Source organism: Marmota monax, unplaced genomic scaffold (assembly GCF_021218885.2).
Source record: "Marmota monax isolate L192 unplaced genomic scaffold, Marmota_monax_Labrador192_F-V1.1 WCK01_AAM20220418_F8-fsc00002, whole genome shotgun sequence".
NCBI classification, from domain to species: Eukaryota; Metazoa; Chordata; class Mammalia; order Rodentia; family Sciuridae; genus Marmota; species Marmota monax.
Window position 1 is genome coordinate 8,969,890 of NW_026693571.1, and position 566,724 is coordinate 9,536,613.

The following is a 566,724-nucleotide window of genomic DNA, read 5'->3' on the forward strand; positions in this document are numbered from 1 at the left end:
TTTTGCCATGTAAAAGTTTTTTGCCATTCACAAGTTTTGGAGATTAAGACATGGCCATCTGGGGTGGGGGTGGTCCATTATTCTCCCCACCACATACCTGTTCTTCAACCAGCTGTTTGCCTTTTACTACTATTGAGAGCAGTTGTAAGCAAGTTGGAGTCAGCTGGACTATGGCAGTTTTGGAGCTATTTTTACCTTTTTTGAATCCTTCTGCACATAGAAACCAAAATAACCATGCTCTGATGGATCTACAGAACCACACAGGTTCAAACTCCCAGAGCTTTGTTAATCCATGCATTCTTTGTGCATGATGCAAAGAATCTACTGGGTTTGACATCTTAGTGCTAATGGCTGGTGCATTTCTGAGGTATTGTACCCACCAAAGACATAAAGCAAATCTAATCCTTTGGATAAAGGTCCCAAATCCACAAAATTCCAACTCTATCTCTCTACCCAGATCTGATAGTTCTGAGAGCTTGCAAGAGTTGCTAATATGCCTTCTCATGGCCGTTTCCACAAAGCATGCCATAAGAACATTGCACCATCCAATGAAAATGTAAAATCCACTGTCAGCATTTGGGTGGAAAATGACTTTTCTACTGAAATTTTAAGAGAGTGGTGCCTTGTCCAAAATAAAAGCTCTTTATTCTCTTTGTGTCCATACTTTATAGCAATTGGTGAGGAGAATGAGGGAAAGAGTGGGCAATGAGGCTGGTAAGATGGGAGGCACCAGGTGTGGAGGTGAGGGGGGCTTAAATGAAAATACAAAACACAATGAGAAGTAGTACAGGAATTTAGGTAGACAGGGAGAGTAAGGCAAAGAAGTCAAGCATTATTAGTTCTTTATTTTTTCTCCCTTGGGGACATTGAATGGATGGGAGATCCATACTTGGATGGGAAACAGGAAAAAGAGCATATTTTGGAGGTAATATGTAGGTTAAGTGATAATTGCTAGTGGGACAGCCAGATGGGAATGGCAAACAGTTTGCTGTATGGGATTGAGGCAAAGAGGTCTGGGCTTTCTATATGGACTTATGACTTATCAGTAAGAAGGTAATTGGGGGAGAGTATATGGGATTAAGAGGACAAGATGGCATAAGACAGAGACCCAAGAAGTACCAACATTCAGGGGACAGGCAGAAAAAAAAAAGAAAAAGAAAGCCTGCAAAGAAGACTAAAGAATGATTAGAGAAGTAATGGAAAAATCAGAAAGAATAGACATATTAAAAATTTATACCAGGCTGGGGGTGTAGCTCAGTGGTAGAACACATGCTTAGCATACATGAGGCCCTGGGTTTAATCCCCAGTACAAGACTGTGTGCTCACACACACAGATTTGTGCCCATTCCTTGGTCCTACTATTGGACATATGTCTAAATACAATAACATGTAACTTGAAAATTGTTTGTTTATATATAAAACAGGGACAGTAATTCTTCATTTGGCTCACAGGGTTATGAGGATCAAATGAAAAAAGGTATTTGAAAATATTTTGTAAAGTGTCACACTAGTGGCTCTGAAACTTTTGCGTGCATGGTTTGTTAAATCACAGATTGCTATGCTTCTGATTTTAGTAATAGTTTCTTCAGAAGATATGTGGTGGGATTGCCAGAATCTGAATGGTGCATAAATTCTCAGGTGATGATGGTGTTATTGACCCAGAACCATCCTTTGTGAACCACTACGTAATACAAATGTAAGGAATTATCGTTTCAACTTTATAACAAAAATCACAGGCTTCCCCCATGTTGTCTGCTTCATCCTATAATGATGTTGAAAGTTTCTTACCCCATTTCATACCTAGCAATATCTGTGTATGTGAGAAAGTTCAGCTTAGTGCAGTATTTTGTTGATTGCTTACAATCGTGAGGTCAAGGAACACAGGAAATATGTGATAAGAAGGAGCTCTTCGGGATAATTATTCCCCCTCCTATCCCTATTAGATGCAAAATGCTACTTGTTACAACTTTCAAAAATCCCATTAGAGACCCTGTAATTTGATCCAGAGGGAACAGCGTGAGGAGAAAGTAGGGGAAGAGGAAAAATTGACCTCATTCTTCAGTCCTTTCCTAATTCCTGAGACATGTGTGTGCCTCAACACTCTCCTTTTCAATCCCACGAAACAGGGAATCAGGAAAATGCATTAGCACCCTAGTACAGAGTAGGAACACAGAGCTGGGGGGAGACAAGCCATCAAGACAGAAGGAAACTGGGGGAGGGGAGAGAAAACTTCTCCTTGTCGGAGAATCTGCTGCGCGGCTGGAGGAAGGAAGGGAAATGGGGAAAGGTACCTAAGACATCAACCAGACATTTTGCTTCTGGACATGTGAGAAAGTGAAGGAGGATGGAAAATGAGGCACTAGGGCGAAGTGGGAAGAGCTCCTGCGGCTGCTTTTGAGTGAGGATCACAATTGGAGCGCCCAGCTTCATCCTTCCCTTCTGGAGGCCATTCCTCCATTTTTAACCGGGATAAAGAGCCGGCGCTGGGCTGGGAGGGTGTAAGCCAGAATGGCCTCCAGCAGCCCGGCGGCGAACCGGGCTTGGGCCCCTGGCCCAGACCAGAGAGGTGGCCTTGGGGGACGCTGAAGTTACTCCGCGGAGGGGGAGGGGTTGCCAAGCTCCTCTCCAATCAGGGTGGCTGCTCCAGCTATTTGCATACATTATGCTAATAATGGACCTCCCGCTCCGCTCCCACCCAAGCTCCCCGCCCCCTCCTGGGTCTCGCCGTCCGCCCCGCGGGCTGGGCGAAGGTGAATATATTATGCTAATGAGGCGGACTCCTGTTTTGGCTTTGTGGGAGGGGGGGCTCAATGCCCCGGGAGCTGCGGACCGGACGCCCGGCTCCGGGAGGGGGTCGGGGGAGGGACGTCGCGATCGGGGCGCGCGCGCACTCACACACACACACACTCGCACACGAGCATCCCGAAGGGTATTTAAGCTCGCACACGCGAGGCTGCGGAGATACTTAGGGCAGCCGCGACTTGCGTTTGCTCCTTGGGTTATTTCGTTTTCTTCTCTACTCTCCTCCTTGGCCGCTCCTCTAGAGCTGCGCTCTCCGGTGTCGCTCAGCCTTTTTTGCCTTGAACTGAATCCAGGTGGGAAACTGGTCGTCGGGCGGAAAGACACCGAATAGGTAGAAATAAGGCAAAGTATCAGACGCAACAGGTCCAGAGCTCGGTGGGGCGGGAGAGCGGCGGCCCCTCGCCGCGCCCGCTGCCCCCCGGGACCCTACACTGCAGCTCTCGGGGACCTGGGGAGAGGTGTCTGCTTTTTGAGGGTTAGGAGAGCCATCCGGGTGGGTTTCATTTCGGTTTTTTTTTTACCCCATCGCCACCCGGTCCCTGGACTGAGGGTGCTTTTCACTCAACTGGTAGGAGAGAAGGAAGCGGAGGATGGTCCACGCCTGCTGGTCTCAAAACTGAGCAAAGCGCAGGTCCATCTCCGCGCCCGGGCTCCGACTCCACCAACTAGTTGTGCAGCCACAGAGACTGAACTTTAAAGGAATCGTCCTTTTCCTCTCCTTTTAAGATTATTGGAGGAGATAGTGGGTGGAAGGCGAAGCCGAGGCAGCCGCCACAATGCTGGTGAAGAAGCATGCAGGGAAAGGAGGGGGTCGAGAGTCTGGATCCGAAGACCCGAGCCCCTGCGGGCAGCGGTGTGCCCGTACCATGCCCCAGTGCACGGCCCTGGCGACACTCCTATCAGTGGTGGCCGTGGTTTCTTGTCTGTACCTTGGGGTGAAAACCAACGACCTCCAGGCTAGGATCGCCGCTCTCGAATCTGTTAAAGGGGATCCTTCTGTTCGTCTGCTGCCTGATACCTTGGATCAGCTGAAGGCCATGGTGCAAGAGAAAGTGGAGCGCCTTCTGGCTCAGGTGTGAGAGGCTGGGGTATTTTGCACGTGCATAACATTTTGCACAGGTGTGAGTCTGTGTGTAGGACCAGACTTTACCCTTACAGTATGCATACTTGGTTTGATTATGTGCGTCTGCATAACGCTTACGGTAGCATATATTTGCATGTATGCACCTCTCTTGATATCTCCAGTTCTTTATATATTACCTTCTCTCCTTCCTTCTTAATGTTTGTATGCCGAACAGGTGTGTAGGTCTAAAAGGGGAAAGGGTGGCCAGAATGACTGGAAGGCATTTTTTTCTCTTTAGTTTTCTGGAGTCTGATGTAATTCTTTCCCCAGTTGTATGAAGACTATTTCTTGCAGAGATAACATCTGTTTTATCCTTCACCTATTATAAGGTTAGGGCCATAGTTGATATTAATGCATAAAGTGAAATAACCATATAAGTTAAAATAAATGATTTTACTCATTGGCTCTTTTTAGAATAAAAGTTTATTTATCTATTTTTAAATATTTATTTTTTATTTGTAGTTGGATGCAATATCTTTATTTTATTTATTTTTATGTGGTGCTGAGGATTGAATTCAGGGCCTCACACATGCTAGGCGAGCACTCTACCCCTAAGCCACAATCACAGCCCTATTTATTTATTTATTTTTAAAGTAGGTTTATCTTTAGAAAAGGGTGCAGTGCCCAAATATTCATGAATGCAGAACCATTGGAGTTGAGAATTGAAAGGAAGCATCATTATGTTTAAGGATAGCTTTAGAGTTGGGGTGTTCGGAAGTTGCTCTTTCAACAAAGAAGATGTTTAGTCTTAGTTGGAACACAACATAATAAAGCATTTTACCTTCATGTGTAAGGTATTGGCTGTTGTGTGCGTCTGCATAACACTTACTGTAGCATATATTTGTATGTATGCACCTATGTAAGCCAGGTAAGCCACAGCTGGCCTAGAACTGCAACATGTTAGTGCCAGGTTTTTACATTGTTTATTCTTGGGCTGAGGGAGAGGGTGGTGGTGGTTGGAGAATGGAGAAAGATGTATCTGTGTCTAGCAATCTTGATATCATGTCAATGATCACTTTCCTTCTTTAGGTCTTGGGTACTGTTACCTTTTGACTAAGGTCCAAGTACATATGTAAATGTTAGTTATGTAGCCTATCAAATGCTGGCAAATCAGACATATGGTCAGAGTCCCGAACGACTCCATTTTTCTACAGTGCTACTGATGATCGTTAATACCTCTTCTTTTCCTACAGAAATCCTATGAACATATGGCTAAAATAAGAATTGCAAGAGAAGCACCTTCAGAGTGCAACTGCCCAGCAGGTAAAGTGGAACTTATTTAACAAGGTTTTCTCCAGAGCAGAACATTTGCAAACAAAAGTCCTGTGTCTGTCAAGTCTACCTGTAATAATAGTGAAGAAAGAATGCAGACTCAACTTGCTTTAATAAAATCAACATGTCCTTAGTCGAAAGGATGGCAAATAAAGCCCCTAATATTATTTTAAGCTGCATACCTAGGTCTGTTATGGGAAAGCAAAGGAGATAGAAACAATCACCATGGAAAATACAGGCAAGATGATATACAAAGGCATAGTGCTTAGATTCACACATTGAAAGTATTCAGTTTTATCATGTTAACGTCTGTGGTGAAAAGGACTATAAAATTGTTAGATTCTGTGTTCTTTCATGGCAAATGCTGCATTAGTGAAGGTTTCTGTTTGTTCCCGTTGGCATATGATTACATTCATAAACCTCCTCCACTTCTTGCTCACCTTTTACCTATTTTATCAGAAAGGCTCTCTCTCTCTCTCCTAACCTATAGCTAAAGATGAAGACAAAAAAGAAATTAATTATTTACCTTGAGCTTCCCACTGTAAATATTGCATTCTCAGTGAATCACCAGAAAAGTCTTTTGTATTTTTGCCATTTTTTTTTGGGTGCAGTTTCAGAGAACTATATCTATGACAGCATATTAGAAGGATGAAGAAGAGAGACATCAATGAGTAAAACCCCTCAGTAATCATTAAATCTTTATTCACAGATCTCTGAGACTTGGTAGTTATCTGTAGGCTTAACAATTTAAAAGCCCTTGGAATATGGCTATTGAAAAACTTTTAGTAGATTCCAGGATATAAACTATAAAAAGTCCTAAGAGTCTCAGTGTTTTTCAGATAAGCATTATTCATGCATCAATGAACATTTTGGTTTCTTTTATCATCCTGCATGGAAAGTGACTTTAATGTTCAAAAACATTATATATATATATATATATATATATATATATATATATATATATATATATATATGTTATGTGTTACATAATGACAGATTGGCTAATTACAGACCACATAAATGATGATGGTCCCATAAGATTACATTACCTAATGACAGCCAAGCCATCTTAGTTTGTATAAGGGCACCATATGATGTTAGCTCACTGATAAAAATCATCTAACAATGTTATCCTCAGAACATATCCCCATTGTAAGTGATGCATGTCTATGGAAAGACTAGTTCCTGAATTTACTCACATTCTAAGATTATTTTCCCTCGGTGGTAACTTGTTTTGACACAGCTAAATCAGCCACCATGTTTAGAAATTTTAAATGGCAACTCCAGGTAGTATAGCATAAAAATAGAATTTTCTATTCTATTATGTTGTTGACCATAATTGAGCTATGTATTTTTTTTTAAATTAAGGCTTTTGATAGGGAAGATGAATACTCTAGGTAACAGCAAAACAAAGGGTTAACATTTGACATTACAGGTTTTACTCTTAGTTGTTTTCAAGTTGGCAAAGACCTCTGAAGTCAGATATTCAAGAAAGGTACTTTCCTAGTGCAGGAATTAACACACAACAGCCTCATCAGTGTGTAGAGATTATTTCACTTCCCAGGAAAGTTGGTATGATAAAGGATTTCACTGATCACACCACTTAGAGCTTAGCAGTTTTTTAAATATATAGTACTTTTGCTTGCTATGTGAAAAAGTAGGTAGCATTAAATTGGTAGGTTTTTAAAGTGAACTTGGTTAAAAAGTAGAAAAGTGACTTTCATAGCACTAGAGTTCTATTTTTCTAAGAAGATATTACTGCTTGATGATATTTAATGCAGACTAGCTATTGAAGTCTAACTTGCAATCTGGAAGAAAGTGACTATGTTTGGAGTTTGCCATCTTAGAAGATGCATTTGGACCATTTTTTTTAATCTTAACATGGTAATTGAATAATAAATGGTAATTTCCTTGGGTTTTTTTTTTTTTTTTTTTTAAACAGCTGCTTTACTTCATTGCCACCACTAGAGCTCCACATTACATCAGTTTTTACCTGGCTAACTGCAAAGGTGTGCATTCCAATATGCAGAATCAAAGGGGTTTCTTGCTGACAAACCCCTGTTACAGACATAGTCTTTTGCTTGTGAAATAATCAGACATCATAAAAATAAGGGCATTATGTTTAAAAATAGTATCCTGGCAAAAACTAGCTATTTTGAATTCTGATCAGTGAGGTATTGTCTTAGGGAACGAACAGCCTGGCCAAGAGGATTAGAAAGGAGATACAGCACTTCCCACCTGATTTTGGCTCTAACAGTGGTTCAGAGTGACTAAGATTGTCACCCAGACATCTGTTTGCAGGGCAGAGCGAGACAAGTCTGTGACCTCAGCTCAGTTCCTGTGGACAGATGCCCACCCCTTGAAGTTGACACTCTTGTTGACAGTCTCAGACATAGAGCCAAGGAATGATAGCAAAGGAGTAATGCTGGTTGTTTTTGTTCACTCTAATTGCTTTTGATAGAACTCGGTCCCAGTGAGGTTTGTTCCAGGTAGACTAGAAGGAAATCACAACTTTCTCTCTCTCTCTCTCTCTCTCTCTCTCTCTCTCTCTCAATACAGAAGAAGGAACTTCTGTGGGACTCCGGTGAGAAAGAGTATTTATTGAATGGCTTCTTATCAATAGGAGACACGAATTTAATTTTCATAACAATTAAATACTAATAATCTTCTTTTATAGATGAGGAAGTTGGGAATCAGAGAAAGTGATTAACACACTAAAGTCTAGGGCAGGATTCATGCCCACACCTTACTCAAAAGTCCAAGGTCAAATAAGGAATAGAGATTCATATAGGTTGTGGAACTGAATAACTATGGTTTGGAATTCTGGATCTGCTATTGCTCAAAGTAATCAACTTTTCTATGTTCCAATTTCTTATGGGGCAAAAAAAAAAAAAGGAATAATTGTACCTTCACAGGAAATAATTTATGTAAAAAGTTTGCAATATTAGTAGCGTTGCATTACATAATAATTTCTATTTTTTTATATGCTATTTAACTCTAATGTGGGCCATAGGGGTACATGATATAAGTGGGCAAATGGAAGCCCAGAGATGTCATGTAACTTGCTTGGCTCCCAATGGCTGATTAATGGCAAGTTTTAAACTTAAACACTTAATTTTAAATTAATAAATTTTAATTGCTAATGCTTAAACATCTATAAGATATTTATGTAGATAATTATATTAGTTAATTTCTTTTGTTATATCAATAAAGGTTGATTATTTTTGGATATTTACCAAAATTAGAGGGAAACTTCTGACTTTTTATGTGAAGTGTGACTGAAGTAGATAGACAGGACCTGGGTTTAAAAGAGCATGGTGGCAGTAAAGAGTGTCTTTATGGTTTTAATACCAGATGTTTACAAAAGGAAGTAGCTTAGGTACCGGACTCCTTTTCAGACTTATTTTTTTTAACAGCATTACTGAAATATAGTTGACCATATTTACCTATTTTAAGATCTGTAATAAATTTATAGTTGAGCAGTCATCACCACAATCCAATTTTAGATCATCTTTGTTCCCCTGAAAAAATTCACATTTACTTTTTTCATGAGCTCAGGAAAAGTTCTATTTTTTAAAAAAAATTTTGCTTTTAAAAATATCTAAGATGACAAATTTTAAAAACCCTTACATATAGAAGCTCTTGTTTAGCAGAATATTTGATTTAGCAGTAGCTAACTGAGCCATGGAAGATAGCTTACATCTGTGGTTTGGCCTCTGTAAAATCTGACCCTCATATGACATAATAAGCTGGCTCTTTATTATGGCTGTAGAATTCTGTCCTGGGCTCTGTTTCTTGGAGTCTTATATAAAGAATGCTTAAACCAGGCGTATTTATGGAAGGGCTTTCATGTTCTGATAAAGAACAGTGGGAGCCAGACAGTCAACCAAAAGCTGCTTAGATCACTAAGGTTTGTGTATGTTACTAGTCAGTAGTGTAGCCTGCCCATAGTTTTAGGTAAAAGAACCTCTTGGTGTAATGGATGGAGAATGTGAATGGGGAATAAAGCATCTGAAATAATCCTGATTTTGTCATTAACATGTTACACAATCTTGGGCAAATTGTTTCCAGGTATGACTTATAAACTATTTTCATATCTCCAAAGTTAAGACCGCTGGACAGTAATGATTTTGAAGGGCCTTTGTCAGTTCTGCAGATAAGATGAAGAGCCTGCTGTGTGCTGGATAATGGGAGTATGCAGATGAGCAAGATAGACTGGTACCTGCCCTCACAGGGCTTCCATTTTGATGGGGATGACAAATTTGTTTTAAAATGACATGAGTTTATGGGTGTGATCGTTTATAAATTCATAGTAGGAGAAAATCTAGCTTCTGGTGAAAAATAAAAGCTTTATCAGTGGATAAATAGCTGATTTGTATTGCTTCACTTGGCTTTTGTCTTTCCAATAATTGGTAGGTAGATAATGCTGGTATTTGTGTACCTAAACTGATATCCCAACTGAAACAAAAAAGTGACTCTTAATATATTAAGGGTTGTCAAAGATAATATGATGATGATGTGTTTTTCTACCTTTCTCTTGTAAATAGTGAAATTCAGGTTGAGAAAGAGGAGAAACTTCCTTTCTGGGGTACTGAACATGGTACTTCTGGCAACTGTGCATTCAGGAATGATCATGATCATTAATTGTAGTACAGTTAGTCAATTGCTTAAAGACTTTAGCTAGAGATATAAGAAGATATACTAGATATTTCCTGAGGTCTGTACCAACCTCCATGTCTATGAAAATGATTATATACAGAGAAAGACAAAATGTAGGTAAGTAGAAGTGGCTTTCAAAAATGTGAGCAATGAAGCTCCTTGTGATTGACTTAATTTGGTGTGGAAATAAATATTAACCTTGAGACTGTGTACCCTTTCCCATGGTTTAAGAAGAGCCCCTCCCATCCCCGTTTTTTTGAGCTGGAGATTGAAAACAGAGGTGCCACATTCCCAGTCCATTTTATTTATTTATTTATTTATTTATTTTTGAGACAGGGTCTTAAAAAAATGCTTAGGGCCTTGCTAAATTGCTGAGGCTTGTTTTGAATTTGCAATCCTCCTGCCTCAGCCTCTAAGTCATTGGGATTATAGGTGTGCACCACTGTGCTTGGCCAAGAAGAGATTTTATGAATTACCTTGCTGACACACATTTTCCTTATCGTAAGAGACTTGTATGGATTTTTATTTATGCTATACATTTTTTTTTCCTGACAAGTTGCACAATGAGTGGAAAGACTTCATCAAGTGAGGGAATAATAATATGTAGATTTTCAGTTATGTAAGGTTAAGGTTAATTAGACCCCTTGCAGAAGGAAAGCAAATTAAAATGCTCTAAATGTTATTTAAATGAGAATGGCAGACATTCCCCTCTTCTTTAAGACCAAATAATATAATGTGACATGCAAGTGCCTTCAAGCATTCATGTAAATTGTTTTAGTTTTAATGAGTACAGCAGTTTGGGGGTAACACTTTTAGTTAGTCCAGTAGTGACAGCTGGCAAAATGTCCTTTTATCTGAGGACCCAAGGACAAATTTGGATTTTTGAAGTGGTGTTCTTGTTTCTTTTGCCTCTCTTGTCAGTAAGTTGTTTAGCTAATTCTTCAAATACACTTTTATTCTTAGTGATTCTGTTTCTCTATGAGCTGGGAATTATTTAAGAGAAGGGTATAAATTCTGCATGGAGTTTAATTTCTTGTAGCTCCTTCAGAGAATGTGCAGGAGCAAGTCCCCTCCTGGGGCCATAATAACCTACTGTGCTTCTGATTGCTTTGTAATTGTGCAAAAATCAACTCCATGGCATTAACCAAAACTGTATGTGAATGGCAGACTTTGGTCTGGGAATGGAGAAGGAACATCCTCTCATCGGCAGGATTAGGTGGATGGAGAGCTGGTGGGGACTCACTCCAGATTCAGAACTGCTTTGCAACCCAGGGGAGCATTTCCTGCTGCAGGGAAACCTCACTAGACACTTACCCAAATAACATCAATCTGTTATCTTGAATGGAAACCATCCAAAACCTATCATGAAAAAGTGTTTTAGTTGCATCCTACCACTTTATAAACATTACTTGGTGGTTTGATGGAAGCTGAGAATGTGAAAACAATGGATGAGTCAGTCTAGGCTCCGGTTGAAGCCCTGTAAGTGACAGTTAAACATAGAAGCATACCCCCACTCCTCTGTGTTGCCATGGGTGAAGTTCCATGCAGTGGTTGAATGTGATATGATATTTAACACTTCCCCTCAATTTGTGTTAAAAATGACACCTAATTCTTACACATGGATACTTACTCCTTTCATTTGGGATTTGTTCAGCAATCTTGCAATTAAAAGAAACATTTTAAAAAAAGGAAATGCAGAAGTGTGACATGCAGAAATAAGTGGAAATCACTTACAAATTAAAATCAAGCACTTTTCACTGGCATCATATATTCCTTCAAATGATTATTCTGTGTCCTTTACATTGATGGGATTCCATGAGGAAATGCCACTAGGTGGCAGACACCTCCCCTCTGTGACCATGGATGGAGAGCTGAACAGAAGTACTTCTCTACTCTGACAGCTCCTTCCCAATTAAATCCCTAGCAGGTTTTTTTTTTTTTTTTTGTAATAGAAAAGATTAATGGAGTAAGCAATTTCTACCACCTGTATTTGAAGAATAGAATACTCTATCAACTATTTAAAAGAATCTAGTAAACTTTATTTTTTTTGCAGTGCTGGGGATTGAACCCAGAGCCTTGCACATGTTAGAAACGTTGTCTACCACTAAACCACTGAGCTACCTCCCCAGCCTTGACCTTGTGATCCTCCTGCTTCAGCCTTCAGAGTAGTTGGGATCACAGGCATGTACCAATGTACCCAGCTTCATATTTGTACTAACCCAAGAGTTTACTTACTTAGTAGATACATTCATAGCTATGAACTTCAGGCTAGTGTTCAGTAGCTTTAATAAATAATTCAAATGTCATTAAACTTACTAATTGGAGATCTTGTGTTTTTTGTAACTTTTCAGAATCCAGAATCATTTGGAATTACCATCATGTTTATAACATCATTGCACTTGAAGTTCCCATTTAAACTTCATTTGCCACATATAATAGTTGAAATGCATTCTTTATTTTTCCATTTTATGTTCCTTAGCATTATTACTAAATTTGTCTTTTTGTACAGGAATTGGTTCTGGGTCCTCACACATGGTAGACATGCACTCTACCACTGAGCTATACCCTCAGCCCTTTTTATTTTTCAATTTGAGACAAGGTCTTGCTGAATTGCCCAAGTTGGCCTTGAAATTGTGATCCTCCTGCCTCAGACTCTGGAATAGCATGAACCACTGCACCCAGATTTTTTTTAAGCATATTTAGTAGACATAGACCATATTCACCTGCATTGCCCAAACTGTGTGTTTATTTGGACATTAATAATTTAGATTTTAGTAGTCTTTGGGAAAACTAGATTCTTCTAGTCTTCTGGATTATTCACACGAAGTTTTTATTCTTGTATTTGAGATGTGGTCAGCACATTTTAAACTACAATTTTCATATTTAGGCTAAGTGGTTGCGTAAGTTGTATGGGTTGTAGCCAGCTTTAGTTTGTGCATTCTGGTAATACAGAGTGTCAGAATATGTCTAACCAGAAGTAGTTGCTTGGGGTAGAGGTGAAGTCTATTTTTTCCTTAAAAAAACAAAAAACAAACAAACAAAAAAACACCCAAAAAACTCATAATGTGGGAGGAGTAAAAGAGGGGAGGAAATAGCTGCTCATATCTTTGTACTATCATACTTGAAAGCCCAGTGTTTTAGAATTTTTATTATAGTGGAATTATGGACCATAGTTAGGGAGCTGAAGGAATTCTCCATTATAGTTCTATTTTTGTTCCTAAAGATGATAAGTTAAATATGCTAGGAAAATTGCCATATCTTACCCAATGTTCCTGTATCTGAGGTCAGCCCTGGTAGAAGTCAAAGGTAAGTTGTTTATATTACTCTCCTAGAAATTCTGAAACCCCAATTGTGGTTTCTTGGGTTCCAGAATCCAAAGTTTATTTATTTTTTTAGATATATCTGATATCATCCTAAGATAGAAGTGATTTCCACAAACTACACGCAAAAACCAACCTCTTTATTTTAAAGTCATAGCAGAAATGCTGGCAAGTTCTGGGGCTTCAAAGTGAACTTTGTAAAACTAAAAATAATTTTCTTGCTAAAAGAAAATCAGGGCACAAGTTAGATCAGATGAATTTCAAATAGAAACAAATTCTATAACTGCCTTTCTAAGGATGGTAATCAGTGTGGTTTGCAGTTAAGTGGATCAAGGATCAAGTGACCCTTGTGGACAGATACTGACACACACTAATTGGAAAGTGTTCTTAGGGTCTAGCTGCATGGCACTTTTTTGAGGGATGGGTTGAGTAGGTGGAATCTACTGGCCCCATTTATGAACTCCGTGGCAGGGGCTTAGATTTGTATCTGTGCATATCTAGCACTTATTACAGGGTTCTTTATAGAAATTCATTATGATTAAAGATCTGAAAACTTGGCTTAGTTGGGGACTTCATCATGACCCATCTCTTTACATACACTAATATTCTCATCTCTACACTTGTTTTCTTTTTTTTTTTTTTTTTGGTATCAAGGATTGAACCCAAGGGTACTTAACCACTGAGCCACATCCCCAGCTCTTTTTATTTTTTATTTTGAGAGAGGGTCTTGCTAAGTTGCTGAGGCTGGCTTTGAACCTGAGAAACTCCTGCTTCAGCCTCCTGAGCTGTTGGGATTATGCGTGTGCACTGTGTTCAGCTCATTTCTACACTTTTAAATGTATTCTCTGAGAACTTTGTATGTCATAGTAATTTTTCTTTTTCTTTTTTGGTACTGGGGACTGAACCCTGGGGTGCTTTACCACTGAGCTACATCCCCAGCCTCTTTTTTTTTTTTTTTTAAATCTTGAGACAGGGTCTCACTAAGTTGGTTAGGGCCTGTGATCCTCCTGCCTTAGCCTCTTGAGTCACTGGGATTATAGGCGTGTACCACCACCAGGCACACCAAGCCATGACATTTTAAAGTTGACTCATGTCTTGGAGATCATCAAGAGTTTTACAACTTTTTGTGAGGAGGATATATCTTTTTAAAGAATGAAATCTAGTGAGAAACCCTAGTATATGAAATTGGACTTACTATTACCATGATTGACATTAGAGGTTAGAGGGGACAGATACCAAAACCCCTACATGCTTTTTCTTTCTGCTACCCTCCCCTTCTCCCCCATGGTGCCCATTGGGGCATCTTCAAAGAATCTTACAATTCATAGGGCACATAGAAAATACCGAAAGTCTCCATTGTCACTCAAGCTGTTTTTTCTGGAGATACATTGACTTGTCAGTGTTGGATTTTTCTTCAGAATTCAGCATTAAAAGCATTACTAGAAATGTTATAAATTAAATTATTTATTAGTGGAATTCAGAAATGATTTTAATGTAGTTGTGTCACTTTGATGGGTTGTAATATTCCAGCAAAGAAGGACATGTTATGATTGTGGAAAGCTGGGTGATGTACTTTGTAACTGAGTATGGTGCCGTTCATTAGAAAATCAGCATCTCACTTCATCTTTTTTAGTCACTTATTTTTTTAAGCCTTCATGAATTGCTTTTTTTTAATGCCATTTTTTTGTTCAAATTTCTTCCTTCATGTTTTTATGCTTCAATTCTAGGTATTCATATAGAGCTTTATCATTAAATTATAGCATCCATTGCTTCTTTAAATGTTTATTTAAAGCAGTTGACTTTTGATTAATTAATACTTAGTGTGTAAGGTATTACATGAAAAAATTCTTCCAAAGTTACAGTGTTCCTATGGATCCAAGGGAGGATTGGTCCAGGAACCCCATGGACCCCAAAACCCATAGGTGCTCAAGTCCTTTACATAAAATGGTGTAGTATCTGCATATAGCCTATATATGTCCTCCTATATGCTTTAAGTCATCTCTAAATTACTTGTAAGCACGACCATAATTAGATAGCTGTTATTCTATATTGCTTAAGTGACAAGAAAGCAAGTCTGTACACGTTCAATAGAGATACAGCATTTTTCCTCGAATATTTTTAATGTATAGTAGGTTTAGTCTGCAGATGCAGGACCTGCAGATGTGGAAGGCTATTTGTAGAAATTCTATATTGTTAATAAAGATGCTTCTAAGGTCTTTGAGACTTGGTTTGATTTTTTTTGTTGTTGTTGTGTGTAAAATGATGACATATGTTGAAATTTCAGTTGATAGAACAACAAGAAGATATGAATTGTGTGCCTGTGTTTAAATAATAGGAAGATTTTCTAGAAATTTTAGCCAGTAGTGAATGAGATATAAATTTCATAGAGACAGTTTAAACCTGGCTACAACTGGGCTACCAAAGGAAAATTGAAGGACTGTACCTCCCAGGGAAATGAATGTCCTCTGTCATCAGCAGTGTTCTTTTCTGTATGAGTAGCTAGCTGTGGACAGTTGTTTGGACGAGTGAAGCACTTTCCTTGATTGTCTTGTAGGACACATAATAAAATGACCCACAACTATACAAGTTACTGATCTTTGGTGAACAATTTTCCCTTTAATATGTAGTCTCAAATTGGAGGAAAAAATTATTTTTCTTTTTGAACTAGCTACTTGACCTTCTGAGAGAAGTCAGTGATCAGTAAAGCAATAAATATGAGCAAGTTGACCAATTAAGAGGCTGGAAAGATCACATGTGCCAAGTAAAGCTACAGTGAGCTGCAAAAAAGAGGTTTAATCAAATAAACTTAACCTCTAAATTTGCCTTCCAATCCCCCTGCAGATATACCGACAGTTTTCCAAGAGTTTAAGCAATAAGCCTGACAGTGTGACTCAGTCCTACCATACATACTGTGCATCTGGAAGTTTTTAATAAAAGAAAAACTCTTAGCATTGAGAAATTACATCCTTAAAGGAACTAGGGTTTTTATGTTCTTATATATAGTTTCCTTCTGTGCAAAGTTATTTAGTGCTCTAAATTTCAGCTACTTCAGAGGATCCTTTCCTGAATATTGGCTCGTTTCTGCAATCAGGTTCTGAATGAGGAACACTATGCGTTGGTAGTAAAACTTATGTTGTCATTTTTGGAATGTTAAAAAACTAGTTAATTTATTTTTATAGCCCAATGTATCCTTTGATTGAGAGGTCTGAGGTATATTTTGTGTTTTTGATATGTGAGCCCGGGACGCATTATAACTCAAAATGTGTTTTATTCTTGTAAGCCTTCATCTTTTTGAGCAGAAAACTCTTGATTCCATCATCAATCCTCAAGAAGAAATCTCCTACAGAGGAGTTTTATAATCAGTCACATATAACCCCTGTGTGTATCATATATCATTTTCTCGCCATTTTCAATTTATTACAAGTCTCTACTTTTGTTTAATTGTTATCATATGCTGCTAGCATTTTCAACCTTCACACTGCTTCACATTTATAGGATATGATATTAATAATGTTTATTGAATTCCTGAAAACCAAGAGTAAATAGCGAATACATCTACAGGTAGAATTAAGATGCCATGTGAGGATCCCGAAGAATAGGCATTGCTCTAATGTGATCTGTTTCTTGCAGAGTGGATGTGTAGCCATGTAACTATGAAACTACAAAAATAGATCTATACTTCTAAATAAGAACTCCCATCCAGTCAGGACACTCTTGTCTGTTCTCCCTCCTTCTCTATTGTGAATAGAACTCACTTTTGCCTTCATTCTGTTGATGACGCTATGCCTGGCTTGCTATTGGCAAGCTATTTTGCTTTGTAATCTCTCCCCAAGAATCATATAAGCAGGAAAGATGTGGTGTAGACAATACATGGTTTTCTCTCAAAGGATAAGTTTCCCCCTGAGGCTGGTGAAGGAGAGTTTGGAGTACCTTTGGCTTATGGGGAAGCCATTCTTGTGCAGGCCACATTTGCCTGGTTCATGGGAGTGTGTGGTTGTCTTTGGGGTTTTGTGCTGCTATTTGGATCATCCTGCCATTGCCTTCAGGGTTAGGGTTTGACTTTTCCATGGAAACTTCCATCTAATTCCCTTCCTATTTATTCATATGTTGCTGCTTCTGACAACTTCCTTTTTAGTTCCTACTTTTGAAGAGGGGTTTTTTTTTTTTTTTAACCTATCCTTGGCCAGTTGACCCCTGCCTTGTTTGCTCCCTCTATATGTACTGCGATCATGTTCCCTCACCACCATCCCTAATAGCTTGGTCATGTTCTCCTCTGCTCTTTCCTGCCTTGGTTGTTGAACCTTTTTGCTGAGCTTACTCAGCTTTTGGCAGAAAAACAGCTGAAGCTAGGTAATGCCCTGCCCGTACATCCTAGGAAGGAAGGAAGTCAGAAAGGGCACCGAGGGTGGGCTCACAGTGATTGGTGGTTCCTTTAGGGAAATATCTACCTTCATTCTGAAGCAGCCTCTGTTCTGGTCGTCTCATTACTATAAAGGAGAAAGTTAAATCTAAATATTAAACAATTTTGAATATTAGTACTTAAAAATTATATTGTGTGGGTGGTAACTGATCTTACCTGGAGTTAGGTATTCCCTAACTCCAGCCAACTCTTGACAAAGGGAAAAACATCCATATAGGAGTCTCTTAAAAATCTTTTTTTATTCAATTAACTAATAAAAGATTTATTATGGGTAGTGACAGAGCAGAGTCGCCTCCCTTGCCAGGAACAGGCCCAGCGTCCTGCAGGCGGGGTAGTCACGACACCCCAATTGGAGTAGGGGCAGAGCAGAGCCTCCACCCGTGCCCGAAAGGTGGGCAGATCTGCGACCGACCAGCGGGACAGGCCCAGTGGCCTGCTGGTACGACAGACACGTCACCCCATTTGGAGTAGGGGCAGAGTAGAGCTGCCGCCCGCGCCTGCAGGGTAGGCAAACCTGCAACCGACCGGCGGATCAGGCCCGGTGGCCTGCCGGCGTGGTACACTCGTCACCCCAATTGGAGTAGGGGCAGAACAGAGCCGCCACCAGCTCCCAGAACAGGCCCAGTGACCTGCTGGCGTGGTAGCCACGACACCCCAATTGGAATAAGGAGAGAGCAGAGCCGCCGCCCGCACCTGCAGGAAAGATACGCAAGCAGTATGAAAAGACAAGGAAAGAAAGGACCACAAGCAATGCAGGTCAACGCAACTTTAGAAGAGGTAACAGCTGCAGCAGATGGAATGTCAGATAAAGAATTCAGGATATACATGCTTCAGATGATCTGGAGTATCAAGGAAGACATTAAACAGCAAAATCAGACAATGAAAGATCACTTCGACAACGAATTACGCAAACAAATCCAGGAAGCAAAGGATCAACTATACAGGGAGATAGAGGTTATAAAAAACAAGCAATCAGAAATCCTAGAAATGCAGGAAGCAATAAACCAACTTAAAAACTCAATGGAGAATACTACCAGCAGAGTAGAACACTTAGAAGATAGAACATCAGACAATGAAGACAAAGTATTTCAACTGGAAAAGAACATAGACAGCTCAGCAAGACTGTTAAGAAACCATGAGCAGAACATCCAAGAAATATGGGATAACATTAAGAGACCAAACTTAAGAGTCATTGGGATACAGGAAGGTACAGAGCTCCAAACCAAAGGAATGAGCAGTCTATTCAATGAAATAATACAAGAAAACTTCCCAGACTTGAAGAATGAGACAGAAGCCCAAATCCTAGAAGCCTACAGGACGCCGAATGTGCAAAATCATAAGAGATCCACACCTAGACACATTATAATGAAGATGCCCAACATACAGAATAAGGAGAGAATTTTAAAAGCTACAAGAGAAAGGAAGCAGATTACATTTAGGGGTAAGCCAATCAGGATAACAGCTGATCTTTCAACACAGTCTCTGAAAGCTAGAAGATCCTGGAATAACATATTTCAAACACTGAAAGAAAATGGGTTCCAACCAAGAATTGTGTATCCAGCGAAATTAAGCTTCAGGATGGAGAATGAAATTAAAACCTTCCACGATAAACAAAAGTTTAAAGAATTCGCAGCTAGAAAACCATCTCTTCAAAACATCCTCGCCAAAGCATTACAGGAAGAGGAAATGGAAAATAACAATGAAAACCAACAGTGGGAGGTAGGACACTAAAGGGGGGGGGAATAATCAAAGAGGAAAACAAACAATGTTTAGTAACAGAAATAAACAAATATGGCTGGAAGAACAACCCATATCTCAATAATAACCCTAAATGTTAATGGCTTAAACTCACCAATTAAGAGACACAGGCTAGTAGAATGGATCACAAAACAAGACCCAACAATATGCTGCCTACAGGAGACGCATTTGATAGGAAAAGACATACATAGGCTGAAGGTGAAAGGTTGGGAAAAATCATATCACTCATATGGACTTCGGAAACAAGCAGGCGTGTCCATACTCAAATAAAATAGATTTCAAGCCAAAGTTAATCAAAAGGGATAAAGAGGGACACTACATACTGCTTAAGGGAACCATACACCAACAAGACATAACAATCATAAATATTTATGCCCCAAACAATGGTGCAGCTATGTTCGTCAAACAAACTCTTCTCAAGTTCAAGAGTCTAATAGACCACCACACCATAATCATGGGAGACTTCAACACACCTCTCTCGCCACTGGACAGATCTTCCAAACAAAAGTTGAATAAGGAAACTATAGAACTCAATAACACTATTAATAACCTAGACCTAATTGACATATTGCTGGGAGCCATTAGCCAAGTAGGTATGACAATTTCCTTGCCAGCGTACCCCATGTTGCTGACATGTTGCAGTGACATTGAATGTAGGTGACCTTGCTCAAGGACCAAGGCAGATTAGGGTGTTCCCGGTTTTAAGATAATCGTGTTTAGGGTGTTCCCAGTTTAGGTTCCAGGTTTAAGGTTTAAGATTATTCCTGCTGGGAATAGGGCGTATCCTGCTGCCTGAGTTCCCCTTGAGTTCTCACGGGATTCAGACAGTGTATTTTGGAGATAGAAGCCCAGTGGAAGTGGATTTGGGCAGAGAACGTGGATTTGGGCAGAGAACGTGGATTTCCCCAGAACGTGATTGTAGACGGCTGGTGTGAGTTCGGGAATAAAGAGTTGCTGTTTGAATCTAAAAAAAAAAAAAAAAGATTTATTATGACTAAATATGGGCCACACCTTATGACTTAGAGAACTAAATAGGCTGCTAAGTTTTTGTGAAGCACTCATGGTGTCAGATAAGCAGACCAAACACTCCAAAAGAATTAAAAACTACAAAAATATAGTCCATAGCCAACTATAGCTAATGTTAATGGATTTGAAACAACAATGATAATTGGTATTTAAACTCATAGTTTGCTTTTGCAACTTCTATAGTAGCAACATATTACCAGAGAAATTGGTATTTGTATTAATTTTTTTTCCCTAAGAAAAAAGAAGTTCTCTACTAAGTATTATGATACATTGTAGAAATGCTGGTCACATACCAATTCAATGTTTTTTTCTGAAGATAAATGATCTCTGTTGGTTGGTAGGTCAAGTGTTACATTTTTAACCCCTCCCCAGGCTACCTTCAGTGGCAATTATTTTTAAGGAGACTTGCTGGCTCTCGTAAATGTTGGTTCAGATTCTTTGGCCATGTTTTTTAGTGAAGGCAGACCTCAGGATCTTGGCTCAGACTCCCTTAGGTTGTAAAGAAAAGAGAGCTACTCAGGTGCCTGTGAGAAATGTTGGTACAGGGAGTCTCAGTCTGGCCATTATGGGTATTTCAGGTTGATTGATTCTTTGTTGTGGGGGATTGCCCTGCATTGTAGGATATTTTAGCAAATCCTGTCCTCTCTCCACCAGATGCCAGTTGTATCCTTTAGCTTCTACAACTAAAGATGTCTCCAGATACTGCCAAATGTCTCTGGGAGCAAAACAAAACAAAACAAAACAAAACAAAAATCTCAAGTTGAGAACCCATCATTTGTGTCTACCCAATGAATAAGGAATGCATGATATCAACTTTGCAGCTAGTCTTCCAGGGAGAATAGGAAGCTAAAGGGGGTCAAAACAGTCAGATCTGGGGTCACCTCTTCACAAGAGGCTTCCATGGTAGATCCTTCTGGACTTGAGAATTCTCTACTTCTGTCACTGCTGTCACAGTTGCTGTCCTCTGCTCTCCGCCTTATGGCTGCTTCTGCTCCTTTAAGGACAAGGTTCAGCTCATGGTCAATCTTTCTTTGTGTCTGATTAAAGTGTTGTTGTTACCATTATTAGATACGTGGGATACAATATCCTATCTCTCTTCCAGTCTATAGTTAGGAGTTTGTTGTGTAACTTCTCAACACAAATAGATTGACACATTCTTTCTGAAGGTTGCAGAGTCTCCTGTATTGTAAACATATCACATGTGGTTCATTGAGAAGGCAGATCACTTTTTGAAAGTTCAGATACTGTTCTCCACGTTGGATTTTCCTGTTTGCCAAGGAGTTTACCTTGATTCCTACTTCTATTCCACACACCCTTGTGGAATGGAGAGCTTAATGAACACTTCTTAACTAAGTATATTACTGATGTTGTGTGCTGGTAAAAAGTGCTTAATGACAATTCTAAAAAGGAAAAGCCCTGATATGAATGTAGTATTTGTAAATTTTTAGTGTGTAAATAACCCACCATTGTCCATTTCAAGTTAACACAGTGACATCGGGAATGATGTTTCAGTGTTAGCTTTGTTTTTAATATAATTTATTTTATTGTAAGTTTATATAAATTTTGATAATGACAGTGTCTAAGAATGGGCTTGCAAATCTGGAAAACTGAACAATTGGCTCTTCTGAGTTAGTGTTCAGCTTCTACCACACACTTTTGCTGATATTTCCTGTCTCCAAATAGCATGTATCGTGTTGTGCTTGGAAATGTCTGTAAAGATAATGCTGCCTCTCTTTTTAAATTTTTTTATTTAATTTCGAGTTGGGGTCTCACTATGTTGCCCAGGCTGGCCTCAAACTCCTGAGCTCAAGTAATCCTCTTGCTTCAGCTTCCCAAAAGCCTGGGACTACAGTTGTACACACCTTGGGGCTTCTGTTGGTTATTTTAGAATCTGTGTTGGGAGGGTTCAAAGGTTATCTAGACTAATGTTGCATCTGATACTTGAATTCCCTTGGTGAATTCCCTAGCTAAATGTTCATTCAGTTTCTGATGATCTCTTGAAATGTATCTTTCAGTCTTTGGACACATTTGTTAGAAAACTTTATCTTTTTTGTTAGATAGAAATTTATGTCCTCATGTAGTGCCCACCATTGACCTCTACATTACTTCCAACCTGGATCATTAAAAACAAGTTGAATACCTCTTACTATGACAACTCTAAAAGTGTTTGAAATCACCTATGTTATTTCTCATCAATTAATGTTTTTATTTTTAGAATGAATTCCCTTAATTCTCTTGGAGGTTCCAGTTAGTCTGTATCTTTCTTATGGGGTTGCATACCTGATCTGAAAGCAGCTTCACAAGGGGCCTGACAGGCTTGTAGGAGAGGGTGAGAGAAGAAAACTTTTCTCATTATAGATGCTATAATATGCTATCTATTGCAAACTGAAATTACACAAGCCTGGTGTGGTGGCACACACCTATAATCCCAGCAGCTTGGGAGACTGACACAGGAGGATCACCAAGTTCAAAGCCAGCCTTAGCGACTTAGCAAGGCCCTAAGCAACTTAGTGAGACTCTGTCTCAAAATAAAAAATAAAATGGGCTGGGAATGTGGCTCAGTGTTTAAGTGTCCCTGTATTCAATCCCTGGTACAAAAAAAAATTCAATAATGTTCTCATTGATTTGCAAATCTATTGACTGACCCTGAGTATAGCATTGATGAAAACCCCCAATTATTTTAATATATGCTGCTAAGTCCTGTCTTCATTCTACCTTCTTTTCAGGGAGAGGCAAATTCAAGACTTTAGATATTTTTCCACTAAGTTTCCATCTCCTTTAATAACATCCAACTCCAGTCTTGTCAGAATTTATTATAATCATGAGAGCTTCAATAAATTCCCAGCTCCTTTGGCTTCACATGACTTGAAAATTGGATGAATACCGACCAAGAGGGGCTTCTTCTGATTCTGTGATAAAATACCTGGGCATGAGAGAGTTCAGGACAGAACCTAGTGGTTTACTGTAGTTTTCCCTTTTTATTGCTATTAATCTGTTTATGAGCACTGTTGGAATTGCTTTTTACCAGTGGTTCATCCATGTGTCTTTCTTTTGTGTATTGTGGTGCTGCTATCTGTGTTCTTCAAAACATTTCCTTTTCATGATTAACAAATGTTATGAGGAAGAAGGCCTTCAAGATTAAATAAATTAGAGACACACTGAATTAAACAAATATAAGCAGATATATTTACTGGAGGATTTGTTATTGTGAATCTCCAGAATAGAGATTATGGTATATCGTGTTTTCTAATCCTTCTTCATCACAGAACAATCTATTTCCTTTTAGATAAAACATTATGGCTAAAACTCAGTAGTTCTGTGGGTTGACAAATTTTTTTCTACCAGGATAATATAAAGGAAGGTTATTTGGAAGTTTGCTGTACTTTTGTTGAGATTGTCCAAGGAAAATAAAGAAAACATCTCCCAACTTACAGAAGGAGAGCTTGATGAGCTGGTAGAAGGAAGGGGAAGAAGTACAACACTTGGTGCAAGTGGGGATACTCCAGCTAGGACTGAAATCTCAAGCCAGCAGACAGACTCACAGCCAGGCAGGTAGCATAGAAGTGCTGATTGTGTGAGGTTTGTTAGAGGAGGTTGTCTTGCTGTCATATTGGAGTGCAAGATCCACTTAAAAGCAGCCAAGTAACTTGTTAAAATCCTGTGCCCAAAAAGACAAGTCTGGTTGTTCTTTCATGTGGTTTGAAGGCTGAACTTGAGCCTCGGTTCCAATACCTAACTTGGCTTTAGCCCTTACCCAACTCAACTGCATAGAGATATTTTTCCATTTTTTGGGACAAATAGAGTAATTCATATTTTATATAAATTTCTTCTGTTTCAACACCATTGTCCTCCCTAGTTAGTGCCATTTTGTTTTCTTTGTGACATTATTTCAGGTATGTAGCCTGTTCTTATGTTGAATATTATAATATTTTTCTTTTTTTAAACATAAGATCTTCATCTTTTGTTTCTTAAATGCTGCACTATGAATAGAGCAACAGAAATAGAAATTTTTTAATGTAATTTTATTTTTTATGTGGTGCTGAGGATCAAACCCCGTGCATCACACACGTTAGGCAAGCACTGTATCAGTGAGCCACAACCCCAGCCCAGAAATAGAATTTAAATAGCTAGAATGATTAGGTATAATAATTGTTTGAGTTATAGAAAAGCCTTTTATATGGAGTCTGAATCTAGTACCCTAATCATATGTAACTAAAATGACTTTTCTTAAACTTCAAAGATACATCTAGAATATAACAATTTAAAAAGTTTATTTTTTTATAAAGATAGTATAAAGGTAGAAAAAACATTTGTGTTAAAGGTAGTATATACACATTTAAAATTGTAGTATAAAAATTCATGAGAATTATAAATATATGAATTTACTACAATTTAATCTTTTCCTTTAATACATTAAAATTATTGTCAATGGTTTTATAAATAACTTTGCAGTAAATAATCTGATATATTAATCCATGTGCATTGCCAAAATTACCTATAAGTGCAATTGCTAATTCAAATGTTATGAACATTTATATAGTCCATAAGGCATACAGCCAAATTGCACTTAGTACAGTGAATGAAAGTAGTGATCTCATCATATCTCTATTGCCATCTTAGTGAACTCTTGAAGGGGGTGATATCATCATGGCAGAAAAGATTAGCAAATGATCCTTTCAGAATATTCTTAACAGTGCTTGATTCTGTAAAAAGCATATGAAAACAGATCAAACTTTCTCCCAAAAGCCATTCCTTTTTTTCTCCCTTTTTCTTAAATCCAGTAATGTTTTGGTAGGTATATTTTTCATGTTGTTTTTTGAATATTTTTCCCCCTGCAACAACCTCTGCTTCTTTTCCTCTGGTTCAATTTTTGTGCTGTAGCAGTAAAAATATTGTAGTCTTCTAAGTTCAAAAGTATATTTTAATTACAATAATCATTCTTAAAGTTTTGACCTGAAAGCTTTGGTTTCTGTTGTTCTTGCTCTTTGGGGAGCTGGATTTAAAACCCAGCCAGAAATCCATCAACATTCGCCTGTATTTTTTGGAGTAGCTGAAGAATTGCTCCGTATGAACTTTAGTGTTCATATTAGAAAAAAAACGATTTCATTGAGAGATGAATTAGCTTTAAAAACAAACTTGGAGCAAAAATATAATTTAATGGTGTGAACCATCAGTTTCTCTGTTAGGTTGATTTTCTGCTGCTTGCTGAGTGGCATGTCGACATACCTGGAAGACTGAGCTACAGGTATGACTGTATTAAAGACAGCACACTTGATTGTAACTTGAACCCTTTTTTTGAGGGAGGGGGTGTTTTTAAGGAAGAAACTTTAGTAGAGCTACTAACAAAAGTGCTAGTTTATAAGTTTTCTTGGAAATAACCAAAGTAGTAACCATTAAATAAACATTTAAGAAGTTAAAGTGGCTTTTCTTTCCCTTGAATGCTTCTGAGCTTCCTTCATGTAAAATGTGCCTTTGAATAGATTATGTGTATATGACAATCATTAGGTCACAAGCAACTCATTCTATGTGCCTTTTAGAAGGGGTCATCTGGTTACCTAAACTTTCTAAAAGCAGTTTGAAACATAACTAGTCCACTCTAATAAAGACATCCCAATCTGATGATCCCAGGGATACTGAATGACAGGGCAGGGTCTGGAATGTTCCAGCTTCTCAATTTGTCCAGTTTGTTTATGCATTACGTTATTTTATTTCTTCCTCTACTTCTTGTATTTCCTGCAAACTAGGAAAGATCAGATTAAACATTGTTAGTAAGAACGTTTTGTAGTAATACTCTCACATCCTTTATTGCTTTAATGGCTGAATGGAATTCCATCACACGAATGTGTAAATTAAAAAATACTCTTAATCAATGGACATTTGGGCTGTTTCTTGTTTTAAAACCCCTTTTGGACATATAGCAATGCCCATTGATGACTAAGAATTTTAGTTTTCATTTTCATTTCTCAGTCCTGTCAAATTGCTTATTTTAGGTTTTATTGTTGTTCCTGTAGCAGACCTAGATAGACCTACACTCTGGAGGTGCAGCGAAGCTTAAGGAAGGCTCTAGGCACCCTGCTTTCCTCATAAGGCATGATAAGCTCTAGTCTAGATCCTAGACCCCACCCTGTCCTTCAGCATCTGGGATCATTAGATTGGGATTTCTTTATTACAGCATACTCTTCATGTTTGTATCCTTAATTATAAGATTTTTTTTTTTTAGATCTGGATTGGTCTGTAGGAACCAAATGCAAGATAAGAAAGTAAATCTCCAGAATGCTGAAGGAGGAAGAGGAGATGTAGGGACATACTAAAGCAAAGAGAAAACATTGACATGGTGGTTGTGGGCGTGGTTCATCACACAAAAAATGACATACTCAATAAAAGCTTTCTAGCACAAGCATGTGTGCACAAGTATATATTAATATTTTATGTTAGGTTATTTACTTTTCTAAACTTTTCAAGAACTCCCATTTTGCCTCGATCATGAGAGAGTTGTATTGAAAAAAATTTAACATTCCTTTCTTACTCTCTGAACACAAAATCTGTTTTATTCCTTAGTCCTTGACTATGAAAATCTTACAGTAAGCATATAATTAAGGCAGAAATTGAAATTGAATTGTGAACCAGTTAACAAATTGGGGAGGATTTTACTTTCTACTCTGGTCTAATGTTTATATCCTCCCCAGTGTGATGGTATTAAGAGGTGGGGTCTTTGAGAAGAGACTTTGTCCTCATGAATAAGATTTAATGCTTTTAGGAAAGAGGCCTGAGGAGCCTGGTGGTACATGCCTGAAATCTCAGTGGCTGGGGAGGTTGAGGCAGAAGGATTGAAAGTTCAAAGCCTGCCTCAGCAACAGTGAGGCGATAAGCAACTCGGTGAGACCCTGTCTCTAAATAAAATACAAAATAGGGCTGGGATGTGGCTCAGTGGTTGGGTGCCCTTGAGTCTTCACCTCTTCCACCACGTGAGGACATAACCAGAAGGTGCCATCTATGAGGAAGAGGGTCCTCAGACTCCGATCTGCCTGTACCTCACCTGATTGTGAATTTCCTAGCTTCTAGAACTATGAAAAATAAGTTTTAATTTTATGAACTACCCAGTGTATGGTATTTTTCTTATAGCTGTTAAATGTACTAAGATGTTTTCTTAAAAGTTTTGCTTTTTCTCTCGAGAAAAAAGTCTTTTAGGAAAGTGAACATCATGTCCAAGTCCTCAAATTCTTCATAAACAGAAATGAAACTAGAAGGTGTTCCATGCTAACAGTATTTTTCTTTTAACTACATCATAATGGAAAGCAATTTCTCCCAATTAGCCAGACCTTAAGTACTCACTGTAGTATATATAACTTTTCAAAAGAAATATATTTCTCATATATTTAATAGTATATTTGGTTCTTTAGAATATTGTAGGATCTGGTAAATGGCTCTTCAGCTCTATAAATATAACTTTCATAGGAAAAATGTATAAAACATTTCCCAAAGAATTACAGGATTCAGTTCAGTAAAAATTAATAGCTTAAGGCATCCAATTTTTTCTTTGATGAGACTGCCAAAAATTTCTTATTTCAGTATACCATTTCAACATATAGGAAATACAAATACTAGACAGGATATAATCACTGTACATTTATAAAGCTACATAGGTGTGTGCTGCCTGACTAGTAGATCATATTGGGTTTGGAATTGTATAGATCAAGTTCCATTACTGAGCTGGAGAGCTATGGCCTGAACTGAGGTGTTGATTCAGCCCAGGCGTATTAAAATAATAGCCCAAACCGCAGTTCTAAAACTGAGAAATGATATTCAAATGTACACCACAGTGTCACAATGATAATAAAATGTATTAATGGGGCCAGAAAACTCAATGATGGGACTGTGGAGTCTCAAATGGATCCATAGAAATGCTAATAATATGAGTTCTCTGAATGGTTCCCAGGGACTTACTACTGAATGGAAATATTCCAAGAATTCTAGGTTAATGTTTTCAACAAAGAATCTGTTATTTTAGTGGATGAAACACAAGTTCTCCTGGAACATTGCTCTGATATTTACAGGTAGAATGAATCCAAATTAGTCGATAGATACTTTCATAAGAGAAAAAATTTTAAAGTTCTGTTTAAAAACTGAAGATCTCAGTTAATTATATAGTCTCTCTCTCTCTCTCTCTCTCTCTCTCTCTCGCCCCACCAATGCCTCCTGTTTTTCAAAATCAGGCTAATTACTTGAAGCAGTTGCTTTTAATCTTGGACTTTTAGGGAAAACTCTATATCAGTATGAAACTGTGGATGATAAAGAGCTTCATACGTGGGTTCCTGTATTTTTGGTTACATACGTTGTTCATTGAGAAAACAGAGGTCCTAATCCCATTGAAGTTTTCGGTTATCCCTTTCAGAAGCATGAACGGAAGGATTCCAAAAGGGGAGGTGCAAGGGAAATAATTAATACTGTATTAATAACAGTATTGTTGCTGAAACCCAGTAGGTATGAATTCAATGGTATGATGCAAAGTTTGAATCATGCATGTGGTATTTGGTTGAGTTTTAAAGGAAATATCAGCAAACCAGAGCACGTTTAGGAGACGGTATTGAGGATGAAAGGCATCTAAAACTTATCCTGTAGGAATAATTACAGAATAAAATGAGAATGTTTGTCATGCAAAAGACAAAGGCTAGAGGTGGTGCTAGTGCTATGAAGGAAAGCATGGTGGTTGTCTTCCAGTGTTGGGCCATTTCTACTTCCGGACAGAACTTGGGTTCCAGACTGGAAATTATTAGGGAACAAATCTCTACTGAAAGTAAGATCCTTGCCCATCAGAGTGCTTAGGAGTAGCTTCCTTTTAATGTGGTGGGCTCACCAACCCTGGGAGAGTTCAATCATAGTATAGATTAATTCCTGCCTAGACCACATTTAACTGATTTCTACCCTGAAACTATCCTTTCACTAGCAGCCACTAAACCCCTGAAAGTTGTCCTGACCTCCTTGACCCATTGGGAGCCTCTGCCGGCTTCCTAAAGGTGATGTTCTGTCTTGCTGCACAAGTTCAATAAAACTCAGCTTGTTAGACATCTCTGCCAAACTATGTAGGCCATAAATAGTTATTAAGTACCTACTATGTGTCAAGCCCTATGTTAGATGCCCCAAAAGTCAGACATATCTTTGTCCTTGAGCACTTGTAATCTGGTAATAATGATGAAAGGTGATCATAAAACTTTATGAGAGCAGTATATATGGAGGAGAATGGTAAGCAGGGAAAACTTTGTAGAAGACCATTGTTTGAATGGTGGGAAGACATTTGCCCAGGGGTTGAGGAGTGGGTGTGATGGAAGGAGATTGACAGGAAGGGAGACTTCACATGATTTCCTGTTGAAGACCTTGAGGAAGGCTCTTGACATTTTGGCAGGTTGTGTTTTGACAGGCTCTAGGCCATTGTAATTCTAAATTCCTACCATGTGATTGCTTTCTAGATAAACTTGACATACAGCAGCCTAAACTTGCACTCTATTTTAAATTTTGCCCGGAGCCAAGTAGAAATGGTTATTTCTTCTTTTATTTCTTGTAGAATGAAGAAGACAGAAAGGTTACCACTCTGGGAAAATGCCTGTTGACATTAAAGAACTCTTGTTTCCAAGTGCAGGCACATCCCCTCCCCAGTCCTCTTTGCTTGACCCTCGGGCAATTCTGCACATTCTGGAGTTGACCACATTTACTGTTCGCTCTTCTGTGTGGCAAGATGTTACAAAGAGGGTCACTCACATCTCTGTCTGGCTTTGTGCATGGACACAGTAATCTTTTTGTTAGGACATGGTTGGTCACCTCAGTCTAAACCCCATGAAACTTCTGGGGAAAAGTGGCTTGGGATGAACTTTTTGTGACAGACAGCTGTCAGTTCAAAGCCTGTTTAGTGTCAGGGTTGAAGGAAATAGTAATGATCCATGAGAAGAGCTCACAGGGGGTCCTTTTCAGGGCAGAAGGACAGATGGCTTTCCACTTGAGATCCAGTTCTTGTTTCCCACCATGCTGCGTGGGCGCCTTCTTCATAAAGGGGAGTGCACAGTTTTTATAGACTGAAGGGGACATTGACTCATTGCTACTGGTCTTCTCCCTTTTGTAGTGTGACAAAAAAGGGTTTTGGTAAAACATTGACTTCATAAAGGGAACTATTGAGGATGTGAGTACCTTCTGTATAGAAACCAATTTTATATTCTAAACACAGTGAAAGGGAAGTTCAACAACTATTGGTGGTAATATGTAATCAGTGGTTTTTACTGTGCTAACACATACTGAAAATTTCATGGAGTTGTTAATCTCTGTGTTATAAGAAAACACGTGGTATGAGGTTCCTAGACAATTTGTGAGTATTATAATCATATTTTGTACCAAACTACTTAAATATCCACTATGCCAATTTAACTTGTTGAACTTAGTAGTTATTTTCTTGTTTTATATGTATGTGTAAAATACATTTTTTTCTCATTAATGTCTTCAAAAGGGTTATATACTTAGTATACCTTTATTTTTTTAATTTTTAATTTAAAAAATTTAATTTTAGCTGATACATGAAAACATAAAAATTGCCCATATCAGTGGGGTACCATGTAATGTTTTGACACATGTATATGCTGTATAGTGTTTGAAGCAGGTCAAACATATTTATAGCTTCAAACATTTATGTGTCTTTATGGTGAAAACTTTCCAAATCCTGTTGTCTAGATTTTTGAAATACGCAGTGCATCATTGTTACCGACAGTCTCCCTACTGTGCCAGTGCACACCTGAGCTTCTCGGACCCAACTGCAACTTGGTACCCATTGGTCAGCCTTTCCCCTCCATTCCCTCTACTCCCCCAGCCTCTGGTAACCACCATTTACTCTCAAGTTCTATGAGATCAACTTAGTTTAATTTAAAGAGAGAGTTCTGTATGTTTTTCTGAATTCTTAAATTGTGTTTAAAAAATTAATTGGCAGGATAATTTTTAGTATTTTCAATGATTACCTCTTTTTCCTAGGATACTTTGTCATCTTTTTCATATGTTTAATAATATTAACATAAAATATTAGATGAAAGGGTATTTATTATGTATTCATTACATGGAAGACAGTGGTCTGCTTTTTATAATTATTAACTAATTTGTAAAAATGATTTTTCCTTCTGTAAACCAGTCTATGACTAAAAAAAAGTTGCTTTTAATTTATTAGAATCACATTAAACCATAGATTTTTCTTTTAACCCATTTTTGTTATATCCAGTGCAAATGGCTTAAAAACTTGAGATGAACGTAATTTGTACATAGCAAACTAGAGAATTCCAAAAGTAGATTTTGAATTTTTGTTTGATTTTGAAATTTTGTTTTTTTAAAAGGTAAATAGAATATTTTATTGAAAAGAAAATTAAGATGCTTTGTAAAATTGGGGATGGCACAACGTATATACAATGAAACATAATACATACTTTTAAAGTGGGTGGTATTGACTATGTGCTATGAGTTTCTAAGGAAAGAGAATTGAGGTCTATGTATCATAATTCTGCTTTGTGTGATATAAAGGAGAAATTCCCTTTAAAAGAACTCTTTCTTTTTTTTTCTCCCCCTCTCTCTTTTTTTACAGTTTGTAATTGATCTCACATTAATTATCGTGTTTGATTCCTGTAACAACCTACACAACACATCTGGCAGGCAGTACTATTGTAATTTGCATATAAAAAAGAGACCCTTTGCCCAGGTAGAGGTGTATTGGTCTCTTCTTTTTCTAATTATAAGCTTTCTGTCATTTGACAGAGTGATTATTATCTTTAAAATAAGATTACTGATCAACTGAGAAAGATGGCCTTTAGTACTTTTGATAATGTTGGAAACCATTGGGTCAGTTGTAATTGCTTGCAACTAATTATGCCTATTCAGAAGTAATAATCATATGAGAACTTATTATTTTGACAAGTTGGCATTTTGTTATCTTCTGGCCAGCAAGCAATGTAAAGCGTACATGCAGTTTCTGTCCATTAATGATTATTTAACAGTTTGGAGCCACTTTGGTCCTTTTGTATAAGACTCTGCCTAGAACTAAACTAATTTGAGCTAAATTTAAAGTTTCAGTTGTTAGCATCTAGTTTAATAAAAGATTGGGGGTAAATTTCTTTTTTATACCTTTATTTACTTATTTAAAATTTTATTTTTTGTGGTTGTAGATGGACAGAATGCCTTTATTTTATTTGTTTATTTTATGTGATGCTGAGGATTGGACTCAGTGCCTCACACTTGCTAGGCAAGTGCTCTGTCACTGAGCTAAAACTACAGCATTTGGGGGTATATTTCTTACACAGTTTTTTGGTTAAATTTGTTACCTTTTAGTGGAAGACTTACTTGTAATTCAGACAATTATAATCTTTGTTTTTTAATCAATTGAGAATCTGGCCAGTGTGAGATATTTTAATGAGCCATAGCTGCAGGGACTTCAAAGAAAACAATAGCCCTGTGGCTTGGAGCATGTTATCTCTATCTCTTTTACCATGAATTTGATTCAGACATCTACTTTCCCCTTTCTAGTTCTCATTCCCCCAATTCTTTACAGGATTACACTGAGATACATCTAAAATGCAAATCTTATGTTATGCTTCCATACCTCCTCCTCACTGCTTTTGGGAAGGAGCCCAAATTGACCCCAACCTACCCTTTCAACCTACCTGTACTTGACCCAGTGCTTATAGTATTCAACTATGGGAGGCCTTGATTCCCTTGCTTTGTGTGATTTCCTGCTTTGTGTCTTTGTTTCCTCTGCCTGGAACATTCTCCATCCTTGTTCTCTGCCTGGTCTACCCATCCTTTGTACCTGCTGATGAAGAAGGAGGTCATGTCAACTCAGATGATAAGCCTCCCCCAAATCTTCTAGGCATAGCTAGATGCCTAGTAGGACTTGATGTATTGTTTTCCATAGTAATATCACTTGCATCTCAATTGCCTATTTCTCTGCTTGTCTAGCTGCCATACCTTACCCCATACTTAACATCCATTTGATAGCAAATTCTGCTTTCAAGGAGCTTTGCAAAGAGTTGAGAAACAAATACAGTGTCAATGAACACATGCTACAGAGGAGATTATTTGTCTAATCCTAACTAATTACTCTAATAATTTTCTGTGTTCCAGATCCATTAAATAATGGAATTGGACTTAAATGACTTCCAGAGTATATTCTTGCTTTAAAATTTGGCCATGTAAAACAATTTGGTGTATTTTAATACTGGCACATCGTAAGTGGTAGTTTATTTGCACACTTGCACACATTTCCTTTTTATTGCACACATTTTATTAATCTGGAAAGGGATTCTTAACAAAAAAAATAATACATGGTCTGGGAATGTAGCTCAAGCGGTAATGTGCTCACCTGGCATGCGTGGGGCGCTGGGTTTGATCCTCAGCACCACATAAAAATAAAATAAAAAAAGATGTTGTGTCCACCGAAAACTGAAAAATAAATATTAAAAAATTCTCTCTCTCTGTCTTCTCTCTCTCTCTAAAAAAAATTACAAAAATAACCTGCATGCCAAGTTGAATAAGACTTTCCTGAAAATAATGTTTACTGTGCAAACACTGTTCAAATTTTGAGAGGATTTGGATTTTTTTCCCTGAAAATTCTTTGAAAAGGTTTAGCATGAGCACCGTAAAAGTTACATATACTTTCTCCTAAGGTTTTTAACCTCCATCTTAAAACTTGAAGTAAAAAGGAAATCATCAGTGTGAAAAATAACTATGGTGTACAGGGTTGAAGTTTTTTATATAAAGAACTCCCTGGAAAGATCCTGGTCAAATTACTCTTCTGCATAGTTCATGGCATATGACTGACAATAATATTTAATATAATGAATTACAGAGGCTTAGAAAATTTAGGCCTCCAAAGAACAAATCCAAGATGGTAGATAGGATTTTCACATTACTGTGAAGACAAGGTAGAAGTTGACATAGTTGGTCTCTTGGGGGTGCTTCATCACAAAGTGAAAGAGCTATATTCACCTAATTTATTTTAGCAAGGGAAAGACTATTCTCTAACAGATGCTTATTTAAGGTCAAAGAGAAAAGAAGGCCAAAAGAAATAATATCACTTTCAGCTAGGTGAAGTAGAATTTAGTACACTATTAAGTTGGGCATTTTCTCTTCCAACTTCCTTTAATGGCTAGCATTATTTTATTGACCTTCATTAAATTTACATTTTAGCTTTGATTTCATGTTACTAGGAATTTTGCATTTCAGTGCTTTTAAGGAACAATATTAAAAATGAAAAATAGCACTGTGTGTGTAATCAATGCAAAAAGAATGTCACTGATTTCCCACGGAAGCAGCATGGGTGTAGCCAGTAAAATGAGCTCAGGCTTTGGAACCCTGTAGAGCTGGCTCCAGTTCTGGCTCAGCTGTTCCAGTTTGGCAAGTTGCATCCTTTCAGCCTCAGTTTCCCCATTTATACAATAGATAATAATACCTGTTAAAAGTTAGAAATAATGCACGGTGAGGATCTAGCACAGTGACCTGGCACATAGGAAGGTAGTCAATAAATAAAATATAATAATTATGCTGGTTTAGTATTAGATAATTATGGTCTTTAGATTCTAAATTTTATTGACAGAATTATATACCATAGGTCTTTTTTTTTTGATAGTGCTGGGGATTGAATTGAGGACCTTGTGCATGCTAGGAAGGCACTCTACCAACTGAGCTATACCCCTAGCCCCCTAGACCATAGGTTTTGCAGGGCTAAACACAGGGTCCAACACATAAGAGTCTCAATAATATCTGAGTAAGTGGTATGATTTTGTACAAAGAGTGCTTGGTCCCGTATACCATTAGTGTCACATGGTATAAATATGAGTTTGGGATAATTGAGGAAAACTCCAGAGTAGGGAAAAAGACATATATACTGAAATTCCTGAGTTATCATGAAACTATTGGACTGCATTGTCCAGGGGAAGGCTTCAGAAGAGGGGCTTGCCTGTCAAGGCTTTGCAGGTCAGTTGTGATGAGAAGGGGTGACAACAGTGAGGTGTAATCATGAGAAAATTGTCCCCTTAGAAAGGTGGAGCCTTTGAATCTGGGCAGCTTGTCTTGTTGAGCCATCTCACACTGGCCTGTGGGGTCTGCTTTTTGCTGAGGTTAGGACATCTGGTTTGGTTTCTTCTGAGCAGTGGAAGTCATCTTCTTTCATATCTCGCCTTAATGGCTGATGCATGTAGTAGTTTATCATAATTGGCCCATACTCTTTCTCTGTTTCCTTAATGACAGTCTTAAAGATGTGCATGTTTTGGCTTCACGTATTCCATTTTAGAGTATTTGTTTTTCTTAAGTAGGTTACATAGGCTAACTGTAAAATATTGAAAAGGTAAAATAAATCCTTTTCATACCCCGCTCTAGCCTAACTGCTTTTCTAGCAGAAGGAATCACAGTGACTGATATCTTGTGTATCTTTCTAGAGGTGGTCTATGCATGCCAGTGGCTATGTTTCATCTGCTTTATAAACTTGGAAAATCATCAGCATCTCCCAATCTCACAACAGCAGTAATTTACAATGTGAAATATATACAAGAAGCATGATTAAGTGGGGATAAATACTTTCTCTAACAGAGAAAACAAAGAAAGAAGGAAAATACTCAAATTACTGAAGACATCCTTTAGTCACCAAATCTCTTAATGCTTATGTAATTTCCTGCAGTGAAAATATTCCTGCATTGTATGATATTCTCTTTGTAAAGTATTGCAGATATTCACACTTTGAAAATTCACATTTGAATATTTTTTAAAATCAGTGCAATGATTTAATTGCAATCTAGATTTTATGGTAAATTAAGTTCAACATTTTGAATTAGATTTTCCCCAAATAATTTCTTTCACAATGCACAGTTTTTCAATTCTAATGAAATGATTTAAAATGTATAGCATAACTTAGGAAACCCATTATGGGCCAGAACCAAACCTCAGATGAAAAGTCAGAGTTGATGAAACTTTTTTTTTTCTTCCCATAGTGAGGGTGAAACCCAGAGTCTTGTGCATGTGAGGCAAGGGTTCCACCACTGAGCCATTATCTGTAGCCCTTTTAATTTTTTTTATTTTGAAACAGGGTCTTGCCTAATTGCTTAGATTGACTTTGCACTAGTTATTCTCTTGCCTCAGCCTCCCAAATTGCTGGGATCATAGGCGTGTGCCACCACGCTGGGCTTGATTGAAAAAAAATTGTATCCTGATTTTAATACTATGTTATCCATAAGGGAGACATTCAAAGCTGTACTGACCAAAGGAAAAAGCAGAGAATAAAGAGTTAAAATGTTTTATTTATTACCCTGAATAGTTACTATGGAATTTTGTTTAGTTTGATCAGGACATTGAACATTTTCTTTTAATTGTTTTTTTTTTTAATTTTAATTTTTGTATTCTTTTTAAGATTCCTGGATCTTTACAAATACAGAACATAGGAAAGAACATTTAATGTTTTGAATTGAAAAATGTTTTTTGTTTACCATGATTTTAAAAGATTTTATTCAAATAGATAGGGATTTAACTTGACTTACTTGACTTTCTTTTTAAAAATTTTTATTGAGAGGATCTTGCTATGATGCCCAGGTGGCTTTGAACTCTTGGACTCAAGTGATCCTCCTGCCTCAGCCTCACAAGTAGCTGGGTTATTGCCATAGCACAGGTGGTTGCCATAGCACCCAGCTCTATTGAACATCCTTATTTTGCCAGTTGTAGAAATAAGAATTTGTGCTTGTGTTTATCACTAGTAGTGCCAGACCAGTGGGAGTTTCTGATAGTATATTTGGAAGAGGACTGAACTGGCCATTTTTAATTACCAGCCCCCCCCCCCCAAAAAAAAAAAAAACACCAAAAACCAAAAAACAACTAAAAACCAAAAGCCTGTGGACATTGTCCCAGCTGCTTTTATAAGCTCAGCCCTGGTGTTCACTAACATCTCCATCATGTGATTTAGGATGATCTCAGATTCAGATGATGCAGTTTAATCTAATGAAGGCCTGAGGCAGAATCAGCATGGAGTGCAGTAGTGCAGGCTGTCAGGGGGTGCCCAAACAGCTGATGGCACAAGAACTATGGGTTGAGTTTATAACTGTAATTACTACTTGGTTTTCGCTTGAAGAAAACATGTAATTCAACTATATGGAGAAAATTGGTGTCTGCATTTTTTTTGGTTATTTTTTTCTATGAGAATAATCTTTGTCCTCTTTTCCTACAATGAATGCTTTTTTTAGAGGGTAGCAATGGCTATGAGATTATAAACTGAGGACATCATGCAGACTAGTCAGGAGGCAGCCCTTTATTTGTGAAAGCCAGTCTAGATTACTAGTTCATCCTCCTCTGGCCTCCCTATCTTGATAAGCTTAGTGCCAACAACATAAATAATCCAGAAAGTATATTTTGAAGGCCATGGGGCCCTTTTAAGGTGCTGGAAGTTACACTGTCTTATGGCATCAGCTTGATATTGGCATTCTTTCTTCAAATCACTCTTGGCACGTGAGGATTTCCAAAGGACATTCTTGTTCCCCTCATCATTTTCAGAGGATAACTGTAGCTTGTGCACTTCCTTAGCTGCTCATCTGTCGCCTTCCAGGCAAATTACAAAAGTAATGGCTGACATTCATTGTTCTGACTGCCACACACTTTTTCATGGGTTGTCTTAGTTAATTTTTACAGCATTCTGGTGTCCTTGTTTTATAGATAGGACAGATGAACCTCAAAGAGCTTAAATAACTTCTAGAAATCACTTAATTCTTAAGCAGAGGAAGTCAGTCTGTGTTTTTCAAGTTCAAGCTTTGAGCTCTTCACCATTACACATATTATTCCTGAAGAGAAGACTGCATAAGTTGAAATAAGGAATGTTAAGAAACATAAGAATATGTTTGGAGGCAATATTAGTCGCGGGAAGGATGGGTAGGGAGAGGCAAGTAGCTAAGAGAAGAGATTTAGATGAATATGAGATTGATACAGAAAAAGGCCTATTTAAATTGGTAGGACTTGGTGGTAGTTTCTGTTATCTTAAAAATGGCTGGCCACCGTGGCACACACCTGTAATCCCAGCGACTCCAGAGTCTCAGGCGGGAGGATCACAACCTCAACAATTTAGTGATGCCCTAAGCAATTTAGCAAGACTCTGTCTCAAAATAGGGCTGAGATGTCACTCAGTGGTTAAATGCCCCTGGGTTCAAGCCCAAGTACAAAAAAAAAAAAAAAAACAAGCATAAGTTTGTCACATTCTTGATTTTATGTGGAATTTCTGGGTGTTTATCCTCTTGTTCTTGTCTATTTTAAGTAGCCATTTAGCAGGTAGATAATAAGAAAAAGCAAATCAACTCTTCTGAAAGTAAAACTCAGGAAGGTCTGGTGGTGTGTAGCATAGGTCAACCACAGTGGCTGTTCTGGAGAAGAATCTTGACTTTGGTATTCTCTCTCAAGTTGTTCTATCATTAATTTTTTGCACAGTTCAAATGACATAAAAAACAAACACTCCCTGTTGCTCTTTAATATATACTGTTATTACAGAAAAAAAAAACGAAGAATAGGCATTTATTGCCTCAGTTATAAGTTCATTTTAAAGAAAAAGTATAAGGAAAATGTGACTGTTGGTCAAAAAGAAATATTAAAGGTGAAGCATTGGTGTGTGTTTGAAAGAAGTGGTGCTGTTTATATTGTCCATTGCCCTTCAGTTCAGAGTATTTATTGCATATGTGATCGCTAATCCAAAGCTTTAGCCCCTGCTGAATACTCTGCAGGGTTTCAGTTCTCTAACATTTTAAACAGATAGGATACTAAATTAGAGAGATGAACAGGTATAGTTTATAGTTTGCCTGAAAACTTGAGGATTTTCTAATTAAATACTGAATGAACAGTGAGCTTTGTTCAGATTATAAATCAGGATTTTTTTCCTTCTGGGTGACATAGTTAAAATTGAAAATGCCAAGTATGTCTGAATAAGAGCATGATCCATGGACTAGGACCTGAATTGACTTTCAATTTTGTTACAAGAAGACGTTATGAGTAGATTACCTAGAAATTATGGTGTATATCTGTTAACCTTTCTTTTAGTAAGATTCGATTTCTGAGTTAGAATCATTTACTTTCTTCCCCAAAGGTGGTACTGGTTTCTAGAAAATGTAATAAAATTCATTCATTATCTAACAAAACCACATGGTCAAGAATAATAGAGGCCCAGACTCATCAGGGTAAGATGTTTGTGAACCCGGTAGTGCCCGTGCCACCATGTGTGGCTGCATTTCATTCCAAATTTCCTTATTGGAATTTGATCAACAGCCTGGATGTCTGGTTGGATATCTTGAACTCACAGTGGCTTGGCCTGAATTTTTCATTCCCTTTCCCTGCCTCTCTGAAAATGGTGGTCATTCTCCCAACCAGACACTCGAGAGTGTTCTAGACTACCCTGCAACTCCCATAATTCTTCATTCACTGAGTCCTGTCTATTACCTTCCTAAGTTTCTCAATCTTGTGCACTTTTTTCCCATCCTTCCTGCTGCCAGTTTAGTCCTGTTAGCTAAAATCTTTGCTTGGGTGATGGTAACAGGTTCCCAGAATGCGTCCGTCAAAAATAAAATTTTGTTCAGTCCTGCTTATCATCCAAACATGTGAGCATGGCTGACATGACCTGAGTTGAGGACTCCGTCAACCTTCCCAGCCTCACTGCTTGCTCTTTCCCTTTCTGGTCGCCCAGGTCACAGTGCAAGACTTCCTCTTTTCTCTCTTTCAGCCTCTGGGTGAAAGATGTCATCAGAGACCCTTCTCCCTTCTTAGTTTTCAATTAACCAATTTAAACTTCCTTTGTAAAGGTCTCCTGCTTATGTGTTTCCATAGAAATCTGGATTCCATAGAATTAAGCACCTATTAAAAATCTATACTTGTATTTGGTTGTTTCTTACTGGATGGTTTGTCTCTTCTATTAGGCTTGATGCTACAGGGACTCTCTTGTATGCCAAGCATTTCGAATGGTGTATGGTTCATAGAGTATATTTAGCAAACACTTATTTAGTAAATGAATGAACAAGATATGTGTGCTGTTGTTTTGGGGATAGATCATATTATCTCTGTCATTCACAGAGTACATTTCAAGGTACAATGAGAGAAGGAAATTTAGAAAAAGTAAACAGTGGAGAGTGGAAGACTCAGTGCCCATGACAGAAATTGCATTAGGAGCACAGTATAATATTCCAGAGGAAGGGAAGAATTTTATTTTAAACCATTTTCAGATTATCATTTTGCCCATTATTTTATTACAGTTTCCAGTGGAACAGTCTGTAGTCTTTCATAGCAATAGATTGTAGGAACCACCCACTTTAAAATTAGTTCCAATATCTAACCTAAATTTTTCTTTACTATAAACTCATTTCTGATCTTTCTTAGATGAAATCAAGTCCCCTGTATACTTAGTTACTACCTTTTTTTTCCCCCTCCAATACTCAAGTTTTTCTCTTTTTCAGCCTCATTTTCTAATCTCTGAATTGTTTTTATTGCTAGTATTTTTGAGCATGCCACCCTTTAAATCATAAACTTGCATAGTCAAAACTTGATTAGTACTGAATACAGTGAAGGGATTTCTACTCTTCAAGAGCTTATGATTGTAGAGTGCATCCCCAGCAAGTGTTACACCCCTTTTGTTAAAGAAACTCCAAAGAAAGGAATATACATGTAGCAAATGGATGACGTTCTTCTTTCTTATTTTTTTTTTAAATTAAAAGCTTCTGTTTATGAACTGAGAGGAATGGCTCTTTCAGGCCTACAGTGGTTATCTATTATGATGCTAGCCCCATGTTTTTAATACATAAACTTGGCTATGGATGAGATTTGAGAATTTAAAACTTGTATTATATCGTACATTTAACACTATAGTAGGTAAAATATATGGGAGGATGAATATGCTCTGAACATGCCCCACTATTTTCTTTCTTTTTTTTCTTTTTTTTTTTTGTGGCACTAGTGTTAAACCCGGGGCCTTGTGAAAGTAATCTACCAGTGAGCTACACCCCCAGCTCTACCAGTTGTTCTTATGTTGATCCAAAGTGCCCTGTTTTAGTGACACAAAAGGGAAATGACATAGGCCAAATTACTAAGCATCAAAATATTAGGTAATTATGTCTTATCACCTGTGCAAGTCAGTAATGACTTGCTGTGGGAATCCTGACAGATTCTTAGGGATGCTGCAGTGGGCAACCTTTGCCTGTTAAAGGAGAACAAAATTTCTATGTATTTAAAAGCTGATTACAGTTCAAGAAGTGTTTATTTCATGCTTATGAGATGTGTATAGCAAGGAATGCTATTTTTGACTTTAGGTTGTTAATCAAATCTCAAGGAAGTATACTTTGAAATATAATAATTTGAAGTAAGTCTCTTAAATAATTTTGATTTTTATTATCTCCCAGTTTTTATAGGAAATTTCTAGCTATTGATCTATTTATTTGTTTGTTTTGGTACTGGGAGTTGAACCTGGGGAGTTGTACCACTGACTCTGTCCCCAGTCCTTTTTACTTGTTAATTTGAGATAGGTTCGCAGTCCAGTAGTTGGGATTATAGGCATGTGCCACTGCTTACAGCTCTGTGGCCTTTTTATTTTTAAAATGATAATAATCATTTATATCATCCTATATAATTTACAAATGACTTTTTATACAGAAATAAATAGGGATAATGCTTTTATCTTGATATTTCCTCTAAATCTGAATTTTGAAAATATTTTTCTCAATGTGGGTTCTTTTTCACTGTCTTGTAAGAGTAATGGAAACTTGTTGGTGGAAAATGTAGACTATAAGAGCTATAGCAAAGATAGTCCTAATAATCCCAGTCACCAGCCATGTTTTGGCATGTGTCCTTTTTTAATGTTATTTTTTACATAGTTGAGATCATATGCTATGAATAACATTTATACTTTTTCATCAATGTCATCTAATAAACATTATTCATATAACTAAAAGTCTTTATAGAAATCTCAATATCTACATGGTAAAGGTATACCATGAATTATATACTTCTTCCCATTTTGAATACTTCTTTGTCTTTTATTATCAAACTTTTTAAAAAACAGTGTAGTTTTGAGGCAAGGCTTTTTTTGGGGATAAAATATGTTAAAAACAGTATTGGTTATTTATATAAGTAAAGTGTTTACTTCTTAAGTCCTTAAAACTTTATTCCTTCCCCATTGTACAACCATTTAAAAAAATTAATCAATTGTTTTCCCTGTTCATTTGCTGTGTAGTTCTTTTAAAGTTAAAGAATCAACTTATTATGAATATACTTCTTCTCTTGCCTCCTGTTATCCAATATTCATTGAATATTCATTGACTATTGGATAAAAAGGTATTTCAGAGACCTTACAGAACAATATCCAGCACTTTAAAGAAAATATCTTCAAAACAGTGATGTTGAAAATGGAGGAGACAGTTTTGTGCAAGAAACAGGGATAAACTTCAGGACAATTTTCTCATCTTTTCTACTTTGTACCTGGTACATCTTTGCCTAAGGTCATAATGGGAATTCTAGCTCTCAAAGCAAAAATTTGAGGAAAAAACTTACTGCCTTTAGTCATCTCCCAAATCTTTGTTTTCAGCATTCTTCCTAGAGTGTGTGCAATGTGTTTATGATAGGGCAGCCTCTGGCTGTCTTTCTTGTGTCTTTTCCCTTCTGTTTTGAAACTAACATTGCTCACAGAGGATTAAATAGAGAAAGAGAGTCCAGAGGTAGTTATAAAAAATGAAAATGGTAATTATCTGCCTGTACACATATCAAGTATTATTTATGTGAATGCAGATACTTAGAAGTATAAACATGAGTTTATGTAAAATATTTGAATTGATGCTTTTGGTAATCCTGAGTAAAGTTCTTGGGGAAATCCAAAAATATTGGTGAAACTGCTGTTGTAAGTTTATATGGCATTCCTACTACATCAGGACCAGGGTAATGCCTCTGTGATTGACATCAGTCAGCCTAACCTTTGGGGTTTATATATTCAATCAAAATAAAGACGTAGGAATGGAAATGCCGTTAGTTACAGTGATAGAATTATAGTTCTTATCTACAAACATTTTCTTTTGATCACTCTGGCAATGAAATCCCATTTCTCCAGTAATTAAGGATCAATAGTATATTTGGAAGAAACAGATGACAAGTTGCAGCAATAGACATTTTAAATGAAAATTGATTTTCTTAAAAGTTGAAAAGCTATTTCTTAAAGAAAAAGGGGATTTATTATATAAAAAATCTTAATTATTTTTTTTTCTCTCTCTTTTTTGGTGGTACTAGGGACCCAGTACCTTCTGCATGCTAAGCAAGAAATCCACCACTGATCTGTACCCCCAGATTTTTCTCATTTGAAAAGTAGTTTGATTTCTTTTTTTCTATTGAGCCTTCTTGCACATGGGTAATCAGTGACTTCAGAGGTCATGTGGCTCTTGATAGGACCTACCCTGTGCACAGCAGTGTATAAAGGCAGGGAGTAAATCACAATTCCTGTCCTCAAGGGAGTTAGCCAGAGAGATAAGACATAAGTAGCTGATTTATAAATTTTAAGTGATATGAAAATAGAGTGGGTTAAAATTTACTAACAATAAATTAGTAAGTGCCACATAAAAATAAAGGTAAAATGTGAATGGAATTCAAAATTTGGTAGGCAATTTAGCTAGAAGGTTCAGAGAAGATGCCTTGGAAAGGGTGGCTTTAACACATGAGCTTTGAGGTGCCATTTCAGATTCAAACCACAAAAATGAGGTGATAGTATAGTGGTTAAAAGCGTAACTTGAAAGTCACATTACCTTGATGCCAACACTGCCATTATTATAATTGTTAACAGCATTTCTGTTGAGGGATTGTATAATATTTTGCTGACAAGGTAATAATAGTAATTGAATTATTTTTCAATAATTCATTAATAATGATAATCAACATTTATTGAGTGTCTATTTAATCACATAGGCCTTGTTTTTTAAGTGTTTTACACATGCTGTTTTATTTTCAGAATACTATTGTTTCCATTTTACAAACTAAACTGAGGTATAGAAAGAATAACTTGCAGAAGGTCACGGTCATAGAGCTCTTAAGTTTGACTAGGGCATAATGGGGAGCAGCTCAAATGTAAAAATGCATGTGGATAGTGGAAGAGACTGTATGGATGGGTTTTGTATGGTTGGTGCAAAACCATGTTGAATTCTGCACAGAAGACTAATGTGGCCAAAACTATTTTAGAGAAAGTTACAAAGTGTGATGTATGAATGGACCAGGGCACCAAGTGGAAGTGGTGAGACCAGGCTACTGCAGTTGCTCAATGGTGAAATGATGATTCTGATGAGGCCGAGGGCAGGAGAAATAGAAGGAGAGGGCTGTAAAGGAAATTCAGCTGAGCTCTGTTACTACTTACTTGATGAGGGAGAAGGAGGCATCACAAATGATTTATAGTGCTTACTTGGGTTAATGGTGATCTCATTAACAGGTGGTCAGTCTGTTCTCATAATTAACCAAGTTCCTCATGGTTAACATTTTCAACTATCCTTCCTTTGAAATTCTCTTTCCTTCTTTATGTTGGAGATCATTGTTACAAGTTGGTTCTCCTTTTCCCTGATTCCTCCTTTGGAGTTCTTTTCTGAAGTACATCTCAACCTGGGATCTAGCATCTCAATCTGGGATCCATTCCTTTTTGGTTTACATACCCACCTCATTGTAGAGTGGATATGCTGTTCAATTCCTTTCACCTCCTGGAGGAAGACCTTGCTGGGCTTGAATCCCAACTATAGAATTTTTGGTTGTGGAGTAACAATGTCTTTGATGTTAGTTTGTTAATTTATAAATTAGAATAATACCTACCTAAATGAACCCTAAATGAGTCTAGGAAAAAGGCTCAAGACCCAACAGGCCCTTGACAAATTTTATGTGTTTTTCTTTTTTCCTTTCCTTCTATCCAAATATTTCTCTTTAGTTCAAGTCATTTCCCTGATGTAGACTCTTCCTGCATTAACAGAAGTAGTCTTCTGATTTTCTTTGCTTACCAGATGTTAAACTGCACATTATCATCTTTCATAGATAAAGAGCACAATGATTGTCTTTCTGTTTTAAACATGGAATGAGTTAATACTCTAAAAAATATAAGACGTGAACTACAAAGAGATGTAATAATAAACTGGTTTGATGTGAAATTGCACTTCAGATGGGGGGGTGAAAATTTATCTTCAAATTGGATTCTTAAGTGCAGCATGAAGACAAGCTGTGGGAATATGATATATGAAATATAAAATTTTCCAAATCCCTTACATATCTAGAAATTTTATTTGTACAGATGTTAAGAATGATATAATGATTGATATTTTATGTAGCAATTAGAGTTGGAATTTCATTTGCTTGAGCAGATGCTATTGTGTAAAGAATTTATCTCAGCAGATGCTGGCTTATACAGAATGGTATGAACCACTTTTTTTTTTTTTTGTAGATGAGATAGATAAACTTGATAAGGAGAGCTGGTCAATGTGGTAGATAGGTGAACCTAGGTAAACTTCTAAGGAGAACTAGTTAATATGGTCAAGTTAGGTGAGTTCTTGTTAGGAATTGTGGGAATTATCTACACAAAACTGTCCCCAAATTTGATTTACTTTTTTGAACTTTAGTATCTCAAAGGTAAATTTTTTTCAAATTTATTTGTTTTAAAATTGACATAAGATCATATGTATTTATCATGTACAACATGATGTTTTGAAGGATGTATACATTGTGGACTAATTAAATCCAGCTTATTAATGTAGCATTACTTCACATAATTTTCATTTTTGTGGTAAGAACACTTAATTTTCGCTCTCTAATCTCAGAAATAAGAAGAGGTTTTTTTTGTATGAACCTGTACAACCACCTTGTTTTATAGAAGAAGAAACTGAGGCCTGAAGATTCAAAGGTACTAAAGACTCAGTAATGATAGTGGCAAATCAGAGATCAAACTTAGGCTTTTTTAGTTCCTAGGACTTTCACCATGTTTTCCACAAAAGTTATGTGAGTGTTAACATTATGTCAACCAAACACTGGTCTAGAAATGAGGCTTCTGTGAAATTGGATTTGGAACTTCTTTAATCATTATCCCTGATTGTTTTTTTCTGTTCCATGTTTCTTTTAAGATAAATTAAAAACTTTTAAGATCATGAACATTCAAGCATTCAGGTGAAAGAGGTGTTTCAGGAGTGTGTAAGATGTTGGTGCTATGGGTAACTCCTTTCTGCTGGGGTATGTGAACCCTAGTTTGAGATGTCTCAGAGGTCACTTAAGGACCAAGGCAGTTGGAATCATATGTACCTTGTCCAAGGTGAATTTTATCGAATTTAAATGCCTCCACATTTGCTCAATGGAAAAAAACATACCACTTAATTATAGATCAAGTTTTATTTTGCAAATGATTGGCAATATAGCCTCAGAATGCTACTTTATACATGTATTTAGGGTAATGATGTCCATCTTATTCCACCATCATTTTTACCTCTATGCCCCCTCCCTTCCCTCCCACCCCTCTGCCCTATCTAGTTTGTCTATTCCTCCCATGCTCCCCCTCCCAACCCCACTATGAGTCAGCCTCCTTATATCAGAGAAAACATTTGGCATTTGTTTTTTTGGGATTGACTAACTTGACTCAGCATTATATTCTCCAACTGCATCCATTTACCTGCAAATGCCATGATTTCATTCTCTTTTATTGCCGAGTAATATTCCATTGTGTATATATGCCACATTTTCTTTATCCATTCATCTACTGAAGGGCATCTAGGTTGGTTCCACAGTTTAGCTATTGTGAATTGTGCTGCTATAAACATTGATGTGGCTGTGTCCCTGTAGTATGCTGTTTCTAAGTTCTTTGGGTATAGACCAAGGAGAGGGATAGCTGGGTCAAATGGTGGTTACATTTCCAGCTTTCCGAGGAATCTCCATACTGCTTTCCATATTGGCTGTACCAATTTGCAGTCCCACCAGTAGTGTATGAGTGTGCCTTTTCCTCTACATCCTCGCAAGCACTTATTGTTTGTATTCTTTTTTTTTTTTTAGATGTTGGTGAACCCTTTATTTATTCATTTATTTATATGTGGTGCCAAGAATCGAACCCAGTGCCTCACACATGCTAGGCAAGCCCTATGCCCCTGAGCCACAACCCCAGCCCGTTTGTTCTGACTGGAGTGAGATGAAATCTTAGAGTAGTTTTGATTTTCATTTCTCTGATTGCTAGAGACGATGAACATTTTTCATATATTTGTTGATTGATTGTCCTCTTCTGAGAAGTGTCTGTCAGGACCTTCGCCCATTTATTGAATGGACTATTTGTTTTTTTGGTGTTTAACTTTTTGAGTTCTTTATATACCCTTGAGATTAGTGCTCTATCTGATGTGAGTGGTAAAAATTTGCTCCCAAGATGTAGGCTCTCTATTCACCTCACTGATTGTTTCTTTTGCCAAGAAGAAGCTTTTTAGTTTGAATCCATCCTATTTATTGATCTTGATTTTAATTCTTGTGTTATACGAACCTTATTAAGGAAGTTGGGGCCTATTCCGACATGATGGAGATTTGGTCCTACTTTTTCTTCTAATAGGTGCAGTGTCTCTTGTTTAATTCCTAGGTCCTTGATTCAGAAGCCTACTTGAAAACAATTTGGTGAACTCTTGTTTTCCCATCTAGGTTAAATCAATACCTAAACACATTCAGAAACACACAAAAAGAGGCTTACAATGGTCATATTCGTGTGTTGTCTCTCTCTCTCTCTCTCTCTCTCTCTCTCGGTAAATGGGGATTGAACCCAGGGGTGCTTAACTACTGAGCCACATCCCCAGCCCTTTTTTTATGTCTTATATTTTAATTATCGATAGAGTCTTGCTGAGTTGCTTAGGGCCTCACTAAATTGCTGAGGCTAGCTTTGAATTCGCCATTCTCCTGTCTTGGTCTCAACTTGACTGGACTGTGGGGTACTAAAATATTTGATTCAACATGATTCTGGGCATGTCTATGAGAGTTTTCTAGAGAAGATTAACATTTAAATCTCAGTGACTGGGATTATACGTGTGTGCCACCCTGCCTGGTTATGTGTTGTTTCTCTCTGTGGCTCCTTTTGAAAGTTTCCAGGTTCACATGGGAGGAGGTGACATTAGCAGAGATGAACAGATGATGTGACAACTAAGTATATTCCATTCTAAATTCGAGTTGTGACTTCTGACTTCAGGATTTTGTTGTTGTTGTTGTTGTTGTTTTTGACTAGGAATTGAACCCAGAGGTACTTTGCCACTGAGCCATATCCCCAGACCTTTTTATTTTTTATTTTAAGGCAGGGTCTCACTCAGTTGGTTAAGGCCTCTCTAAATTTCTGAGGCTGGCCTCAAACTTGTGATTCTCCTGTCTCCACCTCCCAACTGGCTGAGATTATATATGTGGGTCCATGCCCAGCAAGAGCAGTATAGATTTGAAACTTTAATGTTTTGTAAACTCAAAGCAAATTTTATTAGAGCATGTTTATGGTGGGATACATTTGTTTGAGAAAGCATGAGTATTTTGAAGTTTCTAGGTGTTTTTAAAGACAGGAATTTGTTGTTCCTATTTTATTTTTTTCATCAGCTTCCATTTGTTTTCCTGGTTTAGGGGAAAACCCTAAAATGGTAAATAGTTTTTAAAAGCAACCTAGGTATAGTAATAATAATTGTTTCAGTGAATGAAAGAGCAGTTATCTCCCATTTGGGAGGCTCTCTCATATTTGTGGAGAGGAGAGAAGGGGATGCACATTTAGATTCTCCAGGTAGTCTCTCCAACCACAAATATTCGTCCTCTTTCCCAGTTTGAGTTACTCTGCTTAGGAGAGAGCCATGGCTTTGGAGCAACAGTTAAAATAAATTTGGAAAGCCTCTAAATTAGGAGGCCTATGTGCTTTGCACCAAATTTTCAACTTCAGTGGGGTCTGGGTTTATTGTAGCCAGGTGGCTTTTTTTTTATGATTTAAGGTTTTATTTTTAAATTAATTTGCAATATAAGATGAAGTTAACCTTGAAAGATCTGAGTTTAAATATTACAAAAATTACTATTGATGAGCAAAATGATTTTCATTATGGCTAAGCTCTGAATTTTTGCTGAGGTCATATTCTTATGGCACCCAGTGACAAGAGCTTTCCCATCAAGTAAAAATTTCACTCGAGAAGAGGCATTTTCCCACCCAAGCAGGCTCTTATTTTTATTTTTTATTTATTTTTTATTATTTCAACTGCCAGATTTCACGAGACAACACCTTTTTGCCTGACTGCTTCCATTCATCCATGCTGAGTGGGATTTTGTTAGCCTTGCATTTGCATGAGTGGTTTTTGAACTAAGATAATTTTGTAAAAAACTTAGCACAGTGCTTGGTGTGTTGTAGAAGCCCAACACATGCTATTTTTTTTCCTTTTCTTTTCTCAAGAGACATAGAAGTCTTTTTAAAGATTAATATATATTTTAGTTTGAAAACCCTGTCAAAAAAACTAGAAAAATCTCTGTGCTGGGCAAGTGTGTTTCATTTTCAAGCTTATTGATCAAAATATGATAACAGGCCAGCGTTTCAAAGGAAACTCATTGAATTCAGGTTAATTTATCCAAAATTTATTTACTATCTACTATCTGAAGGGCACTTGTATAGACATTGTGGGGGATAGAATGTCTATTATTCTTTTGTTCAAGTTTATAACCCAGGGTTGGTTAAAATGAGGGGCATATATTTAATATATCCTACATAGAGAAATTTATAAGTTTATATTTACATACACATATATGTAAACATACATGCATGTATCCATAGCACCCTGTTATTTCTATTATGCAAAGGGAGCCTTTCTAGCTTTGTGACTTTAAATAAGCCACAATTTCTTCAGCAAACAAAATGAATAATGACAATAGTAATAATGATATTTTGCCTTCCACATAGGATTGTTTTGAGGATCAAGTTAAGTATGGATATTGAAAGCACATTTAAATTATATGTCCCCTGACAAATATTAATTATGATAATGATAAAGAAATGTTAACACATGTTTTTCCTACCTCTGGTGACATAAAATTAGCTGTACCACACCTTGCTGGAGGGATCCATCAGGGGTTTGGGTTTCTTTCCTCTTTAAAAACAAATTATATATTTTAAAAATCCTATAAAAAGGAACATTTTCTTTTAAAAAATTTGTTATTATTCATTATTGTTCAAAGGATGGATTTTAGAGTGTGTGTGAGGAAAAACAATTTGAGAAATGAGATGTTAAAGAATTTTTAAACAATGATGTAATGGTTAATTTTGGGTGTCAACTTAATTAGGAGGTGGGGTACTTAAATATTTGGTTCAACATGATTCTGGGTGTGTCTGTGAGAGTGTTCTGGAGGAGATTAACATTTAAATCAGTAGACTGTAAAGAAGTTGTCCTCCTTAATATGTGTGTGCCTCCTCATCCATCCCATTGGAGGGCTTACCTTTGTTCAAACAGGCAGAGAAAGAGGGAATATATTCTTTCTGCCTGTCTTCAGGCTGGGACATAGATCTTTCCCTGCTTTCAAACTTGGAGTCAGTCTCAGACTGTATCTAATACCATTAGTTCTCCTGATTCTAGGATATCAGGACTCTGAATGGGATTATGCTACCTACTTTCCTGAGTGTCCAACTTGCTAACTGTAAATTTTGAGAATTCTCAGCCTCCATAATCATATGAGCCAATTCTTTATTTTAAACATGCGGGTATACAAATTTGTTGGTTCTGTTTCTCTGGAGAGCCCTGACAAGTACAGATTTGGTACCAAGAGTGGTTTTAGAGCAACAGAGTGTTAAGGATGGTTTTCTGAATTGCTTCTGAGTTTCTGGAATTTATTCTGTAATCAGATTCTATTTAAAGACGTGACTGACTCTATTTCCAACAATACTGAGAAGGTACAAATAAATTACAAGAAGTGGCCCAAATGCCTATGTCACCAACCCCTACCATACTGTCTTCTTCCTCCTATCCTGCACCTATGGCCTGATGGTGAGTTTCTTATGATCACTTGAGAGAGGAAGAGAAGATGTGGGCCTGCTTTATTGATGGTTCTGCAGGATACTTAGGCACCATGTGAAATTGGATGGCTATAGCACTTTAGCCCTTTCCAGGACACCCCAGAAGAACATAGGTGTAGGGAAATTTTCCAGCGGACAGAACGTTGAGCAATGCACCCAGCTGTGAACTTCTTAGAGGGAGAAATGGCCAGATGTGGATTCATAGATTCATGAGCTGTGGTCAGTGATTTGGTTGGATGGTTAGGAATGTTCCTTGGAAGGAACCTGATTGGAAAATAGTGACGAGGGAATTTGGGGAAGAGGTATGTGGACAGACCTCTCAAAATGGGCAAAACACATGAAGATATGTGTTCCCTATGTGACTGTTCACCAAAGGGTGACCTCGGGAGAAGACGATTTTAAAAATCAAGTGATAGGAAGGTCCTGTCTGTGGATACCAGTCATCCTCTTTCTCCAGCCAAACTTGTTCTTGCCCAGTGGACTCATTAGCAAAATAGCCACAGAGGAAAGGGTAAAAGTTATGCAGGGCAACATGGACTTTTATTCACCAAGGCTGACCTAGCAGTAGCCATTGCTGACTGACCAATCAGCCAGTAGCAGAGACCAGTAGTGAGAACCTAATATATCACCATTCCCCAGGGTGATGTGCCACCTGCCTGATGGCAAACTGATTTCATTAGACCACTTCCATCATGAAAGGAGAATTTTGTTGTTACTGAAATTAAAGTTTAGCCTTTAATATGGATATGGCTGTTCCTGCTTTCAGTGCTTTTGCTAAACTACCATCCATGGACTTATAGAATGCTTTATCTGCCATTGTGGAATTGAAAAAGCATTTCTTCTGGTGGAGGGACTCACTTCACAGAAGAACTGGGGGTTTCAAAGGCCCATGTTCATGGAATTCACTGTTCTGACCATGACCCCTAACATCCTGAAGCTGCTGGCTTAATTTGAGGGTAGAATAGCTTTTTTTGAAGACTTGATTACATTGCCAGGTAGGTGGAAATAACTTTGAAAGCTGGGTAAGGTTTTCTAGAAGATTGTGGTGCTCTCAATCAGTATTTCCCGTTTGGTGCTGTTTATCTCATAGCTAGAATTTATGGGTCTAAGAATCAAGGGGTGCAAATGGTAGTGACAACACTCACTATTACTGCTAGTGACCTCTAACAAAATTTTTTCTTCCTGTTCCCATGACCTTATGCTCTGCTGGTCTTGAGGTCTTAGTTCCAAATGGAGGAATGCTTCAACCAGGAGACACAACAACAATGATTCCATTGAAATGAAAGTTAATACAGCTCCCTGATCACTTTCAATTTCTCATGTCTCTAAATCCCAGGCAAAGAAGGGAGTTACTGTGCCTGGCTAGGATGATTGATCATGGCTACCAAAGGGAAATTGGTTTGCTACCACACAAGAGAGGGAAGAATATGCCTGGAATATAGGAGATCCCTTAGCGTGTCTCTTACTATTGCCATGCCCTGTGATTAAGATCAGTGGAAAACTACAACAACCCAATGCAGGCAAAACTACGAATGGCCCAGACTCTTGAGGAATGAAGATTTGGGTCACCATACCAGGTAAAAAAAACCACAACTGGTTGGTGTGTTTGCTGAGACAAACGGAATACAGACTGGTCAGTGGAAGAATGTAACTATAAATACTGGATAGGAACATAAGACCAAATACAGAAATAAGAATTATAATTGCCACTAGTATTTCCTCTTTATTTCATTATGAATATGTGTGTTTATATAAACATATTAAATGTTTTTTTCTCCTAAAGTCACAGTATTAAGTATTTAATTTATAAGTATTAAATTTTATGACATCAGGAAGAAGATACAAATACTACTCAAGGAGTTTATCTCCTCTTCTGGAGAAAATGGTTGATGTGTTTTCAGTTGTACACAGGATAGGTCTCTCATTAGGTGCATAAGAGCTTGTTATTGTCTTTTTTAGATATGAGTATGGCTTAGGAGATGCATATAGGTTGAAAAGGGTGGATCTGTGACCACTTAATGTCAATTTGACTTGTCTTGGTCTCAGAATGCTCAGATATTTGGTTAAACATTATTCTAGGTGTGTCCAAATTGGTAAAGCATTTCCCTTTTCAACGTGAGCCTCTCCCAATCCATTGAAAGGCCTGAGTTGAATAAAAAGGCAGAGAATTCATTCCCTCTGCTAGTCTTCAAGTTGATGCTGAGGGTGTTTTTTCTTCTTTCAGACTCAGACTTGAACTTATGTGATTGGTTCTTCTGGTCCTCAGGCCTTAGGACTTGCACTGTAACTATACCATGAGCTCTTTTGGTTCTCCAGCTGGCTTACTGCAGATCTTGGGATCTGGAACTTTTTAGCTTCCATAATTATATGAAACAGTTCCTCACAAGTGATCTTCCCTGTCTCTTCTGTGTCTGTGTATCTGTCTGTATATCCTGTTGGTTCTGTTTCTCTGGAAATTCCTAATATATATGATTAGAAGTTTTACCTCTCCTGAAATGTTGTCTTTAATATTTTTGAAATCATGTTAACTTTATGCAATTCATATTGATGACTATTGTTATCTTATTTTACAGCAAAATGATCAGTAGTCATTATCTGTTTTTGTAGAAAAGGGAACAGACCTGGGAAATTTAAATTTCTTGTCTAAGGACACAGTGCTCCTTCAGATAAGCAGGGGCTTAGAATCCAGTTCTGTACACTCCTAACCAGTTTCTCTTTTCATTATACTTCACCCCTTTACTATTAGTTGCCCATCCCCTCCAGAAAAAATAAAGGTTTCGATTCCCCTCTCTCATTTATTTAGCGTAGTCACTAAGTGCTTCAGTGTTATCTCAAAAATATGAAGTTTTCTTTTGCTAAATTCAAGCATTTGAAGTGAGTGGGGGTAAGCTAGCAAACTATATGAATTATTTAGAAGTAAGCATATTTAAAAAGGTATTTCAAGTAAATGCAGTAACCCAATTTCCTTGCTAACAAGGAAATTGTTGATAGAGGCAAGTAGAAATCTCATTGGACTTGTTTTCATGAATACATGAGATATAAGTGTAATTAATGTTAAAAAATTCTTAAGAACAGTTCATCTAGAATGTTAAGTAGGTCATGAACATTTACTTCTGTGACTTTTTATTTCATTTTTGAAGACTCTTTAACAGATGCAAAAGTGATGTTAAATCCTGTCTTGATCCAGGTGTCCTAGATTCATTTATTGATGTTGGAATTATGATGATTTACTATAATGCACTCATATATAATTTTCTTAAATTTTTGTTTCCATTTTTAGATTTTTAATTTGATTTGAGCTGTAGAGAATAAGATAATGCTTTCAGCCCCAAGCATCTAATCTGTGTTGGGCCAAGGTGGAGGAGGGATAGTTCATTAATTCACTCATTATGCAAGGAACTGCTTTGTGCTCTGGGGAACATGAAGATAATGGGGATGTTAGGATGACATGAATCTTGGCTTTAAGTTACTTATAGTCTATTAGGAGATGACACACATAAAGAATTACAACGTAGGATAATCACCACGTTCCACAAAAGAGGTCTAAATAGATTGCTATGAGAATTGAAGGAGGAGAGTTGTTACTTTTCCCTGGGAAGACTTCAGAAAACCTTCCCAGAGGAGCTGGCATAAGAGCTGGGCTCTTTAAGGCCCATCTGGATTTGAACAAAAGGAATATTCTGTAACAGTTTCTTCCATGTATATGAATTAGTCAAGGTGGTTAAAATATCTTAGTCTTTTCTATAATATCTGTCCTCTAGTAGGTGTTGAATAAGTGTATGATGAATAAGTGCATATAACACTTAAAATTGTATGCCACTGGCCAACTGTCTTTCTTATATGAATGATGTCAGAAAAGTTATTGGAATATTTTTGCTCAGGAGCCAAGTTGAGCAGTGCTTCTGTACTTACCAAGGGCTTTAACTGCTTAGTTTCTCTGTATTTATCTTCTCATAAACATTAACCATCATGCTTTGTCCCTGAAAAATGGTGCAGCTGCCGGGTGGCTTTTTCACCCACCCCTCATTAATCAGCTGTTCATGAGAGAGTAGGATTGATGTCTGCCCAACAGATGATCCTTTGCAGGGAATGGGAGGGGGTAGGCTGGCAGCTGGGAGGTGACTCGTGCTGTAGCATGGCTTTATTGCATTGCATGGGTGGAGATTGGTGGATGCTTAATTTCAAGCCAGTTATGAAAATAAGGAGGTGCTGATCATTAGTGTGAAATACTATGTCCATGGAAGCAAGCAGGGTGTGTTGGACCCAGTATGTCACCATTGTAGATCTCGTGTCTTCATTGCTGCTAATTGAATCAGTTTCTGGGGCAGAGACCTTGTTCCACACAACTGCCCAGATAATCACCAGAGATTTCAACCTTCCTGTAGGATCAAGATACATTCTGCATGTTTGTCAGCAAAATAAACCTTTGCCTTTGTTGAATAAACCGATGGAAATAGTGAGAGTCTGACAAAATGGTACATTTACCTTCTCTCTACTACTTCTAAGTTTGAACAAGCCAGTGAAGAATAAAAGGTTTCAAATTACTCTGGGTAAGGACTGGAGAATGAAGGTAGTTATCATCCTACCAATGCACTCATATTGGTTTGTGGAACAAATGTGGCATTTTTTAGGTCTTTTTCACTCTCTTCAGCATTGACTCTGTGTACTAGACTTCCTTCTGCATAGATTCTTTCTCTTAACTTCCCTTGACAGTCAACTTCCTTGATCTCTTCTTATTCTTATCTCTCCCTCTGGCCCCCCTTTATGTGCTGGCTAAAAGAAACCCACAATTTTTTATTTTTTTTTTTCTCTTATGTCTTTGTATGTTTCTTGGTGTCCTCTATTCTGATGAATCCCCAAGTTTTACTTTCAGTTCTGAGCTTTTGAGTTGGCGTCTGGTATTTTAACTGGCTGGTGGTTATCCCACATAAAATGCCTCATTTCACCTTATACTCAGTATGTCCGAGACTAACTTCATCTTCTAAGTCTGCTCTTCCTGTTACCTGTAAATTGATTTTTACTTTTGCATTAACATCATCAAGGTCTTCCTTTTCTATAATTTATTACATTCATTAGTTTTAAAGCCTCTGCAATTATTCAGGCTCAAATAACCACTTGTAGGCTAGTATGTCTAATAGTCTTTCAGTTGGTCTTTATTGCTGTTTGTTTTACTGATTAAAAACAAATTGACTTCCTTCTTTTTCCCTTTCCCTACCTGACAGTCCAGGCCTTCATCAGGCTCTTTCCATGTTTCCAGGCTCATCTTTCTTTATCTCATTTTCCCTGTACCATGTATCCCAGCTAATCTGTAATACATCAATGTCAAGTCTTCTCATTTAGGTCTTTAATTACATTCACTTTTATTTCCATCTTACTCTCCACTACCTGGGGCTAGGGAACAAACCCGTGTTCTTGAGCATGCTAGCAAGTATGTGCCACACCACTGAGCCTCAGCCCTTTTTATTTTCTTTTGAGCCAGAGTCTTATTAAGTTGCCCAGGCTGGCCTTGAACTTGTGATCCTCCTGCCTCAGCTTCCTGGACAGCTGGGATTACAGGTGTGTGCCTGGCTTTATTTCCATCTTTCAGAGCCTCGTTCAGATGCTGGTCTTCCTGTTTAGAAATAACTTCTTCATCACCTGAACCATTGGAGCACCTTTGGTCTGCCTTGCAGTCAATGCTCCTGTATGTGCACTTTCCATGTGACCTTCCTGAAAGCAGACTCATGTTTGGTCTCATCTTTCCATCCTTCAGACTCCACAGTAGACACCTGCTGCAATAGTTTTGTAAAATGAATAAGTAAATCAATGAAATTTAATGGAGGAATTTCTAATGGGAGAAAGAGGATGACATAATAGTATCAATTCTGTAGAATAATTAAATTGGAATAAAATTTAATCCTAAAATATAAAATTGTTGTTATTTGGATATTTATTCAGAAATATTTTCATTCATCTATTAAAAAATAGATATACTGATTATCATAAATTTGGCAGGGAAGTTCACACTGTGGGATTTCAAATTGCTTCGTGGAAAACAAGAATGCCTTGAGATGTGATAGAGGACTCATTAATCACCCATTAATATGCCATTTATTCCCTCTACATTGTTTGAACATTCAATGATCTGAATTTTCTTGATATTAATAAAAATGATTTAGTCTCCAGAGCTTATTTTTACTTTAATTATTCACTTACTGCTAGAATTAGTTGTTCTCCAGCTCTGCCATGATTCTTACTGTATAGACATAGGAGCTGCATTTAATATTTCTGCTTACTGTATTTAGTTATTGGTATTTGTGTGTAATATCTGGAGGACAGTTGGAATATTGATAATAAAAATCACTGTTTTTTAAAATGTTACTTCTGGGCAGCCTTTGGGAATTTGAAATATCTGTTGCAATAGTGTCTGTTTTCATGCCTAACAGACAATTTCTTGCTACTTTGGACGCCCTTATTGCTGTTAGTCTTTCTATTTTGTGTACCGTTCTTTTTCAAATATTTTTTGTTGTTTAGTGAGAAGCAACTGGAAGATCATCAATTGAAAACAGTTAACTGTCAGCCCCAGACTTTGCAGACCTCTCCTCCTGAGGGCAAAGCCCCCTTCCCTTCCATCAGTAGGCCTAACCCTGCCCCTGACCCCCACCCCCTGGGACAAGTCCTGATCATATGGTATCAATATGTACCTGTCTCTAGTCGTTGCACCATTCTTGCTGCTACCTTTAGGCTGCAGTTATATTAGCTGAAATTCTGTCCTATTTCTGTGCCATGGTTCTTAGCATAAGGCATCTGTCTTCATTTTTCAGATTTAATCATTACTTTGTACTGTAGTTTTGGTAAATTATTATCTATTGTGTGTTTAGCTGATACCCTGTGCTTGTATCCACTGGTGTTGTCTCGTTCCTCAGTCCCTGAAACCAGGGTTAACAGAGTTTGGTCATAGTAGGTGTCCACAGAATACTGTGGAGTGATTGGATGACTAGTTCAGTCCTAGAATTCCAGTCAAAACTGGGGCTTGGGCTGGGGATGTGGCTCAAGTGGTAGCGCGCTCGCCTGGCATGTGTGTGGCCCGGGTTTGATCCTCAGCACCACATACAAACAAAGATGTTGTGTCCACCGATAACTAAAAAATAAATATTAAAATTCTCTCTCTCTCTTTTAAAAAAAAAACAAAAAACTGGGGCTTGCTGATTGTGTTCTCTGCTCCTCTGGGAGCAGAGTATTTCTTTTCTTCTCTCATCACTATACTCTACACATATGGTTGGATACCTCTGTTATTTCAGGTTGGGCCTCAATTATTGCTGGCTTCTCTGGGTTGGCCTGTCAATGGATGCTTTGACCTTCAAAATAAGCTTTCTTTCCACGCCTTCATACCAGTTAATTATCTCCTGAGTATCAGCTCTAACCCAGGGCCACATCCTGGAGACTTTGCAGGTTCCTGTTTGGATGTAATAAATTGGACCATGTTGCTTTTTTTGATAGCTGTGTCCATAATTCCTAGTTTGCCTAGGATGGTTCTGGGTTTTACCTACTGTTCTAGTATAATTATTAATAGAGTCCCTTCACTCTTACAAGGACCTTAGTTTGGATAAGAAATGATATGATATTATCACCTAACCTCTTCCTAAGATGTGATTATAACTGAACTCTCAAATCTTGTCTTAGCCATACTGATTATAGTGCTATATTGAGCAACTTGAAAGTTTTCTAAAATCAGATAACATGGATGCCTACTATTAAATGATTTTGAGTGTATGGTTACTTTAATACAGACAACATGAATATAAATACAAAGATATTAAATGGTCAAATCAAGATACAATTTTTTTTTTCACAAGGTGAACACATTTGTCATGTATTATATTACCAGAGGCCTAGGAATTCCTTTAAAAGATTTGATTCACGTCCTTCATCAAATATTCTGTGAGACAACACATTGCCTAGACCCTTAATTTTGAGTATAATTATAAGTGTTTAGTTACATAAGCTGTTTTAGGGATTGCATTGCAAATGCTACCGTTATTGAATCACTCAAGTGAAGAAGGGGTATTTTTTAAAAAAGCCATCAGAGGCCTTTCATGTGCAGCACAGCAGAAAATGACCAGGTCTGGGTAGTTATTCTCAGGACGGCTGTCTGTGAATTAAGGCTCAAGCGACTGGAATTGCAGATGTTTTTGACTCCTTTTTATTCACTTTGCAAGCTCCTTTGAAATTGTTGCAAATTACTGCAATAGAAGAGTGGGGTTCTGTGAGTATATTTAAATGAACGCAGCACAATCATAGGAATCCCTGCCAGGTGACAGAACTTCCCTGACGTATTCTTTGAGCTGAATAGATATTATTGTCCTGCTTTCTTAAGATTTCAATGGACAACAAAGTATTGAAAAGGAAAACAGATAATCCTGCTGGAGATTCTGTTCTTTTCTGTTGTGCATGCCCTGTTTACCTTGACTTTGGGGGTTAAGTGTCTATTTGGGGGCTGTTTTTCATAATAAGGAAAACAAGTCTGTGTCTGTTTCCTTTCTTATCTCTCTGCTTATTCCAGGACATGTGAAGAGGAAAGTATTTGTGTATGATTGAATGATCAACAAGGTGGGTTGGTGTCTGGAGTCTAGGTCTGTTGTATATAAAGTCTAAGAATCTTTTATATAGAAAAAGAACTTCTATCTACCAGACTTTTTAGTCTTTGGCATATAACTTCACTGCCTCTGGTAATTTCTTCCATAAGTAATTGTCTATGAAAGTAGACATAAGAGAATGTGACTCCAAAATCATAGATTTTTATAGGTATACATGGGATGTGAGAGGATTTATCCCTTCTATCTTCCATCAACACCACAAATCCCTGTGTCGGGCAGATATAATCTGTGTCACATTTAAAGACTTTAGAGTGAATATTCCATTCCAATATTCAGTAACTCCACACTCAAAGAAATCTTTCTTAGATCTAACCTAAGTTCTTCATCTTGGAATTTAAGACTATTTCCTTTGGTTCTGTACTCTTGTAGATAGAGAACAGCTGGTCACTGGAATAACTGATCAAATACTTTAAGAATGTTATTAAATCATCCGTCAGTCTTCTCTTCACCAGGCGGAATAATCCCAGTTCCTTTAATCTTTTCCAATAGATATTACTTTCCAACCCTTTAATCATCTTTGTGGCTCTTCTCCATTTTAGTAGAGTTAAATTTGAACCCTACAAATTGGGTACAGGTTTCAAAAAACTGTTCCTTTTTAAATAAAGAGTACCTATCTGGTCCTGTAGAGCTCTGGTCACAGTTATAGCTGCACCAGAAGCCCCTCTCCTCCCAGAAGCAGAGCTAGTTTGTCGACTTTTTCCTTCCAAGTTCCCAGAACAGTTCCTTTCATGGGTATTGATGGCAGGAAGACTCATGGAGTCAAAAAGAGCTGAAGCTCAATTTGAAGGAGATACTCCTTTTGCTCCTATTTTTTCTCCTCTCCTACCTTGAAAAATTTTAGCCTGTAAATATGAAAGTTAAAATAATATTTTAAGTAGGATAATTGATATCAAGAAGATGAAGTTTTTTTTTACCATACGATTTATTTTTATTTTTTTTAGTCATACATGACAGCAGAATGTATTTTGACATATAATACATACATGGAATGTACATACATCAATCATATTGTCTATTCTATTCTGCTGCCCTTCCTATCCTCCCTACTCCTCCCCTCCTCTCCCAATCCTTTCTCTCTATCCAATCTAATGTGACACACTTTTTTTTCTCATTACAACATCATATTTGTATTCTGTATAACAATGAGGTTCTCCTTCCAAGAAGATGAAGTTTTTAAAGATATTGAAAACTGCTTAAGGTTTTTTTTAACTTTATGAAAGAAATAGAGGAAGATGTATATCAAAGGGTACAAAATAGCAGTTTTGTTGGAAGAATAAGTCTAGAGATTTAATGCACAACATGATGACTAAAGTTAATAATATTGTATTGTAGATTGTAGATTTTAGGTGTTCCTACCAGACATGTACACACAAAGAGAACTAGTTGAGATGATGGATATTAATTGGCATGACTGTTGTAATCATTTATGTATATAAACACCAAAACATCATATTTTATACTGTAAATATATTTGATAAAATTTAACATAAGTGAAATGTAAGTACATTTGCTAAGTTGAAGATGAATAGCTACTATGCATAAAGAACTTCTTGAACTCTAGAAATAACAGTTAAAAAACATGAAAGAAAAAGCTAGTCACCTCAGTTTATTTTCATAAAAGTGTTGGTATCTAAATGTAAATAATGTCAATATGAAGGCACCTTTTACATAGAATGAGAGTTTTGTGTAAGAAAGGGAGAGTCATTCAAAATAGTATGTGATTTTGATCTACTAGGATTGTACTATAAGCCTTGACCGGTTCAAGCTCCATCTTCTGAACACTTATGTTGGCTCGTCTCCCAGACTATAAAGCTACCATGCTTAACTTGACCTTCAACCTCATTCCCTCACCTCCTGAGAAACTTTGACAGATTGTGTGCTGGAGTGTATGTTTATTGCAAGGAGTGAAGTGGAGTGCATATGGGTTAAGGATGTTCATTATTCCAAGGTTAGGCTTGGCCTTAAAAAAAATGAGGCTAAATAATTTAAAGCAGAATAGGCTGTTAAAAGAGTGGTTGGCAGAATTGACTTCTTGTTAAACAAATGATGTAAAGTGGGGGAAACATGGCTGTGAAACACAGAGGCTATTGGAGTGTTTGTAGGAAAAACTGGATGACAAAGTTACAAGTGTGAGCAAAGCAAGCAACATTCCACTTTATAAAGGCTCACGACACTGAAGTCACATTTAGAGAATGTGGTACATAAGAAAGGTGAAACCCACGAGCCATTAATGTACAGCACAGGAGTCTTGATCGTAGTTTCCTATCGCAAGCTTGATGCAACTCAAGGACACAAGGTGGAAAAAGTCAAGATGTGAGATGGTGCCTTTCTGTCAACTTTTTTTTTCTTTTTTATAAGTGTAACTGCAATAGAAGGTATTATACTTTGCAATAAAAAAGACTTATGAACACATCAGGAATCTGTACAAATGAATTAAAGTCATGCAGGTAGTTGTCTGGGGTTAGATTGGGGTTACTAGGTTCCACTAACTCTGCTTCAACAACAAATTCAAAATGTTTCCTGTGCTGTAAATTAGAAACTACTTGTTTTTAATTAAGACCATCTGTAAGCTCCAAAGAACTTGGGAGCGCAAGGAGTGCCAAGGTGAAAACTGGTGGTATCTGAGTCATTTATTCCTAAAGTCAGCTGGCTTTTTCTTTTGCTAGGCAAATATTTCATGGGTTTGAGCTAGCGCATGACTAGTTTCTCTAAAGGTCCCCCACAAAGTGGCCAATAGGTGATTTAATGATGACGTAGGCAGAAACCAAGCCAGGCTACCTCCCTTGTGCATATATGACTTTATAGAATGTTTAGCAATAGATCTTGATTATTAAAACAAGGTGTTTGTTGTTATTTTAACGAGTGGACAAAGAAGGTGAAAGTGAAGAGACATGGCATTCTAGAAAATACAAACCATATACATGACATTTTGGAAAGAAAGAGGGCATTGAAGGGCAAAGGCAAGGCAAAAATTCTAAAAAAGGAGTCCCTTCAACATAGAGCCAAACTGATTTAACTCCAAGGGATATGGTAGGTTTCTAGAATGTGGAGACTGATGGCTCAAGGTGACAATTGTATTGCTCAATCTTTTAAGTTTATAGGTAAAAATAAAAATCAAAACCCCAAACAAAGCAAAAATTTTTGAGTTCCTGAAAGTTCTTCTATTTGGTTTTTTGATCTCTGCATTCTACTGATGGATTGGTGAGATGACTACTATGTAATGAACAGTAATTCAATAAATAAATGTGGGAGGCATTGTATAGTATTCTGGAAGAATTAATCTCCCTTCAAATTAACCAGTAATAACAAATGGATGTTAGAAAAAGACAGTGAGTACTCTGAAGGAATGAGTTGTTTGTGCTCTATTGTTTCAGAAAGGATTTATACTTTAATATGGTATAAAAAGATGTGTAACAGTGTGGAGCCCTTCAAATTATAAGAGGGCATATCTCAGGTTAAGTGATTTTTATCACGCCTCACACACATATGTGTGAGACCCTGCTCCAAAACAAGTGGAGGGACACATGGAATCTTTTGGAGGAGATAGATGTGTTTATTACCTTGAGAATTGTGATGAAATCATCTCAGCATGAATCCGTCCTAACTTATCATATTGTACATACACATCAAATATTTGGATATTTTTTCCTTTTTGTATATCATTTATATCAATAAAGATGAAAAGAAGAAGAAAAACAATGTGTAAGTAATCATAGTAATAGTTGTTGAACTTGATGGATTTCCAAACTATCGGGCAGACTACTTAATGGATTATTTCACTTAATTCTTACAGTGATCTCACAAGGTGCTATTGGTATCCTCTCTATTTTACACCCTAGGAAACTGAAGTACAGAGGGGTTAAATCACTAGCCTAAGTATCAGTATAGGGTTTGAATTTGGAGTCTGTTGGTAACTATGCCATCACAGTGCCTTTGACTATAAAGAACAAAATGCTCACATACTGCCTACACAGGTATAAATGGACTTAGATGTGGGATGCAAAGAATGGAGAAAGTCACTTTGGCCAAGGTGGAGGGCAGGGTTACAGGACCAGCTATTAGAGATGGTAGCGGGGAATTGGCCCTTAGAGAATGGTGGATTATTATTCATTTTGGGGGGTGGGGAGTACTGGGGTTTAAGCCCAGAGGCACTTTATCACTGAGCTATATCCCCAGCCCTTTTTATTTTTTTATTTTAAGAAAGGGTCTCACTAAATTGCTGAGGGCCTCACTAAGTTGCTGAGTCTGGCTTGGAACTTGTGATCTTCCTGCCTCAGCTTCCCATATATTATTCTTTTAACAATGACGGGATGAATTGGAGAATAATTGATTCAAATATTGCCATCAAAACCACTCCTTTACCAATGTACAGTCTGTGCATTAGTATGAATGGAGATTTGCCAGGCTTATTTTAAATAACCCTTAGGACAATTCTCTTTTTTATTCATATAATCTTTATTTCTCTTTTTACTTCCCTGGTTCAAGTTTTATATCCTTGTAAATTTTGTATTTGAAAAGTTCCATCTGGGTGAAACCTAATTTTCCCCAAATATGTTGAACTCTCAAAGAGAATTTTTCAAAATACCTCATGGATGAGATATTTTATTCATCTCCACTCATGGGTGAATTACTCTTGCCATATATTTGGGCAGTCATGTCTCAGAACTTATTTTGTAATGTGTAGATCACATTAGAGATGTTTTTATATTTCCTTTCTTATGAGGAGAGCAAAGGATTGCTAGTGGGCTGCTAAGGTAATATCTAGTGTTTTTTAGGAAATAGGATTTATTGTAAATGTTACATTTCTTGAACCTAAACCATCATGCTCATTTAGCTCTAGCATGTTCAAGAGGCCAAATGATAGTGTACCAGCTAAGTAAAAAAAATTGTACCAGATTTTAGTTTTACATATCTATAAAAGTGAAGATTTTCCTTCATTTTTATAATAATATTCCTAGAAAATTTTCCATCAACACTTAAAAACAATTTTCAGAGGACCAAAGATAGCCCACCCTAGTCTGGCTATTTTTCATATCAGTTCCTGTTGAGAACTAAATATAATAAAAATTAATCATATCCAACAGCCATACTTTTTAACATAGTTTATAAATGATATTTAGAAAATATAAATAATTAGGAGGATTAAATCAAATGATGTCCTCAAAACCAGAAAGATTATGTCAAAGCATTGTAGGACAATAAAGAACATTTCTAGAAATTAGTAATTTGGAGGGGACTCAGTACTTTATTAGATTGGCTTTTTCAATATAAATAGTATTTTACAAAGAACCATTTTTTTGTGCCAGACTAATAGACAGAACATGATTTATTCATTTCTTGAAGTATTGCATGAGGGAAGTGGTCATTTGTGGTTGTACCAGCAGGTTTTATGAGAGTTTTTAAGAATGAGCTGGAGAAGTTACAGGTGTTTGGGGTATAGCTTTGGGTTTCATCCAATTTAAGACTAATATTCTCTACTATATTGTATTGCCTGGAAAACAAGAAAATTCAGAATAGCCCTTGTGGAGAAATCAATCTTAGTTTCTTTTAAGTATGTTTTGCTATGCTCAGCAGGTGTAGTCTTAAAAAAATTGTATATAACATTAAGTTTTTTTTTTTTTTTTTTTTTTTTGTGGTACTGGAGATTTGAATTTAGGACCTCACTCAAGCTAGGCAAAATTTGCCGCCACTGAGCTACATTCCCAGCCCTTTTTAAATTTTATTTTGGGAAAGGGTCTCATTAAGAGACCTTGGACTTGTTATCCTTGGCTGGCCTTGGACTTGTTATCTTCATGCCTCAGCTTACCCAGTAGCTGACATTACAGGTATGCACCACGACACCTGCCTTAACAGTAAGTTTTACAAATTAGATGTTTTAAGTACATGCTGGAACTTCTGATTTAAGTGATAGTACAAAAGCAAAGAAATCTTTTTTTAAATGAGTCATTTTCTCAAAGTTGTAGTTTTTTTTTTTTAAATACATGTTTTGTATCTTGGGGGTTTTTGAACTGTTACTATTTTACAATAGGCTATATCTTTGAAAAATTATAGGATATGCCCATTCTCTGAGAATAAAATAAAGAATTTTTATATGGGGGTGGAAGATATGTGATTAGGCTAGGAAAAAGTAGATTGCAGCTAGTTTGTTGTATAGGGTTTGGGAAGTTAGAGTTTCAACTCTTTCTACCAGTGGGTAGTTATCAAAGATTCTCAGTCTGGGGAGTAACATAATTAAATTTGCTATCAGTGAAATGCACAATAACAGATATAAGAATCTGATTTACCTCACTTTATTTAATACCTACAACAAACTTGTGTTATAGATATTAATCCCTACTTTTCAGCTAAGAAAATGGATGGGGTCTCACAGAGGTTAAACAAGTTTGTTTACATTAATAATTGAAGTTAAAAGAGGCATTCATTTAATCTATAGCTTGTTAAAAATAGGATATATATTCAAATAATTTTATGAAGAAAACATATGAAATCACTACAGAGTGTAAGCATCCCATGTTAACTACAGTATTTTCAGCCTTGTGACTAATCACTATGGAATATAGAGACGTGTGGAACAGTTTGTACCTAGAGAAAGTTATACCTAGAGCTAACTGCTAATGTATGCCAGTTGTGGAAAATAACTTTCCTCTACATAAATAGGAATATTTTCCATAGAGAAAATTTTACCTGAATACAGCTGCAAAATCTGTGGCATACAAGTATGCATTTAGACTTTTTAATTTTAAGTGTAAATCATACATTTATTTCCAAAAGCAGTCTCAACTAAAAAATTGGGCATAGAGATTAAAAATAAAAATTTATTGCCCTACTTAGAAAAGCATTACTAGTATCTTTCATAAAAAATGTACAAACTTTGTTAAAAATTTATCAAGCCTTCAAATGATTTGGTTACAGATATTTATTTTATGTACATTTAGAGTTATATGTTAACTGATACAAGGAATATGATTTGAGGGAATGACTCAGCAGATGATTCCAACAGACACCCCTGTAAGCTTTTATAATCTGAAGCAAATAGCAAAATGAGATAACCACCAGGGGGGAAATAGCTTTCTAATGAAGGCCTAAAGATACCTGTGCAAAATATAAGAGGCCCAAATTTAAGAATCTTAAATCACAATTCAGAGAATATATAAAATCCAAATATACTTTCACATTTTCCAGACTCTTTTTTTTTTTTTTTTTGAGGACAAAAAAATCCTAATATGAGATCTTGATCCATGGAGGCCTTAAGTTGTATTTTTGAGGGTGGGTGTTAAAAATAATACCAAACATGACAATTCATATCAAAAAACATAAACAAAAACAAAACCCAAATCCATAAAAACCCCACAGCTGAGTTAGATAGTAAAGCCAATCTTATTTTAGGAGGAAAGAGGATGAAGGCAACAAACCAACATCTGCATGCATCTGGTACATGATGGTAACAGCTGGGCAAGAAATCAACTGTTCTTTCTCATATGCTATTACAGAGTTGCTCACTGTGGCTAGTCTGAGCTGGTCAGAACCCACACATATGTGCTTCTAATATACACTAACCACTTAGTAAGCAAGTATGGAGCTCCATGCAAAGACAAGACATTCCCCAAGAGATCAGCCAGTTGATTCAATAGATTGGTTTTCACTTCTAACTTGCTGTTTTGTGACTTTACTGGGTGAATTCTGTACTCTTTGTCATAGGTTGCCACTGAAATCTCTGCTTATTTATTTTAGTGGTCAGCTAATGATTGGATATTTTTCCTTAAATGTTTTGAATCAATAAGTCTCCTACTCTGAGGGGCTGTGTGTATGTAAGTGTATGTCCTCACTGTTTTAACAGTTTGCAAATGTGTCTTAGCCTTCACTGTTCCTTACCTCAAGGTTAGCCAAAAGTGAGAGATCAGACCTTCTCAGATCTTTCCTGGGTAGATACATGAACATGCAGGTGGCCATATAGATCCCCAGGAAAATATATATATATATATATATATAATATATTTTGGAGCTATGGATGTTTTTTTTTAACCTGATTTTTTTTCTTAATTTATTTATTTGTTTTCTTATTAGCCCCAACTGGTTATGGTAGCCTCAGGCAACTCTGAGGTTAAACCTTTGCTGCTGATTGTTTTCAACAAACATCCTGAGGGTAGGACTTTGTTCAGTGGTGATCTCTGAGTCAGGGAAAAAAGAAAAAAAAAAAAAAGAAGAAGAAGAAGAAAAAGATGCAAATCCTGAGAAGGGAGCTTTTGCAGGGAGCTGCCAGACAGGTAAAATAGTGACAAGTTTTTATGGGTGGAGCTTTGTCTCTAAACCTGGCTGACCCATCTCATGGCTGCTGGGTTTCTGAGTTTCACAGTCTCCATGGTTTTAAGGCAGTTCAAGTCTGTAGTGGAGCTGGAAGAGGAGGAGGGGAGTAGGACAAGTTAAAACTCCACAAAGCCTACTGCTCTTTTAGGAATTTAGCTGTTTTCTTGAGTAAAACACTCCTCAGATTGCTGGAAGGCCTTCTTTAATTAATTTACACAATTCTGGAAAAACGTATTTTTGACAATTTTTGTTAGTGTTCTTGTTGGCTTTATGGAGCAGCGATTTTATAGAAGTCTTTATTCTTCATTCTGGAAGTGCTTATCTGGTGGCTTTATTTAGATGCAAGTCTTTTGTTTTTATTTTCTGAAATGACTTCCAGGAGCATATCAAACATGTTTCCTGGTTCTCTTCAAGAAGGTGAGAGGAGTCGGGTCTGGCAGCACATGCTTATAATCCTAGCTGCTTGAGAGGCTGAGGGAGAAGGATCACAGGTTGAAAGCCAGCTTCAGCAAATTAGTGAGGCCCTAAGCAACATAGTGAGACCTTGTTTCTAAACAGAAATACAAACAAGGGTTGGGGATATGACTCAGCAGTTAAGTACCCCTGGTTCAATCACCAGTACCTAAATAAATAAATAAGTAAATTGAGAGAAAGACAGGGGTGACCTTCTTTTCTCAGAAACCCTGACATTAACCTACTCTTCCATGAAACTATTATTAATTATTTGCAAAGGGGAATAAAGTACCATAGTTGGCTTAATTTAAACATTTGGTGGTAGAATGCATGTTGGAGAGTCAACCACAGTGCCATCAGAGTTACTTCTGGAGATTAGATAAGGGGGAAGGCACAATCTCAGAGAAAAAACAGTTTGGAAAAAGAAGACTGGACACAATGATTGAAAGTTTTTACCCAGGCCTGATCTTTAGCTTTTGACCTCATTTTTATTTATGCAAAGATATGTTTTCATGTGGGAAAAATATTTACCCTAATCATACTATGTTATAATTTAATTTGTCCATACCAGCTTCTACCCATTATTTTTTCAGCAATGCTGTAAGATTTGAATACGATGCTTCAAGGACTATTGAGGACAAGTTTGTAAGGAGTAAATAAGAAATCGGCATACATTTAAAGCTGAGAAGTATTCAGTTGCTCTTCTGTCACTGAGGTTGATGATCTTCTTAAGAGTATGTTATTGTGTTCAGAAGCAGTGGGTATGATCTGCAAAGCATGACAGTTTTCAGCAACTAGAAAAGAGTGACAAAGTTGTGCCTATTGAGTGGTATTAAGTGTGGTACATTATGTACTTTGGCCCCTGGAAGCTTATAATTACCAGCTGCAGAACATAGCAGCATGAGTAATGGGGCTTTATGTACTATATGGTAATGTCAGACAGCTCATTCATTAGTCATTCTTCACAATCTCCCTGAGAAGTGGATCAGTATTATTATAATCATTACCTGTCTCCTACATGATGCATAAATTGAATTTTAAGATTATAAATTACATTACTAAATGTCACACACATAGCTTATATCATAACTAGGTTTTTGAATCAGTTCTTCCAGGACTTATTTAAGGCTTATTCAATGATCTTCCTCAAACAAATGCAATTAAATATGATTTCTTCCACTAGTTGGGAAGAAGAAAATATCTACATACTGTCTTTGAAATCTCTGTTTCCGGATGTTCATAAGGTGAGGTAATTTTGTACTAGTTGAACCAGAATACATAATGACAGGGTACTATGGAGAGAAACACAAGTGTAATTAACATGGAAGAACAAGAGAAAGAGAACATGGATTTAGCAGCCTCAAAATAAGATGATACGGATCAGTAACACATTTATTAAATAGTTAATCATAAGAGTGATTATGTTTTCATTGGGCAACACATTCCTTTTGTCCTGCGAAGAGAATTGGAATTTTATACAGATGATTAGCATTAAAAACCTATATCTCCCTTGCATTAGTAAAAGTGACCCCAGGTCCTTGAAATCAAAATATGCAGGTGAGAGCTGTATTTAAAAGGAAGGAAGGAACAAGGAAAAATTTGTAAGTTATCTAAAAAGTAGTTATTGTTAGCATTTGGTCCAACTCCAATATTTTGGACTTCCTCTTTTCCACTGCAGATAGCAATTAGCACTTTTTAATGTGGCTTTGAAATTTTAGAACAGAATCCTTGTGAAGTGCATCAAACATTCTTGAACTGTTTTCAGAACATTCTTTTCATGGAGCCATGGAACCAGCTGCTCTTCTGCCTTAGTCAGTCAGTGTTTTGTCATTGATGCTTTTAGGAATGTGTGTATAATAAAAGAGAATCTGAGACATTGATCCAGTTGCAGCTATTTTAAGGAGGCAATTATAGCAAAATGAGACACTGATTTATAATGTATTGTTCCTTTTGGTCTAGGCCAAATTATGTGATTTGTCACAGGGGTTACTTAAGTATATCTCAGAGGACAAAAACATTCTATGGTGTAACTGCAGAACAATTGAATGGGCTGTGTTTGTGTGTGTGTATGTGTGTGTGTGTGTGTGTGTGTGTGTCCTAAAGAGAATGCAGTCTTATGTTAGGATGTTATTATGGATATCTTTCTTGGTAGTTATACAAGTGCACTGAAATGATACACAACTAATTGTATTAATCACTACAAAAAGTCCTTCTGTTGAAGACAAAGTATTATTGACTTTCTAGATTAAAAGAGTGAATCAAAATTTCAGCCGAAATTTATAGAGTGTAGCTTAGTATTGGGATTTTCTGATTCAATATCTACAGTCATCTTATAATTTATATTGACTGAAATATTAATATTTAACTCTCTCACTTATTTTTTTTCAGCCTGCCAAAAAAAGTCAATTTACATGATGAATTATGAGTACCTAAGACCCAGAGGAAAAAATTGTCAGCCTAGACTGTGTGATATGTTCTCTTGTTCACAGTGTGGCTTTATTGACAAAGTATTGATGTTTACACTTATGATTTGAAGGCACATTTTTTTCTTCTTACCCAGTCAGCAAATTGATTGTATATAGAACTAAGTAACTTCTGAAATCAACAGAAATCACATTTGGATTTTTGGTGACATCTGGGCTACTCTAAGAAACTGAGATGATGACTTCAGAATTTTTTTCATTACCCAATGCCAAAGAGCTATCATGGGTTGAGTGATTATATATAACTGAATGCTATGTCAGATACTGTTTATACTTAGACCTGTTGAGTTTTCATAACATAGTCATCTGTTGTAAGATCTTCATTTCCTTACTTTGCACGTGAAGAAACAAGCTCAGCAAGTTTCTAGCTTGCCTAAGATCACACATTTAATAACTGGGAGATCTGAGGTTTAAACCAGATCCACCTGAATTGCAAGGCCACATTTTTCCTTTTTGCATGTTGCCTCTCAGGAATAAAGAAACATCTCTCTCAAAAAACTAATAAGCCTATTTGGAAAACCTCGTATAGTTTGGATGCTTGAGACAGAATTTGTAGAAGTTTGAAAACATAGAGGAAGTGGAGCTATAATGCTCATCTCCACAGACGTCCTATGTTGCATCCCTGACCCCACATCTTGTGCTCTGTATACAAAGAACAACTGTTTTCCTGTAGTTGTCTTTCCTGGATTTTTCTATAAATTTTTTGCCATATTTGATATATAATATCACATACCACAAACAAGCATTTGTGCAGCTTGAGTTTAGATTTAGTGAGCTGGTAGTCACTGAAATCTTGTATGTAAAATGAGGAAATTGAACTAATAAGAGTTCAGTCTTTGACTTCTACATTCTAAAATGTGGAGATTGTTTTTGTTATATAACACGAGGCTTGACCATCAGTATTCAGTGGGCTTGGAATAGTAGAATGTAATCAGTATATAATATCAATAGTTATGTGTCACAGTTATATTGAGTAACTCTCTTTGGCCATGAATAATTTTACTGATTAATTTTGAGTTTGTATTTTAGACAATATCTATTTCTATGTTGCCTACTCTATGTCTTCTCTTTGCTACTGATTTAGAGAGTCTGAATGCACTTTATCCATCTTTTCATTTTTTAAACATGGTTTTTATAAGAGGACCTTTGGATTGGCATTCTGGATTGGTATTAGCACAGATGCCTCCTCTTTTGACAATTTAGATAGCCCTCCTTTGACTATTACCATTGGTAAATTTTATAGCATCATTTGGGCACTTAAATTCTTTCAATGCTACATACACATGCCCTAATTAAGATCACATTAGAAATTTTTGACAGAATATAACTGGTTATATCATGAGGCAGGAGAGAGATAAATCACTGAAAATGATACAAATTACACTCTTTGTGGTACGGTAATATATTGGAGGATTACATCACTGAAAAAGGACTTCAGAAAAACGCTTCTCAGTGTGTATCAAATCTAAGATGGGGACTTCACTATCTGTTATGGCCTTATTGAGCACAATAGTGGAAGTTCAGTCTTAATTATTTACTAATTCTGTGTTTGCAGTTCCCTTACTTGTGACAATGTATTCATCACCCCAGAATCAACTTATCCCATTTCATAGCCATCCTCAGACATGTGCAGAGTGGCAACAAAATAGCACAACACTCTGCCTTCTGGGTTCAGTTCTTATCCTATAAATAAGTGTCCTTTCCAAAGTTCACTTAGTGCCAAGTGCTTTGAATTTTTGTTTTTATGTGAAGGTTTTGCTCTTTAAAATGGCCCTCAGGCACAGTGCTGAAGTACCGTCCAGTGTTCCTAAGCAAAGAAGATTGCGATGTGCCTTAGAATTCCATGTAAGGTAAGCTTTGTTCAGGCTTCAGTTAAATGTAGTGCTGCTGGCAGTGAGTTCAGTGTTAACAAATCAACCATATATATATTACATAAGTTGTCTTTAAATAGAAACATACATAAAGCAAGGTTGTGTATTGAATGATCGACCAAAACGTAACCAGAGGCTTATGGGAGTCTTCCCCGGTGTTTCTCCTTGGAGCAGTAGTTCAGAATTTGCAGATTTGATATTTGTGGCAACTTTATCAACTATAACTCCTGCAAATAACAACAGTAAACTGTAGTTAGAGCCACAACACAATGTCTCTGAAATAATCAGGAAGACCTTTCAAATTGAACTATTTAGGAATTCAGTTTTCTTTAGGGAAAGGGAGGAACCCCACAGCTTAAAAGTATTTTATGTTTTAACCAAATGCCTCTTCTGGGATTTTCCTTGAGGTATTGAAATGTCTCATACATTTTTTATTCATTCTCACTTCCAAATTTTACTCCTTTTATAGACCTATGCTATAAGTTATGTATAATTGTACAAAAATGAAGAGTCAATTATGCAGTTGGGCTTTTAAGAAGAGTTTTTGTTCAAAGGATTATGCAAGTAATCCCAAGATAAAGTATTCATAAACTAACAAAGAGATGAAAAACATTTCTGACCTTTTACTTGGCCACCAAACGGTCAGAAATTCCACAGTAATGCCAAGAACTTTAGTGGACTCTGTTCTTATGGGATGGTGGTCCTTGCATATTTGGTTGCCAGTTAAGGACAGGATCAAGCTTTCACATTATAGGAAAAGCCTTGGTGTAATTCACTTTTGCCTGCTGTAATGGCCTAAGAGAGAAGGGAAGCCCTGAGATTTTCCCTTGGTTTGAGAGGAGATACCTCCATTAATATTGAACCAGAGTAGCTTACTAATGTTATTGAGGGATTGAATAATTTTTTTTTTTCATAAATCCTTGCTAATTTTCCCTGGGCAAGTGTTCTGATTTAGATATGAGCTGTCTCCTAAAAGCTCATGTGTGAGACAATGCAAGAAAGTTTAGAGGTGAAAGATTGGGTATGGTGTGCCTGGCTGGAGGAAGTGGGTTGTTGTTGGGGGTGTGCCTTTGGGGTGTATATTTTGTCCTTGGTGAACACCTCTTAGCCTGTTTCTGCTTCCTGGTTGTCAAGTCTTGAGCTGCTGTCCTTCACCACACCTTTCCACTTTGGTGGTCTGCCTCACCACAGGCCTAGAGCAATGGAGTTGACCGTCTATGGACTGAACCTCTGAAACTGTGAGCCCCAAATAAACTTTTCCTTCTGTATGTTGTTCCTGTCAGGCCTTTGGTCACAGTGGTGAAAAAGGTGACTAAAACAGTAAGTTAACATTAAAGAATTTATTTTACTGAGAATAGTTCTTTTTGGATTATTTTTGGATTCTTTTTAAAGCAGTTGTCCGATACCTACTGAAGTGATCATTAATTGGAGAGTCTTCATGGGAAATGATGGCCTCGTCCCTCAAAACTGGTTCCAAGGCTACCTGTGTCTCGATAAGCTGGGGGATTATGAATATTGTAGCCTCCCCAGGGATTACCTCAGAATGATAGAATCTGACTTTCTGGTATAGCTCAGATATCTGTATTTTAAGATGACACCCAGGTACAATGCAATTGGAGAATCAGTCTTCTACTGAATTGGTGCCCGAACTTGAAAGCACATTTATACTTGTACCTTGTATTTATACATTTTCCTTCAGAGCAGTCACTTATGTGACCACCATGTATGGTTTCTCCCCATGGCCATATTTTAGTGGGAAATTCCAAGGACCTTCTTCAAAATGTTCTTTTAAAAGTATTTTAGAACCGGATTGATTACCTTTTCCTTTTTTTTCTCTTTTATAAACACAAATTATATTATTATGTTTATCATTGAAATCACAAGTCTTGTTTCTGAAAATTCTGTGGCTATTTATAAAAGTCATATGTACTCATAAAGGATTAAAAAAGCTTTGAGGATATTAAAATAAAATTGAGAATTCCCCAACAGTAGTTCAGAGTATATCTGAAACAATGAAATAGTATAATATAGCATCATAAGGTGTTTACTTGGAAGAGGATGATATAAATTCTGACATGTATATTTCAAAATCAATAGATGGAGGTGCACTTCTTAGCCATTGATTCATATATCTTTATGGATATGAATATCTTTGACTCAGCACTTGTTATACACTGGTTTGTATACTATGACTGGTTGTAAAAGATAATATTGAGCAATAAACATGGAGTATCTCATCTTTAAACATCTTTACTGAGGCCACATTTGATAAAAGGGATTTTGTAGATGATAGTTGATTAATAAGACCTAACTGATAAATACAGTAGAGAGGACACACTTTACTGGTTCCAAGGAATTCTGAGTCTACTGAAAAGCTTGCAGTGTTATAGGAAGGGACTCACAATTTTTACACAAATGAAGATGAAATATCACTTCTCTAACTCTTAGGATCAAGGATGGGCTGGGAGAGGCATGCTTCAGTCCTCTTAGAATTCTTTTCTGACTTGTTTTTGGGTGCCAATAGTGAACTCTCACCAACTAATTCTCCAAACTTTGGGGATTTGGAGTTCTAAAGTCAATATTTAGGACATAGAACCATTACTAGTGAAGATTTGTTGGTAAAACTGGAATGTAATAATTATTTTACTATTTTTATGTAAAACCATACCTAAAATTTCTAAGAGAAAATTAATAAGATTGAGTCTTGCCTGGTTCCAATATATATGTTAAAATAGTAATATTTGTTTTTTCGTAAGGTCACGATGGTAGCCTTATTAATAGGCTGACATGGATTAGGAAGAAGTAGGTGTCTGCAACAACAGAATTTAAGTTTTTATTTCTCTAGATGCCAGAAAATTGAAAATTAAATTGCAGCATGCAGAGACCTAGGCTGACAATAAAGGAACATTTCCTGATAGCTTAAAGATTTACGGTGTCCTTCAGAAAACATGCTGAACTCTCTATCCTTCCTTCAGGAATTAATTATTGGTCTATTTGAGTTGGTTTACATGTGTTATAACCAAAGACAAGAGGATGAACTTTCATGATCCCATTTAGGCCTTTGAATGTAACACCTTTGTATGTTTATTACCACTCACAGTTATTGTTAGAGAATCAATTTGATTGGGATGATTATTTAAAATTGATGAAATGAAATCATATTTCTTTCCAGGTGTATACAATACAGAGTAACTGAAAAAAATGAGGTGGATTTGTAGAGAATCTGTTTAGTCAGGGAGTTAGTTAAAACAATGCGGTTTTTTCATTTGGCAATATAGATTTACTTCATCTTGAGCCCAGGACTGACAGCCTCCTTTGGGAATGTGTCTGGTTTATAGCTGTGAAGACAACATGACCTTTTTAAACTCTCTTGGGTCACTGAGGAAATAGTTGACTAGGTGTGTGAAGTAAGGATTCTAAATCCTATATTTAGCATTAAAGTGAAAGGATATGGAATTTATAAGTTAAATATACTGAAATGTTTATATAGTATTATTAAACTGATCATTAAAATGAAAAAGATTAATATTTAATTGAGAACACATATTCTTATAAATACTAGTGCCCCCAAAGATATTACAGTGTGGAGTTTTTAGTTTATCAAGGATTTCTGAAAACCAGTTTTTAAAATACGTAACGGTTCAAAGTCTTAGAGTTAAGGTTAAAGAATCAAAAGTTATTGGAAGCACTATGCTTGAATTATAAAACATGACAATAAGTATAATTATCAAAGCTTGCTTGATTTTCTTTGAAAATTTTATTAGTTTCTCTTGAAGCACTTACCACCTATTATGCTGAGATATGTGTTCACCTTAGTCCTTTATTTTATTTTATTTTATTTTTTTTAGGGGTTATAATAGCAGTAACATTGGCTTAAGACTGTGTCCTTATCAGAATTTTATTTTATTTTATTTGGCATTGCGGAGGCCCTAAAATTTGCAACACTCAAGGAGGATCATGTAACAGTATAATTAGCTATAAATAGTTAATGAGAATGAAGTGTTTTCATTACAGGTATGAACATGACTCCATGCATTTTGTAGGTACATCAGTGAGGGGAAGGCCAAGACCTAGGTTTTTAGTAATTTTAGCAAGTCACATAGAAGTTGTGAATTAGGTTCTTTAACAGTTAACACATTGTAATACCCTCACAGTCTGATACTCAAAAACAGTATTGATTAAACTCATAAGACATTAAAAGATTTATTTTGTATCTATGCTCTCCAACTACTTTCTAACTCCACTTGTTTTAACAGGTATGTTTGGAGTATTCAAAATGAAGCACTTCCATAATATATATTAAAAGTCAGCAAAATGCTACTGCATGCTCTTGAAGACGGTAACTGTAAATATATCCATTACTATATCAAGCAAATTTAGTGACTTGACATGATTCCTAAAGGTATAGATGTTAAAAGCTGAGTTGGTGCTTTAAGAACTCATTGGAGAAATTGATACGCTTTTTCATTCTGCTCTGATTTATGGTGATTAGGTGTTGTAGTTTGGATATGACATGTTCCTTGAGCAACTCATGTGGCAATGCAAAAATGTTCAAAGGCAAAGCCATTAGATTATGAGAGCTGTAACCTAATTGGTAGAGTAAGTACATTTGATGGATTAATAATTTGAATGTACTACTGGAGGGTAACTGTAGGCAGGTGGGGTGTGCCCTTGGAGGATTATATTTTGTCCCTGGCTCCTCCTGTGCCCTGTCACCATGATGTTCTGCTTCAACATGGACCCACAGCAATGGATTCAACCAACTATGGATTGAATCTTTGAAACCTTGAGCCCAAAATAAACTTTTACTCCTCTAAGTTTCTCTTGTCAGTTTTTGTGGTCACAGCAACAAATATCTGACTAACACATTAAGCAAATTTGAAAGCTTTTGAAACTGCCTCCTTTTTATTCAGTGAAAATTTATAAATATAAAGGACAATATAGGGTTTAAAACTTTTGCTATAGAATGTTATCACTTATTCACACTAAATTATTTAGTACTTACTATGGAAAAGACATGCAGGATTTGGAAACCCTTGTTCCTGGGAATTTTTGGCTCAAAGACCTGTCCTTTCATTCGGTTTACATATTATTCAATCTTGGTTCCATATTTCAGCCCTAAGATTTTTCTGGAAAAATATTCATACATACCAGTAAGATATTTGTCTACTTATATTCTTTTCAGAGGAATTACAAATGTAGGAACCTCATAAACAATGTGACACTGAAAACAGTGAAAAAACAATATTAGAGGGAATAAATCATATCATGTTTGGTTACTAAAGAGAAAGAAAATTGTTTCCACGTGCCTTAAAGGAATTTGAATTTAGTGTCCTGAATTTAGATTTCAGTAAAGTACTTTTGAACCTCTTTCTCTTATTAGGATCTTAGTGACGTTATCCCTGTGAGATTCAATCTAATAGTGAAACACATTTCTATGTTCTTATGAAAAACTTGTACTTAGTGTAGTAGTGCTGTGTATATGATAGTAAAGTTATTATTGTATTGATGCATGATAGAATAATCCAGTCTTCAAATCTTCATTTAAGATGCCATTAAAATTCTCTGCATTCCATGGGAGGAACCACAGGGTGTCTGGTATAAAATCGTTTGGATGTCTTTGTGTCTAGTTTGAATTGCTTTTGTTCATAAAATTCTGTTATGTAGAGCTATTTCTGAATATCTCATCAGCCGAGATAAACCACAAGTACCTCAAGTGAACTGGATGTCTGCTTAATCTCAAGAAATCTTCAGGTTCAGAAATATGGGTTCACTGAAGAGCAAAATCAGTTAATCTTTAAAATACAATGTAATGATCCAATGAAAGAACCACAGTTCAGATGGCTGACATCATACTAAATGTCTTCCAGAAAACAGATTTTCTCAGTGTGCTTTTTGATTTTTTTTTAAACTGATTTTTTTTTCTCCTTATAGGATATACAAAGACTCAGTTGATTGGGAGCGCAAAACAAATGGTAGCTATGGTATGGGCTTATTGCCTTTATTAGATTAGAAGTAAGGCTGTGATATATGGTACCTTCTAGCCTGCTTTCTAATTAGAAAACAAGCAATATATAAAGATTTTTTGATCACATTATTAAATACAGATACAAACAATTTATTTTTCAGATGTATAGAAACAATAAGGGCACAATTATTTTTAACAAAGCTTTTTTTTGTTTGTTTAATAGGCTACCAAAAACGTTGTTTCATTGGAAGGTAAATTGGCACTTGGTAATTGCATATTGTCACAAAGAAGGCCATCTCGAGAAAAAGCTCAAGCTTAGATCTAGGGCAGTATTAGCTTTTTCCTTCCCCCATTAGTAAACAAAGCAAAGTCCTAGGAAAAGGCTTATCCTAAGGATGTAGATACAGTTTTTTTCCAAGCCTATGGAGAGTATCAAAAATGAAAGAAGATAAGAGGGTATGGAATAACAGAGGCAAAAAGGGCACTGAAAATTCATATGCTGCAGTATTTATATATTTTTTGAGAGGCAGCACATAGTATTGGTGTGGGAGGTAGCGTAGGGGGAGGGAGAACAGGAGGAAGAGAGAGGCATTTTAGAAAGAAAGAGATGAAGGTTAAAAACTGGTAATTAAAAGACTTCAATGATTTGTTCAGTCTTCTTTGTAACTCTAGAAAACCCTCATTCTCTGTATGACCATTGATTTGTAATTGACTCAAAATGCAGTCTCGCAATCCCAAGGAGTGAGAAACAGTAAGAGTTAGTGGAAAGTCCACCAGGCTGGAAATAAAAGGGCCCAGAAATGTGTAAGAGTCTTCTGTGACCCCAGTTTTATCACCAGTAAAACAACAGATTTATAGACGCTCAGCATAGTTCCCTCCAGTTCTATTTTATTGTGATTCGGCAATTCTGTAAATAAATCTTTCTAGTCTGTCTTACTTGCTTATATTCTTGTAGAATTCCCAACTGAGGATCGGAGACAATTTTCCAAGGAAAAGTTTATGTTGCCTCTTTAATGTGAATTTAAATTGATATGCTCTTGAGTAATTCCTAGAAATTTAGGAGTGCTCTTCAGAATCTATCTTAAAAGGAGGTTGGCATTGTTGAGTCCTGTTGGGATGTACATTTCAAGAGCAGAAAACAGGAGACTTATGGAGATATTCTAACAGACCACAACATTGACAGTGAAGATTAAAAAGCATGAAGAATTATCACTTTAATACTAAGCCCAAATCTAATTTAGATTGAACTGTAGAGCTCAGTATAATCTCACTGGATTAAAAAATATCATTGAAAATGGGGACTGCCTATTTGGCCATTTTTAGTGGGTGAATATAGGGCTTACATTTTCAGGGATATGTGCTTAAAGGAGTGAATTTTATTTTTTAAAATGAAGAGGATGAAAATTTGTGATGTATATATATAAGGTTCAAATCAATAAAAGTTCAAGAACAGTTTATTGGGTAAGAGTACATACCTAAGACTTTCCTGAAGTTAGGATACTTACATGGTTTGTGACTTGGGAGATGAGTGAATATAGACTGCATAATTTGAACAAGGTCATGGCAGAATGACAAATTATATCAATACCTGAAAGGGTTGGTGGCAAAATTTAAACAGGCTGGATTATCCTGAGTTTGGACAGAGTTTAAAATCTACATGGGGCTTCCCTTGTTAAAGCTGTCTTGGAGAGTTAAATTTAGTTCTAAAGAGCCAAAAAAAAAGACTGCAGAATTTTAGTACTTACAAATGTTTTTCGTAAAATAGTGGATGATATCTCATAGCATTGTGAAGTCTCCCAAATTACATCTTGTCAAATATAACAAACTATATTACAGAATTTATTCTAAAGGTCAGTGTCCATCCTCTATATTACTGGCAACTGAGAAATGCTTTTACTGTCTGACATGTAGTCGATCTATGGACTACTGTTAGTTATCTATATGAGTACACCAATATTGGAAAAAGCACACATTTCCCATAAGAAGATGTGAGTGTGGAATAAGTGCCTAAGATGAAAGGGTATAATATAGGCTCCAGAACCAAATTGCCTGGGTCTAAACCTGGTTCCACCAATCACTAGCTAGGGAATGTAGATGGATTGCCTGTGACTTCTGTCTAGCTACATTTCTGGCTTGTCACAGCACACCAAGCTGATGAACATCTTTTCATGTACGTGTAACTAGTTTGGAGTTCATATTTGAATATTCAAATATTTTGCTGCTTTTTAGTTGGATTATTTCTTTTTATTGTTGGGTGTTTTGAGTTCTTTATATATTATGGATGCAAGTTCCTTTTCAGATATGATTTGTAAATATTGCTTCCCAGTGGGTTGTCTTATTTTTTGGTCATGATCTTTGAAGCACAGAAGTTTTTAATTTTGATTATGCTCCATTTATGTGTTTTGTATTTTGTTGCCTATGCTTTTGGTGTCATCTCTAAAAATTTGCCTAATCCAATGTCATGAAGATTTGCTCCTGTTTTTTTTTTTTTTTAATTTCTTTTTAGTTTTATAGTTTTCATCACACTAAGTGAAATAAGCCAAGTCCAAAAAGTAAAAGGTCATTTTTTTTCCCTCTTGTATGTGGAAGTTAAAGAGGAAAAATCCAAGGAATTAAAAACAAATAAACAAAAAGAATGTCACAAAAATAAAAGGGAGACCAATAGGGTAGAGGAAGAGGGTCTTGAGGGAGGGAAACATACCAAATTGTGTTATGTCCATGTATTAATATACCACAGTGACTCCTGATCACATGTATAATTATAAAGCACTAACTAATAATAATAAAAGAAGGAAGCTTAATAGAGAAAGAGAATGAGGGAGGAAGGAGAAGAGGGAGCGAGAGGCACTGGGGAATGAGATTGATCAAATTATTTTATGTCTGTGTTTGGACATGGCATAATGAAATCCATCCCACTATCATGTTTAATTATAATACACCAATGAAAAAGAATTTTATACTTTTAGCTCTTATATTTAGGTCTATGAGCCATCTTGGATTAATTTTTATGTATGATTCAGGTAGGAATTCAACTTCATTTCTTTTTCTGTTGATATTTAGTTGTCCCAGAATCATTTGTTGAAAAGACAGTCATATCCTCATTGAATTGGTTTTGGTGTCTTTGTCAAACTCAGTTGAACATAAATGCAAATTCAATGTCCTTTTTAAAAAATGAGTTTATATAATTTGTTCCCATTAGATGGACAGCTGATTTTTCTCAGATATTGATAATAATAAATTCTTTTCATTTATGTTTCAGCTGAAACTAATTTTCTCTCTATCCATCAAGTAAACTTTGTCCTCCTTTTAGTACATTACTAAATTAATCTTCTAGTTAGATGTTACTATTTCAGGAAAAATATTAATCTGAATTGAAATTGTTGTGGCTAGATAAATAATCTACAGATTCACTTGTTTCTAGTTCTTTAATTCATTTGTAGTAAATGAACTTGAAATTTTCACAAATATCATTTATTTGAATTAGTGCAGTTTTTGTTCATTTGAATCTTTGAATTCTTTTTTCTTATAACCATTCCATCTCGTGTACTTTTTTTCATTAGTATCTCAATTACATGGATTATATCTTAACTTCATTCTAAAAATTCCATGCTCTTTTATTTATTTTGGTACTGAGGATTGAACCCAGCCTTTAATTTTAAAAGTTTTTAAAATTTTTATTTTGAGACAGGGTCTCACTAAATTGCTCAGAGCCTCACCAATTTGCTGAGGCTGGCTTTGAACTTGTGATCCTTCTGTCTTAATCTTCCACATTGCTGGCATTATGGCACTGAGCCCAGCATAAAAATTCCATGCTTTTTAAAAAATATCTATTTTTTAGTTTTAGGTGGATGCAATATCTTTATTTTGTTTTTATGTGGTGCTGAGAATCGAACCCAGTGCCTCACTCATGCTAGGTGAGCATGCTACCACTTGAGCCACATCCCCAGCCCTCCATTCTTTTTAAATTGAAAAACTAACATAGAAGGATAAAATACTTGCTCATGTAGGATTAAAAAAATTAAGATGTTGAATTTTTATCACAAACAAAACAGGAAGCATAAACAATCTCCCCAACAAATAGCAACAACAATAAAATCCCTAGAATATACTAATTTAAGATTGGGAGGATCTTCATAGCTTTCAGAGGGAAACTTCCTTCAAAAAGCTGTTATTTATGCTATGCTCTGAATATTTATGTCACCCCCAAAACTAATCATTAATTTGATATAATCTTTTTAGAAGGGTTGCATCCTTGTGAATGAGATTAGAGCCTTTATAAAATAAGCCTAAGGATTCTACCTGTGAATACACAGTAAGAAGGCACCATCTGTGAATGAGGAAATGGGCCCTAACCAGACACTGAATCTTCTGACATCTTGAACTTGGACTCCCCAGCCCCCAGAACTGAAGGAAATAAATTTCGGTTGTTTGTAAACTACTCAGTTTGGTGTTTTGTTATAGTAATCTGAATGGATTAACAATTTACAAAAGAGAAGTAAAACTTACATAAAGAAATTCTTCCATTGCCTTTTGTGTAGTCCAATATGGTAGAATTAAAGATTTATTATTATTTCTTGGAATTTCATTTTTATGAGACTTTGTCTTATAGTCCTGCCCTTGCTATAAAACAAGCGACATCCATTTAATTGTCTTAGTTGCCAAAACTGGGATATCACATTAGCAGTCTCCCACCTCCTGTTCTTGGGTTCTTTAGGCATACCAAGATCATAGCCTCCAGCTTAGTCTCTAATATTTTCATGTCATGACGTGCTTTGCTGTTGGCAGAATTTCTATCAGGCATTTAGAATTCTGTGAACCTGGAAAAAATGAAAATGAAATGCCCAGTTAAGTTAACCTTAGCCTATTAGGGGCATCAATGAGAAATTTGTTAACAGTATCTTAGAACTATTAGATTACATTGTAGTTAGCTGATGAAAGTTGATTTCTCTGAACACTTTTTATTAAAAAAATTATTGGTTTTTTTAGTTATTCATGACAATAGGATTCCTTTTGACATAATTTTAAAAAAAGCATGGAATATGATGTGTTCTAACAGTCCCTAATACTTCCCCTTTTCCTCTCCCTGTTACCTTCCCTCTACTCTACTGATCTTTCTGCTTTTAGTTTTTTTTTTTTTTTTTAAATTAGTGTCTTGTGGATGTACAGGATGGTGAGATTCACTATGGTATAGTCATATATATGTACATAGGAAAGTTAGGTCCACTTCCAGTGGTCTCAAAAATGATAATGATAACTCAAGGATCTCATCAGCTAAGAGGGCTGAGAAACCTGGTTCTCTAGTTTGTCTTTTCATCAGCTTATATTATTGTCTCCACCATCTGCATAATGGGTCTGGCAATAGCTAGGGGACTGGCTTAACATGTGTCTGATTTATGTTTGTCCCTTACTACCTACAGTAGCAATGTACCTGAAAGTTGCTAATTAAATTTTTGTAAATAGAACTATTTAAAATTTATCAGTAGAGTTTCCACTCAGATTGCCATTATAAAACGAGTCATCTTTTATATAGTTAATTATCTCCTGATTTATCTGTTTAAGAGCATATTTTAACTTTTCTATTTTGTAGTTGAAAGTGGCCATTCTACAGGACTCTACTGTCATGTATATCTAAAAAGAACCAATAAGAACTTGAATTTATTAGTTGGTAAAGACTTTAATGATTTTATGAAGATAATTTTAATTAAATATAACACCCCCCCAATTAATGATTTCTTCTTTGAAAAATTTATGATAGGAAAGAAGTGAAAATAAAATAACCTATACTGGATATTTGTAGTCTGAAAAGTTATATTTTTTCACGTTAGGTAAGATATTAGCCCATTGACAAGAAGTTAAACTTTGATATCAACTTTTAAATTTCTTTTTGTTTATTTATCTGCCTGGGGCTGGGGATTGAACCCAGAGCCTTATGCATCTAGGGAAGTACTCTACCACTGAGCCCCAACCCCAGCCTGGCCTTTTTGTTTCTTCAATTGTTAGGAACACACAAAGAAGAATTTGTTAGACAAACTTTTGAAGTACAAATTGGGCAAAAAGGGGTTAAATTACTAAACCAAGAAAAATACCTAGTTTTAAAAAAGAATATCCTGTTTCCCTAAGAATTTTCTTTTTAAAACTTGTGGTACAATTTTATTTATTGGTTGTTTTACAGCCAGGTTTGGTTCACTCCAAGGGCAAGTATTCTAGGTAGGCAAATCTTGTTTTTAGAATCTTCTACTTCCTTTCTGAGATCCTTCCCTTACCTACTGGTCCCTTAATATACCAAGTTGTATTAGTTTCCTAGGGCCCTTGTAACAAACTATTCAGAACTGTGGTTTTAAAAAATAAAAGTGTATTCTCTCTCTCAGTTGTTGAGTTAGAAATCACCATGTTTCTGATACCTCCAGGGGGGAGGAGCCTTCTTTCTCTCTCTCTCTAGTTTGTGGTGGTCCTACACATTATCTGGTTTGTGGCAACATCACCCCAATCTATGCACCTGTCTTCACATGGCCAAATTCCTTCTGTGCCTGTATCTCTTCTATTCTTGTAAAAACAACACTCCTATTGTTAGGGCCTATTCTAATCCAGTATGACCTCATCTAATTTGAGATCATATTTACAGGTGTCAAGGGTTAGGACTTGGACATCTTTTTTTGTGAGTACCCATAATAATAACCTGTGTATTATCTTTAATTTCCTAATCTCTTCTACTAGGACAGACTACTGAGTTTCATCTTTTCTGTTACCTTTGAATCTTAGGTTGATCCATCCACCCATTTACTAAATAAATTGTACACTCACTATGTGCTGTGGTTGTCCTAGGCAGGATCACAGGATGGATTAAAATAAAATCACTGACCTCATTCACTTATTTTATCAGGAGTTGACAGAAAATCAAGTAAATATGTGGAAAATCCTTGGTAATAAGTGTTGCAAAGATACATAAAACACAGGAAATAGAGTCCAGAGATAGGAGGCAGGTATAGCTGGCCTGTGTGTGGGAGCTGCCTTTCAGATAGGGTAGTCAGTCTAGGTAGCTACCCTGCTGAATAAATCTGTCCAAACAGTGGCTATCAGGAGCTATCATTTAACATTTTGACAAGGTTCTTCTACAAATAGTTCCTTAAATCAGCAGAGTGGTATTAATATATATTTGATTTTAGAAGGTAAAAAAAGATGGTTTCAAAGAGGGTCTCTTGCTGGATTCATTCACAACTCTGTACTGAGTAGAATCTGTGTGCTATGTGGGTCATGGAGTGCTATGGCAAGAGAAAGGTGGCTTCTGCCCTCATGGAACTTTGTGTTATTGGTCTGCCTCTTAAAGTCTTGATAGCATATGGAAAACATGGATAACAAAGAACCAGCAGCTGATTGGGATTTGGGGAGTCAGTCTAGATCTGACTTTACTTAGATCTTTCCTCTTGATCTGTAGCCAAAAGAATTGAATATAATCTCATTAGTTATTCTAAAGATATTTTCCACATATTTATATCTCACCAACTAAGAGGTTACATATCACAGTCATAAGGAGGGAAGAAAATTTTCAGCTTCAGTGTTGATGGTTGACCCCAAATAAACTCTGATGTTTTCCTCAGATTTAATATATTCCAGGGTTACTTTTACAGAAGTGTTATGGTAGAAAGTGTTGTTGTGAACTCTGTAGCCCAGATGTAAACCATGAAAGCTGGTGTAGACTGGATTTGATATTTGATGATTTGTTTATTGACTTTTAGAATATAGAATAAAAAAGAAACCATGTACTTTGATTTAACAAAACAAATTTTTATTTTGCGGTGGACAAAGTCAAAGTTTGCTGAGTAGCTCCCCTACAAAAATGACCTAAGCTGTTACCCTGACTTCCTGTAGACTGTGTATATCTGCCAGCTATTGTTTTACTAGGATGAATGAATCTCTGCCAAAGGATTTAAAAGCTCTTTTAGAACTATAAAATTCCTTAGTGTACAGAAATAAAATTTGCTGAGCTAAATGTTCATCAAAAGGCAATGCATCAAACTAAGGGGGAAAAAACAATCTCCAGACACACCACAGGCAGACTGTACATTTAGATTTTCTTATATATCACATTAAAACAAAAACTATGGAATGCATCTGTTGCTAGTATGAATACCAGCGTAAACCAGCAGGGGACCTAACAAGATCTTTCACCTGTACTATGCCAGCCACAGTGCGATTGAAAGGCAGCCATGGCATTCAATACACGTTCAATAATTCTCCCATCTGGCTTCTCTGACTCAGACTAACATCACCAATTCTGATGGTTTTAAGCTTCCCCAAAGCAGAGAATGGATGATTCCTTGCTTCCCTTATATTGTGTGTTTTATCTCATGTTGATCCTATTTTTTCCCCTACCTGGATCTCTTCCAACATGAAATTTGTTTTACAGATTAAAAAAAAAAAAAAAAAGCTGAACTGAGACTGTCAAAGTTCTATTGTTAGGAAATGAAATATATACATTTTAATAATTGTACAATACTGTTTATTAAGTTTTCTAACAAAGTAAATTATCTAGGACTTAGTATATGTTTTACACACAGACAATGCAGATTGATTTCATTTCTACTTCCAGTATCCTATATATCACATATATGAAATATTAGCTTTAAAGTCAGGGAATAATACCATCTTTACTCTATAATTTTTTATTTTTGGTTTTATTCTGGAATCTCACTTTAATATTATTATATGAAACAGCTTAATTGGTATATGTGATTTTCAGTGTATTTTGATGTTTTCTTTTTTTGTCTGTTTGGGGTTAGAATAGTTAAAATGGACCATTTATAAGACCAAGGACACAGATTTAGTTCCTGGGAGTCTCAAGTGTTATTCTTTTTTATAATCTCATATCATACTGTTCCATTAAGCACTGATCATTGATCCCACCAACATGTACCATTGATTTGAGGGAGAATCCAGGCAAAAGGTTGAGGGTAGGTTGACACAAAGCCATTGTAGCTCTGGGACACTACATTCTGATGTGACAGTAGATCACATTTCCATGTGGTAGTCACTGCTCTTCTTATCTATGTGAGAGAGTAATTTATAGCAGATTTCTGTTGTATAACTTGCTATAAGATCTGATGGTACATTGTAATGTTAGATGGAGTTCATTTTCTTTAATTTATTGGAGAACAAAGGCAATATTGAAGTTTTACAATTTGGACAGCAAAGGGGAAGTCATTGTATGGGTTATCTATTATGGTGCAATAAGTTATCCCCAAACTTAGTGATTTCAAATAGCAAATCATTTAATTTGCTCACAGATCTGCATTCTGGGCTGGGTTTGTCTTTGTTTCATTTGGAATTAACTAGGATAGTTCAACTGGGATTGCAGGATCCATTTCTAAGATGACCCTGTCCATGGCTGGCATGCTGGTGCTGCACATCGGCTGGGAGTTTGAATGAAGTGTTGACCAAGGTTCTTAGTTTCTCTCCATGTGGATCTCTCTGATGGACTGGTTGAGTTTTTTCAACAGTGGCAGCTGGTTTCCAAAAACAAGTATTCTAAAAGGCAGGGAGTAAAATCTGTCTGTGTCTTCAGTTCTAGCTCTATAATCTGGTTCAACATCTCTTGTACTACGTTGTTTTCATTAATTAGCCACAGAGTCCACTCAAATTTGAGGGGAGGAACATAGACTTCACCCCTTAATGGGAGCAGTGTCAAATAATTTTCAGCTGTCTCTAAACTACCATAAGCATTTCTTATGGTGAATAAAGAGTAATATTATCTCAGTAAAAAATGTCAATACTTGGGTACTTCTATAATCTTAGGTTAGATTCTGTTGGTCGCACCCCAACAAAATAGAATCAAATCAATTGATATCATGATTTGCTAATTAGCACTCTAGAAGTCCACTCTAGCTTTTCTGCAATTTTTTTTTCTCTAAGTGCATATTGACACATGAATACCCTGTAGAAAACTTGAATTCCTCCTTGTACTAAACTTATCACCACTTCTGGGCAGAAACAGGCCATCGTTTGTCAGTGGTTACACATCTGTATTTTTACTTGTAAAAAGCAAATATTTGTTTTGTTTATATGGTGAGGAACATTAAGTAGAGACTTAGATCACAATTCTTATGCTGTCATTCCTGCAGCAGAAGACAGATAATGCCTGGCCATAATTCCCCTTAGTGAAATTTTTTGAGCATGTACCACACATATATCAGAGCACTAACTTTTTATTGACTTTATATAAAAATTAGAAATTAAAGTAAAAACAATTAAGAACTTAACAGTATTTATACTTACCTGTCTGGGTCTGTTCATCTCATTTTAGGGAACTCTGGAATATTATAATCCCCCTTACTTTGTCTCCCCATTTTCCTCTCTATGCATTTGTGGTGGATAGTCTGCATTGATTCCTTCTCTTCTGATAAGGGCATGTCAAGAGGTGGAGTCTCATTTCCCTCCCTTTCACCTGGGCTGATCTTGATTTCTTTGCCAATAGCATCTGGCAGAAATGATGTTTTGGTACTGTGAAGTTAGTCTATAAAGGCCTGAACCTCTGCCCTTGTAGAAGATTTGCTGTTGGGGTGCTTCATTTTGGATTTAGACTACAGGTTGTGAGCATGCCAACCTGTGCAGAGAGTCTGTGTATAGGTAATGCAGGTACCAGTCCCATGTGACACTCACCTGATAACCAGCATCAGCTGCCAACCAGGTGCGTGAGCCGTCTTGGATGTCCAGCCCAGGGAAGCCTTTAAATGACTAAAGCCTACCCTTTGTAACCATACCAGAGGACCACACAATTGAGCCCATAGAACCACAAAAGATAATCAGTTATTCTTACAAGTGGTTTGTTAAGCAATAGATGGCTGCATAGTCATTCTTCCTTATTCTGCATAATAGATGTCCCATGCCCTTCTATGACTAGAGAATTCTCATTAAAAATAATAAAATTGCTTATTAATTTATAGATTAGGAGACCGAGGCGCAGAGTTAATTAACAATCGGGAAACAAAGGACCTAGAATCCAAGATAGATTCAGTGGATGTGAAAGACTATTTTCTTCTTACTAGTACAGCAATCTTGAGGCTCAGCCATTATGAAATAATATTAGATATTGTTCAGCATGGTTGCCTGGAATGCAGAATAGACTGTAGCAGATGGAAGCTTCAGTTGGACCCTTTCAGGACTCAGAAAGAGGTAAAACAGCCAGATTAGAAATATATTAGGCTGGGCTAAAGGACTCTCCATAATGGGGATAACTCCATATTCCCCCACACTCCAATCACTCTGCAAAAGAAGAATTTCTTAACATCTTTTTTTTTTAAAAAAATGCCTAATGTTTTTTCTTAATATATTCCAGAAATATATTACTTAGCCTATTTCTTAGCACACCAGAATGGAATGCCTGCTTATGATGGTGCCCATTAGGTAAGAATTCTTGCTTATGTATCTGTTCTCCAGTCTCTGCAACTTTCACCACCTACCCTAAACCCTATCCTAAGATGAACAGCAAGCAGACAGGATAAGGGGTGATTCTAAAGGAAAAAGTATTAATTCTCCTTTTCCCAGATGGTAGGTTTTCTTAGAACTAGTTGAAATAGGTGGAATATGGAGAGATGCTGGCACTAATAATAGTCCCCTTAATTATTAATAGGGAACTGACTTTGAGACTTTATTTTGCAACTTAAAGATAATATAGGTATTTTTATTATTGAGTTTTCATCCAGGACAAGGGAAGAACTTGATCCACTGTGTATATGTTAAAGAGACGGTGGTAGAAAAAATAAGGTATATTGAGATTTTACCTGTTGAATTATGCTTGCTCAAACTTCCAATCATCTAAGTAAGGTATCTTGCAGCTAGACTGTATTTTGCAGTGTTTCATCGCATAGACAGAAACCTAAAAGATGAAGGTTTTTTTTTTTTGGTTTTTTGGTTTGGTTTTTTTGGTGTTGGTGTTGGGGCTAGGCAAGTGCTCTCCCATTGAGCTCCACCCCTTGCCCCAAAGCTGCCATTTTAAACTCATTTTAAATTTATTTTGGAATAGAAGAGAATTTTAAAATTTTTAAGCAAATAAGTTTCCTTCCTTGAAAGAACAGAGACAGAAGTTTTATACCATTTTATTGAAATTGTAAAGGTTTTGGAATAACATTATAGTTATTCAATATAAAATGGAGTATTCTATTTCTACTCTAATTGGCTTGCAATTTATTTTGAAAATTATACTCTTAGGAAGGAACATTTTAGCTTTTAAAATGGCTTTTCTTGAGGTTTCCCTCTATGTTGTAACCTCCCCTTTTCTTTCACAAAATTGTTTTGCCACAGAGCTTTAATAAAATTAAAATTAATATCAACAAAGGCTATATATTACATGTTAATATTTGTTTTTGAGAGCAAGTGTCTCTGTTAAAAGTGTAGCATTTGTCAGGGGAACATATACTTTTTCACATGAGATACAGAAACCTTATAAAAATGCTCATAGTTTGTATTATAAGGATAATTATTGATTTATTTAACAAAGGTGTTTGAGAAAAGTAAATTTCTCAATGTTTATTGATAGCATTTTTGGTTCTATTTTACAGATCTTGTAAATGAAGTATTTTTCTGAAAGACATTAAAATTTATGGTCATGTACCTGGAAAGAAACAGCTTATTGGTTAGTCTTTTCTGTTTTACTTTAAAATTTTTTATTTTAAAAAATTATTTTTAGTCATACATGAACACAATATCTTTATTTTGTTTATTTATTCTTATGTGATGCTGAGGATCAAACCCAGTGCCTCACTTGTGTGAGGCAAGCACTCTGCCATTGAGCCACAATCCCAGCCTTGTTTTACTTTAAATTTTAATGTTGCTTTATTTTGATAGAGGAAGACACTGTTATTGATTTGGGTATTTTTTTTTTATCTCTGAACAAGTTTACTGGATTGACCAGTCAGATACAAACATTAGGAACTCTCATTATCTTCTGGCATAACCTCCTATCAGCTGTTTGGAATAATAAATACAGTTTTCACCATTCATTATTATTATGTGATTAGCTTCACCTGCTTTTGGAAACAAAAATAGATACTAGCTTATTCTGAATATGTATGGAGCAATATATACACATTGTTTTGGGGCCATCCTTTGTCATATGGAGCTCTCACTTAGGCCGTTAAACTTTGCTTGCCAATATTTATTCAAAGTCATCTTGCCTTAACAGATATCCAGTGGTTGAAGACCTCAAAAAGAACTGTCTCCATTTAACATTCTATATCATACACATGGAAGAAGCCTTTAGGGAGTAATAATAAATCATTTTATTCAGTTAACTAGTGTTTTCTATATACCACCCTACTTTTTTTTAGCGCAGTGCTAATAGCAGGAAGTAAATAAGTATAAGAAATAGATTATGTTTCTGTGTGTAAATGAGAATAGAGAAAATAGAGTGGGAAATGATCCTTCTAGGGCACCTTGTATTCCATGTGAGATGATTCTGTCATGCGCTGCTGCTTTCTGTAGCACAGTATTAAGGAAATCCAATTTGGTATGATGAAGGAAAGTTACAGAGACGCATGGATATGTGTGCCTCCTTCTCTCCAAAATGGAAACAAAAATAGTTATCACTTTTTTCCATAAAATGATTCTTGGTAGTGTCTTCAATAAAGTTAATAACCAACCCTCCCTCCCTTTCTGCTTCCCTGCCTCCCTCCCTCATTTCCTTCCTTCCTTTCTTCTACAAAACAGTATATCGGAATTTTTTTGGAAGTCCTCATATCATTTTGACTTTTAAGACAAATTCCTATTTTTAAATTACCTGGGGTCTACATGTGTGGAATTTTCTTATGGCTAATAATTTCTTTCTTGGAAAAAAAAATTCCCTGCGAGGGTCTCCAGGTTCTGCTGGGGAGAGTACAGTGGAGGCTGCATCTGTGAGCTGTGGGCTAGTGTCTGCTAAAAGGAACCCCCCAGTGTGTGTGTGTGTGTTGAGGGAGTGAATGTCAACAGAAGGAAATAGTGTGATAAGTGACTTCATTATTTTGGTGTCCTAGGTTGGCCACCTTCAGAGGCATACACTTTAGTTGGTAGATGGGACCTATTCCTTCAACCATGCAGTTTGCCCAGAGTGTGATGGTAGATAAAATGCAAGACACATTTCAGAATTGTTAAATATGATTTTTATATTTTTATTGGTTCAGATTAGTTATTCATAGCATGGATTTTCATTATGACATAATTATAAATGAGGAATTTAATTTGCTCCGATTCAGTCCCCAGGATTTCCCTGCTCCATCTCCTTTCCTCTCTGATCTTTCATTTACTTATATTTTTAGAAATTAGTGTCTTGTGGATGCACAAAAAGGTGAGATTTATTGTAATATATTTATATAGGTACATAGGAAATTTAGATTCATTCCACTGTTTTCCCCTTATCCTGTCCCTCCTCCCTTCCCCTCTCCCTCACTCCCCTTCTTCTACTCCCCTGATCTTTAATCTTCACTTTCTTTTATTTCTGACTTTTCTCAACAGCCTGAATATTCTTTACCAAGCCATAACAAGTATGGTTAGTCACTAACTCGTTGACAGAATTACACAGATTTTGAATTATTGGTCAATGTTTAGTATTTATTCGTTTCTGTTTTCTTCAATGTTATCTAAAGCTATTTAGATAACAATAGAAAATTAGCATTTTAAGAAATTTCAATGGAAAGCGACCTTCAACACCTGAGCTATATCATAACTGTGTTGTCAGCGATGGAAGCCTCAGGGACAAGCCATCAGGATTGTGAGTAGAACTGTACTGAGGACCTGGAGTGATCCTCTTGCAATTCACTCAAGCTCTGATATTACCTTACATCACTGAAGCCATGCTCCAGGAAAACTGCCAAGATGTTAAAGCCCCCCACCCCCCTGCAGCCCCCACAGTTAATTGATGATCTGACATGGAATGCCTTGACTCAGCCATATCACATATACACAGTGAGATACAGGGGCAGCTGGCACACTCACTGTTGATTTCTTTGTTTGGTAACTTTCTAAAGCAGCACGGGGTATGCAGAAACCCTCAGCATTCTACATAAAAGCAAAGAAATCTGTTAACCCTAGTAGGAAGGAGAACAGGATGTTAACCAGGTCACTAACATGTTGGGTATCTGGTTAAGGATGGTAATTTGTAGGCAGGATTGGTAAAATTTTGTCAACAATCATCCATTCTTATTTCCAAACTCTCAGCAAAATTAGGCACCTAATGCAGATTTCTGTACACAACTAAGAAATGTCAACTCAAAGAACCTCATTTGGTGGAGTTCGAGGCCCAGTTCAGCTGATTGGATGGGTCCTCTGGGGTCGCTGATGTATTACAGCAGACAGTGGACATGAGGGAGTTGTCAGACTGCCACCGGGGCTTTCCTTTTCCCACTTATCCCTTCCCTGGTTCTTGCCAAATCTGCTTTGCATTTGAAGGTGATTGAAATGGGTCTCACTGTTAACCTGTCAACTGAAACCCCTGTGATTTAGAGAGCTTTTTGTTCATTTCAGTTGGTGCAAGAAATTGAAGTAAAAGAATCTGGATCCTTTTAGAGCATTGGAGATAGCCAAACAGAACAGCATCTGGATTTACCTCCAATTAATGGAAAAGTATTGTCAGGTGCATGAGTTTGAGGTTTTTTTTTTTTTTTTTTGGTTAGAAAGGTGGTCCTTTAGTGCCAAAAAGTTTTTTGTGGGTAATGACCTCTCTAGAGTTGCTCAGAAACCCCCCTGGAAAACATTAGAAGGAATTATACCATCTTGGATTTAGGTAGATTTATTCTTCCTAAGAGTACAAAATACTTTCATATATAGGTTATCTCATTTGTCTTCATAACATCAGTGTGAAAGTTTGTGGCACATGTAATTATCTTCTTTTTATGGAGAGAGTAAATGGTATGCCAGGGGAAGACACAGTGTTTTTTATGTTTTAGAGTGTTTGTCTTACCAAATAGATGAAAGTACTTTATGGATATCTGAACCTGCCTTTATTATATGAGAAAACTATTTTTTTAGGGTGAGTTACGTATAGTAGAACCATATTGTGCCAAAAGAAAACTAAGTTTCTTGCTATTAAATCCTGTATATTAAGTGTATTTCTGGTGAATTAAAAGGGCTATAAATGAAAAAGAATTGGTTCTGAAAAATGAGTTAAAATAATCTTGTTCTTATTCCCCGAAAACTGGAAATGTAGCTTGCCTAGCAGTATGAAATAGAACCAGATGTTATTTTCCAGGGCAGAAAGCAGCCTGACGTGAGCACTTTGGTCATGGGATCTGGGGGCTGAGCCAAACTTCAAGGATTGTTATTATATTACATCAGAGACACTGTGAAGAAAAATGATGTAGAATTATGGAAAGTGAATTGGGCTTTTTAGAAAAAAAGGTGTTTTGTAAATTAAGCATGCTGTCAAGAGCCCCTCAACTATATCTGGGGAGAGTGTTAGGTGAAACTTTATTAGGTAGGATACAGGTTTCTCTGAGGCAACAGAATCTAAATATACTGTGACAATCAAGATAGAGGTTTATATTTTCTCCTCTAAGTCTGGGCAAGGGATCAGGGTGGCCTGGCAGCTTGACAGTAGCAGGAACCCAGGTCCTTGTCTTCTATTTTTGATCCAAGGCTTTCATTTTATGGTCTGAAATGACTGTTCTTATTTCCCAATCACTGGGGACAGAGAGGGAGGTGATGGAAAACCTGCCCCTTACTTACAAGTGAACAAACCAGAAGTCCTGTGTTATCAATATCTGTCCACAATCCTTTGGCCAAAATGTAGTCCCACGGCCACATCTAGCTACAGGAGAGGCTGGGAGATGTTGTCTTTTGCTAGGTAGCTGTATGCCCAGTTAAAATGTGAAGAGTTGAAAGTGAAAGGAGGGAATGGATATTGAAAAATCAGATGTCTCTGACACAGAAACATATCGTGGCCAATATTTAATCTACTTTGATCCATAAACTGTATGATTGTTTTATAGCTAACTGCTGTCCAACCTGCTTTCCGAATAATATGGTTGATGAATGCATATGCTGTAGTAAATTTTCTATAATTCTGGTGAGAATCACAATGTAGTTGAATTATTGGGATAATGAATTGTGTGTTTCTTCTGTGGGCAAATACAATGCTCCTTAATGCTTTGTGTTGGAACAGTCATACTGTGGTAAAGAAATTCCTTAAAAAACTGTATACATGTCTATATTCAGATAGTAAAGTTTGGAGGGAGAATTAAGAATTGAATTGTCTACACTACATTACTAAATCAAATTTACCACTCATAGAACCAGAGATACTGTGAGTATCTCTGCAAAAGAGGGTGATGAAAAGATTCCCATTGAGCCAGAGTATTAGGAATATTTTATCAGGGGATACATATGTATTTTCCATTTTTTTTTCCTGGCAGTACCAGGGATTGAACCGAGGGCTTCACACATATTAGACAAGTGTTCTACCATTGAGATACACCCCCAGCACCTTCCTTTTTTTTTCCTTTTTATTTTGTAGTTATTGGAACACCTTTAAAAAATGTTTCTTCAATATACCTTAAAAATGTTTTTATTGATTATGTGATCAATGTACAACGTAAGCATGTGTGAAACTATTGTTGAATTCCATTCCTTTTTACAATTAATGTGTTAATAATTATAAGAATAAAAATAAGAATAAATGTCATATGGAGAAGATAAACTTTCAGAAAGCACACATCTACAAATGCTGTAGTAAAAAAAAATCAAGACTTTATTATTTCTCAGCATTATATACCAAATTAACTACATGATAAGAAAACAATTTCATTTTTAGGATGGAATTTGTAAAAATATCAAGATTCTTCCTACTTGAAATTGCTGAAAAGAAAAAAAAGAAGCCTCATTGTGTCTATAAGCAGCCTATGTTTCTGTAAAACAAAAGTTTCCTGTGGTTTCAGCATCTTTATGTTGCATAATTGGTCATATAACCTTAATGTAATATTTAAGTTATCTGAGAATATTGCTGAAGATACTTGTTTTCATAATTACTGTATTTCGCTTCTTCAATCCTAATGAAAGAGTGTGTTACTTAGGCCATTTTTCAGATTATCCCTAAGCGTGAAGTGAAAGAGCTTTTGGTTGTGGTTTTTTGCTGATTCCTTGGTACAGTCTTTCAGAATTATTATCTCAAGTTATAAAACAAAGCCAAAAGCCTATAAAAATATCAGATTTTAACTAGGAGTAATCCATTTACCTTAGGATTTGTTTTGGGATACTTTAGGTTAGAAAATTTCTTTCAAATTTAAAAATCATATGAACACAGGTATATAGTTTAAAAAATCACAGTGCTTATGATAGAAGGGTTTTTTTCCTGCCTCATGCTCTCTCTAGAATTTCTACAATCCTCTTTGATATCCATTCAATAGAAGCATTGCCTTGAAACTAGGTATATATTATTTCTGTTATTTACTTCTGTATTTCTATATAATACACTTGCAGGACTGCTTTCTCATATTTAAGAAAAAAGTATGCCAATTTTCTAGTGATATCTAGCTTTTTAAAATGAAGATTTCTCTCTCTCATATCTACCTCATATATCTATTTCTTTGTATAGGTGTAGATCTCTGAATATCTATATACTTAGATAACTCTAGATACAGGTGTATGCAGGTATGAATCTGTAGCAGATAGATTGATAGGTAATATATTTTGTCAATATTTTCACCCAGGCTGTGGCATGTCTTTTAATTGTCTTAACAGTATCTTTCAAAGGGTGAAGGTTTTTAGTTTTAATGAATTTAAAGTTTTCAGTTTTTTATTTCCCTAATAGTGCTTTTGGTTTTGTATCTGCAGAGTCATGGCCAAATCTGAGGTCACATGATTTTCTCCTATATTATGTTCTGGTAGCTTTGTATTTTACACGTAGGTCTGGGATATGTTTTGAGTTAGTTTTGTGAAAGGTCTAAGGTTTGTGTTTAGATTTACTATTTTGCATGTAGATTCCCAGTTGTACCAGCACTATTTGTTGCAAACACTAGTCTTTCTCCATTGACTTGCCCTGATTCCTACATCAGTGATCCATTACTATATTTGTGCCAGACTCTTTCTGACTTTCTATTCTTCCCCTGGTCCTTTTGTCTATTCTTTCCTGGCTTCACTATTAGAGTTTCACTGTGAGCTTAGAAGTTGGGTAGAGTCAGCCTCTGACTTTTTATTCAGTATTGCATTGGCTATTCTCAGTTTGTCAGTATCCACAAAACAGCTTAGTGGGATTTTTGACTGGATTTCATTTCATGCTACATCAAATTGGGAAGAACTGTCATCTTAATTTTGAGTCTTTCTACCCACGTGCAGGAAATATCTCTTCATTTTTGTAGCTCTTTGATTTTTCTCCATCAGAATGTTGTGGTTTTCCTCGTAAAGACTGTATATGTGTGTATGTGTGTGTGGGGGGAGGGTACTGGCTAATGTAAGTGATTTTTTTAAAAAAAAATTTCAAATTCCAGTTGCTTATTGCTGGCATATAAGAAAGCAATTAACTATGTATTTAATATGTCAAAATACATTCTATTGTCATGTATATCTAAGAAGAACAAAGGCAAAAAGAAAATAATGGAAGCAATTAACTTTGCTTATTACCTGTGTAATCTGCAACCTTGCTATAATTACTTGTTACTTTTAAGAGTTCTTTGTTGATATCTTTGAGATTTTCTATATTACCAATCATGTAGTTACTGGAGAAGACAGTTCTCTTTCTTTCTTCCCAGCTGTGTGCCCTCAGTATCCCTTCCTTATGGGTCAGTTAGGACACCCAGTGATGTGGAACAGGAGTGGTAGGGGTGACATCCCTGCCTTACCCCTGTTCTCAGAGAGCTTCTAGTTTCTCACCATGAAGCATCAAGTTAACTGTTTTTGTAGGTATTCTTTCTCTAGTTGAGAAAGTTTCTTGCTATTTTTAGTTTGCAGTGAGTTTTGGGGATGAATAGATGTTGGATTTTATTATGTGTTTTTTTCTCTATGATCACGAGTTAGCTTTTTCCCCTTAGCCTGTTGATATAATGGATCATATTAACTGAACTTTGAATATTGAACCAAGCATGCATATGTGGGATAAATTCCACTTCATTGTGGCATATAAATCTTTTAATATATTATCTGATTTTTGTTGTTGTTGTTGTTGTTGTTATTATTATTATTATTATTTTGGTACTAGCGATCTAACCCAGGGGTGCTTTATCACTGAGCCACATCCCCAGCCTTTTATATTTTGAGACTGGGTCTCACTGAGTTGTTGAGGCTGGCCTTGAACTTGTGATCCTCCTGTCTCAGCCTTCCAAGTCACTGGGATTACAAGCATGTGCCATGGTGCCTGGCCATTTTGCTATTAATTTTAACTCTTTTCTTTATTATAACTTACAGGACCATGAAATCATGCAAACAAAAAAAATGTCGGCTCTTTTTTTTTTTTCCCAGTAGTGGTAAGTTAGTACTGAACACAGATAGGATTTGGAAATGGATTGAATGTGGTTAGTAAGAATAGGAAACTGAGACTTGAGGTCTGTTGAGAATACTAACGAAGAAAGAAAAGAGAGGAGGGAAATAAATGTTTAAAAATATAAGTAGTTTTTTTGGTTCTAGTGAGATGGACAAGAGGCAATATCTATCAAGTAAAAGAATCATCAGTAAACAAATCAAGGAAAGAAGTTTTGGGAATCATATATGTTTGTGATGATTGAAGCTGTACAAGTAGATGAGATTGTTAGGGATCAATGGAAGAGAGAGGAAAGATCAGAAAAAACACCCAAGGAATACTTAGAAAAATAAGAACCCAAAAGGGTGACTCATGTGGGACATGTTAGGGATGAACAAAAATGATATGACATTAGAAATAAAAGGAGGAACTGTAAGGGGCAGGAATGGTTATCAGCACTGAATAAGAATGAAAAATTGAAAAGATATAACAAGATAGAGAACTGTGGATTTGACAATTAGAAGTTCATTGATAGATTTTTTTTTCCTTAAAATGGATGGAGTAGGAATCAGAATGCAAAAGGTAAAATGGGGTGGAAGCAGCAACTGTAGACTATGCTTTCCAAAATGTTGGCAGTGCATAGAGAGGAGTTAACTCAGAGTGTTAGTAGGATAGAAGGCAGGGTCCCACCCTCAGTCTCATCATGCCTGATGGTTGTGTGAAGGAGCCTTTGGAGAAAGACAATGATGGGGTCAATGGGAAAGTGAAAATAGAACGAGGTTGTCATTTAATAAGTTACTGCCTCAAAATAAGCCAGATAGTGTATGGTTGGTTACTGACTTATCAGAGTTTTAGAAAGTTTTGTACTTTAATATATAAAGGTGTCTATCAGTTCATTTAAGCTAGGCTACTCTGTGATAACCCAGTCCCCAGATCTCAGCACTTTAATATAGCTAAGGTGTGTTTCTTGCTGACACTACATGGGTATTACATAGTGGGTCAGCTGGGGGATTTCGCAGTTCCTTCTTGCTCTAGCATGGAGGCTAACAGCAGTCTTCTTCCTGATCATTTCAGTCACCCTGGCCAAGGAACAAAGTCATGGTAAATACACACTGGCTTTCAAAGCTTTCTAACCTCAAGTGACTTTCAGTTACTTTAATGCACATTTCTCTGGCCAAATCATGTCACCTGACCATGCTGCCTTCCCAGGGGTGGGGAAGTACAGTCCTAACACCTGCCAGGAATGGGAGCTGACCAGAGTATTTGTAAACACCTGGCATGGCTATCATAGTGCTCATCTTTGCATTGTTATATTGATTTATATCAAAATATTGTGTTCATTTCTTTAAAAAGTTAGGTATTATTCTTTTCTTCAGGAAAATAAAGACCATTTACATTATTTTAAAATTCTGAATAATCCCATTAAGAAATGTCAAGTGCTATAAGGAGGGAGATAGAAGGTAAAGCAAAGATCTGACTGTGGCTGCACAGATCACATTCTTAGTGTAACAGGTCAGGTCCCTCCAACTGTACACTCACCTTTTAAAACATTCCTTGAGTTGGGTGTGGTGGCACACACCTGTAATCCCAGCGACTCAGAAGGCCAAGGCAGGAGGATTGTAAATTCAGGAGTTAGAGGCTAGCCTCAGCAACTTTATCAAGATCCTAAGCAACTTAGTGAGAGCTTTTCTCAATAAAATATAGTAAGTGCTGGGGATGTGTCTCAGTGGTAAAGCACCTCTTGGTTCAATCCCCAGTGCCCAAAATAAATAAGTTTAAACGAACTAAATAAAGCATTCTTTGTTATCCCAACAGTGCAGATTTTCTTAGCACATATTTAGTCCCCAATGGCAGTTTATAAATTCTATACAGGGAAAGGTTTAGTGTCCAGAGCAAGAGTTGTACTTTATTATCCTAGTTCCAAGTACCAGACTAATCTCATGAATCTGACAGATTCCTCACAAATGTACATATTAAAAGTCTTTGGGGAAGCATCCCAGACATTTGTAGCATTATTAAGGATTTAAATTGTAAACCATTTTAAGTGTGGGCATGACAGGGTAGTAATTTTATGGGGTTTGAAGCATTTTCTCATCACAGCTGAAACAGATTTGTCTGCACCACTTTGCTGTCTCTGTTAGAAAGTGAGGCTCCAGTGTGGGCGTAGAATGCAATCAGAGTGTCATTACCGTGCGGTGACATCCATTTCCTTGCTGTCCTCTACAGGCATTGCTAGGCTCTCTGTAGGATTTGATTGTTCATTGAGTTTTAGCAGGTGATCAGTGACTCGAGGAGAGTAAAAAGAAGGCACTCACTACAGAACTAATAAAGTTCATCTGGAACATTTAGAAAGAGTTGAAGTCAGAAGCTTGCCAGAGAGTTAAAAATGGAGTGTGTTTTGAACACTGGTTTTCTCTTAAGTGCATAGTATTAAGAGCTGCATATGAGTTTGTGGATGTGTGAATAAGTAGAGTCTGATGTGGTTAATAAAGTACACTTTGCTGTGTAGGGAGCTAAGAGGAGATGAGTTATTCCTGGTCCATCTTGTGTTGGGTTAACAAGTCTGCCAAAGAAGTCAGTGTTGGCCAGACCCCACGCTCATCTTCAGAATAACTGGGGTACGATAAAGTGGAAAAGCTTTCAAAGTAAAAGCAAATCGTTGACATAAAAAGCATGAAGAAAAATTGCTTTTAAGACGTGTGCAATCCAAGAAAAATAACAAGTCTTGTTATCAGGGAACAGAGCTTGTTTAAAACAGGTTTATATTAATGAGAAAGTGTCTTGGGTGAGTGCAACATTCGCAACACGTTAAAGCTTGTTGTGTATTGTGAATAATCATAGTTTACACTAGTGTGGCATCCCACTGATATTTGTTAATTATTTAATTTCATGGACTATAAAATATTTTGACAGGGTAATTTACTCATCTGTTGAATCAGTCACATTCATCTGTCAGGTATTAAGTCTTAGTCCTTATAGTTGTTTTCAAAGACACTAGACTCATCTGTTGGCCTGGTCTGTTAAGTGAAATAAGGTTTTAGAAACAGCTTGTATAGCAATAGTTTTATGAAAAAATAAGCTTTTGAATTTTTTTCTCAACGAATGCTTCCAAATTTCAACATCAAAAAAATTATGCTGTGACTTTAAATATTTAATATTGAACATACAGTTTGATAAATATATCTTTATGGAATATATGTCTGATTAATAGGTTTGAAATGGACCATGAGTAATGAGAAACAGCAATAACTATTCATCAAAAAATCTTTAAATGTTAATATTACATGATAATTATGTTAGAGACTGGCCCCTAAAGTAACTCTGGCACCTTTCAGTATGTGCACATTGATAATCAAAATGTTTAGCAAATGATTGATTTTTGTGTTGCTTAGGAACACTGTAGTTCGCTACAGAGGTACTAGTTTTGATGTATAAGACATGAAAGATGAAATACATTTGTCTGTTCTTATGTCTTTTGCACGCCCAGGAGAATTCTTTGAAATAGCTTCACTTTGTCCATGAGTTACACTAACTTTTTATAGCTGATAGAAATCCATATTCCTGAGGCCAAATTAAAAATAAAAATCTTCAAAAAGATTTGAAGTGGCGAGTTCTGTCATTCATTGTATGGTATCCTGGGAGAGATGCAGGTGAGGATACAGCCTTTGTGTATGTTTGTACCTGTATTGGAGTCAGTGCATTTAATAGCTATAAGCTCTGTGTATATGTTAACACACATTTGTTTATACATGCAGGTACACATTTACATACAAGCATACAATATATATGGTATTTTTATATTCTTTTATATATTAAAAACTATGAAATGAATTTCTTTTTCCTTTTTCTTTTACTGTTTAGATAGCAAACTTTAAGTTACCCAGAGTATGTACATATCTTTGAAGGTTACTTTGGACTTAGGAAAGGAAGGCCATCTGATTGAATTTCCTTTCAACCTTCCAATGGTGAATTGCCAGAGGTCTCATCTTCCTGTGATGAAGGCACATTAATTCTATCTGGCTGATCCCAGCAATCTGTGTATGATGTGTGACGAGCATCTTGAATTCAGGAAGGAGCATGAGAGTCCAAGACCACTCTAGTAGGAAAGACAACATTTGCTCCTTGGTGGACCACTTCCTTCACTCCTGTTGCTATTTCAGAGGCAGGACAGAAGGGAACATAGGATTCTATAAATATGAAATTAAAAAGAATAGCTGGGAGCCAAGTATACCATACAACGTTCACTTCCTTTGTAGAACACAGGAAAATGAAAAACATATGGAGGGACCCGTTGAGTTGATTTTTGTTCTGTACTCTATTCTGGTTCTGGATTTGTTTTCAGAATCAAACATTCTGAGTGCTTTTTGGTGGATGCATGTGGGTTTGGAAACATCACAGCATGTGGGACCCAGTAAAACATGAATTTTATTTGTTTTCCTTGGCTTCTGTGTGTCATGATCTGTTCAATATGACAGTCTGGGAAACAGTAAATTTTAGCAAGGTCCTAGGGCTGAGTCATGAACTTCACTTTGGCAAAGTTTGGTAATGAGAAGTGACCTCATATTTAACTTGGTCCTTCCATTTGTGCAATTCATATTGCTTGGCTTTAGTTTCTTACGCTATTGTAAGAAGCTACATCACGTGTTCAGGCATGTTCTACACTTTTTAAAAAATCCATGTGAAACGTCTATCCTATCAAATGAGAGTGTTGGGATCTATTAAGATGAGTATATGTAGAGTATCAGTCAATTATTGTTGTAATAATGCAATATAACAAGTAACCGAAATATCAAAAGGATATAAAATTTTAAAAAAATTACTAAGCGTATGTGTCTGTGGGTGAGCTGGAGGTCTGCAGCTCTAGACTGGGCTCATTAGGGCAACTGGCTGGAGTACTCTGCTCCACAGAGTGTCTCTTCCTCCTCCTGGGACCAGTGGGCTTTGCTTGGCATGTTCTTCTTATGGTAATGGTAGCAGTGTAAGGAGGTCAGGCCAGACACCCATGTGCACATCAATGTGTGTCATGTTTACTGGTGTTCTGTTGACCAAAGCATGTTGCACAGATAAATACAAAGTCAAGGAACAGAGGAACATTCTTGTTCGCTGTATTGGGAGGAAATGTAAAGTCACATGGTGTAAAGTGCTCGGATACCAGGAGAGTTGGAAAATTAGAGCCCTCATCACAATCTACTATGAGGGCTATTATTTATTTTCATATTCTTTGTTTTGATGAGAGCAGAGCCTATAGATAGAATGATGGAATCAAAGGAAGCAGTTTACAAAGTAACTCCCCTCAGTGCCTTGCCTGATTGGGTGTATGAGGTCAGATCATATACCTTTCTCCTCTAACTCCCTCTACATGCTTCATGGGGTAAAGATGACATCTGCTTTATCCGTCATGCTATTCCCAGGCTCCAGAATAGTTCTCAGCATGGAAGCTTAGCAAATATTTTTTCAGTGAATTAATGAACTTTATCTAAAGCTAGGCTTCTCCCCAAATCAGCTGAGATAACAGATTGAATTGTGTACTTATATGGAGCACTTATGTTATACAATGACACCGTCATTAACACTGTGTGGATATGACTCAGTGAAAAGAATAATCACTGACCTCAAAGGAGGAAGTAAATCTGTCCAAATATCCACTTTACACACACACACACAAAAGTCTGTGTGTGTGTGTGTGTATAAAATATATATATCACAGTCCTCTTTTTATACTTCATTGAAATGTCCAGCAGGATAAGAAGACATGAGTTTACTGCTAGCAAAATCATTCCTTCTTGTCCAAGTAATTGAGATCTCATCATTCAGTGCCTTTTGGGACTCAACTGGGAGTGCTAATCTGGAGCAAGAGGGAACTCCCACCCACATCCTGTAACTTTGGAAGGTAAACAAGGGCACTGAGATGTTATAGGTCTCTGACTGAAGCTGATAGAGCAGGAGAACCAAGCACAAGCAGACATGGCGATTTCCTCTGTGTTTGGCTACTGTGGGCAGGTGGTATGATTCTTTTCCTCACCTCTGGTAAGGGTCACAGCCCATTCTTCTCTCACAAAGGTTAACAAGAGCAAAATGTAACAAGTTGATTTACGAGACATAGGAGGGTTCAAAGCTGAAACCCAAAGACCCAGGGAAAATGTCTGTGTTTGTGATTAGGGTCAGTGAAGAAGGGACGATCGTGAAGGGAAGCAACTGGACAAATAGGTGTGATCTGATGGCAGTAAATGAGCAGCTGTCTGATTCTTCTTTGCCTCTCTGGCAGCATTCTTCCCTCCCAATCATGGACCACAATCTCCTCCTGTGAAATGAGGGACTTCAAGAGAGAATGGACAAAGTGGCCTTTCTAAGTTCTGTGGCTGGCTGGCTTTGGGCAACAGGGTCCTAGTTTCTATGGGGCAGAGGAATTTTGGTTTTTATAATTTGTTTCATGGGGAGAAAATGGGGCCAAAGACAGGAGGGCAGGAAAAGATCCAAGAGAGTCCCTCTAAGGTCTTTCCATGCCATTGTTGGAAGCACTCAGCCTTCCAAAGCACCCTATGTTGGAGGTATTGTGCTCCGAACCCCAACACTCTTATAAAACCAGACTACTTCTGTGAGCACTCACCACTCTTTTCTCTCTCCTGTTCATTTTCCCACAAGATTTAGGGGCTCCTCCAAGTGTGTCTTCAAATTTCTGTTCGAATATTCCTCCTTTACTTACAGAGCAACTCTTCGTTCCTAAAACCTCAACGTCCACTTCTTCCAGGATGATTCCAAAATTCAGCCCATTGCTGAGCTATTTTGCTGAATTAACAATTACTTCATTTACATCTGTATGTGAAAGTCTGTAAGAACTCATTTTTTTTTTTTTTCAGGTTGGATTCTCAGTTTTCCTGAAAGCAGCTGCTTCTAGTTTCCTAAACTACTACTGTTTAATACTTCCAGGCTGCCCAAACACACCTTGATAGATTTTACTCCTCATTTTCCTCCTACCCATTGCACATTGCTCTAAGTTAACCCTTCCCTAAATCTCTCACATCTGTCTATTTCTACCCTTACTAGTTTATAGGAGCTGCCATAATAAAGTATCACAGATGTGGTGACTTAACAGAAACTTATTTTTCTCATGATACTTGAGAGTAAAAGTCTGAGCTCACTATGTCAGCAGGGTGGTTTCTTTTGAGGCCTCTCTCCTTATCTTGGGGATGACCATCTTCTCTATCTTCGCCTGATCTTCTTTCTACCTGTGCCCCTAAATTCCATTTTCTATAGAATGATAGTCAAATTGGATTAGGGCCCACCCTCATGATCCCATTTTAACTTAATTACTACCTTTTTAAAGACTCTGTCTTCAAATACTGTCACATTCTGAAGGTGGTTAGATTAGAACATCAGCATATGAATCTGGGGCCACAAAACTCACCCAATACCCCCACCTATTCCCACTGGTAACCTAACTTACTAATTTTTGCCTAGACTAGTGCTGCCTTCCCACCCCAACTTAGATTTTCTGCCTTTATTCTTCCACCAATTTACTCCACTGATCACAGATTGATCTCTTTTACAGCAAAGATCTTTTTCATCAATGACATCTTGATTGCTCTTGGCCATTTGCCAAGGGGAGTACTTCTGACTTTCCAGGTTTGACTGCCCCTGTTTCTTCAAATACTCTCTGTTCTGGCCAAACTGAATTACCTCTGTGTCCAAGCAGGTTCTGTATTTCCCTTGGCCATTTTTCTTTATCTCTAATCCTTCCCTGCCCTTCCAGACTAACCTCAAATGGCTAATTAATTTATGAAGATCTCTGTGACACTCCTAATCCTCTGACCACTACTGCTGTTGCAACCACTTTTATTTCTCTTAAAGAAGTTGCCACATCCTCCTTTGGTTGTAATAATTTAGATGACTCTTATCTCTGATTCCAGGGTACAAATTCCTTTGGCATGGAGATTGAATCTTGTTTGTCTTGTAGTGCTTTCATATAGTTGATAAGATAGAAACTAACATTTGTGGGGTACTTAGATGGCTCTCCTGTGATGTCATCCTTGGAGATTCAATCATTTGTGATATAATTTTCAAGTGCAGGCTATTGCTGCCCTCATAAGTGCTTCTCACAGTTCTTATTGCTATGAGGATTCAAGAGGGGATCAATCTGTAATCTCCATTATTTGGAGTTAAATATTGGATCTCTTAACCCAAAATATATGTGGATTGAGACTGAATATGTTCCTTATGGAAACCCGGGAGGTCCTCAAAGCTGAAGATGGTTGGCCTTAGCGAGAGGCTGAACTGAGTGAAAGAACGTGGCTGAATACCGGGAGCTACTAAGCCCTCAGTCTTTGTGAGCAGCTGCTGAGTTCTCTGTGTTTCGTGTGTCCTTTTCTTGTGGGTGACAAGTACCAAATCTCTCTGGCATGCAAGGGAATGAAAATGAGAGTTTGGGGTTCATGGCCTCAGCTGTTTGAATTTGTCACCCTAGTCAAACAGCACAGATTCTCTCCTCCCTTTTGCATTGTCCCTCTCGGTTTCCCACAAGAATGTTTTTTTTTTCCCAGCCTGATGGGCAAATGCATAATTTATTTTATCACTGAATTTACTGTGAAACTAATTGTTTTTCCCAGTGCGTGGAACCAATGTAAACAAAAGCAAGAAGCGTGGTCTGTGGCTTATTTAAAACACTGCTTTCTGCATGCTGTTCCAGCAAGCTGTCTACTTTGTGATAGTGATCTGGTGTGCATTAGCAACCTTGCAGGAAAATGCTAAAGCAATTTGCCATCGTCTCTTAAAAGTTAGCACTATAGACCAGAAGGGTGATAGGCTTTATGCCACAGATATGAAATAATTCAGCACTCATAAATTTGACTGTTTCTCAGACTCTTTTTGGATTATCATTGTTTTTTCATACTTGAAGCTGTAGATAAAAAGATGCCACTCTGCAGCTCTGTCAGCCTTGATAAGTGTATTTAAGTTTATTAGTTGACTTTAAGTCTCTTACTTGACTCTCTTACGGGTCAAGTAAGAGACAAGGAGATATGGATTGTGAAATGGTAATGGGGCTACAAGGTTTAGAATACCTAGCTGCTCTTATATAACCCATGAGTTCTTATTATATTCATTTATTCCATATATTCTTCAAGAAGAAATTGAATTAGCTGGTCAGGTAGTTTCAGGCTTAAAAAAAACTTCATTAGTGAAAAAATTTTCATCATATCCACTCATATCATTAAGTTTGCTCATACCCATGTAACTTCTCTAATACGCTGACCACCTGGCTGTCTACCTTATAACTATAATCTCTCACCTGCTCCTGTCAAAGTTGCGTTGTGGTCCAGAGAGGATCCAGTGATCCCTACAATGGGGGCGCATAGCAGTATGCATATGTATTTGCTGTGTATAGCTTTCTTCTTTCTTTCCTTTCTCTGTCTTCCCCCTCTTCCTCCTTTCTTTATTCTTTCCTTCCTTCCTTTCTCAATCTGAATTCTTAGCAAATATTTTCCTTATTCTTATGATTAAAATATTTGTCAATGTTTCTCAGCATTGGTTTCTTCCCACAAATTTTGCCTGAAATATGGTGAGTTTGTTTTGTTTTTTCCTAGTCTAGGAAGATTTTTCTTTGATTATGTCTTCTCTTATTGTTTCCATTCCAATGCTTGGGATTAAATACCACCATAATGGGCTGACTCTGCATTCTTTGGTGTATGGACATGTGATCTCTCTCATTTTTTTCACCTGTTTTTGTCTGCATTTTTAGACACCTCACCTTTTTCTTTCATAACATGATTGAAAATCGTAAATTTTGTTCTTTATTGCCTCTATGCTCATTTATTTATGTCCTTATTCTATTAGTTTCTTAAAATGTAAAATTGCAAACTAAAACTTTTAAAAAATACTACAAATTAAGGCAAAGTACAAATATTTGGTAGGGGAAAATACTGCTAATATTAAAAGTTAATTAAATAAAAAAAAATCACTCAACTAAAAAGATATCAACACCTTAAGAGGAAGAACTGGCAAAGACAAGCTATTCATAGAAAATGCTTGGTAGACAACACCAGGAGAGTGCTCAACTGAATTAGTAAAAATTTTAATCAAAATAATTCTTTTAAATATGAAATTTTAAGATTGAAAAATAGATACAATTCTGGAATAGATTTTGTGAAATAGATAATCACAAGTATTGCTGGTGAGAGCAAACTGACAAACTTTCTCGAAATCAGGTTATTAGTATGGGTCAAGAATCTTAAAAAGGAGAAAACTAATTGACCCTTTAAACTATTTGTAGGAATATATGTTAACACAATAATCAAGACATCATGAAAATGGTAAGCTCAAAAGGGGTCAATATACTTTACAATTGAAAAAATAATAAATATCCAGTAGGAAGAAAATCATATGTGATAGAGAATATATAAATATAATGAACTATTATGAATCTTTTAAAAATCTTGCTTTAAAATACAATTTAATTATTTGAGAAAAAATGTAATTTTTTTATGATTTTGTTAGTACGTTATAGTTATGCATCATAATAAGATTCATTTTGATATCATCACCAATGCATATATAATAGTTTACTCATTCTCAATCCCTGGTACTTCCCCGTTCTTTCCCTCCTCCTTTCCTTTGGTACACTTCCTCTTCTCTACTGGTCTTGCAGAAAACACTAATTTTAATGTAGTTGAAAAAAAGTAACTGATTATGTGTGTTCTTCATTAACTAAATTACTTCCTCCCTCACCCTCCCTCTCTCTTTTCCCCCCTCCTATTTTCCCCTGACACAAGCAACAGACTCTTCACATATTTAACTTTATTACTGTTTACTTCAGTCCACAAACTTTTCATCACATCCTCTTTTCTTTTTCTGGATTTCTGTCCTTTCATAAAAAGCATTCCATCTTGCATACTGTGGAGGATATTCTGTGATAAATAATGGTTAGATATTTCCTTATTCAGATTGTTGATCTCCTTACTTTGTCTTGTAGAACTTTCCCCTTAGGTCACACATTTGATTTTTCCTTATCCAGTTTTGAGAGTAGAGAGAAGACCTATGGATGATGTTTGTCAATGGCTTGCTTTTGGCCTCTTCTTGGAACCAGTTGGGGTGATTCCATGCCTAATATATAATTCTTCGGAGGTTTGATACGTTTGTCTTTTTTGCTGAGTTTTTCATATCTAATAGGCTTTCATCTAGTGTAGCTTGGCTGGGTTGAAATCGTGTCTTGTATTACTGCCTCACCCCTCATTTCTCTGAATAAATGGAATCATTCAAAACTGTGATATGGACTGCATTGTTTTCAGAGAGTTTGTGTATTCATTCCACACCACTATGCTTTCCCAGACTCCTGTTCCAAAAGTTGTTGCCCAGTTGCTTCTAGCTCAGTCTCTCTAGAAGAGGAGTTTGTGGGAAGGCAGGAGAGGGTAGCATCCTGACTGGGTTGAGAATTAGCCAGGAAGAGAGGCACCAGACCAATTGTATGGGTTGTAGCCTGTGTGTTTGTGAACCAAAAGGAGATGGTAAGGGAGGAACAGAGGCTTTGCTGTCCACTTTTGAGTTGATACCGCAATTATAACCTATTGATTATGTTCTTGATGAATTTCATTGACCTTGTAATTAGTGGGAAATCCTTCCTATTCTTGTGCTAGGTCTCCTGTTTGGCCCAGTTTTTATTATTGTGATTTTTTTCCTTTGGAGGGGTGTCTTCATGGATGCTTTAAAATGAGGTTGACCAGGATTTCTTCAAAGGCTGATTAATAATATATAACTTTAAATAGGAGAAGGAAAAAAATTTTTTAACCCTTAAGCCCCTTTTCTTCAGTTGATACATTTTGCTTGCTATATTGTGAAAAAGAAGATACTGTTGGGCTAGCAATACAGCTGATCTTAGCAAAATTCCATTTCTCCATTGCAGTCTGCTTTCCCACATTATATCATTACCATCAGATAAAGCATCGGTCATAAAAGGTTGAGCAAATGACTTCACAGAATTGTACAGTAGCTTCATTTTGAGGCTATGCCATGATGTATAAATAGGAAATAAGAATGCTAACTAATTTCTGCAGCTCTTACTGTGTGTCAGAGTTTTAAATATTTTAATTCTCCCATCAACCCCATGAAGTAACTATTCTTTTTGCAATGGGACAGATGAGGAAACAGAAGATAGCAGCATTAAGGAAACTGCCCTAAGTTTTATAGGTGACAGAGCTACAATTTAAAATCAAGTAGTATAAATCCATTTTTATGCTTTTAATCATGTTAGGTAAGAAAAAAGACAGATGACTGAACATTCATCCTGAAATCCAAGAATCATGTAATTTGAGTCTCATTAAGTGCAAATAAAGAAATCCAGAGAAGGCTTTGAGGAGAAGAAATGATGGAAAAGTTCATTTTACATATTCAGTTATGCATCACATAATGATGTTTTGGGCAATGACGGAATATATATATATATATATATATATATATATATATATATATATATATATATATATATATATATATATATATATAATGGTGGTCCCATAAGATTATAATGGAGCTGCAAGATTCTCATTGTCTAGTGACCCTGCAGCCTCATGACATGTGACATCAGAGTACAATGTGTTGTGTGCTGGTGATGATGCTGGTGTAAACAAACCTTTGTGCTGCTAGTCATAAAGTATAGCACATAACAATTATGTGCAGTACCTAATAGTTGATACTGATAATAAACAATTATTATGGGTTTATGTACTGATTATACTGTACTTATTATTTTAGAGTACTCCCATTTATATTTTAAAGAACATCGTGTAAACAGTGAGCTGTGTTACTCTGGCAGCAGCCTCTTGTCTCTTGATTGCATCAGGAGGCCACGTTTGGTGGTCAGTTGACCTGTACAATCTAGGTTTGTGTAGTGCATTCTGTGAAGGTAACACAATGATGGAATCTCTTAAAGAGGCATTTCTCAAAAAGTGTCTGTTGTGAAGTGACAAATGACTGTATATATGATTGTCCTTCCATATCTGTAGGTTTCACACCCACAGATCCATGCAGAATAGATGCATTTATACTGAACACATATAGATGTTTGTACTGAACATGTATAGAAGAAGTTTTTTTTTCCTGCCATTATTCCTCAAACAGTACAACAACTATTTACACAACATTTACATTGTATTAAGTTTTGTAATAATCTAGAGAGGGTTTTAAATGTGTGGGAAGATGTTCATAATTATGAACAAAAACTATGACATTTTATATTTGGGGCTTGTGTGTCTATAGGTTTTGTTATCTATCAGGGATCCTGGAATCAGTCCCCTACAGACGAAGGAATGACTGGTTTTAGAGAGGCAAGGAATATATTCACACAGAAAAATAGGACTCTGTATGTCAGTATTAACAAGTAGTACCCCGCTACAATATTTTATATAGTTTACTTTCTTTCAAGTATTTTGATAATGACTTAAAAATATTGCCTTCTTTTTTTCTGTTATAGGGGTAGAGAGAGAAGAGGGGTGGGGAGGGGAGGGGAGGGGGGATAGTAGAGGATAGGAAAGGTAGCAGAACATGACAGTCACTAGTATGGCAATATGTAAATCAATGGATGTGTAATTGATGTGATTCTGCAATCTGTATATGGGCTAAAAATGGGAGTTCATAACCCACTTGAAGCAAAGTGTGAAAGATGATATATCAAGAACTATGTAATGTTTTGAACAACCAACAATAAAAAAAAAGAAAAAAAAATAAAAAAAAAAAAAGTTTGTTTTAGGATCAATGCATATAAAAAAAAAAACACTAATAGTGGTCCAATATCATATCCTAAAGATTTTTCTCTGTAACAAAATTAAGTTGTATTAGCTCGATCCTTATTTTCTCAAACCACTTTCCATAGACCATCAATAATTGGAATTTGTGAGATAGATGAACACTTTGAGTCTAGTTTCTGGCCACACAAGGGAGCAAAGCATTGGCTAATGTTGAATTCATGACCTGGGATCTCTTCAGGAACATTCTCTAATCAGATGAGCTCCTGGGAGCAGATTATATACATCTGAGACACAAATATTATGTAACATTTTCTTCTTCCCATGTTTCTTTAGAGGGACTCAGAATTTCCCCAGGTGGGGAGGTCTACATTTTATTGTCTCTTAGGTGTAGTAATCATGCCTGTTTTTCATACTTCAGAATGAGCTACCCTTCTGGAGGGGACCACTTGAGAGGTTAGTCACAGAAGAGCTCCCTTGTATTTGGTGAGCTTTTTGTTTTGATTTTCAAGAATTTCTGAAACTACTAGAACATTCTTGAACAGCATACAGTCACATAAGAGATGAGGTCTGACATGCTTTCACAAAGTTAACTAGAAAACTAAAGATCCCCATTTTCCTGAAAATTTTTACTATTTTTATCATATCACTCAAATTTTTACATGATAAATCCAAAGGCAGTAAAAGAACAAAAGTTGAAAAAAGAGAAAAATGGGATAAATGTGCAAAAGTGATCAGGAAATGAAGAAAGACTAGAAAAATTTTTATATTCAGATAGGATATGAAGTCTTAAAAGTGATCTCTCAGTTTACTTGAGAGGACCAAATCATGAAGAATTAAAGTTCTCTGAGGTGCAACAGTCAGCCAGTGGACCACGGGAAGGAGCCTATTAGGTGTGCCTCCCTTTTGTCCCACCAGTCACTGGAAACTCTGGGAGATGATGAAAGGTCTTGGTAAGAGAACTGCGTCACTGCCTTTCTTCTCTCATACATTGGTAGCTTTGGGCAAATGGCAGAAGACCTTGCTTTAGTCTCCTTGGGGCTACCATAGTAAAATACCATAGACTGGATGGCTAAACAACATACATTTATTTTGTCATAGTTCTAGAGGCTGGAGGTTGACCTGCTCAAGGTGGGGCATGGTTAGTTTCTGTTGAGGCTTCTCATTCTGAATTGCAGATGGCTGACTTCTCACTGTGTGCTCATGTGACAAAAGGAAAGGACAACTTTTCTGGTTTGTCTTTTTCTAATGACACCAATCCCATGGGATCAGTGCCATCCTTATGATTTGAACCTCAATCATTTTTTTAGAAACCCAGCTCAAATCTAGCCACATTGGAGGGAAAGGGCTTCTGCATATGAATTGGGAGGGCATAAATATTCAGTCCATAACAGACTTATAGTACTTTCTATTATAAAGAGAGTGAAGAATGTTGTAAATTTTTTTCTTTTTGTCTAAAAATTAGATAAGAGGGGTTTGTATTGCAGAAGAAATTTAGACTTGGAATCAGACAGACATGGATTTGAACTAGTGCTACCTTGGTCGCTATGGAGAAATTATTGGATCTTGGGGCTGTGGATTTTCCCATTTGTAAAATGGGAATGATGATGCTTCAGAACTATTGTATAAAGCACCTGACAGTGTTGTTTAACTGGTTAAGTGCTTTGTATAGAAGTGATTATTATTATTTGCCCATAGATTCAGTTTTAATTTACCTAATTCAAGTAAAACTCTCTTAAGCAAATATTTCCTGGACATTGGCTATCTTATGATATGAACAATCTTGGGGGAAGTAAAGGAATAAGCAAAGTTTTGTGTTTTTTTAAAGCTTTGAAAATGACTTTATTTGACCTAACAAGATTATTGACTGCTCACAGCACCTTCTTTTCTACAAATCTCTGAATTTCAAAACAACAAATCAGTTTATGCCAGTGAAAATTTTCCACTGACTCATCTTGTTCTGGGGACCCCAGAGAGCAGAATCAGCATCAAGAGATGGGAGGTCCCAGGAGAAAGATTTAATCTCTGCTAAAGAAGGAATTTTGGAATTGTTTTAGCTGTTGAATAAGGAATGAGCTTCCTCACAAAGTGGTGAGTTTCTCATCTCCAAATGGGAACCACTTGGCAGGAATATGGTGGTAGGGTTTTAAGCAGTGGACAGGAAGTTGCTACAGTGACCTCAAAGATCTCTTCCCTCCTGAAATTCTGGTGATTCCAGAATGTCACTTTCAGGAAGTCTCTTGCTTTAGAAAAGGATGTACAAATGGAAATTACCTCAGTGTCTGGCTTATTAGGATTTAGAAAATAGAACTCTGAGTGGCTTGTTTAGGCAGCCCTGGAACTTGAAGTTCTTTTAGATTGTCCCGTAAGTCTTAAGGCTACTGACCATGACTTTGGAGCTAAATATAGCATAGAAAGTACCATTGTGTATCTGACAAGGAGCCAGCACAGCAGACTTGCCTCTTACCTTGGTGTCTAACACTTCATTAGGCTTTGGACATGATCCTTTTGTTTGATGCCAGCACAAGCATTTCATTACAGATTCAGGAAATGATGAAGAGATAAATGTTAAAAAGAATGTTTCCAAGGAAGATATTAATGGAGTGTTAATGCATCTCACTCTCTTCCCAGTGTAGAATCCTCTAGAGGGGTTTTGGATTTATGGGAGTGAGAGTTCTACCTTGCCAATAGACTCCTTAGCTTCATTTAACAACAAAGTAAATATGAATATTAATTAAAGTACCTGGTTTAACACTTCCTTGTAAGCAAAATTCCTTGAAAACTTCTCTCTGGAACAAAGCCATATGCTTGTTCAGTCATGGAAGCCTAGAGCCAAGAAGACAAATGTATGCTTTCCTAGCCCTGAAGCACAAGACAATAATAACATTGTGTTCTCCAAGCAAAAGCGTTTTAGACAGCAGCATTTTCTACATGAAGCAGGCTTCAAAGGAGAATTGTGAAAGGATCTTTGAAAGAGTTTCCAGAGCTCAACTGTATCTTAAAGACACTACGCTTTCAAGGTATTAGTAAGATGCGCTTCATGAATACTTTACATTTAAAAACCAGTTTATTGTTTACCAGTTCATCTTGCACAGTGGAAATCACAATGCTATTCCAAACGTTTTAGCTGTCACTAAAATTCACCCAGGGAAATGCACGTACTGGTAATGTGTGTTGTGCCCTCCTTGAAAAATTTACTTTTAGCTTTAGCATTTATTTATAATGATAAAGAATGCTTTACAGTACATAGAATTCCTTTTCTCTTTTTGCATTAAGAAGCTTCTAATGATTTCAAGATGCCCTAGAGAATCTGAAATGCTCGTTATAGCTGTGATCTATGAAAAGATTAATAATAAAAAAAAATCCCTGTGCTTCTTGGATCTATGATCACTTTTAAAATGACTTTTTGTATTTGGACCACTCAAAGTAGGGGAAGAAGAAAGAAAAACACAGAAACATCAGGTAAGCTTGTGAAATGAAATAATAGTCTTTGTATTTCTCTCACTAATTATATAACAAATGCTCATTCTTTGTTCTTGAGGCTTAAGGTGTGGTGGGTGGATTCTGTGGAATTGTTTCCTGTTCACCATTTGGTGTGGGTACAGACTCTTTATCATGAGCTTTTTCTCTTTCACTCATGCCTTTCATTTTCTTCTCTTTTTATTTCTTTCTAGATTTGTAACTGGAGAGGGTGGGAGCAAAGAATCAGAGTCCTTGATATTATATGATCAGGATGCAGAAGAACGATCTGGTTGGGTTCATTTATTTAAAAGCTTCCTTTAATATGTTTGTGGGTGTGAGTAGGTTGTGGGGGTCTCTTTCTCCCTGTAAGGCTGAGGTAGATAGTTCTATAAGGTTCATACCTAATAGTCTTAATGGTTACATGTTATGAAAGTAACTAGGCCATTCCTAGTTTTAAACATTCCTGGTGCCCAGGTAAAAAAGATTTGAAATAATGAGCAGTGAAATAGGAACAAAAAGGATTTTGATAAAGCTAGGTCACTTCTGAATTTTATGCTGTGACCTTAATTGTTCTCAGAAAAGCAACTTGAAACTGGAAGGCTCTCAGGACAACTTTTTTCCCCCCCTCTAACATAAAAAGTTCTCTGGCTGCAGATTTACACTTTATCCTAACACCTGCTGGTGTAGACACCACAACTTTAAATCTGCCTTTAATTCTAATGGTCCTGTGGTGTGACCTTAGTCACTTGCCCATAAAGTGGGGGAACTCTATAAATATCTGTCATTCTTTTTGTTTACTAGGAAAATTCTGTACATTTTATGTAGTATTGTCCAAATGAATTATTTTCAGCTATTTCCTGGGTGTTAGTGCTTCAGGACTCTGTTAGAAGAATAGAGTGAATACCAAGAACAAGTATTCACCAGAGAAAATGATCAGACTTCTTTATCATGTTTGTCAGATGCTTTATATTTGAAGTTATGTTGATTTTTTTTTAAATGAAGGATATCTTTTTTGTTTTTGTTTTGTTTTGTTTTTGGTCCTGACTATTGAACCCAGGACTTCACACATGATAAGCACTCACATTACCACTGAGTTTCACCTCCAGCCCCCAAGTAGTATCATATAGCTGAAAGGATCAATATAATCGTACTATAGTTTACCCTTTGGATTATTATTTAATGATGAACAAAACTTACCTTCTTGCACATACTTCCTGCGCCTTTCTTTACACAAATAGTTTAAAACAATAACAAACAGCCTTGAAAGTTATGTAGTATTGTTGGGAACATAAATTGGTACAGTATGGAAAACAGAATGGAGACTCTGAAGAGTTAAAACTGGAATGACCATATGATCTAGCAATCCCAGCACTGGGTGTGTATCCAGAGTAAGTGAAATCAGTGTGTGGATGAGATACCCGTAGTGCCGTGTCTATTGCGTTATGACTTCAGTGACCATAGTATGGAACCAACCTAAGGGTCAGTTGGACCATGAATGGATAAAGAAAATGTGGTGTGTGGACACAATGGGAGACTGCTTGGCCATAAAAAAGATGGAAGTCCTGCCATTTCCAACCACATGGATGAACTTGGGGGACATCATGTTAAGTAAAGTAAGCCAGGCATAGAAAGACAAATACCTGGTGATCTCGGTTATACGTGGAATCTTTAAAAAGTTGAACTCATAGAACCAGAGACTAGAATGGTGGTTGTCAAGACCTAGAGTGGGAAGGTGACTGGGGAGACGGCCCTAAAGGATACATAATTCCAGTTAATTAGGAAGCATAAGTTCAGGGGATTCATTGTACAAATTTTCAGTTATTGCATGCTTGAAAATTGCCAATAGAGTAGTTTTTAAGTGTTCTTATCACAAAAAAATGAGTATGTGAAGTAATGCATATATTAATTAACTCAATTTAGCCATTCTACAACGTTCGTTCCCACATTTCAAAATATCAGGTTGTATACCATAACTATAAAAATTTTGTCAGTTAACATTTTAAAAAATAGTACATTATATTTTGTTTGGACACTCAGCAATTGGTCTTTAATTTGAAAAAGTAGATAGTAATATTTTATTGTAAATGATAATGTAATATCTTAAGGCAGATAATGAATCTGTTAATTTACTTGTATTTCCTATGGTCAAATGATGTTTTACTAAAATATCAAATTTAATTTCAGGGTAAAGTCAAATAGTTGGTATTTGGAGTAGGAAAATCCATGGAGGGGAGTCTTTGGTCTGTAATCCCTAAAATCAAATGCAAAATGATGTGTGTGTGTGAATTTTCAGAAGAGAAGGTCTGTAGCTTTTTTCACATTCTAAAAGGGGTCCTGTCTGCTACATCATCCCTAAAAACATACAAAATTCAGGGGATTAATATAAAATAGAATGGGCTGGGAAAAACATGGTGGGCTGGTAAAAAAGCATAAAAAGTTTATTTACAAGAGCACTGTGATTTCATGACACAAAGCTTGGTGAGGAAGTGCTTCCTGGTGCGTGGAGCTCTCCTTTCTCAGCCCTGACCCTCCGGAAGGTGATCAATGGACACCTGCATTGCACAGACAATGTTAATGTTAGGAATTCTGACCCCAAATGAGTGGTTTTACTTTTTCTCCTGAAAAGAAAAAAGATTTCTCTAGAAACATCAAAGCGTAATTTCAGTCATATATTTTACAAACATTAAAAACATTAATAATTTTTTTTTCATTGAAAATGTAAGTAATCTGTAAAACTGCTTTAATTGGCTAGAATTTTAGCACTTTTATGACATTATTTCAACAAAATTTTCAAACTTCAAATATATGGATTCAAAACATTTTAAAACTTCTTAGTGGAACCTTTCTTAATAGGTATGTTTGTTTTTAAATCTTTGAATGCTCAAGGTGATTATCATCGCCATCACCATTTGTGCCAGGCTCTTTTCTAAGGGCTTTGCATGCATTAATTCATTTAATTATTACAACAATTCTGTGTAGTAGGTACTACGTTTAGCCCCAATTTACAGACTAGAGAACTGAAGCAAAAAGATGTTAAGTAACACAACCAAAGTACTGTCTATGTAATATTTCAATGAGTGAATAAATGAATGATTCGATATCCTTTTAGTTTTTCTTTGTATAGTACTTCATCAGATTTGGGAGATATAAAATTATGCATTTGACTCCTTTTCTGGGCTTAAAAGGCAAAAATTATTTTAGTAATCAACTTTGTGTTTTGAACCCACTTTGGACAGTGTTGCCACAGGTCTTATATTATGTTAATTTGTGCATATTTACTAATGAAGTCCACCTTCTTAAGCAGTTTATTTGCATTTTAATCTTCCTAAGTCTTCTGTTCTCCAAGTAAATTCTGAGAGCAAGATATTAAGAACTCACATCAAAATGAAAGCCTCACTCTAACAAGACATATTCCTTTCTTAATATAATTATGCCACTAGCAACTTTTATATAAACTGAGAGCTAACATTTTACCCAGACCCCATGGTGCTCACTCCACAGTGGCATCTATTTGACAAAAGCCCTAGAACACAATAATTAAAATATGCAAATCTCTTTATAATAGGCTGATTTTACAGTCTTTGCTCATGGAAAATCCCTATTGATTTCAGATGCAAAGCATTTTGTCATTAAGTTTTAATTGATAATTAAATAACAAAAAAACATACCCAGAACTTTCTGAGCCTCTACTTAAAGCAACATTTTGATAAACTCTTCTGGTGAGTTTCCAAACTCTATTGAAGACCAGCTCCATTAACAAAAGTACAGCTTCAAGAGGTTCATATTTGGCTTTCTGAAAGATTTGAAAAAAATAAAAATAAATAGCAATTTGTCACACAGGAAGTAATCGGTAAGCCAGGCATTCAAGTGCTTTTGTGACTAGTTATTTTGGAGAATTAGATTCATAAAAACAAATCATATATTTATGTGGATACTACCTTTCTCCACCTTAGCATTCCAGGTTTCTAACAGGGAGTTTGGTTTCTGAAATCCAAAGAAATCAAATGAGGAGCAAATGTTTAGGATCACGAATGCATATCAGAAGTCTCAGATGACCATGGTGAAACAGGATGGGATGGACATGCATAGTTGAGCTGAGCTGAGCTTTGAAATCAGCAGCTCTGGTGGGAGCTGCCCAAACAGTTGTTGTGTCAGGTGCAGTGGGGGGAGGGGGGAGGGTCCGGGCAGGTTGTGGGAAGCCTGTCTGTGACTCAGTAAAGGATGTGCTTCTCTTGCCAGTTTGGAGGAATCTCAGAGATGTTGATTGAATCAAGTGGAGCACAGGTGGTGACCCTCACCTTGAAGGTCCTCTTGTCAGTGGTAGCAGATGATTTGCTGTGCCTTCAGACCAGGAAGTGGGGATAAGGTGTCCTGAATTCTTGGGTCCAGTGGCAGATAAAACTTGGTAAAATGTTTTAGGGATATATATGTGTGTGTGTATGTGTGTGTGTGTGTGTGTGTATGTGTATGTGTGTCTGTATATATATATATATTTTTTTTCTTTTTAAAAATGCAAGACTGACAAGTGTGTATATTCCTTAATGTTACCTGTTTGAAAAATTAATATCCTATAGTCCTATTAAGGCCATCTGTCAATTTTCTATGCAATATTGCACTTGGTTTTAGTCTTAAAATTTGTGCCAGACGGTTGCCTGGTTATTATCAAATTCATTTGATAGTGGAGGACACTGAAGCTTAGATCAGTTTGTCCTCATAGCTGACAAATGCAAGATCAAACCTAAATCCAAATCATTTGGCTTCGTGTTTAGTTTGTTCATTGCTCTTTCTTTATAAGCTTCTCTTGAGATGGAATGTTCTGGTTATTAGTTTGTCCTCAATTCTTCAAGTTTTGAGCTAAAGGACAATGTTTTTAAAAACCACCTCGGGCCAGTACGTAATAACCTTTACCTAACCAAGCTGATAATTTTTTTTTTTTTGAGTTTTTATTCATTAGGCAAAAGTTACTTGGCAGTTTCCTCTCTTAAGGGATGTTATGGCTACTTGTATTTGTTATACCTTATTTGAATAATCGGCATAAGGATGCATCTATGAGGGGGCATAAATGGCCAGAATGGTAAAAGGAAACTCATTTAAATAGAAAACTGAATTATGGCAAGAAATTAAGTCAATTCCCTAGAAATATAAGAATCCCTGTGTACTTAAAACCTACTCTCATGGATAAAAATAGATATTTTACTTGTATTTAACTCACTTCCTCATTTAAAACTATTGCCTTTGAACGGGGCATGATGGTGCAGGCCTGTAATCCCAGCATCTGGGGAGGCTAAGGCAGGAAGTTCAAGTCCAGCCTGGGCGACTTAGTGAGACCTTGTCTCAAAAACTAGAAAGGGCTAAGGGTGTAGCTCAGTGGTGGAGCACTTGCCTAGCATATGCAAGGGTCTGGACTCAATACCCAGCACCTTTTTTTTAAAAAAAAAGAAAAGAAAAAAAATTGTATTTGAAGCCCTCCTCTGTTCTTTGTAAGGCATTAGTGTTAGGCAGCTCAGGCCAGTTTTACCTTCGTTGTCTTCCCCCGCATGATTAACATGTTTCTCTGCTCTTTTGCATTATTCACATGGTTCATTTTGATAACAGGCAGTTTGCAGTCACTGCTTTTTGCTATGGAGGCACCCACCGAGGCAGATTCAACTGGAGCCATAATTACACAATGAATCACATTACCTGGCAAATCATGCTCTCCACTTTTAAATTATTCAAAAATGTTTTTGTTGGGAGCTCTGGCACATCCTCATTAGCATGGAGCTGGTCAGCCAGGCTGAATCAATCATGTAGGGAGAATTCTTGTCCTGCCAGGCTTGTCACCTCCTGTTAACTCACAAGATAAACTTGGCCTGGAACTCATCTTGGCTGGGAAGAGAGCAGGCCGTATTGATAGCAGATGGTGCCCACTGTATTGGGTCTGAAGCTTCTGCCTCAAAATGGAGGAATAGAGTCTGGGGATCGGGGAGGATCCAAGGAGGAGACTGTCAAAACAAAAGTTGTGCAGTTCACTTTGGTCCCTGGAATAATGCGAGTTCTTCCATTTGAATGTTTTTGACTTTTTACCAGCGATTCCCATGTACACCGAGGGGTGGGGGGTTCTGTAGGCTGTTGTTCGGGTTCTGTTTACACTACATTTTTAACCCTCAACATTTTCCTCCTCAGCCTCACTCACTGTACAGATGACAGAAATGAGGCGGTGAGAGGAACATGTCCAAGTGACACAGCCAGGCAGTGACAGATGGAACTTTTGCTCAAGGCCAATACAGGTCCTGGTATGTTCCATCTCTGGTGTTCACAGAAGAGAATATTACTTTCCAATTTAGAAACTTGATTTTGTTTGCATATTTGTTCTTGGATCATATGCAGATGCCCCACCTGTATTGTTTCCTATGGTTTCTGCAACAAATTACCACAAACTTGGTGGCTTCAAAACAACAGAAATGGCTGGGTGGTAGAGCCTAGCAAGAGCTAGTCCCCAGGTTTGATCCCTGATACTGCCCCCCGCCCCAAAGCCCCAGAAATTCATTCTTTCAAAGTTCTGGAGGCCAACAGTCCAAAATCAAGGGGTTGTAGGGGTCACATTCCCTGACCTCTCTGACTGGCCTATCTTTTCCAGTCTTATAGCTCCAGAATTTTTTTTTTTTTTTTTTGTCTTCTGGCAGGATAACTCCAGTCTCTGCTCTGTCTTCACAGAGTCTTTTCTCCTGTATTTCTCCTCTCCTCTCTGTGGCTTTTCTTGTTATTAAAGAAACTTGCCCTTGGATTTAGGACCCACATAGCTAATCCAGGATGATCTCATCTTGACATCCTTCACTTAATTGCATCCGCAAAGACCCTTTCTCCAAAGGAGACTATATTCACAATATTGAGGGTTAGGACTTAGGTTTGGAAGTATTTGGGGAGACCATAATACAACCCAGCACACCACCCTTACGCTCTCTTAACTCACTCAATACCCTGCTTTTTCTAGGAATTTTAGCATTTTCACACCAACCTATATTTATTGACCCTTCATAGTTCATGGAAGGAGCAATTCTTATCAGCATTTTTCCCACTTCTAAGTCAAGTTCCTTCTCTAGATTCTGTGTGGTCAACCTTGAGGATTAGGACTGTATATTTTATCTTGGTAGCATTAATGGGTGGCTCTGGTAGATGTCTGATAAATGTTTATTGAATAGATGAATGCCTGTATCACAATTAGCAGAACTTTTTGAACACTTACAGTCTTTTCTACCCTTACCCAATGCATTGATGTTAAACATCTTCACCATAGAGTTGACTCTTACTGGAAAATATATTTGTGAAGTCATAAAGTAAAAGCTAAAAATAATTTCACATGAGTTAAAACATGCTGATACCATGGACCTCGTAGAGAGAACTTTATGGAAGAAAACATTAGATGCAAGTAGACATCTGTAGATCTTCATTAGCTAGGACTGGACCTGTATTTTCAGTTTTACTGTGATATTAGTAGTGATTACTTCATGGAATATTCATTGAGTGCCATTCTCTGGGTTCCAATGTTCAAGTTAAATTATATTAACTGCTTAAAAACTCAGGGTTGGATTGGTACAAACTGTTTGTTTTGTAATGCTAAGAACTCAATGTCATTTTTCATGAGCTTGACTGTGACTAGAAACCCTTAGCAGCTTCCATATATTCCTTTTGGGCAACAGAGCCAAATACTCAGTGGAACTGATGGTCTGTATGAATAAAGGCAAACCTGTGGTTTTGTGTTAGGCAGACAATAAACTTGCGGGTTTTAATTATTTCCTGTTTACACCATTGGTGAAGGAGGGATTAGGAATCCCCCAGAGTTACTGGGATGGACAAACACACTACACTGGATGCTGGGCAGAGGTTGTCAGCAGTTTGTTAGTCTCCCTGTTCTCATAGCTGGGGGAGGAGGACACCCCTGCCATGCAGGGATACAGGGTGGGTGTCCGATTTAGGAGCACAGTTAAAAACCCAAGACTGTGAGAGGCAGACTCTGTAATATCAAGGAGTTGGGGAAACCTGGAGTTCTTGTGAAAAGACGTGCTTGCCTTGCTTGAAAGATTCTGTGGATTGTCATGGAACGGAAACCTGCTACACAGGGATAAGCAGGAGCCATGTGTCTGGTCCCGTGATGAAAGGGATTGTTTGGGTAGAGGACTATGTGTTAGAGTATAATTGAGAGGTGGACTTGCAGTAAGGCTGTTTAACACTCTTCTGGGTTCACCAGATGTCAAGCATCACATAATATAGGGCTTCATTTAAACCTCATTCCATAGTTGTTACTTGTAATACAGAGACGTGTAATGTTTTTAGTTACACAATTGATTTTATTCTCAAGAAGAGCAGAAACTCCAATGCCAATTAACTTGTACTAGTCTATGGGCAGAATTTAGAAAGTGGTCTAATGGTCTTGTTTTCCATGAGCTAGCACTTCTTTTAGCATGTAGCTTTAAATACTAACATAAGGGCACATACCTGTAATCCCGGTACCTGGTAGGCTGAGGAAGGAGGATTGCCAAGTTCAAGGCTAGCCTGGGCAACTTAGTAAGTCCCTGTCTCAAGATAAAATATAAAAAGGGCTAGGATGTAGCTCTGGTAGAGTGTCCCTGGGTTCAATCCCCAATACTACCCCCCCATCCCCCCCCAGTAAAAAATATCCTAGAAGAGGAAGGACCAGGGACAAAGAAGAAATCCAGTAGGGCTACTGTGGCTAGCTCTAGATAGGTGTCAGATTCTGCACCAAGGGTTGTGCCAGACCTCCAGATGCCAGAGTTGCAACAGGTACCATTATGGTACCTTCCCTAGGAATCCAAGGGTCAGGGTGGGTGGTGTGGGGGTGAGGAAGGATGGATGGCCCCCCACAAAAAAAAAAAGTCCTTACTTAATTAAAAAAATATAGCAATACTGAATATGTAAGAATTATACCTGTCAGTGATTATATTTTAAAGTTTATGAATGGTTATGAATGATTTACTTTAAACTGAATATAATTTTGACACATTTTGTAACAAACTGAAATCTTATGTGGTTAGATTTTCTGTAATGGAATTTCTTTTATGTTGGATTTTTGCCAGTTCGTGCCATTTGGTGGCTCTCGGAGAAAGTCACTTTAATTTCTTTGTGAAAAAGAGCATAACTTTGCATGTCCTCATAAACTGTAAGAATTATGCACTTTAATGTGATTTATTAAAACATTCAAAATAATATTTCCTATAATATGTCAGATAGGAATCTAACTGAAGGACACAATTTATCAAAAGATGTCTTGTATCTCCCTGCATGGTATTTACCGTGTCCAATTTTAAGAAGAACCCTGGCAAATTCTAGTGGTATCTAGAGGATCCGACTTTTTTTTTTTTTTTGAACAATGAAAGCTACTAGATAGAATGTTTATCAATCCTAAGATGTTTCAAGTACTTAAGTATAACCTGTTATTTCAAGTAGTCACATAACATCTTGTGTTTGTAGATTGTAGACCAGTCAGTCACAATGATTGTTTACCCCACAGTGAATTTTCCATGATGTAGATTTGAATCCCCCCTCATTCCACTTAGAATCAGGAAGGGCTTGGCAGAGGAGGGGCGGCTGGTAGAAAGGCACATGAAACACTATATTGCTACTCTGGGGCTTAAGAGATCCTAGGATGCTGTGTATTCAACTAAAGTGTTTCAAACAAATTTCAGATTTTGCCTACAGAGAGGGAGTCTGGGCTTTAGTGTTCTAATAGGATGAAAGGGAGTCAAGTCATTAATTGGAGGATTGAAATTGTTTGTGGCAAAGTGGTACAATCAAGATGGATTATAATCAAGATGGATTATGGTCTTGCAGGCAGGACACTTAGACCCACAGGAGGCAAGGAGGATCAGATTGTGGTCAGGATGTGGATTTGTAGAATGGCTTAAATCAATTAAATTCATCTTCAAGTCCCAGCTTAGATACTACTGCCTCAGGCAGTCTCTCTCTACCGCCTACTTTCACCCCATGGAGTGGTGTTGTGGCCAAGTGCCTTATTCCTCCTCTATGACATCTTATCACATTGTGTTGTATTTGCTTGTTTAAATATGTTTCCTCTGTTAGGCTATGAACTGTGTGATAGTAAGACTATCACACTATTGTTTACTGTTCATAACACCATCCCTTAGCACAGTTCCTGGAACAGTAAGTATTATTTGAACAGAGTGGGAAAGTAATGGGAGGTTTAACCAGGAGGACATTATTCTCATGAGCTTCAGGAGCAAATTGTTCCTGTTGGTCTCAGCTTTCAGAACTGATGGTTCAGGACCCTGTAGGACATATTAGGCCTTAAGGTGCCTGCAGCTATTTTATCAGGTCCTAATCCCTTGAGGGGAAATGATTTATTAAGTCTTCCCCCTGTGACTTATTCCCCAGGATACCTGTGGCTCTGTGTCAACCTGGAGGTCCATATTCTTCAGAAAGACTAGTGTATCAGTCTATTGTTTGTTACTATAATGACATACCTAAGGATGGGTAACTTATTAAAGAAAAAAAGTTTATTTCTGGTTACAAAGGTTAAACAGCATGGTGCTGGCTGTGGTGAGCACCCTCCTGTCTGTATCACTTCATGGCAGATGACATTGTGGCAAGAGTGTATGTGAGAGGAAGAAACCATATGGTGAGAGAGGAAGCCAGAGAGTGGGGTTGCAGGAGAACTAATTTAACTCCTTCTGAGGGCACACCTCCACCCCTTGACCTGACAACCTCCCATAGGCTCTATCTCCTAAAAGTCCCGCTATCTCTTAAATCACAACATCTGGGGCCAAGCTCCCAGCCCATGAACCCTTGGGAGATATATGCAAACCATATCTAAACCATAGTAACTGATCTTTAACTAAAGACCTTGGGAGCTCCACAATTGTTGTTATCTTTTGGAGCATAGTCAGGGGAATAGAGCTCTCTTGATAGAGGTGTCCTGAAGTTTCATCATCTGTAGAAATAGTATTATCTTTGTTGTATACATTTATAAGATGTGTGGCTATCATTTATCTTACAGATGTATACTGAACACCAATTATATGTCAGATATCATATCAAATACTGGCTAGTCAAAGGTGATTAAACATAGCACTTACCTTGGAAAAATCTCAGGGAAAAACAAATGTGCCAGCAAATAACTATGATTTGAGCGTAGTTCAGTATTTCTGTCTTCTTTACACTTTGTGTCTCACAACATTTTTAAAATTTTTTCCCATTGTTTAAATTGGTGCAATATAGTTGTACATTATGGTCGTAACCATTCAGTTTATATTTTAATGTGAGAAAATGAAAGTAGTCTGTGTCTTTGTTGGCTATGATTATAATAAAAATATATCGTAAGCTTGGTGCTTTAAGCAACAATTATTTCTCAGAGTTCCGGGGTTTAGAAGCTCACAGTCAGGGTGCTAGCAGAACCAGATTCTTGGTGAATCTGGTTATAGACAGCTGTCTTATTGCTGTTCCTCACATGGTGGAAAGAGAGCTAGCTAACTCTCTGGCCTCTTCTTGTGAAGGTGCTAATCTCATTGTTGTGGACCTAATTATAATTTCTTCTTCTTCTTCTCCTTCTCCTTCTCCTCCTCCTCCTTCTCCTCCTCCTCCTCCTCCTCCTCCTCCTCCTTCTCTTCCTCCTCCTTCTCCTTCTTCTCCTTCTCCTTCTTCTCCTTCTCCTTCTTCTCCTTCTCCTTCTTCTCCTTCTCCTTCTCCTTCTCCTCCTTCTCCTTCTTCTCCTCCTCCTTCTCTTTCTCCTCCTTCTTCTCCTTCTTCTTCTTCCCGGGATTGAACCCAGGGGCACTTAACCACTGAGCCACATCCCCAGATCCTTTTTATATTTTATTTAGAGAAAGAGTCTCACAGAGTTGCTTTTGGACCTTGCTAGATACTGAGGCTGGCTTTGGACCTGTGATCCTTCTGCCTCAGTGCATATATGCACCTCCACACCTAGCTTGTGACCTAATTATTTCCTTAAGTCTTCACCTCAAAATACCATCTCATTGAGATTAGGATTTCAACATACGAATTTGGGGAACACAATTCAATCCATTGCATTGTCTGTTATACTTAACATTTATAAATCATCTAAGTGAGATGAGGTGAGAATTTGGATATGAGAGAGTGGACCAGCACTCTCTGTTGGCTTTGACTGTGGTAGAAGTCTTTGCATACAACTCCTTGTCTGCTACTCAACCATCCAGTTCTGCCCACCTGACCTTCCAGGGGAAGGAAGGGCTAGGAGAGCAATGGAGAGTTCACATTCACTCGTTCAGTCAGTAATGACTTTCTGGGCTGGACACTGAACAGAGCACTGAACAGGGAAAGATTACTGGGAAAGATGAACAATCATTTCCCTCTTGAAGCTCACATTCTATGGAAAGGACTAGTGTACATTTGTAGTGGAAATCCAGGACTTGGAGGGCAACATACAGTGTTCAAAGAAATGATCACCATGTGACATAGTCAGAAGAACGTGGGTCATGCAGCTCTGCAGGAGCAGTCACAAGGCACACTTGGACAGCAGGATTGTTGAAGAATATCATTTTTATTCATTTTTTAAAATTTTAATTTGTTATATATGACAGCAGAATGCATTACAATTCATATTACACATATACAGCACAATTTTTCATATCTCTGGTTGTACACAAAGTAGAGTCACACCATTTGTTCTTCATACATGTACTTAGGGTAATGATGTCCATCTCATTCCACCATCTTTCCTACCCCCATTCTCCCTCCTTTCCACTCCCTCTCCTTTTCCCCTTTGCCCTGTCTAGAGTTCATTTAATCCTCCCATCCCCACCACCACATTATGAATCAACATCCTTAAATCAGAGAAAATATTCTGCATTTGGTTTTCTGGGATTGGCTAACTTGACTTAGCATTATATTCTCCAGTTCCATCCATTTCCCTGCAAGTGCCATGATTTTATTCTCTTTTAATGCTGAGTAATATTCCATTGTGTATATATTCCTCAGTTTCTTTATCTATTCATCTACTGAAGGGCATTTATGTTGGTTCCACAGTTTAGCTATTGTGAATTGTGCTGTTATAAACATGGATGTGGCTGTGTCCCATCAATATAGTATGCTGTTTTTAAGTCCTTTGAGTATAAACCAAGGAGAGGGATAGCTGGGTCAAATGTTGGTTCCATTCTGTTTTCCAAGGAATCTCCATACTGCTTTCCATATTGGCTTCACCAATTTGCAGTTCCATCAGCAATGTATGAGTGTGCCTTTTCCCCCACATCCTTGCCAAACTTATTGTTGTTTGTATTCTTAATAGCTGCCATTCTGACTGTGAGATGAAGTCTTAGAGTATTTTTGATTTGCATTTCTATAATTGCTAGAGATGTTGAACATTTTTTGATATATTGATTGATTGTATATCCTCTTCTGTGAAGTGTCTGTTCAGCTCCTTGGCTCATTTATTGATTGGGCTATTTGTTTTTTTGGTGTTAAGATTTTTGAGTTCTTTATACATCCTAGAGATTAGTGCTTTATCTGATGTGCGTGTGGTAAAATTATTTTCCCAAATTGTAGACTCTCTATTCACTTCACTGATTGTTTCTTTTGCTGAGAAGAAGCTTTTTAGTTTGAACCCATCCCATTTATTGATTATTGATATTAATTCTTGTGCTATAGGAATCCTATTAAGGAAGTTGGGGCCTAATCTGACATGATGGAGATTTGGGCCTACTTTTTCTTCCAATAGATGCATTGTCTCTGGTTTAATTCCTAGGTCCTTGATTCACTCTGAGTTGAATTTTGTGCATGGTGAAAGATAGGGGCTTAATTTCATTCTATTGCACATGGATTTCCAGTTTTCCCAGCACCATTTGTTGAAGAGACTATCTTTTTTTCCAATGTATATTTTTGGTGCCTTTGTCTATTATAGATAACTGTAATTATGTGGGCTTGTCTCTGTGCCCTCTGTTCTGTACTATTGGTCTACCAGTCTATTTTGGTGCCAGTACCATGCTGTAGTATAGTTTAAGGTCTGGTATAGTGATGTCATCTGCTTCACTCTTTTTGCTAAGGATTGCTTTAGCTATTCTGGCTCTCTGTTTTTCCAGATGAATTTCATGACTGCTTTTTCTATTTCTATGAAGAATGTCATTGGGATTTTTATTAGAATTGCATTAAATCTGTATAGTGCTTTTAGTAGTATGGTCTTTTTTTAATATTTATTTTTTAGTTGTAGTTGGACACAAAACCTTTATTTTATTTATTTTTATATGGTGCTCAGGATCGAATCCAGGGCCTCGCACATGCTAGGTGAGTGCTCTACCACTGAGCCACAACCCCAGCCCGTAGTATGGTCATTTTGATAATATTAATTCTTCCTATCCAAGAACAAGGTAGATCTTTTTATCTTCTAAGGTCTTCTTTAAGTTCTTTCTTTAGTGTTCTTTAGTTTTCATTGTAGAGGTCTTTCACCTCTTTCATTAAGTTGATCCCAAGTATTTTAGTTTTTTTGAAGCTATTGTAAATGGAGTAGTTTTCCTTGTTTTATAGGTGTTGATTTTGTATCCTGCTACTTTGCTGAATTCATTTACTAGTTCTAGAAGTTTTCTGGTGAAATTTTTTTGAGTCTTCTAGGTATAGAATCATATCATCAGCAAATAGTACTAATTTGAGTTCTTCTTTTCCCAAATTTCTTTTGTCTGTCTAATTGCTCTGGCCAGTATTTCAAGAACTTTGTTAAGTAGAAGTAGTGAAAGAGGGCATCCCTGTCTTGTTCAGTTTTTAGAGGGAATGCTTTCAATTTTTTTCCACTTAGAATGATGTTGGCCTGGGGCTTAACATAGATAGCTTTTATGATGTTGAGATATGTTCTTGTTATCCCTAGTTTTTCTCAAATGCTTTGTCTGTGTCTGTTGAGATGATCATATGGTTCTTGTCTTTAATTCTATTGATGTGATGAATTACATTTATTGATTTCTGTATGTTTAACCAACCTTGCATTCCTAGGATGAACCCCACTCGATCATGGTGTACTATCTTTTTGATATGCTTTTGTATTCAGTTTGTCAGTATTTTATTGAGAATTTTTGGATCTATATTCATTTGAGATATTGGTCTGAAGTTTTCTTTTTTTGATGTGCCTTTGCCTGGTTTTGGAATCAGGTGATATTTCCTGAAATAAATTGAAGAGTGTTGGTATTAGTTGCTCTTTAAAGGTCTTGGTAGAACTCAGCTGTGTATTCATCCAGTCCTGCGCTTTTCTTAGTTGATGAGCTTCTGATGGCATCACTTGAAATTGATCTGTTTAAATTTTGTATACCATCCTGATTTAATTTGGGCAAATCACTCTAGAAATTTGTCGATGCCTTTGAATATTTTCTATTTTATTGGAGTACAAATTTTCAAAATAATTTCTAATTATCTTCTGTATTTCTATAGTGTCTGTTTTGATATTTTCTTTTTCATCACGTTAGTAGTTTGAGTTTTCTCTCTCCTTCTCTTCGTTGGTATGGCTAAAGGTCTATAAATTTTATTTATTTTTTCAAAGAACCAACTTTTTGTTCTGTCAATTTTTTCAGTTGTTTATTTTGTTTCAATTTCATTGATTTTAGCTCTGATTTTAATTATTTCTTGTCTTTTACTGCTTTTGGTGTTGATTTGTTCTTCTTTTTCTAGGGATTTGAGATGTCATAGTGTCCCAGAGATTTCCATATGTTGTATCCATGTTCTCATTCACCTCTAAGAATTTTTTAATTCCATCCTTGATTTTTTCTACTATCCATTCTTCATTCAATAGCATATTATTTAGTCTCCATTTGTTAAAGCAGCTTCTATTTTTTATTTTATCATTGATTTCTAATTTCATTCCATTGTGATCTGGTAGAATGCAGGATAGTAGCTCTACTTTTTTATATTTGCTAAGAGTTGCTTTGTGGCATAATATATGGTCTATTTTAGAGAAGGATCCATTTGCTGCTGAGAAGAATGTGTATTCGCTCAATGAAGAATGAAATAGTCTATATAGAGTCAGTTAAGTCTAAGTTATTAATTGTTTTATTGAGTTCTATTGTTTCTTTGTTCAGCTTTTATTTGGAAGATCTATCCAGTGATGAAAGAGGTGTGTTAAAGTCACCCAGAATTATTGTGTTGTGGTCTATTTGACTCTTGAACTTGAGAAGAGTTTGTTTGATGAATGTAGATGTTCCATTGTCTGGGCCATATATATTTATTATTGTTATGTCTTGTTGATGAATGGTTCTCTTAAGCAGTATGAAATATCCTTCTTTATCCCTTTTGATTAACTTTAGCTTGAAGTCTACTTTATTTGATATGAGGATGGAAACCCCTGCTTGCTTCCACAGTCCTTGTGAGTGGTATGAGTTTTCCCAACTCTTCACCGTCAGTCTTACAACCCAATCTGCCAGTCCATGTCTTTTGATTGGTGAGTTTATGCCATTAACATTCAGGGTTATTATTGAGACATGATTTGTATTCACAGCCATTTTTGTTTATTTTTGGTATTTAACTTGACTTGGTTTCTCCTTTGATTAGTTTTTTCTTTAGTGTAATACTTCCTTTTGCTTATTTTCATTATTGTTTTTCAATTTCTCTTCATGGAATATTTTGCTGAGGATGTTTTGTAGTGCAGGCTTTCTAGTTGTAAATTCTTTTAGGTTTTGTTTATCATGGAAAGTTTTCATTTCATCATCAAATATAAATCTTAATTTTGCTGGATATAAGAATCTTGATTGGCATCCATTTTCTTTCAGAGCTTGGTATATGCTGTTCCAGGATCTCCTGGCTTTGAGGATCTGGGTTGAAAAATCTGCTGAGATATGAATTGGTCTCCCCCTATATGTGATCTGCTTCCTCTGACTTGAGGCCTTTAAGATTCTATCCTTATTTTATATGCTAGGCATTTTCATTATAATATGCCTTGGTGTAGTTCTGTTGTAATTTTGGACATTTGGTGTCCTGTATGCCTCTTGTATTTAATTTTCCAATTTATTCTTCATGTTTGGGAAATTTTCTGATATTATCTCATTGAAGAGATTGTGCATTCCTTTGGTTTGAAACTCTGTGCCTTACTTTATCCCAATAACTCTTAGATTTGCTATTTTTATGCTAGCTCATAATTCTTGGGGTTCTGCTCATGGTTCCTTACCATTTTCTTTGTGTGATAAACTTTATTTTCCAGATTGTATACTTTTTCTTCATTATCTGATGTTCTGTCTTCTAAGAAGTGATCTAGTCTGTTGGTGATGCTTTCTATTGAGTTTTTTATTTGGTTTATTGTTTTCTTCATTTGAAGGATTTCTGATATTTTTTTTCAGAATCTCTATCTCTTTTTTGAAGTAATCTTTTGCTACCTGTATTTTCTCCCTTATCTCTTTGTTGGTGTGATTAGTGGATGCCTGTATTTGCTCCCTTTTCTGTTTACTAGTGTCATCAGTGGTTGCCTGTATTTGCTCTCTTATCTCTTTGTTGGAATGATCAATTTTTGCCTGCATTTGCTCATTTTCATTCTTTAATTCACAGATCATTTTAATTATGAACATTCTGAATTCCTTCTCTGACATTTCATCAACTGTGCTGTCCATGGGTTCTGTTATTGTAGTATCCTGGTTTGTTTGGGGCACTTTCCTCCTTTGTTTTTTCATGTTGTCTATGTGATTTTCTTACTCTCAGTGTAGATCTGAGGTATTACAGTTTCTATCCTATCATCTTGAAGTATCTGTGCAGATTATATGTATCTCACCTTGGTTTTGAGCTTTCAGACCCTGCCTGTGTTCCAGGATTGATGCTACCTTAGGTGGTGGTGGCAATAGCAGAAGGTAACTCAAGATAGTAGTGGAGGTGTTCCAACATGGATGCAATGTCTTTCAGAGATGGGGCTGAAAGGGTGGGACTTACACTGGCTTTGGTTTGCCTGCTCCAAGATGCAGCTGCTTCTAGGCCCTGTCTGTTGTCCAAAGGTAGAAGCTACTGCATGGGGAAGGCTATAGGGATGGCTTCAGTGTCTCAAGATGGAAGTGGGTAGACCTGGGCTCCCAGGTGTTGTTGGGGGTGGGGCAGACCCAAGCTTACCCTGGGCCCCGGCTCCTGCACAGGTTGATGAGGTGGATTTGGGCCTAGTCTGAGCTCCGTTGGATGGTAGAGGGTCTGGGCTGAGCCTGATCTCTGGTGGGTGATGACTAGTATTGGGATGAACTCAGGCCTACCCTGGGCCCAAGCTCCCATGCAGGTCAGTGAGGCAGGTCTAGCTAAAGAATATATTCCTTTTGTTGTTTCAAAGCTTTGTAGCATACCTGGGCTATTTCTGCATGAAATTGTTAACAAAAACACTTATGACTATTCTCTGTTAATTTCAGAGTCTTATCTAATTCAAGTAAAAAAAAAAAAAAAGGTTGATTTCTTCTTCCATTCCTTCCTCTCCACCTATCTGTCCCATGACCTCTCTATCCATCCATGTATGGAGGGATTTGTGTTGACATGATGTAGAAATGAGTTCAAATCTCTTCTGCTATTCAGAAGGTAGATTTTTGTTTTTAATAGAAAGATCATTTAGGCATGCACAAATTGCAAGGGCTCTCACTGGGTAATCAGTCTCCTAAAAAGACATGTGAATTGCTTAACCTGCATTGACTGTAGTAAATTCAGTTTTCTCCATGAACTAAGCAGAAGAGTCTGTGAAAATTGTTCATTATGGAATGCTTTTAGAAGGACCTGGTAATGGATTTCTTATTTCAAGAACTATGCTTTTTAGCATACAAATAAAACCTGATCTATAATTTTTATCCTCCTATTAGCAAATCTTCTCTTCTCACAAGTGAATACATTATCAGGACAATATGTTTAGAATATTGTATAATTCCTCCTAACTTGCATTTTTCCTATGGAAAATAAAATATTAATATAGCAAATCTTAGGAACTTACACCCTCAGGTCAGAGGAGTTCTATGATATATTTATTTTCCTTTAAGCTAATATTCACCATTGGAAACACCAACCTCCTTAATATTTATTTTATTGACCTGTACAATTAATAAGGAGGTAAATTCATTTATTATATAGAATACACCTTCACATGAATGAATATATGATATATGATATGGTTTCCAAATTGTGATAAAATTTTAAATATTGACTTTGTAACTGTTCTGGCTAATTAGACAGTACTAGTATAATGATATGTTGCAAAGAGATATAGTATATAATAAGAAAATTTAGAAAAAGTTATGATTTATTTTTTTTCCCTTTTGGAAGGAAAAACAAGTATTTGTATGACTTCAGGTGAGCTTTTAGATATAAACCCGTATAAATTAATCGAAAAAAGGCACACTTCATCATACTGTGGTGGAAATCAGTTGTTATTTAGAATCATATAGACTGTTCAGTGTAACTTAAATCTGTAAGGCTGTGATAGAATCTGAGCAATATTGTAAAAATAGTTCAACTCAATTGAATATTTATTTAGAAAATTCATTTATTTACCTGTCATTGCTCCTGTATATTAAATAGTAGGTAGGTGATTGATAGATATAGATACAGGTATATGTATAGAGAGTATGCAAGGCATGGTCTTAGTCCTCAAAGATATTTATATTGGCTATACAAGTGAAGAAAGGAGAACACACATAAGACATACCATATTAACACATGAGTCATAACATGTGACAAAAATAAATGTCATCATGGTGGTGAACAAATTACTATGACAATGTTGTTAACATTCCTGGCTAAGTTAGAGAAGGCTGAGTTAGGAAGGTTGCCAGGCAGAGAAAGGAGAGGAAGGGAATTTTATGCAATATCAATGGTACATACAGGGCAGGATTTACTCAGGAGCACACCTAGGCAGAAGTGAGGTGTTGCATGTAGGACACACTGACTGAATGAATGGAATAGTAGATGAGGCTGGAGAGATGGCTTGGGAATACGTTTATATAAAGAAATTTATCCTAAGATAAAGAATTAAAATGTATCCTAAAGAGAGGGGAGCAACATGTGGAGGTTTTAAGACAGGAGGGTAGGATCAGACTTTTTAGCAAGATAATTTTCAGAACGATGTGGAGGAGGGAGTGGTGGTGGAGAGTAGCCCAAGGACACATGCAGCAGTGCAGGTGGCAGATGCCAAGCCACCAGCTGTGGCATGGAGAATGGCAAATATGAGCATTCCAAGTGAACGCACACCAAGAGATTATAAAGACATTCTAAAGAAATTTTAAAATATTTGCTTCTCTGGAATGAATCTTAGGCTTTATAAGCTTTTGATACTTTCTGAGTCCAGGCTAAACTTTTGGCACAGCACTGAAATAGCATCTCCTTCAAGGAAACTTCAATATGATTTACAGCAGCTCCTGAGAGTCATATATGTTAGCAGGAATTAGAACTTCATAGGTATATTTTAATTTTAGGAAAAGATAGACTATAAATAACTATAAATCTGTGGATCTTTTGAGTGTCTGAAGTATGGTGTATGTGTATGTTTGTGGGTAAAATGCATGCAATAAAATTAGTTGGCATAATAATTAACTTTTATTAGTCAAATAAAGAAGGGAAACTGTAAAGACAAAAAACAAACAAACAAAAAACTATGCTGCATTTCCAAAGCAAACTAACAAACATTCCCACTCTCTTACTTTTGATCTCTCCCACGGATTTGGTAGTATTTCTTCAGTCCCTGATGGTGAGGGTGCTGTACTAAATTCACTTGAAATCTTTGGCATTCTAAAGTCAGAGAATAGCAAGGATGTAGAGGTATAGTGGGGGAAGAGTTCAAAGTGATATCACTGAAATTTCACATATCCTTAAAGGCATCCTAGCCAAGGGACTGCCAGAGTTCATTTAATTTCTCATCAAGACATGGGGGCTCCGGAAGAAGAAGCAATGAGCCATTTTTGGAAGAGTTGGAACCTCCAGCGTTTGTTCATCCTTCTTTCTTAGAATCCTCAGGAATGGCAACTCCAATGGTTATGTCACCCATGTTCTTTCCACCCAAACTTACTGTGTTAATGGGTTAAAGATATTTATGAATGGAAGCCATCGTGAGCAGTTTGACCAAATTGTTTGTCTAGTTCTATGAAATCATGAATCCACCTCCCTGTCTGAAATTACTCATCAGTTGCTGTGTCACTATGATTTTCCCCGCCTGTTATTTGGCTCTGTGGCACCAGTTACTTCTCCTCTTCTTAGCAATAATGGTCTTTTTCACTGGACTGTTAAGAGACTATATCCATCTTGTACCTGTGGCATATATCCAGAGCTTACCATGGTGTAAGCTAATCTACATGAAATGTAGCTCAGAAGCAAAGGTGGTAGGTGTTGGGAGGGAGAAAAGAAGAGAAACTGGTTTTAGAGAGTAGAGAACTAGGGTAAAAATCTTACCACTTCTGTAGTTACAGATTATCTTGACACTTCTTAAAAGGAGAAAACATAATGATACATTATAAGAACAGGATCTAACAGTTTTTGTCTTTCCCCAGTGTTATGAAACTTGCTCTTCATGCATTCAAGAAGCCATAAAGGAGAAGACTTTATTTCTTCATTTTGTGTGACGTACGTGGAATTAGTGACTGAAAATACAGAGGAGTTGGGGCATAACTCAGAAGGAACTTGGCTTAACTCTTGACATGTCCCTTGCCCCACTTTGCAGCCATATATTGCCTAGGATTTGCACACATGTTATCCCAAATGGGACTCTTGAGAGAGAAAGATGATTTTTATAAAATGTATCTCTGGTTCAATTTCAAGGATTATTTAAACCTACTTAAGACATTGCACAAGTTCCCATAGGGTTTTGGGTTTTTCCCCCCCTTAACAAACTGTTTTCTTTCTTTTTCATTTTTTTATTTGTTCTTTTTAGTTATACATGACAGTAGAATGCATTTTGACATATTATACATACACGGAGAATAACTTCTCATTCTTGTACATGATGTAGAGTTTTACTGGTCCCATATTCGTTTATGAACATAGGAAAGTTATGTCTCATTCATTCTACTGTCTTTCCTATTCCCATCCCTCCTCCCTTCCCTTTATTCTTTGGATTAGGCAAACTGTTTGCTAATAGGGCAGAGTTCTCATTTTCCTACTACTTTGTAAAATTCAAGAAGAGCATATTTGTTAAAATACTACTTTAAAAATATCTCAGTGAGTATATTTATCTCTCTCTATATATTTATATATCTATATATTTGATTAAAATTAATATCCCAATTTTAAAGGCATATTATTTACAGGATACTTTCCCACTCCCTATAAATAAAGTTAAATATATATATGTGTTTCAAATCTTTGAATTCTACCAACTATGGATTGAAATTATTCTTTTAAAAAATTGCATCCTTACTGAACATGAATAGACTTTCTTCTTGTTATTCTCTAAACAATATGGCATAATAACTATTTCCATAGCATTTACATTGTATTAAGCATTATAAATGATTAGAGATGATGTAAAGTATAGGGAGGATGTGTGTAGGTTATATGCATGCCATTTTATATTAGACACATAAACTTCTGTGGATTTCAGTTCCCAAGGTGGCTTGGATCTAATTTCCCATCAATATAAAGGGACAACTGTACTTCGTTTGCAGATTTCCCAATCACTTACTAGAATCAAAGAAAATTGTCCCGGAAATATCAAATTCAGTAGATATGTCTAGTTTCACTGCACAAAACAAAGAAAATTTACACTTCTTGAGAAAACTGTTAATCACATGTCATAATTTATATATTTGATTTAGATGCAATGAATTTAATATTTGGCATTACTTTCCAGAGAGAAAAGCAATGGCAAACTGCAGTGTTTAGAACTTTAATAAGATTTGTGTTCTCACAGTAACAGAAAATCTTTTCATTGTTAACAGTTTTCACTCTTTGACTGGACATACATGAGTACAGCATAAAGCCCCTTTTCACAAATATTTTGAAGTCTAGGTCCTAGGAAGAAATGGCACCTTCTCTAGCTCCAAATGCAGAGCCCAAGTAAACAGCAGGGTCCCCATACCACCAAACAAAGGCTTGTTTTTATTTCTAAGATGAGACTAACGGGGCCGTTAGACTTGTATGCACCAGACCTTTTGGAAAGCTGATTCTGTTGAATTTCCAGCTAAAATAAAAGCAGGAAAATGACACTTCTTTGGTTGAAGACATGAAGAAAAAGTGACAGAGTGATGGTTAGATTGGCAGAAAGGAGCTACATAGTCTCAGCTGTATTTAAAAGAAAGGTTTTTAACATTCTGAAAACATAATTAGAGATGGGAAGAGAAAGATTGGTCTAACTGACCTAACAGACATGCCAAGCAGAATATATTTGTTTTTTGCTAGGGAATCTGGAATATGCCACTGAATCATTTTAAGACTTCTGATAAGTTCTTACTAAAAATACAGACACTTTCATATTCATAGACAACGCACATTGATTTGGACTGGACTGATTTGAAATTTGTGCACTATGTGTATGACTCTTAAATAGAAATTTGGACAAATTTAACTTGGTGTGAAAGTTTTTTAAAAAAGCAAAAATGGAAATCTAAAAAAAGCCCTCTCTTAAATCAAGAGCTCCAACAATTAAAATTGTTTTTGTGCTGAAATTCCAGATGCTTTCAGATGCCTCAGCTCAATATTCATGCAGAACACCTGATGGTGTAAAAGCCCTCTTCTACTTAGAAACTATTAACACAGTAGTTATACTAGCTTTATTTTAAAAAGGCCCTAGCTTATGGAGATAGTGTAAGCATACATTTATAATTTCACACCAAGACTACTAATTCTAAGTTATTTTTTAAACAACTTATAGAGTGACCAAAATTCCTTTTGAAGATTATAGCAATTTGTATATTTACACTAATTTTACTTTTTCTCTGTGCTCTATTGGATTTCTCTTTTCAGGCTAATGGATGCATATTACTGGAGATGATCCTCATAGTTGATTATAGATCTTGGCTGTTGATAGAGTTGAGAAGGTGTTTGGTGATGGTCATTTTGACTCAGCCTAACGTATAGGGACTTTGTGTCCACATGTTGTACTTGAAAAGTTTAACTTTACTTTAAAAAATTGAAAGATTGCCCTCTTCTTATTATTAACTATTAAAGTTAAGTATAAACTTGAATTAATGGTTATATTTCAGTTCTTATTTTTGATCACTTGGAAATATATAGTGTGTGACATTGTCACATCCCCATTATCATAATGTCATTTTCCTTTTGGAAGAAACACTCAAACAGTGCCTCTCAGTTTAGATGCAGAGATTAAAACCACAGAATGAAGTGGAGCTGAATGGTTCAGGAATCATAGTTCTCTGAGGCATTCAACCAGCCTTATCATAAGCAAATTATGGAAAAGCAGCAAGATATTGGTTTATCAAACTGGAAATAATTGTGATTATTCAGATAAAAACTAGGCTGAAAGTTTTATATTGTGAATTAATGTCATAAACCAAATTGTTTTGTAAATGTTTATAATATTTAAGAACAAAAACCATCCTAATTCAACATGGAACCATAGAGAAAAATAAATCTGCACAATATTTTTGGTTTTATCTGTTCATTAAAACACGGTCGTAAGACACCTTTTGAGTGTTTAAACAATGAGATGAATAATCCTTATTAAGTAACTGCTATTCACCTACTTTGAATTATGAATCTGTAAACATATTGCACTGTTGTAAACAATAATTCCTCCAAATCCAGTCTCTTATAAAAAGTGTACTTCTTGCTTAAGTCACTCTGCACTGTGGGGATGAGGAGTGGGGTTGGAGGAATTATCTCTATTGATTGCATTCATTCAGGGATTCGGGATCCTTTCACTGTTTCTCTGTGATAACTGCTTTTCAGAGCCTTCTCTTTCCAACCAGAAGGTAGGAAAAAGAAAAATCATGTAGACTTGCACTGGAGAGTTCCTTCCACACACAAGATCTACAGTTCTGTCTGCATTCCATTGTGTGCCCAAGACAAAAGCAAGCAGATTTTAGTGAATTTCATAGCATTCTCTTTCACAAGCATTTCTTAAGAAAACATTTTGTAATTCAGAGTTTTCACTAATTGAAACTGAGCAATGCCATTCGTTAATCCACATAACTCAGGTTTTAGTACTTGGATTAAGTAATTACTGGCAGAAGTGTTGAAGCAATTTGCAATTCTGTGATCATCAACATAGACCAGTTTCACATGGGCTCTAAACTGAAGGGCCAGGAAATCCCCATGAATTATTTATTTTACTTTTGTAATTAGAAATGACTGGTTGGTGCATTGCAACAGATCAGAACCAGAAACCAGCAGGATTTGATGAGTAGAGACACAGGTGGCTTCTCGTAATGAACCCGATATGAGGAATTTGAAGCAGTTCAAGAGCTGACCGGACTTCCAGGTGTTCTTCTTCCCAGAGTTGGAACTTCAGATACCTGCCAAAGAAGTAAAGCCTCATTCATCAGAAAACACCTTTAGCCATTTATGCTATTGAGGCTTCCCAAGGCCACTATGCAGCATTTGCAGCAGGATTTCCAGCTGGGGAGAAATGGTTGCTCTTCTGCAATTAAGTCTCTTTCAATTTCCTCATTGCTTCTCTTCTGTAGGTTGCTAGCCCACCTTTCTTGTCCTCAGTTCCTTCATATTCCATCTTGCATATTCTGTAATCATTTAGAACAAAATGCTCTGAAGAATTGGTTGGTACCTGGCTGCAGCAAAGGCTGTGGTATCTAGTGGAGACCATTTTTGGCTGATGAACTGGCAGCATAAAGCCTGTGCTACTCACTTAATGACACATACACATCTCACATATTTTTCTTGGTGTTGATCACATAGAATGAAATTCAGCACACTAAATGCTTGTATCTACTCTCCTTTACTAGGCAGGATAGCTTTTGGCCTACTTGGGGGATGCCCAGAAACCAAAGCCTAAGTAGGGAGCTTAGATCCTAGTGATTTACTGGGGAGTCAAGGCCAGGAAAGTGGAAGGTAGGTGTACAGATACATGTATGTGCACAGCATGAGGCCCCAGCTCACAACCTAAGATTGCTCTGCTTTGCAGGACATCATCAGAAAAGATGCATGAATGAATGCATATCACAATATTCTCTCCAGGGCAGCAAGAGAGAATCGATTCACCCACTCCCTTCTGTTACAATTAGGTAAAATCCTCATTAGTTAAAATTCACTTCCCTGAAGAAGCAGCATTAACTCCTCTGAAATTTGAGGTTGTAACACTTGTATCTTCAAACAGCTGCCAGGATGCCACTTCCTCATGTGTCCAGTGTGGCTAGCCTGTCAGACAGTGCCTGGCAGGGCCCCACATCTGTAGTAGGTGCACCTGCTGTTACAGCATCCGGGCTCCAGAATGCAAGAGGTGCTGTTGTTGGGGCTGCTTGGGTCAGAAAACAGGCAGATGTGCAGCTCTGGGGGTGCATACACTGAGTTAGGTAAACCGATTCTTTCCATCTAGTTCTTATTAGTTGTACCTGTTGAGGTTTCTGTAGCTTTCACACTGGTCCAAATCACTCTAATGATCACTCAAATGACTCTAGACATTCCTTGTTACATTTCAAACTCTGAGGACATTGTGGTGAGGGAGACCAAGAGAAGTAAATGACAAATATGATGATTTATGGAGAAGTTAAGTGCTACGTAGGAAACAAAGCAGGGTGATGTATAGCAATTGCAGGTGTCCTGAGAACCCAGGGACTGTGGGACTTGCTTTTTCTGGTTCTTTTCCTTTCTCTCTGACAGGCTGATAATCTCAACGAATGAATTTCTGAATATTTTTCAGATATGATCTTTCGGCTCAAGAGACTTATTATTTACTGTTTTCTGAATTTGATTTGCTAATTCTCCTAGGTAGGGCCTGTGTACATAACATTCCTTGAACCCGAAATGTTCTCTACTTTTTCCTAGTCAGTCTTTCTCCTCTTCCTCCTTCAAAATCTGATCTAAAACTCATCTTCTACAGGAAGCCTCTCCTGATCTACTTTCCCCTTTGTATTTTTAATTGCTTGTATTTACGTCCAGTGTGCTGTCCTCCACTCTTTTAAACTGAACTCTGTGTTATAATTAAAATGTTCTCAGGTCCCTTCCATGGCCTTTTTTCAGCATGAGTCTCAGGCCTCCACATGTGGAGACTTGGGCATAAATGTTGGAATGAGTGGCAGGGACCACACAGGAAGCCTTGGGGCCCTGTAGAAACGTTCACTACGTATCCCTTGTTGTCTGAGGTTTGGAGTGAGCCACTTCATAACCTTATGCTACTTGTAACCCACGAGGTGTCTGGTTGTCACTGACTGGTTCTGTGATCTCAGTCCTTGTGGACAGCTTAATTTCTAATCTGTAAAATAAGAAAGTTTCATAATTGAACTCCAACATATTTTCTGGCTTCAGTATAATTTTAAAATGTTACTATGGTAAAAGAAATAATGTATATTTTTGTTTCCTTAATTGTTTAAGAAAATACAACATAACTTCCAGAATTTATTTGGAAAAAAAATACTTTATTATATAAAACCAAATTGGCTTTCAAAATGAGTTACAGGAAAGTTCCTTATCTCTTCACTGAATATTCAGACTCATCACTAAGGGTTCAGGAAGCTTATATTTAAACAATCAATTTAAGTAATCCTGTGATATAATATTACTTGATGTAGATATTCAAGGGTAAGAAATGAATTGATTTGCTAGGTATACAAGACAAATCAATAACAAACTAATTTGACTTTCTATCAAATAGAGTAACAATTTTGGATCAGATGATTCTTTGTTTTGGATGGTTGTTTAGCATTATCTTTGGCCTTTGTTAACTACATGCCAGTCCCACCCTTCAGTCCTGTGAATTGGAATCTCTAGGGACTTCCAAGTATCCCTTAGAGGCAAAATTGACTTTGATTGAGAACCACTGAGCTAGAACATGTCCAGCCTCTGCACAGCCTCCCACATACTTTCAGTCATCTCTAGATTGCTTATAATACCTAATACAGTATAAATGCTGTGCAAGTAATTTTTTGTATTGGCTAAGGGAATAATGACAAGTAAAAAATCGGACATTTTCACTACAGATCCATTTTTTTTTTTAACCTTTTGATCTGAGTTGGGTGAATCTGTGGAGGTGGAACCTGCAAACAGAGGACCAACTGTATGTATGTAGGTTGGTAAAGGGTTTGGGGGGGATGTTATTTGAAAGTTCTATATTCTTTCTTGAGTTTAGAAAAACAGTGAATCCAAATGAGAATCTTTAGTCTTTCCTCAGTTACAGGTCAGGCCAGCAGGTCACTGGCCCTCTCTGGGGTCAGTGGTTGGGTCATGTAGCTCTTCCTGCTGACCCTGGGCTCACTGACTATCTGTGAGATGAACAATAGGACACTCTTGTATACAGCTACCAGAGCAAGTGTGCTCAGTCGTGCAGATGGACAGAGCTTGTTCACAGTGGCTTCTCCATGACCAAGGTCAAAGTAGGGCAAACTTAGACGTAAAAATGAGCTAAGTTCCCTCTGCTTTTTTTTTTATCATCAGTTTAAAGACAATTTGACTTCCATATCCTAATATTGAATAACAGATTTGGGATACTATTTACTATTGGGAATTAATTATGGCCAATTTCCAAGACAGTTTTTGCTTTCTTCCAATAGTTTGCTTTGTTCATAACCATAACTTAACATTTTGGTTGACTTTATTTTGCTGATTCAACCATTACCAAAGGAACAAAAGAAGTGTTCTTTTCTCCTCTTCAACTTGTGCTCAATTTTCAGGGAGCTCTGATATGAGCAATGGAATTTATTTCTTCTAAGACCTTTATTTACTTGTGGATGTGTCAACTCTAAATGGAGAAAAGCAAAAGGACATATAGTTAGAAAAAGCAATGTAGATTTTGGCTTTAGAGTTTAAACTTTAGTCATGGTTTTATTACACTGTTCCTTTCCAAGTGCGGAGCCTTTTATGGTTTTTCTATTTACATGTTCTGAGAGAAATTGATTTTGTCATAGTTACAAATTTTTGTTATTTTACACTGTGACCTCTTTGGAAGTACATGAGTTTAAATATTTATTTTGTGCTGTTTGTACTTTGGTCATCAAAATTTTTCCCCCTACCTTACTACTTTATCTGTGTGTTCTGATGGCTCTGTTATTTTATGTATGGCTCTGTTTGTTTCTGATGCTTATAAGCCTCCTTTCACACTTTTGACCTGCCCAAGTAGCTCACGGATATTATTTTAAATTTTTTAATTTTTTATCCCCTACTTTTTGTGGACACAGTATATCGTGATGATTTCTGCTGTTCCCTAGGATTCCGTTTTGCTTACCAAGTGCTAGAAAAGTCTCCAACGTTACTAATACACCAAACCCATTATCTTCAGTAATATTTCAGCTACATAGTTAGAGCCTTGCCTTGTGAGTTTAGTCTCTAAGATTGTGGCCTTCTCTCAACAGTTTTCTTCATGACTAATGCTTCCTGATTAATGCTCTCTCTCTTTTTTTAAAACCATCCATTCTATATCATTAAGTCTACCCCATACCATCCCGTGACTTAACTGTCATCCACTGCAGTGATCTGGAGGGAAGCCCGAGGGGACTGGTACAGTGGTGGCCAAAGCCTTGCAAAGGCTGGTGGCCTGGGGATAATTTGAGAGAACAGTAGGGTGTAGGAGTCCCTGTCACATGATCGTGTTCTCATGCCTGTCTTGTAAGTGAAGACAAGTGAGAATTTACTATATAAATGATCTCCCTAGTTCCCTAAAAAACTGACACTAGCACCTGTAATCCCAGTGGCTTGGGAGGCTGAGACAGGAGGATGTGAATTCAAGGTCATCCTCAGGAAGGTCGAGATGCTAAGCAACTCAGTGAGACCCTGTCTCTAAATGAAATACAAAAATAGGGCTGGGGGTGTGGCTCAGTGGTTGAGTGCCCTTGAGTTCAATCCCCAGTACCCCCCCCCCCGCCAAAAAAAAAAAAAAACACCAAAAAACTGTCACTAGAATCACCCTTAAAAGCATTGGGTTAAATTGTAACACAATTAGCCACTTGAATAATATATTCATGAATTCATGACAGTAACTTTAGATTTGATTAAAGCCTCATGTTCTTGGGGAATATTTTTAAAGACATTTTTGCCTTTTCCCTTTTCATCTAGAATGCATCTTATATATATATTTTTTGTTTCTGATCATTATTTTCTTTATTTTGAAGCATTATGAAAAAAATTAGATTTTTTAACAAGTAAAAAAAAAGTTTTACTTAATATTTAGTAACATTAGAAGTCTGTTTTAATGGATTGCTCCATATACTGGAGAGTTGCTTCTGGTCATAATAAAATACATGCTACATAAATGCATAATAAAATACAGTAGGCTCAAGAGAGTAACCTTGGCAGGCAGTGTCTTTATTAATCAAGAAGGCAGTTGGGGTGTTAGAAGAAACTTCTCTGTTCACATTGGATGCTTATAGGGAAGGCAACTGCTAAGTAACTTGAGACAACTTGTTTTACATTTCTTTTCACCATTCCTTTTGAATTTCGAACTACATAATTATTCTTTTCAAAATAGTGTTTAAAGTATACTTCAGGGTATCATCTTTAAAATTCTCAAGCTTTTTCCCTGTAAAACCTTTCAAAAAATCACTGAAGCATCATGTACACATCTCTTGATTCACTGACTGCATTTAATTCCAGTCACTGTCCATATGTTGATGACGATAAGGTTAGGTCTATAACTTAGTCGTCTTATTATCTTGGAGTCTACATTTACTCCCAGAATATTATAGATACTTGATAGATATTTACTTAATGAGTTAATAAACATCTTGGTTTTTTTTTGTTTATTTCTACCTTGCCTTATGTCCATTGTGTTTTATGTTTTATTGACATATGTAATATGTTCAGAACAAAAGTATAGAAGAATACATCTTGTTTACATTGTTGTCTAAATCATTTAGTGAGAGGAGTTGAAGGCATTGTTGCAAAAATGTTTTTTCTGTCTCCTTGCCCACCATTGGCTTTAAAACATTGCTGTTCACAGGAAGGCACATAGATTGGTAAACATTATAGCAAAAATATTCTACTACCATTGCTTCCACATCTCCCCATGCTCTAAAGCATTTTGATAAGCTAAAGCTTAAAACTTTCTTTCTTATGGCTGCCGTGGTCCATGCCTATGATTCTAGCTACTTGGGAGGCTGAGGCAGGAGATTTGCTAGTTTGTGGCCCATCCGGGACAAGCAAGATCCTGTCTCAAAAAATAAAAAGGGCTGGGATGTAACTGACTGGTTGAGTGCCCTGGGTTCAATCCCTAATACTGCAGAAACAACAAACAGAAACATTTTTCTTGTTTATTTATTTTAATATAAATTGACACAGCTTTTTGTGGGTTGAACAATGGAAAGTATTTAAGGTAGAATAACAGCAATTAAAAGAATTATCGAAACCAACTTTATGGGAACACATAGGGGAAGTGGTTTAATTTGTTTTTTTCTTTGGTCCAACAGGTGGTTTGTCAACATCCATGTAATTTTATATAGAAGTATTCAGAGGCTTTAGCACTGTAGATGATGGCATGTCAGTTATGTCCATGCCTTTGATCCTGGGTGTGCTTTAGTGCCAGGAACGGCACGGCACGGCACACCATGCCACTCCATGCTGTGCTCTGTAACAGTGGCTATATGGCTGTGAGCTTAGTGGAATAGCTAGATTTCTTGTGTTAGTGGCTGCTCCTGGCCATGAACAGGCAGCTCTACTTATAAAAGATGTATTTTTTGATATGCTACATGATTGTCTTGTTCTCAGTATCCTATCAAACATTGAAAAGACAGGATTGGTGATTTCAAAATACAGTTGCAGCAACTTTGAAAATTTGCTTCTGCTGATTATAACCAGGAATATATATCAAAAGCAGCAAGAATATTAAAATGCTTCAGAGTTTATTACCATCTCTCTTTTAGGGGAATTTATTACCATCCCTCTTTATGTACACATTGTACATTATTGTCTTCAAGGTTCCCTTGAGGAGTTATTGAAATAGCACAAGTGAATATATTGAAGAAACCCCACAGGAAGTAGCAGAAGTTATTTTGTTGACTAAATTATGGAACAGCTTGACTCCCTGCACTGTACTCTGGAGGTCATCTGCCAACAATACTTTCCTAAGCTGAGTTAATTGAAAATTGTTATGATCTTACTGATATATGCCCTTTGGATTTTGGTTGTCTGAACTCATAATTTTCAGTGAAACTCGATATTGAAGATATGATCTTTTTTTTTAAATCCCAGTAATTTTTGTTGAGTCAAAATTAATTTTGGAAACTCATCTCAATTTCTTCATCCATTGAGAATATCCAAACTACACAGCCCCATCTCTCCTTTTGATCACTTTGCACCTCCTGGAAATGCCTTTTAAGTTCTTCAACTTTGGGAGCGATAGGCATGGCAATTGACTATTAGTTAACAATTTGAATGTAGGTGTATGACCTTGCACTAGGTCTTGGGTACTTGTGTGCTATGATGCTTTTGCTTTTGTGAAGCTTAGGTTGAAAATGAGAGCTAGGCAGTAGAGCACATAGTTGAATCTACCTGCAAATTCACATAAATCTAGAAAAGTGGCTCTTGATTTCTGTTGAGTCACAGACTCCCTTGAGACTCTAGTGAAAACAGTAGTTCCTGTATGCAGAAAAAAGTACATATGCAAAATGTTTGCCTGTAACCGTAGCAGATTAAAGAACTCACTGGAGTACAAGTTAGAACCCTTGATCTGTCATTCCCTGGCCATAAGAAAAGTATAGAATAAATTATTGTCTTGTTTCATGCTGTTTTCTTGTTTTTGTGTAACTTACCACTGAATTCCTGAGTTATCCTTTCTTTCCCCCATCCCCGTTACCTTCTTAAATCCCCAAGCAGAACCTAGGTTTTATATCTCAATAGATGATTTTGCTTTGAGTCGATGTAATAATGCCAATGTGTTGTAGATCTGAGGCAATTCCAGAAAGAATCATCAGCTCTGACAAACTTAAGATGGGAAGCCAGATTGAAAATCACTAACACGTGAATGCTTTTCTTAGCTTGCTGTTTGACCATTAAGAATTACACATTTTTAACAAACTAATTTTGCTAAAGTAGGACTTATAACTGGCTGGGGTACACCTCAGTTTTCACAAAACACACCAGCAGGCATTAAAAAAAAAATATCAAGCCAGCATTCACTATTTGAGTTGTCCTCATTTCAATCCAGGGAGGCCTACTTCAAATGCTGGGTCTAAAAGGTCCTTAGCTTTTATCTAGAACAGACAACATGCTTGAGAAAGTCCCTTTAGTTTTTTGTTTCAGTTGACATTGACACACTGGGTCAGACTTGTCCCAAAGCACCATGTCTAAACAGCTTCCTTTATGTGGTTCTAATTGGGATTGGTTCTCATGAGGGTCAAATTAGAGCTCCTGCAGTTGGAGCTACAGTACTGGCAGCTGACAGCACCAGTTCAGTGGTGCCTCTTGAGACATGTAAGACAGCCACTTAGAGTTTGTTCCTGCAGACTTTTGACAAATGGCCCCGCTCCGACTGTGCACCTAATAGACAGTTTTTGTTTTTCTTCTGGATTCATGCCAAAACTGTGGGTTTTTTTTCCCTTTAAGCACCTTACTTCTGCTTTGTCCTCTTTGCTTTTGCCTTTTGTGTGCCATCATTCATTTTGTGGAAAAGCACTTGCTAGTTCTCATTTGTACATCCTATCTAGCCTACTTACATAATGGCGCCTGGCGCAACCACAGCGATTTTATGTGAGTGAACCAAATTGAACTTGGAACACATGCGTTCTTCTGTTGATGAAGATAATGTGTGATAGATTAGTCTGTGATCACTTACATTGAACATTATAATAACAAAAATTAATTGGCCAGCAATAAAAGGATGTGATCTAAGACTCCGTCAAAGGGTTCATTCCTTGATTGATTATCTCCCATGTTCCAGGACCTTTAAAGACATAGGTTTAGTATTTTAACTTTAGCTTTATTTCTGTAGTGTGTTGGTGTATAGACTTCCTAGGATTCCATGCTGGATAGCTTTGAAACAGGAAGCTTTTAGAAAGATTTTAAATTGCCTCATACATCTGAGTTTAGTTACTGGAATTTAAGTACCTTACAGTGAGTGCCCTTTAAAATCCTGTTGTTTTAAAGCCTGAGAAGTAATTTATGACTGAGAAAATAGGAGTGATAAATTGGAGACCAAAGTATGTATTGCTTTTTTTCCCTCAACAGCCTGAGGGATAAGAGGGAAGGTCAGACAACTGCAGTCTGTTTCTCTTTCTTGGGTTTTGTAGTGTTCTTGTAGAAGAAGGAGAGGAATTGTTTCTGAACACAGGATGCAAGAGTGCCAAGTGACTCTTATCTTCAAGCACTGTGAAGTTTGATTAGCTTTCTGCTCCCTTGACCAGGGTTGCTTAAAAGGAGAATACTGTACAATGTTATACACATATTGAACACCACCACCATTCTCCCTGCCTGCCTTTGAAATACTTTGAGTAATATCAGAGTTTCCCTTGTGGTCAGAATGATCCAAGTATATGGAGGAAGAAAAAAAATGAGGCTAAGAGAGGGTATAATAGGATCATTTTTCCCCGTTGCTAGCTGAAGATACATTTACCAGGCCCTTTTTCCCTTGTCCACTAAAGAAAGAAGACAGAGTATCGAAATGTTGGAGAGGATTTCTCTTGATTGAAATCTCAAGAGTAGGGAAGTTAAATTAAAAGAAAAGACTTTCTGTATGCTTCAGTTGACACACCATGGGATTTCAGTTCCTCAGGGAAGATGCTTTTTCATTTTCTGCTGATGATTTCCATTTCTTCCTTGCATCTGTCTATTGACGATGATCTTGAATGTTTTCTTTCCTGCTCGTGTTTGGTGGTGTCTTTGTGTTCTTGCTGATGGGGAGCTGCCTCAGGTGTGGGGATGAATAGCTCTCCTGCCAAGGGAAGGAAGCTCTCCATTAAGTCTGAATCTGCCCTACACTTGTGACCTCTAGTCACATGACATAGTCCCTGACTCATTAAGACTCATCTTCCTCAGCAGTCCCCGCTTCCTTGAGCTTTGGAAACAAATAGTTTGCATTTGTGTATGTCCATGCATATGTGTATGTGATATGTGTGTGTGCACATATGAGAGAATTTTAAGAGAGTTCTCAAGTGGCAAAAGATCTCAAGCAATGTCTTTAGGTGCTACTTTATATAAACCATGTAAGACAGAAGGTTGTTTTTGCCTATGCTGTATTAAGGATTCCCTTGCATAGAAATTCTATTATCTCCCTGCGTAGACTTTAATTGCCATTCACACGTAAGATATATTTAAGCTAGATATGATTTATTTTAATCTTGACCAAAAAAAATCCTTGCAACATTTCTAGTTTGCAAATAGATTTTAATTTTTTTTTTGTGCAACTGCTTTAAATTTTCATTTATCAATTCTATTGTTGTCTGTTTGCTCAGGGACAGGGGTCCATGTGTTGATAGTGCAGAGTCAGGCAGCCAGCCCTCAACCTTGGTATGTGCTCCTCAGCAAGCTCCTCACTGGATTTAAAGGAGCACAGTAGCACTGACCCAATGGGGCTGGAGTAAACATCAGTTGAGCTGAAGTGCACATGGGGTCTGGTGTATAATAGGACACTTAATAGAAGGTCATTATAGCTCCATCTTAATATTCAAGAAAACATGCAGAATAATCCTAAGCACTTCACAGGGTAGATCTCTTTATTTCTCATAGAAACTATTTCCCCTGAAAGTGCTATAATTAAAGATAGGCTGATAAGTTTGTGTCATGTGAAACCATCAGAATTCAAGGGTAGTTTTTGAGTTCCACTTATTGTATTATGCTAAGGTAATATTTTCCCTGTTGGTGTCTATTACAGTAAATATTAAGACTTATTAAATCTCTTGGATTTATCATTGAGTTATTTTTTTAATTTATAATATGCACTTGAAATGAGAGTTCCCTCTTCCCCTTGTTGTGTGGGATAAAAGTCACATTTCGGGGGGGGGTGTTTTTGTAATTATTTTTTTTATTGGATCATTGTAGTTTCACCTAATAGTTGGGTTCATCCCAACAAAATCATACATGCATGGAATTTGATTTCAGTTCATGATCCCTCCTTTTCCCTCCTATCCTCCCACCTCTCTCTTCTTCTCCTTCCTCTTCTCTGTTAGACTTCCTTTTGCTCATCTATTTATTTATTTTGGATTGGTTCTTTTTACTTATGCATAAAGGTGAAATTCCCTGTGGTATATTTATATACACACATAACATGATTTTTTAAGATTTCATTTCACATTGCCTCCCTTTTCCCACCCCTCCACTCTGTCTCTCAATCTCCTTCTATACTACTGATCTTCTATTTGTTTGTTGTTTGGTAGTCCTGGGGATTGAATCCAGGGATGCTGTACCACTGAGCGACATCCCTAGCACTTTTAACTTTTAAATTTTGAGACATCGTCTTGCTAAGTTATAGAGGCTGGCTTCAAACTTGCAATCCTCCTGCCTCAGCCTCCTGAGTAGCTGAAATTACAGACACGTACAACTGCATCTGACCAAATGCTACTTTTTTAAAAATTAAAAATGAATGCTTTTTTTCTTAAAATTATCTGTTCTTATGGAGAATTTGAAAGCTTAAATTGTAGTTCTCCTAAACAAACTTCACTTAGGAATGTAATTAGAGAATATTGCAGTAGATCTAGTCATGCATGATATGAACTGGAGACCCCAACATTGTAAGATTTTTATTTCCAGTATTTCTTGGATTCCTAGGGATAGCTTGGAAGAATTTTGCAACCAGTTGATACTAACTATGGAATTTTGATGCTATTGCTGAACTTTAAATGCTGTTTTTCAAGAAAACCAAGAATGTTAAAAAATAAAGTTAGTAGCATTATATGTACCTTACATAGATCATCTCTTCCCAAGACATTTAAATAAAACACCAATAATGAAACTCTAAAGGCCATTGCTAACTTTATGGCTAATGCCTTTCCATCATTAAGGGAGAGCTGAGAGGATGCAGCTCAGTCTGGTGTGTCTTAGAATCTAAATGATCAGCAATCCTAGGAGGTTCTTTTAGGGAGACATCATTAATGAGAACATTTGTTAATTTGCAGGTAAATTACAGCAGGTTAGAGATGACCTCTATTAACACTCATTTCTTTTTATTGAGGGAAAACCCATAGAAGACAAAATTAACCATTTCAAAGTATACAATTCAGTGGTGATTTGTATGCTTGTGATATGCAAACATATACATATTAAAAACACATTTTCTACTAAGTGCTAAATAATTTTAATATCTATGGTATTCTTTAGAAACCACTCTTGCCAAGTTCCAGACCTTTAAAAAGGTATCAAAGTTCTCTTCTTAGTTAATTTTCAACTAACCAAAATAGAGATAAAATAATAGAAAAACAAAAAGCAGGAATTGATATCTAGTACTTGTTCCTCTTCTGTATTTCTTTTTCAAAGCTTCAGTCAAGGAATATAACCTTAGGTGTAAACACTCTCTCACAAGAAATGCAATGATAGGGCTGGAGTTGTGGCTTAGCGGTAGAACACTTACCTAGCGTATTCGAGGCCCTGGGTTCGATCCTCAGCACCACATATAAATAATTAAATAAAGTTAAAAAAAAAGAAATGCATTGATAATTTGGTGTGTAGATCATCTTGGGATTTAAAGCTGAGCCTTCAGGTGGCAGAATGCTCAAGAATGTCAATGCATTTAGCTTCCAGTATTGAAGTTTGTTATATGACAGCACATAAAGGTCCTGGTATCAAGTGTTTCTCAGAGAAAATTTTGTTTTTCCCACTTTAGATGCATTTGTCCTCTTTTACATAACTGCTGATTATATTAATGATCAACATTTTTGAAACATGTTTTTAGAATAATGTAGATAGCTGAAAGAAACTTTTCACCATATGTCCATATTTTTTCTTTTTTTTTCTCCCAGAATGAAACAGAATATTTTGCTATGTAACATTCATGGAGTTTATTCAAAGTATAAATTCTCATTTTCTTGACCATGTTGACGTTATGGCCACAGTTTGTTCTCATCTCAGAAGTACCCTTAGGAAGTATTACTTGATTAACTAGACAGGAGAGAACTGTCTAAAACCTTAGAAATGTAAGCAGCCTACTAGATTTCTCTTTTCAAGAATCACAATGGGGCTAGACAGCTTTAGAGTAATCACAGAAAAACAGATCAAAATGTGATTATTCATAGTATTCTATAGCCTATGTAGGGCTTTATTTTCTATATTTTATAATAATAGCAATTCCAGTACTACCAAAACAAAAAAACCCCAATTATATTTAAGTAGCTTAGATACAATACAAGTAACACACACACACACACACACACACACACACATGCTTATAAGGAATTATTTCTAATAGACTAACAATCAGAAATTTTCATTGTGTTTAGAAACCTGCAATGACTTCTTGATCATTTATGCATCTCCATTAGCATCCATCTAATCCTGTAGAACAGCCAGCTATTATATGCTTTATATCAATTTCCTCACATATACATATTATTTTTAAAAAAGCTGCAAATAAAATATAGGTAGCATTTGCCTAATGTTTCATGATGACTTCAATTTGACATCCATGTAGATGTCTGATTTGCTATCTTTTGTGGACTCATTTGTATATAGCAACTCTTGGCCTCAGTGACACAACACATATTATCCTTATGGCTACATTCAGAACTCTGTATGTTTTTATGCCATAATTTTTAGATTGTGATTTCCCATGTGTAGAAGTTATATTTCATTAATGTTATATAAAACCCCTCAGTGCACAATGGGTCAATTGATGAATGTTTAAAAGTAGTGTATATTTTAATATTTAGTTGCTGAGATTTATTATTAGATTATTCAATATATTTGACTTAAACGTGAGCAAATGATCTAGGAAGAACATATTTCTGAAATGGCTCTCGATCATCTTCTATTGTCAATTGTAGATTCACTGCCAATATGATTCAATTCCACAGAATTCATAGAATACTTACTGTATACAAGCACTTGGTGGGAAAGCATGGCTATAGAAATAAACAGCTCACAATTTAGGGGTGCGTGTGAAAGTTGTAATTTAGAATATCTCAGACAGGTACGAAATACAAATAAAATATGTTGTGATAATAAACTTGGGGGCAAACAATGAATTGGCTTATCTGGTGTGTTTCTGAAGACAGACCTCAAAAAGCAGGTGAAATGAAGATGTGTTGAAATATGCAAGATAGAGAAGGAGGATAAGGGAAGTGGGTGGGAAGAAGATTCCAGAAAGAATGAGCTGCATAAGCTCAAATATGGAGGCATGAAGGTTGGGGAAACAACTAAACTGCAAACATGGGTGGAGAAGTGGTTGCAGAGGAAACCGGCTCCAGGTTAAAGCCACAGAGAAGATCATGGAATACCATACTAAATTGGGGCAACCTGAAGCTACTTTACCAGGGAGTAACAAGACCAAAACTGAGAAATAGAATTTTTTTTTTTTTGCAACGTTTTGGAAGATGGATTGGAACTGAGGGAGACTGGTGGTAGGGAGATAGGTGATTAGCTCCTCCTAAGGGCAGGATAGTATGAATTCTACCAGAGAACAGACTTGTATATAGTGGTAGTTGAACAGGCATCCACAAGGGTTTTGCCGTTTCTAACTAGGACACTGGTGAGATGGTAGAAGGGTCATCTGTTTTGGACAAATTGATTTGTGGTTCTTTTGTGAAGGTAAGAATATGCTTTTTTTTTTCTTTGCATCTTAACCAATACTTGGAATTATTTGCAAAATATGTATAAAATTGATTTCTGTTTTGCTATTTTACAATACTCATTGAATTTATTTCTATCGGTCTAATTATTTTAATCCAGAGCATTGTGTGATCCAGGCTGTTTAAGAAGTAAATGATCATTGAGAATGTGTTAAGTTTCAGTCTGTGAGTAAATTTCTGTTGACCTCATTTATTTGAACTAAAACATTTCACTGAACAATAGCAGGGAAGTTCAAGGTCTTTATACTGACTGATTCTTCTCTCTACAATATTTATTTTCACTTTAGTTTATACTCCCTGGATTCTTTTAAAACTGCCTAGAAGTTAGGAAGCCCTGCCCTAATAACTAGTCTAAAAAAGGACTAGTCAGTCCTGAACTCAGCTCCGAGGTCCTGACTTTCTGACATTTTATATGGTTAAAAAAAAACCAAAAAGTCTTTTAATCTGGGTAATCTTTCAAATAATCCATTCATGTAAGCCACACATTTTCAGGTTCTAAGATTGAATTTTAAATATTCGAATAGAAATAACTCTACTGCATTTTCAATGGATTGTCAGTACACACCCCAAATAGGGTGCATTTTAGAAAACTTATTACAAATACTTTTGAAAACAAATATTTGAAAAGCAGCTTCTAATATTCCTGGCCTAGTCTTCAGAGGAGGGGGTGATTCGCTTAGGGTCTGGCAAGGCCCACAGTGAATAAAATAAAGCCTCTGCCTATAGCTCAGTGAGGAAGCCTGGAACCTCTGTCTTGTTTCTTTAGGTAGGAAAAGTAGAAACGGATTTCATTGATTTAATGTTAATCTGTAAATGTGCTTGCAATTTAGACATCTGCAACCAAATTCGGTTAATCATTTGGAATTTTAAATTGAATCACAAGTTGATATGCAAACTCAGGTTACAAATTAGGAAAATGTAGCTGAGAAACGCAAATGGTGCCAGGAGTCTGTAGTTGCTGATTGTTTTACCCCTTCTTTTGCCAACCCCTGTGTTAATAGAGAATTCTGTGTTCCTCTCTAGGTCCCCTCAGTTTTGGGTTTTACACAGTTTGGGTGGTAATTTTCCAAGTCTTTGTGTCAAGCACCTATGAAATGCTTATTTTCAATAAATTTATGTGTCTGTGTATGTGTGTGTGTGTGTGTGTGTGTGCGTGCGCGCGCGCATGCCCATGCATCTGTCTTCAGACCAAACACAGGTTTTCTCTGAAGATGTTTGAAAATTCCAGGAAACACAGGAACATAACACTCTTAAGCCTAGTAGTTACACAAGTATACATCTTGGAGGTCATTAATTGAAATAAAATAATGGGAAATGAGAAAAGGAAACTCCATATTCTGCAGGAGTGGAAACCCACTTCTCTGTCTTGAGGGGAAGTTGCTGCTGGAGACATGGAATGCATCACCGCTGCCTCTTGACAGGTTCACCTCCGAGAGACACAAATTAAATCCTTTCAGTTGCTGTTTTGAAGCTAAAAGTGTTTGACCGGTTCAGCCCCTGAATGGTGTTTAAAGAATAAAGAGAAAGGAGCAGGAAGTTCTAATTGGCAAATTACTTCTTGTTATTTAGTTTGGCTTCCAAGTTGGAAATTCCAATAATGAGGAGCTTTGTGGGGCTTGCCCTTAAGCAGAACCAGGGGGCTTTTTGTTCAATTACTATTTAATGTGAAGATATTCAAGAAACATATTGTAGCATTTAAGCCATCACTTTCTATTAAACAAATATTGCCATATAATGATTTTTAAATCTCTCTCCATGGATGCTTTTATGATTCTGAACCATCTAAGTGAAGTGTAAATTGCAAATAAGACATAAATGGATTGTTCTTGTTACATGGTATTTATAGGGGTGTTATTACTTAATGACAGCTTCTTAAAATGTTAGAAAATGAGTTTACTTAACAGCTTCATCATCATAGTTATTCTCATCCTGATTTGAAAAAAAAAATCTAACAGAATTTCTTTTTTAAAGTCTTTCTAAACTGAATTTACCACGGTAGAATATTTTCTTTTGATACTAATATTTCAGAACATTAATTAGGAATTTTTTTGATTGTTTACTTAATAAGTTACAGAATACATTTTTATATTAATTTTGACTTACTTACATTGGAAAAAATAGGCTTTACTTTGCAGAATTACCTTATAGATGAGTTAATATTGGAATATGGATCATTATTTCATATTTAGACAGATAAAATTCATTAAAATAGTATTTTCACATTCATTTTGAACAAATCACTGATTTTCCATATTTGACCTTGTCATAAATTGTAACAGGGATGAAATGAGGAATTAGAGTTTTGTCCAATGAAAGACAACTTTAAGAATAAATAATGATGGTATACAATTTTTCATTAAGTTTCATAGAATGTCTTTTAGATAAAAGCAAAAGTTTTAGTTGAAAACTTCTGTTTACTTTCATATCATAGATGGGGTCATTAGATTTTAGAGGGGAAAGAGACATTTCCTTTCTTGACTTTTGGTACTTCTCATAATCACTTGAGTTTGTTACTTGGCCAGAGGATTTCTTGACATCCATATTACTTGAAGCAATCATGCCATTGAAATGCCTGTGAATTAATTGCCAGTTTCCTTTTTTACAATTAAATGTCTCACACAGGAACAATTCATATAATGCTTTTAGAAATGCTAATAGCTCCTGAGGTACTAATCTTGCCATGTTTCTGAATACTTTACAAAACTGTGTCTCCCCAGGTGGGCTATGGGCTTATACCATGCTGCGAGGTACTGTGCAGAGGTGTTGAACTGGTAAATGGAATAGTTTTCTGATGAGATATGAGTCCGAAATGTTTTCCTCAAATGTTTGGCTTCAGTGGTCAAAAAAGGATGGAGTTGCTTTTTCCTCTAGTATTTTAATTTGTATTTGAAAGTGGTGATAGCAAGCGGAAGTATTTCAACATCATAGTCCCTTCTTTGTGATACACATAAGATCCCTTATTCAGTGGTTAATAGGTTCGGGTTCTTTTGACCTCATAAAAAAACTATCCCAAGCATTCTACTTATTTTATTATTGAGAGCCTACTAAATCTTGGGTAATGTACCCAGTTTAAAATAAATTTGGGAGATAGTAGAAAGCCATGTCATTAAAATATATATGTGACTTACACAGCAGCTGAAATTATTTCCAATAACATGAAAGGATATGATGTGTTCAGCTTTCCCTTTTATGAAAATAATTTTGGTGACAGTTTGTGGGTGGAGTGGCAAAGCACAAGGCTTCAGGTGGAGAAGGGAATTAGGTTGTCAATGGTATGGGTTAGAGATGATAGAGGCCTATGTTAATGCAGTGGCCCAGTCAACTTGAAGAGGGAAGAGTCCATATTTTTAAGAAGTTAATCAGGTTTTAAAGTCCTTTTATCTGACATTTTGAAATATACAATATATTATTTGTTATTAGTAGTTTCCTGACTGTGCCTTAGCTCCTCTCTGTGCCTTAGTACCTTTTGATCAATGTTCCCCATCTTCTCACACCCTTTTCTCTCCCCAATCTCTGGGTAACATCTGTTCTACTTCTATGGATTTCCATATGTGAGTGAATCATGTAGTACTTGTCTTTTGTTCCAGGCTTATTTGATGTAACATAATATTCTATAGTGCCATCCATATTGTCACAAATAACAGAAATTCATTTTTTTTTAGTGTGTAAATGGTATTCCATGTGTGTATAAGCCATTTTTTTTTTTTTTTTGTTATCCTCTCATCTGTTGCTGGACACGTAGGTTGTTTCTGTTTTGTGGCTAATGTGAATAGTGCTACAGTGAACGTAGAACTGCAGGTGTTTCTTCAGCATACTGATTGCATTTCCTTTGTCTATATACCCAATGTATTTTTCTGGTTCATATGGTAGTACTATTTTTTAATGTTTTGAGGAACCTGTATTCTTTCCATGATGGCTGTGCCAATTTACATTCCCACCAACAGTGTACAAGCATTCTCCTTTCTCCAAATCCCTGCCAGCACTTCTTATCTTTAGTCTTTTTGATGATAGCCATTCTTAGTAGGGTAAGGTGATATCTCATTGTGATTTTGATTTGTATTTATCTGATGATTAAGGATATTGAGTATTTTTGCATGTACCTGTAGGTGATTTGTATCACTTCTTTACAGAAATGTCTGTTTAGATCTATTCCCATTTTTAAAATAAGGTCTTTATTTTGCTATTAAGTTTTTGGAGTTGCTTCTTTATTCTGGATATCAACCCCTTGTAAGCTGTATAGTTTGCATATGTTTCTTTACTCTGTTGATTTTTGTTGTTGTTGTTTTGCAGAAGATTTTTAGTTTGATATAATCTCATTTGTCTATTTTTCTTTGTTTTCCCCCTGGGCTTTTGGAGTCTTCTCTAAAAAATTCTTGTCCATTCCAATACCCTTAAGCATTCCCCAATTTTTATTCTAGTAGTTTCATGATTTCAGGTCTTACATGTAAGTCTTTAATGAATTTTTATTTGATTTTTGTAATTGAGAGAGAGAGAGAGATATGGATCGATCTAGTTTCATTCTTTTGCAGGAAGATATTCAATTTTCTCAGTACCATTTATTAAAAGATGGTCATTTCTCCAATGTGTGTTTATTTTTAGTACATTTGTTTAAAATCAGTTGGCTATAGAGTCGTGGGTATACTTCCAGGCTCTCTGTTCTAGTCCATTAGTCTATGTTTCTGTGTTTATTCCAAAACCTTGCTATTTGTCTCACTAAAATTTATTAGTATGTTTTTAAAGATATTTTTTAGTTGTTGATGGACCTTTATTTTTTATTTATTCATATGTGGTGCTGAGAATCAAACCCACTGTCTCATATATGCTAGGCAAGCACGCTTCCACTGAGCTACAATCCCAACTCTTATAGTGTGTTTTTAAATTTGTAAATGTTATGTTTTCTGCTTGGTTCTTTTTGCTAAGATGGCCTTGGATTTTTGGTGCTTTGTGTGTATATGTGATTCTATATGAATTTTAGGGTTGTTCTTTGAAGAATTCCATTGTCAGGAATTGGATGGAATTTGAAGATTACTTTGGTGGTTGGACATTTTAACAATATTGATTCTTCCAACCCATGAACATAGGATATCTTTTCATTTTTTTTTTTTTTTGTGTGTGTCCCATTTAATTTCTTTGGAAGCTTTTATCATAAGAATAATAAATGAGGAGACAGACAGATATGTTTGACAAGATTTAAACATTACATAATGTATTTGTGTTAAAACCTTGTTACTCTATTAGTATGCACATTTTAAGAAGAAATGAGTGAGGTAGATTGTTGGCTGATTTATTTGCAAAGGTGGAAATTTTATACAGATATTGAGATTTTAGACCAGCTTTTTTTTTTTTTTTTTTTTTTTTTTTTTTAGCAGAAATGATTGTTTGCTTAAGTGTTTATTTCTATTGATGGTTCCAGATTTTTTCAAGTTTTCTGTGACGTCTCAGTGATTATCTAAAATTTCAAACAGGAGTATGTTTGATGCTTGTTCCTGTTTAAAACCCCTTCAAATTCTTATTACCTTAGGTTAATGCTCAGTTTAGTTCTTTAACATAGCATATTAGCTATCTATTGCATGTTAACAAATTAACCCAAAACCAGATATCTGGAAACAACACATATTTATTCTCTCACAGTTTGTGTGGGTTAGTTGTCCAAGAGTAGGTGGCTCTGACTTAGGGTCTCTCACAAAACTGCAGTTAAGGTGACAACCAGCACCATACCGGATGTGATTTAGAGACAATCTACTTCCAAACTTCCTATGTGGCTTCAAAGAATATGTGGGCCTCTCCAAAGGACTGACTCATGATATGATGTTTGACTTCCTCAGATAAATGACCCACAAAAGAATGAGGGTTCCCATGATAGAAGTTACAAATCTTGGATGTGACATCCTGTCACTCTTGCTGTGTACTCTTTGTTAGAAAGGAGGCAGTAATTTGGTCCACATCAAGAGCTGGTGATCACATATGTTGGGATCATTGAGCCTTCTCAGAGACAGCTGACCACACATACCACCCATCATCTGGAGCTAATTACCCACCTCTCCAGTGTCATGCCTTGCCATTCTTCCATCCATGCTAGATTCCCCTCAAATCAAACTTCTTTTAACTTTCTGAAATGCTCCAAAATTCTTTTTCGCTTCCAAACCTTGAGTAGGGCATTCTTTCTTTTCCTATTCATTTGTCTAGCTTAAATATGTGCTTTAGATTTCAGCTTGAGTATGACTTCTTCAGGAAGCATTCTCTGACCATTCCTTCTCATTTCTCCTAAATAGTTAAGAACCCTTATTCCTTCTTCAATTATAGCATGTACCAGACTTTTTAAATTATGTATTTTGTGTTTATGAAAAGCTGTATCCCTAACACCAGGACTTTTACATGACAAAATGGTAGGTACTAATTATTTGTTAAATGTGCAGGACACATAAGATCCAGTCAGTATGATCAACAAGTTTATGGTTTCATATATACAGATATCTTAGACTTCCTCTAAATCCATTTTATGGAGTCAAGCCTGGAGTCTGTTGCTTTGAGGAAAAAAGGCACAGATCTTTGTTTTTATATAGCTTCATTCCTTCTTCTTCTTTCATTTTTTATGACAGTTTATTGACCTGTGTTGTGGTTGCATTTGAATTTGGAGTTTAGAGAATAAAATGAGAATAAAAAAAAAAACTCCATTTTGGGTCACAAAACAAGACCCAACAATATGCTGCCTACAGGAGACGCATTTGATAGGAAAAGACATACATAGGCTGAAGGTGAAAGGTTGGGAAAAATCATATCACTCATATGGACTTCGGAAACAAGCAGGAGTATCCATACTCATATCAAATAAAATAGATTTCAAGCCAAAGTTAATCAAAAGGGATAAAGAGGGATACTACATACTGCTCAAGGGAACCATACACCAACAAGACATAACAATCATAAATATATATGCCCCAAACAATGGTGCAGCTATGTTCATCAAACAAACTCTTCTCAAGTTCAAGAGTCTAATAGACCACCATACAATAATCATGGGAGACTTCAACACACCTCTATCACCACTGGACAGATCTTCCAAACAAAAGTTGAATAAGGAAACTATAGAACTCAATAACACAATTAATAACCTAGACTTAATTGACATATATAGAGTATACCACCCAACATCAAGCAGTTACACTTTTTTCTCAGCAGCACATGGATCCTTCTCAAAAATAGATCATATATTATGTCACAGGGAAACTCTTAGACAATATAAAGGAGTAGAGATAATACCATGCATCCTATCTGATCATAATGGAATGGAACTGAAAATCAACGATAAAAGAAGGAAGGGAAAAGAATACATCACTTGGAGAATGAACAATAGGTTACTGAATGATCAATGGGTTATAGAAGACATCAAGGAAGAAATTAAAAAATTCTTAGAGATTAATGAAAACACAGACACAACATATCGGAATCTATGGGACACATTGAAAGCAGTTCTAAGAGGAAAATTCATTGCTTGGAGTTCATTCCTTAAAAAAAGAAAAAACCAAGAAATAAATGATCTCATACTTCATCTCAAAATCCTAGAAAAAGAAGAGCAAAACAACAGCAAAAGAAGTAGAAGGCAAGAAATAATTAAAATCAGAGCTGAAATTAATGAAATCGAAACAAAAGAAACAATTGAAAAAATTGACAAAACTAAAAGTTGGTTCTTTGAAAAAATAAACAAAATCGACAGACCCTTAGCCATGCTAGCGAAGAGAAGAAGAGAGAGAACTCAAATTACTAACATACGGGATGAAAGAGGCAATATCACAACAGACACTTCAGAAATACAGAAGATAATCAAAAATTATTTTGAATCCTTATACTCCAATAAATTAGAAGATAGTGAAGGCATAGATAAATTTCTTAAGTCATATGATCTGCCCAGATTGAGTCAGGAGGATATAGACAACCTAAACAGACCAATATCAATTGAGGAAATAGAAGAAACCATCAAAAGACTACCAACTAAGAAAAGCCCAGGACCAGATGGGTATACAGCAGAGTTTTACAAAACCTTTAAAGAGGAACTAATACCAATACTTTTCAAGCTACTTCGGGAAATAGAAAAAGAGGGAGAACTTCCAAATTCATTCTACGAGGCCAACATCACCCTGATACCTAAACCAGACAAAGACACTTCAAAGAAAGAAAACTACAGACCAATATCTCTAATGAACCTAGATGCAAAAATCCTCAATAAAATTCTGGCCACTCGGATACAAAAACTTATCAAAAAAATTGTGCACCATGATCAAGTAGGATTCATCCCTGGGATGCAAGGCTGGTTCAATATACGGAAATCAATAAATGTTATTCACCACATCAATAGACTTAAAAATAAGAATCATATGATCATCTCGATAGATGCGGAAAAAGCATTTGACAAAGTACAGCATCCCTTTATGTTCAAAACTCTAGAAAAACTAGGGATAACAGGAACATACCTCAATATTGTAAAAGCAATCTATGCTAAGCCTCAGGCTAGCATCATTCTGAATGGAGAAAAATTGAAGGCATTCCCTCTAAAATCTGGAACAAGACAGGGATGCCCTCTCTCTCCACTTCTGTTCAACATAGTTCTCGAAACACTGGCCAGAGCAATTAGACAGACGAAAGAAATTAAAGGCATCAAAATAGGAAAAGAAGAACTTAAATTATCACTATTTGCAGATGACATGATTCTATACCTAGCAGACCCAAAAGGGTCTACAAAGAAACTATTAGAGCTAATAAATGAATTCAGCAAAGTGGCAGGATATAAAATCAACACGCATAAATCAAAGGCATTCCTGTATATCAGCGACAAATCCTCTGAAATGGAAATGAGGACAACCACTCCATTCACAATATCTTCAAAAAAAATAAAATACTTGGGAATCAACCTAACAAAAGAGGTGAAAGACTTATACAATGAAAACTACAGAACCCTAAAGAGAGAAATAGAAGAAGATCTTAGAAGATGGAAAAATATACCCGGTTCATGGATAGGCAGAACTAACATCATCAAAATGGCGATATTACCAAAAGTTCTCTACAGGTTTAATGCAATGCCAATCAAAATCCCAACGGCATTTCTTGTAGAAATAGAGAAAGCAATCATGAAATTCATATGGAAAAACAAAAGACCCAGAATAGCAAAAACAATGCTAAGCAGGAAGGGTGAATCAGGCGGTATAGTGATACCAGACTTCAAACTATACTACAGAGCAATAGTAACAAAAACAGCATGGTACTGGTACCAAAACAGGCGGGTGGACCAATGGTACAGAATAGAGGACACAGAAACCAATCCACAAAACTACAACTACCTTATATTTGATAAAGGGGCTAAAAGCATGCAATGGAGGAAGGATAGCATCTTCAACAAATGGTGCTGGGAAAACTGGAAATCCATATGCAACAAAATGAAACTGAATCCCTTTCTCTCGCCATGCACAAAAGTTAATTCAAAATGGATCAAGGAGCTTGATATCAAATCAGAGACACGCCGTCTGATAGAAGAAAAAGTTGGCTACGATCTACATACTGTGGGGTCGGGCTCCAAATTCCTCAGTAGGACACCCATAGCACAAAAGTTAATAACTAGAATCAACAAATGGGACTTACTCAAACTAAAAAGTTTTTTCTCAGCAAAAGATACAATAAGAGAGGTAAATAGAGAGCCTACATCCTGGGAACAAATCTTTACTCCTCACACTTCAGATAGAGCCCTAATATCCAGAGTATACAAAGAACTCAAAAAATTAGACAATAAGAGAACAAACAACCCAATCAACAAATGGGCCAAGGACCTGAACAGACACTTCTCAGAGGAGGACATACAATCAATCAACAAGTACATGAAAAAATGCTCACCATCTCTAGCAGTCAGAGAAATGCAAATCAAAACCACCCTAAGATACCATCTCACTCCAGTTAGATTGGCAGCCATTATGAAGTCAAACAACAACAAGTGCTGGCGAGGATGTGGGGAAAAGGGTACACTTGTACATTGCTGGTGGGACTGCAAATTGGTGCGGCCAATTTGGAAAGCAGTATGGAGATTTCTTGGAAAGCTGGGAATGGAGCCACCATTTGACCCAGCTATTCCCCTTCTTGGTCTATTCCCTAAAGACCTAAAAAGAGCATGCTACAGGGACACTGCTACATCTATGTTCATAGCAGCACAATTCACAATAGCTAGACTGTGGAACCAACCTAGATGCCCTTCAATGGATGAATGGATAAAAAAAATGTGGCATTTATACACAATGGAGTATTACTCTGCATTAAAAAATGACAAAATCATAGAATTTACAGGGAAATGGATGGCATTAGAGCAGATTATGCTAAGTGAAGCTAGCCAATCCCTAAAAAACAAATGCCAAATGTCTTCTTTGATATAAGGAGAGTAACTAAGAACAGAGTAGGGTCGAAGAGCAGGAGAAGAAGATTAACATTAAACAGGGATGAGAGGTGGGAGGGAAAGGGAGAGAGAAGGGAAAATGCATGGAAATGGAAGGAGACCCTCAGAGTTATACAAAAGTACATACAAGAGGAAGTGAGGGGAAGGGGAAAAATAATATAAGGGGGACAAACGAATGTCAGTAGAGGGAGCAGAGAGAGAAGAGGGGAGGGGAGGGGAGGGGGGATAGTAGAGGATAGGAAAGGCAGCAGAATACAACAGACACTAGTATGGCAATATGTAAATCAGTGGATGTGTAACTGATGTGATTCTGCAATCTGTATATGGGGTAAAAATGGGAGCTCATAACCCACTTGAATCAAATTGTGAAATATGATATATCAAGAACTATGTAATGTTTTGAACAGCCAACAATAAAAAATTAAAAAAAAAAAAAAAGAAAAGAAATAAAAAAAAAAAAAAAAAAAACCTCCATTTAAATAGATTTCAGTTTTTTTGGTAGAAACCAGTCCCTATTTTGACTTAGACCATTCTCACTTGTTTTGAAAGTTGATAGCAAGTTAAATTAAGAAGGATGAAGGGAATTTGGTTTGAGCATGGTGTGTTTGCTTTCAATCTGGGTGGACTCTTAGGTGGTATTAGAATTTTTACATTAAAAATAGGGATATCATCTGTGTTTCCTGCTTCCACACTAGGGGCAAGTTTATGTGATTTTTTTTTTAAAATTTAAAAAATGATAAAGACACATTCTTTTTAGTAAGTAAACACAATAATGAAGGAGGGCAGTAAGAAGGAATTTACATTTTAACTTCTTCAAAGAATAGTACCTTTTCACTTTAGTCATCCTCAATTCCCCTCAATTCCTATTCATTCCTGCCTCCTACCTCCATGTGTTCATAGAATTCTGCAAAGTTCATCAATACCAGTTCTAGTTCTAGGTACTTATCTCATTGGATCTTTTTTTTGTTTTGTTTTGTTTTTTAAACAGTCACTCATTCTTTAAAAATGCCTCTCTCTTGAAATTCTCTCCGTTAGAGGATTTCATTATACCATTCTCTTGGTCCTTCTTTCCTCTCCTTCTTTCCTTCTTCCTTTTGGGCAATTTAGTCTGAGCTGTCTTCTTGAGTTGCTTTTTGCCCAAGTTCTCAGGAGTAATTCTATAGATTCTATTTTGATTCTCCATTTCTTCTTAGTCCACAAAAGATTCCTTTACCTGTAGTTTAATCTATCATCTATAATCTGATTATTTTGGATCTCTTGCTCAGATATTTTTTCATATTAGACTTACATTTCTAACCTCGTTGACCTTTCCATCCAGATATTCCCAATCATTTTCCACTCTAACTTGCCCATCTTAATCGATGATTCCATCATCAGATTCACTCAGTGTTCCTAGATTCCTTCTTTCCCATCACCTCCTCCTCCACTTGATTATCAAGTTACTAAGTCCAGCTGATTGTACCTTACAAAAATATATTGCTCTCCAACTTTTTCTTTTCCTCATACCTGAGGTCCATGACATAATGGTACACATCATAGCAGGTGACAATGTCAGATTCTCATCAGGGGTGGAGTGTGTTCCACAGGCAGAATCAGGCTCTCACATGTTTCTAATAGAGATTAAGAATTTCTGCCTTAAGCATTTTGTAAATTAGATGCTCTCTTTGCAGATGCTACTGTTTTAGTTAAGCCCTTATTACTGCTTTTCTTGACTGCTGGAGCACTGTTCTACCTTCTGTCCGATCTATCATCTGCATAGTTGCCAGAGTAATTATCTAATATAAAAACCTATCATCTCCTACTTAAGACTCTTTAAAGACTCCCTATTACCCATCACAAGAAACAAAATAGAACAAATTGTACAATCTGGCCTCTGTCTCCCTTTCCAGCTCTCTGCCTGTCATTTAATCCCCAGCCATGTGGAACTTGTCATTTCTGAGCACCCCCTTGTTTTTCTCAGCTTCATGCTTCCTTCTGTCTGAGGTGTTCTTTTCCTTGTTTTTCCTTTGGACAACTGTTGTTCATCATTTGAGACTCACTTCTTTCAAGAAATATTTCCTGACCCCTTCCCTCTCCCACAGTCCTCCCAGGAAATTTTCAATATGCTTACATAGAATTTTGTGAAAATCTCATTCGTTGTACTTGCTATATTTCATGTTTACTATCTGTACTTTTTCTAGTTTTAATTGAAAACATTTTGAGGTTGAAGTTCATGTCTTATTCATCTTTACCTCCAGGGTTTAGTAGAGTAGTTCTCTGTGTTCATAAATGTTGTTGAAAGAAAAGGTGGATTAATAAGTTATCTATTCCTTTGCTTATAAAATATTAAGTACATAATGTGTGCCAACCACAGTGTTAAAGTAATAATTTTTTAATAATAAATTCTGTGCCCATAGGTCTTCTATTCTATTGATAAGACATAGTAACATAATAACTTGATACTTACAAGAGTATTGTGATAAGGAGAGGCGACTTTCCTGATAAATGTTGAACAAATTGAGCCCTGTCTTAGTGAACAATTGAATCTCCAATTATTATTTTCTTAGTTTGCACTATGGATGCTTTTCCCTTCAGCATTTTCTCATGTTCAAGTATTTATTAAGTGGAGTTTGAAATAATACAATCTGTAGGGGCTGGGACTGTAGCTCAGTGGTAGAATGCATACTTAGCTGTTTAAGGTCTTGGGTTCGATCCTCAGCAACACATACAGACACAAATATTACCCCCAAAAAACCTATAAGTCATAATAATAAATACTGGACAATATTGAATAATAGTAAAAAGTAACATTATATAGGATCTGGTGTTCCTATTAAAATTTTACTTTTATTATTTGGTCATTGTAGCAAACCTACCTTTAATATCATACAGCTATCAAATATATTTTTCTTCAATGCTGACTCCAAATAGAAGAATTATGGAAATTATTTAACAAGATAAGATAGATCTAAATAAAACCATGTTGTATTTCACTGATTCTGAAGCCTAGTTGTACATCAGAACCACCCGAAGAGCCTTTGTAAAATGCACATCACTAAGCCCTCCTTACACCTGTAGGACTAGACTCTCCAGCTTTGGGGTCTGAGTTTTAAAATCCTCTCAGTTTGGATATGTCCAGTTCTCCCTGCTCCCATTTCATACATTCCCATGGCACAACATACTTCTCACCTTGGCTTAAAAATTCTTATACTGATCTGTGGATAGAAAAGCCAGGAAAAAAATTAGAAAAGAAAGGAATGATGTTTAAACATCTGTGCTATCAATTACTGTTCCTTTTCAGCCAGTGATCCTGGGCATACAAACCTTAGGAGTAACAATTTTATACAGAAATGAAATGTCAACAGTTTTGTACTCTAGAAATACTTCGTTTAAGAAGATGTATTGAAAGTTCCTGCTTTAATCTTAATTTCTGAAGATTCATTCAGAGCTGGTTTAGTTTGAGCATGAAAATATACCCATTGAAAGAAACTGGGTGTTCAGCATCCTGCCAGCTGTAGTTGGCTCTCAGTTCCTGTGATTTAGAAGTGGTACTTCCTGAGAGGCCTATTTTCCCTGTTGCTAGGGATAAATCTGTGTACTGAATGGACTACCTAGATTATAGCAACTGCCTTGAAAAAGTCCTTGTGATGATGAGTGAAGTCATAGCATCAGTGTTGGTTCTCTGGGGATAGCAGTCTGCTAACTGCCTTCCCTGTGTGCTTACACCTTGTAGGAATAGACAGAGTTCAAGTTTATTCATCCCTCTGATAATAGTTACCCATCTGTAAACATGGGTTACATTAGAAAATAGACGTGCTAGGTGGAATTATGTCCTAGAACACATCTGCTTGTTATTGTTATTTGTTATTTTAGCCTAGGGGAAAATTTAAGAAGGGGTTCTTTGCTTTTTAAAATTCTGTAAGGATTAAGCAAACACAATAAATAAATAGGCTATTTCAACCAAGTATTAAACATAGTTAAATGAATTTATCACTTAACTCCCAGTTCTAGAAAAAGAGGGGGTAAATATATTTTTGTTATGTTTTTCTACCCACAGAAGGGTAAATGTATGATTTTTTTAAAAAAGATAATACATTAGTAGAACTGCATTATTTGCTTATATGATTTTGGAGAGAAGTATTTCTATAGGAATTAGGACAAATCAAGGTGAGAGATACCGTTTTGTATTTATTGTTGGGCGTCTGCTGTACAGGGAAAACTTTTCAACTGTTAACAATTTTTTAAAGGTATGATAACTATTCCTTTTCTACTAACAAGGAATGATTAGAAGCTAAGGGTAAAAGAAAACATTTCAACTTTTCAGTATTTCTTTATAAGCTCATGAATTTTCCATGTGTCATTCTTTTTCTTTTGTTAGAAAGAAAAGAAAAATGAAAATATAAAGTTTGTGTATCATTAAGGAGATGTTGTAGCTAGAATGGAAAATTTTACACAATCATGTATTTTAAGTATTTATCTTAAAGGGTGATTATAGCTGATCATGTCTAGTGTCCTAAGTACTTTGCCCACATAATTGCATGGTGTGAGTTAACATTCCTTTTTAGGCCATTAATTAAAAACTTAAATTTAAGTCAGGATAAGATGATTTAAAAAAAAAGTGTATTGTGGGGATGGGGGTAGGAGCTTAATAACTATCTAAGTGCATAAAAATTAAGCATTCATTTAAATAAGTAACAGAGGTGATAAAAAATACCATCTCGAATAAAGTAAAATGCTGATTTTACAAGTTTTAAAGTCAATGGCAATGCCTGAAAAAACAGTGGTAAAAATAATCATTGAATTAGAGTCTTTGTGTATTTGTGATTTTGTTTTTTTGTGATTTTTTTTCATGAATGGAACCTATTCTGAACTCATAAAATCATTAGTATAAAATTTAAGTGAGGCAGAATGGGTTGAAGTAGTGTGTCAGCTTTATGTATCCACCCCTCTGCTTGTATTGACTGACTTAGCGGTTTCTGTGTCAGGGGCACACATCAGGATCAGACTGATTTCAACTGTTAGGGAGACAGAAGTGGTCTGTGATGACTGTAGGACCCAGGACTGTGCCCAAGAACAATGGCCAGTCTCATCAAATGCCTTAGAATAATTACAGATATATCATGGTCATTTTTACAAATGTAGAGATAATTTCATTTTTCAATTCCAGTATCATTAATAGAATATTATTTCTCTAAGAATTTTTTCTTTGTACATTTTTTATTGGTGCATTGTAGTTGTACCTATTGATGTGATTTGTTGTTACATATTTATACATGTACACGATGTAGCAATATAATTTGGCCAATATCAATCTCTAGTACTTCCTTACTTCCTCCCCTCTCCCAATCCTGGTCCCTTTCCTCTATCATCCTTTTCATTTTCAAGAGAACCCACCCCCATCTTTCTTTTCCTTTTTCCTTTTTAGCTTCCATATGTGAAAGAAAGCACAGGACCCTTGACATTCTGAGTTTGGCTTATTTTGCTTACATAACGATCTCTAGTTCTATCTACTTATTTTCCTGCAAATGACATAATTTCATTTTTCTTTATGGCTAAATAAAACTCCATTGAAAACTACATTTTATTTATCCATTTATCCATTGATGGACATGTAGGCTGGTTCCATAGTTTGGCTATTGTGAACTGTGTTGCTATAAACATGGGTATACATGTAGGAGGGCTTTAATTCCTTATGATAAATACCGAGAAGTAGCATAGCTGGATCATATGGTGGTTCCATGCCTAGTCTTTTGAGGAACCTTCTTACTGATTTTCACGTTGGTTGTACTAATTTGCAGTCTCACCAACGGTGTAAAAGTTTTCCCTTTTCTCCACATCTTTTCCTGCATTTATTATTATTTATATTCTTGATGACTGCCTTTCTGACTGGTATGAGATGAAATCTCAGTGCAGTTTTGATGAACATTTCACTAGTTACTAAGAATGTTGAACATTTTTTTTTGAAATATTTGTTGGCTCTTTGTATTTCTTCTTTTGAGAACTATCTGATTAGTTCATTTGACCATTTATTAATTGCATATTTGTTTTGTGGTGGTTTTTGAGTTCTTTATATATTCTAGATAGTAATCCTCTGTCAGAATAGTAGCTGAAAGATTTTCTCCCCTTCTGTAGGTTCTCTCCTCACATTTCCAGTTGTTTTCTTTGCTGTGCCGAAGCTTTTTAATTTGACACCACCCCATTTATTAACTCTTGGCATTATTTCCTAATCTTTAGGGATCCATTTGAGAAAGTCATTGCCTGTGCTGATATGCTAGAGTGTTGATTTTGTTTTCTTCTAGGAGTTACATAGTTTCTGGTGTAATTCCTAGGTATTTGATCCACTTCGATTTGGTTTTTGTGCAGGATGAGAGAAAAAGGTCTAGTTTCATTCTCCTACATATGGATAAACATTTGTTAAAGAGCTGTCTTTTCTCCAATGCATGTTTTTGGCACCACTGTCAAGGATCAGATGACTATAGATGTGTGGATTTATCTCTGCATCTTTTATTCTGTATCATTGGTCTATGGGTCTGCTTTTATGCCAGTACCATGCACCTTTTGTTACCCTAGCTTTGTCATATAATTTGAAGTCAGATTTTGTGATACCTCCTCTATTTTTTTTTTTTTTTTTGGCTTAGAAGTGCTTTGGCTATTTTTGGTCTTTAGCTCTTCCAAATGAATTTTGGGACTTTTTTCTAGTTCTGTGAGGAATGGATTGGTATTTTGATGGGGATTACACTGATTCTGTATATTGCTTTTGGTAGTGTGGCCATCTTCTCTTGCATCATCCCAAATTTTAGTGTATGTGCTGCTAACACAAGCACTTCTTTGTATAGTGAAATACCTATCCCTTAACCTTTGGTCCAAATATAAACATATTATTATATACATATTTTGTTGGGTGGAAGTTTAATATACTTTATGGTTTGTATTAATTTACTGAAACCTTACTTTTGTCAGAATTTAATTATATCAATTTAATTATTTATTTATCCCTTTAACAAGTATATTAATATAGACTAGCAACTTAATTCCTGGTTTAATATAGATCAGAGTATGCAGATGATAAAATTCAGGCTTCATGTAGAAGGACATATTTAATAAAATATGATTTTGTTATGTTGAAATGTTAAGATTTAGATTTAAAATACCCTATTTTTTTTCAGGCAGTGACTTTAGCATCACTACCATTGGATCATTATTTTTATAGCTGCTGTTTATTTATTTTTTTTGAGGTGGGACGGCTGCCTTGTTAAAGTTCTCTTAAACAGAGAAAAGTTGGTTAAATACCCCACAGCTCAGTTGTTTATGTTCTTTCCTATACTAGAAAGGTATCATGTAAACATCTTTGGGAAGAAATTCACATCCCTTCAATGGTGGGCTTAACTCAGAGAATATTCTATTTCTCTTGTGTAGCTTTAGTGGATCTGTAATAGTTAACTTTTAGCTTCTTTTATTAAATAAGCTAATTGTATATAACTGGCCATGTCACCTGACATGATTAGTGATGGACAGCTCAATTTTTCACTATCCCTTTCCTTGCAATTGTCTAATTTCTGAGGACTATCAAAGTGTATGAATAGCTCAAGTACACTTCTATATATTCATGGTTCACATGTTTTTCCTTGAATGTTATTTCTTGCTTCATTTTGTATCAAATATATTTGATATATATCTAATAATCATGCATCTATGATGCTCTTTTTTTTTCCTGTCCTTGATATACATTCATAACAACAAGTGTTCCTCAATCAGAATCATGACTTATTTCGCTGAGAAATTTCACTGGGATTTCTTCATAGTACCATAATCAAAGTCAGTGTAAGTTGTAACTTGCATGTTGTGATATGTAAGTAGTGTCTTCCTTTTTTAATTCCTGTAGCACTTTCTTTGTGGGCATCTTGAGCACATCCCACATTCTATTTCTGTTGCCAAACTTATTCTCTCCCTTCCTTTCTAATAAATTTAATTTTTTTAAAAAAGCAGTTTTAGGTTTATAGCAAAATTGAGTGGAAAGTACAGAGAATTACCATCACTCCCTCCCCGCATCCTCCCCACTATGAAGATCCCAAACCAGAGTGGTATATTCATTATAATTGATAAGCCTACACTGGCATATCGAAAGTAATAGTAACCATAGGTTACTTTAGGGTTCATCCTTGATGTTGTACATTGTATTGGTTTGGACCAGTATTTAATGACATGGATCTAAAATTGTAGGATCATATAGAATAGTTTTATTGGCCTTCAACATTCTCTATGCTGTGCCTATTATTCCTCCCTGTCCTATAGCCATCAGCAATTGTTAAACTTATGAATATAGTATAAAGATTTTCCTTTTCCAGATATCATGTAGCTGGAATCATACAATAGGTAGCTATTTTAGATTGGCTTTATTCATTCAGTAGTAGACAGTTAATTCTTCTCCATGGCTTTTCATGGTCTGATAACTTGGTTATTTTTGGCACTGAATAATATTTCATTGTCTGAACATATCACAGTTTATCCATTCACTTACCAAAGGATGTCTTGGTTATTTACAAGTTTTGGCAATTATGAATAAAGCTGTTATAAACATCTGTGTGAAGAGGTGTGTGTGTGTGTGTGTGTGTGTGTGTGTGTAGACATGTGTTTTTAGTTCCTTTGGGTAAATACCACGGACAACTTTTACTGAATTTTAAGGCAAGAGTATATGTTTAGTTTTGTAAAAACTAAACCATCTTTGAAAGTGGCTATACTGTTTTGCACTCCAGTAAGCAAAGAATGACATTACATTGCTTCACATTATCACCAGCATTTGGTATTGTAGGTATTTGGGATTTTGGCCATTGTCTTAGGTGTGTAGTGGTTGGTATCTCATTGTTGTTTTAATTTATAATTCCCCAATGTCATATGCCATTGAACCTCTTTTCATGTTTATTTTTCATCTCTTTATCTGTGGTAAGGTGTCTTTTGGGTCTTTTGTCCATATTTTGTTTGGGTTGTTCATTTTCTAATAGTTGAGTTTTAAGCGTTCTCTGTATATTTTGTATAATAGTGCTTTATCAGATGTGTTTTGCAAATATTTTCTTCAAGTGTGTGGCTTGCATACTCATTCTCTTTACATTGTCTTTCATGGAGCAAACTATTTTAATTTTAGTAAGGTTCAGATTATCAGTTATTTCTTCGATGAAGTTTGATTATGGCATTATATCTAGAAAGTCATCCCCAATCTCAAGGACATCTATGTTTACCATATGGAATGTTCCTATGCACAAACTTGGAATATCTCTTAATTTATTTAGTTCTTTGAAATCTTTCATCAGAGTTTTATAGTTTTCCTCCTATAAATCTCATACACATTTGTTAAGTGTATACCTAAGTATTTCATTTTTATATAAATGGTAATATGGTTTTAATTCCAATTTTCTCTTATTCATTATTGACAGATAGGAAAGCAATTGACTTCTGATTATTAACTTTGTATCCTGCAATCTTGCTATAATTGCTTATAAGTTCCAAACATTATTTTTGGTAATATGTATTTCTTGTTTTTGTTTATTCTTATGAATATTTTACATATACAATCATGTTATTTGCAAATAAAGGCAGTTTTATTTTTTCTTTCCAACCTGGATGACTTTTCTTTTTTCCCTTTCTTTCCCTTCCCTCCCCACATACCCCTGTTATTTGTGTGTGTGTGTGTGTGTTTGGTGTTACTACAGTAGCTAGGACATCCAGTATAACACTAAAAAGCAGTGGTGAAAGATACTTTATTTTGTACCTGTTCTTAGTTAGAAAACTCCATTTCTCACCTTTAATTATGGTGTTAGGATTTTTTTTTTTTCTTTTTGGAGGTCAGTATTTTTTATCAAGTTGAGGAAGTTCTCTTCTGTTATTAGTTTTCTGAGAGTTTTCCTCATGAATAGGTATTGGATTTTGTTGAATGCTTTTTCTGTATCTGTAGACATGATTGTGATTTTTCTTCTATAACCTTATGCAATGATAGATGACATTGATTTTTTAATGTAGAGTCAGATTTATACACCTGAGATAAATCCAACTTGGTGTGGTATACAATTTTTTTTGTACATTTTTGAATTTGATAAGTTTTGTAAAGACTTTTGCATCTATATTCATGGGAGATACTTGGAAGTCGTTTTCTTATAATGTCTTTTTCTCATTTTGATATTAAGGCAATGCTGGCCCTGTAGATAGAGTTAGTAAGTATTCTCCTGACTTTTATCTCTGGAAGAGATTGAAGTGTTTTTATGTAATTTATCAATCAAAAATATTGTACTGAAAAGTATTTGGATCATCTGGCTGAACCCCTTCAGGCCTGGTGCTTTCTGTTTGGGAATTATAAATTATTGATTTATTAATAGGCCTCTTCAAATCTTTTATGAGTTTTGGTGTATTGTCTTCCAAGGAATGGGTTATCATATTTGGGGGCATAGTGCTTTTCATATATTCTTTTATTATCTTTTCAATATCCATAGGGTCTGTAGTGTTTTTCCTTCTCTCATTTCTCATATTAGTTATTTGCGTTTTCTCTCTTTTTGTCTTTCCCGCTCTTTTTTCTTTGTTATCCTGGCTAAAGAGGTTTATTGATTTTATTGATTGAGAGAACTAGTTTTCAGTTTTGTTGATTTTCTTTATTGATTTCCTATTTTCACTTTCATACTGTCCTATTTTTTTTTTAGTTCTTCTGCTTATTTTGGATTTAATTTACTCTTGTTTCCTGAGGCAGAAACGTAGGTTATTGATTTTAGGTTTTTCTTCTTTTCTAGTATGTGTGCCCAATATTATAAATTTCCCTCCAACCACTATTTTCACTGAATTTCACATATTTTGGTGAATTGTATTTTCCATTTCATTTACTTTAAAATATTTTAAAAATTCTCTTGAGGTTTGTTCTTTGATTCCTATGTTCTTTAGACGTGTGTTGTTTGAGTTCCAAGTATTTGGGAATTATTTTTCAGATATCTTTCTATTCTTGATTTCTAGTTTCATTCCACTGTAGTCTGAGAGCAGACATTGTATGATTTCTATTCTTTTTAATTTGTTGAGGTTTGTTTTATAGTCCCAAGTGTGGAGTATATTGGTGAGTATTCCATATGAGCTTGAGAAGAATGTATAGCCTTGCTGTTGGTTGAAGTAGTAGTCTGCTTGTCTTGTATAGCAAATTGGTTGAGGTACTGTCAGTTCAACTTTTTCCTTATTGATATTCTGCATAGTGAATTTGTCCATTTCTGACAGATGGGTGTCAGTGTTTCCAACAATAATAATGAATGCATTTTTTCTTTGAAATTCGGTCAGCACTGGACTCATGATTTTGTTTTGTTTGGTACCGGGGATTAAACCCAGGGGTGCTTAACCACTGAGCCTCGTCCTCAGGCCTTTTAATTTTTTATTTTGAGACAGGGTTTTGTCAAGTTACTCAGGGCCTCACTAAGTTGAACTTGAAATCCTTCTACATCCTGAGCCACTGGGGTTATAGGTGAGCACCACTGTACCCAGCTTGGCTCATGTTTTTTAATGGGCTTTGGTAAGCACATACACATGAAGGATTGTTACGTCTTCTTGGAATGTTAACCCCTTTATCATTATGTAAGGACCCTCTTTATTCCTGATAAATTTCATCTCTGAAGCCTGCTCTTAAATTAATATAGGTACCTCCAGCTTTCTTTTGATTAATGTTTGCATGGTGTAAATTTTTTAATATCTTTACTTTTATTGTTTTTAAATTGATAAATAATAATTGTATTTATGAGTTACAGTGTAATGTTTTGATATATGTATACATTGTAGAAAAATTAAATCAAGCTAATTAACATATCCATTAACCCACCAACTTTGTCTCTTGTTTTGTGGTGGGATTGCTTAAAATTTATTCCTTAAACAGTTTGGAAATATACAATACAATTCTATAAACTGTGGTTACTGTGCAATAAAATAGATCCCTAAAACTTATTCTTCTAGTCTAACTAAAACTTTGTACTCTTTGATTAGTATCATCCCTTTCTTCATCAAATCTCTTTATTTTTAATCTGTTTTTATATATAAAATGAACTTCTTGTAGACAATTTCTTGCTTTTGAACTATTCAGATAATCTTTGTATTCTAATTGATATATTTAGATTATTGACATTTAAAGTGATTATTAATAGAGTTGGATTAATAGCCACTACATTTGTTACTTTTTATATTTGTCTTTATTCTTCATTCCTATTTTTGTCTTGTGCACTTTCTCTGCCTTTTGAATTTAGTTGAGCATTTTATGTTTCTACTATTTCTCTTTTTAGCATATTATAATATTTTTTTAAAAAACATTTTAAGGTGTTACTCAAGAATTTGTGACACATATTTACAAGTCATCTAAGTATACTTTCAAATAATACTACATTGCTCCATAAGTAGTACAACTAATTTGTAATATCAAAATATTTCTAAAACTTCCCTCTTAATCTCTTCTGTCATTGTATTCATTTCACTTATACTTGAGCATACATAAGGGTATGTATTTTTGAATCTGTTGTTGCTATTATTATTTTGAATTATTAATTTGTTAGACCAGTTAAGAATAATAAAAATGAAAGTTTTGATGTAATGGTCACTTGTGCATTCCATGATGTTTTCCCTTTCTTTATTTGGATTTGAGTTTTTGACATATACACTTTTCCTTCTCTCTGAAGAACTTTTTAAAATACTGTTTGTAAAGTGTGTGTTCTGGCAATAAATTCCCTCAATTTTTGTTTGAGATTTTTTTTTGTTTGTTTCTTTTTCACTTTTGAGGGATAATTTCACTTGGCATAGAATTCTAGTCTTTTCCTTCTCCATACCTTAAATATTTCACTCCACTCCTTTTTTGTTTGTAATTTCTTTGGAAACTTGGATTAATTCTTATTCCACAACACAGTTTAAAAACAAATTCCACTCTGATAATTTCAGCATTCCTACCATATCTAATTTTGGTTGTGATTTTTTTTTAAAGGTTCTTTAAAGTGTGTGGCTGGTTGTTGTTTATTTGCTTCCTTGCTTGTTTGTTCATTTCTCCTTGTATGCCTTGTGACTTTTTTGAAAGGTGCAATAATATACAAGATAGAACTGGGGTAAACAGGTCTTTACTAATGCAGTGGTAAGGTGTGGGGTGGGAAAGTAGTCCTTAGCTGTGTGACTAGGTTTCTGTCTTCTGGTAAATGCATGCCTGGGCTATGAATTTCACCAGTGCCTCTCAACCCCTCACGCCCTTTCTTCCCACATTAAGTGGAACCAGGTAGACAGAGGGACTGGAGTTAGGTAATTTCCTTTTCCTAAGTAGGTTTTTAAAAATCCCATAGGCTATACTCTGGTAAAGTAGATTCTCCTGAGGAGAGGCCTTGTTATTCGGTGGCATTTCAAAACAGTTCCTTTTCCCCTCCCTCATTCTGAAATATGATATTCACTGCTTTTAAAATTTAGCATTCACTCTGAGGGTCTGGGAGAGCTCCTAGAGATAAAATTTCCCAAAATGTGCCCCCTGACTGGGTTCCCCTGGAATTTTGAAAAAAAATATTTTTAGTTGTAGATGGACACAATATATATTTTTAATTTATTTATATGTGGTGCTGAGGATTGAGCCCAGTGCCTCACACGAGCTAGGCAAGTGATCTACCACTGAGCTACAACCCCAGCCTTCCCCTGGAATTTTTGATTCTCATAGTTGTCCACACTGAACCGCCAGCAATTCATTGATTACAGTTCAGTATCCTAGCACTGGTTGGTACTGCAATAAGTTGTGATTATCTGTATTTGTCTCTGTTTATCTAGTTTTGAGGGCAGTGGTCTATCCTATAACCTCATATCTCTGTCATTTTAATAAGATCAGCAGATTTATCTTCAGTTTATTTTTTTTTTTTTTACTTGTTATTAGGATGGAGTGGCAACTTCTGTGTTTCTTCCAGGCCTGATCAGAAACTAGAAGTTTCTCATATTTCCTGAGAGCTTGAATTATGTCTTACATAATTATCCCAGTGCCTCCTATGTATTGGTTCTCAATATGTTCTTTTAAAAAAGAACACCTATTTATGTATTTGTATTTTCATAATTTTTCTTTATCCCTTTTAACTGTTGAAATTTTCTATTTTTCTTCATCTCTTTTATAGGAGGATGCCTCCATTGTTACAGAGCTCAACTTTGAATCTACAACAGTTCACATATATAAGCAGTGTTTGTTCTAACTTCAATCAGGGTAGTTATTCCTTATCTGTTATATATAACCCCACGGTCACCTTCTCTAGAATCCATGGTAACTAGAGGGGGTTTTTAAGTGCACCAGAGACTTTTGTCTTGATAGAAGTTTCTCCATCTCTCTTGCTCCTTTCACAGAACTAAGTGCTTCTTGATCTACTTACATTGGTTCATTAGGAATTAGAATTCTGGAACTATTACTTCTTCATTGCTGCTCTCTTTCCCCCAGCTTCAGCAGAGGGGTTATATCAGAACAAATATAATTCTTTTTATTGTAAAATACTTCGTTGTCTCCCCACTTTTTTTTTCATATATCCGTACAACTTCATGGCTTCAATCAACTTTCTCTGTGGAATAGGGACAATTGATGGAAGTTAGAATATAGAGGAAGAAAGATGTAAAATTGATGTTATGACCATCCCCCGAGTTCAAATGAAAAGAACTGATAGTTTTAAGACCTGTCTTTTTCTTGCTGTCTTTGCTCCATGACTTAAAGTCTGTCCTTCACCTTTTGCTAGACTCTTAAAAAATCAGCTTTTTGACTCTCTACTTGCCTCTACTCCACCCCATTGAGTTTTGTCCCACTAAAATTCATCTTCCTTTTTACACAAGAAATTTCCTGAGATGCATGAATCCCACAGCAGTTTCAAATGCCTCAAATGTTCAATTTAGCATGGTGGGGAGTAGCATATGAAATGCTGAAACTTAAAAAGAAGGGTCTAGACACTTTGCTACTCTAATTCTGGATGTTTTCCATGTCTCCCTGCTAATGTATGGTTCCTCTCTCTTTCATGTTAGTCCATACCCAAATGCCTCAGCCCCCACCACACCCTCTGCAAATATTAAAGTGATTTTTTATTGACAGAGCAATAGAAATCTATACTATACAGATACATTTCCATATATAAACAGAACCTACAGATTTCTGTCTACAACCCTCCCACTGCCAAATGAGACTGAGGCCAATGTAACCTAAGAAATGAGTTCATGCCATGCTCTTTTCAAAGTGACAAGCTTATGGATCACCTCTCTCTCTTTCTTTTTTTGCAGAGGTGGGGGGTGGGGAGGGGCAGGGGGATACTAGGGATTGAACTCAGGGGCACTTGACCACTGAGCCACATACCCAGCCCTATTTTTTTGTATTTTTATTTAGAGACAAGGTCTTACTGAGTTGCTTAGCACCTCCTTTTGCAAAGGTTGGCTTTGAATTCTTGATCCTCCTTTCTCAGCCTCCCAAGCCACTGAGATTACAGGTATATTATGGTTTACATGTAGTGTCCTCCGAAAGCTCACATGTGAGACAATGAAAGAAGGTTTGGAGGAGAAATGATTGGCTTATAGCCTTAGCCTAATCAGTGAGTTAATCCCTTATGGGACTAACAGAAGTGGGAGGGTGTGGTTGGAGAAGGTAGGAATTGGAGTGTAGCATTGGTGTATATATTTGTATCTGGCAAGTAGAGACTCTCTGATCATCATGATGCCCGAGATGCTTCCCTCTGCCACACTATTCTGCCATGAGGTTCTGCCTCACCTCAAGCTCTGAGGAATGGAGCTGACCTTCTCTGGACTAAGACCTCTGAAACCATAAACCCTCAAATAAACCTATCCTCTTCTATAATTGTGCTAGTTAGATCCTTTAGTTACAGTGACAAAAGAGCTGACTAAAACAGGCTGTGTGCCATCTTGCCTGGCTGGATCACCTATCACTTTCTTGATGGTTGCTCCCTGGCTCTCTTGGCATAGTATTGAAATTATTCTTTTCTGTTTCAAATGTCATTTCAAATTCTGAGTTAAAGTTTCACCTAGTATAATGTCTGGAAATGGAAAAATGGGAAGGATATGTTTTGTTTTTATTCAAGAAAATGACTTAGAAGTGGCAGTATGGGAGTAGGGCTATACTTTTATTTACTTTTATTTTTTTTTGGGGGGGTATGGGGCTTGAACCCAAGGGTGCTTAACTACTAAGCCACATCCGCAGCCCTTTTTACTTTTTATTTTGAAACAGAGTCTTGCTGAGTTGCTTAGGGCCTCAGTAAGTTGCTGAGGCTGGCTTTGAACTGGAGATCCTCCTGCCTCAGCCTCCTGAGCTGCTGGGGTTATAGGTATGTGCCATGCTTGGGTCTTTTAGTTACTCCTTAAAATCCACTGGATGATTTCTAAAATACCTTTCAGATATATAATTTTATAATTCTAAGTCATACTACAAGAATTTTATACTTTGTTTTGACTCTTATTTATAAACGTGAATTTGATTTCTGACAAAACCATTTCATGCCTTTTGTCTCTGTTTTACAAGTATTTCATTGGATGTCCCCATTCATAAATTTTAAATAATAATCTGCTTCTTACTAGTCTAGCAATTTGTGGTCTAGCTGTCTAATTTGAAATTTGATTTTACCTGAATAAATATTTTAATGAAACTTTTTTATTATTCTAATAATTTTCTTATGCCATATATATCTACTTCTTCCTTTGGCAGACCAAAAAGTTGGGTGGTCCTGATGATGTAATCCCATTACAGTTTAAATTCAAGAGTAATTTTGGCACATAGATAGATTGCTCTTTTTAGTTGCTACCACTCCTGCACATGTCTTGCTTAAAGACAAGACTGTTCTCTAGTATGGGCAACCTCACACTCTAATTACCTGCCAAAAATGAAAGTCCTATATGTCATATTGATATTCTTGATGGATGCATTTGAGTCCTGTGCTCCAGCTTCATTGATATGTTTGGAATTTCCAGGACAGTTGCTTTCTTATGTCTTGTTGCTCTGACTCTGACTACATGGAACATTCCACCTCCCAACAATACTGTCCATCACCTTCTATAGCTGGGAAACTAATTTCTTAAAACTTAGCTCTTATGTCAAACCCTTTGGAAAACCTTTTTTCTGTTCTGTCCTCTCCCACAAGTTTGGTTGATTGACCATCCTGCAATTATATATACACATAATTATCTGGTTTTGCAAATATAAAATATTCTAAACCCATGTCCTAAATTGTGAGTTTGATGATCAAAAGAACTATGTCATTCGTCTCCAAATTGCCAACACATAGTAGACAATGTTTAATGAACTGATGGAAATATTTCTAGTGGATACTTATTTAAGTATTCATTCTGGGTTTTCTACTATACCTGCATGATTGTTATACCTGCTTATCATTATATTAAATTGCATATTTTATAGGAAAGACTTTCATTTTTTAACATATTTGGATCTTGTTCTAGGTCCATTATCATTATGATTGTTATTTTTATTTGAGGATAGTCTCTGGCAGTTAGTGCTCTTTTGTTATTTGTCAGAACTTAAGTTGGATACTTAGTGTATTTTTTCATTTAATGTTTCTGATGGTACATTAAGATTGGTTTTATTATCTTCATTATGTAATTGAGGAATTAGATACTCAGAGATGCTAAGAAATTTACTCAATCTTTTATCTGCTCAGTGGTAGAACAAGAATTTGGAGTATATGTCTATCTGTTATTTAGAGGTCATGCTTTTTTGTAGCTAATGCTACATATGTTGTCTTTCTTCATATGCGTATGGAAATGCTTATGAATAATGTGTTGTGTGTATGATGAGTTACCATAAGGACATTTTCTTTTATGGAAATAGCATCAAAGGAATGATTCATAGAATGGTTGGCTCAGTTACCAAGCCATCTTTATTGCCCAATTTATCATAAGCAACTATTAAATTTTAAATACACTCAATGTTAAAAGTGTCCATTGGAGAACAACAGAATTGGCATTTTCAGAACTATTTTGGTGTAGAAATGAAGTCTCCTTGGATATATTGAGAATTACCACAAATACGATAAGCACAGCAAAAACAAAATTACATTTGATATCACACAGAAAAATCCATACATGTTAAACTATCAAGACCTTTATGTTAAAAAAAATTTCTTATGTTATTAAAGGATCACTTTCAAATTCCCTACAAATGTGATATTGCAGTGCTGCACAATGTCCAGGATACACAATGTCTGGTTTGCACATTTGTGACAAATCTCTTCCCAGAGCTGCAAGACAATTTGTTTCTGTCATCAGGGGGTTAAAGAAGCAGTTTTCTTCCTGTGCTGTTGAGAGACTTTTTTCCCCCCTAAGAGATCAGGGAAATACATCAGAAGAAGAGATTATTCACATTTGTCCCAGTGATACTAAAACATTTTTTTTTCTCTCCATGTAGTAGTTTTTCCTAGTCTCCACTTACAAAGAAATTGGAGAACTGTATGTATGTTCTGCAACTACTGCAGTACTCTGATTTTCTCCATATCTATCAGATTTTAACTTGACTGTGTAGGGGTCTCCTGTTCAAAGCTCAGCTGAATTTGGTGGTCCTTCTTAAAGCCTTTGTGGACATTCGCCAATTTTGTAAAACTGTTAGAGTTCAACAGACCTTTACATTCTTGGCAAAGTTCCACCTCTGAGAGATCTGGGATAGGAACAGAAAGAATGCTGCAGAGAGAAATAGAAAAACTTTGTGGAAGTGTGATGGAGTGGTTTGTATTATATTCTTTTTCATTTTTCTCTGCTCTGTAATGATATGGATTTTTCAGATTATAGTGAATATAAAATTTACATTACTTGGGAGTACTCTCATTTTTGTTCCTCCTATTTTTTGAGGATGTTTCTTTCCTTAATAAAGATATATTTCCATATTGGTTTCACCTAAAAATTTTATATAAACATGATATAAATTCATGCAATAAAAATCCAATCTGATTTTTTATAGATAGAAAAAACATCCATTTTTATAGAAAAATAGATGTTTTTCCATGCTATTTTAGAAAATAATATATTCTGAAAGGCAAATAAGTATAATTTTCAATCAAACGACAAATTTGTGATGAGGAAAATTTTCACTTCATAACTCACCATATATATTATGGATAGACTTGTATTAGCTTGGAAAGGACAGATGTGCCTTGGTGTACTTTAAGAAAAATAAACTGTGGTCACCATCTTTAATCCCATCCACTTCCCAAGAGAAGGAATGAATCACTACAGAAAGGTGTTGGGAGGAGGGAAGGATGAGAAGGAGCCTCAGGGGCTCCATTGTAGTATCATGAAGGTCTTTTTAAAACAGGAGTTTATTACCCATGTTCATTGATAAGAAGATGAAAATATAGTAAGGTAATTTGATCTGTACTGCTAAAGAAATTAAATCATTCATTTACTATTTCCCTTTTTTCACTCAATAAATATTTAGTGCAAATTAAAACAATAAAGGCAAAAGGCATTAAAACCGGCAAAACCAAACCAAAACAAAAAACTGGAGGAAATATCTAAAAGTCCGGAGGAACTATGGTTTTAGATTAAATGTGAGATTCTTGCAATCTATTGAAAGATTAATTTCTTTAGTCTTAAGGGAATATCCACTGGAGAAAAGTACATCAGACAATCATGTTTCCCCTCAATCATTATGTATGAAGTTTCTACTATACCTCTGACATAATTTGATATTATGGGTATAATAAGTTACTTTAAAGAACTTAGCATAATGGGAGAGAAAAATAACCAATTACAATATGAACATTGTGTAATGGAAATGCATTCAAAGCCTCAGAGCTAATGATTCTGGGAAGGACAGGGAGGGCTTTCACAGAAGACTGTAAAGTTAGAGCTGAGACTTAAGGGTTGAGAGAGTTTTACCAGCCATTACCCAACTGACTTGGGTCACTCCTTGAGAGGAACTCCAGAAGAAGGTTTCTGAAGACAGGACAGAGGGGGCATATTACTGATTTGTTTTTCTCTGGGCCAGAAGACTGTGAACAAGCTGTAACATGATAGGTGAGGTCATGGGCTGAAGAATTTGTAAAGCAATGAACAGACCATAGAGATATCATGAACTGTAACAGAGAAGTCAGGAGACTACATTGGCACTTCAAATTCAGAGGGGGATAAGAACAACTGAAGAGTGACTGAGTCTAGGACCTGGATCACACACTTCCTGCAAAGTTGTCAGTTCCTCCTAGTTACAGAGAAGTGGAAGGGAAAACATTCCATATAGGAAGGGCAGTAAGCTGCCCAAACCCTGCTCCGTACATTGAGGAAACACAGTTTATACCTGGTGCCCAGAGAAAGATTTTGAAGGGCTTAATGTGCCACTTAGGTTTTGAACTGATTCTAAAGGCCATTAAGAATCTTTGAAAAGAGAAAGTTGTTGGCTTTGAATTTTATCATGATCACACTGGAAACCAGTTAGAGGTAAATTTCAGGACAATAGGATGCTATTGTAATAGTGCAGACAAGAGTAGATGAAGGCTAATACAAGGTAGATGTCAAAAGGGGGAAGGGAAATTCAAATTCTCTAGGATTTTTAGCTTTTGGAGGACTGTGAGGTATATGAAGTGACACAGAGGTAAAGTCAAGGGTAAATCTCTCATTTCTTGTTAAGACAGTTTTACCACTACTCTTGATTGAAATAAGAGGATGAAGAGGAGCATGACCAATTGGTGAAGTAAGTTTAGGGAAAGGAAGGGGAAAAAGTGAAGGAATAATTTACAACTTTCAGTTTTGTGAAAATTGCATTTGAGAGCCCTGGAGAATTTGCCCACATGAAATTGACAGCATTGACCTAGAGATCAGGAGCAATGTATGCATTAAAGTTACAGTTTAGGGGATCGTTAAGATTTAGCTTGAGACACACAAGAAGGTAAAGTCCTGCAAGAACCACAATTCATAGAGAAGATGGTAAAGCATATGAATAACAGGAAGCAGTAATGTCCAGGCACAGTTAGAAGAAATGGAGTCTGCAAAGAACAGAATGGGATTGTGGGAGCCAAGAGTAATGAAGTTTTATGGAGGCTGCAAAACATGAGCACAGCCGCGTCCTGGGTGTATTCTCCTGAGTACTCCTCTGGAGACAGATCATAAGTCACTGGCTTTGTATGCTTTTAGGAGTTCCTAGTTCTCTCCAGGCTTGTGATTCAAGAGTGTTAGGAAGCATAGCCACTGGTTATTACAAAAGGAAACAATAATATAGTACCATTTTAATTTGTTTTTGTTTTTACAAATCCCCTTAAAGATTAGAGGTAGGGAGAGGGGTTTACTTAGAAATATCCAAAGGGGATTGGTGCTAATATATTTCAATCAACAGAGACTAGATTACAAATAAATGTAGATTGACAAGAATGGAGAAGGGGAACAGTGGGGTTGGAATTTACTTGAATCACTGAGCCCTCCTTGTACTTTGCCTCTGTCCTTTGTAATGGGGGCAATGAGCATCCTCCGTAGCATGTGTTTATGAATGAACTGTAGATGATAGACTTTCCTTAATTTGTACTGTTATGGTTTGTATATGAGGTGTTCCCCCAAAGCTCCTGTGTTAATGCATGAAGGTTCAGAGGTGAAGTGATGGATTGTGGAGCTGTAACCCATTCAGGCCATCCTAGTTTGATGGACTAGTTTGTAACTGTAGGCGGATGGGGCATGCTGGGGGAGGTAGGTCACTGGGAGCATGCCCTGGAAAGGTTCATCTTCCATTCATCCCCTTCTTCTTTCTTTCTCCGTTTCCTGGCTTCCATGAATGGAGCAGTACTCCTCCTCCAAGTCCTTCAGCCCTGATCTTCTACCTTATCTTGGGCCCAGAGAAATGGACATGGCCCACTATGGACTGAAACTCTGAAAGCATAAGAAATATAAATTTTTCCTCTTGTAAGCTTTCTGGTCAGGCATTTTGGTCACAGCAACGAAAAGCTGACTATTATATGTGTCTTGAAATGATGTGGTATGATTGGAAGGATGAGAAATGCAGAAGATAGATTATATAATGTTGATCTGTGACACTTTTCAATAGCTGCTACCTTCTCCCCACCCCAAATTATAATCAATTTAAGAAAAAATTTAAACAAAAACTTCTTCCCAACAATTATTTGTCCTTTGAATATATAGTACATAATTCAATATCTGTGTGTGTTTTCATATTATGTCAGGGTGTCTATGTCAGAAATAATTACTTGGGCTTTTTAGTAGTACTAAATATATTTAAAATGCTTCTATAATTTGTGTGTACATGTATATGTTTTTTTTGTGGATTAGATTGTGTATTGAAACAAATATAATCCAAACACGGATTCACAGTATCTGTTTTCTCTGCCTACAGACAAAAGTTGGCTTATTTATTTATTTTGGTACCAGGAATTGAATCCAAGGACACTTAACCACTGAGTCCACATCCTCAGCCTTCTTATTTTTCATTTTAAGGCAAGGTCTTGCTAGGTTGCTTACAGACTCTATAAAATACTGAGGCTGTCTTCTAATCTGTGATCCTCCTGCCTCAGCCCCGTGAGCCGATGGAATTATAGGCATACACAATCATGCCTGGCAAAAGTTGGCATTTTTCAACCTAAAGTACTTATTTAAAAAAAATAAAGTGTTCTCTCATAAGGTATAAATGGCTATTTAGATTCTTACTTAAGTGCAGATATTATGAAAATTGGCCATGTGCATAAATAGGTTATTATGGAATATAGAACATTTATGGTGATACTTTTAAGGTTTTGCTTCAAAAACAAAGAACGAGAAGAGCTGATCATGGGGAATTTAAAGTTAAATTGAATTTAAGCAAAATTGCTGTTATACACCGGTCCCTTCCTTGCTCAGTGGTAAGCTCTGTCTATGTGGGCTGCTCATTTTGAGGAAGAACAGGAGCCTGGCTTTATGTTTCCATAAATTTTTATTTTAGGAGGTCACCACTGGTGGTCCTCTTTTACATGACATCCCTCTCTCATGTGACATCCCTCTGTTTCTGCTGTTTTTTGATGACTATGGAGACAGTAGTAACAGCATCTTGTCTGCTGGTCTCTTCTGCTCCCCACTCCCAGCATTTTGAGTCTCAATGTCTATGGTGGAAAACAATATGATCTTACTAAATGACAAATGATGAGTTTTCTTTTCTCAGGAGAAACAGATGACAATTTTATGTCACACTGCAGGGGAACTATAATATATATGAGTTGTTGAGGTATTAACTTCTGAATATCTATCATCTTTGAAGATGAAATAGGAAAAAAATATGTGTACAGAGATTGTGGAAAATAACTCCTGAAGATTTTCACTGGGGTGCATTTAGAAACCTAGAAAAAAGTGTTTTCTTTCATATTTCATGGAGGGAGGGAAAATGTTGTTAGTAACTGATTTAGTTTCTTTAATATAACTTTTTGTCTAAATTGTTTTATTGGGATTTACAGTGGATGCTGAATTTATCATTAAGATTATACTAAACTAAGATTATCATTAAAAGTTTGTTGGAGCATTTATTACATTTTAAATAGATATTGAGGATTACCAATGCATATAGTAACAAAACAAGTGGTTGATCTGAAATTTTGATCCATTTGAGTGAGAACCTTTCATTTCTATTCTTTTATCTCATATATAATTCCTGTCATGAATAAGGCATATTGACAAATGATCTTATTCATACTGTATATCTCTCCTCACATTGATTTTCTATAGCTTCTTGTAGCTGAACACCTCTTCTTTTAGGTGTTAATGTATGTATGTATCAATACCATGTGTAAGAACTGTGATGAACATAAAACTTAATGGTAAGTCTCTCTTGTAAAATATACAATTCCAAAGTTCTTAGATTTCCTTTTTTAAAGGATGTGTTCCTTTTGTTGCTGTAACAAATACCTGAGAAAAACAACTTTAAAAAGAAAAGATTTATTTTGGCTCATGGTTTTAGAGATTTTATTCATTGCTCAGCTTGTTCCGCTGCTTTGGGCCTGGGGTGAGAACATCATGGCAGAAGGGTGGGGAACCTCTCAGCTCAGGATAGCTGGGGAGGGTGGGGCAGGAAGAAGGTGGGGACAATCCAGATTGGAACCTTAATGGGGAGAAAACTTGAAAGTTAAAAAACATACCCTGATCCACTATTGAAGTAAATTCAAATGACAATTTATTGATCTTAAGTCAATGGGGCAAAGTTGACAAGTGAAGACTTTGGATAGAAATTTCACCATCCATCATTACAAAATTTTCAGATGCCTGTGGCTAGTATCTCTTTTTCACATTAACAATAATCTGTTATAGGAAATTATGGGATGGGAATTCGAGATGAAAGAAAGATAATTTGTATCAATCATTGGTATGTTACATTTTTGTTTATTACATGGAGATTAATAATATTCCTTCTTCTCTGTTATTGTACTGATCATAGGAGAGAGAGCCCTCACACTGAAAATAAGGCTGGCAAGCTCAAGGAGTTCATTCCTTAAACATAATGGAAGATAAGGGCTAGAGATGTAGCTCAGTGGCAGAGCCCTTGCCTACCATGCACAAGGCCCTGAGTTCAATCCCCAGTGCCCCACCATCCACATGCACACACAAAACTAATAGAGGATGATATGTGACACCATTAATAATATGACATTTTTGAGTAAAGTTGGCAATTAAGATTGTCATAGAGTAAATTAGTTTTGATAGAAAATTTTGTGCCTTCTAGATATTACTCATATTTAAGAAATGCAAATAAAATTGATAAGTTTCATAAAGGAAGCTTGATATATATTTGGAAGGAAAAGCTGCTCCTTGGCACATTAAAGTTTGCTAAAGAGGATTTGGGATTTTATTCATTATTATTTAATATCTTTACCTTATATTTCCTTGAGAGAACCATCTTGAAGTCAAGTACCAGACCTTATCACAGGGTCATTTTATACTCTTGAAAACATGGGAAATGGTATATTTCCACATGATGAAGACTCATTCACCATTTTGTAGCTCTCCATTTTCTTTCTGATACAAATTATAAAATTGTCACAAATAAAATTTCAATGAGATTCTTTCAATTTTGTTACCATTTAGTTTGCATATAATGAGAGAGCACACTTTTTAAAGAATTTTTTTATTTTAAGAATTATAAAAATAAATGCAAAAGCACTGAGAATAGCTTAGAGAAATTAATTTATCCTCAACCAGCCTCAGCGATGATCAACATATGGCCACTATTCCTACCCTGTTCCCCCTACTGCCAGAATCATTTTGAAGAAAATCCAAGATAAAATGTCATTGCATATGGAGATATTTCAATATTCATCTCTGAGTTTAGATTCCTTTCTTTGCCATACCACAATCCTATTATTGGACCTAATAACAATTTTTATTATCATGAATGCATCTTATAAATATTTAGCAGTTCTTTTGTTTGAACTGTATCCAAATATCTTAAAGTGAATTGATGTTTCTTAAGTTTTCTTTTATCTATATGTTGCCTATCTCCTCATTTCTTTTTTGCTGTTGATGAAACTTGTAATTTGTTCTGTAGTTTCCCACAATCTTACTATATTATTGCTTTCTGAAAGGTGGCTATTAATGTGTTCATCTGTTCCCTGTATTTCAAACTGAAAGAACTAGAGGCTTGTCCAAAATTAAGTTCATGTTTGGCCAAAATTATGTCACAGTAGAAATTCTGAGCATCCATTGGGATATGCATGTGTCTAATTCTTGCTTGCTTTTGTCTCATTATCTGACTTTGATATTGATAAGAGTCATTAATTTATTAGGAGTTGCAAACAGTAATTTTTCTAATTCTAATTTTTACTTGTTTTTATTCACTAAAAACTCATGGATTTAGTGGGTCACTACTTTGTTGTTGTTATCCTTTTCAGTCCTCAGATTGCCCCATGTTTTATTTGTTGACTGAGCCCTTTCACAGAACTCTGCTAATCTTGATAGCTTCTGTCAAGATGCTTTGGGTTCATCTTTTGCATTTCCTGAACCAGATTTGACTTAAGACAATTCTCCTGAAAGAACTCTCATTCCTTTCAGTGGGAATGATATTTCAACATCACATTTCTAGGTATTATTATATTTTTGAAATAAGAGCAATTATTTTGAAACATGTCTGCTAGTTTAAGAGAAAGTAGATACATGTTAAGTATGCAAACAAAATGTTGGTACTTGATTGTCACTCTTCCATAGCTTTAGGTGTGACCCCATAAAGTAAGTGGGAAATTAATTTTTATTTTAATGAAGGAATAAGTACTAAGACAGTAAGTGCATAATGTGAAGCGAGACTGAAAACACAAGTACATAGTAATGCTGCCAAAAGAACATAGATTGCAAAGATCCCACCAAATTTGTCTAGAGTTACCATTTTTAGCATGCAATACTTGATTTGTGAAACCATCATTTGGAAAATATAATTGGGTAAAAAAAAAGATGAGATTTTTATGAAAATGTTTGAAATTTTGATCATGGAATCTTATTTGTTTTGCATAGTGCTGTATGAATTTATTTTTTGTTAGTGGAACTAGATCTCCTTGTAACATTAGCAGGAGACAAGAATGAGTGTTCTGGAACATCAGTGTGTTCCTATGGTCCTTAAAGATCTCTGTGCTAAGGAATCTTCTGTTTCTTGAATGTTAACAAACTTAACAAACTAGTGAGATCATTTTAGTATTTATATGTGCTAAGGAATCTTCTGTTTCTTGAATGTTAACAAACTTAACAAACTAGTGAGATCATTTTAGTATTTATATGACTTGTAGATATCTACTTAAATACATAATGATGTGGTAGATTAGAATCCAAATTAATGGTAAATACATTAAATGTAAATAATCCTCATACCCCAATTAAAAAGCAGAAATTATCAGATTGGCTATAACCAACAATTATATGCTATCTTCTAGAGTTCACTATAAGTGTTTTTAAAAACTGAAGTAATTATATGAATATCTGACAAAGTAGATTTTATAACAAGGAAGATCGTCAAGGTAAAAGGGATATTTAATAATAAAGAGGTCAATACATCAAGTAATCCTCAATGTGTGTACAACTAAAAGTCTCTGTAAATATATGAAGCAAAAATAATTAGAATTGAAAAGAGAAAATAGAGAAATACCATTCAGGGATTTCAACACTTGAAAATTGATAGAACAAGTAGACAGAAAATCAATAAGGAAACAGAAGACCTGAAAAACATTGTCCTCTAACCTGATTTAATTAAAATTCGTAGAACTCCCACCCGCAGCAGAACATTATAAGAGAATAAGAAACATACTGCAATTGAACTGTATCCTTAGATATTAAATAAATTTAAGAGGATTGAAACCATGCAGAAAATATTCTTTAGCTGTAATGGAAATTAAATCAGAAACCAATAATATAAATACCTGAAAATCAGACAACACACTTCTAAATTATATAAAATTTAAGAAAAAAATCCAAAGTATAATTAAATACATGTTTACTAGTGCAAAATGTATAGTTTTATACTTCACATTTTACTTGTGAACATCCTGTGCCTATGTGGAAAGTCAAAGGTTTCCTATGTGCTTGACTTCCTATATGCTTGAAATTCATGAAATAAAATATTTGGAAGTGACTAATTTCTGTAGGGCAATCATGATAATCATGTCACTGCTCCTTGGAAAGAATTTAATTCCTAGGGAAATAAAATAGCACAAAAACATAAATGCAATGCATTCCATGTTACTCTAAACTTTTACTAAAACAATAGTCTGGAAATGTGTAATTAGTTATTTACTTATGGAGTGAGTTTCACTGAACACTTGCTTGTGAGTTTTCACAGGGGATAGGGAAGAATTTTGGGATTAGGGCGTCAGTTCAGGATGTGTTGAAAGGAGGCTGAAGACAGCTTGGGAAGGATCTTCACTTTCTAAAACAGAAGTCAGAAGCAGTCTGAAGGGCAGGCTTTCTCTGCTGTGTACAGAGCATTTCACAAATGAGATAATAAACATATGGAATAAATTAATGCAGAAAGCAGTTTGAGGAGAGCATAGATAAGTTCAAGAAACACCAAGTCCTGTTTCTGTAGAAAGGGAATTGATGACCATTATGGGAAAGCAGGAGGCCAGATTTGCTTCTACAGTAGTTATACTGAGATTTTTTTCCTTTTGTACAGTTTAAAAAAAAATATTCTGAAATGTCTGTTTTAAGGACTGTGCCCTTGAATCACCCTAATCTTTGCAAACAATTGTGTTTTGGTTTTCTCTTCCACCAGGTCAGATAGGCTTAGCTTTGAGGCATCAGGAACTTTTGACTGTAGTGTATTTAGCAAACTTTGCTGCTACTGACTGCAGTTTTAATTCACTATCCTCAGCCTTCCCTTAACTCTAGTGATTGAAGGCTCAACTTTACCTGTCCATTCCTACCCAGGGTCTACCTTTCCATTGCTGTCATGCTCAGTGACTTAGTTTCTGCATACACATTGAGTATTTGTGGATCTTCATGACTCCTTTGAATTCTGTTTTGAAGCATTCTCAAGTTGTCTGGTGAAATTCTGAGACAAAACAATAGCCTGTCATCACCCTGTAAAGGACAAGTTTTGAGTTGTCTCTTATTCTCTTATATTCCACTTAGATCTTCATAGAAGGCCCCTTTGAAGTAACTGCTTCAAAATTTCCCTGCAAGGCTGGCTCTAGATCTCTAAGACTAGATATAGCTAACAAATAAACTTTTATTAAATTGTCAGGGAAAAGAGCCTGACTAACTTCAGGCTCTCTCTCTCTCTGCCTGATCTTCTGTCCTTCAGTTCTGAAATCTGATTATGGGACTGTTAGAATAGGGATCCCATCACTGCCTCTGAGATTGTAGAGTATGGCATACCACATCCTCGGTATTACACCCCAACTCTGCCCCCTACAACACAAATCTTTCCAGAGTTATTTGTATGGAAATTCATGATTAGCAGGAATTGATTACAAGTTAACACTTCTTTTTTTTTTTCCTGGAGAAGGTAAGGTTGGTGTTAAAAAAAAAAAAAAGAGAGAGAGATTTTTATAAATATTTTCCTTTCTTTTTTTTTTTTATACTAAGGATTTAACCCAGGGTGCTTTTACCACTGAGCTATCTCCCCAGCTCTTTTTATTTTTTATTTTGAGACAAGGTCTCTCTAAGTTGCTTAGAGCTTCACTAACTTGGTAGGCTGATTTTGAACTTGGGATTCTCTTGCCTCAGCTATCCAAACTGCTGGGATTACAGGTATGTGTCACTGTGCTTGGCTCAAATGTTTTTATTCTTTAGGTGTTGCAGTGCCATAGGGGAAATATATATGTGTGTGAATAAATGTCTGTATACATATACAATATGTATATGTATTTTATGGTCTGAAATTTAGATAATATTGTGTTCGCTTTTTGTCACTATTACAAAATACCTGAGAAAATCAACTTAAAGGAGGAAACATTTATTTTGACTGACAATTTCAGAGGTTTCAATCTATGGTCACTTGCCCCATCACTTTGAGCCAAAAATTATAGTGGGGTGTGAGTGGTGAAGCAGACCTAGTTGTCTCATGGCACAGCCAGGCAGGAGAGAGAAAAGGAGAACAGGAAAGATAGAGAGAGAGAGAGACAGACAGACAGAGAGAGAGAGACAGACAGACAATGACTGACTAGTAACTAGACTTGCCTTTCCAGGGCCTCTCATAATGAAGGATTTCTTCCAAATAGGCCCCACCTTCTATAATTTCTGTCTCCACTGTCTCCCAATAGACCATTCTGATTATGAACCCATCAGTGGATTAATCCAGTAATCAAATCAGAGCCCTCATCATCCGACCACTTCCCCAAAGCCACACCTCTGAACATTGCTTCCTTGGGGACCAAGTTTTCAACACAGGAGCCTTTGAAGAACATTTTACGTCTAAACTACAACAAATACAAATAAAATTAACAAATAGAAAAAAATCTCCTTATTTCGATCATTCAAAGAGCAAAGAATTTATATTAATTTGGATCTGTATGTTTCCAGTCTTTTTGTCTTAAACAAAAGTGGGTTCCTATCACACGTAGTCCTAATTGGCCTTGCTATTTATTGATTGATTGATTGATTTGCAGTGCTAGGGATTGATCCCAGGGCCTCAAGTATACTAGGCAAACACTTTACCCTTGAATTATATCCCCAGACCTATAATTGGCATTTTTTTTTCATTTAGAAATATTTTGGAAACATTTTTATCATTCATTTGCATTCTTCTTTTACAATTTTAATACAAGTAATATTCTTTGAATATTACTTAGTAATCTTTCATTGCTGAAAATGTGTTTTTACAGTGATAATCCAGTAGACAATTCTTGAGTTATTGCCATGATTATTTACTTAGGTAAAATCACTAAAAGTAATATATTAAAGAATGTGGATAAGTTGCTAAGCTACTCTTCAGAACAATGCATAATTTCCCTCTCACAGCAATATGTTAAACTGTGCATTTGTTATCATGTTTTAAAATAGATTTTACTTTTTTTAGAGTAGTTTTAGGCTTACAGAAAAAAAATCTATGAAACATACAGAAATTTCCTGTGTATCCCCTTCTTTTATATGTTATGCTGTTATTTTTAATTTGCCAATTTGATGAGAAAAAATAGTATCTATGTTGTTTTAATTTGATGGAAGGCTAATTACCCAAATATTAGTAGATCAAGTAGTTTTTAAAAACATCTGTTTGTTTTGTGTGTGTGTGTTTTGCAAATTAACTGCCTACTCTTCCACTTGTTCTCATGAGAACTTTATATTATATATACACATTTACATATATACCTATCCATGTATAAATTTTTTTCTTGCAGTCATTGACCTTTGGATTTATTTGTGGGTAGTTTTAGGAATGTTGAAGACTTGCCTTTCATGTATGCAAATACATTACTTTTTCTTTACAAACTTTTAAATTGTGGGTAACTTATTTTTAAATAACTTCCCACTCTGTTTTATGTATAATTGTTAATTATTGATTCCACACATTCCATAATTTATTGAAAACTTATGATATGACATATAAGTATACCATTTATGATGTAGACAAAGATCACTGTCTTGGATGCTAAACAGAACTTTCGGTAGAAGTAGACTATTTTATTTTTGCCATACCTTGTCTTTTATATAAAAAGTAACTCTATATACGTCACTAAAATATGCTAGCCTCTTGTATAGAAATTTAAATGTTTCTATTGAAAGCGTGTTCAGTGCTGGGCTTTCCAAGTCAGTTTGACACAACCTGTATGTTAATGTAGATTTCTTATTCCTTAGTTGTTATAGTTAGATTTACCTTTTCCTAAGCAAAGCAACCATTTTTCTGACTGATTGTACAATTCTATGAATGATTCAGGTTGGTTGTTTTGCTTTTACTATTATTTTCCCATTGTACCCAAAACCTTTTAAAGGAAGGCATCTTATTAAAAATATCTAGGTCACTGGAAAGTAGTATGAAATAATTAGAGAGTCAACGCTCATTGTGTATTTGCTCTGTGTCCTCCACAGCCTGAATGCTTTTTAAGGATTTTCTCTGAGTAGCTTATGTTATCATACCCATTGTGTAGATAGAGAGATGGAGCTTTCACAGGTTGAATAACCTATCCAAGCTCACAAAACTTGTAGATAATGAAGGCAGAAATGAGCCATGGCACTATGATTTCAACATCCCTACTTTTTATTACTACCTAATCCTAATGTGACCTCTATATTCTTGCACTTGGTTTTCTAATTTCTCCAAAATTTTCAGTTAACAGTTACTGTATAAAAGTTCTGTGCCTAAAGTAAGTTGGGGAATAGGGGTCATTTTGTTGTTTATCTTCCTGATAAATTATGTTTCTTAATATCAGTTGAAATGATCTAACCTCGACAGTAGAGCTGGTTAAATTAGTGAAGGCAATGCATATGAATAAAGAAGATTGATGAGGGCTTTCATGATCGAAGATCAAAGTGTGATTTTTTTTTTCTGAGAATAAGAGGATTTATTCATTCAGAGAGTGAAATGATTCATATTATCAACAATATTTGAATTAAGTTAAAGTAAATTGCTACATAGGCAAATATTTACTAGAACTAAGACAGCTTGTTTTATCATTTTATCTAGGCCTTTAGTCTGCATGGATTCCAGGTGCTGGTATTTTTGGTATCATGAGCAGGAACCATCATTCTCCAGAGGTGTGGAGTGTTGGGTACCTATTTTCCCATGTTTCAAAACACCGCTGTATGACCACTGCATTCTGCATCAGGTTACACAAGGCCTTCCTGCGCTCCACAGGCATTGATCCACTAGACGGCTTGGATCCTAGGTATTGACTGAAGCAATTTGGCATTTCTGTGTCTGTCTAAATAAACGTAGCACGTTGTAAATTGCGAAAGTATATGATATTGATGATGGGTCACAAGGCTGTCTGAAGCAACAAAAAAGCCTTCAGGTATGTGCATCTGTAGCATGTAAAAATAGTTTGCCTTTACAAAATTGATATGCTATCTGTCCCCAGTGAATGTCTTGTTCCATCATTTCAATGATTGTTATTTGCATCTTAAAATGTGCAATTTGTTGTTGACTTAGAATAGCATAATTTCAATTAACATGACCCAGTTTTCAGTGTTAAACAAAATTACAGGATGTCATAGTGTTGGACTGAGCCTCTACAATAGGCCCCAGAAGACCAGATCAAACAAAGATGGACTCACTCATGCTAAATGCCACATAATCAAACTGGAACTTTAGTTAATCATGTAGATCCAAACAGTCTAGTTTTACCTGAAAACAGGAGACTGCAGTCTACCTGAGTGAGCAAAAAGGAAGTCACTATTGCTTTAACCTTCACAAAAAAGTAACCTGAAGTTACTGGATGTTAACTTATCAGCTTTTATTTATTTATTTATTTTTTATTCCTTTCTTCCCACTTTACAGAATTCACTGTTCTGCTATTGCCCAGTAGGCTCCCTCATTCTGTTTTATTTAGAATAAAGCCTGCCCTGATTTATGAATTGCAAAAAACCAATTAGATCTGTTACTAAATTTATTGTAATTTTGTTTTTTGACATCAGCAAGTGTCCCCATAACCAGGAAAGAGAAAAAGCTTTCTGTTAGGAACTCTGCAGCTGAGTGCCATTCTGTGACCAGCCTGGTTTTTGGTTGGTGTGTTTCTGCAAAATTAAAAATAGCAGAAGTTGAACTTACAAAAAATAGTTTCTGTGAAGCTGTTTGGCAAATGATATCTTAAGTCTATAGAACGTTTAATTGCCATCATCATCATCATCTTTATTATATTAATAAAACAATTCTTTTAGTATTGAACTGTAGAAGAAAAACTTTTATTCTCTGAGAATATGATAATAGGAAAAAACTTATTAACAGCCAGTGCATTATTTTGCTATGCAAGGGGAAAAATGTGCATTAATTGCAAATGATAATGGCACAGTTCATTTAGCTGTTATGTCACCAACATAGCTATAGTTCTATAATTATCTAACCTTTCATCCCAATTCCAAATACTTTCAGCCCACTTCAGTCTCCCTCCCCACTTTCAGTGACTTTTGCACAAATCTGAATCTTCAGATTTCTACTTGTTGGTAAATAAATAATTTCCCTTGTTTCTCTCAAGTGATTAATTCTGTGCATGTAGAACATGCTCGTCAGGGCTTACCAGGGTAACATGACAACTTCATTTTCTGGGTAAGAACCTCTAATGAGCGAGGCCATCACCTGATTAACTCCTGCTCAGCCTCGTTTAACAGATGCCCTGCTCTCCACCCTGCCATAATTCTCTTTACTATTGTCTTATCCAGAATCATCATTTTAAAGGCTTTTCAGAAGGGAAGCCAAGCTGAGCTGTGTAACCCTATGGTTATATCCTGGTTATATCTAATTTCATACCTAATTTAGGTAATTTTTTACCTAATTTTATATAGGATATAAGAGTTACATTTGTAACTCCAGCGACTAGGGAGTCTGAGGCAGGAGGATTCCTATTTGAAGGCCAGCCTCAGCAACTTAGCAAGGCCTTAAGCAACTTACGAAGACCCTGTCTCAAAATAAAAAAGGGCTGGTGATGTACATCATTGGTAAATGCTCTAGGGTTATCCCCAGTACTAAAAATAAAAAACAAAAATTAAAGAAGGGCAGCTGATTTTTCAGAGCTGGTTTCAGAGAAGGACTTGGGTTAGCTTGGAATGAGTTGCTGATTCTTGTCTCTGTGTCACTTCTGGGGATGAAAGCTTTGGGACCAGTTTGGGGCTGCATGTGCTGAACTTGAGTACCATGTACTTGAGAAGTCAGCAGAGAAGCTGTCGCCCCTGTCCATTCCCCACCATTTTGTTTTTACATCCTTATGCCACCCCCTCCAAGAAGGAATAGTAAGGTGAATTTCTTTGTTCCCCAAAGTGTGCCTGAATATTAAGTTTTGTTATTCCTGTATTAAGGAGGGAAAAAAAGCAACACCAAAACACCAGCATATTTGGGGAAGAGAATTGCTACATGAATTACAGTCCAGGCTGCTTGAAGGCCAATATGTGGGGGATTATAAGAATTAGAAGGAAGAAAGCTAGTTTATTCAAGGACCAGCAATACTAAGAAGATAGAGGAGCTATGGCCTCAAAACTCAAATGAATGGAGTTCATGGTGGCAAAGTGCTTTTACAGGAAGGGATTGGAGAATAGACAGGAAGGCTTTGTGCCCAGGGGAACAGTCTTCATTATCCAGGGCTGTCTCTCCTTTTTCTTCTTCGCTGGAAGATCACAATAGACCTTGACCTTCTGGGGCTAGTCCCTACAGTTCATTCATTTGTTCATTTATTTATTTATTTATTTATACATACATACATACATACATACATTCTTGGAATTGAACCCAGGACCATTCTGCCCCTGAGCTGCATCTCACACCCCCTTTTTTGAGAGAGGGTGTCCTAAATTGCCAGGCTAGCCTTAAACTTGCATCCTTCTGGCCTCGGCCTCCCTAGTTGCTTTGAGACAGAATGAAAGATGGAAGAGTAGCATACAAAGGTTCCCAGTTCTGTTCATCTACAGGAAGATTTAGCAGTCAACATCTTCACCATCTAGGTGGGACTTCTCTTCAGCAAAGGGATTAGGAAGGGTAAGAGGAGGGGGAAACTCCAGAGGAGCAGCCCTTCACTGAATTACGTAGATCACCTACTTTGCTGTAATGGAGCTGAGTTCTTAGAGAGTGTGCCTTTGGTATGCTGACAGAGGTACAATGGAACAGACTCTCAGTACATGCTAGAATTGTTTTTTAGCTGATATCACTCTAATGATGTTCACTTACTATCATTTGATTATGATTCAAGCAATATCTGAACTTTTAATTCATGTTTTGGAATATTTGAGTAGATCATTTTATTACCTATGCTTGATATTTCCAGTGGATTACAATAATATTCATGCTAAAAACAGTTTATTTGGAGTATTTAGCCACATTAATAATGAACGGTGGTACATTATGTGGGAGGAGAATAAAGTGAATGTATTCTCTTAAAAACCTGAAAAAATTACACAAGGAAGAAATATGAAACCATCATTCATATTCTTTATTAGTGTATATTTAAACTGATTTGTTCTAGAAGGCTCTGCTTTATCTTCCATAGCTTTTGAAAAATTACTTTCAAATATAGCCTTTATAACTTATCAGGCAACTTAAAGAAAGGTTTATTTTGATTTTCAGGGGAGGATTTGCAAATTAATCATAAATAATCCACATTTCTGAAATTCTGATATTTGTAGATATGTGACATAAAGTATTTTACCAAAATGTATCTTTTTAAAAAATGTTTTTAATTTTTGTTCTTAGTTATACATCATTGTAGAATGTATTTTGACATATATACATGGAGTATAAATCCCCATTTTTGTGATTGTACATGACATGGAGTTACACTGGTCATGTATTCATATATGAACATAGGAGTGTTATATCCAATTCATTCTAATGTCTTTCCCATTCTCACCCCCCAATCTCTCCCCACTTCTCCCTGTCCAATCCAGTGAACCTCCACACCCCCCTCCATTGTGAGTCACCATCTGCATATCAGAGAGAACATTTGGCCTTTTTTTTTTTTTTTTTAGGACTGGTGTATTTCATTTAGCATGATAGTCTCCATTTCCATCCATTTAGTGGAAAAAGCCATAATTTCATTCTTTTTTATGGCTAAGTAATATTCCATTGTGTATATGTAACACCAAAATGTATCTTAATGCTGATTTAGTGAAGTTGATAACTACAACTGTAAGAATCTCATGTCAGGAACAAATATGAATCAAGCTGAGTGCAAAGAGAAGAAGAAAGATTGCTATGTTAGTAAATATAATGCCACACGTTCTTTTGGAGTATTCATTTTTGAAACTGTTTTTAAAGGAAGGAAACTGAAAAAATAAAATCATGATACTATTGAACTTGAATGTTCAAGAGGATTATGGTGATGTATTTCATGGTTCTCTTCCGATAGAGATTGGTGTCTGCCAAACAAATGTAATGGAAATGAGAACAATTCAAGGGTTTGCCTTATTAAACCTCAGTTCTCCCAGCAGGATCTGAATGAAGACTTGTTTGACTAGTCAGCTCTAAATTCTGCCTCTTATCCATCATGTGCCTGTGGTTTGGATGGGTTTCCTTTTGTATTTTAACGCATCTGTCAATGGAGAAAGGAGGAGCCCACTGTCCCCCATTGGAAAGATTTTTTTTTCACATGTAGAAAGGTTGTACCAAACCACGGAGGACAAACTTAAGTCATCCTTCATTCACTCATTCATTTATTATTTCATTCATTCACACACACTTATTAATGTAGTATTGTGTTCCAGGCACTGTGCTGCCTCTGACTAGACATATAACATCAAAAAATAAGGAAATGACAGTTTCTTTGATTGTTAAGGATGTTTTCCAACAAAAAGTTTAAGGTTGAAAACATTTTCTCTGGGAGAAATACTGAGAAAAATCACTAAGAGTTGCTTTGAATTTAGACAAAGGAAAAAGCTTTTGATGATTATTTTGAAGTGACCAAAATATTGCTATCCACTACACTGAGCGTGCAGAACATGCTTTTAAAAATTTTGATTCCAATATGCATTGCCTCAGGAGTTATTTTACAGGATTGTGATTAGTTCTGGAAAATTTTCTTAGTCCTTAGATCACAGCATTTGCTTTTTAAACCTACCTTTGGCTGTGCGTATTTTTTAAGAGGAAGGATTAAGTTATTTGAGATGCCAAAACAATTTTTAGTTGTAATCCACAAATGATTAGGAACTCCAGTTTGACTAAATAAAGGGGACAGATGGAATGTGGTTTTTAGTTTTAGTTTTAGTATTCATCATTAAAGTCATGTCTGATGGTTCCCTTTTAATATTTATAACCCGAGCTTCATATGTGCTCAGAAGATCATCTAAGTTTAAGACTTATTGTTTTGTTCAGGACTGAGTAGGAAACCTGATCAATGTTTACTATAACCTTTCCCAGTGAGGATAGAAGAAAATGACGATGAGTTTATTTATAAGTGGTTGGCAGTTAAAAACACTTTTTTTCCTTCACAGTATAGCTCAGTCCTCCTAATCTCCTGTAAACATAGGTTATCGTCACTAGGTCAGAAATGAGATATCCTCATGTCAAGTTGTATGATGCTTTTCACTCTTCCTTGGAACTATCTACAAGGAGTCCAGGGAAGTAATGAAAATACTATACACATTGCAGGCCTTATAGTGGTACTAGAGGCATTGCTTATTTTTTTTTTTGTAATGACAGTATATGGAATACATTTTAGCAGCTTTGCTGAATCCATGATTCAATTCAAGCATCTTAAAATTTTAGTGAGCTTCTAAGAGAATAAGAAATTAAGGGAGTGGATCTGGAGACTTGCCCTAAGAGAGTCTATTCTTTGCTGTGTGTGGTGTTTGTGTGTGTGTGTGTGTGTGTGCATGCACATGTGTGCACATATGCATGTGTATGTTTTAACTTCTCTTCAGGCTATGTGCCTCTGTTTCATATCTCACTGTGGACCTGTGGTAGTGGCCCATCTCTTATGGCAATTTACTCTGGGTCACAAATAGCTTTCTTTATTGCATTAGAGGGCTATAAATTTTTCGTGATCCCAAGCTGAGTTTTCACCAGTCACCTCAAGGTGAAAAGCTCAGTATCACATTACTGTTTCCTTGGCCTGTCATCCATCGCTCCTGACCAGCATGTCATAAATGTTTTAAGAGTCTGCGCTTTTCAGCTTTTGCTTGGTTCTAATCTGAGGTATATAGCACTGGCTTATATCTCAGGGAATCCTGGAAAACTTGCTCCTGTGCTTGTGTGTTCATGCAGAGCAGCTAGACTCTTCAAAATAAGTGGTGATGTGACCTGGCCTATTTCAGATTAAAACAGATTCCCTCTGAGTCTTGGGTTAAGGACCACAGTATTGCACAGGGCTTTTTTCCACCTGAAGAGTTATTAGTCAGACATGTGAGCTGCTACTTGACCAGTTTGGCAGAAAAGTAAAGAATTGTTCTGGAACTGCTTTAGCTGATGTCTAAAAGAACTACTAGGAAGTGATATATGTGTTTGAGCATTCTGTTACTGTGCACAGTGAAATATGTGTTAAGCATCCTGGGTATACATGAAAGTATAGGACAGACAAGCAGACACACACACACACACACAAACATACACTCGCACATGTGCGCGAACTATTTGGATGAAAATAACTACGTAAGCAAGAACTTAGCTTCATCAGAAAAGTGATCCAAAGAGTTCCCAGAAGTGGGGGAACTTGACTGGGGCTAAATGGGCTCCTTGGTGTATATATATCAGCACGTGCTAGTAAGAGACTAAGATTTGTTTTGGAAAGCAGATTCCAACGAGGATGTGGACTATCTCAAGGGAGGGATGCCTTTGTGTGTAAAGAAGGAATACCTGTGAGGGGACTGCAAATAGGTGCAGCCACTCTGGAAAGCAATATGGAGAGTCCTTAGAAAACTTGGAATGGAACCACCATTTGACCCAGCTATCCCACTCCTCAGTCTATACCCAAAGGACTTAAAATCAGCATACTATAGTGACACAGCCACATCAAAGTTCATAGTAACTCAATTCACATATATACCTAATAAAAATAAATAAATTAAAAAACATAAAAAAAGAAGGAATACCCATTCAAAGGAGAATGCAGGCCATGTTGAGAGTAAGAAATTCTTTGGGGGTTCTTGAGCTCTTCTTTTAAAGGAAATTTGACGAGGGTTGGGCATGTAAGGATAGCATCAGTCTGCTGATCAAGAATGGCTTATGGCAGTCTGGTTATTCTTGGGATCCTTAGGCTGACATGGTCTTCATTATCTGATCAATGGATAATGCTAGGAAGTCTCCTAAATTATATGTTTCTTAAAATATGCCTCCCTTTGTTTAATTTGTTTGTTTCACAGAATTATTAACAGTGCACAAGGTAATTATCATAAGTGAGTGAATTTATGATAACTTTTAAGATTTATAGATTTTCCCAGAAATTTGGGAGTATGAGGCCTGGGACAGGAGACTGGTTTGGGGAATGACTGGCCTGAAAAGATATGCTGGACTTTAAATTAAAATTTGTATTTTTCTGTCCTCGTTTTGTCTCCTTTCTACCTATTTTATTTATGTCTTCTATAGTACCTGGATAGGACATCTTAGAAACAATCGCATAATTGGGTTGGAGATGTAGCTGAGTGATAGAGGTATTTGCCTAGCATGTGCAAGTCTGAATTTTATTCCCATCACTGGAAAAAAGAAAGATATGCATAATAATTAAGAATTAAACAGTATAGACAATTGATTTAGTGGTTTTGAGGACAAAGAAAGTACTTTGAACTGAGGAAGGCATAGTGAAATGAGTTGAGTTGCATCTTAAATAGTGATGGGATTTGGAGAGACAAAGATAGATTAGGTATTCATGAGACAAACAGAGAAAAGCCTTTTGAAGGAGCAAAGAGATCAGTCTTACTGTAGTTAAAGGGTTACAGGAAGGAGGATCAATGAACATGCGGTAGAAATGAAAGTTATGACCAGATTATAAATCTTTGGATGCCAGGCTGATGACTGGACTTGATCCTAAAGCACTTCACAAACTGCTTTCACTAACTTTCTATCCAACCACGTATATGATTCTTTTACTTCTGAGAGGTATTGCCAGATTGGTGTTTTGCCCTTCACAGTGAGGGGAAAAACGGAAAGCCACCAGAATTAGATTCTATTTGTGTAAACAGAAAATAAAAGCTGTACTGAGAAGTCCTTCTTCAGAACATTTCATTTTGAAAATGTTCCCCTTTGTTCTGTGCAGGCTGTGCATATTAGCAACCTTGATTTAACTTTGGTGACATATATTTATCACTAATAATATCACTAATGTTGAATTCAAAAGGTTGTATCCTAGGCTGTTATATGCTACTTGCTATCATTCTCAGTGTTGTTAATTCAGAAAATAAACTTTCAAGTGAAATTTCAAATTGATATGTTCTTCTTGGCATTCTAAGAAATATGTGAAACTTTAGTAGTAAAGAAGGTTTTTGCTTTTTTTTTAAAAAAAGTCACTTATGAGTATATCAAGACACATAGACATAACTACATTTCAGCACATGCAAGCCATATATTTAGTTTTGGTTGCTATAAGTTCTAGAACTGTATATTTTAAATTTAATTTCTGGAAACAATTTCACAGTTTCTTTACAGCTTCTTGAGTTTTTGATAAATGCAATAAAATGACTGATGACAGATACCTTCCTCAATGTATAATTAAGATGAAAAATCATTTACTAAAGGAAAAATTACTGTGTGAAGGCAGGAAAATTACTTTGTATAGATGAAAAATGAAGGAAAGCTGTTAACAAAGAAATCATAGAAGATAATTCAGATTAAACATTGATGAATAAATTATTAAAGGCTTACAAAAGAAGGAATTATGTAAAATTATCAGCTTGATATGCATTTCATAGTCTCAGATATGCTAATTTGAACTTAAACTCTGGAGGAAAAAGGGATTTTGCTTTTGTTACTTAAGTAGCTCCACTGTATTCTGAAATGGAAACATTTTACATTAACATATACACTATCTTCTGAAATAGAAATGTTTCACATTTTTATATCATGAATTTTTGTAATCTCATACTTCCTGCAGAATTTATAGTTGCTTTCATATTTATCTCACTTCAATTGGATCTTTGGAAAAAATGCCTATACAGCATACAGGCTTCCAAAATATACTCAGATAAGACACGTGGTGGATGTAACTGTCCTAAATACCTCAAGTCGATCTGACTTCACCATTTATAATCATTGAAAAAGGAACTGACATGATGTTGACCTCTGCATTTTTTTTAATGAAAGGAGAGAACAAATGAAATCAGAATAGTTATTATATAAGAAATTAGTTCCATGCACTTTAAAATTTTCCTCTTAGTAGAAGGGAAGAGGCTTACATTCATTAACTACAGGTGTTGTCAGGTACCTGCCTCACATCCTGCGATTGGTGTGGTGGTAGAGAGGTGGAAGATTAGAAATGAGACTGACCTGTCCAAAATGTATCACAATTTTTTCATTGGAAAAAATTTCTCTTTCCTGGGTTTATAAATAGACACATCTCTAGTACTTTCTACTACTAATTTTGTTCTGGAGAGAGTCTGACCCTCCCCATCTTTCCAAATTGCCTGATCTTTCTGCCAAGTGATTAAGCAGGTCTTTATCTACAGCCTTGTGAAGTTATACCTCCATTTTGACTGTCCTGTGTCATTTCCCCCCTGGATGTGTTGACCTTTTCAATTCAGGTTCCTTTCAGGTGTCCCACTGTGCTTGTCCAGTCTCCTCAGGTGCCTGTCACATGCAGGTGCAGCTCAGTTGTCATTCCTCTTTGAGCTTTTCATTAGTAAACAGAGAAAGAGTCAGGCAAGATGACAATTATGTTTCTGCTTCTTTACTATTTGGATGGCAGTTTAAGAGAAGGTGGTACCACTGTGTTAAAACTAGAATTGTCCCAAAGGAAAACTGCTTGGGAGAGTCCTCCATGAGCACTCTCTTCTCCTGTTCAGTTGGATGACTGTCCCTGTCATTCACTTGTCATAGTCACCAGGGAACTCACATTGCCAAATTGAGTGGGTCCCTGTTCCTCTTCCCTATAGGACTATTCTGAAGCATTTGGCACAGCCGACCACCTCCCTCTAAGTGATTTTCCTATAGCTTCCTTGACACCACCTTCTTCTATTGGTTTTCTTCCTGAAAGGTTTTACTCTCTTTTACTGATTTTTTTTTTTATTTTTTACTTCTCTAAACGTTTAAGTTCCCTAGGGATCTATTCTGGGCTTTTTCCCTTTGCTTTGTAAAATTACTCATTTAGTTCCAAGATTTAAGTGTGTGTGTGTATGTGTGTGTATGTGCGTGCGTGTACACACATGCACACACATGCATGCACGAATCCATGACTTTTAGATCCCATATTTCCACTTTTTTTTTTTTTTTTTTTGTGGAGGCGATTGATCCCAGGGTGCTTTACCATTGAGCCACATCCCCTGTCTTTTTTATTTTTTATTTTGAAACAGGGTCTCTTTGAGTTGCTGAGGCTGGCTTTGAACTTGTGATCCTCCTACCCTAGCCCTCCAAGTTGCTTAGTTCTGGGATTATAGACGTGTAGCACTGTGCCTGGCCCATAGTTGCACTCTGCTGCTTGAATATCTTCAAATTCTTATATTGCCATTTCACTTGACATAGCCAGGTGGATCCTTTCATTCAACCTCATTAAGCACTCAGCAGATGCCAGGCGCTGTTCTTGGTGCTGAGGCCACAGTGAACACAGTGCAGATCCTGCCCTCATGGAGTACAGGGTTGTCAGGCTGAGACACAAAACAACAAGCCAATAAGTAAATGATCTGATTTGGTCAGGATGGGAATTCTGAAGGAAATTAAGGCAGGATAAGAATGACGCATTAGGGAATGACTCCATGAGAATGACACTTGGAAGGCTGTCTGTTGACCCTAACTAACATAATTAAAATATACGTTTTTAACTCACTTCAGAATGTATTTCTTCATCAAGAAGCTGAAGTTAAATTTTGTATGGTGCAGGCTTTCCCTGTCTCTCTGATGTCGTTTCATATATTAAACTCCAGCCATGCTGTCCTTTTATCTGGAACTTGAACACGACAAGTTTGTTTCTACCCAGGTTTTTGTCCTGGCTGGTCTTTCTTTCTAGTGCTTGCTTGGCTGCAGACTTCTTATATTCTGGTTATTTGGATCTGGTTATTTTGGTTATTTGGATCTCAGCTAAAATATCCTCTTTATCACACAATTTAAAGCAGCCACACAATTACTCTTTATCCCCCCTATTTTAATTCTCTGCATAGCACTTTTTGCTCATTGGGTATTTTTTTTATTTACTTATTTGCTGTCACTTCTCCATTTGAATGTAAATCTCTTGACAATAGGGAAATGATCCCATTTACTCTTATAAACTCACTGCCTGGAACAGTATTTTGTTCTTAACAAATATTGCTAAATGTATAGTGAGCATTCATTCATTCATCAAGATTGATTTAATGTCTACTTTGTTGGCACTGTGTTAAGTTTCAGGAGACCAAGTTGAATGGGGTAAAGTCTCTGTGACTAGGAGTGTAAAGATTTGTGGGGAAGGCAGACAAATAAATCAAACATTTTAGTTGAGTAAGATTCTTAAGATATAGATATCCAGTGGATTTACTAAAAAAATGAACAACTCTCAGGGCTGGGGTTGTGGCTCAGCAGTGGAGCGCTTGCCTAGCACATGCGAGGCCCTGGGTTCGAGCCTCGGCACCACAAAAAAATAAATAGAATAAAGGTATTGCATCCAACTATAACTAAAAAATATTTTTAAAAAAAGAAAGAATGAACATCTCAGGTCTATCCCTTGACTATATTTGGAGATTGGCATTGGTTTTTACCTGTTGGTAGTTACTCTTGTTTTTATGCTTGACTTGTTTTTACATTGTTTATATACTTTATATTAAAGAAAACTGGTGGATTATCCTTGGTCTGCACCCAAGTCCTAAAGAGATTAATTATCTCTCTGGAAGGATTTTCTCATCTTTAGCATGGAGTTCAGATACGTACTGCATCCTAATTTGTAAAATTAGGGATTATGGTGAAATTAAAATGAAGTGTTTAAAAAAGTATGTGGTGCCCTAAAAATTGACCTGATACTGTCTTATCCATTTTTAATTTTCAATTCTAGTAAAAGAGGTAACTGAGTTGACATATGTTTTGTGACTTCTGTGGATAGCGAATATGAAGGTTAGCATTGTCCTGGAGAATTGTGATTAATAGAGGTGAGCTATTATTATAAAGTGTAGTAAAAGTAGCAGTATTTTATGAAATGGCAAAATTTCTGCTTTGCCTCTCATCTTGGCCCTTTCCTTGGAGTCTGCCAATGCAGTGTTCTCATTTATGCAGTTGGAGGGCTCTATTGTTGGACCAATAAAATTAGAAATATAAAATTTGGTCTTGTTTAATAAAGTCTGCATATAAAATACATGGCTGTTAATAAATATAACACCACATATTCATTATGAATCATATTCAGTGTGAAATCTTTATTAGCAGGCTGGGAATTGTTTTATATATGTGGATTGAAAGCAATCCAGTCTTCTCACTACTAGAAAGTTTTCAGAATTTATAGTTTCATGTGGACTTTTAAAATTTGAGCCGGTTCTTGCAACTCATAAGTGTTTAGGATCTCAAAAACACCAATTTGAACCTTGTCCAGTTTTGCCAGTTAGCATCAGAATTGTAAGCCACGTCCCCATAACTTCCCCTTGTTACAGAGTTATCATAATTACTCTAATTCTTAAAAAGTTCAGAATTTACTTTAGTCATCTAATGATATTAGAAGCTTAGATGCATGAAATTGAGAATACAAAAGATGTTTTGAGTTTACTTTTGTTTGCATTGAATTCTCACCTGGAACTTTTAAATTAAATGTATATCTAGGTAGATCTGGAAAAAAAAATCAACAATGCATACTTTCCTTACTTGTGAAACATAGAGAATAATGAGGTTACAAAATCCAGAAAACAAAGCCACTAACTTGGATAATTGTAGATTACATAAAATATCTTTAACACTTTGGCTTAATTTCATGATATACATCATTGCTCTCTAATGCCTTGTAATAGGTATTTTTATGAGCTAGTAGCTAAGATAAAAGACTTTCTTTTGAAGATTTTCTTCTCTAGTTTATAATTTTCTCTTGATGTGTGCAGAATAGTGTTTTGGTGAACACATGTATAAGCACTGTAAGATGCTTTTCAGAAATTAAATTCAGCACAATTCCTAAACTGTGTTAGCCTACATTCTTAAGTATTAGATAAGATTAAAATTTACAAAGCATTTGTCTAATATGTAAGACAGGAACAGTATTGAATATACCTTTCTAGGTGTGTCAATAATTTTTGAAGTATTGTTTTAATTTTCAAATATATGTATTTTTTTAAAGAAGTGTTTTCAGTTAAAAAAAAAAAAGGAAATTGAGAGGTCCATTCACTGCCACAGAACTTTTGAAGTATTAAATAACTCCTGTACAAACTTTTTGGATTCCAGTCAATTTGTGTATTGTTTTTAAAATATAATAATATGAGTAGTAAGGGGCAGAGCAGAGCTGCCGCCTGTGCCTGCAAGGTAGGCACACCTGCAATCGACTGGCAGAACAGGCCCAGCGGCCTGCCGGCATGGTAGACACATCACCCCAATTGGAGGAAGGGCCCAGCTGCCGTACGCAAGGTAGGCAGACTGCGCGTCCTGGAGAAGGGGCCCAGCGGCCCGCCGGCCTAGTTGAAAGATCACCCCAATTGGAGGAGGGGCACAGCCGCCTCCTGCGCCTGCAAGGTAGGCAGACCTGCAACCTGGAGAACAGGCCCAGCGGCCCACCAGCGTGGTAGACAGATCACCCCTACTGGAGGAGGGGCCCAGCCGTTGCCCACAAGGTAGGCAGACCACGCGACCCGGAGAAGGGGCCCAGTGGCCCTCCGGCGTGATAGACAGATCACCCCAATTGGAGGAGGAGCACAGCCGCCGCCCGCCCCTGCAAGGGAGACTTTGCAACTATACAAGAGCAATATAAATATTTAGGGGCAAAATTCAATAACACAACAGTTTCACCAAACAGAAAGAAACGCAAGCAGTATGAAAAGACAAGGAAAGAAAGGACCACAAGCAATGCAGGTCAACTCAACTTTAGAAGAGGTAATATCTGCAGCAGATGGAATGTCAGATAAAGAATTCAGGATTTACATGCTTCAGATAATCTGGAGTCTCAAGGAAGACATTAGACAGCAAAATCAGACAATGAAAGATCACTTCGACAATGAATTACATAAACAAATCTAAGAAGCAAAAGATCAACTATACAGGGAGATAGAGGTTATAAAAAACAAACAAACAGAAATCCTAGAAATGCAGGAAGCAATAAACCAAATTAAAAAATCAAATGAGAATACTACCAGCAGAGTAGAACACTTACAAGATAGAACATCAGACAATGAAGACAAACTTTTTCAACTTGAAAAGAACATAGACAGCTCAGCAGGACTGTTAAGAAACCATGAGCAGAACATCCAAGAAATATGGGATAACATTAAGAGACCAAACTTAGAGTCATTGGGATACAGGAAGGAAGAGAGGTCCAAACCAAAGGAATGAGCAATCTGTTCAACAAAATAATACGTGAAAACTTCCCAGACTTGAAGAATGAGACAGAATCCCAAATCCTAGAAGCCTACAGGACACCGAATGTGCAAAATCATAAGAGATCCACACCTAGACACATTATAATGAAGATGCCCAACATACAGAATAAGGAGAGAATTTTAAAAGCTACAAGAGAAAGAAAGCAGATTACATTCAGGGGTAAACCAATCAGGATAACAGCTGATCTTTCAACACAGACTCTGAAAGCTAGAAGATCCTGAAATAACATATTTCAAACACTGAAAGAAAATGGGTTCCAACCAAGAATTGTGTATCCAGCGAAATTAAGCTTCAGGATGGAAGATGAAATTAAAACCTTCCACGATAAACAAAAGTTAAAAGAATTTGCAGCTAGAAAACCATCTCTTCAAAACATCCTTGGCAAAACATTACAGGAAGAGGAAATGGAAAATAACAATGAAAACCAACAGTGGGAGGTAGGACAGTAAAGGGGGGGAAAATAATCAAAGAGGAAAACAAACCATGTTTAGTAACATAAATAAACAAATATGGCTGGAAGAACAACCCATATCTCAATAATAACCCTAAATGTTAATGGCTTAAACTCACCAATTAAGAGACACAGGCTAGTAGAATGGATCAAAAAAAAAAAAAGATCCAACATTATGCTTCCTACGGGAGACGCATTTGATAGGAAAAGACATACATAGACTGAAGGTGAAAGGTTGGGAAAAATCATATCACTCATATGGACTTCGGAAACAAGCAGGAGTGTCCATACTCATATGAAATAAAATAGATTTCAAGCCAAAGTTAATCAAAAGGGATAAAGAGGGACACTACATACTGCTCAAGGGAACCATACACCAACAAGACATAACAATCATAAATATATATGCCCCAAACAATGGTGCAGCTATGTTCATCAAACAAACTCTTCTCAAGTTCAAGAGTCTAATAGACCACCATACAATAATTATGGGATACTTCACCACACCTCTCTCACCACTGGACAGATCTTCCAAACAAAAGTTGAATAAAGAAACTATAGAACTCAATAATACAATTAATAACCTAGACTTAATTGACATATATAGAATATACCACCCAACATCAAGCAGTTACACTTTTTTCTCAGCAGCACATGGATCCTTCTCAAAAATAGATCATAAATTATGTCACAGGGCAACTCTTAGACATTATAAAGGAGTAGAGATAATACCATGCATCTTATCTGATCATAATGGAATGAAACTGGAAATCAACGATAAAAGAAGGAAGGAAAAATCATGCATCACTTGGAGAATGAGCAATAGGTTACTGAATGATCAATGGGTTATAGAAGACATCAAGGAGGAAATTAAAAAATTCTTAGAGATAAATGAAAACACAGACACAACATATCAGAATCTATGGGACACAATGAAAGCAGTTCTAAGAGGAAAATTCATTGCCTGGAGTTCATTCCTTAAAAGAAGAAAAAACCAACAAATAAATGATCTCACACTTCATCTCAAAATCCTAGAAAAAGAAGAGCAAAACAACAGCAAAAGAAGTAGAAGGCAAGAAATAATTAAAATCAGAGCTTAAATTAATGAAATTGAAACAAAAGAAACAATTGAAAAAATTGACAAAACTAAAAGTTGGTTCTTTGAAAAAATAAATAAGATCGACAGACCCTTAGCCATGCTAATGAAGAGAAGAAGAGAGAGAACTCAAATTACTAACATACGGGATGAAAAAGGCAATATCACAACAGACACTTCAGAAATACAGAAGATAATTAGAAATTATTTTGAATCCTTATACTCCAATAAAATAGAAAATAGTGAAGGCATCAATAAATTTCTTAAGTCATATGATCTGCCCAGATTGAGTCAGGAGGATATAGACAACTTAAACAGACCAATATCAATTGAGGAAATAGAAGAAGCCATCAAAAGACTACCAACTAAGAAAAGCCCAGGACCGGATGGGTATACAGCAGAGTTTTACAAAACCTTTAAAGAAGAACTAATACCAATACTTTTCAAGCTATTTCAGGAAATAGAAAAAGAGGGAGAACTTCCAAATTCATTGTAAAGGCCAACATCACCCTGATTCCTAAACCAGACAAAGACACTTCAAAGAAAGAAAACTACAAACCAATATCTCTAATGAACCTAGATGCAAAAATCCTCAATTAAATTCTGGCGAATCGGATACAAAAACATATCAAAAAAATTCGGCACCATGATCAAGTAGGATTTATCCCTGGGATGCAAGGCTGGTTCAATATACGGAAATCAATAAATGTTATTCACCACATCAATAGACTTAAAGATAAGAACTATATGATCATCTCGATAGATGCAGAAAAAGCATTCGACAAAGTACAGCATCCCTTTATGTTCAAAACTCTAGAGAAACTAGGGATAACAGGAACATACCTCAATATTGTAAAAGCTATCTATGCTAAGCCTCAGGCTAGCATCATTCTGAATGGAGAAAAATTGAAGGCATTCCCTCTAAAATCTGGAACAAGACAGGGATGCCCTCTCTCACCACTTCTGTTCAACATAGTTCTCAAAACACTGGCCAGAGCAATTAGACAGACGAAAGAAATTAAAGGCATCAAAATAGGAAAAGAAGAACTTAAATTGTCACTATTTGCTGAAGACATGATTCTATACCTAGCAGAGATGGGTCTATAAAGAAACTATTAGAGCTAATAAATGAATTCAGCAAAGTGGCAGGATGTAAAATCAACACGCATAAATCAAAGGCATTCCTGTATATCAGTGACAAATCTTCTGAAACGGAAATGAGGACAACCACTCCATTTATAATATCCTCAAAAAAAATAAAATACTTGGGAATCAACCTAACAAAAGAGGTGAAAGACTTATACAATAAAAACCACAGAACTCTAAAGAGAGAAATAGAAGAAGATCTTAGAAGATGGAAAAATATACCCTGTTCATGGATAGGCAGAACTAACATCATCAAAATGGCGATATTACCAAAAGTTCTCTATAGGTTCAATGCAATGCCAATCAAAATCCCAACGGCATTTCTTATAGAAATAGATAAAGCAATCATGAAATTCATATGGAAAAATAAAAGACTCAGAATAGCAAAAGCAACTCTAAGCAGGAAGTGTGAATCAGGCAGTATAGCGATACCAGACTTCAAACTATACTACAGAGCAATAGTAACAAAAACAGCATGGTACTGGTACCAAAACAGGCAGGTGGACCAATGGTACAGAATAGAGGACACAGAAACCAATCCACAAAATTACAACTATCTTATATTTGATAAAGGGGCTAAAAGCATGCAATGGAGGAAGGATAGCATCTTCAACAAATGGTGCTGGGAAAACTGGAAATCCATATGCAACAAAATGAAACTGAATCCCTTTCTCTCGCCATGCACAAAAGTTAACTCAAAATGGACCAAGGAGCTTGATATCAAATCAGAGACACGGCGTCTGATAGAAGAAAAAGTTGGCTACAATCTACATACTGTGGGGTCGGGCTCCAGATTCCTCAATAGGACACCCATAGCACAAGAGTTAATAACTAGAATCAACAAATGGGACTTACTCAAACTAAAAAGTTTTTTCTCAGCAAAAGAAACAATAAGAGAGGTAAATAGGGAGCCTACATCCTGGGAACAAATCTTTACTCCTCACACTTCAGATAGAGCCCTAATATCCAGAATATACAAAGAACTCAAAAAATTAAACAATAAGAAAACAAATAACCCAATCAACAAATGGGCCAAGGACCTGAACAGACACTTCTCAGAGGAGGACATACAATTAATCAACAAGTACATGAAAAAATGCTCACCATCTCTAGCAGTCAGAGAAATGCAAATCAAAACCACCCTAAGATACCATCTCACTCCAGTTAGATTGGCAGCCATTTTGAAGTCAGACAACAACAAGTGCTGGGGAGGATGTGGGGAAAAGGGTACACTTGTACATTGCTGGTGGGACTGCAAATTGGTGCGGCCAATTTGGAAAGCAGTATGGAGATTTCTTGGAAAGCTGGGAATGGAGCCACCATTTGACCCAGCTATTCCCCTTCTCGGTCTATTCCCTAAAGACCTAAAAAGAGCATACTATAGGGACACTGCTACATCGATGTTTATAGCAGCACAATTCACAATAGCAAGACTGTGGAACCAACCTAGGTGCCCTTCTATAGACGAATGGATAAAAAAAATGTGGCATTTATACACAATGGAGTATTACTCTGGATTAAAAAATTACAAAATAATGGAATTTGCAGGGAAGTGGATGGCATTAGAGCAGATTATGCTAAGTGAAGCTAGCCAATCCCTAAAAAACAAATGCCAAATGTCTTCTTTGATATAAGGAGAGTAACTAAGAACAGAGTAGGGTCGAAGAGCATGAGAAGAAGATTAACATTAAACAGGGATGAGAGGTGGGAGGGAAAGAGAGAGAGAAGAGAAATTGCATGGAAATGGAAGGAGACCCTCATGGTTATACAAAATTATATACAAGAGGAAGTGAGGGGAAAGGGGAAAAAAAAACAAGGGGGAGAAATGAATTACAGTAGATGGGGTAGAGAGAGAAGAGGGGAGGGGAGGGCAGGGGAGGGGAGGGGGGATAGTAGAGGATAGGAAAGGCAGCAGAATACAACAGACACTAGTATGGCAATATGTAAATCAGTGGATGTGTAACCAATGTGATTCTGCAATCTGTATATGGGGTAAAAATGGGAGTTCATAACCCACTTGAATCAAAGTGTGAAATATGATATGTCAAGAACTATGTAATGTTTTGAACAACCAATAATAAAAATTAAAAAAAGTACATGAGTAGTATATAGAATGAGTATTAAATAATAATCAAAGAACACCATATGCCTTGGTCCACTGCAGCTATCCAACCCATGTTGGTCCACTGCAGCTATCCAACCCAGTTTTTTTAACTATTATGAGAATTCTAATTATTCCAGAAAAACTACAGGTGAGACATCATATGCACAGAGCAATACATTTTAAGGAGTATACATCCAGCTTATTAAAATAGAGGAAGCAAAATAAAAGTGATGCATCTTTCTCAGTGCACAGTCAACAGCTCAGGCACATATTCAATGTTGGGAATAAACCTGGAATGGTCAGATGTGGAACAAGAATGTCGCACATTACGGGTGCATCTACTTTGGAGTGTTTGTGTAACTCAGAATCCACTTCTCTCTCTCTCTCTCTCTCTCTCTCTCAGGCAAGAGTGATATCGTGGATCTCTTCATGGAGTACAGCTGGATTTTGAGACATAAGTTAGTCGTGGGGTTTGTGTGCCTGGTGACAGTATGGTGGAGGGGGGCAGGCGGGAATGTTGGGAGAATGAATTGGGGAGTAGAGAGTACATCTTGTGTTTTAGGTGCTGCCCCTCTCATTGCTCTGCTCTGTCAAAAGGTTTTATGCAATCCTAGGCTTTATCTTCTTATATATGCTGCTTTCCTCAAAGAAATTTCTTTTTTTTTTTTTCCAAGAAAGAAGAGCATCACAGCATGAATTAACAGTAGCATTGTTGAGGGCTAGAATTTAGCCCTGGCTCTTGGATTACTTGAATGTTTGCCTCTCTCCTAGCTTCTTGGAACATTTTGCCCACACACTGGGGGGTCGATAGGCGGATCCATGTTTAGCCCTCAATGCAGTCACATTCCGAGTAGGAGGGATTCCACACCAAGGAGGTGGATGGCAGGTATTCTGTGACTCACTGGCTGCTGACTCTTTTCCTCTTTCCCTGTCTGCTTCCAAGTGGACCCTATAGCACAGTGCTTAGCACCAGAGGTCCTGTCAGTGAACTTCTCTGTGATATTTTGATGATGTTTTGGGCACTTTCAAGAGATATTTAACCTCAAGTGGTATGTGAAGGATGTTTGTTCCATTGAAAAAACAGCTTTCCTGGGCTCTGTGAATAAGAGGGGGACCTTCTCAAGAGGAGCCAGAGTTTTATTTGAAGAGTCAGGCATAGGTGTTGATTGATTATTAATACTCAAGGACTAATTCCAACAGTCAAGCATGAAACAGCATTGATCTGTTATATAGAAGCATTAAGAACTCTACTTATTATAATGGAATCAGAAGTGCCAATTAGGGAACGTTCTTTGAAGCTCTTCTGTTTATTTTTAATGTTTTATGGTTCAAATCCTATAAAATCTATTGCAAAACAATCTCAAAGCAAAGATAGGAGAGAGACTAGAATACTGTCATTTAGGGGCTGATTTTTCCCACTGTTCTTCCAATTTTATCATCATTGCTATACAAATTGGCTTCTATCCCTTTAGTTTTATGGATGTTGAGAGTCAAACACACAACATATGTTTTAATTTACCAAGTAAGATTCCTTTTCTCTTTTGGTAACAGAACGTCTTTGAGTTGAAGGTTCAGCATCCTTTGGCTAGTATGTTAATTATGCATTATTCATAATGAAAGGTTCAAATTTGTTATGCTGCAACTGTTCAGTCTTTGACAAATGAGCCTGATAGGTGACACCCATTTTTAAATAAATAAAGAACAGCAGGAACTGAATTTCTTTTTAAAAATGTGTAGTACTGGGAGCTTCCTTGGCAAGTACCATTGTCCTTTTACTTAGTCTAGAAAACTCATGTGCTTTCCAACAGATCTAATAATCATTTTAGGAAGAGGGTCCTCCTGGGGCTTCCTTCAGTGACTCCCACTCCTATTACTCCTTTGGCTTACTCTATTTTCTAGATCTAGAAAACTTTATAGTAACTTCTGCCTCCTCCTGATAAAAATATACTGGATATGCTTTCTGGGTAAAGGATTCTTGTATGCTGTCATTTATTCTTTCAACAAATATTTATTGGGCACTTATGTGTGTGCCGGGCAGTGTTCTTGGTGCCAGCAGTGCAAAGACCAACATCTTTACTTGGAGCAAGCATGATGATTTAGTAAGTCAGTTTTGCTGAAATGCCAAATACCCAAAGGAAACAGAGGGGACTAAGGTAGGGAAAATGGTAGAAGTTGCAGAAAACCTTGTCTGCTAGAATCAAGGGGTTTGTTCTCCCATTTTAGTCTCTGATGATTTTTCGGGCAGTAGAAATACGTAATCAGAGATATTGGTAAAGAAGATTAATAGAAGCGTGTTTAATATATGTGAGAGGAAAATCTGGAAGCGAGGAGTTCACTTAGAGTTTTACTGTTTTCCGGGTGAATGGACTTGAGGATTTAAATTGAGGTGGAGTCGGTGAAAACTTAAAAAAAAAAAAAAAGATGTGCAAAGTTTATTGAAGACTAGACAACTGAGAAAGGGAGGAGTCAATGTTTGTATGTTGGAACTAGAGAGACAGGGTGTATACCATATTGCCTCTGAAGATCAGATGAGTTCTGTTTTAAAATGAGATGTTATGGAGTCTGAAGTTTCCACAGGTGAACAAAGAAGAGGATTGGAAATGCAGGTTGGTACCTGATACAGGGCTAGGGCTGGCACTTTAGATATAGGGTTTAGTCGGTAGATATGAAGGAGCCCAGATTGCAGAAGCTGAGAGCAGACAGCAGACAGTTGGAACCTGTTTGAAACTTTGGAGAGGAGACACACCAATTTCAAAGAAGACAGGGACACAGTAGTCAGAGAGGAGTGGGATGAGAACCACGGTCATCTGGTGTTACAGAAGTCGAAAGGACAGGGACTGTCAAGTGCTGCTGTTAATTCTGAAGATGGGTACTGAAAGAAGAAAAATGTCATTGGATTTGGAAAGCTCTGGTGACTTTTGAGAGAGCTCGTTTAAAATTATAGGGATAAAACCAAAATACAAGAAAGAATAAGGCATATATAAAACGTTGTTTGGATTATTTTTTGATCAGTATGCCCCAGAAAACAAAATGAAATGAAACAACCTGAATACGAGCCAGGTAGCTCTCCGATGTGAAAACAACTTATGCGAAGTGTGAGATTAGTATTGCATTATAAGTGAATCATGCTGGGCCCACAGTGTGTGATGGGATATGAGATGGAGACTGGCCATAAAAACCTGCTGTGTGGTTCTTGCTAGTGTTGTGGTATAATAGCATACCAGAATAAAGTCTCAAGGAATTCAGGGTTATGTAAAAAGTGGGTTTAAGTTCCCCAGTAGTGTTAGATTAAGTGTGTGATGTGAAAATAAACTTGCTTGAACCAGTTGGGTCACCACAATTATCATAGCTTTAGAATCTATAGTAGAAAATCTATTCCTTCTACTTTCTATTGCTGATTTATTCCTTTTGAAAGTTAATGCATAAGCCCTTACCTTCATTACAGTTTGGATTTTAAATTTTAGCTTTGTAATTAAAACTGTGGCTGTAATTCAAGAAAGGCACACTAATAGTTTATTCATGGTTGTGTTTTGTTTTGTGTTTGGTACTAGGAATTGAACCCAGGGATGTTTTAACCACTGAGCCACATCCCCAGCCCTTTTATATATTTTGTTTTGAGACAGGGTCTCACTAAATTGCTTAGGGCCTCACTAAATTGCTGAGGCTGGCTTTGAACTGGCGATCCTCCTGCCTCAGCCTCCCAAGCTGCTGGAATTACAGGCATGCGCCACAGAGCCCAGCTGTGTTATTTCTTTTCATTAATTATTTTTTTCTTTCAACACACATTAGTTAATAAATCACTTTCAAACTTTGTATGAAGCTCAGAGGAATCAAAGGGAATAAGCTGTGTCCCTCACCCTCAAAGGAGATTCTAATCCCATAGTAGAAGACATGGAGCCAATCAGTATAGTCATCTGCTGTGTTCCCTGAGACGGAGTGTGTGATTGAAGGGAAAAGGAACTTGGAAAAGTCTAAGCTCTCCTTAGGGACAAGGTCATTGGAAAGAGTTTTGGGAAGTTTGTGACATAAGGTGAATCTTAAGATATGCATAGCGGATTGTTCTTCTTTCTTAAAAAACAACCTGAAACACGCATTTCTTTGATTTAAGCTGTTTTTCTATTGCAGAATATGAAACAATAGAAGATAGAGAGGAAAAGATGAAAGGGAAACCGACATGAAAAAAAGAAAGATGAAAGCTATTATTTTTTGTTCCCTTGTTTTTATATCTTTCATTGCAGATGATGATCATAGAAACCTGCTTACTTACTCTCTGTGGTTTTATAGGCAAAATTATTTCGTTTTATCATGAAAATTATTAGAGTCATTATATTTCGATCATAGTGATATATTGGTTAGAAGGAAGAAAGCAGCCTTGAATGTGTCGAGTAAAGCAGATTGTTTTGCTTCCCTTTAGGAGTTCTGCATTTTTTAGATTTTCTTTATTCTAACTTTTCACAAGTCCATTTTTTGACTTTTAGAAGCAATAACTAAGCATACCAATTTATATCAGTAAAATACACAGATGACTACTGTGGAGTTAACAATATCAGAAATTCTTAGGCCTGACTTCTTAGGCAAATTCTTGGATTTTTTTCTCAGTAGGTCCTGAAATAGATGAATGCTTCTTTGTTTGGAAGTCCTATTAAATTTTCATTACAATATCAGATTTTTAAAGCTGCTTGTGTCCTTTAGAAAGTTTTATTTTAGAAAAGGCGATATCAAAACTTGTTTTATATGCTGCAGTCTTTATAAATATCCTTCTTTCTTTGTGTTGTATTTCTTACCTAATAATACACAAAAGATTCATTAATAGAAATAAGCACATTATTTTGTTCAAAATGTCAACCTCTGAAAACAGTAGAGTTAAATCAGTTTGGGTTCATTACTGATGTTTATTAAATATAACTGTAAGAAATGAAACCAAATGGAATTAATTTTCTGACTCTCTTTTCAATCTAAAGAGATTCACTCTAATTTTGTGTATCCCTTTCTTTTTTTTTTGTCTGAATAGATGATCCAGAACATATTTCTTTGATGTAAGGAAAAACAAACATTGGTGGGTGATGGAGTATTGAAAGCTAAGTCATGGCTTTGAGTTTAGTTTCTCGTAGAGTAGAATGGAAGGACTGGGTGTACTTTCCCAGTACGAAACATATATTATTGAGTTCATATGTATGAGGCAGAGGCGAGCACAGTAAATTAAGATGGCAGCTGGAAGGAAATAGTGACCATGTGTGCAATGGTGCTGAGTTTTCTCAGCTGTACTCTTGGAGCAAGTTGCTTCATCTCTGAGAAGTTTCCTTGCTTGTTCCCTGTGTATACGACTACTTGGCTCAAAACTTTCATGAGGATAAAATGAGATAAACAAATTAGGCTTCTAGCACAATGCTTGGCATAACATGAGCTCAGTGATTTAAGGAAGTTGATTGCAATAGTTCCAAGTGGGAGACAATAGCAATGGAATACCTTCCGCTGAGGATCGGAAGGAAGGGACACAGTTAGGTGATACCCATAACATTTAAGTGGTACAATCTAATTGTGTGCAGTGATGGGAGCATGGTAACAAATAGGCCATGTGAGTCTGAGATATCTAAAGAACACAAACATGGGTGAATCCCATATTGTATTCATTGGAACTCTGTGTTCAATGACTTTTGATAGTTACATTAAAAAAATCACTATTCACCATTATACTTAAGCTAAGATTAATGAATACTGTATTTAAAAATGAATCCTGGAAGATGAGTTTATTTAGGTGAGAAAAATGAAAGAGCTTTTGGAAAAGAACTGGTCAGTTTGGGCAGTGGGCCACTCTAGTGTCCTGGTATCATAGGCTTATGGAATCCTGTGACTTATTTCCTATATATAATCTTAAAGTTTTTTTGCTATTAGGATAAACTCTCTTTGATAAATATTGCATCACTATATTTATTTATTTTAATTTGGAAAAAAAAATCTCATAATGGGGATTGAACCCAGGGGCACTTTATCACTGAGCTACATCCCCAACCCTGCTTATTTTTAATTTAATTTTAAAATTTTAAATTAATTTTTAATTTTAATTCATCTATTTCTAATCTCTAATTTGCCCAGGCTGGTCTCAAACTTTCAATCCTTGAGTATCCAGGTCCCAAAGTAGCTGGGATCACAGGTGTGCACCTCTGTGTCTGGTGACTGTATTTATTTTATTGTATTTTCAAAATCTATTCTGAAACAGTTTAGTATAGTGGTTAGGAGCTAAGGGAAGGGTCTAGAGTAAGACTGCCTGGGCTTGCTGCCTAGCTTTAACGTTTCTGTGCTTCATTGTTCTTATCTACAAAATGGGGAAATGTGGGTATCAATAGGACCCCCTATAAAGTTGAGTGAAGATTAGTTGAGTATGGTGGTGCTTGCCTATAATCCTGGTATCTCTGGAAGCTGAGGCAGGAGGATTACAAGTTTGAGGTCAGCCTCAGCAACTTCGTGAGACCCTGTCTCAAAATATAAAGTAAAAAGGGCTGGGGACATAGCTCAGGGGTGCAGTGCCTCTCTCTGGGTTCAAACCCCAGCGTTCGCCCCCAAAAAGTTGAGGTGAGGATTAAATGAGCTTATTTTAAAATTTTTATTATCTTTTGCAGAGGGCAGGGCTGCTGCGGATGGAATCCAGGGCCTCTTCCATGCTAGTTGAGTGCTCTATCATCCTGAACCTTGAGTTCATCCTTGAGTCACATCCTGAACCCTGATGAGCTAATATTTTGGCTAAGTGCAGTTCATGGCACATGGCTTCTGCTGTATACATTAGTTGTTAATGGTCTGGTGATAATAATGATAACAGCAACCACGGTTTTGTTATGACAAAAGGCAGAAACTAGCACAGTCAGTTTTGTTGAGCAAAGCACTCACCTGCAGTTACATTTTGGATGTGAGGTGCCCCCCAAAAGCTAGTGTGTAGGACAATGCAAGAAGGTTTAGAGGAGAAATGATTGGGTTGTGAGAACCTTAAGCCAATAGTGAATGAATCTCCTGATGGGATTAACCCAGTGGTAACTGAAGACAGATAGTGTGTGGCTGGAGAAGGTGGGTCACTGGGGGCTTGCCTTTGGGGTATATATTTTGTATCTGGCATGTGGAGTCCCTCAGTGCTTTCTGATCATCATGTGAGCTGCTTCCCTCCCCCACACTCTTCCACCACGATGTTCAGCTTTACTTTGCGCTCTGAGGAATGGCACCAGCTTTCTTAGACTGACACCTCTGAAACTCTGAGCCCCCAAGTATACTTCTCCTCTACAATTGTTCTGGTCAGATCTTTTATTCACAGCAGTGAAAAAGCTGACTAAAACACCTATTATTAGTGTAAATAGCCAGTACTGATTGGAAAGAAAGCCATTGATGGACCTTCTACATCTATCTCTTTCATAATCAGAGTTTGAATTCCATATCGATGGTGATTCCTGTTCCACAGAGCCCTTTCAGTCACTTGTTATTTCAATAGATGTGATCAGATTCTCAAAACATCAGTACCTTAAGCTCCCTACAAGTCTCAGAAATATAAATCAATAAGACTTGTAGGGAAAACTGTAAGCATGTGACAAAAATTAGCATTTCAGCTCCTAAGCACTGGAAAAGTCTGCTCTAAAAAATAGGATTTTTTTTTTTTTTTTTGTAATAAGGAGACAAAATTTCCTCAGATGCTGCTCCCGAAAGCCAGAATTAACTGCTTTTATTGTGTGCACATTCTTGCTCTTGGAGCTTGAATTGATAGCCCCTCTGACTGTGTTTGTGTATCTGTACCCTGGAATCCTCTCCTGGATAAGGGCAATGTATTATCTTTCAGCTCGTCATCCCCACTGCTTAGCATAGTAAGTACTCTTAGTCCCTAGTCCAGAGAGTGACATTTTTTGTCGTTGTTTAATAAATGAGTGTATGAACTAATTCAAAGGATTGACCAAATGACTATAAAGTTTTCAGCTAGATTAAGCATTATCCTATATAGTTAAGGTGGTTGATACTGAATAATGGAGAATATTCTCCAGTAGAACAATGAGAGCATTCAGCTGTGTAGCTGGGGAATACTGTCTGGACACTAAGAACAAATGAAAACGCTTGGAAATCTTGGGTAGGAGAAAATTTACCGAAAACATTTGCAAGGCTTTGCTTTTAGTTCAGTCTGAATGGGGAGATGATTACAAAACTCTATTGCAGAATGATCGGTCTTGTTTAACACCATTCTTTTATTTATGTCCCGTAAAAAGCACAGTAACCTAGATCATCAATCTGCTTCTAGGAGCTTCATCTGGAATCATAAGATTCTCCAGACCACAAGACTCTGTGTGAGCTTGCCAGTGAAAACATGCCTTCCCTTCTCTTTGCCATTTGTGTGTGGGTGCCATGTAATGAGCAGAGACAACGGTCAGGTACCCAAATCCCTGTAGGCTGCTCTTTCCCCAACACCCACATCCTAAACAGCAGCACGCTCCAGCTACTGGGCACATCTACGAGGTGTTCAGAATTGTGAGCAGGGCAGGTAGGAAGAGCCTGCCTGAGATGCTGATTTGCAGGCCTGCTGCACTGAGGATGATTTTTGGAAGGTTTGTTTGTTTGCATGTGTTGCAGCTGAGACCACACTGTGGCTCCTGCCTTCTGATTCTTCTAGGGTTTTTTTTTTTTTTTTCTGCTTTAGATTTTTAGCATTGACCTGGAGACACCTCTCCTCCACTTTTTATAAGACTTGCTGGAACATTTCAGTGGACTCAGGGTAAATGGTATCCTTTGTTCAGGATCTCTTTGAATCTTGATCTCTGTGTTTTAATAAATATGTATTTTATTTATTATTTCAGTTGACACACACATCGTACATATTTATGGGGTCCCTTATGTTTCTGATACATGTATACATTGTGCATTGTTCAAATCAGGGTAAATATATGTACCTCCTCAAACACAATTTCTTTCAGCTTTTTTGAAATATGCAATATATTATTGTTTATCTATAGTCACCCTACTGTGCAGTAGTACCAGAAATTCTTGTTCCTAAGTGCAATTTAGAACCCATTGATCAATCTTTTCCCAACCTGCTGCCCCCCTACTCTCCCCAGCCTCTGGTTACCACTATTCCACTCTCAACTTATGAGATCAACTTTTTTAGATTCCACATAATTGAGATGATGCAGTATTTGTCTTTCTGTGCCTGACTTATCCTATTTAACATTATTTCTTCTAGTTCCATCCGTATTGTTGCAGAATGACAGACTTTCATCCTTTTTATGAGTGAATAGTATTTCATTGTGCATTTATAGCATATTTTATATATTCATTCATCAATTGACTATGTGGTGGTTTGTTTTTGGTTTTGTTTGTTTTTTGGTACTGGGGACTGAACCCAGGGGACTTGACCACTGAGCCATATTGCCAGCCCTTTTTATTTTTAATTTTGAGACAGGATCTTGCCAAATTGCTGAGGCTGGCCTCAAACTTGTCATCTTTCTGCTTCAGCCTTCTGAGTCACTAGGATACAGGTGTGTGCCCCATGCCTGGCTGATTATATAATGTATATTATCTATGTAAATACATATTATATGTTTTTAATATGATGCCAGAAAATGCTGCAAAAAGTGGCCTAATGAGAAACATTTCTAAAGTGCTTTATTAGTTTTTTTGTTTTTGAGAAGAGCCCGTCTGACAGTTCTAAAGATGCAGATGTTTTGTGTCTTTTATTGGGTTAAAGAAAATGCAAATCTGACTATATCTAACAATATATGATACATGGATAACCTCAAAATTCTGTAAAGTAATGCTGACATCCCTTAAACCAGCATGGTTTATTTCATTGCCCTGTGGTAAGTGCTGTGAAGGGCATCATAAATTATAGAGTCCACTTTAAAAACTTCCAAGATCCTTCTCTCTCTTCTTGTTTTTATTGGTATGTATTATTTATACAGAATGGTAGATTTCATTGTGGCATATTTGAACATATATGAAACTAATGTATTTTGATCATTTTAATTCTCCCTCATTCTTATTTTAAAAGCAAAGCAAAACAAATACCTCTTGCACATTAGAGGAAATGACTTATGGATGACATTAAACCAGTATGTGTGTGTGTGTGTGTGTGTCTGCGTGTCTGTGCATATGTGTTTTAATTTTGGAGGGTAAAGGAAGATACGGAGAAAATGAGATAATAGACTAAGACAGTGTAAAAAGCTTAAGAGCAAATGAATCCAGAGGCTATGTGGACAGACCCTAGAAATGGATGACATCCCAGGATCAACCAAGAGAATATGAGGAGACACTTAGTACTTCTAGAAGCAGGCCATTCCCATTCTGTCTCCCTTCCAGAATTAGTGTTTATGGATGATAGCCAAGCAGTTGAATATGTATCTACCAAACTACTCTACATGTGAAAATTTCCATCACCTGAAACAGTTAGTGGGCAGACTACCCCTGTCCGATTTGCAAATGACCTCTTTACATGGCAGACTTCTCATTCTCCTCTGCTCTTATCTGTCAGCACTTGATCCCAGCACAGGTTTCAATACCACTGATTATGATATGGTTTGAAAATTCTTGAGGAAGTTTGCCTTTTTGTCCAATTCTGTTTAAATGGTTTCATTCTTGCTCTTCAGACGGTTGACCTCTTGTATCAAAGGCCGCCTATTGTTCTGGGGCTGAAGTGTCTGAGGCTGGTGCTCATCCGGTTCTCATAGGGGCTTATGGTATTTAAAATTCTCAGGCTGCTCTGGGCTAGTGGCTGGTCCACACAATGGTGGCTGTCAGTGTTAATGGAACTGTTTAAGGATAATGCTGCTGCTTTTGTTCCTCAAAAGTAGGGGGGTGAGGGAAGAGGCCAGAGGTAGGAGACTGATTTGCTTTTATTGGCATTAAGAAAACAGAGATCTGAAAAGGAATTCTAGGAGCTGATAACTCACTCCAGGTCATCTAGAGCAATGGTGGGGCCTTGTGCTTAAGTGTTGAGATATACATCCTCTGGTATACTTCTAAAATTTTTATTATTTTTAAATTTTTTCCTTTATATAATTTTAATGCTTTCTGATTTGGTTTTCCATTTTCATTTAGCCCATGTTCACTTATCCATCAGGTTACTTTACAGTTAATACAATTAACATCTGATGACCTGCTTTCTTCTTATATTTATTAGCACATATTAATTGTACAAACTAATGGATTTCAGTGATCAACTGTACAAATTTAGGTGTCTCAGTCATTTCCATATATGCGTATATTGTATTTTTATTCTCTTGTCCCCCTCCCTACTGCCCTTTCTTGCCCTCGCTCCTCCCCCTAACCCCTTCTGATTCCCTAATAGTCCCTCTTCCACCATCCAGTTGATGACCTCCTTGAAACACAGCAATTGCAATCATTGCAGAAGCCTCTACAGCACTCGTTAATATAACAGATACTCTTATTAGGAATCATAAGGAGAATGTATGTATCTTTGTCACTGTCTTAGGATTCTGCAGAACACCAGGGTTTGGCATATAATAAGCACTCTATAAACACTAAGCTGATGAGTGAATGAATAAATTGCTAAGGTTAATAAAAGTTGACAGTGGGGCAAAGGAGCAAGTTCTTTGTAAGTGGAGGGTTAAAGTTTAACTGTGAGTACCATGTATTGCTCACTTAGCAAAACACCTGAAAAACCATATCCATGTGACACTTTGAAATTCTAATCAATGTTTAGAATATACATATATTTATTATGAAGGTTTAAACATTTAGATTTTATATTGTCTGTCGGTGCTCCCAAGAAGTACAGGATGTTCTGGTATTTCTGTGGCTTTCCTGGGGACACACAGCCTCATGCAGGTTGTTTCTTTGATTAAAGCTGACTGGACTACATAGAGGGTGATCTATACAGAAACTGAAGTACACATAAAAATTGTTATTTTTATTACCTGTGGTGTTAGTATTTTTTTCTCTTTAGTGCTACTTTTTTTCTTTTTCAATGTTAATGGAAGTCCTTGAGAAAAATGATTTAAAATGGGTGCTTTCCATAGTTTTAGGAGGCCTGATAACTGAAAAATGAAGTTATATATATCTTTCATCTATCTGTTGTTCTATCTTTTCTAGACCATATAATAACAATTCTTATGGTACTTTCCCCCTTCAAACATAATTCTGGTCATACCTTGACTCTGGTGCCAAATGTTTGAAGTAACTCAAATGTGTGTGTGTGTGTGTGTGTGTGTGTGTGTGTGTGTGTGTGTGTGTCTGGGAGGGAGTTGTACCAGGGATTGAACCCAGGGGTGCTTAACCACTGAGTCACAACCCCAGCTCTTTTTACGTTTTGAGATGGTCTCACTAAGTTGCTGAGGCTGGCTTTGAGCTTGCAATCCTCCTGTCTCAGCTTTCTGAGCTGCTGGGGTTACAGATGTGTGCCACCACACCTGGCTTATTCTGTGTTTGTATGAATACTTATCTTAAAAATGTTTCCCTCTTTATATTGTATTTAGACAACTGACCTAGTAATTATTTTATTATAGTAAGATAGGAAAAAATGCCTATACATCACTCAAATTGTTTTAAAGGACAAAATGCTGAAATTAATAATGGTAGCCTATTCTAATTATAGAAACTCCCATGGTAGATACTAACAACTCAGTAAATGCAATGAAATGTTTTCTGAATTTTGAATTAATATTGGACTGTATTCTTATCATTAAACCATGAGATAATATTGACATCTAGGCAATGTAATCATTTTTTAGCTCTATCTGTGTTACAGAGAAATTCAATCACCTGTTTTGATAAAATTACGTTTTCTTTGCCATTTTGCTTTTTGTTAAGAATTCATATAAGAAAAAAAAACCCTCACTTTAGCATTTTGTTTCAGGAGGATTATTTTATGTAGAACTTTGGAGTTCATATCACCAATTCTTTTTACATCATGTGTGTACTACTTTCAATCTTATTATGAAACTTTGTGTTTTATTAGGGCCTGAGTAGTATCACTGGCACTTTTACTTTTTTAGTAACTTTGTAAACATTTGCTGAAACAAGCTCAGTTTTCTTAAATAAAACATCTGTGACTTTCTGAGCTACTATTGCAATATAAACCATTTAATCATAGTCTCATAATTAACGAGATTAATAACACAGCACTCCCTTTGGATATTATGTTAATTTAATTACTTAGACTAAGTCACATCAACAGGAACCCAACTGTCTGTAAATTAGATTTGGATACAGTTTAAGTAGCTTGGGAGATGCTTTGGATGTCACACATTAGCTAAAACAGTTTAGCACTTTGTATCATTTAGTGTGACTATCCTGTATATTTCATTTTCTATTAAAATGTGAAATTTTAAAAATAGTTTATTTTCCCTTCAAAGCAAAGAAAGTCAGCAGTACTAGGAAGGATTGGGGACTAAAGTGGTCATATTTTCTGGAACCACTTTGCTTCATTCCTCAACTATCCAAAACAGCCACGCACATATCCAATATTGACCTTGTCTAGAAAATCTGCATCTTTCTTGTTTTTTTAAAATCAGTTAAATGATTACAGTCTGGACAAAAGAACATTGTTTTTGGTTTTCTTTCACTTTATTAAACTACTGTTTTCAATTGTGGCTATTGTCTGGGTAATGACACTGAAAAATCAGAATCTGAGGGTGAGCAGCAAAATCGTAGGGTCTTGATGATATAATTATTTGAGAAGATATTAAAGGATTGAGTGTTTCCAGCCTCTAGGGAAAGCAACCAGGAAAGATATGATAACATCTTAAATTACATAAATTATTGCTAGCAAGAGTAGAGGAAGATTGGTTATCAGTAGACCACACAGACAGCGCTGCAGTATTCCAAAGGATACATTTTGTTGTGGTTCAGAGCTAACCCTTGCATATCTATCAGTCAACAATGAAATGCTATGAGGCCAGAATGCCAGGTGGCATTTATTAAAGAAGATCTGCTGCAACTGTGTTCTTTTTTGAGCAAATTACACACCAAGTGGAGTAACCAGTACCAAGTATAAAAGTGAATTTGTTCTTGTGGATCTTATGGATCTCTGTGTTCATGATGGCCATCACAGAAGCTATTTCTAGAGTCATTTCTGAGCCCTCTGGAGATTGTAAAGGTAGAACAGCCCCAGATATTATATTCAGGAAATAAATGATGTTTAAAGAGCTTGTTTGAACTGAGGTAGGATGCCTAGGTCTTGGGGTTTGTCTATATCTCTGTGTCTGTCTGCCTCTCTATCACTCACACACACACTTTTCAGAGATTCACTGGATGAACTAGATAGTGTGTATAACAGTATAGTGATCCCATCTGGAAGCTTAGTGAGAAATGGTAAATCTGTTTTGAAAGCTTTAACCTGATGAAACTTGTTTGCAGGTACCAACCCCTAACAGAACAGAGGAGGAATGGGATGAGCCATTAGATCCCACACTGCCTTGCAGAGTCAGGGCAGTGTATGGTAGGGGTGGTGCTGAGCCACATAGTTTTATGTGGATCCCCTGTAGAGTTATGCAATTGATTTAGCACATCTGGGCAGGGAATAGCTTGGCAGCTGTAGTGCTGATTGCAACATACAGTATTGAGAAATAAGACATCTTGGTGAGGTTGGGGATGTATAGTGGTACATGGTGTTTGTCATTTCAGAGCCTTCAAAAGGTTTCAGAAAGAAGAAAGCAACATGCAGAGGGTTCTGCAAACTGAGAATGTGAGTCTGTATTGCAGACTTCAGGAAAAAAAAAAAAAAAACAGAAATAGTGAAATCACTATTAACCACCAGACTGGAGAGATCATATTGATCCTATAATTGCAGAGAGCATGAAATTATACAATCTGAGATCTGTTATCTGACTGGGTTACACATGACAGAGGAAAGAAAACTTCCATGAACAAAATAACCTCAGACACCAGTTTTCAAAATGACAAAAGTTTTCTAATAATGCTCAATACTCACCCATACAAAAAACATAAAATGAGTTTAGAAAAGAGGAATTATAACTATCAAATGTTCAGCTTAATTAGTTAAAAAAAGAAAGAAAGAAAGAAAGAAAGAAAGAAAGAAAGAAAGAAAGAAAGAAAGAAAGAAAGAAAAAGTTAAATTAAGGTAACATCTTTCATCTATTAATCTAAAATTTAGAAATTGTTGAGATTATCCAGTGCTGGCACAAATACACAGATAAATAATTTTGCATTTCTGGTGGCAATATGAATTAGTATAAATGTTTGGAAAGCAATTAGGCTTTTGTGTCAATTCTCACAAAACATATCTTTGACTCCTGTTAACCCAGGAGTCACATCTCTGATTACCTCATTCCAAGGAAATTGTCCTTTTTATGGGGAGTGGACAAAACAAAACAAAACAAACAAAAAAAACATTATGCATTAAGATGTTCATAATGATATATTGTTAATAGAGTCAAAATGTGTGAGCAACAACAATGTTCAATAGGAAAATTAGAATCAAGCATTATGTAATTTATTCCTAAATGAAATATCTATTTAGCCAAATACAATTTCAAGTAAACATTTTGAAGACTAATAAAACATGGGAAAATGCTTGGGATGTAATAATAAATAAAAAAGTTTAAAAAATGTTATGTATATAATATCACATATATAAACCTGAAAATATCCTGAAGTCGATAACAGTTATGTTAGGGAAATGAAACATTTTTTTATATTATTGCTTTTTTTTAATTCTCAAAATGTCCTATTTATAGTTATCTTATTTGTTTAGAATAGCATCCTTTAAAATTCAGCTATTGAAGGTAAGTAGCATAATGCCTAGTTCATAGACGAGTAAATAAAATGAGTTTCCAAATGATTAAAAGGTAGAGTTTTTACATTTCCTGGACAATCCCAATTCTCTTGTTTTTCTCCCAGAAAAGAAAATAAACCCATAGATAGATAAGCCTATTTTACTTATAGAGAAAGCATCCTTGGTTTGGTCTGCATCAAGGACCCTGATTCTCTTTGTGTTCCTCTTCTTTAGATGTCATCACATGTGTTATCTGACACTCAGCATTCGACTTCAGCCTGCTCTCATTACTGGGAGTTACTTAAATGATTATGGTCCCTGATGCTCTAAATTGAAAAAATATTCTCTAGTTGACATGAAAGACAGCCATAATTTAAATTAATTAGGTTACTATTAGTTTAAATTGCCTATTTTTTGGCACATAATTTTAAGAATTTAAAAATATTTTCGGGAGGTTACTGGGGATTGAACCCAGGGGTACTTAACCCCTGGCCACATTCTCAGCCCTTTTTATTCTTTGAGACAGGGTCTCACTAAGTTGCTTAGGGCCTTCCTAAGTTGCTGAGGCTTGCCTTGAATTTGAACTCCTGCCTCAGTGTCCTGAGCTGCTGGGATTACAGGTATGCACCACCACACCTGGCTCAAAATATTTTTAGAGGGGTTAAAATAGCAGGTGAATGTATTTGTATCTCTTGAGTACTCTGTGTTTTAGCCTATGCTTTTCTTTTTTTAAATCAGAAAAAAAATAAGAATATAGTATATCAAAATTGGTGACATACAGTTTTAAAGAAGTGCTTAGGGAAAATCTCTGTGATCTTGTTTAGGTAAGGATTTCTTTTTTCCCATATTTTCTATTGGTGCATTGTAATTATACACAATGCTGGGACTTGTTACATATTCATACAGGTCCACAGTATAACAATGTAATTTGGCCAGTGTCATTCCCCAGTATTCTCTTTCTCTCCTTTCCACCCTCTGCCTGTTCCTTTTCCTCTACTCTACTGATCTGCCTTTGAGACCAGAATCCTATACTTCTCATATATTATCTCAATTCCTATCATAATTATTTTCTGGTGCAGCACCTAATTATATCTTTCAAATATGCAACAAATTTCTTGGATTACTTGTTTGTCATCTGTCTTCTTTTGTATGTAAGCTCCCCTATGAGATATCATTTGGTGCATTTTTAAAAAAAATATATGAATACTTGGTAAGTTCATATGTATCTTTTCCATTTTATAGATAAAGAAAGAGATTCAGAGTTAATATTTAGAGAATTGGATATTTAATGGATATAAAATTAAAATCCAGTCCTATAAGCACTAAAACTTATATTCCTTTCTTTCAAGCATGCTGCTTTTTTTATATTTAAATCACTATTTAGGAATTTTTCAGATTTGTGATAGGAGAGTTAGAATTAGCTGTCTTTCTGACAAACTAATAATTGAATATTAAGCGTGTTTCCCCCGCTATCTTTCTCCCCTGCCTTTTCCCTCTTTCCCTCTCTTCCTTCCTTCTTTCCCTCCTCCCCCTCCCTTTCAGTCTGGCTGTCAAAAATGATAAATCTGCTGCATGTGCACCAGGCCCTAGACTAAATATCTTGCTTACTCGTTGCTAGTGTTTCACTGTTACATTCATCTTTTCCATTCACATAGAATGATCCAAATGCTCTTTTGAGTTTGGGGAGCCTTTAATATGCCACTAGGAAGATCTTGGTAAAAGGAAAAGGGCAGGTGCCCCACCTGTGAAAAAGCAATAATAGAAGGGATTAGTTTCCCAAGTCCTGCATGGGGCTTACTGCACTGGCCAGCTTCCAGGCTACTGAAGATATGCACAGCTGGCCTTGGAGGGGCTACCTAAAGCAACCACACGTGTCCCAGTGGACTTCTGAGTATTGAGTAGACAGAGAACAAGTAAGTTTTGGGTTTTAGATTATTGTTGGAATCTTTGACATTCCTCTGGAGCACCAGGCCAAAAAAAAATGCCCACTTATTGATTACCTGATGAAGACACTGTCCCTGTGTCTTTGGTTTTGAGAGCTGACCTGCCTCCCAATTTCCTGTCACATACTGTAATTGTGTCAAAGTGGATTGGGAAAAAATTTTCATCTCACTAATGTCTTTTCTTCCATCTTTTCCTTCTATCCCACTTTGTTTCTTTCCCTCTTTAAATCATTACCATAATCTTGGCCTCTAAACCAATAGCATCAGCCAAAGGCAGTCTCATGAGAGAGCTGTTACTTTCATGTGTGGCCTAAACATAGTACATAAACTACTCCCTGGAAGAGAAAACAAAAACTCTTCACCAGAAGATGAAGACTATATCCTTCTGCAAAGATATTTCCCCACGGTGCTTCCTGATGTGCTAAATGAATGGCCCTCAATGTGATGAAACAGAAATTCAGTTCCTGACCAGCACCAAAACATCATCCCCTAGAAAGAAGGAAAAAAAAAACAAAACACTCTGTGATTTTTACATTGGGGTGGGGGGTGACATTTTACTCAAAGCATTGCTGATGCTTTTAATGTTTTGTTTTCCAGATTTAAGAAATCTTGACAGAAACCAAATTGTTTATAACAATTTGGAAAAATATACTTTATGAAACAGAAGTTGAAATATGCGCTTTTTTTCTCTATGTAATTATCATTTTTAAAATGCCATGAAGATAAATTTATTTTCAGGATTATTTTTCCTTTAAGTCAAAGAGTTGCTCTTTGTTGAGATGGGGTGGGGTTGCCCTTGAAAGCCTATTGGTAGGGGACTCCCAGGTGTGGAGTGCAGGGTGGGGGAATCTCAGAAATTGTATACATTCAAACAGCATGGAGGGCTGGGGGTGTAGCTCAGTGGTGGAGTGCTTGCCTAGTATGTGCGAAGTCCTGAGTTTAATCCCCAGAACCAATTAAAAAAAAAAAAAAGTATGGAGGTTTGGAGAATGTAAGTTCTACAGTTGATTTCAGTCAGCTGAAAGAGGTTCTTTTTAATGTTGATATTTTCTTACTGATATGATAATCTCACGTAAACCTTATTCCCATTTCATGGACAAATGGCATGAGTAAGATGACAAGCACAATTGACTTACGAGTTCTCTTCTGGGATTGTTAGTTCATTGCTATTGTGTTTCTGTGAAAGCCAAGGAATATTTAAAGGTGGTATGTCTATAGGAAGATCCTTATAAGAAATCACAAACGTTGCATAAGAATGAAAATAACTTTATCTGAAAAAGTTATATTACCCAAGTGACATAATGAAATTGGACTTTTATAATTCTCATTCATTCATAGGTTCACCAAATATCTCCTAATACTTTATAATTCTCTTAGGCACTAAGGCTCAAAGATGAGTTAGACTGGCTTTTTATTCTCAGATGCTTGAGATAAGTAAATGAAAACTGCCTTGAAAAGAAATAATTGCAACACAGTGTGATTTGTGTTGTAATGATGATGGCAGCAGGCAGGGTGGTATTCAAAATTTTTGTCAAGTATGTTACAGGCACAACAAATCATAATAGATGCCAGCCTGGATGCAGGAAGCAGTTTAGGAGATCTCCTACAGAGCTGGGTGTTTCTTCCTTTAGTACCATTTTGGCCCAGGGAGCTCCAGGGAAGGGGCCAGATCTCCTAAGTCTTAGGAGGGCAGGGACTTGTTAGTGGTGGGGAGGGGGACTTCCAAAACTAACAACCTAGCAGTCCTGATGTGTACCATCTGCAAATCAGCTCTGAATTTGGAGTGTTTGTTTAATTAATTTAACAATGAATGTCCAGAAATTTCTATCACAATTATTCTAGATTGCTGTCTATTTTAACTTCACTAAATATGTTTCTGCAGCTGTCACTAAGCTTTGCTTCTAATGTTGTATGTACCACCCTAGGGCAGGTGGAGCATGTAAAGAAGACTTTGATGGGATTCAGTTTAGCTCCAGGTTCTGGATTTAAATGACTGATAGCATGTGTGGGTTCAACAAAGATATTACTACAAAAATATAGTTATGTACTACCTTTAATCTGACCATATTGCATTTCATCATTGGTTGCTGTAGTAAAATAAAACCATTGCTATACCCTGAATACTTGAATCTGTTGTCATAAAGAAGGCCTTTTTAATCTTGGCTCCCAATCTAGGCCCAACAACTAAACTGAAAATAGTCTTTAAATAAAAATAGAGGTTGTTCAATAATTATCTTTAAATGGTTTCTTCCAAATTAATATTGGATGTTTTGTTTTATCCAACAGAAGTAAAAGATTTATTCTTTAAGACTACAAATACCAAATAAAGCAGAAAAGCAGTGTTTATAAATTATTTGGTGTTATTTGCAGTAACAAATTTTAATATTTTAAAATATTTCAATATTTTATAGCACAATAAACACAACATAGTTTCTGTTGTGTAACTACAGAACGCAGTTATCTCCATTCTTCTGGAATGTAGACCTGATCTGATTATAATTCAGATTATAATTGACATGGCCAAGCAAGGAGTAGTTTTTTTTTTTTTTTTTTTTTTTTTTTTTATCACAACCTGTGATGCAATCGAATGCAAGTATTCCTACTTCCCAGCAGTCTCCCCATTTCTTCATAAAGGAGGTAGAGTGTGGCAAGATCAAACAACTGTGCTTCATGATTGTGTGTATGCGGCAGAATGATTAGGACTCCAGAGGGATTTGTGTGCCTACATCATGCCCTGGGCACTTCCCTCCTCAATCCCTCTGGAATTTCTCAGCTGCAGCCATCAGTCCTGGGGTTAGATGAGCCTGAGAGAAGCAGAGCACTTGCTGTCATTCATTAACACTCCCTACTTCTAGCCACAGTTCCCAAAAGCCAGTAGGGTTGTGGGGCTCTGGCTGACATCCTTACCATTGCATCTGATGCTGTACCTCTACCCTCTACAGCCTCAAGGCTATGACTGCTGTTATTATGCTCATTTAATGAAATACCTGACTATTTGATGCAAAATCAACTAACTTAATTGGCGTTCTTATGTATACTTTGATGGATTTGAGGTTACTTCCTTTGTGTGTGTGTGTGTGGGGGGGGGTAGGTACTGGAGAGCAGGTGTGGCTATTTAGTGAGGAGATGAGTTATTTTCTTTTGCTTCTCATAGAATCATATTATTGAAAAGAAACATGGACCTGTAGAATAGTCCTTCCATGTTACAGATAATTAGTTTGAGATTCTGTAGAACTATTAAAAATTTTTTTAAAAATTAAAAGATTCTGCAAAACTTAAAGACAACAAGGTATACAAGGTCTGTAGTTCTCTATTCCTGATCCTGCTGGCTCCTTATTTTAGGGGTGGTTCAAATCAGTATTCCACTCATGGAAATTCTGAATTAAAACACTGTGCCAGTGGACATACTGGAAAGTGTTTCACAGATTTTAAAGGAATTCAATAAAAAGGTTCAAATAACCCTAATAGATTTGATCTCAGATTTATTATTGGTTGTTATAGATTCTGTAATATTATCATCAAGTTATTATTTATTTCCTGGGGTAGAACTTTGCTATTATGTCTGTGATATATATGTCCAAATATGAGAACCAATGTTTTTTGAGTTTGGGAGCCTGCATCTTCTACTGTAAAGGCTGATGCATCTCATATTGAGAGAAGAAATGCGGAGGTTCCAATTCATATTGACATGCCAGTATTTTAATACTGTTTCAAGTCCCAAGGTTGTCATCTGATATTTTTGTTAATAATAGAGGGATATTTGTTTAATTTATCCAAGATATATAAAGAATACTACCAAATTTTATATTCTGTAAGGCTCAAATCTGGAGATTATGTTTGACTTTTAACCTTACCGATTCAGTTCCTCCAAGTAAGCCTCCTAGTGAATTCTTCTTGTCAGACATTACTTTTAGTGTATAATTTTCTATCCCCATTTGTCACTAGTCCCTTGGTCACCAAGTGTCTTAGCTCTCTCATGAGAGACTCATGGTTGACCTCCCTACCTCCTCCCTGGTTAGTTCTCCCACAATACTGCTGTCTTCACCCTATCTTGCTACTTAATATTTTGTTTTGAACAACCAATAAAAATAAATAAATAAATAAATTGCAATTAAAAAGATATTTCTTTCCTATTATGTATTGGAAAATTTCCTAATTTCTCCAGCCATTTGAAGGCTTTGATAATCTGGACTAACCTCACTTATCCAACCTTAATTTATTTGCCAATGAAAGTGGTCTCCTGGATAGCTGCAGGACACATGCTAGCTTATACCTCTTACTCTTTTTTTAACATACCCTTTTTAAGACAAGCTAATGTTACCCATCTCTGCCACACTTCAAATCTCTTCTCTGAGTGACTGTGTTATAGGCATTTTCATTTGCAGAGTAATGCTGTATTATATACTAGCTTATATTGTTCTTTGGGTTTTGTTTTATTTTGTTGTAGACGTTACATCTCTCCCAAATTAAAAAGAGCTTTTCAGGAAGAAAACAAACATACACATAAGGTGTCAATAGCATAAGGCATTCATGCCTACTCTTTGACATAAAAATATTTTAAAAGTCAAGAAGCTGGTAATGCCCACGTTTATCTCAGCATAAAATATTCAGAAAACAATCAAATTCAATCAGGTGGCTAGTGGGGTTATTTTATTTATAGTAATCCTTTTTTCATGCTGAGTGTTAACAACTAACTTCAAAGCTTACCAGCAGAACTTCAGAATTTCTTAATAATGATTGTGCACTGAGGGGTCTGTATGTGGGAAAGGACTAAACCTGATTAGATCATACATATTCACAAATGTGCATGTGGATGGAATATAGGTCATGTCAAAATAGATTAAGATCCTAATTTCCTCATTTTTGTTTCCTCTTAAATAGAGATAGGAGAATAACTATAAATGGAAATTTATTCTATTGAACATACATTACACAAAGCTCTTATCTTATTCAAGACACCTTCTTTTGTGTTTTGAAAGAACTAATGAGCCCACCTACTTACATTTTTAAAATTTGTTATTTTACCAAGAAGCATGAAATAGATTTCATAGTATTGGTCCCACCTCTGAGCATGGCTGCTCCCTCTCTTTACTGTAGTAGATATTTTCTTTGAAGGTTTTCCCTCCAGTTTCATGAGATATCATGATAAAATTCCATATTTTAAAACTGCTCCATTTTATGATAAGCTGTTATGACAGTCAAGTTGCAAAATAATGGAACTCAAATTCCACTTTAAATTACCATCTCCCTCATAACCTAAACGAGTAACCTTTGAACTTTCACCCCTGGAGTTAGTTCCAGAGCTCCTGGTCTACTTAACAGGGTCTTTCCTAAGTTCTTGAAGGTTGACTGGCACTTGTAGTTAGATTGGCCTGTGACACACATCCAGGCCTGGGTGTGCTTTGAGATTCCTGTCTTTGTTAAGAGATACTGGATGGAAAAACCAATAAAATGTTGATGTGTGTTTTCTTTATATTTAAGTCTATGAAGAGGTGTATTAAAAAAAGTTAAAGTTAAAGGTTTCTATTTTTTAAAACTCCATTAGTTCCTACTCAACATAGAAAAGAAACACAACTTCCAAAGTTAAAAACTATGATTTTTTTGTATTCATTTTTCTTTTACTTTTTATTTTTAATCATAAAGTAATTATAAGAATAAAATACATAAAAAGCAATATATGACAAACAAATTAGATCACTCAACTTTACAAATAAAAGTTACATGTGTTCCTTTTTCTCCACATCCTCACCAATATTTATTATAATTTATATTATTGATGATTGGCATTTTTTACTTGGGTGAGATGAAATATCAGTGTAGTTATACTTTTTAAATAACTTTTAAAAATTTGTTCTAATTAGTTATACATGACAGTAGAATGCATTTTGACACATCATACAGAAATAGAGTGTAACTTCTCATTCTTCTGGTTGTACATGATACAAAGTTACACAAGTAGTATAATCACATATGCTCACAGGGTAATAATTCCTGGTTCATTCTACTATCAATCCTTTCCCCATAACCCCTCCCTTCCCCTCTCTTCACTCCCCTCTATCTAATCCAAAGTACCTTTATTCTTCCCTAGCCCCCTCCCCCTCAGCCCTTATTGTAAATTAGCATCTGCATATCAGAGAAAACATTTGGCCATTGGTTCTTTGGTACTGGCTTATTTTGCTTAGCATAATATTCTCCAGCTCTATCCATTTACTGGCAAATGCCATAATTTCATTCTTCTTAAGGCTAAGTAATATACACATATGCCACAATTTGTTTATCAATTCACCTGTTGAAGGGCATCTAGGTTGGTTAGATAGTTTGGCTGTTGTGAATTGAACTGCTGTAAACATTAATGTGGCCTAGTCACTGTAGTATACTGATTTTTAAGTCCTTTGAGTATAAACCAAAGAGTAGGATAGCTGGGTCAAATGGTAGTTCCATTCCAAGTTTTCTAAGGAATCTCCAGACTGCTTTCCAGAGTGGTTGCACCAATTTGCAGTTCCACCAACAATGTATGAATGTACCTTTTTCCCCACATCCTCACCAACATTTATTGTTGCTTGTATTCTTGATAATTGCCATTCTGACTGGAGTGAGATAAAATCTCAATGTAGTTTTAATTTGAATTTCTCTAATTTCTAGAGATGTTGAAAAATTTTTCATGTATTTGTTCATCACTTGTATTTCTTCCTCTATGAAGTGTCTGTTCAGATCCTTAGCCCATTTATTGATTGAGTTATTTGGTTTTTTAGTGTTAAGTGTTTTGAGTTTTTTATATATATCCTAGAGATTAATGCTCTATCTGAGGTGCATGTGGTAAAGATTTTCTCCCCTTCTATAGGCTCTCTCTTCATGTTATTGTTTCCTTTGTGGTGAAGAAGCTTTTTAGTTTGATTCCATCCCATTTATTGATTCTTTTTTTTTTCTTTTTTTTTTTATTGGTTGTTCAAAACATTATAAAGCTCTTGACATATCATATTTCATACATTAGATTCAAGTTGGTTATGAACTCCCAATTTTACCCCAAATACAGATTGCAGAATCACATCGGTTACACATCCACATTTTTACATAATGCCCTATTAGTAACTGTTGTATTCTGCTACCTTTCCTATCCTCTACCATCCCCCCTCCCTCCCCTCCCATCTTCTCTCTCTACCCCATCCACTGTAATTCATATCTCTCCTTGTTTATTTTCCCATTCCCCTCACAACCTCTTATATGTAATTTTGTATAACAATGAGGGTCTCCCTCCATTACCATGCACTTTCCCTTTTCTCTCCCTTTCCATCCCACCTCATGTATCTGTTTAATGTTAATCTTTTCTTCCTGCTCTTCCTCCCTGCTCTGTTCTTAGTTGCTCTCATTATATCAAAGAAGACATTTGATATTTGTTTTTTAGGGATTGGCTAGCTTCACTAAGCATAATCTGCTCTAGTGCCATCCATTTCCCTGCAAATTCTATGATTTTGTCATTTTTTAGTGCTGCGTAATACTCCATGGTGTATAAATGCCACATTTTTTTTATCCATTCATCTATTGAAGGGCATCTGGGTTGGTTCCACAGTCTAGCAATTGTGAATTGTGCTGCTATGAACATCGATGTAGCAGTATCCCTGTAGTACGCTCTTTTAAGGTCTTCAGGGAAAAGTCCAAGAAGGGCAATAGCTGGGTCAAATGGTGGTTCCATTCCCAGCTTTCCCAGGAGTCTCCATACTGTTTTCCAGATTGGCCGCACCAGTTTGCAGTCCCACCAGCAATGTACAAGGGTACCCTTTTCCCCACATCCTCTCCAGCACTTGTTGTTGTTTGACTTCATAATGGCTGCCAATCTTACTGGAGTGAGATGGTATCTTAGGGTGGTTTTGATTTGCATTTCTCTGACTGCTAGAGATGGTGAGCATTTTTTCATGTACTTGTTGATTGATTGTATGTCCTCCTCTGAGAAGTGTCTGTTCAGGTCTTTGGCCCATTTGTTGATTGGGTTATTTGTTTTCTTATTGTTTAATTTTTTGAGTTCTTTGTATACTCTGGATCTTAGGGCTCTATCTGAAGTGTGAGGAGTAAAAATTTGTTCCCATGATGTAGGCTCCCTATTTACCTCTTTTATTGTTTCTCTTGCTGAGAGAAAACTTTTCAGTTTAAGTAAGTCCCATTTGTTGATTTTTGTTATCAACGTTTGTGCTATGGGTGTCCTATTAAGGAATTTGGAGCCCGACCCTACAATATGTAGATCGGAGCCAACTTTTTCTTCTATCAGACGCAGAGTCTCTGATTTGATATCTAGCTCCTTGATCCACTTTGAGTTAACTTTTGTGCATGGCGAGAGGAGGGGATTCAGTTTCATTTTGTTGCATATGGATTTCCAGTTTTCCCAGCACCATTTGTTGAAGATGCTATCCTCCCTCCATTGCATGCTTTTAGCTCCTTTATCAAATATAAGATAGTTGTAGCTTTGTGGATTAGTCTCTGTGTCCTCTATTCTGTACCATTGGTCCACCCTCCTGTTTTGGTACCAGTACCATGCTGTTTTTGTTACTATTGCTCTGTAATATAGTTTTAAGTCTGGTATCGCTATACCGCCTGATTCGCACTTCCTGCTTAGAATTGCTTTTGCTATTCTGGGTCTTTTATTTTTCCATATGAATTTCATGATTGCTTTATCTATTTCTACAAGAAATGCCATTGGGATTTTGATTGGCATTGCATTAAACCTATAGAGAACTTTTGGTAATATCGCCATTTTGATGATGTTAGTTCTGCCTATCCATGAACAGGGTATATTTTTCCATCTTCTAAGATCTTCTTCTACTTCTCTTTTTAGGGTTTTGTAGTTTTCATTATATAAATCTTTCACCTCTTTTGTTAGGTTGATTCCCAAGTATTTTATTTTTTTTGAGGATATTGTGAATGGAGTGTTTTTCCTCATTTCCGTTTCAGAAGTTTTGTCGCTGATATACAGAAATGCCTTTGATTTATGCGTGTTGATTTTATATCCTGCCACTTTGCTGAATTCATTTATTAGTTCTAGTAGTTTTTTTGTAGACCCTTTTGGGTCTTCTAGGTATAGAATCATGTCATCTGCAAATAGTGATAATTTAAGTTCTTCCTTTCCTATTTTTATGCCTTTAATTTCTTTCGTCTGTCTAATTGCTCTGGCCAGTGTTTCGAGAACTATATTGAATAGAAGTGGTGATAGAGGGCATCCCTGTCTTGTTCCAGATTTTAGGGGGAATGCCTTCAATTTTTCTCCATTGAGAATGATGCTAGCCTGAGGCTTAGCATAGATAGCTTTTACAATGTCGAGGTAAGTTCCTGTTATCCCTAGTTTTTCTAATGTTTTGAACATAAAGGGATGCTGTACTTTGTCGAATGCTTTTTCTGCGTCTATTGAGATGATCATATGGTTCTTATTTTTAAGTCTATTGATGTGGTGAATAACATTTATTGATTTCCGTATATTGAACCATCCTTGCATCCCAGGGATGAATCCTACTTGATCATGGTGCACAATTTTTTTGATGTGCCTTTGTATCCGATTCGCCAGAATTTTATTGAGGATTTTTGCATCTATGTTCATCAGAGATATTGGTCTGTAGTTTTCTTTCTTTGAGGTGTCTTTGTCTGGTTTCGGAATCAGGGTGATGTTGGCCTCATAGAATGAATTTGGCAGAGCTCCTTCTTTTTCTGTTTCCTGAAATAACTTGAAAAGTATTGGTATTAATTCTTCCTTAAAGGTTTTGTAAAACTCCGCTGTATACCCATCCGGTCCTGGGCTTTTCTTGGTTGGAAGTCTTTTGATTGCTTCTTCTATTTCATCTATTGTTATTGGTCTGTTTAAGTTGTGAGTATCCTCCTGACTCAGTCTGGGCAAATCGTATGACTTAAGGAATTTATCAATGTCTTCACTATCTTCTATTTTATTGGAATATAGGTTTTCAAAATAATTTCTAATTGTCTTCTGTATTTCTGTAGTGTCTGTTGTGATATTGCCTTTTTCATCCTGTATGTTAGTGATTTGAGTTCTCTCTCTTCTTCTCTTCGTTAGCATGGCTAAGGGTCTGTCGATCTTATTTATTTTTTCAAAGAACCAACTTTTAGTTTTGTTAATTTTTTCAATAGTTTCTTTTGTTTCAATTTCATTGATTTCCGCTCTGATTTTAATTATTTCTTGCCTTCTGCTACATTTGCTGTTGTTTTGCTCTTCCTTTTCTAGGGCTTTGAGATGAAATGTGAGCTCATTTATTTGTTGGTTTTTCCTTTTTTTGAGGAATGACCTCCAAGCGATGAATTTCCCTCTTAAAACTGCTTTCATTGTGTCCCATAGATTCCGATATGTTGTGTCTGTATTTTCATTTATCTCTAAGAATTTTTTGATTTCTTCCTTTATGTCTTCTGTAACCCATTGATCATTCAGTAACATATTGTTCATTTTCCATGTGATGTAGGATTTTTCCTTCCGTCTTTTATCATTGATTTCCAGTTTCATTCCATTATGATCAGATAAAATGCATGGTATTATCTCCACCCCTGTATATTTACTGAGGGTTGCCCTATGGCATAATATATGGTCTATTTTTGAGGAGGATCCATGTGCTGCTGAGAAAAAAGTATATCCACTTGATGATGGTTGATATATTCTATATATGTCAGTTAAGTCTAGGTTATTGATTGTGATATTGAGTTCTATAGTTTCTTTATTCAGCTTTTGTTTGGAGGATCTGTCCAATTGTGAGAGAGGTGTGTTGAAGTCACCCATAATTATTGTGTTGTGGTCTATTTGATTCTTGAACTTGAGGAGAATTTGTTTTATGAACGTCGCAGCACCATTATTTGGTGCATAAATATTGATAATTGTTATGTCTTGTTGGTGAATGGTTCCTTTTAACAGTATATAATGTCCTTCCTTATCCCTTTTGATTAATTTAGTCTTGAAGTCAATTTTATTCGATATGAGGATGGCCACCCCTGCTTGCTTACGAGGACCGTGTGCATGGTATATTTTTTCCCAACCTTTCACCTTCAGCCTGTGTATGTCTTTTCCAATCAGATGTGTCTCCTGGAGGCAGCATATTGTTGGATTTGTTTTTTTAATCCATGTTACCAGCCTATGTCGCTTTATTGGAGAGTTTAAGCCATTAATGTTTAGAGTTACTATTGATATATGGTTTGTACTTCCAGCCATGTTTGATTATTTATCTTCTTCTTTTTTTTTTTTTAATTTAGTTTGTTTCTCCATGGTTAGCTTTCCCCCCGCCCTCTGTCTTTATAGAGGCACTTCCCACTGATGGTTTTGGTTATTGTTTTTCATTTCTTCCTCGTGTAGTGTTTTGCTCAAGATGCTTTGCAATGCTGGTTTTCTGGCTGCAAATTCTTTTAGCTTTTGTTTATCATGAAAGATTTTTATTTCGTTATCGTACCTGAAGCTTAATTTTGCTGGATACAGAATTCTTGGTTGGCATCCATTGTCTTTCAGTGTTTGAAATACGTTGTTCCAGGATCTTCTCGCTTTCAGCGTCTGTGATGAAAAATCCGTTGTTAACCTTATTGGTTTACCCCTGAATGTAATCTGCCTCCTTTCTCTTGTAGCTTTTAGTATTTTCTCTTTGTTCTGTATATTGGATATCTTCATAACAATGTGTCTTGGCGTTGGTCTACTGTGATTTTGTGTGCTCGGTGTCCTGTATGCATCTACAATTTGTATATCCGTTTCCTTTTTTATTTCTGGAAAGTTTTCTGTAATTATTTCTTTCCGCAGGTTACTCATTCCCTTGGTTTGAATCTCTGTACCTTCTTCTATCCCGATGACTCGTAGGTTTGGTTTCTTTATGTTATCCCATATCTCTTGGATGTTTTTCTCGTGGTTTTTAACCAGCCTTTCTGAGTTGGCTAGGCTCTTTTCAAGATGATATATTTTGTCTTCATTATCTGATGTTCTGGCTTCTACTTGCTCCACTCTGTTAGTGATACTCTCAATTGAGTTTTTAATTTGGTTTATCGTTTCCTTCATTTCTAGAATTATTGTTTGGTTTTTTTTTTATAATCTCAATCTCCTGATAAAGATGCTTAACTTCTTCTTTTATCTGTCTATGTAATTCATTTTCAAAGTGTTCTTTCACTGTTTGGATTTGCTGTCTCGTATCTTCTTTAAGGTTCCATTCCATCTGTCTAAGGTATTCCTTGAGTTCTTTATATGACCATTTTTCTGCTGACTCTAGGTCCTCCTGAATATTTAGGCTGTCCTTCATTGTTTGTACTCCTTTTCTTCCTTGCTTTTTTATGCTGCTCATGTTACTTCTTGTTCTGTTTGACTGCTGAGTTACTGTTTACTCTTATAGATTTATTTGATGCTTGAGAGGAAAGATATTAGAAGGGAAGGGAAGAAGTCACTAAAGAGAATGAGAGTAGGCAGGTAGAATTCAAGGAAGGGGGAATAAGAAGATTGAAAAGAAATGAAAAGACAAAAGAAACAAGAATAACAAAGATTAGATAATAAAGAAAGAAAGAAAAGACGAAAAAAAAATTTTAACAAAAATAATAGTGATAATAAAAAATGAAAATTAAAATTTAAAAAAAAATAATAATAAAAAATTAAAAAAAATAGAAACATTGAAAAAAAATTAAAGAACAACAACAAATAAAAATTGAAAATGAAAGAAAAAGAAGAAAAAAAAAGAAAAAAAAATGATAATAATAATAATAATAAATGCAGTCCTAGAGTTCTATTAACTTCTCTTCCAGTAGGTGGAGCTGTGCCCACTGGGCCAAGCTTCTCCTCTCAATAGGTGGGAACCATTCACTGTGCAGCAGCTCTTTCTCCTAGACTGGGCGGGTCTCCAATCCTGAGTGTCTAGGGCCTTGTCTTGTGTTTCCTCAAGCCAGGCCGTGCTCACCTGTGGCGCTCACCACAATACTGGCTACACTCCAGGTCTGCTGCTCCTGGGAGCCCTGTTTTCATGAACACCTGGGCTCACTCTCCCTGTTTGCCTCCCTCAGACCCTAAGTTTGTAGAGCTTGGGGCTGAGATCCCCCAGCGAATTTGCTTGCCCTCCTGTAGCCACGCCCCCGGTAGCTGGTGCAAGAGCCCTCAGTTGTCAGCACTGGTGGGAGCGGTAGCCGGGAGTTCCCCGCCGCGAGTCCCGCGCCACTCCTGATTCCCTCGGTCTGGTTATTGCGTTCACAGGAGAGCTGGGAGTGGCCCTTAAGGTTTCCCCGCTGTGTGGAGAGAGATGGCTAGGGGATTACACACCTGTCGTGCTGGTTTCAATGCAGTTATCTCCTCCGCCCGTGACGCCATTTCTCTGCCATGGTGATATCCCATGCAAATGGTGACCGTTTGTTCCCTTTGCTGGATGACCAATGCAACGGGTGGGTCCTGACTGTCTCTCCCAATCCCCGTTTCAGTCCTGTGGCCACTGCCTATGAAGGCTCGGTTGGCTTTTACCTCTGTAAGTTCCTAAGGGCCGACCAATTATTTCAGCGGGATCGTTAGTGCTGAGTCACACGAAGCAGGCGAACCGGAGCTTAATTGCCTCCGATTCGGGCTCTGTGTGTGTGTTCTGAGGGGCCCAGCCTGTACACCCCAGATCCACGTCAGCTCAGCATTGCCTAGTGATCCTGAGCAAACAGCATTTAGACAGTTTACGGCTCCCTATGCCCGCGCAGTTGAAAATGTCAGAGACTTGATCTCTCTGCGCCTGCCACCATGTTACATCTCCTCAGTAATATTCATGTTGCCCTTACAGCTTCCTGGTATAAGCAAGTTCTTGGGATTATACAAACTGCTGCTTCTGTTTCCAGTCCAGATTTCTAGAAATGAAACCCTGCCGCCATCCCCTCTGTCTCTGGGCTGCGCTGACGAGCGTCGCGCTTGTCTGCGACCGTAGCAGAGCCGCCCTGGCCTCCGCAGCTCTTCAGCCCGGTGCCCGGCCCCAGGGGCCCAAGCGGCTGCCGCCGCGGCTCTCCGTCCCCCTCCTCCGGAGCACGGGTCCCCTGGCAGGGGGGTGCAGAACGACCCCAGAGCAGGCTCTGCCTGAAGGTGCAGCGGCGAACAGGCCACAGAGACGCTCGAGGCTGCAGTCCAGCCTTCGGAGGACAGGGCTCGGCACGCAGCCCAGCTCCAACCTCTAGGTGCGGCTGCCGGACAGTGTATACAGAGCCATCAAGACAGCAAGCAGAAAGCAAATGGCGGCTCCCGCGGAGTGGATTTTCGGCACAGAAACCACAGCCCCGCCAACAATCCCAATCCACAAACTCTCCCTGTATAAAAAATATTCAAAAAAAAAAAAAAAAAAAGGCGGGGCGCACTGAGCTTTCTTTGCCTTGGGTACTTACAATCCACTGCTGATTACACATTCAGCTTCTCCGCCCGGAGCGAAGCGAAAGAGGAAGCAGATGGGAGCAAAGCGCCCGCGGCTCTGAGCAGCCAAGCGTCTCTTTTTCGATTTCTTTGTTCTTCCTGCTCCTTGGCAAAGTGGTCCACTACAGATTAACGGTGAAAGGAGCTTTAACAGACTGTGCGAAATCTCTATTAAAGCCGCTGCTTTGAGCACCACGCTCAGCACTTCAGCAACCCCCGTACGCAGCGGCCATCTTCTCCCCCCATTTATTGATTCTTGATTTTACTAATTGTGCTTTAGGGGTCTTGTTAAGGAAATCAGTACATAAGCCGACATAGTGAAGATTTGGACTTACTTTTTCTTCTATTAAATGTAGGGTCTCAGTTCTAGTGTGTAAGTCCTTGATCCACTTTGAGTTGACTTTTGTGCAGGGTGAGAAATAGGGGTTTAATTTCATTTTGCTACGTATGGATTTCTGTTTTTTCCAGCATATTTGTTAAATAGGCTATCTTTTCTTCAATGTATGTTTTTGCTTCTTTGTTTAGTATAACTGCATTTATGTGGGTTTGTCTTGATGTCTTCTATTCTGTACCATTGTCTATGTGTCTGTTTTGGTGCCAATACCATGCTATTTTTGTTACTATGGCTCTATAGTATAGTTTAAGTTCTGATTTTGTGATGCTTTCTGCCTCACTCTTCTTGGTTAAGGATTGCTTTGACTATTCTGGCTCTCTTATTTTTCCAAATGAATTTCAAGATTGGTTTTTGTTTGTTTGTTTGTTTGTTTTTTCTTAGTTCTATGAAGAATGTTATTGGGATTTTAATAGGATGGCATTAAATCTGTGTAACACTTTTGATAGTATGGCCATTTTGACAATGTAAATTCTGATTATCCAAGAACATAGAAGATCTTTCAATCTTATAAGGTCTTCTTTAATTTCTTTCTGTAGTTTTCATTGTAGAGGTTTTTCACTTCTTCTGTTAGACTGATTCCCAATTTCTTTTTTTTTTTTTCTTTTTTTTAGGCTATTGTGAATGGGGTAGTTTTCCTAACTTCTCTGTCAGTAGGTTCATCACTGATATATAGGAACACACATGGCTATTAATTTTATATCCTGCTACTTTGCTGAATTCATTTATTAGTTCTAGGAGTTTTCTGGTCGAATTTTTTGAATCTTTTGAATATAGAATCATGTCATTGGCAAATAATGATAACTTGAGTTCTTCTTTTTGTATTTGTATCCTTCTAATTTCTTTCTTCTGTCTAATTGCTCTGGCTGGAGTTTCAAGGACGATGTTGAATAAAAGTGGAGAAAGAGGGCATCCTTGTCTTGTTCCAGTTCTTAGAGGGAATGCTTTCAATTTTTCTTCATTTAGAATGATGTTGACCTTTGGCTTAGCATATATAGGTTTATAATGTTGAGGTACGTTCCTATTCTCACTAGTCTTGGATTGGCCCTTCTGTGGTTTCTTTGGAAAGTGTTTGCCTTGCACTTGAAGAGTGTAGCAGAAGTGAAGTGCTAGAATTAATATGAAGTCATATTTGGAAACATTGTATTCATAGAAGTCAACTCAGTATGTTTTTGTATTCTAGAGGATTTACCTGTCAGTCTGAATCTGAGATTTAACTGTAAGGAAATAACTATGATTGTTTTGATGGAAGGAATGATTCTCTGTGGGGGACAGTTAGTCGATTTTGAGTATCTTTTGTAATGGCCTCATGGGATTTGATTTTCTGGAGATCACCTGTGTTAGCAGTTTCTATGGGAGGCCAACCATCATCTTAACCTGTTCTGCATTTTGCTCTCAGTTGATTTAACAAAATAGTTTGACATTTTGTAGAGCCCTTTCATATGCATGACATTTCCAAATATACTATGGCATTGAGCAAATTGATTCCGCAAATAGGCAAATAGCAACTCCTTCTGAAACTGTAGTTTAAAATATTTAATGCCATTCTTATTCAGGAAGCTGAAGATAAAGGTTAAAAATAATTTGTGTACTTTTAGTACCCAATTCTTAAAATATGTATTAAGTTGGTAATGATATTGCAAGAAGGCAGAATTTATTTCACAGCAAGAATCAATTCATGGGTATGTTAGAGAACAGATCAGAGGAGAAAAATGGTCAAAATACATGGAAAAGGAGAGAGGATCTTCATCATCTTCTTCCTTTCTGATATAGCAAAGTGGTTTTTAAAATTTTATTTACTTTTTTAAAAACTTAAATCAATTTTTTACATATCTTCTTGAAATTCAGCTTAAGTGATGAGAGGATGAAAGATCAGAAATCAAGCAAAAAAGAGGCTCAGGGCTGGATGGGTTATGATGGTGAAAGCCTGTGTGTGGGGCCAGAGCACTTGCTTCCTCCTGTATTTAGTGATCAGGGAATTGCATGATTAAAATAGGTTGGAATGATGATGTTAGCAATTCTGTGCACGTATGTTTGAGAAAGACCAGGAAGTATTTAAAGCTGAAAAGCAAAGGCTCAAACTACAGTATCAGCAACGGGAATGTAAAGAAAGGCATGTGTAAGAGTTATTTCAGTGAAAAAGAATCAATAAAACTTTAAATTTCTCAGGAATGAGAGGAAAGGACCAAAAAATAACTGAGATTTCCAGATTGCATGAGTGAAAAATTGTCCTAACAGCCTAAATTCTGAAAGCCATGAAACTATTTTGATAGGAAGGTAGTGAGTGAGTGGGTTTCTTTTTTAGAATATTGGTCCTGAGTTGACATTGAGAAACCAAAATATAGAAATTATCATTAGCAAAGGACAAGTGAGAAACAATTGGAGATGTGAAAAATAATTACAATCAGTAACATCTAAAGTGCATTTACTTTGTGCAGAACATGGTTCTAAATGGACAAACTGATAGCGCCCTTATAAAAATGAGTAGATACTATGATTCACCTCATTTAAAGATGAAGAAACTGAGGCACAAAGACTGGCACATGACTAAGCCACATTAGGAACTCAGGTGGCCACGTTGCATAGTCCACATTCATTACCATTGTGCTGTGCTGTTATGGTTTGGATATCAGGTGTCCCCCAAAAGCGCATGTGTGATACAATGCAAGACCATTCAGAAGTGAGATGATTAGATTATAAGAGTTATAACCTAATCAGTGGGTTAATCCAATGATAGGGATTAACTGGGTGGTTACTGTAGACAGTTAGGTTGTGACTGGAGAGGTAGGTCACTGGGTGCATGTCTTTAGGGTTTACATTTTGGGAAGCTCTTCTTCCTGATTGCCATGTCTGAGCTGCTTTCTCCCCCCATGATGCTCAGCTTCACCTTGGGCTCAGAACAATAGAGCCCGCCATCCATGGACTGGGACCTCTCAAACTGTGAGCATCAAATAGACTCTTTTTCTTCTAAATTTGTTCTTATTGGGTCTTTTGGTCATAGCAATGAAAAAGCTGGATAAACAAGTGCTGTGCAGTAGGCATCTGTTGAGAGTTGGTGTGGGGGGCTACAGAAAGGTGTTGAAGAAACCTTACTCTGGAGACTTTGCAGAGGCTGGTCTGCAGCAGAAAAGGTGTAGAGGGTGCTCTTTTCTCCTGGGTTTCTAATTCAACAATGTCTTAAAAACCTAAGTGTTTCGTTGATTGTGCTTCCCTCTATGTGACTGAGTCTTGCAGCACAAGGCACACGTGTCCTCATTGAAGTTCCGTGCTCAGTACTTACAAGCCAAGTATATTTGATTCTCACAATAACTCTGAGGTATATATTATCTACATTTTGTAGATGAAGAAACAGATTCTAAAAGATTAATCCATCCAAAGCCACATAGCTGGTTTGCTGAGAGAGTGCTTCATGTAGAGCTTCCTGTGGCTGATTTGAATAGTTGTACTCTACTATTTCTTCTTCTTTTTTTTTTTTAATCAGAAGAAATACTGCAAAAAGCATTCTTGTTGTTTCAGCGTTTTTAAAAAGTAGCCATCCATTTAACTAACATTTAATTATGTGCCAGGTACTGAGAGTACAGTAAGTAATGTAGACGTAATGTAGATCCTTCATTTTTAGAAGATCATTTTTAAAATTTGTCTTACTTTAAATATTTATATGTAACAGACTGGTTAAAAAACTGGTGTGCATTATGTAAGAATTTATTAGCTAAGCTTATCCAACAGTATGTGCTCATCCCATGCCCTTGAGTTAACCATGTGTGTTTTCAGTATGTAAAGATAGGTTTGTAAAATAAAAAAATGACTGACTTTTGGCTAGTGATTTCTCATGATTATTTTTCACGTAAAATGAGGAGCTAAAAATAAGAATATAACCTGAGTTATAGACGAAGGACTTCAGAAATACTTGTGAACCTATTCTTACTAAGTTTACTGAAGGCTCCTATTTTTTTCAATGGCAACTCTGTTTTTGTATCAGCAAATTCAGTGATACACAGTGGGCTCAGTAAGTGACAAGTCTTTTGGCTTAGCATTCAAAATCCAGGAGCAGACTGGATATAAACCTCATGTTTATAACCCACTACTTCCTAGCTATGTGACACTCAGCAAATCACCTAACCTCTCTCCATCACCATTTTCCAAAGAGGTAACATGAATAGTATAAAAAATGAAATGGTTCCTATATAGTGATGATCTGGAGCCAGGTGTATGATGGCACTCAGAAACTAGTCCTTATCCCTCTTATTATTATCTGCAAGTATTTTGTGCCTTTCCCCTGTGATACTGTGGTCCATCAGGTTCTCTGACTTCCCTGGATTGCGCTCCTACTCCACCTGCTTTAGTGTACTCGGGGCTTCATGTTTGTTTCATTGGGTCCAGGCTTTCCTGTTCCCTTTCCCTCCCAAATGCTCCTCCACTCATTCTCATAACCACACCTGGGCTTTTCACTTATTCATTTTCCAATGCTATTTTTCAATGTTAGTAAAGCTCTTTTTTTATTTTTATTGTTTTTACTTTTTAATACCAGTTGCTAATTTTAATACCACTGCTAATTTTAGCAGTGGTCATACTTAATAATTAATTTAGCACCAGCTAAAAGAAATCTGGGCTGGTTACATGTGTGATGGTATATATATGATACTTCTGTGTTTAATTCATTCATCAGATATTTGGCAAAACCTTAAAACCTTTCAAAGTCATTGATGAAAACAGTGTTTCTGTTAGCTTGTTTCCCACCTCCCCATTTTCCACAAGGAAGATTGTTTCCATCTCTGATAAATTAAAAATTAACATTATTTGTATTTATTGAGCCTATGGAAAAATACATTTAACCATTGATCGTATTTTTTGTTGTTGTTTAAAATTTTATGTTTCTGGAGACACCTCTTCTCCTGTGACAATCAGAGTTATTTTCCAATAGGTTGAGAGTTTCTATTGCTATGGAAGAAGGCCAATAAAGCAAAATTGCCTTCTAAGACTTCTTCTCGGTTATCTCAATGTAAGTTCAGTCCTAGTTGATGCAAGGTTTAAATGAAACATTTCAAGTTTATTCAGAATTAACTGATATTTATAAATTTTATAACTAGGAAAAATATCCACATTTATGAGACAATTGTCTACCACTCTTAATTCCATTAAAAACATGGAACCTAGGAAACATATTTAAACTTTTTTCTTGCTTAGCTTGGGAACTTTTTTCCTGGGTAGCTTCATGTTGATATATTACATTGTAGAGATAGTAACCATGCTTGTTACATAGCACATAATCTCACAAAGAAACACATCTTTTCTATTTCACAGCCCCTACTTTCTGACATCTCATAGCTCCTTCTCCTGTAAGTAGAAAATTTAAAAAAGCAGTCATGATAAATCCCCTGTAGGATCATGGGGTAAAACATTCTAGTCCCATAATAATGAAACACTTTATATGTGGGAAAAGAATGATAGAAATAACAACTGTCACATCAGACCTCATTAAAGTCAATGAACTGCAACATCAGGCTGTTTGTAGTCTTGAATAGTTTCTATTGAATATTTTACTATATTTATTATCTAAATATTAAAAACAGCAATAAAGGCAATGTCTCATTTGCAGGAATTCCATTTCTGGAAACAAAGCATCTACATAAAGCCCAAAAGCCTTCGTTGCATTGAGCTGGGAAATCTCTTTCTTGAACTATTTAAGTGCAGTAGTTTTCCAATGTGTTTTTGTGAGAGGCTTCAGTTGTCTCATAAATGTGAACATTTTTCCTAGTTATAAAATTTATAAATATCAGTTAATTCTGAATGAACTCGAAATGTTTCATTTAAACCTTGCCTCAACTAATGAGATAACCGAGAAGATGTCTTAGAAGGCAATTTTTGTTTATTGGCCTTCTTCTATGGCAATATAAACTCTTAACCTATTGGAAAATAACTCTGATTGTCACAGGAGATGAGGTGTTTCCAGAAAAGGGTCCAAGGAATTCCCAGAGAGAAGGGGGAACTTGACTTGGCTTAAGTGAAGGAAAAAAATTTCAGCACTTGCCAGACAGAGGCGTAGATGGAGTTTATTTAGGAATGGAGAAGTGCATTCAGGGGAGAATGCCAGCTACCTCAAGAGAGATGCTTTTTGGAGTAAAGCAAGGAATATGAATTCAAGGGAGAATTGGACCTTGAATGCAGAGAGAGACGGGGGTAGAGGGGAGGGAGGGAGGGAGGGATGATATCAAGATGGCTTCTGGTGGTCTATTCAATCTCAGGATCCTTCAGCTGACATGGTCTTCATTATCTGATTGGTAGATGGTATTGTAAAGTCGTCTAAATGGTAGGTTCCTCCAGATATTGTATCTTTCTTTGCTTAATTTATTCATTGAGGGGGTGGCAATTAATAATACAAAGGTGGCTTTACACATTTTCCATGGATTGGGGGAGTAAGAGTCCTGGGAGAGAAACTGGGTTGGGGAGTGACAGGCCTGGCAAAGTATTCGGAACTTCTGAAGTACTGTCTTTTCACTGGTCCTTCCTTCATTTATCCTTTCAACCTATTTCTTATTTCTTTCCAACTCATAATGATCACATTATTTTGAGAATTAGACTCAAAGTTCTGATATGTCACTTGTATTTATTTAAAACATTAGCAATTGTTAAATTTCTGCTTGCTTTAAAATAAAAAAAAATAGAAAAAACAAGAGTCTTAGTCTTGGTATATTTTATGAGAAAGGAAAAACATACTTTGCCAGAAAATCATGTTTTCCTTTTTAAGAATCTCCCAGTGAAAACTATATTCTGGAATAATCAGCTCATTTTCTTTTAAACCAGTAACATAACCTGTTTTGGCTACTACATAAAAAGAGTATTTTGTTTTACATTTAAACGAGTACATAGTCAGTTGGCTTTAGACTTAATATTTTACATTGTTAATAAAAACTCATTTATTAGCCACTCAAATAATTTTTTATTATTATTATTACCTTCCATGGGTCACATTGGATTTGGTTTTTGTTTGGTTGGTTAATTTTTAAGAATTTTTAAAATTTGTTCTAATTAGTCATACATGACAGTAGAATGCATTTTGACACATCATACATAGAGTATAACTTCTCCTTCCTCTGGCTGAACATGGTGCAGAGTTACACTGGTCGTGTAATCATACCTGTATATAGGGTAATAATGTCCATCTCATTCCCCCACCCTTCCCATCCTGTTGCCCCCTCCCCTCCCTCACTCCCCACTGCACAATCTAAAGTTCTTTTATTTTCCCCACCCCCCATTATGGATTAGCATGAACTTATCAGAGAAAACATTTGGCTTTTGGTTTTGGGGGTTTGGCTATTTCACTAAGCATGATATTTGGTTGGTTAATTTGGTTTTGAAGGGCTGGGAATTGAACCCAGAGACTTGTGTCTGCTACACCAGGGCTCTACCAATGATTTGGATCCCCAGCTCCACCCATAGTTGTATTTAACCTTCATTGAGTGGACATAATTTTAAAAATATATTTTGTTATAAGTTTTATATGGAATTCTCAAAAAGTTCCTGTATAAAAGCTTCAATATAAGCATTCTTATAAAAAGCATATCCATAAAATTATTTTAAAGTTTGGGTATTTTTATTCAGTTTTTTAAAATATCCTCTAGGAATTTAACAAAACAAGTTTAGTTTTAGGGGATCAGGACATTATAAATATTCACATTATTAAAACTCTGATCTGATCTGATTAGAGTATGAAAATCAAAGTTTAGTGTCTTCCTTTTTATTGTTTGTAATTAAAATACACTGAATAATTTTACTAACAATTTTTGAATTTTTATTACTAGCCATTGAAACATGTCAATACATGTTTGTATTGACATGTTTAAATTTGTCAATTTTTTTTTCAAATTTTAAATTGAATTTACTGCTTTTAAATGCATACTGGAGCTGGAGATGTAGATCAATGATAACCAACTTGTCTAGCACATGCAAGGTCTTAGGTTCAATTTCTAGTCCTCTAAAATAAAAGATAAAAAATAACCAAATAAATAAAAATAAAAAATAAATACTGTGTATCTGAGCCCCCAGAAAGGTTGTTTAAGCTTGATCTTGCAATACTGACAGGAGTAGAGAGGAATAAACAGATGCATAAAAACAGGGATAGAATCAACAGGTTATTGAAAGTAATCCGATAAGCCAGATCAGCACGTTTAGTACCTCTAATAACCACCCACCCTCAAGGCCACATGAAAGCTCATATATATGCACGGGTTTACTTCTAATCTTAGAGGAAAGCCTTAACACAGTATATCATTAGTTAGGAGTAGAGCGTTCACACCATATTAGTTTAGGCCCAAATCACTGGCTTGCTATAAAAGGCCTTGCTGTGATATTATTTGATGACCTGGATCTGTCTATTGTTGGGTTTATAATGGCTGGTCTGTAAAGTACTATCATTATGGCTGCTTTAAAAAAAATAAACAAAGAATTTCTCTCTTAGACTGTTTGTATCATCTTTGCAAAGTTAGCACAAACTCTTTCTAAAACATAAGCAGTGGCAGTGGCCATGAATCGGTAATCCTGAAGAGCAATCTGGTTTTGTAGTCTCCCTCTATTTTCTAGAACTCATTCTTCAATGCATAAATTCTCTGTGTGGAAGTTTCACTTCCTTTGTTGCTGATAGCTTCTATTTTTTCTCTTCTCATTCATATTTTTTAATCTGTTTCTTTTGCAGAGTCATGTCTTTCTGCTGATAGAATTACTTGGAATTTTCTGTTACAAACCTCTGGCCAAATTCAGTGAATAAGAGTCCTGTTCTAGCTACTTTATTTATTTATTTATTCTTAGTTGTTGGTAGATCTTTATTTTATTTATTTATACATGGTGCTGAGAAAGGAACCCAGTGCCTCACACATGCCAGGCAAATGCGCTTTACTGCTGAGCCACAGTCCCAGCCCACTCTATTTATTCTTATAGTTGATGCCTGACTGACACTTATCACTCAGTTTGGAATGGAAATGGTCACTGTCTTTTCCAACTATTGTTAATATCACTTTTGTTTGGAAAACGTTTATCATGTGTTTTTTCCTGATCTTTTGTCTTTTCACTTCTTATAGGCCAGCTGTCTGTTGTCAAATTCATCTCATCCATTTCATTTTTGAATTTTATTTTTGCTCTTAAATTCAGAAGCAAGATCAAATTCTTTTACCCACACAGAGACATAAAAATTCAATTTATTCTCCTTGATGCAAGATCTTTATCTAGGTCTTTCTGGGAGTTTCATATAATTTTTCAGTTCACTGCACTCAGGATAATACTCAATATGGTCTTCTCCTTCCTATTGTAATTGTAATATATTCTTCTTCAATTTGATATTATTTGCAAATCCAGTATATTTTAGATTCTCATCATCTCATAATTTAGCTTCATTTTCTCTGTCAAATATTATGAAATTCTTTGTAAAACTCTCTTCAATAGATACCTGTCTTGCCAAGTGTGTTCTAATTCCTTACACCCTGTGTTTCAATTCTCAAGGTAACAGATTTCCTGCAACATTTAATTCATTTCTTTAAGCCTTCTGATTGAATATTTAAGGCAGAGAGATTCAGAAATATTATTCCTTTGTCATTTAATTTTTTTCAAAAGATACCATTGCTTCTTTGATCATTTTTCCTAATCTGTTATTTTAAAAGTACTTTTTTCAATCTCTTAAAATTATTTATGCAATCTATTGTTTTTGGTGAATTTTACCATTCCCAAGGAAGATTCTTGAGGGGAAAAGTAGTAAATAAGCTAATTCCCAATAAATAAGTAAGGACAAGATGAGTCCTAAAAGTTAGGGTGGGACCTTCTGTCACCTTTGTTGTGAGTCAGTCAGCAGTCAGTTAAAATGCCTACCATTTTGTAATTCTCTATAACTCTGTCTGGTAATTTTTAATATTTTCTCTTTATCTTTTGATAGTCCCAAGTTTCTCCTTCTATGTATTTAAAGGTGTATTGTTTTTACTTGTCAATTAAAATTCCATCTTAGGATTTCTCTATTCTGTTCTGGAATAATGGTCAACTGTTCTCTTACGGTGCCTTCTACTACTTTTCTTACCAAGTGAACCACAGACATCATTAACTACACAGTGTTTCTTAAGTAGTTCTTAGTTTAAGTGACTTTGTATAACAACAACAAAAAATCTGATTACTAATATTAAGGAAGTTGTATATGTTAGAAAATGTCAGTATGTACAGACACATATATGTATATTTGGGTAAGTGTATAAATGTATTTTTTCATACCTATTGAGGACTTACTAGGTTTGAATACTTAGTTCTTTGATTCTCTTCCTGTTCTTAACCTGACCAAAAATACCTTGAATATGACAAAAACCTCCCCTTAACCCAGAATACAGAAAGAAATCTGAAATTTCTATGACTGTTGTGGATTTTACTTCAAAGCAGCTTCTCCTAATATTTTTAATCTGTTTCATTGCTCAATTGATTTTAACCCTCTTCCCAAACACTCATGGCCAGATATATCCTGTGGGAGGATTTGGGGGAAAACTCACTGGCCCACTGATGTTTTCATTTCTCAGGATAGTGTTTCCATGTGTAAGCTGGTGGCTCTGTGTCACACTGAGAGTCACTGTGTGCTGAAGCCTATACTGCAACTCATTCTTTAAATCCAGTCAACTCTCTATTTTCCTTGGCCCTTTTTCCCAACAATATTATAGGCCCTCCATTCTCATGGTGGGCTAATTATTCTCTTCTATTTGCCTGAACCATAATTCAGTGGAAGCTATTCCTACCCAAGGAAATGAGGACAGAAATTATATAATTGAGAATAATGGCTTTGAAAGCTATGAATGTCTTGAATTTTGTGCTAAGTCTGATACATACCAGCTTGGTGGTCCTTAGAGTCAACTCACTGAAAAAAAGTTTTTTCTGTACTTTTAGAATAGCATCATCACAAAGACTATTCATTAAATGAGTCTATCTCTAGAAAAATTAAACTTACTATCCAAACATAGTGCAGTTAAGAGAGGTAAATTTACTCAACTGATTATCAGTTAAAGAAGTTTCAGTATATTCACATGTAATGAAATAGAAATATTTTACAGCTCTTTTCCTTGACTGATATTACATTTAATTAATGTAATATCATATCTATTTTTAATATCTACATTTTAATATCTATTTTAATATCTACATTTTAATATCTACATTTAATTAATGTAATATCATATCTAATTAATGTAATATCATAATCTTTCCAGAAAGATTATGATAAACTTGACTGAGCAGAAACTGTAGTCACTGGGGAATCAGTACTTTCTATTGGTAATATACTAAAACTTTCAGAAAATACATATTTTTAACAAACAAAATCTCAATACTAACACTTTGCTTTGCAAAACCTTTCTTTACTGATGATATTAAGCAGGATGAACAAAAATTCTGATTCTAATGTTCTTCAGTAACACTGGAAGATCAGATCAGCTTATAATTAAATAGAGCTTAACAGTTTTGCTGAAACACTAAAGACAACATTGCTCTTTACAAACATCAGGTCTCTTTTTGAAGTTGGTGGTTTAAAACAGTGAGAAAATATATAGAAATCATGTACTAACCATTTTGCAATGCCCCACCACCACCACCCCGGGAAAAAAAGTTAAAGTACACTAAAAAATGTATTCTTTGTATTTCAGGTCCTCCAGGAAAACGAGGGAAGAGGGGTCGAAGAGGAGAATCTGGTAAGTCTCTCTCAGCTGCTGTGTCATTCATGTTCCAGTGAGGTCCCCACATCTGTTTCTTCTAATTAATGATACTACTACCTTATTGGAGGTTGAGTGTATGTTTAAATCTTCTACACTAGATTTAGATTTTTATTTTTTACTCTTCTGTTTTTATCAAGTCATAAGAAGTTTACAAAATATTGATTGCAGTTTGATAACCACTGACTCCCAATTTTGCTGTGCCCACTGAGGGTTTCTTAGCTGCGCACAGTGTGGTGACATTGCCCATGTTTCCATCTCTGTAGGTGGTCAGGAAATACAGGATTTTTGCAAAAATATCTGCCTTAGGACACTGGGGCACATGCCTTGGAAAGCTTTATTATTATGTCATCCAACTGGCACAATTTTGTCATGCTTTTATTCCCATTCTTTTTAAGTGTTGGGGATTTTGATCCTTCTTATATAGTTGAAAACTTCTAGTGATGACAAGAGCATTGGTATTCAATCCAGCATATTCATTTTGTAGTTGAAGAAACAGAGGCCTGAAGCAGTCAGGTGATCCCTCCAAGGCCATGCAATTTTTATGAGGCAAACTTGAAACAGAACTAATTGTCCTGACTCCCTCTCCAGTCATTTTAGCTTTCAGGCCAAATCCCTATAGGCAAACCAAAATGGAAATGCCAAATTAAAATATTTTTGCAACCACGATAATACCAGTAGGTAAGTTCACTTACTGTTTTGTTTTATGAAGTCTAAGGTTCCAAAAATGTAAATGGCCAGATGAAGTTTTTATCAGCTCATTTGTTCTTTCTTTCATGGTAAGGTAATTTAAAGTTTGATTGTAACATGCTGTGAATTTCTTTTTTTTCTCTAAGTTGTTTATTAGTATTCAGAATGGTCAGTTACTGAGTGTTGAAACCTTAGGAGACTAACCCAGGAGGAGCAGACAGCAGATTAATTGGGAGATTGGGGAGGTCTCATTTCCTTTTCCGTTTTGAAAAAAAAAAAACTGTCAAATTAAAAAGAGATTATGAAAATTCATTAATGTGAGCCATATAGCTGCTGGATTTCTTTAAAAGTATCTTCAAAAGCTATCTTTCAACCTCATTGAAACTGAATAATTGAAAACTTGTAAAGGTATCCCTTCACCAAGTGCAAACTTTTTTAATAGGCTGCTTTATAAATTTGAGGCAAAAAGAAGTGACTAAATATTGCTGAATTCACACAATTATGGAAATGACGTTTTTGTCATAAGAAAGAGAGCGTTTAAGGGAAAAAGAAAATTTTATGCTTATGCAAAGTTTTATTAGAAACATAAAAATCAATTCTCAACTTTTTTGCTACTTAGAATTGGTGCTTTAATTGAACATATAGTGCAGGAAATACTGACATTTTCTTAGACTTTGCTTGGGTTTTGAAGAGAATCCATAGTTTTAATGAAACCCTGGCATAAACACTAGGAGTTACTCTTTTATGTTTAGACAGTATTAATAATGAAAAGGATTCTTAAAACAAATCACAGGTACATTTCTGATTTGGCTGTTTTACCTAACTCAAGAAGTTAGATATCAATTCTCATTAACTGGTCTGTCTTAAATAACCAAAGATTTTCTTGATTCATATTTTATCTAAACTTATAATAGAACAGACTTCACTTAATATAATTGGCCAGGCATGGTGGAGCATGCCTGAAATCCTATCGGCTTGGGAGGCTGAGACAGGAGGATCCTAAATTCAAAGCCAGTCTCAGGAACAGGGAGATGCTAAACAACTCAGTGAGACCTTGTCTCTAAATAAAATACAAAATAGGGCTGGGGATGTGGCGCAGTGGTTGAGGGCCCCTAAATTCAATCCCAGGTACCGACTCCCCTGCCCGCCCCCCCAAAAAATGATGGCCCTCTTAGTAATTGACAAACAGATCTTGAGGAATCTGAAAATCCCATGAGATTGTATGTAAGATTTTTGTGCCAGTATAAAGGCATTTTTCTGAGATGGTCTCAAAGAGCTCATGACCTAAAAAAGTTCATGATCTAGAACAAAATGACCAATAATCACTGAGTTCTTAGTAACCTCCATGTCCCTTGTATTGTGATGAGAATGATGAAGATCTTTCAAGCTTTTATTTAATCTTAGCATTTTGCACACTCACTAATTCATCTCTCCCTTTTTCTTTTTCTTCTCTCTCCACCCCTTACCCCACAGGTCCTCCTGTAAGTATATTTGATGACTTGGGCTCTTCTACATTAATCAGCATCATGTATGTTAAAATTTGGTTAAAGCATCAAAATATTATCTGTGTTTCAACTAGAAACATGTTACTGACCTTTTAGGAGTACTTAAGTTTGAAAGAATTGTTTTTGTTTGTTTTTTCACAATTTTGGGATCAGGTGATATGTTGGAGATTGGAGTGCAATATGTAACCGTTTAAAACACAATTTAATTTTTGATCCTTTATCACACACCAATTACTCACTTGGGACATTGGGGATAACTTAAGAAGCTTCTGATTTTAAATACTTTTCCTGGAATTCTGAGGTTTCTTTTGCAAGCAAATCTCCAAGCTATTTCACACTTCTTTTTTCATCTGTTTAAACTCGTATCTGAAATATTTGCATTTGCCAGTCCACCAAATGTAGATGGCAACAGGATCTCGGAAGTGATACCCCCTGTGGGCTTGGCCCAGGTCTCCCTCCTTAGCAACACTCCCTTTGAAGTCTGTTGGAGCTTTGCCTGCATAAAGAGCCTGAGATGGAGCCCTTGGAGAGTTTCACTCTCTTTTTTTCCTTTCCTTGAGTAGGTCATAGCTCTAGCATTCCAGTCTGCTTTGCACTCATAGGAACAGATTATCTTGTCAGCTTTGAGCTAGATGTGTTTTTGAGTAATATCCTGGATATCTCTTGTCTGACCCCAGTGTTTATTCTGTGCACTGTGCCTTTACAGTAGCAATGATCATTGGCCTTGAGATATTTTCTCATCCCAGATAGCCAGTTTGCTGCAGGACTCAAAGACTCCATATTGGCAACTTACCTAACAGGCCAGCATGGTCTGGGGAGAGGAGCTTAGCATATACTCATTTACTTGATTCAGAGGAAGCATTGGCTTCCAAATATCTTTTGCAGTCTTCCTGTCACATTCAAGGATGGAACATAAATCACGGTCAGAAAGTCTTTGCTTCTGTAACTGACTTTCAGCTCTTGCTTAATGCTAGGCAGATGGCATGCTCTGGGTCTAGGAGTCTTTACTCTTTGGCTTCCTATTTAAGCCTCTGTCTTTAAAACTAGAAATAAACCACTACTCTCCAGGAAAAAAACCCAGAGATTACAGCTAGAGTAGCATGTTCAAGACATTTTTGTGTGACATACATTTTCACCATGTGGAGAGAGAGTCAAATCTCATTTCTGCGAGGGTACTAATATTTCCTCTTTGATTCTTTGAAAATTCAAGTAGCACTTGTTTTCTTAGCTATCTATTAGTCCAAATTTTCTACTTAAAGATTTCCATTGTCCTCGTGTTATTAAATATAGGAAAGAGAACTGGCATTATTAAATATACAGCAGGCTATAGCCTAGGCACTTTAAACATGTAATTTCCTTTTGTTTTCAACAACCCTCTGATGTTATCATTCCAATAATGTTCAGTGGGAGAAAAGAGAGGAAAAAAAATATCAACTATGCTATCTTTACTAATACAGTGGATATTACCATAGTTCTTAGAACCCTATATCATATGGCCCTCGTAGGTTAAATACCTCTTAATGAAATCTGGTTGAGACTCTAATTTCTAAACCCTATCCATGACTTCTAAGAACTATCTGCTTTCTATTAAAATTTGCTTTAGAGGTACAAATTAAGTGACTTTATAACAAATTTCCATTATGTTTCTTATATCTGAGTAAATATGAATGAGTAAATAATGAATAATAGCAATATGATTAAATACTTATTAACAACATATTTTTATAAAGGCAGTATTTAATTATTGATGATTTTAATTTCTAGTGATCTTATTCCTCCTAATTTTAGCATCATTTTAATTTTATGTATAGCTTTTCCTTCTACTTGTTTACTATGAACTGATATCTGTCAGTTTATGTAATTTCATTTTTAGAAAAAAACAATCTCCCTGATTTTGTGTCTTTTAAAATATCACTCAGCTATCTCCATGTTATGCTTTGAATATGAGGTGTCCCCCAAAACCCCAAAGCTCTTGCATTAATGCAGGAATGTTTGGAAATAAAATGATTGGGTAGTGAGAGCTGTAACCTATTAGATCTGTCCAAGTTTGACTGGGCTGACTGGGTGGTGACTATAGACAAGTGGGGTCTGACTTGAGGAGGTGGGTCATTGGGGGAGTGCTCTTGATGACTTCCTCTTCCTGAGGCTCCTTCCCTTCCTCTCCCTGATTCCTGACTACCATGAGGGGAACAGCTTCCCTGGGTAACACCCTTCCACAGATGTTCTGTCTCATCTTAGGTTCAGAGCAAAGACTCAGTTGACCACAGACTGAACCTCTGAAACCATGAGCCCCAAATAAATCTTTTTTCCTCTAACTTGTCCTTGTCAGGCATTTTGGCCACAGCAAGGAAAAGCTAGCTTTTGTGGGGTAACTAACATACCCCCCAAATAAGAAACTGGATACAACATCAAGATAATTGTTTGCCATTTAATCACAAATGCTCTTGCCATCATTCTGTACTCTAAACATAAAGTCCAAAGGTAATATGAAAAGTTGAATAATCTTGCTTCTTGGCATATAATTTATGGCAACTAAATAAACTTCCTCTGGCCCTGAGCATGGGAGGCACTGTGGCTTCCTGTGAACAGAAGGATCATGAAGTGTAACTGAGGATCCTGATGTGATTCTCTTGTCATTCACTTTCTCATTATACAAAAGATGGCATTAGGGCACTGCTCTGAAGGAACAAACAGCAACAGACTGGTTGTCCCAAGGGGAGGATGGCAGATCACATTGTCCCTCATTATCACAAAGAGTCAAGTCATCTGATTTTCTTCACCCTCCCAATGTAATGGTCTCAAGTAAGATTAACAAATAAGACTTAACAAAAAAAAGAAAAGAAAAGAAAAAAAGAAAACCATAAAACCATACATGATGATAAAATTTAGTTTAGCAACCTTGCACTTATATCTTCATTTGATATATTTTGGAAAGCTTGGATATGTCACTCTAGAATTATGTGTGGATATATAATTATATGTTTCTCTTGTCAGTTTCCATATTCTTGCATGTTGAGATCATTTATAATTTAAAGCTTGAAATGCAACTTGCATTAGATCCCACGTATCAATTTTCTCTACAAGAAGCTATTCAACCTTGTCCATTTTAACAAAAACATGTTACTACCATAGGAGTCTCTGCTATAAAAGGCTGCAATGGGGCACTTTTATGACAATATACGTAATTTTTTTTAATGTGAGTAGCAAATACTTTTTTCTGTTTTCTTTCTCATAAAGGTAACAAGTATAAGCATACTGCTTTAAAGAACCCTATGCAGGCTTTTTGAGTGTCTAACTCAAATGCGACAACTGTTACTTACAAAAATGATGATATGCTGACCATTGTGTTCCTGACTATGAAATTGTATCCTATTTTGGATGTCTTTAGAATATATTCATATTGAAATAAGAAGTAAAGGGTTTGATCAAAATTTACGAAATAACTTCAGTGTTTTCAGATGGAGCCAATTTTCTTCCTGTTCTGATTTTCAGAGTCAGGAGGGGGTGCAGTCCCTCTGTCCTTTTGTCCCAAAAGGAAGTACCATTGTACTATTCATGAGTCACAGAATCAAGTAAGTCCTATACGTGCAGCTGGAAGGGAGTCAGGAGACCTTTTTTAACTGGCTGTTTTATTGGTATCAGTCTATCAAGCCCTATAATTATGCTTGACTGACAGAGATATGATGTTATTGTTGGTAGCAAGAACCCTCTGAGGTGTGAAACATGACGCCATTGCACAGCAGTTCCGTTCCATCCACCTTCCACAATTGTCAACTCGGTTTGAACCTTAGAATCTTGTTGACAGATGAATGAAGCAGACTCGGCCAAGTTAAGCTTACAGTGCTATTTCTGCCAATGTGGTAAATGAATTAGGAAGAGAAGTCTCCGTAGAACGTTCAAAAGAAACTCTTGACATTTCTACTTCAAATTGAAAAAAGTCTATACGATTTTTAATTCAAAAGTAAATCTTTTCCAGATATAACCACAATCGATAGCAACTACCTACCATATGTCACATTACCTACCAGTTCTCGTTCCACCCCTGTGACCTAGAAATTTATCACACCTGTTTTACAGAGGAGGAAACTGAGGTTTGGGATGTTTGAGTAATTTGATCAAACATGCACATCAAGCAGGAGGTAGGTCTGGAATTTGAACATAGGCCTATCTCTCTTTAAAGCTCTCTGTCCCCATATTTCTACAAGAGGTTTTTCAGACAGTAAGGTCTAAATGTTACCACCTACTTTGCAGTTATCTTATTTTATCCTCTATTGTGTATGGTTCATATCACACTCTCCTTAGTTGCTTGTAGATCTCACAACTTGTATGTGTTCTTTCATACTTCCAGTTATTTAAAACTAACTTATGATGAATCATCTAATTATCATCTAAAGGAAGCCAATCCTGTAAAGTGTGACATTTGTCTCTTGAGTCAAGAAACCTATTTTCTTGAAGTTTCTCATAAAAAGTTCCTATACTTACTTCTTTCTTATACTGCTGCCTAATTATGAAAATATTGTTTCTCTTTTGACTCTTTAAATGGGTAGGGACTCTTCTCTTGTAATAATAGGGTACTGTTGTTGATGGAAAGAGCAAACAATCCATCTTGTAGGAGGTAGTATCATTACAACATACCAAGATAGTGAGATATATCCAGTCACCAGAACAAGCTAAAGAAATGAAAAACTGGAGAATTAGTATGTCATTGAAGGCTACTTGGGGATGAAATTATAATAGAATGACAATGGTCTATGGCAGGTTTTATTTGCCTTCTAGAATAGAGGGAGAAAAAAAGGAATATAATTATAAACCAACTACTGGGAAGTTCCCAGCTTGTCATTTCTGCTCTTTTGAGTGGTTCAGGTGCCATTTTTGGTGAGGTCAATGTTTAGCAGTGATTTGCCTTAATTCTTCCTCTGCTATTGGTTCTGTAGATTGTATGCTAGGTTAAGATGAACTTTTAAATTCTGAAAGTGGCAGTGACAATTAGTAAGTTTACATTTGAACTGTGATAAATTGAAGCATGTTGAATTGGAAAAAGAAAAAAGAAAGAAGAGAAAATAGATATGCAAGTTTAAATGTTATTTTTCTTTGCAACATTGGTTTTTGTTGTGGGGTATTTCTGAATACCATCTGTTTTAGAATAATTTAAATTGTTGTAGCAGACAAACATTGAGATGTTACTGGTTTACCACAATAAAGATTCATGTCTTATACGTGGTTAGGGGCAATTCTCCTTTCAGGGACCCAGATGAATGGAGACTCTGCCGTCATCAACTTGTGGGTTCCAAGGGTCTCCTGGGCATGGACCTATAGCCATCAAATATATAAGAGAATAGAGGGTCAGAAGGGAGGGTTTTTTTTTTTTTTGAGCAAAAATATTGGAAGTATACACTTTTTTGGTTTGTATTACTTCCAACCACGATCCTTTGAAGAGAGTCAAATCAGATTCCTATCTAACTTTCAGGGAGATAGATATAGTTGTGAGCTCAGAAGAAAAGGTAAACAAATTAGGGAAATCTCTGATATCTTATCTGGAAATAATTTCTTAAGAATCCCCAGAGAGATGTATATAGATACATGACCTCTGTTACAATTTAAAGAATATTCATTAAAACTATTATCATTAGAAACCCAACTAGAAAAAAACAAAGAAGGAAGAGATTTAAAATAGAGAGCAAGCTGGACATGGTGGCACATGCCTATAAACCCGGTGACTTGGTAGGCTGAGGCAGGAGGATTGCAAATTTGAAGCCTGCCTCAGCCTCAACAGTTTAATGAGACTCTCAGCATTTAGTGAGATCCTGTCTCAAAATTAAAAAAAAAAAAAGGACTAGGGATGTTGCTCAGAGGGAAAGCACCCCTGGGTTCAGTTCCCAGTACCAAAACAAAACGTATAAGTTGAGGGATGGTTTATAAGCACAGTGGGGTTTTAGCCCATCTTTTCTTATTGTTCCAGATCTGGAACATCTATAAAAATTTAAATATAGTACATATTATAATATGATAGTTATAATATTAATACATTAGCTCTATTTTGATGCATGTGTTGATTTCATTGAAATCTTTGCAAAATTGAAAACTTGGGACTTAATGGATTAATACCAGGGGGTGAGACCAGGCCTGCCAGGTAACTTCCTAAAGGCTTTTGATTTTAAACATTTTCCACATGTTTAAACACTAGTCCACATTGCTATGGACTTTCCTTCTGTTTCTCTGGCCACTGAATGACTTCATGGCTTTTCATCGGTAACAGAATTAGGTACAAGGAAACCTCCTTAACTAGGAACAATACTGGTTATCTATATTGTCTCATATTCCTGTTTGTTTCACACTGAAGTTTGACCTTTAATAAGGACTCTGTGATAAAAGGATGAGCACTTTTAGGTTCACTTTCATGAAATGTGAAGCGTGATCCCTGCTGTTCTTATGGTGTGAAGTCAGGTGATTAACGCAGAAAAAGTGAGAGTTTAGGGGTGAATCCTCTCTCTTCCAAGGATAGTGGGTAGGTAGAATAAAAGGGAGCTAAAGAGTGCTTAAAAAAATGAATATAGATGGGAAAGGCAGCGGAGCACAACAGACACTAGTATGGCAATATGTAAATCAATGGATGTGTAACTGATGTGATTCTGCAATCTGTGTATGGGGTGAAGGTGGGAGTTCATAACCCACTTGAATCAAAGTGTGGAATATGATATGTCAAGAAATTTGTAATGTTTTGAACAACCCACAATAAAAAATTAAAAAAAAATGAATATAGTACATGTCCATCTGGTTTTTTAAAAAATAAACTTTATAGGATAAACCCAGGGCTTCATATATACTTGGCAAGTGCTCTCCCACTGAGTTGTACTCCCAGCTACAGTCAAGAGTTTCTAAAAGATAAAAAAATAAAAAGTAAGCTCAATTTATCAGTTTTAAAGTCTTTGCTTTTAATTGATTAGATACCTGCATACCACCATAATACCCAGTCTACTAACAAATGGAGTGTCACATAACCCCTGCCTGTTTTACTTTCTTGTCACCAAATGCTTAGTCACATTGCTAAATTCCTAGGGCTGTTTATATGAGCACACATCTTATGGGACAAATTATTATGGGACTCCTGTGGATTTATAAAGTAATATCTACCTATAGTCAAGTAGCCACTTTAAAATCGAGTGCTGTAACAAAAGGCAGAACCATTGTGAATGTTGGAATTTGAACAAGGTCAAACCAGTGATCTGGTTGACCATTTTTTCCTTCTCAGTGGCTGAGCATTTGATAGTATTCAGCAGCACATGATCAGAGCTCAGTGTTCTCATTCTTCTAAACTAGCTACTTAAAATGCTGTGATTCCTCTTAAACAAAGTGTGGTTCCTGCTTAATTTCCTTTTACGTGGACACCTTGAAGCTCTCCTGTATTTGGTCTAAGTTAACAAAATGTTCTGTTGATCCAAACTAGGTTGTGAGCTAGAATATGGAAAGCATTCCTTCCTTTAGTTATTAAATGTTCTTAAATTTTGCCTTTGGTGGAACTCAAAAGGTATCAAGCCATGGAATCCAAAGTGTTCCAGATTGTCTCAATGTTTTAATTTATAAATGATATTTATAATGCATGGTTTAATTTCACAATCTTCCTGCTTTCATAAATTAGCTTAGAGTTAAATTACATAAAACTTTTGCTTTTCTGTTACTTGCTAGTATTTTGAGCCTCAAAGATACACAAAAAATGTATTTATTTCTACATAATTTTTGTTAGAATTTCCCTGTGGTCAAGGGAATGAACAAAAGGTATAATGTAGAATTTAGACACAGGAAATGCTTTAAGGATAGTTAATCATTAGTTCATATGGTTATTTAAAACAGCATCCTTTCATTCATCAAACTTATACCTAGTATATAACTTGTGCCAGTTCTTCTGCTGTACAATGGAGATAAAATGGCAAATAATACACATCGCTGTTTTCAGGGATCTTAGAATCTTGTGGAGAATGAAATAAAGCAAAATCCTAGCACTATTATGAGAGAAATATGTTCATGATATGTCAGGATGTGGTGGTGGGGGGGGGACAGTGGAGGAGTAAATGATCCAGATTTAGCATATAAAGGGCATCAGGGATACCTCTGGATCCAATCAATTTCAAGGTCTTATCAAGGTGAAAAATCGAAGTAGTGGGTATTTTCGAGAAGTTAGCATTTTCAATACCTTTGAGGTAGAAGAAAGAATGGCATTTTGGGGGAAATCATGTATTCAGTAAGGCTAGAACATAAAGTCCAGGAAGGGAGATTGGAAAGTAAGGAGTGAAGAGCTGAGACTGGGGAGAGAGGCTGTGAAGAAATGCAGATGCAGGCTAATTTGTTTCCCTAAATGTAGGCAGGCTCTGAGAGACTCAGTTAAGCAGGAGAGCAGCAGCATGGCTGGGGAGACATTTTGGGAAGAGCACTCATGCTGAAGGCCAAGGTGGAGGAGCAATGGGAAGAGAAAGATGATCAGGACAGTATCACAGCTATTAAGGTGGGAAATAGAATGGGGTGGAAGAATGGTAGCAGGGGAGATGCAGAGGATGGGGCAGATTCAGGGGCGTTGATGAGGTAGAAATGGTGAGATGCACGGCTAGGTAGAGTAGTGAAGACGAGCAAGCAGTGGGGGTAACTCTTGAGTCCTTCTCAGGTGGAATCTGGGCCATGCCATTGGGACAGAGAATAAAAAAGCAAGAGCAGAGGAAGGAGGATGTGAAGGTCTTCCGCTGAAAAGGTATCAGGGAGACTTTTAGGATTTATCAGAGGATGGGAGGAGTGTCCCAGAGGAAGAGATTGAGGATGATTCTCCAATGAGGGCAAAGAAGGACACTGCAGGGGCGGAAACCCAAGAAAAGGAGACTTCTAGGGAGAAAAAATAGATTTCAGTTTTGAATATTTTGAGTTTGAATTATTGGTAAAATATGGAGTAGAGATTCCAAGCTGTTCCCATTGTGACACAAATGAGTATGCACTTGGGGTTTTAGTCTCTTCACGCTGTGCTGCTGGCGTGGTTGGAGTGCTAGTGCTCTTGCAAAATGCCAGAGGTTTTTTTTTTTTTTTTTTTTTTTTTTTTTAAAAAAAAAAAGGATCAATGGGCTTACTAATAAAAATGACCTTGGTGATTTTATCAGTCAGGATTGTCAAAGAAACACAACCAGTAGGAAACCTAAATATGTAGGGAGATTTATTTTATGAGATTGACTCACACAATTGTAATCCAAAATTTGTATGCAGGCCAGCTGGCTGGAAACTCAGGCAAGATTTCTCTGCTGAATCTTGAAGTAGAATTCCCTCTTCTCTAGGAAAACCCTCAGTTTTTGCTCACAAGCCCTTTCACTGGTGGCTGTAGCCTACCTACATTATTGAGGGAAATCTACTCTACTTAGTCTATTGAGTATAAATGCTAATCACATCTACTAAATATCTTTCCAGCAGCATCTAGACTAGTGTTTGTCCAAATAGCTGGGCACCAGAGCCTAATCAACCTGACACAAAAAGTTAATAATCCTTCTACACTGATGTTTTAAAATAAACACCACTTCAAACTCGGCTTTTTCAGATCCCTACTGAATATGACAGATGTACACTCATCCTTGTCCTATATTTCTTTCTACTTCCCATTCTAAATCGTTTCCTCCTCCTTCCTTTACCCCTTTCCTTGATTAAGCTTTCATATTCCATGTGAATAACTTTGTAACTTTGGGGGTAAGATTAGGCATGTATAACGTGACACCCATTCCTGGCTAATAGTAATGCAATTAGATGTTAGATACCTAAACTGTTTGCTATTGATCATTTGACGACACAGCCCTATGAGGTAGGTGGGCAGAGAGCTTTGTTCTGTTTTACTTCACATAGCTGTTAGTAGAGCTCAGAGAAGGGGAGTGACAGACTTAAAGGACATAGATCCTGTTATTGTTTGGATGTGATATATCCCCCCAAAGCTCCCATGTTAATGCAGGAATATTTGGAGGTAAAATGATTGGATTGTGAGAGCTACAATCCAATCAGTCCATCCTATTTTGAATGTTCTACAGGCAAAGCTGGGTGCAGTGGCTCACGCCTGTCATCTGAGTGGCTCAGGAGGCTGAGGCAGGAGGATCAAATCCAGCCTCAGCAAAAGCGAGGTGCTAAGCAACTCAGTGAGACCCTGTCTCAAAAATACAAAAATGGGGTTGGAGGTGTGACTCAGTAGTTGAGTGATCCCGAGTTCAATCCCTGGTACCAAAAATAAAAAGGAAAAACTACAGGCAGGTGGGGCATGGCTGGAGGAGGTGGGTCACAGAGGGTATGCTCTGGAAGGGTGCGGTCCCTTCCCCTCTTCCCTCTTCTTCCCAGCCACCATGAAGTAAGTAGCGCTCTTCTGCCATGTCCTTCCACCATGATGCACTGCCTCACCTTGGTCCCAGAGCAATCGAGTCAGCCAACCATGACTAAATCCGTAGAAACATGAGCCAAAATAAACTTTTCCTCCTCTAAGTCGTTCTTGTCAGGTATTTGGGCATGGTGACACAGAGCTGACTAGCCCAGATTCTAAATGGCAGGTAGGCAGAACATGAGCTCTGAATGCTTGTATCTGACCTTTCTGCAGCAAATAAATGCAGACGCACACTTCTGTGGGAACAGCTGCAAGATGATCTATTTGACACATTTGAGGATGAAACATTTCCAGAAAACCCAGAATTTGAAACCTATATTTAAGATAGAGTGGTTGGTGATGGCATTTCTGTTGCCCAGAGCCTGTAACAGGAGGGAGGATAAAGGACAGTCCTGGAGCAGTTGGGGGTGCCCAGGAACTGAGGGGTGCATCAGTCAGGAGGTCTGAGTCAGGCAGCCTGGGCTGCAGACCAAGCCACAGAGGCGAGGGGCTGGCTCCTCCTGACTTCTTCCCCCCACGGTTCTCTCCTGGCTCTGGACCTGTCCCACCTCCCAGTGTTCTGTGGGCAAAGAGGAGAGTGGAGACGGGAAAAACTAGAGCATCCGCACCAAGTGGCTGAATCACCACTTCCTTCTATGAATATCCAAATGAAATCCATATTTGTGTAGCTAACCCACAGAAAAAGAAGGGGAAGGTTTGGCAGGCATAGTAGAAACCCAATCTGGAAACTACAAATTTAAAAACAATTATTTTAAATTTCATATCACAAACTTCCTTTTGGAGACTTCCGTTAACTACATCTATGTTAGGCTATTCTTCTGGGAGTAGAAATATAAGCATTCTAGAGCTTTGTGCTGCCCAGGGCCCATGGATTTTATAGAGCACATGAAAGCATACTTGAGCCCTGTACTGCAGACATGGTCTTTTCTTCTGATATATAATTTCATTCAACAGTAGTAGACACACATACTTGGTCTCTTGATTTGCAGTTTTGGGAACAATTTCAACTTGCTCCCTTCCAGAGAGCATTATTAACAACCAATTGGCATACAGTCTCAGGCTTTTTCACAGGTGAGAGTGGAAGTTGAAAGAGTGGATTAGAGAGTTCTCTGCAGGCACCCCAGATAATTTATCGCCCTTCTGTGGTAACTGGCTGAATGTATATATCTTTCACCATATGTAGCCTTCCATTTAGACTTCTAATCAATGGTAAAGAATAAGAACTAGTTTTTAAAAACCATCCCTTGGAGTGGAACTAATCAGCTTGTGGTTTCCTTTCAGGTAGTCTGACCATTATCCAATATGCCCTATGTATATCCTTGGATAGGAAATGACCTAAACTTCCACTTCCAGTTGTGTGGATTATTTATCCTGACGCCCCCTCCACCTCCATCCAACCCTCTACTTTGCATATTAAAGTTAAGCCTCTAATCACTGAATCTCCATGTCTGGAAAGTTGATCTGGAGTTACCATTGCATACAAACTTACTTTGTACATTATATGGCAAGAGTTGAAAAGAAACTATTTTAGAATTCTCGTATTGTTTACCAGTTTGAAAGTCGTGTGAAAGATGAGGATTTATCCCTTTGCCTGACGAGATTCCCCTGGGTTTTATTTGTTAAGAATGTTATTTTCCCCGAGGAATTAGCTTCCCCTGTTTAGAGGGCGTAGAAATTCCCTTTTTAAACTTGAGTTTGGTGATGTTAATAGAGTTTAGAAAAGAGTTTGGAGAACATAAATAAGCTGATGGCAATTTCAGATCGTTGGAACAAAATGAAAAATGGCTTGACCTTGTATCAAATATCATAATTTATAGGAAACTCACTACAGAGATTGTATATTTCTTATAATATGAAGTTTCCTATGTGCAGATATTTAATCAAAAACACAAGGCAAATGAATTTGAATTGGGAAACCTCCTCCTATTCATCATTGTGAGGAGGGAAGGCTTTTATTTTGTCATTAAAAAGTATCCTTAAAAGTGGTCAATTTCTTTCATCCCTCTTTCATTTCATACTTTATTTCAGAACTTTTCATACTTTCTAGAAACTCCGATAACTAATTACTCCATTCTCTAGGTTTCTGTTAAAAATAATTTAAACAGGACGGTTTTATGCATGTAAATTATCACTGGAAATTGACCTTCCTTTTGTCTGTAGTGTTAGGTCCTCTTTCTGTTGCCCTAAAATAGGGTGATCACCAAGAGGCAGCCTACTTTAGGACTTTCAATGATTTTAACACTCTTATAATGTCAGTAAATTAGGCTTCATGGGCCATATAAGCATTCCTTTTGGGAAGAGTTTGGAAGCAGTCAGGGTGATGGGTTACATTAGGATGTTTCTTGTTCCGGGACTGGAAGTGAGAATCATTTCAAGTGTGAAGTGTTTCCTCACTGCATCCTGCTTTGGTTGACTGACAGTAGCTATGAAAGGTGGCATACTATTAAAATCAGCATGATGAATCTCTTGCAAAAGAACAGCTCTTAGTGCAGTATTTTCACCTTGCCTCACCCTGTACTGGCTAGGATTTTAAATACCTTACCATACCAAGAGTGGTCTCTAAATGGTATCCTAAATTGCAGACCTTCAAAAAAAAAAAAATTTTTTTTTTTTTTTTTGGATACTGGGGGTTGAACACAAAGGTGCTTTAACATTGAGCTAAACCCTCAAAACACTTTTTATTTTGAAACAGGGTCTCACTAAGTTGCTGAGGGACTTGTTAAGTTACTGAGGCTGGCCTGAAACTTGTGATCCTCCTGCCTCAGCCTCCTGAGTTGCGAGTTTACAGGCATGCACCATCGTGACTGGCAACCTTCAGAATTTTTACTTTATAACCAAAAATAGCTGAATGTTTGACATTATCCATTCATTTTATCTTATGGAGCTCTATAATATGGATATTACTTATATAAAATTTTAGCTACTTATCTATATATGTATATATGTACATGTATATGTATAGTTATATATAATGTATATTTTATATATGTAGAAGTATATATAAATTTTATATATATATATATATATATATATATATATATATATATATATAAAATGTGTAGATAGATAGATCTAGCCTATGGAATATTAACCCCATAGGGGAGTATTAAGTTTTAGCATCTGACATGTGCAAACTTTTATTCTTAACAAATTTTAAAATAATGCATCTATAGAAATCAACCAAGATACTATCTCTTCTGTCAGAATGTTTGGTAGCTCAAACTTTTCTGCTAAGTGAGAAAAATAAAGTTTTAGAAGAATCTCTTCTTAAGATTTTAATCTTCAAACCATAGAAAGTCTGAGAATTCACAGAACACTCAAATTATAGAGTTTAGTAGCTGAGAATCTTAGAGATTGAATCCAAGTTATCTCTTCATTTTCTAAGTTAACGAACTGCAGATGAAGCTCAAGTGGGACTTTGAAGAGGGCCATTGCTACACCAACATAGAACCACTTGACAGTAGTGACAAAGGACACAGTGAATAATGGTATTCAGTATGTTGCACCCAAATCAATTCATTTCTAAGGGAATATATTTTAAAATGCTTCATATAGTAAAGGCTTCAATTCATCAAAGTCATTGTGTCACATCTGTTAGAAAGATTCATTTCTTGCTGAACTATAGCCAACGAATTTTCCAGAAATGACATTTTTCACAGCTTATTCTGTTCTCCTCATCCTGACACAAACGACATCACAAGTATGTCTTGAGTGACACTGAAGATAGATTAGAATAAGCATTCTGTTTGTGCATATGGAGGTTTCGGATCTTAAGAGAAGTGAATATTTGTAGGTCAAGATGTTTTTTGAGTTTCAGTCAGCCATGAACTATTTATTACATTTTTTGCTTCTTAAATACTTGTGGGGTTAAGGAGTAGAATAGCACTTTGGAAGGAATTTATTTCCTATTCTTTAAATAACATTCTTTAATTACTTGATTATCCTTTAATTACTTGATTTAGACTTCAAAATTTTGTCAATCTCCAGCTTTATCTTAATTTAAATGGCAGTGGGGTTGAGAGAAGGTTGGGGAATTTACTTGTTGAATTGAGTTAAAATACTTGAATAACTTGGTGACTGATTTTGTTCCTTTTGGATTCAAGTATTATTTAAATATTAATGTTTGTACACCTGTAAGAATCAAAATTTATTATGCAGTGGCATAAGATTGAATAATATGTGTGTTTGGGATAAAGGATATTGCCATCAAAATACAATGGATTTTTTTCTACTAAGTTTAGGGGAAAACATGGTTCTACAGAATCATTCAATGGGTTTAATATTTCTTCTTATTACCTACTATGTGCTGTTCATGAAAAGGAGGTGTTGAAAACAATTTAAACACCTTGACTTTTTCTACATCAGAAAATAGGCACGTTAAGGTTTCATTCTTTATGATATTCTTGGATCATAAAGCAAAGATGTTCCAAATCTATCAGTTCCTGAAAAATTTTGAAAATCTGAATCATGGTTTATTTGAAATACTTAACCTCGCGGTCTCCTGGTTAGAAGTGCCTTACACTGCTCCCTCCAGGCATTGCAACAAACTGTGCAAACAAGGGGACCAGATTCCACTGTACTATAGATGGCTCATGTGGGAATTTACACAGGAGCTCAAGGAGCCTGGAACTCTACTACACCTGCCCTCTGACATTGGTGAAAAATCCTCCCTCGTCTTAATGGCAGAACCAGGTCCCTTGACTGCCTTTATGTGTAAGGAGTCTCCATATTGCTCATGTCCTAGTTCATGCTTCATGTCCCTGTACAGTCTTTGGAAGAGTTCACATGCATGTGTATATACGTGCATGTGTTCTGTGTGAACCAAGCTGAAACTTTCCCCTGAACTCTCCTTTCAAAAAAAAATAAAAATAAAAAATAACATGACTGAGACTTGCATTTTGTCAAAAGCTTTGAAAAGATGGCTTTAGCAGACTTTATTTCTGAAGGTTTGTACTTCCTTTCTACCTTTAAGAAGGACCTGGTGGGCTAGCCTGATTTACTTCATGCACACCAATTATTAATACAAATGTCCACCTTAGCCTACTTCCTTTCATTTATACAATTTCAGAGTGGGCCAGTCAGCCATGCCCCAGGTGGGAGATGAAGCCATTCGTGCATGCGGCCATGTGCTCCATTCTCTCCCCAGTAGACTCCTGAGCATGCTGTGGCTACAGCCCATGCAACACTTTCTTTTATCCCTTAGCAGTTATTTAGAATCATTCACAAAGAACCTGGGGAGCCTCATCAATAGAGGTAATTTAGCCAGTGGCTCTAAAAATGCTAAGCTACATTCTCTGTCTCAACTGAGAACATTTGTATTACAGAAGAAAAGAAATGTATTCAGAATACTCTCAGTAATATTACATTTTCTAATTCAATCCCAGCATCGCTAATTGTAATGTTCCCTGTTAAAATAAAATGGTTTATTTTTTATTACAATCAATTCTTTTTTAATTAGGAGAGAATTTTAACTAGTTCTCACAATTTGATCCTCTGTTACAAGGTTTTCCAATCACTTGGGAAGCATAGGAACAAAATAAGGAAATCTGAAAGATTTTTTGAGCCTCTGTGTTGCCTGTGGCTGTTAAGTCCCCCTTTAAAGGGTCCAAATCTTATTTTTTTCTTGTTTATCTAGCATCCCTGTGGTGCCTGACATTTAAGTAGTTGATATTTACTAAATACAAATGCATAAAAGGAGGAATTTTTACAGTAAAATGTTTATGATATGTTTCTCACTGCCCAAGGACTGTGTGGTATGACATCATAGTTAGAAAAGTGTAGACTCTAGAATCTAACAGAACTGAGTGTGAGTGTCTGTAGCTTAGTTATTTCCACTGATTGTGTAATCTTGGGCAAGTCACTCAGTGTTTCTCTTAGTTTCCACAACGGTGAGGTGGCGCTCTTCATGGCACCTACTGAAGTTCACAAAAAGCATTAGCACTGCCCCATGTGCATTAGCCATTGAAGGAGCATGCAGCATAGTAGGAGAGATGAGTCACCAAGCCTGTAATTTCAGGCAGATTGTAACATCATGAAAGAATTGAGACAGTATCCGTGGATATTCACAGGAAATGAAGTTCTCTGCCACAGGGGAGAAGGGGAAGCTTTGTGAAGGAGGTATAAGCCCCTCATCATGGATGGGATTTTGATAAGTGGAGTGAGCAGAAGGCCACTCGGGGCTGTGGGACAGCAGCAACAGGGTGTTCCAGGGGTCAGAAGCAGGTAGCAATTGGAGGGAGGTCACAGGGCTAACAGCCTCTCTAGAGACTAGAGCCCAGGGCTTTGACTGCCAGGTCTAACTGCACCTTGATTTGATCCAAATGAGATCCTTTGATGATGGAGGAAAAGTGAAGTTTAAGACCTGGCTAGTCCATCCTGCTGGAGCTGCCTGAGGGCTCCAAGGACAAGAGTTCTTCCTCTGGCATTTTGTCTGTGCTCTGTATACAGAGCTACTGTCATTCTGTAGTGTTGCGACTTGCTTGGTAAAGTTCATTTGGCTTTATTACAGAAAAGGTGAGTGATTCATGAGTGATTCATGCAGTTTCTCTGATAACTCACGGTGAGCATGTCTAAAGGCAATATCTAAGAATTAAAAGGAAATTCAGAATATATTAAAAATTCCAAGTTTGCATAAGTGGTTTTTGAGTCCTAATTGAATAAATATAATATCTTTATTATTTTTTTATAAAATGTATTACTGAGACTAATTAAATATGAGGTAGAAGCATAAAACAGCTGAAATAAATTAAAAAGCATGTTTTTTAAAAACTGTTTAAGCATTACCAGTAAAAATTAATAATAATATATCAATCCTCTACTAATTGATAAAAGTCTTGATGCAATTGAATTTATTAAGTCTAGCTTTGTGGGCATATCACAAAAATAATGTGGAAAGAATAAAAAGAAGTTTCTAAAATAGAAGTGGAAAACAGTATCTCATACACCTCCCATTCCTCATTTCCCTCCCTAGCAGATTAGATGTCTTGCTTCACCATCAAAATCACGTTCTTGCACAGTCCTCTCTACCTTCTCCCTCTCTCCCTCTGTCCTGATGGGGGAAAATTTCATGCCTAGTTAACACCAGCTCACCCTATCTGGCACCGAGACCAGAATCCCTGAATGTGCCTGGAGGAAAACATCTCTGAACACTGGTACCATTTTTAACTCAGGAGCCCTAATCTCAAGAGGGTAGTGCTTGCTAGTCAATAGTTTATTACAGGTCCCTAATGCAGTCATTCTCTTACTTTCTTAACTATTTTACATCTTTTTCTTGCTCCCAATTCCTCCAATAGCTCCCTCCCATTTAGCTTTGTTGATAACTTTGTTTCCTATTCATAAGAAAATGGAATAAATCAGAATGTAGCATTTATACTCTGCCCCACCCTGTCTGCTAATTCACTCAGATTCCTGCCCTCCTTCCCTCCTGTTGCCAGGCATGGACTGTCCTTTCACTCATGCAGTTGTCCAGTCCCCTCTGCTTTGCTCAAGATCATTGCTTTTCAATTGCCCTCCTCCTGTATCATCAATTTTCCCTCTCTTTTGGATCACTCCATTAGCATAAAATTATGCCACCATATTTTCCATCTTAAAACATAATAAAGCACAAGCTTCCTTGACCCCACCTCTTTCTCCCTGCACTGTCCTAGTTCTTTGTCATATCCGTTCATTCACTCCCCCTTATAACCAAACTCCTAGAAAGAGTTGTCCATATTCCTCAACTGCTATTTTCCTATTCTCTTCTTTTAAAGTATGCATCTCTATACCACACTGCTGGAACTTTCTTTTCCAGGATCACTGGTTATCTTCATCTTGACAAATTTAGTGATCGGGGTTCAGATCAAATTTTTCAGGGCCACATTTGACCAGTTGATTGATTCCTTCTTGAAATGCCTTGCTTTCTCATCTCTTCTCTGGGTCTCACTCTCTCAGGGTCCTCCTCCTGACTCGCTCGCCACTTCTCAGCCTGCCTTGCTAGCTGGTTGTATTTCTTCGTCATAGTCTCTGAATGATTTGCTGTTGAAGGGCTCAGTCCTTGGACCTTTCTCCTTCTTTACATTCCCTTGCTAGGTGACCTCATATTGTGACTTTAAATATTATCTGTATTTAAAGGCTCCCTTGTGCATAGCTCAGCCCAGACTACTTCTCTGAACTCTGGACTTGTATATCCAACTGTCAATTTAAGATCTTCATGTGAATGTCTCATATATATCTCAAACTCAATGTGTCCAAAGTGAATTCTGGAATTTCCACCTCTATTCTTTAAAGCTGCTTCTCTTACAGTCTTCTGCATACCCATAAAGGATAAAGGGCATCACGTTCCTTTAATTGCTCCAGTCAACCCTTGGGATCATTCCCATCTCCCCCTTTTTTCCCCTCACACCCCACATTCAATCTATCTTCAAAATTTTCTCCAGAATCTGACTACTTTTCACCTCCACTGCTACCCTACGGGCATAGCCATCATTTATCTTTCATTTAGAATGTTAGAGGAACCTCCTGACTTCTCGTCATAGGTCCACCATTTCCTCCTGCAGCTTTTTCTTCAGAGTGACCATGATCCTTTTCAAACACCTCAGATTGTATTGCTTCCTCACGTAAAACCTCTCCTGTGACTTCCTGCCTCTTCTAGATTCAAGTCAAGTCATCATCATGACCGGCATAGTCCATGGGGCCTGGCCCCTTCCCTTCTATGACTTGACTCCTCACCCTTTCCTGTCACTCACTCCAGGTTGGACGTGCCGTCAGTTACTAGAGCATGTTACAGCCCTCTCCACCTTACAGGGCATGTCCTCTTGCTCTTTCCTTTGCCTCTTCTCCTCTGTTCTGAGTCTTCCCGTAACCACCTGTAAAAGAGCACCCTCCCTCTGGATACTCTAGCCTCTGTATCCTCTGATATTTTTCTGCTTCACTATTAACATCTTATTTATAAACCTTTCTCTTAACGTTTGCCTCTCCTGCCAGAGGGATAGCAGGGACTTTATTTACTCTGTATGTCTGGCATGCAGTAGGTGCTTAACGTATATTAGGTGAATACATAAATAAGCTGTCAAGCTTATTCTTCCCACTCCCAAAAGACTTCTACTTCAGAGTCCCTTGAGGTTTGGGGCATGGAATATTTCCACTTCTGTCTCTGTACATGCAAGTTTGCATCTTGAGTTTCTCCTCTTCTTAGGTAAAGTGCTGTCCCTTCTCCTAATCTTCATTCTCTTGCTCTACTTCCTTTTGTGTTCTCTTACATATTAATTTTGCTCCACAAGCCATTTCTGTCTCCCAATGTAACAGTTTTCTGTCAGTTTAGAGACACTTACAATTACCTGGCACCTTACTACAAGATCAAAGAGTCACTTTTCCCCAACTCTACCATCCCCTCTTTTCTTTCCTTTGCACAGTTACTAAATTAACTACTCAGGTTAGCAAGTAGTTGGCACACATCCTTTCCACTTTTTACCTTCTGTAGATGTTGCTGATTAATTCCAGCACTCTTTTCCTAAACTCAGCTTTCTTGATACATTATTCCAGGCAACCAATCAGAATTGGCACTTTGCAGGACACCTGCTTGACATCTGTGGAGCTTGTTCTTGTCTTAATTTCCTCGACTCATTGCTCCATCAATTACAGTAAAACTTCTGGAATCCTTGCAGTCCTAGAATAATCATCTCTCCTCTCCTCTCCTCTCCTCTTCTCTCCTCTCCTCTCCTCTCCTCTCCTCTTCTCTTCTCTTCTCTTCTCTTCTCTCTCTCTCTCTCTCTCTCACACACACACACACACCCATCCACCTTGATTTCTGTGACTCTCTTTTTTGTTGTTGTTGTTGTTTGTTTTAAATGCTGTTCCTCCTTTTCCTTTTCCTCCTCTTACCCCTCAAGTGTTTCTATTTCTCTATTTAGGGATTCTTTTTTTAAAATAACTTTTTATTTTATTTATTTATTTTTATGTGGTGCTGAGGATTGAACCCAGTGTCTCACTCATGCTAGGCAAGTGCTCTACCACTGAGCCACAACCCCAGCCCTATTTAGAGATTCTTAACCTTAAGAGAATGATTTCCTAGGGAATCTTCAGATGAACTTAAGGGTGTGTGGTGTGCGTGTGACATTTTAAAGTGTTTCATAGCTAACCAGAACAACTGTAGCATTTATACAACTCAAAAGAGGGCTGAGAATCCCAGGTACTTTCTTTCCCTGGGTAATATCGCCTAGGCCTTGGCTTCAGCCATCAGCGTGATGCAAGTGAGACAAAGGGTCCCAGTCATCCATGTTCATGGTCCAGCTCCCTCTGTTAGAAGCTGACTCAGGGAACATTACCTATCCTCTTTGAAACTTGGTTTGTCTAACTACAGAATGGCTAGAAATGATTTCCCCTATGCAGGATTATTGTTAACAAAGAGAGATGTCATTTGTAAAACTTTTGGAGACTTATAGTAGTCAATAAGTGGTAGTTGTCATGATACAGCCCAAACATCTGGGTCCCTAAAGCACATATTCTTGTCTACTTCTCCCTAATTTTAAAATATATTTTAATTTTTAGGGTTCTGCCTCACTGGAGCAATAAACATTGCGTGACTCATACATTATGAATTAATTGACTCTAGGTGTTAGAAATTTGCTAACATTCACTTATTAATGCAAAACATCTAAGACAGCTGCACAGAGTACTGTAAGTCCATTTTTTTAGCACAATATTTGAAAAATTGGAATTGGGCATTTATATAAATTTAATCAGTCTGAGAGATGTTCATAAATTGGCTTTCAGTATTTGGAACAATAAAAATAGCACACTTTGAAGGATGTTATTAAACATAGCAGAAACCAAATTATTCAATACGTACAATGTAATGAAAATTGATGGGTCAGAAAAAATGGCCTTTTAAAGCTATGGAAGTGGAGCAGGTGTCTACCCTCCCATATATTCCTTATGTTTATTGTATCCTACTAAACATATATCTTTTAAGCTGATCATTTATTTTTATCTTGGAAGCCAATCTTGATTTCATGCCAGATTTTGAAAAGCCTTATGTTTTTAGAAGTATGGTACATATTTATTGTCAAAAGCAAAAGTTCTTTTATATAAAGAACTGTAAAATAACATAGCTAAATTCCAACCCAAATATTTTGGTTTGGAAAATAGCAAGGGTTCCAACAAATTCTGTGGCCTAGCAGGCTTATCATAAGTCTATATGGAGCCACCACATTCTATCATTTTAATCAATAAGTCTCCTGATCCTTCTCTCCCAATCTACTCCTAAAGTGATGGGGGGTGGATCTACAAGGTAAATTTAAAACCTTCATTGAATTATGGAGAATATATTTGAAGAATTTTGCAGGATTCTTCTAAAGTCATTAAGAACACCATGAATTGGGAAAAAGTTGGAAACCAGAGGTCAAAGTCACTGACCTAGATCTTCCACTAAATGACTCTAACATGGAAAAAAATTAGCAACTAATAATTAAGGTTCTTTTAATTTTTTTCTGTAATGAAATAGTTATCATATGATAATGTATTTTTCTAATCAAGAAAAGACCTAAAGCCAGATATGGTGGTCCATACCTGTAATCCCAGGTACTTGAGATAAGGAGGAAGATAACAAGTTTGAGGGCAACGTGGACAACTTAGACCCTGTATCAAAACAGAAAATAAAAAGGGCTGGAGATGTGACTTAGTGGTAGAGCTCTGCTGGGTTCAGTCCTTAGTACCAAATTAAAAAAAATAAATGAATAAACAATAGACCTAAAATCTGGGAAAGCACAGAGAACTGCAAAGATAAAGCAATTATCCAAAATTCCGCCACCCAGAAATAACCAGTTTTTGTACACTTTATTTTCACCTACATCCTCCCTTCTCTTCTTTTGATTTCCCTTCTTTCCTCCTTTCCTTTCTCTCTCTTGCTTGCTTTTTTCTTTTCTTTCTCTTTTTAGATTTAGAATTATATGTCTAAATAAATACACTTGTGTACACATATTAAATGTTATCGTAGAAATTATATGTGAATCTCATATACTACAATATGAATAGATAATATCTACATAAATGTAAATAGTTCCTAATTGGAATGAACTATTTAAATTAAACTATTTAATTTAAAAATTAAGTAAATTCTTATGCTCCTCATATGAATATATAAGAGAAAAAAAGTAAACATAGTATTATATAAGAAAATGCAACCTCTTAGTTCATGTGGGAAAGACTTGTGAATCCATCTAAATGTGAGTACGTCTTTAAATACATTTGTTTTTTATTTATGAAAGGCAAGTGCTATATAAGAAATTTTCCTAGTTTTGAATCAATTTTTATTGTCTTTACATCAATCCTAATAAAACCATCTCCATGTTCATTCGGGCTCACTTTATTGCTCAAATTGTTAAAGAGAAATATGAAGCAAGTTTGATACTAGCTATTTATTTTCCTCTAGAGTAGAATATGGCTTTTTCCTTTCCAGCATTAAAATCATCAAGGATTAAGTATTTTTCAAAAGAAAACTTTAAATTGAAGGACTGTTATCTAAGTAATATTATGTGACTGCAGCTAAGGTAAGAATTATTAATATCTATCCTGTAGGGCAGCACAATAGGTAATATAAATTATGAATTATGTTTATTTCAACCAAATGTATAAGAGTCCTTGAAAGCCTGAGTCACTTGGAGATACTGAGAGATTATGCAGTCCTTGCAAATCCATTTTTTAATTAACACACATAATCCATAATGCTTTATTTCTTCAATTGCTTCTTTATCTAGTTTATTATTTGCATGTTAATTAGCTTTAAAAATTAATAGACACTTTTTATGTCAATTTGAATTGAATAAATTGTTGGTATTGACCATGTAGCCTGTTTAAAATCTCTCTGCTCTTTTGTACAGTATAGCATACAAAGTACTGTAACTGTGTATTCTCTTATTAATTGGGTATGGAGTCTTAATCAAACTTGGCACTAGTTCTTGAAGACAGAACTTTCATGCTCCAGTTTGGTGGCACATGTGTCAGTAGGAATGCACCCCACCACACACACACCCCAGAAGACTCTGCTGCCTGCAGCTGCCTGAGTTCCAGCTTTATTATGTGAACTAGATTCCATAGGAGGCAGACTTCCTCTTGACACGGATGTGTTTGTATTCTGCCATGAACAGAAGCCAAGAGAACTCTTTCTGAAATATTAGATTGAGAACCTTTATTTTGAAAATGTAACACTGTAATGTAGCAACAGACACCCCTCTAATGTTTCTTTAAAATATCTTTGGCAAACCTTCTTGAGCCGGTCAAAATATTTTCAGCTTATAGCATTTCAGCAATTGTTTTGGAAGCATCTTCTAGCTTGAGCACTGGTGTGTTAGAGATTGAAATTCACAGTGCAAGGAGGCTGGGAAAAATTCCTGCTTTCTGGTGCTGCAAGTGCAGAGTACATCTGTTCTACTTGTTGGCACAGAGAAGGTCAAACGGCTGGAGACTCTTGAGAGGCTAAGGGGTCCCATTGGTTCCATGATAGGATTCCTGTTGGTCCTTGAGAGACCTCCTGCCACTAGGATAGTCTTGCTGCCATTCTGAGTTCCTTTGCTGTGGTTCTAGAGCTTTATCCAGATGCTTGCTACAGGTGCTGTTTTTACCTGGGTGGTGGTGGGGGGGGGAGATTGACATCCACATGTGTGAATATTTAAGAAATTTAAGAATTTATAGGATATCTATTCAAATGACATTTTTTAGACAGTAAGGTTTCCAAATGCAAAACAGAAATGATTTCCTCAGTTCAGGAGACTGAGATACATCGGACTCTGAGTGTGCTAAAATAAAAGCAATAGTCAAGCTTGGTTTTCTCAATGATGAGATTCTGAGTTATTGAGGCAATTTTCTTCTCATTATTTTGAAGTAGAGGTAGCATCTTTTTGAGTTGCGTGAATAATGCTAATATTCCCTCAAGATTTTGTAATTGAAAGAGTTTTTATTTGAAACTGAGCACAGTAAGGATACATGTGAATCTGCTATCCCAATCAAATTTTGAATAACATTTTAAAGTTACAACCTTTGTGTCTCTGTCTATGCATATTATGCATATGTTAAGTGAAAACCAAAACAACAACAACAAAAAAAAAAAACCAAAAAACAAACAACAACAACAACAACAAAAAACCACATTGGTCCCATCTGAAAAAAAAAATGATACAGATTTACCATCCATTAAAAAAAAAGTAATATGTAGTGAAACTAATTATCTTAGTCACAAATCCAAATGACTTTGTCGATTGAGCAAAGTGTGTTAGCAATTTCTGGCAACTATAATTGTGATAACAGCCCCGCCAAGGATATTACTATTGCTCTTTAATTGCCTCAAGTAACAGTACATACTCCAGTGATGGGTCGTCTCATTTATCATGTTCCTTTGTGGATTACTTGCCTCACAGTGTTCAGCCTCCTTGGAACTCTTTCCAGTCAAGCCTCAGCTACTGGCTGATGGTTTTCCCCACACTGTTCTGATTAACACTTTTAAAGTCAGCTCTTCGGATGCTTCTCTTACTTCCTGCTAGAGCCTGAGCTGCCCTGGGGGTACTGCTTTAGCTGTTGAGGGCTGTAAATCAGCCACTTGAGAGGCCCAGAGTTCTCCACTGGATGCCCCCTGACATGTGTGATCCTGAATCTCTGTGACTTAACCCTTGCTTAGCATGGCCCTAGATTATACTAGATTTGGATTATTATTTATGTAAAACATTCTAGTGATTTGCTTGGGGTGGGGGAGACCTATTCAGTAAGTTTGCTTTTAAAAAAATATCTCAAGTTGTGTTTTGTGAGGGTTCATCATATTTGTAACTACTCGTTTAGGGTATATTTTAGGAAGAATTTTTAAAAAGTTAACTTTCATGGTTTATTATTAATAATATTCACTACAATAAATGAGAATAACCTAGAAAAGTATCTACTATGAATGAATGAAAATGCTTCCACTCCTCAGTAAATGACTCAGAAGCAGTGTAAGGACATTCTGAAATATCTCTTCTGGCAATTAGTCTGTGGCAAACTCGTTTTCACCTAGGGCCCTTGTTCAGGAGGAGGTTTCTGAGATTCTCTGGTGGGCTCTGCTGTCTTTCTGCCTGCACTCTAAGAAGCGGACCCTGCCACACCCTCAGAATCCTCTTGGATAACATCCCTATTTGGGTCACGTGGCTCTGTTCTGATGATCAGCCTCCAGACTATCTCCTTAGGTGTATTGTAGGTTTGCACTGGTGAATAGACTGTGATGTCGTATGGAGAGGACATATTGCAGGCATGATTTGTAAGGCTTGTATTGTGTGATCTGTGACTTTGGGCAGTTACCAAATTTGTACTATTTTATGCTTGTTTCTCTGGGAAACCTCTCTACCAACCACATCTCTTCTTTTTCATGTTCCCCATCCTCTGCACACACACACATACCCATACACACCTGCTACATAGACCTGAAATATATACCATCCTTTAAAATGATGGTAGTTCTCTGGTGCTACTTTTCAATGCCTAGATAGAAGTCAGCTTCTTAAAATTTCACTGTCATTTACTCCTAGTTGTTCTCCCTAACATGAAGTCCATAAAACAATTTATATTTGTATATGATGATATAAATGTGCATGCTATGCTAAATAATTTGTCTGGCATAATACAGAAGTGCCACATTTTAAAGATGAACAGGAAAAGTTTGTAGAACAACCATAAGAATCAGAAAATCTCAGCAACTGTGCTAAATTGGTTCTTTTTGAAGACTAATTTTCTGATTTTAAAGAATCTTACATTTTAACTTTTCATATAATACATGTAAGAGATGTAATATATTCTTGGGTTCTAGAGATGCACATTCATATTTCTGAGTTTGTATGAGTTCTAAACCTTAGAAAGGCCAAAAACTTAATGTGGAGAGAGATGAGTAGGGACAAGGAGAGCGGAAGGAAGAAGAGAGAAAAAGAGGGACCGAGAAGAATTGCACAAATCAAAATTTTATTTAGTTCATGGATCTTCTAGACCTATATTTACATGTCACTGGAGAACCTGGTTTTGGAGGTTCTTGACTAAAATCTTTGTTTAGTGCTGATTTCAGAAGAAGCTCTTCCAAACTGGTATCTGTACAGGTATCAGTTACCAGGTGCCTATTGGTCCTGATTGTGCCTTGGAAGCAGAGGTGCATACTGTAGAGTGCCATGGTACCCAAGTTATCCCAGCAAATCTAGATGTATATGTGAGGTTAAATTTCCAGAGGGAAAAGCCGAATGGCTTTGTAGGAAGTGCGTGAACTTTGCTATCAGATTTGGTGTTAAGTTCTGGCTTTTCCATCTATAGACTGTGTGAACCTTTAGCTTAACTCTCTGAGCCTCAGTTTTTCTGTTTGCCAAATGTAGAGCAGTTATAAGGAATAAATGAAACAACATATATCCCAAAGTGCCTCATACTTAGTAAGAATTAATAAAAGTTATTGTTTTTCTCTTTCTCCACCACTGAAGAGTATAGCAGTGAATTGGATAACATCCTCAGCAACTTAGTTTTGCTCTTCTTCCTGGTTTGACTAGATAAAATCTGTTCCATCACATTTTTAATCAAAACTCTTGTATTTTATCTGGTCTATCCCCAGTGAGTTAGTTAGAGAAGAAATTCCTAGAGAAATTCTAATCCTAGAGAGAGGCTGAGAGAGAGAGAGAGAGTGTGTACCCAGGCATATTACCCAATGATATACAGCTAATACAATGAAACTGCACATCATTTATTTTTTTTATAGATTCCCCAACTTAGAGTGAACTTATTCTTTAATCTCCTCTGACATAAAACTCAATTAGGGATTAAGAAGGTGATGGGTAATCAATATTTTTATTCAAAAGTGATTTTTCTTTAGCTAGAAGCTATACAGCTACACTGCTCTGAAATCTTTATCAGCTTAGACAACAAGAGAGTGACATTCAACACGTATTAAATCGCCTAGAGGTCACATAATCTACTGTGGGTGGTGTTCTGTTGTACTGTAATGATCCAGAGACCTTGCAGACTCCTAAAATGCCCTAACGTTTGATTGTGTAAAGTAAAAGAGAGCTGTTCATCAAAAAAATCACTCAAGATATTATTGAAACAATGAGATTCAAAGATACAGGGAGTTCTAAAACTAAACTTTCTACCTTGTATTCTCTCTCTCTCTCTCCATGTCATGTTTGAATCAGTATCTTAGTAACACCTGTGCTGAAAGACCTCCCTCTAGTAGCCTGTTGATTGGGACGCTGTGAGATGTGATACTCCTGTGACTTCTTTTTCCTCAGTTAAATTCTAGAACATGCTACAACCTTGGCATCATTTTGGAATTATACATAACAAATTGTAATACCAAAATTTTAGAACAATAGTGTAGAGTAAAAATATTAAGATACCATTTAATTGGGGAAGCCACAAAGCAAAGTTTGTTAGTAGTTAGTTATTATCTTTGATAGATTACATATTATAATATACGTATTCGAAGCTTCTATATTTAGGTTTTCAGGGCTAATTTAAGTTTTAGTAGTGAAACATATTTATATAACAATCTTATAATTGTTTCTCTTCTTATCAATTTCAGGGTCAGCCTGGTCCTCAGGTAAGTGATCTCTTTTCTAATAAATTGGCACCCAACTTAGGATTTTCCTCAAGTTTTTCTTCAGTTCTTTTTCAAAGAATATAAGAAAGCTATGAGATGGTAATCATGACACCACATTGTTGACCAAATATTTCCCAGGAGTAAAACCCTGGGGCCTCTGTAGGGTTGTGTGAGCCACATCAGCTGTTAGGCCAGATGGCAAATTGAGCTGAGTGTCATCATATAAAGCAAAACTCCTCACTGACCTCGACCAGGCCCACACGACTGTCATGGAAGGCAGAATGACTTAGTTAAGGTTGGGTGTGAACTGATTTGAATTAGGTACTGGTTAATTATGTACTAATAATGTTGTAGATCCACACAGTCTCTGATAATTTAAACTGAAGTTCTGCTAGCTTCTCTCAATTCAATATAGACAGATACTGATTTTGTTGTACATTTTCAGTGTAGACTAACTGCAGCTGACATGAGTTGTAATTGAGCATGAATACAGTCAACCGAAAATTTTTGAGCCTTAAATCATATTGAAGAAAATGACAAAATTTTAGGGTAGGGAAGAATTTGTATAAAGCTGAAAACAAAAGAAAGGGATATCTAGAAATAGTCAATGCAACAAACTCAAACTCAACAAACCCAGTGTCTGTGCTAATGATAATCTGTAGGGTACTCTTGGGAAGGAAGTACAATTAGTAATGCTTTACCTAGAACACCGTAATACCTGTAAGCAATGAGATTATTTATTGAGTGCCATTCTCTCTTTTTCCTTGATCTTCTGAATTCTACTTTGGTCCTAGATTTTTTTATGAATAAGTCATTTCATGATATCTTTGCAGTCAATATTATGAATTACCTATCGTGTGATAATCCTCACAGTAGACCACAAGAATATTTTTTCATAGTTTTTGTGAGCTCTGTGTATAAGAATAATAATCCAAAAAACCCTCACTGCTTCAGACAGTTCTTTTCATACTAAGCTCAGGAGAAAAAAAAATTCATCTTTAACTAGTTTATGTTGCTATCAAAGAATATTCTTGTTATTTTTAATGTTCACTCTTACATTCCAGGTGAGCTCAAGGTAGTTATTAGAGGAGGAAAAAACCCACAGAAGGGAATTATGGTTTGTTTCTAAATTTGAGCTAAATTATAATGGGATAAAGACAAAGTATAAGGAGCTTAGCATGCCTTATTTTAATGAATGCTTACAGTAGCCCTGGACAGGTTATACTAGAAGGTAGTTTTATATGTACATATATAAATATAAACATATTTGTGTATTTATATATGCCTATATAAATATGTAAAATATACTTATGCATAGATTATATAAATTCATAAGAGATAAACTACTTGCCTGGGTGATACCATAGAGCTGGAAGCAGAGGTCATTCTGACTCCAAACCCTCATATTCTAACACTCAGCCTTTGAGGGAAAAGAAGATGAAACAGCAGGTGGTAAAGTTGGAGTTTTAGTTTTGAAAAGATTGTAATCTTTAACACATTTGAAGTTTATATAGAACGTCTGTTTTAGCCAGCCATCTCCAACCATGTCCAAGTAATTCTTAAGAATTTGGGCATAAGTAATTCAAGATAGGATCCCAGGAGACATTGTAGGGGAAAATGACTCTGGGAAAACAGAATAACCAAAAAAGCTGATACACTAATGAAGAGGTAATTGCTGTGAATAGCTGAGGCTCAATCCAGCTGAAAAACCTGTGAGAGACAATGTAGAACATGCCTCAGAAACATCCCGCTGAGGGGCAAGGAAGTTAATGTATTTATCCACTAATTTCCCTTTCTTCTTTCTTGAAAGTTCCGTCCAGATTCTAATTCTGTGGTACTTCTGGCCTGCACCAGAAGGTCTGCATACTCCAGCTGCTAGAGAAATATGGGAAGCTGTAGGGACATACAGAATGGGTATTCCAGCACTGTCTTTGAGCACGGTTGTGGTGTGGGTGGGCAACTACATCCATTCCCACAACCAAGTGCAAGCATCTTATATAAAACAGGATGGAAAATTTACATATGAAATATAGAGACTTGGATATTGGACACAAAGACAGGATTAAAAGTATATTATTTAAGGCAGTGCTAATGAAAATAATTACAAATAGCAAAGTACAGTCATAATAGGTCTTGAGTATTAGCCATAGTTGATGAATAGAAGAAAGAGAGTAAGCCAGATGACGAGCCAACAATGGACAGAACCAGGAGCATCGTGGATCATTATAGCTAAGACTTGAACATGTATCATGGTACTTCAGAGGACCTTGATACCAGGTCTTATATTTACTGTGAAAAAACACAAAGTCTACCTAATTTTCATGTGTATTTGACAATTCTGGAAATTTAGAGTGAAGATGGAACTGGAATTGTCAAATGGCGCCCTGCTCTTGTTTTTCCTTTGTTTTGGCCTGTAGGGGCCAAGACAATCACATGAGAATTTAATTCAAAACATCTTCCTCAGATCACAGCAAGAGGAGTGCAATGAATTTAGGGAGAATATGTGTGAGAGGGAAGTGGGAAACCAACTCATATGCTCACATTGTATTTCTGGAGCACAAAAAAAAAGTCTAGCCTACCTCTAAGTCTCCATTATTATCATAATAGTTTTTCAAAGAAACTTCCATTTTGGGGACTTAAATAGTTCTTAGTGAAGTTCTCCATTAAGTACATGATCATTAGCTATGTTTTGAGGATCTTTATAAATTATAGGTGAATTTTATATAGAGGCTCCTGTCCATCTCTATATTTAATTTTCACCACTACCTGTTTTAATGTGTGAATTTCCCAGGCTCTAATCTATTCTTGGGAAATTTATTTTGCAAAGAAAGTAGACTCTCAACAGGATTTTAACTCAAGAAATAAAATTTATCTATCAAAAATCTGAACATTTAGAAATGACTCCTGTAATAGATGTGATTATCAATTTATGCAGCAGTTATTACATTTTGTACAATTATATCTTACATTCATACTTTAGAATGCATCTACTTTTTTCTTGAGTAAATTCATGTAAACTATACATTAAATCTGTTTAACACAGGTTCATAAGGTGCATTCAGTGAATAAGCAAGCAATATACACTTAAAACCCAAAGTTGGGAAATTTTATGGATTTTTAAATGGTTAAAAGGTTTATTTTATGTGATCAAATTTATCTTAAAATTTTCTTTTTCTGTTATTTAGCCGCTGCAAACGATTAGTCACATAGAATGTATTTCTAGTACCAGGAACTTGTAATTTGGGGTATGTCTTCCTCTTTTTTTTTTAATTTTTAGTGACTTAAAACAATCTCTTCTTTTTCCTTAAAATATCAATGTTTTTAGTTTCCCTCACTTTCCTCTTTTTGTATGGGTGTAAAATTCAATATAATTTACCTACACTTCCTCCCTCTGATCCTCTTCCTTCTTAACCTTTGCACATGCTATTAACTATGGGAAAGGGAAGGGCATGAACATTGAAAAACTTCCTTCTTACCTTTTCTCCCATCTCCTTCTGCAACTACTTTAGGGAGGTGGAAAAAAAGAAGAGAGTTTGCCATGTAAATAAGTTGTCCCTTATTTCCAAGTTTCCTTCCCCTCCCTGAGTCATAGCCATACCACCTGTGGCCTCTGTTATCTAGCCTGCCTGCTCCTTTGAATATCCACTCCTGTTGAGCAGTATTCTGAATGATACATTTCTAAATGTCAAATTCCAATTTTTGATGGATTTTTCATTAAGATACAAGTACCAATTAATGGTTTGTTTCTACAATAAGAATATTTGGAGGGATTAGGAATAACCTGTAGATTATTATAATAATTATATCATAATCCCCATAGGAAGACGAAATAAGATTTCCAGTTAACTTCCAAAGAAAATCAGAAATGTTTGAATTGGGACTTTTGAACACTTTTAACTTTTAAAAAAGATTTGATCAGAATTGTAACTAGGCACTTGTTATTCTTGTGCAAAAGTTTACGTCAATGATTTTTTTGCATAGTTTTAAACCATTTCACATCATCTTATTCACAATATTAAAAGGTGTAGAACTCTTCCTTAGTACATTTTTCCATATCACATGTTCTTTCATAAGAGCTTCCAGATGAATAAGGTTGTATTTTGAAGACTGTTGGTTATGAGGGAGTTATTCAGTGAGTCGTTCTGATCATCTTCCTAAGTTGAACACAGTTTAGATGGACTTAAGGATAAGACATCGTGAAGAAGACTGAGAAGTAAATGGCAGTGGACCCTATTAAAGTTGTAGTATAAAGCTGATAGGAAAGGAGAGCTTAGGGAAGACAGGTGAGTGTTAGCATTTACCTGGTGGGGGGAGTGGGGAGAAGGTTCCTGACATGGGAAACGAAATAATGAAAAGATATTAGAAAGAAAGAAGAAAAGCAATTCTAGCATCTAGGGTTAAGGTTAAAAAATAAAGAGGCAGAACATGAATGGAGGGGATGTTTCTGTGACTCGACTGAATCAAGGGACATTAAATTTTTGGAGAGGGAAGACGACACACTAGAGTAAATAATGTCACAGTGACTTGAAAAACATGAGTGAAAAGAGGGAAAAATAAGTGACAAACTAGAGACAATGAGAAATAATCTATTGAAATGAAAGTAACCCTGATATTTGTTCAGTAACTCATATTAACATAATTAAATTCAATCACTCAACAAGTATTTATTTAACCCCTACTAAGGCACAGGAAGACTGAAATTATGGTGAATAAAACAGATTCAGCTTCTGTTCTTACAATGAATCTGTTTTATTTTTATTTTGAAAAATTATATATTTTAATTTAAATATTTAATTGAATGTATTGAAGGTGGACAGTGATGACTTCAAATACATTTACACCATATGATGGTTACAACAAAAGAATTATCATCCACCTTTACCCATGCTAGACAATGTTACCTCCTCACAAGTGGTTCATCTACTCACCGAAGGTTTGTAACTTTTTGCCAAAATCTCCCCATTTCTCCCACCCATAGTCCCTACTCTATGTTTCTACGAATTCAGCTTCTTTTAAATTTGACATATGAGTGAGATCATATATATTTGTCTTTCTGACTCTGGTTTACTTCACTTTGTAGAATGTCCTCCAGGTTAATCTATGTTATCAAAACTGGCGGGATTTCCTTCTCATAGCTAATGATATTCTGTTGTCATTATGTATATGCACACACACACACACACACACCTCCATTCATCCATCAGTGGACACTTATCCTGATTCTATATGTTGACTGTTATGGATAGATTTCACATAGATGTGACATTAGGAAGTATTTGTCTTCTGTGCCTGGCTCATTTAAATTAATACAGTGTCCTCCAGGTTCATCCATATTCTTGCAAATGGCAGGATTTCATTCTTTTATGTGGCAGAATAGTATTCCTTTGTGTATATATACACCATATTTTTCTTACTCATCTGAGAAAGGAAAATGAACACTTAGGTTAATTCCATATTGAGGGTGCTGTGAAAAGTACTTCAGTAATCATGGGCTTACAGAGATCTCTTTAACATGCTGATTTCATTTCCTTTGAATATATTCCTAGAAGTGAGATTGCTGAATCAAATGGTGATTCTGTTTTTAATTTTTTGAGGTACTTGTATGCTGTTTTCCATAATGACGGTGATTCTTCACTTTCGTACCAATAATGTACAGGGCTCTATTTTCTCCATATTCTCACCAACACTTATATCTTGCTTTTTGGAAAATAGCCATCTTAAGAGGTGTGAGATTAATCTCTCTGTAGATTTTATTTGCATTTCCCTGACAGTGTGCTAAGCATGTTTACATGTCCTGTTGGCCATTTGCATGTCTAATTTAGAAAAAAAAAATTCACATCTCTTGTGATAGTTAGATAGCTTAATACTATTGGTCAATAAAGTGTGGAAGTTCTCAAATCTCCAGACCTATTAGTTCCAAGGAAGGCTTTAACCTCACCTGCGTTTCTGCACTGCATCTGCATATCTGAGTAATCCTCAGGCTCAATCTGGACCTTAAACATGAAACATTTAAGGAGGCCTTTTGTTTGTATGCAGGTGACTCTGGATCAGTACCTTGTTCTAAGCATAGTCCTGGTGTCATGTCTTAGTTTTAATAATTGGATTTCTGTCCAGATTCAGGTAACTCTGTTCTGGCACGGAGATATCCTCTAACTCCCCAACCCTATGTGCCCTTTCTACCTTACACTGTTCATTCCATGTCCTCCTTTTCCTTTCCTCTTTCCAACTAAGTGAGAGAGTCATAGTTTTATACAGCCATGCTAATGGTGGATTGAATGATTAAATGCCCCAGCTCACTGACTACTTGAAAGGATTCTGGATTTCCATTTCTTTTGGCCCCGACTTCCCCATTTCCATTCCTCACACTGTGAAGACATGCCTGTTACCTGGCCATTTTTGCTGCAATAAGAAAAGCAGAGAAAAATAAATATTTGGCATTTTCCTGCCACTATTGTGGAGGCATTGAGAGTTGGAATGGAGTATTCTATCGACCTTGTCCTGTGTATCCTGGCCAGGTAACATTTTCTGCCGTGGTTCTGATTATGTCACTCTTATGATCCCCCGAAGCTTTGAGTCTCAATATGTTTACCACTTAGACTAGAATCTAGTTTCTTGCCTGACATTCACATCCTCTGACTTGGTCGGTTTTCCAGACTTATCTTTCATTAACTTCTCAGTGATACTCTTTCTAGACTGTATGCATTACCCAAATGAAATGAAAACATTTAATTTTTTTTTCTCATCAAAAACGTTTTTTTTTTTTTTTGCCTTTTCTCGTAAACAGCTTCCCTTTTAACCCTTGGTTTTCACGTGTCCAAACGTGATCACCTTGCATAGTGAAATGCTGCTGCTTTAACAAGATGTCTTTACTCTCCCTTACCCAAACGTGACTTCTGCTTTTTTCTGGATTCCCACATTACTTTATCTGTTCATCTTTTTATAATATTATACACTTGAAAAAAACGGGCATAGATGTTCAAGTCAGACAGATCATAAGTCAAATCCTCGCTCTACCACTTGCAAGCACTGCCATGTTGGGAGAATTCCTCAGTCACTCTGAGGGTCATTTTTCCCATCTGTAAAGCAGAGATAATACTATCTTATCTCAACAGATGGTGAAAGGATTAAAATAATATGCTGTATGTAAAATGTCTAATGTAGTGCCTCGAACATGGCAAGCACTCAGGAAATATTAATACCCTTTCTCCTTCTTCCTCTTTCAGTTGTATCTTGGTTATTTATAAACATCTTTTTTTCTACTTTCTTAACAGCTTTTATGATCTTCAGGGGCAAGATCTACTCTCCATAACATCTAACTTAGTTCTTTGCACATAACAACAGTTCAACAAATAGAAGAGCATAAGGAAATAGAAGCTGGGGGAAAGAGAAAATGATCAATTTTTTTGTACTTTATCTAAATGCCCCAGCCAGTAACATCATGTCGTAAATAACGATATGCAAAACAAGTCTTTGAGGTTTCTGAGAGCTGGGACTTTACTCAACGTTTATCAGTTTCAGTATCTTGATTCCAAATGGCTTGTAGACTTTAGATACCTTTGTTTTCTTTAATTGTAGGAAGGAGTTTATTTATGTTGACATCTTACCTTTGGTGAAAATAAACAGCACTAACCCAGGGTCATACTTCTGATATTTTATTTCCTAACGATTTATTTGTGAGGTTCAAGAGTTGTCTTTGATTTTTAACAAGCAAATCTTAAAGAAAGTAGTTTATAGTGATTGTGTATTAAGTAGTTTATAGTATTTAAGTAGTTTATAGTGATTGTGGCATAATACACAATTAATATTTTCCCACTAATAAATCATTACAATAATAGAAAATGTAGAAGCTAGTTGTTTTTTAAAAGGTTCACAGAATTCCATCATACACTTTTCTCAAAAATACATTTTCTGTGGTCCATATAATCCTATCTGTACCTTCAATAGAGGATGTAAAGTAGTGGGATCATTGTCTTAGGTGGGTTACCCTTCCATATCAAGACTCTCTTTTTTTTTACATAAAGTTTTTACAGTTTCTAAGCCCTCTTGTAACTCGGACTTGGAGTTGCATGTGAACATGAAGAAGCTATGATTCCCTTAGGAATTTGGAGCACTGAAGTGGTGTGTGTTGTAATTCTGTATTACCCAGTGAGAAAGAAATGTAAGAGAAAACCACAAGCAAATACCATCAGACAACTGCACATGGAGGCGTGTGGCTTCCATTTGTGTTTTCTCAGATACACTTGAAAAGAAGTAGAAGATGTCACATTGCCTTTTCACCCAAATCCCTTTTGTTTCTTTCTCTTTTTTTCTGATATTGTCATTGCCATTTCACGATATTTTGCTAAAATTTACAAAATCCAAGCTGTGTATGCCTTGTAAGGAATTGTTCCTAGATAAAGTATTATATTTTGGGGGCAGTATATAAGTTTCCATTCATATGTTTTAAATTATATACTAAGCTCCTTCTAACCTAACACTTTAGCAATTCCCATATTTCATGTTTGTGTTCCCATCTAGCCTTTTCCAGATTCGCATAGTCTGACTTGGGGGCAGAGGGAGGACATACACATTCTTTGAGAAATAAGTGCATGTGTGTGCACACATGTTGGGAGAAAGTCTTGATTTTACTCAACTGACAATAGAACTGTCATATTAAGCTGGTAATGGAGTCCATATTGAATAAATCATGCTAAACTTGCAAAATATTATCATCCCCCATACATTTTATCTATATTTTATATGACAAAGATGGTAATAATACAAATATTAATGCTTTACTCGTTTTTTGATATTTTTAAGTACATGGTTAATGTGATATGAAAGCCTCCATTGTACTCCAGATGATTTATAGTATTAAGAATGCACATAATATAACAGCTTGTTTATCTTACTAGAATCCATGTTATGTTTTTACATTATCATTCGTGTATTTAAATAGTATAATATTATGTCAAAGTTTAATTTAGTTTACAATTTTATCCCACTGAAATTGAAGAATTTCTATCACCAGTGTTATGCCATATTCTCTAGCAAATACATTCCTCTTAATAACATCTGAATTAAGGTGAACAACATGTAGAATTTCGTGAATAATTAAGTTAATCCCATACTTACCTATATGGAAGCTGTTACTCCCCAAACCACTCAGTTTTGTATCTCATTTTCTTTATGCAGTGTTAATAAGTAGAAAACACACGATAAATTTGTGCACGTGTATGTGTGTGTGGTGCTGCAGATTGAACCCAGGTCTTCACACATGCTAGGCAAACACCCTTCCACTGAACTATACCCTCAGTCCCACAATAATTTTTTGTTAAAAAAATAAATATATATGCATTTACTAATTTGTATTTAATGATAATTTATGTGCATATGATTAAATGGCTGAACTAACTGAAGATATCAGCTTTTAGCAGTATATATTTTTTAATTTTAAAAAGTTTTAGTACATTAGAGTTACACATAGTAGTGAGGTTCATTCTGACACACTCATAAAATGCATATAGCTTCCATTTCACTTACTCCATTTTCTTCCCTCTCTCTGATCCCTTTACTATATTCTATTGATCTTCCTTGTATTTATTTGTTTTAATTGATGCATTATAGTCATATATAAAATTGGAATCCACTGTGGTATATTCACACCTAGTATAATTTGGTCGATTTGATTCCATAGCTCTTCCCATTTCCTTCCCCCTGTTCCCCTATTTCTATTCTACTGATCTTCCTTCTACTTTTGTGAGATCCCCCCTTTTTTATTTCTTTTTTCTCTTTAGTTCCACATGTGAGAAAAAAATTCAGCCCTTGACTATCTGAATCTGGTTTATTTTACTTAGCATGACATTCTCTAATTCTATCCATTTCAGCATATGCCATGATTTTATTCTTCTTTATATAAATGGAATAAAACTGCATTGTGTATGTATATTACATTTTCTTTATCCATTATCTATTGATGAGGACCTAGGTTGTTTTCATAACTTGGCCATTGTGAATTGAGCTGCTATAAATATTGGTATGCATATATCACTATAATATGCTTATTATAGTTCTTTTGGATAAATAAGGAGTAGGAAAGCTGGATTGTGTGGTGGTTCTATTCCCAGTCTTTTGAGTAATCTCTATACTGTTTTCTGAAGTGTTTGTACTAATTTGCAGTCCCATCAGCCATATATAAGTGTACATTTTAGCCCACATCCTTACAGCATTATCATTATTTGTATTCTCAATGATTGGCATTCTAACTAGGATAAGATGCAATCTCAGTCTACTCTTGATTTGCATCTCTCTGATTGCTATGGATGTTGAACATTTTTTTTTATGTATTTGCTGACCATTTATATTTCCTCTTTTGAGAAATGTTTCTTTATATTTTTGGCCCATCTATTGAGTGAGTGAGGTTTTCTGGTGTTAAAGGTTTTTTTTTCAGTTCTTTATATATTCTGATTATTAATCCCTGTTGGAAGAGTAGCTAACAAAGATTTTCCCTCAGTCTTTAGACTCTCTCTTCACAGTCTTATTTCCTTTGCTGTGCAGAGGCTTTTTAATTTAATGCTGTCCCATTTTCTGATTCTTAGTTTTATTTCATGAGCATTAAGAGTCTTATTAAGGAAGTTAGTGGCTGCATCAATGTTTTGGTGTGTTACCTCTATATTTTCTTCTAGCAATTTTGCTGTTTCTGGTCTAATTCCTAGGTCTTTGATTTATTTTTAGTTGCAGGATGAGAGATGGGGATTTAGTTTTACTCTCTATGTGTTGATATCCAGTTTTCCCAGCACCATTTGTTCAAAAGGCTGTCTTTTCTCCAGTGTATATTTTTGGCACCTTTCCTTAAGGATCAGATGACTATTTATGTGGATTTGTCTCTATGTCTTCTATTCTATTCCATTCATCTTTTTTTCTGTTTTTATGCCAGTACCATGCAGTTTTTGTTATTATAGTTCTGTAGTATAATTTAAGATCAGGTTTTATGATACCCCAAGCCTTGCTCCTGTTGCTCAGGATTAGAAGTCTATTTATTTATTTATTTAGTTCTTTTTAGATATACATGATGGAGGAGTATATTTTGACATATTATACATACATGGAATATAACTTCCCATTCTTGTGGTTGTACATGATATGGAGTTACACTGGTTGTATATTTATAATGAACATAGGAAAGTTATGTCTGATCCATTCTACTGTCTTTCCTATTCCCATTTCCTCTTCCCTTCTTTCTCCTTTGTCTAATGCAATGAACTAGAAGTCTATTTTCAAGGTAGCATGTGAAACACACATGGAGTTGAAAGTGTGGGCTCTGGAGATAGACCCCTGGATTTAAATTCTGGTCTACCACTTACAACTTAGATGAGTTTGAGCAGGTTATCTAACTTTTTTCAATGTAAAATGAGGATGATTGGTTTGACTTGATACCTAACTTAATGAAGCACTTAAATCAGTGTTATTAAAGCCTATTTGTGCATAAACACCCACATATGTACTTCTCTCATGAGTACTCACTGAAACAGTCATATGGTATTAATCTTATAATTGTTCAACATATTTGATGTTTTAGATAAATAATTCAGTCTGAAAGTTAGGAAATTCATGAAAAGTGATTATTGCTGTTGGATATGGTTAGAGTATAGGACCTTCTGTAAAGTGAACAGTTATGTACACATTTGTATGTGTGATAACTTTTTTTTTTTACATTTTAAGATGTCAATGGACCTTTATTTTATTCATTTATTTATATGTGGTTCTAAGAATCGAACCTAGTGCCTCGTACATACTAGACAAGCCATCTCCCACTGAGCCACAACCCCAGCCTATGACTCTTCTTTTTTTTAATATTTATTTTTTAGTTGTAGTTGAACACAATACCATTATTTTATTTATTTTTTTATGTGGTGCTGAGGATCAAACCCAGGGCCTCGTGCTAGGCGAGTGCTCTACCGCTAAGCCACAACCCCAGCCCCATGACTCTTCTTAATGATAGTGTTTTAATTCAAAATTTTGAATTAAATAATGTAATTCTCCTTAATTATAGTGTTTTAATTCAAAGAATTTTAGTGACAGAGCTTAAATTCAAAATTTTGATCTTTATTGAAATAAAATCAATGTACTGTGAGCCATCTCAGACTTTTAAAAGGCCTTCTTTTTGTTGAACACATTTAAACCTAGTTAACATAAAGAATAAGACTTTCCTCCCTCTGTAAGTGAAATTTATGGCTTCAGGTATTTTTCCCCCTACCCAAATGACTAGTATATTTGCATATTTGTGCTAATTATTTAAGATCTTAATTCATGTAGAAATCTACTTTAATAATTTACATTTAGAAAAAAATTCTTTTTATAAGAAATACATGGAATTGAGTGTAATTCAAAGATGATACATCCTCAATTGACATACTCAAATAAATATTGGTTATCATTTTACTTAGAAGAGAGGCACCTTTCTTGAAGCATCATACCTGGCAACATGAGTTATGGAGAATTTTAGAAAAAGCACAGTAGGGTTTTGAGTTTTTGAAAGAAATATTATACTTGCCATAAACTCACCACCACTCCTGCCACTTAACATTTGTGTAAGTTGTGCACTGTACAAGAGGGCTCAGCCAAGGGCAGGGTACTCTCTAAAATCACTTCATGCTCTACTTGCCAAGTCATGAACCTTGGCCTGGGGCTACCACCATCCAGAGGAAAATCTTCCTTATCTAATTAATACCAAGCCTCAATCTGGGCCAGTAGAGCCCTGAAGAAAGTATGAAATTTCAGAAGAGAACTAGCCAGTCTTAATGGTGGACATAGTGATCTAAGATGAGAACAAGCTATCTGGGAGAAGATGTAGGGTGGACACAAGTAGAGTCCTGGAGAGAAGCCACAGCTGGGAATAGAGTAGGCAAGTAGTGGCTGAAAGTTTGGAAGTGAATGTAGAGGGGAAAGAAAAGCTAGGGGTGAGATTAGTTATGAAGTGCAGAAAGGAAGAGGATTGAGGAAGGAGACCAAGAAAGCACCATCAGATGGAAGACCCGAGGAAAACATTGCCAAAGAAGCTAAGGAAGGCACCCAGGCTTGTGAAATACTGTCACTGGGTTTGCAAGTAGGAGGTCATTTAGTCATTTCAGTAGCATTGTGTTTTTTTTTAAAGCAGCATTGACGTGATTTTAGGAGTGACTTCGTATTGAATGAGGGGAAGATTGAAAAATAGAACATTCTTTCTCAAAGTCTGGAGTCACAGGGAAAAGGAAGACAGGAGCCAAAACTATCTGCCTAGGTTTATGAGAATTTTTTTTTCCTATTGAACTCATTGAATTGTGTTTATTTCACCCCCGAAGACAATGCAAGGTTGATTGATTGATGAATGGATGGATTTGTAATGGGAATTGAACCCAGGGGTGCTGTACCATTGAGCCATATCTCCAGTCATTTTTATTTTTTATTTTGAGACAGGGTCTGGCTGAGTTGCCCAGGCTGGCCTTGAACTTGCTATCCTCCTGCCTCAGCCTCTCAAGTGGCTGGGATCACTGGCATGCACTACTGTGCCTTTTTGCTATTAGTCTTACTTCTTCTGAACTAGTGTCATGAGTCAACAGATGAGAAATCATAGTGATCCCCAAAGATAGAATTTCTAGCTGAATTCTCATGTATTCACTAGCAGTCCTTAGAAGCAAGTTGAGCACACAGGTATCTGTCACTTTTTGATTGCCAACAGGCTGTTAAGAGAATACTAATTTTGGCCCTGGTGAGTAACAGTTGCAGGAAACCTGCTAATGTATTTATTAAATATTTACCATGTAGAAGGAACAAAACTACACATTAGAATTAAAGCAGATGTGAAAGGAAGTAACTTTTACAGAAAACCCTGGTCTTTTAATTGCTTCCTGCAGCTCCCATTGGAGGTAATTATCTTCACTCCATCTTACAGATGAAGAAACTGAAGCTTAAAGAATTTAGATGACCTGCCAGAGGTCATGTGCTAGTACATATAAAACTCCAAGGTCAGTGTTTTTCTTCCCCAGCAAAGAGGATAGACTGTCCTTCTCCTGCCTAGGAGGTAGTATTTTAGGGTGAACAAACCTTCCTTCCAGCAGGGTGAGCCACCTTTCATGAAAGAGGAGCTTGTGTTTCAGGAGTTGAAACACAAGAAAGGGCACATCCGAAGGAGGACGAGGTGATACTAAGGAAAGTGAGATATCCAAGGTGGACCAGTGGCTGACTATAACCAAAGTGGGGTGGATCAGGGAGAGGGGACTTTACTGAAAGGACAGAAATTTCCTTCAGAAACTCAAAAGTGTCCTGTTTATTTTGACTCTAAGTAGCACCATAGTTCAGCTGCCAAGTAAGAGGTGTTATGAAAGATGTGCTCTAATCATTCCAAACAATATGATCATTTTTGATGTTTATTTGACAGAAAATGACAGTAGCAAAGGTCACTCTGGGAACAGCAGGTATTCAAGGCTGGCTGGAGGAGAGGAGAAATAAGGCAAAAAGGAAAAATTAACTGCAGGTTATAAAGGAATTGGACACTAGCACAATCACCCTTGATTTGGTAGGAATCAGAGGACCTTTGTAAATGAATTTAAAGATAGGTAACTACTTATGGAAATTTTTCAAACACACTCAAAAAGAAAACAGTATTGTAAACTGACCTAGACCTATCACCTGTCACTCAGCTTTAAGAAATACAAATTCTAATCTTATTTCACAAATCCTTTCCACTTGTTTATTATTTATTTATTTAGTGCTGGAGATTGTATCCAGACCCTCACGCATGCTAAGCAGACACTCTATCTTTTTTTTTATTGGTGTATTTTAACATCATCAACAGTCTTAGTAAAATTAACAATAATTCCTTAACATCATCATACCCAGTCTGAATTCAAGTTCCCCCCATTTGTCTACAAAATGTCTTTGTACAAATGCTTTGTTTGAATCAACACTCAAAGCCTACACTGAGCCCTTAATTATTAAAATCCTTCAGTCTCTGGTATTCTATAGTAGTTTCCCTTTTTTAAAAATTTTTCTAGGACATTTGTTGTGTGTGTGTGTGTGTGTGTTTTCTCACATTCTGTATTGGTCTAATTATTTCCTCATGGTGTTGTTTAACTCATTCCCCTACTTTCTGTATTTAACTACAAGTTACATTTAGAGGTTTTATTAAGTTTGCTCCAATTTTTAGGAAACATGTTATAAAGGCACAGTCTACTTCCTAGTTTACATCAGGAAGCACATACTGTTTCATCAGTTAGTTGATTCAGTCAGCAGTGCTGCCAAATGGCTTTTACACCCATTCAGGAGTGTTGCCCATGGCTGCTTCTGCTCGGTGGGTTTTCAAATGGGCCCCTGAAGTTTTTTGAGCTGAGGAATGATATGTTCAGAAATGTGCTTTAGGAAAAAAAAAAATGGTCTCCCTGTGTTGGTCTCACTGTGTTGCCTAGGCTGGCCCCAAACTCCTGAGCTTAAGTGATCCTCCCACCTCAACCTTCCAAATAGCTGGCACTATGGGTATGTGCCTCCATGCCCAGCGAGAAAACCAAGTTTCTCCAAAGCATGTAGGGTGGAGTAGAGTCAGGAAACGTCAAGAGGGGCTTGTGGACAAGGAAGCTGGCAGCCAGCATGGGCCGATGGGGATAGATTCAAGGGATTTTATGGGAAATAAAACTTACAGGACTTGACTTAGATTAAATTTGCTGAATCAAATGTGAAACTGAGCTTTTAGGCAGGGAAGAGTGGTTGTGTATTTAACAAAAGTGGGAAAGTCTGTAATCATGATCGTCTTGCAGCAGAAATGGAGAAGTTTGGTTTGAGAAGGTTGAATTTGAGCTAATAGTGGTCTATCTCAGCTTCGACATCTGGTGAGTAGTTGAAAATACAGGACTATAGCTTGAAAAAGCGTTGAGGACATAAGTCAAGTTGAAGCCTGGGGGTGTATTTGATAGCTAACGAAGGGAAGTTGAGTGAAAAGAAAAAAGTTGAGGCACAAATTATAGCAATCAGAACATTTATGGGTTTTGTCAGCCCTTTCTCCCCAAAGCTCCAGTTTATTTGGCTTAGCTCAGGTCGATCCTTTCCAGGTCCTACAGGACTAGAGAAGCAGTTTCCCTTCCATATCTCAGCTTTCCTTTCTTGATGGAGAGCAGTGCCCCTGGGAGCAGTATGTATTTTGCCTCATATTCCTTTATTTCTCCCAAAACCAGACTATAAAAATAGGATTTCTCTGCTCCCTCTTCATTCTTCCCACAAATCTAACTTCTTTTCTTTCTCTAACCTATTTATTATATTGGGAAGGAGGTAGAATTGCTAGGAAAGAAGATAGTACATTTAAAGGAGGGAATGGTGCTCTTGTCTTTGAGAGTCAGTGAATGTGTTGGGAGATTCTGGGGAGAAGTCAAAGGGAATGGTCATGTTGTTTTGAGGAAAAGGACAAGTAGGGCCAAGTTGGGGAGCAGACAAGCAGGTGGGTAGGCGCAGTGTTATGTTCACTCCACAGAGAGAGAGAGGAGGAAAATAATGAAGAATCCAAACATGGAGGGTGTGGTTGTTGTCGAAGCTTCTAGTAAGAGCTTCTGATCATCTTAGCCACCAGCCAAAATTATGAAGATCCAATGTACATTGGAAGTTTGAGAAGCATATCCATGTCCTGAGATTCAGATTCTCTTAAACTCACCTGACAGGTGTAAGGGAGATTTTTTTCATTCCTTCTGAATATCTCCTTAGGCTTTAAAGGACATCTTGCCTTTGTCCTTGTGTTCTGCACAACTGCATTTCACAAAACGCATACTGCTCAATAAGATACTAGAAATGAAGCAAAAAAAAAAAAAAATCAAATTGACCTTCCAATCATCTTAACCTTTGTAAGAAGCCTGGACAAAATTATGTTGGACTGGTGTATTAGGAAACATGTTGAAATAGATTATAAATTAAACCTAGGGCTTAATGATGGATGTATCTCTGAATACATTTGAATACCTAAGAGTGTTGCAGATAGCTTACACCATTAGCTGTAAAATCACAGGGGCTACTGTGGCCACATGGAGAGCAAGATGATACTTTCTTTCCACAAAAGGAATGTTTAGAATTCCAAGTCTTTCACCATGGAGTTTGTTTTGTTTGACCTCTTAAAAAATAAGTATAAAAAAATTCAAAGTTAATCAAAGAAAATTTTTGCAATCTCTTAAAACATTTAGAGCAAATAATGATGGTAGGAAGAATAGACCCTTTAGTTTTGATTGGCAGGAGAAGCGATGTGACTGTATTTAATTTGTATTGTGTTAGAAAAGAAAGCCAGAGGGAGTGTCCCTGATCCCCACTGTTTTATAAGCCCTTCACTCCATAACATCAGTCTTACTTTTCAGAGTTCTTTTTTAATGTTTGGATTTTCTAAATTTTCTTCTAGTGCTAGACCCACTAATTGCTTCCTTGTGGCAGCTGTTTATGATTTAAGATTGACCATGGCCACATATAGTCCCTCATTCAGGGTGCAAGCGGACATCACAAAAGACCTTTGAGTTACTGTTTCACTCCAGAAAATGTCCAGAAAATAATAGCTATAAAAATTAGTTTTCTAGTAAGAAGCTGTTTTTGATATTCTAAATTTTGCTTTATATCTACCCCCTTCTGCTTGGTCACTTTTAATCTTCAATGTAAAATGAAAAGTGTAAAGTCTGAAGCTATAAATCTGTTTATAGCTATAATTCCCTTCCCCGGCTTAGCAGAGTTTGACACTATAATAAACAGCTCTTCTGCAGCAATATCAAATCTGGTTCTTCTATTATTCTTTATATGTTTCTGCTTTGAACAGCAGAAAGTTTTACTGCATTCTTTCTGTTTCAATTCAGCAAGAATTAATTGAGCACCTACTTTAAGGTAGAGGTAACTAGGTGTTTCTAGGACTTAAAGTTCAGTCTTGTTTTATTCATTAAAGTAATGTGGTGAAAACTACAATGAAGTTTTTGTTTTGTTTTCTTTGGCAATGATTCCTGAACAAAGGAGGTAAACTGTATTAAACTTGCATAGTCTCCAAATGTTTTCAGCCATCCACTCGGGACATATTCCAAGACTCCTTTGGATTTAAGGACATCAGTATGTTTACTCTCTTCATCCTTAGATCATTGTATTTTTCAAATAAAACACTAAATTTTCAATCATTAATACTATTTGCAGTATAGTTTTCTGCACATTCAGATACCTGTTAAAAATTAGGGTCTCAAATTCAATTTCTTTATATGGTTTGAGTGCACATCTCGTTACACCCCTGGCCAAGTCAATAACAGATCTAAGGAGTAGGCAGAAGTCTTACAATCAGTAGAGTTAATTCTTGTATTTTAGTTGTGCAAGAGAAAAACTGGATATTCCATGTTTTCTTACTCCCTGGGACACTGTGAATATTTATAAAATGATGTTTGCAAGAGTGCCTGAGCCCTTCAGAAAGAAGACCAACATTAGACCAAGGTGTTGCCCTGTGTTCTCAGAGAACTGCTGGGGTGGGAGACCCTGTTTTATTACTTTTTGAAAGAATAGGAAAAATATTCTTTTAAAATATGGGAATTTTATAGTCTGTTTGGAAATGCAATAAAGATGTCCTCTTTGCAGAAATTAAGGAAGAATAGTGGCTTCAGAGTAGTGGTGGCACAGTGGCTGTGATGTATCATCTGTGCACTTCTTATTTGGTAGTGATGACAGTTCTTTATCTCTGTGTCTCCTTCTCTCTCTCTCTCTCTCTCTCCTATTTTCAATTAGACCATCTGTAGTTACCAACACTCTGGATTTGAAATACAACCCTAAACACGGATACTAAACCTGATATGATTCATTTCGCTCTGAACTGCTGCATTGGTCTAGATTGAACTGACTTAGGCCAATGCTCTTCTGCAAGTTCACAGAACTGTAACTGTTCCAATGAGCAGGACCTACTCAAACCATGTTGATCTGCCAGTGGCCTCCCTGTCCAATCAGTTAGGTGGTCTCATTGGTTCTACCTCAGAAATGTCTCCCAAATCTAGAACTTGCCACGTGTCCTCACTACCATAACTTAATTCAGACCTTTACCATCTCTCTCCTGGACTAAAGTGACAACTTCCTAGGGAGCCCTAACACTCCCTGCTCTGAGTGCCACAAAGCAAAGCAGGCTTCATTTCATCTCATCACCTCTTGTTAAATTAAAGACAGAATCTGACCCAGACACCTGGGTGTAGTTGATCAGCCTTTCTCTCTTCCACTATACCCTATCTCCAGTCCCCACTCCACTTCTGTTCTTACTGTCCAAACCTCTTTGTCTTTCTCTGATAACACGTACCCTTCTCACCCTTAGACACACCTTCCCATCTGTCTGAGCACTCCTCCCAGGCTCCCTTAACTCTGGACAACATCACTGTAGCACCTTTCAACTCCAGCTCTCCTACCTCTTCTTCTCCATTCTCCCACAACACGGTGTTTATCCCATAGACTGAGACTTGACTTACATGTCCCTCCTCCAGATTCCTGTATGACAGCCATAAATGCTTAGAGAATCTGACTTGCTTGTCCTCATAATTCTACAGTAATGAAAAAATTAACCAGAAAAAAAAATCGTTAGATTTCTAGCCCAGAAAAATAAACTTATCTATGCTTTTCTGGGCTAGAAATCATAACCTCACTTCTATCCCATCAGCCCTGGCTGCCAAGAATTCCTAGGATTTGCTCCTAGTCTCTTTTTTTCTAGCTTTAGCAGAACTAGCAGAATTTGATTTTGTTTTCATGATTGTTATCTTAAAAATTAGTCCCTCTTTACTTTTTCCAGTTGAAAATAAGTAAAATTTAACAAATAAAAAAAAAAGAAAAGAAGTAAAATTTATGGTTCTAATGAATAAAAGACCATTTTTGGGGATGCCCAAACCAGGTGAATCTCTCTCTCTGCCAGTTGCATTTCAGTTTCTGTAATGTACATTAAAATCCAATATTTTCCTGATTGTTATTCATTGTACTTCTTTATGCTTTTAGTTTAGTTTTCCCATTTAATTGAAATAGACAATAGAGAATGGAAAAATAGCTAAAACCTTAGTTGTTGAGCAAGAAATAGATTTGGGAGACTAGAATCAATATAGGCCAAGACCTACATCAACAACTTGGAACAAACAGAAAGGTACACTATAATTGCTGAATTTAAAGTTGTTTGAACAAGAGCTACTTTGAAGTTTGCCTCCAAAATTTATAAAGAGTGTGACAAACCAGTTAACTGAGTGCCACATTGTTAACACTAACAATTCCCTAAAAGAAATGTTCCAACTACTATCAACACTAATAAATATGAACGTTACTAGTACCTTTTAGAATTTATGTAATGAGACCTAATTGCATAAATCTATCTAGAAAAATCATTTCAAATTTTTTATTTATTAAAGTGTGCTTTAATACATCTTTTATAGATCAAATTCCAACATTCTAGAGAAGACAAGAAAGTGGGGAATCCCAAAAGAAACCTGATATAAATCTGTGACTCACAGCCTAGTTAATTACGATACTAATTTTGCCTTATTTTCTTTTCATTGATCTCAACTTGGTTTTAGCAATAGTTAACCATCCAGCCATTGACATTGTTACCCAAACAATAAATACATCTAAGTATTAGATTGATAAACTTGGTGTTGTTGGAAACAACAAAATACCATTTACTGATATACTGTAAATCAAATAGAGTTATTAATTTGTATTGGTCTCTATCCTTTAATAAATAGTAATGAGGTTTTTTTTTTAAATTAAAGACAAAGCAAAACTGAAATCATGATCTAACTAAAGTTAATAATCAAAGAACTCTCTCTTTTTAAAAAATTTGTAATGTTTTGGCTTAGAAAACAACCACAGCTCCCAAATTTTGAAATGCTGTTTACAAAGGTGACCCACTCTGGTCTTCAGATTAAATCCAGGTTTCAGTGAAGAAATTCAACTCAGAAAGAAAAGTGGGATTTCAGTTAGAACAGAAGAAAACACCTGCTGTTAATCCCACACACAAGTGGGGGCTGAGTGTCCCAAGCAGCCACCACAGCTGTGAGTGGAGGTTGACCTCGGCTTGGCTTCTGTCTTGAGCTGGCAGGTGTCAGGACGCCATGCTGTCTGCTCAGAAACACCCGCTCTTGAAGCAGCAGTATTTATTGCTCAGTTTTGAGTGCAAGATTTCATGTGTTCGTGAATTAAGCGTCCTTGCTCCAGGCGCTCCAGCTACAGAGCACTAGTTGACACATGTGGCTTTGGCCTTGGTCATTGGACTTTGAGAAAAGGAGTTGCTTCTGTTCCCTACTGTAAAAAAATTTTTTACAGAAAAGCCTTAGAACATGCCTTAGAACCTCACAGAGTGCCTTTGGAAGGCTTGGCCTCTGAAATCTTATTAGCAAAAGCAGGCAGGGGAAGAGGGGAAAAACCTGGGTATAGTCTATATTAAAAGCTGACCTTAAAGTTGTTGGACTTAACTAGGAGTCATTTTTCCTGAATGCCAGTAAATTGTGCTAAGCCAGTTAGTTTTTTGAGGACAGGGACAGTCCACATCTTTTTAAATCAACCTCTCCCATCATATGCTCTACTAGTACTCAGAACATTGGTGAACTCTTTATAGACATCCAACAGATGTATGTAAAAGTCAAAATAGAGTTCAATGACATGCAACTTAAATCAAGACTAGAGTATTCATTCTATTGCATAAATATGATGGTAGGAATCCCCTCACTATTCTTTTCCTTTGCTCTACCAAAAATATAATTCGACTTGAACAGAATTAATGAACATTTGTATGTGTGAAAATTACCAAGTAAATTCCTTAGTTTTACAGACAGTAGGTAGACTATCATTTTTACTTACAACTTGATTTATTGAAAATATTAATAAGGATATTAAAATTTTACTGAAAACATTAAGAAAAATAATTTTCTGTTTTAAGAAAGAATAATTTTCTCACTTCAGTGATAAAATAATTTTTTTTCAGTGATAAAATAATTTGCAGATAAGAGGGAAAGGTTTTTATGTTTTTTCCCCATGTTTTTTTATTGGTGCATTATGTTTGTATATAATGGTGGGATTTGTTGTTACATACTCATACGTGCATACAATAATGACCAATATCAGTCCCTGGCACTGCTCCCCTCCCTCCCCCCTACCACTCCCAGGTCCCTTTCCTCTACTGATCTGAGTGAAAGGTTTTTATCAAGGTCATCCCAGGGTCTAGCTTCCTGTCACCCTCTGGCTCTCCTTGTTTTCTCTCATTTAGACTCTTGGGGTCTTGGGACCAATGTCCATGGCAGTGGGGAATGTGCAGTTGGGAGGCATTTCAGAAGGCACAATGCTGAGGGCAGGTACCAGATACCTGACATGACTCTGAGAATGCAGTTCTAGATCTGTGTTCAAGAGCTTTAGTATCAAAACCCCAGCATTTGAAGTCATGAAGACTGGATTAGAAGCCTGACAGACTCACAAGAGGCCTAACATAGATAAGATTTGAGTTTCATTTAGGACGTTTATGTAAGGATTATCATAATAAGTTCTGCCTTGCATTGTGGGAAAGATTAAGCAATAACAGGTGAAAGTTCTTTGTCAATGTAAAATAAACAAAATATGAGACCTGATCTGTTACTCTTAATTTCATGATAACCTCTCAGCTCTAGCTAGAGTAGTTCCTCTGTGACTGGCTCTTAGCAGAAGAAAGTATTTAGATGGAATATTGCTATGTGCCCACCTGCAGAGGCACAGCAGGGGAAACTTAAGATAGGGGTTAGTAACCTTGACTTTACTTCCTGTCTGAGCTTGTCCTTGTGTCCCAATCCTGCTAAAAACAGCTGAGAGATTAAAGGTGACTTAGAAATGCTCCAGTTCCTTACGTTGGGCTGAACCACAAAACATGACTTCATATTTAAGAACTAGAGAAGACAGCATAATTAATACCTCTAGAATGAGTATTTCCCATTAGTGCTTTTGTTCAAAGGCAGAGAAAAATCTCAAAGTGCCTAAAGAATAGACAGCTGCCCACCAAAGAAGAAATTTCTGAAAAGAGACATACATGTATGGTCGCCTGATTTATGACAAAGGTAACCTAGTACCACAACGGGGAAAAGATGCCTTTTCCATACATGGTGTTTGGTTAATTTGATATCCACTTAGGCGATAAAGTCAGGATGCTTTTTTCTCTATCATTTACAAAATCAGTTCCTAATGAGTTCAAATCCAAATATGGAAGATAAAATAATGAAGCTTTTGGTTTTTAGACTATATGTAGAAGAATCTCTTCTTGATATTGGAGTAGGCAAAGATTTCTTATGTGAAATAATAAAAAAAAACACAACTATAAAGAGAAAAAAATGTTATACTGAATTTATTTAAAATTCATTTAAAAAACACCTTAAGAAAATATAAAGGCAGTACACAGAATGGGAAAATATGTTTGCATTAACATAGCTGATGAATGACTCATTCAGAATATGTAAAGAGCTCTACTGTGTATCCCTACCCATCTATATACAGATGCATGGCATATAATATGTAATGTGTAATGAACTATAGCAAAGCAGTAGAACAATTCAATAGAACAAGAGAAAAAAGTGTGTATAGTTTATAAAAGAGGATGTAAAATGGCCAATAAATGTATAAAAAGGGGTTCAACTTACTGAACACAGAAGAAATACAAATTTTTAAAAAACATGAAATTATTACACCCCTATCAGAACATATAATGTGAAAAAGATAGAAAATACCAAGTATTGATGATGATGTGGAACAACTGAAGCTCTCATATATTGCAGATGAGGGTGTACATTGTAGAAGCCACTTGGGAAAGCTATTTGACAGGACCTACTAAAATTAAACAGGATACTCCTATTACCCAACAGAAATGAATACAACTTTTCACCAAAAGATTTGTATGAGGCTGTTTGTTGTAGCACTATTTTTAATAGCCCAGAGCTTCTAACCTTCTGGAAACAAATGGGCATCAACAGGAGGATGAATGAACGACTTATGCTATATTCATACAGTGGAATATTAGAAAGCACTAACAACCATCTACAACTATGCACAAAATTATAAGTAAACTGCATACACTTTGATCAAAAACAAGTAGACACTTACTGTGTGATTTCATTTATAAAAAGTTGACAGTGGTCAGAATAGCAGTTAACAAGTGGTGGAGAGTAATGACAAGGACATGTGACAACCAGAGCTTCTGACTTGCTGATAGTGTTGTTTCTTTAACTGAGATCTCCTTGCATAGGTATGTTCAGTTTGTGAAAATCCATTCAACATATCACATTCTGATGACAAAACATAGCTGCATGAATGTCTACATACACACACGTATTGCCATATTCATATTCCAATTATAATACAATTATAGTTCAGAAACCAAAATTTATTGAGAAATGTCACTGACATCTGTATCTTCATGCCCTTTGTATATATCTTCTACTGACCTGATGGATCTATTCAAGCTGCAATTGTTTTTTTCTAAATTACACTTTTTTTTTCTCCTCTCTCTGTTTTTTTCAGGGCCCCCCTGGTCCAAAAGGTGATAAGGTAAGAAAATTCATGACAAAAACTAATTTACTGGAAATCCATATTGGCATGACCCTGTACTGTTATATTTTGACCTTTTTAAGAAGTATCACATATGGATTTTGGCTAAAGCTGTCATCTTATCTTCCAATTATACAGGGAGAACAGGGTGATCAGGGACCTCGGGTAAGTTGTACTTTTCCTATTCTGGGCAGAAAATTAGTTTCCGGCTCCAAACTTAATGAAAGCACCCCACTGTCATAACTGCCCTCGTGCTGCATGATTTAGTAATGACTGACACAAATACCACATTGCTTGTAAGTGACAAAGCTTAATAATGACTAATGTATATATTTTGTGCATTATCTTAACCTGATGCCCATAAATAAAACATTCTGCAATAATTAGACCACTGATTAAGGGGCAGCATCACTTCTAGCTGTCCTCAGCAGCCACCTTCCCAATGACTGTTGGGTCCTTTGGGTTTGCATGCATTGTTTTGCAACATAAAGGCCATGTGGTTTTTTTCTTAAGTTAAACTTTACGTGTTATTGCATAAATGTGCTTTATTACAGATAAAAATATTAATGTATTCTACATATTTATTCTTTATCCTGTGTTGGAATAATACTTATTTGTCTGATTTTCTGCATATTTTTAGGCAGATAAAAGGTGTAACATGATTTAGCATAGTGAGAGGAAGGGCGATCTTTTATTCTTTTCAAATATGGCCCTTTAAACCATTATAACCAATGGTGAATGCTTTGTTGTTACCTTGGTAGTGCCAAGTCCTCTGCTTCACATCTGTGCCTTATTATCCAAATGTTCAGACATACTGTTCCAATGATGTAGTGGCTCTGTTCAGACATACCTTTCAATTTTCTCATGTCACTATGCACAACAGCAAGTAATTGGTTGAAGAGAGTAATTTTTTTTTCCAGTGGAAAGCACATTTGAAACTTTCAGGTTGAAAACAGAAACTATGTAGTCTTTCTTTAAAGTGTACTGTGTTTAGTTAATTATTGGATTCATTTATACTGCATAGGGCTTTCAGGGGTTCATTGGTTTGTTTTTTGCAAAAACTGCAGTTGATGCAAACCTGAAAGTTTTTTGTCTTCTTATCTCCTTGTGTTTCTTGAACCAGATAGAGGTTATGTTCTGATTTACTTTTCTTTTTATCCTTCATTCTTCATATAGAAATAATGATTACACCTTGGAGAGTTTTCAGGGTACTTATTCTAGCCAGTGACCTGCTTCAAGCTAAAATTCTCTCTTAATGGTCAAGAGAGTAAACTTCATGCTTATCTACTGCATAGAAGGGAATGGAATAAATCTCCCATTCACTTGAACTGATTAGACATTAGCCACTTGCTCTGTAGGTGATGATCATTTCACAAGGCGTGTCTCCACGTATTGATTATCATTTCTTTCTACACTCAATGCCAAAATCACTCAACTTGCCTTTCCAGGTAAGAGGGAAACTGTTTCCATTCTGAGAACTCTTCTTTTGGCAAAGGAAGTGAAGGGGTGGTTCGCAGCTTAGCTGTCATCAGTCTGCATGCAGTTCTCGTTTTCAAAAAGGTGTGTTGGCTTTCATCGTGACCAAGAGTGATGATTGATTATAAAGCTAGGCCAAATTTTCAGGATGAAACTTGAAACCTTCTGAAATTCACCTGGTTTCATGTTGCATTACAAACTAAGACTTGGACTCGGTTCCCTGAAAGTTTGTTCAAAGTTCATGAACTACTTTGACAAACCCAGACTGCCTTTCATATAGATTTCAGCCAGTTTTCACACCGACTGGGGCCAAGTTTCACACGATTCAGGGGCCATTTAGCATTTTGGGTAGAAAAGTGGCAAAAAAATCATACTATTTTCTCCAGGATTTTACTTTGTATTGAAGGAATTTGGATTTAATTCATAATGTGGGATGGATCTTCATAGGCAATATCCTAAATGTCCTGGAAGGCATATGTGAAAGAGAATGAGAACCCACTGAATTTACTCATCTTTCCCCAGATTCCTAATTTAGAAACAAAGCAGGTCACATTCAGTGCTCTTAGAATTTTATAAACATTCCTTTCTAGTAAGATAATATTTAAGGTAGTATTAGCTTACTTATCGGGAAATTTATCATGTAAAGATAGAAATGTGAAGATTTCATATTTCCAGAGAAGCAAGAGTAAGTTAGAACTGGAGAATCTTCAATTTCAATGAAAATTAATTATCCTATCAATCATTAAGGCACACTGTTGCAATTAGTGTTAACTGGACACTCTTTTTTATTTTAATGCAGTCTTTGTATTTGAATACCCCATCCATTTTCATCCTATCACAGATTTTGAGTTCCACTTTTTGTTTCAAAGGATTTATTTCTTTAACTTAGCAATATGACCCTCCAAACTCCAGCTTTTCAGGTTTTTGTTAGGTGATTTTCCGTTGTGGATCCCTTACTATTCCTTGAATTTATGTAAGGGTTTTTTTGTGTGTTTCTCTTTGGCTCTTCAAATGCCAAACAGGGGTATATTAAGCCATAATGTGTGATCCAAACCAGAAAAACTCAAAGGTATGATAGAAACGAAAAATGAGAAACTATTTGGAAGTAGATACATATTAAGGCATATATGTGTTGAATGCTATATTTCAATTTACTGTGCATAATATCATGGAGACTGTGAGTCCATTTTTTCTTTCCTCTTCTATAACCACCAAATCCAACCTGCTATTATCTCATACCCTTGATTACTGCAGAAGTCTTCCAATTAATCTTCCTGCTTCCACTCTTGACCCTATATAATCTGTTTTCTCCACAGCCGCCAGAGAGATCATTTTACATTGTAAATTAGATCGTGTTACTCCCTTTTTAAAACCTTAGAATGAAATCCAAGCCACTGTGCTTGGCCTCCACAGACCTTCAAGGTCAGCCCTTGCCACCTCTGTAACCTCATGTCACACTAGCCTTCCCTGTCCCTCCCCCACCTGCCCACCACCCTCCCTCTACTTGTCCTCCCTGTGTTCTCCAGACACATCATAGTCAGACCCAACTCAGCAACTTCTCACTTGCTCTTCAGTCTTCTTGCGATTGGTTCTTCTTATTATTTGAGGTTTCATCTCAAATATCACCTCCTTGGGGAGAACTTCTCTCACTGCCCAATCTGAATCTGAAATGATCCTATTTTGTTTATTTCTTCCTTTGTTGTCTGTAAAATTTGCCCCTCCATCCTGAGAACATAAACTACAGAAGAAGGACCTTATCTCTCTTGTTCACACCGTCTTCACATAGAAAAAAGACTTCATGAATCTTTATTGAACATATGTATAAAATATTATTAAATCATTTCTGCCCTCAAGAAGCTGATAATCTCATGAGTGCCTCAGTAAAACTATGTGATTATGTTGTGTGCCTTAAGTAGCTATTCCAAGAGATGCTAGAAAAGTGAAAAATTTTCCGTATTAAGTTATTATGCTGCGGAAGAGAAGATGCTTGAGCTAAGACTTGATAAATGGGTTATCTTTAGAGGACAAAATGAAGAACAAGACATTACACATTCCAGGGGGAGGAAATAGTTTAAACAAAATTATAGAAGTAGAAGATCGAATGATCCATTTAAAGAACAAGAGCATTCTATTTTCTAAGAAAATAGGTTAAATATTAAAAAATTATATCAGGCTGATTAAATGAAGTGATATTATAGGGCCACTTGAATATCTAGTTAAGCAAGCAATAGGGAACCACTGAAGATCTTTTAGTACATCATTTGATATGTATTACCATTGGGTTTTTATTACCAAATATTCTTTATAAAAATCTAATTAAGCTGAAAACTTAGTATCAAAGTGAGAAGTTCAGCAATGGGGAGGGGCCAAGTTGGACAAGCAAGCAAGAGATTCTGAATGGGTCACCAAAATATGGAAGAAAACTCCACTTTCCCCATGGGAGCTAGAGTTTGAATTTATTTTTCTGTCATAATAACAAATATGGAGAAGACAACTGGTAATGTTAGTTATGTAATTCACGATGTACTGTGAAAGTCTCTGTGAATCTCTTTGCCTTTCTCTCGCAATTGCAGGAAGAAGGCTGCTTCAAGTCCACTCATCATGTCTGTGTCTATATTATCAGGGTGGATAAAATACAGTTCCAAGCAAGCAGAAATTCCCCCATGAATTTGAAAGCAGACTTCAGCTTATGTCTCATTGGTCACACTGACACAAAGTTATCCCAAAATGGAAGGGACAAGGAGAATGAGATTTGAAAAGGAAAGCCAGATCATCTCACTGATACAGTTTCCCATAAGTGCCAAGCTAAGGCCTGGACACACAAATAAGGAAAATCCCGGGATGGCGTTTGTAGAAGAAACTTGACAAGAGATCTTAAAGCAAAAGGTGGGAGATGGGTTCATTCTCTATTAGATTTTCACTCAGAACCAGTGACCCTGGGTGAAGGTTAAAGATTTTTTTAAAAAGTAATCTCAGGGAGAAAAATTGAAAGATTCCGTTTTAAAATGTGAAAATTCAAACTGGAACTTGGAGCTAACTGGATGGAGGAGCTGAAGTTGAAGATAAAGATAGGTTTGAAGTTTCCAGCTTTCTTACTTCATAAAATCAATCAGAAGAAAATCCAGAGTACAAATGATATGTTGAATTTTTAGTTATATTTAATTTGTGATCTCAGTGAGATAGTTCACTGTGATATTATAGCAAAGAGAAACATGATACTGGGTTTCTGAGGTGGTGCTATCACTGGAGGTGACAGTTACAGAACTGAGCTGTTCCTGAGTGAGAAGTGAAATGCTAGGGTCAGAAAAATGGTGGGAGGAAGAGTGAGGGGATGAAGTACTCTGCCTAGGATGGATCCCTTGGAAATATCCATATTTGGGGAGTGGGACTAAGACAGGTTGTCAGCAAAGACAGGGAACATTCAGAGGTAGAACCAGGACAGTGCAGAGTGTGAATACTGAAGGAAGAACTAGTTTAAAGGCATGTGGCCAATAGAATAGTCTTTATAATTTTTAAAAATTATTATAGATAGGGGTAAATCTATAGCCCCAGGAATGAGGTCCATAAAAAGCTTCTGGGTTGGTGTTTGGAGTCCTGGGATATGCTTTGTTAAGTACTGAGAGTAGAGAAGTCAGATGACATGAAGTTAAAAGGTAAATGGGAAGCAAGTTCACCATCTTTGAACACCGTTGATGGCATATGATTTAATGCGGAAGAAAGTAGGCTAAGGTTTCGGGCATCAGCTTTCTATCAGTCTCCTCTGAGCCAGTTTCAAGCTTACAGTTGTAGGTACAGCATAGCAATCATAAATATCAATTGGTTTTATTCAAGACTATAAAATTGGAGTATTAGATTTCTGCAGATGAATGAATTGTGGCATTAGAATTGTACTTCCCTGCTCAGTTCCTGGGGAGATGTCATTACAGATTTTCCATTAAACTTTGATTCGTTTTTTTTTGCACACATCACACTTCTGCAGGTAGGTTTTAAGCCTGGAGGATGAAGATGGTGCTTTATCTGTGCCATCGTCACCAGCCCAGGCTTGATTTTCTTCATCTCATCCTCACAGCTTTGCAACATCAAGTTTTGAAGACTATGATGTGGTCCTATAGTGACTCGTAGGGGCTGAATGACCTGCTGTCAGGAGTTGTAGGGGATTCCTAGACTGAATGGAAGGTGGGCCTAGTAAAGAATACCTTATCTAATAATTGTAATTTCTTATTACTTAGTCTTACCACTTGGTGACTACCTTTGTTGACAAGTTTTAGACTTCATCTCTAGGCCTTCAGCAGTTCCCAGGCATGTGCAAGGCCCTGAATTCAATCTTCTAGAACCTCTCTAGGTAGAACATAGGTAAGCAGGGCAACATTGACCCTCATCCAAGAATGCAAGATTATCCAATTACCTTCTTATAATACAGTTTTTATTTCTCAGCTCAATGGCACTATTGAAAAATTATATACCAAGAAAATTAGGAAGTGTAGATGCAGTGAGTGAAATGACTGTCCCCACGGGTTGGAGTCAGGCTGGACAGGGATCAAATTCTAACTTTACTACTCCCTGTCATTATGGTTATGATAAGGATTAATAAAATGATGTGTGAAAAATCTATAATGAGCCCTTGCCAAATCTTGACTGATAAGTCTTCCAGGATATCATGTGAGGAATCTGGGGTGAAGTAACTTGCCCAATTTGACACAGTTTGTAAGTGGTAGCAATGGAATTCAAATCCAGTTCTGTTACCCTCTAGTTTTTACTATTTCTGGTGGACCAGACTGCTTCCCTGTCAATAAGATAGTCATCAATATCAATGTGAAGTAACAGAGGTTATAGAAGTATCTATGGAGGATGGGAGATGTAGCACAGTGGCAGAGCAGTTCCCAGGTATGTGCAAGGCCCTGAATTCAATCCTCAGTACTGAAAAAAAAAATAAAATAAAATAAAATAAAAAGCATGTATTGATAAAATAAAAATAGTGGTGATATGTAATTTTTCTTCTTAATTGATGTTAACAACTGAACTGTATGAAAGATATAGCTTACTTCAACACCCCTATGAAATAGTTATTTTTAGATTCCCATTTCATAAATGAGGAAACCTAGACTTAGAAAACTTAACTATTTTGTCCAAGATAACTGAAGTGAGTGGCCAAACCAGAATTTGAACCTAAGTACTTACAAGATCACATTTTATATACACTTCTCTCAATTATCCTCAAAAGAAATTCTGTGAGTTAGTGGAACAAATATGAATATGAATTTTTTTTTTCTGATGAGGATTGGAATCAAGCAGGGACGTGACTTATTCAAGACAGTGCTGGGACCCAAATTCAAATTTCAAAGTCTGCTCTTTCCACAAAGCCAAAATGCCTCCAGATGGTGGCCAGGTCCCTTTCTAACTTTGAGATTCCATGCTTCTGTGAGTTAGATTGAAAAAGTCAGAGAATACTACACAAATATGAAGCTTTTATTTCTTTGCAATTATGATATGCACTGTCCATACAACCTGTGGAGTGCCAGCCCTCCAAAAAGTAATGAATGAATATCACATAGTAATCTTCTAGAACCTCTCTAGGTAGAGCATAGGTAAGCAGGGCAACATTGACCCTCATCCAAGAATGCAAGATTATCCAATTGCATTCTTTTTTTTTTTTTTAAAGGGAATTAATGTTTATTTCTTTTGTCTTGAATGACAATTTCAGATGATAGTTTTAATCAAAATTCAGTTAAGATATACACACTGCTTTGGGGGTACTGCATTTTTACTTCTCAGCTCAATGGCACTGTTGGAAAATTATATACCAAAATCCTGGTTATATTACCGTTAGTAATTTTTTTTCTCCAGGAAAATCTGATGAATGAAGTCTGTTTTCTGCTGTTCTTAAAGCTATTTGTATGTTCTATGGGCTATTTTGTTGATTCTGCTTTTATTCTGATCTTCTCTGCAAAAATCAAATTACATTTCTTGATCAATAACAGGACCTCATTGTCAAGTATAAAACACTGAAGACTCTTCAGGCTTTTCTCATTTTAATCTGCCTCCACTATTGCTACCACTATCTCTCTTCATTAAGTGAAATTTTTGTTTGCTCAGTTCATAAAGGTATCTGCCCTCATCATGAACCACAGCCCTGGGAATCACAGTTCTACCCAAACTTTGATGATAATGGCTCATATTTCTTTTGTCTGTTTTAGTGACTTGAAAACATAGCCTTAATAAGCAAAGCTGTTTTAATATTTAATACTGTCTTTTAAAATTGGGAAATGGTCCTGTAAATGTGGCAAATTTATTCATCAAACTGAGGCAATAAAATTAACAAACACTGTAAGTTATCTTTTCACTGTATATTAGTTTCCTAATCATTTGATTATCATTACATTGCCAAATAACCCAGAGCCCTGATAAATAAAAGATTTAGTGGTTATTGGTCTTAAATTATCAGCCAACAGCTGGTTTTAAATGAGTCCTAAGCTCTCACAGTTTCAATAAGCCACCCAGGAACTCTGCATAGCTATTTTCATAAAATTCCATTCTCTTCCTAGTACATTCAAAGTAAATTTTCATAACAGCTGGGACTATGCAAAGCTGATAGCATCTTTTAAAACATCTTCAGCAAGACAGATTAAGTTCCAGAAAAGGAAAGCATTTAGAAGTTTATTTTATTATCTTAACCTTTGTTGACTTAAATGATTAAACAGATTTTTTGGCCCTGCTAAAACATTTAGGCCTGGATATTAATTTGATGTTCTTATTTATTTAACCCTTGCCTTCCTCTTTAGAATCAATGAATACACTACTCATTGGGTCCTGAATGTATTGCCTATAAAAGGGAATGGATATAACATAGTGAAAGAATTAAATTGTGAGAAAATTATTTTAATGCTCCCAGTTTCAGCACAGTTGGCATGGATACAGCAAGCTCATCATAATGTGCAAATATTCTTTTTATATTATCCATTTAGGGTTCTCCTTTTGAGTGTTCTCTTTCACCCTTTAAACCGTTAATAGTTGATATTTTGAATTAAACCCAGGTACCTTTTAAAATTTCTCCTGATGTGGGTCAATTTGGAAAATAAATTATTTTTACAAGGGATGGTTGATATGTGGACAATATTTCCCTTGGAATTCAGTGTTGTAAATTATGTGTCAGGGTTACTGATTGAGTGGGTAGACTCGTGGAATAAGAAAAAAGAGGTATTTTGAAAGGTTAAGGAATAATGACCCTGCCTACATCGTATCACTTTAAGTCTTGTTTTTCTTTAATATAAAAAATTACATAAGTGAATCTATCCCTATTGAATAAATCCAATCCCAGCACATCTTCTGGTGAAGAATTCTGGATAACGATGATAACCAATTTAAATAACCATTGGACTTCTGTCTTTTAAGCACAGTAACATTCATGTCAAGTAATTATTTTGTTCCATTTTACAAAGTAAAGGGAAGTTTTCCTCTGTCTACACTTTTATCCACACATCTTACTTCAACTGCAATATTCTTATTTTTACTTTTTGTGACACATACTTTACACTGTTTTAGATTAATGTGCACCATTTCACATTCTTCTTGAAATTGAGTAGAAAGATTTTAGATGAAAGAGAATATGTATCTTATATTTAATATTATTTCTATTTCTTTTGCTATAACTGGTGCCTTTTGTAATATATTAAATAAGTAATTTAAAGACTTCCTTGATAGGTAGCACATTAGTGATCCTCCCTCAAACATAAAACTATACAGAAGATGTTATTCACTTTGCCTTATAGTTAAGCAAGCTAGTTTTTGTTTGAATTCAAATATAAGATTCTTAGATTTGTCATAACTATATAAATTTTAGCAATTATTTGCATTGATAACTGCAACTGAAGCATATAATTAAATGTGGAGGGAATGGTAGATTTGGAGTTGGTGACTTTCAATATTATATAAAAGAGAGTAAGCTTTTAGTCAGTATACTAATTTGTATTTGCAATGGACAAAAATTTCAATTTAAATTATAGTTGGAAGTGTTTATTAAAATGGGCCTATTGCAAATACATAATATAGTAATTTATAAGCAATTTAACAAAATTCAACATTATTGCACCCATTCTTTTTTCCATCAAGTGCAGAATTATATTGCAGCTGGAAAAGTTTGAAGTGAATTAACCAAAAGAAATCAAGAAAGTATGAAATGGCAGATTCTAGTGTTGTATTGGAATTTAGAGAAGGGGCTAGCAGGCCCTTTTTGATTCTTCCTCGTAGAAGGGCTGGAACAAGGGCTTATGCATTGACAGGTCATGTTCAGGGGGAACAGTTCCTGTAGGTCTGGATGAGATGGGTCTCTGGAAAGTCATTTAATGCCAGACAGCAGCATCCTTTCATAAGCATACCTGACTAATGTGTCCAGCAGCTCCTTGTAGTAGACACAGTCTGTAAATCACAGTTGGCAAACAGGACCGGCTTTGCAGGAAGAAAGATGTCAGTTACAAGGTCCAAATTCAAATGCAGTTATGCGGTGACTTTGGGGAAAGTAAGGAAACTTGACTTTTCATCTCTTAGAAGTCAGCTAAACTTTGAAGAATGCTGGCTGATATTAAGAGAAACCTTTGCTGACCTCTAATGAGCTAATAGTGTTTCTTTTTTTTTTTTTCTTTTCTTCCCCCCTGGTTCTGGGGATTGAACCCAGGGTCACTTTACCACTGAGCCACATCCCCAGCCTTTTTTTTTTTTTTTTTTTTTTTTTTTGAGATAGAATCTCACTAAGTTGCTTAGGGTCTCATTAAGTTGCTGAGGCTGGCCTCAAACTTGTGATCCTCCTACCTATATCTCCGAGCTACTGGGATTACAAATGTGTACCACCACACCACATCTGATGCTTTTTTTTTTTAAGCACAGAGGATAACAGTAATAGTAATAATGCTAAAGTAACACAGTTGTTTTCACAATTCTACTACCATAAAAAACTTCTGGGAGTTTTTCTCATGCTTTATTAGCTTGTGACTTCAGCATGAATCTGGTGATAAAGGTGTCAGTGATGAAAAGGTGAGATTACAAACCTCCAGTGCAGCATCCAGAACATCAATGACCTAAATCACTGTTTCTAGTCAGCTTTACAGCCTGAAATAATTTATAAGAATTAAGAATTAAGCCTGGATTGATGGCACATGCCTGTAATCCCAGAAGGTCAGGAGGCTGAGGCAGGAGGATGGCAGTTTAGCAAGGCCCTAAGCAACTTAGCAAGACTCTGTCTCAAAATAAAAAATTTAAAAAAAAATGGGCTGAGGATGTGGCTCAGTGATTAAGCATCCCTGGGTTCAATCCCTGGTACCATAGATAGATAGATAGATAGATAGAGTAAGTAGGAAAATTATGGTGGGGAGGTAAGAAGAAAGAAATTGCCACAGCAGGGTGACAATGCTGTTCTGGCTTAAAGCCCACGATTGTGGTGTGCAATGGCAGAACTAACTGTAACCTTAGGAAGTACAAGGAAACAACAGGTGGCAATTTCTACCTCTTTCGCCATGTCTTCAAAAGAATGTGTCAGCCCGAACAGTCTGAGTTTGTTGGCAGAGAGAAGAAAGGCTTAGAGAGATACCATCCAACTTTTAATTAAGAATAATATTCAATTGTTTTCTAGTATATTTTTATTCTTTGGGCCTTTTGTCAGGCTTCCTATTTTTAGAAGTTGAGTCGATCTGTTTATCTAGACTATTTCAATTGTGGCCCAACCTTGAAATCTGTCTCCAGAATCTTGACCTCACCATCACAAAGAGGAGACATCACTTTGAGAGATTTCCGGGATGGCCAAAAGGAAATTCTTTCACTCATAAGATAGGACACACAGGATGAAGGCTGTGCGGACGCGCATGTGCTAACCAACCAGGGAATCTTCTGAGACATGCCTTCACTCTAAGTTACATCTGCTATGTTGTTTTGATTGTCTTCTGAGAGTTTCCCAAGTTGTTTCTCAGACTAAGAATTATCAAATGATTGCCTTTTTTGCAACCAATTATTTAAAATGCTGTACTGTGCTTCATTCTGTGTGACTAATTCTTAGACTAACCATAGATAAATTTTATATACACATTTATTTGTATATTTACCCATAATGACTCTTGCCTGTAATATCTGTGAAACAAGAGTTGTCCACAAGTACAGGTTTTTTAACCTGTGCAAGCTCTAAACACAAATAAATATGAACCTATTCTTATTTATATTCTAATCCCTATTAAGAAAAGATAGGTATGTGTTCAAAGCAATCTGTACAGTTTTCTGGATAACTCAATATATCTTTCATAAACTCCTTTTTTAAATAAATGGCTCTCTATTCAGTGTGGAATTTTAGAATTAAAGACAACATAATTAACCTTTAATAATTCAGTGCTTAATTTTTTTTCTTGCACATTCAGCAAACAAAGAAAACTATTTGTATTGTTCCCTTGCACAATTGCAGAGAGACAAGCTCAGTGACCATTATTTTTTTAATGTATTTTTCTTTTTTAGTTGTAGATGGACACAATACCTTTATTTTATTTATTTTTCTGTAGTGCTCAGGATAGAACCCAGTGCCTCACACTTGTTAAGCGAGTACTCTACTACTGAGCCACAACCCCAGCCCTCAGTGACCATTCTTGACTAGCACACCAAAAATGATTCTGATTCCAAGATACAGTCAGTCCACTGACAGTTGTCTTTTTTGTTTTGTTTTGTTTTTGTTTTAATTAGTTATATATGACAGAATACACTTTGATATATCATATATAATGGAGTATAATTTCTCATTCTTGTTGTATGTGATGTAGAATCACACTGGTCATATAGTTATATATGTACATAGGGTAATAATGTCTGATTCATTCTACTAACTTTCTACCCCCAAACCCCCTCCCCTCCCTTCACTCCCCTCTACCTAATCTAAAGTAACTTTATTCTTCCCTAGGCCCCCCATGGCTATTGTGAATTAGCATCTACATATCAGAGAAAACACTTGCCTTTTGTTTTTTGTTTGTTTGTTTGTTTTTTGGGAATTGGTTTATTTCCCCCAACATGATATTCTACAGCTCCATCCATTTACCTGCAAATGCCATAATTTCATTCCTCTTTAAGGCTAAATAATTTCCCTTTTCTTAATTGCATGGTAATGGAGGGAGACCCTCATTGTTATACAAAATTACATATAAGAGGTTGTGAGGGGAATGGGAAAATAAACAAGGAGAGAAATGAATTACAGTAGATGGGGTAGAGAGAGAAGATGGGAGGGGAGGGGAGGGGGGATAGTAGAGGACAGGAAAGGTAGCAGAATACAACAGTTACTAATAGGGCATTATGTAAAAATGTGGATGTGTAACCAATGTGATTCTGCAATCTGTATTTGGGGTAAAATTGGGAGTTCAAACCAACTTGAATCTAATGTATGAAATATGATATGTCAAGAGCTTTGTAATGTTTTGAACAACCAATAAAAAAATTACAATCAGCATACTATAGTGACATAGCTATACCAATGTTTATTGCAGCTGAATTCAGAATAGCTAACCTGAGGAACCAACCTAGATGCCCATCAATAGATGAATGGATAAAGAAACTATGGTATAGATACACAATGGAATGTTACCTAGCAGTAAAAGAGAATAAAATTATGGCATTTCCAGGTAAATGAATGAAGCTGGAGAATTTTATGCTAAGTGAAGTAAGCCAATCCCCAAAACTAAAGGCCAAATGTTTTCTCTAATTAGTGGATGTTGATCTGTGATGGGGAGGGGCATGGGAAGAATGGAGAAACTTTGGATTGGGCAAAGGAGGGGGGGAGGGGTTATGGGGGTAGAAAAGATGGTGGAACTAGATGACATCATTACTCTAGGTATATGTATGATTGCATGAATGGTGTGTCTCTACATCATGTACAACCAGAGAATTGAAATGTTGCGCTCTATTTGTGTTTGATGAATTGAAATGCATTCTGCTGTCATGTACAACTAAGTAGAACAAATAAAAAAAGAAAAAGGCTAAATAATATTTCATTGTGTATATATACCACATATTTTTTATCCATCCATCTGTTGAAGGGAACCTAGGTTGGTTCCGTAGTTTAGCTATTGTGAATTGAGCTCCTATAAACATTGAAGTAAGTGGCTGCATCACTGTAGTGTGCTGATTTTAAGTCCTTTGGGTATAAACAGAAAAGTGGGATAACTGGGTCAAATGGTGGTTCCATTCCAAGTTTACTAAGGAATCTCCATACTGCTTTTCATAGCGGCTGCACCAATTGGCAGTCCCACCCGCAATGTATAAGTGTACCTTTTTCCTCACATCCTCACCAACATTTATTGTTGTTTGTATTCTTGATAATTGCCATTCTAACTGGGGTGAGATGAAATCTTAGTTTCATCATAGTCTTTGAGGGACAAATGTTTGCCTTGACTTAAATGTTAGAGAAAAGTTGAAAACAATTCCAGAGAAGTCAGTTGCCTTTTCTTAGGTGTCTTATTTCCTTTTCTTCCTTAGTGGTTGAGAAAGTCTAAAATGTCTTAGAATGCCAGTACCAAAATTTCTTTTTAGAAACAAACTGATCCTGAGGAGTCTCTTATATGTTCCTTGCAGGCAACAAAAATTTTAGTCTTGTAGTTTTTTAGCCTTGATTCTACCCCATCCTCAACTCATTTTTATCCTACTGAACTGTTCTTTGAGAAGGTAAGTTTTGAAAAGCTTATAAATCATTAGCATAGTTTTATCAGGTGTTTTGAAAACCAGAAATTATTTCGTTTTTTGAGGATGGCTGGTATCCATCATATGGCAGAAAACCACTAGTTTCAAGTTAACCATTTTCACTGAGTTTTACATTTCTGTCATACTATGTTCTCATTATGGAAATCATTTATAATCTATTTGATAATAACTAATTTTGATGAAATTATCAAAATTTCATCAAAATTAGTTATTTTTAAAATAACTAATTATTAAAAGAGACTATTCTACCTTTTAACCATCAATTGTTCTCTCTCTGCCAGATGTTTATATTCAGAGCTTCACCCCATGACACATGCCATTTTTATTTGGGGGCATAGATAAAAAATGCATTATTTTTGTGTCAACAAAGCAAAGTTGCTAAAGGATCTTCAGTGTTAGGGAACTCTAGAACACAACGTTAGAAAGCCATTCTCTGTATGTATATTTTTGCTCAGTATGAAATTACTTTTCAGTCTTGTAACCTTTGTTTTAGTAGTCATTTACAATTATTCCATAATATTGTAAAAGGAAATGGGTTTTGAGGAGTTACAGGAAGAAAGGACTATCTGGAGATCTATTAAATACTTTGGATCTGTTCAGAAAGTTAATGTGGAGATTTACAACTTCACCCTTCATCTTATGTTTTTAGGCAGAAAAGTCAAACAGAATTGAAATGGAGACAGCTCTTCACATCACCGTTACAGTGGTGACTGCTCCTGCTGTAACTCTATGCTGGTCTGTGGTATTACTTCCACTTTGGAGCCGTGTCCTTCTAATAAAAAGTGTCAGGGAAGAATGCAAAGTTTGAGTCCGGATATCTACCCAGAATTTTGTATAGTGATGTGACCATAACTCTAGATTTTTAAAATGTGTCAAATGAAATGGCATGTGCCAACATGGTTGTAGTTTGAGAAACTGTCACAACTTATATGGGATTTTTTTTTTCAGTGTAGAGACTAACGTCCTGGATTGTAGTGGGGGAAAAGAGTTCAATGTCTCTATTTTTCCTTATTGGAATGTTTGCTCTATTTTGTGCAATCTTCTCTCTGTATTTTGAGTTAATAATACTCAAGGGAACAGATTAGAGGCTGCAAACTGGTAGCTTATGGACCAGGTTCCAGTAGTTTATCTTATTGATTTTCCCAAATTAGTTGCGAACATTTTGATATTGAATAATTTATATTAAAATCTTAAAAATTTCTCTTGGAAAATGGGCAGATCTGGCACTCTTGGGTCCAGCTTTTTGTTATACTTTGAGTTGGCAGAAACTGAATGGAGCTCCTCTGCTATAAGTGGGATGCAAATTCTGCTTACCTATAGGGACACCCAGCCTGCTTCGTTGTTTATTGACATACAGGTGTGATCCCTGCTGGTAATGGACTTTTTTCAATATTAAGTTTTTTCTACTTCTGCTATTACGATACTATGAACTTTTCCATCTTAACATGCAGTCAGGTGGGTCACAAAACAGTTAATACTAAATCATTTATTCCCTGGGAAAATAATAATATTATGGCCTTTAACATAATTTACATACCATTTGGTTTAAAATTACATGGAATTCTTATACAGGTGACTGTCCACTGGTGCTACTGGAGAATTTTATTAGTATACCAAGTCTGGTCAAAGGTTAAAATTAGTATTAGTTCAAACTTGGTAGTTTTATATCAATATTCCAATATAATGTATGTTTTCTTTAAGAATTTTTTTGTCTAAAATATAAATTACAGAATAACAAATTTTCAGAAGTTACCTGTCACATATAGAATAGACTAACAAGTAAATAATGTTTAAATGATAAGTTTTAATCCCTTGATAATATGTTTAAAATTAGAAACATCGCAGACTTTGAAGGATAACCCTAGAGAGTCACTCCTTTGAGGAAAATGTCATAAATTTAAAAATTTATGCCAGGTTTTTTTCCCTTTATGTTAGCTGATTACTTAAGGCAGTTTAGTTTAGATACCTGTACAGGGCGGAGCTCAAGTTCATGGATATTTAAAATCATGTTATAAAGTTGTTGTGTGGCTTTCTTTAAAATCACATGATTTCTCTTACAAATAATAGTCAGCATATGTTTAGAAACAATTATTTTTTAACACATTGTGCGTGTTTCCTGGGTTTTTATAGGTGGATTAATTGATACATTTTCCCTTATTAAAAATTATAAAAATTATTAAATATTATAACAAAATTGCCTTATTGAGGCATCAATAAAAAAAACAAGGGTATGGATTGTTTGGAATTATCTCCAATAGTTGTACTGACAAATCTTCAGAGGGAGAACTCATTTCAGTGCGTATTGTTTGATTATTTTTTCTGAGTCCTCCTTATTGTAAAACTGATTTGAAGCCAGGTGTGGTGGTGCCGGCTTGTAATCCCTGCAGCTCCAGAGACTGAGGCAGGAGGGTTGCAAGTTCAAAGCCAGCCTCAGCAAAAGTGAGGTGCTAAGTAACTCAGTGAGACCCTGTCTCTACATAAAATACAAAATAGGGCTGGGGATGTGGCTCAGTGGTCAGGTGCCCTTGAGTTTAATCCATGGTATTCCCTCTCAAAAAAAAAAAAAAAAAAAAAAAAAGAATTGAAACCTGATTTCTCTGAGTGCAACAAAGAATTTGAAAGGGTGGTCCAAAGTGTTCAAAAAAAAGATGACATAAAAAACATATATATTTCCATTTATGCAAAAGAGTTATGTACATCTGCAGATTTTTTCCTACTGTGTTTTTAACTACCAATAATGTAGTAATTACAAGCTAGCTTTTATTAGAATTAAAAGTCATTTGGCAATGCCATAAAGAGTTTCCAGACAAATATCATGTTCTATTTTAAGAGAGTGGCAAGGAGGAAGATAATACGGTTAGGAGAAATTCACTTTCTGCCCTATCAAACGTTCTCTCATAACTACAAAATTCTACAGCCAGACAATTGCCTAAACCTCCTCAGGGGTATCCAAATTTATGGTTCCCAAATACTATTCAGGCACCTCCAATGACAAGGAGCTCACTCTCTTACAAGCAGACTCTTCTGATTCTAGGCAGTCCTAAATATTACAAACAATTCATTTACTGAGCAAATATTATTGCTCCTGCCTTTGAATCAGTGTCGACTTTTCTCTATTTCCTGCATGTTTAGTTTTAGTCCTGTATTCTGAAATAATTACTCTTCCATAGGACAATCCTTAAGTGAGTTTGTAAAAATCCTGCAGCCCAAGGTTAGAATGAACCCCAAGGTCCTGCTTGTCCAAACTCTTATTGGGTACATCCCTCCACAAGAGGTGGCCTAGTGAAACTGAATACACTTCCGGTGGTGCGGGTTATGCACTGTGCTTTCTACTCAATGTTAACTCTATTTAAAGTACTTCTCATGCCAGGTGTGATGGTGCATGCCTGTTACCCCAGTGACTTGGGAGGCAGAGGCAGGAGGATTACAAGTTCCAGGTCAGCCTGGCCAACTTAGTGAAACCCTGTCTCAAAAAATAAAAAGGTCTGGAGAGGTAGCTCAGTGGAAGAGCACTCTAGATTCAATCCCCAGTACATACTTACCTACAAAAATAAAGAAATAAATACCTCTTATATCCCAATTCCTCTTCTGCTCTAACCACATCTCCTTATGTATTTGTCATGTGCCAGTTTTGTTACTGCTTGTTCTCTGAACATGTTCCTGTTTGTGTCTTTGTGAAAGGGTAAATAAATGCCCAGAAATGAAGCCCATAATCTAGGTATGGTCCAGCCCAAGTAAAGTGCAATAGAAGCAACTATTAAGTTCATGTTAATACAGCCTAGAATTCGATTAGCTTTGGACTACATTGGCATCTATACCATATAGTAATATATAGGTTTATTATCACCTTAAATTCTAAAGCCTTTTACTATTATGAATGCTCAGCTCCTTGATTGTGCATTTACGTGGCATCACTTGTTTATTGAATCCACATTCTTTTCCTTACTTCTTTCTATCCCCACATTATTATAATGTGTTCATCATTTCATTCTGCTGACGTCCCTCTCTCTACTGATCCTGCAATCCAACAAGTATCATTTTCCTTCTTTCCCCCCCATTTTCTGGAGTTCTGAGATTCAGAAACAGATATACATGTATAGACAAAAATTATTCCCAGATCACAAGTCTGAGAATCTGATTGGTTGGTACAAATGTTGAATGGGTCAGGACCAAGGGCATGAATTATGTGATCAGTTAAGCCCTATTTTCTAGGTAGATTGTGCAGCCAGTTATAAATTCACTGATTTTAATAGATTTTAGTTCAGGTTTCTCAGGTTAGTATCCAAAGGCAGGCAGTACAAGAAACTGACAGATCTCTTGCTGTAATTCAGTTACGTATGTACCTCCATCTACTAGTTACCCTTTTAAAAAAAGGAAATAAATACAGCATTTTAAAACTGTAATGCTTCTGTAAACGTTCACCAACATTCCTTTTAGTCACCTGTTACAGCCTTGATTTACATCAACACAAATTTTACCAGTCTTTCTATTTCTTGTTCTGTTTCTTCTTCCACTTTCCACAAAAGTAGAAACTGTACAATTGGATCATGTTTTGAGGGGAAAAATGCTCGTTATTTTGAAAGTAATTTCCTCAAGCCAAGACATATTTAGATCCCCAAGGTTTTTGCTTTTATAGTTTCTTTATTTTTCTTGGTATTGAATAGTTCTGATATTTATGGCAATTTTTAATGCAAATAGCTATTTTCTGTTTGACAGAGAAATAGAAACGAAAATGAAATTGGTTCCTATTGCTTTCTTCTTTCAACTCGTAACCTTTTACTATAGGCCTATTTCTTCATCATTGTGCTCTTTCTGATTCTATCTGAAAAAATACTCTTCCTGAGTCTCTTAGAATTTCACCTCATGCCCTGAGGGCTCCACATACTCCTGACACAGATCATGGTGTACCATCCCCTCTGCCTTAATTTAATTAATTTGACTTTCACTTCCTCTTTCTTCCTCTCCTTTTATCCAATTAGACAGTCATAATGAAGGAAACCCTACAAAGAATAAGAGAGTAGAAGGAAGTCCACTCTACTTCTTAATTATTAAGAGCTTACAATCCACAAAGTGGATAATGATACTTTGTACAAAAATTGATTCAGGCATGTCCTTTGCACATATTTTTTTTTCCTCAATCGAGTTTGTTTTATGTCACTTTTCAACTTCCCTGGTATTTCACAATTTCAAGAAATAGGACAATTGTACAATTGATGTTAATGAATCTTCACCTCATCTGGATGTAATGTTATGGAGCTTTGTCCCATCGCTGTGAAATGATAAATTACTCTTCCTCTCTTTTCGTTTCATTATTGTTAAGAGCCCATGTCAACCAAGGAGAATGGTTGACAGTGCCTTATGTAAAAATAAGCAATGCAGTTTCAGTAATGACATGACAGGCCTCCATCTTGTAATTTTTTTAGCCACATATGGGAATCATAAAAGTTGTAGCTGATGAGGTGATAGAACTGGTACCTTATCTAAGTATCCCAGATGCCACCTGGTTTTTAACACATAAACTTTGTTCCTTATGGGTACTGAAATTGGAGACCCAGTCGAGAAAAAAAAGGATCTATGAGGCACATCTGTATTTTGTAAATTGGGCTATTACTTTTATATCTTTTAAGACATCAGAGAAAGTTTTTTCCTTGGTCTTGATTGTGTATGTATTCAAACATAGAGCACTGTCAGTCTTCTATTTGTTGTCAAATAAAGAAAATACATACATCATTTAACATTTACTAAATTGGAAGATCGTGTTATGCTTTGAATTAGTTCATGAAATCATGGGAAGAAAAAAAATCTAGCTTCTGTTGTATATGGATGAATTCCTTTGACAAATGGAATATTAAGTACCTTTAAATTGGGAATTGATCCCATTAAAAATTGCATATAAAGCTTATTTTGAGACCTCATTTTCAGTTGCTTTGGAAAACAATGAAATCTTTATTCTTGACTTTTTGACTGGCCTATGATCATGTAAGTATTTGAAATTTGAAAGTATAAAAAGAAATTTGAGGTATAAAATATCAAATATCATCACCAGTATTATTTCAAGTAAACCATATGTGCAAATATACATATCACTTTTAGAAATTAAATATAATAAACACTCTAGCATGTGATATACAGCTTAATATAAAAATGTACTGCATTTCCTCATCAACCACAACTAGGAAATTAAAACCAAAAAAGTAGAATTTCATATTATAATTTCTAATATCCATATAATTATAAACTTTAGATTTAGTTTCCCAGAAGTCAGGAAATTCTTTTCCGAGATTCCCAGAGAAACCATAATTCTCATGTAGATTACACAGCCCTTTTCATTCAGAGCTCAAATCATGGGCCTCCTTCCCAAAGGATGCATCACTGTGGAATCCAATTCTCCCTTTTAAAAAGGAATTACACCTTGTTTTGTGCTTCTTGTAGAGATACTGTATAGCAATCATATTTTGAATTTTTTATGACTTAACAGTGCTCTGAATTATAGCCTGAGATTGATACGGTAAGAACTTGTAGGCTTTTCTTCAATGCTAAGGCAGCAAAATAAAGTACCCGTCAGTGGGGTAAGCATTTCTGTTATGTGACACAGCCCTTCTACAGTAGTTCTGATTCTAACTCAACATTCAAAATTATCATATCACTGATCTTTAACTGGTGGTCTTTGCCCAAATCTTACCCTCATATACATTTTCATTTGGATTATAAAATGCATTAAACTAAACTGGAATTGGTAACTTGGATTTCTGGTTTCTCCTGAAGCAAGGGCAGATTTAGAAGCATTAGGTCTGCTTTCTCCTGTGGCAAAAATCAGTTGAATGGTGATGGCTTCCTGGTAGCCCCAATTGTACTCTCCTCTTCAGCCAAGTCCCCCCACTTCCTTTGTGTTAAACCTGCTTCTTTATGTCATCTGCTTCATCTTTATTGTTGTTTTGTGTTTATTCCGTGTACACAAGAAATATCAAATCTAATTAATTACAGGGTTACTTAACTAATCATATGTTCTAACTCACAGTCTGTAAATGGAAACATGAAGATTTCAAGAGTATCTTCAAGCTTCAGCCTCTATTTTAGTTTTTGTAATTTAATCCTGGGAAACACTAAAAATTGGAATGTAGACTAAATGGGAATATTACAGAACAGAAACAGATTAGCCAGATTGGCAAGTGAAGAAAGTACCTGGAATAGTACCACCATGAGTAACAGTACTCTCTGGTGACTCTACTAAGTACTCCATTATCTTTGTTACTAAGATCACTTTTGGAAAGTTCTGGTATCCCAAGGGGTATCAGGCATTTACTGTGGGCTGAATTTTATTTATGGGGAGTGGTAAACTTCACAGGTTGAATAAGAAGTACAAAGATAGCTGTCTGCCCAATGTAGCTAAGGCCCATGGGACTCTCAACAGCTTTTTTATGAAGTGGCTGCCAGGCATCTGTCTACTCTGTTGGAACAAGAAAAGAGGCTACCATACACAGTGCATGCCCAAGGAATTTTAGAGTCAACTCAATCTAATCACATATACAAAAGAAGTTTAGCCAATACTCATTAAGTCAGAACACTAAATTGAGTTTCTAGGGAAGGTTAGACACATTGGATTTTTCTCTCAGCATGAAAAATGCTAAAAAAATTGAACTTTTCTCACAGGCCACTGGACAAATACCTATTTTCCCTTCAGCATCAGGTGCCCCATCAGCTAATGAATCCCCTATTTGCTTGACCCTCTTCTTTCGTGAACCAAGCTGTGCCTCCTCTGCCAGATGTAAACTCTTTCCTTTCAGAGAGTGGATAGGGCACGTTCAAGCTGAGGTGAATCTTTGGCTTGGCAACCACAGCTGCAGAACTCTCCAGATTTAATAGAAATGTGGGTAAATCAAGTACAATGTTGCTCGCTATAATCCCAGCTACTCGTGAGGCTGAGTCAGGATTGCAAGGTTAAACCCAGCTTGGGCAATTTAGGGAGACTCAGTCTCAAAAAACACATAAATAAGTAAAGACTGAAGATACCTACTACATCAAGACCCCTGGATTCAACCCCAAATATTACAAAAGAAAAGAATAAAGTGTGAGTGCAAAATATTATTGTTTTGTTCACTACTGTGATTTTCTACTACCTTATAAGGAGGATTTCTTGAGAATTAAAAATTATTAGTAGGAGGTCTACAATTCATCAATTTGCATTTCAAATGCATATTGAATGAAATTCAGATACAGCTGAGTTAAGAGCTTAGTTTTACATTTTTTAAAGGATATTCAAACAAATTATTATGCAGTATTTGGTAATCAAGTTGATTTTCTAAAAAGACTTTAAGAGAATTTTTATTAATAAAAGATCAAAATTTTTACATTTTTCTTTTTCATTTACTTGCAATACCTATGAGTTTATTTTTTTATGAAATATGTGGGTTTTTTTTCATGAAAGCAAGTAATTAAAGATATATACTAGATGTAAAAGATATATACCAGATAATAATTGATCAGGCTAGTTTTTATTCATACATAAACATTTAAAAAAATTTTTTAATTGCTACAAACTTGCACAAATTACATAATTCATATCATCTATTTAGGCTGTGCATTTCCCAGATTAGCCTAAATAGTCTGGGGAATTTTATAGTCAAATTTATCATTTGAAATAAAATTCATTGCCTTAAGTGTAAAGTGTCCTACTTTTCTATAATTGTTCTTTCTGGTAAATGGATTTTGTCATGAATTTTGGACTAGACTCACCATCCCTTCTTGAAACCCTCAGCATAAGATGTGCTTCAGAACTTCAGGGATTAGGGATTGTCTGTGGCTCATGTGCTGCATATTGTCTGACACCCTTAAAAAGACCTGAGATACCCTGTAATCAAAACATCAAATTCTGCAGTGCAACATATGCATAGTTACACTAAGAAGGATTATTAGGAACCATAAATAGCCTCACATCTGCTCAACTAAGTGTTTGGCATCACACAAGTTTGCCGAAACTTTAGAAAAAACTTCAAACTTGTGAAAAAATATGTTATCTCCTGGGACTTTGGATTTTGGGAATCATGGACTATATCTTGGTTTTAATCTGTTCTTCCTAACTTTGCCAGGGTTGTTTTCTTTAAACCCACATATAGTATGGTATCTTCACTGGGAAAAATTAAAAAATTTTGTGGTCGCCCCCTTTAAACATTTTTTTAAGACTTCCAACATCTATATAGTATCAACTTTTCCATACTTTTCTGTAAGAAATGTATGCTTTAGTCCCAACCAAATTCACCTTCCTGGCATTCGTATATGCCTTCACCTCTTTGTTCAGACTGGGATAGCTCCTTCCAGTGGACCCTAATCTGCACTCCACTTCATATACCAATTTATGCATCCTTCCTCACCTACCTCAAATTCCATCTTTAGGGCACCTTACTCCTTCCCCAGACAGAATGTGCTTAGGTACCACCTGTCCCTCTAAGTAGACCGTGAGTTTAGTATATTTTTCATTTGAATTAATGTTTATATGATACTTTTCCCTTTTACACTAGACTAACTCCTACAGTTTTTTGTTTGTTTGTTTGCTGTACTTGTTAAAGGGTCTTGCATTCAGGAAATGTTGGTACATGAAAGGGAGTCTTTTGCAAAGCTGCCTGTGGTCCTGTCCACTTGGAAGTTTCTGGAAGTGCTGCCACATAGCCGGGCATGGGTCTCCTTTACTATTGGGGATCACAGATGATCTCCTCTTCCAGTTTAGACTATCTTTCTAAATATTTTTGATTTCTAGAAATGTTAGTAGAGAAGATTTATTTTCTAATCTGTTTCCTCATGCCTCACCTGAAGCAGTAAGTGGAGGGCAACTAAGAGCTTGATCAATGGAGGTGTGGGGGGGGGGGGGTAAAGGAAATAGAAAATGCAAGAGGAAAAGAATCACGAATAATAACCATATGGAAAGAAATCCTGGGCACATCTGAAATTGCTTGTTCAATGTCTACCTCTTTGGGTTGTGCTCTAAGCTCCATGATACCTGGATAAGCCTATCTTTTTCACCTCTCTAAGCTCAATGTTCAAAACATTCCCTTACTTATAGTAGGATATTACTAAACTTTTCTTGATTAAGTGAATGAGTGGGAATAAAGTTCAGAGACCATACTCTGGAGCAATGGCTAGTATGTGCATCTTGGTCCAGATACTTAGAGTTAAGCAGACAAAACTCTTAACCTCTTTCTGCCTCAAATCCCTCATCTGTCAAAAGGTCAATGTGATGAGTAGAAGAATTAGTATTTATGAAGCTCTCCAAATCTTACCTGGCATAAGTATCATATGCATGCTAGCCATAGTTATTATCATCATCCTCATCATTATTGTTATTATTTGTAATTTTATTATTATTTTGAAATCCTAAGATAGAACTATTCTCTGGATGTGCATTTAGAAAGACTACCTCTGATCCAACAATAACAAAGTTTATATTAATAAAATTTGTAGAAATTTTATTTTCTCTTTTCATGGAGTTCATCTTTTATTGGTCTTTCTTAGCTGTATGTCATTAGAGACTCCTTTTCAACAACCTTGGAATCCCTTAAAAGGTCATATATACATAAAGCCTTTTAACCTGGAAGTATAGTTTGGGCAATTTTTTTCACTTTGCATTTGCATTTGGAATTTATCTGCCACACTTGTGATTGTGTGCCAGTATTTTGTAGTTTGTCTTTACTTACTTAACATTTTAGTAGGTATAGCATTTACTAACATTTGTCAATATAGAGATTGCATTGTTCTTTCTCTTTTAAATACTTTGTGAAATTCAGATTTATTAAAAAGGTAATTACTGAAATGACTAGGATTAACATTTATGATTGAACATAATAGAATGGGACTTAGAGTATCAATAAAGAAAACTAATTTTGTGAACCAGATGAAATTTTATATTCAATAGTAGAAGCCTAACTCTTTCCAAAATTAATACTTCCATAAGTCAGTCTTTGTCACTGATAAGCTGATTTTCACAGTCTCCAATCCTCATGTTATTTGGTTGTTCATAGGATTCTTTTGGCCACTTAGCTTTGTATAGTTGATTTTTTCTTTTCAGACAGAGAGATGATACCATTTATTGCAATATGGAATGATTTAGCAGCAAATTTCTTTCTCCTAATGTCGTCTTTCTTTATTTAGTCTCCTAACAGTTCCTGCTGTTAAAGTTATTCTTTTACCTAAAAAATTTTTGAATTCTATTATAATATTTCCCCATCTGGTCTCTCTTAGCTAGAAATCATTTTATCAGTTTCTAGGAATATTTATCTTTATTTATGCTGCACACATGCCCACTTAATGGTTATGTTGTAATGCATGATATATTTTCAGCAAAAAGGGTCATGATAGTGTAAGTTATGGAGAAATTCAGAGATTTCCACTTCTCAATATAACAGATAACACATATTGTTTTCTTCTAATATGAGTTGCTGTTGATTTTTGTTGGCCTTTGTAATTAATTTCTTCTCTATACCCCTGCAATCTCAGGTGCACTCCCTTATACTTATCAAAGAGTATTCATGTCAATGACATTGGCCATCCATAGCCTAGTCCCACTATTGGATATTTATATGCATGTATACAACATAATTAATTATGTACTAAACAAGTATGTGTGTCTGTCATTTTCAGTTATTTGCCTATCTAGAATTTTTGTGAAGGGAGTTAACCTTTCTCCTGCTTCTATAACAACCCACCTACTTCCTATGGATTCTCTTTGTAGTTGCCTCTTTCTCTACTCATGCCATAAATCCAAGTCTTTCCGAGAAGTCTGTCTTAGGTCTGTTCTCTTTGCAGCCCCCTTAGATGACTTCATATGGCAGTTTGACTCCTGATTCTCAACTCTCTTCTTTTATGTGCAAATCCAACTGTCACCCTTGACTCAAATTGAATTTGACCTTGGCTCAAATTCAGCAGATTTCCTAACTGAATACATCGCCTGTCTCAAAAAACCACTCTGTTTTAGAATTTTCTCTACCATCTTTCTTGCTCAGACTAGAGACCTAGGACCATTTTGAGAGACCTGCTCTCAAAATTCTCCCATATGTTTTTAAAAAGTTACAATTCCTGCAGATTCTGTTTCTTTAATAACTATTGATTCATCCCTCCTCTAGTTCTGGGATACAGTACCACTACTATTGGAGCATCTTCCTGAAGTCTGTCTTCAGATTTACTCTTGCTCTACCAACCTCCCGCAGCTCATTCACCTGGCTTAGGAAGACCCCTATGGCTCCCCAGAGGTGGTGTTAGGTGCACATTTTGTTTTCTTTGTAACTACTCCGTTTCATCAAGCACAGTCATCACAATACTTACCATCCAATGTGGATTCTGCTTGTTTATTTCCTCAAGCTAGGTTAACTGTGAGCTTGAGATCCTGCTTGCCATTCAATCCCTAACGCCTCGCATAGTGAATGCTGCACAGAAGGCACTCAGCAAATACTTCTTCAATATTGTTGAGTGTTAGTCAATTTGTAAGCTTTCTAACATTTAAACTCTAAAACAAGTAGAAAGAAATTATCATAAACACATAAATTGCGTAAAGACAAAATCTGGAATTAGAAGTCTGGGATTACATTTCTGGCGCTATCGTTGCCTTGTGGAATACTTTTGACAGAACATGAAATTTTCTCACCATAATGCAATCATATAACACTCATCATTACTGAGTATACCATAAAAGTGACAATCACATCTTGAATTTAAGACCTCTAAATAGTTAGAAGCATTTCTTATAGATGATTTATTTGTTCAACCTCTCTTTGGGGTACACATTCCTCTTTCCTTCTATAGGGTAATGAAGGGGGACAAAGCCCCTCCTGTGTCGATGACAAAATATTGGTCCAGAGATGGTTACTGCTACACAGAATGTCATGAAGATTCATGAACATGTCTTGAATTTTTATGTTCCTACTAGAGAATGTGAGTTGTATAAGGTATTATGTATTATGCTCTTGTACATCTAGTTTCTTAAAAATTCAAAATATTTTGGGGATGAAAATATGTACAAATTATTTCAGTATTTCAGCTTATTCCTGGATGCTTCATGTTTTTCTGGAGACATGTTTTTTCCCCACACCCACTCAAGCCATCTGTGTACCAGGCAAGCTTTCTGAGATGTAAAACCAAGTGAAATATGTCCGTTCCATTTATTTAGAAAAGACTATGACTAATGATACTGTGGGGAAAAAATGGCATAGTTAATGAAAAGTGTATTTCCTGTATGAATAGCTAGGAAGCCTGGCAGTTATGGCCACAAGGTAAATAGGTCCTCAAGATTCAGCACCAGAGCTTTTCAAACCAGTGTCTGCGGGAAGCAGAGAATTGGTGTCTACCCAGCATCTAGAGATAACTTCTTTGAAATGGAATTTATCACCACCATTAAATGGTAAAAATACTTTAAAATTCACACAGTATTGCATTATTCCCCCCAGAATATACTATTGTTTGTTTTACATTAAAAAGATGTTTAAATGATCACCATTAATTAAAAATGACTTTCTAGAAAATATACCATATTTATTCTTGTCTTTAAATACCAGGGCACTGGCTTACCTGGAGGGTTACTTTTATCATGTTTGAAAAGCCCAGGGTCTTAGAATATTGCATCCCAGAACAAGGTTTTTATGTTGGAATTTAAGAAACTCTTCTTATGCCCTCTTTTTACTTTGCTACCTAATTGGTAGCATGTTCACAGTTAAGATGATTGGGGAATAGAAGATCAGCTTCCTCAAGTAGAGATTTCCTGTTAGAGGAAAAGGAGCTATCTGAAGTGAGAATTACCTGTCCCCTTTCCTCTTTAGATCTCAAAAACTAGAACTCAAACCAAGAAGTTCTAAAACTTAGTAATCTTTTGTTGAGCATTTTGAAAATATGATCACACTGAAAGCTGGTCATGCTCAAATATAAGTACAAGAGGTGACTTATCTATACATTCAAATTTCAAAACATTTTTAAGGCCTGCCATGTGTTCTGTTAAAAGGTTTTTGATTTAAAATTATTCTGTTAGATAATCCTGTTTTTTAAGTGACATTATGATTTATCACCACTAATCAAGATTCTGATCCCTCATAGACTTCTTGTTTGTATCTGTTTTTGTTCTTTGTTACATAAATATGAGGTTTATATATAAAATTTTGACTGTGTAATATTGGGCTAATGAGTCACAGATGGAAAGATGCTGGCACATTACCATCTAATAACATTTTAAACTCGTATTCCATAGTAAAACAAAAGCAAATTGTACACATCTGTTTTCCAACTTGTAGCATATCTGAGTTTGTGCAGAGTCTATGTTTAAAGGACTTTTACTTGGAGAGAAGAAAAAGAGGACACAGGTCATCTCAAAACTACCCAGCCACTTAATAGCCTTATCAGGATGGATTTGGCAAAAGGGATGAGGTTTCCTCTGCTTTGCTTCCTGAGAAGTCATAGTGCTAAAGAATGAGAACCAAAGATATTAGGGCTGAAGAAATGTCTTCATACTACAAACCTGATTTTATTGGGTCTCTTAAAAAGAAAAACGTATCCCTAACATGGGCAAAATAGGAAAATGTCCATAAAAGTTATCAAATTATAAACCTAGAAACTTTCTGGTCATTCCTAAAAGTATCCTCAAACTAGAATTGGGTGGGAAGAAGGAACGCTCACAGAAACTTGAGGCCATGTGTCACTGTGGTGCTTGTTTATTTGTATGGTAAACATGTTCTGTTGTTTTTTATATTTTTAAATTGGAATAAAAGACTCCAGTTTCACATGTTGTTAGAAAAGAAATGGAGCAAAGGCAAAATTTCTCTTTTCAACTTAACCAATGGATAATGCCTTTGTGGAAGAATTAGTACATGTTATTGAAGTACATGTCTCTGAAAAACATCTCTCCCTCATTCTCCTTGGTGAAGGAATTTCAAGCCACTTTTCTGCTTTAAGGGGTTGTGTGAACTGTCAAGTTCTTTTGGAAAAGTTACGTGACAGAAGTGATTACTGCAGAGTGTGACCATAAATCCCCCTGACATGAAATGCACATGTTATAAGAGACAGATTTCCATCTCCCACCTCTGCGGAAATTCCTAAAACAGGAGACCTGAGATTCATCATATGATTGGAGAGAGAAACTTTGATATGTGGGTGGCAAGACTGTATTTTATGTGATGCACTATGTTTATTCTTAGGAATACCCCTGTTCTGACAGCAAAATTCTGTTCACTGTTCTTGTCCAAAAAAAGAATTAATACATGTATTGTACGTCTGGAGTTGTAAACAGAGTATCGATAGAGGAGATTTACAGTGTTGTTTTCATAACAGTGTCTATAGTTATTTCCATTTTGTACTAACATTTCATGAGGAAGATTCCAGAAATGTTAAGAACAGGAAACTACACAGGCATAGGTACAGATCCCATTGTGCCTGCCCCAAGAGGCCCTTAGGGTTCTCAGTCCCACACACCATGCTTTAAGGAATGGCTGGTCACTTGGGAACTGATGTGTCTAATTCTGTTGATGGTGTTCGTAAGACCTGAGCCAGGGAGTTAGTTAGACATTAGGTACGTGCTTGTTTTGTTTGTCCACCAGTGAAATGTCTGTGTGACGTACTGTGTCGTGTTGTTTTGGTGCTGTGCTGTGTCCATAGGGCCCGCCAGGCTTCCCCACAGTTGCTGCCCTGCACAGTAATCAGATCCTCACCGTCAAGGTTTGTGGTTGACACTTATGTCTGCTCAGAACCGCAATCAGCATAAGAGTCAGCAAGAACCATTTGATTGGCCTGCCCAACCCAGGTGCTCCCTGTCATCCTAACTGCAAGTGACTAGTGTTGGGCATCTGGAACGTCACCTGCCTCAGTGAGGTCAGATATATATTAAAGGGCTGTATCCTGAGCAAAGTCAGAGAAGGATGTTGTATCAAACAGATCAGTGTAGAGAGGTGGGCATCGTGAGCTAGGACCATGCCACACCTCCCTGGTTTGAGTTGCATGTATCCTAATGCTCTATGATATTTCCCAGCTACTTAAGTAATTCTAAGTACTTTAGACTTTGGGCATCAAAGAAATTGCTATCAGGTTCTTGCTGCCTTATGCTGGTTGACAAGTCTGATGAAAATGGAACTGGTGCTTCGTCTGTAGACTTTCTGCTCAGAATGCAGCTCTCCCCCCAATCCAGCTCACCTCCATCTCGGAATGGGCTACACAAAAAAAAAGACCCAACACTAATACAAAAAGGATTCACTTCTAACTAAAAATATGGCCTCACCATCCCATTTCAGGGTTATATGTTTTTTAAGACGAGCGAGAAGGTCTGGTGGCAGACACAAGTGCCAGTTCCGTTTTGTTCCATGGTCATTATAAATCTAATGTGTATATCTTTATTTCTTTCTTGGGGCCTTCTGATGCCTATTCTTCAACTCTCTCATCTCTGAACTTCAACCTTTGACCTCACCTGACTGATCAGATGGTGTTTCCTAAAATCAATCATGGGTTTCTCTCTGCTGATCAGCAGCTCATTAAACGCCGCCTGATTAAGGTAGTGCTGCTTCTTGCTGGAGTCTCGTTTCTTCTTTACATTCATATATTGCTCTGTGTTTTGCTTTACCATTTATCTCTTGTGGGTGGGGCATGATTGGAGGGTGGCCTTTATCCTAGAACGAAATTATGTTTAGTGAGCTCCATTTGAAATGTATATACAAGTACCAAAATTAAAAGACATAGCCTGCCTAATTTTTGATTAATTAAAAAAAAAAACAAACTTAAATTGTAACCAGTAAGAGATGCAGTTTCTAAAGTTCTCTACCTTTGGTAATTTATAAAGTATTACATAGTATACAAGAACCTCATATGCTTAATTTTGTAGATTATGAAAAAATATTTGTCAAACTGTAAATGAAGCCATGTATAGTGAATATAACTGATATAGCATTGCCATAGATAGAGTTATATAAGCTCTGAATATAGTGATTGCATAATACTCTTAGAGCTGTGCTGCTGGTTTCTGAGCTACTTTGATTTTAATATTATCTACTCAGCTCATCCAGTGTGAATATTTATTGGCTCCCTGCTGGCAGGTAAATTGCCTACAGGCTCCGTGTTTCTGGTTCTTTTCATTGTGTAAATGTGGATGATACAAATTGTTGAAAAGTGTACAAAGTGTTGAAAAGAAGACTTGGGTGTTCAAATTTGATGGTTATTGTTGGTCTGTTCCCTTCTTCTTTCCAGGGTGACCAAGGTCAGGCAGGGCCTCCAGGACCCCCAGGCCCTCCAGGCCCACGAGGGCCACCTGGGGACACAGGGAAAGATGGCCCCCGTGGAATGCCAGGAGTACCTGTGAGTTGCCTTCTGGATCAGTGTTCTCACAGGTTTTGTTTTGTGTTAAGGGCTGAGAACTCCGAAGGAGCAGGGTGGGGCTGTGGGACCAGGGAGTGAAGTGTGTGGAGGGGTTTGAGGAAAGTGGGATGACAGGAGGGTTCCCAGGGTTTGAAGGGCCCTCCCAGCAACAGTCCACTTTACTACCTAATCCACCTGGAATCCGTGTACACCACAGAGACTTGGAGACAGCAGCTAAATTGGTTTTCAGGTAAGCCTCAAGATGTTCATGACCAGAGATGCCGTATCTTACAAGTATCCTGCCTACCATAGGGTACGTCAACCAATGCATTGGCTTAGGCGGGAGCTTAGTCGAAAAAATTTAAGTGCTGGATTAATAACATTTCCCAAAGGCTCAATTGCATACACAATAAAGCCCCATACAATGTATGGAAAATAAAGGATGTAAATTAATACTTAATCTCTTATAAATAACTTGATCAAAAAATAATGCCAAAAAGAATAGCACAATTTATTGTTCAAACATCAGTGTTTAATGATCTTAATACCCTAGTTGTCCTTTGTATGTAAAGTTTATTAATAGAAATCATTTAAAAGTGATTTCAATACTTAGTAAGATTAAGCAAGTTTCAATAATGTCAAAGTACAGGCTAGATCAAGGATATGGTTTGATAGAGGCAACCCAGCCATGTAAGGAAATATATGGAAAACATTAAAAATGTGAAATTAATATTATGGCTTTAGGACTAGAAATTAAGATTTATTGCCAAATTAAATTTTATTTAATGTATTGCTTTAACTTCAACCATCATTAATTCAAGAGGACCAAAATTTAAAATCAATCTCTAATCATTTTGTGGTTTAATTCCTGCACTAAGAGCAACTGTGTGTGTGTGTGTGTGTGTGTGTGTGTGTGTGTGTGTATATATATATATATATATATATATATATATTATACAAACACACACATGTTCAGATTCTCAAAAAGAAGAAACCATATTATCAATTTTTGTCATCATAAGAGGTCATGATGATCCAGACTAAATTTTTAATTTCAAAGATGTCCATAAAATTATTTTGAAGAAAAATATCAGTTCTTTTAAGTGTGCTATGTTTAGATTCCTCTATTTAATCTGAAAAATGTACTTGACATTCATGTGCCCAGAAAGTATTGAGGAAAAGAAAGAAAAATTATTGAAATTGTTTTTTAATGTTTACATATTACTAAAATTATCACTTTTTTTTGGAAGGGTGAACCAGGAAAACCAGGAGAACAAGGCTTGATGGCAAGTATCTCGATTTATTTTATTCTATATAAAAATAATGGAAATCCAGGTTATTAAAATCTATGGCCAAGTTTATATGACAAATACATCCGTTAAATGAGCAGAAAGTGAAAATTCATAAAAGTTAAAAGCTATATGGTCTATCTGCTGCATGCTAAGGATCTCAACACCTCTACAGAAATTATGCTGGAGAAAAAGAAGATTCCAGGTGGGGAAAGTGGCAGAAAGATGCTGCAGAAGGTCAAGGGAGAAGGCAATTGAAGCAGCTCTGTTGTAAGGGAGATAAATTCAAGAGTATGCTGTTTAGTTTAAATAGAAACATGTATTCAAAGGGATCAGGTGTGACGGTGAATTAGGGTAGCAAACCTTGACAGTACTTCAAGGAGTGTTTTTGTTGCTGAAAAGCTCTACACAGAGAGAAACATTTTAAGACATTTTAAAAAATCTCTCATTTTAAGACAGGTCATGCAGTGATCTCACATGGACTTGTATGGACACGTGGAACCCAGTTCCTCATGAGTTGTTTATTCTTTGCCAGTAGAAAATTCAGGTCAGCTTGCTGATCCTTGAAGAGTGAAATGCCTTCAGCCACCTCTCCCTAACTCTGTCTTTCAAGCTGCTCTTCTAGCCCACTTTACAGTTTGAACACTATGGGGAAAGGCGGTTGATGCTCTAGTTACCCCAATGTCAAAGGACAACAGGTACCCATCCCAGCTGCAGAATGGGTAGACCCAGAAACCGCACCAGGAGCTGGCAGGTGATCATAATAAGCTTGATAGGGTCCAAGCTATATGATGGGGGGCTCATAGTGTACAGGTAATCAGCGTATAAAATTTATTTAAAAAAATCCTTAGCTAGGCCCTTGTAAAACTAATGCACTGGAGAACAACAGTGTGTGGGGAATGGAAGCCAGCATGGGAATGTGGAAGGTCAAAGGCTTCCCCCTCAGAGCTTTCAACAGCACTCTCCCTGGGAGCAGCACACCCACTCAGCTGCCTTTGTGAGCAAGAGCTCTGATGAAATGAAAGCACCCTAGGATCAAATCGCACCCACTGCCTGGAAATTCCATTCTTGACCTAAAATATCAAGGTAGATATTTGATACAGATTATTTTTGGTGCCATTATGTATTTTTTTTTAAAAAAAAAAAAAGCAAATAAAATGAAAGAAAAAGAAATGAAAAATCACATCTGTCACTAGTGATAACTACATAGAAGTGTAGCATCAACAGCTATGTTATGGAGTCACAGTGTGAAGGATTCTTGCAAGACCATATGATATAAAATTTGGAATTGCTTTAAGCAATTGAATCTGTGATTTTTATTCTGGAAAAAATGGTCAAAACATATTTTTCCCATCCATTCTTACATCACAACCTCAAGAGTTTGGATTGTTTCTAGCGTACCCAGAAATTATCATTGGCACTGACTGGCTTTCCTGATGCCCAGCCCTGCATCACAATATGCAATATCCTAGAATAAAATGGATATTTCTTAAAAACAATATTCTTATCTTTCTTGAATTATATATGCTCTCAAGGATGTACTACTATATGAATAACAACATAATCCCATTTTTCTACAATTCCTTGTTTCTTGGATTTTTGGTGCTAGGGATAAAACACAGGTTCCTGTATGCTGAACATGAACCCTACCACTGAAATACACTCAATTCTCAGACAGATATCATTAAATATAAATGTTTAACCCAGCCCTAAATGAACTGTGTTAATATCTTAGGGTACTTAGATTTCCTATTTCAGATAAAAACTTTCTCATTACAGATACTACTGGTTATTTTTTCTATAAACTTTTTCTTCTCTTTAAATTTTTCAGATTCAGTTCATGTTCTTATTTTTTAAATGACTCTAAGAAACTTAATTGAAATCAAAATATCCCAAGGAAAGGTGTATGCAGTGGTCTTCTAAAGTTCATTTAAAAATTACTGCATTTAAAGATAGAAAATCCTTTTTCTTAAGTGAAAGTTCTATAATAGGAAAAGTAGACACATCATAGTGTCCATCTCAATATATTTTCAAAAGTACATGAAACTACGTACAAACCAGATCAATTACTAGAATATCATCATAAGCCCTGCTCTACCTCCCAGTCCCCATCCCAAAGGTAACCACCATTCTGACTTCTGTCGCCATAGATTAGTCTTGCCTGCATTTGAATTATATATTAATTGCATCATACAGTATGTACACAGTTGTGTCTGGCTTCTTTCATTCAACATTATGTTTGTGAGATCATCCACCTCTTTTAATAGCCTTCACAGCTGGTTAAAAAGGGAGGAGGAGGAACCTTCCTGCCTTGACTACCCCGTTAAAACTCCATCACTCAGAGCAGTAGATGAATGAATGTCTGTCTGACCTTGGGCAAGTTACTTAACCTCTCAATTTCTCATCTGTAAAGAAAGGATAATATCCTTTCTGCCTGCTATAAAAGACAAATGCAATAAATTAGAGGAAAGCACTTTAAAATATATAATGAAGAACTATGTGAGCATGTTATTATTATTATCACTCAGTTGTTCTCTCTAGAGTAAATTACAGGTGAACATGCATGGATTTATATAGCAGATGTATCCCTGTAAAGTTTCATATGAATCAGATTTTCAAAAATCACCATATTTTAAATGTGCTGGGAAATTTTACTATTTAAAGCTACCCTATTTAAAGTCTTTTTGTAAAGTAGTATAACCCCCTTATTCCACTTTCCAGCAAATTGAATTTTTATAGTTTATATTTGTTTAACATAAATGTTTCTCTGATTTAAAAATCTCTCATTTTTAAAAAAATCACAATTCTCCTTGTTAACTTGAATAGTACCTGTATATTTTAATTCATCTCATAGAGAAGAGAATACTAGACATATAATTGTAATTTTCATGAGGAGAAAAATTTCTTCAGAAATTTTCTTTCCAATATTTTGAAGTCTGGGTGTGTATACATATATTTGTGTGCACATGTGTTTTAACTAGCAGTCTGATATGGTGAAAAGTACGCCGTACCTGTAATTCTGGACTTGGAACCACTTAGAGATATAGTATGGTCTATGATCTTTTTTACTGATCTATAAAGTGTAGGCAATAATTCCTAATCTATTTATCTCACTACATTATGGTAAGAAGCAAGTGAAATACTTATATGAAATGTTTTATGAACTACAGAAAATCCATAAAAAGAAGTATTAATGCTAAAACAAATGTCCAGTGATAGAACTCAGCCTGCAGAAAGACTGCTATATGAAATGTAAGGGCTGAGAACGACTCAATAGCTATCAACTTAGTTACAGCATATCACATAGTGTAATTGATAGAGCAGTTTTTTTGTAGTTTTTTTTTTTGTCCTGTTTATTCTTGGTGGTGATGGTGATGGTCGTGTTTTATCCATCTTCTCCCATATATCACATCATTAATTTTTCATAACATTTCTCACCCACGAGTTAAAACAAGACAGCATGGTAAATACCACTGCTCCCATCTTGCCCTCATTATGTAAAACCTGCTACACTTGTTGCTTTGTGTCCTAGAGGAATATTTGCTTCCATGAGGGTCTTAAGAGGCACTGGAGGATATTTATAAATTTAAAATATCTCCAATGATGAAATGAGGAAGCTAGAAATAGCCTAAAATTGGGTCTTACAAAACTGTTTATGAGTGTGGCAGGTAGGGAATTAGTTTTCATAATCCAGGATAGTTTATATTGCAAAAATAATCATCTGAAGATTAACGGCATCTATGATACAATAAAAAAGAAAATCTGCAGCTCAAGCAGTTTCACATTTATTTAATCCTGCTGTGCATCTACTCTGTAAATGTGACCTTTGGGTTTTCTGAGAAGTTCAGGATGAGATTTTAAAAAACAGAATCTTGAGCTTAAGTAAATTTGACTCCATCTAAATAAGAACAGACGCACACTATCTTATAAAACCAGACACAAGAATAAAACCAACTGCCAACCAGAGTTGAAAGTGCTCAAATGTGTTCTAGCAAGAGTGATCTTTATCTTCCAGTTCTTCTGGAATGTAAATAGTGGTTAAAATCGTATTTTTGAAGGTATTTTTCCTTTAGATATTCTTATTGTTTCTTTCTTTGACAAATGCAGAAGTTCTCAGAAACATGAAATATAAATGGCATTTTAAAAAATATACCATCTAGGGCTAGGGTTGTGGCTCAGTGGTAGAGCACTTGCCCAGCATGTATGAGGCACTGGGTTCAATCCTCAGCACCACATTAAAATAAATAAATATATATTTACATTATATATATTATATGTATTATATATATATATATTATATACATATATTTTATAAATATTATATATGTATATATTTATACACATTCACACACACCAACTAGTCCCAGTTTGCTGAATATTGTTTTTTAGTTCAAAATATCTATATCCAAGGCTTCATAGATCATATCATTTTCTGAAACTCTTTATTCTTTCCATCTCCCCTTCCACAAATATATGTAATCTACAAAACATATCTGTCATCTCTTTTTGAACTATAAAAATACTCAAATTGTTACTTATTGGACCTTGATGGTATCTGTGAATTCAAAACTCAGAAAAAAAATTTTCATTAAAGTGAAATTTGGACTAGTGTCTGAAGAAATTATGGATATTCTTTAGTTTCTTTTAGTTTTGCCTATAAACACATTTAATACATTGTTGCCCAAGTGACAACCTGCTTTTTAAAAAATGTTAGTTAATAGCATAAGCATAAATAATTATTTCTGTTTGATTTAAAACAAAAAGTGAAATAACCAACACTTGATTTAAATATTCAGTTATATACATCACTGTGCACAGATTTGATAAAATTCATCATTTTACTCAGTTGAACTTTGATCTGCCTGCTGTCTTGATCAGCAGATGTCAGACATTGGAGACAACAGCAGACTCTTCCTGATTTGGATCTGGCAGAGAAAGCAAAATCTGAAACCATCAAAGCACAAATAACAAAAATGAAGAAAATCATCTTTGCATAGGCATTAGCCTAGATTTTAATAATGAAATGTGGTTTGGCAAAACTGGGTGTTCAGTTGTGCACCCTGCCTGCTGGGATGTCTTAGCAACCGTCCTAATGCTTTATTATCCTCACTTAATCTGATTGTCCATGAAGTACATATAAATGCCACACTGACAGTGCCCTTCCCGCCTCCTTGGTGCTTTTGTCCCAAGCCTGCAATGCTTTGTTTCCCAAATGAACCGAGAACAAGTAGACAAGTGATGCCTCCTCCTCCCTGTGCTGCCCAGCGTCCCTTCCAGTTGCATGGCACAAGGGAGCTCTGTGTCCATTCCTGTGGGCCACAGACATCTCCAGAGGTGCCCAAAGTTGTGATAGTGAAGGAACAGAGGGGAACATTTGCTTTCTTTTGAGGATGGTTCTGTCTTCTAGAAACAAAATCTCAGCTTTGGGGAAGGATGTTCAACCATCATTTAGAAGCATAATCAAATGGCAGAAGTTCAAAAAAAAAAAAAAAAAAAAGCCCAAAAGTCTGAGTAAATAACACTGTACTCTTTCCTTGTTGTATCTTTATACTTAATGATCTCTGGGCTGTAAATTTGCTCTATGATCAACTGTCTTTGCACTGGTTCCAGTCTGTATTAGAACCTATGTTATATTGAACAAATTAAGAAATCTAGACCTTAGATTTCTCATCTAAAGAAAGTGGTGAGACTAAGTGACATGAGTACCCTCCCAGATCTAAAGTCCTGTTATCTTTCTGTGTTTTATTATAAACTACAGATATATGTCCTGTGTGTGTGTGTGTCCTGCAGACAGTTAAGTGCAGCAGTCATGTTAAATTTCAAAGGAATAAAAATTTTTAAATCATCTTTGAAACTGTAATCAACTTCTCGAGTTATCATTTGTTTTAACTTTAGAATCCAACCTATTGTAGAAATATTGAAGCAAAATATGTGACTTTTGAGTGAGGATATAATAACATTATCTAAAGTCTTTGCATTATATTTACAAATTTAGGACAAATATGCACATTTTAGGGCAAGGACAAATGGAAGTCCTCCTATAAGATTTGTAAATATCACAAAGTTACAAACCCAGCTAATAAATGTTAAGTGATATATGTTCTATCTTCTAACCTGTATAAACACGTTTTCATAATGACATGGAATGACATGGAAATTTGCCCTCCTTAAAATTCATGGAATGGCATGGAAAATTTGCCCTCCTTAAAATTCAAAGTCGGAGTGTGGTGACTTGGAAAGAGTTGTGTGACAAGCTCCTAGTCCCTGGCCTGCTTCCTTTTTTCTCCCACCCCTTTCAAACTATAAGACTCAGACTCTTGGATGCTCAGGGGACCAAATTTCATGCACACCCCTCAAAATACCCACCTTTTTGCCCCCTCTTCCAATTCATTGTTGTGCACACCAAAGGTGTGGTTCACCTTCAGAATAATAGACCTGGGAAAGAGGCAACTCATTGTGTTTGAAGTCATTGGAGCAGAAAATTCCAGGGTCTTTAATACCCAAAGCATCATTTAAGGTTGAGGTGGTAAGGAATACAGGTGGGCATGCCCCCACCAACTCATAGATTCCTAACCTCAGGAGAAACACAACCAGAGAAGAGCTCTCTAAATCACAGGTCCCAAACCAGGAGCTTTCTTAATTGGGTCTAAGGGGAGTCCAAGAGTCCCTTAACTGAATGGAGCTTTAAAAAAGTAGATCTGCTGTTCTCACCTCCTTTGAGAAAACTTCACATGTACACATATACACGCACCCTTTTCCAAACGAAGTAAGAAATTGTCATCTTCCCTCATACCCAGCATCTCACAACATTTGTCACATCTTATTGTAGGTGTGGGTACTTCCTATGTTGGGTAAACTGAATGAATAACAAACCAATAAATCATATACTAATATAAATAAATCAGCTTCTTAGATGTCATTTCACCCCAGAGGTGGGGCTAAGCAAGATAAATCTAACAGAATTACTATAAATTGCCTTTTCTTCTGCATCTTCTTACAGTCTTTTAAGTATTATAGATTAGAATATATTTGGAGTATATACATGGGCTCATGAATATGGATAGTGTAACCAAAAGACTGATTTTCATGAGGACAGTGGAAAAGTAATTGCACTAATTTCTAGTCACACTAGGTAGCTAGTTTCAAATCGGGCACAGCAGCAGATTCAGAGGAAATCTTAGAAATCACCTAAAATACAGCACCAGAAGTAACTTGGCTGGGGTCACAAGGTGAATAGTGGCAGAAGTATGCTGAAATCCAGCTGATTACAGTTTTTATGTGTTTTAGTCTAAATCCACACTGTCCAATACAGTATCTACTAGTGTATGTAACAGTTTTAATTTCAACTAATTTATATTAAGTAAGATTAAAATTTCACTTTCTAAAAATTGCAAGTAACCACATTTTAAGTGTTCAATAGCCATGAGGCAAGTGGCTTCCCTATTGGGTTGAGCAATATAGACTGTTTCCATAATTTCAAAACTTTCTATTAGACAACACTGATCTATCTAGATAGAAAACAGATCTTAGTAACATATGACTATTTATTATACTCTTAAATTTAAGACCTTCTGTGGATCATGGAATATTTAAATTCTAGGAACCAGTGTTTCTCAACGTTGCTGATTTAAAATAGGAAAAGCACTTAATACTTTACCCAATAGAAATATTTTCTGCTGAGTGTAGTATGGGGTGATAGGCCTTTATGAACCATAAATCTCTTTCCTTTATGATACGCAAGGGAAGTGTGTGTAATCGTGGAGGGCAGAGGAGCCTGTTAATTTTTCTTTCTTTTTGGGTCATTTCCATTTGGGGTTCAGCACTAAGAAACAATTTATTAAATATGTAGAAGGAATGAGTGAGCTAATTTCAGCTGTGGATATCTGGTGAAAGGTGATATAGAGTCTCTTGTTTTGGAACCTGATCAGAACATAGATTCTCAAATACCTAGATCTGTCTTTCATCGGCAAGTGGTATTTAATACTCAATATTTAGTCTTGGGTTCTGGTTTTGTCAAGCAGTGAGAAAAATGTATTACCTCTTTAATTTCCTGAGTTTTAAGAGACCTCCCTTAAAAAGGTCATAGCCTCATGATTTTGAGAAATACCAATAAATGAATCATCCCTGTTTAGTATTTTTCCCCCCCAGGAGAATGAGCCCGTGAGATACAGAGTCAGAAAAAAATTTGCTACTTTTGAAAAATAATTAGTCCATTAGAAATTTTTTCATCAAATGTTCATGAATAGATGTAGTGCTACGGAACACCATCTTATTAATGAGCTCCAGATTTTAGGCAAATTTTTTTTCAAAGAAATTATGGAGCTACCTTATTGAAATAAGTGTCTCAGATGCTTAAACAGAAACAATTGCCTCAAAACCAGGAGCTCTTTCCAGTGTCATGCCAGGTAGCAGGATGACAGTTTGGTAAAATAATTGTAGATATCTAAAACAGGATTTTATAACTTTTACATTCATTCATGCATTGTTTTAGTTTTGCCAACAATAATTTTTGTTGAGTACTAACCTACAATTCTGAAGATGTAAAATCTACTAGCCTTGGGTGAACTGAAGAAGGCTCACAAGATGTGTGAGCTATGACCATAATCCATGTAAGAATGAGTAAGAACTTCAAATGAAGACTAACCGGGGGAGGATATGGGCTACTTGGGAAAATATAAATGATAAATATAAATGGAGATATGGTCCATGAGGAATTGATCCAAGAGGTGTAGCTACCCCATCTCAGCACTGCCTTCACTCTTGTTTACATTGTGTTCCTCCACAGACTGTTCAATTAAATCATTGGCCTTCACAATGAAAACATTTCAGCACAGTCTCTTATATTCTAAACATTCCCAATAGTTTCTGGTTTGGCATCTCCACACACTTCAGCTATGAAATCCAATCTTGTAAAACATCTCTTGAATTCCACTCCAGACAGACATATAATAATGGCTAGAGTTTATGTTTCTTAACCTTCCCACATCAAACATCCAAGTAGAATATAGAATTTTATGTAAGTATGTCTTAAATGGTTGCTTCTTAAATCAGACAAGTTTCCATTATTTGTTTCAAATTTCCTCTTAACTTTTTATAAACCAAGTTTATGTATTTTGTGATCTTATGAGGCATTTGACCAGGTTAATATCTTCAAAAAGTTGTAATTAAAATCTGTTACACAAAATCCTTGAGAAAATCTGGTACTGATGTTTTATGGCTCTGTAAGTTAGATTATACATGCTATCATTATTCCCAATGGAACCAGACTTTAAAAAGCATTTTCTTCATTATGTCTCACTTTTATTAAATCATGGAAAAATTCTTAACTCAAAAAGGAATTAATTTTAAATGGCTTAATAGTGTAGGCTTTTTTAATTCTCCCCATTACCAATGGAACACCTCTTTTTTGTTCCCTGTGTTTTTTATTACAGAAGCTGATTGTATATTCTTATATACAGCAATGACCAGCAGCTTTCAGAGCTTCAAATTTTACTGTTAGCCATCAGGGACAGAACAGGAACTGTGTCCGCCCCCTACATCATTTCCTAATAGCAGGCAACCAGAACTTGCCTTAAAACATCTCCCAAGAGGCTTCCTAAAGCACATCATTTAGAAACTTTGCATCCTGTTTAAGTAATTAATACCTCAATCAAATCTATGCTAACTTCACTAGTGTCAGAAAAAATCATTAATTTGTTTCCATTCCATGATCTATCAAGCAAAAACCTTTTTAAAAATATATGTGAACTGGAAAGTACAGCCAATGCATAATGGTTGTAGAATCATCAATTTCTTAACTGCCTGCTTTGAAGATTAACTTGGATTGATAATTCCAGCTACTGTTTGCATGATGACTCTCAGAGGTTCATTAGAGACCATAGACTGATATACACAACACTCTCAGTGTTTATGACGCCATGCAATGAGAATGATCTTTGCTTTACTCTTTGATTGTAGAAGCCAGAATTGAGTTCTTCCACCCACTCTTACACTTAGAAGTAAATCTGGAGGCTATTGTAATAAACCAGTAGCATTAGAATAATTCAGGTAAACAAAAGGGTAAGAAGCCTTGCCATTCATATCTTGAGACACTATTGTCTTTATAAGAAAAAAATCTTGACTGACTTTATTCCTTATTCTATCATTTTTATCACCCTCCAAGTAAATCCCGTTGTGCTCATAAGCCCCTATAAGGCCATGCAAATACCCCTTCCCTCTCCATATCTAATTTACTGGTAACCTCCAGGGTGTTCATTGAATCCACTTCTCATGTTCCCAGCTCTTGGACCTTGCATTTGCTGTCCCCTTGCCTGGAGCATCCTTCCCCTGCTACATTCATGTGGCCTGCCTGACCTCTCTCAAAGCTGTCTGTTCAGGAGTCACTTTGTCACTGTGGTCTTCATCAACCCTCCATTTAAAATACTTCCCATTCCCTTCCCTGTCTTTGCTTTAGCACTTAACCCCCTGATTCAATTTGTTTTCATCTATTATTGTCTTTCTCCCTTCACTAGAACATGAAGTCCAGGAAGGCATGAGTTTTGTCTTATTAGTTGACATTGGCTTTCCAGTGCCTAGAGCATTGCCTGGCAGTCAGTAGGTACTCACAAACTGTGAAGTGAATGAATAAATGAATGAACACAATAGGATTCACTGAGCAATTAATATATGCCACTTACTATGCATAATAAAAGGTGTTTGGGGTAAAGAAAGAAGTAACCAAACAATTACAATAATGTTGTCAAGTTCTATGAAAAGGCCCTAACATAGGGATGCTTTGGAGAACAAAAGAAGGGAACTGAACCCCACAGGCAGGGACACTGAGCTCTGATTTATAGGTGGTTTCAGGAGAGAGGATCAGAGAGAAGCCCCTTATTGCAACAGGCAGCCAGAGGTGTTGGAAGCATGGCTTATGGGATGATGTACAACTATTACCAAAGCTTCAACTCTGAGAAGCCATCAAAGGATGTTTAAGCAGAAATATTTAACCATTAGCATTCTAGAAAGCTCACTCAGACAGCAGTGTGCAGAAAGACTGAAGGAGGCTAAAAGTAGAGTGGCCATTAGATGGCTGTCACATTAGCTAGGTGAAAGAGAGATGAGGGCTCCAACAAGGGCACAGCAGTGCAGCTGGAGAAGAGGACTGGACCAGAGAGAGAGTCTTATGTATCCGAGGGGCTCAGAGCAGGAGTAAAGAATCACTCTCAGGCCAGAGTTAACTGATATTGGGGAAGATGATCACCAACGTGGGGACTATCGTATTTCTTTAACTTACTTGCTCACCATGTGCTGAAAATTGTACATAATCTTCAGAAATGGAATCTAGCAAGGGAAGGGGAAACAGGAAGGAAAATCAAGTGCGCTGTATAATTCCTTACTAGTTTACAAGTTTCTATCTGAACTTTGTTTGGCCCATTTTTCTGTGGTCTTTTATGGAAGATTGTGGAAACTCTGGTGTAAAGATCTACGTGGTGTTGGTAATTCATACTTAGAATTTTTCAGTGTCTCATTTGATTTTCATCTGTTGAGTTAGAATTATGTTCATAATTATGTGCATAATTCTTCAATGCAAAGTTTAAGCATTTTATATCAACCAGAAACTATAGTGAGATGAGTATATTTTAAGATTCAAATTGTAGTGGGAATTTTTGGAGTTAAAGAAATATAGCTTAATAGGTTAAGATTCTATGTGTTGCATAATTTCTAAACTTGAAACATAGAAACTATCTGGAAAAATAAAAATTTTATTTTAAGTATTTCCACCTTATTTGGTTGTGTGCAAAGTATATGCAAATTTCAAATTTGCCTGTCAAGAAAATGTCTAAGAAAGGAGCACTTCATTGATTAATAAAAATGGACCAAGAAGATTATAGCCCTACTTTGGAAAACTACTTGATCCAAACTTGTTGAGTTATGGGGATAATAATAATGGACTTATTTTAGAAATCTTAAACCACTAGAATTTTAATTTTCAGAATAATAAGAAGCATTAGTTTAACTAGTAAATAATGAATTGATGACTTACTTCATTCAGCTATTGTGCAGGCTGAAAGTATAAATAAGTTCAGAAAGATTAGGTCAATTAATGAATGAATCTATGGTATTTGTCCATTGCTTTATTTGTACCAGAAGCCACAAGACTAATCAAACGTAGACATCTTAACCAACTGGCAACATACTCTAATTTCAAAATAAATGTTAAGCAGGGAAATCTTATTTTGTAAGTTTAAATTTAATTATCACAACATTAGAGGTCCATAGTAGTAGTATTCATCCAAGGATACTAAAAACGCATGTAAAATATTGCTCATTAAAATAACCGGGGTGTGTACGTTTGTGTGTATACTTACAAATGTATATCTTTGCCTTACGTCCAACTCTATTCCCAGTTTCCTCTTGGAAATGGATTATATTCTCCTTGGCTAGATAGCATTTTTTTTACTAATGTGTTCAAAAGCTGAGAATGTATTCTTGGCAGCAGAATTATGACTATAAGACATGTATTCACAATTCAAAATTAATGTTAAATATTAAAAACTGCTTTTATTTTTCTACCAAAAATAACACTAATTTCCTAAAAGTGAAGGGAACAATAATGCTTTCTTTACAATTATCCATGAATATTGCATTAAAATAGAGAACTAATATAATTTTATGGATTTAAGAGCTATGATCGGTTTTTCTAAATCTCTGATTTAATGTGACCATAAGCATAAACCAAAATAGAAAATACCAGATATGTTGGCCTCTAGTTAAAATATTTGATGTAAAATTTTCTCTTATTTTCATTTTAAATAGTCCGTTCCTGGGTTATATATCCATGTAATGAAATATCCAGTTTTAGGGAATAATATTTTTTCAAGTGGCAAAGTTAGGTTTACAATGGGAAAGAAACCTTTTGTGAATTGAACCTACACATTCTCAGTCTAAACATTGCATTAATGTGCTCCTTGTTATATGATTTCCTTTCTAACATCAACATTTTAAGACGTGAAATGCTCTAGAGACACTTGAGAAAATGGAATCCTAGACAATGATAAGACCCACGGCTTGTCTTCATTCTCAGATCTCCTATCACCACAACCTCTAAACTCTGCCTTTTACTCAGCATTAACATTTACTTCCCAAACAATTTACCCAAGTGAGGAAATGATTAAACATGTTTATGTGCTAAGGAGAAGGAACTGGTGGAGAAGGGGAGGCTCTGATACGGATGTAGGGGTAATTGATGGAAACAGATTCCTGAGGACAGAGGCCAAGGATGGATTCCAGAGCCTACCAAATGAATTGGCCTTGCATGGGAGGTGGGAATCTTCTTTCTCTGATACCAGAGAAGGGTCCATGTGGATTGGGGTTGATGAGAGACATGATGTCGAGGGAATTTACACCTGAAGTCTCTTATTTTCTCTGCAAACCTGAAACAGAGAATTTTAAATAGAAGAATTAGAATGGGTAGGGAGAGTGACCACAGATATGTAGATAGCAAGCTCATTAAAATTTTGGTGGGTTGGTTGAGGATATCAATAGGAATATATAAAAATGGTAGTAAATGGTGAACTTTCAATAACCTAAAGCTGATTATATGAGGAAATTATTAGTCTTACTTGTAGGATTACAAAAGATCCATGAGGAACAGTTTCACCAATGTTCCTGAACATTGTGTATTTTTAATTTTAAACAATGATGCATGACTAGTTCTTCCTCTAATGACCACCCTAGTGTTTTATTTAATGTAACTGAGTATGAATCTAAGATCCTAATTAATGGAAATGTCACACATTGAAATTAAGATTTCCATTAATTAAAGTGTATTGAGCAAAAGAGATTTTACATGAAATGATAATGTCTATAACTTCACTAAACCATACAAAAAAGTAAATACATTTTTGAAAGGGTTAGAAGTATTTAATATTTTAATTTTAAAATAGACACAAAAAGTCAGAAATGTAGCTATATGTCCTTGTGTTCCTTTCCACTCTCCCAAAGCCATGCCTTGCTCTAAATAAAGCCAACAGAATCCCAACACTGACTTTGTGGTTTTTAAACTGCTAAATCTCAAAACTGTCACATTTACATTTTCTGTGTAAATGTTCTCATTCATCTCACTAAACATTGTATCCCCCAACTCCCATTATAGACTAAGCAACAGTTGGCAGCATCTTTTGTTCCCTTTTCAGGTACAAACTGAGTGCCACAGTTGACCTTGGCCACCCCTAGTTTGTAAACAAGTTTTTGTGCAGGTCAATTGACCACATTTTCTCTGAGAAAGAATAGAACAAAGTATGTTTCTTTGTAAGCTATTTAATTATTTCCTTTGCAAATCTGCTTACTGAAGTTTTGCAGATGCAGAATTCACATAATGTCTGTTAGTTGGGGAAGGGCATTGCATTGTAACAGCTTCTAGCAAAAATACCTGCAGCCCCTCTAAATGAGATTGATATGATAGATCTGCAAGTATTTGAAGAAACAGAGGCACTGGAACAGCAAATGTTCTTTTTTTTTTTTTCTCTCCCTGGAGAAATAATCAGAACCCTATTGCATATGCTGAATGTTCTTCAAAAAAGAATAAAATGGGAAAAAACACCCATCTGTACTTCCAACTGAAAATTTTCCTTGAGCATCACTGTATTTCAGTAGAGCAAAGAGAACCTACAGAATAGGACAGATTTAATTAGTCATCTAAGCTTGAATGGCTATAGTGTTATGTTGATTAAATTATATTTCTTTTTCAGGGTCCTCTGGGGCCTCCAGGACAAAAGGTAGAGTATCTAACAATGCTGTGGAAGTAATTATACTCCCATCGCCTAATGGCCTGCAAGAGAGGTGGGCAGAATTAGCTACTGTAAGCCATGCTGAAGCAGTCTGGTTTGTACATTCTGCTTTCTAAAAATAATTCATACAGAGTAGCATTAGATTTCTAATCAACTCCATTGTAGAAAATTCTGAAAATCCACAGCAGACCGTGTTAAGCTGTCTGCTGAAAGTGTCGGTTATTGAATTTTTAATTCAAATACTGTTTAAACAATGTGACAAAACTTAAAATGCAAAAGATCGAATGACATTGCAAATTGAATGCATGGTCTTGCTCAAATATGTAATAACCAAAGGGCCACAGAACTGCCCAGGATGAAAAATGTGTTTGTTGCTGCATTTCAGGGGTCCACTAAGTGTCCTCCTTTGCCAAGGTAACTGAAAAGTGACTTCCTGATTGTCATTTCAGTGTTATCCACAGTCATCCAAATTGACCATTACATTCTCCTGGGGGAGAATCTAGGGTTTCTAAAATTACACCAATACCACAGAGGTAAATATGTCACTAGCAGGAAGAAGGCTCTTTGCAAACAAAATAGAAGGAAGTCCCCCATTCCCCACTAACCTCCCCTCCTGCAGGGGGGAAAAAGGGATAGTTAACCTGCAGAAAACTAAAGAAAACAATTTTATTATAACAGGTGGAAAAGTGATTATTCTTTATCTTTGGAATCCATCAAAGATAGAGACTTTTTATCCCCCAAGCACTGGGCATGTGGCATCTGTTGAAACATAATCCTACAAACCAAGTAAAAGCCAACGAGTTGTGAGACAACTTGTGTATAGGAACACTTTGTCCCTCTCAATAATGTCTCTATTAAGCATGGTGTGAAATTGTAAAGCTACCCTAATCCACATTCGACCAGGATAAAATTACTGCTTCAGCCTTCGGGAAGTACTTTAATGACCCACCCCATATAATCATTGAATGAACCAAGGAATTTACCATCTTAATTTGTTTTGCATATAATTACTTTTGGGGGGGAAAGGGTAGACTGATTTTTAGAACAGATTTTGGTTGGTCATTACTATTAAAAAAATTTCCCATTATTATTAAAGAAATTTAATATACATCTACAAAGAAGAAAATCTGTTTTCTAGTTCTAGACAAAGAATAAGCACATTGTATTTTAAAATGATTTCTCCAGAGCCTAAAAGGGAGGTGTAAGGGAAGGAAATGACATCACTGTTTGCTAATGCTTCTGTGTCCACTTAAATGACTTAGATTTTCTTGAGTCAAATTAGCTTTCTTACTCTCAGTGCACCCCATCTATGCCCAACCATCCATACTCACCCAAGTATGTATGTGTGCACTTGCACGCACACACATCTTAAAATGTTTTGTGCAGAAGGTATTTTCTTTTCCTGATCAGTGTATAACATTTATGATATTTTTTGAGTCCACTCTGAAGACATTCAAATTTGGGTGGCATAAACATACTACCTGAGAGTCCAGGGGGAAAATACTCCAAATACAAAAATCTTGAGTTTACAACATGGGTCCTTTATTTAGGTGTAGGACAAACAGTTGTTATTTTAGTATATTTTTATGTTATTTACACTCTTGAAATTCAAGAATTACTGCTAGTGTAAGGCTTTTTCCAGATGGAACAAAGGCTATTTATTTCTTAACAACAAAATTTAAAGCCATATAACTTTCTGATAGATATGGATCTCAATTTATGACATGAAATTCTTTAAAATCATATTAGGGTTAAGTGGATATTTGGAAACAAGTTTAAATTTTAACTTGAGTTTTTGAGAAAGCTTGAAGACTACCTATGTTATATATTTTCAGATAGTGAATAAGATCTGAAAAAAACATAATATTATAATTTTTTGCACATAAGTTCTGTGATGTTTTACCAAGGTAAAGTTATGACTGACATAACTAACACAATATAAATTTAGAATTGAAATATTGTGTGATTATGCAATTTAATTTAATTATGAATCTCCTTAGGGTTCCATTGGAGCACCTGGAATCCCAGGAATGAATGGACAAAAGGTGAGTTCCTTTGAATATATAATTTCTTTTATAATTTGGAGAGCATTCAAATCACAAAATTATTCTAGTGAATGAGTTAACAATAAGTTTTTGTGCTTATACAAGTACTACATGTACTTCTGAAGTATGGAAAAGTATGGTACAAATGATCAAATCTGTGTCATTTTGAAAAAGGCACTAGTCAGAAACTGAAAAATTTCCATTGTAAGTATTTTGAATGCCAGTTTGATCAGTTATATGTATGATACAGCTATATCTTTTTCATAAATATAAATGGCTTAGGGAAATGCCAAATTTAACATTTTTCTTGAAGAACAAAATGCACTCTAGTTTATTCTAGTCATGGTTAAACTAGGTACTGTTTCTGGGTTAACAAAAGTTATTTTTACAGAGGGAACCTATAAAAACTTCTGAATCCAGAAGCAAGCTTTTTTAATTGTTGAACAGAATTAGGGTTAAATACGCTTGCCATACTCATATTAATACTTTTGTGGTACTGTTAATAGCGAGGGAGAATAATAAAGTAAAACCAGAACTTCACAACTCCACATACCCATATTCCCATGCCTCAGTGTATTTATTCCTTCTACATACTTACCGGTGGACAAAGCATCTAGCGTAATCCCGTGGATAAGTCTGATATTCTGTGCTCCCCAACAGTCCTGACTGGCTCTGCAATCTGGAACCTCTACAGAGACCAGGAAAGCCATTGTGAGAGCTGACAAAGCCCATGGCTGGGCTAGTCTACCAGAAGGCAGGATGCAGAGTTAGGGACTTTCCTGTCCCCCTCAGAGATCTGAGCCTAGGCTTTAGAAATCCTGTGACTCATCTGCTTGTATTCCCAGAATATTTTAAATCCATGTGCCCTGGACCAAACTCTGAAATTATAAGGAGGCCAGCCTTTGCAGAGAGACTAAGATGCCTCATAATCCTTTCCATCTTTTCTCCATCGTGGCTTCTCTATCAGAACTTGCAAAGTGGCTAAAAGCATGAGTGTGCTACTTAGAGGTAATGTGAATTTGACCAAGTCCTTAAAGTTTCTGGCCTCAGTTTCTCCTCTGGAAGAGAGAGACAGTAGCAGGTCCTTCCCAATAAGGTCAATGTAAGGAACAGACATGAAGCCCTTATATTAGTGTTTGCTATTACTAGTGAAATTTCCCTTCATTTTATTTTAGTGAAATTCTGGAAATTTGATGAATCTATGTTTGGTAAAGACTCTCTTTCGGAATTACTCGCCTCTCAAGTGAAATTAATGTTCTTGACCCAGGCTTATGGCATCCTTAGGCCATAAACCAAGCATGCAGCACTCATTCAAGGCTAGCTAACCATGCCGCAGCTCCATTTTCCACTTTGCTTCACAAATTCTGGTAAGGACAGAAGATTAACTTTCTGGGTGGAGCATTGCAGGTCATGGAGGGAAACATAAACACAATTCGTAAGTTTGTCCTTTTTAGGATCAATTGAAAAATTATATAACTCGAAATGTTTTTTAACATTGGTGAAACCCAAAACTTGTGTGCCTATGGTTAATGTTTTGCTTTGTCTTCTTTGTTTCTTTTTCTTTTTCCCACAATCATGAAAATTTATAGAAACCTTTAACCTGAAACAAAACAACTTTAAAGCTGTCACATGGATTCTTTTGAAGACTGCGTATTCTTTATTTTTGCAAGGAAATATGCAATTTCCTTAGCAAGAGAAAGGAATGTGACATTTTCTTGTCCTAGTCACCAAGTTTAAATTATATTTCAAGGAACGAGACAGTTAATATTTGCAGTTTTATGTTTTGTTATACATCCTTGTGGCATTTGCAATGTGTTTTCTCTAAAACCTAGAGAAACCAAATGTTTTCACACTTTTATGAAGGTCTCAGCAAAATGTAGTTTGAGTTTGTTTTTTCTGCTTCATCAATCTAGACATAAAACTCTGTATATGGAACTTCTGTTCATCCTCCTTATTATTTAACAGTGGAATAGCTGTTATGTTGTCTTTAGGAAAAGAAGGTACAAACAGGAGTCTCCTTCACTGAGATGGCTGGTCATTTAGACAGTAAAGACAAGGTTGGCAGTACTATAATAATTCTATAGCTCGGACTCACAGAAGGAATCTTGAACTTCTAAAAGTGCTTTTCTAAAAGAGAGAGCTTATAATGACATAATAATTTTTAAAAAGCACTCCATGTCCTTAAACTGTCTTGAGAGAACATTTTCTTCCACATTATAGATTCACTGTTTCTGAAGAAATACTTTTGATGCCCAGAAAATCATTTTCAAACAATTGTTAAAAGAGGGTTATCATTTCTAAGCCATGAAATATGGCAAATAACAACCAGGAAATAAAAAAAAATGTTTTTTCTTGTGTTTGAAAAACAAAGGAAAAGTAAATTATTTCGATACAATATTTTGTTTTCTACAAGACATTTTTATCTGTCATGCAGATTGACAAAATTGGTAATTAGCCTTGGTCATTTGATGGTGATTTTTTTTTTGCACTTATTTTCCTCTATTAGTCACCTTACTTGCTAATCTGAATGTTAGTTTTTTGTAATGGTCTTCTAATTCTTTAGATTGTGCTAGGGAAAAAAAGACTTGCAGTAACCCAGCACTAAACTCTAATCTAGTTCCTTCTAGCATCCCAACCTACACTAGTTACTAAGCATCCTTCTGTGAAAAGCATAAGCCTAGTGAGGTGTAGAGGAAAGAATATGGTCTTCCAGTCAAAGACAGGGTGCTTGTGTTTAAAAAGGTCCTTGCCTGGGCAAGTTACAGAACCTGTTTCAGTCTCCAGTATAAAATGTAGAGATGGACCTTGGTTTGCTAGACTAAGTGTCTAAAGTGAACCTTATATAAGAGATGCTCAGTAAATTTTGAAAAGCATTGATAGTAGAACCATCATGCTTTAAAAATCTCGGCAGCCAGGCATGGTGGCCCTGCCTATAACACAGCTACTCAGGAGGCTGAGGCAGGAGGATCACAAATTTGAGGCCAGGCTGGGCAACTTAATGAGACCCTGTCTCAAAATAAAATTTTAGAAAGTGGGTGGGGATGTAGTTCAGTGGCACAGTGCCCCTGGGTTCAGTCCCCAGTGCCGCAGTCCGGCTGCAGCAAAATAACCGGGGGTGACGAATAACTTGTGTACTTGATACAGCAGGAGTAGGAGCCATTTATTGCAGGACAGGAGCAGTATTTATACATTCCACAGAGCTTATCTAATTAGCATAAACTAGATACATCAGTCAACCAATAAGGAATCTCCACACTTAATGGCTTGTTTTTGTTACTTCTCAAACCACTCCCTCTGGCATTTTGCCAGGCACCATCCAGACTTGTTTACGAACTCTAACATTCCCCTGGCTAAATGCCAGGTGTTATTTTGACTTGTTTACAGACTCTAACACCCCAGTACAATGAGGAGGGGGTAGAGGAGAGGGGAGAAAGGTAAAGCTGCATTCCCAGCCCATTTTATTATTTTTGTAATTCTCACAGTTAAAGGTATATCAACATTTTATTTATATTCACATACACAAATGTACACATGGCAAGAAGTGTCTATGTGTATGTGTATGTCAGAATATTTTTTATTAGCTACACATGACATTACAATGATCTTGGCAATTCATACATTTGAATCAATTGGGGTATAATTTCTCATTTTTCTGTCAGAATATTTTAAATCCTTCAGATAACACTGAGAAGCATGGACTGTTTAAAATGATATTATGATAAACCATTTTTTAAATTAATTTTTTTATTTTAAATGACAGTAGAATGTATTACAATTCTTATTACACATATAGAGCACAAATTTTCATATCTCTATAAAGTATATTCATACCATTTTGTGTCTTCATACATGTACTTTGGACAATAATGTCTATCACATTCCACCATCATTTCTAACCCCATGCCCTCTCCTTTACCCTCCCACCCCTCTGCCCTATCTAAAGTTTCTCTATTCCTCCCATGATCCCCCTCCCTACCCCATTATGAATCAACCTCCTTATATCAGAGAAAACATTTGACATTTGTTTTTTGGGGGATTGGCTAAGTTCACTTAGCATTATCTTCTCCAGCGCCATCCATTTACCTGCAAATGCCATGATTTTTATTTTCTTTTATTGCTGAGTAATATTCCATTGTATATATATGCCACATTTTTTAAATCCATTCATCTATTGAAGGGCATCTAGGTTGGTTCCACAGTTTAGCTACTGTGAATTGTGCTGCTATAAACATTGATGGGGCTGTGTCCCTGTAGTATGCTGTTTTTAATTCCTTTGGGTATAGACCAAGGAGAGGGATAGCTGGGTCAAATGGTGGTTCTATTCCCAGTTTTCCAAGAAATCTCCATACTGCTTTCCATATTGGCTAGACCAATTTGTAGTCCCCCCAGCAATGTATGAATGTACCTTTGTGCCCACATTCTTGCCAACATTTATTGTTGTTTGTCTTTAATAGCTGCCATTCTGACTGGAGTGAAATGAAATATTACAGTGGTTTTGATTTGCATTTCTAATTGCTAGTGATGATGAACAGTTTTTCATATATTTGTATATTGATTGGTTGTATATCATCTTCTGAGAAGTGTCTGTTCATGTCCTTCACCCATTTATTGATTGGGTTATTTGTTTTTTTGATGTTTAGCTTTTTGAGTTCTTTATATACCCTAGAGATTAGTGCTCTATCTGATGTGTGAGGGGTAAAAATTTGCTCCCAAGATGAAGGCTCTCTTTTCACCTCAGAGATTGTTTCTTTTGCTGAGAAGAAACTTCTTAGTTTGAGTCGATCCCATTTATTAATCCTTGATTTTAATTCTTGCATCAAAGGAGTCTTATTAAGGAAGTTGGGGCCTAATCCCACTTGATGGATATTAGGGCCTACTTTTTCTTCTGTTAGACACAGGGTCTCTGGTTGTATTCCTGGGTCCTTGATCCATTTTGAGTTGAATTTTGTGCATGGTGAGAGATAGGGGTTTAATTTCATTTTGTTGCATATGGATTTCCAGTTTTCCCAGCACCATTTGTTGAAGAGGCTCTTTTCTCCAATGCATGTTTTTTGGTGCCTTTATCTAATATAAGATCATTGTAATTATGTGGGTTAGTCTTTGTGTCCTCTATTCTGTACCATTGGTCTACCAGTCTGTTTTGGTGCCAATACCATGCTTTTTTGTTACTATTCCTCTGTAGTATAGTTTAAGGTCTGGTATAGTGATGCCACTTGATTCATTCTTCTTTCTGGGGATTGCTTTAGCTATTCTGGGTCTCTTATTTTTCCAGATGAATTTCATGACTGATTTTTCTATTTCTATGAGGAATGTCATTGGGATTTTGATCAAAATTGCATTAAATCTATATAGTGCTTTTGGAAGTATGGTCATTTTGATAATATTAATTTTGCCTATCCAAGAGCAAGGAAGAGATCTTCTTTCCCTTCTAAGGACTTCTTTGATTTCTTTCTTTATGGCTCTGTAATTTTCATTATATAGATCTTTCACCTATTTTAAGTTGATTCCCCAGTATTTTTTTTTTTTTTGGCTATTGTAAATGGGATAGTTTTCCTTTTTTCCCTTTCTGAGGATTTGTCACTGATAGACAGAAATGCCTTTGATTTATGGGTGTTGATTTTATATCCTGCTACTTTGCTGAATTTATTTACTAGTTCTAGAAATTTTCTGGTAGAACTTTTAGCGTCTTCTAGGTATAGAATCATATCATCAGCAAATAGTGCCAAATTGAGTTTTTCTTTGCCTCTGTGTATCCCTTTAATTTCTTTCATCTGTCTAATTGCTCTGGCCAGTGTTTCAAGAACTATGTTACATAGAAGTGGTGAAAGAGGGCATCCTTATCTTGTTCCAGTTTTTACCTTAAATTTTTCTCCATTTAGAATGAAATTGGCCTGGGACTTAGCATAGATAGCCTTTATGATGTTGATATATGTTTCTATTATCCCTAATTTTTCTAGTGTTTTGAACATGAAGGGGTGCTATATTTTGTCAGATGCTTTTTTCTGTGTCTGTTGAGATGATTATATGATTCTTATCTTTAAGTCTATTGATGTGATGAATTACATTTATTGATTTCCATGTGTTGAACCAACCTTGCATCCCTAGGATGAATCCCACTTGATCGTGGTGCACAATCTTTTTGATATGTTTTTATATTCAATTTGCCAGAATTTTATTGAGAATTTTTGCATTTATGTTCATTAGAGATATTGGTCTGAAGTTTTCGGGTTTTTTGATGTGTCTTTGCCTGGTTTTGGAATCAGGATGATATTGGCCTCATAGAATGGGTTTGGAAGTGCTGCCTCTTTTTCTATTTCCTGAAATAAATTGAAGAGTATTGGTATTAGTTCTTCTTTAACAGTCTTGTAGAATTCTGCTGTGTATCCATCTGGTACTTGGCTTTTCTTGGTTGGTAGACTTCTGATGGTATCTTCTATTTTGTCACTTGAAATTGATCTGTTTAAATTATGTATATCATCCTGATTCAAATTGTTTTACTCTAGAAATTTGTTGATGCCTTTGATATTTTCTACTTTATTAGAGTACAAGTTTTCAAAATAATTTCTAATTATCTTCTGTATTTCTGTAGTGTCTGTTGTGATATTTCCTTTTTCATCACATATGTTAGTAATTTGAATTTTCTCTCTCCTTCTCTTCATTAGCATGGCTAAGTGGCTATCAATTTTATTTATTTTTTCAAAGAACCAACTTTTTGTTCTGTCAGTTTTTCAATTGTTTCTTTTGTTTCAATTTCATTGATTTCAGCTCTGATTTTAATTATTTCCTGTCTTCTTTTTGTGTTGATTTGTTCTTCGTTTTCTAGGGCTTTGAGATGTAATATAAGTCATTTATTTGTTGACTTTTTCTTCTTTTAAGGAATTAACTCCATGCAATGAACTTTCCTCTTAGAACAGCTTTCATACTGCCCCAGAGATTTCGATATGTTGTATCTGTGTTCTCAGTCACCTCTAAAAATTTTTTAATCTCCTTGATGTCTTCTGTAACCCATTGTTCATTCAGTAGCATATTATTTAGTCTCCAGGTGTAAGAGTGTATTTTATTTCTTATTTTATCATTGATTTCTAATTTCATTTCATTATGATCTGATAGAATTAAGGGTAGTATCTCTACTTTTTTATATTTGCTAAAAGTTGCTTTGTGGCATAGTATATGGTTTATTTTAGAGAAGGATCCATGTGCTGTTGAGAAGAAAGTGTATTCTCTCATTGGAGGTTGAAATATTCTATATATGTCAGTTAAGTCTAAGTTATTGATTGTATTATTGAGTTCTATAGTTTCTTTGTTCAGCTTTTGTTTGGAAGATCTATCTAGTGATAAAAGAGGTGTGTTAAAGTCACCCAAAATTATTGTGTTCTGGTCTGTTTGACTCTTAAACTTGAGAAGAGTTTATTTGATGAACGTAGATGCTCCATTGTTTGGGGAGTATATATTTATAATTGTTAAGTCTTGTTGGTGTATGTTTCCCTTGAGCAGTGTGTAGTGTCCTTCTTTATCCTTTTTTATTGACTTTAGCTTGAAGTCTACTTTATTTGATGTGAAGATGGAAACCCTTGCTTGCCTTCGCTGTCTATGTAAGTGGTATGACTTTTCCCAACCCTTCACCTTCATTCTGTGGATGTCTTTTCCTATGAGATGAGTCTCTTGGAGGCAGAATATTGTTGGGTCTTTTTTTTTTTTTATCCAATCTGCTAGTCTATGTCTATTGATTGGTGAGTTTAGGTCATTAACATTCAAGGTTATTTTTTGAGACATGATTTGTATTCCTTGCCATTTTTGTTTACTTTTGGTATTTAATGTGCCTTGGTTTCTCCTCTGATTAGATTTTCCTTTAGTGTAATACCTCCCTCTGCTGATTTTCATCATTGTTTTTCATTTCCTCTCTGTGGAATATTTTGTTGAGGATGTTGTGTAGTGCAGGCTTCCTAGTTGTAAATTCTTTAAACTTTTGTTTATCATGGAAAGTTTTTATTCATCATCAAATCTAAAGCTTAGTTTTGCTAGATATAAGAATCTTGGTTGGTATCCATTTTCATCATAATGACAATTTATTTCAATAGCAATCAGTGACCAGCCTTGGTGCACGTGCCATGCAAGAAAAGAGGTAGAGACAGATAAACAGCCCAAAACAAGTCGAGCTCATGCTCCTCTGAGTTCATATCCTCATCTCCTTTTAAAGAGAAAAAATAATGAAAATAACGTCAAAGATCTTCAGGATTAAATATATATTTTGCCTAGGCAGACTAGAATTTTTTGAGGCCTGGGTCATAAGGGATTTTTTTTTTCCAAAGCAAAATGATAAGTATTTCATAATCCTGTTTCAGAATTTATTATTGTCTTTAAAACTTCAAAATTTGTTTAAATTAAAAATTGATATTAGTGTGTCACCTATGAATCTATCCTAGCTAGCTATGTGATTTTTAAGTAACATTAAATTTTAATTAGCTTATAGTTGTGGTATTTGGAATTCCTTTCATCTCTTACACATGAGTCTCACAGTTCTTCCCTGACATTAATCTTCACAGCATACTTCTAATGGCACTTTTATTGTAAGTATATTTAGAGAGCCGATAAATTGAGCCTCTCAGACTTCCAAAGGTCAAACCATTGATTCAAGCTGCACAGTGAGCTATACAGTGAACCCGATATCTTTTATTCCTGATTCATTTGCTGTAACCACTAAACATATGGTTTTTTTTCTTTACTACCTTGACTCCATCATTTTAAGAGTCTGAATTAAATTCCTGAAGGATTTCAATGTGTTGTGGTCTGTTTGTCTTCTGGCTAGTTCACCTAAAATTTTTCTGTAACACAATTTACACAGTCATCTATTACCCCGTATATTTATGACTTTCTGATGCTATACCTTAAGAAAAGATATTAAGAGCAAAATAAGTGACTGATTTCTGATTACAGAATAGTTAATGGTTCAGGGAAAGAATCTTACAATAATTCAGTTCTTCTATGGGTTAGAGGTGGGAATTAGATTATATTTATTAAATTTCCTGTTGTCTAAAATCAGCAATTATGTAGATTAGAATTCTGAGAATATGGGACTGCTCTTCTGCTAGTAGCTATAGTCATAGGACGCCTCCTTTTTTCTTAAAGAATACCATCATTTTCCTTTTACAGAGCATTTTATAAAGTCAAATCACTTTAACCCTGAGTATGGGCCAGGTGTTCTCAGGCTCGCCCTGCTCTTGAAGTGACTTTGCACTCCATTTCACTTGTTTCAATGGAACAAAAGATAGTTCTGTTCTTTAAGTAATAAATTTTAAGTTCCTTTAGAAGGGAATAAAAAGTTAATTGAAAGAAGCTTTTTAATGCTGGCTGGAAATAAATCAATTATGGTCATATTTTCCTTCAAACCACTTCCCCCTCGGTTCACTTCAGCATATTTCAATGAAACTCAGAACTAGTTATCATTCTAGTAAATGAAAATATTGGGAGAGAGGAGAATAAAAATCAAAGGAATTTATTGCAGGACAAAGAAGCCACGAGTGGAAGTATTTGAATGAATCACATCATGAAGTTTATTTATTTGCCATTTTAGTTTAAAATACACTATATTTTTTAATAGAAGAGCATACAGAAATATTGACTCATTAGTTCTGAGTAAATTGTATCTGTAATTTGGGAAAGCTTTTGCCTCTAGATTCCCTTACATATGTCCATTGGTTCACGTATTGATTCTCCAATAATTCACTCAACAGTGATTTATTCAAACTTTACAAAATGCCAGGCACCAACTGAGTACCAAAGTTAAAGCTGTGTCCACTGTCATGGAATTTCCAGGCTAAGGGGAATAAGAACATTTATTAAACAATATGCTGAAAGTATGTTAAGTTGCAATGCTATTTAGTAGTATGCAAGAGGAGCATAGGGCAGTCTGGCCTCTGGAAGACAAAGAGAGCTTCCTGGAATAGGTGACTTTTTAAGTGAGAATTAAAATCTGACAAGTGTTGTCAAGGGAAAGAATAACCATGACTATGTTGTAATACACACAAATTACAGAGAACCTTGGTCTTAGAATTCTGTTCTAAAACACCATAGTACTAATCACTATGGGGTTTTTAAATTTATCATGGATAACCAATACTCCAAATTTTGCACCACTAAAATGTTAAAATAATATAAGCCACAAAACCAGTTTTTGTATCATTAGATCTAATTTCTAATATCAATTTAGAATTTGAAATTTTTATTAAAAATAAAACTGCATTGAGATAGTTTATTGTGATAATCATAACATAGTAACATCTACCAGGTTTCATTTATTTGACCTCTGGTCACAGTGCCAAGGGGCCAACCATTATCTAACTGTAAAACAGCATGGATGCTGAACACGGTGGTTCTCACCTGTAACCCCAGCAATTTAGGAGACTGATGCAGGATGTTCATAAGTTTGAGACCAGCTTGGCAAATTAGCAAGATCCTGTCTCTAAATAAAAAATAAAAAGGACTAGCATGTAGTTCCATGGTAAAACTACTCTGGGTTCAATCCCCAGTGCCCAAAACAAAACAACACAGCATTGTTGAGGTTAATTTATAAGAAATTAAATTTTTTTCAGGATTATCTTCTGTTCTTTGCCTAGTGCAGAGAACAGAAGTTGTATAAAATAATTACTAGCGGGACACAGTTACATACCTGTAATCCTAGAGGATCAGGAGCCTAGAGCAGGAGGATGGCAAGTTCAAAGCCAGCCTCAGCAACTTAGGGAGACCTTGTCCCAAAATAAAAAATAAAAAGGATTGCGGGGATCGGGGGGAGGTATGTGGCTTAGTGGTTAAGCATCTCCGGGGTTTAATCCCTTGTACCAAAAAATAAAATAATTACTAAAATTCACTCAGCACTTACTAGCTGCCAAATTCTATTTTAAAGGTTCTGTGCATACTAACTCACACAGTTCATAGCAATCCTATGGAGTAAATGCTGTGATTATTTCCATTTTATTAATGAGAAAATAGAGGTACAAAAGCACAGATATTCTCCCTAGGATCACCCAGGTGTTATGATTGAATAGCCTTCAAAGCCAGAAATTCTGCTTCTAATGCATAATAGTAGTTAAGAATGTGGATTTTTAAAATCACATTGATTGATACAACTGTAATATTTTTTATTTTACATTATTGACACAACTATTATGTTACATGATTGATATAACTATTATGTTATTTTATAGTTTTAGACATTTGTAATTCTTAAATATTGGTAGTTTTTAACAAAGCATGATAAAAATATGGTTACTAGGTTTAATGTGAATGCGAAAATCTCAGCACTGCATACCCAATGCCTGATTAGCATTGCTCCTAGGTATTTGTATGACCTTGGACAAATTGCCTTCTCTGAACCTTAGTTTCCTCATTTGTCAAATAGAGATTATAATATTTACCTCAGAGTTTAATCAGAAAAAATAAAAGAAGTAAGTATAATTGTAAATATAATAAATATAATTTTCTATTAAAAGATGAGAACTTTCCTCTCTGCATTAGAGGCCTTAATACTTCCATGACACAAATCTCCTGGGTGCCCAAGTGAGTATTAGTAAAGTATTATCTCATTCTACTCTCCACTGACCTTTAGAATTTTTCCAGTTGAACAAAGCTAGTTAAAACTTCCATTATAAATTAAACACATTCTCTTTGTAAAAGAAAAAACATATATCATTCAAACTATTCATAGCAGGGATGAGGGGGCAGATAGGGAGTTCATCAGTGGGATCCATGTGTACCACTACCTGGCCATCAAACATTACAAGTGTGCTCAAAACAAATAGTTCCTGTTATTTATGTAAATTTCATCCTGATAAACTCAATTGGTCTATCTTCTGAGACCCCTAAATTCTTAGCTATTTTCCTGCATTTCATTTCCATTCTTCTACTTATCTGTCTACATTAGCAATATAGAAAATTAAAATTAAGTGTTAGCCAGAAGACCTCTTTATTAAATAGCTTATACTTCTTTATTAAATAGCTTTAATATATAGCTTATATTATTGATACAACAATGTTTTCTTATTTTACATTTTTAGACATTTGTAATTCTTAAACATGGGTATTTTTTTAAAGAGCATAATGAAAATTTGGTTACTAGATTTAATTTAGATATTACTTTGATCAATTTAAGACCCATTTCAGCAAATTACCTGAAATAGCATATTTGCATTAAGCTTCTGGTTGATCTATCTGTCTACTTTTCTACTCATTAATATCGTATTACCAATGTGGACAGAGATTCTAATTTGGGGAAGGGAGTTTGCTGGTTAGATAAACAAGACCAAACTTCCCTACAAGAATGGCAGTTCTCTGATGAATAACCAACTCTGTCTGTGTTTTCTTTCACCATGTTACAAAGCCTCCTTCACCTCCAGGAAAGGAAAAACAGAGAATCTGGCATTGGGTGTGCAAATTGGAGCTAAAAACTGCTGGCTGCTCCTCACAGAGAGAAGTTGAATTGCCAGGATGGTCTGAGAGGGAGGCTAGGAAGAGAAAGGAGAAGCCAGTGACATGAAGACAAACTGTGTGCTCTGTGATGTGATGTCATTGGGATCACCACATAGTCAGAGCACCACATAGTCAGTCTTGAATTCACAAGAAGCTGGGGCAGGATGAGCCCTTTGAGGCAATGGGTAAAGAACTGACTGACCCACCTGAATCAGTCTGGGGTGAACCAGAGTTGACTCAGTTCATGCAGAGACAAGAACTTGAGCAGTGGGGTTGGGAAAGCAGGTCTCAGGCATCTGAGGCCTGTGAAAGTGGGTCTGAAGCCAAATTTATTCAGATTTCTGAGGAATAAGGAACCACTCTTCCCCTCGCAGAGTCTGCAGGGCTTAGGTAACCAAGTAACATCTTGAATCCAACAATAACAAATAATGTTAACTATTATTATACATCTTACTCCATTCGGGCTAATATTGAATCAGAACAGAAGACACATTGAGCCCATAGAAGTGCAAGCCATTGGCCCTGCACCACCGGAAGCAGAAATATTGGGATGCTTCCTAGAGCTACTTTGCTATTTCATGCTAAAATTAAGCAGAAAGGAAACAATGAAATTGAATGAGTTTTTTAAGATAGAAGCTGCTCAGAAGAATGAGACAACCTGGGTTCTAATGTCATACCTACCTTTTTGCAGCTTTTGTTCCTGGGAGACTTACTTACCCTGTCTGAATGTGTTTGTCTATTAAAAGTCATTGACCTGATCCCCTTCTACTAAACTATTTCACTGTATTCTAAGTGCTTTGTCTTAGGGAAAAGCAGATGTTAGAGTGAGTTCATGAGGTAAGTGGTAATGCTTGGGGACTTTAGGTGACATGATAAAGTGTCAGCTACTGCTTGACCTTCATCTGCGGGAAGAAGCAGAGGGAATGAGGGATAAAACCGCGTCTATGTAAATGTTGTTAGGCCACATGAATGGAGTCTTTTGAGGGGGATATACTGGGGACTTAGCCCGGGGACACTCCACCACTGAGCTATATTTCTAGCCCTTTTTGTTTGTGTATTTGTTTTAAGTACCGGGAATTGAACTCAGGGGCACTCGGCCACTGAACCACATCCCCAGGCCTATTTTGTATTTTATTTAGAGACAGGGACTCAGTGAGTTGCCTAGCGCCTTGCTTTTACTGGGGCTGGCTTTGAACTTGCGATCCTCCTGCCTCAACCTCCCAAGCTGCTGGGATTACAGGCATGTGTCACCATGCCCTGCTTTTTGTTTTGTTTTGTTTTTCTACTTTGAGATAGGGTATCACTATTTTGAGATAAGTATATGCTTAGGTGCTGGAGTCTTTAATCCTCTAAGGTAACCATTCTTCCCCTCACAGAGTCTGCGGGGCTTAGGGTCTTTCTTGGAAGCTACTGAAGTTCTCATTCCTGGCACTGTCCTTCACACACGACCCCACCCCTGCTTCTCCCCTCCTGTCACTCTTACCTTCTCTTTTCAGTCCTCACATCACAGGTTGACCTGGACTTGGAGGGGACAACTGCTGGTTAACATCTCTCCCACCTTTTCCTGGGTCCCCTCTCTGCCCACCAAAGACAGCTTTGCTGGAGCTAGGACCAAGATCCATCTCTGGCCATGAGATTTATTTTCCAGTCTCCTAGTAGGGCAGCCTGGCCATCTTAGTGTCTCAACCAGCCTACATTGTGCTCACATCCTTGAATGTACTTAACTCATTTGTGTAGAAATTAGTGTGGAAATGTAGAGAAGACATATAATCAAGGATGAACAGTGCACAAATAAAATTTCAATGATTACTTATGCATGCACGTGCGCGCGCGTGCACACACACACACACACACACACAAACACGATGAATAGTGCACTTGGCCATCCCACACAGACTAAATAAAGGACAGTGGAGCTGCTACACAGGGTCATTAGTGTAAACTGAATCTCCCTTCCATCAAAGTTCTTAAACTGAGGTGCGTGTATCCTTGGGAGTTTACAGAAGTGTGCAGGGGTACAAAATCACAGAGGATCTAGGGCAGTAATAACACTTAGAATTTGGGCATAGGATTCTTATTTTATATTTTATTTGTCTGCTACATTTATGTAGAGTTTGAGGCTAAGTATTTTGACCACTTTATACCTCCTATCTTCACCCAAGTTCATGTTTGCACCCATCTGCCATTAGAGAACTAGAATGGAAAACTAAACTCAAATAAAATATATATAGTGTGTGTATAGTTATAAGAAGAGAGAGAGAATGTGGATAAATATGAATGGAGAGCTGGACACCATTTTCCTGACTCTGCCCTGAAAAATATTTCTGGATGTTGCTGGTTGGTGCCTCATTGCATTCAAAGAACAATCCTGTACTGGTTGTTATTTATCTAATTGTTGCCAAAGGCTCTGAGGCTCTGAAACCTATAAAACATGTCCCTTCCTCTCCGATGGCTGCTGCAGAAGAAAAATGGCTGTAGGCTGGTCTTGCTCACTGGTGAAGCCAGGGAGACCCTTCTGTGTGCTGAGTCACTGTCAGGAAGAAAGGCCCAGTGCACCCAGAGTTTCAGGGAGGTATCAGTGACCAACACTGCCTATTTTTAGTCTTTATTTTATTCTACATACTCACCCCCCAATCACCAGCTCCAGGGGTAGAGCAACCTAACCTCTGATGCCACATTGTGTTCTGTGTCACCCTTTCCATCTAGTGCCAAGCCCGTGCTACATGAAGTTATTTTCGTCTTCTGTTTGGATGATTTTTTTTTCTGAAAATGCACTGCTGAAAAGAAATAATTCTATTTTTAAATTACATTATGCTAAAAATGTAAAGCTCAATTCATTTTAAATTCCCAACGACAGAATGGAAAGCTATTGTGATTGAAGTGATGGTGAGTGATATTACTGCTGAATGACTTGTTTCCCTTTAGCACTCAGTCTGTGTGAGAAAACCACATTCCTTTCTGTCATTAAGTGCTCTTTCAAGTCGACCTTGAGTAGCAGTACCTGAAATAATTGCAAAAGCCTTAAGCGATGTTTTATGTTTTGTTAGAGTTCTAAAAGAGTATTTGGTGTACATATATGTATATAAAATAAAAACAGCCAACTATCTTTCTTAAAAGTCACTCCAACTTACTTTTAGCTTAAATATGGAAAAGGTCATTTGGGAGTAATATACTGGGAGTGGCCTTAAAATATAAAGTATGCTAGAGAAAACCCCATCAATCTACCTGTGGTTAAGATGTTACCTGCTTTGTTACCATCGATTAAATGTCCTCTGTGTTTATAAATGTGGAAGGCATTCAGAAGTAGATGGATAGGTTGTCCAATAAACATGAGACTAGCTACACACACTTGTACACACACACACACACACAGCCTAGTTCCTGTTTTTGTACCTTTCTGATATGTGTATGTTTCTGTTATATGACATGTTTTACTATTATATAATTGTATAATATTATTAAAACTTTATTTGAAGGGGACTCATGATAATTTTGTCTTCATATATTGGAACAAATTAATACACTACAGGACATAGTTCATTCCTCATTAAGATTATGCTTTGATTTCTATTTATTATGCCTCTTCATGAGCTGTAAGAAAACTTTGCTCAAAAAAAGAAAAAAAAACAAGAACAAAATAACCACAAACTCAATTAGATGTCTCCTTCAGTTATTATGTATATGTCTTTTTTTCTCACTCAAAAATGAGCTTTGAGTATAGGCACCTGTCATGTCTCATCTTTTATAGCCCATGAAATTCTCAGACCACTGAAGCACATACAGTGGATTTTCTCTAGCTCTTAGGTGAATGAATTCATGCCTTTCAGGATCGTATAGCTTAGCTTTGGGTTTTTTTTATGATTAAATCAAATTCTGACCCTTTTTTTTAATTGAGCATTTGTTTAATGGAAGTGCCCAGGAACAAAGGGACATTGCTGTAAGCTTAAGAAGTAGATGAGAAAATTCTGTAAGGCTTTTCCTAGTATGTAAATGTTCAATACCATGTTTGTTTTTTTCTCCCTGAGGAATTTCTGATTTCCATATGGGATGTAGGAAGCTAGAGTCATTCCCCTATGCACAATTGAAACATCAGAGGGAAAACAGACATAGAGACAGAAGAAATATTTGACAAAATAATGGCTTAGAACTTTCAAAATTTAATGACATATACTAAACCACAGATGAAAGAAGCTGAGAATGCCAAGCAATAAAAATACTCAAACAAAAAGTGAATAATGTCCCCCTGCCCCAAACACCCACCTAGGTTTAAAATCTAGGCAAGTTGTTTTAGCTACTGTGGATTTCTTAAATTTACATATGAAATTTTTGATCAGCTTGTCAATTTATTGAAAGAAGCCAGGTGGAATTTAGATGGAATTAATGTTGAACCTGCTGATAATAAAACACAAAGAAAAAATCTTGAGACATCCTAAGGGGGGAAAAAAAAAAGACATTACCTAAAAGAGGAAAAGTAAGAATTACAGTAGACTTCTTGTCAGAAACCATGCAAACCAGAAGACAATGAGTGACAATTTTAAAGTGTCTAAATAAAATAAAATAAAACATTTTAAACACAGAATCTTTAAAGTTAGAAAAAATACGTTTAAAAATGAAGGCTCAATCAACATGTTCTCAAACACAAAAATATGAAATACTCTGTAAGTTATAAGAAATTCTTCAGTTAAGAAGAAATGTGGTATCAGACAAAATCCTAGATTGATGCAAAGAAATAAAGAGTACTTGAAATGGAACAAATTAAGGTACATTTTTATTACTGACTTTTAAGAGATCTTTGTATATATTCTAGATATAAGTCCTTATCAAATGTATGATTTGGAATATTTTCTCCCATTTTATCAGTGATATTTTCATTTTATTAATGAGTAAACTGTGCAGCATAAAACTTTTTAATTTTGGTTCTCAGAGTTGAACAGCACTTCAGCTTGAACATTCCTTTCACACTCCCTAGGAGACATAGAATGCTCCAAGGCACCCTCATCTGACTTGGGATGTATTTTTCTTGATACTATTTATTAAAGGTAAAATGCTATGAGTCATTTTTTCTTCTTATCATCTCCCTTTGATTCATTCAAGTAACAGTTTTCTTCAGTATCCAGACTTAAAGTCCTATGAATCTATTTATATCATAAACTCATGAGAAAATATTTAACTTGAAAGTGAAAAAGAAATGTCAAATTGAACAGCAGTGTGCTCTTATTTAGGCTTATTAAGCAGCCACAAAGAGAATTAAAATTGTAATATCCAATGTTGATGAAGCTATGAAAAACTAATACAGAATAGATGCCTATCAAAGCAAATAAAACTCAGAATGCTCTTAGAAAGCAATTTAGAAACATGCAGTTAGGGCCATAATGTTTCCAGTGACTAAAACATAAATCCAGGGCATTTATCATAATTAAAAATTTGACAGAAAAATATGAGCATGTTTACAAAGGTATTTACTTTAGTTTGACAATAAAAATTTGGATAGAATATTCAACCTGAGTATTCAACAATGTGGGACCAATTAAACAAATGATCACACTTGGCTTTGATAGAGGATAATCAACCTGTTCACAAGACAATAGTGAATATCATGTGAAAACACATGTGTTATGAACAAAAATCAGAACATTAAACTATGTAATATACTTTCAATTGCTTGGAAATATGTAAGTTTAAAAAAAAGACTACGGAAACAGGACAAAATGAAAATAGTCATAAAGGTGATGAGATTATTGGTGCAATTTTTTAATTTCATCTTAGGTTAAAGGTTATTTTAGAAATATGTAAAATCAAAGAGAAAAGGGGATCAAATTTTAGTCCCTTGATGTTCATATATTAAGGAGAATGTTAGGCAGATACTTAAGCAACATTTCTCTTCCTTGCTTGAAATCTCAGCATGAATTTTGTCTGGTTCCAAGGGGCTTAACCCTTTTTTTTTTTAAAGTAACTCTGGCTACCATGGTTATTCTTTGAAAGTCTAAACAAAGTTTTCATTGTTCCCTGGCAGCATCTCTTATTTGCATTAAACCATGAGTTATGATATTAGTGCATCCTGTTGTGGATTCTTTGAAGAAAGCAGACTCAATAGCTCTTTTTCTAGTTCCACAGTAAATGATAGTCCTCTTTCAGGGTGTATTCTGTTTCCAAGTTCTTATCCTTTTGTTACATACAAATGGCATATCAAAATTTTCCCATAATGGCCATCATTATTCTAAGTCAACAATTTTGTCATTTTACCAAGGAAAGTGCAAGAGTTGCCATCACAGTGTGATTTTAGACAGGAAGTCGAATTTCTTCCAGAAGGTTAAGACCTCAGCAATTATAATAATCCAGCACAATAGTAAGATATTTTTCACTCTTCTAGAAAGAGACCACAAGCTTCACATGGCTTAGATTAATCTGGTAGGAATGCATGAATTATCTTTAGGTAAATTATATTTAATTTAGGTTTCTGTACATTCTGGAAAGTCATTTGTAAATGGGACATATAAACCAAATACAATGAAGACAGAAATATTCATTATCCTCTCTCTCTCAGTTTCTAGATACATTCATTCATCAGTGTTAAAAGTCCCACCTTTTAAGCCAGATCATGAATTCAAATCCTGATTATATTTATGTAAATCTGGACAAATTACTTTTTTATTCCTTAGTTTCTTCACGTATAAAATAGACAACAATAGTACTACATAGAAGCTTCTGAGAACTAATTGAATTAATGAATGTAAAGATCTTGGCACATTAAAAAAATGTTACTTCATTATTAATGTACATATTTTTGAGGCTGAGAACACAAATATAAAAATCTCCCAATTCCTACCCTTTAGATGACTTAGAAAGTGTTCTTTAAAATCACTTAACTCTGTAACTTAAACCTAAAACTGCTCTAAAAATCAATCTGTTAAAAAAAAATCAACTAAAAAACAACTTTATCACCCTCAGTGGAAGGAAGTTGTCCACTAGTTGGAGCACACAGGAAAGGGCTTTGCAGGTGTTTTAAAATGAGATTCTCATGGATCTAAGTTGGAACCAACTAGCAGCAGAAATGCACAAGGTCGGTGGGTTTCTTTTGATTCTGGGTACTTTATGGGACTCTCTTTTCTCTTCTTTGGAAAATCATTGCTGGTTGCAAATCCAGAAAGACTAGTAGACATCATCACCTTTCTTAGATGGATAATTTTTCTAGATTAATAGCCATCATCTCCCTCCCACCCCACCCCCCGCCAAAAGTCTCCCTTTCAATATGAGAATGAGAGCCCTTAAGTCCAAATATGTTATTCTAATTATTTTTACAATGATATTGGAAAAAAGAAATCAAAGCCATTTTTACTTTTAACTTTTTTATCAAATGTGTCTAAATACATTAAGTGGGTATTCAAAGATGTGTCTTCTTCAAGATTTAGATTTACAAATGTTCATTTGATTAAATCTAATATGAAAATATTATGATTTAATCTTTATTTTTCTGAGCTAATCTCTTAAAAGTTCTCCATCTTAAGTGTCTTATATTTTCAAGGATCTTTTATTCATTCAACCAGTACTTATATGATGTATATGCTATACCTAGTACCATTGCTAGATATTAACTCCATGGGTCAGTCCCTTCATCTTTCTTACTGATAAAAATAATACAATTATTATATTATATAATAATTATAAAATAAAAAATAAATAAATTAATCCTGTTATATACCTTGCTCTCTATCACATAGAATTTTGGATTGTATAAGCTAACTTGTGATTACAGTAACAGTCATTTTTCTCTTTTTCTACAGCATTATTGAATGGTTACCTCCTCTAGCTACCTGATGTGCTGATTTTGTATGTTTTACTTAGTGATATCTGTTTTTCATTTTGAGGGTGAGCCTGGGTTGCCTGGAGCAGTAGGACAGAATGGAATCCCGGGGCCAAAGGTTAGTACAAATAAAGCCAAAAAGAATCATTCAACTCATGGATTTCCATCAGATTGTAGCTATCACAATTTTTTTTATATCCTTCTGATGGCACTCGGGTGGAATTTTTTTGTCAATAGTATAATATGCTACAGTATAGAACTTTGTGACTAATGAATAAATTATATTTGTGATTTTTATTACTGTTAAGTTAAAAAGGCAGAAAAACAAATAGGATATGATTGTCTAAAATCTTAATTCTGGGATAATTAACATAAGAAAACCCCTATTTCAATATGACTATTGTCATTTTACCATTTCATGAGCATATAAAAACATAAGTCCCCTACATACTGCCTAACATATACATATTTACAAACCTTCCTAAAGATGATGTTTGCTATGCCACTGTGGCTTTTCCTCAAGATCGGCCACCTTCAGCTTCTCCTCAACACAACCAGTTAATCAGATGAAGAGCAGAATAAAGATGTGGCATGTAAAAATTTAAAAATGAATGTAGCTCTGAATTACTAAATAGGGAAAAAATGTAACGAAGATTTTTTTTGGATCACATGTTTTCTTTGTTTCTTAAAGAACAAATGAATCTGTTAAATATAAAAAGATTGGTGACAATTTAGTTTAAACCAAACAGGCAGACAAATCCCAAATCCTTTGATGAGTGAACATCCCTTGAAGTACAAAACTAATGCCTAATCCCATCAGCTGTGCTGGTGCGTATCCCTACCCACAGATGCCTGTCAGCTGATTTTACAGATCACATTGCTATTGACAGGCGCCTCAGACAGATCTAAAATTTATAGACCTGTCCTTTGTCCTGCAGGGGAGGGAAGAAAATGTGCCTTCTGGGACTATAGTCGTTTTCCTGTCTTCTTCCCTCTCTTGCTCCATGTTAAAAAGCCAAATGATGGGAGTTAATGCTTAATGCATATTCACAGTGCTATTCTTGTGTTGCCTAGCGACCCGACATCAGGACGGATGTTTCAAAGTGAAGGTGGCCAGAGATTCAGAGAGCCAAAGGCTCAGGTTGAGTTCCGGAGAATGAAAAGGGTCTTGCCTTCAAACTGACTTCTAGAGTAGGTTATATTTTCATTTAAAAAACAAAAAACAAAAAACCTCACAATAATTGCCTTATACCATTTTTTAAAAAGCAGTCTCATCTCATGGCAACCCTCAATCTTTTCAGCTGGAAATATTATCATAATGTGTATGATGGACTTTAGAACTTTCCCACTCCATCTCCTGTCCTTGGGTAAAGTGAAAATGAAATTCTTTTCAGAGCATTGTAGTTTTCGTGTCTTTGGGGTCATCATTTCAATTAAGGATATCTCTTCAAAACTCACTGAAATTCTGCCCCTTTATAATGTCTTCCTTGAAAGAATTCGTACCTCCTAAAATATCCCTCAACTAGAAAATGCTAGTTATCAACAGTTAGAGGGAGTATGTGACACTGTGAAGGGGTCTGAGTTCAGGATCTCAGGTTTATGATCCTGTTAGGAAAAGACAGATTGGTGAACCACACTGAAACTCCAGTCCCTGGAATAATCCTCACACCCGGAGATGCTTTGTGTGAAGGGTTTTGTGGAAGGACATGCTAGAGTTTGGACAGAATAAAAAGCAGCAGATTAAGAAGTCTCTCCAGATACTGAACTGTCACCCTCTTCTGCTCCTCAGTGGCCCAGCCTGTGCCTGGATCATCTTGAAACACTGCACATGTCTTTATTTCTGTAAAAGCCAAGAATTAAGAGTACATATGGTATTGATATCCATACCCAGTTCTGCAGGAAACTCATCATACCTTTTTTTTTTCCTATAGAAACTATATATAACAAAAAAGAAAGTACCATACATAATTCACCTAATGTGTTCAATATCTGGTTTGTTCAATGTTATTTAATTAGGTGTTTTGTCATTTAATGTTACTCAATCTTTGTTCTTTTGCTCAGGGAGAACCTGGAGAACAAGGAGAAAAGGTATGATTCTACCTGTATTTAACTTTTTTCCTCCCAAGAAGTACCCAGCTGAACTGGATGAATGGATGGAGAGATGATGGATGGATGGACATACAGACAGATATGATAGACGGGGGTGGGGGACAGTTAATAACTAAATTCATTTGTCTATTTTTAAACTGTTAATTGGGGAAAGAAGAAAATAGAGTAATTCTTGTGTACAGCAAAATTTGAGTAAAATATTTAAAGAAATGGAGAAAAGGGGAGCAAATTGAAACTCCTATGACAGACTTTAAATGGCTTTCATAACTCCCTAGGCGTACAAAATCACTCTTATGCTCACTTGCTAATGCCAGGCCAGTACTCTTCTAAGCATCTACATCTCTCTCTACGGCTTCTTGGGTATGAGGTTAAAGGGATACAGATGGTTTACCTGCAACAATTATCTGAAAGTTGCCCCACAAAGAATTCTCATAAAACCAGAAAGAGAAACAAAAGGAGAAGCAGGTTGCTGCATGTTCAATTTCTGTTAGACTCCTTTCCTTACTACCTTTGGGCCCACCCTGATGACTTCGACTCTCAGTGAATATGGTGGTGCTTATTTTCCTGGTTCTCATGCTATTTAATAGTGCTTGAGAATGTGCTGAGTGGGAAACAACCATCACTTTACATTATACTCTTCCTAAGTGTTAGGATATTTCTGATAAGTTAATATTGTAACCCCTAAGCTCAAAAGAAATTCATCTAAAGATAAAATACACACACACACACACACACTCTTTAATGCAACTGTATGTTTAAGCATTGTAAAGAAAAAAGGGAAAAACATATTTAAATGGAAGAACAACAAAATAGAGGTGTGTAAAAGCAATTTCATGAAAGGACAGCTCAGTCACACCCTTATCTTAATAACCACTCAAACCTAATTAGGTTTGTTTTTTAATAAAAGGATTTTCTACAATTTTTTAAAAAACATACAAATAAACTGCCTGTCAAAGTCCCCTCATAATAGATTACATTTATTTGGCATCAAATAGTTCATGGTAATTAACTTAAAATTAATTAGTCATCAGGTGATTGTTTTGTGTTGAAATTCAGGAGGGAGAGGGAATAATGGCAGCATCCTTCTGGAGTCTCATCAGATGGTGTCACCATCTCGAACAGTCCACTGTAGAGTATCACCGTAAATTTCATGCTTATTTAAAACAATAAAAGAAAATATGGAGGGAAAAAATGGAATCTCCCTCTTCTACTTCCTCTGCCCCAAGAAACTATCCTCTTATTTTGAGGAACTCCTTAAATGATGGAAAGGTGAATCTCTTACAAAGCTGGAGAGCAGTGCATTCCACCCTGTGGAACACATGAACAATTGTGCATTGTTATCATAGCAGCTCTCACTAATGGCCTGGAATATACCAGATATGCCCTAGTTGCTCTACACACAGGATGTCACTTATTTATTAAAGTTGCACAAAGTGTTCTTATCCTCACATTACACAAGAGACTCTGGATGCTAAGAGAATTTCATCCGCCCAGTAATGCCAGAGCTGGACACTCTCGTCCTAGCTCCAAATCCATGACATTTCCCCTTGAACATGCTATGCTGTAAAGCTTAGATTCAAGAATTCAGAATTTAAGGAGGCAAAGCGTACAGCATAAATGAATTCTTTTTCCCCCAGTGGCATTGCATTGTGGGTAGAAAGGAGATACCAGGAAATAAGCATAAGAAGACTTAAAAATATCAAAGCATAAACTCCTCAAACTCATTTTATTAGGATTTATAAAAATAGTTTTCTAATAAAATATGTAAACTTTCATTTCACAAGTGCAACTCTTTTGTGTTTGCACAAAAGATCTAGAGTATGATGTAGTGCCAAATAAATAAATGCTCAGTCCACAAGCTTTGAAAGCCCCGGTCATGCATTTTGAGGCCCTGGAGAGCTAAGATTGGTTTGAAGAGAGGGTAGAATTTATACTAACAAAAGGGAAAAGAGAGGCTGAGAGTCCAGGGGCAGGTGTGGCACAGAGAAGAATACTGAGGTGGCAAGACATGGATAGCATGACTTACTAAGAGAACTGTCAGGAAAAAAAAAAAAAAACCTTCATTAAAGAGGATCTTTAAGCAGAGGAGAAAAGAAGCAGACCAAGAGGCTTAAATGTCCAAATATGCTATTAAAAGGCAGACAGATAAATTACTGCTTCCTTGTTAATCTTATGAGTTTAAAACTGTTCAGCCATTTCATTGTAATAAAATTAATTGTATTGAAATCAGGCAGCTGGTCAGGTAAAAGTACATTACCTCTGTAGAACATTTGCAACAGATTTCTTTCTATGGTGTGTTTGAATGAAAACTACTCTTTGTTTTGTGGCACCAATATGTCTTACATGTCTCACTTTTTCCCCCTCCTCAGGGAGATACCGGAGAAAGTGGCCCCAAAGGTGACACAGGCGAAAAGGTACAGTTTTATGAGATATGAAAGGGCATTCGTAGGAGCAAAACTGTTATTTCGTGTGTATGAAAATGGGAGGTTTTGAGAGCAATGCGTCAGAGTATCCTAACATAAGATCAGAGATAGTTCTCTAAGATTAGAAGACATTTAAATATTTGATTAAAAGACATTTAAATGTGTGATTTATAAAAAAAAAGTGATTAATTTGAATCTTTCCCACAAATTTAAATAATTTGAAAGCAAAACAATGTATCCAGAATGCTAGAAAATGCATAGCTAAGTTCCAGTAATGTGGCTTTCAAGGAAGAAAAAGACTTGTCCTGAATGCTCCCTTTATACACAGGGCTATAACATAGAGTTCCTAAAGTGACTTAGTTTGTCCCAATTTAAGGAGAGAACATGTCAGATGATTGGTATGAAATTTTGAAGTTTGATTATAAATGAATATCCCCTGATTACATCCTTTAAAGCAATCTTGAAAATTTGCCTTGATGTGGAACCCACTAAATCTGTGTATTTTGTCTCTCTGTTGTCTCTCTCCTCCCCTTGCCTTTTAAACCATGATCTGCAGGTATAGTGCAGTGGTCCATGGTCTGTCTTCTTGCCTCCCTCTTTTTTCCTTCTGCTCCATCATTGTAGCATTTGCTTGGATTCATCCTTTGACATCTGACATCAGAACGTTTCTGACCTTGATATTTCATTTCACCTTGACCATGTTAAGATCAAGAAAATCTTTCAAGAAACCAAATCTAAAATAGAATCAGGTGAATTTTTAGCATAAATCAGGCTAAATAAATTGGTGATTAAAAGCATTATTTACTTAGGCTTATAGTTGAGAATGAAACATTCAACTTTAGAAGTTATTATAGTACAGATGGGTAATGGTCAGTCATAAAAACATATTCATAAAACAAAAAAAAGAATTATCTTTCTTCTCATAAATATTAATGTAAATATGGCATGGAGTGGGATTGAATCTATGTCACCACAATTGTGTTTGTATTTGAGGAACAGTCTAGAGGTTAGAGAGGACTTTTAGTTTCCTACAAGAAACTACAGGTTAGGGTCTCTTGGCCTCTGCACTATTGACATTCTGAGCCAGGTAATTCTCTATTGTAGGAGTTGGCTGATGTTCAGTCACTCTTGACTTCTACCTGCTAGATGCCAGTGGCACCCCTGAGTTGCAACAAAGACACATGTCCACACATTTCCAGATGTTCCCTGCAGTACAAATTCACCCTACATCAGTTCCACTGATGGAGACCCATTCTATTGATCTGCCAAATTTTAAGTACCATGATGCCATCAGATGACATGAAACTTTTTGATGCATTTGAGACCAAGGTTAGAAGCCGACTACTCTCAAAATCAAAATTTGAAACCCTAAATGTATAAACTTAGGTGATGTTATGTTTAATTTTCTTGGTTCTTCTTAAAAGCAGAGGTCAGCCAACTTCTTCAGTAAAGGGCCAGAAAATAAATATTTTAAGTCTTTTCGGGCCATATGGTCTCTGTCATAAGCTCTTCAGCTCTGCTGTAGCGTGAACACAGCCACGGAAAACATGTCAACAATGAGTGTGGCTGTGTTCCAATAAAACTTTATTCCTGGACACAGAACTTTTATTCTTATATAATTTTCACGTGTCATGAAATATTGGGTGTTTTTTTTTTTTTACCCATTTAAAAATGTAAAAACTATTCTTGGCTCAAGGGCCTTATAGGTGGCCAACTGGATTTGGCCACTGTTGCCAACCTCTGCCTGAAAGAAAGGAAATATTCTACACAGAGCAATTTCTTCAAGTGAAAAAGTGTATACCAAGTCTGAACTCTGCCTATTTGGATTTATATAGATGATTTTATGCTTTAGAAGATGTATTTTTAAAGCTGCATCTTTGGAACATAGGTCAATATTTGTTTCTTTAATCACACGTTTTGAAATTTAATTTTACAATAGGGTGGCAACTTTTTTCTTTGAAAAGACCAAGTTATCTCAAAGGAATACTGTTCTTACTTTATATATTAATGCAAATCATTTACCATACTGACTCACACATCATAAACTTTCAATAAATATTAGCTTTTCTTACCACATGGAACTAGAAATCAACAAGATTGGTCGTTTTTCTTTTTTTTTTAATATAAAAAAAGTTTTACTAGTCAGCTGAAATTAAGTACAAGAAATGCCTCAGTTAGAACGGAAATCATTTCTATAAACTTTCAATGGGTCTAAACAGGGGATTGTAAATAGGAATCTGTAACACGTATAATATGTAATCTGACCTGTAGCATTCATCCCAAGAATGCTGTAATTGGAATATAATTTTTGATGTGTTTTTTAAACATTTCCTGCTTCTGTCATATAATTTGTTTCCAGCATGTTGGAAACACTCTCCTTGTGGCCTTTGTGTTCACTATGTAAAACTCATTCATCATTTACCAAGTTTGAGATGTAAAATTTTTTAAAATGCTCCTTTTCTGCCATTGATGTAGTAAATTACATCATTGACTGATTCACTTTAATAGGATATTTTTTTTTCCTTTTTGATCCAACTCAGTGCCTTTGGATGGTAAAGCAATCTAAGCCTTTCCAGACTGGTCATCTGGAAATGTTGTGGAATTATAATATAAAAGCCACTGGGCTGGGTTTTCTCTGTGGCCAGCAACTACGGTATACTCCAGGTTTAGGAGCAACTTGCCAAAGACTGGTTTTAATCATGTGTGGAGTTACTATGGGAAGGTTTAAGGTGGTTGTGTTCAACTCTTTTGAGTGTTAATCCCACACCAAATGTACAAATGGATTTCTTATCTATTTTGACCCACTTGAAAGTAGATGTCTATGCATCCCAGTGAACAGTTTGACCATGTCACACAATTCTTCACCCTTTTATCTGCTGGGAAAGATCACCACATGCATTTTCTTGGCACTGACTATCTGTTTCTTCATTCTTCAGTTCTTACTACGAACACATTATTTTACATTCACTTCCCATCTTTGATTTGCATCCTCTGAGCCTTTGCAGAAGTAACGTCATTTTGGAGCTACCAACCAAATTATTGTCTCTTCCTGAAATCACACCCGAAGTCCTATCTCTGTGGATATTCCCACAACAATCAGTTCTGGTTTTGTTTTGTTTTGTTTTTTTCTAATTTAGCTCATGTTATTCTTTGCCACTGTTGCCAGCATTTGCTCTCTGACCTCCTCCCCACAAATCCTCACCTCCATTTTTTCATTTTCTAATCTTAGTCATTCTTCAATACAGTGAAAACTGAATTTAGAAATCATTTCACTGGGGCAACCTTTCATCCGCCTCTGGATTGGTTAGGTCATCTACTCTTTGTTCCAGCAGAGCTCCTTAGAATTCATTTCACAAACCTTTTTGTGGTTTACTAAAATTTCCAATTTTTAATACAGCTCATGGAAAAAGAAAAAAACAAAACAAAAACAGCTAGACTGTTTTATTCCCATCACCAGTCCAAGGTCCTAGCATATAGTTAGAAGGTAATAAATATTGAATTTATTCCTTTAGTAAATGAAAAATTTTAGTATTTTTTTACTCTTGAACTGTTTCATATTCTCATTGAATGGATAAAATTGTTCCTGTATTGTGCATTTGCTTATCACATTTTCTGTATGTACACAGTGAAACGGAATCTTCCTAACATGGTAGTTTTTTTCTGTCCTGAATTTTTTTCTTTTTAATTTTTTTAGTTGTGTTTGGACTCAATGCCTTTATTTGTTTTTATGTGGTGCTAGGATAAAACCCAGTGCTTCCTACTTGCAAGACAAGTGCTCAACCACTGAGCTACAACTCCAGCCCCTCCTGTCCTGGATTTTAAAATAGAAAGAATAAGAAAATATTTTTCAATAAATAATTTTTTAATCATATATATGGTATAACAAGGTCAGGGATTGTAACTGCATTGTTCTGTGTTGTCTCCTCAGCTCCCTAAATCCCTGATTCCAGAACATGCCTGATACATATTTGGTGCTCTATTAAGTTTCTATGGAATAAGTGAATGAATGATATCAATAAATCATCACATTCATTTTGTATATCTACATATACTTTATTAGCACATCTAATTGTAACTATTACAATTAGTTACTCAGCATATTTGAAAATAATCACAAACAAAGCATATTTATATCTGATATCTTCCCAGTATTTCCCCATCTGTGACTTATCCTATGGAAATTTCTCTCTGTGAATCAGTCAACTTATGAAGCTAGGAGTATACTTAAGACATAGTTGGGGGCAGTGGCACACACCTGTAATCCCAGGGGCTTGGGAGGCTGAGACAGGAGGAGCGCAAGTTCAAAGCCAGCCTCAGCAAAAGGGAGGCACTAAGCAACTCAGTGAGACCCTGTCTCTACATAAAATACAAAATAGGACTGAGGATATGGTTCAGTGGTCAAGTACCCCTGAGTTCAATCCCCAGTACCCCACCCCCACAAAAAAAAGACATAGTTGGAGGGTTTTTTTCTACTTTAATCCCGTATTCATTTTCACTTTGGGAGAGGAGGATTATAAACACATATTATTTCCATGACTTGCAGCATTATCCTTTAAAATGTTGAACTTATGAATGTCTTCCAGAAGTTGCCTTCCCACTTAAAAGTTATAAAAATTCCGGGAGATTTCACAGTTCTAAATCTTTAAAAAGAGAAAAAAATATATATCACTTTTAGTTGTCCATCAAATGAAACTTCTCAGATTTCTCAAGGAAACCAGCCCTTCAGAAAGTTGCCCTTTTCTCTTCAGCCACTTTCTTTGAGAACTAAATCTAGCCTCTATTGTCATATAGTGGATTATCTCACCACCTTTCATTAAAACACTGGTAAGAAACTACAATTAAAACAAGCAACTTCCTATTATTTACAAATTTACTCTATGCCCTGTTGTCAAAATGAAATGAGCCAACAATTCCTTTCTTATTCTAACAAAAAGAACGTGGCAGTAGATTTAGAAAGCCCTAAATTCACTTTGCGTCTACTTGCTTCAACATTCTCACCTACGAAATGGAAATAATAATATTTGCCCATGCCAATAATATTTGCCTATAGTTTTTTAAGGCAAAAACAAGATGAAAGGAGGAACTTTGTGAAGCCAAAATTGCTTTTATGCATTCAAAGGTATTATTACACAAAATGTTGCAAACCTGCTTCGTTAGTGTTGATGGCTTTCAGACTGTGTTCTGTAGAAATAGAAATAAGTTTTGTTTTATTAGCCACATTTATTTCGCTTCCCCTTTGGAACTCAATTGGATGTTAATGCTTGGGAAGAAAAGGAGTGTCATTGTACAGAAAGACAGGATTCAGAGTCTTCGCCTTCTTTGTTTAGCCACATTTTAATATTTTCCTTAGGTAATAGCAATTACAGATGTCCAAGAAACTCATATATATTCTTTCCTCAACAAGCTAATTTACTATTTCCTTCTCCTTCCTAAGTTTTCTTTTTTCCTTCCTAAAAGTTTTTTTTTTTTTCATTTTGATCCTTGACTGCTGATCTGTTTAAAAAAAAAAAAAATCTTTTTAAGATTTGTTCATCATTTCCCCAACTATGTATTGAGCACATCCTATGGCCAGATATCTGTGAATAAAAGCACAGAATCTGCTCATATGCAGCTGACTGTCTAAAGGAAGGATAGACATTGAATACACAAAAACCATAAGCAGGCAGCTACAAAGCAAGCTGTGCTGACGTGAACAGAGAGTAACCTTACACAGTCAGATCTGCCTAGGCTGGTCAGTGAAGGGTTCTTTGAGGCAAAGCCATTTAAGCCCAGATCTGAAGAAAAAGATGGTGCCACATAGAAAGAAGGGCGAGGAAATGAGGGAGGAGGACAATTACCCCATGCACAGAGGCCCGAGGCCTATCTCCATCTCTAAAAGAGATTGATGAGCAGCTTCTGGAATCTAGAACAAGCAAACAGACCCCTAGAGCTGCATGAGCATTTGTACAGACAAGTCAGCTGAGGACATCCTGAGATGTGCTTCCTCCTGTGGCTCTCTCTTTTCTTGACAATCTCAGACAACTAAGTTTTCTCCTTATCTTTGTCCTCCTAGCATGTTCATGGAATAGAGGGCTAAAAGGAGTTTGAACATGTAGGCCCTTGGCTGACCTCGTCCCCAGTTATCCTCCATACTCTTCTCTCCATGAGCCCCTCTGCTTATTTATAATGCAGCAGGTTTAGAAACAAATGTAGGGCCCCTGTATAAAGTCTGGATGGAACACGGTGCCTTTTAAAACACCAGATTCTGTCTCGAGACTTTGTCTCAGAGCTTACTTGTGTCCCCATCACCCACAAGTCATCCATCATCCTGTAACTTCCCAGTGACCGAGTTACAGTGAAATAAGTGTAAAGCTGGGAAAAGCATGCTGGTTGCAACTGCGACAGAGCTTCATGAGGAAAACAAACGGATCTGCTGATCTGCTGCGCGGCTTTTCCAGCTCGACATCATTAACCCTTTGACTTCATCCTCTGAACCTTGACTTTCCAATAACTAAAGGGCCAGAGAGCTCCCTGTAAATGATGGCTACTGACATTAATAAACTCCAGAAATAGAGAAAACAGAACATTCCAGATCCCTAAATTGTAATTTTATTGCTCCAGAATGTTTTTTTTTTTTTTAGCACTGTATCAAGGGAAGAGATTCACATTTCTATCATTGTACTTGCTTCAAGGAATATAATCCTGATATAGTTTGCATTCAAGGTAAAGCTGTGTTTGTAGGAAGTGCATTGTTTATCTTAGACATCATTACCATCTTAATTGCTGATGTACTGGGATAAAGTCTCATGGAGCATGTTAGGTCTGTCGGTCATGGAATCCCTTTGAGTGTCCATGTCAATAACAGCCTCTAGGTGTGTGCAGTGTTTCCTCTTTCCATAACTTGTGGCATAACCTCTCATGGGTTTCATTTTAGGGTGACCCTGGATCGTCTGCTGCAGGAATTAAGGTAACTATAGGCATGCAAGTGTTTGTACCACAGGGATCACAGTTTTGATTTTCTAAGCCTCTACTTTCTCTCCCCTTTTACCAACATTGACGGTTATCGTTCTGTTCCTATTTACCTCAATAATCAGCTTCCAAACACAACAGGGATATTTGTGGGAAATACAATGAAGTTTAAATAAGTGGGCTTGACTTCTTTTCCCTTTCTGAATGGTTTTATGAAATGTGGATTTACATTAAATCAGTCTACTTGTGGTCAAGACTTATGATCAAGAAGGAGCTTGGGCCATCTCTGTGAAAGTGCCCAGAGGTCTAAAGTTTTTAGAATATTCTTGTAAGACTGCTCTTTTCACCTTTGGTTTCCTTTGTCCAGGGAGAACCTGGAGAATCTGGTCGTCCAGGGCAAAAGGTAATATCTCTATCTCCAGTGTGTTCTTTGTATAATTATGATTCATTACATAACATGAAAATGATTATTGCAAAATGATGTAGCATTCATGCTTTGCATACAGAGTGTTATTGGTTGGTGTGCATTTTATTTTATTTTTCTATTTTGTTTTTGTGTTGCTGAGAATTGACCCCAGAGTGAGCCTTTTGCATGCTAAGCAAGTGCTCTGCCACTAAGCTACATGCTAAGCCTCATTTTGCATTTTAAACAGTCTTGATGCTAATCATTGCAAAATGTGAAAACAAATCTGTCCTTGTAAAAGGATGTTTTATGAACTAAAATCTACATATACTCAGCTGTCTGAAACTAACAAAGATCTGTTGGGTTGGACTCCCGCAACTTATCTTGCATGTTTAAAGGTAATCTGCATGTGTCTTTCTTTCATGAGAAGAAATGAGTGTTTACTAAACTGACTTAATAGAGAGTGCTGGACAGATCTTTAAAATTTATACTCCTTTTCTGTTCATTGCCAGTACTTTCCTTCTGACATTTTTTATGCAACTCTACCTGTGTCTTTCTTATTGTGTTAGCAAACTAAATTTGTTAAAAACTAAAATTTAATTAGAGACACTAGCCACACCAATGTAACTAACTATAGCTTGGATTATCATTTGTTGTTTCACTTGAGCAACACATTAAAGAACACACAGTGACTATGTTTAGATTCATATTCTCCTCTGAGTCTGAGGCAGGAAACAAGTGTTAGCAGTTTATCGTCTGAGCATCTGGATATCAGTGCCCAGTGCACTTGGATTTCAGATAACAAATGGATGTAGCTAACAAGGAAATGTGAATTCCACATTAAGCAAAATCTCTTAAGATCATTTCTCTGCCTTTGTCCATCAGTAGCTGATGTGGTAGCAAAAAAAAAAAAAAAAAAGGAACAAAAATATATAATTTATTTCATTAGTAGAAACGGAAAGAAAGAATAAATTCCATTATAGTAGTTTGGAACTTTAAGGCATGCAAACCATGGTTTTGCTATGTCTCAAACATTCTTAAAGTCATCGAGAGAGCTTTATTTTTAAAAAGAACTTAGGATGGAAGTAATTTATGAAAAGGTCTCTCATATTCTTTTAACATTTCTCTAATTTAAAGACATATTTTTCTTTTGAAACTAAGAATCTCAGAGTAATGATTCATCAGGCCCAGTTCCAGGTAAATTTGAGGCTTTTCCAAAGAGCCCAAAGGAACTCTGCAAATTTTACTGTTTAATTCCTATTCTTCTGATCTTCATTTTAAAAATTTGGAGTTAGTGATACAGTCAGAGATCCATGGTCTGCTTTGTTTTGAAAAGGCAATTAATCTTCTCAGATGATCTAATTTTAGGTCCCTTAGTCTTTACAAATTAAAGTCTATGTTTCAGTTGTTCTACAAATCTGTGATTTGCTCAAAGAAATGTCTGCAAGATTCTTGTGTCTCTAAAATAAAAGCCAAAAGAAACTCTGCTATAATATTGTATAGGGTTCACTTTTTTTCAGAGTGGAAGAACCAAATTGATCTTCAGTTTCTTAATAAAACATTGCCTTATCATGATTAATTAGAAATCAAATTTAGACTAATTCTGGAAGCTTTTAGGTTTACACATAGAAACATTGGATTTCCTTTGTATTTCATTAAAAAATCAGTTTTGGGTTACATTGGAAGAGGGTAGATTCATTTAAAATCTTACAACCCTTCTTAGTTAATATGTGTCCTGAAATGACCAAATTCTACCCTTTGATACAATCTCACTTTCCCAATATGACTTCTGTGTCTGATATTGTCAGTTGGCAATGCTTATCCCAAGGTTGATTTAAAGGTAAAGATTTCCATGCTTGGTGCTCAGGTTAAAATGAGTACAGGGTCAGTTCTAGAGATCTTCCATGGCATTTTTCTCACATTGCAGAACTGTGAGTTCAATGGCACTAATGCCCCTAAATTTAGGGCATTCCCAGAAAAGTACAAATTGTCATGACACAGCATAAGCCCAGCAGGAAGCCCACTGTGTGACATCTAGTTCCATATTCATAATGGAGGAATGATTTCATTGGATTTTTTTCTTTGATAGCTTCAACAGTGGAGTGTGTGATTGGCATGTGAGTTGGAGTGTGCATAGGCTTGTAGAGTGAATGTGTAGATTTGTAAAATAGGCATTGCATTTCATCACAGAGCTCTTTTCTACCTAATGTCTCTACAGCTTTTTAAAGCATATGTTTTTATTGTAAAATCAAGTCACTTGATTTCCCATCAGAAGGGATCTCACCCCAGAACTCTCCCTGGAAGTCTAGGGCCCTGTCGCAGGGATGAGCAGGGAAACAGAGTCCGAATTGTGATGATCTCTTAATGGAGAGTGAAGAGTAAAAGGGAAAGCAAGAATAGAATCAAAAGGACAAGATTTATGTGTAAAGACTAATCTCTTGAACAAGTATTTTGAGAATGAAATAACAAATTAATTCTTAATTCTGACCCACCGGCTACATGCCCAAGAACTCAGAGAAAGAAGCCTCTGAGCCAAGGCATAGACAAGATGGAGAAGTTGCTGAACACTATCCCTTAGTTGGAAGATGAGCTTTCATAGTTTAAAGATGGAGAATTATACAGGAAGAAATGTATTCCTAAAAATGTCAAGAGATATTCCACAAAGGATAATGTTAAATATATTCTTTCATATGTGAGCTAGTTACACAAAGTAAATATAAATTTGGAAAGGTCAGTTTATAAAAATTCAAGACTGTGAAGTATGAGATTCAAAAATATATTTTACTAAAAAGGATATTTTCTAGCTACCACACATACGTATATACATTTAATATGATGTAGAGAAAGGCTGAATGCTCAAGTCTCAATGTATCTCTAATTTACATGAAGAGATATTTCATGATGTTTTATACATCTTTCTTATTATTAGAAAATAGGAGTATGTGTTTGTTTATTATGTATGTTCATTTACTATACTTTTAATGGAGAGATGATAATTCTTATTGAAAAATTGTGTTATTACCTATATATTACCACCACTGTTTCAGGTGCAATGTATCCAAAATGAATTTTGGGAGATTTTTCTAAAACAATGCATAGTTTTACTGGTTATACATTCTACTGCAATTAAATGTTATCAAAAATCTTATGCTTTGTTTTTTTAAAGTAAAAGAGTTTTCAGCAGAATGTGTATACAAGCTTTTCCTAGCAGAGCCTTTTAAATTTAATGGTGGAAGGGAAAGAGAAAAGAAAATCAAATGTACAATGTAACTGTGTCAAGTTTAATCTACTCAGACAAGTAGTCTTTGGAATAACAAGTTCTTAATAATCATTTTCTCTTTCCTGGCTTAATCTCATTTTAGTCTTATTCATAATGCAAACTTTTATTCATGTAGTTTTGGACTGAATAGTTTTTCTTTTGCATTCCTGAAAAACCTTAAACCTAAACCATAAAGAAAATCATTGTCTTTTTTTTTTTTTTTTGGTCTAAATCCCACAGTTTAATAAACAGTATCTGAAATCATTTCATAATAAGACTAGAGAAAATTATGGCTCTTCATAACTTGAAAGTATTAATCTTCAAAATGGAAAATCTGGTTGTGCTTGTTAGAGTTACCTTGGAATGAGTATTCTTAAAGGAATGAGATACTTTTAAAGAAGTACCTCCTTCTCCCACTTTATTGATGTTCCTATGTAATTTTGAATGATTTTTGTCCCACTAACTGGCTGTTATGGAATGGATTCTTTTATCTTCAGATGTTATTTCCACAAATCATAGTTATCATTCCCAACTCAGGGCAAACTTTTTTATTTGTTCCTGTCGTTCCTTTATGCTTCTTTATTGGAATTCAGGAGATTTTCTAAGCAATGTAACCTCTTGCCACTATACTTTGTGCTTAAAATAATGTAGACAATTCTGTGAAAATGAGAAGGTTTAGCCTGACTCCAGTATGCTCACGCAATATGTACCACTTAATCTCAGACCTGTATTCAGGAACAGCTGCATTGTACCATTAGCCCTAAGCTTCTAAGCACGGTTGCCCCAACTCAACAATTGTCAGAACTACAGACCAGAGTTAAGTACAATCTCAACCATTTATTTATCCTCTCATCGTTCAGGAATGGAAAGGAAATCTTACTATACTTTTAAGTGACCAATACTTTTAATGTATATTGCTGTGATGTGACCATCTGTTCATACAGCCAACTCTTGATTATCTGAGGTGAGAGTCCTGGAATAGGAGGCATTATTTAAGTGCATGCATAATCCCCATTTCAGCAAACAGCTCCAGCAAACCATTTACCAAAGAGTGAAACATATAGATGTTCCTCTTCCTTTTACTCCTCATTCTTACCTTCTGATAGAGATGCTAAATAGCAGTAAACTACATGAAGAGGGGAAAATCCTGAAAAATCTTCAAAGGGATCACCCAATCCTTGAATCAAGAGTTGACTGAACTACACCATCTCGTTAGACTTCTTGAACCTAGACAGGTTTTTTTTTTTTTTTTGTATGTATTTATATATGCCAAAAGTATGCCGCTCGGAACATTTGCCATGTTTTTCTCCATATACTATGACTGAGCAAATATCATTCTATAATGCTGTATGATTTTCCTGTGTAGGGTGAACCAGGGCTTCCTGGGCTTCCTGGACTTCCCGGGATAAAGGTAAATACTGCACTGATAGTCTTGATTTCATAGAACTGTAATTATCAGAGTCACCCAAATAGGAGAGAAACAGGGGAAAATGAACACTAAAAAGTATAATGCTGTTCTTTACTCCACAACCATCTCAACCAATTAAGTTTTTTTTAAATTAAGAATTGAGCGCAGGGATTTAAAGTTTGCCATTGCTTTCTGAACTATATATTCCACTATTTAACCTATCATTCCCCTTACATAAGTGTAAATGCCACTTTACTTGAAAACATAAATTTTGTAAAGTCTAGAATGCCTCTTTACCTTCACATTTTAAGTTTATTCTTAAGATCCTATCAGATTTTTACCAGAATTGAAGTCTTAACATCCCTATAAATCAAACATTTAGGCAGCTGTTTTTATGATTCACCCACTATAATAATCCCTCTAAAATGTTTGGGCTCCAACTTCCCATCAATAATTCTCTGTGCAAAGTACAAATCAAATTGTTTAAAAGTTTTCATGTGGCAATTGACAAAATGTAAAGCTGTGCTCCCTTAGTTGTAGTGACTCCTTTAAAAATCAGCTTATTAAAAAAAATCTATTTTAGAACTATTTGATAGGGGAGCATGATGCCAGCATGTTTTTCCTTACATGGTTCTGTTCCAAAGATTTAGCATGCATTAGTCCAATCCAAAATTATTATTTCTACTTTCAGTGTGAGGGTTCTGTATACTGTTTTATGAACATTCTGCTTAGAGTTTATTAAATAAAGAATATTATTTTAGATTAGATGGAATTTTTGAACTCCAAGAGATCGTGTGGCATAATATGTAATATTTTATAAGTCTAGTGTATCTTCTAGGTTGGCACTCAAATTTTGGTTTTGGTTTCTTTTTTGATGTGTTCAGATTAGTATCCAAAAAGTTCAGATGTCCTTTTAATATATGTAAAGGTATATTAAAGAAGTGTTTGACTTCTTCAGTGAAAAATCCTCTGACAACAGTTTATCTAAAAAGTTAAATTCACTTCCTTATCATTTGATATTTAGCAAAAATAACTTCATAAATTAATATGCAATTTCATATTGCAGAGTTAATTTATGGCAGTTCTTTACAGCCTTCCATTCATTAAAAATGGCAGCTTTTTATAAGTGATTATAAGATCATATCATAGATTTAAGAAACTGATAGTTGATATTAATTAAAAAAGAACCTGGTAGCATTATAAATCATTATAAAGTAGGAGCATTTGGAAGGGGCAAGCAGAGCCCCTGCAGCAAGTGCTCTGGGTTAGCAGGGCTGTGCCGCTAGCATGGCTCGTCTTACAGGAGCCTTGGTGCGTTGAAATCTAGTTGTCCCTTCTCCTGAGCTTGCAGCACCTTCTGGGTAAAAGAAAGAACATGAGAATAAAGGAATTCCTTTTTTTTCCCTCCAAAGTAAAATATATATACATATTTATTGTGTACAATTACCCATGTTAATATGTTATATATAAATGTGTATATATACATTTATACACATATATGTATATGTTATGTACATATATGTATATATATATATGTGTGTGTGTATGTATATGATCTTTATTACTACTATTTGGTATAATTATTTTAATGTTATATTTCTCTCATGAACCATATCCCACTGGACCTTTGGCATTTCCTTAGTCATCTGAAGACTAGTATGAATGTTTTGAACTTTTTCAGATTGGGAGTGTAGTTGGTGATTTGCTACCTCCAGTAAATGCTTGCATTTACAAGGTCACAGGAAATTGCTAGCCATACTAATTCTGATATTTTCTTTTGTTTTTCTATCCCTGGCTAGTAACTATAGTGAGAAGCTATTACTCAACAAAAACTCTTTTTATTATTCACTAGAGATTTTTAAAAATGTATTTATCAAGTACCATTCGGGCGACTATTCAGTGTTTGATTTAAATCCCAGGTTCTATTTCTGTTTAATAAATTTTGTCTTCTCACTCTAATTCAAATGGGAGGTATGCTTGCCTTATAATGTAGTAAGTGCCAAGTATAAATAAGTAATTTTGAAAAGGAGACACTTTAAGAACACATTAAGGTCATTAGTATTTACTAGATATTTATAAATGTTGAATTAAAAAAGTATAATCTTATAATACAGTTTCATTAACTTGGGCTGTTCTTTAGTCCTTTAATTTACCTTACCCCTAATTAAGACAGTTAACCATGATTTCATAGTTTAAAAGAGTATAAGGATTTCAAAGATGAAACCATTATGTATGGATATAGAATGTGTGGTAGCAGGAACATTAGTCATAATCTTGCTAGACTTGTGTGTTTATTTATGCTTTGGAAATACTTCCTGTTGCTATTCATCTCCTTCTTATCTGCTGGTACTACAGAGAGCATGTAAATGCCATCCGTTATTTCTAAGACATTGAGGAAACCAGCCATGACATACCAGGGAAGCTTTGATTCACCACCTGTTGCTCTCGGGGAATGGTTGGAAACTTAATGAGCATCCACATGCCTTCCACAGCTCTCAGGAAATGAGCAAAGTACCTAAATACAGACAGCAGACTCATCCATCTATCACCTCAGGGTCCCACTCAGAGGAAAGTGCTAACACCATAGGCATACAGTGTAAAAGTCACTAAGAGCAGGCGTAACTTAATTTCCAACTTCTCTTAAGCTTCCTGCACAAGTATTTGAAAGTCCTCTTACCATGTGGAAGACATTTGGAATTCCTATTCCATGCATTCATGGTTCATATAGTGTCAAGATGTTCAGCTGGGAAAATTAAATTATGTACAATGTACCATGCACACATCTATCTTCTGGAATAAGACTTGAGCTCAGAAAATTAGTTGTATGAAAAAGTCTTCAAATATTTTAAAGGGTAAAATTTATTATCACTACTTTTCAAATATCAAAGGATAAGATTCTAAATACCAAAGTCTTTGTTTCATTCCCTACACTTATTTTTTTAATGTAAATACATGGCTCACCCCTTATGGTTACATTTCCCCAGTAATTAAGTAGCATAGACCAGCAACTTCAGAACAAGCAACCAGTGTGCAGATCCTGGTTCTCCCCCTTACCAGTGTATGATCTGGGAAAAGTTCTGTAATCTCTCTAAGCTTCACTTTCCTTTTAAGATGCAAATCATCATTGATCACAATACAGAAAACTGTGAGAATTAAATGAATTAATATATGTACAGCTCTGAAAGTATCACCAAGCACATAGTGAATGCAATATAAATGTTGGCTATTGTTATTTTTCTTGGGGAAATGGGGAACAATGACTATGTATCTATCTGTTCTATATGATCTTTTGTCATGTGAATAATATTAACCTATAGAATATACAGCCATTTATATTCTATGCTAGTAGATGTAAACTTAAAACTCCTTTGCAGTGATAGGTTAACATGACCTTCGGAGCAGTAAGACATGCACTTTCTACTGACACATGATGTCATACCACTCCCCTTTCTTATTAGTGAAGTGTATTCTAGGAATAAGGAACGAAAGGGCACAGGACTCGAGGGATAAGACATGACACTATCAAAGTTCCCTCCTGACACTGTTCACAGGTAGAGCAAATGTAACTTGACACATACTGTAATGATGAAAATACTTCAGTGATGCTCAACCCAAGGTATGATTCACAAATATTGATTTTCGATGCTTACTTTTTTCCTTTCAGCATATACTACCAGTTTATCTCACCCAGGAAGTCAATTAGGGGGGAAAATATACATATGGCAAGGGAGATATAATACATTTTAAAAAATGACATCAAATCAGAAAAACAAATCATTTAGTGGCAATGAAATTTTTACAGTGTATCAGCCCTCTAAGCTTGATGGTTTTACTCTGGCTTCCACATCAGTGACAATTTGACATTTAGATCAAGACCTTGAGGACTAGGGGGGCGGTCTGCGACAGTCACTAACTCTTTATACCATGTTATATGAAATCAACTTTGACGTGAAAGCATATGAAATCTAACTTTGACAGGTGGCAGAAACATTCACTTTGGCATTCTTAAGTATAGTGCTCAGTAATCTAAACAGAAATGTATTTTCTAAATCCACTGAAGGCAAGGATCCTTCCTTTAAAACATTAAAAAAATAGCAGAGGAAAATTTTGGAAGTTCTATAGGATATGGAGTGAATTCCTAGAAGAGAAAAAAAAAGAAAAAGAATACTAGTTAAAAGAATAACATTGAGTTATTGCTACTTACAATTACTTTCTGCTTGCACAAAGTTCATCTGAGAAGTTGAGTAATTTAGAGTCCAATTAGGAAACTCATACAACCAGAAATCAGAGATTTTTAGCAGCCATAATGAAACCTCCAGTAAACACTCTGAATGTGTTTTCATGATGTAATCCTGTTTTAAGAAAAAAAAAAGTTATATTTTCTGGATTTTAAATAAATATGCTATTATAGTTCGTTTCTGACAGAGCCACCAGGATGTTTTAATTTATACTCAAATTTGATCCTTAAGGGAAATAAGTATTTTAAGGACAGATTCTACTTCCTCCTTCTTTTTTTCTCAATAATTTTATAAATCAATCATTACCCAAACTGGATGCCTAGAGGTTCTTATTACAACAAATGTTATTGCTGTAATCCTCACAAGCAGGTATCATGCTGACTTGAATTCTAATTAGCTTTTAAGCAAGAAGACTATTGTTTGGTTAATGCATTCAGTGTCAAGACACATTAATCAAAATTATTGGCGATGCTTTTAGCACCCAGGCAACTCAGTACATATATGTCAAGCCCCATTGGACTATTTTTTGGGCAATGAAAATAAAGTTGGATCTGCCTGGGAATAATAGATATCATGGAAAATATGACTTGATTTAAGCTGGTATATTAGAGAGTTTTTTAGACAGGCTAAAAATTAATATTTTTTGCTCCTCTAATTGATAATGACTTACAAAAATAAAACAAATGGTAATAAATGAAAAACCAGAGATTTTTCTTGGGGCAAGAGCTAATCAGTTAGGACTTTCTGGCCACCATTCTGTTTAACAGATGGTAAGTTCTGGAAGTTAATATGGAAACACCTGGTGAGCCATTTCTGTATAAATGAAGTTGTTCTTTCCTTTATTACCTTGACTAATAATCCCATCTAAGTATTTGTTGATTCTTCTCATCTTTATAAAGGGCATACTTTATGTAAACTTGGCAAAAGTGTTGGGTGAACTGTCCCAGTGACCATTTAAAAGATAAAATAAGGTCATCTGAAATACTTTCTTGCCATTTATTAAATGTGGATTTAAACAGATAATAGTCAAGATTTTATTACAGAATTTTAAGACTTAATGAGACCTTTGGTAGTCATTGTTAGCATTCGGAAAGAGTGCATTCCTAAAGAATGTCCTAGCTTTCCCTTGACTTTGTAATATAGAAGACCAGTTTTTTTGCTGTTGGACTTGGTACAGATGGTGGTTGTCAGTGTGCTGTGTTTGTTTGCTTGCTTGCTCTTTATTTTTTGGTCAGAAGACATGGAATTAAAGCTGCTATTTCAATTGAATATTCAGGTTTGTTTTGGAAAGTAATAGCAGTGAGTTGAGGAAAAGTTGTTTCAATCAAAATCTTGTCTTCAGGTATCTTTCTTCTATGTTATAGAGATGGATATAGTAAATTCTTCTTGTAGTTTTCTATGTGTACACATTATCAACTAATAAAAGAAAGGGGAGAGAGAAATGGAGATATACCCTAATGAAATACCCTAACTCACAATGAAACTATTTTTTGGTATGGACATAGAATGATTTTTTAAATACGGTACATATTAGTTACTGTGACTTACGTTCACTGAGTTTAATACTACAAGGTCAAAGTCGTGGCTGCCCAGTTGGTTAGCTATAGTTGGTAAGACCAGTGTGAAACCATTAGGCCTTCCATGATTGGTCACATGAAGAGGCATCTCTAATTTCACTAATGTTTTAGGTTGTTGTTGTTTAAACTTGGTTTGGTATTTTTACACATCTTGGCTGTTAAAATTAGACTTGATTCAAATTAACACTCTGTGTCAAATCTTCCTATTTCTTGCTGCTACTCCTAGCGGTTGACTACCAGGCCTCTGTTGTACATCAGCCTGAGTTAACAGCATTTCCTCTGCTGTACCTGAACATCAGTTTAGACGCCAAAATCATAGCTACTCCATTATTCGTCTTTTCTACCTGCTCAGCCCAAGGAAGTAGGCTAGTCTTGGTACTGAGACCTGATTTTTTTAAAAGTGATTGATAGATAAAAACTCGTGAAACAACTCAAGAAGAAGTCAGGTGCAATATCCAGAACAAGACAGAAAGTTAGACCAAATTTTCTTTCATTTGGAATTTGCTGCCATATTACTCCCATTGCACTAAAACCAGAAGAACTGAGATTTCTGATTCTCTGACAGTCACTTAGTTATCTGTTAACATGTGGCTGAGGTAGCAGAACAGAGTATCATCTGTTCATTGTGGTTTAGGAATTAAAATTTAAGATTGTGTTAATGGTTCTGATAAATAATGTGTATCTTTTATTCCCAGAATTTGGTTAAATCATAGTTCTGTGCTTATTTTAAGGTAGATAATATATTGTTTATATTTTTATTTGCTCCAAGAGTAAATCCAAATGGACTTTTCCTGGACCATAAAACAACAATATAAAGAGGAAGCAGATTAAATCTGAATTCCGTAGTTATGGTAATGGAGAGAGGAACAGGAATCCTTAAGAGGAGAAGTTCCTTTCCACTTCTTCTCTCCCCTCTTCTCCTCTTTCACCTCCCTTCCCTACATTCCTCCACTGCTCCTTCTCCTCTTCCTTCTCTCCCTCTTTTTCCTGTTCTCTCCCCTTTTAGTTGGATGTGAAATTTGCAAGCAATGACTTTGAATTTGGTTGCCTTCAGTCTTCCATTCCCCTCCACACGCAGTCAGCATCACCAGTGTAAGGATAGACTTCATCCTCTTGTTAATCTTACTAGTAGCAAAAGTAAAAACCTCAAATGCTGCCTAATGAGAGATGGTGAGTGAATAGAAAGATGGAAAAAATGCCACAAATATGATGCTATAATCATATTTCTATTTATAAACACATATACCTCTGTATGTGAAGCTAGAGGGAAATAGATTAAAGAGGCTCTGAAAAAAATTGGTACCCTGCTTATTCTGATGTTGTTCATTGTAACCCTGGTATGCATAACAGGCCAGATGTTTAAAACCTCTGCCTTTCCCCCATTTATCTTGAACATTTTTGTTATTTTCTTTTTTTAAAAAAAGCACTAAGAGATCATTAACTTAAAAAATTAATAATTTCAGAAAATATCACGTTCACTTGTTTTCTTTTAATGGTCGAGCTGTTGTGCTTACTGTTTGCTGTTTAAGTCTATACTTCCCTAATTAAGATAGCCAGCCCCTGCCCTCTTCAGAGGATCTCCACTTTAAGGTCCTATGTTATTCCTAAAATGATTAAGTGAAATTAGAAATTGGATTTTCTAATTCAGCAATTGCCTAGTTTGAAAAAATCCTCTAATTTATTTTTTTCTTCATTAAAAGTAATGTCAGAGTTTAATTCCATTATAGTTCGGATTTCCTCTATTGTATTCTCCCCACTTTGTCTATTCAGATGAATACATGTGAATAATTTTCAACTTAGCATTCTTCTATTTTGTGTTCATTCAGTGAGATTAAATATGCAAAACAGCTTTTAGAATCATTATATATTCCAGTATAAATTGTTATTTTTCCTGTTTGTTGCTCTGCAGACATGTAATCTTGTTCTGGTATATTCTGATTTTTCTCTAAATATGATTATTCCGAAGTGCTATGACTTTGAATCATTTCAGCTTCTTATTTTTTCCCCTGACCTTCTCCTTTGTCTATCCTGCAAATTAGGAATTGTGACTAGAGCAGAAGAACCATTTGCTTAATTTTTATATCACAAGAAAGTATTATTACATAATTTTAGATTGTCATTGTCCTTCTCTAGAGAGTTTAGGGAATTCTAGAACATTTACACTATACATCACTCCTCCACAAAGAAACTAGATTTGTTTGAAAGGATTACATTTATTTAGGGAAATTCAATAGGTATGATTCTTATCCTCCTGTATTAAAAGAAAGACAACTCATTCTTAGTAAACCTGTCTCTTCTACCTTACATGGTTCTGATATGTTTTAAACTTCTTTTGGTTTTGCAATCTTAAATGCCTTGGCAGGTGGGTTCTGTCTCATAAAATGGTATGTTCACATGAGAAAATTTAGGGTTACTTCTTGAAAGAAATTGAAGAGTTATTGAGCATTTTCCTAGGGTGGTTGAAGGTGTTAAGAGATTACCTTTAGGTGATGCACCAGTTAGGATGCAGAAATGTTGGAATATTAGCTAATATTAATGATAACTAACATATTTGAGCCCATAAAGAAAAAATAATAGGTATATGATGTACACTTTATTCTGGGGAGGATGCTATGTTGTGCTCACATTATCCTACAGTAAGTCTTGACTAAGCACCCTTTGGTGAAGCCAGAATCTTCCATTTCTTGGCTTCAAAGACTCCAGTTTGCAAAAGTCAGACTTCATCTCCACTCTCCACTTCTGTACCTACAGTTCTCAAACACTCAGTCTGAGAACCCCTAAACACTCCTAAAGAGCTTTTGTTTAGGTAGGTTTTATCTATTGAATTTCTGTGTTAGAAAATTTTATTATATTAAATAACATTTTATTAAATATAGCTGAATTTTCCAAAATGAGACTGAAAAATGTTTCTTAAGGAGAATAATATTGGTATACATTTTTTTTTTTTTGAAGAGGATTGTCTGGTGTAACGGAATCTCACATCTGCTTCTACAGTCAGTCTGTTCAGTTGGCTGTTCTGGCTGATGTATATGAAGAAAAAAACAGTCTCATACTGATATGTAATTGGACACAAGAAGGTTATTTCAATAGTCTATTCGATTACTGTTGATATTCTTTGCTACTCCCAAACTCCATAGTAACAGTTTCTTAAACATTAAGTGCAGTATAAAATATAAAACCATATCATGAAATTTTCATAATTTGCATTCTTGAGGAAATGAAAATAGAAAAGCAAATAATGTCTTTGTACTATTATGAAAATAGTTTGACCTTTAGGATTCCCTGAAAAGGTCCAGAGCATACTTTGAGAACCTATGCTATAAGTTTAGGGAGGTAAGAAATAGTCCAAATGGCTCAAGATCACAAGTAGACATACTCATGCCCTGTTTACATTAATAACTGTTTTTGAAGCCTGAGAGAGAAAAGATACCAATAATTAGCTCCTTCCTGTCCCCCCAAGACACAGAGAAAATGGAGGGAATGTCCTTAAAGTGACTTAGAGCTCTGGAAATAACTGAACTTAAAACTGAGATCCTAAAAGTATGCTATTTGACTCCTTGAATAAAGTAATATAAGAATATGACTCTCAGAATATATCAATATGGAATTATCAGATAAAAATGGTCATAATCAAAGCCTATAAAATTAGCAAATATTAATAGTGCCAAAATTGTCAGTACTATCAAATACATTCTAATTTTATATCTTGAAATAAAAATTTTACTCCTGAACTTTCTATTCATAGGAATTTTTTATATTCTAAGAAAAATTTAATATATGTTCTGTTTCCAAAAATGATGAAAAAACACTTGTCTCAGAACACTGAGGTCGCAAAACCTTACTTATTTGTGAATTATGTAACTGCATGCTTCATCTTTTTATAAACTAAACACTAACCTAAATAAGAAATATGTTTCCGCAGCATTTACTTTTCTTCTTCTTTTTTATTAGTATGTGTTAAGGGGGCTACAACTATTTGATATCCTAAACAGGTCATTTTATTTCTCCTTGAAGATATGTAAGGTTCCCTTCTAATCTGAAATTTTCAACCTATTAGATTGTATTACATTTTCGTGACAGTAAGTCTTTATTAATGACTTTATTGTGGACTTCAGTGAGCATTTTTTTTCTTTTTTGAAAATGAGGGAATATTTATTTGTACATATCATTTTATTAGGAATATTTTAATTTTAAATGCATGTATTGTTTTTGTTTGTGAAATAAGTTAAACTCTCCATAGAAGTATAATGGTAATCATTTATTTTTTCTGAATAGAGTTCATATTTTTATTTTGAACTATGAAGACATCCATTTTGTTAGAACAAAATGATTTGTTCTAATTCTCCATTCCATTAGATGGAAGACAATGGGATATGTAGAGTAGTTGTAAAAGGTTTGTAGGCAATAAACCTAAAGCATTAATGCCCCACTTAACTTTATTTTCTTAGATTAGTACCAGGAGCACCTAGGTTAGAGTAAATCTGTTTGAGCTGTGTATCAACATGCATTTTGTAGCATGATAGCCTTTGTTCCCCACCCAGTACCCCATATTTTGCACAGTAGATTTTAAATTTCACTTGTTTGAAATATATTAGATAACATTTTAACATATCTTCTAGAACATCCTCTCAGTACTTTTCTGCTTAGCTCCAAGTATCATAAGACCAAGTTTGAAATATTGCTGCATTAGGAAAACATCAAGTGTATCAAACAACATGAACAACTACTCCAGAAGTAATCCAAGGGGCAGGGAGTAAATATGGGAACAAAGCCATTATAGGTTTGCTTGAAATTTTTGGTATATATTTTAGGTAGTTGGGCCCTTGAGCTTTCATAGTTAAAAAGAAAATAAAACTTAATATTATATTCAAGACAATGTGAATACTGGTTCAGGTTTTTGTTATTCTTCTTCTTCTCGTTTTTGACACCAAATATGTGGTGTCTTTTCCAACACCGGTTTTCCAGCTTTCTGACATGAACAATTCGATCCTATTTTGACACTACTCTAATTAGTACCAGACCCCACACATCTAAGGACTCAGTCCCACAAGAGTGACCTCATTTCCCTTTGCCAGTAGCAGGTATGAAATTCCCAGGTTACTGGCACTTACATCTGACTTGACTACAAACTTACAGGTTCTCACAATACCCCCTTCAGGTTTGCTGATTTGCTAGAATGACTCACAGAACTCAGGAACATGCTATACTTACTATTTCAGTTTCTTATAAAGGGTAAAAGGAATAGCCAGGTGAATAGTACAGAAGCAAGATCTAGAAGAGTCCTGAGCTCAAAAAGCCTCTTCCCTGTGGAGTTGGAATGGTCTACCCTCCTGGCATTAAATGTGTTCACCATCTTGGAAGCTCTTAGGTCCCTGCTGTTTGGGGGTTTTAATGAGGTTCCATTACATGGGCATGATCTATGAAGTCACTGGCCTTTGGTGATTGAGCTCAATCTCCAGACATCTGCCCCTGATGGAGATCAGGAGGTACACCAGTAAGTTCCAACCCTCTAATCACAGGGTTGGTTCCTCTGGCAGTCAGTTCTCCATCTTAAAGCTAATTAGGGGCCCAACAAGAATCACTTCATCTGCATAAAATCAGGTATAGTTGGAAGAGACTGTTAAGAGTAACAAATGTCCCTTACCTCTATCATTAAGAATATTCCCAGGGTTTTAAGAGGTCTGTGCCAAGAGTTGGGGACCAGGACCAAATGTAGGTCCAATTACACCACAACTGGAGTTTCTACAGATGATGGAAATAATGATTCTGCAGATATGGCAAGGAAGATTTTTATCTTTCATGCTTTCCATTCCTGAGTCTCTTCCCTAGCTATATCTATCATAACAGTTATCTATTGCTGCCTACCATCTTACCCTAAAACTTTGTACTTTAAAACAATGGATATTAGTTATTTCACAGTTTCTGAGGGACTATAATACAAGCACAGAATGGCTAGGTGCCTTTGGCTCAGAATCTCCCATGAGGTTGCAGTGAAATAGTCAGCAAGACTATGTCTTACAGCACATTCTACAAGGCTGGGGCATCCACGACCAAATTTGCATGTGTGGTTGTTGGTTGGTTTCATTCTACAGTGTGGGCCTCTCTAAAGGGCTGCTCACAATAAGGCAGCTTCCTTCCCCAAAGCAAGAGATCCAAGTGAGAAAAAACAAGAGAGGCTCCCCAAGTGGAAGCCAGTCTGTCTTTTTACAGCTTATACTATCCCATCACTTCTTCATATTCTGTTCATAAGCTGTGAGTCAGTAAATCTGGTCATAGTCAAGGGGAGGGAATTACACAAGGACAGATACACAGGAGTGGGATCACTGAAGCCCATCTTAGAGGACACCTACCACATCACCCAATCACAACCGGTCTTAATTTGGTAAGTGATTAAAAAAAAAAAAAATCCATTGGAAAACAGATGAGGGAAAAAATGTGAAACAATTGATCTAATTTTCCAGAGTATTTCTCAAAGAGTTTTCATTAGATCAAAACCAGTTCTGATTAATTTTATAGACAATAACTTGATCTCAGCAAAACTGTAGTATACTTTCAAGGAAGTAAAATACCAAAGGGAGGAAATGAATTTAGCTTTATTTACTGTCAAATTAACAGTGATCTTATATGCCCATCTTTTCAAAGGGAGAACCAGGTTTCATTGGTCCTCAGGGGGAACCAGGCTTACCAGGATTACCAGGAACAAAAGTAAGTGGAGTCTTTTCTTCTGCTCCTTTTTTTTTTTTTAATTTTTGTCATACTTGTTGAAAGAGGTGACCAGATATTTCTGCCTTAAGAAATAAAGCAGTCTAATGTGCCATTAATGGCACTTCTAGAGAGATCACCATTACTAAATAGAGCAAAGGAAAGTCAATTCCAGAAACCCTTAAGCAAGACAACAGACTTGTGGAATGTATTGTTAACTTGTCCTCCAGATCCCTCCTAAATTGTTATGATGCTATTAACCTTCTGGCCTTATGGAACAGTAGAGGAACTGTGAAGAGGAGGGAGATAACTCATTAACTCCTGCTGCTCATCACCCACTTTAGGATATACTTGTAAATCAAACATTATTACTATTCCTATCGCTCCCTAGATTTCAAAGGCAAGTACAGATATCATATAGATTTCCAAGTGCTTTTTTTTCCAAAAGGCTCCACCCTGAATGATAACTGCAGAAATATTCTGTAATGAAAACCATCTCATGCTCCTTGACATGGTAGCCATAGAGAGGACTCTAAAAGCAAAAGGTTTATATGGTGCTGCAGAGACAGTCAGACCCAGGATTCTCTTTATCTACCCAGTAAGACATAAAAAAAGTACAGCTCTGATGATAGAACTGAACTCATGACAGACGCATGAATCAAAGGAGGGGGAAATGACATCAAACTACATTCTTTTATTTTTATACCACTTTTATATGGTCTTTGCCTCAATGTATATTGTTTTCCCCAGAAGAAAGCCAGGGATGATTTCCAAGAGTTAAAGAAATATGTTCATGATCTGTTCTGACAGGACTAGTCCTCATTTCCGCTGGTCAAGTAAAAATAACTCTAATCCTTGTACATGGAAACTATGTGTGGCCAAGGGGGTCTGAAACTCAGTGGAATTATACAAAATTGTTATTTTCTTAAGAAAATTTTTTTTTGCCACATAATGAGCTGTCAGGCTTATTAGTGAAGTATGAGGAATGCCTGTTTTAGCCTGAACAGATTCACACAAGAAAAGCCTTTCTGGAAGAAAAAGAGAGAAAGCAAGAGAATAATGAGCATTCCCTGTTGATCTAAGAACTGCTGTGTGTTGGGGGAGGAAAGGAAGCAGCCTTGAAGATGAGCAGGACACACAAAGGGGAGGGCTGGTCACTGTAGGAGAAAACCAGCATGGACTGCATCTGTAAATGCTGGTGCACTTTGTTTATATACATGGGAAAATTAAAGAAACCCAGGCAGTAGAGAGTGGAATTGATCTCTAAGTATCTCTTCTTTACTTAACTGATCATAAATTACTCTACAGTTTCAAATTTAAAAAAAAAAAAAAAATCCAGACATGAAGAACCTAGCATGATTCTATAGACCATATACTTCATGACAGATACTACTCAGAACCCCCAGTAAAAGAATGTGCTGTCCTTGCTTGGGTTCACAAGCAGAGCTGTGGATAGGAAATTTATTTCATTAGCAATATTTTGAAGTTAATTGACAACTGAATTGCCTGTCTTGAGCTCAGTATCAAGGTAAGAGTTATGATTATGTTAAAATCTCCATCGAACAGTACTCTTTTCTATTCATATAGTCAGTCTGGATTTGTACCACTGGCTTCAGATTTAAAAAATAAAATAAGATTGCATTTTTTTCCCAACACCAGCAAAGAGAAATCATAGTGAAGAAAGATGTATAATCTCATCTGAAAGTCTGTAGTGTGTCCTGAGCACCTACATCAGTGCCTGTGAGGAACCTACATCTGTCTAAAGAAATTATGTTTTCATCAGACTATTTTAGAATACTCTGAGTAACATTGTGTATTTATTAAGTCAGTGAAGTTTTTCCGGATTTTTTTGTTTGTTTGGTTGATTTTTTGGTATTGAGAAAGGAGAGTCAATGCAACACAAACATTCTCTCCCCTCCTAAAGCTTACATCCACTGTGGGTGAGGAAGGGGCAGAAGGAGAAAAAGAAATAAACAAACAAATAGTATTTCAGGCAAACTAGTTAGGGGCATTGTGATTTAAAAAAGAAAAGAAGAAAAAAAAAAGTGATTCCATGTAAAGATATGTAGACTTCGCTACTATAGGAAACTACGGATGCATTGATTTTTTTAGGTTTTTATTTTTCCCTAAGATAATCTTATAGTTAATAAAAATTCCATATGCCAAGAGAAGTCCTTCAGTCTCACTCTGTTACAGAGGGATCAAAAGACAAAAATAGAAGGAAGTCCCTCGGCTTCTGGACCATCTTTACCATCTTCTGTGTCCGGTCAAGCCCCTGGCCTTTCTCTCAGCCTCCCATCTTCACACCCTCCTCTGTTGCTGCTCAGACACCTACTGAGTCTTTCATTCCTGTCCCACATCACCTGCAGAACCACAAAGGCTTCCCAAAGTGGGCATGTTGCAGAAAAGGATTTCTGAATTTGGAGCCCTGTGTTACCCATCCTGGATCCAATCCTTCTTTCTTATCCTTTCCAAAATGAATCAGTTTCTTCAGTGAGGAAGGCAACTCTCTCTTCTATAACACACCATCCACTGTCTGAATTCTAAGTCTGATTATTGAAATTCTACCCATCTTGTAGGAAACAAAACAGTCTCTAGAGAACATAAAATGGCACCATCTTTGGCAAGACTTAAAAACATTCATACTTTTAACCCAGGAATTTCCCCAACTAGGAATTTATCTTATGAAAATGATTAGAGAATATACAAAATTGGTATACAATTATGCAATAATTGAAGATTGAGCGTAATCAGTTTTAAATTTCAGCTCTTTTTCTTTAAAAGCTTTATTACTTTGGGCAACAGCTCTCATTTTTGGTTTCTTTGTAGAATGTGAATATCTGTCTTGTTTGTCTTGAGAATTAAATAGGTTAATGCATGTATTTTGTACAGTTCCTGCCCTCATCAGTGGTTATAAAGTAAGCCCTATAGACCCTTTAGGATGTGATTTGAGTCTCACCTCCAGAGAGCTAGTCGACAACATTTAAGGTTCAGTGGTGTTTCCTCTTCTGTCACATAGAGCCTTACATTAATCCTTAATTATTAATGGATTTGTTCTTGTGGATCTTGTCTAATTAGGTCACTGGCTCCTAGAGGACAGTAAGCATCTTTAGACTTCACAGAGCTACTAATATTTGAAAAAGCTACAATTCTTCTGTCTTACACCATTCTGAAGTTTTGAGATCAGGGTAACTGAGGCCTTCAGAATTTAACAAACTTGTCCCAAAATACCGAGCTGGCAAATGACAGAGAATTAAAATCTTACATGTTACAAAGCCTGAGAAATAACCACTATGCCATGCTTCTTGACAATAATACTTAAAAAGTGACTGCAGAATGAGAATTAATGTCAATTCCTGTCTTGAGATAGATGATAGCTTTTATCAATTCTCTTTAAAGGGCTTTCTATTTAACAACATAGCCATCTGACAGGCATTTGCCTAGCCATTTGATTATATAATGGGGATGATAATGGGAATGCTGCATAATTGTATGTTAGTTTGGAGTTCTCCCAAGAGACAGAACCAAGATGGATGGAGGGATAGGAATTTATTAGGGGAATGGACTACTGTGATAAGGAGGCTAAGAAGTCCCACAATAGGCCATCGGCAGGCAGGAGGGAGTCCAGAGAGGCCAATTCTTGTGACCCAGTCCAAGTCCAAAGGCTTTAGAACCAGGGCAGCTGACTGATTCTTTAAGGCTTTAGGCCTGAGAACACAGGGAATACTGGTGCACACTCTGGAGTCTGAAGGCTGAACTCTGGAGTTCTGATGTCCAAGGGCAAGAAAAGAAGGGTGTCCTTGGTCTAGGAGGGGTAGAGGGAGATTTTGCCTTTTTGTTTTGCCTAGCCCCCCGCCAAGTTGATGATGGCCATCCACATGGAAGGTAGATCTTTCCCACTCTGTCCACTGACTTATATGCCAATTTCCTCTGGAAACCTTCTCAGACTCACCCAGAAATAACGCTTTACCAGATCTCTAGGTATTCCTTAATCCAGACACTTAAATTAACCAGCAAAGATTGTTTTTTATTATTAAATGGGATAATTCAGTGAAGAGATGAGAACAGTGCTGAGTATATAGTAAGTAAATGGTGACTCTTTGCTCATTTTTATTTTATTCAATTTATTTAGTATCCACACTGACCCATCTGGGCGTGTCATTTACCTGTCTTCTAATTTGTGACAGGGTGAACGTGGGGAGGCAGGGCCTCCTGGAAGAGGTGAGCGAGGGGATCCTGGAGTCCCTGGACCAAAGGTCAGTTATGCTTACATTGAAAGAGAACACTCTTTGATTTAGGAATGCCTGCCACTTGCCTGTAGAACATTTTGTAGAAAATTCCTCAACAGGTATTAAAACAGCTAAAATTAGAAATAACTTATTGAAATGCATACTGATTGCTTGTTTTCAAAAGGGATTTTATAATTCAACTTTCCCTGTTTACTCTGTTCAGTTCAGTGAACAAATTTAATGACACATTCAAGTGTAAAGGGAGAATACCGTCATATTAACCTGTTATCACTTGATGTGTATTAAAACCTACTGAGAAAAATCTCTGTTGGTAAGTGCTGTGCTCATTTCCATGGTAACTTGATGGAGTGTAAAACCTTGAAAATATTAGAGCTAAGGATTTGTTTACCTGTTCAATCTTGATTCATCTAAACTTCCTGCAAACTAATGTGGCCACACTTTATTTTAATAACCTATCCGAGAGCTATGGGAAACGATTTACAATCTGATGAAAAGGAAATTTATGCAGACGAGCATTGTTGAGACTACTTTGATAGCATTGTTGAGAATTACTTACAGTACTCTTCCCATCCACTGATGGGGGAGGGCTGTCTTCAGAGTAATAATGGAATGAAGGCTGATGGAAAAACCAGGGAGCGAACTAATGATACGGTGATGATATGTGTGCTTAGTGTTGTATTCACCAGCCATATACATATTGAGGCCGTTAAAATAAAGTGTTTCCCTGTTTCCTCGTTATTCTGAGTCACTGCTAATTTCCTTTTCCTGTTCTTATCTCCTCTGTCATTTTCCCTTTTCATCTTCATCTTCTCCTGTCATAGGGGAAACAAGGTGAATCAGGAACTAGAGGCCCAAAGGGGTCCAAGGTCAGTAACTGGGTAACATTTTAATGTAACTTGAGGCCTCACGATCTGTCCTTTTTGCCTTTTCCATGGAGAATCATGTTTAGATTAAAAGCTTTCACACACAGGGATTGCAATAATTTTGTCCCTATGATAATATCAAAAAATTGTCTTATCTTTTTGTTTTTGTATGTTCTTGTGCTGTAGGTCTTTCTTTGATAAGTTATATTTTCTTTTTGTTTTTAGCACTTCTTTGGGGAAAAAAGTACTTAATTGTATAATCTTACTTTTCACTTCCTGCCTATATTTATGATAAATATTCAAGTTATATTTTGCCTTTAAATAAGGTGACTTCCTTCATTGCATTAAAATTTGCCCACCAATTAAATTCCTTTTCTTTGTGGTGTTCTTTATCTTGTCTGCAAGAACATATGCGCTGTTGGCAGAGTCATTAACAGTTAATTAAAGTACCATTGGCTGATAACATGGAAAAATGGGTACAAAATGAAGAAAGCAGAAATTGGAGATTATTAATTCTCCATTCACAGCAAATTACATTATTATGGGTGATGTTATTAGCATCATTATGTGGATGGGTAAATTTAGCATCCTTTTCCTTTCTTACCTTTCTTACCTTTCTTACCCATTTCATAGAGATAGGTAGAAAGACAAAAATGTTTTGAATTCCATGTAGGAAAAGGTCTCTAAATTTAAGCTGTTTTCAAGAACCTTCAAATCTACACAGTTTGAAATGTTTTCTCCAAAGTTGCAGTTTGGACTAATTTTGAGGGCTTAGACTATTCATAGTGTCTTTACAAGTAGAGTTCTGACATCATAAATAAAATTTCAGAGTTTTTATATTGGATTGAAGGGGGACGGGGAGAAAGCACTGCCCTGCCCCTGACCTTCGTCCCTGCCAACCTGTTCCCACTGGCTGCTGTCCACTTCAGCACCAAGGGTTAAAATGCCTATACCTGCAGATGAACTTTGCCTTAGATCTCCATCATCAAAAGGAGGTCTAGTCTGTGACCCTACTTTCCTAATTCTCCCTATAATGAGCTCTCTGTTCCTCTCTGTCCCAATTATCTATATGTTTCTTCTCTGAAAACAGGCAACACAACTGTTTGACCTTTTTTCCCTTTGCCCCAAATCCCTCTAACTAAAAAGAACATAGCTCAGTTCGTATGGACTTTGGTTGCTGTAGAAACCACTTGCTTTGTTTATGTAGATTCCACCTAGCAAAGTTACTATATAAACTATACTATTGTTCCAAGACAATAATTATCTGAAAGGGAAGTTGTGATTACCTGTAAGGTGCATCTTTTTGTTTTTTAAATTTTTTAATTGTAGATACACACAATATCTTTATTTATTTATTTTTATGTGGTGCTGAAGATTAGTTTGCCATTGAGCTACAACCCCAGCCCTGTAAGGTGCATCTTAAAAAAAAAAAAAAAAAAAAGCATTTGCATTGGTGCATTGGTGGTGATTGTTATTGTTTTCCACATCAGAAGTTTATATTTAAAGGGATGCACTATGGTATAAATACATCCTTAGACTTGAGAAATTTCTAGACCATTGGTCCTACTACTAATTAACTTTTTTCTTTTTTAATTGGGAAAGGGTGACCGTGGTGACAAAGGAGACTCTGGAGCTCTGGGACCAAGGGTAAGTGAACCCTCTTATATCAACTTTTTTGCCCCCTACAAACTCAGACTTGATGTAGTATGTGTGTATGTGACCTTATGAGTGCCATCTGGACTAATAATGCCCGATAATAGCATTGGAGAAGGGCCACTCTAAATATTCCTGCTGCCTTCCCTTCTCCCTTCTCTTTATTTTTGACTTTTGTTTCCAGGAGCAATAAGTGTGGACATTCTAGCACATGCAGTGAGTGTGGACATTCTAGCATGTGCAATAAGCTTTATTGAGAAGGTGTAAAACTTTCCTTCTGACAAAGGAGTAATAGCGAGCCTACAGCCATACAGATAATAGAATTTCCCATGTTTCAATTAACCCAATTATAAAGAGAGCAATAGCCCATTTGTTTAGAGTATTTTTTAAAACAGGCAGGGAATTAGGACATGACTAATGGAAATTATGTAGCAGATATAATGAATCGAGTAGAAGTCTCTTTTTGTTCCTTATTTGGCTTCCTTTTCATGGGATTCTATTCCCACTAGGAAAGCCAAGCATTTCCCATAGAACGTTATTCTATCTTCTTAAGGAATGAGAAGGTATAATCTATCAGGTATAGATGAGTGGAAAGCGGATAGGAGGTTTTAAAATAAATGTGAATAAAGCTAATAAAATTTTGTAAATCACATCAGATTAGCCTGTATTGTATAATGTTCAGAAAATGGTTTCAGAGTTTAAATCATAGGTCTTTCAAAAATCTTTTACCTACCACAGACAGGAAGTTAGAAGTGGTTTGCACTTGGGTCCTGGCGAGGAAGCAATAGTCAGAGAGAGCCACAAGATATTGCTTCTGTGTTTTCTTTTTTTAATATTTATTTTTTAGTTGTAGTTGGATGCAATAATACCTTTATTTTATTTATATTTATGTGGTGCGGAGGATCGAACCCAGGCCTTCACATGTGCTAGGCAAGCGTTCTACCACTGAGCCACAACCCCAGCTTTGCTTCTGTGTTTTCTATAGTCCTGTTATACACCAGTCTAACTCCCATGGTGTTCCCTCAATTCATTTTTGTTGTAGGGTCCACCTGGGCAAAAAGGAGATCAAGGAGCCACCGAAATCATAGACTACAATGGCAACCTCCATGAAGCCTTACAGGCAAGTGACTGCTCCCTTCCCTGAGACACAAGGAGAACACTGATGCGTGCCATGTAGCACACGCCAGCATAAGCTCCCACACCCCTTTAATCTCAGAGCACTCCATTCCTTGAAGCACACCTGCTCCCTGTCATCCTGAGCCCATTCCAGTATCTGGCCCCAGTAATCTTCACCTCATAGCAATTTGAAATCTCTCTCTTTCTTTTTTTTTCCCTTCTACCTTCAAACATTCCTAAGCCTTATCAATATAAACTTTGTGTTAATTTGGTTGACTTTTACTTCTTTGCTTAAAGAGGGAGCTGGGCAAAGCAATTAAGAGCTCTGTGGCTCTAGAGTGGAAATTGCTCAGGTTCAAATCTCAGCCCTCTTACTTACTAAATGCATGACCTAGAGCAAGTTATTTCATTTCCCTGTGCCTTGGTTTTCCCATCTATAAAATGAGATGATATCTGCTTCATAGGGTTCCTGAACAGAGCAAATGACCTACATAGCCTATGCTTAAAACAGTGCTTAGCACCTCATAACCCCCCTGTAAGTATTTCTTACAACTGCTACCATTCAATTCTTTTCCTTCCGTTAAGTCAAAAATAGACTAGACGGCTCCACCACCTTTGCTTCTTACTCTTCCTCTTCAGATTTAGACTCCTGCACTTGAGTCCCTGTCATTCTATTGCAACTTCTCTTACAAAGATCAATGATAACCTCTAGATAAAGCCCATCATATTTGTCATTCTTGACTTTTCTGTGACATTTGTACCAAACCACCTTCCTTTTAAAATTCTTTTTCTTCAGACTCTACTTCCATTTTCCTTCATGGTGCTATTCTGTGTTGGTGTGTCCAATTTCTCTGTCCACACCCCAGTTTTTTATATTCTGAAGTATCTGATCTTTTCTTAATGACTCCCCCTGTGTTCTTCACATTACGATTCCAATTCTGTCATCTTGGGATCTGATCTTGGTGTACTTGTAGGAACAGTTCCCTATAGGTGCACCATTGCCCATCGATTTCCACCAATGCCCAGGATTGTGCTGGTTACTCTGCCCACCTACCAAATGATCCCCTTTCTTGACTAACCAGTTTCTGTCAGTGGAGTCTTTGTATTTCATGGAGTAGAAGCTTTAGAGCCATTTTTACACTAGTCTTAGTCCTTCATCCATTCTGTTTTCCATCCTCTCCATTCCCAAGGAGGTCCACATCCTGTTTACTGCATACCTAACTCCATAACAAACCCTTGATCAATATATCTTCCGCTAGTGCCTCCTTGCCCTTCTAATCCAAACTATGTATCACTCCCAGGATGATTTTCATAAACTGCCATTACTATAATTGTTCTAATTTGCTCAGGAATCTAAATGACCCCCTATTGCGTACTCTATCAAGCCTAATCTCCTCCATCTGACATTTAAGGCTCTATAATATGCCTTTCTTATGCAGAACTTTTTATTTCTTTGCAACACAGATTTCCCCCTGGCATGGTCATTTTTATGGTATCCATATAAATCTTCATCCCATTCTTTTTTCCCTTTCTTTCATCCATCTAAATAGTATCCTAAAATCTACGTTGTCACCCTCTTGAGTTCTTTCTCTTAATACTTTTCCACATTACCAGTCAGGTTCTAACATTACCATTTAATTGTTCTCAAATTACATAATTGATTTTAATTTTCCTCTTACCAAATTGTAAGTTTCTTGATAACAGAAAACTATGCTTACATTGTGTGGGCATGTAAAGATGCTATAAAGGTTTACCTCCCTCTGCTTATTTTCATTGTTGTTTTTCACTTCCTCATCGTGGAATATTTTGCCGAGGATGTTGTGTAGTACAGGCTTTCTATTCTTTTAACTTTTGTTTATAATGGAAGGTTTTTATATCATCAAATCTAAAGCTTAATTTTGCTGGATGTGATTCTTGGTTGGCATCCATTTTCTTTCAGAGCTTGGTATATATTGTCCCAGGATCTTCTAGCTTTCAGGGTCTGGGTTGAAAAATCTGCAGATATCCTAATTGGTTTCCCTCTATATATAATTTGATTTTTTTTCTCTTGTGGCTTTTAAAATTCTCTCCTTATTCTGTATGCTAGACATTTTCATTATAATGTGCCTTGGTGTATATCTGTTGTGATTTTGTATATCTGGTGTCCTGTAAGCCTCTTATACTATTTGGTTTTCCAATTCATTCTTCGTGTTTGGAAAATTTTCTGCTATTATTTCATTGAATAGATTGTTCATCCCTTTGGTTTGGAACTCTATGCCTTTATCCCAATAACTCTTAAATTTGGTCTTTTTATGTTATCCCATATTTCTTGAATGTTCTGCTCATGGTTTCTTACCATCTTCACTGTGTGATCTACATTCTTTTTGAGATTATATATTTTGTCTTCATTGTCTGAGGTCCTGTCTTCCAAGTGGACTAATCTGTTGGTCATGCTTTCTATTGAGGTTTAGTGGTTAAATGAGTATGTGTACTTTTTATGTACAAGTTCCTTTTTTAGTTTGAAAGACAGACTAATTTTAAATATTTTTCCATTTTATACCTCTTTAAATCATTTTTTCAGCCTCACTAATGTGATCTAACTTTGGTAGATTTACACTTCTATGTGTCCTTTTTTACTACCACTATTTTTAACCAGTAAAGTATTTATTATTAATGTGTACAAAATCTGTCTTCAGCTCAGCCATTTTTTTTCCTGGTTACCTCCTCCCCTCCCTTATTTTCTCTCTCTCTCTCTCTCTCTCTCTCTCTCTCTCTCTCTCTCTCTCTCTCTCCTCCTCCTCCTCCTCCTCCTCCTCCTCCTCCTCCTCCTCCTCCTCCTCCTCCTCCTCCTAAATGCAAAGAGAAGCATGTTTCTTGGCTGGAGAAACCTTGCTCAGACAGTGTATTCAGGCCACAATGTGACTGGTTTTCTCCAATATAAGTGGCTTACACATAAGCAGTGGCCTCAGTGTTATGGTTAAGTTCTAGAACCAGTTTATTAAACTGTTCCCTTTTCCTCTTAAGCCAATAACTGCTTATGGAGAGAAAGAGAATATACAAAATTCTAGTGTACCTACTATGTTTTCAAAATATTAACTTATACATTAAAATACAGGGACACTTTTAAAACTTAATTTATCAGCAATGCTGTACATTTCTCTTAAACTAATTCCAAGGACAACATAATTCCTACCTTCACCTATAAGAAGTATCTGCCCTCATTGGGTGTGGTGGTGCACTCCTGTAATCCCAGTGGCTCGGGAGGCTGAGGCAGAAGGATTGTGATTTCAAAGCCAACCTCAGCAAAAGTGAAGTGCTAAGCAACTCAGTGAGACCCTGTCTCTAAATAAAATACAAAATAGGGCTGGGATGTGGCTCAGTGGTTGAGTGCCCCTGAGTTCAATTCCCAGTACCCGCCAAACCAAAAGGTATCTGTTCTTATTTTCCAATAAAATGTAATTGGTCATTTTCCACAAAATTGTGGAAAAAATTTTAAAGCATTCTTTGCAAGAACAGGGTCTGGCTTTTAACTACTCTTAGCCTAAAGTGGAAATATTTGTTTTAGTCTTCCCTCTACTACTAATGAGCAGGGTCATTTGGGGGAAATCATTGTATCTGTACTTCATTGATCTTATCTGAAAAATGAGGATATCATTGGAATAGATACTTTGCTAGGAGTCCATGAAATATAATATTATCTCAGGTTGTTTTTAGAAGCTCCTGAACACTTTATTGATGTACCTCAAAGCACTGTCCTTTTTTAAAAATCTGATATACCTGCTCTTTATTCTTTTTTATGCTCATTTTTTTAAAATTTTCAAAAACAGTGTACTCCAAAGAAATGCAGGCTGAAAACTGGACAGTATCTTCTGTTTCCCTTTGTCATGGATATGAATATAAACTTCAGATTCTTTTTTTTTAATTTTTTGGTCTTTTTAGTTATACATGACAGTAGAATGTATTTTGATGTACTATACAAGCATGGTGTATAACTTCCCATTCTTGTGGTTGTACATGATATGGAATTACACTAGTCGTGTATTCATATATGAACATAGGAAAGTTATGTTAGATTCATTCTACTGTCTTTCCTATTCCCAATTCCCCCCCTTCCCTTCATTCTGCTTTGTCTAATCCAGTGAGCTTCCATTCTTCCCTCCCCTGCTCCTATCATGAATTAGCATCCTTATACCAGAGAGAACAATCAGCCTTTGCTTTTGGGGGATTGACTTATTTCACTTAGCATGAGGGTCTCCAGTTCCATTCATTTAACTGCAAATGCCATGATTTCATTCTTCTTTATGGCTAAGTACTTTTTCATTGTGTGTATATATTACATTTTCTTTATCCATTCATCTGTTGAAGGGCACCTAGGTTGGTTCCATAGCTTAGCTATTGTGAATTGAGCTGCTATAAACATTGATGTGGCTGTTATCACTTTAGTATGCTGATTTTAAGTCCTTTGGGTATAAACCAAGGAGTGGGATAACTGGGTCAAATAGTGATTTCATTCCAAGTTTTCTGAGGAATCTTCACACTTCTTTTCAGAGTGGTTGCACCAATTTGCAGTCTCACCAGCAATGTGTGAGTGTGCCTTTTTTACCCATATCCTCACCAACATTTATGGTTACATGTATTCTTGATAACTGCCATTCTGACTGGAGTGAGATGAACTCTCAGTGTAGTTTTAATTTGCATTTCTCTAACTGCTAGAGGTGTTGAACATTTTTCCATATATTTGTTGACCAATAGTATTTCTTCTTCTGTGAAGTGCCTATGCAGTGCCTTTGCCCATTTATTGATTGGGTTATTTGTAGGGTTTTTGTTGTTAAGTTTTTTGAGTTCTTTATATATCCTGGAGATTAATGCTCTATCTGAGGCATGTGGCAAAGATTTTCTCTGATTCTACAGGCTCTCTCTTCTTGTTCTTGATTGTTTTCTTTGCTGTGGAGAAGATTTTTAGTTTGATTCTATCCCATTTATTGATTCTTGATTTTACTTCTTGCAGTTTAGAAGTCTTGTTGAGGAATTGGTTCCTATGCTGACTGATGGAGTTTGGGGCCTACTTTCTCTTCTAGTAGGCACAGACACCTGCTTTTTGATATACAAGGATATGTGTTCTGTTTCTTTTTCTTACTTCAAGTTCAGTGTGACTATAAGCATATGCATTCAATATTATCATGCCGAAGTTCAAACCTTAAGATTTATTATCCTTATGAGGTTGTTAGGGCAACCATATGTTATGCTTGTAAATAGCATATAGTTGTTTTTTCACTTCAAAACTATTTATTGGTTTTCCAAACATAGTACTCTGGTGGATTAAGAGTCCCTAATAAAATCAATTCAGCTAGACAGCTATTGGATTGAGAAGAGTTGGTAGACATTTACTCTTCTGCTTTTTACTAGTAATGGATGTTTATAGTTTTATAGATATAATTATTGGCTTCTACAAAAAATTTGCCAAAAAATCTCTAGGATAATTAGATAAAGAGGACTATATTACAGTTATAATATCATGTGAGAAATATAAAATTTTACATTGCTTCTATTGAAAAGTATTCTATAAAATATCAGATTATGAAAAATTATCAAAAAATAGTATAAACTTCTGTGGGTCCAGAACCCAATTTAAGAGAGACAATATTACCCAATATAGTTGAAACCCTATACATACAGTATGCCTGAGATATTTGGTGTTCTGGATTTGATGTTTATAATTCTCATGTTTATAATTCTCATTTATAGTCAAATGAAAAGCTTTCAACCCATATAACAAAGTACTTCTGTATAATTTTAACTGGAACTGAAATTGTGGAGTGAAATAAAAACCTGAGAGATTTTATTATTTTTTCTTTTGACACAAGGCAAAATCAAAAAGAGCCTATTTCTATTTTATTTTCCCCTTCTCTGCCCAGGACTACTCCAAATTTCTTTTTAGGGTATTTTATTCTGTCCCTCTTCCTAGTACTGAACCTGTTCAGTACTGTTATTATTTTGTGCATTACTCTCTTGTACCCTGTTAGGAAGACTATTAAATTGCATTGGTCTATGAAAAGAAAAATGTTATTTATATAAACATTGATCTAAGTTCTTTATTTTTATTTAAGGTAGTTGAATTTTCACCATTTGCAATAAAACCTGTTTCCTAATTCAGGTTTTAACAAATTCTCATCACCTTCTAAAATAACCCTGTTCTTTAGTGTAAATCATTAGAGGTTTTAAGTTGGCATCATTATCATTATGAGAAATGAAAGAAAATAGGGAGTTCATAGAAGCGTTTCAGGAAATAAGCCACAATACAGCCTGCTAGTCTTCCCCCATCTGCAGTTGCTCTAAGCCTTGCCTCCCTTGTTCCTCATGTGTCTCTGGAAAAAGTTATGTCTTTCTCCACCACTGCCATAAATTCTAGGTTTTTTGTTTGTTTGTTTGTTTGTTTTTTTACATTATTACTGGAGTTTGAGAGAGAACCCTGCTGGGTTTATGTAGCTTTAACTTAGAGGATTCAGATAGAAGACATCCAAAGCAAGCAAGCATCTTTATGACTTTTCTGTGGGTGTACATGCTGATACTTCCAGAAGGTGATCAATGTAAGGTGCTTGTGAAGTTAGCTGAGTTTGCTGTGATGTGTTCTTCTAAAGCTGGATGGAACCTTGGGCAGTTTTTAGGTCTTACAGTTAAGGAAATCATTTAAATCCCATCTGTTAGTTCAGTTACCATTAATAATGTCCTTTGTTATGTGGCTCATCATAAAACATGTTGTTATCCTTAAGTTTTTTTAAAATGGACATATTAGCCTTGTGTTTATTTAGATGGAAAAGTGAATTCTTACATGGCCTCATGTTGGAAAATCTGAGTTCACATTGTAAATGTGCTTCCCTTTGTAAGTTTTTGGAACTCTGCTTTCTAGTTAAAAATACTGGAAGCAATGATAAATAAATAGTTTCTGTTCTGTAATTTTCTAATAGCCTTGTTTAAATGACTCATTTTTTTTACTATATAAGTGAAGAAGCTTTCTTATAAATATAAATCCAATTCTTGTTCAGGTAAATCCCTTAAGTACAAAGTATGTTGGCTGGGTGCCGTGGCACATGCCTGTAATCCCAGAAACTTCAGAAGACTGAGGCAGGAGGATCACAAGTTCTAGGTCATCCTCAACAACTTAGTGAGACCCTAAGCAATGTAGTGAGATGCTGTCTCAAAAAATTAAAGGGGCTAGTGATGAGCTCAGTGGTGATAAAGCGCCTGTGGTTTTAATCCCCAGTACCAAAGGAAAAGAAAAAAGGAAAGAAAGTATGTGTTACCTTACATTACACAGGTATGCTGTTATTAAATTCTGGACCCTTGTTTATAAGGATATATATACCCTACAGAAGACTGTAATATGACAGTCTTCAGAAGCTATTGAATGGCTTCACCTTGCTCCCTCTCCTCCAAAATCTTTAATTTTTTTTTTAAATCAGTTTGTGTCCATTTTGCTTTTGTCTTAGAATCACTTAATTTTTGTTCCTACTGATTTCTCTGAAGTTATAATGACCATGATTAATTTTATCCTGGAATAAAAATTTTAACCATGTGTACACATGTATAAACATTGTTTTCTAAGGAATGATGATACCATGTCATGAAAGACTCAAGTGATTAAAGTGAGATGTTACTTTTTACTTTTTTTTTTACAACAATAAAAACAACAACAGCTTGAGTCAGAGATTGGAACAGAGTAATGGAAAAAAAGAAATAGTGTTAATCTGATATCCACAAGTTTACATGTAATCCGATAGTTTCTCTATGACCAACGCCCTTAATGGAAAATGTTCTCCCCTCTCTGGTTTCATTAAAGTGGCTAATAGACCCTGCTGAACTTTTAGTACAAGATGTAAATTAGAAAATAGTTATACAAGAACATGATTCAAAGATTAGGAATCATGTTTTTTGTTAAGGTGCTCTAGCACATTAAGAAATTAGATTAACTCACTATTAATTTCTTTAGTTATGGCACATATAACAAAAAAAAGTTAATTCTAGCTCAGCAAATGAGCTATAGACTACAGGACAAAAGAAATGCAATTGGATATTTCAGTTTTCCCTCTTAGAGAAAGCACTTTGATCAATAGCAAATTTCTAAGTTCACAACTATGCTGACGGGCCTGTAGTGTATATTACTTTACTACACATTATTTTAATCAGATAAATAGAATTTTGACTCTTTTTTCAGGTCTAGAGCTGAAACCCAGGCAGGGCCATGCACATTCCAGGCAAGCTCTCTACCACTGAGCTATATCCCTGGCAGGTTTTTTAGAGACAGGGTCTTGCTAATTTGCCCAGGTTGGCATCAAACTTGCAATTCTCCTGCTTCATCCTCCCCATTAGCTGGGATTACAGGCATGTGCCACCACATCCAGTTACCCATGGATTTTTTAAAAATAAAATTATAAAAATATTTTTTAAAGATCTTAACAATTATACTCTATTGAAAATAGGATGTGTTCTAAGAATCTTGTCAGTTCATTATAAGACATTAGATCTGTCAAAACGTTCAAAGTTGATTTTTTTTCAGAAATGTATTATTGTACTTTGACATACAAAATAGATAACTATTTATCAATACATTTTCCCAACAGAGGATTACCACCTTAACTGTCACGGTAACTCCTATCGCATGATTTCTGTGGTCTGTGTCTTTAGTGTTGATGCATGCAGGGCAAAATGGTACTCAGGGAGCAACTGTCTTATCAATACTTAATCTCATTTTTCTTTATATTAATAACCTTTACAACATTTGCTCTAGTTGAATCACCTTGTTTCATGAAAAATTATGAGAAAAATTATTCATTTTCTTAAGTCTTTGACCTTCTCAAATCTTTGTTCTTTGGGGTGGAGGGAAAGGAGTATATCTAAAGACACAGGTAATATGAGGAGACGAATTCATCCCACCAAGATGAATGTGGGACATGGAAGCAATTTTAAAACTGTCTTACAAAACCAAAAGCATCTTGAGTATTATTTTGACCTAAAGCATGTTAATATTTTAGCATATAAGTATAGTTGTAATAATTATGTAACAAGTGAGATGTTTTCCCACTTCACATAAATATTGGGAGGAAACTAATTATGATAGAAATAATGGAGGTGTGTTGAGTGCCTATTATTTAAAGCATGAATTTTAATACATATATACATACTTGCTACTTTTTAAAACTCTGACTTTTTTTGATTTAGGGTCCCCCTGGACCTCCTGGACCTCAAGGACTACAAGGGCCAAAGGTTATTCTTTAATTGTTTGTTACATTTTAATCACATATAATGCAGAGACATTTTTTAAAATTTTTATTTGTTCTTTTTAGTTATACATGAAAGTAGAATATATTTTAAAATATATACACATGGAAGAAACCCATTTAAATATATGCATTTTGAAAATTGGTCTTAGAAAATGCTGGAGAAGCAAGTCATCAATATTGTTTCAAGGAAAAAAATTAAGATCTGAACTAGAAGAAGAGGTAAAATAAGGAAAGAAGGAAGATAATGTTCTTCCCTAAATTTAATGTCATTCCCAATTAAGAAAAATAGAAAATATCAACCAAGGGAAAAATATGTTCCACAGAAATTACAAAGAAATACTAAATGTGGTGTTTAAAAAATATTTAAATAGAAGAGAATTGAAGGAGATCTACTCCGACACTTCCAAAGATCCTTCCTTCCAGTTCTTTTGTAATAAAAAGAACCAGGGAAGCTTTTTCATGATGCATTCATAAACAACAAAGGAATCATTTTGAAGTCACGTTTTCTAGCACATCCCTTTATTATATACGTTCAGACATTCTGCCATTTAATTTTTTAATTTATTTGTTCTTTTTATTTGATGTTCAAGAAATCAAATAACTCTTGTTTGGTAAAAGAAGGAGAAATGCAAAATTTATCTACCTAATTTATTTGTTCTTAGTTATACATGACAGTCAAATGATTTTGATATACATACGTGGAGTCTAACTTCCCATTTTTGCAGTTGTACATGATGTGGAGCTACGCTGGTCATGTATTCATTAAAGAACATAGGAAGGTCACGTCCAATTCATTCTACTGCCGTTCCTATCCCCATCCCTGCTCCATTCCCTTCATTCCCCTTTGTCTAGACCAATGAACTTTTACTCTTCCCTGCTCTTGTTGTGGGTTAGCATCCACGTATCAGAGAGAACATTCAGCCTTCAGTTTGGGGGGATTCTGCCATTTAATTCTTTCCTAATGAAACATACCAATCACAAACAGTAGAAATGTGGAATGATTTGCCTATTCCTACACTTTGTCAATTATGTTAGCTCTATCCCTCCAAACTAAAGCTTAGTCATTTGACCATGTTTGATCAATTAACACATGGCCAGGGATTCTGGCTTTTCAGAACTGAACTACATGTGCTGAAATATGACTTTCGTCATTGGATTCTTGTAGGAGATTCAAGTGGTTTCAAAATTCATCTTCTGTTTATACTTCTCAAGTCAGTTTACTGGCTAAGTCTGTCATACACACGCACACATGCATCAGTTTTTGTACCTTTTTCTAGATACTTAAAAATAGAAATCTAGTACATAGAAAATTTCTCTATTAAACAAATGAATATAAAGTAAAATATGGCTGAGGCCCTTGCCTATGTGAAGCGTATTGAGAACATAAATCCTAGAATGAAACAGATTTCATGTGTAACATTCATGCATTTCATATATAACATTAATAAAAAAAGTATGGGATTTTTACATTTTCCATTTCTCCACCATATTCTAGTCCCTACAAGATATAACACAATTGTTTGCTAAAGGCAAACCGTCTATATCCCTGGTGATCAAGTCTGTCTGGACCCCTACTCCTTAAGTATCTGGATACCTTAGAAGGAAATCTGGTCTCTCCCCCTTACCGTCTACCCCCGCCATCATTTCCACCATCCTATTATCCTCACCCCACCCACCCCACAGTAGTCTTGTAATTGAGATCTAGTGTTAACTGATGTAGTTCTTAATGCTGTCCATGATCTCACCTGGAGTAATTGAGGCAGGATGTGTCTCCAAGCATAAGACAGCAAAATGTAGCCTGAATCAAGCACAGAAACGTTTTCTCTCTCTAGACTCAGTCTCAGACTGAGAAATGCGGATTCAGCATTTCTGAATTCGCATTTCTCCTTCCTTTACCAAACAAGAATGATTTGATTTCTTGCACATCAGATAGCTCTCACAAACCGTAATTGACAGTGAAGGATAAATGAGTAGTGCATGAATTATGCTCTTCTTTTAAGCCTCTGTGTATCATATTTTAAAGGTAAAAGCTTAACAAAGCAATCATGATGGGACCCTGAGTGCTGACAAGTATTCAGACTCTGAATGAAACTAGGGCTTAGCCAGGTGCATCCAACCTCAGCAGACTTGTTTGTAGCAAAATAAACTTTGCTGCTACCACAAAGAGCAGGAAATCTGAAATGAGGAAAGGGCCTTTTTTTTTCTGCTTTTTTATTTCATTTGTTTAGAACTGTAAGAATCATACCTTCTTTAAACATTGGAAAGCTCAAATTTCATGCTGTGACCCATGGCTCTTAAAGTTTTTACCAGGGAAGGGAGCCCCAGCCATGTCCATTTTGTCATTTATAACATCACCACACAAGCCTTTTTAGAAAACACAGCCTACAGGCAGCTCCCTTGGAAATCTGTCTGAGGCAGGCCACTCACTCTAGGAAGAGCTGTTTTTAGAATTTCCATGGAGTAGGCATCAGGAAATTTGATACAAAATAATATCCTACCTTTCAAGGAATTGTTTTATCTGTACCTTCCAAAAGTGAAAGGTGAATAAACCTGTTATTTGAATCATCTCTAGCATATTGTTTAATTTTTTTTAATGGAACATCTTCATTTTGAAAATAACACATAAAAATCTGTTTTGTTTTGAGTTTGTCAAAAGTTCCAATAAATCATATGAACAGTAAATTTTACTTCATTCCTAGCATAGTATAGGAAATTGAAATGATCAAAAGCAATTTTATGTGGATTAAGATATTATCTGATTTATTATGTCATCCTTCATTGTGGCTTTTCTGGACACAGCACTCTCACAGACTTTATGAATTTATTCAAACTGTTCCAGTTAAAATGTTGCTATAAATTCATGAGGCTTGTCACTCTAATTTTAGTTTAACTGTTATGTTTTAGTTTTTATGAAACTGGAAAAAAAAGATAAGCCAACTAGATTTTTTTATGGAAAAAAATTAACTGAGGCACATAGGTGTTGCTATAGGATATGCTCAGCCATCAAATTATCAGTCATCTTTTATCATGTTTTTTTCAAACTGGCATCTTACATGGCAGAAAAACCCTGGCTCTTAGCTACATATACAACATTTTGAAGGAAGATCATTAGTTCACTTAACTGAAATATATAACAGAGTATTCTTGGGTTATGATGAATTTGGTAAAAGTCAAATTGTTCTTTTCAACTAACATCATTTTTTTTATTTAGTGTAGTATATTGCCAGTGATAATGGAGGCAAGCTATTACTTTTTATCTTAACAGGGAGAACAAGGATCTCCAGGAATCCCAGGAGCTGATGGAGAGCAGGTAATTTTCAAAGATATATACCATTGCTAAAAGCATCATTATTGATCAGTACTTTTGTTATAAGATTTGAAGCCAAAAATCAAGTTGTCTTCTGCCATCAAGTCTGGTGGGATTGGCCTGTTGCTCTTCTCTGTCACTAGATTCCTAAAATCAAAGTCTGACTAACCAATAAGATCCAAATCCATTCAGATCTCCACCCACTCACTCACCCAGTCTGAGACTTTGAACTAGGGAGTACAAAATAGGCAGCTAGCAAGGAAATATATGTTTCAGTCCCTAGGAAGACAAACAGGTTTATGTAACTCAGGGGTCCCTTACCATAATTATTGTGATCTTCACTGAAGAATGGGCTATCTGGTTATGTTCAGGATGAAAATGATCAACAATAGAAATTAGTTTCAGCATTAGTGTTACACAAATCAGATTTGCTAACATTCAAAATACACATTTATATATTTCCTCACTGTAAAAGGAAAATAAAAATAATATCCTGGCTCACCATATAGAAATGCCATGAGGATAAAATTAGAACACTAAAACAGTTGACGTATTTTTAAGCATTGATTGATTGAACACTAGTGTACAGTAAATGATTAACCTGTCTGTAGGCTGGACCATTTGAAAACTCAGGATGACTAGAACAGTTAAGGGGGAGGGGAGCATCGAAGGTAGAGGTGGGAGAAGTATCTTTGGGCCTTGTAATAATATTAGATCTCAATTCTGTGAGAATTAAAGTCATTAAGTTGTTTTCAAGCCTGCTCAGGTAGACTTGCTGCCAATTAAATACATGAAATCAGGAGAAATGGTGTCAAAACCTAAGTTCATGCTTTTCATATTTAATTGGCTAGTAGAACTCAATCCCTTCCATTAGTGGGTAGATAGTATTGATTCAGTGTAGACAGTTGCTGTAAGAAATAGCCCTGCCTAAGAATGAAAATCAGAATCATCCCAGCATAGGACCTACCTAGTGACAAAATTGATCAGATTTCTGTTTTCCCTAGAATGTAACTATCAGGGGTCAGAAGGCTCCTCACATGCAAATCCTCTCATTTTTAGGGACTCAAAGGCTCAAAGGGAGACATGGGGGACCCAGGTATGCCAGGTGAAAAAGGAGGAATTGGACTTCCTGGATTACCGGTATGTTTTTACTTTTTCTTATGAAATGTTCTTATTAAGATAAGTTAAGCAATCAAAAAAGAATTATATTATTAATACTCCAACTGGGAAACTAAAATTTTTAAAGCATGTAGCCAGATGAATTATGAAGTAAATTTTACCTTCAAGTTCTTCCTAAATTATATTCACTAGAAGATAGTAAAATAAATGTAATTGGTCACTTTAGTATGCATAAGATGATAGTAACCGATTATAAAACAGATAATGATAAACAAGCCAAAAAATATGGAACAATTAAAAAAAATTGCTTGGTAAATTGTTCTTCTTGTTTGATATTTTGTAATGGGTGCATTTATAGTTTCCCTCATAATTTTTACTGAGAATTTGGAGGGGTGGGGAATATAGAAATTATAATAAAAAATGTATGTTTGGTTTTGGGGGGGTTATTTGTTTTTGCATTACTGGGGATTGAACCCAGTGTTTGTTCCATGCTAGGCAAGTGTCATGTCACTGAGCTACATTCCCGGTCCACAAGAAAAAAATGTAATAAACTTCACTGCCCTATGTGTTTTTTTAGGTAAGGAAGTATACAAATGTCCATGAAAACTAAGTTAAAGGCTCTTTGCAATTTAAAATGAGCACCATCATAAAAGATGCATTTATAACCCAACAGTTGTAAACTTACTGTGTAAGTTTCACTAATCAAGGCCAGTCTAGTTTTTTAATTCATTTATATTACATCTTACATACCACCCACAGACCTAGGAATCTTATAGTAAGCTTGCTGTTTTAAGCTAAACTACAAGGAGATGAATTTACTTTTTTTATACAATGTGCATAATATCATAAAATTTCAAGAGAAAAATGGATTTGGGGAGAAAAATTCAGTTTTCTCTCACACTTTGGAAATAACTTCACCTGCTTAACTCTGCTTGTTGGTTATTTGCAGGGTGCCAATGGAGTGAAGGGAGAAAAGGGAGACTCCGGATTGCCAGGTCCCCAGGGTCCTTCTGTAAGTTCATGGACCTTGAACTTCCACTGTTCCTGAAAAACAGACACAAGATGATTATTTACCTAGTTCAACATGTGCCAGATGGCTTATCAATAGTAGAAAGACTGCGAACCACTTTGTCAAACTGTAAAAGAAATGCCTGTCAACCTTGTACCATGAGAGACCATGTGTCTCAGAAGTCTAAGTTAGAAGCAGTTTTTTCAGAGGACTGTCCTATTCTGTGGAGAAAAATCAATGACTTCCCCACAGTATGTGTGGGTAGAACTTTGTGAAAATAGAGCTTAACATTCTTCTTCTCTTCTCCAGAACCCTATTAGTGCTTAGTGAAACATTTGAGAGCTTAATGATGATTATGACATTATGAATTTCTGTTGTTCTTCTTGCTTGTGTGATATTTTGTAATCAGTTGTTCCCTTTCTTGTACTTTTGATTTATTCTGGCTTTTGTAGAACAACACTATTTTTTGAAGTTATTTTATTCTCACAAAGGAATTTCTAAACCTAGAGAATCAAACTCATTGCTTCTTGGAATATCCTTCTTCCTCTGCCAATATTAATGGCCTTAGCAGAGCCCCAGCATGAGATTTGAACTAAACTGCCTTATCTAAATGAAGTAACTAAATCCATGTTTATTTTTTGGACACACAGATCATAGGCCCACCAGGCCCTCCAGGTCCTCATGGCCCACCTGGCCCCATGGTAAGTTTCCCTTCTCTCCAAAATGTAATGGTTTATTTATGAGCATGCTACTAGAGAAAACATGAGCACATCTCTCTGAACAGTCAGCCTGTATTTTGTATGACTCTCTGTGGAACGGACAGAAAATACCAGGTGCTTTAAGATATGGTGACTTTACTGTGTTGTCTTTAACTCCCCCAAGCACATGTGTTAGGAAGAAAGTAGCTTTATGATAGGAAAGTTGAAGACAGACAGACCAACCTGGCAAGCATTGCTCCAGCCTTATGGCATAGACATACAAGGAGATACATTTACTTTTTTTTATACAATGTGCATAATATCATTTTTTGCTACTGTTTTCATCTGTTTGTAGCAACATAATAACTGGAGCTGCTGAAGAATGTTTCTAACCAAAATTGAGCCTTGACACCCTTTGCGGAAATGTTCAATAAGAATATGTATAAAATAGTACAATAATAATGGAAGTACAATCATGAATAATAATCCGGAGATGACAGAGACTGTTGGATTTTTTTCCCCTTTCTTGTTCATGGTGCTTGTGATGATCCATAGGCCCAGTGTCTATGGTGGTGTCCTTCAGTGACCAACAGACGCAGTGGTCCTGACCTCATAGAACTAAAGAAGGCAGCCATTAAACAAGTGTGATTCTCTAAGTGCCAGACTAATGATAGTTGCGTTAAGGCTACAGTGTGGAAAGCAGAGTGTTTCAAATGCTTTTGACAGGGGCAGGATGAGGTACGCTCATCTCTAAAGTGTGTCAGTAAACCAGAAAACTTCAACAATATAGATTAATTTGTGGCCATTCTTCTTATATTGCTCTCTAAGAGAACATCTTTGGAATGATCCAAGACCTGGAAGGTAGCTCAGTCATCCATTTCTTATTAATTTCTATTTTGTAACAGAAAGCTACAATTGACCTTGTTTTCTTAAAATGAATTTATTAAGAATTGAGCAAATAGCATGATTTTTGGCTTTTTTACTCTCCCTCAAGTTTTAAGCTAGAAGGTTAAATTAGAATATGCTGCTTCCTATTCATATGATAAAATTAATTGGCTTAAAGGAATTTTAACCCATTATTAAAATGAGATAAGAATACCTGATAAAGTGACAGTCATTTCCTGAAAATGTTTACCCAAAACTTAACTAAAGGAAAAATATTATTCTAATGGAGACATGTGTAACAAATATCTAGGCATTGCTTGATCAAAAATGTTTTCTGGTGTTGTATGATTTCACTGTATTTTTAAATGTTCCTTTCCACAATAGTTTATTTAAGTCACTTGAAAAGCTTAAAGCAATCCCACAGTAAGCTTCCATTAATTTGATAATTAGCCTTTATATTTAGATTGCCATTTTAGAAAAAGCATGTATTTTGTGGACAATCTATGCATGCATTATGACTTCCTTCCATTAGTAAAGAATTGTTAGGGCTTTGAAGAATTCCTCCTTGTAAAAATAAATACAATATAAATACAAATGCTCAGCCCTCCTGATTTTTAAATTGTTGCTGCTACAGGGCCTCATACCCAGCTAGCTTCACCTCACTTCCTCTCTCCTTTAGACTCTTTAACACCTCGAGTCTGTAGGAGTTAATGAGCACTGGTACTTAAAAGTAGATCTTTGATAAAGAGAGTCCCACACTTTAAGTCCTACCTCTATTCTCTATAGACTTATGAAGTATCTCAAATATTCTACCTGACTAAAAAATGGAAATTTGAGAAAGAGAAATAATGTGAGTTTAAAATAGTTTATTTTTCTCTAATTTTTTTTCTTCCATGTAACTCCAGCACATTTCTCCCTCCCTCTCATAGACATTTAGCAGATAGGATTGCTATTAATGCATTTCCTATTGCAGAGCAAAACAAGAACTGGAAGGACCTTTTGGTAGGTAACAAATAACAACCACAGACCCACCTCTCACAATAGCTCAAACAAGAAAATTCTGGTTTTATAATTCTTGCTTCTTGAGAAAATATTCACTTCTGTTGGGAAACAGTGAATCAATTCTTCATTAAAAGCCGTGTTTTCCATTTACAGGGACCCCATGGACTTCCTGGACCAAAGGTAATCCAACACATTCCTTACTTGATTTCTGTTCTCTTTATTATCATGGGGGAAGCATGATCGAAGCATGTCTGTCCTGTCTTATTTATTTGTCAAGTAATTTTGATAATCCTTAAGCCTTTAAGCATTCGGATATTAATACAAAATGACTTACAACAAATTTAAGTGATATCACCTAGAGTTAAATTATTCCTCGTTTTCTTTTTTCCTTGTTGCTAAGTAAAAGTTTCCTAAATTACTAATTGTTATATATTCGAATCAACCCCTTAGCAGACATCCAATGAGATTCTTAGACTGGTCCAGGTGCTTTTTTCACCCCCTTCCTGGTGTCTCTAGCTGTAGGTTTGGTTCCTATTAATTGAAATGTCTTGCTTGCCATCACCACAGGACTGCATCTTCATGCTTTGACTACCCAACATCTTAGTTCTGTGCTCTCCCAGAGGCCATGGTGTAGAATGGGCTGGGGGTGTGCTAGTAGGTACACACCATACCACTCATCACTCACCTGCATTCTGTGTACTTTGGGTTAAAACAAATCAGTCCTTGTCAGAATCAGTACAGCTTCCATTGTGAAGACGTTATCTTCACATAGACATAGAGGATGAAAATGAGCCCTGAAAGGCAAGCTCCTCCTTCCAGAGAGCATACGTGATGAGAACTTCTGTTCTAATCTCAGTTTTGCCACTGACAGGCCATGTCACCTTGAGTAAATTACTGACCCTGTCTGATTTTTAAATTATTCAACCAGATAACTTATCTCCTAGAGTTGTTGTGATGCTCTAATGAGGCTAATTATAAGACACTTAGCAAATATCTGGTGCAGTTGTTGATAAACACCTGATATATGGCACTTATTGTTACCTTGTGATTTGGTACTTTCTTCCAAACAGAAAAAAATCTATAGCTTGTCCTCAAGGTTGCTGAAGAGAAAGTTGATAACCCCTGAAATTTTCTCATAGTGAGTCATTGCATTTCAAAGGTGGAGGAGATACATAAATGTCATGTTGGTGCTGGGCACCAGAAAGTCCAGAGACAGCACATTCTCTCCTCGGTAATCTGGCGCCTCTCATCCAGTACCAGCAGGTATTAGTCAAACTTAGGACTCCTTGATTTTCCTTTTTAGGTCAGGCAGGTGACACTGAAGAAGGGAAGGGGTTCACACCTCTTTCTTGTTAGAATGCCTTGCCTTTTGCTAAGGCCAGTGTCAGAGCCTCAGATGTATGCAGTAGAGTCTGGGGTGAAAGTACTTTTCTAGGGTCAGAAGGAGAGAGCCCATCTACTAGCTTGTGATCTTTGTAGTTAACTTCTCTGGGTCTTTTTTCTATCCTAGACCAAATCCATGATTCCCAGTCTTAGCTTCTACTTAGAATTGAAGGTGCCACCAAAGATCAGCCTAATGATAATGACCAACAGTAAAGCCATCAAGACTGTTTCTAGTTCCCAGAGTGATTCAGATATGCCAGCACCATTGAATGCCTAAGATCCTTTTAATATCTAAAATCCAATCGGTTTTTTCCTCCCATGATTTTATTTGTTACTTAAGTCAGATTTCAGATCATTATAAATTTGAAAAGATCTCATAGATGACCAGTACTAGTTCCTTGATTTTATTGCTGATAAACTACAGGTCCAGAAAGTTTAGGTCATGCTAGTTAATGACAGATATGAGACTGGAATTGGGTCCAGACATGAAATTTTGTCTCTTTGCAACTGGATTTGACCGTTTCTAAACTGACCTTCTCAATCATTGTCTGCTCCTGTCAATGCATGATATTCCACCAAGGAATTCCATAGCATACTAGGGCTACCCTGCCTGTCCTTCATCTAAAGACCACTCGCTAATAGGGCACGTACCTGCAGAGCCATAAGTTTAAACCAATTGACTGAAATTGGCTAGCAAGCCTTGGCCTTAGTATCATACTGACTATGACTGTGGCATTCCCAGGATCAGACCTTACCAAACATAGCACGTTTGAATTTCCTTTAGTGGCTGCACTGCAAACTCCTGTCATCAAAATCCTGAAAATCCACCATGTCACGCCAAGGCATCCATGACTCTATGACCCCTTTAAAAGTTCAACTATCTAGCTAGCATGGTTCCACAGAACATCCTGGTGTGACATTCACTTGGGAGGCTTATGAGAGAGACCCATGCTCTGCTCCTGTGGCCTGGGTGGGGCTCTGGACCACTTTATATTTGACAACCACCACGCTGGTTTTCATTGTCAGGCAAATTGGGTAAACACTGCCTAAGTCCCTTCTGCTAATGGGACCATAGCCCCTCCCACAGCCTGAAATCATCTTCCTTTCGCAAGTCTTGCAAGACTTCCTTGAAAACTTAATATCTATATTTAAAAGTTGAAAAGTGTTCCAGTCAGATCTTTGTCCATCTAACATGTGATTATTGATGGAAAATAGGTGTACTAGATTTTTAATAAATTGTCAGGAGAATTTATCACTTAGCATGGCTTTTATAATGTCAGCCTGAGTTAAAATCATTGGGCAGATTCTAACATTGGGCAGATGGATGGTGAGTAAAACTCCATTCAAGTTCTTTGATCTTCATACTCTCCTCTGGGACTGGCAATTTGTTGTAGAGTATTGATTAATCTGTGTAGGAACCGACTTGGCAATGTCAGTAAAGGAGAACTAGCTGAATGGCATTACTTCAAACATCAGCTGCTACATTTTTAGCTCATTCTCCTGGGCAAAATGCTTAAAGGCTTAAAATATCTGTCTATAACACTGTCCCGCAAATTCCAGTTTTCCATTCCAGCAGAGTGGGTTTTTCCTACTGGGTCTGCTTAAGCATCCTTCACTCTGTCTTTGATTTGCTTGATTAGAACAATGTAGTGTTCACATTGATTTCCTTGGGATGGAACTCAAAAATTCAGGGACTCAGTCATACAGCTTTTGACAGGAAGAAGCACAGTTTCTCAGGAGTTTTGCCTTCTAGAACATTATTTGTTGATTTCAGTTTATCTTTAAATTAATCTTTGAACTGATGCAAGACAAATCAAGCCTGACTCTGCTGTTACATAAAACTGGAATCTGCAGCTATTTCAGAGACTGGCTCTCTTCTGTCACATTTTAAACACCCATAATAGCAACCGAAATTAGCATTTGCTTTTGCATTTAGGGTGAACCAGGGTTAAATGGTGTTAAAGGATTGAAGGGTGAACCAGGTCAAAAGGGTGACAGAGGACCCCTTGGTCTTCCAGTAAGTAAAGAAAACTTTCCATTTCAGTGCAAATCTCAGATTTTTCTTTCTACCCTAAACAACAACTCTGGCTTACTTACCATTGAGATTTCTGGAATTAGAAAACATTATGTCAGAGCAGAGCTCAGCCAAGTTCTGTTTTCTCCAGTGTTTCCTCTTGTGTTAGTGCAAGACCCCAAACAATGCTGTGGATGTTCTGTCATTCTTCAATTACATACATGCCAACCTTCCTCTTTCAGGGCTGACAGTTCTTCCCCCATCCTCCTCCTCCAAAAATGTTATGCTCATCATTCCACTATTTCTCCCAAATGCTTTTATAATTGAGTGCAATATAAGATTTGCTGTCAACTTTTTTTTTCTCCTTGGGTATCAAAAGACTGTAGCCCTCCTGGTGGCAGGTATGCAATTGGCCATTGTTGATGGCTAGAGGTCAGTGCTATGGCTCCTTGCATATCAATCACATCGTGTTCTACATGTTGTATGTTGTTTGTTTTGGAAATTCCCCGTTATGAGGGTCTTTATAGCAATGGTGGATAGTATGGGAGAAATAGCTTACAAGTGCTTAAAGATTTTTATTTTTAATGAAAAAGGGATTTTTATCTTCATGCGCATTATGCCCCAACAGATTTTCAAAAATCTATTATTGAATATGAGGCTTTAGTTTCAAGCTTTTAGCATGCTGTCTATTCTGCCAATGCCAAATCCGTAAAGAACATTGTAGAATATATTAGTGAGATATGACAAAAATCAGTGATCATAGTTTATCCTTGTATTTGAGATATTGGGGTTGGGATTAATGACCACTTATTTTTCCCATGGACCCTGTGCTTTAAGCACTAAAGTATGCCACTTGAGAGCCAGGGTTTTATAGATAAGGCACAGGAGAATTTGTGCATGTATTCACTTATTGATTAAATGATAAAACCCTATATTAGAAATAGGTTAAGTTACACCAATTAGGTCAGTGAACCACAGGCATAAAACCTCTAACATATGTAAGTCACTAATTCAGCATTCTAGGTAGATATCTCACACGTAAAAATTATCATTTGGCCATTTATTTTGAAATGTTATAATAAAGCATCAAAGGGTAATATAAACAAACTATTAACCTGATTTTTTTAGTTTTCTCCAATTTCAAAATTTAGAGCTGTTGATAATTTTTATGCAACATCTAGCCAAAATCTCTGTGTCTGCCACCATTAAAGAATAGCAATACACTTTTTTTTACTGTAATCATTAATTATACTATGGTTCATAATAGAATCACCCTGAAGGAATCTTGAATTAAAAATTCTAAAAATATCCCAAAAGTATGTTGTTTAGCTTCATTGGTGGGATTTTCAGCTGAATAGATTCTTTTTATCTGAAACACAAAATTGGGAAGTAGTTCTGAGACCTTGACATAGCATGGTCCTCCTAAATACTCTTGATCTTTAAGTACTATAAATAAATATTTGGGCTTTGAAGCCTCATCAAATAAGTAATTGTACTTATTCTTGAAATAAACATTGGAAATGTCACTTTTTTTATCCTTCACTGTTTTTATGTAGCCTAGAGTTCAAGGTAAAGAATAGCATTCATTGCCTGGGAACAGATCTAGATCTTTAAGACATTTTTTTTTCATTCAGGCTTTGATGAAAGATTATTTGAAATGAATTGAGGAACAATTTAGTTTGGGAATTATTTTTTGTCCCGTCTCACAGATTCCCCCACCACACCCTGCTCTTGAGTTGTTTTCTTTTCTTTTCTTTTCTTTTTTTTTTTTTTTCCTGTTCTTAGAAGTCCCTCTAGTGGTCACTAACATGAACAGTAGGAACAGCCTGGAATACAATGACTATGATTCACATAAAATCCAGACTCATCCTGGCACATTGAAACCCATCATTGTTTGTCCACAAACACTATTTTAACAAGCATAACTCGGCCTCTATTTTTTTTTCCTCTGAAACACGTACCTTGATTATTATAATGAGCCCTTTCTTACAAGATTGCCACTTTTTCCCCTTCAGAACCTAAAGAAATATATTGTAAATGATTCAGTCTCTAGAAAATGAATTTCAGATGGGATTTAGATAGAAGCCTCTGACTAGAACCAGTAACTACTTTGCAGTACACTTTGTAAACCTCATTAACTTGGTTTCTGTAAAAAGAATTTGCCTAATAGAAATGTCATTAAAAATGCCATCATCTGTGGGGTGTTTATTGTCACGTGGTTTGTTGTTGTTTTTTTTAACTAACAATTTGTAGCAATGTGATATTCATCCCAGAATCCCGTGACTGTGTATTATGTTGTTGAAGTGTTGCATTTGTTCATTGGCACCTCATACTAATCTCTGTTCTTGTCATTCGTGTTACACCCACCAACCCTGCTACCAACCAAATCATACAGGGAGCATCTGGCTTAGACGGAAAGCCAGGAGCCCGGGTGAGTCAGTCCCTGTCTTGCTCTGGCATGCTTTGTGGCTGTGAAACGTGCTTCAGGGCAGACCCCTTTGCTCCATGTGCTCTCATCAGGCGATGAGGAGGGGTACTCAGGGGCTGGAGTCAAAGGGGAAGGTGGACAAAATGGCGGAAAATAGGAAAGGTAGAGAGTGGGTTGCAGCTGTGTTTTGAGATCCAATCTCAACTGCCAGGATATCTTTGAAATCTCAAGTTCAAATCTGGATAACTTACTATATGGGAAGAATGACCCATCCAATTGGCTTCATTATCTTAGTATCCCAGATGGATTTTTCCATAACCAATAAAATATTCCCTGTAATTCCATGAAAGAGGTCCTCTGAAGAGATTAAAGTAATATGAATTTATTTTAACTAGCTTTTGCTTTTAGGATTATGCCCATCTTAGAAATGTAACTTCTTCCTTGGAACTAACTTTCAAGTGTCTGTCCGTGGAATGATCCATCTGCCTTTTGTCATCTTGACTCTTTTCTTTGGTTCTTAACAGCTCCATCTCTTAAATTTCAGCTGCAGATACTTAGTATTTAGAAATCTTCCAAAGATGAACTTCGAGTTGGGGCAGTAAAGATCATTTAAGATGATGAGAATTCATCAAAATTAGAATGAGTTTGAAACTTGGAATTCTCTCATATCACAAGGCTTTAACAAAATAAACCAGGACAATAGAGGAGAAATGGAAGTACTATAGAAAAATTGTGCTGGAATATTTCTACATTTGCACATATTATAATAAATTATTTGCAAATCTATGCAGAATCTTCCAATTCTTGCCACATTTTTAAGAATCTGAAAGAAATTCCAATATTTTCAGTTCTAAAAACCTGCTTTGGGCAGTCATTGTTTTTCTGTGGACCCCAGTGTTCCTATAGTGATAGATCTCCTATCACAGAGATCCTGAACTAACCGGGAGGCAGAATTCAGTGGTGCCATTAATCACCATGGCTGCCTGGTTTGTGACTTGAGAGCCTCGTGACTTCAGTCACTGAGGCAGAACCTAGAGGATCCCGATGAGCCCCTGCTATTCCCTACAGAGTAGCAAAAAAAAAAAAAAAAAAGTTAAATGCCGTTTTTTTGTTTTTGTTTTTTTAACTTGAATCAGCATTGAAGCCTCCATGTGGCTGCAAACAAAGCTTCTTAGTGTGCTTGGCCAAGGGTGGCCATGAATGTGGAGAAAGGGCTTGAAGAAGAGGTGACAGGAAGCAAAGACGGTTTCATTTTTCTTAGGATTATGGGGGCAAAGTGAAGAGGCTCCATTTAGTCAGTAAAATATATAACTAAACATGATATATGGCTTTTTGTATGTACTCTTCATTGAATCATGCAGTTGATATAATTCATCCCTTTTGTATGAGTTTCTTGAAAACCACTGGTCTGAAAGAATCCTGTATAAAGCACTTTGAAAGGAGATGAGTTGTCTTACAGACATCCTAAGACATCATTCACCAGAAAAGGTCCAGAATAAATCAAAGCTGCTTTTCTTGCAGTACTTGTGGTATGTCTCATTGTTTTATTTTTATCTTTTTTTTTAGGGTACAGATGGTCCTATGGGACCTCATGGCCCTGCAGGCCCCAAAGGAGAAAGAGTAAGTTGTTCCTGAAGTTATTAAGCTTGAACTGTGTATTGAAGGAAACACAGAGCATGACTTTTCCATATTAGTTGACCTTGGACTGTTTATTTTCCAGAAGAAGTAAAGGGCTATCAAGTATTAAATTAAAATAGATAGCATTTTCAGTCCAGAGTCCTAACACTGAGAGAAGAAAACCACAGAGTATAAAAATAGAATAGGGCTGTCTTAATAAAAACAATGCATACATTTACATAGCTAAAATAAATAGCTCCAATTATTCTTCATCTACCCATAAGGAAGATATTTTCATTTGGCCTTCATCCAGAAAGTGGAAGTCAATGGGCCTACAATTTCCAGGAGTACCTATGCATTCTGGTTGATAATCTTTAATGTAAAGCTACTGTATTCATTCGGAATGTTATAACATTTTTCCAAAGGAAATTACAAAACCCAAGTATTCTTCTCTGCAGTTATATGTGCCCTCTGCCTTTTTTATAGCTAAAAAATGGCCTGTTTTTCTTTAGCCATAAGGAAATAATTTCTGTGCATTATAAAACAAAACCTTTCACTAATCTCTCTATTGCTAGGCCATGTTTCCATATCCTTGGGGGCGGGGGGGAGAAGACATTCAGAATGGAAGATAAATATCTGACACAAAAAAAATGTACTGAAGCATCAGCAGCTGATCATCTATCTGGAACTTCTCTCCCTTTTTCATTTCCTCACCTTGGAAAACTGTGTGTGTGTGTGTGTGTGTGTGTGTGTGTGTCTGAATAGGTTCGTATCATTAATTTCTCTACCATCCAGCAAGGATATAAAGAAAGCATCTTAAAAGTTAAGGCCTCAAAGTGTTAGAATGATTCACTATGCAATTTTGTGCTCTTATAAAAACTTGATCATTTTCACCAATCTGGAATAATTTACTATAAAAAAAGAGAGCCAGGTAGTGATTTCTTTGACATACCTTCCATTTCCCCAATTCTGCCTTCTATAAAGGGAATTCATTCATGTGATAAATATTTATCAAATGTTACTATGTGTGAAGCATAGTATGACTTCTAGAGTTAAATGGAAACACTCTTCTACTTATAGAAAAACTACTTTGCTAATTTGCTCCAGTACATTGAATAATATCATTATAATTGATTCATCATCCCATAGTCTTTATTAGAACTTATACATACATACTTAGTGCTGGAGAGGTAGCAGCTATTTTCCTTGAGCTAGAAGAGTTTGCAATCTAATTGCAGAGGTGGAAAAAATGTATGCAAGAACTAACTAGAGGAAGAGGCCCAAATGAATAGTACAGGATGCACGTGTGGTGTTGAAGGCTGACTTTATCCAAGACTGGTTCTAGATGGAGATGAGTCCTAAAAGAATATATGATCTGAAGCTGCTGTTGTCTTATTTCCAAGATCAAACCAACAACTTCTGAAGATCTCCTTAATTAAAAATATTCAAAAGCTAAGAGCCTCCACAATAATGATGTAGATTCACTTTCAAGCATCATATGAAGAAACCCAGCCCTGGTACTAAAATTGGAGCAGCAAATCTCAAGCAGTCTTTGGCAGAGTGCCCTGGGGCTCAAGAGGGTTTACCGTTTGGTCAATCAGCTGCTACTTCCGATAGCTCCACAGTGTCACAAGAGTATCAGGTCTCAGTGCTGGGGCAGAATTAACCAGAAGAGCAAATGAAGTCGATAAGAATTTTTGAAGGCATAGTTTAAGTCAGATGGCGTGCAGTGTGAAGTGTTACACTTGTATTTACTCAGCACGTTAACTTTCCTGACTGGATCAGGTATCAGTACTCTCCAAGTGCCCCTCACCCAAAGTGCCAAACTGGAGTGCAATTCTCAAAGTTAATTGGGGTGCCATCTGGACTCTCATGGAAAAAAATTCCAAGTTTTAAAGAGGTAGGAATCAACAAGGCAAGGCGTCCTGGAACAATTTCTCAGTGTAGACATGCAAAGTAAAGAGCATAAATGAAATTCGACCAGCCTAAAAGAAATTAGGCCGTTGGCAGGCATGGTTACTCAAAATGTCTGCAATATGACTGACAGCATTAATATTCAGCTTCGTAGACTCTGGGTGCTCCCTGACATTGGCTGATTTCTTCATCCTCGGTAAACTGCTTCAGAACTCTATAGGATGTTGGGTTTGAGAGTTCAACAGTTCTTTGGGGATTATCTAATCCAGGAAAAGAAGTTACCCATTCAAATTACTGGGTGACTGTTTCATTCCTAAAAGTATTCAAGACGGGACCATTATGATGCTTTTGACTCAAAGGGACAGAACTTATACATTCAAAATGGCTTAAATGAGAAAGAAATATACTGGTTCTTATAGCAAAAGAGTTGAAGGAGGACTCTGGCTGTGCCTCAGGGCTTCATCTTCTGCCAGCAAGAACATTGGGAGCAACAGTCCCAAGCGTCCCAAGGTGAGATGGGCAGAGAACAGATATTATGCATTGGTGTCTCCTTAGCAAAGAAGACACCTTCCCCAGACGGCCCCCAGTGCCTCATTGGTCAGCAACAAATCATATGTCCACTTTCAAAGAAGTCACTTGCCAGAGAAAGAAAATTGCCTTGTTGGCTTAAAAGTCATTATTTAGGGAGGGCTAGTTGAGAATAGGAATTCTGCCAGCAGATGTTTTAGTGACAGCTTTATTCAAATAAGTCATAATATATTCATTTCAAAAAAACAAAAACAAAGCCAAGTTTCTCGTTGGAGGAAGGGGAAGGCCCTGGTGATATCAAAATCTATAATCTGCATCTATTTCAAGCTAGACCTACTCCAGTGTCCAAGATCCCTTATAAAACTCCCACCTTTCACCACACATATACCACTGTTTTTAAAATCATGAGTAAAACTGTCAAATCAAAATGAAGGAAACTGATTTTGAATTGATGCTCTTCAGGTTGTCAAACCCTATCCATTAAAAACATCACCTCTAATTGTATACTACCAATAACAGTTCCCATTTATAGTATATAATTTGTATATACTATTTGCCACCATATAATTTTAATATTACTATCACCTTTAATCTTTAGAACAGTTCTTGCAAAATGTGCATTACTCTTCTTCCTTTATGGCACAGAAAGTTTTGAAAGTCCTAGAGGCCACACAAAGTTCCAGAAGTAGAATTCACATTGAAATCTGTGTCATTTAAAGCCTGGCTACTTTACTGAGCCCAACTGCTGCTGCTTCAGAAATAAAGTAATAATGAGTTCAATAAGTTTTTATTGTCTTCAGTAATCTCACCTTTCCTGTATGTGTCTCTACATAACAGTGCTTGTTAGCTTCACCAACCCCTTAAATTTAGATTCAGGAAGAATGAGTTGCATATAGATCCGGAGGGTAGAAAACAGGCGTGCCATGTCCCTTTGCAGGCAAAATCAGCTAAATCTGGATTTTTTTTTTTTTTTTGTACCGGAGATTGAATTCAGGAGCACAGAACCACTGAGCCACATCCCCAGCCCTATTTTATACTTTACTTAGAGCCAGGGTCTCACTGAGTTGCTTAGCGCCTTGCTTTTGCTGAGGCTGGCTTTGAACTCACGATCCTCCTGCCTCCGCCACCTGAGCCACTGGGATTACAGGAGTATGGCACTGTGCCCAGCTGAACTTGGCTTATTTACCCATGAAAAATGGTTTGCTGAACTTTAAACTTCTTCACAGGTGAGATAAAAGGTAATATTTTCTGTTAGGCTACTCATGTTAACATCACTATTACTCCTGAATTTTTCATGCTGAATACTGACAAACATTTTAATTTGGAGAGAAAAACACTATTTGAAATGAGGACTATCTCTATAATCACAATTATTTCTATTCATGGAATAACCTTCAGTAACTTATTATTTTTTTTTAAAGAGAGAGAGAGAGAGGGAGAGAGAGAGAGAGAGAATTTTTAATATTTATTTATTTTTAGTTATCGGCGGACACAACATCTTTGTTTGTATGTGGTGTTGAGGATCGAACCCGCGCCGCACGCATGCCAGGAGAGCATGCTACCACTTGAGCCACATCCCCAGCCCAGTAACTTATTCTTTATAAGAATCCAAGGTTGTCATTTAAGCCAGGGCGAGTCTATGAAGTAGGAAAGACAGTGAGGAAGACAATGTATACATGAGCTTGTATTTAATAGAAACATAAAACATTTTAAACATCTTTTTTAAAGAAATCAAAACATGTATGCCATTATATTCATTCATTCATGTTCATTCATTCAACAAATATTACTTATGTGCTGGATGCTGTAATGGAATGACGAGAGGTCCTGAAACCCTGAGGAGCTTATTCTAGTGAAGGGAGCAGAGAATAAATATTTGAGTGTCTCCCAGGGAGTAAGGGCCATGAAGTAAAACACAGCTGGGTAAGGGAAGGAGATGGTCAAAAGTTTCTCTGAACAAGAGAGATTTAATAAGGGGAGAAGTGTTTTATTACATTCCTTAAAATGTAGTACAAGTGAACATCTCTAATCCAAAAATTGAAAATTTAAGACTTCTCCAAAACCCTGAACTTTTTGAGCACAGATGCAATGCCACAGTGAAAAAAATCCCACCCCTGATCTCATCTGAGGAGTCACAGTCCAAGTACAGGTATACTAAAAATACTATCTCAAATTACTTTGGGCTATGTGCATAAGGTATATATGAAAGAAATGAATTCTGTATTTCGGCTGGTCCCACCTCAAGCTACCTCATCATGTATATGCAAATATCCCCAAATCTGAAAGCCAATCCATCCATTGGTCCCAAGAATTTTAAATAATGGATACTCAGCCTATAATTTAAGTAGTAACAAGTGTTTCACAATAATGCCGAAGAAACCCAAGCATAGCATCATCACTAGGCAAACCCTTAGCACAACTGGGCAGCAGCAGTCTCTTTCTGTACTACTTTCAAAGGTCATTTTGTAAACTATGCCATGGTGGATTACTTTCCCTGTCACTGGCAGTAATCCTGTAGGAACCTGAATCTTTGAAATTTTGGTAGGATCGTACTTTAGGTTGAGGCTTGGTACATAGACCTTAAGAGACCGTGTGGGGATGAAGGTGTGCATGTGTGATTTGGACTTTCTGCTTTGTGTTTTAGGGGGAAAAAGGAGCTATGGGAGAGCCTGGACCCAGAGGACCATATGGCCTGCCTGTGAGTTCAGTGTGCACGGCCACCGCCTTCTGCATGACTGACTTGTCACTGACACAGTTAACCCTCCCCTTGTGGGGCAGACTAATCACATTGAAAAGGCAAAACCACTCCACTAATTACATAAATGTAGATAATTCCGTGTTCTTCACAGAGAGGTTACATTTGCCTCACACCCTCTCATCCTGTACAGACACACACCATGCATTTCACAAGACTGAAGGGCTCAGACTGTAGGATGAATACTGCTAACCTGAAAGCAGGATTCCAACTGTCAGATAACGCCCTCCCTATGCCACCTGACTGGATGCTCCTAACTGCCACCTCCTTGAAAGGTCACTTTCTGAAAGCAGGTGTGGAAGTTTCATTGACAATGATCTTCTTCACACTTTATTTTTATAGGTTATTGATTAAAAGCACTCTTGCTAGTAAAGATGATCCTTGAAAATAAATTGGTATTTACCGTGAGCTGAACACTTGTGATCAAAGTTACTAAGGACAAATGGTCTTCAGAACATGGAATGTTGATAGTGTGCTATTACCAGAAAATTCACAGAATCCAAATTGAGACCTCGGGTTTACTTTTTTGCAGTAATTAGAATTAATTCAGTAGGGTGGGGCAATGAAGCAGCATATATTGTATTAAGGTTTTTAACCTCCGTGTACCTTCCACATAGTTTTTGTGAACTGAAATAATAACCTATGATTATTTCAGATACTGATTTTGAGATAGATGTCAAAATCTGATTAGTGGAATCATACCAGCTTCTGGGAACTTTGGGTGGATCCACAGAGGGACACACCAGGGTTGTCACCAAGAGAGCGAATTTCTCAACTTTGCATTTAAGAGTCTGATGACTCCTTTTATACTTGGGAATCATTCATTTGCAAAGTTTGCTTAAAAACAGTTTAAGTTGTGACTTTTACACTGTTAACATTCATATAGAAGATGTACATTTGGCCAGATTAGAACTATTTTAACAATAAGAAGTTTTCACATTCTTCACCCATTGAGTTAACTACTAAATTAGCAAATTAAAGTAGCATTGATTCTCATCCTCTAATAGTGCTGGCATGCCTTGAAATCAACTAAACAGTATTTTTGCTTTTGACTTCACTCTTGAACTGATAACTTGATAGCACTCCTTAAACTTTAGCAAAATGCCAATCTATTTAACCCAATATAAAATCAGAAAGAGACTTTCATGGCCCTTAACTGCAACACTAACAATCACTTTCCTTGATTTGAACAAATTTGTATTACTAATCAATAGAGAATCCTTTTCTCATTCCAGATATAATTGTTCTAATACAAATGGTTGCATGTCCAGGCAGCCTTAAGTAAAACAATAACCTATTCATGAAACTTAGGAACACTAATGTAGCTACTATGGTTCTTTGGCAGGGGAAAGATGGAGAGCCTGGTCTTGATGTAAGTAATAAAGACAACAAACATCTATCTCCCTATGATAATAGATGCTGATGGTCTCCATCATCGAGGATAGCAAGAATAGTTATTTTTTTCTGTGCATGTAACTATGCATAGAGCATATATTGCTGTGCATGTGGACAGCAATATAGAATACACTAGTGTTTGCATGAGATAAACAAAGGCAAATTACAATTGCCTGGTATAAAATGAATAATAGATAGTAGATAGTGACACTTCACCATACATTCCCAATTTAGGGTACTCAACATCAGCATGACCCATTTATGGAAAAAATATGCATAAAAATCAATATACCTCTCCCATGCTACCCTTATGGAATAATATGCTTATTCTCAAAGCTGTCATGCAATATTTTTTCCTCTTAGCATTAAGTACCTATTTATTATTTTTCTCAGATGGCAACATAATTTTATAAAAGTAGAAAATGTCAAAAATAAGTGCTTCTAGAAATGATTAGTGCTTATTCTTATTATGTGAATAAACACAATAGCAAAAGTTATTGTGACTGCTTATTGAGCACCTGATATATGCAGGCATCATTCTTGTACTTTGCATATATCTTCTCATTTAACATTCACAACAGCCATGTGACAGGTAGTCATTAATCCTTTTTACAGTCAAAGGAATAAAGAGCAGATGTATGTGATTTGCTCAAACTTACACTAATTAGTGAACTTGCCAGCATCTGAATGACTATGCCAATATTCTTTCCATGCTAAATTTTTAAAATACTTTTAAAATTTGTTTTTATTAGTTATACATGACATTAGAATGTATTTTGACATATTATACATATATGGAGTATAACTTTATTCTTCTGGTTGTACAAGATGTAGAATTACATTGGTCATGTAATCATATATGCACATATGATAGTAAGGTCCAATTCATTCTACTCTCTTTCCTATTCCCATTCCCCCTCCCATCCTTCATTCCCCTTTGTCTAATCTAAAGTAGTTCTGTTCTTCCCCACCACTTATTGTGAGTTAGCATCTGCATATCAGAGAAAACATTTGGCCTTTGGTTTTTTGAGATTAACTTATTTCACTTAGCATGATATTCTCTAGTTCTATCCATTTACTGGCAAAATGACATAATTTCATTATTTTTTATAGCTGAGTACTATTCCATTGTGAATATATACTGTAATTTCCTTCTCCATTCATCTGTTGAAGGTTCCATACCTTAGCTGTTGTGAAGTGAGCTGCTATAAACATTGATGTGGCTGAGTCACTGTAATATGCTGACTTTAAGTCCTTTGGGTATAAACTGAAGAGTGGGATAACTGGGTCAAATGGTGTTTCCATTCCAAGTGTTCCTGAGGAATCTCCATACTGCTTTCCAGAGTGGTTTCACCAATTTGTAGTCGCACCAGAAATGTATGAATGTGCCTTTTTCCCCACATCATCATTTTGCATCTCTAGCAATTAGAGAAATGCAAATTAACACTATACTGCGATTTCATTTCTCTCCAGTCAGAATGGAAATTATTATGCTACATTTCTTAGGAGAAGAAGCAAGAAACCTGTTGTGTACAGATAGAAATAATAGATTTCTAGCATCTAAGTGTTATTTGACCTAAGTTGTTAGATTGTTAGGTCATTTTTTGCTATTTTTAGTTCAGATTAATGAATCCTAAGATTTTTATTTCCCACAATGTGATTTTTACCACTGCTACACCAATAGACCTCTTGGTTTTGCTTTTATATCCTCCAGGGTTTCCCTGGTCCACGAGGCGAGAAGGGTGACCTAGGAGAAAAGGGAGAAAAGGTGACCTGTCCCTCCTGACCCGTGTCTTGTGTGATTCTGCTCCTGCTGCTGTCTGCTTTGCCGCTCAGCCTGTATGACTCCATCAGCCGCTTCCTCCGACTCAGTCCTGTGCTCCAAAAACACACTGACGCCTGATCTAAGAAATCAGGTTTTCAAAGATGAATAAGGAAGTCTACCCAGCCAGAAATGAGGGCACTGTCTAGCATAGAAGGAAAAAAAGTCTAATCCCCAGATAGCCAAGCTATAATCTTTCAACTACCTGACACCAGTTTTTTTGAAAAATGTCCAGGGGGGTTTGAATTTTTCTGTTTCATAAAAATAAAATTACATAGCACAAACCTGCAATGGTATTTTGGCTGAGCCCATATAACCCTGTAAAGCCAGCATCTCATTTGTCTTTATGACATTCCCAGGAAATAGACATGTTGTGTATCTTGAATTTTTTTATTCAAAAAACAGGACAAGCCGTGTGATGGATAAACCACAGTTAAGTCCATTACACAGAGACCGGGACTTGCCATTGTCAGATTCAGAGCTGATTGCTGTGGCTTTTGAAAATGAGGATATTGGTATATTTTATGAGGTGAGCATGGAGGCTCTATCTCAGGACCATCAGCTCAAGTTTATAGGGGCCACTACCAAGCAGGACAGTTTATGATGGAAAGAAAAGTTTGGATTATGGATTCTAAAAACCCTCTTTTCTTTCCTCTCCTTCATTCTTTCCCTGTTTGTACTTGACTTGAATCTTTGACCTGATTTGATCTAAGAATGGTTGACATCAGACAAAGCATATCTATAATATTAAAGTAACTGGAATTAGGCTTTCACAATCCCAATTTAAAGGAATTCTGCTTCTCATTAATTCACTCTGATTAATTCTATTATTCTATTTAACACATTGTTTTCAAACCCCAGTGGATTCTCTTGAACTGTAAAGTTCACAGCTGCTGGAAAGCAAGGCCAAATGAGATTTGTCACAGAAAGAAGGATCCACAGACTGCTGTGCATGCTTTAGTCCTTAAGCACTGGTCAGCCTTCTATTGGTAAGAGATGCCATGCAGTGGCGTCCAGAGCACCGTTGTCATATGCACTGAGCACTCAGGTGCTCTACATGTGACCAGCCTTTTAGTCCTCACAGAACACCCTGAGAATGGTGCTATTATTTCCCATTTCACAGACAAGGAAAGTGAGACCAAAAAAAGTTATTTGACTCTGCATTACAAATGCCAACTATAATGTTTTGAGATAAATTGTGCATGAAAACTGTCAGCACGAGGTGTTTTAAAGATTTTATGTATGTATTCTATATTTACCTAATGTGTTGTATGAGCTCCAAATCTTATTCAGTCAAAATATGTCATCATATAGTATTCAATTTTTGGATCTTTTAAATAAGTAAGAGATTTTCAGTATTGGGCTGGGGGTGTAGCTCAGTGATAGAGAGCTTGAATAGCATGCTTGAGACTCTGGAGTCCATCCCCAACACCACAAAAGAAAGAAAGAAATTACCTATGTGATAGATTATGAAAGCACAAAGCTACAGAATATTAATCACCCATGCAAACATATTTCTATATACAGATTCCATGATTAGAAGTTTTATACTTAGGAAAATTAGATTCTAAATGTGAACATTTATGAATATCATACTTTGACATGAGGAATAAAAAATTACCAAGCACTTACCATGTGCTTATCTCCACAATGAGAGATGGTTTTGTGGTGCATAATTCAAATCACTGTTGTACATAATTCCTTGTATAATAGTGTCTCTTTTCCATAGAGCTTGATATTTGCTAAAATATTAATAAAAAATGAACCTCCTAGCCTACCACAACAACAATACTGACAACTCTTTTGAGTGGTTAATCTGAGCTAATTTACCAATCAAATAGAACTGAGTTCTAAACTAACACCCAACACACCTGGTCTCAGTCACACCTACTTGAAGAGGAGCCCATTGCTTTCTGGGAGGAAAGAGCTCATGCAAACAAGCTTAAATCAATTTTATGCTGTGGCATTCAAGTAATTTGCTAAGGAGCAACACCTTACTTCCAAATGCCCCTCCCATCTGACTTCCTATCACCCCAGCTCCATCTCACTCTGCCTTCCACGACTTTGTCTCTTATCCCGATCAACCAAACACAAAGTTTTGCTCTCTTTCCCAAGATTCAAGAAACCCAAATGTTTTTGATTCTGAGTCTTCTGATGCAATCTTTTTGGCACACAGGAGATGAATGAGGAGTTTTCACTTGGTCTGTCAGAATGAATGTATTAATTTGAATGCATATCTCATGTTTCTGTTCTGTGTATGTCTCTTCACCTTTGAATATTCATGTTGTTTTGCTTCAGAGATTATTCAGTTTTATTGCAACTGCCATCCTGATTGCAGAATGAATGTACTAATTTAAATACGTATTGTATTTTGTATTCTATTGAGCACCAATTCTGTCCATAAATATACAGATGTTTATGTTAATGTGAAACAGCTGAGGTGCATTCCTTCCTTCTCCTCCTTTTGCCTCCTTTCCTTAATTCCTCCATTCCTGTGATCCATGCAGATTTCCCACAACCTTTACCTTGATTCCTAAATACTAATTTCCATGGCTACATTCCCACTATGTAATTATCCTGCCTCCCTCATTTTTACCAAGTTCAAACTAGTTTTCCTCCATCAAACAGAATTTGGGGGGGCTTTCATTACCTTGCGATTAAGCTGGAAACTCATTTACCATTGTGAATATCTAGTATGAGATCAGTGAAAATTAAAGAAGATCCCTAGGTTTACAGAAACTTGCTTCTACAATTGGCATCCATGAAAAGAATTAGTACTTTGAACATTTGTTTACCTGGCTTAATAAAAGTCTTTGTTTTGGTTTTCTTAAAAAAAAAAAAAAAGCTTAAAAGAAATAAAAGTATATTTTTAATACATTGAATTTTTTGATCAAAGCTTCAGAAAATAAGATTGGATACATTTCAACAAGGTAGAAGCTGCTGATATTTTTTTCCTTTTCCTCTGGCTCAATGCAGCTTTCAACTATTAGAGGATTTGAAAGGAAGAAAGTTGACAGGTATTGAAAATGGGGTGCAGTATCCATTATTCCCCCGAACTCTACCTACCCCACTGGCTTCAATACAATTGGTATCTGTCATCCTCCATAGATCCATGGCACAAACCCCTAATTCACAATGACTGTGGCATGGTGGTGGGAGTTGGCACTGATCTGCCTTGCTGATATGTGAGCCTTTGGGGTCTCCTGCCATCTTTTGAGTTATCTTAAAATCCCTCAGACTGTTTGCCGGAGTCCACTGTCGCTCTCCAGGTATGTTATGTATTATAATATGCTTTATCTAAACCAGAAAACAGTGGTAAATGCCCTTCCAGATTTTTCTTGGCTAAGCCATATTTTGAATCACCTTTATTTCCCTCCCAAATAAAACCTGTCTTTTATTTAAACCCTTGTATCCACAGGGGGAAAAGGGAAAGAAAGGCAAAAAGGGGCCTAAAGGGGAGAAAGGAGAACAGGGTGCTCCTGGATTAGATGCACCCTGCCCGTTGGTATGTCTGACTCATGAACTGTCTCCAGGTGGCTTGTGTGAGGGGATGACACGGGAGAAGAGCAAGCTGGAGGGAGCAGTAGCCTCATTTAACATGGACTTTTAGATGCTAAGAAGCATCTCAGACCATCTTGGTATGTTCCCACATCTTGTCTCTGGCCACAAGCTCTACCTGGCTTCTTTAATCTCAAGTATTTCTTGTACAGCTGGAATCTGACTATAGGCTCTGAAGAGGAGCCTGTGCTATTGCTCACCCCTCAGGAGAGAAGGTCACTGTTTTAAGACGAGCCCTTGTTATGGGACTATGCCCAGTGCCATGTTACTTTGTTCAACTTCCCTGGATGTTACTTTTCCCTTCCAGGTTGCTCCTCTCCCAGGCTTTTATTGTTCTAGTTATTTCTTGAGCAGAATCTGTGCTTAAGTGAATTCTTGCGTTAGTAACATTATGAGTTAATCTTCACAAACAGGGATTCCGAGGCGTTAAGGGGGAAAAAGGGGAGCCAGGCCAGCCTGGCCTGGATGGGCTGGATGCCCCTTGCCAATTGGTACAGTATTTCTCTTTCCTACCACCCTGCATGCAGTTCCTTTGTTGATTACGTATTCATCTCTATCAGTGTAAAGTGGTTCTTTCTAGAGCAAGCTTTACATGATAAACATACTACATGCATGTGCATGAACAGGCTCCTTCTGAAACTGCAGAGGGAAGAGCAAAGCATGAGTTATCAGTGAATGCAAATTAATCTCACCACTGACATGACTACCGTATCTGTGTTCTTTAAAATATTAATTTATTCAATAAATATTTAAAGATTAAGTTAGAAAAAAATATTTGATGCAGAGGGCACTGTTAGGCCATAACTTTTGGTTTTACCCCTCATTTTAACTTTTTTTTTTCTTTTTCTCTAAAAGAAATGAAGATATTTTTGTCTCTTCCACAAAATTTTTATCAGGCCATAAATAAAACCAAACTACAGATTTAAAGCTTCTATGGTCAAGAGTTAACCAATTTGAGGGAATGCAGTTATGAGACCATGTGGAAGAAACCCAAACTTCTGAGATTACAAAGATAATAGTCTGCAGCCCAAACCCTCTTCTTTGTCACGTAACCTTTTCAACTTAATGGTCTCTCCTTTTGAAACTCACTTTCCTAAAGTAGACAGAACTCCCTTCTCTCCATTGGCATGAACTCAAAATCTTCCTTATACTAAAATCTAAAATTCTACTGGTTTATCCTTCTCCTTGTACCAATCTGGCATTACCAACTTTTCCCAAATATTTTATAAAGCTATTTCAACATTTTTATACCTTTAGACAATAAGAATATATTTTTGTAAAGTAAAAAGAAAAAATGTATGGTTATGTTATTCTTGAGCTGCATGTTCTTATGAGTCTTCGGTTCCAAGCATGATTCTTTAAAGGTAAATTCATGTTTCTCAAGCCTTTTAAGAGGTTGTATGAATAGAAAACAAAGTTATTTGGGCAATAATTCCAGTTATAAAATCTCAATATGAAGTGCCTAGTCTTATTTTTGTTTGCTTGGTATTGATAAGTTGTATTTTATAACCACTTTATTGTAGAAAAATATGAGCATGCCTTCATACTATGTCAACTTTTTCTGTCTCATTGATATCATTTGTATCTGAAGAATGCTGACACTTTAAGTAATAATAAATTTTGCAACATTTAGGAACCCCATCTCTTATTCAGAATGTTAACTGACTTCTGAAGAATTTAAATAGAGAAATAGATGAATGTCATAAATAACACTTTACTATAAAATCTACCTCGAGGCTGCCTGTCCTGTAATTATGTCTTGCAATATCTATTTTCAGTACAGGAATATGAAAAGTTATTGACATGTGAAGAGCTATAAACTTCAGATAGAAATGGTTTATCATTGATTATTTATCATTATCATGAATTCAACCAGAGTCCATAGTGACCAGAAAGAGAAGATATTTTTTGATTTACTTAATAAAGATAATTGTGAATGTCTTTAAATGAAATGAGGAGATATAGTACAGATTTCTTATCTAAAGATATAAACTGAGTAGATCCTAAGACCACCATGCTTTGTAAATTTCTTCTCCAACATTAGGAATAGCTTTTTCTATAATTTATGTATTTTTAAAACATGTTCTCACTGGAAAAAAATTTAATATATAGGGAGATAGTAATTAGTAAAAGATGGCTATGACTAAAGCCACCTAACAGAAATCTTTTTTATTTTTTAAGCCCGTGGGCATGTGAACTATGAAGTTCGATCATTTTTGAGGAGTCTGAGGAATTCTTTTTCTTTTTAAAACAGGGCCCAGATGGATTACCCATGCCTGGCTGTTGGCAAAAGGTAGGTGTCATGGAATGATTTCTAAAGGAAGTACTCTCCTTTCTCTTGACCTGGCCTGGCCCTTTTCATTCAGAACAGATCTTTTGCATTTGACACTCATGAATGATTCCGGCTTCACAATATCTTGATGAATGTACTTATTGCCGATTTCTTTCTAAGCTGATGTGTGAAAACAGTTCTTCACAAACATCATAATTTGAAACCTCGAAACCTTCCCGACTTGATCCTTTGTTTGGAATGGAAAGGGGCAGTGGGTCTTAATGGTTTGCTGGTCAAATTCTTTGTCCTCTATTGTTCAGCATAATCTCCAATTGTGATTCTTTTTCTACTTATATTCAGTTACTTAGACCAATATGACAATATATGGTAGAACCCTGTCAATATTAGTCACAAAGCTGAGAAAGCAGAAAATATACACTATTTTTTTTTTCAGTGATGCCTTGATTTATCTAGGAGAACCTGATTCAATTGGCACCCTTCCTGCATCAGCTTATTCTAGCCTTTTCATGTGGCTGCCTTTAGTCACTGCATACTCATGTCCTATATAGCAGGACCATGTCCTATATAGAGGATGTTCTGTATACAATGGCTGTGCCATAGGCACTCTCACATGGGGGGGAATCATTTCATTTAATCCGTGCGGTAACCTACTAATGAAACAAATTTAGAGAGGTGAAGGAACTTCTCAGAGCACAGAACTGGTATGTCTAGCTCTCCAGACACAGAATTTAGAGGTTAGAGAGTAGAAAACAACAGCAAAACCTGAAGCCAAAAAAGAGCAGCATATGCTGTGCTTCTCAGGAAATACCAAGTCTTCACCTAGTAATTGTGTGAACTCAGTTATAAAGGATGGTGTGCTACTGAAGGACCGAGGGAGCCCATTAAAGTGAAAATGATCTTGGGGCAGTATAAGAGCTGCTTTGATCATTTTTAGATTTTTTCTCCAACACTTTATAGCTCAGTTGGTATTTTGGGACAGGCATGCTTCATTGACAAAATTATGTACAATTACAAAACAAAAATTGGGAAAATTATGTAAAAAAATTTTAAAATTAGATAACATTGGAAGAATTATGTAAGTTAACAAAACTATGTAGGATTACAGAAACATGAGGAGACACTTGACTCTTGGTTGCCTCTCCTGTTAGCAGTTCCACCACTGAGGAAACCTGTGCACTGTCTTTCTTAGAGAGTTTCACCTACTTGGCCAGGGAAAGAAAAACCTCTCAATAGTGTCATTTATTTAGTAGCTTCTCATACTCCACTTTCATCCTGTCAGATAATTAGTTGGATCACTTCTGAGGTCAGGTGGGTCTCAGGACATGGACCTCTTCTTCACCTAAGAAATCTATCCTCTGGCCACCAAAAGCCCTGTTCACACAATCGGCAATACCATCCTGTGCTGGAATCACTATTTGCTTTCTAACCTTTGCCCTGTAATCCAATAATATAATGATTTTTTAATCCAGTCATTAGTACACTTAGAGGGAGAGGCATCCGTTTATTCTACCCTCTTCATACGGCTGCCCTTAGTCACTATGTATGCATGCAAACCGATTTCTTTATCCAGCTTCAGAGTTTGGGGTCACTATTGGTTTGTGGCTGTCTTTTGAAGCCCTTCCTTTCTTGTGAAGGCACAAAAGTAATGGCAAGAGTCAAAGGCCTCATCATCATTTGGGTTCATGAAATGAAACACGTGCTAATAAGATGACTGGTGTTAGAAAATCAGAAGTCTCCCTGGAAAAACACATTTTTCCATAAGACACTGACTATATCCTACATACGATTAAGTATTTTATTAATCTATTACACAAAGAAAAAAAATCTCAGTGAAAAAACTTCAGTATTGCTTAACTCCCCACCCCAAAACATACTCATGCAAGTCCACTCTGACCAACCTCCTTCAACCCTCTCCACCAAAAAGAAAAAATTAGAGAAGTGGAATGTTCTCAAATTTCTTATGTGGTTAACTCAGCTATCTCAAATAGTCAAGTCCAATAATTTTTAAGTGATATTTTAAAAATAAGTCCAGTCGAGGGTGTTCACCAAGTCCTATTTTCTGTGGGATACCCTCATAAACACTGTTGTGTTTATTAGACTGTAAACACACTGGCAAATGTCTGTGTGACTTAAAATTCAGATTGTGGCAGCAGTGTAAATCACTGTGACTAACAAGTTTTCTTGGCATGCCACGTTCAGTGTTTTTTAATGCAGAACTATTTGATCTTTGCTCAAATTGCTTTTCTTTCTGGATATAGTTCAGTTTTCTAAATTTATCAACACAGAAAGAGTTGCTAAGCTAGAACTGAAGTATAATGCATTAGTCCAAGTGTTATTTGTATAGTGAGTAAATAGCAGAATGTATTAAGAGGCTATTAAGCTTATCATCATCCATCATCATTCATAGGTTGGAAACTACTCACTAGGAGAAATACCTCTAGCCCTGTGCTTCATCTGATTTAATACTTCACTGAACTTAACTTTTCCAGGTAGGGTTAACAGAATCTTTTTAACAGCAAGTAAGAGGTGTTTTTTTAAGTGAAGTTTTAAACCCTGAAAAAAAAAAGAATCTTTAAAATTCTGTAAATTTATTTGCAATACATTGGTTTGGGTACCCAAACTTGCATCAAATTTGAAATCTGAGAAAAGTGAGTTTGGAGAAAAGAATGCTTCCTATAGACAAGAGTTTTGGGCATTGATAGGATGGTGTGCATAAGCAAAGTGAATAGCATCTCTCAAAGTCAGAGAGCACACAACCTGCTATGCACACCTAGTAGAGCATCTGTGTTTCTTAGAAAAGTAAATGTTGTTAATGAATAAGCTGAAAGACGCCTCATGCCTATGGAGCTGCATAAAGAGACTGCTATCATTTCACTTTCCTCTGCATTTTACTTTTCCAATTTTTCTTTGGGTCAATGTCAAGGAAGTCTCCCAGAACTTCCTTATGAAATCACATCTCAACACTGCTCCTCAGACTCTCAGATCTTATTTCTATTCTAGGAATATCTTCAAATAATGGCTGCTCAGAAAGAGGGGCCTGGGCTCTGCGGTGTCTTAGGACATCACAATGGAACCTGTCATACAGCTTGAGCCCTGAGAGCAGGAAGGTCCTCCTTGCCCAACATTCCAGCAAGACAGAGAGAGCCAAAGGAAAACACAACCTAGAATAGTAGGCCTATGTACCATTATACATAGACAGGTGTGGGTGAAGTGAACAGCATCACTGAGGTCAGAATCCTAAACTTTTTCCACTTTAATGCTGGAAGGTTATGTAAAGGCACAAAATACAAAATGGAATTTAATAATTACCTATGTGATAAAATCCTAAATTTTCTGCTTTCCCAGAACAGTTACCGAAACAAACATCAAAAATTTCTTAGTGGTAAAGGAAAACAGGGGTTGAATTTAATATGGAATTTGTAATATTCTGGAGTTCAGAAAGTTAGATCCGGGACACACACCATGTGCTCCATTAGCGCATTGATAAACACTGTAGTCAAGGTTCTACCAGCTTTCTTAAATGTTAATTTGGAATTGTTATCCAAGACTACTAATGCCATGTATTTGTCTTTTTTTATTGTCTGTTTTTCTGCAGTGATGAATCTAACCTTCCAAGCATGAAGTTGTGTATATAATGGTCCACTTTCTATATTTATAGTTGAAAACAGAATTGCAGATTTTACAAGTCTGAGATATGTTTACATAGAGCTGCTTCTTCCTGTCCGCAGTAGTACACATGTCCATCTCTATTCCACTTACATCTGAAATTGGGCAATTTATGAAACCAGTGAGAAGTCTGCAAAGAAATCTAGATCAGTATCTCTTTATCTTATGTGAAGATATGTATTTATATGGACATCTGTGATAGAGAATGGTCGTTCTTGCTATTTTCTTACTTTGGGCTTGTGAATTGCATGGACAAAAAGTGCCATGACATAGTTTACAATGAAATTGTGACCAAATATGGACTCAAGTCTATGAACATGTACCATACTGACTGACTTTGGAGTTTGCTATCACATCCCCAGTCACCTTCCCTGTTAGCAATGATTCGTGCCCACACCACCTACTGAAACTGACTAAAAAAGCATGATTGTGTGCCAAACCTGCCTGTCCTTGTGCAAATTCAGATGCTAGCATGCTGCTTTATGAGTCCTTTGATTACATCTGAGCTTTTATTCCTTTTGTCATCTCAAGGGGGTTACACCATGGCTTATTGCCAAAAAGAGATAAGTTGGTGGAAAGCACACAATTGGTCTATCATTTTGAGGGAGTTGCAGTCCCAGCTGCAGATCTCCAGCTTCCAGTATTGTGAGCTCATGGGGCCACCTTGGCTGAAATACCAAGGGGGTGAGCTGATTGCTGCCGCGGGTTTTCCTGGTGCTGCTCTTGGCAGTGAAGACATGGGAAGAGGACCGGTTCAGCATCCTGCGCCATCTCTCATGTGACCAAGTAGGAAAGAGGTTTACAAATGCGAACACCCAGAACAGCAGACTTTTTTTTTTTTCTAATAAATTGAATTCCAGTGAGTGTTAATCTGGGTGATTTTGGAGAAAGAGCCATGCAGCACTTCTTTTGCCACAGGAGATCCTTGGAATGGCAGTCCCTGTTCCTGAGGACAATGGGTGTGTACATTGCATCTAAGCCCAGATTGCTGAAGAAGTACCATGTCCCAAGAAGGGGCAGCCAAAATGCCCTCTCCTGGAGGTGCAGAGGAGCTCACCGGTACAATCTCTACCAAAGTTGATGTGAGAGCTTTCTTTCCTTCCAAGATCCAGCCATACCAAACATTTTCTACAAGTTCTAGAAACAAATAGATATTTTCCATTCTTTTTAAAATATTTTTTGGGTTTCATTTTTAGTCCCAGGAATATTTAGAAAATATTTGTTTCAGTTTTTGTCACGTCTGTCACAAGCAATATTTTTAAGAAAAGTCATCAAATCATAATTTGGTGCCAACACTCAAAATGACATCTTTCTCGTTTTAGATAACTGAAGAGAAAAGCAACTTCGATTTCAGTTTAATCATTGTAAAGCATGAAAGTTAAGCATTTTTTTTCAGTATTTTTTGACTTTTTTTTACATGATGAATGTAACAAATTATCAGTTGATAGACAAGATTTTAGAGCATTAGCTCACTTCTATTTCTTATGATTGTTTTTTCTATAGATTTCTTTCTTTTTAATATTTTTAATGTTTCTTATTCACAGACCAAACCCAAGTTCTCAAAAAGCTGTGAAATACAGTTGCCATAAGTATGTTTTCATCTACTTGCTCAAAGATTACCTAACCATATTAGACTGAGCACTTCTTTGCACAGTAAGAAGTTGGTGGCATGTTTTGAAGTGGCTTAAGTGGAAAGGTTACATGAGGAGAAACATTGTTGATAGTAGTCACCTGTTAGCTCAGTAGAGATTTTAATTTCCTTCAAGGATTCAATGCCATTTCGTTGGGAAATTTCTAGTTTTGTGAATAAGTTTTTTTTTTTTTTTTTTGTGGTTTTTATTTTTAAACCACCGGAGGGGAAATTTGCTCATTGCTGATTTGAATGATTCAAAATGGTGTCTTTTTAAATTAATTTATCTTGTTTCCAAGGTTAAAGACATGTTTAAACTATTAGATTAGTCTACTTGGTAGTATTTCTTGTAACATTCCACACCCCAAGCCAACTTAGCATTTTGAAAATAATAGAGTGCCTCATATGGCATAGGTAGGATAAGTTATTGTTCAACGTCTGAAATGATTCGTCTTAAATGGTTTGGGAAAAGTGAACTGGAGTGGAACTACATTCTGTTTAGAAAAACCAACTAACATCTTGAAAAAAAGTCTGGTAGTTATATTTCTATCCTTCTTTCTGTTCTTCTAGTAGAAAGAGGTATTGAGATCACTACCTAAAACTTACACAGCTTCAGATAAGAATACCTCGACATCAAAAGAGAAGCATTTCACATATAAACAAAGTTTTAGAACTTGGCCCTTTAAGGAATACGGGGCTGTCCTGTGTGTATATTGAGTTTTTTGATTTTGAGTTAAGTGATTTGACAGCATCAACTTATTCCATGATTAAAGGAAGTTGTAAACTTACATTTCATTTATTACCTTGGGAAAAACAATGGGATGATGTCACTCCTCCTGATTCAGTGGAATTGCGAGGTCTTAAACACCGTAGATGATCTGAAAGTTTTGCATTATTAAAGTATGTTCATGCATCCATTTTGTCATCAATACAGGGAGTCTTCAGATAACTTCCAAATGAATAATCATGATTGTTGATATATGTTGATAAACATCTTTCTTAAATATTTCTTTTAATTTATATTATTGGATAGAGGATTGAGAAAAATATATGAAAGACACATTGGAAATAAATCAAAGTTTACTTCTGAGAAAACATCTTTAAAAGATGCAAATTGTCGTGTTTTAGCTTTAAAACTTTTCCATTCACATTGGCTGGTGCTAATGTATTTTATTCTTTCTTTATGGACAGTGCAACTCTACTATGGATAATTTCATTTCTCTGATTATTAGCATTCCTAAACTCAGTGTGTGATTTTACTTTTAAAATTCATGAATTTGCTCTAATTATGGTTCAATGACCATCCTCTCTTAAATGTAAAGTGTGCCTATAGATAATGTGTTTTTACTTGGATCATGGGTCCCTTTGTTTCATGTTAATTTTATACATACTGTGCCTTTATCAATTTTTGTTCTTTTTCACTGACTCATCTTTTCAACTTATATAATTTGATGAAACTTGATACAATCAGTGATAGAGGAGTCTGTACACTCCACGCGGTTGCATGAATACGCCTACACTCCTCTTCCAGTTTTCACTTTGCATTTTCAACAGCAGGCCTGGAGGAGTTTTCTTTATCATCTGAGTTTATAGAGAACATTAGAATGCCTTTCATTTGTACCAATAGAAAGGTATTATTTTTGAATTTGCAGTTTGTGCATATGATGTTCTAATGGGACAAGAATTTATGCATCCTGTAGTTTATACTACATGTCCTTTGTCCACAATGTGTGTGTTTGGAAAATGATCAAATCAGCATAGCTTTACCTATTTGAAACCTTGTTTTTCCTCTATTTCTTGATAATCAAATTATATTAATATTTAATACTACTAAAAATAGAATTTTCTAACTTCAACAAATAAAAACCCTGCTATCTCTAGGAAGTCAAGGTCCACTAGGAACATTATCTTTCCAAAAAGAAGAAATCACATGTGATACAACCTGTCAAAAAAATCACACGTCCTAAACATGCTTAACCAATCATGATTCTGCTGAATTATTTTAGAATATAAAGACCTTCAGTCCATACTCCTTCCCATTTTCCCCTAACGTGTCTTCATATTGGCTAGATTTGTTATATGCCAGAACAGAAATGCTCCTCTAACTTGAAGTTTTAGTAGATTTAGTTTTTTGCCAATCCAATACCAATAAACATATTAATGGCATTTTCATTAAAAATACATTTAAGAGAATAAATTATCTATGCTGCTTATTGATGGAACTGTTCTTGGGGAAAAGGAAGACTTTTTCAACCTGACCTGTTATGTTTGATGTTTGATTTATTGACAGACTACCAACGTTTCTCAAAATGCAGTTGATATTCTCTCATATCTCAGAAAAATTAATGAGTTGGATTCACAAAAGAATGTCTTACATATTGTTGACATTTATGTGAATATTCTTTATACTGTTGTAAATGTTTCATTCAACTTGACATTTTTAAAAGATGTATGTATCTTATTTTTCTTTAGGAAATATTATATTTTTATTTGTGTTTTTTACATTTTAAAGTTCATCTATATGTGCAGCTATTTTTATATTGCCAAAAACTCACATAAACACAAAATAAGAGGAAAATGAAAAAAAAAAATTGGCAAACATTACATTGCATTTTTTGAATGTTTCATGGGCCAGTCTCATGTGATTGATTATTTTAAGAATGTGTTGTGTCTTATCACTGTAAATATGGCACAGACCTGATTATCTCACTAATGTAAATATTTGAAAGGTTGAATTCTCCCCGTTTGCTTTTTTATTTCAGTTTCATTGTAATTTCTCCAGCTGACATTATTGAAGCAAAAGACACAAAGTTTTCGACTTGCAGTTTGGAGATAATTGCATTGTTTCAGAGAATTGTTCAGTTTCTACTTTGTTTTTTATTTGCTTTTTAAACTTGTTTCAGGGTTCTTAGTTTGTGAGAAGTTGATCTTCAGAATTATTTTTACACTATTTATGACTTATTTTCATAATGTAAAAAGTGTGTAATTATTACATATTAATCCAAACAATGATAATGAATTGTATTGTTATAAAGCTTTATTGATATTCATGACAACCCTGGCCTGTTTTCTTTGATTCCAACACAATCCACACAGAATTTTATTCTGCTTTTCTACAATATCATACCACCACCATTCAACTACGTACACATGCCTAATTATGGTGGTCTTTAAGAACTAGTAATTTCTGGGTTTTTAAGTAATGTTTTCAAATTGAGATTTCCCCTCCAAATTCACTTTTCTTCCAGAATTTCCTATCTTGGTGAATTGACTGACTTTACACTCAGTTGTCTCTTTTCTCCACCCCATCAAATTAGTCATACTGTGAGATTAGAAGGTAGATTATAATAATCACTTAATAGCTACTTAGTGAATGATGGTTGACTAAATGCCTCCACCCAGCCACCAATTATTTGCAAGTCTCAAATGAAAGCACCTTCCACTACTAATCTTTCCTGATCTTACCATTGGCGTTAAGTTCAGAGAACCAGAAAACACTGCGACCCTCAGACACTCTGCTGTCACACGTGTCTCTGCTTGTGTTTTCTTACTTTTGGTTCTACTCCTTTACCTGATCATTAAATAATGACCCTCAGGGCTGTGGCCTTCATCCCCTCTTGTGGCTTTTGTTCTTTGCTACACATTCTTTCTCCAGGACAGCTCATTCAGTCTTTTATCTCCATTCAGACTTCTTCTTCCCTTCCTGACCACTGCCTTAGCCATGTCCACCTGGCTGTCCCACAGGCGCTCATCATCCTCACCCTCACCCTGATTCTCTGCTAAGCTGCTGTATCATAGTGAATGGTGCCAACTTTACCCTCTGCCACCCAGGCACACAAGATGGAAATTTTAGAATCCTTTGAGATACCACCCACCTCTCATGGACCACCTGATCCTCTCACACATAGCGTCTTATCCATGACCACGCCCCCTCAAGTCCAATTCCTAAATCTCAGATTCCCCCATTCTCTTCGTTTCTGTCACCAACAACCTTGTTTATGACTTTGACTTCAAAAGTCTTCTAATTGCCCCCCATAACTAATAACCACCTTTACTTCATACCCTGTGTCACCCTAAAGATGATGATTTAAATAAAGCAAAGGAATCAAATTGAAAAGATTTTTCATTTGCGGTTTCTTATGAAGGGCATTTCCTTTTAGGGCCCCACTACAATAAATACAACAGACGTTTTTGATATTATTTCTCAATATAATCCAAGAGCATGTGCCAAGGCACTTTTCCTAACAACAGCTCTGCAGGGGAATTTAATCAAGTTCCTTCCCTTGCTTAAAAGTTGTCCAGTAGTTACCCATTCTCATGCAGACACTTTGATGTCAAGCACAAACTCTGCTGTGATCTGACGTTTTGTGCTTGATAGAGCATCCTATCTTGCTGGTCAGCAACCCTCACCCAAATGTTTTCCCAGGTTAAACCACTCCATGATTCCTTTAGCTCTTCTTGCCTGGGCCTGAAATCCTCTCCATTCCCACCCCTACTATCCATCTGAAGAACATATGCTGTTCTTTGTGCATCAACTTACCAACCACCCCTTCCTGCCAAGTTGAAATACTGCTCCACTTAAATAATTCCTTGTGTTTATCACTGCTAAACTCTTATCAGATTGTTAATAATTATATGTTTTTTTCTCTCTACTAGATAGTAACTAAAAAATGAACTCAAATCACAGCAGGTTCTCAAATATTTTTAAGCAAACAATGCAAGTTCCAACAGCAACAAAATCACCAAGATTCAGGAATTTTATTGATGTGCACAATGGGTAAAATAATCCACGTTGTTTGAATGGATCATGCCCAGGTAGTTCTCAAACCAAAGGAAATGTGTTAAGACTTTTTTCAAGTTTAAGACTATGTTTTATATAAAGTAAGTAAAAATCACTTGAAAAGATTTTTCATTTGAGGTTTGCTATATGTAAGATCATCTACTAAGTGGCTAAAGAGGATTAAAAGTTTAAAGACACCGCAGGTGATGCATGCCTGAGGTCCCAGCTACTTGGGAGGCTTAGGCAGGAGGATGGCAAGTTCAAGGCCAGCCTGGATAACTCCACGAGACCCCACCAAAATAAAAATAATTTAAAAAATAGTCTGGAGATATTGTGTAGTGGGAGAGCATTTCTGGGTTCAACAACCAGTACTAGGGAAAAGAAAAAACATTTAAAGAAAGTAAAGGGGGTCTGAATTATCCACGGGGAGAACAGGAGTACACGCAAAAGCACATAATGATGTTTGGGCAGTTTAGAGCAGGTTTGTGAAGCTGAGGACCACACTTTTGTTAGGGTACAAATCTGTACCTTTGCATAGTAAGCATGGAGTTGCCATCCATTTAAACATCAAATGTTTACCTTCTAAATCACCTTCCTCCCTACTCATGTTGGTTGGATTTTCATAGTCCTTCCATGTTAGAAGGCTAGATTTAGTTTAGGAGTTCTTGAACTTAGCATTCAGCAGAATCACTTGGAGAGCAGGTAAAAAATACAGATTTCTGGGCCCTGGGACCTGAGTTTCTGACTCAACAGCTTTGGGATGGGACTTCTAATGTACAAGTGGTGGTGATATACTTGATCGAAAGTCCACACTTGAAGGCCAGTCTCTTCTATTTTAATGGACTGTACATGACATTAATGCAAAGGTGGTGAACTCCCTTTTTATGGTGACTTCTTCTAGGAATTTCCCTTTCCTTATCCATGCTTTATCTCTCTTTTACAACTACCTCAGGTGGAAGCCAATTCTCCCACCACCTCCTACCCTAAGGCTGGAAAGAGTTGGTCATCCACGTGGCTCCTTATTGCTAGTTCCACACAATTCCTTCTTCATCCACACATACAAAGCCCTATTGTTCTAGGGTCATGTTGACTGATGAGTAGCACCTTTGTCCCCTCCCCACTGCAGCCATCTACTGACTTCTCAATCATTCTTTTCATTCCTTGAAGACGCTGATACCTGGCTTAGATTTCTTCAGCCTCCATTCTGCTCTCATCATTAGAGGTGACTTGGGTGTCAGCATGGGCAATAGAGCCAACAGAATCCATTATCATCTTGGACTTCATTCCTAATGATTGTTTGTATTCTCTTCACTGACGCCACCCACATACCGATTTCAGAAATCCCCAGAACCACTCTAACTCTGCAATAATGAATCGAAACATCCCACGCTGCGCACTCATCTCCTACCACACTTTCTCACCCAGTGACTCCCTCTGTGCCTACCTCTCAGCATTCCTCGCCAGGCCCTGCACAACTCCACCTTCTCCCCCTTCCCACTTAAGTTACACAGATCAAATTTTCATCTACACCAATGCCACCCACCCACTCCCTTACCCCATCACTCTTCTTCTTGCCCCATTTGGAAAAAGTCAAACTCTATAATAATCCACTTGTCTCCTTTCTCTGCATCTGTACCTGCTCTAGTTCACTCAACGTCATGAGAGAAGTGGGGAAAATTCACTTGGTGGTCCAGATTGGTCCCGTCACAAATTCAGTCTTCAAACTCACCTACACAGGTGACGATAGTCACCTACATAGTTTGGTGACAATTCAGGTTTTTTCTACTCTAATTTCTACCTTTCTTATTCTCTTATGATCTTTAATTCAAAGGAAAAAAAATCCACCGATGATACTCCTTCAAACCCTACCACAGTGAAAATGTGCACACAGTTAACGCCCTTATTTTTTCACTTCTCTTCTACTATAATAGAAATTGATGACATTCTTTCTTCCTCTGCCCTAAATGACCCACGTCCACTACAGGTTTTTAGAAGTTGTCAGGTCAACTTCTCCGCTGCAGACTCTGCCTTAAATACACTTAAACACATTCAGGTATCTTCCATTTGTATAACAAGCCCTTTCACCATCCCATGTACCCTTGTAGCTGCTCTCCTATTTCTTGCATCCCCTTGAAGACTAACTTCTAGGAAATTGATGTAATATTCACTATCCCTACTTCTGTCCCGTTCACTCCTCAATCCCTATCCATCCCTGTCCCACTCAACCAAACACCTCTTCTGTAGGAAACTCCTAAAAAGATTAGGGACTAAGATCCCATTGGTATGTCTGTCTCTCCCTCCCCCCACCCCACCACTCTAAGCTCAGTTGCAACTACGTTCTTACGATGTGCAGGAGGCATCTCAAAACCAGCATGTGCAGAACCAATGACCTTGTCCCCTGCTCCTCTGCCACATTACCCCTCCTAGGTCCCTGTCTCAGGGAATGGTGTCACTACTCACACAGCTGATGAAACCAAAACTTGCCCATCATATCCTTCTCGTCATCCCCAGTCACAATTCAAAACCAGCACCTTCTTCAGGCTCCATATGTACAATAACTGCCATCGTCACAGCATCCCCATGGCCACAACCTAAGGCCAGGCAACTAGTACCTTTGTCTGGCTTGCTACAATAGCAGGTCTCACTATAGTTGGTCCTACCCTGCACAGAAGCCAGAATCGTTGTTCCCTGCTTATAAGTCTTTAAATTGAAGTTCTTCCTTTTTCTCAGGGTAACTCTCAAATCCCTTATGGTTTACCAGGCCCATCTGTCTCAGCCCATGTCTACTTTTCTTGCCTTGCCTCTCATCATTTCTCTAGTACTGAATCTAGACAACCTGTATTTATTTTTCAATTCTTTGACCAGGCTCTTCTCTATTGCTCCCAGATTTGTTATCTGCCACTTTATCATCCCTTTTTAACCTAACATCCACTTTACCTTGCTAACTTCTTCCAGTTCTCAACTTTCTGCTTAGACATTGCTACCTCTAGGGAAATTCCTCTGGATCCTCAAATCATAGGCATCTCTCTCTGCACCATGTACTTCAATTATCATTACACCCTTCCATGAGGTGATTCCAAAAAGAGAAATGTCTGTGTTGTCGCATATATGTCCTTAATGTCCAGGACATAGTTGGTGGTCAATACATATTTGTTGAAGAAGTAAGCCACTTGAAGTGATGATCCAAGGGTATTCAGAACAAGCCTTCCAGAAATAATATAAGCAAGCACATGGGTAAATAGTACGACAGTAAGCATAGAGTTTGTTAAAATCTGCATGACTTTTCCAATGACTGAAATTGATAGCAAAGAGTCCTTTACAAAGCACACAATTCCATGTGCATCTCCCTTTCTATTCTCTTTAAATTGTAGTATCAACCTCAAGTAATGACAGCAAAAAGACCTAGAAGGGCTGATCTGAACCAAACTGTGTTCTCCAGAAAACAAGTTTTCTTAAAATAGTAACAGTTATTCCACAAATAAGGCCATTCAACATAAGAATGAGACCAGGAGGGCTGGAGATGTAGCTCAGTGGTAAAGCACTCGAGCAGCAAACATGAAGCCCTGGGTTTGATCCCTGGGAACAAAGACGTGCACACACATGACCTGAAATGTCTATGAAAGGGATAAAGGACACAGTGTGCATAGAACAGTTTGGAAAATGCACTACAATATTATTGGCTCTAACTCAGTCAAAACCTACCCTGAGGTACACATGCAGGCAACGCTCCATGTTGCTCAGTTGGCCTCCCAGTCACCGGCGTTTTCCGGGGGAGTCATCTACCCAGAGCGGTCTTCGCTGGTAACTTCTCACTCTTGGAAACTCCTTTTCACTTCAGATTTTCATCTCCACTTCCACCCTCAATACTCATCTCTCTATCCAAAAGGCACTAGGATTCAGTCTTAGTCTGAGTTGGAGCCTGATCTCAGTAGTGACTAAAATCCATGTTCAAGGGCGATGACAAGATCTAAGAGTAATCAAGTCCCATTTGGGAAACACATTTCAGTGGAGTAATTACTAGGCAGTGAGCTAAACAAACTTTTCTAATTTATGAAAATAAGAAGATTGGAATATGGGAACAATGCAGAACAAATTCTTTTAAAAGCATATTATGTGACTATATAAATATACCACAGGGAATTTCTTTTATGCATAAGTAAAAGGAACTAATCAAACATAACTAAATAGATGAACAAAAGGAGTAGAGTAGAAGGAGGAGAATGGGAAAGGAGAGGGAGGATGGGAGGGAAAATGGGGATCATGAATTGAAATAAAATTCCATGCATGCACGAGTTTGTCAGGATGAAACTAACTACCATGTAAACTATAAAGCTCTAGTAAAAAAGAAACAAACAAGTTGAGAAACATTCATATACACTCAGAGACAGAGACAGACAGACATGGAAAGATAGAGACAGACAGAGACAAAGAGAGAAAGAGAAACAAAGAAACCGAGACCAGAGAGCTTGCTCTTAATCTCTGTCAGCAAGGAAGTGACTATCCGCCACCCGAGTGAGTCCTCACCCAAAAATGATCATGCTGTCATCCTGATCTCAAACTCCCAGCCTTCTTTAGAACTATGAGAAATAAACATTTTCTAATAATAAAAAATATTGGAACAAGCAAAGAAAGTGAGCCACATTTACATTGGACAATTACATCAAATCTTTGAGAGAATAGGAATATTAAAATGGTTAGACTGGGAGAAATTGTCATGGATTCCATTCTGTGGCTAAAATGATTAATAAATAAACAAGGTATCAAATTTTTAAGTCATTCTGATATCAAGTAACTATGGAGTTTTCTGAGAAAGCAAAATCTAACATAGAAGCAAATGAGAATGGAAAAATCAGGGAATGTTTAACAACTTATTCCCCGAGAGTTTTAGTCACATATTTTGCGTTATTTGCTCTTTAAAACTTACTGTTCATAACTTAGGGGATAATTAGCTCTCACTCTCTTTTTAAATTCTTCTAACAGTTGTGGAATTGTGGTTCTGCTCTGGGAATGCTACAATAGTAAAGGTATCTTTTCTGCTTTTAAAACTAAAAGATTCATAAATATATACCAAAGAGAGGGAGAAATACATAAGAGAAAATTAAGATATAGAATTTGATAAAGTTCAAAATGGAATGGAGTTTTTCTTAACCTGATCAGGATGGACATGCTAAAGACCTACAGCAAAAGTTAGAAACATTTATTTTAAAATTAAAAAATAAAGACAAAAGACATTCAATATCACTCCTGCTATTAAATCGTATATTGAAGGTCTCAGACAACTCAGTTAGAAAAGAAACACAAAGTAAAAGGTTCAAAAAGAAAGAACGCTGCCTGAATTCATTTTCGATAGCTGCTGTAACATATTCATAAAATTCAGTGGCTTAAAACAATAAAAATATGTTATCTTTCCATTCCATAGTTCAGAAATCCATATCTTACTTTTCTAAAAGTCAAGGTGTGGTAGGGCTGCATTCCACTGGAACATAAGAGTCCATAGAGGACGAGTGACTTAGCTAAGGTGGCACAGCTATTAACAGCAGACCCTGGAACCAGAGCCTCCTCTCAGAACTTTGTCCTTTTAGCAAGATGGAACATGAAAACCACGTGTGTGTGTGTGTGTGTGTGTGTGTGAGAGAGAGAGAGAGAGAGAGAGATGAAATCTAAGGTTATCAATATTTTGAATGCTTTCCCAACACATAATTCCCATGTGATGCTTTGGGGCAAGAAAAATTCCAAATTCTCATTATTTTCTTCTGAGTTAAGCTCTTCTCGCGTCCCTTTGATAGTGAATTATTTCTAAAATGTTCTCAATTGATGTTTGCAAATTTCTTGCCACTCCATAGACTTCCATGTTGAAAAACCCAGTTGCTAAAACCAAAGGGACTAAATTTTAATCCCTGTTCAATCACTTACTAAGGCAATTATCCGATCTTGATGAGCTTCCATTTCCCAATTTGTAAAATGGGAATGATAAAGTTACCTACGTCAAGGTGTGAGTGAATACAAATATTAGTGAGTTACTACATATATGTGCTTAGGTAGAACCCAGCCCAGAGTTGGGATTCAGTAACCCCCTAGCTGTTATTCCCTTTGTAACAAAGTCCTGAATGTCTATAAACTTTTATAGAAAGTTTGCAATGATTAGAAGTTTCTGCTCTACATTTAGAAAGAGACATCTGTTCCTTTTTTTTTTTTTTACTAATTTTTTTAGTTGTCAGTGGACCTGTATTTTATTTATTTATATGTGGTGCTGAAAATTGAACCCAATGCTTCACACGTGCTAGGCAAGTGCTCTACCACTGAACCCAACCAGCCAAAGAATGCATTGCTTACACTTCTTGGAGTATTTCACTCTCCCCAAAGTATCTAAAGACACAGATTCTGATATAAAATCTAATGGGAAAGGTATTTCCTTCTGATCACTTGAGTTCAGAAATAATGTTATCTCTAGCAACTGTCAGCAAGTTTCCCTATAGAAAAAATAGTAAATTACTGACAGGAGAAAGACACATAGATGAACAATGAGAGTGGAAAGACAGCTGAGTTTAGAAACATCCAAATAGAGGTATTTTCTGTATCTTCACCCATGTTGTTTACACAGCCTAGTCCACCAAGATAGAACTCCAAATGCCCCGCTCAAGCAATTCCACACGCCAGAACACTTACATAACCCAGAATTTTTTGTTTCTAGCCTGGTACTATGCTGCATATTGTAATATTAACAAAAACAAAGAGATTATTCACACTTAGCTTGGGGTAAATGGGCTTTTCTTGAACTAGTCTCTTCCAGTTCAACTTCAATGGAGCAGAATTTTGTCAACATGCAAAAAAGATTAACTCATAAAAAAAATCATCACAGATAACTGGAGAATTCTCTAACTTTCTAACAATTCCATGTATGATGGGTCAAAATTAAGTATCATCAAGAACTGAAAGTACAGGTTGTATTATTATATAAAATAGGGCACCGCATGAGGTTGTTGAGTAACTGCTCCGTAATCTTCCGCCCCAGAAGTGATGCCTCTGGTTCATGAGCACCCAAGTTGTTTTTCAAACACGAGTGATAGATTTGCAATGAACCAAGAAAATGTTCTTGTTCAAGGTCCTTTACGGCCAGTGGCATGAATTTAAGTGATCCACCAAAACATCCAAATCTAACCAGTTGTTTGGTTCTATGCAATGTGGGCACTGTATAACCAAAATCTAATGAATCTGTGCAACTCAAAAGTGATAGAGGACTGCCCCCAAGCTCTGTGCAAATAAGAAACAAAGGAAATCATGAGCTACCCCAATGAAGGGCTAATAGTAACAGATGTCAATTAATGATCTTTTATCACATACCATTATGCTGAGCATCATTTATATTATCTCATTTAGTCATATTTTATCATTCTCATTTTATACTTTAGAAATCTGAAACTTAGAAACATGGAGTCATTTATCCAAGCCCACATAACTAGAATTTGAAATCAAGCACCATGTTCTTGCCCACAGTACGAGAACTAACAGCCTTTCAGGCAATACAAAGTTAGAGATAGGTTCAGGGTACAGTGTGGCACAGGGAGGATTGTTTGCCATCACAGTGTCTTGGGAGGCTGAGGCAGCAGGGTCACGAGGCTGAGGCCAGCCTGAGCAACTTAGCAAGACTCTGTCTCAAAATAAAAATAAAAGGACTGGGGATGTATCAAAGCCCAGTGGTAAAGCATCCTCAGTACCAAAAGTGGGGGTGGGGGATTTGACCCTGTAAACTACATTTCTCATTCTACAACTTAAAAATGCTAAAAATAAATAAATAAATAAAAATGTAAAAATGTGAATGGATTCATGATAGGAAGTTACAAATCTATCTGGACCCCGAAGGCCACTCCACCACCCCAATGTCTGTTCCTGGAATTGGCCCATAGGGATCAGAAGGGTGAACTCTTCCCTCCACTATAACAAAAATTGGGAATCGTGATACTTGCTAAACATATTCTCTGTCCCTCCATCATACATATCAAATCCCACAGTAAACTGGATCACCATCTCTTGATAAGTTTCCCATTTCCAAAAGCCAGCCATAACCCAATAAATCTCTTCTTTGATAAATACAATGTTTTTCAGAGTAAGCACTACGGCAGGAAGAAGCCAACTATAGTAATTAAACTGACACAGACTTTAAGTGTAACTCCAGACATCAAATGTGCACATCGATGTAAATGTCATATACATATTATATGCAATGTGTACACACACACACACACACACACACTTGGTTCTTGGGACAGCAATAACCAATCCTATATTACAGAAGCAGCAGATCCATATTCCAGAATACAAAAGGATAAAATTATGATTTAAATAATGAACAAACCTTATTACATGATTAAAGTGCTATTTTGTTATCTTTGTAATATTGAGAATATTCACCCATTTAGACTAACATTGCTAGAGAGAAATATGAATCAGACAATAAAAAGTGATGACTAAGAAAAGAACTGTCAAAATAAATTCATGAATTGTAAGTATTTCCAGCATGAATTATTAAATTAAAGTTAGAGAACAGTTCATGGTGGAGTGGCCTTAAGATTCTCTTCAACTGATCAGCCTCTTCTCGGAGAAGGAGAAGATAGGAATGAAAATACATACATAATGCAAGGTATCATGCAAGACTGATAACTATGACGAAAGCTTCCATTTAACAGTACTCCATGGCTTAGAGCAATTCTTGTGTAGTATTGCCCAAGAATAATTATTTACTGAATTCATATTTCACATGTCTTCCGAAATGTGAGGGCAACTTTACTCAAAATTCAAGCACAGCCAAACCTAGGGCAGGGATGGGGGTTATATAGTCAGTGAAATAAAAGTCGGAAGTATCACATCAATGAAACATAAGAAGCAACAGAATCGTTGAAACCTAAGTGGGAAGTAAAGCGACACTGTGAACTTGTGCATCTTTAGGACACTAACAGATGCAACATTTGGACTTCCAGCAAAACAAGATCTCATTTAGAGAGAAGTGGAAATGGCTGGGAGGTAAGATAGGAAGGGATGTTGGGATCCATTCAGATAACCACCAAGTACACATTCAGAGAGATGACAGCTTGATGTGGCTAAAGGTCCAAGGTTTCTAGCAGCCTTGGGTGTTCCTAGTAAATTGCCTTCTCCCTGTGTCCTCACTTGTCAGTTTCTATGATTGGTTTCATTTTTATAAGGAATTAGATTAGGACTCACCCTAATGACTTCATCTTCACGTGCTCATCAGCAAAGAAAATGATCTTTTTTTATATAAGATCACTATGCACAAATACTTGGAGGTAGGATTCAACATTCTGTGGGAACATAGTTCAACAACAACAAGAAATCATACACACAAGTTGAATATATGTATAGTAAGTGTCATTGGAAGCTTTGATTTTATGCCCCAATTCATGAGGCCCAGCCAACTGCGGTGAAACCAAGAGTAATTTTTCTGGGAGTGAGGGTGATACTTGAAAACCAAGCATTCAGCATACAGGACATTGTTTCTGCAAAAGACTTATTTTTAAAGAGAGGCCTTCATAATAAAGCAATTTTGATTTCCATATTCTTTTTCTGATAGTAAATTTTATGTAACAAATATAGGGATTCACTTATACTTCAGACTGCACCAAAGTCTATAAGCCCAGCAACTGGAATGAATAAGTAGATAACTCACAACTTTAAATTGTAATCACCAAAGTCAGTTTTTAAATTATGAAAATGTCAATGTGTAAACAGTTACCTGAGCCCACTTGTGTAGCATTTACTACATAGGGGAAAATATATTAACATTTGTTTTTAATCTCCAAGACTTATCACACAAATTAACTTTTAAAAGCAATGTCAAAGGAGTACAGAATTTTAATATTTTGACATTTTTGTTTAATGTTCCATTAAACTTGAATTATTTTATTTTGGTACTGGGGATTGAACCCAGGGCCATTCTACAGAGAGCCACATCCCCAGCACTTTTTATTTTATTCTTTCAATACAGAATCTTGCTAAGTTGCTGAGGCTGGCCTCAAACTTGCCATCCTCTGGTCTCGGCCTTCCCAGTTGCTGGGACTACAGGCATGCACCACCATGCCCAGCCTTAAATTTTAATTTTGCAATGAAGTTGTAACTTTGTTTCATAAGTACATAATTTCATTATAAATTAATAACCCTTAAGTTGGGGTATTCTGTAATGAACTAAACATTTTATATTTCATAGTATATTTAGAGTCTCTGGATAGGATGTGGCTCAGTGGTAGCGCAACATGCCTAGCAGGTAGGACATCCTGGGTTCAAATACCAGAACACAGGGCTGGGGATGTGGCTCAAGAGGTAGCCCGCTCGCCTGGCATGCGTGCGGCCCAGGTTCAATCCTCAGCACCACATACAAACAAAGATGTTGTGTCCGCCGAAAACTAAAAAATAAATATTAAAAAATTAACTCTCTCTCTCACACTCTTTCTTTAAAAAAAAAATACCAGCACACAAAACCCCAAAACAAAAAAACAAAAAATGAACAAAAGCACAATACATTCAGAGTCTCACTAATCAGTAACAAGAACATTGGGTTAACGAGGGAGTAATTGGTATATGAAAAGGTTCAAGACACACTTATATAAAATTAAATAGCATAATAGATGCATGGTGAAATGGAGTAGCCCTTTGTTCTGCTTCAAAAAAATGTGCAATTCATTATTTGATTCAAGTAGATATTCTGTGAAAATGAAAACTGCACATAATTTGGCTATTTTCCATTAGCATTTCTCAAACTTCTTACTGCATGAACTACAAATTCCATACTAAAAAAAAATCATAATCTGATTTAGTTTTTAAAGGATATTCTACCTTTTTCATACCCTACTTCCCATTAACACAATGCCTAATCAAAATTTATTTCAAAAGTGCAGAAATGGAGGGAATAAAAGCATTTTATGCACATCTTGCCAATAGAGGGCAGACCCTGAACGCCCAGGAAAGTTAGGTACCCTTAACCACCCTTGAGCCTAATATTCTTGTGGGCTACACATAAAAAATTACACTTTCAAGTACTTCTGCTTATGTCAGTAAGTCTTACACTCATTTAAAAATGTATTTCCTCTACATATACAACTTTCAAATAGCATCCTCTGTTTTTAATATATCAAAGGCACCAAATAAGCAAACAAAATATTTCTGTGAGCCTCAGATCCAAATTTTAAAAGGATTAGAATAAGACCTAATAGGTACAGTTATGCTTTTTCCCAGTAAATCCATGAAAAAGTGTAGACTTCACAAAAATCCAGAAATAGGGGTCTTGATTGACAAAGATTTATATTTCAATTTAAAATGAATAAACTCCAAAAATTATATACACCCTGAAAAACTGGCAGAAAAGACTTGCCTGAGTGTTAATGAATCACTGATGCTTAAAAATTAAATGAATTAGCTGGGCACAGGAATACACGCCTGTAATCCCAGATACTTAGGAGGCTGAAGCAGGAGGATTGCAAATTCAAGGCCATTCTGGGTACTCAACAAGACCCTAAGCAACCTAGTGAGATCCTGTCTCAAAATAAAAAATTAAAAAGGCCAGGGATATAGCTCAGTGGTAAAGCACCCTTGGGTTCAATCCCCAGTACAAAAAAAAAAGAAAGAAAGAAAAATTTTGATGATTTACATAGGTGCTTTTCTCAACCTATCCTCCCAAACCCCACACTTAAGTGAAAAACACTTTAGCACATATTTAGAACATATACAAAGCATCAGAATTAGATTAATGAAACAAAGCTGCTACCTTGCTATCTCTATGGGTGGGGCGGGGGTCGGGGATGGATCAATTACTTGGAATGCCCAGGCAGCAAAATAAAAGTTCGTAGCAGTGATACAATGAGCCATATGAGGGAAACCAATGAGGAGTATTAAATAGTTCTTAAATTAATGTTTCTTAAACTGAAAAGTGCTTTCATATTATCTTCATGCTTTTTAAACCCCGAATCAGGGTTTTCTCACCTAATGAATACATTCTGACTGAACTTTAACAGAGGTTCTGGTACATTAGCAAATGAATTTGTTACTGCAAATGGATCTTTTGTATGTGTAAATATTTTACGTATTAGTAAAGGAATAAAAATACATTAATGATCGACAAGCAGAGTGGTGACCTTTCCAGCAATGGAACACAGCCTTAGGGCCAACCTCTGAAATATAGTGTGGCTTTGGGTCATGGTGAACCTCTAGGTGAGAAGAACTCAAAAGGGGGGCTTCCCAGAGCATGGAAAGACTACTTGGTAGTCTTACTGGGATGTATACACACTCTGCAGAGAATGTAATCAGACTATGAAACACAGCTTGCACTTTCTCCTTCAATCTCTTGATCCCTGAAAGTAGATTAAGGGTTACAAAAAGAAGGGACATTTAGAAATAAAGTGTACTTCCATTCATTCCTGGGCTTTAAAGGATCTGAAATATATAGCTTTAAACCCTTTCTCTACATCCCAAAGTTATCCAAATTGAAAGTACCTGAAAAGTTTTAAGCCACATACTCTCCCAGAAAACTATTTTCCTTCTTCAAATCATATACTGTGACTAATAATTAGCAACATTTGACAAATGTGCATTTCATAACCTTTGGGAGATGATTAGGATGAAATAAGGTCATCAGGGTGGAGTCCCCATGATTGAATATTGGTGGCTTTTTTAAAAAGGTGAGAGCTGGACAAAGTGACCTACACCTGTAATCCCAGACATTTGGAAGGCTAAGACGGGAGATCCTAAGTTCAAGGCCAGCCTTAGCAATTTAGCAAGGCCCTATCTCAAAAAAAAAAAAAAAAAGAAGAAGAGTTGGGGATGTAGCTCAATAGTAAAGCACCTCTGAGTTCAATACCATTTTAAAAAAAGAAAAGAGAGAGACCAGAGAGAGATAAATGTGTGCTCCTGTTTCTTGTCATGAAAGATGCTGCTTGAACTCGGGCCTCTGTCAGCAAGAAGGCCATTGTCAGACGCAGCCCCTCAGTCTTGAACCACCAGAACTGTGAGCCAAAATATACCTTTTTTTAAAGTATATAGGTATACAGTTATAGTAACAGAAAACAGACGAATACAAGTACCTTGCCCAAATGCTGCCACCACTGTAAATAGGAAAGAATCAGATGCCTAAGATCCTAAGATGCCTATAAGTGAAAGGAAACAAGCTCTAGACAAGCCAAGAGGACACACCAAAACAAGCAAAAACAAGGGGATCTACTGTTACCCTTAACGTGCTATACAATCCTGTTCTACACTTTCCCAATTTAAAAGTCATTTCACACTCATATCATCTGAATCTTGTATAACAAATAAAAAGAAGTTTGGGAAAGTGAAATGCCTCCTGCAAATCCCCATCAGAAAGAGGGAATGAGACTAGGATCCAAGCTCTAGCTCTAGGCAGCACGGGTCTCAGGTGTCTCACCAAATTACTCCAAAGCTGAGGCTATCAAATAACAAGGAACCACAAGGACACTATCAGGAGATTCAGAAATTTTTAATTTAACATTGCAGAGGAGCTTCAAGCAGAACCCTTTTCAGACCCTCAAACCAAAGTTAGCAGACATCTCCTGGGTTCCTGTCTGCGTTACAGTGGCTGTGGCCCAGCGGCCCACCGGCGTGGTAAACACATCACCCCAACTGGAGGAGGGGCACAGCCGCCGCCTGCGCCTGCATGGTAGGCAGACCTGCGACCGACCGGCAGAATAGGCCCAGCGGCCCGCCGGCGTGGTAGACACATCACCCCAATTGGAGGAAGGGCCCAGCTGCTGCCCGCAAGGTAGGCAGACCGTGCATCCCAGAGAAGGGGCCCAGCGGCCCGCCGGCCTAGTTGAAAGATCACCCCATTTGGAGGAGGGGCACAGCCGCCGCCTGCGCCTGCAGGTAGGCAGACCTGCAAACTGGAGAACAGGCCCAGCAGCCCACCAGCGTGGTAGACTGATCACCCCTATTGGAGGAGGGGCCCAGCCGTTGCCCGCAAGGTAGGCAGACCACACGACCCGGAAAAGGGGCCCAGCGGCCCGCCGGCGTGATAGACAGATCACCCCAATTGGAGGAGGAGCACAGCCGCCACCTACGCATGCAAGGGAGATTTGGCAACTATACAGGAGCAATATAAATATATAGGGGGAAAATTCAATAACACAATAGTTTCACCAAGCAGGAAGAAAGGCAAGCAGTATGAAAAGACAAGGAAAGAAAGGACCACAAGCAATGCAGTTCAACTAAACTTTAGAAGAGGTAATAGCTGCAGCAGATGGAATGTCAGATAAAGAATTCAGGATATACATGCTTCAGATGATCTGGAGTCTCAAGGAAGACATTAGACAGCAAAATCAGACAATGAAAGATCACTTTGACAATGAATTACATAAACAAATCCAAGAAGCAAAAGATCAACTGTACAGGGAGATAGAGGTTATAAAAAACAAACAAACAGAAATCCTAGAAATGCAGGAAGCAATAAACCAAATTAAAAAACTCAAATGAGAATACTACCATCAGAGTAGAACACTTAGAAGATAGAACATCAGACAATGAAGACAAAGTATTTCAACTTGAAAAGAACATAGACAGCTCAGCAAGACTGTTAAGAAACCATGAGCAGAACATCCAAGAAATATGGGATAACATAAAGAGACCAAACTTAAGAGTCATTGGGATACAGGAAGGTATAGGAGTCCAAACCAAAGGAATGAGCAATCTGTTCAACGAAATAATACGAGAAAACTTTCCAGACTTGAAGAATGAGACAGAATCCCAAATCCTAGAAGCCTACAGGACACCAAATGTGCAAAATCATAAGAGATCCACACCTAGACACATTATAATGAAGATGCCCAACATACAGAATAAGGAGAGAATTTTAAAAGCTACAAGAGAAAGAAAGCAGATTACATTTAGGGGTAAACCAATCAGGATAACAGCTGATCTTTCAACACAGACTCTGAAAGCTAGAAGATCCTGGAACAACATATTTCAAACGCTGAAAGAAAATGGGTTCCAACCAAGAATTGTGTATCCAGCGAAATTAAGCTTCAGGATGGAAGATGAAATTAAAACCTTCCACGATAAACAAAAGTTAAAAGAATTTGCAGCTAGAAAACCATCTCTTCAAAACATCCTCCGCAAAACATTACAGGAAGAGGAAATGGAAAATAACAATGAAAACCAACAGTGGGAGGTAGTACAGTAAAGGGGAAAAAATAATCAAAGAGGAAAAACAAACCATGTTAAGTAACATAAATAAACAAATATGGCTGGAAGAACAACCCATATCTCAATAATAACCCTAAATGTTAATGGCTTAAACTCACCAATTAAGAGACACAGGCTAGTAGAATGGATCACAAAACAAGACCCAACAATATGCTGCCTACAGGAGTCGCATTTGATAGGAAAAGACATACATAGACTGAAGGTGAAAGGTTGGGAAAAATCATATCACTCATATGGACTTCGGAAACAAGCAGGAGTGTCCATACTCATATCAAATAAAATAGATTTCAAGCCAAAGTTAATCAAAAGGGATAAAGAGGGACACTACATACTGCTCAAGGGAACCATACACCAACAAGACATAACAATCATAAATATATATGCCCCAAACAATGGTGCAGCTATGTTCATCAAACAAACTCTTCTCAAGTTCAAGAGTCTAATAGACCACCATACAATAATTATGGGAGACTTCAACACACCTCTCTCACCACTGGACAGATCTTCCAAACAAAAGTTGAATAAAGAAACTATAGAACTCAATAATACAATTAATAACCTAGACTTAATTGACATATATAGAATATACCAACCAACAACAAGCAGTTACACTTTTTTTCTCAGCAGCACATGGATCCTTCTCAAAAATAGATCATATATTATGTCACAGGGCAACTCTTAGACATTATAAAGGAGTAGAGATAATACCATGTATCTTATCTGATCATAATGGAATGAAACTGGAAATCAACGATAAAAGAAGGAAGGAAAAATCATGCATCACTTGGAGAATGAACAATAGGTTACTGAATGATCAATGGGTTATAGAAGACATCAAGGAGGAAATTAAAAAATTCTTAGAGATAAATGAGAACACAGACACAACATATCGGAATCTATGGGATACAATGAAAGCAGTTCTAAGAGGAAAATTCATTGCTTGGAGTTCATTCCTTAAAAAAAGAAAAAACCAACAAATAAATGATCTCATACTTCATCTCAAAATCCTAGAAAAAGAAGAGCAAAACAACAGCAAAAGAAGTAGAAGGCAAGAAATAATTAAAATCAGAGCTGAAATTAATGAAATCGAAACAAAAGAAACAATTGAAAAAATTGACAAAACTAAAAGTTGGTTCTTTGAAAAAATAAATAAGATCAACAGACCCTTAGCCATGCTAACGAAGAGAAGAAGAGAGAGAACTCAAATTACTAGCGTACGGGATGAAAAAGGCAATATCACAACAGACACTTCAGAAATACAGAAGATAATCAAAAATTATTTTGAATCCTTGTACTCCAATAAATTAGAAGATAGTGAAGGCATCGATAAATTTCTTAAGTCATATGATCTGCCCAGATTGAGTCAGGAGGATATAGACAACCTAAACAGGCCAATATCAATTGAGGAAATAGAAGAAACCATCAAAAGACTACCAACTAAGAAAAGCCCAGGACTGGATGGGTATACAGCAGAGTTTTACAAAACCTTTAAAGAGGAACTAATACCAATACTTTTCAAGCTACTTCGGGAAATAGAAAAAGAGGGAGAACTTCCAAATTCATTCTACGAGGCCAACATCACCCTGATACCTAAACCAGAAAAAGACACTTCAAAGAAAGAAAACTACAGACCAATATCTCTAATGAACCTAGATGCAAAAATCCTCAATAAAATTCTGGCGAATCGGATACAAAAACATATCAAAAAAATTGTGCACCATGATCAAGTAGGATTCATCCCTGGGATGCAAGGCTGGTTCAATATACGGAAATCAATAAATGTTATTCACCACATCAATAGACTTAAAGATAAGAACCATATGATCATCTCGATAGATGCAGAAAAAGCATTCGACAAAGTACAGCATCCCTTTATGTTCAAAACTCTAGAAAAACTAGGGATAACAGGAACATACCTCAATATTGTAAAGGCTATCTATGCTAAGCCTCAGGCTAGCATCATTCTGAATGGAGAAAAATTAAAGGCATTCCCTATAAAATCTGGAACAAGACAGGCATGCCCTCTCTCACCACTTCTCTTCAACATAGTTCTCGAAACACTGGCCAGAGCAATTAGACAGGCGAAAGAATTTAAAGGCATAAAAATAGGAAAAGAAGAACTTAAATTATCACTATTTGCAGTTGACATGATTCTATACCTAGAAGACCCAAAAGGGTCTACAAAGAAACTATTAGAGCTAATAAATGAATTCAGCAAAGTGGCAAGATATAAAATCAACACGCATAAATCAAAGGCATTCCTGTATATCAGCGACAAATCTTCTGAAATGGAAATGAGGACAACCACTCCATTCACAATATCCTCAAAAAAAATAAAATACTTGGGAATCAACCTAACAAAAGAGGTGAAAGACTTATACAATGAAAACTACAGAACCCTAAAGAGAGAAATAGAAGAAGATCTTAGAAGATAGAAAAATATACCCTGTTCATGGATAGGCAGAACTAACATCATCAAAATGGCGATATTACAAAAGTTCTCTATAGGTTTAATGCAATGCCAATCAAAATCCCAACGGCATTTCTTGTAGAAATAGAAAAAGCAATCATGAAATTCATATGGAAAAATAAAAGACCCAGAATAGCAAAAACAACTCTAAGCAGGAAGTATGAATCGGGCAGTATAGCGATACCAGACTTCAAACTATACTACAGAGCAAGAGTAACAAAAACAGCATGGTACTGGTACCAAAACAGGCGGGTGGACCAATGGTACAGAATAGAGGACACAGAAACCAATCCACAAAACTACAACTATCTTATATTTGATAAAGGGGCTAAAAGCATGCAATAGAGGAAGGATAGCATCTTCAACAAATGGTGCTAGGAAAACTGGAAATCTATATGCAACAAAATGAAACTGAATCCCTTTCTCTCGCCATGCACAAAAGTTAACTCAAAATGGATCAAGGAGCTTGATATCAAATCAGAGACTCTGCGTCTGATAGAAGAAAAAGTTGGCTATGATCTACATACTGTGGGGTCGGGCTCCAAATTCCTCAATAGGACACCCATAGCACAAGAGTTAATAACTAGAATCAACAAATGGGACTTACTCAAACTAAAAAGTTTTTTCTCAGCAAAAGAAACAATAAGAGAGGTAAATAGGGAGCCTACATCCTGGGAACAAATCTTTACTCCTCACACTTCAGATAGAGCCCTAATATCCAGAATATACAAAGAACTCAAAAAATTAAACAATAAGAAAACAAATAACCCAATCAACAAATGGGCCAAGGACCTGAACAGACACTTCTCAGAGGAGGACATACAATCAATCAACAAGTACATGAAAAAATGCTCACCATCTCTAGCAGTCAGAGAAATGCAAATCAAAACCACCCTAAGATACCATCTCACTCCAGTAAGATTGGCAGCTATTATGAAGTCAAACAACAACAAGTGCTGGCGAGGATGTGGGGGAAAGGGTATACTTGTACATTGCTGGTGGGACTGCAAATTGGTGCGGCCAATTTGGAAAGCAGTATGGAGATTTCTTGGAAAGCTGGGAATGGAACCACCATTTGACCCAGCTATTCCCCTTCTCGGTCTATTCCCTAAAGACCTAAAAAGAGCATGCTACAGGGACACTGCTACATCGATGTTCATAGCAGCACAATTCACAATAGCAAGACTGTGGAACCAACCTAGATGCCCTTCAATAGACGAATGGATAAAAAAAATGTGGCATTTATACACAATGGAGTATTAGTCTGCATTAAAAAATGACAAAATCATAGAATTTACAGGGAAATGGATGGCATTAGAGGAGATTATGCTAAGTGAAGCTAGCCAATCCCTAAAAAACAAATGCCAAATGTCTTCTTTGATATAAGGAGAGTAACTAAGAACAGAGTAGGGACGAAGAGAAGGAGAAGAAGATTAACATTAAACAGGGATGAGAGGTGGGAGGGAAAGGGAGAGAGAAGGGAAATTGCATGGAAATGGAAGGAGACCCTCAGGGTTATACAAAATTACATACAAGAGGAAGTGAGGGGAAAGGGAAAAATAATACAAGGGGGAGAAATGAATGACAGTAGAGGGGGTAGAGAGAGAAGAGGGGATGGGAGGGGCGGGGAGGGGAGGGGGGATAGTAGAGGACAGGAAAGGCAGCAGAATACAACAGACACTAGTATAGCAATATGTAAATCAATGGATGTGTAACTGATGTGATTCTGCAATCTGTATATGGGGTAAAAATGGGAGTTCATAACCCACTTGAATCAAAGTGTGAAATATGATATATCAAGAACTATGTAATGTTTTGAACAACCAACAATAAAAATTAAAAAAAAAAAAGATTTAACTATTAAAAAAAAAAAAAAAAAAAACATTGCAGAAAAGTGCAGGCTGGTTGCTTTCAGGGCAAGGGAACACAGCAAACCACCAGCCCTCAATCCTCCCTAGATAATTGGAATTAAATTTTGCCAAAGCTGTCTCCATGACCCATGTTCAGGCTATTTCTTCACTGATTCTAAAGAATGCAAGGGTCAGGCAGTATTATCACCTTTTCCTCTTCATGGATTCATAACTATACTTAGACCAATTGCTCAAAATCTACCCCAATGGGCTTTCCTTGGGATTAAGGACATGCCTCCTGTTCTGAAAAAAAAAAAAAAAAAACAAAGTGAATTCCCATAAATGCAAACACAAATGAACCTGTTCTCAATTGGGGGGGAAAAGTCCAAATCCAACTACTATTCCCTTCTCCAAATAAAGTAACTTAGAGACAGAATTCAAAATGGTCATTTTCAGATATATCCAAAGGGGAAGGGAGTTCCTGGTTGTGCATAGCAGAGTGACTTACCCTACTGGAAGGTCAGGTCTATAACCCCACAGATCACTGGTTCTTTGCTGCAGCCTGAGGTGTGAAGAGAGTGGGTGACAGGTCACAGAACAGAGGGAAAGCTCCAGCAGCAAGAGGTTCTAGCGGCCACTCAGACTGACCCAGAGACCCCGGTCCCTGGCCAGCTGACTGGGACAGAAAGCCTCCTGGCTAGCTGGCTGGAATTTTTTACTGAACCCAAGTCAGTTGCTCCCACTCTAAAGAAGCCCAATGAATTAAGGGCAAGTTGTACGGGGCAAGGAAAAAGACTGATTTGGTAAGCCATTGAGACCAAGCATGGTGGAGCAGCACTCTTCTGAAAAGCCACCTTAACACAGGTTTCAAGCTTCTTTTACCTTCAGGAGGAAATGATTGAGGAAATCTGGCAGCTGGTCATCTGTTGATCTGTATCAGTCTTGAAGGGGGGAGGAGACAGATGAGGGAAGTTTCCCATGAATCAACCATGTGCTGTTAGTTGAAGTGATTAAATTAATTCAGGGAGGCATAGGATGTTTCTAGCAAAGGGTCAACCACAAGGGTCAGATTTTTATACACAATAACAACTATAATGGCTAACACTTATCAAGCACTTGCTGTAATATCAGACACTAAACGTTTTCCTGTGACCTTTCCAAACAACCTAGGAGGTAGGTAGCATTATTTGCTCATTTTTCATAAAAGTTGAATAACTTACCCCAAATCATGCAACCAGTAGGTGGTGCAGCCAGGGTTTGAATTAAGCAGTCTGACCTCAGGACCTGAGCTCTTAACCCACATTGACATGTCTTTTCATTTAAGCTTCATCCTAAGTATGTCCTGTGAGATTTGAATGGCTGACAAAAATGTGGCTCAAATGAGTTCAACAATTGAAACAGAGTTCAGTTTCAAAATTTTGGTCAGCCTGACTCCAAAACCCCTGTTCCCTCTACCCTAATTGTACTCAAAGGACAAGAGGTGCCCAAGATGAGGACAAGCAGCAGGCCTGGGAGACCAGCTCTCCACCGATCCACCCCAGATGGCATTTTCCCTGCCCCTCAAAACCTAGAAAATAACATTCAGGAACCTCCTGCTATATTTTGGGAGAAGTCCTAAAATGGTCCAGAAGAACTTTATTCCCATCCGTGGTCAAGGGAGTGGTTTCTCCTTAATATCTCCACCTCACTTTTCCTCCTCTGCTTAATTCCAGTTCCCATTCTTGTGGTGGGCCCTGTTATGGAATAAGCCCCATTCCCAAGGTTTCCACAGCACTGTGCCAGGGTAAACACAGTGTGCAGACAGCACATTAGCCTAAGGCCCAGTGGAATGAAGGGTCCAACAAAAATGCACAGCAGCAAGCATCTCAAAATGGAATACTGGACAGTCTGGTTCTTATTTAAAAAAAAAAAATTAAAGGTCTCTTGGCTTTCCATGCAGGCCTCAGTTTCCCCTTTTGAAATCCATTTCTCTTTTTTCCCACCTTCCTTCTTCTTGAGCTTACATCTTCAGAGCAAGAATGCACATCCCTTCCCAGAGGGGAGTATCGGTTCATCATCCTTCCTGTTCCTCAAGTCATGCAATTTCACATCCAGAAACCTCGAGGTGTTTTGGTCTTGATTCTAAGGTAGCTCTCTTTCCCAGAGCAAGTGTGATGATGCTGGTTTTTACAGTAGCAATTTCCCCTTCGGCAAAGCATGCCGCAGATCTTTATAATCAGAAAAACTAAGGGAGAAAGTTGGGCAATTTCAGGGTTCAAGGCTACAAACACTGAATGAATGCCGTGAAACCTCACTTACTTAACTCTTTCAAGTTCATAATACCAAATTTATAATATCAAATCGGTATTTACATTTTAAAGAATGGACATATCTACTGCACAACTCTTACTGATCCTCACCTATCTCTCTATCCCTTTGAAGAGAGCAAGCCGCAAAGAAAGGAATCTTAAGCCCGGTGTAGTGGCATGCGCCTGTGATCCCAGTGACTTGGGAAGCTGAGACAAGAGAATCCCAAATTCAACACCAGCCTGGGCAACTTAGTTGAGTTCAATCCCCAGTACCACAAACAAAACAAACCAAAACATGACACCTTGCTGGTTAACCAACTGGCAGCCACTTGGCTTCTATGGTCTGCCAATCTCCAGAGAAGCCACGTCTCCAGACTCCTGCGTCACAGTCTATTCTCACAGTGTCCCCCATTTTTTTTTCCTGTATTTGGCAGCTAAAGACTTATTGGTATTTCTGGACTTTTTCATATAAAATGTACTAACACACCAATCAAATTCTGCTACACAGATGTCTTCCTTCCTTCCTTCCTTCCTTCCTTCCTTCCTTCCTTCCTTCCCTCCAAGTTAAAGAAGAAGAGTGAGCCATGGCACACACCCAGTGGCTTGGGAGGCTGAGGCAGGAGGATCGCAAGTTCAAAGCCAGCCTCAGCAACTTAGTGAGGCCTAAAGCAACTCAGCAACACCCTGTTTCAACATAAAATATAAAAGGAGCTGAGGATGTGGCTCAGTGTTAACTGGCACCCCTGGGTTCAATCCCCAGTACCAGAAGAAAGTTTTCTGTTTTGTTTTGTTTTGTTTTTAATGCCTAGTTTTACTGTGTTCCTCAAACAGACTTTCTCTAGGAAAAGCAGCTGATGATATATCAATCTCAGCCAAACCTGCAAGAGTTTTGTCTAACCCTATGTTAGCAAAGACTAGATTGGCACTGCGAGAAAAAGAATAAACACATTTTTTGGAAGAAAGGAGTATTTTGATGGGGATGGGTAATGATGGCCTACTGGTAGCCCTAAAGTAGTCAGGCAAAATGAAAGGTTTAGGCTTTAGAGTAAAACTGATCTGGGATCTTGTTCTGCCCCCAAAGCAGTCCTGAGGCCTTCAGTAAATCATACAATCTTCTGAGTCTCAGTGTCCTTCTCTGAAAATGGAGATAATAATATTTACCATGCCAATATGAATATTAGAGAGAGATAAATCAGAACACTCAGCACATGTCAACTATATGGAGAGGGGCTATTATTCTGACTACCAAATTTGATGCTTATTTTTAAAGTATTTATTGAGTACCTATTATATGCTTGACCTTGGACTAGACACTAAGGACACAATGGATAAAGATCAGACTTGGTCTCATAGAACTTTGATTCTAGAGAGGAAAAACAGACCTTCAACTTCTAATGACATAGATAATGTTTTTTTTTCAGTGCCGAGGTGGTAAAGTACTTGCCTGGCAAGTACTTTACCACCAAGCTCCACCTCCAACGCCAAGAAAACTAATTTATTATCCAATCCCAATCATGAAAACTCCTACAAAGGCACGGGATGTTATAAAAGTCTAAATAGAGGCCAGCTAGAGTGACTTCTTTAGAAGGCTGAGGAAGCCAATGGGGCTGTGAGGACACCATGAATAAGCCCCATTGAAGCCAAGGCATGAGATTGCAGGGTTAAATGGGGACAGGTGAGAGGAAGGGGACAGGGTGCCAGGGAACTTCACAGCTGAGAACACAGCTGAGGACCAGTGTGGCTGGACTTGAGCAAGCAACGGAGAGAAAGCCAGAAGGGAGGCCAGAGGACATAGGGTTGGCAGGCCTTGTTCAGGATCATGGATTTTATTACCAAGGGGAATGAGAAGGTATTCAAAAGTACGGTATTAGCAAGGGAGTGAGATGATCTAGTTTTTCTATTAAATGTGTCACTCCTGTTACTCTGAAGATGAAATACTGGAGCTGGAATTCAGTGGAAAACCTGGAGCCACAATTAAAAGACTATTGTTATAATTCAGGTGAGAGATAGTGAGATTAGAGACTAGGAATAACAGAGATAATGATGAAATAGCCATGTAGCTCCTGTTTCAGTGCTTCTCAAACTTACCTGATAATAAGAATCTATGAAACTTGTTAAAAATACAGGTTACCAGGACTCTGGTTTGAAGATTTTCCGTGGGTCCAGGGTGGAGCTGGCAACTATACCTTAAACAAGTTTCCTGGCTGATTTTGATCCTTAAGTGAATTTGTTCAGTGTTAATTTGCAGAGCACACTGAGAAACAGAACTTCCTTTTTCCTTTATAAACTAAACCCATATTCTTGTCACTTTTCAGAACACCAACCAGTCAAGGCAAGTGTAAACTTTTACTTCACATAATAGCCTTTCTATTTAGAAGTAAAAGCACTTCGGTTATATTATTTCTGATATTTGGACCATCAAAATCTATGTTTCTTTGCATATGTTTTATGAAATATGTTTTATTTTTTTCAGAGTTAACAGAGGTGTGATTGTTGGATGAAGCTTGAACAGGCTCTCCGTGACTGCCAGAGCTTGACAAGGAGCAGCTGGATTGGAAAGAGACAGCATGGAGGGTCAGTCTCATTCTGTATTCTGCAAAAGTCTGGCAGAGGTAAATGGCACCTCCCCAATTCACTGGTTGTTGAACTTGGGACTTTGTTACTTGCCTCAAACTCTAATCCTGCCTCTGGAGGAAAATATTAGGACCTTATGTGGATAGTTTCCTTGGAAAATTCTATGTATTCTCCATTTGGAACTTTTTTTTTTTTTTTGCAGTGTATCTATCCAGTTGTTCCTCTGTCCACTCATCTCCAGAAAGACAGAATGGCACAATGGTTAAGAGACCATGTCTAAGAATCTAGTGTTCCAATCCTGGCTCTTTTGCTCATTTACTGAAGAATTTACTCAATCTCCATCTTCTTCAGTTTTCTCATCTGAAAATAGAAATAATAGTGGTGTATTAATATGTGAGGGTTGCTAGAACAAAATTCAACAGACTAGGTGTCTTAAACAACAGAAACTTATTTTCTCACAATTCTGGGACCTAGAAGTCCAAGATCAAGGTGTTGGTGGGGTTGGTTATCTAAGACCCTCTCCTTGGCTTGTAGATGGGCATCTTCTTCCTGTACAATCACAAGATTTCCCCCTCTATGTGCGCCTGTGCTCTGATCTCCTCTTTTCACAAGGAACCCAGTTAGATAGGATTAGGGCCCACCCTAATGACCTCATTTTCCTTTAAAGCCTCTATCTCCGAATAGGGGTGGTCCCTGACTTGCCATGTTTCAATTTATAATTTTTCAACTCTACAATGGTTCAAAAGTGATATGCACTGGTACTGGACACATATACCCAACATACAGTCAGGACTGAACATATTTTGAATTTTGATCTTTTCCCAGGCTAGCAATATGTAGTATGATTCTCTCTTATAATGCAGGTGGCAGCTCCATGGTCAGCCACACGCCATGAGAGCAAACAGCTGCTGTTCTACAATGTACTATGTTGCTAAGCTATGATGTTTGGTAGGTTAGCAATATTAATACAATATTTTCAATTTATGATGGATTAAGAAGTGACCCTGTCATAAGTCAAGAAACATCTGTACAGTCACATTTTAATTTATTAAGGATCAGGACTTCGACACATGAGTTGGTGGTGGTAGGGGCAGTGCAACTTAGCCTGTAACAAATGATATCCACCCAGCAGTTATTGCCAGCATTAAAAGACTGGACACATGTACCCAACATACAGTCAGGGCTCAACATCTATTGTTATCTGCTCGTTCACAATGAAAACTGCTATGTGAGGTACCATGGTCATAGAGCTGAGATGCAGTGAAGAATAAGACTGTAAGATCTCTGCCCCTGGGTAGCTTATGTTCCTAGAGAAAGCAGATCAAGTAAGTAAACAAAAACAGAGACTGTGGAAAGCACGATGTTCCAATACCAACTGGAATTCTAATTTTCCTGGGATTGTGTGAGCAGTAGTGGGATAGAGCAGAAATGGGACTTTTTCTATAAAGGTCTGGAGAGTAAACATTTTCCATTTTGTAGGTCATAGCTACTCAACTGCGGCAGCCCTCTTGTTATGGTTTCAATATGGGATGTCCCCCAAAAGCTCACATGTGAGACAATACAAGAAGGTTCAAAGGAGACATAATTGGGTTGTAAGAGTCTTAACCTAGACAGTGACTTAATCCTCTGGTAGGGGGAGTGGTAACTGAAGTGGTAGGGTGTGGCTGGAGGAAGTGGGAATTGGGGCATGGCTTTGTATATATTTGTTTCTGGTGAGTGGAGTGTCTCTCTTTCTTTGCTTTCTGATCACCATGTGCTGCTTCCCTCTGCCACACTCTTCCTCCATGATATTCAGCCTCACCTGGAGCCCCAAGGAATGGTGCTGGACTTCTATGGACTGAGACCTCTGAAACCATGAGCCCTCAAAAAAAAAAAAAAAAAACCTTTTCTCCTCTACAATTGTGCTGGTCGGGTCCTTTAGTCAAAGCAATGAAAAAGCTGACTAAAACACCTCTCGTCTCTCTCTCTGAGCTGCAGCCATTAATTAAGGAAATATCATATGAGCAAGAGCAATGGGGGATGAAGAAAGGACAGCTGAACACACAGAAAGAGAAAAAGATGGGACCAGTGGGTAGCCAAACACTGGTGGAGTTTGACCAACCCAGAGCTAGCTCAGCAAGCTTGTTACATAGGTGTCATCATTACATAGGGAAAGTTTCAGGAAAGCAGGCAGACTGAAGGACACAGGACTGGTGAGACACGGGGGTTACCTTGTTATGCCCAGAATTCTCTATCCCTGGGAATTGGTGACTGAGTTCAGTTTCCGACCAATACTCTGAGCCTTTGCAGTTTCCTTGGGCCAGTGTCAGCATAGCAATTGGGCCGTCTTGACCTGTATCTTCACACAGGCAGTTCCCAGCCCAATTCCGCCATGAGAGAGTCAGACTGTGATTCAAATCATGGCTTTCCACACTTAGCGGTGCCATGTTATAGAGCAGAAGCAGACATGCACAAGATATAAACAAATACGCATGGCTATGTTCCAATGAAACTTCCTTTACGGATACTGAAATTTGAATTTTATTATAATTTACTTATATTTTGATTTGTTTTAACCATGTAAATTTAGAAACCACTCTTAGTTTATGGGCCATATAAAATTAGATGTTAGAGCAATAGATTTATATTCTGATGTGATATCAGCAAGTAGTAGGGACACAAATACACACATGGGTGGTCAAATGGCTCCTTTAAAATAGCTTTAAACTCCCAGGGATGGAATGGCTTTTGTAGACCTGTCAGGCTCCTCCTGATCTGAACAAGAAGCTGTGCACACAGGATAGGCACAAGGTGACATCAAGGGGAACTTCAGGCATAGACTCACAACAATAGGGACAACCCTGCAAAATTCCTTCTGGAGACCCTTGTAGGTATCCTATGTCATGTCAGAAAAAGCACCATATCTGGCATTTGTCCCAGATGACATGAGTTTCAGACAAGACAAGTCCTGTGGTGGGCAGAGAGGTTAGGGCAGGGCAGGGAACAGGAAATAGGAGCTACTCAAAAGCTGACATTCCATCTTGAGTATTGTATAATAAGCTGGACCATCTCTGTTGTTTGGAATATACAGTTCACCCACCTCTGCATGTTTTTTTACCCAGAAGAAAATTAAAACCTGCCATTCATACTCTTTCCACTGGATTACCAACTGGAATTCTAATTGTCCTGGGATTGTGTGAGCTGTATCTCCTCATTTCAGTCAAGTACACATATGGTTTATTTGGCCAAGCCTAGACTGTTGAGAAATCTGTGACCTTCACATGAGGACTCACTCAATAGGTTGAGCCAATCAATAGGGTCAGGACCAAAACTGAGAGAACATCAACCTGGGGAGGAAAAAAAAAAACACCATCATGTACACGCCTGCCAAATACATGGGAGACGTTCATGAAAAAATGTACCCCCAAATCCCTTGAATTTTATTTTTGACAAAGCCTTTGTAAAGATGGATGTCAGCTGACTTTCTTTGTACTTAGTTAATATTATCTATTCCACATTGTGAGATAAATTAGGCAGTAGGGAAATGATCTGTTGTTAAAGCAACAGTTACTTGCTTTGTCATAAAAGATAATGATCAGGAGCCTGAGGCTAGAGGATCATGAGATCAAAGCCAGCCTCAGCAACTTAGTGAGGCCCTAGGTAACTTAGTGAGACCCTCTCTCTAAATTAAAAAAAAAAAAAAATGGAGGGGGAGCAGAGAATGTGGTTCAGTTGTTAAGCCCCTAGGTTCAATTCCTGGTACCAAAAAAAAAAAAAAAAAAAGATCATGAATCAACATATGGTTAAAATACAAATTAAGAGTCAACACATAAGTAAATGGAACCATTTCAAGGGCCACATAGCTCATAAGAACTTTCATCTTTAAAACCAGGTATTAAATCTTGAGATGTGTTTCATTTCAGTCCATCAGTCAACATATACTTATCAAAACTTTCCATGTCCCAAGCCCTGTGCTACTGGGGTACACTGATAAAGAGACAGATAAAAATGAAACAAAGAACAGATTAAGATGGAGAAACAAGGTAAGAACTAGTTGTTTTATTTTTAATTAGCTGAAAACTATCCATGTGATAGAGTAATCAAGAATGACCTCTCCAAGGCCACCTGAGACATTTAAATTGAAATCCCAGGCAAATGCAAAGTCCCTGAAGTGACTAAGGACAAATGAAAGACATGTGCAGGAGATCCAAGCAGAACCTGGAGAAGACAGCTGCAGTCACTGGTGGGTTTTAAGAAGAGGAAGGATGTGATAAAGCTGCAGAAGGTGGGAAGTGGAAGTGAGGAAAACGGTTAGAGAAATGCAGATGGTTTACACAGGACAGCAGCATATAGATTTAAGATGTAATTTGAAGTGGCATGAATGAGGCTTGAAAATAATTTGACACAGAGATGGGATTGAGAAAAAGAAAGGAATTCTCCAGGACTCCTGTGTTTCTGGCTTAAGGTCATTTCTTCTGTTTATTTCCTTGAAGATACTTGTCATAATTAAAGCAAGTTATCATCTTGTTAAATTAACTATTTACTTGTTTATTTTATCCATCTACCCCATATGCTGTCCAATACAACAGCAATCGAAGCCAATCTATGTAATTTAAATATTACAGTAACCACATTCAAAAAAAGAGAGGTGAAATTAATTTTAATGATATATTTTTATAAAATCCAATACAGTATATCAAAAACATTACTTCAACAGTAATCAGTATAAAAATTTAATGAGATCTTTAGTATTTTTTGAAAGAAGTCTTTGAAATCTGGTGCAAATTTTATACCAACAGCTCATCTCAATTCAGACTAGTCCCTTTTCAAGTCCTCGATAAGCCCCAGTGGCTAGTAGCTTTATATGGGACTGTACAGATCTAGAGTATGAGGAGCTAGGGGCTGGGGGCTAGGGACTGGGAGCTGGGACTACTTGGTCAGGTCCACTGTTCTATCTCCAGCAAATAAAACATTCACTGGCATGCAGTGAGCATTTGGTATATTTTGAATGGGTGAGTAAATGCCTGGTGATACAGGACTTATTGGAACAATCGTTTAGAGAATGAAGAATGAAGCTTCCATTCTGGACTGGTTAAAACTGAGGTGTGTGTGAGACATCTAAGTGAAGATGTCAAGTAAGGAAGTAAACATGAGAGTCTGGGACTGAGAAAATAGGTCTGGGTGGAGATGTGAATTTGGTATATTGACATTGGTACCAAATTCTAAATCCAAGGTAATCACTGGATTACTTTGAGAAAGAGTACAGAGGAAAGGGCTCAGGACTCTTCCTAAGAAATAAAGCCTAATTGTAATGCTTTCAGTCACAGAGATCATTTAAATACAAAGAAGTGTGGCCCCAGAGAAGTCAAGAAGCCCACATGGTTTATGGAAGAAGCAGCTCTAGAACTCAAAAATCTCCATTGAGGATTATTTAAAGAACAGTTTAAAGCATGAGGACTATTCATAAGGAACCCTGGAGGTTTGTGGAAGGAGTGTGACCCTCATGACTTCACCAAGCTTAGCCGGTTTGAAAATACACAAACAGCTGGAAACATCTTTCAGATTTGGAAATAGACCAAGATTACATTTGAGATTTCTTGCAAATCTCCAAAGTACCTTCTGCCTTTCATTTAAGTTTCGTGTGTGTGTGTGTGTGTGTGTGTGTGTGTGTGTGTGTGTGTGTGTGTTACTGGGAACTAAACCCAGGGCCTAACATTCACACATGCTAGGCAAGTGCTCTGTCACTGAGCCACATTCCCCAGCTCTCTGCCTTTCTACCTAAGTCCCCCCCCCCCCAGTACTAGGGATTGAACCTAGGGGTGGTCAATCACTGAGCTACATCTCTAGCACTTTTAATTTGGGACAGGGTCTAGCTAAATTGCTCAGGCTGGCCTGGAACTTACAGTCCTTCCGCCTCAGCCTCCCAGGTAGTTGGGATTACAGGTGTGCACAAACCTCCCCAAATTTAACACCTAGAATTCTTTTCAAGCAGTCCCTGCTAGAACTCTGTTTCTCTACCTTAGAAAACAAAATTCAACTCCTCCAGCTGATGTAAATTAATAACCACTCTATTCAAGAGAAAGGTCATTTGCAAATATTTATCAAATATGTCAATGCAGGCCAATTAAACTTCTTTGTTGCCCTTAGGAAACACAGAGCAAATGAAATGATCTAGTTTTAACTGTATAGCTAAAATGACCTTGAATAAAGCTGTCCCTTTCCAGGGCCCCACTGTTGTTATCCATAGAAAAGAGCAGTTAAACCAGAAGAACTCTAGTTCTTAAAATAATTTGTAACTCAGCATTATATAGCTCTGTCCACATATTTAATTTCAATTTTGAGAAGTCTTGAGAAGAACGTTTTAAAGGAAATCAAGGAGCTGAAGTAATCTCACTTCTCCGAATGTTATGTGGCATAACTATCACATACCCCACTCAAGGTTATTTTGAAGACTGTATTAGATAAGCCATGTGAATGTGTTAGAAATTAGATATGTAGTGATTGTTCAAGTAGATATTTGAAACAATGTACACATCCTTCCCAACTGAGGTTACTGGCCCTCTTATTTAGCGTTAGGGCATATGACTTGTTACTTGTGCTGAGTAAATGGTAAGCTATGTTATGTGAGAATGAAGAAAACTGTACGGTCTTGGAATCCCCAGAGAGCCCCTATCTTTGAATTTTAACAAAAAAGATAAAGGAATACTCTAAAAAGAAGGCACAAAGAATGTGGGAAGGAGGGAATTCACAGGCAAAGGAAGGAGACAGGAAAATAAAAGGCCAGTTAAAAAGAATTGCAGAGATGGGGAGGGGCAGTGGGCATCAGCAGGGCAGGGACAGGAGCCAGTTAGACTGGGGGCGGGGGTGGCTGCTCCGGTGACTTGCCAAGCTGGCACCAGGCGGAGGAGGGGAGCAGGAGGGAGGGACTTGGCGAAGGGCAAAGGCAGAGCAAGACTTAAAAGGGGGATGACCCTAGCTAGCTGATGCCACCAGTGACCTCCGACGCCCAGAGCCAGGGGACCCCTTGAGGGATAAACGGGAGGAAAGGCCAGAGAGCTGAGACAAGTCTCCGACTCCTGAAAGAGACGCACTGACCTCAAAGGGGAGACCCCTCGAGGTGCCCAGCACTCCGCTGCCATGTGCGAGCTATACAGCAAGCAGGACACGCTGGCGCTGCGAGGGAAGTACATCGGGTAAGGGCTACCCAGCCCGAAGGAAAGGTGTATGGGGTGGGAAAGCGTGCAAACAGCCGAAGCTGTACAGGAGAGCGAGAGAGAGACCTGCGCACCTAAGCTCGGCTGGGCTCCTGCCAGCGGGTGCGACGCCGCCCGCCTGCCGCGCTTGCGCACTCGCGCCCCCGCCTGCCTCTGCCCGCGCGGTGCTCCCTGGCGCAGCCGGCTAGCCCTGAAGCACCCGCATCTGGCTGCGCTGGGCGGAGGCGGTCGTGGGCAGGAGGCTGACGACAGGCGGCTGGAGGAGTTGGCGACCAGAGTTTACAGCCACTCTATGGATGGGCGCCGGCACGCCCACCCAACCCGAAAGCTTAAAATATGTGAACCCAGAAGTAGTTTTGGCAATGAAAACGAACTAATATTGACAATTTTTGTTTGAAACAAAAGGAGTGTGTGTGTCCTGCATGCTCGGTTAAGCCGTAAAGGGTTAATCTAGCCAGTGGAAAAACTCGAAACCACCTTCTGTCAGAAAAGCGGGCAGTTCAGTTAGCAGATGCCCATACTCAGCACCACCTAGGTCTCCAAGCTGTGCCCTCACTTCGAATATAAAATGCTGTGATCTCCCCAGTCTTCGTTGTTTTGCCCACATTATAAACGACTTGTGATATAATGGTGAGTGTACAAGATTGACCTGAGCTCTGTTCCTAGTTGGATGTCACCTTACCTCTGTGAACTCTTGTCAAATTCATTTCCTGTTTTATGAACATAGCTATAACATTCTGCTTTAGAGGAGCGAGCAAATGAAAATCAGGGTTAGCATTTGTGTCTTAAAAAAAAATACATGTAAATATGAATGATTGATTAGAGGTATTAGCACTGACCTAGTAAGATCAGTTGTCAGCAGTATTGCAGTTGACTGCTGCAGCCGACTGGAGGGCACGAGAGGAGGGAAAAAGAACAGAAGGACACAACAAAGAACAGAAGTAGTGTCCTCTTTCAGGGGAAAGCTGTGCATTTTCTCATACTGAAGCTTCTAACCTCAAACAGGGAAGTTTCTAGATGGTTTAGGAGACTAGTTAGAGTTCAACCCCAAAATGGGATAAAAATGGCCAAATCTCCCCCTCCCAATAGCTGATCACCCACTTTTTCCTAATCACCCATTCTGTTAGTTTTCAATCCGATGTAATTAGATTCCACTGGAAATCTAATAGTTTCTGACATGATGAGCAGAACAAGTTCCATGGTGGGAGGAAAGTAGCTATGAACTGACTGAAGAATTTTTACCTGAAGTCTGATGGACAAGGTGGAAACTATGTTTAAAAGGCAAGGTGAAGTCTGCAGCTTTCAGTTCACATTCATAGCAAAAGGTTTTCTGTGGATCTTAACTAGTAGGTATAAACTAATAGTTGAGCTTGAATCAACAAGAAATTTCTCCTTAAATATTATTTTCATTTTAGATTGTTTTAAAACTATCCTAGCTACTTTGGAGGCTGAGGCAGAAAGATTGCGAGTTGAAGGCCAGTCCAGGGAATTTAACAAGACCCTGCCTCAAAGTAAAAAAGAAAAAGGGCTAGAAATGTAGCTTAGTGAGTGAATGCCCCTGGGTTCAATCCTCAGTACTGCAAAACAAACAACTACCTCAATGAGAGACTGAGGATGTAGGAATTCAGTGATAAAGTGCTATCCTTGCAACTGTTAGGCCCTGGCTTTAACTTCCAGCACTACAAAAATTAAAAATAAAAGCAAACTCTCTAGTAACAAATATACCAACCTGAAGCAATTTTAAAATCTGAAGTTGCTATACACAATAATCAATATACTCTCTTATTTAAGAATAGAAAATCCATTTGATATAGGACAAATTCCCTCAAAATATGTGGAAATAGAAGTTATCTACAAAATCTCCTTTATAATACTGAACTCTGTTATTTTTTTAAATTACCTCTATTGGTGCATTGTAATTATACATAATAGGAGGATTTTTGTTACATATTCATACATGCATATATCAATATAATTTGGTCAATACCACCCCCTCGGTAAGTTATTTTTATTTAGATTTTAGTGCTGTTCATCTCTTTTTGGGGAGTGTTGGGGGTTACTAGGGATTGAATCCAGGGCACTTAATTATTGAGCCACATCCCCAGCCCTTGTTTTTTTGTTTTTGTTTTTGTTTTTGTTTTAATTTCTTACTGAATTGATAAGTCCTCACTAAATTGCTGAGGCTGGCTTTGAACTCACAATCCTCTTGCCTCAGCCTCCCAAGATGCTGGGATTACAGATGGGCACCATAGTGCCCTGCCTGTTTATGTCTTTATAGAGTAGATTGGAAGGAAAAAAAGAAGAGGCAAAGTCTACTTTCAAAATTTTTTTTCATTCACTAACCAGCTAATAAATCTTGATCAAGTTTCTTAAATTTTTCGTGCCTCAGTCCCCTCACTAATCAAAATGAGAACAACAATCCCTATTATATAGCGTTGTTGGATTAAATGAGATAATATTTGTGAAATATGTAATAGTTTCTGCCATACAGGAAGCATCAAAGAAAAAAAATTACTTTTTTTTGTTTCAAAACAAAATTTCCCAAAGGAAAATTAGCTATTGATTTGTGTGATTAGAGCTATCTGCAAGTTAATGATTCTTGTGCCTCTAAACTGAATTGTCAAATCATGGCAAATTTAATAAAACTACCATAAGAAATATGAGCAGTGCCATGAATGGGGGATTATGATAAAAGGTTTTCAGGCTGATAAGAAATGGAAAAGAAAAATTGCACGTCATCCAGGTTGTGTTTTCCCTTTCTTTTATGTAATGGTAGTTTTCCATTTAGAAGGACAAATACTGAGTTGTTCTGCCAGACCAAAGTATTTCCTTTGATTATTTCTAGGCCCTCTTGCGAAGTTTTCTTTGCTGCGGATCCCATCAAAATAGTTCGAGCCCAGAGGCAGTACATGTTCGATGAGAAAGGAGTACAGTACTTGGACTGCATCAACAATGTTGCCCATGGTAAATGTCCTGTCTTTGTAGTTCTTTAAAATAAGTGTTATGAAGCAGTTATTTATCTCAGGAATTGCAGTAGCTGCAGTCCCTTTGCTGAATGGGCGAATAAAGGGAAAAGTTACAGCTAAGTGTGGAAGAGAGAAGAGCTCAACTTTTGTCTTGCTTGCTTCAGAATTCCCCTCAAGTCCTGAGCACTTACAATTGTCACTTATTTCTTGGGCTTTGTCTAAATTTTAGTGGGACACTGTCACCCAGAAGTGTTCACAGCTGCCCTGAAACAGATGGAACTGCTAAATACAAACTCCCGATTCCTCCACGACAACATTGTTGAGTATGCCAAACGCCTCTCGGCCACCCTGCCCAAGAAGCTCTCTGTTTTCTATTTTACAAATTCAGGGTAAGTTTCTGGTTTCCTCCGCATCCTCATTTCAGTTAAATTCTACCTTCTCTCAAGTACACCTTTCCTTTTGATTCATGGTGGAGCGTGGATGTCTGAAAAATTTGGGTGAGATTCTCACCAGTCACCAAGTGACCTCACATTAGGAACTGGACTTTCTGTTTCTTTTGTCTCTTGACTCTGAATCTTACTGGTCAAATGATGCTCCCCTCTTCAGGCAGTAGAGTAAGTCGTTAAAGAAGCAATAGGCCAGGATAGTTCTTTCAAAACAATAATGAATTTTAGCAAAGAAATAAATCTACTAAACAAGTTTTAACTTTTATATGATTTTTGATTCATTCATTTTCTTACAGAAGTTGAGTGTATTTCCCAAACATAAATGGAAGGAAGGAAGGAAAGAGAAGGAGGGGGAAAAAAAAAACAGAAAAAAGGAAGGGGGTGGGGAAGGAGGAAAGGGGAAGTTCAAGTGAATAGGTACATTCCAACTTTTAAATTCTGTGAATTAGAATTATCATGTATCTATCTGCAAACTTGGAAAAGTTGTATATGCAGCAGAAATCCCATTTTTAAAGTTATCTATCTATCTATTTATCTATCTATATGTATGTATTAAAATTAACTATTATAAATACTATAAATGTTTGATTATATGATTTTGTATGATTCACTTTTCCATAAGCTATTTTAAAACCAAACTGATAATCAGAATATTCTTTTTTTTCTTTGTAAAGAATTAAGAAGATAGTTTAGGATCTATTGTTATAAAGCAATCTTGCCTCTAATAAATGTGATAATTTTACTTTCATTTATAAAGCATTCCATGCTACTAAGTGACATTAGTCACAAAGAACACTGTCCCCAAAGACTGGATGCACATCTAGGACAAAGAATAATGGCCTTGGGGTTATACAGGCTTTAATATGAATCCTGACTCTATCTCTTATTAGTTGTAAAACCTTTTTCTGGTTGCTTAACCTCTCTGAGGCTCTTTCCTCATCTATACAAAGAAGACAAAGAAACTCCTGTGGAGTTGTTCTGAGAATAAATACTAGTAAGTATTCAACAAAATAAAGCAAACAGTAAAGATTCCCCAAATGATTATTTTCTTCCTCCCTGTATGGGTAGTATATTTAGACTCTCTGAACCAGTTAGGGGGGAAATGACCTTCATGTCATAGACATTGAGCCAATACAACAAGTTTGGTAGCCAGGCATGCACCCTCGGCCTCCCATTCCTCCTCCTGAGATCAGCTTAGTTAAGGCTTCCTAAGAAGTCCTCAAAGATAGGATAATGATGTCCATCTCATTCCACCATCTTTCCTCCTCTCATAACCCCTTCCCACATGTATGATTGCTCTACACCATGTATAACCAGAGAATTGAAATGTTGTGTTCCATTTGTGTACGATGAGTTGAAATGCATTCTTCTGTCATGTATAACTAAGTAGAACAAATAAAAAATAAATAAATATTCTTAAAAAATATTCACCTAATGATGGGGCTGGACTAGACTTGAAATGGGCAGCAGGTCTGTGATTTTTACTGGGCAGCTTCTGTATGTCTCATTCTCTGTTGAAAACCTCTGGGAGACTTGGATTAGAGAGTGACATGAGATGGGTAAGATTGAAGAGGAAGAAAAGGACTTCTTACTACTTAATAAATTTCGGAAAAAAAAATATAACCTTACAACTTTTGTAATTAACATTTTAAAATATTTTATAAAGAGATCATCACATTGACCCCTCTCTCTACTCTGTTATCTTACTAGATCTGAAGCCAATGACTTAGCTTTACGCCTGGCTCGGCAGTTCCGAGACCACCAAGATGTGATCACTCTGGACCAGTAAGTCTCAGACAGATTTCTAATCAAGAACCCCCCTCAGAGATAAAACTGTTCTGATCATATCTATACTAATACCATAAACACATGTGGAAGAGGGCAGACACATGGGACAATGTTTTTTAAATTCTGTATGAAGGTGTCAAGGCCAGCTTAAATCCAGAGGATAATTCTTTTCATACTGGCACATTGGGGAGGCTGCACTTGGTGCTAGGGAGGCTGTAGCCTCATGGGTTTTGCATGAATCAGGCTGAATTTTCACACAGTATTTATTTTTTACCACTACTACATCTAACTCAGGCTTCTTTAAAAGAAAAATATTATTTGTTTCTTTTTCATGATTATCCATTGTAATTAATTTTAAAGGTAACAATTTAGAACAGATTTTTAAAGGAACCCATCAGCCAAGTAAGTTTGTGACAATTAAGTCACATTTAATCTTACCTCTCAAACTTGATTTATTACATTTTATACAAGAAATTCGACAAGTTCTATATTTACTAGGGAGGTTTTTATTTTATTTTATTTTCTAACTTCCATCCCACAATCCTCAATTGCAGAGGGTGGAACTAATTATGTCCTTTATATTGTGCCCATCCTCCCATACCTATAGACAACTAATAATGTGTATCTTTCATTTTATTTCATGTAAAATGTGTATCTCTTTTAATTTTATAAAAATCAATTTGGGTCTCTTTTTCTGTTTCCACCTTTTATCCCTTGTCATTGTGTTTCAAGAACTCTTTGTTGCTAGGTGGACATCTGTTCTATTCTTCTGAGTGCTGTCCAATAGAAATACAATGTGAGCCATATAAGCACTTTAAAATGTTCTAGCAGTCATTATAAAAGGTATAATCCTTTCAATGTGCAATCAATATAAAAGATACTAAAACATCTTACATTCTTTTTTGCACTAAATATTGGAAGTCCAGTGTTGGTTTTGCACCCACAGGACATCTGAAATCAGACTAGCTACATTTCAAGCACCCAACAGCTACATGTGGGTAATGACTGTCACAGGAAATCTCAGTGCAATTCTAACTATCTGACAGCAGTCCCCAAATACAGATACTGTAACTGCCACCTTCCCCCAGCCACCACAAGCAACAGTGCTGCAACAAGCTTCCTCATACCTGTGCCCTTGATGTCCTTTCTGAGAATTTCTTAGGACACCCAGAAACAGGACTGCTGAGCCTTAGGGTACACTAGAAATGCTGTTAATTTGTCTAAATACTGTCACAGTTGTCTGCAAAATGGTAGCAGCATCCCACATAGAAGAGTTCCTATTTTCCACTAAAATTTATCACTAAAAATTTTCACTAATGTTTATCCAGCTAACTTTTTAAAATAATTTTTACCAGTCTAATAGATATAACATATCTCTCAGTGTCATCTTACTCTACATTTTTCTAATTATTAATCTGAGACTCTCTTCATATGCATCTTGTGGATTGGGTTTTTTACATATTTTTTAGAAATGTTTCTCCCCTTCTTCCCAATCCCCATCTCACCCCCCCCACCCAGATTAGAAAGATGTTCTTCTATTTATTAACTATTTCTCATATTGAATCCACCTGGCCCCCACTTCCTTATCATTTATATATGGATATACCTCTGAGCTCTGTTTCTCTTCTGGTGGTCTATACGTCCTTATTCTGATATCATACTAATTTTATTATGAAGACATTGTAACCTGTCTGATCTATGCTGGGGCAAGGTTTTTGCTTTATCTGTTCAAGAGCCTTTTGTAATTTCCTTTCCAGATCTGTCCATTATATTTCTGCAAAGAAAACAAGCAAAAAATATCATAGCCACTTGTGTTTTAAATGACAGGAATTTCATGACCATTTGGTCACCACAATCTAAGTTTTTCTTGAACAGACCTCCTGTTCCTTCCTAATTACTGTTTGCCCAATATTTGCAACTGGACATCCTTCAGAAGTCATCCCAAACAGAAACACATGCCCATTCTTTGATATAAAGCAGTTGTCATTCACTCCCCAGTACTCCAAAGAAATAAAAACAAAAAAAATGTAAAAATAAAGTTGTTCTCAAAATTTACCAGTATACAACTATCACATATATTTGAAAAATACATATGTATAGAATTTTGCATGAAGATATAGAAAACAATTTTTCATCTTTAGACAATCTAATTTAGCACTAGCAAAAAATAATGTGATTTTCCCTACTGAAAAGAAACCACCTGAGGCCTTCCATGTATGAACAAATTAAATGGCCAGAGTCACCATGAAAAATTAGATCTTACACAGTTAAACCTGGCATCAATGTGGATGGATGCATAGGGGTAATAAGCAACACTATTTTTTATACATTAGAAAAGCATCCTTCCAGAGAAATCTTGATTACTATTCTTTTTCTTTTCAGTGCTTACCATGGTCACTTATCATCTTTAATTGAGATCAGTCCATATAAATTTCGGAAGGGCAAAGATGTCAAGAAAGAGTTTGTTCATGTGGTAAGTATCTGACAATCTTAGAATCAGAACACTAGTACTAGAAAAATGCCTAGTGATAATCTAGCTCAACATCATCAAAATGAAACCAAGGCCTGGCAGTGTGGTACATGCCTATAATCTCAGCTATTCAGGAGGCTGAGGCAGGAGAATCTCAAGTTCAAGTTCAGCCTAGGCAACTTAATAAGACCCCGTCTTAAAATGAAAATTTTAAAGGACTGGGGATACAGCTCAGTGGTAAAGCCCTCCTGGGTTCAATCCTCAATAGTGAAATGAAAGAAGGAAAGAAGGAAGGAAGGAAAGAAAGAAGGAAACCATAAAAAAGAAAAGTAAGATCTAGAATAGTTACATGACTTGCTAAAGTCTAAGGACTAGAGACCAAATGTGGCTTTAGTTCACTGGTGAGTATCATCACAGGCAAATTAGTACAGTAGTACAATATGTTGTTCACAGCTGTCATTTCATTTTTCTTGCTCCTTGATCAATTACTTTTTATACCACTCATGCTAATTTAAAATTCAGAGTTAAATTGAGTTTGCATGACTTATAAAATTTATTCTATTGCTACATTATTATATAGATTAATTTAAAAGACAAATAAAGAAACCAAGTTGAGAAACAGTGAAATCCATTTGGTGTGTTTGTTAACCGAGGATCCGTAGGCTTTCTTAAGACTATTATTCATATCTGAAGACAGTGCTGAGGCACTCTTTATATTTCTGAATGATTCATATGAATAATATAGTTGATAAGTGTTGATTCATTTTAAATATAGAATGTTTAATATGGTTTCCATTCATGGACATTTTTGTGTGATATAATTATACTTGTTGATTTGAATTTGCTACTTATGTGAATAGAAACAAAGTTTCATTTATAAGGCTCTGAAAGCAAATCCAAGCTCCTGTTCATAATTCACAGAGGTCATTTCTTCACAGAATTCAGAAATGCTAAGGAAAAAGAACAGAAAAACCTAGAGTCACTTAACTCAACATGATCAACTTACTCCCATGCCCTTGTGGGGAAATGCTTTTTTAAAAAAGTTTATTCAAGAGGTAAATGATGAGAAGCTGAATCATGTGATGTTTTCAGGCACCAACTCCAGATATTTACAGAGGAAAATATACAGAAGACCACTCAGACCCAGCCAGTGCTTATGCAGATGAAGTGAGGAAGATTATTGAAGAAGCTCATAACAATGGAAGGAAGGTTGGCTTTTTCAAACACATTAACATCTTTTATAAAAGGGATTGAAACTGTAATTCACAGTAGAGAAGAGAAAGGATTAGATCTGAATTCCCTTTCTGTGCTTCTCTGGCTACATTTTCACTTGGTTCATGTTGAGAGGGGAAAAAAGCATGATTACAGTCACACCTCTGACTGTCTACTAATACTTATTCTGGAAATGCAAACACCATCCTCATTGAAGAACTAGTAGCCTACTTCTGACCTCTTCAGTGGTATGCAGGGTCTGGTCCAGAGGGATTGGGGATGAGAGAATTAAGAAAGGTGATAAACCAGGGAAAACTCTTCTGAGATGAATGAACACAGGGGTTAACATAGGGTGAAGGGACAGAGTGGCCCTGGAGTCTCAGGATCAATGTAGACTTCCCACAGGGCTCTTCCATGGACATAGTTCAAGCTTCCTTAAGTTATACTGCCTGGGCTTGGTCTGCACCTGGGTAAGCCAAGGCAGAAAAATGTCCTTCCAATATGGGCCTGAACTTCAGAAACAGAGTCCTCAAAAAGTTTAATTTTTTTTTTAGTCTTTATCCTACTGTATTCAGCTTCAACATCAATTCTCAGCCAATTTGGGGGTTATTTATGTAGGTATTTGATGCAACTTGATAATATTTTGCCTTTAAACTGGCTTAGGGCATAGATGTAGCAATTCAAAAAGAAAACTCCTTAATTTAAAAAAGTGGTTTACTTTTTCCAATTAACTTAAATTTTTTTGTCATTATGACTAGAGAGCCATTCACATTTCTCAACTATTTCTTCTTATTTGTCCATTTTTCATATCCTCTTTTGAGACATCTCTATGTAGATATACCTAAAGCTCTAGCTATGCTGGGGAGCTTTATACTTTCTCTTCAAATAAAGCCTATACCTCTTTACATACACGATGGTAGTCAATGCTTTCAGAGAAAAAAAATTACATTATAACTAGTCATATAGGCCTTTTGTCACTGTAAGAGAATCTGGATAAGTTTTTGAAAATATTAGCATTCGGTAGGTCCCCAAACCTAATGGGGGTTAATGCTGTTGTGTAAACAATGCTAAAGGCAATGAGAAAATACAAGATAGGTGCTTCTGAATGATGTGCTGGCAGACCCATGGAATTTTAGGTTAGAAATCTCTGGAGTCCAACAGGCTTATTCTGTAGCTAATACCTGACAGTGCTAACAAGTGAAGAACTTAACCCAAGATGATACAGTTGTGAAGGAGTAGTTTGAACTAGACCCTTGGTTCTCTTGATTTATCTGATGTTCTTCTTGCATGTTCTCTTCTTACTTGAGCAGTCTCTATTTCCTACTTTTTCCTTAGTCTCTAAAATACTTCATATATAGTTCCTACTGTGAGTTGCTTAACTGTGAGGGAAGTGTAGCTCAGGGCAAGACCTAGAAAATACAGTAGAGGCTAACAATCACATATGGCCACAAGCCACCATTAGGCCAATTCTAGCTTCAAGAAGTCCTATTTCACCAAGCTGGCTAAAAAGTGCCATGGTGATGCCTTGGAAACCTTGGTAAAATTTTAGAGGGTCTTCTCAAAGCATCAGTCTTTTTCAGATCATCCTAACAATGAAGCCACTGCACTTAATGATGAAGAAATGGGAATTCCCTCTCATCTTCTCCATTTCTCTTGGTAGCTTGATGGGTACCCTAGAATTTCAACAACTAATAAGATCATTTGCTTTTCTAGCATAGACACCTTTTGTTTTTAATCAAAAGGCTGACCTGCCACTTAACAACAGTTCTATTCCTAGCCACTTTTTAAATAACCAGCTCTATAAGCAATCCTCTTTCTTAGGGGGTTAGAGGGGGACCTAATAGACTGTGACTCCATCTTCTCTTGTATAGATTGCTGCCTTTATTGCTGAATCCATGCAGAGTTGTGGCGGACAAATAATCCCTCCAGCAGGCTACTTCCAGAAAGTGGCAGAGTATGTACTTGACATGGGCACCATTGGTCAGACTGAGGGCACTGTGACAATTCTCTAGGGCCATATTGGTTGCCAATACATTAAAGTACTCCCAGTTAGCTGGTAAATAGCCACTCCTGAGTGCCTGCTATCCCAGGACTCTCGGATGCCCCCCTTTTTCTTCCCCAAGATCCAGAAAATAAAGGGTTTGCATATGGCCCAGCAGAGCTGTCTCCAGAACTCTGTGCAAGTCCCTCATCTGGCATCCTGTCTGACTGGCTGGCACCTAAGCCTTACCAATTAGTAAAAATCTGAAGATTAACCCTGCTAAAAACTACTCATTCAATTCTTTCTCTTTCCGCTTAAAACACTGCAAAATAGCTTACTTTAAGCAGCACATACGCATTAACAGTGTGGAATATATCCAATCTAGAAATTGTATTATTATATTGTAACATGTGTGTGGGATTCTGAATATTTTCAATACACATCAAGGCTTCAGGTTAACAATGCTTTTTTGTCTTAAATAATCTACATCTTTTTTCCACTATTTTAAAAATTATTTTTTATGTTTATATTTTGTAATAATCTATAAATTTATGTGTAGGTCTGGGGACACTTGATAATCTGAAGGCATTAAAGTACACCTTTGCTTTTCAGATATGTACACAGAGCAGGGGGAGTGTTCATAGCTGACGAAGTTCAGGTAGGCTTTGGCCGAGTTGGAAAACATTTCTGGAGCTTCCAAATGCATGGTGAGGACTTTGTTCCAGATATTGTCACAATGGGAAAACCCATGGGCAATGGCCACCCAATGGCATGCGTAGTGACAACCAAAGAAATTGCAGAAGCCTTCAACAACGCTGGGGTGGAGTATTTCAATACGGTAAATTTTGGACTACCACTTTAACATTTTTTTTTCATTTAAATATTGTTTTATTAAATCTACAAAAATTCCAACTTTGTAAATAATCAAAGGACACAACTTAAAACAGCAACTAGATACCATTTGTTCTAATCCATTCATTACGATATAAGAGATTATTATAATACTTAATGCTGAGCAGAGTGGGATAAGACAACTGCTTAACATACTATGGATGAGAGAATAAATAGATGATTCTAGAACTGTATTTCCCAGGAAGAAACAAATGTTCAACAAATGTTACAAATGTTCAAACCCTACTGACTCCTGATCTTAAGTCTAGAAATTTGTACTAAAAATGCTCCTTATATGGCTATTGACTAAAATGTAAAAATGTGAGAAAACTTAAGTATTTAACAATAAGGACATGACTAAAAATTCTACAACTTTAATTCTAAGAGGGAAAAATAATGCATGTTCCTACACTTTTTGCCAGTGTAGTAAAGATTAAGACTGTTTCACCTCGCCAAACAAAATTTTATTGTATATAGCACAGCATTCCTTATACTTTTCTGATGTGTTTTTTTCTTCCTAAAACAGCCTTATTAATTTTTCCAGTAATAGTTGGCTATCCTGTTAAACTTTGACAGTTAGAATATATTCACAAACAATATGATCTTTTTGTATCATGATTAAAATTCCCAAGAGACTTTTAAAGTATTTAGATGATTCAGTATTATAAATGTTTTACAACTATCATAAGAGATAGTAAATTTTTATCTTTGGGAAATTCTATTTACATGGCTTTACTCCCCAAAGTTTTAAGCTTTAGCCTTGGAAAAGTCATTGTGGATTGTACAATATGTATACAAAATTTGTGAAAAGCTAAAAGTAAGAATCAAAGGACATAAATTATCCAGAGAAAATGATATTGCTTAGCTATTTTCACTCAGCTCTTCAAGGGTAGAAAGCTCAAATTCCTTCACTAAATCATACTCTGAAATCCTTCATTTATAATATGATGTCTTTTTGTTTTTGTTTGGATGAAACAATACATTCCTTGATAATCCTTCATACCAGTTATGCAGCATGCAAAATATATTCTGGAATGAATTTCCACTCAATCCTAAATAAATAGAATCATACTGTATTCTAAATCTGAGAAATTAATATTGTAGGATAAAATGTTATTAAAATCATATTTTCACTTATGAATGTGGAAGCTAAATTTCTCATAGATGAAGCAATATCACTAATTCAATGGTTCTGTCTTTCTTCTGAAGTATGGAGGAAATCCAGTGTCCTGTGCTGTTGGTTTGGCTGTCCTGGATATCATTGAAAAGGAAAACCTCCAGGGAAATGCTATGAAAGTAGGAAATTACCTTATTGAGTTACTGAATAAGCTGAAGACTAAGCACACTTTGATAGGCAATATTAGGTATGTTTATTATGAAGTTGTCTTCTAGTTATTTGTTTTTCCAAAATAGAAGCTTATATTTTACATTATAAATTTAAAATAAAGTATATAAAACTAAATCTAGAAAACACTGAGAAACAGAATGCAAAAATCATTCTTCTTTCAAATACAGATATCATCACTGTTAATATTTGTGTGTATATCTTTCCTTTCATCCTTTTTCTTTTTTATAAATCTAGCATAATTTCAGCTCCCCAAAAAATGAAATGAAGACATTTAAGGTAATTCTAAACAATCTATGCAAAATTATTTTACATGTCCTCCTAGAAAGTTGGATATTTTTCAGATACATATGGATATCTACCAATATAAATATCCTGAGAAACTAAATGGCATGAAAAGGTTGTTTTAAGTCCTTTCCTTTTATAATTGAGAAAAAAAAGTCATGGAAAAACTGTGTCAAAAACTAGAATTACCCATGAACACTGGGTTGGTTAAAAATCAATAACAATTACACTTCAAGGGTATCACATTCAGCTTTAAACTAAACTGAATTTTGGGGACAGTGTTAATTTTTTGTGACAGTGCAGTGTTCTCTAGAATGTGTGTCAAGTTTTTCTTCCCCACATTCCCAGGGGCATCGGCCTTTTTATCGGGATTGACTTAGTGAAGGACCATGAGGAAAGAACCCCGGCCACAGCAGAAGCCCAGCATGTCATCTACAAGTAAATTCACCTCCACATCTTTTGGTACCTTGGCCCACTCGAAAGCTTGTTTCACTTACTCTCACCTCTCCAAATTTAAGACACATGCAGTTTATAAATGTGGGCTTCTTGAATGCAGAGTATATTTCTGCACTGTGTTCCCATGGTCCTTAAGCAATCTTAGCTGTCATTCATATACACTCACATATATTTTCTACACTAATTAGGATGAAAGAAAAACGAGTACTGCTCAGTGTTGATGGACCTCATAGAAATGTGCTTAAAATAAAACCACCCATGTGCTTCACTGAAGAAAATGCAAAGTTTATGGTGGACCAACTCGATGGGATTTTAACAGGTGGGTACACAGATATTTAAGATGTCTCTTTGCCTCCTCCTCAAAACTCACTGCCTCCCCACAGCCTCAGCCTCAGCCATCCATGACCATGAACATCTTGTGTCCATGATGGAAGTGAGGGAGGACAATGTATAACTTTCCATTTGGAACTAGAAACAGCTGAAAAATAACAACTACATAGGCTCTTAGTTAAATCAAAACTTTCAGTTTATACTCACACGACTTCAGATCTAAGTTTTGACTGAAATAGCACACTTCTATTTTTATTGTTTATTTTTACTTTAAATAACTAGGATATTAGCCAGGCACTGTGGCATATGCCTGTAATCCCAACTACTTGGGGAGGCTCAGACAGGAAAATTCTAAGTTCAAAACCAGCCTGGGTAACTTAGACCATATCTTAAAATAAAAAATACAAAAGGTTGGAGATGTAGCTCAGTGTTAGAATTCCACTGGGTTCAATCTCCAGTCACATACACACGAAGGGGAAGGCAAAGGAGAAGGAGAAGGATTTTAAAACTGAATGTCTTCATTACATCATGTACTACAAATACCACAGCATATAGTTTTCAGCACAGTACCATTAAAACACCTAAAACATTTTAATAAAAATTATAGTCTACAGGTTAGCAATTTTTATTACATGCCGAATTGTTTGACTTTGTGTGTTTAAGATTTAATTTTTTCTTTTCATTGAAATAATATTTGAAATATTTGTTAAAATATCTTGGTTTATTCCAATTTAATTTTTTACTTTTGTTTATCATTCAGAATTATAGCCTATCATGGGAATTTGTCTTTATTTACTCATATTATGCTATTAGGTAAATTTGTTTTTCTGTTATGAACATAAATTGGGTTAGAAAGTAAATAAGCCCTGGGGCTGAGGTTGTGGCTCAGTGGTAGAGTGCTCAAGTAGCATGCATAAGACCACATAACAATAAAATAAAGATATTGTGTCTACCTAAAACTAAAAAATAAATATTAAAAAAAGAAAGTAAATAAGCACTATAAATCCATGTTGAATATCATAAAGCACTATTGAAAAGTTCATTCATTTCTGTTGTTGCTTTTAGTTATATTTTTAAGATTCAACTTCCTGCTTATTTCTCACCTTTCAGGGTTAGAATAAGTCTGAGAATCCAGGAATCAATATAGCATATGAAATCGATAATTAATGTTTAGAAACGTGAGAGTTAGCCTGTTCACAATAGGATAACTGTCTGGACTCAGAAACTGTGCTCACACCTAAACATGGCAAGCATTCCTTAGGAGCCTGTGTGTCCTCAGTCCGCCTACTGCCCCTGGAAGAAAGGATATAGGTTGGGAAAGCAGAAGCCAACTCAGGACTTGAGTATCATTTGCAGTGGGACAGAAAAAAAAAAAATTGTTCTAATAAAAATTTTAAGCCAGAAGTTTTAATGGTGATGCTTTTTTTTTTTTTTTTGGTATCATAGCTCAAACCTAAGGGTGCTTAACCACTGTGGAACATCCCCAGCCCTTTTAATTTTTTTATTTTGAGACAGGGTCTCACCAGGTTACTTACAGCCTTGCTAAATTGCTGAAGCTGGCTTTGAACCTGCAATCTTCCTGCCTCAGACTCCTGAGCCATTAGGAATACAGGCATGCACTACCATGCCTGACAGTAGTGATACTTTTTTAAACACACTTGCCTCTGCATTCTTTAGAATAAAGATATTCTGATGGACACCAAAAGTTTTTTTTAAGAATTTTTCTGTTATCTGTCTTTTCCATGATATCTTCCTTGATTTAGCTATAGAAGAAGCCATGCAAGCCAAAACTCAAAGTGTGATCCCTGAGAATACCCCGTGCAGAACAAAGGTAAGAGTCGGCTACTTTATTTGTAGGGGGAAAGTGTAAAGCTTTGGGAATTTAAGAAAAAAAAATTGCAAAACTTAAAATGACTTGTACAGTGGCTACTAGAACAAAACAAGCCCAGGCTAGGATTGGCTTGTTGTTGCAAATTTGAGTGCACAATTAAATTTCCAAAGTCTATATCACAGTATTTGAGAGAAATAAAGCAAAAGATCCATTCTTACAGGATCATTTCTATAACACACACACACACACACACACACACACACACACACACGGAATATCCTCTGCCTGAAAAGAGAGCTTTCAAAATATAGAGAGAGATGGTAACAAATGACCTAAGCTGCATAACCGCCTCTGGTTCCCACGCATTGCTCTTTACCATCAGCAGAGGCGTTTGTAGTGTGGCTCCACAGTGCCAGAGCGTGGTTCTGAAATGAACTGAAGTGGAAGCTTCTAAACGCAGCCGGGGAATCATCTGGCACTAAGTGGCCTAGTTTCTGCATTTGATGTGTTTCTAGCACAGGGGCCTTTCCATTTTCTTCCCAAGCTGCCCAGGGTGTGAGAAAGAGCACCCTGGGTTGGGAAACAAAAAGGCAAAAACTTGAGAGGTTTTGTTGCATAACTTGTTATTTGTTTGTGACTTAGATGCGTGAAGGAACACTCAGTGCCCAGAGGCCGCCCGCACATCCAGTGCAGTCAGCAGAGTCTTTTCCATGATGAAAAACACTGGGCTGTTTGAGTGAGAGCAAATGATTTGCTAATGGGAATGTTTCTGTCTCTTCACTCAACACAGGAATATAGGAATCCATTTTTATATGAAGTTCAAGAGTAGTTTTTCAAGTCTGAGATAGAATCATAGCTGCAAAAACACATTGACCAAGCACTGAAAAGCATCCTGCAAAAACAAAAGTTCATCACAGGAAATCCCTTTCCAGAGTTAGCAAAATCAACACACATGTATGAAATTTTGACTTAGAGTCCCAGATCTTATGTTGCCATCACATTTCAAATGTCTACTGAAGATACTAATAAGGGAGTTAGAGAGGAACAATCAATATTACTTTGTCTTGTTCTTTTTTCCATGGGGTTTGAGTGTGTTCGTCTGTTAAGTAGGTCTTGCAAAGGTTGGGCTGGTGCAGCGGTGAGAGTTTTGTGTGTCTGTCTTGCAGATGCACAAGGATGCACATGTGGAATTGCTCAGTGACAGCATCAATGACCCCACAGAAAATCCCAGCAGAAAGAGAAATGGAATGTGCACAAATAAGCATTCACTGCTCAGTAAAAGGCTCAAGACATGAAAGATTAGTATAATGAAGTCATCATTTTCCAGAGTTGCAGAGAATGAATGGATACGTCTCATCTCTTTGTAGTTCTATTGTACTATCTACAGGTAGAGTTTTCATTCAGTTTAGATTTGTAAGGAAAAAGGTAAATGAGTAATAATAATAAACCAAGTGCAATTAAACTAAGCCAAGATTACTAATTCATTCTCTAGCCTATTAATTCCTTACTTGAGATTTCTGAAGTTACTTAACTTATTCTTCTAAATTTAAGTTTGCAAATACAAAACTAAGATGGCAGTTTTACCTCTCAGGTTTCAATGTTTGAAATTAAAGAACTGAATATAATAGATTCTTAACTTTGGAGACTTGTGCATTAAATATGAATTCTATAATGGTTTAACATAAAAATATATTTATGGGCTGTAATAAATAAAAGATGATGTACATTTAAAAATTTACTAGGAAAGTGTTTAACCTTCTTTTGCAGAGAATGTTAAAGGTTGGGGTGCAAAAAATCAAAGTCATGTAGAAAAAAATCATATGCTGCAAATATTAAAATGTAAATGAATAATAACCTCTGGTGGGAGACTTAGTTAATCATCACCCTGTGGAGACAGGGAGGGGAACAAGAAGCATACACAAACGCTCATCTGGGTGTTTCTGGAACAGCAGCAGTAGCCAAAGCACAGCCTTTAGAGTCTGGAGACTTCAGCTCTGTCTACTAAAAAATTGTGTTACCTTGACCTTTTAACCCATCACCTTCCTCTATCACAAGTTTATCATCATATATACCCCCTTATCTACCCAAGTCGGAACATGTTATAGGCATACACACACACCCCTAGCTTGACCCGGGTAAAATGAAGTGAGGAAACCCAGGACTTCAAGGGTTTCTTTGTTACATGATGGTCCCAGGAGACATTCACTAATGTACCGAACTGGAAGAAATTTGAATTTTAGAGTGGACTTTTCACATTATCTCCTTACTGCCTTCCTAATAGCTATTCAACTTTGTGCTTTGTTTTTTTTTTATTTCATAAAAAAAGAGATGCTAACTTTGCTATGACTTTTTCCTGATAACAGAGGGAGATTGAGAGGAAAATTAATTGCAAAAAAAAGCTTTCTTTTTGAGTACATCATAAAAATGCTATAAAAGTGTCTTTCTCATTATTACCTTTTGGCTTCTAAAAATATTATCTGTGACTGTGGATTCTGGCAGGATAACGCTGAGGTTGGCTCCCAGGAGCTGGTGAGGAGAAAGAATAGAGGTTTGCTTTGCTTCTGGGGGCAAGATCATTACAAGACAACCAGACCTTCCACAGCCCAGATCCACACTCCTGTGCATACATCTTGTTAGAAGGCTCAGACAGCTCCCGTCTCCTTCGAGCACTAGAGCTGCTATTTGTGCTCAAGAGCAGGGCAACAAGAAAGCCCATACTTGTGTTTTGAGTTTTCTGAGTGTAAAGCTAAGACCTTCCTCTGACAAACTCCACTCTTCTTCATTAGCTACAAAGTCAGCTTAAATAGTAAGGAGGGAAGGTATACAAACAAGTGACTCCCTCCTGAATGCGACAAACACTACCTGTACATGGGGTCTCAGGTAGCTGCCTCATTTCTGTGGTTTTAAAATACAAGTGGGGGGGCTGGGGTTGTGGCTTAGCGGTAGAGCGCTCACCTAGCACATGTGAGATCCTGGGTTCGATCCTCAGCACCATGTAAAATAAATAAAATAAAGGTATTGTGTCCAACTATAACTAAAAAAATATTTTAAAAAATACAGGTGGTAATAGTTTGGGTCCTCTGGGATCTAAGATAGAGCCTCAGAGATATATATTTAATCCCAAGATGGAGTTGGAAGTACAGCTTCCTCTCTGAGCTCATCAGAATGGGGAGCTGAGCCACACACCCCTGTGGCTGTGGCAGTATATCCCTGTACCCCTTGTGCTACCCAGATCCACTTATGCAGATGTTTCAGGGAGCAGTTTTCCAAGGTTTCTGTAGGTGTCTCTTCCTGAGAGAAAATTTAAAAGAGCAAGATTAGCAAGGCAAACTACAGCTCCTGCCATTGCAAATACTTTCTGAGCCACAGCTAGCCTATCATCTCCCTCTCTACTATCAGAATTCCAGTCACCCTTAGTTAACTTCTGAACATCCTCTTTCCTAAAGAGTCTGAGCCCCTGGTGACCATGCTGTTCTTGGGCCAGGGCTGCTATACTTGTCTATACACAGTTACAGATAGACTAGGAGGACCCAGGAAAACCAGGGTGTATCCTCTGAGTCCCCCACACACCTTCCCTGCCCTACTGTGATCATCTTGCTGATTGAGGTCAGCTAACCCTGCTGATGTGGTGTCTCCTAATTGCTACTTCCAAGACACAAGAAATCCAAGGTGCCCAGGTGTCTACTGTAGTTTAACTGGACTCTTGCTTTGTCCCTTAGCAAAAGGGCACCTCTTTAGGGGACCAGGCCTTCCAACCCTGCAAAGCCTACACTTGCAGGAATAGGAAAAAAATTCTCCAATGAGTCATTGAAGATGAAGGGGGCCACTAACGACTTTCAGCTCTTGAATCTAGGATCTCATTTGGAACACAATGCCATATGGAGATCTCTGATGCAACGTAGATACTGCGTCCTGAAAGATGGCACCCCAGGCTTGCAGGGCATTACCTCTGAGATGGTGCCTCAGATCAGAATTGCATTCCAAATCCATCAGGCTGGCTACCTCTGAATGGTTTGAGTTTGATATAACTAGTCAATCTCATGGTCGTGAGCCTGCTCCTGTACATTTTCTCCTTAGTCCCTCCTTTGGATATGTTTTTGGAATCCCATGCCTGTTGATCACGTCCTCTGTAAAACCCCAGATTGTGGTGCTTGCTGAAGATCTGCAAATAGCAAACACAAAGGCAAACCCAAATCCACAAAAGGTGTCTATTCCTAGGGGAGCAAACCACTGAACTTTCCAGGATGGAAGGGGATTAATGTAGTCAGCTGGCTGCTAAGTGGCTGAGTGGTCTCCCCAAGGAATAGTGCCAGTGTTGGTCTCAGTTATAGGCAGATAAGGTGTTTAGAGGGTGGGGGCAATAGCAGGATCTGTCTTGACAAGTGGGAGCCCATGCCATTGGCCCACATACTGCCTTCACCTGTGCCACTGTGTGTACTCTGCTCATGAGCCCATTATGCTTGTTGTGTGGTGACTGAAGGCAAGAGCCAGCAACATCATTCAGCCAACTCATTTTGTGTACTTGGTGGCTCAGTACTTTTCTGTGGTGGATGCTTTTTGGTGGACATAAACATGTGATACAAAAATCCTAATATGTGGTATTTACTCCATAAAACTACTCATATTCCTGTGCCCTCCTTTGTCTTAACTATTTTTTGTCTCAGATATTTAGTACTTTCAGGCTCCTGGTAACTAATCAGACCATTAACCACTGTCATCACACACATACACACACACACACACACACACACACACACACACACACCACTTCTTCCACACAAGGTGGATGGCCAGGTATGCCACTCAAAGCTCTGCCACCAGGAAGGGTCTCCATTGCCTTTTCTTCAAAGCCACCATTGAGTGTGGCTGCAAAGCAACCATCATCCATTTTACTTTGACTCTTCATAGGGTTTATCTCCACCCTCTTGAGCACATGTCTTCTCAAGGCCTCTAGTATATTCCCTCCTCCTGCTTACATTTCCTGAGTCAGCACTGTGCCATCCGCGCAGTGGATCACCGCCATATTGTGTTCCATAGGAATACAGACTTCTTCTGCTGAGCCTAAAAGTAAGCATATTCTCCAGATTAATAGCCACATATCATGTACCTAAGACCTTACTAATCCTAGCCACAACATCATGTCTGACATTACAGATACAATTGAGGTCCCTGCTTGGCTACGTTTGCAGTAATACAGTATTCTGCAATTGTCATCTAATATCTGTGCCATATTGGCAATTTAAAAAGTTAAAATAGGAAGTTTAGATTAGTATTCTTTAGATTCTTAAGTGATAAAGGCAATATCACATTCTTTAGAATGTGATATTGCCTTTATCATCTTGGTTGAGCAGGGACACCATGTGCGTGAAGGGGAAATGCCAGGGGCTTCTACCTGGTCTTCGCTATGATGTCACTTTCTCCACAGGCCAAGGACTTCCTGGTCAGTGCAAAAATTTAGCATTATTTATTTCCTTCCCATTAGGCATAATGGAATGGTTACTGTGTAGTGATTTGTATTCCATATTTTCTTTATGGGAAAGTCTTGAATTACAAATTCAACTGCTTTCTCTCACTTGCTACATTTTGGTCAGAGAACATTCTCTCTATGTTATCATTCTTTGAAGTTTGTTGAGATTTCCTATGGCCCCACATATGGTCAAACATGTACTTGAAAGGATATGAATTCTATGATGTTCTATGTGTGTTATTTAGTCAAATTTTTTATCATGTTCAAATTTTCTATATCTTTATTAGAATGTTTGCTTGTTCTATCAGTTAAAGGGAGATGTGTATAAAAATATACATGCTTTGTTTCTTTATAGTTTTGTGTTTCACTTTATATAATCTAGAGATATTACTTTATGTATACAAACATATAATTGTTGAATATTCATTCTTAGGGAAGAGTTTTTCTTTCTACTCTTCTGACTTTCTACTCTTTCCAACTTTGCCACATCCATAAGTTAGTATACAGAGTTGTAGTTTTTATTCCATCGGACAACCTTTGTCTTTTAATTCAAGTATTTCTACTTAATATAATTCTGACATATGTGGATTTTAAAATATCTCCTTAATGACCATTTGTTTTACCAATTCCTTTCCCCTTTCTCTTTCCTTTCTTATTGTCTTTGTAATATGCTTAAGCATTTTTAATTATTCTATATGCTCTTCACCCCACCATGAACTTAGCAGACATGCAACATTCTTAGGAGTTACCCTAGAAATTATAGCATACATCCTTATCTCATAAAAATCCAATGTTGACAGAGATTTTTATCCTCTTCCTGGTCAATGCAAAAACTTTAAGAATATTTTTACTTCATTTATCACAACCTAACTGGAATGTTATTGTTGTGTATATCTACCTTAGTGTCATTTTATATAATCAGTGTTAGACTTGAATATATTATAATTGCTTTACATTTTTTTTTTTTACTTTTAATGGTTCTTCATTTCTTCCTTTTCTCTTACAGAACATCCTTTCAGTATTCCCTCTGGTATGGGTCTATGACTCAGCTTCTTGTTTGACAGATGGATAAACTGAAGGCTACAGATGTTAAGAGACAGAATAAGGTGGCCCACATCCTTAGTAGCAAAGCCAGGGCTGGCACCCAACGACCGTAACTTCTTGCCAGTGCTTTTTCCTCTACACCCTTTAAAAACATCAAAATCAGAAGCATTAAAAGTAATCAATTGATATGGATGGTCAACTTTACTAATGAAATGCTATAAACCCAGTTATTTTGATGAATTGGCTTTCAACTACTAGCAAGCATAAGGCAAAACACTGTTTATCAATCAGTGACAGACACAAGAATGTTAATTAAGAAAACTCACCCAAGTGATACAGTATCAAATACATAATAATTCTACTGGGTAATATTGATGTGAACATAATGAAACATCGGCCACCAACTGCTGACCTGTGCTTCCTTTATCAATAGCAATATCTTTTGTGAAGTGAAATAAATAGCTACCCCACTAGAAATCCAGAGCTCATTTTCTGTCCCCTGAAGAGAAGAAAATAGCCATAACAGCACAGGATTTAGAGTGGAAAGGGACTGTGAGAGCAGAAAGTACAGATTTAGAAAACAGAGAGCTATGCTCCTCTAACAAGCCTTCTTCAGAACACCCTGAGGAGTCCCAAGATATGCCTCACAAAATAGCTTATGTTTTCGGTGTGAAAAAAAATTTAAAAAAGAAGAATGAGGGATACTCATTTCTTTCAAATGCTTAATAATTTGCTTTTTTAGTATCTCGTAAATATTACCCTGTAGTTTTCCCAAGATTCCTAAGATATCTTGGAATTTCCAGTTTTATTTTCCTTTCTGATTACTTTTCTAGAAACATCAAGGGGGAAATTGAAGGACTCAATAATGTGAACTTTCAGTCTGCAGAGTCAGTCTAGCTAGAGCCACTGCTGAATGCCCAATTCGATAATAGCAGAGACCAACACTGAATGGCATCATCCCCAGGAGATCAGCCAGACCCCTGGTAGCAGCCTGATAAAGTTGTACTGGTTTACTCATACAAGGCTAGTGCCATGTTTTTATTGGAGGAGACAGTTACTCTGGCTATGAATTTTCCTTTCCTGCCTGTGACACTTCTACCAAAATTATCATTCATGGATCTATAGAATAACATATATAGTCCTGGTATCTCATTCTGCAGTATTTCTGATCAAGGATTTTCTTACAAAGCAAATGAAGTATAGAAAAGGGCACATGTTCACAGAATTCACCAGTTTTCCCATGTTCTCCATCATCCTGAAAAACAAACAAACAAACAAAAAAAAAACTAGCTTGCATGAATGATGCAATGACCTTTTGAAGACTCAGTTATGGTGTCAACTAGATTGAAACAGCTTTCAAGACTGGAGAAACATCCCCCAGGATTCAGCATATGATCTAAACCAGTGGCCACATGGTGCTATTCTCGCATAGCCAGAATTCACAGAAGTGGGTTATCAAGGAGGTTGGGGGAGGGGAGGTGGAAATGAAGTGCCTCCTCTATTAATCCCAGGAATCCATTAGGAAAATTTTTGCATCCTCTGTCTCTGCAACTTTGGGCTCTACTGATCTAGAAGTCTTTGTTCCAAAGGAATAATTCTGGAGAGTACAACAGCGATTCCACTGAACTAGAAGTTGAGACTGTTGCCAGAAGTCTCATGCCATTGAATCAATCAGCAAAGGAGGTGGTTACTTTAACTCCTTGTGATGATTGATTTTGATCCTTAAGGGAAAATGGTGTTTCTAGTATACAATGGAGGTAAAGAAAAATATAGCTGGAAAGCAAAAGAAAAGTAACATCGACTAAAGAGGTTTTTCAAAGAGAGGGAAGGAGGGGGACCCATTATCCTCCTCTGGAGAAAGGTATACAGTGGTTTGGGCTGTATGTGGTATAGGAATGAATATGTTAGACACAAATGTGAACTGAATTAGTTACAGATGTGCCTGGGACGAAAGGACGACTGTGGGGCTTTGCCTAGGCTGAACAGTTTCTGAGCACTCTTTTCCTACCTGCTTTTGGATGGGGTGGGCCACAGGAGTGATTCTGATGTGAGGTTTTCAGGGAGGAGGTGAAGCAGTAGTTACTTTCTAGCCAACTTTATTGCTGATCTGCTGACTCACCTCCTTGTTGTGAGGCAGTGGCTCCACTTTCCCCCTTCGCAACTATGTCTCCTAGACTCGAGGTATTTGTGTTAAGCTCCACAACAAAAGGCACAATGTATGCAGGACATCCACACCACTAGGGTCAGAGGCATCAAAAACCCACATGAGTTTCAGTCTTTCCCCACAGGCTGCAGTGTATGCTTTGAATTCCAGCTTCCTCTTACTGTACCCACCTCAATCCATGTTTACCATCTGAAAACTGTCACTGCTTTACAGAGATGATAAAGATTATATACATACACACAATATATATATGTACACACAAATGTATCAAATAGATATAGATATTAATAACCTAGAGGTTGTTTTTATTATTGGATTCTGACTGATACATGATGCAAATTATTCTCTTTTAGGAATAGAATTATCTAGAAATTAAAGCCAAATAACAGAAAAGTCTCCAAACACTAGGAAGTTAAACAATATTATTTTAAATCATTGGTCAAATGGAATTCTCATGGCACACTAGAAATGGTAAATGTCAAATATCAAATATTCCAAATTTTTAAGTAAAATTTTATTTTTATGACACATAAAAGTATGCATATTAATGGAGTGCTGTATGATGTTTTGACACATATATAGCGGTGCAATGTTCAAATCAGGTTAAATATCTACCTTCTCAAATGTTTATCATTTCTTTAAGCCAGCAGAGAGTCCCTGTAGCATCCCACCAGGTTCTCTGGAACCTGCCACCTGTAACCTGCCTTGAGGAAAGGGGCTTGACCTTCCTGGTCAAGCAATTGGCTACAGACCAAGTCTGGGGGCTATTTCTAAATATTTCTGGATAGGCAGCTCTCTCGGGCAGAAGACCATGCTCTAAAATTGGTATTTGTTTTTCTTTAAAACTTTCAAAATTCTTTCTTTTAGCTCCTTGCAAACCCAGTGCTAGGGATAAAGCCAAAAATGCTTTACCATTGAGCTACATACATTTCCAGCCCCTTTTATCTTTTATTTTGAGTCAGGATCTTACTAAATTGCCTACGGTGGCCTTGAACTTGTGATCATCCTGTCTTAGCCTCCCAAGTATCTGGGATTACAGACATGTGCCACCAATCTTAGTATCTTCTAATTTCTTGAAATACACAGAGTGTTATTGTTATCTACAGTATGTACAACAGCACACCAGAACGCTTACTATTATCTAACCATAGCTTAGTACCCATTGATCAACCTTGTCCCATCCACTGATTATTTGTGGATTGGAAGAATCATTATTTGGGGGATTGGGACAACCTGGAATTGAACTCAGGGGCACTCCACCACTGAGCCACATCCCCAGCCCTATTTTGTATTTTATTTAGAGACAGGGTCTCACTGAGTTGCTTAGTGCCTCGCCATTGCTCAGGCTAGTTTTGAACTCACAATCCTTCTGTCTCAGCCTCCCTAGCCGCTGGGATTACAGGCATACACCACAGAGCGCAGCAAGAATCAGTATCTTTAAAATGTCCATAGTACCCCAAACCATGAACAGATTCAATGTAATCTCTATAAAAATACCAATGACAATCTTCATGGTATTAGGGGAAAAAATCCTAAAATTTCATCAATGTTTTATAAATTTTCATTGTAGATATCTTTTACCTCTTTGGTTAGATTTTTAGGTTTTGTTTGTTTGTTGTAGCTATTGTAAATAAAAATGCTTTCTTGGTTTCTATTTCGGATAATTTCCTTTTGATACATAGCAATGCTACTGACTTCTGTCTGTTGGTTTTATATCCTAGAACTTTGCTAAATTTATTAGTTTCAATAGTTTCTCCAAAAACTATTGGTAACATCATTGGGGTTTTTTAATATATAAGATCATATCACCTGCAAACATTTGACAATTTGACTTCCTTTTTTTTTTTTTAGTTTAGATGTCCTCTATTTATTTCTTTAGCCTGATGTTTCTGACCAGAACTTCTCAGACTACGTTGAATAAAAGCGGTAAAAGTGGGCATCCTAATTTTATTCCTGAGAAAACTTTCACCTTTTCCCCATTATGTTAGCTCTTGTCTAATTACATATGGCCTTTATTTTGCTGAGGTGCCATCTTCTATACCTAATTTGTTCAATGTTTCTATCATGAAGGGATGTTCCATTTTTTCAAACGCCTTTTCTGCATCTGTTGAGATGATCATATGGTTTCTGACCTTCATTTTGTGGGTATGGCACATCATGTTTACTGATTTCTATATATGTTGCACCTCCTTGCCTCCCTGGGATGAATTCCACATCATCATGGATAATCTTTTAATGTGCTTTTGGATTGGATTTGCTAGTATTTTGCTGAGGATTTCTGCATCTGTTTATGGAGGATGCATCTGTTTTGTTTGTTGCATTCTTATCTGGTTTCAGTATACAGTAATTCTGGCCTCGCTGAATGTGTTTGGAAGAATTTCCTCTTCAATTTGAAATAGCTTAAGAAGAATTGGTATTTGTTTTTCTTTAAATGTTTGGTAGAACTTGGCAGTGTAGTCATCTGGTCCTGGGTTTTTCCCTGGTAGAAGAGTTTTTACTACTGTTCGCTCACATTACTTGTTATTGGTCTAATCAGGTTTTCTTCTTCATCATGATTATCTTGGTAAGGAGTCTGTATCCAGGGATTGTCTATTTCTTCTATGTTATCAAAATTGTTGACCAATAGTTGTTCATAATAATCTAATGATCCTATTTCTTTAGCAACAGTTGTAATCTTTCCTTTTTTTCTTCTCTTTGTGTCTATTGTTTCTAAGTCTAGTTAAAGGTCTAGAAATAGTTTTGTTTGAAGGAACAGCTCTTCCTTTTATTGATCTTTCTTATTTTTTGATCTCCTTCATGTATTTCTGATCTGATGTGTTTTCTTCTTCTTTTTTAAATCCTTTTTGTTTGTTATTATATACTTACTTATTTTGTGCTCTGCTCTTTATTATACCAAGTTTTTAATGCAGCCCTTCGCACTTGGACTACATTAATATATTCTCTATTAATTGAAGGATAGGTTAGGTCAGGTTCCTTAGAAGAAAAGCCTAAGACAGGGAATTCTTGTGCAAGAATTTGTTGGGGATGAGGAAGAAGTTGTTAGGAGAAAGAAAGGGGAAAAGAGAAGAGTGAAGGCAAAGGAGCCTGCAGAGAGTCCCTGCAGCATTCCACCAGGTTCTCTGGAACCTGCCACATGTAACCTGCCTTGAGGACAGGGGGTTTGACTTTCTTGAGTCAAACAACTGGCTGCAGACCAAGTCCAGGGGCTGTTTCTAGATATTTCTGGATAGGCAGCTCTCTCAGGCAGAACACCATGCTCTAGAAAAAGGGGCAGCTGTGAGCCACTACCAGCCAACCCCCAGAAACTGGAGGTTGGGTACACCAGTACGACAGAGGAGGGGTGGTAGAACACCAACAGCATCCATCAAAAATGCTTTTCTTTTTTTAGACACAGAAGATATTTTAAATACCATTTATTTGCTTTGAGGCCTCCAACACATTTCAAAACAGAGCATATAAAGAGCATATAAAGAGCATTTAAAAACATCATTTACTTTCATTATCAGGAAAACAAATTCTAAAAGCCAAATTCTAAAAGTTCCTAGCAGTTAGAGAATATTTATGGAGTGGGAACCACAAGAAATCTGTCTTTACATTAGACACAAATTTTGTCTTTAGCTAGGAATAGTAAGGGGCGCTCCAAGTTAAGGCTTGTCCTGTGGCATCCACGTGCATGTTCAAGCCAAGTGAACCCAGGGAAGCAGGAGCATAGGGCAGGGCTCCTTGTGGTCCCTGTGTTCTCAGAGCATAAGTACATAGGCTCAAGGTCAGAGGTCACAGCAGGATCTGCTTAACCAGGGGACAGCTGGTGTTCTCTTTCAGCTCTGCCACTTGGACTGCCAAGATTTCAGTGACTCATTTGCTTTTTGGAAATGTTTCTTTATCTTTGGAGTAAGGGTAGTAACACCTGGGCTAGCTACCTCTGCAAGAAGGACTTTGACTCTTTACCTTTGCCTGCAGATATCCATGTCCGATGGGTACCTAAAAACAATATTAAAGACTTGGCATCTCTGCCTCCACTTTGCATCTGTCTCCTTTGCTCTGAGTGTCCTTGGATTCCAGGAATGATCAATAAATCTCTGGAGATGAATCAAAGCCCCCACTCCCAACAATAGCAACTTTCTTATTGTATACAAGGCCCCCTGATCCAGCCTGAGATAATGATGGACAGACCACACCTGATCAAGATCACCTGCTTTGGCAGCTGTAAAAAGCCTCCAGCTGTGCAAACCCTCACCTTGACCCTCATTCCCCTTTCTGTAAAACCTCAAAGTCATTATCAGCCCTCAAAGCTAGGTCTAAGGAAATGGGTCCCCTTGTCCTCCCTTTCCAGTATAGCTACACAGATTACAGTTCTTCTCATGCTTTTCAATATTACCTTTTCTGTTTGGTTTTTGGGGCAGGTGGCCAGCCCCGATTTGTTGGATCCCCAAAGTCAGGCCTTTGGTCCAGAACTAGGGCAGCACCTCTTAGGTGGTCCTGAGAAGATGAGACAACACATACAGAAGTGCTTAGGAACCATGGCGATACTAACCTATGCTCTCAGGACCCACTTCAAAACCACAACACATAGGATCCAGATGCTGAACAACAGCCTATCCTCTCCTAAAGATCAAGGTAGCAGAAATAACCAAGGGAACACAAAAGCTAGTGTGACACATCCTCAGTGAGGGTGCTTAGCTTGATGGCTGAAAGTAGGGAAGGTGGGTCTGGGAAAGAGGCAGCCCAGCTTGGCCATGAAAGAAAACAGGGAGGGAGATCTGTGGACTTTGCTGTGGTTCCACCCTTGCCATTGCCGCCACACACAGTGTCTCCAGACCTCAGGTTCAAGTGTCCCCAGGAGAAAAATGAGTGTTAAAAGTCCATGGTTGAAATGTAGGTGAGGATGAAGCAATCCCAGGTTCTTGCTTCCCCACCCCTCCTCCTCCAAGCCATGAATCAAAATGGAAAGTCCCTCCTAAGGCTACTTCTTCCTGGGGTGGAAAGTCTGGAGGAGTTTCTGTGCAGGGCAGGGAGCACCTACTATATTTCTGATGCCTGATGCTCTTCCACCACCCACACCCCATTCCCAGAGTTTGAGGCTTCTGAACTTCTCCAATCCATTGCCCTAGCCAATAATCCAAGGTGTGATCACAGTGACAGATTAAAAGAGTAAAACACCAGCATTTGCAAAATGAAAACAAGGCAATAGATTACAAATATCAAAGTGGGCCTAAACATTACCAGAGATGGACTAAGAACTTAATGTTAACATGTTAAAGGAGAAAAGAGAAGCAAGGAGAAGAAAACGAATATTAAAACCATTAAGTAGAAATATTTTTAATTAAAAAAATGAAAGTTGAAATAAAACAGTGGTTAATAAAGCAGGAATCAAAATTACTTGGAAGACTTGTTACAACAAAGTGCTAGACCCTGCCTTCAGAATTTCTGATTGGTAGGTCTTAGGTAGGTTCCTAGGCATCTGCATTTCTAACAAGTTGCCAGGCAATACTGGGGCTCCTGGTCAACAGATTCCACTTGAAGAACTTCTGAATTGATGAAGAGTGGGACACATAGTGGACATATGGGACATATGGGACATACTGGATACAACTGAAGGACAGATCAGCAAATTTGAAGATGAGATTGAGAAACTGGCTCATTACAAGGAAAATAACAATATAAAATAATGGTTCTTATTTTAAGTTATACAAGAGTCATCTGGAGAGCTTGTTAATTAGTTTCTTAGCCTTTAATTCCAGAGATTGATTCATTAGTTTGTGGAAAGGAACATGAGACTTCATTTCTAACAAGCTTACAAGTGATGCTAGTGCTGCTAGTACAAGAACCATGCTTTGAGAACCTCAAATATATAAACAAGGCTCAGTAACAAGAAGGACACACCTGGGGCTGGGGATGTGGCTCAAGCGGTAGCACGCTCGCCTGGCATGCATGCGGCCCGGGTTCGATCCTCAGCACCACATACAAAACAAAGATGTTGTGTCCACCAATAACTAAAAAATAAATATAAAAAAAAAAGAAGGACACACCTAGATGGGAGCCAGGCAATAGAAGCCCCAAAAAGAAATTAAAATAAATTTGAGCCAGACATGGTGATGCATGCCTGTAATTCCAATGATTCTGGAGGCTTAGGCAGAAGAATTGCAAGTTCAAGACCAGCCTGGGCAATCTAGCAAGACCATGCCTCAAAATTAAAAACAAAAATAAATTAAAATTAAAGAATTGGGGATATATAGTCAGTAGTTTTAATCCTTAATGCCTCTCCCCCCCCCCAAAAAAAGGAGAAATTGAAGAAATAAAGAAGGTAAAGTTTCAAGAATTAAAGGAGAACAAAAGACCTTAGGATGAAGAGCTTTATGGAAGATAAACATGGAGAACAGGACTTTTAAAAAGCCACTCAAATATCTGTAGAGAGAATTATAAAATCCTCTGGACAGAACAGATCACATATTAAAATTAAAATCAGAGTAACACCAAATTTTTTCAACAGTAACACAAGAAGCAAGACAACAATGAAACAATATTGTCAGTTTTGAAGGAGGGCTAGGGCTGTGGCTCAGCAGTAGCATACTTGCCTGGTATGTGTGAGGCACTGGGTTCAATTCTCAGCACCACGTATAAATAAATAAAGGTCTATCAACAACTAAAAATTTAAAAAAAAAAAACAGAGATAAACTTTCATTATCATCTGAAAAAAAAAGTTTTGAAGGAAACGCATGTTGAATTTATACCAAGGCAAACTGACATTCAAATATGTGGGCATCATGAAAAGAAACATTCTCAAGAATATGTGAACTTCAGCTGGTTTGTGTGCACAAAGAACCATTTTGAAGATAGTTTTAAATAAAGTATTTAAATAACAAGAAAGAAGAGTACAACTTAGCAAGACCTTATCTCAAAGTAAAAATTAAAAAGGGCTGGGGATGTACTTCAGTGGTAGAACTCCCCTGACTTCAATTCCCAATACCACAAAAATAAAGAGAAAGCACACTGTGGTGATGTGGCCACTTCAATGTTTGTAGCATCACAATTCACAATAGCCAAGGGCACCTATGGAACCAACTTAGGTACCCTTCAACAGATAAATGGATAAAAAAAATTATGGTATATATATACACAGTGGAATATTAATCAGCCATAAAGAAGAATAAAATTACGGCATTTGCCAGTAAATGGATGGAAGTGGAGAATACCATGCTAAGTGAATAAATCAATCCCAAAAAATCAAAGGCTGAATGTTGTCTCTGATATATGGATGCTGACACATAATAAGTATGGAGGAAGGAAGAATAGAAGTTCATGGGATTAGACAAAGGGGAATAAAGGGGAGATGAGAATAGGAAAGACAATAGAATGAATCAAACATAACTTTCAAATGTTCCTACATGAATACATGGCCAATGTAAAGTCACATCATGTACAATCACAAGAATGAGAAGTTATACTCCATGTATGTATAATATGTCAAACTCATTGAGAAATAGGGATCATTTGGTGACTAGAGCTGGGATTTTGTCATGACAGGAAGACAAAGAATGAGCTACCATTTCATTAACACAATTTAATATTTGAAAATGTGAAGGAATAGGTAGGATGTAGATCTGCAGGGTTTTTCATAAGTTACTGGTGATGACATAAATTGAGGTAACTACCACCCCCCAAAAGCAAATAGAAGGCAAAATAAAGTAACAATGATCACAGGATGATAATGTTTGGCATTGCCTACTTAAGCTGATATGTTAATCATAACTTTTTTGTTTGTTTTGTTTTGTTGGGGTTTTTTGTGTTTTGGGTTTTTTTTGTTTTGTTTTTGAGACAGTATCTTGATAGTTTTCCCAGGCTGGCATTAAACTTGTGATCCTCCTGCCTCAGCCTCCCAAGTCACTGGTGTGTGCCACCACATCTGGCTTGTATACATATATATTGGTATTGACCCCAAGGGCACTTTACCACTGAGCCACATCCCCAGTCTTTTTTGTTTTTATTTTTTATTTTGAGACAGGGTCTCACTAAGTTGTTGAGACTGGCCTCAAAACTGCAATCCTCCTTCCTCAGTCTCCCCAGTCACAGGATTTTAGGCATATGCTACCATGCTTGGCTTTTTGTGGTCTATATTTTTGATGCTTTGATATCTTAGGGTCTTGTTAGACCCCAAAGAGGCTAGAAATTTCTAGAGATAGTAAGCAAATTGCCTGTGAACCTACCTTTCAGATGCAAGCCCATCAGTCCAGAGCCATACTTCAAACCTCCTTCATTGAGCCCTTATAATCCTAGCCATTCTCCATCTACCCTCCTCACCCCAGGGCCCAGTATCAGACAATCAGGAAAAGTCCCCACACCCCAGAGCCTACTGAAATTATTTAGACTAGCTGATCTTAAATGTGCTTCCCTGCCTCTCCTGTCCTTACCATGGAAACCACAACAAAGCTCTGCCAGTGTTTCCTGCACTCCCACTTCCTCCTACACGATCCGGGTTTTACCTCATGTGGCCCTGGTGTCATACTGTGCCTTCAGCCTCTAGGGATCTGTGTGTATAAAAAACATCTTCCTTTATATCAGTAATTTCCATGTCTGTGTGTCCTACCATATCAGATTAAGACAAATCCCCGGTCTTCTTAACACCGTTGAACATTCATATACCCTGAGAGCAATTCCACTCCTCTCAGCAGCAGAAACTATTGTAGTGTGCCAGGGGAGACATATGTAAGAATAGCCAATGCAGTGCTGTTCATAACCGTAAAATCTGGAAACACCTAATTGTCCCCCATCACATGGTAGATTCATAAACTATCACATATTCACAGAGTGGAATATGATATAGCAGTAAAAAATTATAAGCTGCCATGCTACACAATTTTGTAGAAATCTTGTTAATAAATTAAAAATAAGTTCAAAAGATTACATACTGCATGAGATGCCTGCTTACAAAGTTAAAAACCAACGTGTGTACGAACATATGTGATTTTTTTTTTTTTTGGTACCAAGGATTAAACTCAGGGGTGCTTAACCACTGAGCCATGTCCCCAGTGCACTTCTTTTATTTTTTATTTGAGACAAGATCTTGCTAAGTTGCTCAGGGCCTCGCTATGTTGCTGAGATTGGCTTTGAATTTGTAATCCTCTTGCCTCGGACCCTGGGATTACAGGCTTGCACCACAGTACCTGAAAAAAAAAAGTAAGCAGAAGCAAAACAGGGCAATGAGAAACACAGGGTTACATTACTATGGGTAAGAGAAAATAGAAGAGTTAGATGAAAAGTGCCATATGTTTGAATGTCAGTGACTGTCAAGGCACAAGCTTCTGATTCAGATGTTGCATTCTCAAGTGTTTATTGTTACAATTAGCTACAATATTTAATAATATAACTAAATAAAAGACAATGTATGTATGAACCAATGAGAATATATTATGAACAAGGATTTCAATGGAATTCTGTATATATATATATATGTAACAAAGATTTAGATGCTGCTTTTGCTCAAAAGCACTTTCACTTGACCCCTTAGGTGGAAGAAGAAACCAATATTTGGATTTAAAATGTCTGGCCCTGTGGAGGATGTCGGATTTAATTGTTAATTTCAGCACTTCTGTACTCCTTAATCTCCAACCTCCTCAATAAAATGATTTGACCCCAGAAATAAATAAGTAAATAAATAAAATGTTAAACTACTACTGAATTTGTCTTTTCTAAATTAAATAAACTCAATGATTCCAGGCTTTCCTCATAGAAACCTATTTCCAAACATTGTCTTTTTTTCTTTTATCCAGGTTTATTGAAGCATAAATTATATACAGTAAAATTCACCCTCTTGAGGTCTACAGATTGATAACATATTTCATATTTGACAAACATATGAAAACTTGGGAAGAAAACAAAGCCCCTTTGTTCTGGTCTATGATCATTGTGTGTTTGACTTTAAGAACTATGGTTGTCAGGAGAATTCTAAGAGGCGAGGCTTCAAAGGAAAAGCAAAGAGAATGTATGAATCCTCTACCTACCTGAGTGGTGCTCATGGAGCCTACGTGCTGTCTTAGCTCAGACTGCCATAACAAAATACCTCAGGCTGTGAGGCTTCACCAGCAGAAAGTAATTTTCTCACAGTTCTGGGGGCTAGAAGTCTGAGATGAGGCTTCCAACATGGTTTTGGGTGCCTATGAAGGCTTTCATCCTGACTTGCAGATGGCCACTTTCTCATTCTATGCTTATGCAGTAGAGAGAGAAAGAGACAGCCAGGTCCCTGGTATCTCTTCTTATAAGGGCACTAATCCCACCAGGTAGGCTCCAACCTTTCCACTTCATCTAGACCTAATTATTTCCCATCACATTAGGGGTTTTAGGGCTGTATCTGAACTTGAGGGGGGGGGGGGCTCAATTTAGTCCACAGCATAATCACAGAGTATATTTCTGGCTAATAGTTTGGACCTATGAATTGGTTTGGGAGGACTGGGGTGGAGAATATCCCATGTCTACACTCAGAGGCACTCTCTGTTTACAATTAAGTCTACGTGAAGGTCCACTCCTTCTGTGAGCAACTAGGCCTTGGTGTTTCCTTGGTCCTTGGTCAGGTCAAAGGACATCAGGAAGAGACTCCAGTTTCCTCCTCAGTGTCATCATTTGTGGGTCAAGAATTGAAGTGCTGTCTTTCAAGGAAACCGTAGTCTGCAGGCAGCTGCCTGACCATAGAGGTTAACTTAATCTCTTTATTCTAATCAGTGAGGCCTCTGTCCGTCTAATGTAAAAGGAGAATAAAGTTTATGAATTTTCTCTGATATTCAAAGTTATAAAAACAAAACAGAAAAGTCAAAATCCCTCTGATGGATTAGAATAAAGCCTAAAGCTCATGTAGTTGGTAATTTATACAAGGTTTGCCTTCCCTTGAAAATGTGAAGTTATCCTTGTTAACAAGAACTGCTTTGGGAATCCTCACACAAAAGAATCCATTTGCATATTCAATAGGAAAAACATCCTGTGAAGAATACAAAATCCTAACTGAACCCTCAATCTGGGTCATTTTGTTCCTATCCAAAAAAATAATAATAATTAATATTACAAATGAGAAATCTATAGCTTTGAAAATAAAACCTAAGATTTCCTCTAAAGTCTTTCTAACATCATGGAATTCAACTTGAAAGATAATTAAAATAAATAAGCATTACTCCAAAAATACATTAAATCTTTCATTACAATTGCTTCCATGTGTCTTTATAAAAGCTTCACAAGTTAAGTCCAAGAGTGATATGAAATAGCCTTTTCTTTCAATGGTATGTTTGCATTACATAGTTCAGCATCACTATTGTGTCTGAGCTGGCTTGATTCTGGGTGCCATAATTTGAAAGTGCAGACAGGGATGGTCCCTGGAGAGGGACTTGCCCCCAGTCAAGGGAAAGAGAAGTAGGAGAAGTAGAGTATCCTCAAAGTTACCAGATGATTAGGTCAGGCACTGAGACTTCAAAATCAAAGAGCAGAAAACTTTCCGATTCTGCTCTCTATGCTCATAGTCAAGTCATGAAAGTCTTCCTTTTCCCTAGTGGATAGCCATGTGTTTTAAACAATGCCTAAGTCTGGATTTACTTAAAAGGTAAACCCTGAGACAAAGACCTGGGGCAGGGTTTGCTTTGTAGATAATCCCAGAAAGAGAATGTGGAAGTGGGGAAATTGGAGACTGGGAGGGGAGGAAGCGATAATGAGATTAGCCCCAGTGGCCCAGGGTGGTCTCTAACAGATTTGGTGGTGCATTTTAGAATGGAGCCACTAAAGGAAAGGGAGAGTGGAGCATTTTCTTATTCCTTCAACCATTGGTTGAGGGTTGCCTCAGGGATATTACATTTTGTAGTTGCATGTGCTTGCCCTGGAGTAAATACCCAAAGCCCACAGGAGCATGTCTGCCTGACTCAGTGGTCCCAGGGGCTGAATATCAATTTTGACATATTGACACAGCTAAGCCCACTGGCGTTTCCCTCAGAGTCCTGTCTAAATATACATACATAATTGCTAGGAGAATGAAAGTCATATTTTTGAGGAAATTGAGCCCTTATCTTTGAATGAGGCATGACACTGTTGTTAGATTCTAAATAGACCCTATTTAGATCCCTGAGCCCAACAAAATCTCTAACTTTTCCAGGACACAAACCTTGGCAGGGTCCTCAACAGCCAGCTCATGATCCAGAAAGCACCAGGAACATTATCACTAGCAGGAGCCATTAGACTCTGGCCCAGGGACCAGGGCTGGGAAACAGCAGGGAGGTGTGTATGTGTAGCAGGTGACATCTGAGGACTTCTTGGAGCCTGCAGAAGAGGATCTTCTGTGAAATAAAGCTTAAGCTTCAGGAATCCCTTGCCCAGGCCAATAGGTTCACTTGGTCATTTGTTTCTGTAAAATAAAGAAATAATATTTTTGTATTTTTTTTTCCTTGAAGAGGGCCCAAGACTGTATAAGTTTTAGGATTCCAAAAACCTGGATTCCTAGTTGTATGGTTTGGAACTCCATCATGACAACATCCAAACTTTGATTTATTTTTCTTTTTTGACTGTCAAGATTAGACAGTCAATCAAGCCACTAAAGGAAAGGGAGAGTGGAGCATTTTCTTATTCCTTCAGTGTCAAGATTAGACATTCATTCTGCCTTTTTCTTCTCAACCTTTCTTGTTCCCTTGAGCCCTTTCCATTGATTGCTGGAGCTTCTCAGAGGCTGGGATGAAAGAAGGATTGTAGCAAAGACAACCTTTGAAGCCCAGACTGAAGAACAAGAGGGCCAGGGTAAATTAGCAATAGACCAAGTCCTGTTTGTACCAGGTGACTGGTCAAAGCACCTTATCCTCTCTTATTTCATACTCTTATTTAAAAGCACTTTGAGATCATCAGTTAAAGGCTAAATGTTTAACTGAGTTTCTATTATTTGAAATTCTTATATAGCTTTCTTTCTAAAACTACTCCCAAGTTGGGCCTGCTGTTGTACTTGTATCCATAAGTACAAACGTGCTCAAACTAAGAGTATCCAAAACCCTGGGTCTCCTTCCCTGGTCTTTCCTGGAGCATTCTCTCTGGATTAAAAGCCTGTGACTAAGATGGGGGGTCTTAGTCACAGGGTCCTCCAACTTACATAGGAGGCAAGCACTCTACCACAGTGCTACATCCCCAGCCCCAAAGGAACCATTTTAAGGTTTATCTATACTATTGCAGAAATGAAGGAGAAGGTGTGTGACTCACTACCACTCCTCCACCATGCCCTTCTGCCATGATATTCTGCCTCACCTTGCACCCAGAGGTAATGGACTCAGCCGACCATAGACTAAACCTCTGGAACCATGAGCCAAAATAAACCTTTTCTCCTGTAAGTAGTTCTTGTCCGGTATTTTGGTCATGGTGATGAAAAGCTGACTAATATTGTGGGAACTAATGAAAGGAAGGAGAAAGGGAGAGTAAGAATTACGAAGGGAAGTGCAGACCATTTGTGAAAGAGTTTGGAGGTTATCTCCTGAACTGAGGCAGGGAGTGGGGCTGTGAAAAGAGTTTCCCAAACAGATTTGCATTATATGAAGAGTTCTCTAAGGCATACACAGTGTAGACGAGAAGTAAATTTGAATATGGTACTGACATTGTATTAGCTTCCCCTGCCTCTGTAAGAAATCATCACAAACTTGGTGACTTAAAACAACAAATTTATCCTCTTAGAGTTCTAGAGGTCAGAAGTCTGAAATGAATCCTAAGGGGTTAAAAAAAAGGAACTGCCAGGGCTGGTGACTTGTAGAGGCTTCAGGGGAGAATGGGTTTCCGTGTCTTTTCCAGCTTGAGAGACCACCTGCATTGCTTGTCTTCTGTTCACCTCCTCCATCTTCAAAGAGTATCACTCCAGCTCCTGCACCAGTGGTCCCAATTCCTTCTTTGACCTTCCTGCCTTGCTCTCATAATGACTCTTGGCCTGACACCAGAACTAGCTGATTAATCCAGGGTCATCCCCCTATCTCAAGATCCTTAACTTAGTCACATCTGCAAAGTTCCTTTGCCATATAAGGTAACACTCAGACTTCCAGGGATTCCAATGAGGACATCTCTGGGGGACCATTATTCAGCCTCCTACAGTGATAGCTTCCAAGTGAAAGACGAGTCAAATGAACCCTCAAAGTACATGGGAATAGCTTAACATAAGAGAGCTCAAGGAAGGAAGAATATAATGTTTACTTTTCTTTTCCCACACACAGAATGAGATTGTTATGATTGAACAGTTAACAAATACATGCAGATGAAAGAAATTAGTATTCTGGATGCTGAAGCATTTTCTTTCCTTATACAATGCTTTTCCTATAATTCTCATGTTATTTTTTTTTTCTCGCCATTATATAAGTGCTGTTAATTCCAGGGTAAGCAGTGTCCACAGAGTCATGAAAAATGTAACAATGCTCTCTTTCATGAGGCTTCGATTACAGCATCAAAGTTGGGTAATACCAAAGTGAAGCACACTGATGTACAGGTATTTGGGGAAATATATCTTAACTCAACTATTTTTCTTTGAGGCCTTAGGAGCTGTCACTGCTCTGATTCATAATTTCATCCCCCACACAGTGGAACACACATTCTACAGTAGACATTTGTTATCTGCCAGCCCAGTTCGCCTTTCTCCTTCTTGCATCCTGGCAGTACTAGATTTTTAATTGGACACACACACACACACACACACACACACACACATTGGTAAAGTTAATCAGCACTTTCCATTTCTTACACCACATTCCATGGTCCATTGGCCTGAACGACTTCAGATAAGTGAATGATGGACCATTAGAGCTTTTATGATGGGGGTGTGTCTGAAACTTCTATAGACACCAACTAGCATGAGGATAAAAATGATACCTCCATGAAAAAAAAAAAAAGCACCCTATTGAATCATGGGGGGTGGGGGGAATCAATCTTAAAGACTGCCCTTTGATGGACTTTCCAGTTAAATGAGCCAATAAATCCTTTTATCCATGAAGTTCATTTGAACAGAGCTTTCTTTTTTTGCAGACTAATATTTCCTAACAGATATCCTTTGTGGAATAAATGTGAATGAAAAAATGAATAAGAGAAATATTATGACATTCTCCCCACTCTCAGAGTACTGGGGATTAAAACCAGGGACGCTCTACCACTAAGCTATATTCTCAGACCCTACGTTCCTCAGGCTGACCTTGAATTTGGGATCCTCCTGCCTCTGCCTCCTGAGTTGCTGAGATTATAGGTGTGTACCTTCACACCCAACAAGACATCCTCCTTAATGCTATTCACAACATTCTTTGGACTAACATTTTTAGTATTTATCTCATCAGAATAAATACTTTTTTCCCCCTGGGCTTTGGAATAAGTTAGGAAAATGTGGTAACATAATCCTAGAGTTAAATATATCAAATAGAGTTATCATAGAACTTTATTTTTTCTTTAAGTACTACGGATTGGACCTGGACGACTCTACCACTGAGCTACATTACCACCCCTTTATAAACTTCTTAATTTTGAGACAGGATCTCACTAAGTTGCCCAGGCTGGCCTTGAACTTGTGATCCTCCTGCCTCAGGCTTCCAAGTAGTAGAGATAACAGGCATGTACCACCACATCAGCTTATAGAAGTGATTTTTCTATATGGAGAGTTTGAGGGACAGAATTCCAATGAGATTGCTAAGAACTAGGGTCCTGGTCTTGACCAGGCTTTGAAGGTAAGCAGCTTGTTTTTTCTTTGCTTTTATGAGTATGAGGGTTGGCTTTGGAGAACTGATAAAGATTATCAGGGATCTAGGCCACTCCTTAATGTCTTTCCTGGTTCCAAAATTACTCCAAAATCATTTAGTATAAGTAAATATCAAATAAGGAAGTGGTAAAATCAATTGCAGAACTGAATTGGAACTCAGGCCCCAGGTTACTTTACTTCAGTAAGGCAGCTAAAAGAAGATATCTAAAAAGAAAGAGAATGTAAAGGGTGGAGTCTGCCTACTCACCAGCCCACCCTCTCACCATATCAACTAAATTTTCTTGTCTTCATCAACACCTAGGAAAGGTAATGAACTGAGCATTTTTGATCCTTCCAAAATAACTGACATGGGCTCATCCACCTGCATGATGTCCTAAGAAAACCCCTATAAAATTGCCTCCTCCAGAATTAAATCTCTTCTCTAAAACAACTTTTTAGAGATTTAAAATTTCTGCAGACTTTGTATATATGCTAACCACTGCTACATTTGACTTAAATATTTTAATTATATGCTACTACTTTATTCTTAAGTCTTCTCCATATTTTCTCAAAGGCATGATTTTATAACTGTAAATATTTCTAGGCATATTAAACAATTTTTCCTGGATACTTCAGTTAATATGTATAACCCTGACTTTTACTCTTCAATAGGAATAACATAAAATACAAGTAGAAAAACACATGTGAAAACTCACAAACAATAGACCCCATGCATCTGGGTCTTACTGTGTTTATAACTGATAGATTATTTCTTATTAGTGTTGGGAAAACTAGGTAGCCTCCTGGAGAAAAATGAAACCAGGTCTATAGTCCACATCTTGTACTTGGTTAAATTCCATTACATAAAAGATCTAAGTGTTATTAAAAAAAAAAAAAACAGAAAACAAATCATCTAAAATTTTTAAAAGTATACCATGAAGTGCAAAAAGCCTAAGTGTGTTACACAATTCAGAAACCAAAAAGGAAACTGTTGAGAAATCTACCTGTAAAAATTTATTTATAAAAATTTAAAAATTTTTTTAACTATTTGAACATTTAAAAAATTAAATGTGTGAATAATTATTAGCAAGCTATAGCTAGACCTATATAATTTATATATAAAATAGTCTCTATATTTACAAGTCTAAAATTGTGTGTGTGTGTGTGTGTGTGTGTGTGTATAAATATAGGGGTGTGTGAAATAGTTGGGTACTCAGAGTCACTCTTTCTCTGGGTTTTCTCCAGTCACACCCAAGTTTACATCTTCATACAATATTGAAAGACTTGCCTTCTGGTTTGCACTGAGAGATTGCAGATAAGCAGGAGCGAGGTAGAAAAATGACTACAGGGCTACCTGTTAAGGAGTGGTCTAGTTGAAAGCTTCCTGCCTTGAGAATCTTGAGAACTGATAGCCCCATCTGGAACCCCAACAGACCTGCCACCTCTAGTTCTCTGTGAACCCTCAATAAAGATCTTTATACAAAAGCTCTACCTCATCTGACAGGGTTATCTTAGGCAGTAAGAAGAAAAATGTGTGAAAATAAGAAGGGCTCTGTAGGTGTGTTTATTCTTGAAAATAATTAAAATGGTGGGGGCTTGTAAAATGTATGTATGTTTACTCATGCCTGGCACGGTGAATTCTCTGTCCTAGAGTACCTGGAATGTTGAGAAGACACTACAACATAGTAATGGTTGGCTTTCTGATGTAGAAGGTCAGCAATGGTTATACTTGCTGAAAGGATTCCCCTGTTGTGAAAAACATGGTTGATCTGGGTGGAAGGAGCCAGGAAGGGCCCTCTGAGCCCTGAGTGGGTGGAGCTCCAGTGCCCCGCCTACTTCTCTGGGAGTTGCCCCCCAGTGTGAGCAGCTCCAGCTGGGATGAGAATTAGACTTGACCAGTGCTCAAAACAATCAGACTTATACCATATAGCATAAAAGTGGATATTTTGTGGGGTGCAGAAGAATAGAAAGAGGTTAATCCAGGGAAAGATTACTTACTTTCTACTTGCTCCTATTATCTAGGATTGAGTTCATCATTAATGCAAATGAGCCATCTACTGTTATTTGGCAGGAAGGTAAAGCATGTAGCAAGGAAGGGTAAGAGCTAATCTGCAGATGCAGTCCATCCTGCCTCCTGTGGGATATCTGGAATGTCTCCTCCATGGAGCTTGAAAGAAACAGAGACTCTAATAGGGCTTCCCACATGCTCCTGAGCCAGCTTCACAGTTTTCCTAGTGTGCACTTACTTCCCAGAAATAAAATAATTCAGGCCAACTTGAGAGGGAAAGAAGTCCTGGCTAAAACAAAGAGGCACTTCTGTGAAGATGTTCCCCTGGCAGTTACCAGAAATGGTTGTTGGGCTTTACAAAATGTCACAGAATGCAAAGGAAGGCTTTAAGTTCATAGATAATAAAGCTGTCACTGGTCACAAAAGTGTTTAGTCTCCACCCTTCTTGCTCGTTAGGAAAAAATAGACTTACGAAGGTTAAATGACATTCCCAGGAGCATACATTCCACCTCTGAAGTACACCTTCTTTTTGTGGGTCTAGCAACCACTCCCCACCTTCTGTGAGAATTTTCCTTAACACGAGTGGATCCATAAGAGTCATATTTATGCCCTATACACATAACTCACTTGTTATAACAAACCAGGTCAAGGATATATACCCAGATGTGCCAATCATTTTATTTGCCTCCATATTTGAAACCATTAGCAACCTAAGACTTTATGTGGCTAGAAATACAATTTTTATATTCAGAGAATATAACTTGTAAGTGTATTACAGAACCATATTCCATGCCATGGACCTGTGCACCATCAGAGAAACTGGTCAGCAGAATAAAGCAGTTATGCAGAAGTAACAGATAAACATGAAGGAATCACAGGCTCCCAGTTCTGCTTTCCAGACCCTCACTGAGCCTAGCTGCATTCCTGCTCTTGAATTCTGTGGGAACTCTGCTTTTTTTTTAAAAAAAAAAACCTTCTCAAGTTACTTGCTCCTACTACCTGCAACCAAAAAACACTAGTGCATATCTTTTCATACTATGAGTAAATATTAGAGCCAGGATAACTCTCTCTGCTTACATTCTGTTAGTCAGATTTTTGTGACAAAAATTCCTAATAAGAACAACTTAGAGGAGGATAAGTTTATTTGGGGCTCATGGTTTCAGAGGTCTCAGTCCATGGTTGACCAACTCCATTGTTCTGAGCTCAAGGTGAGGCAGAGCATATGCTGGAAGGGTATGGTGGAGGAAAACATCTCAGCTCATAGCCAGGAAGAAAAAAGAATGAGTGAGAAGCCAGGAATGATATATAACTCCCAAGGGGCACCCCAGTGTCCTACTTTCTCCAGTCATGCTCCCATGCCTATAGTTATCACCCAGTAATCTATCCAAATTATTAATCCATCAAATGGATTAAGCCACAATAAGGTTACAGCTCTCATAATCTAAATGACTTCACCTCTGAACAATTCTGCATTCAGACATGAGTGTCAGGGAATGAAGGAAAGGGAGATAGGAATAAAAAAGATGTGGAATGAATCTGACAAAACTTTCCTGTGCAGATATATGAATACAACATAGCGAATCTCAATATGATGTACCTCAAAAGACTAGGATCCTAATTAGAATAAGATATATTCCATGCTTGTATAAATACATCAAAATAGATTCTACTATCATGTATAACTAAAAAGAATAAAAATTTTAAAATAAAAAAGACATGAGCTATTCAGAGGACGCCTCATATCCAAACACACTCCTAGCTGTGTGATTCTTCCTTCTCCCACTGACTTCTGTGAAACATTGACAGAGAGGGACATTTAAGGAGGAAGCATGGAAGGACATTGCTGAGAACACCAAGATGCTTCCTTTTACAGGGATGCATATAACATGTTGGCAACTAAGAACACAAGGCTCAGACTGTCTGACAATCTAGATTACTGCCCCTAATTCTCTTGGGAAGCTGAGCTGCAGCGTCCTCCTATCTGTGAATCAGTCATGATCATAAGCTACCATGGCCTCTGTGTTTTCTTGGATCATGTCCTGATGGCATTTCTGCAGGCTTAGCAAAGTGTGGGTCCCCTCCTTGGAAACAAACATCCTCTAACAGTAATTCTTCCGCTGTCTCTCCTACCTCATAGATCCAGGGCTGTGGACTTCTAGTCCCTGGTTCTATATTCATGGGCTTTCTTGGGAACAGTTTCTTTTGTCTGTGCCCTGATCTCCAGGGTGTCCCCTCCTTCCCCTGTCTTAAGTTGGGTTCCTCAGGAGCAGACCCTGATAAAAGGATTTGACACAATAGTTTATCTCAAGAACTGCTGGTAGGGAAATGGGAAAGCAATATAGGGAAGGGAATGAAACCAATAAAGTATGGTTTATCACTCTGGGAAACTGGATCTCAACCCTGCCAGGGAATGTGGGGCTACTGTGAGACTTAGCCTTGGAGTTTCCTACCTTAACTGGAAAGGATGCTGGATTTATTTATCTTACAATTCCCATCCATCATTAGCAGAGAGAAATGAATTAATTTGCTAACAAGGCCCTTCACTTGCTTCTGCTTGGCCCCGGATTTGGATCGAGAGAAAGCCCTCAGTCAGAGTCACAGGCACTTAAAAGGGGGCACCTTCTCAAGGACTAGAATGATGAGACCCACAGGCACAAGAGCAGAACACAGCTTATCTACTGTGGCCTACTTGTCCCCAATGCACCTGAGCTTTGAATACTATTACACAAGCATGGCATCATTCAACACTAGATAAAGTTACAAGACAAATTATATACTGGTATCCAGAGCCTTGTATCTAAAAGTGACAAACTCTAGAATCTTTGAACCTTGTGGCTCAGGCCAGTACTCATCTGTACTCAAGGTCAGCAGCAGAACTAGACCCACTTCATAGGATCTTGCACACAGGAGACATAATTTAGTGTAGTTAATCATGTGTGCATAAAGCTTATAGTATTTGGAGAAATAACATAACTTCCAAAGCTGTTCCAAGTTTTTTTTTATCTAAATCAAGTTCCTCTCTCATTATGAACATAAATTCAGCATAAAGGAATGCCACAGGACAGAGATATCTGTCTCTTTCTTAAAGTAAGTCGTAGTCAAAAGAACACAGACTTGTCAATCAATCAAATCTAAATTTAACTCTAATTCTGTTTTTGCATCTTTAAAAAAATCCTTCCTAACCCAAATTCATGAAGCTATAGTTACCCCTCAAGTCCAAAGGGTTTGATTTCAGCCACTACCATGTCCATGGACACCAAAATTTGCAGATGCTCAACAGTCTTATATAAAATGGAATAGTATTTGCATATAATCTACATGTCATCCTGTATACTTTAAATCACTTCTAGGTTTACTTATAATGCCTAATACAATTTAAGTACTAATACAAATACCTAATACAATTTAGTTGTTTATTGTATTACTTCAGGAAAAAGATAAGAACATCAGTCAATTTTTCTTCTGAATATTTTCTACCCACAATTTCTTGAATCCACAGATGTGGAAGCTGTGCATATGGAAGGTCAATCTGGTATATTTTCTAAAAGCCTTTCATATTTAAGTATTTAATCTATCTAGAATTGACTCACATACTCTCATTGATAATACCCAACTGTCCCAGCAACAGTTACCAAAAAGATCATCCTTCCTCCATATGCCTGCACTGTCACCACCAAGTGCCCATATGAGTGTTCCTACTTCAAGTTCTATTCCGTTCTGTTGGTCTATTTGTCCAAACCTGGAGCAACATCACAGTGTCTCAATTTGTATGGCTTATAAGTTTCTATATCTTGTAGAACAAGTTCTTTTACTTTGTTAATTTTCTTCTAAACTACTTCACTAATTCTCTGCCCTTTGCATTTCTGTATATATTTTACAATCAGCTTGTCAAAATAATTTTGAGAATTTTGATTGTGATTGCTGAGTCTGTAGATCAATTTTGGGAGAACTGGCATATTTGCAATATGATTCCATTTATATAAAGCTAAAGGTTAGCAAAAACTAAGCAATAGTTTTTAGGGATTGATGAATTTTAAATATAGCAAGAAATTGATCACCACAAAAGTTTGTGAAGTGGTTGCCTCTAAGGAAAATAAGAGATCATGATTTGGAAGGGATACATAAGAAGCACTTATTTTATTTCTTGACCTGATTGTCGTCATAAGTGTGTCTCCTAATAATCATGTTAAAAATCTGTATTTATGTTTTATTTAGTTATGTTTTATGTAGTTGTTGTATTAGTTTCTTTCTCTCTCCTCCCACCCCTGGACCCCAGCCCTCATCCTTTCCAGGTGTAAAATGAAGCTAATACTTATAATATAGACTTAGACTTTTCTCCTGTACAACTTTGCAAACAGCACGTATTCCAGTGCTTGCAACATGACAGATAATCAAAAAATGCTGATTTCCTTCTGCCTCCCCAATAACCTTTAGTAGGATCAGTACCAGGTGAGAAAACAACCTGTATCAGGGTTATGTATTCAGGAGTCTCCTGCACGCAGTCTTGGATTTACACACTGTTCAGGACAAAAGCAATTTTGACTGGACAGAGAGGTTATCTCCTGATCTTTCTGGCAGTCCTACCATCTGTCAGTTTCATCACCTTGGGTGAAGGGCAAAGTGAAGCTTGTTCAATAGTGTTTATCTCTAAACCAGCCTTCTGCCAGAGTCACCAATTGACAAAGGGCTTTCTCTCCACCCCTTCTACTGTGCCCTTAAGTCCAGAGAATGTCAACCTGTACTTTTGCCCCTACTGGTACTGCCAGATTGTAGCATGTGGTGGTAGAATTTTTAAAGAATTTTTCCTAATTTGAGATTCCTTTCTAATAATGCCATGGAACATCTATTTTATATATATGTCCTTTGTAGATCTTATAAGTTAGGAACCAAGTTTGGTCCCTTAGTGATAAAAATGAATACAGTGATAAAAATGAATAGTTAAGAGATCTTGAGTGATTACTAAATATCCCAAGCATTTTTAAAAAGTATTTCAGGGGTATTATTTTGTTTATCTTCCCATGATAAGAAGTATTACTTTTGTCCCCTATCTTAAGTTGGGACACCCACCATGCCATAATTAGTAAACTGTGGAAAGACAAGTTGTACATTAATATGGTAAATAGACACACACATTTATGCCTATGAAAGGGCTCATATGCTATGCCTTTTATTTCTGCAATGGATAACTATCACCATAATGCTATGTTCTCCAATCTGTGTCATTTATCTATAGCTGATGACCGCATATCAAAGAATTAACAAATAACCATGATAATTCCCCCTGACCAATGAGTATTAATTTATCTTAGTAAAAAACACAGGAAGAACACATACCTATAACCTCAGTTACCACAAGGGTATTTTATAGTCAAATTGCTCCACTATCTGAAGGAAATACAATGACCAACAGCATGCAAAATTAGCTGCTGAGTGGGCCTCAGAGGGAGTAACTGTCTGTGAAGTCTCAAGAGATGCTTAAGACCATTAAATTCCTCTGCTGCAAAATTTGGAATTGGGACAAAGAGTGATTTGAATCTCTCTGTGTAGCCAGAAATTTAACACATAAACTCAGGATCTCTGAGGAATCAAAATGCCCTGTGCCTAGAGGAGAAATCTGTTTACCAGGGAAAGGGCAGAGAGACTGTTGCATAAAATGACGCAGGAAAACAAAGTTTGGAGGAAGAATTCCAGGCCTTGAGGGTTCCTCATTCCAGCCCTCCTGGAGCTCACTGCCTGCCCTTGAGTCCCTCTGCCACCCTGTCATATTTTTAATTTGAATTCTCCTTGGTTAATTGTTTTTTGTCTTAAACTAGTTTAAGTGCAAAGACCAGATTTAAAGGAACCTTGCCCCCACCCCTTTTCCTGTGGTAAAGTTTAGAGAATATGTATTTGCCAATCTTCCCAGCAGAGCCACAGAGCTTCTCTCAGCTCCCAGCCCCACTCCACGTCTCCCTTTGTGCTTGCTGAAAGTTGTCTGGTCACATGTCTCACCAGCCTTAATCCTAGGCTTATCAAATGGTGCCTCCCCTCCCCCAACTATGGTGCTGGGGATTGAACCCAGGTGTGGGAGACCAACCTCACACATGACTGAGTCACACTCCCCCGCTGGGTGCTGAGGTGCTCAGTCACAGAAATGTGGCAGAGCTTTCCCTACCCTTCTTAAGTTCGAGGGTCAGTGTCTTGTGCATGGGTGTGTCTTGCTACAGCCCCATGGGTGAAGCTATGCTCACCTGTTCCTTTTTAATATAACCCCTTGCCCTGTTTAGGACAGAATCTTCCATGGAAGTGCCTTGTGTGTGTCCCCTTCTCTTACTGTGCCCTTGGGTGTGGCCTACCCAGGTGTCAGTCAACCTGCTGACAGTGGACATCATGAAGATAGACTCAGCCCCCTGAAACCTGACCCCTTGCCTCATTTGAATAGCTTCTCCTCAATAAAAGTGGTCAGTGCATGCTCTCGCTCTCTCTCTTCCTGCGGACCCTTAAGGTCAGAGGAGCCATCACAGCGATCCCAAAGAAAAAGGTGTTTGTGTCTCTTGTGTGGTTATTTTGCGCAGCCCAGTTCAGCCCAGTTCAACTGGAGTGACCCCTTAGTTGCGAGAACAGAAACCCAGGACCCAGGGCCTTGTACATGCAAAGCAAGCACTCTACCAACTGAGCTATATCCCCAGCCCTGGTGCCCATTTTTATAATAAACAGAATGGACACCAAAAACACTGTCTCTGTTAGAAACAACCTCAAAAGTATACTTGAAATAGCTATAGTAATCAAAGGCTATTTTCTTTAAAAAAAAAAAAAAAAGCATTAGAAGATCAAATGTGTTATGGACACACATAAAAAGAAAAAAAGTTGAAAGTGAAGGAATGTAGACCAGCTGCACTCACCTGGAGAATTTTAAAAATCAAGATGTCATGGGCCCTACCCCAGAAATCCTGATGGAATTAGTCTGGGGCTCCACTTCAGGAAGTTCTGAGGTTTGTTTTGTTTTGTTTTGTTTTGTTTTGTTGGTTCCAGGAATTGAACCCAGGAGTACTTAACTACTGAGCCATATCCCTAGTCCCTTTTATTTTTTGAGACAGGGTCTCACTAACCTGCTGAGGCTGTCCTTGAACTTGCAATCCTCCCGACCCAGCCTTCTGAATTCCTGGGATTACAGGTGTGCTTCACCATGCCTACCTGGCCACTTCAGGATTGTTAAAAGGTTCCAGCTCCATGAGTAATTCTTATGAGCAGCCTAGTCTGAGAACCACTGATGGGATCGCTGGGGGAGAAACTAGGTTGGCAGGAAAATGGGTGATGAGAATTATGTTGACTAAACCTCTTATACTCCAAGCACCTAATTTCAGGTGATGATCCCCAACTGAGCACCTGACATGTGCAGAAGCTGTGCTTACATTTATTATCTTCATTCCTCAGAGCAACAACCCTAGTGACTTTTTAGCTGAGAAAGCTAAAAATCCAAGGAGGTGAACTCTACTATGGAAAAAAACTCCTAAGCCTCAGAGTTTGTATCTTTCCTCAGACCTCCATGTGCATCAGAATCACCAGAACACATGGTAACAATGTGCCCCATCACACATTCAAAAACATCCCTGAACATGCAAAGATTGGCAAATACATACTCTCTAAACTTTACCACAGGAAAAGGGGTGGGGGCAAGGTTCCTTTAAATCTGGTCTTTGCACTTAAACTAGTTTAAGACAAAAAACATCCCTGAACATGCAAAACTGAATAGGGTCAATTCTGTAACGCCAGTCGGCATTTCACCTGTGCTTAATAAATGGTACCATCCAGCAAGAAGGACCCCATACTTAAAAAGAAAAGGTCATAGGCAAAGTGGCAAAAGCAAACTGGATTTGGAGATTAAATGAGTCATCCTGCCCAAGCAGGAGAGAATCGCTCCAAGTTAGATACTGTTAGTCAGCTTTCTGTCTCTGTGATAATACCTTAGAAAAATAGCCTAAAAGGTGGATAGATTTATTTTTATGCACACCTTCAGAGGGTTCAGTCTGTGGTTACTTGGTCTTGTTTCCTTTGGATCTGGGCTGAGGCAGGACATCACAGTGGGGAGTGGGTGAGGGAGGAACTGCTCACCCCACCGTGGTCTAGAAGCAAAAAGGAAGGACTCCAGACCCTTCAAGGACATGCTGCTTCCTCTAAACCCCATCTCCTAAAGTTTTCACACACACACACACACCTCGCCCAATATATCCACAGGCTGACCACTGAGCCTTTAACACAAGTGACCTTGGGGAACACTCCAGATACAAACTAGATCACTGCTCCCCCCACCAAAATTATCTTATTGAAAAAATAATAAGATCAAAGCCCCAGTAGCACACAATATTTTTTCTGACCACACTCGTGGCCAATTAAGGAGTCTGGACAGTCCCTGTCTACTACCAAGGGCAGAATAGATGCTCATATTGACAAGGGGCCAAACCTCAGCTCTTCCCACTTCTCCTTCCTCCACAGTTCTCCACCACCATCATAAATTGCTTGTCAAGCTGAGTGAAAACAGCTGAGCAGGGATCAGAGGAATAACTTCAGTGAACATTTTCTTTCCCAACTAAATTTATTTGGATATAACTGGCCTATCAGAAACTTTCAATGGGAGTTTGTTGAGTGAATGAATGAACAAATTAATGAATAAGTGAAAGTGTATTAACCACCAGACAGCCTGTGAATAAGGTAAACAACGTTATCTTATAGGGAAAATGGGGGAACTGCTTAGTATTAACTCAGAAATGTTATAGTAGTTACTCACTGAATGATTGTTAAATGACAGGGAAAATGTACAGGTTGAGACACTGACAAGGATAAAAGCATATTTATGTAAAACCCTAGGGCCATGTTTCCAAAATCTGCTACTAGGAAGTGTCTGGTGTTCTTGTTAAAAATACAAATCCCCAGGCTCCTGCCATGGAAATTCCATTACAGCAGATCTGTAGCAAAGTCTAAAAATCTGTATTTGCAAAATTCCTAAATACCCTAGGGCCAGGGTGTTAGGGTCACTTTCTATTTTTCTTCATTTTAGTGAAGTTTGGCCTACTAATTCATTCAACAAACACTTTTGAGTTCCCACTATAGATTAGGCACAAAGTTAGGTGCTGGGCATACGATATGACTAAGAAAGACAAGGTCCCTATCCTTTGGGGGAAATGTGAAACCCATTCCTTGGAACAATATAGCAGCTCATCAACACCTGGGACCAAAACAAACAAAACCTACCTTTATAAGGTTCCTGGTACCTCTCAACCTGTATATTTTTCCTTTCATTTAATAATCATTTGGTGAGTAGCTACTATAATATTTCTGAGTGAATAGGCAACTGAGTAATTGCCTTTTTCCCCCAATAATATAACATTGTTTGCATTATTCCCAGGCTTCCAGTAGGTGTCTGATGAGGAAAGGGAGTAGAGCCGTTGGGGGTTGGGATCTCTAAAAGGATTAAAAGTCAAAGTTTAGGAAGATTCTAGAATTTGTACTAACACCTATTTTCTTATCCTCACCAACACTCTGGGTGGTGTGGTCTGGGAAGGGAAGATTCCTGTGGTTTGCTCAGGGTCACTTTAGTGACAAGAGGTAACAACAGGGCCAGGACATCCAAAACAGGAATGTCTCTCTCCCAGGGGCCTGTGAGGCTTGACTTAAAGAAGAGTTTCCGGAAAACAAATGTAATTACCACAACAGATGAGTGGAGCTTTCGTTGCAATTGGATCAGCATTTGCTGTGAAAATCTCAGGGAGGTGGAGAGCGTGGGGCCAAAGTGTTTCCATCTTTATCCCCAGAAGAAAGTGGATGGTTACAGGATAAAGTGCAAAACCACCAGTTTTGAAGTTAGGGAGAAAGAATTGCAATCCATGCTTCATCTCTTATTTACTATAAGTCAAGGGAACTCCTTGAGCCTCCAGTTTCTTGTCCCTCAGGTTTGTTGGGGGCAATAAATGACAAAACACATATAAGGAGTTTAGAAGAATCACTGAGCCATAGTAGGCAATAAACAAATGATTGCTGTTATTATTTTTATAGGTGTGCAAAAAAAGATATCAAAGGTCTACAACTACCTATATCTATGGATATCACCTTCTGTGGCTGTCAAGATTCCCACCTATGGAAGCTGGGAATTTCCACATTTACCTTTTAGATTTTCTATTATTTTATTGATTGATTGATGGTACCAGGGATTGATTTACCAATGAGCTACACCCCCAGCCCTTTTTTTAATTTTGATAGAGGGTCTCACTAAGTTGCTGAGGCTGCCTAGAACATGCGATCCTCCTGTTTCAGCTTCCTGAGTCACTGGGATTACAGGGATATGCTATTGCCCTGGGTTTACTTTCTAGGTTTTCTAGATTTAAACAAAGTATTCATTATAAGTTTTCCTCATGGGCTGGAGATGTGGTTTAGCACCATAAAAATAAACATAAAGAGTTTTCCTCATTGAAAGGGTACAGCGGTGAAGGCCAACTGGGCTAAAACCATCAAAGGATCCTCAGGAAACATGGAACTGAAGCCATGCTTCTAAGGACTCCTCTTTTGCCCTGATCCCTGTTGGGTGAGAATTGTTTCTGGTATGTAAATTTTGAATATTGGTATTAAAGATGAGGTCATTAACTGTTTTGCTTCTTTAGTTAAGCAGAAAATGGAAAGGGAGGTAGAGGGTTTTGGTGGAATGCAGAACTTACACTTTAAAGAAAAAGGTGGTTTCAGTGACTGAAGGGATCTGGAGACAGAATGAAAGGAAGGGGGATATGGATAAGGGAAGCCCAAAGGATCAAGAGGTGATGAAACAGAGGGCAGAATACTTCATTAGGTCCTTGGGCTCTTTGAGCATTGCCTGGGTCCCACCCTGGCACTGAACCCGAGCCATCATTTATTCACTGGTTTGTTCGTTCAATGATTCAACAGATATTTATTATGCACCTATTATGTAGCTTCTTCTCCTCATCGGTAAATATAAATGAACTGCATTATCAGGCTGCTCCATGTAATGACTGACTTGGGCAGGCCCTTTATCAATAAAATGATTATGTTGTAGTATTTACCTCATAGATAGGCAATAGGATTGAATTAATACATACAAAGAGCTAAGAAGTGAGCCTGGCAAATGCTAAATTCTCAATAGATGTTACCTGCCTCTTATTACTAATGAAAGACCATCTGGTATCAATGCTGTGTTTGAAAGATTATCATTTCTTTGTATCATCCCTCCCCCAGCACAAACACTGTAGTTCAAGATCACATGATTTATAGTTATCTCAGCTTTCCCAGACATCAAAATGTCAGAGCACATTCTTTCCCTTAAGGACCTCATGGAAGATCCCCTACTTTGCCTCATTCTCATTCCTTGCTCTCATTTCCAAAGCTCTTGTTCAGAGGATGCCTTCTGCTTTCACACTTCTTGCTCTCTGTACAGTGACGTGTCCTTACCTTTCCAACAAGCTACACCCCCTTCATCTGGTGATTACAGTTTAAAAAGCCCTAATAGAAAGTGCTTGCTAAATTTTTTATTTTCCTGATATTCTGTTTTTTCTAACATGACTTTCTGTTCTTAAAATCTACGATACAAGTTTAAAATGGCTGGTTCATCTAAAGGTGATTAATAGACTTTAATTCATTCTTATGCCCCAAATGGATGACTCTCACAGGACTCAACACAAGATTTACTCCTATTTGAGCTATGTCTACAATTTTCTTCAAATCTCCCTGTCTCCATTTGCCCACCATAGAGAATGGAAATCTCATCAGATTCCTGCTGACCTCACAAGGGTATTATAAAGGTTAATGAGGCAATTTCCCAGCAGTTCCTAGAGTGTTGAGCATATGAATATTATTATTGCAAGATTATTGAGGACTTTCAGTGGTTATAAAATAGCGGATCTTCTCCTCAGGCCATTAGATGAGAATTCTTAATTTTAAATTTTTCAAATTTTGGTGAAATAAATTTCTTTCATCTTTAGAGTTTTGTTCAGCATTTTGTTGATATGTTGATGAAATGGAATTTTTAAGACTCATGTAAATTAGAATATATACATACCAATATTTACATATATTTATAGTGTGGACTTACATTTATATATCACATCAGTAGTTTTACATGTAATACAAAAAAAAATACTTCCAGAAAAAAAGTTTCTGAAAGAATAAATATTAAAGATTTGAGAGAGGGACACTTAAGCCTCAATTCAGAAGGTGAATTTCCTGTAAGACATGCTCAACAAATGTTATGCTACCTATGCTGACCTCTCCCTATTGACAACTGGATCCTTTTTATAAACTTCCTAAGTGGGAAAGAGTCCCTCTTTGTGCCAGGAAAAGGCTGTGTCACGTTGTCTCTCCTCCCTGAATTGTCCAACCCTTCCTGTATCCTTGCTGAGCAGACAATCTTGCTTCCCGATTTGATGAGGAAATTGAAGCAATCAGAAGAGAATTTCCGCAATCGTTCATCACCATGTATTCTGCCGTCGCCCCTCCCCTCTGTGGATGGATGAACCATCTGTGCTCCTCTATCACCTGCGTTAGGAAAGCACCAGCAATCCTTTTGTCACTTGTATCAACCAATTTTCTCTCTTTACTCAAGTGCTCCCCTCAGCCTACAATTACATTGTTAATTTCCTCATCTGAAAATAAACTCTCAAATCCTGCTTGTCCCTCTGGCTAACACTCATCTCTCTCCATCCCTGTTCTGCACAAGTCCCTGAAAGTATTGCATATACCTCTTTCCTTACATTCCATCACAGACTCATCCCATCCAAGTTTCCTCCTTTACCACTCCTCTGACGCTGCTCTTCTCAAGGCTACCAGGAGCCCTTGTACTGCTAAACCTTGTTCTCACTTCTCAGTTCTCAGCTACCCAGCCTCACAGGGGCCTGGGGCACAGTGGATCACTCACTCCTCCCTAAATATTTTCTTCACTTGGCTTTCAGGAAATTACACTTGCCTGTGTTTCCTACTGATCTTCTGTTTATTCTCAGTCTCTCTTATTGGTTCCACTTTCCGAATACATCACTTATAGTCCCACCTCAGTGACCCTCACCTTGTCTAAGCTCCTATCATCTCTCACCTACATTATTGCATCTTTGCCTCATAACCCATCTCCCTGCTACTGCTGTTTCAAGATATTCTTACCACAGCAGCCAAATTAATGGTGCTAACCCATAAGTCAAAGTGAATTGTTCTGCTCAAAACACTACAGTAATCTCCCATCCCATTTGAAGTAAAACCCAATCATTACCAGGCCCAATTCGATGTGATCCCAGTTCTTTCTCTAACCTCTTCTTTACTACTATCTCCCCCTGGTTCACTCATCTCAAGCCACACTCCAGTCCTTGCACACAGAAGGCCCATGTTAACCTCTGGGTCTTTGTATTCGCTCTTCGTATTGTTCCCCAAACAGCTCCCAGCTAGCTCCCTCACATCCTTCATTTCATTACTAAGAAGTTGCTTTTCCGGTAAGGGCTTCATTGGCCATCCTATCAAATACTGTAAACCTGCCCCCTTCCTCAATTCAAATCCCCCTTTTTTTACTTTCTTCCCTAGCATATCTCTCATGTGCTCATGTTTCACTCCTGTTTATTATCAATCTTTCCACTAGAAAGTAAGCTCCATGAAAATGAAAGCTTTTTGTCAATTTTGTCTAGAACTCTGTCTGGAAAAGGTTAAACATTCAATATGAATATTTGCCAAATCAATGAGTGAATAAATGAAACAAATAAGATTATTCTAATTGTCACACTATTCAGAAAATAAAATCCAAATATTGGAATCAAAGTATCTCTTTGCTGTGGCTTAGATCACTAGGTTTTTAGTGTAACCAAAGCACCTGACTGCATGATCTTCACCCAAACTCTTAGGCATCCTGCACAACAACATTCTTACCTGCAGATGCTTAGTGTAAGGTCCTTGCTTAGCATCTGAATGGCCATCTTAAGTGACATTTAAAAAAAAAATTTTGCTTTCCCACCCAAGGGCCTTTCTGAGAAAGGCTTCACCACTCCCTCATACCAACAGCACCCTTAACCACCTGAATTAGAAACATACCCTCCCCTAAATCCTGAGCCTACCGCATAAAAGTCCCAAACCCCAAGCCTATTTTGCCTATCTCCATCTATGGAGAGATGTACCTTTATTTGTCAACTCTGACAAATAAACTCTCGTGTGTACCTCTGCCTGGTCTTGGTCTTTCATTTCTCACTCGTTCGTCTCCCGTTTCCTCACTTTCATTTCATTGGTGCTAAAACCCATTCAGGTTCCCCCGTGTGCCCGCTCCCCTCTTAGAGGGTCACTAAGCATCCCCAGGGCCCAATCCAAATTCCATTGTGGGACCAGGCCCTCCATTCTGCCTAATACCCTCTCTGCACCCACCACCAGACATTTCAGGTAAGACCCCTGTCTCCAGTTGACCTAAACAACCTATAGGTCCTAGGAAGTGACCATTGGTCATCTGGCACTCCCCGGGGTTACTGAGTGGTCAGGGGCACCCCCAGCCATGGTTTTCATGCTATAGCCATCCCTACTGTCAACTAGGTCTATGGGTTGTCTTTTATTTGAGTCCTAGGTTTTGAAAAAACCACCGAGGGTGATTAAGAGTTGTTCCTGGTGAGATCTCTCGGCCTTGGGTTAATCTCTACAGCTTTTGCCCCCCACGGCATCTGCCCCTGCATAGTCCCGGCCAGCTGCCCAAGTACCTCGATAGGCTCCTGCCCCACCACACACCCCCATGCTTGCCCAGTGGGGTGATGACCCCCTGAGCATAACTGTCCTCTGGACTAGGTGATACTAGAGACTGGGGGACACCCCACCTCTACACTCACCTTCTAAGTCTCACCATGGGCAGCTCCTCATCCATTCCCTCTCATGCTCTAGGCTGCCTCCTGGCTAACCTAAGGTCTCTCTCTCACCCCTAACCCAAAACCCCCAAAACTTATCCATTTGTGCAGTCAGATCTGGCCTCAATATCCTTTGAACTCTAAATGGCCGCTTAAGCACACTCTAGATCCTAATATTATCAGGGATCTTTTCAACTGTTGTGGGCATTTGGCAAAATGGAAGGAGATATCATACATTCTTCTCTCTCTAAGCCCTCCCTCTGCAACTCTTGCTCTCCCACACAAGTCCTCTTAGCTCTTACCTCCCCTTTCTTTCTAATGAAGCCATCACTGCAACTGTCCCCTCTGACCCTCTGTCCTTCTCTCCTCCCATCACACATTCATGGGCTATTGCTGCCCAACCCGCATCTCTGTCCTCTACACGAGGTGGCTGGGGTAGATGGTATAATCTGGGTTCATGTGGCTTTCTCTTTGTCAGATATTTTACAGATAGAAAAGTGGCTTGGGTCCTATACTTCAAGTCTCCTCACATATATACCCCTATAATCTTGTCTAACACATTCTTGCCCAAGGAGTGTAGGCAAGTTTGGGAACAAGCTAGAAATTATGCTGATGCGGTACATCAGACCTCCCCTGCCCATCCAATTGGCACTGAAGCGGTCCCTGATCAGGAACCCAATTGGGATTATAATTTGCCTCGAGGAGTAGCTAGTAGAAACCTATTCACTACTTGACCCATGGCAGGACTTAGAAAGGCAGCCCATGAGGCTATCAATTACCAAAAGCTCCAGTAAATCATCCAAGATAAGAATGAAAACCCTTCAGCACTTTTAGATCACCTGACCAAGGCTTTATTACAGTATACTAATCTGGACCCTGAGACTCCAGATGGGAGACAACTACTAAGGACCTACTTTTTCTCCAAGTGTTTCCCTGATATTAAGGCCAAACTAAGGTACCTCAAGAGGGGGCCCCTAACTCCCCAAGCTGAGGTTCTGGGAGTGGCCTTTAAGCTATATAAGGAGAGAGATGAGAAAGCCTGAAAGCAGAAATATCAGATGCTTGCTGAAGCCATCTGTCACTGGTTCCACTGGCCTGTGGAAGGGTCCCTTGGGACCGCCCGGACCCTGTTTTAAATGTGGTCAGATGTGTCACTGGGCTCATACATGTCCCAAACCTCGTAAGCCTCCAGGCCTTTTTCCTAAATGCCATCAGGAGGGACACTGGGTCATTGACTGTCCACAAGCCCATAGTGACTCCCAGCCATCCAGCCCTTCTAATACCCCTTCCCAACTCTTAGAACTGGATACAGAGGACTGCCGAGGCCCAGGTCCCCATCACCCGACCACTACCATCACTCTGTGGGAACCTAGGGTAACTCTATGTATTTCAGGTAGGCCTGTCTCCTTCCTCCTAGACATCAGGGCTACATATTCAGTCCTCAAGGAGTTCTGGGGGCCTACCACTTGTTCTATGACCTTTATTGTTGGGGTAGAAGGCAAACCTTACCAGCCTTTGCAAACATATAGCTTTATTTGCGCCTTTCACCCACTCCCTTTTGGTCATTCCACAGTGTCCTGTTCCCCTTATGGGAAGAGACATCCTCAAAAAATTGGGAGCCATGCTTTCCTTCTCTCCTCACATATGCTTCCATCCATACTCTCCTGCGGCTCCTCTGCTCCTCACCCTTACCTTAGGACCATCCCCTATTCCATCTGCCAGTGCCTCCCATTACCCCCTTCGGAAGTGGAATGTTTCAAGTCCTTCTATCGCCTCACACCCAGAGCCCATTCACATCCTTCTCAAAAACCCCCTCCATTTTCTGGCCCAATCACAATACCTGCTCTCCTTGCTGCTACTGTCTTTCTCTCTTTTTGCAGAGCAGCCTTGTCAGGCTCCTGACAATATCCCAGGTGTGTATGTGATTAGTTCTGCACCACTTTTGTTTCATTGGTGCCAATGAATCGATCACATTCTCCCATCCACTTTGCTCTCCCTGCCAGGGAATTGAGCTGCTTTGGGATCCTGGCTTGAGGGCCCAGGATAAAGACCACACACCTTCTTCCATTCACCTAGCGCTCTTCTTCTTCATCCACACTTCGGTCTCATTTGGGTAAGTGACTTCACCCTTCCCCTCCTACTCCCTAGAGAAAGCAGTGACAAGTCTCCTCTCTAGAACTTAGATCTTGGCCCATCACCAAGATTCTCACCCATCCCTTCCACTTGGCTAGTTCACTCCAACTCACCATGGGGAACTCCTAGTCCCTTCCCCTTGACCCAAGGTCACTCTTGGGTCTTGGTTCTCAGCTCATCAGCAGAGCTCACAAAACCCTGGCTAGGCAACCAAGACTCTCTATGGGCAAAGCCTGGGACTAGGGAAGTAGCTGGTAACTCCCTTCTCTCTGTCCCAGCCTCCAACTTGCCATGGGGAACTCCCAAATCCCATCTGACTCACCTCTCAGATGCCTCCTCACCCACTTAGCCCCACTCCCTTTGGCTCCTGATCTAAAGGCCCATTGACAATTCAACCTTCCAATCTTCATAACTTCTGTGAGTGCTCAGAAAAAAATGGAAGAAAATCCCTTACGTGCAGGCTTTCTCCTTGCTCCACTCTAAGCCTCCCCTTTGCTCCTCCTGCTCCCCCTCCCAGCTTCACTTGCCACTAAAGCTCTGGATTCCTCCAGAGTCCCTACTTCTATACAAACAAGGAACCCAGAACCCTCCTACCTTGTAAATCCCTAGGCAGCAATCTCCCTGGCCAAGGCCATACTGAAGCTACCATTGAAATACAAAGGACAGACACAGCAGGCTTGATAGGAGGAAGGAAAAAGTGTCAATTTAACTTTTTCCTTCTCCAACACAGAAGAATGACTTCAAAACATTCTCTCTCCCCCCATCTCCCTGCTCAGCTCACCACCCTCTGATTCTCTACTACCCACTCCCTGATCCTCACCTTTTCCAGCCCCTTCTTTGGCAATACAGTGATGCTGTTCTGGCAAAGCCTAGTTCTGCCTCTTCCCCTTCTCCCATTCTGTCTCCTGGTGACCTGGTACTTTTTAAACCCCTCAACAGGCCCACCTCCTCCTCTCAACTCTCTGCAAAATGGACTGGACCCTATGGGGTCATTCTTACCACTTCCTCAGCGGCCTGCCTTGAGGACATCCCATATTGGATTCATAATTCCCACTTAAAATAGTTTTTCTCCGCCCTTGTATACAGTGACACCCACAGGCCCTCTCAAGCTGTGTTTCTTCAAGGCTGGAACCCCCAATCTTCCTTCAATCTCTGAGAACCACGAGGACACTGCAGAACCATGACTTCTGTTACAGGACTTCCAACCCCTCACCAAAATTGGGTCATCCGGAGTCAGCATCACCCGGCACCTCCTCACCATCACCATTGCCTCAATGACACCCGGCGCTCCTAACAAGGGTCCAGACGCTGCCTCTTCCCAGCAGGAAGAAGATACAGAAGATTGATCTATGCCCCTGTCCCCTAAAGGACCCAATAACAAACAAAAAAGGGGGGGAATGTAAGGTTCTTGCTTAGCATCTGGGATGGCCATCTTAAGTGACAGCTGCCATTTTAAGAAAAGTTTTGCTTTCCTGCGCAAGGGCCTTTCTGAGAAAGGCTCAGCACGCCCTCATATCAACTGCTCCCTTAACTGCCCACATTAGGATCCATCCAGCTCTAATCTCTGAGCCTCCCCCATAAAAGTCTTGAACCCCAAACCTGTGTTGCCATCTATGGAGAGATGGCCTTTATTTGTCAGCTCTGACAAAAACTCTCGACTGTATCTCTGTCTGGTCTCCATCTTTCATTTCTCACTCGCCCGCTCCCAGTTCCTCGCTTTCCTTTCAGTGTAATGGATGCAAAAATAAAAAGACCCAGGACTTGCCTTTAAGGAGAACAAAGTCTAGAGTGGGAGAGAGACGTGAGACTGATTCAACACAACACGATAAGCCCAGTGATGGGAAAAAGATTATGGGCACACTGAGCAGAGAACAATGAAGTCTACAGAGAGACGCATGTTTGAAGGACGACAAGATGCTTTCTGCAAAGGGAAAGTCCAGTACAGTCAGAACAACCACAGGGGTTCCTCCCCACCCTCGATGTCCCCTGCCCTACCCAATACAATATAACATAAGAGGCACTTACTGCTTTTCTAGTGCTCAGGAGTTCCAGCTAAAAATAACTTGATTTTAGCCAGGCAGAGTGGTATACACCTATAACCCAGCAGCTTGAGAGGCTGAGGCAGAAGGATCACAAGTTTCAGCCTATGTAATTTAGGGAGACCCTGTCTCAAAATAGAAAATAAAAAGAGTTTTGTGTGTAACTCAGTGGTAGAGTGCCCCTGGTTCAGTCCTTAGTACTACAGAAAAGAACAAAACAAAACAAACAAAAAATACCTCAGTATTTAAATTTTTTTAAATGTTGCGTATTTATTGCATTTGATCCAACCCCAGGAATTCCTCCATGGTGATCATCAGACTGGATAAAGTGATCCAAACTGGCTACTTGATAGGTTTGCCACTTGAACTCACAGTCTGTTAGAACTGAGACTTCAGAGAGCAGCTTTGTCCAAACCCAACCCTCCTTAGTACTGAGGAAGCCAAGGTCCTGATAGAGTGACTGCCTTCCCCAAGTGTGCACAGTGACTTATGTCTCTCAACAGGACTTAACTGGAAGATATGTAATGTGAATGTGCCCACTCAAGCAACTTAATTCCAACATAACCCAAGCCAGTCTTATTTCCCTCCAGACCTGAAATCCACAACATTGTTCTGTCTTATCCCTTCCTCTAACTTCACCATTGTAATTACAAAAAGAACTACGTAGCCAGGAGAAACCAGTGCCAGGAGTCTAACCTAGACATTTCCAAATAGTCACACTGAGCTTTTTCTTATCAAGCCCAGAGGTGCTTTACCACTGAGCAATGTCTCCAGTCCAATTTTATTTGGAGACAGGATCCCACTAAGTTGCTATAGGATTGCT

General features: G+C 36.9%; 2 protein-coding genes and 1 long non-coding RNA gene across 4 annotated transcripts; 2 read left to right on the forward strand and 1 right to left on the reverse strand.

Moving 5' to 3' along the window:
• Positions 1-2,898: 2,898 nt before the first annotated feature.
• Col25a1 (collagen type XXV alpha 1 chain) lies at positions 2,899-471,283 on the forward strand. The gene is made up of 36 exons (XM_058583779.1): positions 2,899-3,875; positions 5,119-5,188; positions 262,359-262,403; positions 264,588-264,595; positions 292,543-292,560; positions 317,044-317,070; positions 317,209-317,235; positions 346,873-346,932; positions 348,448-348,555; positions 349,806-349,841; positions 364,574-364,600; positions 366,613-366,657; positions 386,985-387,038; positions 388,982-389,008; positions 391,399-391,443; positions 398,366-398,398; positions 398,768-398,803; positions 403,429-403,473; positions 415,928-415,990; positions 420,175-420,243; positions 422,703-422,747; positions 423,796-423,873; positions 433,065-433,109; positions 436,392-436,436; positions 437,493-437,573; positions 438,502-438,564; positions 439,212-439,262; positions 441,300-441,326; positions 444,466-444,546; positions 446,939-446,974; positions 448,538-448,591; positions 453,675-453,728; positions 456,895-456,948; positions 460,421-460,507; positions 462,815-462,853; positions 466,449-471,283. Exons 1-36 carry the CDS (start codon positions 3,579-3,581, stop codon positions 466,449-466,451), a joined length of 1,983 nt encoding a protein of 660 aa, XP_058439762.1. The 5' UTR covers positions 2,899-3,578; the 3' UTR covers positions 466,452-471,283.
• Positions 471,284-497,197: 25,914 nt separating this feature from the next.
• LOC124102649 (uncharacterized) lies at positions 497,198-500,649 on the reverse strand. The gene is made up of 2 exons (XR_006854949.2): positions 499,538-500,649; positions 497,198-497,687 (listed from the first exon to the last, which is right to left on the reverse strand). It is a non-coding gene; the product is annotated as an uncharacterized LOC124102649 (long non-coding RNA).
• Positions 500,650-504,274: 3,625 nt separating this feature from the next.
• On the forward strand, positions 504,275-522,375 carry Etnppl (ethanolamine-phosphate phospho-lyase). 2 transcript variants are annotated; one of them, XM_046459109.2, is made up of 13 exons: positions 504,275-504,499; positions 507,366-507,484; positions 507,716-507,875; positions 509,643-509,717; positions 512,103-512,193; positions 513,283-513,399; positions 515,274-515,356; positions 515,996-516,221; positions 517,484-517,638; positions 518,253-518,342; positions 518,549-518,679; positions 520,454-520,521; positions 521,688-522,375. In XM_046459109.2, the coding sequence occupies exons 1-13, from the start codon at positions 504,444-504,446 to the stop codon at positions 521,814-521,816; spliced, it is 1,500 nt and encodes a 499-aa protein (XP_046315065.1). In that variant the 5' UTR covers positions 504,275-504,443; the 3' UTR covers positions 521,817-522,375. The 2 variants fall into 2 exon arrangements, with proteins under 2 accessions (XP_046315065.1, XP_046315066.1); XM_046459110.2 differs by lacking the exon at positions 504,275-504,499 and adding an exon at positions 505,011-505,150.
• The last annotated feature ends 44,349 nt before the right edge of the window (positions 522,376-566,724 follow it).

Bases quoted from the DNA above. Each gene is read 5' to 3' on its own strand.
- Col25a1 (XM_058583779.1), top strand. From the start codon at position 3,579: ATGCTGGTGAAGAAGCATGCAGGGAAAGGAGGGGGTCGAGAGTCTGGA. The intron at 389,009-391,398 runs GTATGATTCTAC...CCCCCTCCTCAG, and splicing joins CTGGAGAACAAGGAGAAAAG to GGAGATACCGGAGAAAGTGG. The intron at 423,874-433,064 runs GCAAGTGACTGC...TTTTTGATTTAG, and splicing joins ACCTCCATGAAGCCTTACAG to GGTCCCCCTGGACCTCCTGG.
- Etnppl (XM_046459109.2), top strand. From the start codon at position 504,444: ATGTGCGAGCTATACAGCAAGCAGGACACGCTGGCGCTGCGAGGGAAG. The intron at 504,500-507,365 runs GTAAGGGCTACC...GATTATTTCTAG, and splicing joins CTGCGAGGGAAGTACATCGG to GCCCTCTTGCGAAGTTTTCT. The intron at 518,343-518,548 runs GTAAATTCACCT...TACACTAATTAG, and splicing joins GCCCAGCATGTCATCTACAA to GATGAAAGAAAAACGAGTAC.